The 491426-nt window shown below is 54.1% G+C and overlaps 198 protein-coding genes across 198 annotated transcripts in view; 97 read left to right on the top strand and 101 right to left on the bottom strand.

Moving 5' to 3' along the window:
• Nucleotides 1-8758: 8758 nt before the first annotated feature.
• BU26DRAFT_504725 (uncharacterized protein) lies at nt 8759-9807 on the bottom strand (the record flags this gene model as incomplete). The annotated part of the gene is made up of 4 exons (XM_033826793.1): nt 8759-8783; nt 8835-9539; nt 9600-9686; nt 9740-9807. The coding sequence occupies 4 exons, from the start codon at nt 9805-9807 to the stop codon at nt 8759-8761; spliced, it is 885 nt and encodes a 294-aa protein (XP_033685396.1).
• A 2155-nt stretch (nt 9808-11962) lies between these two features.
• Nucleotides 11963-13674, top strand: BU26DRAFT_550533 (uncharacterized protein; the record flags this gene model as incomplete). Its single annotated transcript, XM_033832060.1, has 2 exons — nt 11963-12668; nt 12725-13674. The coding sequence occupies exons 1-2, from the start codon at nt 12377-12379 to the stop codon at nt 13672-13674; spliced, it is 1242 nt and encodes a 413-aa protein (XP_033685395.1). The 5' UTR covers nt 11963-12376.
• Nucleotides 13675-18515: 4841 nt separating this feature from the next.
• BU26DRAFT_387166 (uncharacterized protein) lies at nt 18516-19382 on the bottom strand (the record flags this gene model as incomplete). Its single annotated transcript, XM_033822656.1, has 1 exon — nt 18516-19382. A coding segment is annotated over one exon (867 nt), but the record flags the coding sequence as incomplete, so codon positions are not given.
• Nucleotides 19383-20040: 658 nt separating this feature from the next.
• BU26DRAFT_604555 (uncharacterized protein) lies at nt 20041-21048 on the bottom strand (the record flags this gene model as incomplete). Its single annotated transcript, XM_033835534.1, has 1 exon — nt 20041-21048. One exon carries the CDS (start codon nt 21046-21048, stop codon nt 20041-20043), a length of 1008 nt encoding a protein of 335 aa, XP_033685393.1.
• Nucleotides 21049-21555: 507 nt separating this feature from the next.
• On the bottom strand, nt 21556-23033 carry BU26DRAFT_300824 (Clavaminate synthase-like protein). Its single transcript, XM_033821779.1, has 3 exons — nt 22799-23033; nt 22396-22753; nt 21556-22344 (listed from the first exon to the last, which is right to left on the bottom strand). The coding sequence occupies exons 1-3, from the start codon at nt 22937-22939 to the stop codon at nt 21614-21616; spliced, it is 1230 nt and encodes a 409-aa protein (XP_033685392.1). The 5' UTR covers nt 22940-23033; the 3' UTR covers nt 21556-21613.
• A 338-nt stretch (nt 23034-23371) lies between these two features.
• On the top strand, nt 23372-24923 carry BU26DRAFT_530706 (MFS general substrate transporter; the record flags this gene model as incomplete). The annotated part of the gene is made up of 3 exons (XM_033830978.1): nt 23372-23505; nt 23560-24199; nt 24249-24923. 3 exons carry the CDS (start codon nt 23372-23374, stop codon nt 24921-24923), a joined length of 1449 nt encoding a protein of 482 aa, XP_033685391.1.
• Nucleotides 24924-25359: 436 nt separating this feature from the next.
• BU26DRAFT_424670 (uncharacterized protein) lies at nt 25360-26151 on the bottom strand (the record flags this gene model as incomplete). Its single annotated transcript, XM_033823580.1, has 1 exon — nt 25360-26151. The coding sequence occupies one exon, from the start codon at nt 26149-26151 to the stop codon at nt 25360-25362; it is 792 nt and encodes a 263-aa protein (XP_033685390.1).
• Nucleotides 26152-27007: 856 nt separating this feature from the next.
• On the bottom strand, nt 27008-27683 carry BU26DRAFT_564239 (uncharacterized protein; the record flags this gene model as incomplete). The annotated part of the gene is made up of 2 exons (XM_033833268.1): nt 27008-27504; nt 27554-27683. 2 exons carry the CDS (start codon nt 27681-27683, stop codon nt 27008-27010), a joined length of 627 nt encoding a protein of 208 aa, XP_033685389.1.
• Nucleotides 27684-28371: 688 nt separating this feature from the next.
• BU26DRAFT_594219 (uncharacterized protein) lies at nt 28372-29554 on the bottom strand. Its single transcript, XM_033834898.1, has one exon. It carries the CDS (start codon nt 29520-29522, stop codon nt 28437-28439), a length of 1086 nt encoding a protein of 361 aa, XP_033685388.1. The 5' UTR covers nt 29523-29554; the 3' UTR covers nt 28372-28436.
• A 1577-nt stretch (nt 29555-31131) lies between these two features.
• On the bottom strand, nt 31132-33334 carry BU26DRAFT_300785 (peptidase S10, serine carboxypeptidase). The gene is made up of 5 exons (XM_033821778.1): nt 32771-33334; nt 32665-32722; nt 32325-32613; nt 32139-32272; nt 31132-32089 (listed from the first exon to the last, which is right to left on the bottom strand). The coding sequence occupies exons 1-5, from the start codon at nt 33050-33052 to the stop codon at nt 31242-31244; spliced, it is 1611 nt and encodes a 536-aa protein (XP_033685387.1). The 5' UTR covers nt 33053-33334; the 3' UTR covers nt 31132-31241.
• A 672-nt stretch (nt 33335-34006) lies between these two features.
• On the bottom strand, nt 34007-36322 carry BU26DRAFT_425994 (uncharacterized protein; the record flags this gene model as incomplete). The annotated part of the gene is made up of 3 exons (XM_033823649.1): nt 34007-34585; nt 34645-35299; nt 35376-36322. The coding sequence occupies 3 exons, from the start codon at nt 36320-36322 to the stop codon at nt 34007-34009; spliced, it is 2181 nt and encodes a 726-aa protein (XP_033685386.1).
• A 1092-nt stretch (nt 36323-37414) lies between these two features.
• On the bottom strand, nt 37415-40024 carry BU26DRAFT_504714 (DUF1212-domain-containing protein; the record flags this gene model as incomplete). The annotated part of the gene is made up of 1 exon (XM_033826792.1): nt 37415-40024. One exon carries the CDS (start codon nt 40022-40024, stop codon nt 37415-37417), a length of 2610 nt encoding a protein of 869 aa, XP_033685385.1.
• Nucleotides 40025-41755: 1731 nt separating this feature from the next.
• BU26DRAFT_425081 (FAD/NAD(P)-binding domain-containing protein) lies at nt 41756-43154 on the top strand (the record flags this gene model as incomplete). The annotated part of the gene is made up of 4 exons (XM_033823605.1): nt 41756-41773; nt 41821-42375; nt 42423-42742; nt 42794-43154. 4 exons carry the CDS (start codon nt 41756-41758, stop codon nt 43152-43154), a joined length of 1254 nt encoding a protein of 417 aa, XP_033685384.1.
• Nucleotides 43155-43368: 214 nt separating this feature from the next.
• Nucleotides 43369-45806, top strand: BU26DRAFT_300766 (cytochrome P450). The gene is made up of 4 exons (XM_033821777.1): nt 43369-44597; nt 44677-44859; nt 45076-45296; nt 45417-45806. The coding sequence occupies exons 1-4, from the start codon at nt 43639-43641 to the stop codon at nt 45650-45652; spliced, it is 1599 nt and encodes a 532-aa protein (XP_033685383.1). The 5' UTR covers nt 43369-43638; the 3' UTR covers nt 45653-45806.
• A 1777-nt stretch (nt 45807-47583) lies between these two features.
• Nucleotides 47584-49264, top strand: BU26DRAFT_604548 (cytochrome P450; the record flags this gene model as incomplete). The annotated part of the gene is made up of 1 exon (XM_033835533.1): nt 47584-49264. The coding sequence occupies one exon, from the start codon at nt 47584-47586 to the stop codon at nt 49105-49107; it is 1524 nt and encodes a 507-aa protein (XP_033685382.1). The 3' UTR covers nt 49108-49264.
• Nucleotides 49265-49739: 475 nt separating this feature from the next.
• BU26DRAFT_504710 (uncharacterized protein) lies at nt 49740-51260 on the bottom strand (the record flags this gene model as incomplete). Its single annotated transcript, XM_033826791.1, has 2 exons — nt 49740-50389; nt 50633-51260. The coding sequence occupies 2 exons, from the start codon at nt 51258-51260 to the stop codon at nt 49740-49742; spliced, it is 1278 nt and encodes a 425-aa protein (XP_033685381.1).
• A 140-nt stretch (nt 51261-51400) lies between these two features.
• On the bottom strand, nt 51401-52407 carry BU26DRAFT_518765 (uncharacterized protein). The gene is made up of 3 exons (XM_033828893.1): nt 51811-52407; nt 51696-51761; nt 51401-51637 (listed from the first exon to the last, which is right to left on the bottom strand). Exons 1-3 carry the CDS (start codon nt 52156-52158, stop codon nt 51476-51478), a joined length of 576 nt encoding a protein of 191 aa, XP_033685380.1. The 5' UTR covers nt 52159-52407; the 3' UTR covers nt 51401-51475.
• A 574-nt stretch (nt 52408-52981) lies between these two features.
• Nucleotides 52982-54520, top strand: BU26DRAFT_386433 (tannase and feruloyl esterase; the record flags this gene model as incomplete). Its single annotated transcript, XM_033822643.1, has 1 exon — nt 52982-54520. A coding segment is annotated over one exon (1539 nt), but the record flags the coding sequence as incomplete, so codon positions are not given.
• Nucleotides 54521-55084: 564 nt separating this feature from the next.
• Nucleotides 55085-56907, top strand: BU26DRAFT_300683 (glycoside hydrolase family 93 protein). Its single transcript, XM_033821776.1, has 4 exons — nt 55085-55874; nt 55940-56105; nt 56156-56483; nt 56536-56907. The coding sequence occupies exons 1-4, from the start codon at nt 55336-55338 to the stop codon at nt 56661-56663; spliced, it is 1161 nt and encodes a 386-aa protein (XP_033685378.1). The 5' UTR covers nt 55085-55335; the 3' UTR covers nt 56664-56907.
• Nucleotides 56908-58137: 1230 nt separating this feature from the next.
• On the top strand, nt 58138-60779 carry BU26DRAFT_300615 (uncharacterized protein). Its single transcript, XM_033821775.1, has 3 exons — nt 58138-58658; nt 58706-59032; nt 59092-60779. Exons 1-3 carry the CDS (start codon nt 58470-58472, stop codon nt 60763-60765), a joined length of 2190 nt encoding a protein of 729 aa, XP_033685377.1. The 5' UTR covers nt 58138-58469; the 3' UTR covers nt 60766-60779.
• A 997-nt stretch (nt 60780-61776) lies between these two features.
• BU26DRAFT_564228 (uncharacterized protein) lies at nt 61777-62586 on the top strand (the record flags this gene model as incomplete). The annotated part of the gene is made up of 2 exons (XM_033833267.1): nt 61777-62194; nt 62258-62586. 2 exons carry the CDS (start codon nt 61777-61779, stop codon nt 62584-62586), a joined length of 747 nt encoding a protein of 248 aa, XP_033685376.1.
• Nucleotides 62587-62633: 47 nt separating this feature from the next.
• On the bottom strand, nt 62634-63827 carry BU26DRAFT_518761 (uncharacterized protein). The gene has a single exon (XM_033828892.1). The coding sequence runs from the start codon at nt 63728-63730 to the stop codon at nt 62666-62668; it is 1065 nt and encodes a 354-aa protein (XP_033685375.1). The 5' UTR covers nt 63731-63827; the 3' UTR covers nt 62634-62665.
• Nucleotides 63828-66303: 2476 nt separating this feature from the next.
• BU26DRAFT_530696 (carbohydrate esterase family 1 protein) lies at nt 66304-67312 on the bottom strand (the record flags this gene model as incomplete). The annotated part of the gene is made up of 2 exons (XM_033830977.1): nt 66304-66948; nt 67001-67312. The coding sequence occupies 2 exons, from the start codon at nt 67310-67312 to the stop codon at nt 66304-66306; spliced, it is 957 nt and encodes a 318-aa protein (XP_033685374.1).
• A 437-nt stretch (nt 67313-67749) lies between these two features.
• Nucleotides 67750-70382, bottom strand: BU26DRAFT_425295 (glycoside hydrolase family 92 protein; the record flags this gene model as incomplete). Its single annotated transcript, XM_033823617.1, has 4 exons — nt 67750-68426; nt 68480-69896; nt 69948-70207; nt 70271-70382. The coding sequence occupies 4 exons, from the start codon at nt 70380-70382 to the stop codon at nt 67750-67752; spliced, it is 2466 nt and encodes an 821-aa protein (XP_033685373.1).
• Nucleotides 70383-70564: 182 nt separating this feature from the next.
• Nucleotides 70565-71722, bottom strand: BU26DRAFT_518758 (uncharacterized protein). The gene is made up of 2 exons (XM_033828891.1): nt 71332-71722; nt 70565-71264 (listed from the first exon to the last, which is right to left on the bottom strand). Exons 1-2 carry the CDS (start codon nt 71412-71414, stop codon nt 70817-70819), a joined length of 531 nt encoding a protein of 176 aa, XP_033685372.1. The 5' UTR covers nt 71415-71722; the 3' UTR covers nt 70565-70816.
• Nucleotides 71723-72985: 1263 nt separating this feature from the next.
• On the top strand, nt 72986-73362 carry BU26DRAFT_564222 (uncharacterized protein; the record flags this gene model as incomplete). The annotated part of the gene is made up of 2 exons (XM_033833266.1): nt 72986-73016; nt 73073-73362. The coding sequence occupies 2 exons, from the start codon at nt 72986-72988 to the stop codon at nt 73360-73362; spliced, it is 321 nt and encodes a 106-aa protein (XP_033685371.1).
• Nucleotides 73363-73620: 258 nt separating this feature from the next.
• On the bottom strand, nt 73621-74526 carry BU26DRAFT_594186 (uncharacterized protein; the record flags this gene model as incomplete). The annotated part of the gene is made up of 1 exon (XM_033834897.1): nt 73621-74526. The coding sequence occupies one exon, from the start codon at nt 74524-74526 to the stop codon at nt 73621-73623; it is 906 nt and encodes a 301-aa protein (XP_033685370.1).
• Nucleotides 74527-75030: 504 nt separating this feature from the next.
• Nucleotides 75031-76503, bottom strand: BU26DRAFT_518757 (NAD(P)-binding protein). The gene has a single exon (XM_033828890.1). It carries the CDS (start codon nt 76032-76034, stop codon nt 75123-75125), a length of 912 nt encoding a protein of 303 aa, XP_033685369.1. The 5' UTR covers nt 76035-76503; the 3' UTR covers nt 75031-75122.
• A 1727-nt stretch (nt 76504-78230) lies between these two features.
• On the top strand, nt 78231-79361 carry BU26DRAFT_425440 (uncharacterized protein; the record flags this gene model as incomplete). Its single annotated transcript, XM_033823625.1, has 2 exons — nt 78231-78529; nt 78611-79361. The coding sequence occupies 2 exons, from the start codon at nt 78231-78233 to the stop codon at nt 79359-79361; spliced, it is 1050 nt and encodes a 349-aa protein (XP_033685368.1).
• Nucleotides 79362-84034: 4673 nt separating this feature from the next.
• Nucleotides 84035-84898, top strand: BU26DRAFT_300494 (uncharacterized protein). Its single transcript, XM_033821774.1, has one exon. It carries the CDS (start codon nt 84156-84158, stop codon nt 84696-84698), a length of 543 nt encoding a protein of 180 aa, XP_033685367.1. The 5' UTR covers nt 84035-84155; the 3' UTR covers nt 84699-84898.
• Nucleotides 84899-85346: 448 nt separating this feature from the next.
• Nucleotides 85347-86553, top strand: BU26DRAFT_518753 (uncharacterized protein). The gene has a single exon (XM_033828889.1). It carries the CDS (start codon nt 85400-85402, stop codon nt 86099-86101), a length of 702 nt encoding a protein of 233 aa, XP_033685366.1. The 5' UTR covers nt 85347-85399; the 3' UTR covers nt 86102-86553.
• A 531-nt stretch (nt 86554-87084) lies between these two features.
• On the top strand, nt 87085-88569 carry BU26DRAFT_564217 (uncharacterized protein; the record flags this gene model as incomplete). The annotated part of the gene is made up of 2 exons (XM_033833265.1): nt 87085-87190; nt 87245-88569. 2 exons carry the CDS (start codon nt 87085-87087, stop codon nt 88567-88569), a joined length of 1431 nt encoding a protein of 476 aa, XP_033685365.1.
• Nucleotides 88570-88835: 266 nt separating this feature from the next.
• Nucleotides 88836-90190, top strand: BU26DRAFT_300490 (uncharacterized protein). Its single transcript, XM_033821773.1, has one exon. It carries the CDS (start codon nt 89102-89104, stop codon nt 90047-90049), a length of 948 nt encoding a protein of 315 aa, XP_033685364.1. The 5' UTR covers nt 88836-89101; the 3' UTR covers nt 90050-90190.
• A 199-nt stretch (nt 90191-90389) lies between these two features.
• Nucleotides 90390-91463, bottom strand: BU26DRAFT_564215 (uncharacterized protein; the record flags this gene model as incomplete). Its single annotated transcript, XM_033833264.1, has 3 exons — nt 90390-90473; nt 90532-91288; nt 91339-91463. 3 exons carry the CDS (start codon nt 91461-91463, stop codon nt 90390-90392), a joined length of 966 nt encoding a protein of 321 aa, XP_033685363.1.
• A 501-nt stretch (nt 91464-91964) lies between these two features.
• On the bottom strand, nt 91965-94862 carry BU26DRAFT_483315 (uncharacterized protein). Its single transcript, XM_033825802.1, has 4 exons — nt 94673-94862; nt 94460-94616; nt 94293-94404; nt 91965-94237 (listed from the first exon to the last, which is right to left on the bottom strand). The coding sequence occupies exons 1-4, from the start codon at nt 94679-94681 to the stop codon at nt 92386-92388; spliced, it is 2130 nt and encodes a 709-aa protein (XP_033685362.1). The 5' UTR covers nt 94682-94862; the 3' UTR covers nt 91965-92385.
• Nucleotides 94863-94987: 125 nt separating this feature from the next.
• On the top strand, nt 94988-99497 carry BU26DRAFT_518751 (ARM repeat-containing protein). The gene is made up of 7 exons (XM_033828888.1): nt 94988-95508; nt 95609-96237; nt 96303-96481; nt 96583-97777; nt 97887-98191; nt 98369-99111; nt 99163-99497. Exons 1-7 carry the CDS (start codon nt 95463-95465, stop codon nt 99303-99305), a joined length of 3240 nt encoding a protein of 1079 aa, XP_033685361.1. The 5' UTR covers nt 94988-95462; the 3' UTR covers nt 99306-99497.
• Nucleotides 99498-99626: 129 nt separating this feature from the next.
• BU26DRAFT_540150 (multidrug efflux transporter AcrB transmembrane domain-containing protein) lies at nt 99627-103963 on the top strand. The gene is made up of 2 exons (XM_033831535.1): nt 99627-103575; nt 103639-103963. Exons 1-2 carry the CDS (start codon nt 99964-99966, stop codon nt 103849-103851), a joined length of 3825 nt encoding a protein of 1274 aa, XP_033685360.1. The 5' UTR covers nt 99627-99963; the 3' UTR covers nt 103852-103963.
• Nucleotides 103964-104030: 67 nt separating this feature from the next.
• BU26DRAFT_455952 (uncharacterized protein) lies at nt 104031-105862 on the bottom strand. Its single transcript, XM_033824898.1, has 2 exons — nt 105706-105862; nt 104031-105598 (listed from the first exon to the last, which is right to left on the bottom strand). Exons 1-2 carry the CDS (start codon nt 105808-105810, stop codon nt 104342-104344), a joined length of 1362 nt encoding a protein of 453 aa, XP_033685359.1. The 5' UTR covers nt 105811-105862; the 3' UTR covers nt 104031-104341.
• Nucleotides 105863-106220: 358 nt separating this feature from the next.
• BU26DRAFT_300404 (threonine dehydrogenase) lies at nt 106221-107696 on the top strand. Its single transcript, XM_033821772.1, has 3 exons — nt 106221-107168; nt 107216-107321; nt 107369-107696. The coding sequence occupies exons 1-3, from the start codon at nt 106335-106337 to the stop codon at nt 107506-107508; spliced, it is 1080 nt and encodes a 359-aa protein (XP_033685358.1). The 5' UTR covers nt 106221-106334; the 3' UTR covers nt 107509-107696.
• A 187-nt stretch (nt 107697-107883) lies between these two features.
• BU26DRAFT_424602 (NAD(P)-binding protein) lies at nt 107884-108772 on the top strand (the record flags this gene model as incomplete). The annotated part of the gene is made up of 2 exons (XM_033823578.1): nt 107884-108069; nt 108122-108772. 2 exons carry the CDS (start codon nt 107884-107886, stop codon nt 108770-108772), a joined length of 837 nt encoding a protein of 278 aa, XP_033685357.1.
• Nucleotides 108773-109709: 937 nt separating this feature from the next.
• Nucleotides 109710-110917, top strand: BU26DRAFT_594169 (uncharacterized protein; the record flags this gene model as incomplete). Its single annotated transcript, XM_033834896.1, has 1 exon — nt 109710-110917. A coding segment is annotated over one exon (1131 nt), but the record flags the coding sequence as incomplete, so codon positions are not given.
• On the bottom strand, nt 110918-112203 carry BU26DRAFT_300390 (uncharacterized protein). The gene is made up of 4 exons (XM_033821771.1): nt 112052-112203; nt 111950-112003; nt 111813-111893; nt 110918-111767 (listed from the first exon to the last, which is right to left on the bottom strand). The coding sequence occupies exons 1-4, from the start codon at nt 112117-112119 to the stop codon at nt 110996-110998; spliced, it is 975 nt and encodes a 324-aa protein (XP_033685355.1). The 5' UTR covers nt 112120-112203; the 3' UTR covers nt 110918-110995.
• Nucleotides 112204-113307: 1104 nt separating this feature from the next.
• BU26DRAFT_518746 (uncharacterized protein) lies at nt 113308-113851 on the top strand. The gene has a single exon (XM_033828887.1). The coding sequence runs from the start codon at nt 113393-113395 to the stop codon at nt 113837-113839; it is 447 nt and encodes a 148-aa protein (XP_033685354.1). The 5' UTR covers nt 113308-113392; the 3' UTR covers nt 113840-113851.
• Nucleotides 113852-114093: 242 nt separating this feature from the next.
• BU26DRAFT_518745 (uncharacterized protein) lies at nt 114094-114822 on the bottom strand. The gene has a single exon (XM_033828886.1). It carries the CDS (start codon nt 114770-114772, stop codon nt 114461-114463), a length of 312 nt encoding a protein of 103 aa, XP_033685353.1. The 5' UTR covers nt 114773-114822; the 3' UTR covers nt 114094-114460.
• A 2764-nt stretch (nt 114823-117586) lies between these two features.
• Nucleotides 117587-119328, bottom strand: BU26DRAFT_455942 (glycoside hydrolase family 7 protein). Its single transcript, XM_033824897.1, has 2 exons — nt 118442-119328; nt 117587-118390 (listed from the first exon to the last, which is right to left on the bottom strand). Exons 1-2 carry the CDS (start codon nt 119048-119050, stop codon nt 117629-117631), a joined length of 1371 nt encoding a protein of 456 aa, XP_033685352.1. The 5' UTR covers nt 119051-119328; the 3' UTR covers nt 117587-117628.
• A 1451-nt stretch (nt 119329-120779) lies between these two features.
• On the top strand, nt 120780-124486 carry BU26DRAFT_518742 (uncharacterized protein). The gene has a single exon (XM_033828885.1). The coding sequence runs from the start codon at nt 121015-121017 to the stop codon at nt 124267-124269; it is 3255 nt and encodes a 1084-aa protein (XP_033685351.1). The 5' UTR covers nt 120780-121014; the 3' UTR covers nt 124270-124486.
• Nucleotides 124487-124493: 7 nt separating this feature from the next.
• On the top strand, nt 124494-125303 carry BU26DRAFT_300099 (uncharacterized protein). Its single transcript, XM_033821767.1, has one exon. It carries the CDS (start codon nt 124719-124721, stop codon nt 125136-125138), a length of 420 nt encoding a protein of 139 aa, XP_033685350.1. The 5' UTR covers nt 124494-124718; the 3' UTR covers nt 125139-125303.
• Nucleotides 125304-126287: 984 nt separating this feature from the next.
• On the bottom strand, nt 126288-127515 carry BU26DRAFT_300222 (uncharacterized protein). Its single transcript, XM_033821769.1, has 2 exons — nt 127346-127515; nt 126288-127294 (listed from the first exon to the last, which is right to left on the bottom strand). The coding sequence occupies exons 1-2, from the start codon at nt 127414-127416 to the stop codon at nt 126712-126714; spliced, it is 654 nt and encodes a 217-aa protein (XP_033685349.1). The 5' UTR covers nt 127417-127515; the 3' UTR covers nt 126288-126711.
• On the top strand, nt 127321-128482 carry BU26DRAFT_300239 (uncharacterized protein). The gene is made up of 2 exons (XM_033821770.1): nt 127321-128328; nt 128395-128482. The coding sequence occupies exon 1, from the start codon at nt 127615-127617 to the stop codon at nt 128170-128172; it is 558 nt and encodes a 185-aa protein (XP_033685348.1). The 5' UTR covers nt 127321-127614; the 3' UTR covers nt 128173-128328; nt 128395-128482.
• On the top strand, nt 128288-129397 carry BU26DRAFT_424801 (glyoxylase I; the record flags this gene model as incomplete). The annotated part of the gene is made up of 4 exons (XM_033823588.1): nt 128288-128328; nt 128381-128843; nt 128889-129282; nt 129333-129397. The coding sequence occupies 4 exons, from the start codon at nt 128288-128290 to the stop codon at nt 129395-129397; spliced, it is 963 nt and encodes a 320-aa protein (XP_033685347.1).
• A 621-nt stretch (nt 129398-130018) lies between these two features.
• On the top strand, nt 130019-131887 carry BU26DRAFT_425187 (phosphoglycerate dehydrogenase; the record flags this gene model as incomplete). Its single annotated transcript, XM_033823610.1, has 3 exons — nt 130019-130361; nt 130410-130538; nt 130593-131887. The coding sequence occupies 3 exons, from the start codon at nt 130019-130021 to the stop codon at nt 131885-131887; spliced, it is 1767 nt and encodes a 588-aa protein (XP_033685346.1).
• Nucleotides 131888-132484: 597 nt separating this feature from the next.
• Nucleotides 132485-133244, top strand: BU26DRAFT_530682 (NAD dependent epimerase/dehydratase family protein-like protein; the record flags this gene model as incomplete). The annotated part of the gene is made up of 2 exons (XM_033830976.1): nt 132485-132523; nt 132591-133244. 2 exons carry the CDS (start codon nt 132485-132487, stop codon nt 133242-133244), a joined length of 693 nt encoding a protein of 230 aa, XP_033685345.1.
• A 439-nt stretch (nt 133245-133683) lies between these two features.
• BU26DRAFT_410949 (uncharacterized protein) lies at nt 133684-134001 on the bottom strand (the record flags this gene model as incomplete). The annotated part of the gene is made up of 1 exon (XM_033822942.1): nt 133684-134001. A coding segment is annotated over one exon (318 nt), but the record flags the coding sequence as incomplete, so codon positions are not given.
• Nucleotides 134002-135191: 1190 nt separating this feature from the next.
• On the top strand, nt 135192-137346 carry BU26DRAFT_518736 (3-chlorobenzoate-3,4-dioxygenase reductase subunit). Its single transcript, XM_033828884.1, has 3 exons — nt 135192-136799; nt 136848-137241; nt 137291-137346. Exons 1-2 carry the CDS (start codon nt 135255-135257, stop codon nt 137019-137021), a joined length of 1719 nt encoding a protein of 572 aa, XP_033685343.1. The 5' UTR covers nt 135192-135254; the 3' UTR covers nt 137022-137241; nt 137291-137346.
• On the bottom strand, nt 137094-137631 carry BU26DRAFT_300109 (uncharacterized protein). Its single transcript, XM_033821768.1, has 2 exons — nt 137291-137631; nt 137094-137241 (listed from the first exon to the last, which is right to left on the bottom strand). The coding sequence occupies exons 1-2, from the start codon at nt 137440-137442 to the stop codon at nt 137166-137168; spliced, it is 228 nt and encodes a 75-aa protein (XP_033685342.1). The 5' UTR covers nt 137443-137631; the 3' UTR covers nt 137094-137165.
• Nucleotides 137632-139043: 1412 nt separating this feature from the next.
• On the top strand, nt 139044-139733 carry BU26DRAFT_504681 (uncharacterized protein; the record flags this gene model as incomplete). Its single annotated transcript, XM_033826790.1, has 1 exon — nt 139044-139733. One exon carries the CDS (start codon nt 139044-139046, stop codon nt 139731-139733), a length of 690 nt encoding a protein of 229 aa, XP_033685341.1.
• Nucleotides 139734-140156: 423 nt separating this feature from the next.
• On the bottom strand, nt 140157-142956 carry BU26DRAFT_550499 (uncharacterized protein; the record flags this gene model as incomplete). The annotated part of the gene is made up of 6 exons (XM_033832059.1): nt 140157-140801; nt 140857-141073; nt 141215-141248; nt 141309-141671; nt 141786-141874; nt 142040-142956. The coding sequence occupies 6 exons, from the start codon at nt 142954-142956 to the stop codon at nt 140157-140159; spliced, it is 2265 nt and encodes a 754-aa protein (XP_033685340.1).
• Nucleotides 142957-145808: 2852 nt separating this feature from the next.
• Nucleotides 145809-146741, top strand: BU26DRAFT_564195 (uncharacterized protein; the record flags this gene model as incomplete). Its single annotated transcript, XM_033833263.1, has 1 exon — nt 145809-146741. One exon carries the CDS (start codon nt 145809-145811, stop codon nt 146739-146741), a length of 933 nt encoding a protein of 310 aa, XP_033685339.1.
• Nucleotides 146742-146881: 140 nt separating this feature from the next.
• On the bottom strand, nt 146882-147920 carry BU26DRAFT_424643 (putative oxidoreductase CipA; the record flags this gene model as incomplete). The annotated part of the gene is made up of 2 exons (XM_033823579.1): nt 146882-147829; nt 147879-147920. 2 exons carry the CDS (start codon nt 147918-147920, stop codon nt 146882-146884), a joined length of 990 nt encoding a protein of 329 aa, XP_033685338.1.
• A 1708-nt stretch (nt 147921-149628) lies between these two features.
• Nucleotides 149629-149925, bottom strand: BU26DRAFT_564193 (uncharacterized protein; the record flags this gene model as incomplete). Its single annotated transcript, XM_033833262.1, has 3 exons — nt 149629-149701; nt 149762-149801; nt 149856-149925. The coding sequence occupies 3 exons, from the start codon at nt 149923-149925 to the stop codon at nt 149629-149631; spliced, it is 183 nt and encodes a 60-aa protein (XP_033685337.1).
• Nucleotides 149926-151027: 1102 nt separating this feature from the next.
• Nucleotides 151028-151550, top strand: BU26DRAFT_379493 (uncharacterized protein; the record flags this gene model as incomplete). Its single annotated transcript, XM_033822558.1, has 2 exons — nt 151028-151177; nt 151251-151550. Coding segments are annotated over 2 exons (450 nt in total), but the record flags the coding sequence as incomplete, so codon positions are not given.
• A 532-nt stretch (nt 151551-152082) lies between these two features.
• Nucleotides 152083-152642, bottom strand: BU26DRAFT_550497 (uncharacterized protein; the record flags this gene model as incomplete). The annotated part of the gene is made up of 2 exons (XM_033832058.1): nt 152083-152366; nt 152426-152642. 2 exons carry the CDS (start codon nt 152640-152642, stop codon nt 152083-152085), a joined length of 501 nt encoding a protein of 166 aa, XP_033685335.1.
• Nucleotides 152643-153193: 551 nt separating this feature from the next.
• On the bottom strand, nt 153194-154970 carry BU26DRAFT_504676 (amidase signature enzyme; the record flags this gene model as incomplete). The annotated part of the gene is made up of 3 exons (XM_033826789.1): nt 153194-154544; nt 154595-154716; nt 154800-154970. 3 exons carry the CDS (start codon nt 154968-154970, stop codon nt 153194-153196), a joined length of 1644 nt encoding a protein of 547 aa, XP_033685334.1.
• An 801-nt stretch (nt 154971-155771) lies between these two features.
• On the bottom strand, nt 155772-156851 carry BU26DRAFT_530676 (S-methyl-5'-thioadenosine phosphorylase; the record flags this gene model as incomplete). The annotated part of the gene is made up of 2 exons (XM_033830975.1): nt 155772-156682; nt 156731-156851. 2 exons carry the CDS (start codon nt 156849-156851, stop codon nt 155772-155774), a joined length of 1032 nt encoding a protein of 343 aa, XP_033685333.1.
• A 231-nt stretch (nt 156852-157082) lies between these two features.
• On the bottom strand, nt 157083-158300 carry BU26DRAFT_564189 (uncharacterized protein; the record flags this gene model as incomplete). The annotated part of the gene is made up of 3 exons (XM_033833261.1): nt 157083-157457; nt 157586-158201; nt 158254-158300. 3 exons carry the CDS (start codon nt 158298-158300, stop codon nt 157083-157085), a joined length of 1038 nt encoding a protein of 345 aa, XP_033685332.1.
• Nucleotides 158301-158856: 556 nt separating this feature from the next.
• BU26DRAFT_424599 (uncharacterized protein) lies at nt 158857-160719 on the bottom strand (the record flags this gene model as incomplete). Its single annotated transcript, XM_033823576.1, has 2 exons — nt 158857-160531; nt 160634-160719. 2 exons carry the CDS (start codon nt 160717-160719, stop codon nt 158857-158859), a joined length of 1761 nt encoding a protein of 586 aa, XP_033685331.1.
• A 252-nt stretch (nt 160720-160971) lies between these two features.
• Nucleotides 160972-162550, top strand: BU26DRAFT_604511 (NAD(P)-binding protein). The gene has a single exon (XM_033835532.1). The coding sequence runs from the start codon at nt 161232-161234 to the stop codon at nt 162165-162167; it is 936 nt and encodes a 311-aa protein (XP_033685330.1). The 5' UTR covers nt 160972-161231; the 3' UTR covers nt 162168-162550.
• A 926-nt stretch (nt 162551-163476) lies between these two features.
• Nucleotides 163477-166146, top strand: BU26DRAFT_300010 (uncharacterized protein). Its single transcript, XM_033821766.1, has 2 exons — nt 163477-165907; nt 165959-166146. Exon 1 carries the CDS (start codon nt 163781-163783, stop codon nt 165815-165817), a length of 2037 nt encoding a protein of 678 aa, XP_033685329.1. The 5' UTR covers nt 163477-163780; the 3' UTR covers nt 165818-165907; nt 165959-166146.
• BU26DRAFT_425876 (uncharacterized protein) lies at nt 165980-167158 on the bottom strand (the record flags this gene model as incomplete). Its single annotated transcript, XM_033823645.1, has 4 exons — nt 165980-166364; nt 166420-166798; nt 166855-167003; nt 167052-167158. The coding sequence occupies 4 exons, from the start codon at nt 167156-167158 to the stop codon at nt 165980-165982; spliced, it is 1020 nt and encodes a 339-aa protein (XP_033685328.1).
• A 1162-nt stretch (nt 167159-168320) lies between these two features.
• BU26DRAFT_564184 (uncharacterized protein) lies at nt 168321-169602 on the top strand (the record flags this gene model as incomplete). Its single annotated transcript, XM_033833260.1, has 4 exons — nt 168321-168391; nt 168445-169309; nt 169369-169394; nt 169458-169602. 4 exons carry the CDS (start codon nt 168321-168323, stop codon nt 169600-169602), a joined length of 1107 nt encoding a protein of 368 aa, XP_033685327.1.
• A 183-nt stretch (nt 169603-169785) lies between these two features.
• BU26DRAFT_594147 (glycoside hydrolase family 28 protein) lies at nt 169786-171172 on the top strand (the record flags this gene model as incomplete). Its single annotated transcript, XM_033834895.1, has 3 exons — nt 169786-170043; nt 170098-170443; nt 170499-171172. The coding sequence occupies 3 exons, from the start codon at nt 169786-169788 to the stop codon at nt 171170-171172; spliced, it is 1278 nt and encodes a 425-aa protein (XP_033685326.1).
• A 314-nt stretch (nt 171173-171486) lies between these two features.
• BU26DRAFT_564182 (uncharacterized protein) lies at nt 171487-171865 on the bottom strand (the record flags this gene model as incomplete). Its single annotated transcript, XM_033833259.1, has 3 exons — nt 171487-171519; nt 171576-171644; nt 171707-171865. The coding sequence occupies 3 exons, from the start codon at nt 171863-171865 to the stop codon at nt 171487-171489; spliced, it is 261 nt and encodes an 86-aa protein (XP_033685325.1).
• A 1264-nt stretch (nt 171866-173129) lies between these two features.
• BU26DRAFT_604509 (uncharacterized protein) lies at nt 173130-173609 on the bottom strand (the record flags this gene model as incomplete). Its single annotated transcript, XM_033835531.1, has 3 exons — nt 173130-173338; nt 173388-173453; nt 173514-173609. The coding sequence occupies 3 exons, from the start codon at nt 173607-173609 to the stop codon at nt 173303-173305; spliced, it is 198 nt and encodes a 65-aa protein (XP_033685324.1). The 3' UTR covers nt 173130-173302.
• Nucleotides 173610-175109: 1500 nt separating this feature from the next.
• On the bottom strand, nt 175110-177356 carry BU26DRAFT_483257 (glycoside hydrolase family 78 protein; the record flags this gene model as incomplete). Its single annotated transcript, XM_033825801.1, has 4 exons — nt 175110-176265; nt 176320-176377; nt 176424-177184; nt 177236-177356. The coding sequence occupies 4 exons, from the start codon at nt 177354-177356 to the stop codon at nt 175157-175159; spliced, it is 2049 nt and encodes a 682-aa protein (XP_033685323.1). The 3' UTR covers nt 175110-175156.
• A 1192-nt stretch (nt 177357-178548) lies between these two features.
• Nucleotides 178549-180223, top strand: BU26DRAFT_299843 (uncharacterized protein). Its single transcript, XM_033821761.1, has 2 exons — nt 178549-178654; nt 178751-180223. Exon 2 carries the CDS (start codon nt 179027-179029, stop codon nt 180104-180106), a length of 1080 nt encoding a protein of 359 aa, XP_033685322.1. The 5' UTR covers nt 178549-178654; nt 178751-179026; the 3' UTR covers nt 180107-180223.
• Nucleotides 180224-180339: 116 nt separating this feature from the next.
• BU26DRAFT_504669 (uncharacterized protein) lies at nt 180340-182130 on the top strand (the record flags this gene model as incomplete). The annotated part of the gene is made up of 1 exon (XM_033826788.1): nt 180340-182130. The coding sequence occupies one exon, from the start codon at nt 180340-180342 to the stop codon at nt 182128-182130; it is 1791 nt and encodes a 596-aa protein (XP_033685321.1).
• Nucleotides 182131-183334: 1204 nt separating this feature from the next.
• On the bottom strand, nt 183335-184778 carry BU26DRAFT_299835 (uncharacterized protein). The gene is made up of 2 exons (XM_033821760.1): nt 184542-184778; nt 183335-184450 (listed from the first exon to the last, which is right to left on the bottom strand). The coding sequence occupies exons 1-2, from the start codon at nt 184682-184684 to the stop codon at nt 183484-183486; spliced, it is 1110 nt and encodes a 369-aa protein (XP_033685320.1). The 5' UTR covers nt 184685-184778; the 3' UTR covers nt 183335-183483.
• On the bottom strand, nt 184670-185518 carry BU26DRAFT_299884 (uncharacterized protein). Its single transcript, XM_033821762.1, has one exon. The coding sequence runs from the start codon at nt 185292-185294 to the stop codon at nt 184776-184778; it is 519 nt and encodes a 172-aa protein (XP_033685319.1). The 5' UTR covers nt 185295-185518; the 3' UTR covers nt 184670-184775.
• Nucleotides 185519-186543, top strand: BU26DRAFT_299911 (uncharacterized protein). The gene is made up of 2 exons (XM_033821764.1): nt 185519-185856; nt 185967-186543. The coding sequence occupies exons 1-2, from the start codon at nt 185743-185745 to the stop codon at nt 186366-186368; spliced, it is 516 nt and encodes a 171-aa protein (XP_033685318.1). The 5' UTR covers nt 185519-185742; the 3' UTR covers nt 186369-186543.
• Nucleotides 186544-187069: 526 nt separating this feature from the next.
• BU26DRAFT_299888 (uncharacterized protein) lies at nt 187070-188207 on the top strand. The gene is made up of 3 exons (XM_033821763.1): nt 187070-187251; nt 187313-188142; nt 188203-188207. Exons 1-2 carry the CDS (start codon nt 187226-187228, stop codon nt 188022-188024), a joined length of 738 nt encoding a protein of 245 aa, XP_033685317.1. The 5' UTR covers nt 187070-187225; the 3' UTR covers nt 188025-188142; nt 188203-188207.
• Nucleotides 188208-190979: 2772 nt separating this feature from the next.
• BU26DRAFT_504664 (P-loop containing nucleoside triphosphate hydrolase protein) lies at nt 190980-195760 on the bottom strand (the record flags this gene model as incomplete). The annotated part of the gene is made up of 5 exons (XM_033826787.1): nt 190980-192336; nt 192390-193172; nt 193490-193654; nt 193707-195592; nt 195638-195760. The coding sequence occupies 5 exons, from the start codon at nt 195758-195760 to the stop codon at nt 190980-190982; spliced, it is 4314 nt and encodes a 1437-aa protein (XP_033685316.1).
• Nucleotides 195761-196160: 400 nt separating this feature from the next.
• On the bottom strand, nt 196161-197223 carry BU26DRAFT_550484 (uncharacterized protein; the record flags this gene model as incomplete). Its single annotated transcript, XM_033832057.1, has 2 exons — nt 196161-197079; nt 197129-197223. The coding sequence occupies 2 exons, from the start codon at nt 197221-197223 to the stop codon at nt 196365-196367; spliced, it is 810 nt and encodes a 269-aa protein (XP_033685315.1). The 3' UTR covers nt 196161-196364.
• A 489-nt stretch (nt 197224-197712) lies between these two features.
• On the top strand, nt 197713-198837 carry BU26DRAFT_530667 (uncharacterized protein; the record flags this gene model as incomplete). Its single annotated transcript, XM_033830974.1, has 1 exon — nt 197713-198837. The coding sequence occupies one exon, from the start codon at nt 197713-197715 to the stop codon at nt 198835-198837; it is 1125 nt and encodes a 374-aa protein (XP_033685314.1).
• Nucleotides 198838-199617: 780 nt separating this feature from the next.
• Nucleotides 199618-201339, top strand: BU26DRAFT_424574 (uncharacterized protein; the record flags this gene model as incomplete). Its single annotated transcript, XM_033823574.1, has 1 exon — nt 199618-201339. One exon carries the CDS (start codon nt 199618-199620, stop codon nt 201337-201339), a length of 1722 nt encoding a protein of 573 aa, XP_033685313.1.
• Nucleotides 201340-202816: 1477 nt separating this feature from the next.
• Nucleotides 202817-203541, top strand: BU26DRAFT_299302 (uncharacterized protein). The gene is made up of 2 exons (XM_033821758.1): nt 202817-203398; nt 203520-203541. Exon 1 carries the CDS (start codon nt 202836-202838, stop codon nt 203199-203201), a length of 366 nt encoding a protein of 121 aa, XP_033685312.1. The 5' UTR covers nt 202817-202835; the 3' UTR covers nt 203202-203398; nt 203520-203541.
• Nucleotides 203542-205829: 2288 nt separating this feature from the next.
• On the top strand, nt 205830-208553 carry BU26DRAFT_550481 (uncharacterized protein). The gene is made up of 3 exons (XM_033832056.1): nt 205830-206393; nt 206451-207736; nt 207794-208553. Exons 1-3 carry the CDS (start codon nt 206279-206281, stop codon nt 208157-208159), a joined length of 1767 nt encoding a protein of 588 aa, XP_033685311.1. The 5' UTR covers nt 205830-206278; the 3' UTR covers nt 208160-208553.
• On the bottom strand, nt 208394-210536 carry BU26DRAFT_518716 (amidase). Its single transcript, XM_033828883.1, has 4 exons — nt 210223-210536; nt 209755-210166; nt 208799-209692; nt 208394-208622 (listed from the first exon to the last, which is right to left on the bottom strand). The coding sequence occupies exons 1-4, from the start codon at nt 210490-210492 to the stop codon at nt 208507-208509; spliced, it is 1692 nt and encodes a 563-aa protein (XP_033685310.1). The 5' UTR covers nt 210493-210536; the 3' UTR covers nt 208394-208506.
• Nucleotides 210537-211170: 634 nt separating this feature from the next.
• Nucleotides 211171-212599, bottom strand: BU26DRAFT_425468 (DUF500-domain-containing protein; the record flags this gene model as incomplete). Its single annotated transcript, XM_033823628.1, has 4 exons — nt 211171-211195; nt 211247-212316; nt 212397-212500; nt 212557-212599. 4 exons carry the CDS (start codon nt 212597-212599, stop codon nt 211171-211173), a joined length of 1242 nt encoding a protein of 413 aa, XP_033685309.1.
• An 880-nt stretch (nt 212600-213479) lies between these two features.
• On the bottom strand, nt 213480-214244 carry BU26DRAFT_564165 (uncharacterized protein; the record flags this gene model as incomplete). Its single annotated transcript, XM_033833258.1, has 2 exons — nt 213480-214128; nt 214186-214244. The coding sequence occupies 2 exons, from the start codon at nt 214242-214244 to the stop codon at nt 213480-213482; spliced, it is 708 nt and encodes a 235-aa protein (XP_033685308.1).
• A 67-nt stretch (nt 214245-214311) lies between these two features.
• BU26DRAFT_299254 (N-terminal nucleophile aminohydrolase) lies at nt 214312-216161 on the bottom strand. The gene has a single exon (XM_033821756.1). The coding sequence runs from the start codon at nt 215809-215811 to the stop codon at nt 214459-214461; it is 1353 nt and encodes a 450-aa protein (XP_033685307.1). The 5' UTR covers nt 215812-216161; the 3' UTR covers nt 214312-214458.
• A 232-nt stretch (nt 216162-216393) lies between these two features.
• Nucleotides 216394-217958, top strand: BU26DRAFT_530663 (HET-domain-containing protein; the record flags this gene model as incomplete). The annotated part of the gene is made up of 2 exons (XM_033830973.1): nt 216394-217118; nt 217910-217958. The coding sequence occupies 2 exons, from the start codon at nt 216394-216396 to the stop codon at nt 217956-217958; spliced, it is 774 nt and encodes a 257-aa protein (XP_033685306.1).
• A 716-nt stretch (nt 217959-218674) lies between these two features.
• Nucleotides 218675-221901, top strand: BU26DRAFT_299256 (uncharacterized protein). The gene is made up of 5 exons (XM_033821757.1): nt 218675-219154; nt 219222-219249; nt 219437-220300; nt 220351-220608; nt 220657-221901. The coding sequence occupies exons 1-5, from the start codon at nt 219057-219059 to the stop codon at nt 221530-221532; spliced, it is 2124 nt and encodes a 707-aa protein (XP_033685305.1). The 5' UTR covers nt 218675-219056; the 3' UTR covers nt 221533-221901.
• A 3142-nt stretch (nt 221902-225043) lies between these two features.
• BU26DRAFT_299344 (uncharacterized protein) lies at nt 225044-226325 on the bottom strand. The gene is made up of 2 exons (XM_033821759.1): nt 225656-226325; nt 225044-225449 (listed from the first exon to the last, which is right to left on the bottom strand). The coding sequence occupies exons 1-2, from the start codon at nt 226088-226090 to the stop codon at nt 225267-225269; spliced, it is 618 nt and encodes a 205-aa protein (XP_033685304.1). The 5' UTR covers nt 226091-226325; the 3' UTR covers nt 225044-225266.
• Nucleotides 226326-230732: 4407 nt separating this feature from the next.
• On the bottom strand, nt 230733-233306 carry BU26DRAFT_518709 (DUF1752-domain-containing protein). The gene is made up of 2 exons (XM_033828882.1): nt 232948-233306; nt 230733-232798 (listed from the first exon to the last, which is right to left on the bottom strand). The coding sequence occupies exons 1-2, from the start codon at nt 233045-233047 to the stop codon at nt 231216-231218; spliced, it is 1683 nt and encodes a 560-aa protein (XP_033685303.1). The 5' UTR covers nt 233048-233306; the 3' UTR covers nt 230733-231215.
• Nucleotides 233307-233642: 336 nt separating this feature from the next.
• BU26DRAFT_518708 (uncharacterized protein) lies at nt 233643-234042 on the top strand. The gene has a single exon (XM_033828881.1). The coding sequence runs from the start codon at nt 233748-233750 to the stop codon at nt 233967-233969; it is 222 nt and encodes a 73-aa protein (XP_033685302.1). The 5' UTR covers nt 233643-233747; the 3' UTR covers nt 233970-234042.
• Nucleotides 234043-235365: 1323 nt separating this feature from the next.
• Nucleotides 235366-235942, top strand: BU26DRAFT_299197 (uncharacterized protein). The gene has a single exon (XM_033821755.1). It carries the CDS (start codon nt 235507-235509, stop codon nt 235831-235833), a length of 327 nt encoding a protein of 108 aa, XP_033685301.1. The 5' UTR covers nt 235366-235506; the 3' UTR covers nt 235834-235942.
• A 1111-nt stretch (nt 235943-237053) lies between these two features.
• Nucleotides 237054-238177, bottom strand: BU26DRAFT_299185 (uncharacterized protein). The gene has a single exon (XM_033821754.1). The coding sequence runs from the start codon at nt 237941-237943 to the stop codon at nt 237233-237235; it is 711 nt and encodes a 236-aa protein (XP_033685300.1). The 5' UTR covers nt 237944-238177; the 3' UTR covers nt 237054-237232.
• A 505-nt stretch (nt 238178-238682) lies between these two features.
• Nucleotides 238683-239407, top strand: BU26DRAFT_518706 (uncharacterized protein). Its single transcript, XM_033828880.1, has one exon. It carries the CDS (start codon nt 239036-239038, stop codon nt 239255-239257), a length of 222 nt encoding a protein of 73 aa, XP_033685299.1. The 5' UTR covers nt 238683-239035; the 3' UTR covers nt 239258-239407.
• Nucleotides 239408-242346: 2939 nt separating this feature from the next.
• BU26DRAFT_483226 (uncharacterized protein) lies at nt 242347-245254 on the bottom strand. Its single transcript, XM_033825800.1, has 4 exons — nt 244973-245254; nt 244614-244904; nt 244303-244569; nt 242347-244252 (listed from the first exon to the last, which is right to left on the bottom strand). Exons 1-4 carry the CDS (start codon nt 245119-245121, stop codon nt 242458-242460), a joined length of 2502 nt encoding a protein of 833 aa, XP_033685298.1. The 5' UTR covers nt 245122-245254; the 3' UTR covers nt 242347-242457.
• A 693-nt stretch (nt 245255-245947) lies between these two features.
• BU26DRAFT_518703 (uncharacterized protein) lies at nt 245948-247067 on the top strand. The gene has a single exon (XM_033828879.1). The coding sequence runs from the start codon at nt 246332-246334 to the stop codon at nt 246668-246670; it is 339 nt and encodes a 112-aa protein (XP_033685297.1). The 5' UTR covers nt 245948-246331; the 3' UTR covers nt 246671-247067.
• A 137-nt stretch (nt 247068-247204) lies between these two features.
• On the top strand, nt 247205-249318 carry BU26DRAFT_518702 (uncharacterized protein). Its single transcript, XM_033828878.1, has one exon. It carries the CDS (start codon nt 247579-247581, stop codon nt 249253-249255), a length of 1677 nt encoding a protein of 558 aa, XP_033685296.1. The 5' UTR covers nt 247205-247578; the 3' UTR covers nt 249256-249318.
• A 103-nt stretch (nt 249319-249421) lies between these two features.
• On the bottom strand, nt 249422-251062 carry BU26DRAFT_564158 (uncharacterized protein; the record flags this gene model as incomplete). Its single annotated transcript, XM_033833257.1, has 4 exons — nt 249422-250003; nt 250173-250311; nt 250364-250856; nt 251008-251062. The coding sequence occupies 4 exons, from the start codon at nt 251060-251062 to the stop codon at nt 249422-249424; spliced, it is 1269 nt and encodes a 422-aa protein (XP_033685295.1).
• Nucleotides 251063-252015: 953 nt separating this feature from the next.
• On the top strand, nt 252016-253326 carry BU26DRAFT_550471 (uncharacterized protein; the record flags this gene model as incomplete). Its single annotated transcript, XM_033832055.1, has 3 exons — nt 252016-252346; nt 252401-252604; nt 252662-253326. 3 exons carry the CDS (start codon nt 252016-252018, stop codon nt 253324-253326), a joined length of 1200 nt encoding a protein of 399 aa, XP_033685294.1.
• A 954-nt stretch (nt 253327-254280) lies between these two features.
• On the top strand, nt 254281-255760 carry BU26DRAFT_594125 (MFS transporter; the record flags this gene model as incomplete). The annotated part of the gene is made up of 2 exons (XM_033834894.1): nt 254281-254898; nt 254965-255760. The coding sequence occupies 2 exons, from the start codon at nt 254281-254283 to the stop codon at nt 255697-255699; spliced, it is 1353 nt and encodes a 450-aa protein (XP_033685293.1). The 3' UTR covers nt 255700-255760.
• Nucleotides 255761-255822: 62 nt separating this feature from the next.
• BU26DRAFT_540122 (uncharacterized protein) lies at nt 255823-257505 on the bottom strand (the record flags this gene model as incomplete). The annotated part of the gene is made up of 1 exon (XM_033831534.1): nt 255823-257505. Exon 1 carries the CDS (start codon nt 257479-257481, stop codon nt 255823-255825), a length of 1659 nt encoding a protein of 552 aa, XP_033685292.1. The 5' UTR covers nt 257482-257505.
• Nucleotides 257506-258148: 643 nt separating this feature from the next.
• On the top strand, nt 258149-259280 carry BU26DRAFT_455859 (putative zinc-binding alcohol dehydrogenase domain-containing protein cipB; the record flags this gene model as incomplete). The annotated part of the gene is made up of 2 exons (XM_033824895.1): nt 258149-258414; nt 258497-259280. Coding segments are annotated over 2 exons (1050 nt in total), but the record flags the coding sequence as incomplete, so codon positions are not given.
• Nucleotides 259281-259538: 258 nt separating this feature from the next.
• BU26DRAFT_518700 (uncharacterized protein) lies at nt 259539-262719 on the bottom strand. Its single transcript, XM_033828877.1, has 9 exons — nt 262598-262719; nt 262487-262504; nt 262367-262415; nt 262214-262307; nt 261140-262162; nt 260904-261041; nt 260659-260839; nt 260153-260241; nt 259539-259770 (listed from the first exon to the last, which is right to left on the bottom strand). The coding sequence occupies exons 1-9, from the start codon at nt 262605-262607 to the stop codon at nt 259726-259728; spliced, it is 1647 nt and encodes a 548-aa protein (XP_033685290.1). The 5' UTR covers nt 262608-262719; the 3' UTR covers nt 259539-259725.
• Nucleotides 262720-262979: 260 nt separating this feature from the next.
• On the top strand, nt 262980-264173 carry BU26DRAFT_518698 (uncharacterized protein; the record flags this gene model as incomplete). The annotated part of the gene is made up of 6 exons (XM_033828876.1): nt 262980-262986; nt 263040-263178; nt 263232-263271; nt 263321-263397; nt 263448-263769; nt 263820-264173. The coding sequence occupies 6 exons, from the start codon at nt 262980-262982 to the stop codon at nt 263916-263918; spliced, it is 684 nt and encodes a 227-aa protein (XP_033685289.1). The 3' UTR covers nt 263919-264173.
• Nucleotides 264174-264665: 492 nt separating this feature from the next.
• On the bottom strand, nt 264666-265132 carry BU26DRAFT_550466 (uncharacterized protein; the record flags this gene model as incomplete). Its single annotated transcript, XM_033832054.1, has 1 exon — nt 264666-265132. The coding sequence occupies exon 1, from the start codon at nt 265074-265076 to the stop codon at nt 264666-264668; it is 411 nt and encodes a 136-aa protein (XP_033685288.1). The 5' UTR covers nt 265077-265132.
• Nucleotides 265133-265702: 570 nt separating this feature from the next.
• Nucleotides 265703-266842, bottom strand: BU26DRAFT_518697 (putative oxidoreductase,short chain dehydrogenase). Its single transcript, XM_033828875.1, has one exon. It carries the CDS (start codon nt 266782-266784, stop codon nt 265807-265809), a length of 978 nt encoding a protein of 325 aa, XP_033685287.1. The 5' UTR covers nt 266785-266842; the 3' UTR covers nt 265703-265806.
• A 2948-nt stretch (nt 266843-269790) lies between these two features.
• BU26DRAFT_504640 (uncharacterized protein) lies at nt 269791-271133 on the bottom strand (the record flags this gene model as incomplete). The annotated part of the gene is made up of 4 exons (XM_033826786.1): nt 269791-269930; nt 269981-270244; nt 270294-270961; nt 271018-271133. 4 exons carry the CDS (start codon nt 271131-271133, stop codon nt 269791-269793), a joined length of 1188 nt encoding a protein of 395 aa, XP_033685286.1.
• An 891-nt stretch (nt 271134-272024) lies between these two features.
• BU26DRAFT_299002 (uncharacterized protein) lies at nt 272025-272777 on the top strand. The gene is made up of 2 exons (XM_033821753.1): nt 272025-272302; nt 272353-272777. The coding sequence occupies exons 1-2, from the start codon at nt 272264-272266 to the stop codon at nt 272764-272766; spliced, it is 453 nt and encodes a 150-aa protein (XP_033685285.1). The 5' UTR covers nt 272025-272263; the 3' UTR covers nt 272767-272777.
• A 425-nt stretch (nt 272778-273202) lies between these two features.
• Nucleotides 273203-275032, top strand: BU26DRAFT_518694 (uncharacterized protein; the record flags this gene model as incomplete). Its single annotated transcript, XM_033828874.1, has 6 exons — nt 273203-273426; nt 273479-273586; nt 273633-274242; nt 274294-274533; nt 274590-274650; nt 274696-275032. Coding segments are annotated over exons 1-6 (1382 nt in total), but the record flags the coding sequence as incomplete, so codon positions are not given.
• Nucleotides 275031-277700, bottom strand: BU26DRAFT_483203 (glycoside hydrolase family 2 protein; the record flags this gene model as incomplete). The annotated part of the gene is made up of 1 exon (XM_033825799.1): nt 275031-277700. The coding sequence occupies one exon, from the start codon at nt 277698-277700 to the stop codon at nt 275031-275033; it is 2670 nt and encodes an 889-aa protein (XP_033685283.1).
• A 489-nt stretch (nt 277701-278189) lies between these two features.
• Nucleotides 278190-280014, top strand: BU26DRAFT_425492 (sugar transporter; the record flags this gene model as incomplete). The annotated part of the gene is made up of 5 exons (XM_033823629.1): nt 278190-278352; nt 278408-278787; nt 278838-279232; nt 279286-279721; nt 279784-280014. 5 exons carry the CDS (start codon nt 278190-278192, stop codon nt 280012-280014), a joined length of 1605 nt encoding a protein of 534 aa, XP_033685282.1.
• Nucleotides 280015-280910: 896 nt separating this feature from the next.
• On the top strand, nt 280911-282688 carry BU26DRAFT_550459 (uncharacterized protein; the record flags this gene model as incomplete). The annotated part of the gene is made up of 2 exons (XM_033832053.1): nt 280911-282612; nt 282668-282688. The coding sequence occupies 2 exons, from the start codon at nt 280911-280913 to the stop codon at nt 282679-282681; spliced, it is 1716 nt and encodes a 571-aa protein (XP_033685281.1). The 3' UTR covers nt 282682-282688.
• Nucleotides 282689-282967: 279 nt separating this feature from the next.
• BU26DRAFT_550458 (MFS general substrate transporter) lies at nt 282968-285703 on the bottom strand. Its single transcript, XM_033832052.1, has 3 exons — nt 284862-285703; nt 284405-284799; nt 282968-284356 (listed from the first exon to the last, which is right to left on the bottom strand). Exons 1-3 carry the CDS (start codon nt 285275-285277, stop codon nt 283191-283193), a joined length of 1977 nt encoding a protein of 658 aa, XP_033685280.1. The 5' UTR covers nt 285278-285703; the 3' UTR covers nt 282968-283190.
• Nucleotides 285704-286723: 1020 nt separating this feature from the next.
• On the top strand, nt 286724-287770 carry BU26DRAFT_564144 (uncharacterized protein; the record flags this gene model as incomplete). The annotated part of the gene is made up of 1 exon (XM_033833256.1): nt 286724-287770. The coding sequence occupies one exon, from the start codon at nt 286724-286726 to the stop codon at nt 287768-287770; it is 1047 nt and encodes a 348-aa protein (XP_033685279.1).
• A 74-nt stretch (nt 287771-287844) lies between these two features.
• BU26DRAFT_483196 (acid protease) lies at nt 287845-289051 on the bottom strand (the record flags this gene model as incomplete). Its single annotated transcript, XM_033825798.1, has 2 exons — nt 287845-287948; nt 287995-289051. 2 exons carry the CDS (start codon nt 289049-289051, stop codon nt 287929-287931), a joined length of 1077 nt encoding a protein of 358 aa, XP_033685278.1. The 3' UTR covers nt 287845-287928.
• Nucleotides 289052-290740: 1689 nt separating this feature from the next.
• Nucleotides 290741-292015, top strand: BU26DRAFT_455835 (carbohydrate esterase family 3 protein; the record flags this gene model as incomplete). The annotated part of the gene is made up of 1 exon (XM_033824894.1): nt 290741-292015. A coding segment is annotated over one exon (1275 nt), but the record flags the coding sequence as incomplete, so codon positions are not given.
• Nucleotides 292016-293312: 1297 nt separating this feature from the next.
• On the top strand, nt 293313-294476 carry BU26DRAFT_483194 (SelR-domain-containing protein; the record flags this gene model as incomplete). Its single annotated transcript, XM_033825797.1, has 2 exons — nt 293313-293730; nt 293802-294476. 2 exons carry the CDS (start codon nt 293313-293315, stop codon nt 294164-294166), a joined length of 783 nt encoding a protein of 260 aa, XP_033685276.1. The 3' UTR covers nt 294167-294476.
• A 4352-nt stretch (nt 294477-298828) lies between these two features.
• Nucleotides 298829-300202, bottom strand: BU26DRAFT_518688 (uncharacterized protein). Its single transcript, XM_033828873.1, has one exon. It carries the CDS (start codon nt 299797-299799, stop codon nt 299122-299124), a length of 678 nt encoding a protein of 225 aa, XP_033685275.1. The 5' UTR covers nt 299800-300202; the 3' UTR covers nt 298829-299121.
• Nucleotides 300203-303265: 3063 nt separating this feature from the next.
• BU26DRAFT_298822 (uncharacterized protein) lies at nt 303266-304664 on the top strand. The gene is made up of 3 exons (XM_033821751.1): nt 303266-303628; nt 303744-303893; nt 304232-304664. The coding sequence occupies exons 1-3, from the start codon at nt 303451-303453 to the stop codon at nt 304567-304569; spliced, it is 666 nt and encodes a 221-aa protein (XP_033685274.1). The 5' UTR covers nt 303266-303450; the 3' UTR covers nt 304570-304664.
• Nucleotides 304665-305576: 912 nt separating this feature from the next.
• On the bottom strand, nt 305577-306379 carry BU26DRAFT_425764 (uncharacterized protein; the record flags this gene model as incomplete). The annotated part of the gene is made up of 3 exons (XM_033823642.1): nt 305577-305808; nt 305894-306206; nt 306304-306379. The coding sequence occupies 3 exons, from the start codon at nt 306377-306379 to the stop codon at nt 305577-305579; spliced, it is 621 nt and encodes a 206-aa protein (XP_033685273.1).
• A 923-nt stretch (nt 306380-307302) lies between these two features.
• Nucleotides 307303-309481, bottom strand: BU26DRAFT_504628 (uncharacterized protein; the record flags this gene model as incomplete). The annotated part of the gene is made up of 2 exons (XM_033826785.1): nt 307303-308693; nt 308764-309481. 2 exons carry the CDS (start codon nt 309479-309481, stop codon nt 307303-307305), a joined length of 2109 nt encoding a protein of 702 aa, XP_033685272.1.
• Nucleotides 309482-310865: 1384 nt separating this feature from the next.
• BU26DRAFT_425836 (50S ribosomal protein L33) lies at nt 310866-311185 on the top strand (the record flags this gene model as incomplete). The annotated part of the gene is made up of 2 exons (XM_033823644.1): nt 310866-310983; nt 311139-311185. Coding segments are annotated over 2 exons (165 nt in total), but the record flags the coding sequence as incomplete, so codon positions are not given.
• A 2996-nt stretch (nt 311186-314181) lies between these two features.
• BU26DRAFT_518682 (uncharacterized protein) lies at nt 314182-314661 on the bottom strand. Its single transcript, XM_033828872.1, has one exon. It carries the CDS (start codon nt 314639-314641, stop codon nt 314231-314233), a length of 411 nt encoding a protein of 136 aa, XP_033685270.1. The 5' UTR covers nt 314642-314661; the 3' UTR covers nt 314182-314230.
• Nucleotides 314662-315949: 1288 nt separating this feature from the next.
• Nucleotides 315950-316893, bottom strand: BU26DRAFT_564136 (uncharacterized protein; the record flags this gene model as incomplete). Its single annotated transcript, XM_033833255.1, has 2 exons — nt 315950-316584; nt 316659-316893. The coding sequence occupies 2 exons, from the start codon at nt 316891-316893 to the stop codon at nt 315950-315952; spliced, it is 870 nt and encodes a 289-aa protein (XP_033685269.1).
• A 345-nt stretch (nt 316894-317238) lies between these two features.
• BU26DRAFT_298621 (uncharacterized protein) lies at nt 317239-317795 on the bottom strand. Its single transcript, XM_033821749.1, has one exon. It carries the CDS (start codon nt 317660-317662, stop codon nt 317327-317329), a length of 336 nt encoding a protein of 111 aa, XP_033685268.1. The 5' UTR covers nt 317663-317795; the 3' UTR covers nt 317239-317326.
• A 4431-nt stretch (nt 317796-322226) lies between these two features.
• Nucleotides 322227-323001, bottom strand: BU26DRAFT_298580 (uncharacterized protein). The gene has a single exon (XM_033821748.1). The coding sequence runs from the start codon at nt 322914-322916 to the stop codon at nt 322458-322460; it is 459 nt and encodes a 152-aa protein (XP_033685267.1). The 5' UTR covers nt 322917-323001; the 3' UTR covers nt 322227-322457.
• A 6205-nt stretch (nt 323002-329206) lies between these two features.
• Nucleotides 329207-329702, bottom strand: BU26DRAFT_298470 (uncharacterized protein). Its single transcript, XM_033821747.1, has one exon. The coding sequence runs from the start codon at nt 329663-329665 to the stop codon at nt 329399-329401; it is 267 nt and encodes an 88-aa protein (XP_033685266.1). The 5' UTR covers nt 329666-329702; the 3' UTR covers nt 329207-329398.
• Nucleotides 329703-331697: 1995 nt separating this feature from the next.
• On the bottom strand, nt 331698-332354 carry BU26DRAFT_298425 (uncharacterized protein). Its single transcript, XM_033821745.1, has one exon. The coding sequence runs from the start codon at nt 332079-332081 to the stop codon at nt 331737-331739; it is 345 nt and encodes a 114-aa protein (XP_033685265.1). The 5' UTR covers nt 332082-332354; the 3' UTR covers nt 331698-331736.
• Nucleotides 332355-332496: 142 nt separating this feature from the next.
• BU26DRAFT_298445 (uncharacterized protein) lies at nt 332497-333412 on the bottom strand. The gene has a single exon (XM_033821746.1). The coding sequence runs from the start codon at nt 333132-333134 to the stop codon at nt 332628-332630; it is 507 nt and encodes a 168-aa protein (XP_033685264.1). The 5' UTR covers nt 333135-333412; the 3' UTR covers nt 332497-332627.
• On the bottom strand, nt 333223-333691 carry BU26DRAFT_298189 (uncharacterized protein). Its single transcript, XM_033821743.1, has one exon. The coding sequence runs from the start codon at nt 333587-333589 to the stop codon at nt 333335-333337; it is 255 nt and encodes an 84-aa protein (XP_033685263.1). The 5' UTR covers nt 333590-333691; the 3' UTR covers nt 333223-333334.
• A 1186-nt stretch (nt 333692-334877) lies between these two features.
• Nucleotides 334878-337362, bottom strand: BU26DRAFT_298116 (uncharacterized protein). The gene has a single exon (XM_033821741.1). The coding sequence runs from the start codon at nt 337259-337261 to the stop codon at nt 335117-335119; it is 2145 nt and encodes a 714-aa protein (XP_033685262.1). The 5' UTR covers nt 337262-337362; the 3' UTR covers nt 334878-335116.
• A 3004-nt stretch (nt 337363-340366) lies between these two features.
• Nucleotides 340367-341513, top strand: BU26DRAFT_298264 (uncharacterized protein). Its single transcript, XM_033821744.1, has one exon. The coding sequence runs from the start codon at nt 340552-340554 to the stop codon at nt 341314-341316; it is 765 nt and encodes a 254-aa protein (XP_033685261.1). The 5' UTR covers nt 340367-340551; the 3' UTR covers nt 341317-341513.
• BU26DRAFT_408267 (uncharacterized protein) lies at nt 341408-341969 on the top strand (the record flags this gene model as incomplete). The annotated part of the gene is made up of 2 exons (XM_033822893.1): nt 341408-341669; nt 341728-341969. Coding segments are annotated over 2 exons (504 nt in total), but the record flags the coding sequence as incomplete, so codon positions are not given.
• A 1757-nt stretch (nt 341970-343726) lies between these two features.
• BU26DRAFT_504620 (uncharacterized protein) lies at nt 343727-346131 on the top strand (the record flags this gene model as incomplete). Its single annotated transcript, XM_033826784.1, has 3 exons — nt 343727-344135; nt 344723-345792; nt 345862-346131. The coding sequence occupies 3 exons, from the start codon at nt 343727-343729 to the stop codon at nt 346129-346131; spliced, it is 1749 nt and encodes a 582-aa protein (XP_033685259.1).
• A 1672-nt stretch (nt 346132-347803) lies between these two features.
• BU26DRAFT_298128 (mitochondrial 2-oxoglutarate/malate carrier protein-like protein) lies at nt 347804-349301 on the top strand. The gene is made up of 2 exons (XM_033821742.1): nt 347804-349076; nt 349132-349301. Exons 1-2 carry the CDS (start codon nt 348091-348093, stop codon nt 349178-349180), a joined length of 1035 nt encoding a protein of 344 aa, XP_033685258.1. The 5' UTR covers nt 347804-348090; the 3' UTR covers nt 349181-349301.
• BU26DRAFT_298086 (uncharacterized protein) lies at nt 349251-349959 on the top strand. Its single transcript, XM_033821740.1, has one exon. The coding sequence runs from the start codon at nt 349422-349424 to the stop codon at nt 349908-349910; it is 489 nt and encodes a 162-aa protein (XP_033685257.1). The 5' UTR covers nt 349251-349421; the 3' UTR covers nt 349911-349959.
• A 136-nt stretch (nt 349960-350095) lies between these two features.
• On the top strand, nt 350096-351942 carry BU26DRAFT_518666 (uncharacterized protein). The gene has a single exon (XM_033828871.1). It carries the CDS (start codon nt 350347-350349, stop codon nt 351769-351771), a length of 1425 nt encoding a protein of 474 aa, XP_033685256.1. The 5' UTR covers nt 350096-350346; the 3' UTR covers nt 351772-351942.
• Nucleotides 351943-353506: 1564 nt separating this feature from the next.
• Nucleotides 353507-358122, bottom strand: BU26DRAFT_425070 (uncharacterized protein; the record flags this gene model as incomplete). Its single annotated transcript, XM_033823604.1, has 2 exons — nt 353507-354049; nt 354103-358122. 2 exons carry the CDS (start codon nt 358120-358122, stop codon nt 353507-353509), a joined length of 4563 nt encoding a protein of 1520 aa, XP_033685255.1.
• Nucleotides 358123-358258: 136 nt separating this feature from the next.
• On the top strand, nt 358259-358705 carry BU26DRAFT_298056 (uncharacterized protein). Its single transcript, XM_033821739.1, has one exon. The coding sequence runs from the start codon at nt 358395-358397 to the stop codon at nt 358665-358667; it is 273 nt and encodes a 90-aa protein (XP_033685254.1). The 5' UTR covers nt 358259-358394; the 3' UTR covers nt 358668-358705.
• A 612-nt stretch (nt 358706-359317) lies between these two features.
• BU26DRAFT_518664 (flavo protein) lies at nt 359318-361445 on the top strand. Its single transcript, XM_033828870.1, has one exon. It carries the CDS (start codon nt 359520-359522, stop codon nt 361245-361247), a length of 1728 nt encoding a protein of 575 aa, XP_033685253.1. The 5' UTR covers nt 359318-359519; the 3' UTR covers nt 361248-361445.
• A 371-nt stretch (nt 361446-361816) lies between these two features.
• On the top strand, nt 361817-366329 carry BU26DRAFT_518663 (uncharacterized protein). Its single transcript, XM_033828869.1, has 2 exons — nt 361817-362750; nt 362805-366329. Exons 1-2 carry the CDS (start codon nt 362025-362027, stop codon nt 366057-366059), a joined length of 3981 nt encoding a protein of 1326 aa, XP_033685252.1. The 5' UTR covers nt 361817-362024; the 3' UTR covers nt 366060-366329.
• Nucleotides 366330-367969: 1640 nt separating this feature from the next.
• On the top strand, nt 367970-369835 carry BU26DRAFT_297743 (S-adenosyl-L-methionine-dependent methyltransferase). The gene is made up of 8 exons (XM_033821738.1): nt 367970-368188; nt 368247-368281; nt 368347-368385; nt 368440-368515; nt 368569-368718; nt 368783-368973; nt 369055-369210; nt 369277-369835. The coding sequence occupies exons 1-8, from the start codon at nt 368093-368095 to the stop codon at nt 369584-369586; spliced, it is 1053 nt and encodes a 350-aa protein (XP_033685251.1). The 5' UTR covers nt 367970-368092; the 3' UTR covers nt 369587-369835.
• A 216-nt stretch (nt 369836-370051) lies between these two features.
• Nucleotides 370052-371826, bottom strand: BU26DRAFT_550439 (uncharacterized protein; the record flags this gene model as incomplete). The annotated part of the gene is made up of 1 exon (XM_033832051.1): nt 370052-371826. The coding sequence occupies one exon, from the start codon at nt 371824-371826 to the stop codon at nt 370057-370059; it is 1770 nt and encodes a 589-aa protein (XP_033685250.1). The 3' UTR covers nt 370052-370056.
• An 827-nt stretch (nt 371827-372653) lies between these two features.
• BU26DRAFT_518660 (uncharacterized protein) lies at nt 372654-375203 on the bottom strand. Its single transcript, XM_033828868.1, has 4 exons — nt 374367-375203; nt 374225-374313; nt 373185-374176; nt 372654-373136 (listed from the first exon to the last, which is right to left on the bottom strand). The coding sequence occupies exons 1-4, from the start codon at nt 374943-374945 to the stop codon at nt 373087-373089; spliced, it is 1710 nt and encodes a 569-aa protein (XP_033685249.1). The 5' UTR covers nt 374946-375203; the 3' UTR covers nt 372654-373086.
• Nucleotides 375204-376618: 1415 nt separating this feature from the next.
• Nucleotides 376619-377254, top strand: BU26DRAFT_424967 (uncharacterized protein; the record flags this gene model as incomplete). Its single annotated transcript, XM_033823601.1, has 1 exon — nt 376619-377254. A coding segment is annotated over one exon (636 nt), but the record flags the coding sequence as incomplete, so codon positions are not given.
• A 937-nt stretch (nt 377255-378191) lies between these two features.
• On the top strand, nt 378192-380971 carry BU26DRAFT_530636 (uncharacterized protein; the record flags this gene model as incomplete). Its single annotated transcript, XM_033830972.1, has 5 exons — nt 378192-378770; nt 378821-379640; nt 379989-380033; nt 380180-380435; nt 380485-380971. 5 exons carry the CDS (start codon nt 378192-378194, stop codon nt 380969-380971), a joined length of 2187 nt encoding a protein of 728 aa, XP_033685247.1.
• A 641-nt stretch (nt 380972-381612) lies between these two features.
• Nucleotides 381613-388166, top strand: BU26DRAFT_455788 (P-loop containing nucleoside triphosphate hydrolase protein). Its single transcript, XM_033824893.1, has 8 exons — nt 381613-383815; nt 383935-384418; nt 384581-385194; nt 385247-385542; nt 385680-386000; nt 386093-386348; nt 386405-386484; nt 386538-388166. The coding sequence occupies exons 1-8, from the start codon at nt 381753-381755 to the stop codon at nt 387914-387916; spliced, it is 5493 nt and encodes a 1830-aa protein (XP_033685246.1). The 5' UTR covers nt 381613-381752; the 3' UTR covers nt 387917-388166.
• Nucleotides 388167-389529: 1363 nt separating this feature from the next.
• BU26DRAFT_564114 (uncharacterized protein) lies at nt 389530-391226 on the bottom strand (the record flags this gene model as incomplete). The annotated part of the gene is made up of 7 exons (XM_033833254.1): nt 389530-389765; nt 389821-390141; nt 390194-390239; nt 390301-390384; nt 390526-390692; nt 390750-390869; nt 390929-391226. The coding sequence occupies 7 exons, from the start codon at nt 391224-391226 to the stop codon at nt 389530-389532; spliced, it is 1272 nt and encodes a 423-aa protein (XP_033685245.1).
• A 578-nt stretch (nt 391227-391804) lies between these two features.
• Nucleotides 391805-394496, bottom strand: BU26DRAFT_604449 (uncharacterized protein). Its single transcript, XM_033835530.1, has 3 exons — nt 393996-394496; nt 393232-393946; nt 391805-393179 (listed from the first exon to the last, which is right to left on the bottom strand). The coding sequence occupies exons 1-3, from the start codon at nt 394452-394454 to the stop codon at nt 391960-391962; spliced, it is 2394 nt and encodes a 797-aa protein (XP_033685244.1). The 5' UTR covers nt 394455-394496; the 3' UTR covers nt 391805-391959.
• A 246-nt stretch (nt 394497-394742) lies between these two features.
• Nucleotides 394743-396095, top strand: BU26DRAFT_564112 (palmitoyltransferase swf1; the record flags this gene model as incomplete). The annotated part of the gene is made up of 2 exons (XM_033833253.1): nt 394743-394831; nt 394880-396095. 2 exons carry the CDS (start codon nt 394743-394745, stop codon nt 396093-396095), a joined length of 1305 nt encoding a protein of 434 aa, XP_033685243.1.
• A 169-nt stretch (nt 396096-396264) lies between these two features.
• BU26DRAFT_297545 (uncharacterized protein) lies at nt 396265-397157 on the top strand. Its single transcript, XM_033821735.1, has 3 exons — nt 396265-396555; nt 396636-396756; nt 396852-397157. The coding sequence occupies exons 1-3, from the start codon at nt 396433-396435 to the stop codon at nt 397019-397021; spliced, it is 414 nt and encodes a 137-aa protein (XP_033685242.1). The 5' UTR covers nt 396265-396432; the 3' UTR covers nt 397022-397157.
• A 136-nt stretch (nt 397158-397293) lies between these two features.
• BU26DRAFT_564110 (uncharacterized protein) lies at nt 397294-402281 on the bottom strand (the record flags this gene model as incomplete). Its single annotated transcript, XM_033833252.1, has 3 exons — nt 397294-401891; nt 401939-402191; nt 402240-402281. The coding sequence occupies 3 exons, from the start codon at nt 402279-402281 to the stop codon at nt 397294-397296; spliced, it is 4893 nt and encodes a 1630-aa protein (XP_033685241.1).
• A 536-nt stretch (nt 402282-402817) lies between these two features.
• Nucleotides 402818-405347, top strand: BU26DRAFT_455779 (WD40 repeat-like protein). Its single transcript, XM_033824892.1, has 3 exons — nt 402818-403035; nt 403092-403260; nt 403315-405347. Exons 1-3 carry the CDS (start codon nt 403004-403006, stop codon nt 405289-405291), a joined length of 2178 nt encoding a protein of 725 aa, XP_033685240.1. The 5' UTR covers nt 402818-403003; the 3' UTR covers nt 405292-405347.
• Nucleotides 405348-406083: 736 nt separating this feature from the next.
• Nucleotides 406084-407474, top strand: BU26DRAFT_518649 (cytochrome b5). The gene is made up of 4 exons (XM_033828867.1): nt 406084-406178; nt 406247-406377; nt 406550-406676; nt 406864-407474. Exons 2-4 carry the CDS (start codon nt 406262-406264, stop codon nt 407026-407028), a joined length of 408 nt encoding a protein of 135 aa, XP_033685239.1. The 5' UTR covers nt 406084-406178; nt 406247-406261; the 3' UTR covers nt 407029-407474.
• Nucleotides 407447-409675, bottom strand: BU26DRAFT_297619 (uncharacterized protein). Its single transcript, XM_033821736.1, has 3 exons — nt 409265-409675; nt 408596-409216; nt 407447-408546 (listed from the first exon to the last, which is right to left on the bottom strand). The coding sequence occupies exons 1-3, from the start codon at nt 409536-409538 to the stop codon at nt 407705-407707; spliced, it is 1737 nt and encodes a 578-aa protein (XP_033685238.1). The 5' UTR covers nt 409539-409675; the 3' UTR covers nt 407447-407704.
• A 1103-nt stretch (nt 409676-410778) lies between these two features.
• Nucleotides 410779-413052, bottom strand: BU26DRAFT_297393 (Pkinase-domain-containing protein). Its single transcript, XM_033821732.1, has 4 exons — nt 411705-413052; nt 411555-411654; nt 411168-411502; nt 410779-411104 (listed from the first exon to the last, which is right to left on the bottom strand). The coding sequence occupies exons 1-4, from the start codon at nt 412956-412958 to the stop codon at nt 411000-411002; spliced, it is 1794 nt and encodes a 597-aa protein (XP_033685237.1). The 5' UTR covers nt 412959-413052; the 3' UTR covers nt 410779-410999.
• A 1063-nt stretch (nt 413053-414115) lies between these two features.
• Nucleotides 414116-414567, bottom strand: BU26DRAFT_297414 (uncharacterized protein). Its single transcript, XM_033821733.1, has one exon. It carries the CDS (start codon nt 414421-414423, stop codon nt 414184-414186), a length of 240 nt encoding a protein of 79 aa, XP_033685236.1. The 5' UTR covers nt 414424-414567; the 3' UTR covers nt 414116-414183.
• BU26DRAFT_297369 (uncharacterized protein) lies at nt 414537-415101 on the top strand. The gene has a single exon (XM_033821731.1). It carries the CDS (start codon nt 414712-414714, stop codon nt 415033-415035), a length of 324 nt encoding a protein of 107 aa, XP_033685235.1. The 5' UTR covers nt 414537-414711; the 3' UTR covers nt 415036-415101.
• Nucleotides 415102-416163: 1062 nt separating this feature from the next.
• Nucleotides 416164-417081, bottom strand: BU26DRAFT_564105 (uncharacterized protein; the record flags this gene model as incomplete). The annotated part of the gene is made up of 1 exon (XM_033833251.1): nt 416164-417081. The coding sequence occupies one exon, from the start codon at nt 417079-417081 to the stop codon at nt 416164-416166; it is 918 nt and encodes a 305-aa protein (XP_033685234.1).
• Nucleotides 417082-417312: 231 nt separating this feature from the next.
• Nucleotides 417313-418808, bottom strand: BU26DRAFT_297437 (FtsJ-domain-containing protein). The gene has a single exon (XM_033821734.1). It carries the CDS (start codon nt 418711-418713, stop codon nt 417544-417546), a length of 1170 nt encoding a protein of 389 aa, XP_033685233.1. The 5' UTR covers nt 418714-418808; the 3' UTR covers nt 417313-417543.
• A 199-nt stretch (nt 418809-419007) lies between these two features.
• On the top strand, nt 419008-421906 carry BU26DRAFT_518643 (ATP-dependent RNA helicase-like protein MAK5). The gene has a single exon (XM_033828866.1). The coding sequence runs from the start codon at nt 419044-419046 to the stop codon at nt 421432-421434; it is 2391 nt and encodes a 796-aa protein (XP_033685232.1). The 5' UTR covers nt 419008-419043; the 3' UTR covers nt 421435-421906.
• Nucleotides 421907-422084: 178 nt separating this feature from the next.
• BU26DRAFT_518642 (Dyp-type peroxidase) lies at nt 422085-423689 on the top strand. Its single transcript, XM_033828865.1, has one exon. It carries the CDS (start codon nt 422347-422349, stop codon nt 423295-423297), a length of 951 nt encoding a protein of 316 aa, XP_033685231.1. The 5' UTR covers nt 422085-422346; the 3' UTR covers nt 423298-423689.
• A 1232-nt stretch (nt 423690-424921) lies between these two features.
• BU26DRAFT_604437 (uncharacterized protein) lies at nt 424922-425947 on the top strand (the record flags this gene model as incomplete). The annotated part of the gene is made up of 1 exon (XM_033835529.1): nt 424922-425947. The coding sequence occupies one exon, from the start codon at nt 424922-424924 to the stop codon at nt 425945-425947; it is 1026 nt and encodes a 341-aa protein (XP_033685230.1).
• A 121-nt stretch (nt 425948-426068) lies between these two features.
• Nucleotides 426069-427559, bottom strand: BU26DRAFT_483117 (acid protease; the record flags this gene model as incomplete). Its single annotated transcript, XM_033825796.1, has 3 exons — nt 426069-426720; nt 426779-427415; nt 427469-427559. The coding sequence occupies 3 exons, from the start codon at nt 427557-427559 to the stop codon at nt 426069-426071; spliced, it is 1380 nt and encodes a 459-aa protein (XP_033685229.1).
• Nucleotides 427560-428383: 824 nt separating this feature from the next.
• On the bottom strand, nt 428384-429358 carry BU26DRAFT_425407 (LUC7-domain-containing protein; the record flags this gene model as incomplete). Its single annotated transcript, XM_033823623.1, has 3 exons — nt 428384-428881; nt 428934-429274; nt 429328-429358. The coding sequence occupies 3 exons, from the start codon at nt 429356-429358 to the stop codon at nt 428384-428386; spliced, it is 870 nt and encodes a 289-aa protein (XP_033685228.1).
• Nucleotides 429359-429523: 165 nt separating this feature from the next.
• On the top strand, nt 429524-431408 carry BU26DRAFT_483110 (GPI transamidase component GPI16 precursor). Its single transcript, XM_033825795.1, has 2 exons — nt 429524-429920; nt 429968-431408. The coding sequence occupies exons 1-2, from the start codon at nt 429568-429570 to the stop codon at nt 431370-431372; spliced, it is 1758 nt and encodes a 585-aa protein (XP_033685227.1). The 5' UTR covers nt 429524-429567; the 3' UTR covers nt 431373-431408.
• A 489-nt stretch (nt 431409-431897) lies between these two features.
• Nucleotides 431898-433427, bottom strand: BU26DRAFT_518639 (uncharacterized protein). The gene has a single exon (XM_033828864.1). The coding sequence runs from the start codon at nt 432987-432989 to the stop codon at nt 431952-431954; it is 1038 nt and encodes a 345-aa protein (XP_033685226.1). The 5' UTR covers nt 432990-433427; the 3' UTR covers nt 431898-431951.
• BU26DRAFT_425595 (uncharacterized protein) lies at nt 433408-434456 on the bottom strand (the record flags this gene model as incomplete). The annotated part of the gene is made up of 2 exons (XM_033823636.1): nt 433408-433956; nt 434004-434456. 2 exons carry the CDS (start codon nt 434454-434456, stop codon nt 433408-433410), a joined length of 1002 nt encoding a protein of 333 aa, XP_033685225.1.
• Nucleotides 434457-435238: 782 nt separating this feature from the next.
• Nucleotides 435239-436891, top strand: BU26DRAFT_518638 (Flavocytochrome c). Its single transcript, XM_033828863.1, has one exon. It carries the CDS (start codon nt 435429-435431, stop codon nt 436833-436835), a length of 1407 nt encoding a protein of 468 aa, XP_033685224.1. The 5' UTR covers nt 435239-435428; the 3' UTR covers nt 436836-436891.
• Nucleotides 436892-436931: 40 nt separating this feature from the next.
• BU26DRAFT_540083 (DUF1769-domain-containing protein) lies at nt 436932-438308 on the bottom strand (the record flags this gene model as incomplete). The annotated part of the gene is made up of 2 exons (XM_033831533.1): nt 436932-437112; nt 437167-438308. 2 exons carry the CDS (start codon nt 438306-438308, stop codon nt 437013-437015), a joined length of 1242 nt encoding a protein of 413 aa, XP_033685223.1. The 3' UTR covers nt 436932-437012.
• Nucleotides 438309-440677: 2369 nt separating this feature from the next.
• On the bottom strand, nt 440678-442967 carry BU26DRAFT_297265 (uncharacterized protein). The gene has a single exon (XM_033821730.1). The coding sequence runs from the start codon at nt 442608-442610 to the stop codon at nt 440796-440798; it is 1815 nt and encodes a 604-aa protein (XP_033685222.1). The 5' UTR covers nt 442611-442967; the 3' UTR covers nt 440678-440795.
• On the bottom strand, nt 442967-445566 carry BU26DRAFT_297237 (uncharacterized protein). Its single transcript, XM_033821729.1, has 3 exons — nt 445328-445566; nt 444849-445275; nt 442967-444801 (listed from the first exon to the last, which is right to left on the bottom strand). Exons 1-3 carry the CDS (start codon nt 445391-445393, stop codon nt 443324-443326), a joined length of 1971 nt encoding a protein of 656 aa, XP_033685221.1. The 5' UTR covers nt 445394-445566; the 3' UTR covers nt 442967-443323.
• A 1980-nt stretch (nt 445567-447546) lies between these two features.
• Nucleotides 447547-448013, bottom strand: BU26DRAFT_504586 (uncharacterized protein; the record flags this gene model as incomplete). The annotated part of the gene is made up of 2 exons (XM_033826783.1): nt 447547-447746; nt 447797-448013. 2 exons carry the CDS (start codon nt 448011-448013, stop codon nt 447547-447549), a joined length of 417 nt encoding a protein of 138 aa, XP_033685220.1.
• A 289-nt stretch (nt 448014-448302) lies between these two features.
• Nucleotides 448303-448924, top strand: BU26DRAFT_297218 (uncharacterized protein). The gene is made up of 2 exons (XM_033821728.1): nt 448303-448672; nt 448720-448924. Exons 1-2 carry the CDS (start codon nt 448518-448520, stop codon nt 448862-448864), a joined length of 300 nt encoding a protein of 99 aa, XP_033685219.1. The 5' UTR covers nt 448303-448517; the 3' UTR covers nt 448865-448924.
• Nucleotides 448925-449906: 982 nt separating this feature from the next.
• BU26DRAFT_564091 (uncharacterized protein) lies at nt 449907-450376 on the bottom strand (the record flags this gene model as incomplete). Its single annotated transcript, XM_033833250.1, has 2 exons — nt 449907-450124; nt 450178-450376. The coding sequence occupies 2 exons, from the start codon at nt 450374-450376 to the stop codon at nt 449907-449909; spliced, it is 417 nt and encodes a 138-aa protein (XP_033685218.1).
• Nucleotides 450377-451587: 1211 nt separating this feature from the next.
• BU26DRAFT_518634 (uncharacterized protein) lies at nt 451588-452430 on the bottom strand. Its single transcript, XM_033828862.1, has 2 exons — nt 452092-452430; nt 451588-452033 (listed from the first exon to the last, which is right to left on the bottom strand). Exons 1-2 carry the CDS (start codon nt 452282-452284, stop codon nt 451819-451821), a joined length of 408 nt encoding a protein of 135 aa, XP_033685217.1. The 5' UTR covers nt 452285-452430; the 3' UTR covers nt 451588-451818.
• Nucleotides 452431-454293: 1863 nt separating this feature from the next.
• BU26DRAFT_564089 (uncharacterized protein) lies at nt 454294-455547 on the bottom strand (the record flags this gene model as incomplete). Its single annotated transcript, XM_033833249.1, has 1 exon — nt 454294-455547. The coding sequence occupies one exon, from the start codon at nt 455545-455547 to the stop codon at nt 454294-454296; it is 1254 nt and encodes a 417-aa protein (XP_033685216.1).
• Nucleotides 455548-455914: 367 nt separating this feature from the next.
• On the bottom strand, nt 455915-456438 carry BU26DRAFT_297198 (uncharacterized protein). Its single transcript, XM_033821727.1, has one exon. The coding sequence runs from the start codon at nt 456363-456365 to the stop codon at nt 456048-456050; it is 318 nt and encodes a 105-aa protein (XP_033685215.1). The 5' UTR covers nt 456366-456438; the 3' UTR covers nt 455915-456047.
• An 850-nt stretch (nt 456439-457288) lies between these two features.
• On the bottom strand, nt 457289-457847 carry BU26DRAFT_594037 (uncharacterized protein; the record flags this gene model as incomplete). Its single annotated transcript, XM_033834893.1, has 1 exon — nt 457289-457847. The coding sequence occupies exon 1, from the start codon at nt 457787-457789 to the stop codon at nt 457289-457291; it is 501 nt and encodes a 166-aa protein (XP_033685214.1). The 5' UTR covers nt 457790-457847.
• Nucleotides 457848-459155: 1308 nt separating this feature from the next.
• On the top strand, nt 459156-459959 carry BU26DRAFT_564086 (uncharacterized protein; the record flags this gene model as incomplete). The annotated part of the gene is made up of 2 exons (XM_033833248.1): nt 459156-459893; nt 459945-459959. 2 exons carry the CDS (start codon nt 459156-459158, stop codon nt 459957-459959), a joined length of 753 nt encoding a protein of 250 aa, XP_033685213.1.
• Nucleotides 459960-461042: 1083 nt separating this feature from the next.
• Nucleotides 461043-462633, bottom strand: BU26DRAFT_455735 (uncharacterized protein). The gene is made up of 2 exons (XM_033824891.1): nt 462404-462633; nt 461043-462341 (listed from the first exon to the last, which is right to left on the bottom strand). Exon 2 carries the CDS (start codon nt 462139-462141, stop codon nt 461128-461130), a length of 1014 nt encoding a protein of 337 aa, XP_033685212.1. The 5' UTR covers nt 462142-462341; nt 462404-462633; the 3' UTR covers nt 461043-461127.
• A 788-nt stretch (nt 462634-463421) lies between these two features.
• BU26DRAFT_297169 (acetyltransferase) lies at nt 463422-464174 on the top strand. The gene has a single exon (XM_033821726.1). It carries the CDS (start codon nt 463466-463468, stop codon nt 463955-463957), a length of 492 nt encoding a protein of 163 aa, XP_033685211.1. The 5' UTR covers nt 463422-463465; the 3' UTR covers nt 463958-464174.
• Nucleotides 464175-464408: 234 nt separating this feature from the next.
• On the top strand, nt 464409-465302 carry BU26DRAFT_424953 (SIS domain-containing protein; the record flags this gene model as incomplete). Its single annotated transcript, XM_033823599.1, has 2 exons — nt 464409-464801; nt 464859-465302. 2 exons carry the CDS (start codon nt 464409-464411, stop codon nt 465300-465302), a joined length of 837 nt encoding a protein of 278 aa, XP_033685210.1.
• Nucleotides 465303-466394: 1092 nt separating this feature from the next.
• Nucleotides 466395-468469, top strand: BU26DRAFT_455728 (uncharacterized protein; the record flags this gene model as incomplete). The annotated part of the gene is made up of 3 exons (XM_033824890.1): nt 466395-466800; nt 466859-467013; nt 467083-468469. Coding segments are annotated over exons 1-3 (1782 nt in total), but the record flags the coding sequence as incomplete, so codon positions are not given.
• Nucleotides 468470-469136: 667 nt separating this feature from the next.
• On the bottom strand, nt 469137-471087 carry BU26DRAFT_604424 (FAD-binding domain-containing protein). The gene is made up of 3 exons (XM_033835528.1): nt 470756-471087; nt 470089-470709; nt 469137-470039 (listed from the first exon to the last, which is right to left on the bottom strand). Exons 1-3 carry the CDS (start codon nt 470990-470992, stop codon nt 469425-469427), a joined length of 1473 nt encoding a protein of 490 aa, XP_033685208.1. The 5' UTR covers nt 470993-471087; the 3' UTR covers nt 469137-469424.
• A 1103-nt stretch (nt 471088-472190) lies between these two features.
• On the top strand, nt 472191-473843 carry BU26DRAFT_297146 (uncharacterized protein). The gene is made up of 2 exons (XM_033821725.1): nt 472191-473367; nt 473424-473843. Exons 1-2 carry the CDS (start codon nt 472376-472378, stop codon nt 473683-473685), a joined length of 1254 nt encoding a protein of 417 aa, XP_033685207.1. The 5' UTR covers nt 472191-472375; the 3' UTR covers nt 473686-473843.
• A 346-nt stretch (nt 473844-474189) lies between these two features.
• On the top strand, nt 474190-476080 carry BU26DRAFT_483082 (cytochrome P450). The gene is made up of 3 exons (XM_033825794.1): nt 474190-474493; nt 474588-475064; nt 475118-476080. Exons 1-3 carry the CDS (start codon nt 474309-474311, stop codon nt 476049-476051), a joined length of 1596 nt encoding a protein of 531 aa, XP_033685206.1. The 5' UTR covers nt 474190-474308; the 3' UTR covers nt 476052-476080.
• A 130-nt stretch (nt 476081-476210) lies between these two features.
• BU26DRAFT_564078 (uncharacterized protein) lies at nt 476211-477377 on the bottom strand (the record flags this gene model as incomplete). Its single annotated transcript, XM_033833247.1, has 1 exon — nt 476211-477377. One exon carries the CDS (start codon nt 477375-477377, stop codon nt 476211-476213), a length of 1167 nt encoding a protein of 388 aa, XP_033685205.1.
• Nucleotides 477378-479781: 2404 nt separating this feature from the next.
• Nucleotides 479782-481248, top strand: BU26DRAFT_483078 (subtilisin-like protein; the record flags this gene model as incomplete). Its single annotated transcript, XM_033825793.1, has 4 exons — nt 479782-480102; nt 480156-480207; nt 480259-480469; nt 480525-481248. The coding sequence occupies 4 exons, from the start codon at nt 479782-479784 to the stop codon at nt 481165-481167; spliced, it is 1227 nt and encodes a 408-aa protein (XP_033685204.1). The 3' UTR covers nt 481168-481248.
• Nucleotides 481249-481511: 263 nt separating this feature from the next.
• Nucleotides 481512-482844, bottom strand: BU26DRAFT_564076 (uncharacterized protein; the record flags this gene model as incomplete). Its single annotated transcript, XM_033833246.1, has 2 exons — nt 481512-482637; nt 482687-482844. 2 exons carry the CDS (start codon nt 482842-482844, stop codon nt 481512-481514), a joined length of 1284 nt encoding a protein of 427 aa, XP_033685203.1.
• Nucleotides 482845-483638: 794 nt separating this feature from the next.
• BU26DRAFT_297081 (molybdopterin binding oxidoreductase) lies at nt 483639-485914 on the bottom strand. The gene is made up of 7 exons (XM_033821724.1): nt 485672-485914; nt 485565-485621; nt 485223-485417; nt 484165-485109; nt 484080-484108; nt 483996-484028; nt 483639-483933 (listed from the first exon to the last, which is right to left on the bottom strand). Exons 1-7 carry the CDS (start codon nt 485774-485776, stop codon nt 483753-483755), a joined length of 1545 nt encoding a protein of 514 aa, XP_033685202.1. The 5' UTR covers nt 485777-485914; the 3' UTR covers nt 483639-483752.
• A 1595-nt stretch (nt 485915-487509) lies between these two features.
• BU26DRAFT_297020 (uncharacterized protein) lies at nt 487510-488666 on the top strand. The gene has a single exon (XM_033821722.1). The coding sequence runs from the start codon at nt 487655-487657 to the stop codon at nt 488609-488611; it is 957 nt and encodes a 318-aa protein (XP_033685201.1). The 5' UTR covers nt 487510-487654; the 3' UTR covers nt 488612-488666.
• Nucleotides 488667-489165: 499 nt separating this feature from the next.
• On the top strand, nt 489166-491221 carry BU26DRAFT_483072 (glycosyltransferase family 31 protein; the record flags this gene model as incomplete). The annotated part of the gene is made up of 2 exons (XM_033825792.1): nt 489166-489438; nt 489496-491221. The coding sequence occupies 2 exons, from the start codon at nt 489166-489168 to the stop codon at nt 490990-490992; spliced, it is 1770 nt and encodes a 589-aa protein (XP_033685200.1). The 3' UTR covers nt 490993-491221.
• A 204-nt stretch (nt 491222-491425) lies between these two features.
• Nucleotide 491426, top strand: part of BU26DRAFT_518624 (proline-specific peptidase) — a 1562-nt gene continuing 1561 nt past the window's right edge. The window contains exon 1 of the mRNA XM_033828861.1: nt 491426. This exon is cut by the window's right edge and continues 934 nt beyond it. The gene's annotated coding sequence lies outside the window, so the exon portion shown is untranslated.

Genomic DNA, 491426 nt, shown 5'->3' with positions numbered 1-491426 from the left:
TCTGCTCCTCACCTTTGGATAGCTGAATTTGACCCAACCTACCCTGCTAGCACCCCTTATCCTTACAGCTCGTGGAGACAGTGCTGCCTGCAGCCAACTTATCTAGCTAGGTGTTCCAGGGGCGCTTACAGCAGTAGAGACTGCGGACTTAGCCCTTACAGTTAATATAGCTATGTATTAGGTTCTTAACTTAGCGCCTATAATAGTTTAGTTTAGAATTTACCTTAGGTTACATAACCTCGAGTTACGTAATTCTGTTACGTAACCTAGCCTAGCGTCTTAGCGCTTAGTACCTCTATATATAGAGCCTCTTAGAAGTAGTCTTCTACTTCTTACCTTTAAATAGCTAAATTTAACCTAACCTACTCTACTAGCACCTCTTATTCTTATAGCTTGTAGAGACAGTACTGCCTATAGCTAACTTACCTAGCTAGGTGTTCTAGAGGCGCTTATAGTAGTAGAGACTACAGATCTAGCTCTTATATTATTTAAAGGTTAATACCTTTTTAGCTAGAGATAGCGGTATAATATCTAGCTAAACTAAGTAGTCTTGTTAAGAAGCGTTTACTAACAGCTAATACTAAGAATTAGAGCTACGAGAGCCTAGTCGCTTACTCTAAGAATCTATTAACGTACTAATTAATTACTTATCTCTTAGCGCTATATAAGACTACTAGCAAATCTAGTTAGTAGTAGAAAGATACTAGTACTAAGCTAAAGAGAGCTATTAAGAGCTCTATATACAAGAGAACTTCTATAGAACTTCTACGTATAAAAACTCCCCCTCTTTTTATAAATTACGAAAAACTAATAATTCTCTACTCTGCTAGCAGAGCTAACAATCTCTCTGCCCTGCTAGCAGAGCTAATAACTCGCTGCCCTACTAGTAGCTAAATACCTCCCCTCTTTACTTCTTTCTTAATTAAAAAGCTAAATAAATCTAAACACTATAGAAGAACTCTTGTAAAGCTAATCTAGAGGTAGAACCTTAGCCTTATAATACCTCTTTACTCTAATAGTTCTTAAATCTAGAGTAGTAAACCTGCTCGTAGAATATACTAATTAATATTTCTATTACAAAAACTCTGTTTAGCAACATAACGTAATAACTAACAAGAATTAGAATAATAACTTTAACTAGAAGCTTGTAAGGCTCTGCTAGAGCTTAGTAATACTAGAGCTATTATTAGCCTTAGGTTTATTTACTCTCTCTACCTTTGCTAAAGAGCTTTAAGAGCTCTTTCTAGAAACGCTAGCTAAAATTATTAATAAAATAGTTAGCTAATTATATATATAACAGGTATATAAATAATAAATCTACATGTATTACTAGATTACCGCTAACGCGCTTACTAAGAGAGATAACGTATACACGAAAAATCTAGTATAGGCTACTATTCTAGCTAAAAAGAACGCTAAAATCTAGTAACTATAAGCGCGATTAACCTACTCTAGAGACTAGCCTACTATACTAGTTTAACGCGTAACGCGTTTTTCTACAACACTAATTATACGTAATTTAAGCGCGTTATTACTAGAGAATTTAATTCTAGGTTCTTACCTCTCTATATACTAGCTAGCTACGCCTCTAGCGTTATAAGTACGAGAGAGCTAATTAACGCGCTCTACTAAGTTTCTAGATCTACTATTATTATTAGATAGTAAGAGTATTATCTTTAAGTAGTAGAGAGATAGCTTATATAATAAACTTTAAGTAAACTAGAATTAGTATACTAGAGATACGCTAGAGAATACTAAGAAAACTATTGTTACCTATATTTATACGTAAACTAAAAGAGACACGTACTAGACTCTATTAGTAATACTACAAATAATTAAGAATAGTAGCGTAGCGGTTTTCTATAATTATATTCTTAATTAGCTAGAGTAGAGCTATAGAGACCTATATAAGAGGCTAAATACTCGCCGTAATTTCTAAAAGCTTTATTGCTAAAGCGCTACTAATTTCGCCTACTTCTAGAATAATTTCTTCTACCTTGCATAGAAGCGTTAGCTTCTAGTAGATTAATAGGTAGAGAAATTTTATAAGAAGCTACTAGAGACTATACGTACGTAGTTAGGTATCTACTAACGTTAATACGTTAATAACTATAATTACTATATAGACCTTACTTAAGATCTTACTTAAGAGCTTACTCTAGAAGAAGTACGTATTACTACTAGAAAAACTAAAAAGCGTAACATAATCGCGTTAATACTACAACGCGCGCCCCTAGCTCTTCTAGGTTTTCTAGTACCTAATAAAGCTCTAGTAATCTAGAAGCTAGTTACCTATTTTTAATACTACTAACCTAGCTATCTAAGCTATAATTACTCTAGAGCTTCTACTATCTAGAAAGCTATTAAGAACGTTAATCTAGAGAAGAAGCCTATAGAGCCTATAGAGCTATAAGCACCTAAGAATAACACGTTAGAATATAAATCTAACAATTTAGAAAAAGCCTAGCTCTAGAAGAAGTCTTCTCTCTAGAGCTATCTACTAGAGTAATTAACCTGCGTAAAAAGCTATTTAGTAGTTCTACGTTTACTCTACTCTACTAAATCTCTACAAACAGCCTTATAATTAAGCTTAGAGGCTTAATTAATATAGAAGCGAGTAGCTACGTCTTAGTATACCTAAAGTACCTTTAAACCTTTAGAAAAAACCTTTACGTTAAGTTATTGCGTATAGAACTAATCCCTCTTGCTAGGTATAATAGATAACCTAATAGCTAAGTAGATAAGTATTTTAAAGCTAATCTAGTACTAGAAAGCTACTAAATTTGTACTTACTTTGTATATTATAATACTAGCCGCTATAATATAATAATTAGTCGCAAGTTACTTAAAGAAGTTAACGTTTAGGTTAACTATAAGTAACGCGCACTAATATAGCTAGACACTAATTAATTAATTAATTATAAACGCGACGCGTTTATCTCTACACAATTCTCTTAATCTACTACTAAAGCTTAAGTAGCTTACTAAGCTAATGCTAATTGCTATAACGCCTTAATATTAGCGGTAGAAAAGCTAAGAGTAATATAACAAGAGAAGAGAGAATCGCAACGCTAGAAGCTTTAAGAAAACCTACGCAAAATAGACAGGCAGCTTAAGAATCTTAACTCGCCTGCTAGGTTGCCCTGTAAGCTAAAAAAGCTACCTATTTTAAGAGAAATATACTTAAAGGCTAGGCTTAACATTAATATAATTAGCGTAGCTACCTTTATAATTAACGCGCGTTAAAAAGATACTATAATTAGGTACCTTAGTGTCTACAAGGTTAATTAGCTTATTACTAATAGAAAGAAAACCTCTACCGCTAATCTAGAGAAGAAACTCTGCTAACTAGTTACTAAAAAGCTTCTATTCTTAGGATATACTAGCGCAACTATAGCCTATTTCTTAAAAAAGAATTCTAATACTCTACTACTCTATAGAGAAGGCGTAGATTATAATATTAAGCTTATAGTAGAAAATACTCTAATAAATAGTTCTCTTTATAGTATATTACTAGAGCACCTATAATTAGTATAGAATTACCTAGAGAACTACCTTTATTACGGCTTTATTGTCTATAGCAATACGTTATACGCGTTACTAGTTCTATTTACTAAAAAGCTAGATAAAGAATAAAGGTTCTATGTTAACTATTAAAAGCTTAACGCTATTACAAAAAAAGACGTCTATTCTATCTCTCTTATTTAGAAAACGCTTATACGCCTATCGCGCGCTAAGGTCTTTACTAAGTTAGATGTAAGGTAAGCTTTCTACTAGATCTAGCTTAATAAGTTAGTAGAGAATCTAATATCTTTTTATATATAGTATAGTAACTATAAGTATTAAGTTCTACTCTTTAGCCTCTACAATAGCTCTGCTACCTTTTAGTAATATATTAACAAAGTGTTATATAGCTTACTAGACGATTTCTATATAGTATATATTAATAATATTCTTATTTATTTAGAGAATTCGCTTAAGTATAAAGCCTATATCGTCTAGGTACTTAATTAATTATATAAAGCTAGGTTATAAGTAGATATTAAGAAATCTAAATTTACTATTAAAAGTACTAAGTTTCTAGAATTAATTATAAGTACTAATAGAATCTAGAAGAACTCTAAGAAAGTTACTACTATTTAGGATTAGCCTATACCTACAACTCTTAAGAGCCTTTAATTGTTTCTAGGTTTCTGCAATTTCTACTAAGCCTTCTTAAAGAATTACGGCTAGATTATCTGCCCCCTTACTAAGCTACTAAAATAGAGAGTATAGCATACCTTTAGAGAAATTAAGCTTGCGGTATTTTAGCAGGTTAAGAATCTTATACTATCTAATACTATACTAGCTTATTACTCTCTCTATTACTATATAAGAGTAGAAACGAACGTATTAGATAGTATAGTTACTAAAGTCCTTTTATAACTTTAAGAAGATAGTATCTAGAGACTAGTAGCTTTCTTTAGTAAGATAATAAATACTACCTAGATAAACTATAGTATTTATAATAAAGAAATACTAGCGGTTATTCTTAGTGTATAGAAGTAGAGAAGCTAGTTAATTAGCTTATAAGATTTAGAACCTTTTATAGTATTAACTAACTACTAAGCCTTAGAGTACTTTGCTACTAAGCGGAAACTTACTACTAGGTAGGTCTACTAGGCGAATAATATTACTAACTATAACCTTAAGCTTACCTATTAACTAGGTTTAGCTAATATAGCAGCGGACGCGTTATTACAAAAGTAAGAAGAGCTTAAGACCTAAAAGAAGAAGAATCGCGCTACCTATACAAGGGCTTTTCTAAGTAAGAAGTAAATTAGCCTCTTAGCTATTAAGCAATTATTAGGTAAGTTATTAGTTCTAGCTGCCTAGAAATTAGCTAGTAGTGCTGTGGAAATTGCTGCTGCTAATATATTTATAGAGGTACTTTCTACTAAGAATCTATATACTATAATTAATTAGGTTATTATAGCTAACTAATTAGATAACTCTCTATAGCTAGCTTAAGAAAAAGCTACTATATTAGGCTTTATCTAGAAAATAGAAGACGGCTTATTAACCTATTAGAATTAATTAATAGTTCCTGCTATTAACTATCTATAAACGTATTTAATACGTGCTGTATATACTACTTAGGTAACTACCTATCTAGAATAAAGAAAAACTACCTAGTTACTATAAGATTAATATTACTAGCTAGGTATATAAGAAGACGTTAATACGTACGTAGTAGTATATAAGGCTTACTACTAGAGCTATACTTTATAGAATAAGACGCTAGGTCTTCTAAAGCCTCTACTTATCTCTAAGAGAGTATAGCAGAACGTCTCTATAGATTTTAAGAGCTTTCCCTCTAATAAGAAAGGATTTAACTACGTGTACGTTGTTATAGATTAGCTAAGTAAGTAAAGCTTCTCTCTACTCTACTATAAGAAAATTATAGCTTAACGTATAGTAGAACTATATTACTAATATATCTAGCGTATATATAGTTCTTCTAGGTCTATTATATTAAATTATAGCCTATAGTTTACCTCTACCTTTATAGATAAGCTCTACTAGCTTATAGAAATTAAGTAGAAGCTCTCTACTACGTACTACTTATAAACTAATAGAAATATAGAGATTGTTAATTAATATCTTAATTAGCGTCTACGTTTATTCGTTAACTACTACTAGAATAATTAGTTAGACCTTCTACTCTGTATAGATTAGGTATAAGCTACGTTACTATATAAAACTATAGAACTAACAGCGTACAAAATTAAATTTAGATACTAGCTAATATACTACTAGAATTAGAAGAAGCGTATAATAAAAGCCTCTACTCTACGTAAGCGTCTCTTACGCTAAAAAGCTTAGAATTTTACTAAGAAGTAATATAACGCTGTAGAAAAAGCTACTAAAATTACATAAAGTAATATCGCGAAAGCGTAAGCTAGGCAGGCGCTCTAAGTAAACAAAAAGCGCTAAGAACCTAATTTTATAAAAGGCGACCTTGTCTATATTAAACCTTATAGCTTTTTAATAGATTAGCCTAGTGTAAAGCTAGATTAATAGATATATAGCCCTTACCTAATTATTACTATAAAGAGTTACTTCTTCTAGCTCTAGCTATCTACGTATATACGTATGTATAACGTCTTCTACGCTAATTAGTTAAGAAAAGTCTTAGAGCTATTACTAGAGTAGGTAGAGTCTAAGTAGCTACCTATTAAAGTAGATAGTAATCTAGAATAGCCTGTATATAAAATTCTAGATAGCTATCTTTATTAAAATCGTCTTTAATACTACGCTGTATAGGTTGCTTATAATTCTAACTCTATCTAGTATAATACTATAGGCTTTATTAACACTCTCTATAAGGTAAGAGACTTTTACGCAGTATACCTAGATAAGCTAGAGCTACTATTACAATTAGATGCTTAGATTAAGGCGTACAAAAAAGAGAAGACTCTAGAGGAGATAGTAGAGAATTTGAAACTTGCAAGAGTAGAAGATATAAGAGTAACGCAAAGGCGCTGCTAAGAAGAGAGCCTACGACAAAGCCGCCCTATAGACGCGAAAACAAGCCTTCTAGCTTAAATCTCTACAAGAATAGAGCGACTAGAAGAAAGGTAGTAGCTGTAAAAGCGCTTCTAGTTTAAAACTAACACGAATACGCTTACTATAAGCTAAAAGAGATAGTTAAAAGTATAACGCAGAAGTTTTAGAAGAAGAGGGACCTAGAAGGCGTATTTTAGAGCTTAGAGACGAGCTCTTTCTGTAAGAAGGGGTAATATAATAGTCTAGTTTAGAATTTACCTTAGGTTACATAACCTTAGGTTACGTAATTCTGTTACGTAACCTAGTCTAGCGCCTTAGCGCTTAGCACCTCTATATATAGAGTCTCTTAGAAGCAGCCTTCTACTTCTTACCTTTAAATAGCTAAATTTAACCTAACCTACTCTGCTAGCACCTTTTATTCTTATAGCTTGTAGAGATAGTACTACCTATAGCTAACTTACTTAGCTAGGTATTTTAGAGGCGCTTATAGTAGTAGAGACCGCGAATCTAGCCCTTATAGCGCCTATATACTACCTTTAATAGTAAGAAGTAGCTAACATTAAGTAGCTATAGAAGGTATAATAAATATACTAGTATATAGAGAACTATAATTTTATTCTTCTTATAGTACTACTAGAATTTAATAGAGCTATAGCTTTTATAGCTATCTAAAATTAGTAGGTAATATACGTCTATAACGCGACTCTTAGTATACGTGTTAAAGTACTTTAACTACGTAATACTAACTTTATTTATTATCTAGCTACTTTTAGAGATAGCTATAACCTAGTTACGTAGTAGCTAGCTACCTTTATACTACGCTAAGAGGTAGTTCTTACTTATAATAATAATAAGAAATAGTAGAACCTATATATTACCTACTACTCTTACTATTATAATTACTAAAATCTACTTATAATTACCTAGTTAAAGACTCTTTAGTTATAATTATCTCTTAGAGCTAGTAACTACTACCTAAGGTAATATTATTTCTATTATAAAGCTAGATTTATTAAAATTATACGTGTCTTTATTAGTAATACTATACTTCGCCTTTATATTACCTACTAGGTTAAACTATGCCTAAATAATTATAGAATCTTCTTACTTTACTCTCTAATAGTTATACTTGTAATTAAGCTACGTTTTAAGCTTAGAATAGCGCGTAACAAAGTTGTTTAGCTAGTTCTTACCTACAACCTTTCTCTCTTACTTAGTAAGTAGCTTATTAGCTATATCTTAAACGGCAGCAAGCTAGAGAGTAAATTCTTACGCGTCTAGGTTAAGTATATACTTAACTATCGCCTACTCTTTGTTTTTTATAAGCTTTGTTAAATTAGGTGTCTTTTTACGTTGTAGAGCGACTCTATAGTGTTAACAGCGAACTTTCTTCTACTCTACGTTATAGAGAGCTGTAGCGCGCCGTAAGCTTAGCTCTAGGTTCTGTTAAATAGCCTAAAGCGCAAGCTGTATTTAGAATTTGTCTAAAGTTAATTAGGCGTTTGTAGAGGACTTTATAATAGAGATAGTAGTATTTAGTAAGGGCTTAGCATTTTTAGAGCGTTTGTTTGTGTAGAGCGTTTGTTTGTAAAGTACGTTATAGTTAGAAGAGAAAACTCTAAAAAAGATATTTTTCTAACTTCTATCTCTTATTACGCTATACCTAGAAGAGCTAGCTCTATAGAAGTTTTCTAGAAACCTTTATTAGGTTATAGATACTATATACTATAAGTTTTATAGATTATTATAGAGATATAATAGTACTTACTAGAAGAAAAGTAGATTTTTTTTTAAAAGTTAGTTAAATATGTATAGCTTTTTAATTACGTAATATATCTTAGTATAACTTTAGTAGTAGGTGTAATATACTATTAAGAATATATATATAAATTTTTATAGAAAAATATTAAAGTTGCGCTTAGTTATTTAAGAAAAACGAGTTAATTTTCGTTAATTTTTCTTGCCAAGAAATCGTAGAGAGTTTGCACGTGTAAGGCTTTCGCCTATAAAGTACGTTATAGTATTTAAGAGAGAGGTTATTATATATTTTACTTAATAAGTTAGGTTAGGTTTAAGCCTAAAAAGCTTCTAGTTCTAGAGAGCTCTCTAGAGAGCTCTATTTACTCTACCTACGTCTACTCTTCTTTCTGTCTCTCTATAGCTAATTAGGAAATAGAGCTTATATCTCTAATAGGCCTAGGGGAGTTACCTAATTAGAGACACTAGCTTTCCCTCTAATATAGGGGGAAGCGTTACTATAGTATAGCTACGTATTCTGTTCTTACCTGTAAAATGCAGCCTCGAGTTTAAATTCGATGTGGTCCCGATACCAGGGGTTTCTATGTCTCGCTGAGATTTTAAACCCTGCTGCCCTCATTTGATATAATTCTGGCACAACAGCATCAAGAAGTTTCTGGGCCACGCTGCTCAAGTCACTGCAAGCAACAAGATGGATCTTCAGCCCTTTCAGATGTTTCAGCCTCCGTATTGGCTGTAGGGTGTTAGCCACCATGGGGTAGATGTCCTTGGCTGTTCTTGAAGCGTCCTCAGCCATTTTATAAACGTCGTCTGTCTCGGTGATCCAAACCTCCAGACGCCGGATGTAGTCCGAAGGAGCGCAGAGGACCGCGCTGTCAAGCGGACCTTGATGAAGAATGGGTCCTAGATCAGTCGCTCTGTGGATAGTCAATTGCACTCGCGCGTAGAATACCTCGGCGATCTCGCTGACAAACTGGATTCCCATGATGTTTACCGATAAAATAGGTAGGACATGCTGTTCCGAAATGGGAAATTGCAACGGGCCGGGCATGTCGGAAAGTGTGGGTACTTCCATCTCGTCGGGCGGAACGATATCGACAGGGGATTCTGGTTGACCGATGAGGAAGCCGTAGACAAGATCCCGCAGTTCGCGTGGTAGGGAAGCGAGGAGCAGAGGGCTGAATGCCCGGTGCCAGGAGTTGGAGTAGGTGTTGACCGCTTGGACAAATTCCCTGCTGCGGGTTAGCGCTTCCGACCGCGAGCAGCAGGAGAGAACCGTGAATATGACGTACCCGTTCAAGTCCCAGTATTGTTGGTTTATTCTTCTCTGAAGAGTTGGAAAATTCTCCGCCTTGATACGACGCATATTGCGCCATTTCCTACGGGGGATGTCAATTTGAGATCATTTTTGGTTGGAAGCGAGAGCGTTTACTCTACGACAGTCTGATACGAGGTTTGAAGCTCACTGTTAATCATTTGAGCGTCTGGTTGAGTAGACATGATGCAGAGTTGTGGGTGAATTCGTTGAGCGACGTTGGGAATGGGGTCTACTGTTGCACCCTCACGGGAATATTGTTAGGTGTGCCTCTAGGATTACACGCGAAGCGAGGATCTAGTCATGTGCTCAATAGGAAGTTAGTCTCTGGTTTCTTTGAAGGGGAGTTCCATACTCTTGGCGGGAGGGCCCCTATACCAAGCGATCCAACATCTGCCCTCGTTCTTCAACACCAGCAAAGCGCCTGGTACAATAGGTCTCATCCTTCAATCTTCATCCCTCTACATTCGGCTCTCTACCTTTAGCCCTCTGTCGCGGAGTTCGTTCACTTCTTCATTAATTATTAAATAGTAATCTCTTGAACCCTTCAGGAGGGTTTTCGTCATGGACACCAATTCTATGCTTGAGGCGTTCTGCTTTCTGTACCTGCCCGCAGGTGAGTAATGTCTTTCATAACTTGCACCCAATATCAACTGTTGCTTCCCTTGTGCTAGGCTGGTCACTCCATGACGCAGAGCTCCGGAACCAAGTGTATGACTTTTGTGTTGAAACCCGAGGCAAGGACGGACTAGTACTCGTATACCTAACCCAGAATGCCCAAGGCGTGCTCTACGGTCCATTTACTCAACCTGGCAGCATCGCTGCTACGAAGGGCTCGTGACGCGAGTTCCATACTTTTACGTAGGTATACCACCAACCCCGCGAGGAATACCAACCTGTTTACTATAGACGTAACGAAGTTTGCACCAATTCTGTAGACTACCAAGATTATTTCAACGTGGTATTCGATTTGTCGACTTTGAAATCTATTACGCTAGACGAGCAGAAGAATAAAACAGTGGCTGACGTCGCACGGGATCTGGGGCCAGGAGTAGAGGTTGGTCTGAATTAGGGGTATTTGGATGATGAGCTTCTCGACATTCGACCCATACTCCGCCTCGACTACATCGTTCCCGGCATTACTTGCAGGTATGTCTTGTACTCTAAGCGATTGAGTTGGGGAGAACGAGTGCCGCAAAGTCACCACTGAGTTGAATAACATCTTCTCAGATCATTATACGGAATGGTTGCCCTACGTTATCGAAAATTTCGAAGTTAGCGGGATCGTCGTTAGCAAAGTCTCCCAAGTCATCCAGGTTCAGTGCATTGATGGATGGCTGCAACCGCTCCCGGCAGAATACTTTGACAATTTCCCTGAGCTTTGAGGTTCCTTGGACGTCGTCGGTATTCGCATTGACGGATGTTTCGACGTTGTGAGAATGGGCCAGGCGACCTCGGGAGACCTCGTGAGGGTGGTGTGAAATAAGACGGATGGCACGATTAGACGGGTATAGGCTGAGTGGGGGACGCCCTATGCAGGTTCTGGGAGGCCACGAAGCCGGCAAGCAGACCACAACCTTCTACCTTTTGGTCGGCCAGGTTTCGGGCTCACAAGGACGCTCGTAACATTGTTAGTGCCTTCTATCTCCTCTTTAAAACAGGTCGCACTGGTCGGCACGGAGGTCCCCACATACTTAAGGGACGTATGGGTTTTGCCCTTGACGTGCGGATATCTTACTTCTGTTTCGAAATAACACATAGGGGGTGGAATTTTAAAAAACAAGCTGTTCGGACCTGGCGGGGTGACGAGAGCGATTTTAGAACTTTTAACCCCAAGGGAATAGGTAAAAGTCAAACTCTACCTAAAACCCATCAGCGGTTATGGGGAGTTGGCCCGTCGTCGGTCGTCGACTGTGAGCGCCTCGAGGTACGTACGACTCTCTTGGTGGGGCAACGGAAGCGTGCTTGCCTGTTTCCGGGCTAGGCATTCCAATGTCCGGCCTCGTACTCATGGTTGTATTACTCGATACGCTACACATATGAAAGCCGCGAAGATGAGGATGTTGGACGTGACGGCAGCCCGAACGTGGCGCGGCTTTCAGACCTAGCGCTAGTCCTAATTCGGTTAGAGCGAGACGTCTCAACTCCCCAAACCCACTTCCATCGTCACACTTCCTCGCGGCTTCTTCTTGCACATGCCAAACCTTAAGTGGTACCGTGACACAATTGTTTGCCTGCTCCTGCTCGGGAGATCACCACGCCCTTCGCCGCGGCATATTAATATTGCAGAAGGTCGCGAATTCGCTTAAACAACCACGTCGATATACCTGGTGACTATATTCTCTTCTAATTACCCTTCTGTCCTGTCCAATGTTATACTAACGAGCAATGGTAGCTTCTCTACGTTTCTGGCTTTATAGTTCGTTCACAAAAATAAGCGATGGCCGGCGGCGGACAATCTCTATCGCTCATGTGAAAACTTTGCAGCAGCTACATGATCTTAGCCGCGCGATGGAGGAATCGAGTAATCATTCTCCATGGGTGGGGTAGTAGAGAGTGAAACATGTGCGCCCAATCCACATTCACAGGCCGTTTAAGGTAGGGATAAAGCGCGATACTGCTGCGGTTTATCTTCGCCGATCCTTCCGCCACCCTAAAGTCAACTACCCACCGCCCGCTATAACAACTTCCGCTCGCCGAGGTATATCAGCACCGACATATCCCTTTTTCACCCTCGCCCATCATTCGCCCACTATGCGGCGAGGTGCACAACTGTCCGTCGGCGATATTAGCAGGCCTGAAAACCGCGTGCTGCGCGTGACCAACCTCCATTATGACGCGACAGATAATGACGTCCAAGCTCTCTTCGACGGTTATGGCCTCGTAGATTGGAAGCGAGACTACAATTCGATGAGCGGAAAGCCTTCCGTCGGTTATGTGCTCATGGCTACTTTTCAGGATGTCAACCGCGCCCAAAAAGAGCTGGACGGGAAGGAGCTCCTGGGTCGCGCTGTGCGAGTCTGGCGTGCAAAGGCGGGATTCCAGCGTAAGAAATCTGCTTAACGGGCTTATGTGAGCATTCGACTGACAACAGAGCGTTAGTGAACGAGTACGGCCTCTTGAATCACCCCCCGCCTGAGCTCTTTTCTTCAGCGCCGCTTGCCAGAACCAACTACCTCCCTCCGTATGTGGAAGACCAGGAGTCTCGCCCCATTTCACCATACACACCCCGCCGTCAGACACGTACGAGGTCGGAAGATCCCCAGAAGCGCGTTCTGCTTGTCAACAACCTGCACCCAGAAGCAAACGAAAGCGCCGTCAAGCTCTTCTTCAGCGACTACAATGTCATCGCCTTCAAGCGTAACTACAACCCCAAGACCCGCAAGCCGATGCCCCTCGGCTTTGTCCTCCTAGCCACTATCGACGAGCGAAATCGTGCAAAGAAGCAGCTGAATGGACAAAAACTTATGGGTCGGGCGGTTGAGATCGAATGGGGCAACAAGGGCATCAAGGTCAATGAGGCTGGCTTCGTACTGTATGATGCGGAGGCTACCCCCTCACCAGGTCGATCTGGCGGAGGACATGGGGATGCGGATACTGTCACTGCACCACACGTGTACGAGCCTACTTATACTGCACCCAGGCCCCAGAAGTTCCGGCACTGGACTGTGGGAGAATTGCCGGCGGCATCGTACCTTGAAGAAGTCCAGTACGCCGCCGAACCCGAACCTACCAACGACTTCCCGGAAGCGCCTCTCCTGCAGTGGGGAATAGCAGAGCCTAAAGAAACCGAAGATGGGCATGGCCGAAGTCCTTCTGTTGGCTGTCGCGATGGTGCCCAGCAGGCCCAGCATGCCTACCAGGCACAAGAGGTCTTCACGCAACCGCCTCCACGAGAGATTTTAGACCGGAGCATAGCTCAGGAGCAAGCGCAGTACATACCGAGACCCTGGAATATCGCCGGACATGACAGCATGGACAGGCGCGTCAACATAATCACGGAGCAAGACTGGTACTGGTGGTGGAAAGAGCAGGAGCAGAGGTATCGCTAGGTGCTCAATCCGGCATGCCGATCTTCTTCGTTTCTTTTACTATTTCTAGAGATGAGCTGCTTCAAACGCAATGGAACACAGCCATTGATAGACAAGGTAGGGAATGAATAATGCACTAAAGATGAAATTGAGTCTCAGCATGCTTCGTCGACGATTAAGGTGAGCATAGCTTGACGTATGCGTTTGTTGGTCGACAAATAGAGTCCTTCGTTCGAGGCAATTTCAGGGCCAGGAAACCAAGCTTTCAAGTCGGTAGGAAGCACTCACGGTTAGTGTGCGTTTGTTGTTCCCAGGTCGTAATGTTAAGCTCTTCACCATTGACCTCTGCGACCGACATCCGACGCTCACAGGAAAGAGTGGGTAGACCGCTAGTCTGCCCTAGCACTTTACTCGCCACCACAAGCGCCAGCGCCTCCGTACAGTCTCTTGAAGGCCTACGGTGTGCACAATCTCTGCTGCCCCAACCAGATGCTGTTACTATTGACGACCAGGTCTGTCAGTCGTATTCGCGGACCGCCTGTCGTATTCACGGACCGTCAGCAGCTGAGCAAGGAAGAGGATGAAGGAGACCTTGGAAATTCTACAGAAGAGACGACCGATAGGAACCTTAGAGCTGGCACGAAAAGATCTCGGGACACATGTAGCAGCATCCTAACTTGGCTTGCGTACCTCGGTGTGCAGAAGGCCCTAATCTGCTGAGACTGTCTTCGAAACTAAGCTCCTGGCAGTATGGCTGAAATATACCGGTGTTGGCGATTGCATCCCTTTTTTCTCCCCCAAGGCCTTAGGAGATAGGGTCACGTGAGTTGACATACCGAGGTCGTGAAGCGCACACGTGTGCCCGGGTAATACTAGAAAGGCGGAAAATCAACATCTAGTACTAAACCGGACATAAAAATAGGGCTACTTGCCCAACGCGCCAAGGGGTTCTACCCCTTAGCCCTGGACAGCTCAACGCCAAAGACTAGCTCAACGCTAAATTTGTATACGAGATGGTTAACAATTATAAATTAAAGCTAAACTATCTAGAGTAACGCGATTTTTACATAAAATTAGCCTGCGATTTATTTCTAAATATATTCTAAGGCGCTAACTAGCCGCCTCTAGAGCTCTAGTAGTTATTAGCAGTGCCCTAAAGGTTCTACTTGTAGCGCTTTACTACCTTTCTAGCTACCTTCTACGTATTAGCTTTAACTCTAGCGTTAACTATAGCGCGTGCTTTTACTATAGTTAGAACGCCTCTCTTCTATATATGCTACTAAGAGGTACTTTAGTACTACTTACGCGCCTATGCTACTATAGTAATTTTATAAAGCTTATTAGTATAGACTTAGTAGAGGTTAGCTATTACTAACGCGCACACTAGAAAGCGCTTAACCTAGTAGATATTAAGCTTTCTCTACCTTAACTAGTTGCGAATTATAGTAAGCTTGCGCTTATAGTAGTAATAGCTTATATAGTTACTAGATCTAGGTATAGATAGTAGTAGTAGTAGTAGTAGCGTAGAAGTACGCGGTAGCTATAGGCGTATCTTCTAAAGTATAATTTCTAGATTCTACAGCTAAATGCCTACCTTCTTCTACGCTAAGAGAATAATGCTAGGTCTAAAAGTTACCTTACGTATACTTTAGATTACGTTAAAAAACTTAAGTTTATTAAAATTAGTATAACTAGTACGCGTAGCTTACTTAACTACTACTTTATAATAGTACTTAAATAGTAAAAAGTATACTATATTAAGTAGCTAGAGATTATAAGAGATATAGAGAGATAGTATAAAGTAGATAATTTTCTTCTTATCTACGTAATTAAGAAATTTCTTAGTAGAATAGAAGCTAAATCTATTAAATATAAGTAGCCTCTAGGTACCTTTTTAACGCTTACCTAACTAGAGATTAAAGTGTTTAAGCTACTTCTATAAGAGCTTATTATTAGCGTAGCTAGAGAAGAATAATCTAACGCTATAGTTATTAGAAAGCGCGCTATAGGTATACTACTTTTTTAAGGTAAATACTATCTTAGGTAATTAAGAGAGATAGTAGAGCGACGCTGTTAGTACTAATTACTTTAATTAAGGTTATATAATTATAGTTAGTATTACTTACGCTACTTTACTACTACTTCTAGTTAAATATAATAATCTACTATAAGCCTCTATAGCTAATTTAAAAGCTAGTTTTATCTATATTATAGTAATCTAAGTTCTAAATTCTAAACTCTACTATAACCTCTTATAGCGCGCGAAAATAGGCGCTATATACTTGCTTAGAGTTCTAAGCTACTTAATTAATTTTCTAATATTTCTACTTAACGTAGTAATAATCTAGATTACGTTTAAGCTACTAGGTAATAAAGTGCGCGCTAAGTTTTAGAGCTCTACTAGATAAATTAGTAAAGTTAAGAATGCGTTAGATAGCTAATTATAGCTATAGAAATAAGATAGACATGCCTAAATTATTATAGCGCTTAATATACTATCTAAGCGCAAGCTTCTACTTAGCGTTAAGCCTTTAGTTTGTGCTAGGGCGGTCTATTTTGCTCTATTAGCCCTTAAAGCGTTGTCGAAGGCGGTTGTATAGGACAATAAAATCGCGCGCTAGCTTGCTTAAATTTGGCTTAATTTAGCCATTAGTATGCTCTAAAGCCTTCTAAATACGCTTCTCTACGTCGTCGTACGCGCTATATCTACCTGCCATCACGTTATGTGGAAAAATCGCGTGTTAAATATGATGAGGGGATGAAATTTGGCGTTAAGCTGGTCTTTGGCGTTGAGCTGTCCAGGGCCAAGGGGTGGAACCCCTTGGCGCGTTGGGCAAGTATTCGTAGGAACGCGGCTCTGTTTACATTGGGTTTCGTACTGGAAATTCGCCCCTAAAATGCTTAAACCATCAGTCCCGCCTGCATTGAAGGGGCATGGGTGCTCGCATGGCTAACCTAAAATAGTATCACAGTCTGACCAATTGTTCGGATGGGGCGCAGTCGCGCTAGCCGTGGCGTCTGAGTAATACGAGGCGTAGCTGTCAGCAAGCCGGGACATGAAAAGTACAAGTAGGTCGGCCTAGTCTCACAGCACCATGATGAGTTCTCACGATTTCCTCTCGATACCAAACCCGTCCCACGCTCACATATTCTCCAACCATAAAATGCATATGCTCGACATCTTTGGCGCGGTCTTGACTGCTACCGTAGCTCCTCTCGTCGTCACGCTTGCGATCGGCACGAAGATTGTTTATTTTGTTCCACTGCTGGTGAAATGGAAGTTTGCGCAGGAGGTCGGGCCTAAGGGTTTGGAGCTGGTGGCTAATGAGGTAGTAGAACCATTGGGTACATGATCAACCCCGACTAGGGTGCTTGCAGATGGCTGACGTGATGCCCGCAATAGAAGTCTAGGCTCGACGGTAATGCGCAAACGGAGGATTAAGTAGTTGGTGTGGGGAAGGAGGCCTTTAGCCTTCAGTGCAAGCAACAGGTCGCACTTTGAGTCGCACATGAGAACCAGGCAACCGGCGCTCTAGCTTTGAGGCCCACCTCGTCCAATCGAGAGCATTCCTTGAAACCGGTGTCAAAGCAAGGACGAGCATGGAGATCGCAAGGCCCACATGGGGAGCACAATGCACCATTGTTCAAATCTCTCTTTTTGTCGCTATGGGTGCGCGGCGCAGATACAACCAGGCGGATCTGAAGAGGCTTAGTGCATGATAGACAAAGAGTTGAAGCTTAGCACAATCAGCGCATTAGGGAACACTTTTTAAGTCCAAAATCCAGCAACAGGCTAGTCCTCGAGCCACCTGCACATCCCCCCATCACTAGCAGCACTACAAGCCATGATGTCCATATCCATTATGTGGCCCTTACATATAAATCAATGCCCAGATTATATAATGAGGAGCTATGCTCAGTTACCGCCCACGTATTTGCCAGAATACATACCAAGAAACCTTCGGGTGAGAGGCAAAGGTGGAGAGCGGCGACAAAGCCACGTGCGGAGGTCTCTATTGACTCAGAAGAAGCATGGCGGGTGGGTACAACTGGCAACATAGATTCCCTAGACATGTTGGTCCTGTCTATTGAATCAGTGTCAGCACAGGGCATCCCCGAATCGTCAACCATACGGGCGCACTATGTCTAGCGGGAAAACGGCCGCTCAAACACGACCAGTGTTATCTGAATCAGCACCAGCAGAAGAACCGTAGCAGGAACAAGGAAAGTTGCTAAACAATCGTGCAGCGAACCGGGTATTCAGTGCCGGGAAATCGGTCCTTGGCTTCGGGACTCTAGATCCTTCGAAGTCTGCGGTCGAACTATGGCTTAGGGATTTAGACGTCTTTCTTGCACCACTAATAAGCCGTCCACATGCGATTGCAAGAGGTGCTTCCTGCTTAGATGATTCTTTCGCCTGCTTCGATCTCGGCGTTGATAAGTTTACCCTGCAAGAGCGCAAGATGTACGTAATGCGTCTATACCTTCATGTTAAGTTACGGCGAGCAGGACTTGGAAAGATGGCTTGTCAGTTCTAAAACTCATTTTATAGTTGTATACTCAATGCGTTTTCCTTCTCTACCCCCCTCGCCCTAACGCTCTTTCTGTGACCGAGATGGCGTAGAGAAGTAGCAATCCCGGGTAGCATGAGTCCCAGCATTCCTCCAGCGCTGCGGATCGGGAGACATGACGCACCCTTCACAAGGCACCACTAACGAGTGAGGCGAACTCGAAAAGTAGCACTCCTCCGTAGTATGCGTATGCGCATTCTTCCACTTCTTCGGGTCGGGGGAACCAACGCAGTCCTGGCACGGCACCACAACCACCGAACTCCCCGACGGCGTCCGCTTGTGCATCGCGCCACATTTCTCTGTCTTGTGCGTGTGCGCGAAGCGACTCCGGTCTGAGTTCGCGGCGCACTCTGTGCAGGAGACAGCCGCGCTGCACTGCGCGAACATGTGCGAGGTGGAATCGCACTTGGTGCAGAAGGTGGTGATGCCTTGTGTGGGTGCGGGATGGGATTGGAGGAGGGATTTGAGGCTGGCGACTTCGGAGCGGTTGTGGGCCACCCTCCAGAAGTCGGATCCTGCGACGTGGTCGGCGGTGAGGAGGAAAGCGGCGATCGTGGTGAGGGCGATGTCGTTGCCAGCGGTATGGAGGTACTCTTCCTGGATGGCGAATTCGGCCAGGAGATCCTTCAAGCTGAGAAGACGACTTTCGGGAACGAGGCCAAGCTCGGTAGCCATAGCTTGTGTATCGAGCGCAGTCGCGATAACACCAAGCTCATTCAGATCAACACCAAGATGTTCCTTCATTGAGTCAACATCATTATCCACCGCATGTCCTATAAATATAACAGGCCTCAACGACCCATCCCCTCTCGAGTGCGAGAAGGAATCCAGCAGAAGCCGCCGCGCCTCTTCCATCGTAACAAATTTCGTAGCCCCGAATTCGAAGCGGTCGGGATGGCCCGCGCATTTCTTCCCGTTGACCATATGCGCATTCTTCATGATGCGCGCGTGATGGACTTGCATGCTTGCCAGCGCCGTCCAGGGGCTTCCGACTCGAGAAAGCGAGAGGGTGTCGATAATCGAGATACCCAGCTCGGTGACCGCCTTGCAGCCGCGCTCGAACCACTCTGTGTCAAGGCCAACGATAACGGCATCGTCAAGCGTGTGCGGGGCGTTCTCGAGTTGCGCTCCCCCGAGAAAATGAGCGAGGACATCCACCTGGCGGAATCCCTGCTCCGAAAAGCGGTATTTGAGGTAGACGGGCAGGGGAAGAAGAGACATGTTTGCTTTCCGGCGGCGAATTGTTTGCGGCGTTTGAGGGCCGGCGCAAAATTCTTTCGTGTTCAGTAGGGGGAGGGAATTCGGGCGGACCGTCTAGATGAAGTACGTTTGTAGTTTTTGGAGGTGTGCCTGCCCAGGTGCACAATAGCCATTGTGGGTACAGGCCACAAAGCAAAAGGCAGCAGTTGAGGTGGGAGAGGCCATCATTGTGAACGCCAGAATAAGATCCCATGCAGTTTCGTGGGTGTGCTTTATCTTTTGGAGCCATTTAAATTTGCGGTTCATGGAGAAAGCATGTGGAAGTGCCTTGGGGGAGGAAACACAGAGTCGAAATGGGGTCGAGTAAAGATGGATATCTAGGATGGGTTCACACAAATGTCCTCTTCTGGAAATTTGTTCGCTAAAAGCGACGCTATTACGATTGGTTGAAGCAGAGCTTCATTCCTGGTAGAGGCTGAGCCAGGACTAGGCAGCAGAGGAATGCGAACCAGCGCCGCGCAAGTGCAAACCAAATCCGTAGTTAAAGACCTCGAAATCCCGCCATCACTTCCCGTCACCAGTTACGACCACGCGCCGCGCCCCGGTTACACCCAACCTAGAAGTGGAAAATGCACAAGCCCTCCTTATGCGTCGCAGCATTCGCGCGTCGCCATGTCGAATCCGATCGCAAGCACTTGCTGCAAACGAAGTCCTTCTCCTGGCACTGCACAAAGACATGCGCCCAGTTACTGCACCGATAGCAGTACGTCGTGGTTCCGAATGGAGGTGCAGGTGTCGGACGCTGCATAAGCCAGTTGATCACGTGCTGGGCAGGTTTCGACGACGACGGCCCCGACTGGCCCGGCTTCGCCCTCGGATTTTGCAGCGACTCATAGACCTCTTTCCTCAACGCTGATAGAAAGGCGACCATGGTGATATAGGCAGCGGCGTTTCCGCTGTTGCCATGGTCGTGTGGCAATATGCGGAATTGGTGAAGAAGGTATTCGATGGACGGGTACTGAGAGGAGGTGATTCTGGCTTGCGTAGCGATGACCTGCGCATCGAGCATTGCCGCGGTGGTGCTTATGTTTGCCGGATCGAAATCAAAGTCCTTGCGGGTCTTGCTCAGGCTGTGATTGTCGCCAAACGAAAGACAGATGATCGGCCGAAAACCAAGCCCAGGGTTTTTCTCATCGATTGGCTGGTGCCAAATCTCATGGAGCATGTCAAGCGCTTCCTCATGGCTGACAAACACAGAGGTTCCGAAGTGGAACGCGTCTGGGTCACCCGGGCCGGCTGGGAGGTGAGCGCCCCGTCGCAGGCGAAGGTGCATGAACCAGACGTGCTTGAGGAGGTCTTCCGCGTGTGGCCCGGGAAAGACGGGCTGACCGTCGTTGACCTGCTTCCTGTCGAACGTGGCTATTCCAATCTCTGTCGGGGTGTGCGGCGGATGCTCCAGCCATTTTCGATGGATGGTAACGAGAACAGCGTCCCGCAGCAATGTATTGATGTCCGTCTGCACCCCGTTTGTCTGAAGGAAATGCTGTAATACGATTGTCTGCGAACGCTTGAGAAGCGTGTCGGGGAGCGCACTCCGTTTGCTAGTCGCAGGCTTGGGCAGCATTTCGTTTGATCGGCGAGCGCGGAGAGGCGTGGAGGATGGGGCAGAGGAGAGAGCGTTGTTGCCGGGAGACGCGAAGAATGGGAAAGAAAAAGATACGTATAGATTCCATGGTAGCAAAGAAAATCCTGCAGTGAAAACGCTATGACACCTTTTACTTGAATGGGCGCGAGTGACCCCCAGTGGCCAAATCTAGTGAGTGAAAGATCGGCGTTCGTTTCGCGGGGCTATCAGGGCCTTGTAAAGTTGGATGATGTGGTGGAAGTGGAAAGACCAGAATGGCGCGTCGAAACGAAACCTTGGAAGGTCATTGTGCTTGCTAATCATCGGTTACGCGGAAACACGCGAAGACATTCACGGTCAGATTCCCTAGATCCAAAGCCCCTAGGAAGATGTAACAGATACTCATTGCACGCGAGCTTATATGCGCAGGGCAAATTTCCTGGGATCTAGGGAGCCATGCTGTCAGACTTTCAGCGATTGACCCAAGCCTTATCAAGCTCAACGTGTTTCTGCATCATCGCACATCTCCACCAAACGACCGCTAAGCCAGGCTTTATTTCCCGGATCAAGCACCCACAGCGACCTCGCCCGTAGACACGTTCTGCACTTTCGGCGCCGGCTTTCCATTGTTACTCGGATGCTGCCATCTCGCGGCCCTCAACCTCTCCATAAAGTACTCACCCGCATTAACGCCCTTCTCCTCATCGCCCTCCACCCGACACGTAGGCACGATATCCAAAGTGGCCTCCCTGTTCGGGCTAAAGAAGAAGGGCATACTATAGCGTTCAGCGCCGCTTGTGTTTAGGACCCTGTGGACGGTAGACTTGAGAGCCCCGTTGGTGATGCGCGACAGGAAGTCGCCGACATTGACGACATACGTGCGCGGCTTAGGCGGTGCGTCGATCCATATCCCGTTCGCGTTCAGGACTTGCAGCGCCGCGATTTTCTCCTGCTGTACGAGTGTGAAGAACGAGTAGTCTGTGTGCGCACCGAGGCCAATATCCCGCGCGTCTTGTCGTTCCTGGGGCTGATAGTGTAGGATGCGGACTCCGACCATTGGGAAGCTTGTCGCGTCGTCAAAGTAGTGCTCGGGCAGGTCGAGGGCGAGGGCGAAAGCTTGCATGAGCTTCTGCGAGAAGGCTAGGACGCGAGTATAGTATTCGTACATCTGAGGTCGGAATTCGGGGTAGGCGGAGGGCCAGGAGTTGCGCTTCGGTGTGGATGGGTCTGGCTGGCGAGGCGCGTTTTGTTCCGGGTCGCATGGATCGTCGCCAATTGTGAAGGCCTCCTTCATATCTGCACATCTGGGTCAGTATGCCTTCCTCAAGGAGAATTGGAGATACTTGCCACCGCGTCCGGTACCCTCCATCTTCGTCTCAAAGAGCGGCTCGTAACCCCTCAGTGCGGCGCTCTTGTGCAGATGGACTTCCATCTTATCCTCAATCGGCATCGCAAAGAATTTCTTAACCGCTTGGAAGGTCTCCTCGATCACGTTGTCTGGGATGTCATGGTTCTCTGCGTAGAAGAAGCCTACGTCGCGACATGCCTTGCCAATGTCCAACGCAACCCGCTTACGATCTGCAAGCTTTGTGGAAAAGAGTCCGGATACGTCAACCACGGGAATAGATTCAAATGTTTCTTTCGCAGTGGTTCCGCGCAGGACAGGGCGCGATCCTCGTTTCCCACCTGCATGGTAGTAAACGTACTATGAGCGTTAGCGGCATCGTTTTCAGATTAGCTTCAATCGTACTTCTTGCTCCGGAACCGTCATCTCTAGCGCCTTGTTTAAAGGTATGCTGAGATAGCCTGCTGGCTTTGTCTTGTTTCGTCGCGAATTGATGTGTAGAAATTCGGAGCCGCGTATTGATATGCGTAGAGCGTTCATCTCCATGCCCCGCACGGCGATCGGCACTCTTATCAGTTTGCCGTCATGTCCACTACGGCAAACATCCGACGCCTCGAATCCCAGCCCGCGGGCTGTATGTATCCGTAGGTGTTGATGCCTGTCGATAATGGCGTTTATCAGGAACCTTGCAGCGGAGTTAGGCGAGCGCGATGAGCTTCCTGTAATGGGTCGATTATGGAAGCGCTGATATACTGCGCTTCATGGGCAGCTTCGAGACTTCTAGCACTCCCTCGCCTTTGGTTGTTGTTTGAGCCAGACTCTAATGACATGGTGACCGACAAAGAAACAAAGGCTGCAGCCGGACCTGCTCTTGCGGCAAAGCCGAGCATCGAGAAGGAGCTCGGAGATGCGAAAGCAACGGCGCAAGAGATTGGCATAGAAGTTGGCCACGTAGCGGGGTTGAAGGGAGCAGACAAGATGTTTGCATATGCAAGCGCAAGCCCGATTTCCATCGACGAAGAGATGAACAAGAGATTGGTGCGGAAGATTGATTGGCATATCCTCCCATGGCTGTGCCTGCTGTATGTCCTGCAGTATCTGGATAAGGGCGTGTAAGTAGTTGATGCTTCTTCAGTATCGCATCAGAAAACTCACGGGCTGCGCAGGATCTCCTACGCTGGCGTCATGGGCATTCAAACCGAGACTGGCCTCAGCTCTTCCCAGTTCACTTGGCTTGGTTCAATTTACTACGCCGGATATATCGTCGCCGCCCCCGTTCATAACCGCATGTTCCAGGCATATCCACCGTCGAAATGGATCGCATGCTGCGTAGTCGCTTGGGGGATCGTGCTCTCCTGTATGGCGGCGTGCGAGAACTTCGCGGGCCTGATGGTGCAACGGACTCTGCTCGGCGCGCTCGAAGCCTCCATCAACTGCGGGTTCAGTCTCATCACTGCGGCTTGGTACCGCAAGTATGAGCACGGCACTCGGACGGGCATCTGGTCGTCGTGCACCGGTTTTGCGAACATGATCGGTGGCCTCATCGCTTTCGGTTGTGTGAGCGGCCAGGCCAAGCATCCATCTGCGCTCTCTAGCTGGAAGATTTTGTCGCTCATCACTGGTCTGGTTTCTATCATCTTCGGAACATGCATGTGGCTCTTCATGGCGGCTTCGGCGGTCGAGGCTCGCTTCTTCACCGAAGATGAGAAGACGCTGGCGGTAGAACGGTTGCGCGACAACCACCAAGGCGCTGGATCGACGCAGTACAAGCGCTACCAGGCAAAGGAGGCTCTCTTGGATTGTAGGGTAAGTCGTTTTGTTCGTAAGAGCCTGCGGCGAAATTGACGCCTCGCAGACCTGGATGTACACCGTCTTCGTGCTCTCCTCTCAGATTCCAGCGGCCGGCCTTATCCTGCTTCAGTCCATCCTGATCAAGAGCTTGGGATTCACCACCAAAGAGACGTTGCTCTTGAACATCCCTCAAGGCTTCATCACCATCCTGTGTAACCTGTCTTTCGGCTCTCTTGCAGACATCACGAAACAGCGTTCTGGCTCGGCTATTGCGGCGGGCGTATTCTCGCTGTTCTGGGCCGCGCTGTATATGGGACTGGGGAACGTCAGCCCGTTTTACAAGAAGTATGGCCAGCTAGTCGCGTACTTCTTCATGAGCGGTTCCTGCTCGACATCGTGGTTTGTCGTCATCAGCATGATGTCGAGTAATGTTCTGGGCACCACGAAGAAGACGACGGTCAACTCGGTTGTCTTTCTGATCTTGGGCGTCGCATACTTCGTGGGGCCGCAGACTTTTAGAGACGCGCCGTACTATGCGCATGCGAAGACGTCGCTCATCGTGCTTTGGACGGTGTCCATCCTGGTGCTGGCCGCGTTCTATATGCTGAACAGGAGGGAGAACGGGCAGAGAGACGAGACGCAAGGGGAGAGGCGGGACGCAGACGAGAGGGGAACTGGGAATATTGAGTTCATGGACCTAACGGACAAGGAGAATAAGCTATTTAGGTACGTGTTGTGAGCGGGTGGAAGCGGTTAGGGCACACGGCCTGCTGGGGTTCGAAGGGATGGAAGGAATGTCGAGGCCCGGACTGCAGGTGGGTGAAATGTGGTGTCGGCGCTAGGCCCAACTCATAGTAGCGCATTCATCACCGCCGCTCTCGTCCCTCTACTACTTGCATCCCGTCCCATCCCATCCCATCCCATCTCCGGTGAGTCGACTGACGTCTCGATCCATCTTCTTCACCGCGCCCGGGCCTCGCCAAGGGCATGCCATCTTCCCAGCACCTGGCCATCCTCCCGGCTCACATCGGCCGACGGGGGCAGCTCATCCCCCGGGTGACTGCATGCGGCGGCTTGAGCTTGGGCCTGGGCTTGCCACTCTAGAGGGCTGGTGCGCATGGAGCGACGGCCTCGACTGACCGTTCGCCGTGTCGGTGTCGGCTCTTGTCACGCACTCAGCCTCCGCCAGGCTTCTTAAGCAGGCCTCCCAAAACGGCCGGATCAATCAATGCGGGCGCCGGTGCATCCACTCCACAGCGCACATACATGCTCCTCCAAATTGCGCCCACCGCCCGCTCCTCCGGCATGAACACAACCGTGTTGACGTATGTCTCGGTGGTGTTGTAGCAGCCCGCCATGTTGAACAGCTGCGCCTCGCAATTATCGTCTTTCCCGGCGAAGAACACGCCGCACCGCGCGTCAGCCGGCAAATCGACGCATGTCCCGCTCTTCCAACTGCTGGCGGGAGGCGGCAACGAGAGCTTTTGCACGAGCTCGCCGCGACAGTGCTTTGGACCGCCGTCGCCGGCGTACGAGAGCGCGAGGATAGGGAACTGTGGACTAGGTGGAGGTCTAGGTGTCGGGCCTGGTGTTTGCGGCGATTCCACCGGGCCAATGTAGCCCTCATCGACGGCGCTCGGGGTCGGCTGGGGGGTTGGTGTTTGTCCGATCATGCCTTCCTCCATCATCATACTCGGCGTAGGGGGCAGATAATACGTCGCAGCCCCTCCAGCGCCAACGGTTGCCGTTCCACTCAGAATATCGACGCGATCGAAGGCCGTGCCATTGATGCTGCTCCCTGCTCGCTGTTTCTCGAATTGTCCGTCTTTCGCGGCTTGCGCTATGGAGATCTGCACCAGCTTTTTCGGAGGCGCGCGTACTTCGACCGATGCCGCAAGCGAGATGGCGACTATGAAGATGAGCAATATGGACGAAGCGACGACGGCCACTCGACGCGATATCATCATTCGACTGTCACTGGGAAAGAGAAAGATGGGGAAATGTTGAAGCTCGAAAGGTTGAGGGTTGAAGGTCAACCGTCGACGCCAAGAGAGGTAAAGCGTCTGGTGTTTCATCACCGCCAGCACCTGAAACATGACAAGAACTAACGAGAGAAGCCACCATTCCACATCGCTTTACTTCATCAGCTTTTCCAAAGTACAAGCACACGATAATGAGGAAGATGACGAGACCGATAGCACCGCCAATCAAAATTCGAGAGAGCAGGGACATGCTATAAGAGCGCCTTTGTGATCCTGCTTCCGGCAACGGGGGATACAAGATAAGTGTAGGTGTTGGACTATGGATGCGCAGTGATGGCGAAGGTCTCTCGGACTGCTCTTCCGGGCTTGGAGAAGGCGGCAGTCGTCGATGCGCTTATACCGTGGTCAGCAGATCGGCACACTCCAGCGATATGGGACGTACTTCAATAATACAACCGGAGTCCTACGAGCAAGCGTGTTGTTATGCCTATCGAATTCGGGCTCTTATGCGAGGTTGCCAGCGGCCGGATGTCGAAAAGAGTTGGTTCTCCTGTGTTGTGATTGGGGTGTTGTTGACACTGAACCCTCACACAACTATTCTTGGAGGGCTTCCATTTGAACCTACCCAAGAGGCCTTGCCCATCCGCTATGCAAGGCGAAACGCCGCTGAAGGAAGTACAGCAGTAGGCAGGTCTGTTCCTCAAGCGTTGCACACAAGAATGCGGCGCAGTCAATTTCTATTCGCTTTGCCCAACGCCCAATTCAGCGGCGGGTACCTCTCGATTCCTGAAAATTGGCCCGCTTGTACGGAAGCATTATTTCAGAGGACACCATTCAGTTATTATCGGCGGATGCCGATCCCCCTCAATTTCTGGGCCCAACCTTGCTTGCTTTTCCCCGATCCAGAAGACACAAACTCTGGTAAGGACGATTCCGGTACTGACGAATATCGGTACTCTGACGCCTGTTGAAGCTCATCGCAGTCTGGATCCTGCTGTTTTGCCTTATACATGTTCTCTTGCCTGATAAGCCATCGATGGTACAGAACCAACCCACCAACAATCCCGATGACGATAAGGATCCCTAGAAAGATGCCTGCTATCGCAACGGCGGACAAGCGACGACGACTTTTCGAGGATTGGACGGGCTCAGAGGCAGGCATGTCTGTCGACGAGAAACTGAAAGTACTTGAAGCAACTTCGAGCACTGACACTGGGGGTGTCGATTTCGCTGACTGCGTGTCAGACCCTGTGATCGTTGCTGTTTTGAACGTGCTTGAATGTCTTGTCGTGCTAGCGCGTCTAGTCGTTTTGGCAGCTGCAGTTGATTTCGTGGATGCTGAGTCTGTCAGTGATCGACGAAGCAGGCCAATGCACGATGCTGGTACCTTTCGTCGAACGAGTAAACTCAGCCGCATCCATGGACGGAAGAATAAAGCCGTCTCCACTCTGTGACGTGGACTCCTGCGCGAGACTCACCGCGGCTGCGAACAGCGAAAGATAGGTAAAGGTGAGCATTCTGGCCTTGCAAAATCTGAGGGTAGGTGGACACGCTTGCGAGGACGGAGCTGGATTGCCTGGGCGTGCCCTGGATTTGAATCTGCACCAGCCTCTTCGTATTTGTCCGCAGCCGCAGCTACTGGCCTGGGGTGTCATGGCGCAGCCATGGCTAAGTATATTACTATCCGAGCGTCTCGATGTACGTATGCGGCGTAGGCACACAACGCACAACCATTCGCTCCTCGACATTCTCCCCGGGCGCTTAGGCACAGTCTCGGCTCAATCGCGATCATCTATCTGCAATCCACAAGCATGCGGCCGGTGGTCTTCACGGCACACCCGCGCCCCCAAGCCGGTGCCTTCCTCCACTAACGGCCCATCAGACTACTCGAACCTTGCATTACACAGGCAAATATGGTGTATTGGTAAGGAAATATGTCATTGCACATTTTGAATTGGGGTCAGAAAATCTGTGAGTGGGAGGTGAGATTGGGAAGTGTCAGAGCTGTTTGCGGGACATGATTGTCGCCGCATCCCAGGCCTCCAAGTTTATTACAAATTTTTTTAGATATAACACCAATTAGCGAGTAGGCCCATTCGTTCCAAGGATCCCTTATAGCAGGCTCAGATGCACATGTGCACCAATACCATCTTGCAAATACACCACGCCACTCATATCAGGTCTCGAAAATCCGTTGAGTAGCTAGGCCCATCATCGTTGCACCTCGCTCCGATCAATAAATACCGTAGAGTTGCTTCCCGACCCTACTTTTAATCGGACTCAGGGACAGACCGCTCCACCTCGTCCCTCAGCTCTTCCTTCTTCGGCTCTGGGGAGGCGCGTGGAAGTGGCTGATAGTTGTACACACACCTCTCTGTCATATGCGTGCGGCACGCCTTCTCCAGCTTCGCGTTCCCAGAATGTGCGCAAATCTCGCACCATACTTTGGCGAAGCACTGTGAACGAACATGGTTGATGCGGTCACAGCGCGTACAGTAGAGTCGGTAACCCCACGGGGGCGGAGGAAGCGACTTGTTAGTCTTCATAAGGTCCTCGACTACACACTGAATGTTACGGCTTCCGACAACTGCTGGTGGGCGTCCGAATGCCTCAGCGAGAGGGCGATGGCCGTACAGATCATTCTTCAACGACGACAGAATCGCAGTGATCATCGTGTATCCGGCATCGTTCCCCGCGGTATGCAGATTCTGCGGCGTAATATTGAAGTGCTCCACCAGATGTGGGAGACTAATGCTCGGACCCTTCGGACCAAGGATACCCGCCTGGCGCGCCAGCGTCTGAGTATCGATGACCTTGACGATAGTCCCCAGAGCTAACAAATCTAGACCAAACTTTTCCTTGACATGCTCGAACTTCTTGTCAGCATCGTGCGCCAGGAAGATGATCGGCTGTAACATTGTGCCATCCGCACTTGGCCGAACAAAAGTATTCACTAGCACATCCCGCGCCTCTTCGATGCACACGAACTTTGTTGTTCCGAAATGAAACACATCCGGATTTCCCGAACCATGGAAGTGGTTCAGCAGGTGCGCGTTCTCCATGACTCGCGCATGGGCGACACGAATTTCTCTTAGGATATTCTCTGCATGCACGGTGGGGAAGATGCCCGTGGGGTGCAGCTCAGCGATTCCAATCTCGGTAGTCGGATGCGGCTCCTTCTGCCACCACTCCAGGTTCAAGCAGACGATGGCACAATCGTTGAGGTGTAGGGGTGCGAAGGGGAAAGATGTGCCAAGGAAGTGGCGGAGGACATTGGTGTCTGTGTGCGTCGAGAGGAAGGCGTGCAGCTCAGCTTTGAGCGGGTCGGTGCCGACGAAGGGGGCTATGGAGTCCATGGTAATGTTGCTTTTAGTGATGTCGCTTTCGGTGCTCTGAAACAAATTGTTTGGTAGCGGAGCGACGGAAAGTGCAGAGTGCTCTTCGTCGTGGTCGTGTGTGGATTTGGCTTTGCTCTAGAGTTGGTTGTGTTCTCATATGGACGGGTGGTGGCGTATAAGAATTAGTGGGCGTGTGGTGTGAGAGGCTTTATAGGGCGGTACTCGCTGTGTGGCGTCACCATTCGTTCGAGGAACAAAACCCGCGCAATTCGAAAGCTCTTTTCACTCTAGAACCCTCCGGCATGAGGGGATGTAAGGAAGAGATGTATTTTTGGATTTTCACCCAACACTAACTACTCGCTCACAGCTCCTTTCGCGACGTAAATCCCGAAGATTCGTCTTAAACGAAGCTCGGCCATTGTTCAACCCTGGCACACCTTCGGGCCTGGAGGCACATACGCACTCCAGACTATACAGTTGAGCGTAGCGCTGCGGCTCCCAGATGGATCGATTAAAGTCATCATACGCATCCGGAAATTTCACGGGGCGGGTCGGGCGTGCCTAGTGTACCCTTAGCCTCCCGAGGTCCTTCACTACGTTAGGTTTGAGAGAGGTTATGGAGAGGGCAGCCTATGCAATGACATACCGCAACCAACATCCTTGATGCCGAGGTGCGCGCAGTTAACGAATAAATCAGTCGTCCTCTTGATGGACTCGCGCAGAAAAAGGTACTCGACGCGCACCAGATACTCGCCCGGCGGTGCAGTCATCGGGAACGTGACGGCCAACTGTATACGCCGTTAGTTCTCTTAGTCCCCTTAGACTGGTGTGGCAGATGCTATCCCCCTGTTCGTCGCCTCACTAGGAACCAATCAGGTCTTCGTCGACGTATTTCGCCCATGCTCCCCAACCTTGAACCAGCCTCCATCGCCATCCTAGTTGGCCAGCTCGTTCTCGCGTCCTGCCCAAACTGATGGGTCGAAGTATTAAACATCCAGTGCAAAAGCCTCCTGAAGAAGCTGTGGAGATCAAAGTATTGGAGCTCTAGATCGGGAATTCTTGGAGCATTCTTTTTAGACTGAGGGCCCCGGTGTCAGACCACTTTCTACGGGGACTATATCACTACCTCATGTCGACGTACGGCGGGCTTGTTCAATCAGCCGATACTCTCTAAATGCACTAACCCAATGCATCCAGTATTCAACTGGTGGCGACTTCACCTAGACCTTCACCGACACGCCGCAAAACCACCAGTCCTCCTGTGCCCAGAATTACGATTCGGATACTCCTGAGCCAATGACGCTGATGGGGCTGCAGGGAGAGCGGAAGTTGGCGGGGATGGGAAGGCGATGCATGTGCTGAGGTGGAAGCTCGGGGAGCCACGTGGGTCGTATCGGGGAAAAGGAGGGATAGCAGAGGTGTAGTGTTAATTGCAATAGAGTGTATTTGTGTGATCATGGACTGAATGAGCAGAGGGAGGTGCCGCAGGACTCGATGGGTTCGTTTGGGCCGAGTCATACGTGTGTGAAATTTCCGCCGGATTATGTGTGACTGTTGAGGAACGTGGGGTAAGTATGGACGAGGAAGCTAAGCATTCTGATAAAAGCGTTAGTCCCGATGACTGCCTTCGCGGTCTCATGCCAGTATAGCTTTTATTAGTGTTTGAAAGGAACCATGAAGTCATTGCACTTTACCATTTCCGTACATCATCCAAGAACACCAAATACTCCTCACTCATCAGCCCGACGTAACACTCGGTGTACTTGTCGGCGGCAGCGGCACAAAAGGCTCTGTATGCGTCGCCTCCGCCGTCCCATTCGTCCCATAATCATCCGTCACCACCATACTCCCGTCACTCAAGATAACATGATCCAGGGTTCTCCTGAAAATCTCCAGACTGGCCTCTGGCTGATAGTACGGGATCTCATGCCCAGCCTCATAGATCCTCGTGAATGAAAAGTTTCCATACTCACGGACCTCGCCGTACTCAACGCCGTCCACGACGAAGGGTACGTAGCCCGCGGCGCGGAAGCTCTCAGCGTTGGTGTAATTGACGGCGAGTGAGACGGCTTCGCCGCCAAACCAGTTGCAGATGTAGTCCGCATCACCGTAGATGAGCGAGACGCGGACACCATAGCCAAGGATCTCTTCAAGATCCTCGATAAAGTTTGGCCACACGAAGTCACCCGTGCTCGCGAACCCAGCAGAAACATTCCGTGCGTTCGTAGTCGTATAGTTGATATTCACGCCGAGAGCCTCCTGCGTGCTAGCCAGATTCAAAAAATACTCGAAGTAGTCCGGCGGTGTGGGATCGTCATACGGATGGCGGATATCGTAAACACCACGGCCGCCGTAGGCATAGTACGGCTCTTCGACCATGGAGCGGCAAAGGTTGGTGGCTTGTGAACAGGTGAGCTGGCCTTCCGGCGTTGAGCGATCGGATTGCTTGCAGTACTGGATTTGGTCGTAGCAGCCGTCAGGGACGTAGTAGGCCATCTTCATGAACGTATAGACGGTGTCGTTGATGGATTTGATACCGTAAGTGTTGTTTACGGCAAACTCGGGGTAGTACGGTGCTTGTATTTCTAGAGCGGGTTAGTGGGTGTAAGGGGAAAGGGGGAATGTGGGACTAACCCTCGTCAATGATGCCGTTAATTATACCGAGCGTGTCCATTTGGAGCTCAACACCGGGAACGGAGCCGTTGCGGATCGCCTCGTTTTGCTGGTAGAAGTAGTTGTAGAATCCTGGACCGTAATGACCTCCATAACTGCACATACAGTCAGCTCGGGTTCAAAGCCTAGTACAGTATCACCTCTTACCTCTCCGTCCAGAGATTGAAGGTAAAATTCGTGATGTCTGGATCTAACTGCGGCGATAGATCTAAGAACGCCTGGAGGATATGCCACGCACCAACAGCTGCAGCATCGGTCGTGTTTGCGCGATCAGGATCAACAAGTGAGTAGCGACCCTCCGCATCGGTTTCCGTGGTTTCGTAGGAGAAGCCTACGCCGACCGGTTGTGAGAGGTAGAGCATGTTGGAGGCTTCGTTCCACGAGTACGGGTTCCACTGCGTCGTGAGGTTCTCGGTGACATTGCAAGGTCCATGTTCTAAGTATTGTTAGTATGCATCGTGTGACGTTCGAAAGCCAATGGGAGCACCTTGAAAAAGGCCGATCAAAGAGTCAGAGCCCGGACCGCCATTCAACCAAAGGGTCAACTGCATGCCCATTAGAAAACACTTGAACTCAAGACCGAGACCGCTTACAGGCTTGTCGCTGGGGTTCTCCCGCGCCTCAAAGAACCAGAAGAACATATTCGTTGTCTCGTCCAAGCTGATATACCCCGCATAATCATCCACGCCCTCTTTCGTCTCGCAGATGCCTACTTTCCCAGGCTGCTTGAACCGAATGCTCGCGCCCTGCGGTGATGTAATCGTCATGACGCCCGTGGGATCCTTCGGAATGCCTCTCTCCTCAAGCGTCAGCTTTCGCGCCACCGCTGTCGCAACCGCACCTAAAGCCGCCAAAAGCCTCGTAATTGGCGCCATGATGAAAGCTTAATCGTAGAACAAGCAGCGACAAGCGACAGCTACCTCTGGGCAGCAGTAGCAGCAGCAGAACCGGCAGGCTTTTATACCTGTTCTTCCCGCGGCACAGCCGCGCACAGCATTTCTCATAGCTCACCCATGTTCCCCGCTCGAGAGAAAACATGCCGTCAACAGGCAGTTACTCTGCGCTGTTTACCGGGCTGTGGGATGCTCGTTAAGCCTCGAATAGGCAACTGCCTGGTGTTCCTGAGCCAGGGCCGGCGGCCGCTATTGGAGGAGGACGGTTATCAGTAGATCCATGGGGTTGGGTGATCGCATGGCGGTGCATGAGATGTGATATTGGGCCGCTTAGCTGCTAAGCCGGGAGAGGTGCCGGGAGAGGTGCCGGGTGCGAGGTTGTGAAACGGCGCCGTTTTCGTGGCGGCGTTTCGCGCAGATGGTGTGCTTTGGTTTGAGCGACGTGCAATTCCTTCAAAACATGCCAATGTTGCGGCTTCGGGCTGGGGGGTAGCGGCCGCAAAGGGCGTAAGAGATGTTCGAGGGATTCTCTTGGTTGCTGATGGCCCTAAGGCGCTGTGGCAGGGATGACGACAAGCTTGAGCTCGATGCCGGAAGAGGCAGGTGATGCGGGTCGGTGCGATAAAAGCCGGCTTGCCAAGAGGGTGCCGCTTATTGGCATGCTTACTTCCCTACGTTGGGAAGCTTGACGGACGTCATGGACTTGCGGATACGAGAAGGTAGACATGATGGCGGACGGAGATGTGATGAGGAAGTGCCGTGGGGGAAGAGGAGCGCGGTTACATGAGAAGTGCGAACCGCGCTAGCTGATTCGGTTTAGCGCATCCTCCATCGGGCACGCATCAACACCAATCTTGAGCTTGATGATGATGGACAGGAGGAGGGAAGAGGTGATTCAGCCTGGCGAGTGCATTCATCACGAGCTAGGTACTGTACCTAGGTACACCCCGCTGGCGCAGCCAGGAACTGCCCGTCTCTCTGCTGAGCCTCTGCGGCAGGATCCCGACCATCTGTCGACCTCGCAGCCGACGAGCCATGTCTAACAGGTGTCATCCCTTGCTGGCCCTGCAACGTCGAAATTTCAGAAATGGCTGACACCCCCGATATCGGTCTGGATCCCGAATTCCTCGCCTGTCGGATCGAGACTCCACTCGCTGCCGAATTCCTATTGCGCGCAAACCACGGGCTCACCCCGACCTTATTATCCAGCACCGGATGGCTGCGGTCCCTGATATCCAAGGACGCGAGGCTCCCGCCATCCGCCAATGGCGTCCCGTCATCGCAGCATTTCCACACTCCTGAACCGGCGCCTTCGTGCGCGAGGCGTTGCAGCTGGAGAATGCCGTTCGTGTTCCACTCGATGGTGGCGTAGGACCTGGAGTGACAGAAGCGCCAGAGCCATTTCTTGTAGAGGGATTCGAGGGACCAGTGGATGAGCACGATGACGCCCCCCAAAGAGAAAGTCAGGGCGATCCCAAAAACAGAAAAGTTGGAGTGTGCGGTGGAGCGGATTTTCTGTTCATGAGAGTTAGCTAGTTTGCTATCTGTGAAAGAGGCAGAAGGCATTTACGAACTTGGTTCTTGCAGAAGTAGTCTTCGGCAGTCGTGCTAGGCGGATTCAGAAATTTACCAAGGGCCGGGTCGCTCGGTCCAGTTGCGGTATCCACGGCGGTCATTTGAATGGCTGCGAGCGACATATCGAACCAGCGTTGCATGTCCAATTGCCACTGTGTGTCGTTGATTGGGCCCTGAATGCCTCTCCCGAGGGTGTATCGAGACGTGAGACTCTCCTGGCCCAGGTTGATCATGAACTCCGACAGAGGGTACTTCTGCAGGAATCCAGTGACAGCATCTAGCAACTCGGACTCATCTTCACTCATGCCGGGAATCTCAGCCTTGGGACTGTAGAGGCTGTCGAGCTTCGAGCAGCGATTCTCTCCGTTTACGCTCGGCAAGCATGTTTGGTACTTCATAGTGCAGCCAAGAGCAGAAACCGGATCATCCGGGCCGTAATACTTCATGGTGCTGTTCAGCGTGGTGTCCCACATGTTTCCGATCAAATTATGGGCCGAATACCAAGGGTCATTGACCTCGTTCACATAGACAATGGTGTTCGGCGAGAGGAAGGCTACCATGACATCGGAGTCGTTACGCCGAAGCTCTTGAATCGGTTCAAAATCTTTGTTGTTGCCCGTTTGGTTCCCCTTGGAAGGACTCCACAGCTTGGTCCTATTGTGGTTCAGCGCAAGCTTTCAGCTTCAGTGGTAGCACCTACACAAGCGTATATACCGCTTCATTAGCCAACCCTTCGGCGTACATACGCGGTAAGGCGTTGTTCGGGAATAGATAGGTCCAATTCTTGTTGTCCGAAGGCCCATAGAAATGCCGCACATAAGGCATAGATGAATTGTTCGGCGTCGGAAATTGGAATCTCTCCGAATATCCCGTATTGTTCAGCGGAGCGCAATGCATGACATGCCGAAACTGGATGCGCTTGTTGCCGGGAGCGTTGATACCGAGATCAGTATGAGTGTCAAGTAAGCCGGAATCGATGCGGATGTTCTTCTCGGTTCTGCAGATCTTCGCGTCAAAGGGACATGGCGCGTCTGTGTCGACTGTCCGCGATAACCGGGTACGCACCAGCCTGTTGCAATTGCGGGTATCGGAGCCAGAGTAGCAGTCCTGAGCGTAGCTGCGGAATGCTTGCGCTCTCAGCTTATCGTACGACGCATAAGTTCCCAGTAGCTCCTGAATCGTCGTGCCTTCTTTGACCGACAAGGTACCGCAATTCGGACTGGAGATTAAGACTTCATCTCCAGCAAAGGCGCTGATTTCTGAGGAAGATACGCCGGCTGCCATGAGGGCCAATGTGATAGCCGTAATCACAATCACCAACGGAAGCACCCTCCTCAACGGCCTGTCACCCTTCCCTTTCCGTTTCCATGACCAGAGCATCTTCGTGAAGGCCCATAGCGCGGTCAACCCACTCTCGGAATTACGTAGAACAGCCTGGCGCTGGTGGTGTATAGCATCGCGTTGTGCTTCTGACGATAAACGTAGGTGTGCAAAGAAACAGAGGATCCGAAAGAGACTGGTGCCAGCGAACGCTACGAAGAGAGCGATGAAGGCGATGAGAAAGTTGCCATCGCGTTCGCCGAGTGTAATTGTTGCGCCAAATACTCGTCCTCGCGACCAGTTGACCCAGGGCCCGGTGTAGACGTTGTCCGCTGCTGGGACGCCCACGTTATTCATTGTCGCAGTTGTGGGTCGGTGAGACTGCACAGGTGGTTAGGGTAATTTAATTCCATGATGCTACTCCAGCTCACCAATCGACCAGCCCGCCAAAAGGGTCTCCCTAACAGCCGTTAAAAGCTAAACGTAGCAAATCCAAGATCCTTTGCGAAGGATGGCAACGCTTTAAACCCCTCCTCAAACCTAGCAACCGGACAATTTCGAGTGCGGCACAGCCTCGCCATCCCCATTCTGAAACAGCCCCCAAGGCATTCCCCGCATCCTCCAATCACATCCTTCTGGCCGGGGTAACTAAGCATCAAAGATTCAGTTTAAGCGCCCAATTGGGGCTTATTTCGTTCGCCCTAACTCGTTCTCGTGCGAGAAAATGGTTGCGCTTGGGGCTGAACTCGTGTAAGAAAACGCCCTGCCAAGGCTGGCCGACCTCGCTGGAATGGGGCGAGCGGCGTTGGCATTTTGGTGCGCTTGGTATACGAAGTAGCTCAGAGTCCGTAAATGGGATGGGATAGCGGTTCAGTGAGGAGGGGAGCAAAAATCGACGTAGGAACTTCCAAAATTTGAGAAAGACGCTAGCCGTATTGGTATTAGCGGTATTTCGACCTTTCTTTCATCCCGAAGTCGTTAGCGCTGTGGACATATCAACTAACAATGCAGAAGGCGGTGTGGAAGAGCGTAAAGAGCATCCTCCTACCAACAGATTGCAACAATGCCGGAAGGGAGGGCAGGAGCGTCTAGGAAATGTGATTTGTGCTTTGTATAGTCCACCGCACATCGAGAGCGGAAGGAAAGAAGGGTAGTTGATGGAGGAGCCTCAGGGCCTTCGGGCCTTGCTGAGAAACGCGGATTAGGATTATCTAACTCGAAATGCTACGACTACGCTATGCACAAGATGCGATAAAATGAACCCAAGAACTCCTGCAAATGCGCCAATCCGAACGCCCGTGACATGCATACTTTTCGTGGATAGGGCGGCCCGAAGGCCTTCAGGCTACTGTGCGACCCTTCTGCTGGCACCCCCGTTTCTTCCTCCACCCTGGGAGACTGATAGGCCGCTTCCCCCCTTCTCGAGCTCCGACCGTGGATGGTATATGCTTAAAAGCTGAACAGCCCACTTCTCCTCTTTCCCAGAGGATATACTAACAGAGCCGCCAGAAAGAGCCCCACGGTGATGCCAATAGCGATCTGAATCACCGAGAAACCCACGTTGAGAGCAACGCTATTGATGCTAGAGGCGCTAGTAGCAGTGACTGTGGTAGCCCCACCGGTGGTGGTGTTGTGGACGATTTGATCCGCCGATGTAATTCCAGAAACTAACGAGCCTTGTACTGACAGGCCAGAAGGGACCTGTACGAAAATTGCCGGGAGCATGGCCGCCGCTGCGAGCCCGTAGCCGATTTTCCGGGTATAGGGGATATATGGATCGCTGGCCACAGAGCTGGCGCAGGAGTGAGAATACTCTTCCGCCTGGTAGAGTGCCTTCTTGCGAGGGCCATGGCGGCGACGAAGCCACTGTTTTCTGAGCCGTACATATCGAGGACGTAGATGTGTCTCCCAGGTGTCAAGACTCCAATTTTCGACGTGGCGGCCGAACCGGGCATGTAAGTTGGCTGCGATACCAATTGCTAGCGCGCCAAGCGTGTTGCTGACTTGTGCATTGCCGGTGAAGAACTGCGATGAGTGATAGTTGACAACGTAACCTATCAACGCGATCACTAGCATCGCCGGCATCTGCTTCCACTTGGCTTGGTTGATGACCATGAGGCAGAGCGAGAAGCCCAAGACGAAGAGATAGTACCAGTGGCTCGACATGGGCTCCTTGCACTGCGTCTGCGAAGTCGCGTCCTTGTACATCATGCCAAATAGTACAGTTCCAATCGTAATCCCGAAGCCCAGGAACAACGAGTAGATAATAGCGTAGACCATGCGGACCGAACCAGCGACGATATGTTTGCTCTGGAGCTCCAGCGACGCCGAAAGCACTGTAAACCCCGGCAGGATCAAGGCGATCGAAGACTGCGCCATCGCGCTAAAGCAGAAAAGCGGCTCTCCGTCGCTACCGGGTATCGACCCAAGGCCCCGTGCGATGAAACTGGTAATTACTGCCGCTCCGATTTCGAACACATTGCTGATCATTTCGTTTCCCGGAGCAACGATAAGTTGGAGCCAGCCGAGGAAGCAACCTAAGACGAAGCAGAAAGGTAGATCGATTGGCCTAGCTTGGAACGCAAACGGGCCTACGGTAGCTGAGGCGAGTCCGTACATTGGCACCCTAAGCCAGGCGCCGAACTTTGGTTTCCTCGATAGGATAGCCTCAAGGCGTGTTGTGGCTTCTTCTACTCCGATTCGATCGTGCACTACATCTTTGTAGATCTCGTGAACGTCGCGTAGCCTACCTAGGTCGACGCCTTGAGCAGTTCGAACTAGCTTCACCTCGCTCGTGTGCACCGAAGAGTCGTCGAAGGCAATTATCATGCAGCCAGGCATGTACAAGAACTGGGCCTCGATCTCCAAGACACGTGCGGACATGTTCATGTACTCTTCCAGTCGATGCGTGGGCGCTCCGTACATCATGAGCGCTTTGCACAATTTTCGAAGATAGTTTTGTCGGGCCAGTGTCCCGGCAAGGTGTATCTTGATTTTGAGCTCGTCATCTCGGCGAGACTTGGTAAGCTTGCTGAAAGCGGATCCAATCGAAGTGTCGGATTTTGTTCGCTTTCCCATGCCAGGGCGGACTTTCTTATATTGCTCTTCCATCTCGTGGCTCACATCCTTCTGTGCTGGAGTGGCGAGCATGGAGGAGGTTTCTATTAGGCGGGAGATTGATGACACGGAGTTTCGGTCCTCACTTCTGCCGAACCAGGGTCTTCCATGGCGAGGTGTTGAGGTCCCTGATGTGGGCGGCGACGATCTTGGGGAGTTGGCGGCTGTGGAAGCGTCGCTGAAGGTATTCAGAGTACCGTGAGAGGGGTTGCGGCCGTGGCCAGTCACCTTGGTGTTCCTGGCAGAAGGCGCAGGCACTGGGGCTGAAGCCTTGAGCAGTGTACCAAGCACGCCTGTACGGAACTTGGCGGGGCGAGGAACGTGCTCCTCTTCGACTTCCACGTCGCCTCGCATAGGTGTTACCTGCCCGGAAGCCAGGATATCAGAGTGGTACAGGTCCTCCGGCCGGATGGCGGGCGCGGCTCGCATCGTATGGTGGCGGTAGAGCTGCCTCGCTTGCCTCATGTGCTCGGGCTCGTCGTCGTCGTCAGTCGTCTCACCACCGGAGGAGTCATATTGATGGCGGAGATCTCTCTCAATCTGCGGAGAAATCAAGCGCTCTTGGGAGTTGCGTCGTGAACCGGGTGCTGAGTAAGTCCCGACGCTTTTCGACAGCTTGGCAGCTCGTTTTTGCGCCTCGAGCCCTGACCTCTTCTTCTCGTCGTCGAACTCTTCGAGCTCTTCTTCCACGAGGATTTGGGGTGGCGTCCGGGACGGTTTCCGAATCGCCGGCCGTGGCTTCTGGACGTTGTATGCGGGCTCCGGAAGGTCTCCAGCGGGGTATAACGAACCGAGAGCCTTATGAACCGACTTTGCCAGCTCCTCATGCGACACATCTGATCGCTGTAGGGGAGTATTGTGGCCTCCAGAGGAGGTTTCGCCTTCAGGAGACTGGGTGACTGCTTCAGGCGTGAATCCGACGCGCTTTCGTCCTGAGGCCATCGAGTCCTCGGGTTGGCGTGAGGACGAAGATTCGTCTGGCGGGCTGTGGTCGTGGGGATCCATATTGTTATAGCTAAGCAGGCGGGCTTAACAGAGCCAGGCCAAAGCTCTCGGCGCCTAGCCGGAAATTCGTGGGGCACGAAGTATGCCCGCGGACACAGAATCTAGGTGCCGGATCTAGAGGGGCCCCGCTTGGAATAGTGACCTTGGAAGTGGTAGTCCCGTCTGATAAGGGCTCGGAGGTGTCCCGGAAGTCCAATTGCTGTAACAGGAGCCGGAAGCGTTGAGTGGCAGAGAGGGAGTTTGGGAATGGGTCCCAAACAATTGCAGGCCGCGAATCTGGGAGTGTGGAAATATGGGGCAGATGTTGCGCGAGTGCCGTGGGAGTGTGGGCGACGTTCGCAGACGCTGGTGACGATAGCTAGCGGTGATAGGAGAAAAGCTGAGGCGCGCAAGGCCGCTGCGGAAATGACGATCAAAACACGCCTCTAACGGCGAGTAATGCTTTGTGGCGCCAAGGGCCCACTTTACTGTCTTGCAGGAAAAATACACAAAGCTGGCCAGAAGGTTCGATGCTGGTGTTCGTCCGCTTAACAAAGGGCGCGGGTGGAGACCAGGAACAAGAGCGCCGACGTGGAAAAGTCGAAACAATGGCAGGCGAGCGCCAACAAATGAAGCACGCTCCCTTGGTTCTGGGAAGCACAGTAGTGGGTTGCAGTAGTCGTTGGCGTCGGCGGATTATCTTTAGAAAGCCACGAGGAAGCGTGGTTGTGCATGCTGCTGGAGATATGCGGAACCGCTGAGATAGCGGGACGGCCTTCTTTCGCCGAGTTCAGGCCCTCTTCGCACGCAGCATCGAATGAAAGACATGATGCTGCTTGTGGACGGAAGACTCGGAACGACATCAGGGCTAGGAGGATTTGCGTGCTTGGCCTGCAACCGGTACGACGGTTGCATGAGAAAAGTGGACATGTTTCTACTCGCAGCAGTTTGGCGAGCTATGGATCGGGCAATCCGAGATAACGAGCAGTGGGTATATATGGGCCTCCAAGCGGCAATGTGCGCGGCCACCCAGGCTGGGCTGTCCGGGCTCGTTGCGGCGCTGTCAGGTACGCCAATTGATGCGAAGACGGTCCTGGCTGCCTGGGAACTGCAGTGACCGCCGGCCGGAGGATGGCGCAGATTATTTGCATATGAAATGCAGGCAGAGGAGTGGCAGAGGAGTGGCAGTGGCAGTGGCATGTGGTGGAGGCGAGAGGCTGGAAAGGCTGCAAAGCTTGCTCTGCGCTAGTCCGCTTTGGGCCGCGCTCAGCATCGGCTTGACCTCAACAGTTACTGTAGTACAACACCCGCCAGGCCCTTCTGGCGCATGTTTGGGACGCGACCTCGGGATGCGGGCGACTAAACCAGGTGACTGTTCTTCCCCAACCCCCCTGTTCCCCCAAAAGGTTCCAAGGTTGGGGCACGCCGCTGACTAAGGCAGTCACGTGCTCTTCCTTGGCGGCATCGTATGACGGCTGACATGGATGTGGGGCCAGCAGAGCCCGTCCCCCATCCCTTCGCCGTCGTCTCCCCGCACTCTGGAGCGGAACTCGTCTGCAGCATGGAGACGGCCGAATCCTGCCCCACCTCGTCGTGGACGCGCTCCCGTCTTAAAGGATGGGTGAATTGATCGATTGACTGCAGCGCTCACCCAGCAACCCAGCACAGTCTCCCCTCGTCGCCTCAGCCATGCCCAAGATCAACCACGTACGCGCTCCACAGCCTCGGCACGAGTCTGCCACTGATATGAGCAGGTCGTCATTGCCGGCGCTGGCCCGTCCGGCCTCCTCCTCGGAGTGATGCTCGCGCGCAACCTGGCCATCAAAGTCACCATCCTCGACGCCGACACCAAGATCAACGACAACCCGCGCGCCGCCCACTACGCGCCCTCGGCCTGCTACGACTTCAAGCGCGCCGGCATATTGGACGATGTGCGCAAGCACGGCTTCTCGCCCAAGGGCGTGTGCTGGCGCTTGCAGGACACCACCTTCCTGGCCGGCATGGGCCGCGAGCCCGAGCAGTCCGAGTACGCCATGGCCGTGCTGCCGCTTGACCGCCTGGGCCCCCTCATCCTCCGCCACTTCAACAGCCTGCCGAACACCGAGGTGCACTGGGGCCACAAGTTGGTCGACCTGAAGCAGGACGAGAAGGGCGCCACGGCCATTGTGGAGACGCAGGATGGGCAAAAGAAGGAATTCACTGCAGACTACATTGTCGGCGCGGACGGCGCGTCAAGCGGAGTGCGGACCGCGCTCTTCGGCAAGGAATACCCGGGGGAGACGCTGAAGCAGCAGATTGTTGCCACCAATGTATGTCGACGACCTGCCCCCTCCGCCCGCCGGTGCTGATAATCTAGGTCTACCTTCCCTTCGACGAGCGCTTCGGCTACTGGGACTCCAACTTCATCTGCCACCCCACCGACTGGTACATGGCCGCTAAAATTACCACCGATGGCTTGTGGCGGGTCACATATGGCGACGATGCGGAGCTGGGGCGAGAGGAAATCGTGAAGCGCCAACCCATGCGCTATGAGAAGATTCTTCCCGGCAATCCCAAGCCTGGCGATTACAAGCTCGTCAGTATGAGCCCGTACAAACTGCAGCAAAGATGTGCGCCCAGCTTCCGCGTAGGCAAGGTATTGCTGGTAGCAGATGCCGCACATCTATGCAATCCATTGTAGGCCTCTCCTAAACACCCATCATCATCATACATACTAAGCAATAGCAGTGGTGGTCTTGGTCTTACTGGTGGCTTCGCCGATGTCGGCTCCCTCTACGACTGCTTCATGGGCATCCACCAAGACGAGCTCGACGAAGACATCCTCGACAAGTACAGCGAGATCCGCATCAAGGTGTGGCAGGAGATGATCGACCCCATGTCGCGCGCCAACTTCCACCGCCTTTGGGATCCCAACTGCCTAAAGGAGCGAGACGAGTTCTTCAAGATGTGCGAGCAGGCAACGAATGATCCTGTTTTTGGCAAGTCTCTCGCCGAGGCCGTTCATGCTGTGAGGCACGACTTTACGCAGTACTTCAAGAGTAAGCAGGGCGCTACGAACGGGGCGATTGGTGTGAACGGCCACTCGTAGTTTATGGTTCCCTCTTTCCTTGATGCCGTAGTCGATACCAATTGTACATTGTGGACGTGGAAAGTTCTCCTGCCCCACCGTGGCGTTTACGCCCTGCCATCATCTGGTTTCTTTGACAAGTCTAATCTTCGCTCGACCGGTCGCATCAAACGCATTCCAAATCGTCAGGTTTGCTCAATGTGAACACTCATCTTGTTGCGAACGAGGGCAATGCGTGTACCCACGAAATTCATGCCCCAAGCTCGCTCGTGCCCCACCTATTGTTTCACGCGTGGCGCCTTACCCCACTTGGAGTAACTTCCAACACCAACCGCAAGAGTGCGCCAGCCTTACCATCGGTTTCTCTAACTACTCCACGCGCGACACGAGCTTGTTTTGGTACATGATACTGCTCCAGCGTCTCGATAAATACTCCTCCATTCCTTCACCTGGTACTCAGCATGACCTTTCCCTCTAGAACGCTCATGTAGATGCGCCCAACAACATGGCGTCGTCTACCGTCCCCTTCCTGCCAACGATCCTCCTCGCGGTTGCTATTCTTGTTGTAACTAAGCTATGGAGCAACTACCAATGGCACCGCAAATACAAGTTCCCTCCCGGACCAAAGGGCGTGCCTTTCTTCGGCAACATGTTCCAGATGCCACCGTACCATCAGGGACCTTGGGCGAAAAAGATGGCGGAGAAGTATGGCGAAATGTTCACCATCAAGGTCGCCGACAACAACTGGGTCTTCCTCAACAGCTCCCGCGTCGTCAACGACCTGCTCGAAAAGCGGTCCGCTATCTACTCCTCCCGACCGCCTATGCCATACGCGAGCTCTCTGATGAGCGGGAATTGTCGTGTCGTGGTTCAACCGTATGGCCCACAGTGGCGCGCGCTGAGGAAGATCATGCACTCAATACTCAACATCAAGAACGCGCCTACCTTCGCTCCCTTTCAAGATCTGGAGAGCAAGCAGTTAGTATACGAGGTGCTTCAGAAGCCGGACATGTGGTGGAAAGCGAACCAGCGGTTTGCGAACAGCGTGATTATGAGTGTTGTGTTTGGAAAGAGGATTCCAGATAAAGAGGAGGGGAACATCAGGGAGCTGTTCAACACGTCCCAGGAATTCATCATGGCGCTGCAGCCGGGGGCGAATCTGGTGGATACGTTTTATGTGCTGGATAAGATCCCCAAGCCGCTGAAATGGTGGCGGGGAAGAGGCGAGAGGGCGTTTAAGAGGTTGTTGAAGGTGTATAGTACAGAGGTTGAAGATTTGAAGAGGAGGATGAGCGAGGGGAAGTGTCCGCCGTGTTTTGCGACCAAATTCCTTGACAATCCCGAGACAGAGAAGTTGGGGCATGCGCAGATGCTGTTCGCGCTCGGGTCGCTCATGGAGGCGGGGAGTGATACGAGTCGTATGACCCTATCTCAAATCATCGCAGCTGCTGCGACGGATAGTAGGTACGTAAATGCAGCTCCTCCGTGCATCATAATCCCTGCCGCTTAGAGCTTATACTGACGCGGGCCGCTCACCTCGCAGATGGGTCAAGAACGCGCAGGAGGAGCTGGATCGCGTATGCGGGTATGCCGCGCGGCTACCCGAATTCACTGATCGGCCGAAGCTCCCGTATCTTAGTGCAGTAGCGAAGGAAGGTTTTCGGTGGCGTCCGTTCGCTGAGATTGGTATGCCGCATATGTTGATCAAGGATGATGTGTATGAAGGGTGAGTACTAGTTGCAGGAGTCGGCTATCTGCATCTCCCGCTCCAGCGATGTAAAGGCAGGGTCTAAGCACTCCATCTCCTTGGACATGCAATCGAACAGAGTTCCTCAGCCGCTCAGTTCAGAACGTTCGGTACCTTATGGGTTGTTGAGCCGGCAAGAACATCGACAGGCGTCGAATGACTCTATAGGGAATGATAGGACGCTGACGTGTAAAGTAGATATCGCTTCCCCGTCGGCACGATAGTTACGTGGAATAGCTGGAGCATCGCGCTTAGCGAGGATGAACATCAAGATCCGCTGCGGTTCTGGCCAGAACGGTGGCTTGATCCGTTCATCGAGGGCTTTGGAACTAAGGAGAGGAAAGAAATCGGTGAGGACGAGGGAGCGCGAAAGGCGCTTGAGGATCCGTTGAATGGGCACTGGTCATTCGGCGCGGGTAAGTCTGTTTCGATTCGTCGATGTTCAAGATCTCGTCACGGGCCGCCACGGGGCGGCAAAGGATCCTAGTAACCCAATCTCTTTCGTGAGCTCAGCTAACCAGATCTTCCAATGATAGGTCGTCGCGTATGCACCGGCTACCATGTCGGCGATACGAATGTGTGGATCGCTGCGGCGCGGTTGCTGTACTGCTTCGATTTCCAAGAGGTTAAGGGCAAGCCAATCGATACGATGAATATGAATGTGGCCGAGCATCGGGCGGCGCCATTCGAGGTGCGAATCAAGGTCAGGAGCAAGCAGCATAGAGCACTAGTAGAGAGGGTGGGTGGGGAGGTGATTGGTGTGAGGTATTAGCGCAAGGACGGGGAACGAGGTAGGGTGCTTTTGAGATGCAGCGAACTGAGGGACGTTTTGGTTCTGCTGTGCCGCAAGGCTGCAGCGTCTGAGTCAAATCTGACGTATCGTGGCCGAGTATGAGCGAGGGCGATGGAGGGCGATGGAGGACTTGTGAAGTACTGAATCTTGGCCCCAGTCAATTGATGCTTGAAAAGAAGCCACCATCTGCCGCTCGAAACAGTTCCGGCGTTTTCAGGGTGGCACGAGAGATACCTTCCCTTCTCTTGCAGCAACTAGAACAAGTGTTACCCCTGAGCGCGGGAACATGTTTGTGCAACATTCCTCATACGTCCTTGATCTCAGCTCTAAGTCCAGGGAAACGAGACGCCGCCCTGCGGCACGGCGTGTGCTCAGCACTCACACACATCATCCGAGACGTTGTCCGGCGGATGCGCAGTCTCCTGGGGGGCACTTGGGTCCGCCTCTGGTGGCTTCTGACAAACCTGTGGTCAATGCGGGAAACGACGCAAAAGCTGAAAAGGAAACAAAGAGTTTCTCGTACAGCTTCTCGGTAGCTAACGCGCCACGATGCTGCAAGTGGCGGGTAAACGGGTGGTGTGCCGACGGGTTCGGTGTTCCGCAAAGCCGCTAGTCCGTACATGGTTTAGACTAGATAACCATTGAATCTTCCGGGCCATCCACTCGACCCCTTCCATCACTCCCCATGTACGCCCCCAAAAATGATGTTATCAAACATGTCTTTCGGCTCCTGTTCCACGGCGCTCCCGTCCGTCTGTGCGTCATTCCAATTCGTCGGTAACCCCGGGTAGGACTCGCGACATGCCGCATACTTAGCGCACGCGGAGGCCGGAGTTGGTTCTCCATGAGCTTCATATCCACGCTTGCGGGCTTTTCTATTTGTTGATATTTCCCGTTTGAGTATACGAAAGTGTCTTCGCGAGTTGCTTCTCTTTGTTACCTCGCTTCCGTTGCTTCTCGGCCTGTCAACTTTCCGTGCATCCACGATGGCCTAAGTGACTTCACATGCCAATAGTCTTTGGAGAACCCTGAACGTCAACGAATCAGTAGATTGCCATACGGAGAGAGCTGGTATTCCGACCTAGCCTGCAGTTGTGTTCTGTTAAGCGCAAATGGTCCCTCGCTTGGCATGCTTTCTACGCCAAGCGATGCCCTTTCAGCCCTTTCCTTTCAGTTCTCGAGGTGTCCAATCCGGTTTTGTCAGAAAATGGGACACATACACATGACTTGCTAGCATAGTCGCAGGCGGGATATCAACACTACACGGAGCTTGGCGTCTGGTGTGGAGACGGCTTATGAAGCCACGATGCACTACTGCTCACGGCGCAACTGGCGTATGCCCACACGAGACATGCATCATCTCCCGGGCATGGGTTATCTGCACACTTGGAGGAGCTGCAAGAGCAGGGAGCTGCAGGCGACGTGACCGTCGCATTGGTATACGGGCCCCTCAAGTGGCATCAATTCTGCTAATCACAAACAAGGGGCCTGATCGGCGACTAACATTCGAACAATTGTGGCTTCTGAGATGCTGTCTAGAACGGATTCTCTCTATCTTGCTCTTATGGCAGATATAAATTTGACGCCTTTCACCCTCCTAGGTTTTCCCCAGCAGTGGTCTCAGGAGCAGTCTTCTTGCCACCGAACGGTATACTACCGCCGCATACTGTCGGCACGTAATCGAATCGTTTCGCAAAACAGCCTCCCTATTCTTCTCTCCAAGGTTCTAATCACTCCTACCAGTATTCACCCCCAACTCAGCCGCACCTGCGTCAGTTCATCACTCGTTTCTCGGCATATTGTTTCTCGGCACAGAAGGCCAAGTCGAGTGGGAGGGACGTAAGTGCACTCCAATATTCTTTTCCTAACTCTTTACGATACTTCTGTGCTCTCGGTCTCGACATTTCACAATGCCTACGGTCTTGACCCTTGGATGTGTTGCCCTTGTGGTCTTGTATGGGACCTTCTATGCCTTACTACACGCTACCCAGAACAAGCGTGAACCTCGCCTCCTGCCGGGTACAATCCCTTTCCTGGATCCTGGAATCGGAATAGCCAGGAATAAAGTCGACTACCTCGTCAATCTTCGGAAGCGATATCGCCTGCCCATCCATACCATGCGTATGCCGTTCCAACGATTCTACATCGTCCAATCGCCGCAATTGATTCAGACTGTGCAGAACAAGACCAATATCTCAACCTTCGTACCGACACTGCTAGACTTTGGGATGCTCTTCAGCGGGCTGAATAAGGAATCCCAGAAGGTGCTCCGCGGGGCATTCGATATCAACGGCAATGGCTTCACAATCAGCGTACACAAGTACCTCACGGCTGGTCCAACGCTACAAGTGGCGACCCGGACCGCCATCGATAACCTTTCGGCAAGTGTTCCGAGCGGCTTCGCCACCTCGGGTGAAATTGGACTGTTGGAAAACATTCGACATCACCTGACGCTCGCGCTTACTGGCGCAGTGTATGGACCGGAGAACCCATACGACGACCCTGACATCGAGGCTAGCTGGCAGGAGTTCGTCCCGGGTATCAGTCACCTCCTCTACAGCCCGCTCCCGTCGCTCACCGCCCGCAAATGCCTCCGTGCCCGCGGCCGGGTTATTGATGCTTTCAAAAAGTATTTTGAGACCGATGGCCACCTCCAAGCATTTCCAATGATTGCCGAAATGTTCGAGGCAAACAAGGGGCACGGTCTTTCAGCGAGTGAAGCCGCCAAGATGGAAATGGCGACATCGCTCGCAATGCTCAGCAGCAGCGCCATCACGACATTCTGGCTAATGTTTCACGTTCTCTCCAATCCCTCGGCCCTCAGCGATTGCCGCCAAGAACTCCTCGGCCTTGTTGTCAACGAAGCCGAGACCAACACAGGCCATGTTAAGGTCGTCGACTTGGCCACGATTAAGGCCAAATGCCCAACCCTAGCAGCTATGCTGCACGAGACTCTTCGCTATCACAGCACAGTGATCAACGTCAAGAAGGTACATCATGACACCACCCTTGCCTCTCAATACTATCTCAAGAAGGGTGGCATCTTGATGATCCCGGGAACTGCTGTGCACCACGACCCTGAGGTATGGGGCCATGGCGCAGAAACCTTCGACCACCGGCGCTTTCTTAATCCTGAAGGACACAAGAAGCTCTCAAGCACTTCGGCTTTCCGTCCTTTCGGCGCTGGCGCCACGATGTGCCCAGGTCGGCACTTTTCCACGAACACTATCCTCTCGCTCGTTGCTATGGTCCTTCTGCAGTTCGAAATACGTCCTGTCGAGGGGCGGTGGAGTATGCCTACGAAGCGTAACGCAGACCTTTGGAACGCGATGCCCAAGCCAGACAACGACGTACGAGTTCGCATTGCCCGGAGGAAAGACCCTGGAACCGCGCAGTGGAAGTTTGTATGGGGCAGCACGGTGCAGGGTATGTGAGCATATATAGAGGTCACACCCTGTTGAACTCGCCTGTTCCATTAAAACGCACGCGTCTCCGCAATCCCTTATTATGGGAGGTCCGAGCCAGGCTTGGGGACGACTATAGCAGACTCATTGTCAACAACTACATCGGCGAATGTAGACAACATGACGGCCTTGTTTCTACGATTTTTTGCTTATAGTAGGTCGGATCCACGCTCGGACATGACTACGGCGGAATTATTCAACGTTTAACTACACCGGCGAACTTGTATCTTATTTACAGTAGGTCGGATCCTAGGCTTAGGAACGGCGACGACAGACTATTCTCAACACTTTTCTACACCGGCGAGTGTGAACACGCTGTTGAATATGATGTCCTTGATGATAGTCAATTATCATCATAGATATGTGGGGTTTCCGCGCTTTCTTTCTTTTAGCAATCAGTTAGTTCTACCTAGCAGGTGCATCGCTCCCATTTCGTTACGGCATCTTTTGAACTTAAGCCCATACATATGCTAAAAACATCCATACCATTTTCACATTTACACTCTCTTCAGCGCTCACCAGTACAGTCCTAACTCGTAATTTCTATTGCCTATGTCCATCGCTTTTTCCCTCTATTCGGTCCCCATCCCTCTATCGCTCCATCATTTTCCTTTCTGACACTCCGGATGCGAAAACGCGCCTCCTGCGCACCGTACTGTAGGCGTCGGAACAATCTTCGTCACCCACGCCGTGCTCTGGAGACTGCTCAGTTCTACGGTGATATGCTGGGTTACTACACTATCCATCGTTACACACACCGTTTGTGTTGACCTGAGAGGCGTCGTTGGTATCTGCGTGGCGATGGCTTCCGTGGAGGAATAACGTCGGTGCTGGTTTTGCGTACTTCCCAGCCTGATGCCTATGTAGACCGCGAGCGTGATGAGCAGGAGGACAGCAATGAATCCGACCACAGCTTGCAGGTACGGATTCCGTATAAGGGTTGCGAAGCGCGACGGTTCGCGGGGGCGATCCGGCAGGTGCTCGGGGAAGAGCTCCGGAGACGTGAACTGGGGAAGGGATGTTTGGGCCACGATGAGTTGTTCTGATGGACGGGTGTGTTTCGCAATACAGGGAGAAGCGGTATTGGCGTTGGCGGCGGTAGTTATACGTGGCTGGGAGAAGGTGGATGAAGTGGAGGTATAATGAAGGGGGAATGTGTAGTCACAATGCGGCGAACTTTGACAGTTGGATCGAAGGACTTGCGCATTCAAGGGAAGTAAGGGTGTTAAGATAAACAGAGAAATGGTATCCCCTTAGTGCGCATATGCATGTACTCATAGGAGCATACTTGGTCACATCTCCCAGTCTCCCAGTCGATCCGTCAATGTGGCGCGAATCGGAAGTTTCATGAGTCCTATTCTTGGCTCTGGATCCCACTGGAATATTCGCTTCTACTACATGTCCTTGAGGCCTAGAACCTGAGGCCCCTTCCCCTATGCGGCATTACACGAAATACACGAAAAATACCTCCTCCACTCGCATGTATTTACTTTACCCTCCCGGGGCAGTGCGTCGCAATGATCTTGGCATATATGCTTCGAGGAATACGTTCCGATCTCAGTGCAATCATTCCCGGCCTTTGGATTTGAAGGAGTCGCGGGCGGAGGAGCGTTGGATGAGGGGGTTGCGCTCGAAGAGGGCACGTTCGATGATGCTGCGGATTCTGGAATCGGGGGAAGCGGCGCTGAGAACGGCACTGTTGTTGTGGTGTCCCAGATTGTTGTCGCGCCGATGGGAGTCAGCCTGAGAGTGCGGGTCGTTGGGGGTGGAATAGTGGTGGTGTTGAGTTGCGTGGTAGTGAGATGAGTTACTGTGACTTCTGTAGTATGCCACTCGACTGCCTGGCTCGCCGTCATACTTGCATTCGCAGGAGCTTGCGCGGCCACAGCCCTGCGTTGCGCATATTTCCAACCTCCAAGAGCTGCCGCCGCCAGCGTTGTGAGAAGAAGTCCAACACAGACAAGAGCCCAGAGAGATTTCTTCTTCGTGTACCAAGGCAGCTTCACCTGGCCGGTTTGGGCTTCCAAATTCTGCGGGAAGTGTGGGTGGTTTGGGTCTTCGTAGTCTGCGGGGAGCGGTGAAGCAGCAACTTTGGCGAGTTCGATGCTGTCGACAGAGGCCATGGTGCCGAAGCTGGCGCGGTTACTAGGGGTGTGTGAGTTCATCCTGAAGGAGCGATTCGGTAAAGGAGAGAACGTTGAAGATCAAGAGTTATGGTTATGAATTGGTGGTGGGATGTTTATGTAGGCGCGCGGGTTGGAGTGCGCGTGCTTTTGAGAGTGGGTGCATTGTGTAGCGACATTCAATTCCTTGCCTTAAGCCAAACGATGTGAAGGTCCTATACTGTACTTGATACTTCCCTCCACACCCTCGGCAGCGGACCTTCTGCGCCATACACAGGGTCGGTTTCGGGGATCGGGACGCTCCAGCTCCTTTCCTTCTTCTGCTCTGTAACTTCGGCATCGTCTTTGCAGTAGTTCATGTCCCACTTGGGTGCATCCTGTCACGTTTTAATATAGCGGCATCCCATCGCCTAGGGGAGTCGCGAAAGAATTTACCTTCACATAGAAGCCGATATACTCGAAGTCGCCCTCCGATTCGATTGAGTTGTGACTGACACCAGCCTTCCCTTCCATTAGCAATGCATGCCGTACTAATCAAGTGGACATCTACCGGCAATATGAACACATCATCCTTCTCAAAGCTGACCTCAACGCCATAATTCTTCCCTCCCTCGTTCGAATCCTCATCGGTCGGTCCCTTCCCTAGTAAATACCTAACTGAGCCGCTGATCACTGCATACCCCTCATGCACGTTAGTGTGATAATGTGCCGTTTTGTAAGTTTTCCACTGCCCGCCTTTCTTCCAACCGTTGCGTTGCATGAGCTCTATGATGTCGTCGTATTCGAAGCCTTTTAGCACGCCACGGTAGATAATGATTGGGAGCCTCGAGTTGGGGACGTGCGGTGTGGGGATGACGTAGTGGAGTTCGGGCTCTAGGGTTGGGGGTGCCGGCGCCATTGTGCAGTTGGTCTTCCAAGAGGTACGAGGGGGGTGAGTTTCTGGAGGAAGAGATGGAGGTGTTGTGGGAAGTTTGGGGTCGCGGTTTACCTCGGCATGGCGTGAATGCAATGACGGCGTTTGAAATCCGACATCAGGTCGTAAGGCGGGGTTGCCGAACGGTTAGTCTAACCCCAAGAGGTAATCAGATACGCGGAAACCTCTACGGTAGGGCTCCGTAGGTTAGCCCATCCCGTGCTGGCAAGCTTCTTTAATCGTTTGGAGGGAGCTTCTCTTGGCAGCGTAGGTATGCCGCGTTTCCTAGGGTTGTCTGATGCGCTCATGAAAAAGCCTCCAACAGTTTTACAAAAGATGGCCAAGACAGAATTTGAAGGAGATGACTACTCCTCCGCTCTTGGCTCTTCGAGCGCCCCTCGTCGTGCCCAGGTGAGAATACTTACGAGTTCGAGCTAGTGCCGATTGGGCTAGGGGCTAAGCCCCACGTTTCGCATCACTCGAAACTTCTCGCACGATTCTCTTGCACGCTTCACCAACCACCAGCTTACTCGTATTTCCCGCGCGCATGAAGTATGGTATGATGGTGTAATCCGGCAGGCGCCAAGAATGTAGCGCTTATCCCACGTTGCCGACTTCACCGCTGCTGTCTCCCTTCACATCTCACACGAATCACACGAATCGACCGTTCATTTCCGAACACTCCAAGCCTCTCTGCGAAGCTCTCTCTTTTCAACCAAAAATGCTTTGGATTGCATTTCTCCTGTTCCTTCTTAACGTCCAAAGAGCATTCGCTAGGGACGAGCCAGACCCCGATCCTTCACCTCCACCAAGTCCTGTCTGCGACGCGTCCACGTTCAGCCATCCAAAGCTCGGCTCAGGTGTGGAAGTATTATCAATAGCTGCTACACCCCAAGTCAACTACAGTACCCCTAAAGGACATCATGGGCTTCCCTCAATCAGCGACCTCAGCTTCTGTCGAGTCAAAGTCCATCTCGCACACGCCGGAAGCAATGACAAGACCCTCGTTGAAATATGGCTTCCGTTGACTCATAACGACTGGAACGGCCGTTTCCAAGCCACGGGCGGTGGCGGTTTTGCTACGGGCATGTTTGACAGCATGCTCGGCCCTGCGTTGAAGCATGGCTACGCTGCTTCGTCGACGGATGGTGGGCACGATGCTGGAAAATATTACGACGATCTTTCCTGGGCGTTGAATCCAGATCGCACCGTTAACTGGGGTCTGTTACACATCTTTGCCACGCGCAGCTTGGCCGAAATGGTCATTGTTGGCAAGAGCATTACCGAGCAGTTCTATGGCGAGAAACCGCGATATTCGTACTGGAATGGGTGCTCGCAGGGTGGACGCCAGGGCTATGCCATGGCGCAAAAGTATCCTCACCTCCTGGACGGGATTCTGGCGAATGCGCCTGCCATCAACTTGGTCCATGTCGCCATGGGCGACTACTGGCCTCAGATTGCGATGAAAGAGGCCAATACCTTGATGTCGACGTGCGAGCTTGACTTGTTCAGACAGAAAGCCATGGAAGAGTGTGACATGCTAGATGGCGTCAGTGATGGCATCATCTCTGATCCAGACGTCTGCGACTTCGACCCTCTGCATGTCATTGGGAAGAGCTTCTATTGCGACGGAAAGGAGGCTGAGGTAACGGCGGAAATGGCTGACATTGTCCGCAAGATTGAGAGTGGTCCTCGCACACCGTTCAAAGCACCAATCTGGCACGGTCTAGCCCCCGGCACACGTACCCATTACCTCGCGAGTATCACGATTAGCCCTGACGGAATACGATCCCCCTTACCTTTTCCGATATCTTCGAACTTCATGAAGACACTGCTCCTCAAAGATCCGTCCTTCAACGTATCCGAGCTTACGTACCCGAGCTATATGGCGCTTTGGGCTCAAGCAAGTTATGAATATGGTCGGCTTCTTGACGCCGATGATACAGATCTCTCCGCTCTGCGCACATCGGGTACGAAACTCCTTACCTGGCATGGGATCAACGACCCAGTGATCCCATACCAAAACACTGTCCGATACCGGGAGCGGGTCGAAAGGGAAATGGGTGGAGCACGGGGAGTCGACAAATTCTACCGTCTCTTTCTGGCACCCGGGGTCGAGCACTGTGCAGGAGGCGCTGGACCGGTTCCAGAAGATGCGCTTGCGGCGTTAGTCGACTGGGTCGAAAAGGACGAACCGCCAGAGACGCTGTCTGCGACCAGCACGAACTCGGACGGAGATTTGGTGACGCGAGAGCTATGTGCTTGGCCCGGTAAGCTTAGGTACATGGGCATTGGAGATCCGAAGCGGTGGTCTAGCTGGACTTGCGAAGGCGGCACTGAACGGCCAGAAGCGGGGTATGTGATGGAGGCGGATGAGGATATCTTGTCCCTAGGCATTTCCGGGCGTGGCTCTCAGCACCGGTTCATCGAAAACCGTCAGGAAGAGAAGGAAAAGGAGAAGACGACAGGCCGGGTCGGGCAGATTCTGGGCGGTCTGAAGGATAGACTCGCAGGCCTGGACATGGGGTTCAGAATTGGCTGATGTCGTCCATGTCCATCAATCATAGGTGGAATATTCGGTGCGTGATCTCTCGAGGTTGCCCCAAATTATGGAAGAAGGGCCAATTCTTGGCTTCCAGATGAAGAGGTGGAGAAGGGGAGATCAGCCGTCAGATGGAGACTTTATGGGCTAAGATGTCGAAGCTTCGGGAGTTTGATGCTACGGGGGCGTAGGCAGGGCTCGTATTAGCCACAGACCAATGGGAGCAGTCGGACAGAAACGTTCGCGTCGTCAATATGAAGCATGCCGCCGGATGGGCTACTCAACCGGGCATGCTTGGCGCACGTGCGGCGGCGTTCCAAAGTGGCTTTGCGGGGAAGCTCGCAGGGGCGCCAGGGGAAGCATTTGTTGTTCGTCGCACGCACGAATTCCATCACCAATTACCCATCAACCCTCGGTCAATCACGCCGTGGGCTTCGTTATTGCCCTGATTGAACGGCCACGAGTCCCAATATGCAGCCCGGTCTGCGGCAATTGCGCCCTCGACAGCCGCCCCTGGTGCATTGCGCCCGCCCGTTTGCCCAGCCCTTCAAATAGCAGCCGTCACGCGCATATCACGATGCAATCCAGGACGATTGACGGGCGGATTGCACATCTCAGCCATGCGACTGCACGCGCTGCTTGCCTCCTGGTGCGTCCTGCGCGCAGCCATCGCCCAGACCACCACAGACGACACCGATCCCCCAGCGCCCACCCCGACGGGCGTCGACTCCTTCGCAAACGTAACCGTCTACCAGCCCGACGATTCTGCCACGCAACTGACGTATGCGCGCACCGAAAACCTGCCCAACAACACCGTCCTCGCAGCCTGGAACGACCCCTCGCAAGCCGCAGACTCCATCGCCGTGTTCCGCTCCACGAACAGCGGCTTCTCGTGGTATTCCTTCGGCAATGCGACGTCGTCCGAGCCTGGCCGCAAGCTGCTGCAGCCGAGCCTGCTGTACGTAAACCAGTCGTTTGGAGGGGACTCGGGCGTGGTCCTGCTGGCGGTAAATGCGGTGGACGACAAGAGCACGAATATCGAGGTGTATGCGTCGTATGACCAGGGAGAGAGCTTTGAACTCGCCAGCGAGGTCGTGAGTGCGGGCCCCGTCGGCGCGAATTCGTCTACGGCGGTGTCGAACCCGTTCTTGCTGCTGCAGTAAGTCGATTCGCCCTCTACCAGGAGTCCGACGTGGAGCGCTTGCGCTGACTATGCAACTACAGGAACAATGCCGTCACAATGTACTACTCGACCCAGCAGGACCCGCAGCACTCGCAGAAGATCGTCCAGCAAACGACAGCCGACGATTTCGATAGCTGGGACACCGCCATCGATGTGGTGGCTTCGCAGTTCCACGACGATAGACCGGGCATGTCGACGGTCGCGAAGGTACTATATGGTCTCCGTGCTTATTTGAACGCTCGTGCTAACCCAACCAGCTTCCAAACGGCCAATACGTCATCGCCTTCGAATACGGGCTGCTCAACTCCACCACGAAGGCCTACTCCTACCCCGTATATTACAAGATATCTCCAAGTGCCGAAAACGCCGGGACTGAACGCACGCGCCAACTCGTCGTTGACACCGGCGCACAGCCGTATGGAGCTCCGTTCGTGACGTGGACTCCGCTCGGCGGAGTAAACGGGACCATCGTGCTCTCCGATTCTCGTTCGAATTCCGTCTTCATAAATCAAGCACTTGGCGAGGGGACATGGAGAGAAGTAAAGACGACAGCGGGTAGAGCGTCCGCGAGGGAGGTCCGCGTCCGTAAGCATTGTGCTCTGGTGAAAGGTTGATTGCCTTGACTGATGTTTCTCAGCAAACAACGACGATACAAAGCTTCGGTTCGCAGGGGGTGCAGAGTATGGACAGCAGTCGCCTAGTCAGATCCTGGTTACGATGATGGATTTCCAAAAGGCGCTCGCAGCACTTGAGCCGAGAGAATAAAGGTATAGGTACATGACCGGGAGTCGGCAATACCTGAAGACAGTGAGCACCAAAAGAATGGCCGATTAGCATTGTCTGCCCATCCATACAGTATTACTATCCTGCCCCCTTCGCCACTCATTCCTTCCCCTGTATTCCACTGCCGCATTCCGATGAGACGCCGATTGTGCGTCATAGACTTGAAAGATGATACCGAATAACTGATCGGGCAAGGTAAACGCTGACGGTATATATCAGCATATTGGTGGTGGAGCTGCGCATGCAGCCAACATCTGCGAAGCTTCTGGGGTAGCCCAGGGAGACTATCGGGATCCGAAGGAGCGGCCAGAATCCACATTGTTACGATAAGCATTGGAAGGACCTAGTGTGATGTCGAACCTCACCGGATCTCTCCACCTGTATGCCGTGGCGCGAGAGCTGCCGTACTGCTACCTGCGCACGGAAGCCACAATGTGTCCTGAGCGAGCTTCTCTACGGCAATGGTTTGAGACGGTGGAAGGATGAGAGCATATCGCGATCAAGCTTGGGCGAAGGAGGAAGTAGCTGTGGGCCGCATCGCCGTAGGATGGACGTGGGGAACACACAATCCTTCCACTCGCTGTTCCCAGACGCTCACCTTACATTAGGTACACAGCTGGCAATGGATCGTGGGAGTCCCCCTTGCCGGGACTTTTATTCGGGGATCTCATTAACCAGGTCCCTGAGTGAGGTAAGCGGGGCTCGTTGGGATGACGGGGGTTCTCTCGGCCATCTCAAGGGTGCAGCGGCTAGAGAAATACAGCCACAAAAATATCAAGCGAAACATGCACCGAACACAGCTATCGAAGAGAGATACCCAAACAACATCCGGAGGGTGAGGCGTAGCGCGTGACGTCCTCCTCACGGCGAGCGTCTGACTCCAACCTGGAGCGACACGACGAGGGCGACAGCAGGCAGTATGGTAGTATGGGGAATCACTGCTCGATTCCTTCGATTCCTGCCAGGGCCTCAAATACGCCTTCCGCACTCTAAGCCATCCGCCCATGCGCTCTCTGTATGACGGCGCTCGAGCTCCCCTCTGCGCCCCTCTCGCCAAACTCCCCACCCCTGTCCCCTTCGCGCATGTCAGCGGCGCCTCCCTCAGCCCTATATTTGACGCCGGCGCTTAGCTGGTCCAAGAGTAGCTGCAGCGCTCAAAAATCGATCCATTGGCTGCGCGGATACCGTTGCACGACAGATCGAAGAGGGCGCAGTGTCTAGGCTTGCTGCGGGTAGATACCCGTAGCGGCACGCCGCTGCGCCGTGATCGCGCGCCCAGCTGGTTTGCTTTGCCGAAGTGGTGTGCTGCTGGGTCAGCCTCGACGAGAATACGGCACTGCGGGCGGTAGGGCCAGCCCGAAAATGGGCTGCGGCATAGCAACGGTCTGGCTTTGTCACGCTGTTCGATGGAGCGGGTGCGTGTGATATGACGACTGTTGCGGCAGGGTTTCCGACGTTGCAGGTTCGACCTCCCCCTTCTCTTACTCTCCTACTCCGGTTTTCCCCTTCGCACGGTCACTCCACCTCAGCCCAACCTTTCCGTCTTGCCGTTTACACACCACCCTCGTTTCCGTCTTCAACACCCGGCTTTAACTGGAATTTCTTCTTGCATTGCATTTCTGTTCTTCCACAGTCATGACGACGCCTGATTTACACACGATAAGCTGAAACCTGCGTGGCCTTTCCTTTCCTTTCTGTTTTCTCTTTTTGTTTCCTTGGTTTCCTTGGGTTGGGAGGGTCTGGTGGGTGGGCGTTCAGCTTGCTTTCGCTCTGCTTCTCTTGAGCATCATGAAGATACCTTCAGCATCTCTTGCTCCACGAACGTCCATTACGCCGGATAACAAAGCGGACGCAATTACGATTACAGCATGGGCGACATTGGTTACTCTGGTTCTCATGTTCCTTGCGAGGGAGGCCATCAAGTTCCGCGTACTGCGGAAGTTTGCTATCGACGACCTTCTCATACTGTTCGCGACAGTGGGCAGCGCCTCCATTTCATAATTGAACAATACTGACTGGTTTAGGTATTCGCTATCGGTCTCTCTATAACAGCTCTCATCCTGGCCTCCGACGGACTCGGCGTGTTCGGAACACTAACGCTACGACGCGCCAATACCCTCATGAAAGGAATCTACGCCTCCGAATTTCTCTACGTCTCAGCGCTCGGTCTTGCAAAGCTATCTCTCGTCACCTTCTTCTATGGCATCCATATCCAGCGAGCGCAGCGTCGATTCGTCCTCTGGTTCGGTTTCTTCATCCTTGCGTGGACACTGGCATCACTCGTGGCAGTCGCATTCCAATGCCGACTGCCGAAGCCGTGGGAATCCTTCACACTCCGTTGCTACAATGGCGTGAGTAGAAAAACATTTTCCCTGTTGTGGGTAAAGCATGAAGGCTAATGTTTGCTTAGGGGGCCTTCTGGATTGTGTACTGCATAATAGACATGACGACAGATGTTTCAATCATCATGCTTTCCGTCAACCTCGTCGCATACCTCAAGGTCAGGCTTTCGCGGAAGATTGCCGTTATCGCTTGCTTTGCGCCGCGGGTGCTGGTCATCGGGGCTTCGCTGGCGCGCCTGATTTATCTCTACCCTATCACTCCACACGACAACCCGGCATTCAATCTTTGGATCCCGGTTATTTGCGCGCAGGTACAGGCCTGCCTTAGTATCAGCACGGCGTGCATCCCATACATGAAGCCGTTTTTTGAGAATTCTGAAACGGGCGTTTGGAGGGCAGAGAGTGTGAGGAAGAGGGCGACTATGGATGACTCGTATGGATGCAGCTCGCTGACTGGCTGCCTCAAAGGGAATAAGAGAAAGGCGCTGGGCAATTCGATGGATTCCACTGCTGCAACGAGCCTGAAGCACACAAGGACGTCCGATGTCTCACCCCGGATTCCGAGTCCTCCACCGCTAAGCCCACTGACGACTCCACGATTCATTACCCCACCGAACTCATCTGCAAGCAGTTCGCGAAGCCCTAGCGAGCGGGGCCTGAGGCTCCATATACCTGCCGCGCCAGAAATACACGTTCGGAGACCTAGCGCCGTGATGACGCCGCAAACCGCGAGTTCGCACGCACTGTCTCCGGAGTGTCTGTCCCCACAACCACTCCTTTCTCCTCCATCCCACAACGTATCTCCAAAACACCGACGGAGAGAACCATCGCCGCCTCCAGCGTCCCGCAGTCCCCGAGGACAAGTCTCTTCGTCGCATTACGGCAGTCCCGAGCCCAGTATCCCTAGTCCATCGCGCTTCTCCCTCTTCCCGCAGCAACACACACCTCGCTACTCTCTCATCCCACAACAATACGCGCACGCAAATGCACATCCGCAGCCGTCAATACCGCCCACATTATCGGAACACTGGCGCTCAGGCAACAGAACACCAGCGGCAAACGTGTCCATGCGCCGCACCACGACCTACGTCACACCTGAAACGCGCACGCCGTCATCTGGCCGAGACTTCCGGGGCCCCCACCACCACCATCTACCTCCTCGGACATCGAGTCTTGCCACGGGGCCATATGGTCTGACGACAACGCCGTATGAAGATCCGATGCGAACTAGAGAACCCGCTGTTGCAATAACGACAACAGTGCCCGTTCCAGCGCCAGTAGATGCGCATACGAGTATACCGAGTTACTATGTCAAAACGCCGCCAACAGCGCATGGTTCTTCCTTCTCACCACCACAGCCCCTCCCTTCGTACTATATAGCCACGCCCCCGAGTGCACACCCACCGACGTTTCCGCTTCCCGCGCGGCCGAGTTCGCAGCCTTACCAGGCATACTCGCAGCCTTACGAAGCAGTCCCCATCCCCGCTGTCCCTACGAGTCCGCAGCGGCAACGCAACCAGCGCATCTTGACGCCTCGGAACTCCTCGCGAAGAGATCAGATGTCGCCCGTCAGCCCCGTCAGTCCGCCCACGCCACTGACGTTCTGGCGGGATGAGAGTTCGAGCGAGAGTGCAGGGACACAGAGAGGAAGAGTGCAGCATCCCTGGGCAGAAGATGAAAGGATGCCCGTGCTGAGGGATGTAAGGAGCAGTCCGCGAATTGTGGCGCAGAGGCTTTCTTAAGTTTTGCTGTCATGAAGTGGCTTCGGCCTCATTTTTCGTCTATTGTATTATTACTTCTTACAATTTGTATTGGCCTAATCTCTTTTAAGTAGTCGACTATGCGGTCTGCATGGTAACGTATGATATGTATTATGGAGGGATGGACGGATATTGCATTGGGCGGAGTTCTTTGCCATTCCTTCGAGATTTTTACTTCACGCACGAGTTTATCTTCGTCTATGGGCGGAATAGTGTGTATTTTTTGGTACTGTATTGCTGTCTCTCCTTTTCGTTCACAGCGGATACCCATTCCTTTCATTTATTTCGCAGTTCGCTGATCAGATCGACATGTCTCTCATTTTGCGGAGAGGGTACCCACTCCTTATTCTTGATTTCTACAGAATTACATACACGAGGTGGTTATGCGCTATGATAACACAAACGGTCATGCTTTCCTTGGTCCACGTTTTATGCTGCTATTGTAATTTTGTAGTGCTATATCGGTAGCTGCGCCTCATTCCCTCGCGTGAGAGATCGTATTGAGTTGCGAGACAAATGAGGCTCGTGTGTGAGGGAGGGTTTAGTAGCGGAGATGTATACGGAGATGAGGTGAGATGCGTGGTTACACAGCGTTGAGATCGAGCCTCAAGGGTTGGCGCTTAAGAAACGGGAGGGGTGGACCCTGTTTGGGGAACTGCAAGAGCGCATTGATAATCTCAGTGGAGAAGTCTCTACCTTGCGGTAATTACGGCTCATCCTACTAGAACAATCATGATGCGCATAGTGTATAGCTCGACTACATTCTTAATCCGCGTCTTGTCTTTGGGCATATCTCCCGCAACCACTCGTACGTTTATCGAACCTCTAGTGCTAGTAGTTACCATGGCCTGACGCTGGGGTTGCCACAAAGGCATTGCTCCAGCCGTTATTTAGCATGGCCACATGTTTGACGCACCGCAATCCCATCTTCGCGCATATATCGCAGCACTCCATCCCTTCCTACACGCTTTGCTTACGCCCAAATCCTCCCCCATGCCCCTAGCTGTTGCAGACGTCACTTCTGTCTCCGACTTCGACGCCATAATCCCCCTCCTGTACTCCGCATACCAAACCCCCTACAACCCACTCTTCAAGCACTGCTTCCCTCCACTCCCCACTTCCGAAGCCGCCCAGCAATACTGGAAAGATTACCTTGCGCGGCAGTGGAGAGACAACAAGTCTACGCGTCATTGGGGGAAAGTGACGGATGAGGAGAGGGGGATGATTATAGGGGCTGCGGGTTATAGTATTGAGAGGGGTGGGCAGGAAGAGAGGAGTGATAGGGGAGAGGAGGATGATGAAAAACACTTGCCAGAGAAGGGAAGCGTGGAGAGGGTATTTATGGAGAGGTTGGTTGATGAGCTTGCGGTGGGACCACTGAGGAAGTGTGTCGGGGAGCGTGCGCATGTTGGTGAGCGTCCTATTCCATCTGATTTCTGGTCTGGTATGCACTGAGAGCTAACATGCACCATAGAGCTTCACTTCCTCGTCGTCCACCCCGACCATCGTCGCCGAGGTGCAGCGGGCATGCTCCTCAATTGGGGCAGAAAGCTCTCTGATGAGGCGGGATTAGAGACAGTCGTCATATCCACGCCTGCTGGGCGACTCGTGTACGAGAACTGCGGATTCACGCTACTAGAGATTATGCCGCAGATGGAGATCAACAGTGTCGGAGAGACGAAGTGGACGGACGCGGAAAGAGAGCAGTGGAGGGAATATGCGAGCGAGGACTTGGGAGCCTATTTACTATGGAGGCCTGCTGGACACGACTTTGTAGAGGGAGTAGATGCGCAGCCTTGCTAGAATGAATGTGGATGTGAGAGCTAGCAGATGTAGACATGGAACGAGCGCTTCAAGTCAGATAGCAAACCGCCGAGTACGTTTAGTACAACTCCATTACCCCATACCACCTTATTATACTACCCACCAAAAAAGCCCAGCTCCCAACCATAGCGGCCCTAGCAGCTACAACTTCTTCCTCCTGAAAAAGAAAGAACCCTGCCAACATGAACCAGAACCCACCCACAGCGTTCAAAAAAGCACCCTGCCAATCCGCATCCCGAACCTTCGGAATCCACCATTTTTCTTGCTCCGAGATCACTAGCATGCTATTCGCAATGAAGAACAGAAACCCATGGATGACTTGTGGGCCGAAAACGATGGCGTCAAAGAAAGGCGATTCTTCGGAGACGATGCCAGGGAAGTCCACGATGCCAGCGAACATGAAAATGATACCACCGAAGAGTACGATGAGCCCCGCTTGGAAGGCGAGATTTGTCATGGTGAGATCAAGGAACACCTTGCGGCTAGGGAACCATGCGAACTCGGGCGAGCCGAGCAGCGCCGGCTTGTATTTGACGCTTCCCAGATCCTCCTTTGACGTCTCGAGTGTACCACGGTCAGCATTGAGCGCACCAAATGTATCGAAGATGCCAGCACCGAAGAAGAAGATCGAGCCAATGAGAACAGTGGCGGGGACGGCAACGGTCTCTTCGGTCTCGAATTCAGTCTCTGGGACGGTACGAGGGAGAAGGTCGAAGAAGGCGTTGATGACGAGATCAAGGCTGCCCATTGCGAAGACGACAGCTACAAGCCAGATAGGATCGCGGTAGGGGAAGACGGTGAACATTTTCTTGAACCGGGAGGAGAACGATTCGTCTTCGTCAAAGTCCATGAACGAGCCACTCTTGAGGTAGCTGTTGTCGATGTAGGCGCGGTCCAAGTCGCGATCGGTAGTCACATCGTAGTGTGTTGCTGAAGCTACGCGTTCTCGGTGGCAATTCTCCCGATGCTGGAGATGATTCACTGGCTTGAACTGCTTGAGCTTGTCTTCGTTGGCTGGTCGAGACGCAAGAGGAGGTATCGGTGGCATTGCTTCGACGGGAGGTTGCATGTGCATTACTGAAGCCCGAACGTAGGCTCTCCGGATTGATGCTGAGGCGTTCATGTTGGCTGGATTAGAAATTACAGTTGGAGACCAAAATTACAAAAAAGAAAGGAAAAATTATTAAAAGACTGGCAATCAAAGCGATCGTGCCTGCACAGAAAGACTTGAGAGAAGAGAGGTAGGAAGAGGTGCTGCAAACCTTATAATTGATATAGCTGGCCTGTTGGGTGTTAAGGCTGTGGTACCTCTGGAGGTACAACGGTACATTGGTACCTCCGGTGTCGATTTGGAAGACTTTGGAAGACCCGTGACTTCTGTTGTCAGACCCACGCCCAACCCACGCCCGACCCACGCTCTGCATCCAATGACCGTTGCTCTTTCGTGATAAGCTCACTCCCGAGGTCTCAAGCCTTCTCGACCGCAGCTTATCTTCTCCGAGCTTCGTCGGGAGCGCGCCAAGCCGATGTTTCTGTTTCATCCTGGGGAGGATCTCCCGAGACCGGGTGGCGCTGGGTATGCGCCCCGGCGGGGCGCATTGTTCTTGCCTGAGAATGTCGACATGTGATGTTTGAATGATCCTTTTAGGGAGGCATGCTTGGGGTTGGTTGCCCTTATATGGCAGCTACGGCGATCGCTCGCCTGAAATAAGCGACGGCATGCTCCGGTTTGGCGTCGTCGGTCGCAGCTTAAAGATCCAAAGTAACATGGCGGCCAGTTTCGATCAAATTCCGTACGGGTCCTGCAGTCCTATGTATCAGAAGCCACCAACTTGTTTGAAAGCACTCGTATTCGGAGCCATGAGGAATTTCAGAATTTCTATGCATGCGGACTGGAAGGCAACGGCTCAAAGCAACATACTTTCACCGCAATGTGTACCATATGCGTTCGTGGTGGGCGACGTGAAGTGTTGTCACATCGCAACACCATGCCAAGGATCCTGACGTCGGAAATAAAAGCATCTTTCAACATGGCCAGCGCAGAGGTGCGTCTGAATCAAGATAACTGGCGCCAATAATGGATTATCCATCTTCTCGGATCATTGCGGTTCGATGTCCCTAGCTCGAAGATCGTCATGGACAGTCTCGGGCCGAAAGATGTGAAACCGCTATCGTCCATAGTGCAGCTGCATTAAGCCTTCTACTTAAGCTTCGAAACCGTGAGTCGAAAAGCGCGGATCTCGGCCATCGCGTTCCATTTCGCAGAAGCTCTACTTGTAATCCTATAAGACGATATCGACCCTTCATCCAGATCTAGAAAGATCCCGGAGAGAGTCCTCGGTCGACTGACCGTGCTCCAGCGATCCCAAAAGGGGTGATAACGCTTTTGTTCTCTGCCTTGGTGCTACCTTTGGCATCGATGTGCGCAGGGTAGATCTTGCTTCTTTGTTTGAGGAGGCGGCTCTATGTAGTGAGAATGGGCTAAAGAAATTTCTCTCGCCGGGGTTTTCTTCGATGGTGGATAAGATATCCAGCGGATCCGAAACTGTGGGTTTCCGGAATTCAAGATAAATGCTTTTCGGGGCGGCTCTGCCTTGTAGCCGTTTGAAAATGTTTGATCTGTGCACCATTCGAATTCAAGCATGACGCTTGCGGGGTGTGCGGAATGGCAACGGAGGCTTCACAAAGGAAGGCAACGGGAGACGATGAAGACGTAGCACAGGCGTATCCTGAACTCTCTGAAAATGGTAGGTGAGAAGAGATGATGAGGAGTACGAGAGCGTACTTATTCGTGAAGTTGAAACCGCGGATATCGTGGCCAAAACTTTCGAGTTTGTGCTTTGCTTCGTCCACGATACTGGAAGTCGACTTCTTCAGCTAGCCGCCATAAAAGTTGCTGCGAGGTCTCCTGCTTCCCTCTACGTAGCTGTCTAACTGCGGAAGCCCATGATATCAATCGTCGAAGACAGCACTGATGGCGCCGCCCCTGAAACGAGCCTGTCATAGCAGGCTGCGCGTGGCCAGTGGACAAATGTGAGCTTGAGGAACGAAGAATAGGGAGAAAGCTGGGCGATGCGATTAAGGATTTCCGTTGGCGGAGAGGTGGGGGAGTGATGCTTCTGAGCGCATCGCGCGAAAAGGCGTTGAGAGAAGTTCGGCGAGATGAGAGGAGGAAGCGGGAAACCCGACTACTGCACCGGCAAAGATCTCGGGAGTTAGCGCGGCGCTAAACCGTGTTTAGATGGCCCCTCCCCTCTAACCCCGCTCTCGTTTCAGCTTCGCGACAAAACGACTACTAGCCAGTGTGTACTAGCAGAAGGGGCTTGCCTATGAAAACTTAAGGACTGATCCCTTGCTGTTTTGGGTTTATCCTACTAGGCTTGCTGAATAGGTTCTTGTCCTCATGACCTCCTTGATCTCCGCCACCTCGCTCAGCTTGTGCTCTCCTGGCGCCATTTCCATCACATGGTAGCGTATATATACAAGAACTCCAATTAGATCGGGCGTAGCCGCAGTCTTATAGCCCTTACCAATTGACAAGCTAGCCCATCGCTATCTCGGTTCCCTTTTTTTTAGCCCTTTGGGGAATAGTAAGTTAATTCGGGACCCTCGGTGAGAAATCCAGATCGCGAACGCAAAGCGGCCCAAAGGTGTTAGATTCCTTCTTGCCACTGTTCCGTGGGACCTTACTCCGCGTTAAAACGTATCGAAAAAGCCCATAATAATCTCGCTTGCTCGGATAGGGGCAGGTCCTTGGGGGACGGAGATCTGCGAGAGATTCGGCTCCGTATCTGCCCAACAATGCCCCATCCCACCCACCCTATAGTGCTGCACCAGCCCCCCCTTCCCGCCACACATCCAACTAAAATGATGCACATCACCCTCCGCAAGACCCTCCTCTTTCTTCCCCTCACATCCGTTCCTCTGCGCCCACCACTCCAGCCACTCCGGAATCGGTGGTTCGGGCCCGCCATCCCCCTGCCCGCCTTCATAATGCACCGTCTTGTCGACGTCGCCGTGGATTTCGAGCATGGCGATTGGAGGGTTGGTAGGATTGCAGCCGTTGTTGGGGCCGTCGGTGTCGGTGTAGAAGGCGCCGGAGTGGGAGGCGAAGGCTGCGAAAAGGGTGCTGCCGAGGGGGTCGCAGGCTAGGGTGCCGATGAAGCCTCCGCCGTTGGACATGCCGGTTGCGAAGATTTTGGTGTCATCCACGCAAACGCTCGACTTTAGATCCGCTACTAAGTCGGCTACGAATTGGATGTCTTCTTGCACAGTGGAGCCGTTGTGGTACGTTGGCCCCGCCCAACTGCCGTCGATGCCGTTCGGGTACACCATAACTTTCTGTCAAGGATTAGCATGGAGCGTCCTCAAACGGGTTGACGATCTCATTTACATTACCGCTATACCGCGACTCGCTCATCTTAGTATCCAGCTCGAAGAATAGCCCAATGCTACTCGATCCATGAAACCCCACAACAACCGGATACTTCATATTCTTGTCATAATCGGACGGGAGGTGGTACGAGTAGCTGCGATCCTTGCCGCTGCTCTTGAGCCCAAATCGGTACTGCGTGACGCCTGGAAGCAGCTGTGTTTTGCCGCATCCCGTCGCCGCACGTGAATTTGGCGTTACATGCACTTGCGGTAGACCGGCGACAAGCTGCTGGATGCTCGCGACGAGCACGAAGACCTTCAAGAGTACCATCGAGAGTGCGAACGTAAAGAAGACATGAATATGTCCGCGCGGAAGTTGAAGGTCAAGTCGTCGTTTGCCACTTCAGGAGTTGGCAGCATCCTGGAGGGTGTGGTTCAGGAAGGTAGCATCGCGCGCTCGCGATTGGTCGCGGCGCGTTCAGCCTAGCCCTTCCAAATTTCCCGGTGACCGTACATATGAGCAGCTGATCCCAAGGCGGTGTCACGTCTCTGCAAAGGCAGCAAAGGCAAGTGGTTGATGGAGACGTGTTCGAGCGCTGATGACGGCAGTGCATGTGGTGTCGCGAAGAAGCAGTGGATCCTTCAGCGTGCGTGAGGCTCTGCTGACTCAGCAGCCACTCGGCGAGGGCTGTTTCCGCTGCCACACAAGTGCTCCCTCGTCTCATCCAGCAACCGCCAGAGTATGGAAATTCCACCACGACTTCTTGTTCATTCATCTAAATGTCGCCTTTGACCCACGTCAAGAACCATATGGGCCGGCGAAGGCGGCACCTCTCCTGTCTCCCAAATCACCTGCTCGGTGCCCAGCTGGAAGAGCATCTCCCCACCGTTTGTCATGATCCCGCCGACATCCTCATGCTCAAACCAATTCTTGCTCCAGGGCTGGCCGTTGATGCTCACACCTTGGACGTAGTACCCCTGCCGACCCTCCCCATCGTCCAAACCCTCGGCTCGGATCCTGAGCGTATGGTTGTGGTTCACCGTAATGTTGATGTCATCGAACCATGGACTCTCCAATAAATATACTGGCGTCGTCACGATAGGATACATTCCAATCATCTGCCATACCAACCACCCGTTCAACGCTCCAGCATCTGAATTACCGGGGATGCCGTTCGACGTGTTGAAATAGAAATCGTTGGCAAGCTGCCGCGATCTCTGGACCGATTTCCACTGCTTGTTGAGATAATTGTATAGGTAAGGTGTTTGGAAGTCCGGCTCGTTGGCGACATTGTTGATTGTCGTTATCCCGAGACCGTTCACGCCGAGATCTACGCCTGAAGTATTGGGCTGGAAGACGTAGTCTAGGCGCTCTTCGAAATGTTGTGGACCACCCATTAGCTCGATCACTCGGCCGACATCATGCGGGATTACGAAAGAATATTCTGAGCATCCGTCAGTACGCCTTCACCAGACGCAGCTAAAGGGAGCAACCTACCGAAAGCTGTACCCTCATAGCTCTCATCTCCCCAGTTACAGTCACCGCAATTGGTGATATTGTACGTTTTGTGGAAGGTACCATTCGCATACCGCGGCATCACGAAGCCCATGAAACCCCGACTAGTAGCTTCCGGGTCCCAGCTCAGCTGCCACCCAGCCGATCGCCGAAGATACAGATCACGGTCACCAGGCTCTTCTCCCGCAGCAATTTGACTCACAGCGAAGTCGTTCAGTGAATACTCGACAGTCTTCGACACCGCGCGCGTGCTCCGATCTGCGGATACATAGCCAAGCGGGATCCAATCGTTCAGCGCTGAACGGCCTTCCTTCAATGACCCTTGCGGGTCGACGGGATTCTGGTCGAAGAATGGAAGCACTTCGGCATTCTTCTTTACTGCGGCGTAACCTTCGGTCCAGTTGATGTTCCCCCGGAGTCCCTTTACGTACGCGTCAGCCAGGACGTTATCAGCATTCGAGCCTCCCTGCACGAGACCATTGTAGTTTCCCGATCTTCCGTCCGGCATGTAGCCCTCATGCTTGAACATATCGATGAGAGACCGAATCATCGACTCGTAGTACGACGGCTGTATGAGATGCCACAAGGAAACCTGGTTCCTGAAGAGATCCCACATGGTATAGAAGTCGTCCCAATATGGCTCGTCGGATTCCCAGAGAGGATTCTCGCCTACGCGCTCGCTGGGAATGAGGTGCATGAAATACAAACTAGAATAGAGGAGTGCCAATCTCGTCTTATTTGCTGCATCGGAGGTGTCGACGCGAATTTTCGAAAACACATCTCGGTTCCACTCGTCGCGCGCAGCCTGTGCAGTTTCCTCGATCGACCAGGAAGAAAGTTCGGTGTTTTTATACGCACATGCCTTTTCCACCGACATGAACGAAATGCCGACCCGGGACTTCACCTCGTCAGACCCATCAGTGCTGTTCCAGGAGAAGATGGCGCCAACACGATCGCTTAGCGGCCCTGCGCGCGCGCTCGAGCCGGTAAAGGTAGGCTGCGGAGTCGTCCCATTGTCGAAGGTCCGGAAATGTCGTCCTACCGGGAATGTGTTCTTCCCGCTGAATGCTCTCGCCTCATCAGGGGGGTTATCAAACTCGCCGCATACGTATACAGTGACCGGAGCGCCCAAGCACCAGCCGTTTGCAATGGAGGTGTAACCGGTGTATTCCGTGGAGTTCGGCTGCATCTCGATCTCAGCGCCGGTGTAAAATTGCGAGTCCCAGGAGCGGGTCGGGTACGGAAGGTAATGGGAGAAGTCTACCAAAACGTGCTTTTCGGACGGTGAAGGGAATGTATAGTGGTATAAGCCTGCGTGCCGTGATGCGGAGAGTTCGACCGCGACGCCCGATTCGAACTGCGTGCGAAAGTAACCGACGCTTGCGACATCGTCACCCACCTATCGAACCATCAGTAACTGGACTTTGAATTGGAGTCGAGGGTCACCTACCCTTTTCTGCCAGTATGTCAAATTGTCTAGCAGGTTCACGGGCGCTTCGATCATCGTCAATGGCATCTGCGCCGGAAAGCCGTACTTTGGCCCTCCCCCCGTGCCCGACTCATGCATCAGACTGATTCCCGTCACTTTTCCATGCGGGGTGTATCCACCGTTGAGTGCGCTTTGGTTGATGGGCTCCTCGTATGTATCGAGCCCGAGCTTAACCATCCCGAATGGTACGGCGCCGCCAACGAAGACATCGCCCCCGCCGTCTGCGCATGATTAGTCGTGGAGCTCCTCGCGGGGAGATGTCGGAGAGAAGCGAAGGAACTTACATGCGTATCCGGGAATAGCACCCTCGGTCCCAATGAATGGATTCACAAACTGCGCATAGTCCACGTCCTGTGCCGTCGCTCGCAGCGCCAACCCCAAAAAAAACACGAACATGGCGGAGGCGGAACAGCAATTTCAATCATCCTCGTTCGTGGAGAGGGCCCTTCCATCTTTTAAGGCGCCCGTTTCTAGGATTTCGGAAAACTTGACCCCGCATCTTGCCCCTCTTTTACGCAATGTAGCTTCGTCTTCAGGTTGTAAGGTTACATCGATTCGAAATTTTGCTCGGCGCGTCAGCAAAGCGTGGTTGGCGATGACGTTGCGGGAACCCCGCCGTGCCCGCCTTCTTGATCCGTACCTGCCAAGCCGGCCCGAAGCGGCGGAGGAATGGTTTAGCGTCTTCGTGGAGGTGGTGAGTGCCTCATTGCTGCTCCATGGGCTTTCTCTAGGATTCGGATGATCTTTCGTACTGTCTTTCGGAGCTGCTTTTGCGCGTCTGTAGCGGCGTTTTCTTCGAGGAATTCGTCGCACTCCTTGAAGTACCATGTTTACCAGCAATCGGCGAGCCTGACCTCTCGCGGATTGTTCAGGTCGTGGAGCTCCATGTCGTCTAAAATCTCCTTGAGCTTCTTGTGTTCCTTGGCGATTGCTTCCGGGTCGCAAAAGGACCTCAGTTCGGGGTCGCTGCGCCATTCCTCGAAGATGGCGTAATGCTGGCGATACTGCTCTTTCATGTCGTCCGCTTCGGCGTCTTTTTTAGTGACCAGGCTCATGGGCTCCCAGATCGCCCGGCGGGCGTCCTCGTCCATAAGTTCTGGGAGAACTTCACGTTCGATTCTTGGTGAGACGGCTTTTTTCTTCTGGGCCTTGGTCTTCCTGATGCCGTTTCGGCGAGGGGGCTTCGAGTTCGGGTTGGTAACGGAGCGGAACGAGTTTCGATTGGTGCGGGCAGGGTGGTCTGGTGCAGCAACATGACCTGGCTTCACCACCGGAGGGAAGTTACCTCTGTCATCAGCTATTCACGGTCAGAGCGCAAGTCTTGCTAACTATGCGGGAACCAGGGTCACCCACGGTGTCTCCATCCTGCATCCTGCTCAGGCACGACGCGACAGCGACGAAAGCAGCTCGAAAGAGTGGGTATGCCATTGCTGAACCGGGGGCGGCGGTTGTGAATGGGATGATTGAGTGCTCTGCGGGCAGGAATGACTATGGAAGAGTCACAGACGGTATGTAGTCGAGATTGCAAGAGGTCGCAGTCTGGATGTGGAAGAGATTCGAGGCCAAAGGGTACGAACTGATGGTGACTCTGCGTTTGCATCGGAGAAATCCGGCCCGTTAGGCTTGGCTCCATTTCGCAAGGAAGGCGCGCGACTTGGGTGGTGAAGATGAAAGTGAACAATAACACATTCGACTGTAATCAAGAAAAACGAGCAAGTACAATACAGAGACAATGGAGGCTGCACAAAATCTGCGCAGATATCTATAGAAGCACCTCAGTCGTGCTCCCGACGAATCAAGCCAAAATCCACGATGCTTGGCATGGTGTTGTCAGGGATGACCGGCTACAACATATAGCTAGTTCCGGTGGCGAGCCCCTGTTAGCAGAAGGACAGGAAAACACCTAATCGTCGTCGCAAGAGATGCGCACTGGTGCTAGCGGAGCGTCACTCATCGAGTGAAAGCTGTTTGCGGACCCTTCTTCGTCCTCGGTAAGAGCCACAGCACCGTCGACAGGCTCCGATGTTGAGCACGCTAATTTTCTCACCTACATAATTGCCGACGCATTTGAGGAGAAGGACAAGACCAAGACCCGCTTCATGATTGCGAAGCCAGAAGACATGGTGTGGAGGGAGGCTCCGTGATGGATCAGGGTGAGGCATAAGGATACAATGAAGCCTTTCTGGAAACTGACATACTGGCAATTGGCGAATGGGCCCAAACCGGACGCTAGGTAGGACAATGGGTATGGCGTAGGAAGATGGAGTGCTATTTCCCTGATGGCTTCAAGTCTGCGCTGGAGAATTGGTCTAACCTACCCAGGGGATTCAATGGAAATACAGCCCTACCCGATTGGAGCGGTTGTGTGTGGAACCCCAGCATGTAGCTTCATCCATAGTTCCAAAGCCGTCGTTCGTCTTCTCACCTACTTTCCAGTAGGGCCGGGTGAAGTGCATGACGTCACGTGTGCGCACCCGGAACCGAAGCTGTTCGAAGAATCCGAAACCGTCTCCGCAACATCCGCGAATGGATCATGCTCGTCACACATCGCGCTCCATGATTGGCTCCCGCGTCCCGCGCATTGCATCAGGCAATTGTGCCTGAATATCAGGCACATTATTGAAACCTAGGATTACCACATGTCAACATGCCCGCAACGGCTTCTGCTAGAAGCGCCGCCTTGGTGGGGATGATCGCACTCTCTTCCGCGACTGGGGAAAGGCGATCACGCAGCCGTGGTGGCATAGGAAGATGCAGGAATGGGGCTCCATGTGGATGACCAAGTGCTTGGCCTGGGGACCTCAGGCATAAAAGACATTCGTATCCGCTTGGAAAGACCTCACCATCAGCTCCTCCAAAGCATTACTTCCAATCCAACGTTCACTTCTTGCGTCTGCGACCGCAAACCGACCCGGCGTCGTTCATTGCCCTACGTTCTTTAATCTGCGATCCAACAGTTCTATACCCAAATTTCATCTTACACTACACAATCGCTCAACATGCGTTTCACCATCGCCGCTTTCTTTGCTCGTACCGTCTTCCCTCATCCCAGCTCTTTTCTCTCAAAACGCTAACTTCCACCGCAGTCGCCTCCATGGCAGTGGCCCAAATCACGCCCAACAACGCCGGCGCTAAGAGCGTCGGTGCGGGCGACGGCTCGCAGTTCATTACCGGCGGCTGCGTTGCCGACGCTGACTGCAGCTCGGGCTGCTGCGCGGATGCTTCGGGCGTTGGCGTCTGCTCTGCAGAGGCAGCGCAGTTCCAGAACGGGAAGAATGGATGTGGATTTGTGGACCCGAATGCGGATGCGACGATTGCGGCGGCGCAGCAGCAGGTTGAGGAGCAGGGTTTCAGGAGGGTCGTCAGGAAGGAATAGGGGAATGACTCACGTATGAAGGGTAGTTAAAGCCGTCCGGCGCTGAACATGCGTGAAATAGGAATCAAAATTGGAAAATCGTCACCTAGTCCTGTCGCCTACTTCGCAATATCTCGTTTCTCTAATGGCCTTGTCTATCTGAGCTTGTATGCGAGTCATTCCGATCCGGATGCCATATTTGATGGCTACTAACATATGTAGCACTCCGTGAGCAAGCGTTTCTCTGACCCCTGACGGTGATCGGTTTACCCAGCCTGATCAAGCCCCACCCCACCCCTTCAGCACACCCTTTGCAGCCTTAAGCATACTATCTTCCATCGTCTTCAGCCTCGCCTCAAGGTCATCCTTATCCCTATCAAGCACCTCAAAATCCTCCTTATCCACTCCGCCTCTATGCCTTGAAAACACTTGCACCGCACGCCAGTAAAGTACCACCCCTTTCCGACACTCCTGCGCCTGCTCCAGCGCCTCCCACATGCTTTCCAGCATACGGAGTTGCTGCATTCGAATACTCATATTGGAGGCTTCCTTTTGAGAGTCGCCCTCGTTCAGGCGGCCTTTGTAGACGAGCGCCGAATCCTCGAGTATGGTGTCGAGGATAGAGTCTAGCGGTTTCATGGCGTCCGTGAGCTCCTCGCAGGCTACCATGGCGTCTGTGAGCGGGCTTTGCGAGGGTACTCTAAGGTTTGTCTTCTTCTTGCTATCCAATGCGACAAGTGCAAGGTTCAAAATCGTTTGCCCAGCCAACATGACGTTATAGCCGGCTTCTAGAAGCGCCTCGATTTTTTCGATCATGCTGATTTGTGCCTTGCGCTCCTCGAAATCTGCCTTCAAGCCCCACCCTAGCTCAGCGCATTGCGCTCGAAGATCCTCAAAGCAATTCCGCGCATGTTGCAAAAGGCCGGGGAGGTACTTCGCCCAGTGGCGTTGCTCATCGTCATCGCAGCGAGATTGGGCGTCATGAGTGCCATAGCCTTGCTCAAGGCCTCGGTCAAGTATTCTAAGTATGCGTTGGCTTCGTCCCGCTTCTTTCTCTAAGGCGGACTTTTGGAGGACCTGGAGGGACAGGGCGAACTTTTCGTAGGAGCGGACGGCGTCGGGGAAGAGCGGTGGGGCTTCGGACGGGGAAGATGCCACATTCAGCTCTTCGAGTGATGGCTCCATCTCTCGTGCGTTGATTGTTAGGGTTGTGCTTTGTGCGAGAAGGGTCTTGAGATCCTGTTTTCGTGGAGGTAGAGAGAACGTGCGAGCGCAATAAGTAATGACGCAACGCTAACTCGCGCATTTTATTCACCTGAGTAGCTAGCGCAAGAAGATTAGTGGTAATATCCATCCCATGCAAAGCATTTCACCTAGTCCACTGCGGAAAACCCGTAGGAAAAGCTGAACGTCTTGCGTGGCTCGTTTTCGCGATCTGCTTTTCCACGTTTGGATGTTGCAACCTGTACCGGTTTTGACAGCGCTAGTCTTTCCCCAGCACTTTGAGTGCCTCCACTTGACACTCTGTGGTCCCTGCCAACAAGAAACTAAGGTACTTTGGCCGTACAGACGATCTGTATACAATTTTCGCGGCTCAATGGTGTTGGTATCCTTGAAAGACGAGCTTGTATGTAAACACAGCACGGGGAGGTGCCAGTCATGCATGGGCAACTTTCAGGGTGCAGTTGGGCTTGCTATCTGCTGCTGAACTACCTTTCTGTGGCGCTCACCAAGCAGGCTCTGAGCGCAAGCGGGACGCTCAAAACCGAAGAATCCGCCACTTAGACAAACGGCCACCCCATCAGCCCCATTGTAAGCAACCCCGAATCCTTTTCCATCTCCTCCTTCTTTGCCTCGAGCTCGTCCACATCCCAATTAATCCACAGAAATCTTCCACTCGGCACGCACTCCCCCCTCTTGCTACACAACCACAGCATAAACCTCGCGGGTAGCTCCGGCTCATCCCACGGATACGCTGCCCTCGTAGCCTCCGGGTCTGGTGCCATCGACACGCTCTTCTCGCTCATAGCGCTCTCCACGATGCCCGGTTGCAGCGCATAAGCTCGGAAGTGCGATGTGTTTTCCGCAGCTAGGGCCTCCGCGAGTTTTGCTTCCGCGATTTTGGAGATTGGGTAGCTTTGTGGGCCTGCAATGAATTGGGGGGATGGAAGACCGCCGACTATTGAGCTTAGCAGGATCAGCGTTTTGGGAGCTGTGGCTGTGGGGATGGTGCTACGCAGGAAGGCGCGGGATACAAGGAAGGGGCCTTTAAGGTTGATTTCGACACTTGTCCAGAAGTTGGAGAGGGACATGTCTTTTAGGAAGGACATGTCGCCAAGGTGGCCTGCGGCGTTGATGAGGATGTCGATTTTGCCCACTTCTTCCTTCACCCGTGCGAAGGCTTCATCGACCGAATCTTCGTCGCTGACGTCGAGCTGGATGGCGAGGACATGGGTCGTCTTTTGCAGGGCTTCGATCTTGGCCTTGGTGTCTTGGAGAGCTCCAGTTCGACGTCCGCAAAGGATGAGAGCTTTGGCATCGGCTTGGGCGAACGCGATCGCCGTTGCTTGTCCGATTCCAGAACCTGCTCCGGTAACAAGAATGACTTTGTCTTTGGCTGACAGGTCGGGACGGCTGGGCGAGATGGAAGGATATGGCGTGCTGTGATAGGTTTTTGTGTATGAAGGAAGCATGATTGAAGTGGCCCGCTAGGAGAGCTAGCAATGGATTGATAGAATCCGATGGGGGAGTCTTACTGTGTAGCGATGCGGGAATGTTCGGTGAGATGCAGTCTAGTTGGGAGAAGCAACGAGCTTGTAATGATGTTAGGTCACCGGAACTTCGCGTTGTTTAAATGGAAATCATGATAAAGACTATCCGCACCACGTAACAGACCGAACCTCCGATGCTGCGGAAGCGGAGTGTGGATGTTACAGAATCCGCGATCTGAGGCGACATACTGGTAGAGATAATTGTTGCATCCGGGAAGGAGAGCATGAGTAAGCTCTTTTGACCATTCGGAGCCTTTCTAACTCCGCGCAGTATTTCTCCGAATACAAGCTCAGTATATCAGGGTGTTTCGAAATCAGATGATGGGTGATATGATCATTCTTCGGCAGACGTTTCTGGTCACTCCAATAGCCGAGGGGACCGAAAGAAAATGCTAGGCTTTGAAATCAGATTCGTGCCGGTGGATTTTCCAGAGACGCAGTCTTGGAGCGGCAGTTCGGCAGTTCGGCCTCGGTAACTCGGTGTCTTTGGGAATGGTTTCCTGCGTGCCGGAGGCCCTTGAAGAGCATCGCCGTTGCAGACCCTGCGAGTAACCGAGTCTAGCCATGAGAAGGCACCAAATACCTAGGTACCCTGAACGCGACCCACGCGCCAAGGTCCAATCCGCGCTCTCACGTGATGGCGCCTGCCCAGAGCCGCACACGGCGGGGTCTGCTGCGGGAATAACAGGCAACGCGCTGTTTGACGATTAGGGCCTCGTGATGGCGACGGCAGTGGTGGGGACGAGCATCTTCAATCGCGATGGTGTTGAGACGAGCGATAAGCCCGTCACATTGCGTCTAGCCGCTTCCGGACTAGCCCGCACTATGTGGATAAACACGCCACACCACGTGAAACGGGCCACGCACGCTAGAACAACGGCAGAAGCTTCGATTCGTCTTCGATGGAGCCGCCGCCCAATGGCTTCGCGGCTCAGGCCCCCCGGTCGCCGGCTGCCAGGTAGTGCAACCGAACCCGATATTAACAGTAATCCTGCGGTGCTTATTGACGCGGCCCGTGCACCGGCGACTATCATCACTCTCAAAGTCCGACGCCATCCTCCCCTTCTCCTCCATTCTCAGTCTCGTTCGTCTGCCTGGATGCATGCACCACAAGCGCTTCCGTCTGCCGTCTCCAGTTTTCGCCTTGCGTTTCGCCCGTAGCTCGACGCTCCGCATTCCTGGTGGCTCCGTGCGCTGCCTGCTGTGGGACCGCGTGGACCGCTGGACCATGGTGAGATGATATGCACGCACCCATCATCAATCCTCGCTCGTTTTCCACCAAGCACGGCTCCTTAGTAATTTCATCGTACCACGCGCCACAAACTCCGCCGCCGGGCTTGCACGGCTTCGACCTGCTCTTCGGGCTCAGTCTGACTCCAAAATCAGTTGCAACATCCTTATATCCTGGGGTACCGTAAGCACAATTAAGCTCTCACTTTCGGATCCACCAAATCCTCAGCCTACCGCCCCACAGCAGGCCTTGTCTCTTATCGATCCGAGCGCCCTACAGCCTTTGCAGCTATAAGCCCCATTGCCCCAGATCTATTCGCGCTACTTCTTGGAGCATCTCACGTTCGACAACGCTGGCCTCCCGGCCGGTGCCGCATCATCACATGACTTTGGACAGCCGACCTATATCTGAGTCGAGGACTTTTTGAATTTCACTGGGACGGCTATCAACATGCCCCATGGCGCCGTGGCAGTCCTCGAGAGGAGGCGCACTGCCCCTATGGGCGACCACGGCACCGTCATCAATGTTGTGTCTTGGATACTCCTCGTCACAGCCCTCGGCACCCTCATCGCTCGCTTCGCCATGAAACTCTCGATAAAGAACAAGGCCAATCGCTTTGGGCTGGATGATATCTTTATTCTTCTTGCTGCTGTAAGCTCTCAGTCAGAACGCGTGCCTAGCGTATGCTAATGAGCGCAGACGTTTAGCGCCGGACAGACGATAACGGTCTCCATTGAGTCGATGCAAGCTTTGGGCCAGCATACTAGCGAGCTCAAAGAGAATCAACTCAGAATCTTCATGAAGGTACGTACTGCTTTCGACATGGCCTGGATCTTCATTAATAGGCTCAGGCCGAGTATGCCGCGTGCATTCTATACATCGCCAACATGGGATGCGCTAGGATATCGCTTTGTCTCTTGATCAAGAAGCTCCTTCCTGGTTATACTGCGAGCTGCACAGCTCTGGTATTTGTCGGATTCACCGCTCTCTGGACCATCTCCGGAGTCCTCGTCACCGCTTTTCCGTGCAGTCTGCCCAATCCGTGGGAGATTGTTGTCGGGAAGAAATGCATTGATCTCATCAAGTGGGTGAACTATGTTGGGGTCACGAATATTGTTGTCGAAGTGCTTCTCGTTATGATACCCCTTTTTGTTTGGAATATTCGCCTTTCCGCTGGGAGGAGGGTGTCTGTTTCTTGCGTTTTCCTTGCGCGACTCTGGTTTGTATTCCTCCTTAGATTGTGATGTTCTAGCTGACCCATGAGCAGCATCGTTGCCGCCGTTGGCGCGCAATTGGCTTTCTTCAATCACGGTGCCCTAACCTACGACTACACATACGACTACTGGAAAACAGTCTTGTGCGTCCAGATAGCACAGAATCTCTCCATCATCACCGCCTGCCTCCCGTGTCTGCACCCTTTTATCATCAGCGTTCTTGCTGGCCGAACTAAAACGGATTGTCTTATCTTCGAGTGCAATGGGAAACGGAAACTCAAGCAATACCTCTACAAGAAGACCGGCCGATTCAGCTTCGACCCAATGTCTTCGCAATCATCCGGCATACCGATCAAAGAAGCCATGACGACGGACTACTGCAGACCTCTCGCAACCTACGGCCTCGACCGCTCCTCCGCCCACCTCAACTCCCAGCACTTCAACCACTTCCCGTCCAACATTGCGACCCCCATCTTCGACCCCAAACCACCCGAAAACGTCTTCATGCGACACGTCGAGATCCCCAAGTCACGGCCCACTACCTCCGCATCGAAAGATCTCCCATCCATCCCCAAGACGCTCAGCGAGGTCGGCGTCCTGCCCATAATAGACTGGGACACGGACAGCAGCGAGTCGGGGCGTGATAGTCCGTCGAGACGCCCAAATTCGGAGTATGTGTTTAATCGATCGAAAGTGATAAGTGTGCCGGAGGAGGATCAACTGTACGATAATGGGCAATACTGGAAGAAGTATTATCCGCCGTTACCGAGCCCGAAGATGCCGAAGAGGCCGCCGGGGATGTAATTCGAAATGTGTTTTTTAGATGGGATATATAGACGTATTCATGCTTCTCACGAGGAAAGTTCGAATTTATTGCAAAGGATGCGCACCTGTGAAGCTGCAAGCTCATATTTCTCGAACGCACTCTGCCGTTGCGATGCCAAAGCCTCGCTATACTCTGTCCCTCTAGATCTTACATCATACCTGTGCATCCCCAGACGGGAGCCTCGCCGTACTCTGCTCTCCTCTTTCGCGTTCTCGTGTCTAGGTACCACGTCGCTCGCGTATCTCGACCAGAACAATATCTACAAGCGGAAAGTGGCATGCGGATCGCTCATCTTTTCTCCTTTGGTCTGCATGCGACTTGCACAGACGTTAGGTTGCTTTTCCTGTGCACCACACCTGCGCGGTTCCTCCCCAATCACATCATGACGCATTACACCGCGTGAATTCCCGCATGCCTCATCCATAGCCGCAAGCGCCGTTGGCGAGTTTCTCGAACATCACAGTACTCAGTCCAACCCTGTCCAGCATACCTCACCATCCAGCCTTGCCCTGCCACGTCCTCTCTTCCCCTGTCTTCCATCCACTCCCACCCAACCAACTCCACACGCCCCCAAATCAAACCATGCACATCCCTGCTCTATCCCATGCATACTCCGCCCCATCTGCGACCATCGCCCCCCTTTTCGCTCACCGAGCCGGGATTCTAAACACCACATGCTCGATACTGATTCGCTTCGGTGTCCGACTCACGCACGGACCTCCCCGCTTACTGGCTTACGGATTACACAGCCTACTGCTGGGAGTGGTTGCTGTCAGCTAGGACGGATGTGGTATTGGATAAGTTACAGATGAGCGTTGGGCTAGGGGGTGTGTTGGTGAAGGATAGTGTGGTTGGTGAACGGTGTTAATCCGGTGAAGGACTTGTCACATGACTATAAGAATGTTATGAAGTTTATGAAGGGAAATCGGGCTAAGCGACGACGATCCGCTTGCAAAAGGCTTTTCGAAGGGATTTCGTAGTGCGGAGATAAGCTCATCGAGCTTTAACAGCGCGAAATTATGTGTACCGCCCCCATCTTTGCAACGATACTAGGGAAGATACTTCTATGCATGGAAGGGCAATCTAACATGGCTGCAGCTGCCTGAGTGATGGTATAGGATGGGCCACTTTTCCCATATAAAGATATGTTGTCCTGCCTTTTGTGGCTGTCCGATCCCGAAGTTTGGTTCGATTAAGGTGGATTTCCGTGCTTGGAATCTCACAGCCTCATCCCAAAAGTTCAGACCACGGAAGACAGTGTTTGAAGTCGCTTGGTACTGGTGTGCAAGCCAAAATAGGTAACGCGTCCCGCTGACTTAGTGATGCTCCAGGGCTTTGCACTAGTTCTCCATGGTGCTATACCACGAGCGGCGATAAGCACGTTAGTCTCGGCAAATGACTAGGAATTTACTTTGTCAAGAGGTGGGGAAATAAGGCAACCCTTTCAGCACTCATCGATGTAGGCTAACGAGTCATGAAACACGTCGACTGCATCCAGGCTGCATCCAACGACCGGTCTGGGGACCTATATTGCGAGCGCAGCTAACGCAACGAACGAAGTGGGGCATGCTATAGTAACCCAAGCGCACGCACGAGGCTTAGCCGGCTGCCATGTACACTGGCAAGACACTGCCATGATTCTAGACTAGAATCGCTGACCGAACGGGTCTGATACTTTGCACAAGGTTGCGGTCTTTTGCCATCGGAATGCGAGGAGCCTAGCAAGGTTGCTACATCGCCTCGACCAGCTTTGAGAGTGGACCTTGGAAACAGGGGCCAAGTACTTTCCTTGAGAGCAGTTGAAGTGATCCTTCGAGGCGCGAACTGGAGAAGCCACACGAAAATGTTTCGATCTTGAGAGTTTGGGTGCGATACTGCATTGATATTGCAAAAACGCCTATAGATTTTGTATGATAAGCGCATAGACGCTTACCAGAGCCGTATACGTTTAGTCCACTACGGCGCCAAATAGTAGCTCCAAGGGGGCCGCGCGATGGCCGTTAAAGCGTGAAAATATTGCGGCACAAGCTCAAATAGACGCCGCCAATTAATCTACAACGAAGTAAGGCTGCACTGGTTGGCTGTTTCGGTGCCCTACCTGCCGTGTTCATCGTCAAGAAAGGTGACATCTACTATTACCTACTGGCTGAGCTCACCCGACGCATCCTCCACTGTGCATAAGGTAGCCGTTGAGGCTGCAAGCGAATAGTTTCGTGGCTTATTCCGACACGTGCGGTCTCCGCTCCGGCTACGCCAAGTCTCCATTTAGGTATGTCATCACTAATATACAAATCCGAGCTACACTTTAAAGACCTCAGCAATCCCAATACCATCCCCTGTTCTCGGAGCTCGCAGAAATATACGTAGTCCAAATCGAAGACTAGTCTCGTTAAAACATTTTTGCGGAAATCTATCGCCTTTCGACAGAACCGGACCGTACACACCAAGGACTGGCCTAGTCCATATCGGCTACAAGATGAGAAACAGTCCAGATCATGATCTGATGGCATGGGTGGAGGCACAAGATCTTTCCGATGGATGGGAAGAAACTGAGACTCAAATGCGACGCCTCGAACTCTGGCCAGAGCTATCAGATAGAGTCAAAGACTTTGGTATCATTTCCTGCTCCTCACTGGACTATCACTCGGTTAACCCTCCATAGTGCTGATTACGTTGATGGGCGATCCGGGCCGGAAGGCTGGCTTGGCTCTCTCTCTATTGCGCCATTACCTTGGTATCCGAACATGACTATGTGATTCTCAAGGATACTGCGAAGAGTTATCAATGCTGAGGCTGTGGGAGTCTTAGCTTCCAAACGAAAGAGCAAACGAGACAAACCCCAAACGACAGCACGTATCTGTCTCAGACAGGACCATCTCGCCTACAATCACTTTAAGAGGCGCATATTAAGTTCTTACCTGCGAGAAAACCACTATTGCATCTCCAACATCCACTTCCAAACGAACAGAGCGAGATATCACTCGTCCTCTCAGAGCACGATGGTTAGCCTTCCTAGCTGTACGGTACCCGCCCTGAACACAAGCGTTACCACCCCTATCGCTCACATCCTGGCCGCAACACATCTTTTCAGCCTCCCACCAATAAGCATCAACCTAAGAGCTGGCCCCATCTCTGTTCTCCTACTGAACATCTGTGGCGAACGGGCCGGAAAAGAACGCGCAGTCGCGACGAAAGCAACACAGCAAATCAAGGGCAACGCATTGGAAAAGGAAAAATTGGACCTACCCACGAGCTTCCGATCGAAGCCCACTCAGTGGTATCGATAAGAGCCGACGTGTGCAACAGAAAGCCAAAACGAGGAAGAATACATGGAAAAGGAATTCTCCGGGTAGGATGGTAAGGAAATAGGATGAAAGACAAGATTCTCACCTAGCAGTGCATGAATACCCGCTCAAAGCCGCAACTGTAATAGCTAGAACCCACTTTTGTGTCATGAATCTTCAGTTTAGCCGATCCTTTGATCGACTTCTTCATCGTGTCCCTAATCCTCCTTAACTGCTACACGCTTAAGCCTACCCCACACCTCTCGAAGAGGAGAGGAACAAAGTTACATAAGTTACCTTCACTGTAAGGTTTCAACTGCTCAGGGTAGAATTTGAAGAAGATCTCCACGGAGCGTTGACCACCACGTACAGGCGTCTAACCGGAAACCGGAGTAGTCAAACAATAAGCTGCCCTGTTCATTCTCCGGTGCTTATTTCAAGTATTGGCTTTAAGTTCTTGCAGGATCTTGACTGTCGACACGACAAATATTCTCTCCGCCTAAAGGCCCGGGTGCCGGTGGAACTGTACTGCGAGTATTATTTCCTTGTCAATGCACACTGCGTCTTGATGGCCGCTGTTCTGTTTTGATTTTGACCTGTTTTCATTCTACAAGGGCTTTGCGTAATGCTTCCAGGTATCTAGCACTGCTGACTTCAACTCGCTTAAACTCGCAGCCTGGCCGGGCACCCTGGGGTGTCCATAATTGATAGACGCCTAAGAGATATTATTAACCCTATAGGTGGCGCCTATCTATGAATCTATGCGCTGTGTTGTCGCCAGTGATTTAGGAGTTGTAGTCGACTCTCCTTTCAGTACGACCCCGCAGATATTCGTCTTCAATCGCCGATTTTTGATGTTAGTGGTTGCCATGGATCTCAAGCTTTCTGAACGCCTAAACGAGACCTAAGTAGCTACTTTGCCTGGTCTAAGTAACCTTTGATGGATACTGCGCTCCAGGCCCGATGGCTATTGTCTGTTCTCAGTAGTGTGCTAGCCATGTGGCGGATATCCGTGTCAAATTATAGAACCGTCAACGCTGGAGATAATGTTAATGCTTCTCTGAGCGCTGGGAAGCCCGTAGTGCGGTTGCGGTACGTTGGGATCGCCCGAATTCATCTCAGGGGTCACTCGCCCTCCTCACAACTCAACCATACCCCACCATCCCGCAACACGGCCAACTCTTTCACATCAAACCAAAATTTCACGTCTCTCCAGCGACCAGCATACTGTTTCTTGCCGCGGTAGATGAGTCAGCTCTTGCCGCGCCCCGCGCAGGTTCCTTTTTGAGGAAGTTCGCAGACGCAACTCCTTCTCTCCCTCACTGCACTGCCGAAAATCAGAACGTCAGTTTGGACCTCAACCCAGTGCTCCAGTCTAATTCTCCCTATCGGCGACCTCCAGATCTTCTCTTTCTTCCTCACAATCCAATTCGATACGTAGAAGTCTTTCTACGCCTAGCTTTCCCCCTTTCGTGAAGCAACTACAAGATGGGTAACACTAAGAACACCCGCGCCTCCGTCAAGGCCGCTCAAGGTACGCAATCACCTTTTCATCTGCCTCTAATGTCTGTCGCTGATATAGGAATCGCAGGTTCGGCCCCGCTCACTGCCAACGTGGACGTAATGTCGAACACAGTCGCCAAGAAGACGCTGTCTCTCAAGGACCGCAAGGCCGCCGAGAAGGCGAAGAAGAAAGAGAAGCAGGAGGCGGCGGCTCGCAAGAACAAGGAATCGAAGAAATTGGTAAAGGCCGTCGCCGCCAATATGGTGCCCGTCGAGGTTCCTCAGAACAAACTTGCCGCTCCGGCGGAAGTCGATACCCCAGCCATCGGGACGGTGCAAAAGACCGTCTTGGGTGCGGTCCTCAAAGTTATTGGTGTAGAAGATGCCGCTCCCAATCAGGAACCCACTCTTCCCACTAATGTCGGTACGTTCTCCCCGGATCCTTCCATATTACCCAGAGTTGCTCACAGTCACCAGTATGCACCCCTCCTACCACCGCAATGTCCGGAGAGACTACCCCTCATTTGAAGCCATTGATAAAGGCAGCCAAATGGGGAAATCTTGATCTCACCCTATATCCTGGCGCTGCAACACCGGATAACATGCACTGCAAGGAGCTCCGCGAATCTCTCGAGGCGGAACTGTACGCCAACATGGATGGTCCTCGGGAATCGCTCGCGCGCCGCAACCGCAAGTCTGCGGGTATCACGATAATGACCGTGGAGGACATCAACACGGAGCTTGACACCTGCGTCGGCATGAAAATCTCTATCGATGACATCGACCTGGAAGCTCGCACTTGCAAACATCAGAACGACCTCGACCCTGATACAGAACTTACAGAAGAAGCATATAACGAGTTCTTCTCCAATACGTTTAGCGGCTGGGTTTGCATCTCCGAGAAACTGGCCGCCTTCGCTCGCAAGCACGGAGTGCCAGCCGACAAGCTGCACCTTCCAGACCTGCTCGACATGACTTTTAACCAAGCCATGTCCTACCCGGCTGGGGCTTTCGGCTTTTTAGAGTTGACCTCTGGCCCCCGTGCGTCGCCCAACCCTCTGGAAGGCGACAATCAGGAACAGCCTGTTGAAGTCGAGCCGCAGGTTATCACCACCACTAAGTCCATCAGCATCGACCAGCTCTTCGCGGCGTCAGACAAGCCTGTGGTAACTACTTCGGGTCGCAGTTCGCCGCGTACTTCACATACGCTGGAGGATATCGAGATCCAGATGAGGGCAAATACCACTACCGTCCTCGAGCCAAACGAGACTGGAGCTTTTGACATCGAATTGTTCGTCAAGAGCAAGCTCACGGCCTCTAAGTCGACCAAGGACTCCGTCCAGCCGATGTCGCCGCCAGTCACTATCGGGACCAAGCAGGTCACTCTTTCCCAGGATCCAGCATCTCAGACCGTCGATAAGGTCGTCTTGAAGGAGAACGAGGAGAAGTTGAAGGCCTTCCTCTGTATCCCATTCTCATCCGGTCCTTCACAGCAGGCAGCTACCGATGAGCGCCGGAGCAGTCCGTCATCGGCGGAGTCGCGTCGTACCGTTGATGATAGCCCCCAGTCCCGCCCTCTGAGCGCCACTACTCCGCCTACCCAGCACTCGACGTCGCCGCCGTCGCCGATGAAGGGCGAATACCTCAAATACTTCCATACCTGGGCGCCACAGATTCCGAACCAGCGCTTCGACCCTCTAGCGTCTGGCTTCTTCCCCGGTTTCTACGAGCCGATTCTGCAGCACGCGCCGCAGTATGCTGGCTATGGTCCTCAGTTTCTCGGCACAGTTGGCCAGTGCTTCTATAATGGTCTGTACTACAACGGTGCCAATCCCCAGTTCTGTGGTCCGCTAGATCAAGGCTTTGCTCCCCAATTCAACTACATCCCGTCCCATGGCGGCTACACCTGGGCATCTCCGACCGGGGGCTGAAACGCCTGGGGTTATGGCGCCTATTGAGTGAGCCACGTAGCCAGGAGCAAATCTGGCAGGTAGCAAGAAAGTAAGAGCGAAAGAGAGAGGGCTGCTTTAGTATCACTGCCTACCCAACAGTGTGCCTAGTCTTCTGTAAAGGACATGCCTGGAGCAGTCCTGTGTTTTTGGCCAAATGGCGTGTAATGGCGGGGGACCGAAGCTTGCGTCGCGACTGACAGCGGGCTACCTGGTAATAGGGTGCCTTCGCGGGAGTCGATCTCTTTTTTGTCGCGGACTGGGTTCAAGATGTATATGGCAATCGGCGGTCTTTTGTTTCGGGCACGCGCAGTTTCCTAGGCGCTTTGATCGCTCTCATGGCTGTTATCAATACGGGGTATGGGCGCAAATTCATTATCGGGGAAGAAATACGCGAGTCTGTTTGACTGTTCGGGTGTGGCGATGAAATCCTAAGATGATGTGAGTGTTGAAGTCGTGACTGGGCATGGGACTGAAGATAATTGAGGCGGATTGATGACGTCATTTTCCACGAGCGATTCGAAGCAGCAGTTGCACGGTCCGGCTGGTGTCTTCCAATCTTTTACGCCTGATGCTCTCTCTCTTTCCCTCTCTAAGGCAATTGAAATCTCACGCATGTTTTCAGAACAACCTCAAAAGCAGCCGTCCATTGTCACGTGATGGCACAATTCACTAGAGGAACCGAAGCTACGCAGTCGGAGGGGTCTTTGGAATTGGCGAGTCTCGATACCGTAAAGACGGTCAAGGCATTCCGCGTACTTGGTGCTTCTTCGAAAGATTGAAATATACACTACTGTTCCCGCTTTGGGAATCGGAGGCTTGGCGTTTCAGCCAGCAGCGGTGTCCGCCTGGACTCCAAATCCTTCGCCGCACGAACAATCACGTTATAAATAAGTCCCCAGGTTGCTTCTCACACTCTCGATGTACCGTCATGAGCCCTTAATAGAACGAACAACTTCATCACAATGCGAATACCGCTCGAAATTCTTCGAATTATTCTCACCTATGCCGCGAGACAGGACAGATCCCGTGCTGCGCGGACCACGATATTCAAACTGCGGCTGGTCAGCCGTACGTTTTCCATTGCCCCCATCCATGCACATCCATCTAACCTATCACACGCAGGAACGTTTGACGAAGAAATTCTCTCCCTCTACTTCTCCAACAAGCGCCTCAAAGACGCGCCGCGCCTTGTCACTACCAACACCTGGTCCAGCTTACCCTGGGAAATAAGCCGCAAGTTCCTCTATTTCCGTATACGATGGTCTCACTTGGAGCCAAGTCTATTCGCGTACCTGTTCCTGCCCGTGCTAGAGCGGCAAGAGAAAGGGCTGGGCATTGCTGAAGACGACAGTATTAGGAGGAATTTATTGCTCAGAGAATGGCTGGAGCTGCCGTTGCATGATAAGAAGATGGCATATGTTGTTGCGCACAAGGATGCTAGGTTTGAGTGCCTGGTGGATGGGTTTTATGCGGAGCGGGAGAATGCGAGGGAGGATGGGACGTCGTATGCGAGAGAGGAATGGCGCGAGATGCAAATTGAAGAGGATCAGAAGTTTGGTCTCATGTGCCTTGCAATTATCAAGACCAACGAGCAGGACCTAATACGCATACTTCAATCTCCACGCGTCGTCATCGATCGTCTAAGCCTATGCTTCGGCTCCACGCTCCTCACATACGCCATCAAGCGCGGCTCCATCCCCATCCTCAAGCTCATACTTCGCCACGGCCATCTATCCTCACGACCCGACCTCGACGACCTCTTCCGGGCGGCGTTATCACGCGACGACGCCACAGAAAGGATCGACCTCTTAGTCGAGCATTTCATGACAGTCATAGCACCTATGACCCAGCAAGAATGCGGGAATATCATCGATACCTTCTTCACAAAACGGAGAAACGCAGAGTACGATATCATCGTCGATCGGCTCGTCCACTGGCTCGGCGACCTCCCCTCATCACCTAGCAAACCGCGGCTCCTCCATCGCGCCTTCAACAGCGGCATTCGGAGCGGCCGCATTCCCGTGGTCACCCGCCTGGTCCCTTTCATTAACGTCAATGCGCGCTACGGCTCTGGCTCCTTGCTCCCCATCCAAACCGCTCTCCTCGCCGACAAAGAGTATCCAGATCTCCTCCGCCTTCTAATCACTCTTGGAGCGGACGTGAACCCGGAGCCGGAAGAGAGAGGGACGTGGCCGGAGCCGCCTATCTTCATCGCCGCGCTGAGGGGATATGTAAAGAGTGTGGAGATTTTGCTAGAGGCCGGGGCGGATCCGAGGAGCAAATTTGGGCAGCTGCCACTTCTGCATTTGGCGGAGAGTGGCGGGACTTTTAGGGAGATAGAGGAGCTGTTGGAGAGGTTTGGGTGGGATAGGGAGGATCTGGAGGATAAGGATGGGAAGGAGATTGACTATGCAAAGGGCAGCACTGAACTTCGCCGACAAGCATGACGAGAGCTTTGAGGAGCATGAGAAGTTGAAGGCAATGTGAAAGCGTTAGAGAGCCTACGGACGTCCCGTGCTCTGGATTTGTGGACGAGGTTGAAGTTACGACATACCGCTCTTGCTTCGCTAGGGTCACTTACGGTGAAGGACTTTAGCGCCGCACAAGGAGACAGGGTGCTCTTCTGCCCGTGGAGTGAAGGCCTGTCGGAGTCATTCATGCGAGATCTGCTAGTCACATGGGAATGTAGGAGGACATGTGAATATTAGCACGACGGCTTTCCACCATTCGCAACTATGTACCTCACACCCGGAAACGAGAACGTTAGTGAATCTGACCATCTCCGCCACCGTAGCTTCTTCCGCGAACCTATCGGTAACAAGGTCCGCACGTAACCGCTTCGACGTCACCACAGCCCAACTACACTGCCTCAACGACGCAACTCCCTTCCGAAACGTACAACACACATACAGCCACGTCGTAGGCTCATTCTACGTCTACACCCCAACTATCCCTTTTTCCGGTTTGCACTCGCCCGCAATGCGCTACGACAAGATCTTCCTCAAAAACATACCACCCGGCACCACCAAAGAATATATCCACGCCCTCTATGCCGCCCAAGGCGCCCGCAAGGCAGGTATCCCCTCCACAATGCGCGGGTGCGCCATCGTCACCTTCGACACGGAAGAGCAGGCCCGCCGTGCAGTTCGGGAGTCAGCCCTGCTGCGAATCCAAGGGCGACAGGTCCATGTGAGCATGTACGTCAAGACCCCGACCTATCGGCACAACGCGAAGCGCGCTCCCGCGGGAAAGCGACCAGAGACAGAGGGGCATTGGGACGGGTCGGATGCGGATGACGAGACGGTGACGGAGGAGGGAGAGGCGCCGCCGTCTGGGGAGGCATATCCGCAGGTGCAGAAAGAAGCGCAGAGCCAGGCCAGCATCCCCGATATCGACCGGAGAACAGAATTCTGGCATGGATATATGACGATCCGACCCGGTGACGCTAGGACCCGCTTCCCGACTCCTCCCATACTCAAAGCTGCAGGACAATACCGCGAAGAGCTTGAGTACTTTTGGCCCAAGCTTGGCACCGGAGGCGCTCCTCGGGTTCCTGAATCGTCTGCGGAGGCGAGTGAAGGACGTACACCTGTGCCTCGTTTCCCACCCGGCCTCGAGCCGCACCCTCGCTATCCGCCGGGCCTTGAACCACGCCTAGAGACGCCGGATGCAACGCATGGGAAGACGATTTTCGAAGTACTCGAGGAACGTGCCGCAAAGGCGGACCTTGACTCCAGGAGTGTGCACTCCGATATCGACCAGGTCACTCCAGACACAATCCCACGCCAACCAGCGCAGATAGTCATCAGCACCCCACCTTATCCGTCGACCACAGATATCATTCGCCAGCGGCATCTGAGCTCGTGTCACCTCTGCAAGCGGATGGCGCAGGGGCCGCCTGCTAAGGTAGAAAATTGGCATCAGTGATGCTTGGGAGGATGGACGTGCTCCGTTCGTGAGCGATCGATGCTCTCGGATTCATATATATACTAGATAGATTCGTTTTAGATGGCGATGGGTATCTTTGGTTGCTTGGTATGCGCTGAGATCTGTCACGTGTATATGTGGAGTATATAATTCCGCGTGTATTCATAGCTGCAAGGATGCAGAGCTAGATTGCCATTCTGCGATCAAACACCAACTCTTCAAATACATTCTGCAGAAAATTTCCAACCATGAGCAATATTCCTATTTCCCAGTAACTGCAACAAGCATATGCGTAGCCGGTGGAAATGTGCGTAGCGCCTCAGTGTAGACGTGGCTACTGTTAATGGGGCACCACTGCGCCGGCGAGTCGTCGAACAAAACCATCTTGCGGTGCCTCGCGGTGCATTCTCTTTCCGAGATGCGCCTACAATGTGATCAGCTCTGTGTCCCGCATGACCATTCTGTGAATCATGGTCACTCACGTGAACCCTCGCTTCATTGATGGTCGTCAGGCAGCCCTGCATTGTCTGGTTGAAAAGCCAGGTCATATCATATTCGGGGCTCCCGTATGCTGCAGTGCGAAGATTGTGCCCAAGAAATACTCGACGTACTACGCTCACGCATGTACCCTCCGCCCGCAGCCCATACACAAGAGGTGCGATATTCTTGAGGAGACTTTTACACATCTGAACGTCGCAGAAGTGAAGCACGAGTTCGATTACCTGCGCAGTCTTGAGTCCCTTGTCCAGAACACGCCAGACGAGAGCCTCTTGTAGCGTCTCTTGCTCGTTCCGCATATTTTTGAGCCATACACCGCCCTGAAGGTTCTCCCACATGTGAATTCGGAGGCCGCGAGGATAACCACAGGGCTTCTTGTGAACGCTAAAGAGGTCATTATCGAACACCATGTCCAGGCCCCGGGGATCGAGCACGTCGAATGAGCCGCGCTGATATAATTGCTGGGCCATCTCGAAGGCAAACTCCTGACCAACATTCTCTGGCAGAAAGAGCGATTCGGTAACGGGATCGATAGCTGGGATGATCTTGGAGGCGCACTGGAGGTCGGGCAAACACCACCTAAGTGACTCTCCGGGGTCGACTCGGACGATGTACTCTGGCTCAAGAAGGTGGTCGTATGTCATGTCCCGAAGTTCACGCGGCATACGAGCGGTGAACGCCTCGCAGAATGCAAGCCTCCAGGCTTCGAAACTTCGGTCGGTCCCGTGGGTGGAATCGTGTCTGACTTCGTTAGCACGTATCGGCTATACAGTCGTTGAGGTGGAGAGTACTCTGCAGCGCCTGTGACTCGGATATAGGCGAGCTCTTCCACTCGTCCCATTTCCGTATCTGGGCTGTCGCTCGCAGGCCCAGCTTCCGAGATGAGGCGTTCGGCAGAGTTGTACAGCCTTGACATGGTGCCGGTTTGTGGACGGCCCAGCGCAGTGCGGTGTTATTGAAAGGGTGCTAGTGGGAGTGGCGAGACAGCGGAGGAGGTCCAACCCAGGAATTAGGGGGTTTCCCCAAAGCAGTGAAAAGCGCAGGAGCGACGGTGAACCCTCATCTTCACTCCATACGTTGGCTCGTTGAACGGAGATGCCGGCCCCATGATGGCATATCTCTCTCTCGGGCTCTCGAGTCATTTCGGTCACACCATGCTATGTTGCGCTATACTGGCGTTTCTGGGATTTCTTAATTAATGGAAGGGGTAGTCACGCAAAGTGGCCCCGGGGAGCAGGAACGGGCGTGTCTCGCTCGACACGTTGACGTCGATGCAGCCATGATAAAGACACAGCATCGAGAGACATGTTATCTAACTTTTGTGTATTACAATACATACTCTAACAATCACTGCTCCCGTCATTATCTCCAAGAAGAAAAGCCCCACCGTATCCTGGCCGCCTCCTCACGCTCACCACCCATCCCCAGCCTATATACGCTGTGTACATCTAGACGGGAGGCCCGCCCTAGTCGAGAGGGAGGAAACTGAGAAAAGAAGATCGTTAGAGTGAGCCTCGGTGACGACCATTAGAGCATCAAAAGCCGAATCGATCAGCCCGCCGTTTCGCCAACCGTCACCCGCGCACTTGTTGAGATTAACGAACCGAGAGAGAAAAGGAAACACGACCGGCGCCTGCTATGACAAGGGACAATCGCCCGTTGAAGCGAAAAGTAGAAGGAATCAGTCGGAACGGGGGAGCTTGAGCCGCGGAGAAAGCCGCGACATGCGTCGTGGAGAACTTCGCCGCCAACTCGTCCGAGGCCGCGCTGTTCCTCGGGTCAGCTGCAACAAAGAAAGGGTATCAGAGAGGACAAGGGCATAGGAATAAGTCATGGGTTTATGACTCGCCTCCCGTAGGTGCTGCCGCAGCACCTTCGCCCTGTCCTCCTCGATTGAAACCCCTTCCGCGCCCGCCTCGTCCACGCTGACCTCCGCGATCGCCTCGGTCGCCCCGGTAGGATCCGCCTCGCCCACCACGGCCTCCACGACCACCTTCGCTGTCCGAGGCACCTCCGCTACGGTATCCGCCTTGAACGCCACCTCGACTGCTGGCCTGCCAGTTGCCAGCGCCGTACCTAGGACCACTCGAAGGCTCACGGTAGACCTTGACACTTGGCTTGTCTGGGCCCTTGGAGTTCCTATATTCCGAGGATACGCGGTTAAGAGCGGCACTCATATCGGCGGGCGTGGCGAAGTGGGCGACGAAGAAATGCTTAATTTTCTCGACCTTCTCGCACTTTGGCTTGTCCTCATCGGCAAGCAGGTTCTTGGCCTCCTCTTCATCCTTGACGTTGATGATGAAGAGGGCCTTGCTCTCCTTGCGCTCTTGGGGCTCCTTGGGTGCTGGCGATGCTGGGGTCTTCTCGGGTGCAGCCGTGCCATTCGGTTTCACCTCGCTGGGGATGGCCTTCTCCGCGGCAGCATTTACAGGTCCACCCGAAGCGCTAGGCTGTGGGGTGGCCGGTTTGATGGGGTCCTTTGGCGTTACCGGGACCGGAGATGGGCCAGTCCGCGCCGGCTGGGCAGGCTTCATCTGCTGTTGCTGTTGCGGGACGGGCGGAGTGGCAGTGGCTTGGCGGGCTTGCTGCGGAGTACCTGAAGGCGGAGCAGCTGGGCGAGCCTGAGCCGGAGAGGGCTGCGCTGCTGGGCTAGGAGCAGTTGCTGGAGGAGCTGCGATTGGGCCGCCAGCTAGTGGTTGTGCGGCTTGGGCTGGCGGGGCAACTTTACCTCCCCTATGGGCAAAGTTAAAGCCTTGGGCTCTCATCTCAGTACCAATCCTGCCATTGTCAATGTCCAAGACCAGCCATCCGTAGGCTGCATCAGCCAGATTGAAGTTCCACATGTTCTTGAAGGCACTCTCATCGATGACGCCGCTTTGGGGACCAGGAGCTGGACCGCCGAAAGGATTGCCGCCGTTAGCGACAGTGGGCATCTTGTTGACGATCTCCAGAGCCAGGTTCAACAGGCGTTGCTGCGAGTCGCTGTCTGCGACTGCAGGTTCGACCTCGGTCTTGACGGTGTCCCACACATCGTTGAATGATGCCTTAGACGCAGCGAGCTTGCCTCGATAGTGGTCCAGCGTCGGATTGACGCTGAACTCGTTATAGGAGCTACCGTATCGGAAGTGTAGGCCGGCCGAGATGGAGAAATCCGCTTTCAGTGTGACGGACAGCTGGTTCAGCAGGCCTTCGCGCGCTGGCGAAGCGTGTGTGACGAATATGCGGGTCTCAGTCGGGTCGTATACGCGGTTTGCTGTATCCACAAGCTCGCCCATCTGTAGCAGGGTGGTCCACATGGTCCCCTGTCCACCCGCAATCGTCGTTCTGCCTTCACCATTGTCGAACAGCTTGTGCATGACCACGGCGCCGCCGAGACCCAGGAGACGGAGCTTCACGCCGCCAACTTCGAGCAACCGCGAGTGCGCCTCGTCTATGATGTGGAGGTTATCGATCTTGTACTCGCCGGAGCGCAGCTTCTCCAGGACCTGAACATCCTCGCAGGCTCCCCACACTGTGTACACGGGGATGTTCAGAGTGTATGTCTTGTTGAGGAAGAGGGGTAGTTCGGAGAGGGGCAGGCTCTCGCGGTGGAAGCGTTCCTTGATTGGGGGCTGCGGCGGCGCGGAGGCGATGGAGCGCTTGACGGCGTCGGACAGCAGCGGCGAATATTGGGCGACGTGTTTCAGGGTCCTGCGCTGCTTAGCACCTTTTACGTGTAATGTGGATAGTGTGGGGGTGGGCATACTTCTCCGCAATGCGGTCGAGAGAGCGGTCATCGTAGAAGCCGAAATCGCCGGTGTGGATGATGTAGTTTGCTCGTGCATCGGCGGCGAGCTGGTTGAGCGACTGAAGGTTGCCTAAACGCCGTCAGTGTGCGGCTCAACAAAGCCGCGAGGGGCTCCGCCTGCGTACCTCGCACGTCCGCAATGCATAGCACTCGGACGCTGCCTTGTTGTATCACGCGGCCCTGGTTGGGGAGCAGCGGGACAGCTCCGGGCACGGGGCCAGAGGGAGCGCCGCCGTTGGGGAGGTAGCTGCCGGGGTACGGGCGCGGCTGGTTGGGAGCTTGCTGGAGGGAGTCAGTAGGCGCGTCGTGGGTGCGAAGTCGACTGGATGTGGACGTACAGAAGCCATAGAGACGGAGACGAGGGCGATATCAGTCCCAGTGCCAAACGGAGGGGATGCAGCGTGGGCGTGCAGGTGGGCGGAGGTGGATGGAGGGGGTATCGTAGGCGGGGCGGATGGAGAAGGAGATGGGGGCCTCCTGGAGTCAAGGTCTGCGGTGATGGCGGATGGCGGAGGGCAGGACTGCAGCTCACAGTCGTCGTTTCTGTTTTTGCAAAACTGCAGCTCCAACGCACCTGCCACCGGGAGCCCTTAGCGCGCCGCCCTGGCCTATCACACGGCGCGTCCGCCTTCACCTCACTGTCTCGTCCACCACGCCGATTCATCACGGATACGCGCGAGGCACATTGCTGCTGCTGGCCGTCCGAAAGCCCCTGTGCCCGGCGACATCGGATTGCGCTCTGCCGCCCGCGATGGCGCGCTCCTCACCGCAGATGCGCCTCGTCGCTCGTACTGTGTGTACATGCATGTGCCGCGCCCTCCCCAATGCCTCCTTCCACACCCACAATCGAGCGATGCCCCGGTGCGCCCCTTGGACGAGCGGCCATCGTTCCCCAGCCGGCCATATAGCATTCACCCTGTGGTGTACGGGCATCCAGTGAGCCGATGCCGCACGACAGTCGCCACGGCTCGTTGGCAGAGGTCGGGCCCGCGGTTTTGCCGGAGACCCTTGCGGCAACTATTTTTTCGAGGGCGAAAACCCCACTTGCGGCCAAAACACGACCCTCCCGCCACAAAACCACAAAATTTCCTCAACTCCGCGCTCCGGCGATTGAAGTCTGCTGTCGCCATGGACGAGCAGCAATTCGTTCAGCTCCTGGAGAGCTTGCTGCAGCGTAAGTCACGCCTCTGGCGCGCCTGCCAACCCTCTGTGTCCTTCCTGCCTCGAAGACCTCCCCGAATTCTTCAGAATAATGAGGCGCTAACCCCTCCCAGCCGACACTGAGCGAGTCAAGTCTGCGACTGCAACGCTGAACAAGACGTACTATACCTCCCCAGCATCGCTCAATGCGCTCCTGCAGATCGTCTGCAACCATCCCCGGCCGGAACTCCGCCAGCTGGCGGCAGTCGAGGCTAGGAAGCTGGTTGCAAAACACTGGACCAGCCTGCCCGCCGACCAGAAGACGTCTCTCAGAAACCAGCTCTTCCAGTTTACCCTCAACGAGGACGTCACGCTCACACGGCATTCGGCTGCCCGCGTCATCTCAGCCATTGCCGCGAAAGACTTCGAGGATGGAGAGTGGGCTGACCTGCCTGGCTACCTTCACCAGGCTGCCACCGGCTCCAATGTGCGGCATAGGGAAGTGGGCACCTATATCATCTGGACCACACTCGAGTCGGTCGGCGACGCGTTCCCGGGCAACAAGTCGGATCTCTACAAGCTGTTCGCTTCAACAATTAAAGACCCCGAGAGCGCCGAGGTACGAGTCAACACCATGCTTGCCCTCAGCCGTCTCGCCATGCTGCTGGAACCAGAGGAGGATCCCAAGGAGCTGGTCTTGTTCCAGGACGCCATTCCCGGCATGGTCACCGTCCTGAAGTCCACCGTTGAGGAGGGAGACGAGGTACATAAAACCACTCCCGGAGCCCCTCAGCGACATTTGCTAATGTGTTCCGCCACGTTTCACAGGACCATGCCCTACAGGCCTTCGAAGTCTTCCAGACCCTCCTGGGTTGTGAATCCGCACTCCTGCAGAAGCACTTTGGCGACCTCGTCAAGTTTATGATCGAGCTCGCCGCGACCACTACTGTTGATGATGACTACCGATCGCAGGCTCTCGCATTCCTGATGCAGTGCGTCCGTTACAGGTACGTACAGTACATATATGAGCATGTTTCATTACCGGCTTTACGGGTTAACCGCACTTAACTGCGTCTTTTGTGCCAGATCAATCACTAACACGTTGCAGGAAGCTCAAGATTCAAGGTCTGAGAATCGGCGAAGAGCTTACTCTGAAGGCACTGCAGATCGTAACCGAGCTGGGTGACCTAGCCAGTGAGGACGAAGACGTCACGCCTGCCCGCTCGGCCCTCGGATTGCTTGACATTCTTGCCTCGAGTCTGCCTCCCAGCCAGGTGGTCATACCGCTTCTAAAAGCTCTTGGCGGTTACTTCTCCTCGCAGAATCCTGACTACCGCCAAGCTGGTATCTTGGCCCTTGGTATGTGTGTCGAAGGTGCGCCGGATTTTATTGCGACTCAATTGCATGAGATTCTACCCATGGTTTTGCACCTCCTTGAGGACCCAGACCTCAAAGTTCGCGGAGCGGCGTTGAACGGTGTGGCGCGCCTGGCGGATGACCTGGCGGAAGACGTTGGCAAAGAGCATGCCCGCCTTATCCCTGCTATGGTGAAGAACTTCGACTTGGCCGTGGACAGCTTGAAGAACGGAAGCAATGATGAGCGCAGTCTGCAGATTGTCCGCGGAACCTGCCATGCTATCGACTCTCTTATTGAAGGCCTTGATCCCGAAGAGGCTGCTAAATACGTCCCGGAGTTGGTTCCTCGATTTAGCCAGCTCTTCCCACATGACGACCTGAAATGCAAGACTGCAGCCATTGGCGCTGTAGGGTCTATTGCGTCGGCTGCCGAGAAAGCATTCCTTCCCTATTTCGAGCAGACCATGAACGCACTCTCCCCTTATGTCCGAATAAAGGACAGTCAGGATGATTTGGACCTCCGAGGTGTTGTTTGCGATTCCATGGGCAAGATCGCATCTGCTGTCGGCGCTCAGCCCTTTGAGCCCTATGTGCTCCCTCTTATGGAAGCTTCTGAAGAAGCCCTGCACTTGGATCACCCGCGGCTGCGCGAGACAAGCTACATCCTCTGGAGCACTATGGCGAAGGTATACGAAGAGCAATTTGCCAAATATCTTCCGGGCGCAGTGAAGGGTCTGCAAGAATGTCTTGACCAAGAAGAGACGGACCTGGAGGTCGAACTAGGAGAGGAGGCCACGGATCTAGTTGGCGCCGAAGTTGTCGTCCAGGGTCGCAAGATCAAGGTGGCTGCAGCCACCGACGACGATGCGAGTGACCTCAACGAGGCTGCCTTGGATGAGGACGATTGGGATGACATCGGCGGTGTTACTGCTGTCGCCATGGAGAAGGTACGTCCACACCCACATGTACTGATGTGCTCTTGGTTCGTCGAAGGACTGTAGGGGTAGCTTTCCTGATCACAGCTCTTTTTCACCATGCTAATTTATCTAATTACAGGAGATCGCCGCCGAGGTGTATGGCGATATCATCACCCACACGCGTCGGGAATACATTCCATATCTCGAGAATACCGTCACAAAACTCCTCGAGCTCGTTGATCATTCATACGAGGGTATTCGGAAGGCCGCCATTGGCACACTTTGGCGCACGTACGCCTGCCTCTGGGGCATGGCAGAGGGCGACGGCATGACCAAGTGGAAGCCAGGGCTTCCTCTGCAGACTGAGTCCCCGGCAGATCTGAAGAAGCTAGGGAACGTGGTCATGACCGCAACCATGACTGTCTGGCAAGACGAGATGGATCGGTAAGCTTCCATTTCTGTTCCCTCGGTTACGCAAAGATGATCCAATTTCGTTAATCCCAGCTCACTCTGACGCACAAACATGCGGTTGAGGCGAACGCGATTCTGTTTCTGAGCCTTTCTTGTACCCATTATCTAGTGTCAACGGCGGTCTTTGCAACAGCAGCTGACTTCCTCTAGGGGTACGGTTACCGATATTAATCGCGACATTGCGGCTACACTCAAGCTCTGTGGACCCGCGATTCTCATGACGGAGAAGGGCACTGTGGTCGAAGAGATGGCGCAGCAACTGCTGTCGATAATCACCAAGCGACATCCTTGCCAGCAAGACCTCGGCGACGACGCTGAAGAGGAAATACTCGATGAATCATCGGAGTACGACTGGCTGGTTATTGAGACGGCCATGGAAGTCATCACTTGCTTGTCGGTTGCCCTAGGATCCAGCTTTGCCGCGCTTTGGAAGGTCTTCGAGAAGCCCATTATGAAGTACGCGAGCAGCAACGAGTCGGTAGAGCGAAGCGCAGCCGTGGGTACGATTGCCGAATGCATTGGCAACATGGCTGAGGGATGCACACCCTACACTAGCACAATCCTCAAGCTTCTCATGCACCGCCTGTCAGACGAGGACCCAGAGACGAAGTCTAACGCTGTCTATGGCATGGGGCTGCTTTGCGAGAAGACCACGAACGACACAGAAATCCTGAAGTCGTTGCCGACAATCTTTAGCAAACTGGAGCCTCTTCTCGATGCTCAGGATCAGGCGCGCTTGCTCGACAACACGGCAGGGTGTGTAAGCAGGTTCATCTCGAAGCACCCCGACAAGATCCCGATTCCAGAGGTTCTTCCTCGCCTAGTCGAGCTCCTGCCGCTCAGGGAGGACTATGAGGAGAACAAGCCCATCTTTGGCATGGTGGTCAAGCTTTGTAAGTTTGCCTCTTCCAAGGAACTATAACGGAATGCTAATATGGCCATAGACCAAGCCAATGAGCCTACAATTCAGCAGCTCACGCCTAGTCTCATGCCCGTCTTCGAGAAGGTGCTTGGTCCACCTGAAGAGCAGCTGGAGGAGGAGACACGGTCGCAGCTTGTTGAACTGGTCAAGTATCTGCAAAAGTAGATGAAGTGTAATGGAGGCGGTGCAGGGCAGCGTTGATACCCAGCGGGAACGCTATCACGAGGGCTGGAAATGGGTTGGGCGGGACCAAAATGGCACACTGATACCACGGACTGACATTATGAGGAGGGCGCTTTCAGGGGAGTCGTGTCGATAGATTTTCCTTCGGGGACGCAATACCCAGTTCGTTTCTCGACGGTCAGGGTGTTTCTGGCGCAGAAGGGGTGCTGCGTGTGTAAGGCTGAATCGCCAAGTCTTTGCCGCGCGTGACGTCGATCGGTTGGTCCGTTCCTGGCTGCGGCGGCAGCAGTCGCCGAGGCTCACGGTGACGACACCAACAAACATCGACGTAGACTACCGCCGGAGCCCACGACGTTTGCTGCAGCTATCCGCACCGCCACCTGTCGCTTTTATTGCTACTCTTGCAGTCCGCCTTCTCCACAGTCCCTCCCTACCGCGCAGCTCTCATCCCAGCCACTCCGCACACGGCGCGCCAGCTCCGCCACACCTCACCCGTTAGCCCTCAGTACCCACCGCATTTCCCTCATCATCTCCCGTAGTACCGCGGTTGCATATCCGGAGCTTTATCTCGACGTAAGCATCCCCTCTACCTGCTATAGTCGACCGGACGTCGGAGCGCCCCGGTGGCGTGGCGAGCGACATGGTGAAGCGGTGCTCGAGGGGAGGATGGGGAGCCATAACGACGGGACTGCTGTCCATCCTCGTCGGCTCTGTCCTGGCCGGGCCCGAGCTCACAACAAAACACGAGAAGGGCCGATGCGCTATAAGAGGACACTGCGGAAAGCAGGGCTTCTTCGGGTCGGACCTGCCCTGTCCGGACAACGGCCTGGCCACGAAGCCGGATGAGGAGGTCAAGCAGAAGCTCGTAGACATATGCGGCGATGCATGGTCAGACACCGATGTGTGCTGCAAAGAAGAGCAGCTCGACGCGCTCAAGTCGAACCTCAACAAAGCCACGCCCATCATCAACGCCTGCCCGGCCTGCAAGGAGAACTTCTACAACCTATTCTGCACCTTTACCTGCTCACCAGACCAGTCGCTCTTTATAAACGTTACCCAGACCGCGCCGAAAGCGGACAAGTACCTCGTCACCGAGCTAGACCACCTCGTATCGAACGAGTACGGCTCCGAGTTCTACGATAGCTGCAAGGATGTCAAGTTCGGAGCTACAAATGGCAAGGCAATGGACTTCATCGGCGGTGGCGCGAAGAACTACACTCAGTTTCTGAAGTTCTTAGGGGACAAGAAGCTACTAGGCAGCCCATTCCAGATGGACTTTCCACGACCGAGCGAGGATGATTTCCCTGGCATGGACGCGATGAACAAGACGGCGCATCCTTGCAATTCGACCGACGAGAAGTACCGATGCGCATGCTTAGACTGCGGAGGCTCCTGTGCCGAACTGCCTGAAGTGTCCGAGGCGAAGCAGTGCTCCGTCGGCCTGCTACCTTGCCTTTCATTTGCCGTCATTGTCATCTATTCCGTCTTCCTCGGCCTGCTGTGCATGGCCGTCGCCGGCCACATTGCATACCAGAAACACTCCAAGCATAAGAACGAGCGGTTGCGCCTCCTGCAGGACTTAGAGCCTAGCGATGATGAAGACGAGGGAGATATCGTACACAACGTGTCAATGCTAGATCGGCCGACGAAGCACTACTTCGTCAATACGTGGTGCGATCGCATGTTCAGTCGGCTTGGCTATGTTTGCGCGAGGTTCCCCGATATCACCATCTTCACCAGCGTTCTGGTCGTTGTGCTGATGAGCCTGGGTTGGCTGAGGTTCGAGGTCGAGACTGATCCCGTCCGACTATGGGTCGCCCCAGACTCGACCGCTGCACGAGAGAAGGCCTTCTTCGACGACAATTTCGGTCCATTTTATCGCGCCGAGCAAGCATTCTTAGTGAATGACAATGGTGGGCCTGTGCTGAGCTACGATATACTTCGCTGGTGGTTTGACGTGGAAGGCCGGGTTCGCCGCGCCAAGTCTTATGAGGGTGGAGTGACTCTGGATGAGGTCTGCTTCAAGCCCGTCGGAGATGCCTGTGTTGTCCAGTCGGTATCTGGCTACTTCCAAGGGGATATCAACAATGTTTCCCCCCACAGCTGGCAGGGGGATCTCAAAGAGTGTGTGGACAATCCTTCTCAATGCTTGCCGGCCTTCCAGCAACCCCTCGACCCCCATCTGCTGTTCGGCGGCGTCAACGAAAGTGTTCTGGACGCGCAAGCAATAGTCGTTACCTGGGTGGTCAACAACTATGAAGAAGGCACCGCGGAGCTCGAGCGCGCTATGAATTGGGAGTACAGCATGCGTGACCTAATGCTAGCCGTTCAGGGCGAAGCCAGGGATCGAGGCCTAAGGCTGAGCTTCAACACTGAAGCCAGTCTCGAGCAGGAGCTAAACAAGAGTACAAATACCGATGCTAAGATCGTGGTGGTGAGCTACATCATCATGTTCTTGTATGCTTCGCTAGCACTTGGGTCCACTACGCTCACTGTGCGATCATTCCTCCGCAACCCCGCAAACGCGCTTGTCCAGTCCAAGTTCATGCTGGGCATTGTCGGCATTGTCATCGTCCTTATGTCCGTTTCCGCCTCTGTTGGCCTGTTCTCCGCCGCTGGCATCAAGGTCACGCTTATCATCGCCGAAGTCATTCCTTTCTTGGTACTGGCTGTCGGTGTCGACAACATATTCCTCATCGTTCACGAGTTTGAGCGCGTGAACATCAGTCATCCAGAGGGCACCATCCCAGAGCGCGTCGCACGAGCGCTAGGTCGCATGGGCCCATCAATTCTGCTTTCCGCCACTACCGAGACCACTGCATTCGCTTTGGGATGTGCCGTAGGTATGCCAGCGGTGCGTAACTTTGCCGCCTATGCTGCTGGCGCGGTGCTCATCAACGCGATCCTGCAAGTCACAATGTTCGTTGCCGTCCTGGCGCTCAACCAACGACGGGTGGAATCGAATCGGGCTGACTGCTTCCCCTTCGTGCGTGTGCGACGGGCCGATTCAAGCTATCTAAATGGCGGAATGGGCCACGGCGCTGGCGAAGAGGGCGGCTTGCAGCGCTTCATCCGCAAGACATACACGCCAGCACTGCTAGGGAAGAAGGCCAAGGTCGTGATTCTCGCCATCTTCTTCGGCATCTTCACTGCTAGCCTCGCGCTGTTCCCAAAGGTACAGCTGGGGCTTGATCAGCGCATTGCTATTCCAAGCGATTCGTATCTCATTCCTTACTTCAACGATCTTTACGACTATTTCAATGCAGGCCCGCCGGTCTACTTCGTCACGAAGGAACTTAACGTCACGCAGCGGGCACCGCAGAAGGAGCTTTGTGGACGGTTCCCTACTTGCGACCGAGAAAGCCTTGCCAACGTAATCGAAGCCGAGCGAAAGCGACCGGAAGTGTCCTACCTTTCTGCCTCCGCCGCCAACTGGCTCGACGACTTCTTCCTCTGGCTCAACCCCGAAAACGAAAAATGCTGCGTCGACAACGGCAAACCCTGCTTCAAGGACCGTCGGCCACCATGGAACATCACGCTCAGCGGCATGCCCGAAGGTCAGGAGTTCATCCACTATCTGGACCGCTGGATCGAGGCTCCGACAAACGAAGACTGCCCTCTCGGTGGTGCCGCCGCGTATTCCAACGCCCTCGTTATCGACGACAAACATCTGACTATCCCGACCTCCCACTTCCGCACCTCGCACACTCCGCTTCATTCCCAGGAGGACTTCATCAATTCTTACGCCGCCGCCCGCAGGATAGCCCGCGAGATATCCAACGACGTTGATACCGAAGTCTTCCCATACTCCAAGCACTACATCTTCTTCGACCAGTACACTACCATCGTCCGCCTCGCCGGCGCTCTCATCGGCTCCGCGCTCGCTGCCACCCTTCTCGTGACCACCGTCCTACTCGGCTCCCTGCAGACCGCGCTCGTCGTCACCCTTGTAGTCGCCATGACGGTCTCTGCGATCATCGGATCCATGGCCGTCTTGGGCGTGTCGCTCAACGCCGTCTCGCTCGTAAACTTGATTATCTGCGTGGGTATTAGCGTAGAGTTCACAGCACACATCGCCCGCGCTTTTACCTTCCCCAGCCGCGCGACTATGGAACGCGCTCCGAGACATAGGTTCAGGGGATTGGATGCGAGGGCGTGGACAAGCATGGTTAATGTGGCGAGCTCAGTCATCAGTGGGATTACGATTACGAAGATTCTCGGCGTGGGCGTGCTGGCTTGGACGAGGTCTAAGGTATGTCTCTCTTTCTGCCCATGCACCATCTCTCGGTAGGATATACTAACGGTTCCGCCTTAGATCTTCGATATTTACTACTTCCGCGTCTGGGTCGCGCTCGTGATATGGGCCGCCACGCACTCGCTTGTCCTGCTCCCTGTACTCCTTAGTTTGCTCGGCGGCAAGGGATATGTAGACCCGGAGAGCGAGGGCGGGCTGGAGCAGGATCTGAGGAGTCGACAGTATCCTGCGCTGCTGGGCGATGATGAGGAGGAGTATGATAGTGATGATTAGTCGTCTACGGATAGCGAGGAGGAGGAGGGCAGGTTGCACTGGATGGATTCTTGGATGGGTGTATGAGTAGCAATAGTCCTTTGGTATAGAATGTAATCGTTATCGAGACAAGCCAAAACGGGACCTGTACAGAAGTCACGACGATTGCTTCGCTGTGCGGAATGCCTCTTATTGATGTGGTGGTGTATTAGTATCTACACCTATCTGATATGGCCGTGTTCAGCACACGCTCGTGCTGCTCGTGCTGCTCGTGCTGCTCGTGCTGCTCTTTCCATCTTACCGGTATACCAATTGGGTTTACCGCAGCATACCCTTTTCTTCCCAAGCAGTTTATGAAGATACAAATTTAGCTATCCAACAACCGCCCTCCGTCTTCTCTCCCGTCCCATTTTAACCAAACCACGAACGGATATTACAAAGAAACAGTAATGTCCCGCACAAAGCATGTACCTCAATTGCAACACCAACATCTATCTGGACAGCGCTCGTTCTACGAGTTCTCCACTTGATCGGCCCAGCTCTTGCCCGCGCCGGCAGGTGAGGGGAGGCCGAATGATTCTTGCTTTTTGACGCCGGGGCGGTCGGGCTCGGTGGGGGATTTGAGTTCGCTGGTCTTGGTTCGCAGCGGGAAGTCGAGTTTCTTGGGGGTTGAGGGGGAGGCTTCGGCGTCTTTGGGGGCGGCGTGTGGCGCGGAGGGCAGCTCGGGGAAATCAGACGCTCTGGGTGGGTGTTGGACTTCGGGTTCCTTTTTCGGAGGAGCGTGGGTGTTGGAGTGATCTCCTCGGCCACCTCTTCCACCCCTGCCACCGCGTCCTCGTCCTCGTCCCCGGCCGAGATGTGTAGGTATACTAGCCTCCTCCTGCGTTGGATCTGAGCTCCCCCACTCATCTCCAGCTGGTCTTGGGCTTGGCGCAACACCGCCGTATGCTCCCCGCGCCGCGCCTCTCCTCCTCTCCTCGCCCGTCCCCGTAAACCCCTCCTCCTTCTGGAAATCCCACTCCCGGCCTTTAACCGCGTCTAACTTGCGCTGCCTATTCTTTTCCCGCTCCCCCATCATCTGCTGTCTGTTCTGCCGCTCTTCCTTCTGTCGCGCGGCTTGGTGTTTGCGCCGCTCCGCGTCCTGCTTTGCCAGGGCTGCTTCGCGCGCTTCGAAGTTAGCGAGGTCAGCTTCGGCACGGGCGTGTGCGGCGGCTAGAGTCTCGTTCTTGGAGCGCATGCTGGCAAGCTTGGCATTAAGCTGTTCTTCGGTGAGGCGCGTGCGTGGAGTGCCGCCTGTGAGGGTGCGGTCGCCGCGGACGGAATGTGTGGCTTTGGGGTCTTTCGGGGCGGTCGGCGTCGAGGGAGTTTCGGTGGCTTCTGCCGGCGCTGTGGTTTCTGAGGCTGTTTCTCCATCCTTGACTTCCTTGTCCTGCGGCTTCTCTTTGATTTCCCGTGGTTCGACGTTTTGGATGCCCCCACGTCCTCTTCCGCGCACTCTGCCTCGCCCACGGCCGCGGCCTCCCCTTTCTCCGTTTGCGGGACCCCGTGGTGTGTGGCCAGAGTACTGCGACTGCCCCAGTCCGCTCGGCGGTGCAGCTTCGTCGGGTATAGGCTCTTGGTGCCGTACGTCGACTGGGTTCTGCTCGACGACTGGCTCGGCTATGGGTGTGAAATCGTCGTCGAAGAAGAGGTCGTCGGTACTCGCAGTCTGCGCGAAAGGGTCTATTGAGGGGTCGGCGTAGTTGTAGTCGTACGGCGTGTCGGAAGTCTGAGCGGAAGTGTAAGTAGATATTGGAGAACAGAGGCTCTCCCCGGCAGGGACAAAGGAGCTATGGAAGGAAGGAAAGGTTACACTCTTGAAAGGTAAAAACATACAGGAGGGGCATGCGACGCCTCAACAGGCGGTGGTTCCTGCGCTGGCGAGGCAGGGTTTGGCGGCTCCGACTCGTCGGCTTTGGGCGCCCATCTTGACGCAAGCATGCTGTAAGACTGGGGTAAGACTATGGGAAAACGTGGTGTGCGGTGGTGAATGCGAACCGTCAGATTGTGCTGCGCGATGAATTGCTCCAGATTTACTGCCGAAACGCTAGTCTATAAGGGGAAAGGCGCCGACCCGCTCCCCGCAATGCCCAGCTGCCAGCCAAGCACTCTCCGGACCACGTTCACCCCACGCTTTCCAGCCTCGCACGAATGCGTCACGAGGCAGTGATGGCTCGCTCGATGTGCCGTGTCTAACTGCAGTTTGATGCCAACCTCTACTCGAGCGTTCGGCCATAGCGTGCCGGCTTATCCTACGAAGATGCAGAGATCTGGATCCAGAGGGCCCTCAGCATCACCACCGGTATTGCTTTACCGAGCTAGCTTGCAGCATGCCGTAAATCGTCCGCCTTATGACTGGCGTTCGGCGTCGATTCGATCCAACATTTCGGCTTATACCCCTCTGCTCCATCCTCTGCCTCCGAATACCTAGGTAGCCTTCGACACGCCCGAGCGCAGACGCCAGGATGAAAGCTGCTCAATTCTTCGGCCAACGAGACATCAGAGTTGTCGACGTACCAAAGCCGGAGCCTAAGGATCATGAAGCCCTGGTTGCCATCGAGTGGTGCGGTATTTGCGGATCGGACCTTCACGAATACCTCATAGGACCTGCCGTTATCCCGCGAAAGGAACGCCCACATCCGCTCACCGGCGAGTACCTCCCGGTCACCTTGGGCCATGAGTTCTGCGGCCGGATCGTGAGCGCACCGGAAGGCTCGGCCCTTGCCCCTGGTCAAGCGGTCATGATCGATCCTCGTATCTACTGCAGCAAGTGCTCGCGCTGTACTGCTTCGTCTACGAATGCGTGCCGTTCCTGGGGCTTCAAAGGATATTCTGGTTCAGGTGGTGGTTTTTCCGAAGCAGTCGCCATCGACGCCAATCTCTGCTACGCGCTCCCCGATTCCGTGGACCTGAAGCTCGCAGTGTTAATTGAGCCGCTTGCAGTAGCATGGCACGCTATCGCGATATCAGAGGTCTCCGATTGGACTTCCAAATCCGTTCTGATCCTGGGTGGTGGGCCTGTTGGCATTGCGCACATCTATGTCCTCCAAGCGAAAAGATGCAAGAAGATTCTCGTTTCGGAGCCTACATCAATGAGAGCGGCTCAAAACAAGGAGATAGCTGATAGAGTGTTCAACCCGATCGGAGAGAACGTTGGCAATCGATGTCGAGAGCTTACTGCGGGAGAGGGCGTAGATGTTGTTTTTGATTGCGCTGGTATTCAGAAGGGCATGGATGCGGGTATGGATGCGCTAAGCTATAGAGGCGTGTACATGAATGTCGCCGGGTGGGAGACACAGGTGAGTAAGATAAATGGTCTGCGGCTGTGTTTGCTGACCTTCTCCAGATGGTTGTCCCTTCGAGTCAGATGCTGCTGAAGGAGCTCACGCTCAAGGCGAGCATGGCGTACGATGACAAGGACTTCAAAGAGACAGTGGACGCTTTTGTAGCCGGTAAGTTGTGCGCAAAGAATGAAACCGCGTCTCTGATCATTCTCCAGGCAAGTTCAACGGCGTAGAAAGGATGGTCACAAGTCGCATTCACATCGATGACATCACGTCCAAAGGATTCGAAGAGCTGGTAACGAATAAGGACAAGCACATCAAAATTATGGTCACAACCCACAAAGACAAGGTGTAGAGGGTATACCAGCTGTTAGGCCGCGCGTGTGCGATTGTTCGGTCGCTTCAGCGTACAGCAGCAAATGCGTCGTCTAGGATGACAAATGCCCGCAAAGAGTCGTTCTTCCCGAATCATCCCATCACACTAACTCTGGATGAGGGGATCATGTGCGGGGAAAGCGTTACACTGTCGATAACCCAATCACAAGCTCGCGTCGTTCAGACTAAGTTAGTCCTAGTAAGCCGATTTAGTGTGTACCATGCCGAACAGGTCCGCGGAATATCTTAACGTCGGTCTCGCCTCTTTATTATCTCGATCAGGCAAGCCAAAGGAACTCGAAGGATATTGACACATATATTGGTGCTCAGCTGTGATTTACCATACGAGGCCGTAATGTCACGACGCTCGGGTCCTCTCGCACCAGGTGTGGCTCTCATCACAGGCGGCGCCCGCGGTTTGGGTAACGCCATCGCCGTCTCGTTTGCTAAAGAAGGTGCTCGGGGCGTTGCCATTGTCGACATCCAAGATGATGCCACATTCGCAGAAGGCAAGAAGACCGTGGAAGACATTGGCTGCGAGGTACGCACTGCTCACTACGTTCCTTCTTGCCCCCGACCTAATCCAACCCCAGTGCCTCACCATACGCGCCGACGTCACCAAAGAAGCCGACATGGAGCGCGCCGTCGCCGAAGCAGTCGCTAAATTCGGCCGCATCGACTACGCCGCCAACTTCGCCGGCGTCATCGGCCCCGTCAAGCCCTTATCCGAGACCAAACTCACCGACTGGCAGAAGACGCAAGACGTAAACAGCACGGGCATCTTTCTCGCCACCAAATACGAACTGCGCCAAATGATGCAGCAGTCCAGTATCGAGGGCATTGAGGAAGGCCGCGTCCCGCAACGCGGCAGCATCATAAACTGCGCTTCCGTCAACAGCCTTCTCGCCTATCCCGGCACCACTGCCTACACGGCATCGAAGCACGCCTGCTCCGGCATCACAAAGGCAGCGGCGCTGGAAGGGAGAAAGCAGAGGGTTAGGGTGAATGCTGTCAGTCCAGGGTTCTTGCTTACGAAGATGTTGGAGCCGCTTGTGAAGGACGAGGCGCACTTGGAGGCTGGGGAGGCGATGTGGAGAAGTTTTGTGGAGAGGCAGGGACGGGAGGCAAGGTTTGAGGAGGTGGGCGATGTGGTTGTGTTGATGAGTTTGCCGAGGATGAGTTTGGTGGTGGGGCAGAATTTATTTGTGGATGGGGGTTTTACTATTAATGAGGGGAATGACTAGGGGTGGACTGCCTGATATATGACCGTCAGCGGATCAGTCATACGAAGGTTCCGGTCGCGTGTAAGCATTGTCTCTGGGGCTCAAGGGCCAGGCTCCATTGGTACTGACGTAGGTATCCCGCTGAAGTCTGTATCTTCGAAACTTCAAACACGAGGTTACTAGAGACTCCACGTGGTCAACGCAATCGGAACTTTCATCAACCGCTGTCCATGCCTTAATACCTTCAATTACACCTCATCGAAACGCAAATGACCAAGAAGATGGATAAGCTTTTTTTTAACCGAATACCGTCTAGTATTACGTCCAATATATGTGGCTTAGGCCGCCTGAGAGATGTTCCTCACAGCGGATACCCTTCAGCTAGCTGGCTACCGTACGAGCACATTCGAAGTCTTCGCATCACTTTCTTTGGTCTCACTGCTGGGACTTTAAGTATTTTCCACCAGGCATATCCGCTGCTTACGATACATCTCTGCTATACTCGGTCACGAACCCGGAGGCAATCTTGACTATCTGGCACTGGCGCAGTTTTGAGCTATGCCTTACTGCCGTAGTCAAGCAGTAGTGTGGCTGGCCAGCACGACCACGAAATTCGAAGATCGAGCATTGTATGGAAGCTATACTGCCTCTACTATTCTGCCTGGAGACGAATAATCTACTCAGATAGCAGAGACCGGACGAGAAATCTCGCCGTGACCAGAACGGATGACAGAGTACCTGCTTGATGATCTTTCGAGACGGTCTCGTGAGGTTATTACGGTTATTCCGCACATGGACGCAGCACGTTTGCCGAATTATGGCTCATTCCGCATGACTCTTGTGCAGTCATGCATTGAGTCCGCTGGTCATTGAGTCCATTGTGTATGAATAACAGTAGAATATAAATTTGGGAATTAGGACCTAATATTCCACTCTCCCTTCTTCCACAGTACATTGTAAAGATAGGCACAACTTGGCTCTTTCAAATACCCCTTTTTTCCCTGGGTTCTGGCCTGTTACGCTTTCCCAAAATCGCCCACAGACCTCTTTGCCTAGCCACATCATGGGCGAAGACATTCCAACCAACTTACATCCATTCCTCGCCGAGTTCTTCAAGAACTATATCACCGTGGGCATGATAAATGACCGTGGCCTCACCGGGCTGACGTGTTATTGCCTTCGACAAAAAGACGCCGCATCAGTATCAGCTGACGAGATCCACAAATTACGTCAAAAGCTGCTCGCTGTCAAGATACCGAAAGTAGCGAGCGATGGCAACCGCAAAATGATCGCGAACGAAGTACGAAGTCTCGAAGCCGTCCGCGCAAGCTTCGAAAGTTTGCCGGGTGATGCGAGTGCACGGAGGAACTTTCTCCCCACTGTGGATTTCGAGAAGAGCTCATCGAAGGAGGACGACGCCAATTCCAAAGTATCGTGGTTCGTCATGGGGACCGTCGAGCCGAGTATTACGTTGACGAACTTCTTCACCGAGCTCAAGAAGGTTGCGGACGATGCGATGCTTGAATATTTCCGGGCCCACGTCTTCCTCGAAAGCCTCCACATGCTGGAGCACCTCCACAACACTTGTGGCGTAGCCCATGGCGACTTTTACCAGAATAATCTCCTCGTGGAAATCCCCCCGAAGGAGGCATCAGACCGACGGCATTCCTTTCCGCCTATTCGCGTAATCGATTTTGATAGAGCTGTATACGGGAACGGGAATGAAGAGGCCAAAGCGAGCGCCCTTCGTCGTGATTTGACGGGAATGTTCAAGGCGGTGAACGACCTATTGCCGCCGAAAGAGGAGCTTGCCTATGCAAGGGCTCAAGACGGGCGGAGCGAACGACTCAGACGCTGGGACAACGAGCTTCAGGTTTATAATTCCATAGTAGCTGAGGTCCCCAGTGTAGTCAAGACTGGCATAGCGGAAGTGCGGGACGCGCTCGAAGCGATCGCGATAGGAGTAAGGGAGGAAGCCGGCGCCGATTGCGTGAGGAAATTCTACGATGCCGCTGATAGGATAGCTGAAATGGGCGTCACGGTCGCGAATAAGCGTCTGAGGCATGCGGTGGAGGAATGTCAGTCTTGATGAGACGTGCATAGATTTGGAAGGGCATCGACTGGTTTTGAACGGAAATTTCAATCATTGCTCCGTAGATAATCAGTTGTAATAGAAAAGTCACAGTCAAAAGGAGACCATCTCCACCGCCCCCTGTTGACCGGTCAATTTTCTAAGCAGGGGTCTTAGCTCTCGGTACTCTTCTTCTTCTTCCTGTTCTTCTTCTGCCTGACACGTGCAGCCTCTCTCTTGACCCAAGTCTCTTCCGAACACTTGAATCGGTACGTCCAATCTGTAGTCAGAGGCTTCGAACCCGCCATTGTTCTAACCTCCCGGACATCCACCAACATCCCTGCCCGTTTGAACTCATATATCAACGGGAACATATTTCTCAGATAGTGCTTAATAGAGCGACGATGCGTCGTGTGCATGACGAGAGTGAGCTGAAAGTTGGGTTTTCGTTCGATGCTTAGGACATGTCGGAGCGCCTCTCTGGAGCCTTGTAGACGTTCTCGGTTGTCCTTAGTGATTTTGTGACTCTCGACGTCAAAGAAAAGGTGTAAGTCTAAGCGGCGAATATGTACTGCGGGCGGAAAAGCCAGTCGGGGGTCAAGATGGTGGAGCAGTCCGACATCATGCTTGATGAACAACTCGAGAAGGCGATAGTCGTAGATCGTGAAGCTGGTCTTTTCGTGCCAGAATGCCGCCATCTCCCGAGAAAACTGGACACCCATGTAGTTGGGATCCATATAGTGAGGTAAACACAAGTTCTGGATCATGGGATGTGCGGTCCCTGTCGTGCATGCGCTATTCTGTACCAGCGGTAGCGGTTTAACAGCCTCGTATAGGTAGCCGTAAACCACGTCTCTAATTTCTCGCGGGCATTTCGCCAGAATCATGTTGCCGAATCGCAAGTTCCAGGCTTGGGAGAACCCTTGTATTTCTTTGTCCAGCATGCTTGGAACGTTAGCATAAGAACAAATATAAAGCTGACAGCCCTACCGGTATAACTTCCTTATTTCCCTCCGTATTGATTTCAAGATGCGGCCTCGAGATCCAGCAACGGCTATACTCCATCTGGGACTACAGGTTGTTAGACGTTGAAATCGTGAGGACTGAAGCTGCAAGACACGGCTTACTCCTGGCGCGTCAATTTGTATCGTATCTTGCGGGCGGACAGCTCGGTAATCAGACTGCAAGAACGTCAGCGGCAAGAAATTGAAGAGACTGCCCTCACTCACTCTGCGATGCGCTCCGCGCGTTCTCCATCTTGTGGTGCACCTATCCCTTGGCTTGGCAAGCGATCCATTTTGTTGCAGTGTAGAGAGAAAACAAGAAAGGTCCAGTGGTACTCTAGACTCTGGATTTGCTAGCCGTGACGCGTTGACGAAGTCGTAGCAAACGGTCGACCCTAGAAGAGGCATAGCGTATCTTGGCGTGAGCCGATTACGCCTGTCACTGAACTGTCTTGCTCCCTTCTAGAGATCATCCAATATGCCAAGGAGTCCGAATACCAAAAACGCTACATATACATCTGGTGCACCTATGCGAAGCTTTTGAAAAGCTGGTATTGTTATGATGTGACGTTTGTGGTGGCGGAGTACGTTTCGGGAAGACTGTAATATATATCGAGAATCCTGAGGCCAAATGATGCTCCCGTAGTATTTCATGCACCGGAGAAACTCTTGAAAACTCAGATAGCTTGCCGGTTTGTAATGTGAAAGATCCTCGAAAGGCCTCCTGGATAAAGCTTCCCTAGCGTGACACTCGTGTCCTCCCCAAACAGTGGTCGTTCCCTCTCCAGTCATGTCAACTGGCGCCGACAGCGGTGAGGGGAAAGCGGCAAATCCGTGGCCGTCTAGGAGTAACTGGAAGAGAAAACGGACTATGTTCGAAATAGGTAGATTCTTTCAGTGCGGACAATTTCCAGAAGGAACGATATCTTCCTCCTCATGCTTTCGATTGTCACCACGTCTGGATCACCCGAAGGAGCTCGGTAAGAACGTTACAAACACGTTATATGCTCCTGAAAGTGTTGCAGCCATTTCTCTAACGGACGACTCGAGCCGGTTTCAGTGAGCGGATGATGGAAAGTGAAGAAGTGGAGGAAGGGCGAGTTTGCGATGGGATGAGACGGTGTCAAGGTTGCCAAGAGACGGCCGTGCGTTCACAAGCGATACTGCATGCAGGTTAGCCCCGCGGTAAGTGCTTAGGTAACAACGCCAACCTTTTGTTCAACAACCTCATCCACACGCTCACATCTTGTGTCTACCAGCATCACTCTTTTTCTAATCAGACGACTGTGGTTTCCGCCAGTCACAAACCTTCTACTCGGCCGCTTGCCGTCGTTAAAGCTGTGGGGTTCTGGGGACAATGGCAGCCCCAGGCAAAGTCTTGGGGCCCCTGAGGAGCTTCGAAACATGCCCTTGCCGTCAGTCATGAGAAGCAAAGCACACCGTCTACGAATGTACCTTACCGTCGGGTGCAGCCATAACTTGTGGGGATCTCGGGGGCTGAGAAACACATCCTATTGAGAGGGGCTTCAATTGTGGCCCTACCGCCAGCCATGAAAGCCCACCGAGATGTGCAATTGGATATTGTGTGCACAAGCCGTTCTGCCGTCGGTCGCAGTGCACGCAAAGCCCAGAGGAGATATCGGATGCCAGCAATACTGTTCAAAAGATGTGAAAGAGCCTGGGAGGTCCCGTATGAGAGCTCTGCTCATGAGTTTGCCATTTGCTATGGGAGAAAGAATAACCGCCGTCACACATGCCTTGCCATCGAGGCGCAGTTACCAGCCGAAAAAGACAGAATTGCATGAGCCGCAAGAACAATCGTCGGCTGGCGATCCCTGGGTGAACCAAAAGATTCGACAGGCTTCATCGTCAGTCGCACCGAGAAGCCATGTCTACGAAGGAGCCGTGCCTAGCCGCTGCGCCCTACCGTCTGACGAGGCTAATATTGAGGGGATCCCAGCAGTCTATAACGTTGAACCAAGACCAGGTGGATATGGTGGCAGCGAAGAATAGCCTGCTAGAGAGCTTCAGATATAGGATTACCGTGAACCAAGCGAAGCAACTGGGGACCACAACACCTGCTGTCCCACACGCCGTGCCTTCCCGCCGGTTCGCAATCCGTATTTAGTATTCTTCAAGAAGCGGTTCGCGTTAGTGGGAGGCGCACGGCACATGGAGCCAGTTTCTGTCATTCAACATTCAACGACACTATTTCCTCCAGAGCTTCTGGGCCTCAGTACGTGGTCATTCTCCAGTCGGAAGGCTGTCAAAGGTGTTCTACCATCCATTGGGTCAAGGGTTCCGGAATTGCCTCAATATTTACATCACTTTCAATCAGGGATAGAGCAGCCTGTATCAAGACATCCATTACGGGCATGCTACCTTCCAAGGCTGATGCCAAACCAATGAGGCGAAATCTATCCAGCTCCCGCTCCCTGAACCAACGCCAAGCCACCTCTCACGAAACTTTTGCAATGTTCTGGAACTAGTGGAGGATCGCGAAACATCAAGTGCGGCTATACACCGCGAATCATATGGATCAAAGAACCGTCACCCTCCAATTGCCGACCCAGATGTCCTGCACCATCGAGAGAGCAAGGAGTCAAGGCGCCTGAGTCGTCGAGCCCAAGCCGATTACATGGACTGGCGAGGCGCGCCCTTTCCCTTGTTCTTCTTGCGCTGAGCGAGCTGGAGCTGCAGCATCGCACGCTTGTGCTCCACCTCAACCACGGCCGCCTGAGCCATAAGCTCGTCCTCATCCATCTCCTCATACTGCGCTCCACTCAAGTCGTTGGTAGGGCCATCATCGTCGTCGATCATGATAGCGCGGCTCTCGGAGTTCGGCTCGCGCTTAACCCTAGGCTTAACATCCTCGAGTGGGCTCGAAGGTGGCGGCGACTCCATGTCGAGACGGGAGAGGGCACTAGCCGGGGTCTGATCTTGCATGCTGCCGCGCCCACGCTTGCCCTGACCAAACGGGGAGAAGCGGCCGCGATGGGTTTGGTTGTGGCTCGGGGCATGAACGTTGTCATAACCCCCGCGACCGTTGGACTCTGCGAAGCTCGAGGGTGGGGTGATGGGATGGTGCGGGTTGAACGGAGGCATGCCTTGGTGACCTGGAGCACCCGGATGCTTGCCGGGATACTGGGGACCATAGCCGCCGTACGGCCCATAGCCATACATCCCCAGAGGCCAACCGTTCATCGGTGGACCATATGGGTTCATCGTAGGGCCATAGCCGTTCACCTGACCACCGCGTCCGTTCATGCCGGGAGGACCATAACCCATTCCATAGGGGTTCCACTGCTGCTGCTCTGGCTGTTTAGGCTGCTTCGCCGGCTTTGGTTGTTTGGCCTGCGTTGGCTGCTGGATCTTGGGAGGATAGTGCGGAGCAGCTTGGGTGTAGCCGCTCTTGTGGAGGTATGAGCCCGAGAGATCCTGATCCATGTCATCGTCGACTTCATCGCCATCTTCATCCATGCCGTCCATGTCCTCATCATCGTAGACGCCCCCATTGTCTTCCTCCTCACTACCGTCCTCATGTCCGGAGCCAGCATGCAGAATGTGCTCAATGTCCGAGTCGGTCTCTTCCTGGCCCTTCGGCTGGTTCATGAGGAGGTGCTTGTATCGAATCTGGAAGCTCACATCAACGGTCCAGCCCTTAACGCACATATCCTCGATGACGTCGAAGTCGGTGGTGACGAGCTGTGGCTTGCGGTTGCCGGTGTGCTTGATGCGGTAGCGAACGACCTCACCCATCGCCTTCTTGAGCCACGCCTTGTCGTTGGTCAACTTAGCGATCATGAGAACAGCCTTGAGCACAGACGGAAGCCATTTCTTGGGATCGGTCTCGTGATTGCGGAACATGGAGCGCTTGCCGCCCTTGCGACGCTTGACGAGGGGGCGATGGCACTTGGGGATGTATGCCTTGATGAAGTTCTTGCCCCAGAGCTTCTCGATCTCGCGGATAACCTCCATCTTAGCAGCCATGTCATTCTTCGCAATAGGCTTGGCAGCCCACGCCTTCGGACCCGGTTTCTTGCGGTACTTCTCAGGCTCCTTGGGAGACTCCTTGGCAGGCACACGAGCCGGGAGGCGGTCACGAGTGGTGGTCATGGTGTTCGAAGTCGAGTGACGAAGAGAGCGGGTATTGATGAGGGGAACATCGTCGTCACTAGACTCACGGCGAGTGAGATTGTTGTTGGGTGGGGACGTGGTGTCGACGCCCTCGGCCTCCCCCTGGTACTCTTGCTTCGGTGTGGCAGAGTCATAATTCATGTTGACCTATATGAAGCCGTTAGTCAATTCACTTGCGACAGAGCGGAGCGGAGTACATACCTCTTGTTGCGGTTCGGCGTCGAAGTACGTGCGAATGTTGGAGTGGTTGCGCGGAGATGCTTGCTGAGACTCTGCTGGCGGCGCGGCGCTGTCCGACATGCGGGGATTGATGTGAGAGGGAGGAGAAGCTGGGGGCAGGTCGTCGTCAGAGTCGAGAAACCTGGGGGTGCTGAGGCGATCGAAGCGCTCTGGAGAGTACCAGAGTTCCTGGTTGTTGGCCAGCGCCACGGAGAGTTCGACTGTCGGAAGCGAGTCAAGCCCTGCCAGGTTCGGAGGGCCTGGCGCTTCCTGAGATTGTGTGGGAGAGAAAGAAGAGAGCTGCTGTCGGGGCAAGCAAGAAAATTGTTGTCGGGGTGAGGAGAAAGAGAAGAGAGCGGAGCGGCGGACGTGCTTATATAGAGGCTGCTGCGAAAGGCAACGGGCTAGCGGCTGGCAGCGGGGCAGGGGAGGTGAAGGAGAAAGACTACAGAGAAACTCTGGGAAACACTGAGATCTACGGCTTAGCGGCGGCCTGTGGCAAGAACTGGGAGGATTGTAAAGGCAGACTATTCACCGGCGACGGCGGATGGCAGCGGGCGGGCTACGATGGCATGTCTCCCTGCAATGGTGGCAAGGGGCAATGGACTGGATCTACAAACAGCGGAGCGGTCAATGCTATGCAGTGGCCACGGTTCTCCCAAGGTTTGCTATGCCACTCGCCGGATGCACGCTCCGGATCAAAGACCTTGGCTACATGCTACATTCAAGACGGGGGATGCCAATGTTCAGCAAGGGTGTGAACCATTCATATCTTCCTGGAGTCGCCAAGGTGCCATAAACGGTTGAGGCTGCGCTGAGGACATCACACAGGTCCTTTCTCCCCCTGGAAACTCTATCCTTGCCAACGCCCCGAGGCCGATCGAAGCTATCGAATATTTCAGGACCACTCGTGGCATGCATTTATGAACGCATTCCTCGTAGGAGCCGGTACCGATTCCCCCCTCCCGTATTTCAATGCTCTCCCGCGTGTATACTCCCACCGCATCAGCCGCTCCATGCTGTCTAGCTCCGCCTCCGTGACGTCCGATGTTGTGCGCGCACAGACCTCGAGAGGGTCTGGTCCTGCATTTTGGCGGCGAAATATGTCTAGAGAGGATTGCGATATCGATTGGGCTTCAGCTTATGAGGGCATCAGCATTCATGGCTTGGTCGATGCGTCTATGTTCACAGTCAGCAGTTGGTGCAGATGTTAGTCGGCGTTGGCGACTAAGTGACGCAGGTCAACATTTGGTAGCTGTAGCGACCAGACACAAGTAGCACTCCGAACAGATGCACACACTTTCAGCAAGCATTCATTAGACACAGCACGAAATTTCTCTTCCGAGCCATTTTTACACAATCTCATAAATATATACAGGTCGACAACACCTAGCAACAGATCCTATGTACATGCCTCCGTCATCCTCGTCTCTATACCCCCGCTCCCTAGTACCGCCTCACAGACCTCCGCACCATCGTGCTATTCGAATACGTCGACCCAATATCTCCGCTCCTGATATTCGAGAAGACGACCGCCGCATCAGGATACTGCTTAATCAGGTCGGCTGGCCTCCCACCCGTCGTCGGACACGGTCCCCGCCCAACACCAGGCTGGCTCGAATCCGCATCAGCGGGGAATGGGTCTTGATCAAGCCATCCCATATAGCTACCCGCATCGTCCCAGATAGCGAACGCCAGAACCATACCGCGACCAATCGCCTCGCCCATAGTCTTCAGGCCGCCCTGGCACGCGGTGTCGTCCGTACCGCCGAACACTTTCTTCTGCGCGACGCAGTACGCATCCGTCATAGAATCGACAGGATCAAGACCGGGAACATTGACCTTTGCGTTCTGGATAACCTTTCCGTTTTGGACATAGAGGCGGCGGATCTCTTTCAGCGTGCCGTTGCCGGTCCCATCCGTGGTCAGAAACTGCGTGACGACGGTGAACGGCTTGGTCGTGTCGACAGTGTAGTTGGCGCCGTAGCCGTAGTAGGCTTTGTTGCCGTTGCGGTACGGATTAATGTCGCAGCCGTCTTTGTCACATACGCCGCTGTAGCGGTTGTCGCCGTTGCCGCATTCAGCGCCACTGCAGGCGCGGACTTCGATGGCGTCGCAGGGATGCGGTGTGTAGGCGGTGGCGGCGCGGTTGGCTTCCCAGATGTCCATTTCGTTGCAGCAGGCTCCGTATGTGCCGTTGAGGTTGGCCTGCTAGTGCGTTAGCGGAGTACAGGTCTGCTTAGCTCGGTGGATACGTACGACTCCCTTGATGAAGTTCTGCGATGGGCACTGGGCATCGCAGTAACCCGTTCCGTATTTCGCACCAGCCTTGTTCAACTCATTCCGATCGCCCTTCTCGTTCATCTCACTGAAGTACAGGGCGCCATTAATCCCACAGGGTACCTTGCTCACATCGACATCAAACGAGAACTCCTTATTCAGCAGCTTAAAAGCCTCATAGGTCTCATCGTCCTCCAGCAAATACACGCGCGGGCTACTCAACGTCGTAACATTCGTCGCCGGATCCGTCTTGTAGATACTTAGCGTGAGCGCGTCGCCACTCGTGCGAATACCATAGCTCGGATAATCGACGCCCTCGAGCGAGCACGTCTTCGCGCACGTCTCGACGTCCGGGCAGAACTCCGAGTTGAAGCCGTTAGTCACGCAGTTGGTGTAGCCGTCGACGTTGTGCAGCCAGCGGTAGGCGGAGTCCAGGACAATGGAGCTGTTGGCGGGTTTGCAGCCTCCGGATGTGGTGCATTTGTAGGATGTGAGGGCTGGGTGGACTTCGGGGGTATATGGGCCGGGGACTTGGGCGAGGGTTGTGGCCGCGAAGAGGGCCGAGGAGAGGAAGGCGGTGCGAGCCATGGATGCACTGTTGGCTCAATGGAGCTCTGCAAGGGATTAAGAGAGAGTGAATATCGCAGTGGGGATGGTCCTGGTGATCTTAACAACCTTATATGCTCCCCGGCGGAAGCATACCTAGACTTCACCTCCAGCACGAGTCTTCCGTTTCCTTATCGCCCAATCTCGATGCAAATAACGGCCGAGCGTTAAGAGATCTTAGTATCAAAATTGGCCTCAAAGTCCAGGGAGAACGATATTAAACATGGGATTTCCCCTGAGGCTAGGTAGGAGACTATCGGAGGCGGAGAGTGGACGTACCCGTCCCGTCCCCAGCGCAAGTGCCATTTGCTTTGTGCGAAAATACCCAGAGAGTGCTGGAACCTTTCCCCTAATATTCCAGGATATCGTGTAAGGTGGAAGTTCCCTGTCCGTGGGGTTTGGCGAGGGGGCGGGCCGGCGGTCCTTTAGCCGCAAGCGTTAAATGGCCAATATCGCTGGCTTCTGCGCGTCTTCTAGAAGATTATCGTGCAATATATGCCGTGGAAAAGGGTTGCATATAATTTAGCTGTGTTGACTTGGCGCAGGGGCGTCCTGGGTTTGGAGTATATTGAACGGTACGGAAATTCGCGAATTGCTACTGGCTTTTGCGGGTTACGAGTAACAATTGCCCACCTCATTTGCGAGAGCCGCGAGAGAAAAGTGTCACCCCTTGGGCACGATATCGAAGTATTAAAGCCGCCTAATGGCCCGGTGATCAGTAAATCAAAAGGTGAGGACGAAAAAGATGAGGAGCTAGAAGGAAAACGCCACTACGTTGCAAGTTGGCCATTTTTCTGCAGCGAAATCGGTCCTCTTGTGTGAGCGACAGGAATCCATCCAGGTTCTCACGGGTTCCCAAATAAATCGATACTATGAAAAATTCGCGGTGTCTGCTTGTTCGAAGGTGGATGGCGACAAAGTTCACTGCCACCCCCAAGCGCCGTCCTGCGGAAGTTTTGCAAGAGCGAGATCACTACCGTCCCGAGCCCTGGGACCAAAGGCTTTCCTGGAAGCGAATGCTACCGACCAGAAGCCCTGACGCCGGACGATGCACTGGCAACGCGCTGGCTGATGATGGTGGCGTATGGGTGGCGATGGGAAGACGCCGAAACGTATTTGTCCTTCGCTGAAAGACTGCTTTGGATGAGGCGACTACTAGCTGCTATTGATTGCTACCTGCTCTAGATTATTAGCGGCGCGAAGAGCCTCCACGTTCGCAGATGGGTGACTTGCACGAGGTCAGCATATTCCGAAAGCCTGATGGCATGAACTCGGCTAACCTCAGAGCCGAAGAGCCTCCAAAGCAACAAGAATCATGGCGCATTTCCTGCGAAGGCTCTAGATATCGGATCTTCAAGCCGGGGAAGTTGACATAGACAGAGGAGGAGGAGCGACAGCTCGACGAAGCGGCGTCGAAAAAAAAGTCCGTACAGTCTAAGAGCACTTGTGCCATGGTGTGCTCTATTCTGCAAAAGACGAGCCGGATCCGGGGATAACCTGCGACCGAAGCGATGCTAAGGCCTGGGGCGGAGAAGGGGGGACAGCTTGAGATGGGAAAGGAGAAAGGACGGCGCACGGACCACTGGTTCCTTGTTATCAGATCTCCGAGCGCCGTGCTATCTCCGCGATAAGAGGCAAGGCGCAACTCGACGCGAGGATTGCGTGCTTCACGCTAGAGACATTTTTTGTTCAACGCAGACGCGCACCCCATCTTATGCCCGTTCACCCGCCAATCATGGCCTCTGGAGGCAATTGTGCATTTCAAATTGGCCTCGGCCCTCTTTGTGCCGATGTCGCTCTGTCCAGACACTTTTCCTTCGATTGAGCCGCCACGCGGAACCGCATAGGAAGCCCACTCCAGGCCTCACTTCCTCTCACGCCTCGTGGGCAGCACAAAGAGTAGTTTTCTCGAGAGCTCGATAGGCGTGAACGCATTTCCCCCCAAAATGCGTTTCCAGCAGACAGAATCGGCAGGCCAAGGCGCCGAACAGCAACGAAAGCAGCCGAAGAGCTTCACGCAAAAGTCCTCGAGCCTACCGTTCGGCCAAGACATCTCCCTAGAGTCAATCAACGGCCCGACGTATCTCACCGCGCAGACGCTCGTCCAACAAGTCGCCTATACGCTCTCCGATAAAATCTTCGCCTACTCCGCCGAGTCCTTCGATCTAGATGTGGCAGTCAAGGACTGGCGAGAGAAGGGAGAGAAGAATGCATTCGGATACCAGACTGGCGTTACTCCTTTAGAGACAAGGAATGGTGCAGGGTCAATTGCGCTGGGGTACATGTTCTCCAAAGATTTCGACCTGAAGAAGCGCCATATCCCGCAGTCAATTGTCGCGTCTTCTGCGACTCTGCACTTCTTGCGCCCGGCGCTGGACCAGCTCTCACTCCTCTACTCGGTCGCGAACCCGCTCACGGCGCACATTGCCGCTGTCGATTACACTGCCAACTCTGAGGCTGGCCTGGTGACGGACTATGTTTCCTCGCTGGCCCTTGCCGAGGATCTGGGGCTCGGTCTCGTTTGCAGCCCGTCTGTATTTGAGACGCAGCACATGTCGCTCTTCGCGACCTTGCTCTCGAGCGTACTGCCCACCCTCCACACCTACGACGGTATCAGCGTTGGGCGCGAGACGGCGAGATTAGTGGATACCCTGGACCAGGCGAGACTTTATAGCAGCTATCAGGCGGTATTGAAGGCCGTTTCTGAGGTGGACAAGAAGCATTCGGACAATGCGGGACGTGTCGTACGTCTTCTGCAGGCTTTCAACGATGAGTTTGGCGAGGATTATAGGCTCTTCGATTACTATGGCCACGAGGAACCTGAGACCGTCCTGGTCGTCTTTGGTACCGTGGAGGCATCCTTGACAGCCCAGGTCGCCAACGCGCTTGCGAAGGACGGCGACAATCTCGGCGTCATCAATGTCCGCGTGTATCGCCCATTCGTGGAGGAAGCCTTCCTTGAAACCCTGCCTAAGAGTACTAAGAACGTCGCAGTCCTTGGACAGGTCAAGGACGAGGCTGCCGTGTTCGACCCTGCTGAGTACTCGAGGCTGTACTCTGATGTCCTGGCCGCCATCCAGTTCGCTTTCGACAGGAACATCGCGGTCACAGACATCAAATACTCGCGCGAACAAGTCTGGACCCCGAGCAACATCCTAGATGTCTTCCAGCAGATCTACGGCGAGAAGACACAGTCCGAAGAGGTCCGCTCCTATGTCAATATTCTGAACACGGCCGATGTCCGTCAATATACGTTCTGGGATCTGGACGAATCGCCAGCTGTCAATGCTCCCGTTGTGCTTGGAAAGCTCTTCTCGAGCGATGCTTCGAAGAACGTCTTCGTGCGTACCGGACACGACAACCTTGTGCGCGGAGGCGCTGTTCGCACTGACATCCGCAACGCCACCTACACCATAGAGGCGCCGTACTCCGTTGAGCAAGCTGATGTCACCTTTATCGGTGACGAGACGCTTCTGAAGGAGTTCGACATTCTGAACAGCGTCAAGTGCGACAGCTCGATCATCGTTAAGTTACCTGGCGTAAAGGACGAAGACATCGAGAAGAAGCTTTCCCCTGCTTTACGCAAGGCCATCGTGAGCAAGGACGTCGAACTTTTCTTGCTCGACCCAACTCTGTCGGAAACAGTTGCCGAAGACTCGACCCTGGAGACGTACCTCACCCAGATAGCCTTCTTGAAGATTGCGCGTGAGGACCTGCTCACGTCTGGCCTGTCCAAGCTGGCTGCCATCAACGGCAACCCAGAGATTTTCGAGAAGCTGTCCAGGGAACTAGAAACGGCCCTTCGTGAGATTGAAGTGCCGGTCGCTTGGGCAACGGTTGAGGAGGACGTAGAGCCCATCCAGCTTCCCTCCGACGTCAACGTGAACAGCTTCGCCGGCTATGATCGCACCGAGACCGAGCCTCCATCTCTGCTCAAGACCTGGGCTATTGCCGCCAAGGGTCTCGCCTTCAAGGAGGCTTACGGCACCGCGAATGCGATTCGCCCAGATCTGGGAATTAAGACCTCCATTGTCCATGTCAAGGAGCATCGCCGTCTCACGCCACTCACCTACGACCGAAACATCTTCCACATCGAGTTCGATCTAGGTAACTCTGGTCTTACGTACGCTATTGGCGAGGCTCTCGGTATCCACGCGGAAAACGACAAGGCTGAGGTTGAGGAGTTCATCAAGTGGTACGGCCTCAACCCTGAAGAGGTCGTTGAGGTGCCTTCTCGCGAGGATCCCAGCGTCCTGGTCAATCGTACCGTGTACCAGTCTCTGCTGCAGAACGTAGATATATTTGGCCGACCGCCCAAGCGCTTCTACGAGGCGCTTGCAGAGTTCGCCGATGACGAGAATGAAAAGAAGGAGCTGCTTACGCTCGGTAGCCCTGAAGGCGCTACAGAGTTCAAGCGCCGTGCTGAGGTCGACACCGTTACCTATGCAGACATCCTGCTCGACTTCCCCTCCGCTCACCCCTCCTTCCACGACATCGTCCGCATTGTCAGCCCCATGAAGCGCCGCGAGTACTCCATCGCCTCCTCGCAACACGTCACTCCCAACTCCGTCTCCCTCCTCATCGTCACCGTCAACTGGGTGGACCCGCGCGGCCGCGACCGCTTTGGTCAAGCAACGCGCTACCTCAACGGCCTCAAGGTAGGCGCACCCGTCACGGTTTCCGTCAAACCCTCTGTCATGAAACTTCCGCCGAAGACCACCGCGCCCATTATTATGGCCGGTCTCGGCACGGGTCTCGCACCTTTCCGCGCCTTCGTCCAAGAGCGCGCCTACCAAAAGCAACACGGCCACGAAATCGGGGAGGTCCTGCTGTACATGGGCTCTCGCCACCAGCGCGAAGAGTACCTCTACGGCGAGGAGTGGGAAGCGTACCAAGACGCTGGCATCATCACGCTGCTCGGCCGGGCCTTCTCTCGCGACCAGCCGCAGAAGATTTACATCCAGGACCGCATGCGGCAGACGCTGGCGGATGTCCGGCGCGCATATCTGCAGAAGGAGGGTAGCTTCTATCTTTGTGGGCCGACGTGGCCTGTCCCGGATGTGACGGAGGTGCTGCAGGAGGCGGTTGAGGTTGAGCACAAGGCGAAGCATTGGGGTGAGGAGAAGCCCAAGAAAGTGGATAGTAGGAGGGAGATCGAGACCTTGAAGGAAGACGGGAGGTATGTGCTTGAGGTTTATTAGATGGGTGATGAAGGCGAGATGGGTGGGGATTAGAGATGGATGATCAGCGTGGTTTCTTATAGATCAAATGCGTGTTTGCCCTTCTCGGTCTGTTATCTTCCTGGCCGACTTCGCTTTCCTCTGCAGTAGAGAGAAAGATGCTCTTAAACAAGTTGACGTCATAGCCACCAGCGGATTTAGATCTGAACCTCTTCCGCAATAAATGTTATCCAGGAAATGTGCAAAGAAGTAGATGTTCAAACGTAAAAAACCACCGTGCTAGCGTAACAACACCTCTACAAGACCTAGCTGGCGTTCATGCCTGTCAGGGCAGTAGTGGCAAGTGAATGCCCCCAGCGACTTCCCCCCCACAAACAGTCACTGTCACCTCGCAGCCGGTATGACCTCGATGTCCGCCGACGCACTATGAGCTCTCAGCAGCGAATGGCGCCATTGCTGCATGAGTATAAATGTCAAACCCTGTCATCAAGTCCTGGATGCCAGCCTGCATCGGTCTTGCACTGTCCCTTCTGCAATCTCGTTCTCCTCACCATAGTGCTGCAAACCAGAGGCACAACGCACGCATGTGCACATCCTTGTCGCGGTGGCGTTGTTCATGCTGTAGGTGCAGAAGGCAGCAGCCCACGGTATCGTGCCGTTCTCCGCCATGGGACTCGCATACTCGTCGGGATAGCTCTTGTACGCTAGCATCCTCTCTGCCCTTCCCGCTCCTTCCTTCTGGGGCGTCGGCGCGCGCTCGTGGCCGATCTCCTGACCCCCACAGCGCGTTAAGGAAGGAAGGAACGCGATCGCAGAACGGCGTTTCCCTTCGCCGCATGACCCACACACGATACCTCATCTCCCCCAGGCTCAACGCAATCTCCCTGTGACGTCTAACTCAGCAGCTCCCTTATCGCCGGCCTGTGCTCCTGAGTGCGTCAGAGCTGGCAAGCGTGCCCACTATCGTATGGTTCTTCTGACGTGTGACTCCAGACCTCGCTACCCCGGGCCCACTTTTCCGACGATAGCAGTGAGGGCACGGTCCTGACGGGGCTCGCAGTCGCCGCACTAGCCCTTTGAGGTCGCTGACGACCAGAGAACTGTGGTACGGGAGATGAATGAGTCCTCTAGCGCGCCTTGCAGCCTTGCGGGCGTGACCTGCATAGCGGCATCGCGGACCCACTCGTACCTGCGTCCGTGCCGTGCCCTCCTCGGGCCCCATGGGGTATATATACTCCCTCTGCCTGCTGGGTTCCACACCTCTTGTTCCTTTCTATACATCACAGCACCGACTCGGCTCCTTAGTTTGTAGCCAGCCGGCCACCCATCTCTTGTCTCCTTCGACGGACCTTCAACAAGGCCGTCACCCTTCTCTTGTCCCACTTCCTCCCTTTTCGCCTCGTCTCTCGCGTTACATCTCTGCACCACCTCTTGTATGCCCAGTTCCTACGCGCAGCGCCTTCCCCCGACCCCCGACCCCCGACCCACCGACCTCCGGCGGCGACGGCGCCCGGCTCGAGGGCTACGGGGCCCGTCCACACATTCCAGCCCTCGACGGCAGGAGGTTCACTCCCCGACCCCCGACCCCGCGGTGGTTGATAGCCCGGTTGACCTAGACGGAGCCAATCGCTAAGAGTAGGGAGCCTCTATCCAACGGGTCCAGGGCGGAAGAAGCCTACAGATATTGAGTCCCTCGCCTGACATACCGGCTGCCAGGCACTGACTGTTGTGTCTGGAGTCTTGGGTGACGGCTGCATACTCTGACAGCCCGCAAGGGCCGAGGCCGGCGGTGTCGCGAGGTACCTGGGTGTGTGGACATGTAGAGTATATAGGTGTGCCCCCTTTATACCGACCCGACCGTCTCTGAGGGTAAAATGAGGAGATGCAGTGAGTGCCCCACTCGGCGAGTGGATCCTGCCCGGCGCGTATCGGAACCTGTCAGATCCTTCGGGACGTCTGTTTTTTCGTTGAGGTTCCTGGCGCTGCTGGGGCCTTGAGGAAGGATGACGTGTTCACATGTTGTTTGGGGTTGTTGGCTGTCTTTCCCTGACTCTTGCTGAGCGACGAAGCTCTTGTTCCGCTTTCATAGATTTCCGTGGCGCAAATGGGCTTCCATGCATCTTGCCTTGACTGTTGTTGGATCGTTGAAAGTTGAACTTAGATGAAAGGTGAAGCCATTATGGCGTGGGGCACAAATGGGGTTGATGGATGACATGAATCAAGTAGAAAATCCTCCTCCCAGTACGTACCTGAATTAAAACGGAAAAGATCCAATCGCACGATAAAATCTATTATGCATACATACGCTCATGCAGGTATACAGAAGAAGAATGAGACGTTGGGAATCTTGCAGCGAGGAAACTAGAACATTGACGAAAAGCTACATGTATCGCTTGGCGGCGAAAAGCAAACGGAAACAAACGACTAACGAGATGCGGTACCGGAGTGGTCCTACCCTACTCGCTAAGGAAAGCTAGAATCGTCCGGCATTACAAAGCCCTTCGCATCGAAATCTGCCCGGATGAAGTCCGTTAAAGCGTCAATCTTCTTCCGCTGGATGTGGAGCGCGCCAACTTTGATGTCTCTCTCCCGCTGGCTCATAGTGCTCAGAATGGACGCGGCCTTTTGTTTCACGGGTGCGCCGTCCTCTCCCGAAGGCAACGAACTCTCCGCCGACGAGTCGCCGGGTTGTGGCTGGCTGGCGGGCGGTTGCTCGGGTACATCGGACGCCGGATACCTCTGGTCACCATGTGCTTCGGCGGTGATTTTGAATGATGCTTTTCGGGAAGGCGGAACACCGCCTACCAGTACCAGTAGCAGCTTCGGTTGGAGCGCCCGGACGATGATATTGTTGTGCTGCGTCTCGATAGTGAGCGTTTCGAGAGGTGCTGTAGAGTCTTCAGCTCCGTCGTGGGCTGAGCTTTGTAGTTTCCGGCTGGCTTCATGCTCCTTCCACGCCATGGATATGAGAGCGGCTTGGTCCCGTAGCTCCTTGATGTCGACGGGCGTGGAATACGCCATTAACGTGCCGTTGGGCGACATAACGCTGAGCACGTGAGCAGCTGGAAATAATGAATAGAAGAAAGTATTGGCTTACAACATGCGTGGATAGAGCTGGGGATCGACATTTTTGGCGAGCAGCTCGCTGAGCTTGATTGCGTTCAGCATGCTTGGAGCAAGACTTTAGATTCGTCAGGACAGTCCAGATATCGTATGCGCCCATAAAAGGCGAGAGGAGGTTTGTGCGACAGCAAATTTGTACAATAGCCAGGAAAGCGAGTAGACGAAAAGGAATATGCGAAACGATATCAATGAGCCCTGGTGGAGAGATGCCTACCTCTACTTGGTATAGGAATTTCCCCTTTGATGTTGAAGTCTGTGCGCAGGCTTCGGTCCCCGCCACGTTGGCAAGCTCGAGGGTGGCGGGTACCTGCCGTAGTGAGAGAAGAGAGTCAAGAGGAGTGCAGCATAGCAGGAGCAAGAGCGAGTGCTGGACAGCAGAAAAGAGCGTGTATTGAGACGTGCGGCATGATGTTGCGTTTTGGGGCGAAGAGGGCTAGCCGTCAGCTACGGAGCCAAAGCCGATGCTTATCGGAGCAGGGATTGTTGCAAGCTCGGGCCGCGTCACGTGAACCGGCGTTTCGCCGGCGTTTGGCACCTTGCTGGCGGCCTCGCCCTGAGGTTTCTTCGCTGCCTCACAGAAATGAATTTCGTAGCCGTTCCATTCCGACTCCTTTGAGATGGCGCATTCATGTGGGGAACACGCTATGGTACAACCCAATGCTAGGGCCGGTGCAGCTGTCTGCCGGCAGGCTCGTTATCCGACGAACGAGGGGCAGCGGCGGTAACGTCATCTATCTCGAATCCCAACGTGATATCTCTCCCCTCTCTCTTCGCCAATTGCTTCACAGCATCCCCCCCTAAGTCCATGATCCTTTTGCGGCCAGCCCTACTTAGCACAACAAGGTTTTCAGTCCCAGTCGCAGCTCGTGCAACCACATACAATAGGCCTCGGACTCTTTCGAGAACATTCGCAAGCATGACAACCGACCCAACCAAGTACAAGCTCAACCACTCAATGTACGCAGTTCTCGAGACTCTATAAAGTGTACTGGCAATTGACGTCTCACAGGATCCGGGTCAAAGACCCCAAGCGATCGGTCGAGTTCTACGAATTCATAGGCCTGAGGCTTATCAACAAGCTTGAGAACCCCGATGCTAAGTTCGACCTCTACTTCCTCGCATACGATAGCCCGAAGGCTGTTTCGCACGGCAACCATTGGACGGACCGAGAGGGAATCGTCGAGCTTACGCACAACTACGGCACCGAGAGCAACCCGGAGTACAAGATTCACAACGGCAATTCGGAGCCAAAGGGGTTCGGCCACCTTGCGATATCGGTAGACAATATTCAGGCTGCGTGCCAGCGGATAGAGGATGCGGGATACAAGTTTCAAAAGAAGTTAACGGATGGCAAGATGCGGCACATTGCCTTTGCGCTCGATCCGGACGGCTACTGGGTCGAGATCATTGGCCAGAAGCCACTGGAGGAGACTGAGAATGTAAAGGAGTCGGACACCGCGACGTATCGTTTGGTAAGTGCGCAAGGCTACAGATAGAGGGTTGCGCTGATAAAGCAGAACCACACGATGCTTCGAGTCAAGGATCCCGAGGTGTCCCTCAACTTCTACAAGGATGTCATGGGCATGCAGCTTAAGCGCACGCACGAGAGCAAGAACGGCGGCTTTAACCTCTACTTTCTGGGGTACGGCGCACCGGCCCCCGAAACGAGCCCGAACGGCGTCAACCCCGTGGCGGATCGCGAAGGCTTGCTTGAGCTGACGTGGAATTATGGAACGGAGAAAGAGGCCGACTTCAAGTATCACGACGGCAATGCTGAGCCACAGGGTTTCGGCCACATTTGCATCTCTGTCGATGATCTAGATGTGGCATGCGCTCGGTTTGAGGAGAAGCAGGTCAACTGGAAGAAGAGGCTCACCGACGGCAGGATGAAGAACATTGCATTCGTTCTTGGTATGCATTCCATAATCTGACATTGTTGTAACGTCACTGACAACCGGTAGATCCCGACGGCTACTGGATTGAAGTTGTCCAGAACGAGAAACTAAAGACACGATCCAACTGGTAAACCCCGAACACACCGACGGGCTGGTAACGCAGGTCCATGTGTAACATGCCAGCCACCGATTTGGCCCAATCGACGCGGCAAAACTCTCCTGCAAACACCCATGCCGGGGGTATCACATCATACGCTTGAAAGATATTGCTTTTGAGTGGCAATTCCGTGGGTAAAAATATACGATCAGATCATTAAAATTTATCGGCCATTTCCTGCTCCGTCATCGAGTCTCCAGCTCACCGCTCCAGTTCATACCCGTCTGTCAATGTGTAACCTCTCTGACAACGCACTGTTCGTTCACTCGCAAGCCCACAAGGATTTTTGTTTCCAGAGGTTACACGTCCATGGCGGCGTTCGCGTTAGGGAACCAGTCAGTGTGACAGACAGCAGTGGCGTAATCCGTGGGACGCGGGGGCGGGGTAGTCCCCTAAGCCGGAACAGGTAAGGCGTGCCATACAAAGGACGCAGCTGATGCATGAATTTGCAGGAAGCCACGCCCGATAGCGGACCGTCTAATTGTCCGTTCAGTAGTAGAAAAACGGGCTCACTCCCTCTTTCTTCAACCTCAGTTGACTTTTACGCTACTTATTACCCTTTCTTAACCTCCAAACGTCGCTTCTAACAGCCAACATGGGCGTCCCGACCAATGGTGCGAAGTCAAGGATCCTCATTCCTGAAAAGGTGTCTCCGGATGGGCTGGCATTGCTGAAGGATAGCTTCGAGGTCGATGAGAAGAAGGGCCTGAGCCCTGATGAGCTCAAGAGCATCATTGGCGACTATGAGGCGCTTATTGTACGGTCAGAGACCAAAGTGACCGCGGAGCTCCTCGACGCCGCCAAGAAGCTCAAGGTAGTCGCAAGAGCTGGCGTCGGCGTTGACAATGTGGATGTGCAGAAAGCCACTTCCCTGGGCATCATTGTTGTGAATTCGCCTTCTGGAAACATCAACGCTGCTGCGGAACACACCATTGCACGTAAGCGGACGAAGATCTCTCAGTCAACGACGTGCTGACTTGCGGCAGTGATGATGGCTGTTGCTCGAAACATTGGAGATGGATGCTCGAGCATCAAGGCCGGGAAATGGGAACGAAGTCGTCTGGTTGGTGTAGAGGCGAAGGGCAAGACGCTCGCCATTGTGGGATTGGGAAAAGGTATGTAATGGCCGAAATTGATGCACACCAAATCCTCCTGCTAAGCATACCTAGTCGGGCTCACTGTCGCGCGGATTGCAAATGGCCTCAGCATGCGTCTAATCGGCTATGATCCATACGCAAATCCGAATCTGGCTGCAGCTGCATCTGTCACCCTGAAGCCCAGCCTCGCAGACCTCCTCAAGGAAGCAGACTTCTTGACATTACACACACCTCTAATTGCGTCTACTAAAGGCATGATAGGCAAGGCGGAACTAGCGACGATGAAGCCCACGGCCAGGATTTTGAATGTTGCAAGAGGTGGTATGATCGACGAGGATGCTCTCGTAGAAGCATTAGACGCCGGAACGATTGCGGGAGCTGGTATCGATGTCTTCACCTCGGAACCACCACAGCCCGACTCGTCAGCAAGCCGTCTAATTGCTCATCCTAAATGTGTTGCTACACCGCATCTCGGTGCGTCCACCAAGGAAGCTCAGGAGAATGTATCGATCGACGTCTGCGAGCAAGTTGTATCCATCCTTTCTGGAGAGCTTCCGCGCTCCGCCGTCAATGCGCCCATCATCCTTCCGGAGGAGTTCCGAACATTGCAGCCATTTGTCACACTGGTCGAGAAGATGGGCTCTCTCTACACGCAACACTACTCCTCGCGCGTAAACGCAACGCACTTCCGCACAACCTTCGACATCACCTACGAAGGTGCGCTCGCCAACTGCAACACCACAAAGCCTCTCTTCGCTGCCCTCGTCAAGGGCCTCCTCACTCCAATCACCTCTAGTGACGGCCTGAATATCAACATCGTTAATGCGGAACAGCTGGCCAAAGAACGCGGTATCCTGGTTAACGAGCAGCGGAGTCGCGAGAACGTAGAAGACAAAGCCTATTCATCCTTCATCACCCTCCGTGCCCGCGCATCCCGCTCAACCTCACAGGCCCGTCCCGGCGTCTCACGCTCCAACTCGGAAGCAGCGGCCCGCTCGCTCAAGCCGCAGGAGACCGAGGAAGATCAAATCATTCAAGGTTTCGTATCTGGCAACAAGCCCTTCATCTCACGGCTCGACCGCTTCAAGGGCGAATTCGTCCCGCGAGGCACGCTCCTCATCTGCCGCAATTTCGACTCTTGCGGCAAGATCGGGTATGTTGGAAACCAGCTAGGCAAGGCAGGCGTCAATATCAAATTCATGAATGTTGCGCCGCTGCACGACGATGTGGAGGAGGGACAGAACGGTGATGTGGAAGGTTCGGAGGCGCTGATGATTCTGGGGGTCGATAAGCCGGTCGAGGAGGATGTTGTTAAAGGGTTGATTGGGCCTGAGGGTGTCTTGGAGGCGAGTGTTGTTACTCTGTGATTCTCCACATTGCAGAGGGTTAGGGAGTGCTGGGACTGGAAGGCGTTTCGGAAAAGCATCAAGGGCAATTCAACGTGGCATTGCATCAGAGAGATGCTGGAGGGCATAGCATAAGGCTTCAACGCCGAGAAGGAAAATCAAGACGTGTCTACCATCTGCATTCGAATCTTGGAAAAGGTCTTGGGAGATGGCTGCTTGATCGGTGATTGGCTCAATTTGACTGACAGCTCCGTCTCAGCATGCTGACGGACATCGCAAAACTCAACTCTTAGATTACTCACCCCGCGGCTGCCTTCGTATACGCCCGCAACGCATCAACCTGCTTTGCACGGCGCCCTTGTCGTTCGTCCTTTGTGACCCCGCTTTGTCGGCGTTCGCGACGTGTCTCGGCAAGCCATGGATGCATGCAATCTGATGACGTGACGGCAACGGACGAATTCATGGACCCTTCAAACATCTGTCGGCCGACAGCTGGCCTCGCATCCGACCTTGACTTGATCGCCTTTTCTTTATAACACGCACTTACCTTCGCTCTCGAACTCATCATCGCAGGCATCTAGCATCCCTCGACGTCAGAACAGTACAGCACCAGCAACAATGACGACCGCAACCCTCGCCGGAAGCACCGGCTTCGTCGTACGTCCTCCCACGGCCCCAAAGCCCCAATAACCCACCAAGGAAGCATACTGACCTCCCCATCCAGGGCTCACACATCCTCTCCACCCTCCTGACGCACCCCTCCATCTCCGCCGTCTACGCCTACGCCCGCCGCGACGTCCCCAACCCCACCGCCTCCCCGAAGCTCTTCCCCCTCACGTCCACGGACACCTCCACCTGGGCCTCCCAATTCCCACGCGAACTGCACCCGCGCGTCTTCTTCTCCGCGCTCGGCACCACGCGCAGCGCCGCCGGCAGCGTCGAAGCGCAGCGCAAGATCGACGTCGATCTGAACCTAGAGCTCGCCAAGGCGGCCAAAGACGCAGGCGTGGAGACATACGTGCTGATATCTTCGGGCGGGGCGAACGCGAGCGGCAGCTTTCCGTACTTGAAGATGAAGGGCGAGCTAGAGGAACGGGTCAAGGAGCTAGGATTCAAGCATACGGTTATCTTGCGGCCGGGCATGATTTTGGGGTCGCGGCCGGAGAGCCGGCCGGTGGAGGCGGTCGTGCGCGGCTTTGCGGGCGCACTGCGCAAGATTAGTCCGGCGCTGACGAACTTCTGGGGCCAGGAGGCGAGTACGATTGCGAGGGCGGCGGTGCAGGCGGGCGTTATGTGTTTGGAGGGGAAGAGGGAGGACGGGGTGTGGATGGTGACGCAGGCGGAGATTGTGAAGCTGGGCACTGAGGAGAAGAAGTAGTGTTTCATGTGCGCACAGAGCTGGAGCTGACTGTGGCATTGAGGGTCAAAGTGGTTTTGCTTGCGATCCAGGTTTCTTCTTGGAGGGATATGGTCAGACGACGAGGGTGTTCAGCCTTTTTCTGTTTGATATGATCTTGTAATCCGGTAGTATACCCTCTCTTTGGACTTTTGCTTAGAGAATGATTCTTACCTCCCCTTCACGAGCGGGGTGGAGCTTTTGGTATACATGCCGCACATTCGCACACGTGAGGGTCCCAGGAGATGTCCTTAAATACGAACCTTGATGAGCCTTATCATGCTACGTATACATGCTGGAATATAATCATGTCCTTTACGACTCCTGCTCGACCCAGCCTCTTATATCCACCCTGTACCTCCACATTCCTACCGTTCCGCCGCCTAGTCGTGCCACACCCTCAACCACTCTTCTCGCCTCCCGACTTTGGTGCACTCCCCTTACTGCTACTCGATGTCCTGGGACTTCCTTGCGCACCACCTTCCTCGTCCCCTCGCGGCTTGCTAACCTCCTGATTCCCCGGGCTAACATTCAAAGAGTTGCCACCGCTCTCCTTCTCGGCCGTCTTCTCTGCCTCCTCGGGGCTCGTCTTGTCAGGGTTGAATGCTGCGTCTGAACCTGCCGCCGCGTCGTCGGTACCGGACTTGGCGTACTCGGAGGAGCTGGGATTGAGCGAGTCCTTGTCCATGGTGTCTTTGCGCGGGTAGCGCGTCGCTGGCGTGGTGGAGAGGAAGCGTGGGAGCGGCAGCGAGGAGGGGTGGTAGGAGTACGTGCGGTAGACGGTTGCGCGCCGGAGGAAGAAGCGCGAGGGTTGGCAGCGGAACATGGTTGCGGTCGTGGGAGGTGGTGGTTGCTGAGCGAGAGGTGGATTTTGCGGGTGGCCTGCGTATTGTTCAAGGCCTTTGGTAGAGGGGTCGGACTCAATTGGTCACAGTATTGAAGGTTACTTGAAAGAGCGAAAGGGGGTATTTCCAAGTGGGATGAAGAGTGAGGGATGTAGAGGTGGAAGTTATGTTTCGAGCTCTGGCCATTGTGAGTGTCGAAGTGACGTCAGAGTATTAACCCCAGAATCTTTAGCCGAGCCCGGGGCATTCTGTCACGTGATCCGGTCGAACCTGCCAGGAACCTCAGGCTTTAAGACTCTTGGAATACATTCATTTATATGATCATGTGGGAACGGAGCTTCGGTGTCTCTTGTAGAGAGAATATACTAGAGTTGTCGTCGGGGGTTCCGTCGCCTTTCCTTACCCCACTCTTCGCAGGCCGAAGCCCCATCCTTCAACTATACCAGGAAAGAGACCAGGCGGATCCCACGGCGCTTTATCTACGGGTATTCCAGCCGTCTGAAGTCATATCCGGGACATCTCCAGGCATACTCTAGTATAAAGGCTCGGTAGGAGAATCGGCAGTCTAGATCCCGAGCCGGCGTCGAATTGAGCTACAGCTATAAGTAGCTAATCCTCCTCAATATCTTCTACTCCTCTTCTTTTCTTCCATCCTTTGTCTACACTTCCTTGCTTCACATCTCCTGCCACATTCGGTGAAGCGTCAAGGCCTGGGTCGTGAAGATCCTCACCGGTCGCTTTTCGGATCTATCCTCGTTCTGCTCGCTTTACGCGGTATTCGGCGTCTTCCACCTCTTCAAAAGTATGTTTCTCTGACCTACGGCCATGGTAAGCAGCATTTAGCCCGTTAGTCCTAAACCACTCCCCTCGGATGTGCTCACGCCGTACTCCGCTCAGGCTTCGGAGTACACCTTCCCGAACGCGCCGCTGGCGGTCATCGACCCTCGCCCACCTTAAACACCATATCAAACGTCTCCAATCACTGAGTCTGGAGTAAAAAAAAATCTCTTCAACCATGGCCATCCCATCTTGGATCCCACCACCGCCCCCGGACCCCTCCACCCTCCGCAACCCCCCTCTCTTCCCGCCACACCCAGTCCCGCACTTCCGCGCCGGAAAAGTCAAACCCGTCTTCTCCAAGCCTGGGATGACCTCTGCAATCTACAAAACGCCTCTTTCAGGCCCGGTCGAAATCACGAAAGCAGGTATCTCAACAGATGAGCACGCCTACGAACCCCATCGTTCCCCGGACAAAGCGATCCACCAATATAGCTCTGCGCACTACCCTGTCTGGGCCGCTGAGATCCCCGAATCTGCTCACTTGTTCAGGCCAGGCGCTTTTGGAGAGAATTTGTTTACCGATGAGCTGGATGAAAGGAAGTTGTGTATCGGGGATAAGGTTGCGATTGGGGAGGTGGTGCTGGAGGTTTCGGAGCCAAGGAGTCCGTGTTATAAGCTGAATCACCGTTTCCAAGTCAAGAATATGGCGAATCGGACGCAGACGCTGCTGAGGTGTGGGTGGCTGTATCGCGTTCTCGAGCCAGGGCACGTGAATGCCGGGGACATGATCCGCTTGCTGGAACGCCCGAGCCCGGAGTGGACTGTCGCGAGGATTATGTACTATATGTTCCTCGAGAAGGGCAATATTGATATGATGAAGGAGATCGTCGCCTTGCCGGCGCTGGGTGAAGAGATCAGGCGGACGTTTCGGAAGAGACTGGACAAGGGGATGGCTGAGGATTCAAATGGAAGGATGTATGGGGACGAGACGGTGAACTTCGACACCTGGAAGGAGTACTGTATTGCTGAGAAGAGGAGGGAAACAGGCAAGATCACTACTTTCGTCTTGGAGGCGGTGGAGGAGATGAAAGAAGACGACGTCGTACCTGTGGAACCGGGGAGTCATGTACGCGTGAAGTTGGGCGGAAAGTTGGTCAGGGCGTACTCCGTGGTTGGAGGAACATCGAAGCGCTTCGAGCTTGGTATCGCGCTTGAACCCGAAAGCCGCGGCGGCTCCAAATACATGCACGAGCAGACGCAGCCCGGGGATGTCTTGACCTTTGGACGCATCACCGCCAGCTTCCCTCTCGCTAAGGACGCCGACAAACATATCATCATCGCCGGTGGCATCGGTATTACGGCCTTTCTTGCTGCGCTCAAGCACCTGCGGACCACCCAGCAGATCTATGAGCTCCACTTCGCGGTTGCAGACGAGGTCCCATTCAAGCAGCATATCGCCGTGCTCGGCGCTAACGCAAAGATATACAAGAAGTCTCAAGGTCAGCGACTCAACTTGACGGATGTCTTTGCCCGCGCTGATACCAACACTCACATCTACTGCTGCGGGCCCCAGCGCCTCCAAGACGCTGTAGCTTCCACCGCCAAGGAATACGGGGTCCCGGACTCTTCGGTGCGCTTCGAGCAGTTCACCGTGACCACCTCCGGCGATCCATTCACAGCTGAGCTGAAGCGGAGCGGTAAGACGGTAGAAGTCGGACCAACGCAGACACTGCTAGATGCGCTGAGAGAGGTCGGGATGGACATTGATAGTTCGTGCGAGGTGGGTAATTGCGGGACTTGTAGGGTTGAAGTTTGTGGGGGCAGAGTGGAGCATAAAGGCACCGGTTTGTTAGAGGAGGAGAAGGCCGAGGCGATGCTGAGCTGTGTCTCGAGGGGTATCGGCAGGATCATTCTGGAACTATAAGCTTCGTCAGAAAGGATTGTACTGGGGCACACGTGCAATGAGGAAACTGGTTCTTGCAGTCGATTCAATGAAATTGATTTTCGGGTGTCTACCCAGCCGTCGATGTACTCGTACATCCAGACGCTATTATGCAGTCGCAAATCAGGCCCAACCACCCAAACGCCATGCCAATGCATCCTCAAACTTGCTCCCCGAAGACATATACAGTGAAGCGAACAAGAGCCGCAGCAACCCCCACTATGCTGTTGCTCAATCATCCCACCGCATATTCAATATCAGGTCCTCCACCTCCTTTGCTTCGACCTCGTTCTCCTTATTCCTTGGTACAGCTCGTACGCGCTCGGCTTCAAATAGTCATACGCCAACTTTGTTGAAGAAGGCACCGGCGGCGAGCGGCCAGCCGAGGATGATGAGTCCGGTGGGGACGACACTGGGCGGCGTTAGTTATTTATCGATGGGTAGAGGAGGATTGGACGTACAAAGTAGCGGTGCGACCGAGCTTCCGACCATAGACGCCCCAGGGCACTGCGTGCGGTGCCTGCATAACCGGGTTGCGTGCGAATGGGTGCGGTTCCGTGAGGTAGCGGGCCGCGGTGCGGAACATAGTGCGCACTTGGGTTGCTTGAGGCATTTCGATTGAATTGGGATGTTTCGTGGACTCGTTACTGAGTTGAGACTTTGGTTCGTTCGATGGTCGTTAAGAGTCGAGAACCGTTAACGCCGAAGAGAGTCGAGATATGATATGTAACCCGTTGACTGATTGGAGAGTGGAATACCCCGTAGACCGTAGGACAATTTGCCCTTTTGGATTATATATCGTATGTATGAGATGAGATGCTGGAACTTGAGTGGAGAATGGAGAATCCCACTGTGACGGAGTGCAAGCTCTATATACGCGGCAGTCCTCAAAAGGGACGTGTGCGGAATCTCACGCACAAAACATATCGTACCATCTGAGTATCACCTGAGAAGTTGCGAGCGCTGCCTCCTCACCGAATGATTACCGTCCCTCATGGAACTCCTACTGGCGACCAGCCGGGCGATCTGGCCTGACCTGCGGAACGCCTAGCGCGGGCCTGACCAAGCGTCCAGAATGGCGCGGCTGCAAAATTGCCAGATGCGGTAGCATGATCGAGCGTTTTGCGCTTCTGGACCAGTCGTCGTGCGCGCGGGGTTTGTGTTGTGGTGAGGCGAGGGAAACGCTCTCGCGAGAGTGGTGTGATGTCCTCGAAAATCCTTCGGTTGGGTGGCAGCGTGGGCGGCAGCCGCCGACGGCATGAATAAGCGGGCTGCACCCAATGCTGCGTGAGCTGAGTATCGTGTGATGCGTTGAGGGTAGTTTCGGAAGATTGTGGAAGCATGTTTGGTGGGTGAGGCTTTTGGAGGCGGGAGCGGGGAGAATAGGTGGAACTCTGCTTGTTGATTGGACGGATTTTCAGGAATTCTGGAAATCTCTCGCGCGTGATTGGTCAGGCGACTTGGAATGCTCTGTGTTTCGAAAAGTTGCCTGGGGATATTCGGAGCTCCTTTCCCGCAGCCATCCGCCTAAGATAGCTATAGGTAGCTTCAAGCAGCCGCAAATAGGAAAGATCCGGATTGACGAACCATGAAATGAGTAGCATGCCAGGCTAGGACCCTGATGTTGGATCTCGAGACCTCTCCTCTCCAACATGTACTTTCCTACGCCTCACAACCGTCCGTAGGAGGTGCTAGCATATATATAACGCAGTCTAAGCGTTTCACCTCTTACAGGTTCCCGCAATACGAAGTACTGTCCACGATTCTCGCAGAGATCATTGTCTTTCCGAAATACCATCAACCTCGACGATGGCCAGCCCTTCGAAGCATACCAGCAAACAAGGGTCTTCATTCTACATCATGATACACTTGAATATCCCTCGAGTTCAGAGATAACGATGGAAACGAAGCAGAGTGCGGTACGGAGTCGGACCCGGAGAAGCCACAGGCACCGCCATCCCAAGCCTCAGGCCTCCCGTTCTGATCTCCATGCTTCCGCCCTTCAACGTTCGCCCTTCTCTGCTCCGCCTTCAGCCCTCGTCCTCCGCCCATGTCATGGAGTCATACTCGTGGTCGACGCTGCCAAAGCAGTGCCTACAAATAAACTCTTGATCTCTGCTAACCGTCTAGACTTACAACAGCTCAAGCCTCCGTTCCATCTTCTCCGCGCAGTCCTCTTCATTACGCGCACTACCGCCCTTTCCGACCCTCACAATGCCGTCCGAGACCTTCTTCAGCACTCTAGATGCCCGTGGCAACCCAGCCGCCGATTTCCGATCCACAGCGCTCCCCAAACATTACCACCGCTCTCGAACGAACAAGAGTCGTGCCCATCACAAGCAACCTCCCGGAAAATACCACCGCCAGCAGACCACCAAACGCACAATTCGCTCCGACCTCTTCCGCGAAGAATGGATCAGCGACTTGGACTGGTTCCGATACGAGGACTGGTGCTTTGACCATAATTTGCATCTTGACTGGGATGATATGCACTGGCATCCGGATGAGTCGGAGGCCGAAGACGAAGGACATGCTAGTGAGGGAGAAGAGAGGAGAATAGTGGTGGCAGGTAGAACCGGAGCGAGCCGGGCGGGAGAAGAAAGAGAGGTCCAATGGAACTGGCATCGCCTTCTTGAAGGTGGACCCTGGTATGCGACGGCGTGGGGATGTAAGAGCGGATGGTGCTCATGTGCGAAGTTTCGGGGTGAGGACGTTGAAGAGAGGCGGGAGTGGTGGGATGGAGGGTGGGAGGGGTGCGGCGATGAGGTGGTAGAGTCGGAAGAGGAAGATGATACGAACAGTGAAAGATTAGTGGAGGACTGGGATGTGGTGTCCCTCGCGTCGTCTGCATGGACTGAGTCGGAGAGCGTTGAGCCTGAGCTCGATGTTAGCTTAGCCGGATAGGAAATGTAGGCATCCAGTCCCGGACAAGTACTCAAATCGGATTCCGTCAGGGATGCTTCGGGTAGTGCTACCATCAATCACCTTTGATTGACCGGCCCCCTTTCTGCATGGCGCAGGGATAAAGACAAATCATGTGGGGTTTCTGTTCAGTCACGTATCGTGTGCATGAGATGGCCAAGAGAGATTGGAAAGCCGTCTTGAATTGAATGAGAGACTGGACTTGTGTGTAGCTACGAAAAGGTGAACGAGTGACACGAACGCGGGAATAGAATACGGGGGACACGACGTGAACCTGCCGGTATCACCAACCCAAAACATATACGTATTACCAAGCAATAGCATCCATTCTCAACTCACGATCAGCGCCCTGGAGCCCTCATCATTCCATCCACCCCAGTGCTCAGTAGTCTTACCACCGAACGGTCAGAGAGAAGCAGGGACAGGGGGAGCTGGAGGTGGCGGTGGAGGTGGTGGAGGTGGTGGAGGCGGTCCAGGTGGCGGAGGCGGCGGAGGCGGCGGGGGAGGGGGAGGTGCTGAATGCGAAGGTGGAGGCGGAATTGGAGGACCGGGCACAAACAAAGGCAAAGGATAAGGCGGCATTGGAATGTTGTAGATGAATCGCCCATGTTCGTCGAATCTAAAGTTCGTGTGCCAGGGCGCAACCATCATGTTATTCGTCAGGACGGTAGGAGTGGATAAGGACTTATAAGCGGGTGCCGCTGGACTGGGCAAGATTTCTCCGTGGTCATTGTAATGTGGTGAAGCTAGGATCGCCCGAAAGCCACGTTGCGACAGATAACCCATGTTGTAGAGGCCGGTCATAACTGTCAGGAAATCACCCCAGTATGGAACGTCAGCGTATGGGGCGTCCACCGCATGTCCAATGGGGATGATGCCTGGCCTTCGGCCGGCGGGCACTGATTGGGCGTCAAAGTACCACGGGCAATTAACGACCAGACGAGCGTTGTAATCGAAGTTGCTTTCTCGTCCATTCTCCCGGTTGTAGACTTGCCAGTACGCCCCCTCTTGGTTTGTCGCGTATTGGCCATGGTACATCGTGATACCTGACTGTACATACAGCTTGTCAGTGCAAGGTCATGCCAATGTGAAGGCCCGGACGTACCACACTGACATAAGTGTGACCACCGATGTCTCGGAAGATGTGCGGGGAGTTTCCGGGGAAGTGAATGTGGAGGACGACCCATCGGTCGCGTACACCCAGGGGTAAATGATATGGACGCTGGTCTCGGTAAATGTCAAGACGCATATTCCGGTCTGATATCGGGTCTTCCGTATAGCCAGGACGCGGTCCGATCCAGTACGCGACTTCGAGCATGGGCCTTCACATGGGTTAGCCCAAGAGTTGCATGCAGAAAGGCCAGTTGCAGAATTATAGGAGCCTAGCGACCATATTCCAAAAGGGGCCCGCCATAATGAAATCCGCTCACCCTTCTGGCCAGCGAGAACGCCGGCCGGCGTACCACATCCATCTCGCATAATGGAGACTAAGGTATCCTAAAAATATTGATTAGCGGCGAAGAACTGGTGACAGATGGTGGCGTATGGAGATCTCACCATTGATGATGCCACGAAAAATAGTGCCAAAAGTTGGAACTCCGTCATTGGGAGCTGGCGGAATGTCTGGCGCCTTAGGATCAGAGAAAAAGTGCCTCGGGAAGATTGCAGAGGAGCGATTAGACGCCGTCGTAGTATTCGTCCAACTTATGCCATCGGATCCCGCTCCAAATGTGTCTCCTGTCGATACTAATTGACCAGGATATTGACAGATCCGTGTTTTTAAGACGTCCATAGCACGCATCCTTTGGCTCCATGCTGGAATGTCGTACAGTAGTTCATCCACAACGGCGCGGGGGTTTTGCAGAGGGTGGTCGTCGAGATATTGGCCCAGATCAGCGTACGAGGAGCCTTGGAATCTCCCTAGCACCCTGTCATAGATATCGATCTCTTGCATAGTTTCCTCGCTCTTCTTTTTCCTGCGCATGCCGAGAGCGCGGATAAGGAATGCTCTGATGTCGATGTGGGCATACTTACATTGTGTGTCGAAGTCGGTCGCGCCAGCAGATATCCCCTCACTCTCCACTGCGCTTGCAGATTCGGCAATCAGATCCGGCACAGTCCAACTATGCCGCAGCTGTCAGTAACAGCTTCAATGTCAATGGAGAGGGATACCTTACTCTTCGAGGTTGAGTCCAAGACCCACCGGGCACCTGTCGGTTCCATGATTCTGCACGTAGCTTACCCTCATCAGCTAGGACAATAGATGAAGGGAGTGCTCGGATACTTACAATTGTGCTGCACGCTCAAAATCGCTCACGTGTTTGACCCAACCCGGGGTAGATGGGGGTTGAGGCTGAGGCGAGGGAGAAGGAGGCGGCGGCGGCGGTGGCGGAGGAGGAGGTGGTGGCGCCCCCCCAGCGCAGCAAAATGCTTCATGGCCTTGGGTACAGTCACCGCGCTGAACGGAAAGTCTGACGTGATTAGGTGGGCAAGAGGGCTCGCAGACGTTGTCGGGTTGCGAATGTGTCTCCTTTTTGAACCAGTTACACATGGTGAATTCGTTCGGTGTCTGTTTGCAGCAATAGCTTTTGGCGCCTGCACTGATATCAGCCGTGCAATAATTAGAGTGGGCGTAAACCGTTACCAGAGTCGCAGATCTGTTCGCCCCCAAACCCAGCACTCGCGGCGAGGACAAATTCGGGGTATTCATCGCTGCATGGAGCATGAGTGGGGGTTTTCGACTTTTCTGACTTTGAACAGATCGGAGCTTCGCCGTGCCACTTGCATTGACCGTATGCCTCCAATGCGGGACTTGCTGTGCAGCAGGCGCTCTGGTGCTTCGAGGAGCATCCCCTGCGGAGAGTGCCAACTTCCACTTCGCCTTGGCCGCACCCGGGTCGGCATGCACCGGAGCCTCTGTGTCCTCTCCACGTACACGTAGGTAGCGGGAGGCGCTCGGACAGCAGAACACCGAGAGACCAGGGCCGTTGCAAATAGTGCTATCGAGCATGACTTCGCCTTGGCCGCCGGTGGCACGTGGGACCGGACTGAATCCTACTGGGCACTTCCCATTGCAGTTGGTCCAAAGACACAACTTGGTGATATCCCGAGTGTGGACGTCGCCGCTTTCGAGGGAGGCATTTGATATCGTACTGGGGAGAGCATTTACGATGGGTAAAGCAAGGAGAAGAGACAAGAGCGCCATAGCAGCGGCAGATCCGAAGGGAGTGGAAAAAGCAACACAATAGCTTGGAAACGAATTGAGAACTCAGCAAGCAGAATATGAAATTTTGAGGAAAATGGGAGCGGGATATGTAAAGCCGGGTATGTTGAGGGAGTTTTCGATGTCCTACGCAGCTTCATTGTCGATGGATATCGTTGTGTGCAATGTGCTCCGGCTCAGACGATCACGCGCTCGAGCTTCCATTCTACAAGTTAGGAAAGATAATGGACCCGACGTAGTAGCCGCTATGCTCTGGGGCTTGGTGCCGTTCATCAATCCTTTGGCGTGCGTGACTAAGGGAGGACTTTCCGTTTGGGTCCATTTGTGTGACTGTCGCTGTGAAGAACGGACCTTAGATGACTACAGCTGCCTACCCAACGGTTCCATTTCGGATCGTGATTGCGGCTGGTTCGCTTGAGCCAGGCCATTCGGTTGTCCAGGGATGGAGTTGTAAGTCGGCATATAAAAGCACAAGAGGTGCCACGCGAAGGGTGTAACTACCGAGGTGGTGGTGGTAGCAGACGCGTCGGGAACTTGGCAATGACTTCTTCCAAGGGCAATGAGCCTATTGGGTTTAATGGAAGGTCGAAGGACAAGATGGCGATGAGCCGGAATCGCATTCCGGTAATAGAGCATGACAGGCCAATTCGGGGATTAAGGTACCTGTTGTGGAGGTGTATGTCAACCTTACTGCGGTATCGTCGTAGCCGCTCAATTCCCGGCTTGTGAGGATATACCTGTAGAACATTGAAGCGGAAAGGTCTTCTTAAAGCGTATCAGTATCCGCATAGCCCGCGCATCAAGGCTGAACGCGTAAGCGCGGCGGCCGGCCCGAGAGTGTCTCCATGCCGGTGTCATATCCGGATGAGTGATGAAGAATTGTCGAGGGATTCTGATGAGCCAGCGTCTCGTGCTTTGAAAAGTGGGCGGTTGAATGCAGAGGTGAAACATGAGGTTCAACGTCCCCAAGGCGACGCCTTCCTCGTCTTGACCTAGGTGGCTTTTTGGCGCGCATTTAGCGCCTTGGCAATGCCTCACACTTTTCATCCGACTACCACACAAGACCCTTCCCCGTTATCTTGGGGGTCATCAATTGCAATGCTTTTGGTCGCTCTGGCACCGAAATTTAGGGTCTTCCGATTCACGAATCATATTCCGGGAGCTGTTCGATCTGGTGAAGCGCGTCCCGATCGCGTATACAGTCCCGGTCCAAGCGACCACCCTACCCTTCAAGAGTCTCACTCATGTTGCTGTCGCATTCTTTTCAAGCATTTCTTTTTTTGCCCCAGAGGCGCTGGAGGATATACTCATCGGGATAAAGGCCCTGGAGAGGTATACATACGAAAACGGAGAGGCGCATGTGGTTCCCCCACCCCCTACCCTCCGCGGATTACAGAAGCTGAAGGCTTCACGGTGTACCTGAACGACGCTCGCTAGCGAAGATAAGGACGGTGAAGCACTGCCAGAGGGACAATTCTATTATGAGTACTCCTACGAGCAGGAGAGGCCTCTAGATTTCGCCAGCCGTTTACCGCCATCTTTAGAAATGTTGCACTTTCAATGGGCGCTCCGTGATGATGGGATATGGCAAGCTCTATCAATATGGTGGAGGAAAGAGATACCAAACTGCCTAGTTTCAGACATCTTTCTGCTCACAGAGGCACAGCGGCGCCGACTCAGGATCTCTATCATGGATTTAGTGGATCAGAGGGACTGAGTACGTGGAGCTGCCCAGTTACACAACCGCAGGTCATAATCCACTGGCTGCAGGTTTAGACGGCCAAGGTGGTTATTAAAGTCATCCTGCAACAGCAGACGGCGATCGAAAGGCTGTCTCCTGCACGAAGGCATGTGACGGGCCGAGGCTTGCCTGGAGGTGTGGCTGCCGCTTGTCTCAAACCCTGGCACACGCATTGGGGTACGAGGCCGCAATCAATTCTACGCCAGCCTCTCTAGTACGTCTATTTTCATGGCTAGCTATTCAACAGCCCTTTAAAAGTCAGTCTGTATCATTACTTGGCAGCCGAAGGCCTTAACAACCAGGTCACCGATCTGGCCCTAATCACACTACCTCGTCTTATGCGCGGTGCGAATACGTTGCCGACAAAGGAAGGGCTGCTCAAGCGAAGGCGTGCTGATATCTTCAGCCGATTTCGACACCGCCCCGCCCGCGAACCCTGCTTTTTGCTCCCTCTAGGATTGCGGACTCTTGGCTGCGCCTGTCTGCTGCACGGGTGACATTGGTGTTCGCGGGATCTTGAAATCATGGTATGGGAAGCGAATATTCGTCGACCTTCCAAGCTTGGTATCGATGACCGCCAAAGATGCGGACCCCCTTTCCAGGGTAGAGATTCCAAGAGATTATATCCTTACCTTCTCGGGGGCTAGATATTTATTATTGTCAGCTTTCTGACGTTTGGGGCTGTCTTCGAACCTATAAGAAGGAAGGGATATACCGTGCAGTCTACCCCACCCTCTCAAGTCCTTACCGCGGAAAGGGCACCCGCAAGTTTCGCCAGTCATAGTACTCAGATGAGAATCGCTATTTTGCCCTGAGTTGGCCTAAGACTTCCATCACTGTACGCCAAAGTGTCGACTCTGGTTGTCCTAGCTATACCGCTTCAAGCACGACGGCATAGGTGTAGTGATGATACCTTTATTTAACATGGAAGTCACTGGCCCAATCGTCCATCCTCGCACCACTAACATCAACCAGGAAAACTTCTCATCTCATCTGCAGGACGGTTATCGTTACCTTGGGATGTTTGCTATGTCTCGTAGCATGCAAACCGTTCGGCACGATAAATGGCTTGGGGCAGCACAATGAACATGAGATGATAACCCGCCTAGCGTTCCAATGCCCCGCTGATACGGTGTCCGCGCCACCATACGATTGCTTTGAGCCCATTTCCCTCTCCAATCTGGCTGGCACCCATGTGGGCAGCATCCCCTTCTTGGGCGACAACGGGATGGTGGGTTCGCCGGACGATCTGCAACCCGAAGGGCCCGAGGCACACTGCGACGATGCGGACTTCTTGGATGTGGAAGGGTATCCTCGGACAAGACAGCAAGCGACAGAGCAGCTGCAGGCCTGTGTAGACCATTTGCGCATGCGGTTCGGCCAGGCTATTCGAGGCGCAGTGAGGATGCTAGATGCGAGTAATAGCATCAAACAAGACATGACGGAACTAGGCGACGAGGACGAGTGCGACCATGATCATCGAGAGACGACGGATAACACAAGCGATAATGCCAAGTGCGTCGTCTTGGAGGGCTTTGGTCACGCACTCCATGGCGTCCAGGATTTCTACGCGCATAGCAACTGGGCTGATCTGCCCAATTCTGCTCATTCCATCTCGGTCACGAATCCTCCTGGTTTGAATCGCACGGATGCGGCGCCGTTCCTGGATCTTCGGCTTACGACTGCTATTGCTGGGCAGGTTCCACGGGGCTTGTCGACGGGTTGTTATGTCCTGATAGATCGTGCGGAAGGATTTGGCGACTGCGAGGATCGTGTGACGCACCATACTATGAATAAAGATCATGGCATCATAGAGCTGAATGGAAACATCGAAGGGGATTCAGACGGTGTGCCGAGGAACGAGGTGGCTGGGAACATTGACAAGGCTGTTTTGGCTGCGATACAGGGTTCTAGAAACCAGTGGGGGAACGTAAGGAGTGAGATCAAACGGGTGTATGGAGACGAGAAAGGCGATCGCATGATCTGCGGACTTGCTCGTGATAACCCAGTCGCGAACTGTGTCTAGAGGCGATGCACGGTCATAATGCGTTCAGCAAGGAACATATATCTAAAGAGCAAGACTGCTTGTATAGACTAAAATACAAGGGATAGTTGTCCGTCATTCCTCTGACGACGCCGATATGTCTACGATGTCTTCAGAAGCCTCTAGAGCATATTGACGGAGAACGGACTGCCACCGTGCTCTTCGATCTTATCAACCACCCACTTGGTCACCTTGTCAAGGTCCTCCTTCTCCAGCCCCAGCACCTCATTCGCTAAACCTCTGTTGGCTTCAAAGTTGCCGTCTCCGGTCGGATAGAACACTCTTGAGTACAGGGAGCGTACATACCCCAGCATGTTCCCCTTCTGCATATCCTCAACGGCAGTCTTGTAGCGTTGCTCACTTGGCTGATACTCAATGGACCACTCCTCGTCCTTGGTACCCATTACGCGATGAAGGCTATCCAACATGTCGCGCTGATTGATCAAGAAACTGGAGATGTAGAGAGGCTTGTTCTTCCAATCCTCCAGCGCGGGCTTACCAGAGCCTTCGCTCGTGATGGGAAAACTGAGAAGCGCCGCTACAGCTTTGCCGCACTGCTCCAAAGTACTGGTGTTGATCTTGGTCGTGCCGTCATCGAAGAAGACGACTTTCTTGTCCTTGATGTTGAAGCCGTACCATGGCTCCCCAAGCGCAAGGCTCCATTCGTACCAGAAGCCGCAGCACATGACCATATAGTTCAGCCCAGCGTTCTTGACGTCGTTGATGCTGCGGAAGGACGCTGCGCCATAGACAGACTCGCCGTACAGTTTCTCGTTCAGGATGTCGTAGCCATATACGTTTGGCATGACATAAGGGATACCAGCCGTTGCAGCGGCCTTGACGATGTTGCTGTGCGTTTCTTCAGGCACGCGTACGCCGAGAGTGATGATCAGGAAGTCATGGCTTTTGAGAGCGGAAACCAGCGAGTCCTGAGAGGAGTAGTCCACGCGGGCAACGTTGACACCAGAAGGGAAGTTTGCGGTGCTGTCTTTGCGAGTGATGGCCGTGACGGAGTGTTTGCCTGTCTTCAGCAGCTCGGCGACCATGGGAGCCCCCACGTGACCGGTGGCCTGTTATGGGTTAGCGCTTGCATAAGTGGATGTAGGCAGCATGACTTACCCCGACAACAGCGACCTTCTTAATGGAATTGCTCCCAGACATAATGTAGTAAGTCGATTGTAGTTCCTCAAAAGACGAATGTGATGGCTGCTGGCGGTGCTCCACTCTCATGCGGAAGCTCTTTTATACGTGCGTGCCATCGTCCGTCCGAAGGATCCCGTGGAATGTGCGAGTTCAACCCTACGACGCTAACTCTAATTCGTATTTCAAGTGTGCAAGCAGAAGGCGTTTCGGGCGATTGATTTCTCCGAACGTTTCACAAGTGTGAGTTAACTGCGCATTGGCGCGTAAGTCCGCTTGTCCCCGGCGTTTAGGCTGTCGTCTTAGTTCCGGACCATGCATTGCTCTCTGATCCTGCCATCCACCTAACAACTTTCCATATTGCTGACTCGCAATCCCGAAGATGCGATGTACGATTTACAAACCACGCACTCGTTTGAGTGGAACGAGAGCCGAAGCTCCACTGGTCCTCTACACAACCCGAGTACGTCGGAAACAAACCCAATGATACTTCAAGAGTTCTTTCCAGTAGACTATTGCTTGGAAGAGTGAGCATAATTCACGTATACAGCATTCCCGGCTAGATAATTAATATCGCGTTGAAAGGGGCGGTTGCTTTCCATCCATTTTGGCGGTTCGATTGTGCCGCTAATCGTCTGGTGTTAACATCGCTCCTCCAACTATCCGTCGCCGTCCTTGGATCGCTAAACTCGATTTCGGGCCCGAAGCCCAGTGCACGAGTGACGCGAGTTGTTCGCGGACTGGTGACTTGGATTTCCCTTGCTCTTTTGACATTGCCGGGACACTCTCTGTGACGATAACGGACTTTGCGATCAGAAACCAAAAGATGCCCGTTGGTGTGCGGCATTGAGTTAGTTATTTTCTGCGAGGTACTCAGTCGCACTCCCCGCAAGATGAAGTGGACTATTACTGTTATAGCTCCGCCGCCCCTTGCTTCCTTATGGATTCCAATGTAAACGGTTTATTTATTTAGCTGGGGATCTTAACCATTAGGAGGTTGATATGAAGGTATGCGGGCGATGGTTGTAATGGTTTGTTGAGGTGGTGCGATACCGAATTCAAAAGCCTGCCCGATGACGTCAACGTCACATCTCCGCAGGTCCACAGCCCATCAATTCCTCGAGAAATATATGCAAAACATTTCTTCAAACATCCTATAAATCATTTAGCTGAAACAGCACTCCTGAATGAAAATCTCACACTATAAGATGACCTCGGGAGTTGTCTGCAGTCCGCCTCGGCCCGCAATTCAGCATCGCATGCTTCTACGAAAGTCAAGGAGCGATTTCGGCCACAAGCTTCTAGTGGATCCTGACTTCTAGTGCCTCTTTCTTGCTAGGCCTAGTTAGCGAACGAGCTTGAGGCTCGCAGGTGTCACCGCCATGGCAAGATACGCTGAGCACAAGATAGCGAGACGTCTATTAATCCATAGCGGGACATGGACTGCCGACGGAACTGGGAGACGATACTATGGAACACATCCCAAAAAAAAATTTATAAAATTTTTATCGTAGAAGCTGATTAGAAGAGCACGGAAGACAGCGCCATCAACTATAGTACCCATTCATTGCATGAGCGATGCCGGATGTGCGAATTGAAAGACTTCCGGACGTAATATGGTCAATATGAGAACAAAAACAAGCGACTGTAATATAGGAGCTACATCTTGGTCTATTTCACAGACTCTATGGATAGCGACATACGAGTCCCGCCCTCCTCTTATCGCGTCTCAATATCTCTCCTTGTAAGCCTCCGGATACGCAACCTCAGCTTCGGCATCGGCGTCAGGCAATCGCTTGTAGCTTTCGGGATAGGTGATATCAGCGTCTCCTCTCTTGTAGCTCTCTGGATATGTGACCTACCGTTCCTTGTAGGATTCGGCGTAGGCGATAGCATCTTCCACTGCGCAATGTTATCCCGGACCTTTGACGCAATGAATCAATAGCAGGTACGTACCTTTAGGCTTGCTGGCCGGGGCGGCAGAAGTAGCGGCAATGAAGACCGCAATGGCGAGAGCGAAACGCATGTTGACAAGTTGGAGTTGCGTTCTTAGATGGGTTGATGGTAATGTAGGGAGGAAAACAGAGAGCTTGGAAAGATTAGGTGACGACGGATGAGTGGAGAGAAAGTCGTTGGCTAACATAGAGGCGCTGTGTCTACTTTATGGCATCCTACCTTTCGACTTGATCAACCCGGCAAAGATACGCTGTGGAGAACACCCTATACAGGGATCGGGTATGCAGACAGTACCACGTTGCGCATTTTCAGTAGCCCTGAACCGGGACAGCTCCTTGGTCAAGCATGCGCGCCTGTACCAACCACCAGCCGGAGCGCCGCATGTAACCCCATTGAGTCGCTAGGTCCCAGGTACCTTACCTTAGGTAGGTAGTACAAATCAGCCTAGGACAACGATGCCGTCATATAGGCAACGATGGATTTCTGAAATAGGCAACCTATTGGAGTTTATATGATCTACATCATCCGGCATTGTTCGTCGATGATTTTGCTTGGTCTACATGCTGGGAGGCGTGCTGGGAACTACAATGTGAGTACTACCCCGAATGCATATACGCTAATGCATGTTAATTCGTTGTAGCATGGCGCTGGTATCGCGATCAACGTATTTTCCGCTTTCGGGTGGATCAGAATTGGGGCCGCCCACGTTGCGTCAGTCAGTACTTGTACAGCGTGGACTAGACGATCGAAACCCAGCTCCCTAACTTGTAAATTCAGTCCAGGAATTCGATCCAGGAAACTCCACATTGCACCTCGTTCTTCTTCGTTCGTTTCTGAGATACAATATTTTCCTAACCATCATACTACTTCTTAAAATTTCTTAAATCACAGCAGTCTACTACCTCCCGCCCACCTCCCCAAACATGTTCCCCTCCTTCTCAAAACCCCGCACATACTCCTACACCAGACTACCCCCGATAACCGAAGAACCTCCACCGGCAGAACCTCACGCAAGAACCCCATCTCACCACCAAAGCCGGCATCAAAACAGCACCCGCTTCTCCCAAAATATCTACCTAGCAGTGTGTTCCCTCGTCTTCCTACTCATCGGCATCTTCATTGGCAAAAGCAGGCTCAGACAGCATGCGTCTACTCCCACAGCCCCTTTCGCCCTAGCCACAGAGGAGAAAATGTTCCGACAAGAGCAGTTATTCGGCGAGCCTTCCAATGCGAGCAATGCAGCTTGGGGCGCGCTCTTCCCAAAGCGCGGGGGATTCTTTAATCATCCGGACATCGCGCCTGAGCGGAGCGCATATGCAGTGGTAAGTGAGCAATCCAATCCATCGCTTCCTTCCTACCGATGGCGTCCTATGTTAATACCCAGCGCTCTCTTAGTTCCACCAGCTGCACTGCCTGAACGCGCTGCGCGCCTCCTACTGGACCGCGTTCGACGCAGCCATGTCATCTTCCTCCGAGCCTTTGAAGCCCGAAGCCATCCCGCCCGAGATTTCGCCAAAGCATATGCGGCATTGTATCGATCTGCTGCGGCAGGCGCTCATGTGCACGCCGGATCTTACGGGAGAGGTCAAGAATGAGACGCTGGGCGGTGTTACGGGGTTTGGGACTGTGCATGAGTGTCGGAGTTGGGGTGGGTTGATGGAGTGGATGGGGGAGTGGGAGGATGTTGGGGCGCCGAGGAGGGGGAATGAGGATGGTGGTGGGCATGTGCATCATCATGGTGAGCGCGGTGCATGAGATGGGTTGAAGTGAGGCGAGAAGGCCCGACCGACCGGAATAATTCAGTGTCATATCACTGGGAAAGGCGTAAGTAGTTGTTAAACATTGCCCAACAGTGGATTGCTCAGCTGCCACATCTACTCCTCTCCAACCACCCTATCCTTCGTCGTCTCTAGAAATGCATCCCAATCCACGCATGTATGCACCGACTCGCTCACATTGAACATGGGCAGATTCCTCGAAGGATGTCATATAAATGTAGTGAGCGAAGTATCCGGCCTACAAACCGCCATCTGCCTTAGCAGCTCGATACAATGCTCTGCATCTAGTCAGTGATACTTCTCGTCTCGTCTCGATGTGAGGTGAATGTTGCGAGCTCGACGTACCAACATGTTGCACCTCCTTTCTTGACTCGTCTTCCGAATCGTTGCACTTCCGCGCTCGCTCGAAAGACTGTCGAAGCATCTTCTGTAATAGTAACATGAACATCTCACTCTACTGGTGTAACTTGAGCGGACGGACGTACAGTGCAATGAAGCACGTGGAAGACGCCGAACCAGCGAAGATAGCCACCTCCTTCCGGTAAAGCCACGGAGTGCTGATTCGCGCTCTCCAGCTCCTCTTTCGTAAATCGCATGTTCATGGGCCGAAGGAGGTCTTCCCACGCGGCGTCCAAGTCCTGCTTCGGCTTATCCCCCGCGTAGCGTGTTTGAGACAAGTTGTGGAAGGTGACGGGATGTGTTGTGAAGGGTATCGGTATGGTGTTGGAACGTACTGCCGTCGGTGAGTTAGTCTGGGTATTTTGAATCTTTTTTAATGAGTAGCAGACTTACTGCAAGATGAAGAAGCATCCGGTAGCGAAGTATAGCGGTAGACAACCATAGCCGATATGACTGTGTACAACAGTATCAGCGTGCCATGAACAGCAATATTCTGTCTCCAACGAGATTCAAGCAACGAAGGTTCCCATGCGCGCGGGAATTTATGCTCCAGGCCCTCGTCGTCGCTGCCATATTGTGCGAGAAGAGGCTCATTTTGATCCGAAGTCATGACGGCGCATCGCCATATACTCGCTTCAACAATTGTAAACGACTAGGAAGGTATGTCGAACGGTTCGCAGACTTGGTTGGACACCGTGAAATCACGCTCTTCTCATCCTTCATCGAAAGAGCCTTGAGCGTGGTTTTACCACCCACGTCAATGCAGCCCACGGATCATCATGCAAGGCCCACCGTCGAAATTAGGCCACCAAACCAGGCTGCGTAGCTTATTGCCGCTCGGTACCTGTAGATGTTTTAGCCACGCTTGCAGTAGTGCGGAATAATGGGTTCATTTTCCGGACACTGTCATAAAGGGCTCCATAGGTGCCTTAGTTGTGGGCGCTAACTTCCTAAGCCACACCCAGCGCGATGCGCCGAGATTATTGGCACGCACGGCCATTATTGGACTCTGTGGAGTAGTAATGCTGAGACTGCTGCGTAACACGAGCAGGACATTATTAAAATGTCAGAGAGGAGAGGTGGCGGTGCAAACTAGCGAGGAGCTGACAAAGGTTTAAGGTAGTCGAATCGTCCTATTACTATCGTGGCTCAAATCCTTTATCAGCCCATTACAGTTGCCAATTCCGTACCCGGCAAGATATATGGCAAACTCTTCCGTCTCGTCATAGTTCTCTGCTCATACGCATACGCAAATCCAATCAGACTTTCCTCACTCCAATGCTTCCCCGCAAAGCTGATTCCGAACGGGATATTCGGGGCCGTAGCATTCAAATTGCCCCTCCTGTTCGTTTGCACAGTTGTATTAGGGGGATAGAAACCGAGTGGCACCGTCACGAGAGGTGCGCCAATGATGGCCGAGATCCCCGAGGCAACGGCGGTAGGGACGACGACCGCATCTAGCGAGTAGTTCGCGAGTGCTCCTAGAAGACCGCCTGCGCCGCCTAGGTAGAGGTCCTCTTGGTAGGCGGCCCAGAATTCAGGGGATGTGTTGGTGAAGTTGAGAGCAAGGGATTCGTCCCAAGTTGCGGTGTCCCTGCTGGGATACTCCTCGGGCGGGAACGTCTGGGTGAAGTTGCGTACGTCCGCAAGCGAGCCAACGCCCGTCGGATTGTACGTCAGTTGGTCCAGATAGGATTTGAGATTCGCGACGAAATCAGCATCGAGCACGATGCCCTCGGCGCTGCTGTTCAGGTATTGCTCGTATGCAGTGTAGTTGGTGTTGTCTACAATGGTGGCGCCTGCTTCTGCGATAATCTTGAGCGCGTCCTCGAAGGCGTCCAAGATAGGCGCGGTCGCCTCGTCGCGGGGGCCGAGGAGGCCAATGTAGTTACGCGGGACGCCGATTCTTTTGCCTTTTAGCGCGTCGAGGTTGCATGCTTTAGCGTAGTCTGGAAGCGTGCCGTTGAACGGATTGGCCTGAGTGTAGTTGTCATACGCATCAGGTCCAGCAATCACTTGAAGGACATGCGCAGCATCCTTGACGGTACGTGCCATGGGGCCTACAGTATCTTGGTGTTCGGAAATGGGAATTACGAGGGCACGGGAAGTGAGACCGACCGTGGGTTTGATACCAACGATATTGTTGTTCTCGCTGGGACTGACAATACTCCCATCCGTCTCCGTTCCCAAACTTGCAACCGCAAGACCCAGGCTGCTCGCCACGCCAGAGCCGGATGAAGAACCGGAGGGATCCTGGCCCGGGTAGTAGGCGCCATAAGTCTGACCCCCATAGGCTGACCATCCGTTCGATGAGTTTGACGACCGGAAATTGGCCCATTGGGAGAGATTGGTCTTCCCCAGGATGATGGCGCCCGCTTTGCGAAGCTTCGTAGCTACAGTCGCATCACGGGGCGCTTTTGCGCCTAGAAGAGCATAGGAGCCTGCAGTGTTGTTCATGAGGTCGGCCGTTGCGATGTTGTTCTTGATGAGGATTGGGAGGCCATGTAGGGGCCTGATACTTGGTCAGTTCCACGATAGTTGTGCTAGATAAAGGTGCAATACCCTCGACACTTTCCGGCAGCCCTCTCATCATCAAGTTGCTTCGCAATTGTCCAGGCATCGGGATTGATTTCCGTGACCATATGCAGTGTAGAATTGACTTCTAGAATACGTCCAACGTATGCCTATTTTCCGGTTAGTGGATCCATCGAGCAGGGAGGTAGTATAGCTGGACAAAAAGTGTAATTCTTGTCAGGGGAGCCCTTACGTCGACAAGGTCCACACTGGAAAAGGTGCCTTTCTCAAGACCGGCACTCAATTCGCTGATAGTGGCATCCAGCAAGAAAGGTAGCGTCGAAGGATTGGGATGCCCAGCCACCAACGTCGCGACGGCCGTCGAAGCCACGAAAGCCTTCCAGAAGCAAGCAAGCAGCACCATCGCGAAGGTCACCACAACGAGCAGGGAGTCGAAGACAATGTGACGCGTCCGGCCGGGAGCTGGAGAACGCGGTCGCGCTTTATATTTCATATGTGCCTGAATCCAATTCCTGCGGCATGGCTGTCGACCGGGATGCCCATACAGGGATTCGTACAGAAACCCCTCCCACGGAAACGAATATGCCGATCAAGCCCCGGGGCATGCGATAAGAGCCAGGTCTGTGGTTCGATGCTTGACAGTTAACGTGAGGACGCAGCGGGTTGCTCCACCCACAGAGAAGTATCACACAGACCGGCCATGCGTCGTACCTGCCAAGCCGCCCAACATACCCTGAAACGTTTGTGCCACATCGTGGTCGCGTTGTCAGTTGTACTGCGATCTCCGTGCTCTCAAACTGAATAGAGTGGCTTATGTGATGAGCTGGATGTGAACAAACCGAGACGGGCCTGCATGCGGAGCCCTGGAGGCGACGATTGGCGAAAATCGAGCTAACGCGATTAGGCAGGTGCACAAGGAGTAAGGAAAATGGCGGAGCTTGACATTTTCTCCGCGGCGGGGCGACGATACGTGCCGTCGACTTCTGCTGGGAATCGAGTTTCCGTAGCTGTCTGATGGCTTTTTAATGTGCACAATGTTATCGACCTTCCGCGTTGGGGGAAGCATTACCTAAGGCAAGGACGCGATAAATGACAACAGCTCGCAGCAACGGCCGAATGCTGGTTGGAAGGACAGTGCACACCCTTGGGCGTTGAGGCCCATTCTACATCTATTTCCACGACTACATTGTCGTCCAGTCTGCGCCTAGTCAAAGTAGCCCGGGAACAGCCACTGCAGCTTTTGCTCAGCCTCGCCTCGCGCGTGCTTGTGGGTGATGGCGCCTGCAAACTTCATCTGTCCTTCCAGATGCTTTGCCAGCACTTGCTCGCCATGTTCCTCTTTGCTGAGTTCATCCAGGACTGCGCCCACAAATCGCCGGGCATTCTCGGAATTGGCTTTCATGTGGCCCATGACCATCTCCACGTTGACATCCTCGTCCGGTCCACCGCGCCAGCAGTCGTAGTCGGTGGCCATGCAAATCATCTGGTATCCTATCTCTGCTTCACGGGCGAGCTTGGCCTCGGGCAGTGCAGACATGTTGATGACTGATCCGCCCCACGAGCGGTAGAGGTTTGACTCTGCGCGCGTTGAGAACTGCGGCCCTTCCATGCAGACCAGCAGGCCCGTGTCATGGAGCCGCACACCCTCGCCCTCAAGCGCGTGCCCGCAGCGGCGCACAATCTTGGCCAAGCTGTTATCGAACGGATCGCCGAAACCAACGTGCCCCACCATGCCACCCTCGAAGAAGGTAAAGGGCCGGATGCCCTTCGTGCGGTCGATAATCTGGTCCGGCACCACGAAGTCGCGCGGCCGTATTTCCTCCTGCAGCGAGCCCACGGCCGAGAAGGCGATGATGGTCCGCACGCCAATGTGTCTTAATGCCGCAATGTTGGCCTGGTTCTTGACTTCATGTGGTGCCAGCTCGTGGTGCAGGCCGTGGCGCGCGAGGAAGGCGATGGGGATAGGCTTGCCGGTGGTGGGCGAGGGGTGGTGGAGGATGGAAATGGGCGACGAGGGCTCGCCCCATGGCGTGTCAATTTGCAGCGTTGCAGCGAGGGTGAAGCCGGGGAGGGACTGGATGCCCGTGCCGCCTATCACGGCGATGTGTACGGGCGCTGTGGGCGGTCAGGACGGAGCTTCTTGCGGGAGAGAGGACAGCGAACCGTCGTATGTCGAGGGTCCGCCTGTCATCTTGCGGCACGGGAGCGTGATGGAGCGCGAAAAGACGAGTGAGGCAGCGCGCAATGAGAGGGATGGCTGAGTGAATTTTGAGCAAGGAGGCATGCAATATCAATGGGTGAGAAGTTGCGCGGAGCGATTTTCGTTCGGAAGCGGGGCATCAAATTCCGAGAGTTCAGGCCCCTGGTGATGGCATTGCGGCTAGCCAATCACACGGCGGGATATCTCCACACCTCGACCGGCCTTCTACAATATCATCTCGACAGAAGCGTCCTAATACTACCTCGAGATGGCTAGCAAGTGAAGACCCAAGATGGATCAGAAGTTGTCCGGCCCCTAAGAGTCCTCCTCTTCACCTACTGCTAGATGCTGCCGACGCTGCTTGCACCACCTCTCCACCGAAAATTCTCCCTTGTCCGAAGACAACCCCAACCGCAATGCGCTGTCCGTTTCGACCAGCGTCAGCCTGCTTCCTCTGCCATTGAGAGCATGCAACACTGGAAAAATTAGCCCGAGAATATCTCGGAAGGCCGTCGCGGCTCGCTCGGCCCTAGGACCACGCGGAAAGCGCTGGTTCAGGCGAATTGTCACGGAAACCCCTGGCTTCTTCATGCCGAGCAAGCTCCTCAGGTTCTCGAGTAGTTCATCGTGTCTGGCTGGATTCGCGTAACTCTCCTCGGGAATGGAAACGGTGATATTAGTTAGGATGTCCTGTGAACGTGGCGTTATAGATTAGCAAGCGTCTAGGATCGAGGGGATTTTGTCCGTTAAAGGCCTTCGTGGCTTTCCGGAGTCAGATGTAAGGGGTGCCGCGGAAGGCAGCTCAAGTGGGTACATACCTTTGGAACGACACCCATCTCCCACCGATCTCCGTTCAAGAACCGCTCCAGGAGCCTATCATGCGTAACCAGGAACGACGACGTCCGATACCAGTTGCCGATGAGCTCGCGCGCTACGACATCCCCCACGAAGCGAGGATCCCAATAGAAAGCGCCGAAGAGTCCTTGCTGGGACTGCCACTTCTTCTGGGCCATGAAGAAGAAGGATTTTATTTGTCCAGTTGCGTGGGAGAAGTAGTGGTCGACATCAACAGGATCGCGCCAGGTGCTGATTTGCTCGTACACGGCATCGCGTAGCTCGGGAGGTAGTTCCCGGTGCATGCTCTCGCAGAGCGGTTTGCATGTCAGCTCGGCATATCGCATGATCATCCGGGTGGCTTCGTTCTCGACGCGGCGGGCCTTTTGAGTTAGGTTTACGCGTTCATTGTCCATCAGGCTACGCTGTTCACGAAGTTTGACGACTTTCAACGAGGGTTTGGTGCGTGGTGTGACGGGTTCGCATGGCACCCATCCATGCTGTGGCGACTCCGCCCACTTTATCTCATCATAGAGACGGTTTAGTTCACGGACAAGGAGATGAACCCGATGTTCAAGCTCTTTGCTGACTTGCGAGAGGCTGTGCGCTCTTCGTTAGTATCTCGGATACGATATGAACCTCGAGAACTTACCCCAGAGCACGTAGCCGATACTGCTCGACGTTTTCGGTTGTCGGCATTGATTGATCCATGTGTTTGGGTTGTGTATAGCAACTGTATACGAGGCGAGTATAAGGTAGTGCTAAAGAGGTAGCGAGAGTCCATGTTTATATAAAAGAGGTGTGTGGAGACGGCCCGTGACGATATGGGGGAACCCCATCGAGTCTGCAGCTTTCACCGCTTGCTGTTGCATTCAACGCTCCCATGGGGACAGGGGTTGTGCTCAGATGGTCTTCCTTCACTTCACACGCGAACTGTGACCACGTGTTCGTGAAGAGCGAACGTCGTGACATCAGCCTCGATTGTAGCTGTGCAAAGCTAGTCCTGAAGGCCTTCAATACTTGAAGGCCTTTACATCTTGTGGTCTCCTTTTTCAGAAGATATGCTAATACGTGCCGCGATGTTTGCTGAGGCGTCGATGAGAGGTTTCGACGAGAGGCTGAAGAGAGGTCTCCTGAGTCAGCCACCTGCCTCGAGGATCCTACAGGGTCGAATGATGCAAGCCATAGCGTGGATAGCTACTAGTTTTGGGTTCGAAACTCGAAGGCATTGTGGAGCCTGGTGGCCTTCAGCCTGCTATCCTTTCTTCTTCAGCGGCACATGGACCCAACACCCCGTCGAGTCGTCATACGCCTTGTGGATAACTTTCCATTCGCCGTCATTCCTTCTCTTACATACCAATTCAATCCTGTCCGTGTCGTTCTTTGGGAGTACGACGTCTACTTTCTGCATCCGTCTAGTTTCGGGTAACATGGGCGTCTTCAAGTGATCATCTCCAGGTAGCTCGTCCAGCGGAAAAGTATCTCTCGCTTCTCCGTACACATCTCCTTCTTCGATACGGATCACTTCGTTGGCAACACTCGAGGCTAGCTTCGAGTCCCATATGCCCTCCTTGTGTGAACGCGATTGAAGCATCTGCACGGCCTGGACCCGGATGCAGTGGTTACGGCACTTGAGCGCCGTATAGTATAGTGGAGGGATCCAGCCTATATCAGACGTCGATGCCGACATTTCGGGATGCGAGCCCCAGCTGGCTTGTATCTCGGGGCTTGAGACCGCCTTGGATATCTGAATCGAGTGGTCAATAATGGAGAGGAACTTCGGCGTGTGGAGATCGAAGACGACTTGGCATTGCAGCGATCGGCAGGTCGCTGTCATTATAGAGGCCATGGTGTAGTAAACGCGAAGAAGTTGGTAGGCAAAACCTTCAAGAGAACATTTTCTGAAGTTTGCGTCTGGTACAGTGGCCTCATAGGTCCGCAGCCACGCGTTAAGGCTCGCGTGGATAAACGCTTGGTCATTGCATAACAGAGCCTGGAGGCCTTCAGCGTAGGATCCCGACTCCGATATCCGGTCGTATTCCTCTGTGATATGACTGATACCGTTGAATATCATGTCAAGATGATTGCGCGCCTCGTTCGCTGATCCGAACTTTAGGGTTGGAAGCGCAGTTTCCAAGAGTGTCGGAGTAGGGTCGTATTGCCGAACATGCTGGCCGAACATGGCCGCCTGGACTTGCAGCCTTGTGAAGAGCTCAGTAAGCGAGGTATCGAGAGAGTCGATCCCGGCGCTCCGCGTTGTCCCTTTGGCAAGCAAGCTCCCGTTTGACCGCGACGCCGGCTCAAGGTCCTTGATAAGTCGCAGTCCATTCTCCAGATGGACGCAGCCAGCCTGATAGCGCCCTCGAACGAACTCCAAGAAAATGAAGACCAAGCACGTAATCAAAGCGACTCGTACTGAACCCTTTCCACTGGGCAAGAGGTTCGGCTGGAGATAACCGATCGCTGTACTGTACTGCCGCAGCATAAACGCCTCTTGCTTATCTGGCGGCACACGCGACCTGTCGCGGCCGATACTATCGAGCTCCTTGCGTTTATGCGCCGAGCTCAGCGCCAGAACCGCGTGCAGTACTGCAGGCTCGCTTGAGCTAGCCTGGAATACCACAGAGCTCCAGAACGATGTGCCAAATGCGCCTGGAAGCTTGGTGGATGTGCGACATTTGAACCATTCGAAGAATTCTCGCTCCTCTGCGCTTGCTGCTTTTACTGGACCGAAAGCTGGGACTTTCTTGATGAGGAGCTTAATCGAATTGACGTTGCTGATAGGCTTCCGAGTACAAACAGGAGCACCTATGCGTTGCTCGTACCGATTTCCGCCTCCGCCCCAGATCCCGTAGCCGTCGCAGACTCTTCCTGTAGAGACGCAGCGGTGGCAAGCTGGGCGGCCCTCATCACACTTTACCCTTCGGATTCTGCGAGAAAGCTAGTTAGAATTCGTTATGAGCATTAGGTGGCCTGGGGGCCTTTAGGTACCAATACACATCCAGCGATATGATGACAACCCGTTCACTTACTTGCAGGTGCGGCAGCCAGTCTTGACCTTCCGTCTGCGCTTCGTCGGCTCCTGGCAAGGTGATTCGGATGGCAAACTGCTACTCATTGCTGAAGTGGAAGCGAGATGGTCCACCGCCATTGTTGCGGTTTCGTTTCGTCAGTTCGGATGGGCCTGCGTATTAATGGGTCGATGCAGCGCCAGGATGAGGCGCAGGGCGTGGATTGGACTGGTCGCTTTGTAAGATCCCCCATTTGCTATTTGCTCCCGATGTGGGGCGGCGGCGGCTTGGTGCCGTCAGGGGTTCGGCTAGCACGGACGAATCCGCAGACAAAGCTTGGCTTCATACCTCTTTTCCATGCTTTGGTTAACTCCATTAAAATAAGAACAACAACTCATTCTGGTTCCGTTCGGATCTTGTGCAATCTGACTGGTTCACCAAACATACGAAAGGAGCAGCTTGAACAAGTCCGTCGAAGCCGGCTATCCCACCACGATGGGTGCCATTATCTCTCAAAGCATGACATATAAGGAGTTCAACATACCTTTCCGGCGGTCTATCTCACTTGTAGCCATTCTATTCTCGAGAGCAACCGTCTCTCTTGACTTATTGATCAGCCATGCGCAGCCACGCCTTCAATCCCATCAAAGACATTCCATCCTTGGCTGGTAAGGTCATCCTCATCACAGGCGGGAACGCCGGCCTTGGAAAGCAGAACGCCCTCGACCTCTCTAAGCACAGTCCCGCGCAACTGTGGATTGCTGCGCGAAATATCCAGTCAGGAAACGATGCCGTAGCCGAGATCAAAACCGTTGCTTCGCCACAGACCGCCGTTAAGCTCCTCGAAATGGATCTTACCTCCTTCGCTTCGATCAAGAACGCTGCGAGAAAGTTCAGTGCGGAGGTGGGGAGGCTAGATATCTTGCTGCTGAACGCAGGGATAATGGGAGGGGTGGCCAGAGTGACGAAGGAGGGTTACGAAAATGTGTTCGGCACCAACCACATGGGCCACGCCCTGCTGTTGAAGTTGCTTACACCCCTCCTACTCAAAGCTGCCGAGCAGCCCATCGGAATCGAACCTCGCGTCGTCATACTCTCCTCTAGAGGCCACAAATCCTATCCACTCCCACCCAGCGGCATCGAGCTAGCGACGATCAAATCCCCGCAAAGCAATCTCTCCGGTGTCTCCAAGTACTGCCAATCCAAGCTTGCGAACGCCGTGTATGCTGCGCCCGTCGCAAAACGTTACCCACAGTTTACAACCGTGGCGATCTATCCCGGTGATGCCAATACGGGTTTGTTTTCCAAGGGCTCACATGGAGGTGGTTGGATGATTACACTATTGGCATGGGTCGTTGCACCTCTTGTAGCCATGCCCGTTAAGGAGGTCGCGAAGAACAGCGAATGGGCTGCGACAGCCGAGGGAGTGGAGAGTGGGGCGTATTATGATCCCGTTGGAAAGAAGGAGGGCGAGAGTCAGCTGGTCAGAGATGGGAAGCTCGGCGAGCAGCTGTGGGAATGGACCCAGAAGGAGTTGAAAGGACATGAAATCTAAGTATTAGCTTGATCCGCGTTGAAGGGTCGTGGGAGAATGTTTGGTGTATTGTCCTTCGGGGTTGATTGAAGTAGTCTCTTAAAGCGTCTGTTCGCGTACTGTGTAACGTCCTGATGGGTTGCTTCGGATAATGGAACTGAAGCAGGCAGAGGCCTAACCGTTGTGTGGGTATTGGGTAGTTTCTCAGGGCGTGTAATGAAAAGGATGTCCTCTTTGTCAGTACCCATATACTTCAGGTTCTTTTCCTGAGGCTCTCGCGAGAGTTCATGTTGGTTCTGGTGACGATCGGTCCAGGGTTTCTGTGAACACGCCTGGGCGAAGTCATCAAAGGTAGGTTTAATACCTCGGTGAGAGATAACCTTCTCGAAACTCCATCATTCCACTCGATTTACTGCCCGTAACCATGCTTCCTAATGGACCGCTAGCGTCTCCAGCTTTTGCATACCCGAATCGAAATCTGTCTAAGGCGGTGAAGAATGTGTATTTGTAATCAGTCGGAGTTCGAAGCAGAGATAGGAAATAAGGCTTAGCCGAGCTTGAACTGGTGCTCGGATAGGGCTATGGATAACAAAACACAAACGACGTGAGGCGTGGATTGAAGGTGGTGATGACGTACCACGTGGAATGGAGATAAGGCATGCATGAAGTTTGGGACCTTCCCAAAACGGCGCCTTGGCGTCGCGGGTGGCTCTCGCTTCGCGGTCGAGACACGCCAACCACCAGACATCCACCACAGCGCATCCTCGTCTTCGCGCGTCAGCTATCGGCTTGCTCGGACTCGCTCGGAATCGCTGCGAAAAGGCCTCACATCTACCGGTACCCAAATTACAGCCTGTGATCTGAAATGCTCCCTGTCGTCCGACCAGCCGGTTTCGTTCGGATATGACCGCGTCACCCGCTCATGCCCACGACCCGAGGTCGGTATAGCTGATGTGGCCCACGGCAACGGCTCAACATACATCGAAGAGACCTGGCGTGATTTCAGATCCCCGCTGTTCCCCTAGGCAGCATGACGCCCACAAGATCACCCAGGAGCGAGAAACCGCTCATGCCCCGCCATCTCCATTCATCCCGAGACATTTCTGTATCGATAAGGCGTTGATCCTCCTTCCTCTTCACCTCCACACTACTTCCCGCAGTGGCTCGCCGCTACTGCAAGCCAGCTCCAATGAAGCCAATGGTGGCTTGACACCAGAGCGTGATACGGGTGGGAACCCCATCTTTGAAGTAGTTCGCTCGAGAAATTTCTCATACGCATAACGAAATACTGTCTTATCGCCTCACATCCGCCTCCCTATACGGCCTCATCGCACGCCTATTGCTGTCTTCGGAGTATGGTCGGTGAAGATGCGCCGCCCTGCGATGTACATGTCGGTACGGATGATATAGGGAGCCGAAGATAAGAGATTCCTGGCCTGACGGAGTTATGGTGTGGGAAACATGCCAGATCTTTTTCCCGTTCGAAGACAACAAGCCTCCCCATACTTAAGGAGAGAATTCTGCACCCAATGTGAAGACGACGCGGATTTCTGGCCTTGCACGGAAGAACAACTGATCTAAGGAACCCCCTCTCCCCTAGTCCTGTCACTCACTCCTCTCGATCTACTGTTGTAATGAAAGGATTCGCTGCCGCTCTAGCGCTGCTTTCATTCGCCAACGGAGCCGTCGCCAATGCAGAGCTTCATTGCTCGGATTGTATCTTCTTTACGCCTTTGACGGTCACCACTGATTCCGTGCATAATGTTCACGTCAGTTACGGCGATGATTCTTTCGAGGGCGAGGTCCGCCTTGTTTATGGCTCTTGCGAGATGGGATCAATAAACGAGATGCAACACGAAGTTGGAACGACTTTCTTACACCGTTCGATACGCCCCGAGCGCTTCGTCTGGGTCGTCCCCGAGGATGCGGTGCATGGATGCTGTCTGCATGCCTTTTCCGGATCTTCCCTCATTGGGCGATCAGCACCTGTTACCGTCAAGCAAAATCTCAGGAAAAGGGAGGATATCTCGGCGGTGGCGGATGTGACTGGTCCTTGGTTCGATGGGGTTGCTTATATGCGAGCTAAGCAAAACAACGCTTCATTTGTGGCCGCCTCCAAAACCAAGAAGATTGCCATTGTCGGTGGAGGGCCTTCAGGCTTGATGACGAGCTTGCTCCTTGACTCGGTGGGCATTCACGACTGGCATATCACGGAGTCTTCACAGCGAATCGGTGGCCGTATTCGAACCAAGTACCTCGCTGGGACCACACCAGACGAATACCAGTACCAGGAGATGGGACCAATGAGGTTTCCAGTTTCGGTGAAATATGCAGATACGAACGAAACTTTGGACATCCAGGACCACAAGATGGTATTCCAGCTGGGAGCCACCCTCAATGAGATGAATGGGAATGACAGCGAGCTCGCAGTCAACTTCATTCCATGGATACAAAGCAGCCCGAATGTACCAGCAAACTCCAACGGATACCGTCTACCGAATGGGCGCATCCCGAGCGCTTCTCAGATCAAAGCCAACTCGTCACTGAGACTGCCCGCAGCGGCACCGTCTGATCCAGACGCGGCAGAGCAAGCGGAAGAGGCATCAAATGCATTCTTGGGCGATACGCCGGAGGAGATGCGCAACATATCAATCAACATATACAAGGCCCACAAAGAAGCCATCGAGAAAGGGCTCTTCCAATGGTCTGAAACTGCCTACCTTAAGTACCACCTCAACATGAGCGCGGACACAGTCGACTACGTTGCCGGTTCAGGCAACAACGGTGAGTACTGGGGCGATTTGTACGAAGATGTCTACTTTGCAGCCACCACTTGGCGCACCATCGACAAGGGTCTGGAATCCATCCCTAGGGCCTTTCTACCACATGTCAAGGACCGCCTGACGCTCGGCCGAAAGGTCGACGGTTTGAAGTACGATAATATCACCGGTAAAATTTCGCTCACGTGGCGGTCGGATGCCCTCGCCATGGAGCCGGAGAGCGAGGAATATGACTACGCGGTTGTCGCAGTACCCTTCTCCAAAGTCAGGCTTTGGGAGCTGCCAGCGTTCTCATCTCTTCTTACGCGCGCTATCAGCTCTATGAACTACCAGCAGTCCTGCAAGGTCGCGCTGCACTACAAGACGCGCTTCTGGGAGCACCTTGATCCTCCTATCATTGGTGGCTGTGGATCTACGGATATTGCCGGTATTGGTTCTGTCTGCTATCCTTCGTATAAGATCAACTCGTCGCTCCCAGGGGTAATACTGGCATCCTACTCGTCGGGCACTCCTGCACGTTCACTCGCAGCACTGAGCACAGCGGACCACATTGGCCTTGTGCAGCGCGCAATGATCGAGGTTCACGGCGAGATTGCGGCCGAGCATTTTACCGGGGCATTTGAACGCCAGTGCTGGGAGGTGGATGAGCATCAGGCGGGGGCCTGGGCTGCTCCTTTTGTGGGGCAGCAGGAACTCTACCTCCCGGCTTACTACAAGACGGAGTTCAACACCATTTTCGTGGGTGAACACACTTCATACACGCATGCTTGGATTTTCTCGGCGCTGGATTCAGCTGTGCGTGGTACGACGCAATTGCTGCTTGACTTAGGGCTTGTTGATGAAGCCAAACAGATTGTGAACACGTGGATGGGAAGATGGATACACCTTTAGTCTCTGGGGAGTTGGGCGCACGACCCAACTCTGAATCGAGCGAGGTCATTGTCACAATCGCCTTTCTGTTGTGGGCTACAGTCCAAGTGGGTAAGTTCGAGCCGTCCTCAGCAAGCTACATTACTATTAAGACTCTAAAAGGAGTATCCAAATCACATCTCACTAGTTCACCATCATTCCACCCGGGAGCTCCGCCAGCCAGCCCTCCAGATTCTCTTTCACACTCACCTTCTTCGTGCACTTATTGGCTTGCTCGATCGACTGGGCCTTCAAAGCCGGGCACCTCAGATTGTTGCCGAACAGGTCGCTGTTGCACTGACTGTTTGAATCCAAAGCTCTCTGCAGCGAATCGCCCTTCCAACCGAACACGTAGTCGCCGTGGATACCGTATCCGGTCTTGTCGCCGAAGGACCAGACGAAGGGCTGTGAGCCATCGGCCGGCCACTGCGACTTGTCGTTGAAGGGAGCGGTGTCCCAGACGGTTTCGTAGAAGACTTGTGGGACTGTGACGGGGTGCGTAGATGGGCATTTTCCGCTGACAGGGTAGCTGTTCTCGGATTAGTGTGAAGAAGGCTAACCAGGTGAGCTGGGAAGACGCCTACGCCGTATGAGATTGATGGTCTGGGGAGTCAAGGTTCACACCATCCCAGCAAGTCGGGAACCGAATGTTCACCATGATGCCCTCCTTGCAGGTGTCCTTCGGGAAATTTGTCGTCTCTCCACCCCGTGTCGTCGCCGTTTGCAAACAAGTGTATGTCAGCATCGGGTACTTTTTCAGCTGCGCCGCCGTCCTAAAGTTCGGATCGCCGACAGTCATTCTGAAACCGGGCTTGAATGCAGTGACCTTGGCGTTACCTTGCGGACCAAGGTAATACACTGTCTGGCCACCGCTCGCAACGCCGTAGCCAAGCGGATTACCTTTGGTCTTGACGGCTTTGAAGGTCCCGTTTCGGGCGCGGAAGAAGAGCGTTGCGGTCCAGTCTTAAAAGAGACGAGGTCAGTAAGGCGTTCAATATCTATATCCGGAGTACACGTACAGTTGGAGAAGTCCTCCGTGGGTGTACAGCTGGTGCACGTCGCCGTGGAGGGAATGTCCAAACTTGTTCGATCCATGGTCACGTTGAAGGCGTTGCCACCAACCACTTGGTGGAGGTGAGGAGATGGCATTATTCCTGGGTTAACGAGACTGTCCAAGTGAGCTACTCATCAGTAACACTTCTAGAGCTGGCCTTACGGATCAAGCCTCTCAACGACGAGCTGCGAACACGAAAAGCGCAGCATAGCCCCGGCATCCACGCCTGCCGCAATGGCCGCGACGGCTGCTACTAATTTCCAGAGCATGCTTAGAGGCGATGTTCGACCGATACAAGATTGTGATAGCGGTGACGAGGACTGGAAAGTCGCTGCGAAAGAGGGCAGGTCGCGGCAATGAAGGCGAAATATATCCTGCAATTCCCTCCGAGAGACGAACATGCAACTTGCGCTCTTCGATTGCCGGCATCTCGGCACTTTCCCATGCTCCCGCAGTAGAGCCCAGAAATGTTGAAATTAGCACTTTCTACAAAAGCTGGGGAAACGAAAACTCGCAATTCTGACCAATCGCAGGACTTTACGGAAGAGTTGGCTGTTTCCCGCTTCAAATGCATATTTCATATACAGCGAGGAGACTCAAGACACGATCCCAGTCTCTTCATTACTATAATTGTAAGGGATCGTATATTGAATGTTACCAAGGGTGCGCTCCGATTTGAGGAGTGCATTATTCGTGCCACGACGGGATGATACTAGAACAGCTCCTGGACATACTATCCGTTCCAGAAGAATAGCTGGACTTCTTGGTATGTCGATCGCCTTCGAGTGGTTTCGGTGGCTTCTCGGGTGCAAGGAGATCGGATATGTTGCTTCGATCTTGTTGTCTGATGCTGCCCGCTGACAATCGATAGTCAAGCCAGACTGTCCTCTTACGTCTTAAGGATGACAGCGATGAGTTAGTGCATGCATTCAGTCTTCATAATCTGAGCAAGTTTCGTACACCTTACTTCATAATCGGAACTCGTTTCATCGAAAGGGGAGGGTGTCGCATTTTGGATTCAAGTGAGAATATCGAGGTTAATCACAACTCTAAGGTGACTTATAAAACTTTTCTCTCTCCAGGGCTGTTTAAGGTTTTTAAGAGCAACTTTTCAATGCAAAGAATCGATAATAAGTATAAATGTACCTGAAAAGTACAGAGGTATAGTCAGGTGAACACGCGCTGTATTCGCACGGACCGCGCACCAGGCCCACATTCACCTCGACTTGATTGATTGATTGATTTCTCACCTCGACTTACCTAGCCTCACCGTCTTTCCAACCTCAAATGCTATCCATCCTAACACCGACTCATGGGTCACTAGACACTGCCATTGAGCCCCAAGAGGACTTAAAACCCCGTCGACACTCCCACGTACCTCACTTTCGCTAAAACCTTCCCCACGAATTGCGCTTAGCCCAGCAACGAGTGATGGGGCCGCCAGGTGAAACCTTCAAGAGGCCCACCAACGGCTTCAACAGCTGGCACTCCCTTGCGTCGGTGTAAGTACTACTCGATCCGTATGTAATCGTTGGGCTGACTTGGTTTTCTGCAGTGCCGTCATGAGAAGCGAGGTAGTGACAGCCCAACTACGTAAGAATAGGAATCGACGACAAGAGCTTCAGTACGACCCATATGCAGTAGCGATAAAGGAAGGCCAGGCGTTAGAAGAGCTAAAGGCCACGCTCGAGACCCAGGTCCAACAACGTCTCAAGCGATATGCCACCCTGTCCTGCCGCAATCTCTGCTCCAGAATGACATTTCGACTTCCACGAGAGCTGCGAGATGCTGTATATCAAATCATCCTCGATCCACCGACCGTACATATCCATCAACGAGACTACATCATAATCCGCGGACAATACTTTTCGACGCGATATTTCCCGAATTCAGGTAGTCCGGTATCCGATTACCTAGGCCGTCAATACTATTGGAACGTCGAATATGTGGGACCACGCATGCAAAAAGAGCTCGCTGAGACTTGGTATCGCACCGCGACATTCGGGCTTGGCTTCGATCGGTACCTCCTCGAGGAATTCCTCACCAAGGACCGATGGGGATTAGGTATAGTTCCAAAGCAGCTGATTACTTCCCTGGTCGCAGACGTCGACATGATAGAGTCGCATGCACGGGGCTATACCGTCGATAGCATGATCAAGCGCCTGCGGCTCTTACTGGGATGCGAGAGAGGAGTCAAGCTCTCCGTTACCATTCACAACGCGCACTCGAGCCAGAACCGGCAGGCAGCGCTTCACGAGGTACATTCGGCTTTGCGGACAGTGTATGCGACTTTGGAGCCTTTCGCCGCTTCCGGATCCCGCGTGAAGGTGATCCCGATCGGTTGGAGGGAGCTCAGCTTGGAAGACGCAGGAGTACCCAACCAGGACTTTGTCATGAAATATGCGGAGGATTTCTCCAAGGTGAGTCTTCCCGTGCTCTGTTCAGATGCCTTACAGTGATATGGAACTGACCTCTGCAGTATTGGAGCAGGGTACACGGCGTCTAGTATTCCTAGACCGGTGAAGGGTGGCCTGCGGGCGGGATACTGAAAACTAAGTCTACTGCCAGCTTTTGGAACCGGGAGTCAGGAAGCGAGGACAGCTGGAACAACACTTCCGAAATGGCCACCTGGAGCACCGACTCCTCTGGAAAAGTATGCCCCGGTGCGATGTTCTACCGAACGCCTGAGGTGATCGACAGGGCCACCTACTAGCGTCACTTTTCGTGAGCTTTCCGATTCGCGCGATATTTCGCGAAACCCTGCAACACTCTCCGCATCCTTGCCCCGCATTATAGTATTTACTACTTTGTTCAGGTCGTGGATGCAATCTATCAGTGAAAGAGCCAGAAACTGGATCGCTCGGTCTCCTCATAACCAATGCAATCGTGGTCCACCATGTGTCTTTTGGGAATCATTTCATTAACACTTCTTTCATCTTTGTGTCATGCCAAACCCGGCAATAGGCAAAAGATATGCGCGGTCAAAGCAAGCGGCAGCAACGCAACAGACGATACCCCTGCCATTCGGTCTGCTTTCACAGAATGTGGTCGTGGAGGCAGAGTCGTCTTTACGCCCACAACATACTACGTCAACTCCATCTTGAACATCTCGAGTCTCGAGGACGTCGATATTGATATACAAGGAAAACTACTCGTAAGGCGTCTGGGGAAGTAAACGCAGTTATAAAGGCTGAATTGAATGCTATAGTGGAGTACAGATATCAATTACTGGCTCAATCATTCCGTTGCAGTCGGCTACCAAAACCAATCCACTGCGTTCATACTCGGCGGAAACAACGTCCGTATCAATGGACATGGTACAGGAACCCTCGATGGCAATGGCGACTACTGGTATGAGTGGATCAAAAAGCAGACCAACACGTCCAACTACCCCGGTCGGCCCCACCAGATTACCTTTAACGGCCTCACCAACTCTGTAGTCAAAGGCTTGAATTTCATTAGGAGCCAGATGTGGACTATGAGTATCATTCACTGCGGCAATAGCGTTTTTGAGGATATTCTTGTCAATAATACGGGGAACAGAGTGTCAAGCTGTAAGTGGCCCCAGCTGCGGTATTATACATAGACAGCTCTGACGTCAAAGGAAAGCAAACACCGACGGCGCCGACACCATCTACTCCACAAACCTAACCTTCAAAAACTGGACCGTCTATAATGGCGACGACAGCATCTCCTTCAAGGCCAACAGCACCAACATCCGCGTTCTCAACTCGCACTTCTACAACGGCCTCGGCATCGCCATCGGCTCCATCGGGCAATACAAAGGCCGCTTCGAAACAATCGAAAATATTCGCGCAGAGAACATCTACTTCTCCAATACCCTCCACACGTTCTACGTCAAGACCTGGACCGACGATCAGAACGGATACCCGCCGAACGGCGGTGGCGGCGGCCTGGGATACGCGCAGAACATGCACTTGAAGAACCTCACTGTTGAGGGACTGAGGGGCGCTGCCTTTTCGATTAGTCAGTGCACGAGGTTTAGTGGCGCGCCGGGCGTGGGGAATTGCACGAATTCGCAGTTTCAGATCAGGGATGTGGATATTGATGGGCTGAAGGGGACGACGAAGAGTAGCAGAGTCGCGAGTCTGCAGTGTAGTGCTGTGAAGCCTTGCACGGATATCGAGCTGTATGACGTTGATCTGGAGTTTGCGAATGGGACGAGCGCGGCGAGTTATTTGTGTGGGAATGTGAAGGAGAATAAGGGATGGGAGTGTACGGGTCCCGTGTGTGAGGGTGGAAGCGCGACTGGAGAATGCTGAAGAGGAAATGCGTCGACAGGAAATTCGCTGGATAGGTGAAGGAATAGTATGGGGAAGTTCCTTCCGTTGATTGGGTGGGTATCTACCTCGATCCCCCATACCACTTCAGCAACCATGTAGCAATCCCATGCCCACAAAGGTCTCTCAAAGATGAGTTGACACAAGCGGTATCATACCCGTAAAGGTAAGTGCATGTTCCCCTCAGGAGGCGCTCTGAGCTTGGCCACTATTCCTTGTATCCAAAATGCCCAATCTGGAGTCGAGAACAGTCGAGAGATTGTTGCCACAGCAATGCGAGAGGACGCTAATTGCATCTAGCACTTGTAACCGCAGTCGTTCTTGCAGTGCTGTTTCGTGCCGTTAGCTCCCGGACCCCACCAACATATCCGGATGTAGCACGTACCGGTTCCCTATATTGAGAAGTCGAGCAATAGCATGCCTTGATGCAAGCAGGCGTGACCCACCAGCATTTCTTAACATTTGTCAGCTCCAGCCGAGCAGCTGTCTATCTGTGCACGATTACAAGCGACATACCTTGAGGCAGTCGTCCTTGAAATCGTCGCAGTCATCGCAATCGCCTTGCCGCATCGGCGGAGGGCCCTCGACCGGGGCATCCTCGTTGGTGAGGTCTTGCGGGGCGGCGGTAGCCACCACAGCGAAGAGGGTGAGAAGAAGGACGAGGAGGAGCTTCATGTTGTGGTTTGGTATTGGTGTGCTGGGATGGCTTCACGTGTGTTTGTGCTTGGTGCTTGTCTGTAGAGGTATTGAAGCTGCTTGGAGTCGCGGTTAATGGTGGGAGCGTTGAAGAGTGAGGTACACACACTATGTGGGTGAAGTTAGGGTGACGTGCAGAATGCTGAGCTGAACGCGGAGCGGAACAGAAGCGAAGGAGACGGGAGCGGTGTCCCCAGCGGGCCTGGGTGAGAGGAGCGTGCGTCAGTCTTCAACTGTGGAAAGCTACACCTGAAGGCTTTCAGCAGGCAAAGACCTAAAATCTACTAGAGTGAAACAGCAGAAGCCTCGTGCAAGTAGAGTTTATCGGATGAAATTGTTTTAGCAGGTCGTCACCCAGAGTCCACCGTCATCACACCCGTTGAAGTTGAGCCTGACCACAACACATCCTTGATCGCGTTCCTATCCATCGCGATTATCACGAAGTCTGAGCCTGCGGAAGGTGAAGTATTGCGGCAAATGAACTAATACCTAGTTACAGATGCTACTCAGTACCGGAAGTATCCACACTGGCAGACACCGCAGTTCTGTGACATGCGGTTGTTTCCATGTAATACTATACATGGAAAGAACGTACCTCATACTTAGCAGTCTCGCCCGTAAACTGTTTGATGCATAGCACCATTCACTAATAGTATAGTTTCTGTCTACTGCTTAGTTGGTGAGCGCGCCAGTATCGAGACTGGAGAGCTATACCACGTGATCGTCGTAGAAGGATTTCCCGTAGACTAATCAACAGCCCTTAGACTTAATGCATTGTTTGGCAGGTAGATAAAGAGGCGTCAAATAGCTTGGGAACCCGTCTACTTCGTCAAGTTTGACCCCACCATCGAAGGTGGGCTGAGCGGGGACCGTGGGAATGAAGATGTATGCGAGGAGAAACGGGAGCTTCTTAGTGGAGGATTGATTGAGAGGGGACATTGTTTTTAAGATCAGAGGAGTCGAAGTTGAGGGTGAGGAGACTGAGTATGGGACAGACAAGAAAGAGGCAGCTTTGTATTGCGCATGAAGGCACACGGGCGCATGGGCCGTTGAATAGGTGACGAGCGAGATGCGCAATAGCAGGAGCGAGACTTACGAACTTGAAATTCAGCATCAGCAGTGCAGGTAGAATCATAAAGCAAGCAAAATTCATCAAGTCATGCCAATTGATTGTCTGATGGCCTGCCTGCAGCCCTTCAGATCCGGAGTTCACCACCGAAAAAGTAGTGAGATATGCCCATATGTATAAAAGTCACAAACCGGTGACACCATTGCTGTCATGTATGGTCCGCTAGATGCAGAACGCAAATAAGACCCATGCCTGATCCCGAGCCTCCTTTCCATCCGCCAACGATCGTCGCGAGGCCCAGGTCCGAGAGGAAGACTGCCGCAGGAGGGTCGGGGACCAGACGCTATCTAGCATTTGTTCCAGCCGCAAGCGCTCTTGCAGAACTACAGCACCTCGTTAGCTTGCTTTACGTCTTGCGAAAGGTCAACATACGTCATTTTGGGACACTTTGCAGTTGCAAGAGTCGGTGCATTGCCACGACAAGGGATCGCCGCATTGCTGGAAAGAATTAGCTCAGATTATTACGAGAGGCATCGCGGAGAGGGCGTGAATATTTACCTTGCGGCAGTCGTTGAACATCTGCACGCAACCCATGCAGTCCAGGGCGGCGGCGTACGTGATGAGAGTGGAGATGAAGATGATCGTGAGCTTCATGATGTTGATAGTTTGTTGTTGAAACCTGGTCGATGAAGTTTCAAGTACCGTAGCTGAAATATTACGTTAAGTTGTTTGAGTTGAAGAAGAGGTTGGTGTGGTGGGAAGACTGTCGTTGTTTTGAGTCACCGATGTTGGTGCACCGACCAACCCAGTTGGTGACACAAACAAGAGAGCTGGAGACTCAGTAGAGAGTTGAGAGAGGGAAGAAGCAGAGCGTTTACCGCCCAGACGACCAATCGTATGGAAAGCCCTGGATGTACAGGAAATAAGGGTACGAGAAGTCATTCCGAGTATAAGGAAGCGGTGGCGCCTAGGTCAAACAGATGGCAGGTGCGGAGACAACATATTGTCAAAGAAACCGTTAATGTCCGATAATTCCAGAAAGTAATTGGTTCGGATCAGCTTCCTCAGTCGCACGAAGAGCGTCGGCTACGCACCGCAGTCGAGCGCATCATGGGATTGTCGTGACAAACAAGCGAATACTGGAAATAGTACTCCAAAGCAGCTACACGTTCGGCGTCAAACGCAAGCTTGATATAAAGATCCATATGTGTACCTAGGTAACCCTGCCGTCATGTGAACGGATTTGGCCACAGCGCCCGCGTCGAGCCGTAGTGCGCTTGGTGTCACGAGTTGTAGCCGAGCCTAGCCAAAACTCTCAGTCATAGTTCAGGAGCCCAGAAACAAGCTTTTGCTAGCCGAGCGTTATAGATTCAAGACAGCAGGTTGCTCCTGTAGAACATTTTACTACTCGATTTAGCCGAAGGCCCAAGAACCCGGAAGTTCGCAACCGCCAATGGAGTGGTGCGAATAGAGCGAATACACGGTAGAGTATCGTACTTGGCACCCTATAAATGCAATATGGTACGAATTGTGCTTTGCAGTGCACATGTCTCAGTATTTCGGCGCGACTTCGAAGAGAAGAGCTGTACATACCTCGTCGTGCGCAAACTCTTCAAGCCGAGCTCTATCAGCATGGCTTCAACGGCGTTAGTCCCAACGGCGCTTTCCTCTACGACTCTTTCCATGATTCCCTCTCTTGTCCCGAGCCTCACTAGCGCTACGGACCTCCTCTCCACCGAGACTCCCATGCCGACATGTTTAATTCGTTGTTTCTGCCCAACGTGCGCATCTGAGGGCCCCGCAGTCACCGCAACCGCAACTACCATCACCACCGTGCGGCGGACGGAAGCGGAGCCCGCTGTGGCTGACCGAGGACTGGAGGAGCGGTGAGCTCGTCGGTATATGATTCGCGAAAGTAGGCTCACATGCGGATAGACAAACGGCGACGGAAACGTTGGGATCGAGCTGCCAATGCGAAACGCGCGGTGTGGGAGATGGGTTGTCGTCTACGCTAGGATCGAAGCCCACGGGGTGCGCGGAGATTACCATTTCGTATGAGTGGTGTCTGGCGGGAGCGACCGCCGCGGTGTAAATCATTCCTCTCTTGGGACGGAGGGAGTGAGAATCTAAAACTTGCAGAGCTAGAACCGGACGGGGGAAGAGAACGGGATGCGGTACAGCATAGCACAGGCCAAATATATTTACTTACTGACCTCGATCTGGTACTTACCTCCATCCATGCTCATAGCCATACGACCTTCCTCTAAGCGGACATCCTCCGTTTTCAATTTCTCGCCGTTAATCTTCAGCATCGGCTTCTTTCCCTTCTCCAGTACTGGCAGACTGGCGTTTCCCTTCGTACCATTCGGCGTCTCTAATGTCACCGTGTAGCCAGTGCTGCTCTTCTCCCACTTGGCCGCGAACTTCCCAATCTCCGTCATAAACCCAGCTTCAGCAAACTTTAAGTCTCCGAACTGAGGCATCAGGCTCCAAGTACGACCCCCAGGACCAGTGACCGAAAGACCGACGATATATTCAGTGAGGGCGCTTGTTGGCCCAGAGCTCCATCCATGAGCGTGGGAGACGTAGGATGGATCGTATCCGTATCCGCGGCTTGAGCGGTAGCCGAACGTACCGTTTACAAGGTATCCTTCAATGACCGTGGACCCCGTGCCATTAGGGTGGTTCGCATACCATCCCCAACTTCTGCGAATGAGGTCGAGAGCGCGTTCGGTCTCCCCTATCGTCAGGTGCGCTTGTATCTCGAAGCTTGAGATAAATGGTGAAATGTTTTCCGGCAGCTCCGGTGATACAGCTCCAATGGGCGACCAATTATCTGTCAAGCGGGAGGAGATGGATGAAGCGACAGCTGATGTAGCATTAACGACACCAAAGAGGATCGCCATGCTGTTCGCGTCTTGTGGATGCAGAGCAGTAGCCGTGGCATTGTCTTTGAAAGCGCCGTAACCCTCGTCAAAGCAGTAAGTGTTGATAGCCTTCTGGAGTGCCTCAGCGCGTTGCATCCACTTCCCACTCAGACCGGTCGTATCACTGAGCCAAGTAGCCAGTGAAGCACCAGTTACAAGGGCGCGGTAGAGGATGATGTTGGCTTCCGTGTTGTTGTAGCCCGTCTGCCATCGCGCCCAGTCGCGAGTGCCAGTTTGGTTAAGCAGGCCACTCGAATATTTGACTTTGCCGTAAATGTACTCCATTGCTTTCTGGTATTTAGCCCAATTTTGCTGTACAAATGACGCGTCGTTGGTATAGAGCATGTAGTTGTATGTTCCGATCATCGTCCATAAATGATATGCTTGAGCGCTGTTAGCTCATGTGACGACTACCGTTCTTGGTTTGCATAGCTTACTGTCGCTGTTTTGTTGGAGGAGCGGAGGCCCGGCCTCGGGAAAGCTTCCGTCGCTGTTCTGCAGGGTGTTAGAGCTGTAGTAAGCTATACGCAGGGAACCTGACCTGGTAATTATACATCACTTGCAGCGCGTTTTTAACGCTATCCAAATCTCCAATACTGACAAAGGCGGACGGGACGGCAACGCCCATATCGCCAGGCCACACTGCGCGATCCCTCTTTGCGCCATCGACAATAATCGTATCTCCCGGCCCAAAGGTGCCGTTGTTCGCCCAGCCATTCGTGAGCATGGGCACCCAACGTCCAGTATTTACTGGTACTGCATTAGTTTGAAGGGTATAGGCGCCCTGGTACCAGATTCGATTGAGGAGTTCGTCGTTGCAGTGAAAATATCCTTGATAGGCCTGCAGGTTAGACCACGTGGGCTGGAAGCCAATCTCGAGCCCGATTTCCGTGATCTCTATGCTGCTATTGGCACCGGTAACGAGGAAAAGGGTCATGTATCGAAAGCCTCCTCGCAAGGATTTGTCAGGCATGGTGTATGTCCCCTTGCCTGCTGCGGAGATGTTCGCATACAACGCTCCATCGATTCCGGGAAATTTTCCGTTGGAGTGATCGGACCACTCTCCTATCCATGTGCTAGCCTCCGTGAAAGCGAGACCAAGACTACCAGATCCGGATGCGGTATAGGATAAGGAAACAATGCCACCGACTTCGATTCCAAAGTCGAGGACTGCATTTGAACCATTTCCTAGAAGAGTTACAGGAGTGGTATAAGTCGTGGCAGTCCTGTTTTGAGTGGTGAAGACTGACTTTGGACGCAAGGTCCGGGAAGCCGGCGCGTAAATATTGGACTCCCATGGCCCTGTGTACAATGAGCGGAGATGATCGAAGCCACGGCCTACTTGAATCAAACCTGGAAAAGCAGCCGTATCAGGCCCACTGCATGCCGTGCTACGCCAGCACGATGCGGCAGACGCTTGAACCGTGAAGACAGCGGCTGATAGGAGGCCGACATCGATCCCCGAGAGCTTCATCCTTGACGTTTGACGCGCCTAGAAGAGAGCCAAGAGTGAGAGGTAAGATAGCGACATGAACGGCGCCGCGACAAATGTACTGAATGTTGAGGGATCCGGCTCGGTGGTGAATTGAGCCGAGTGACAATTTCTCCGGGATGGAGAATGAAGGCTAGAGTTAGTACCATAGAGATCAACCAAAGTGCGGGGAAGACTGCGGCTGCAGCAGGTTAACACTATCGGATACCTGGTATACGGCGCCTTGATGCACATTTCTTTGGAGGCTGCAGAGGTGAGCAACCGAAGGCCAGGGATTCGAGTGACTCCTGCAGGGAACCATCAGTTGACGTCACCCCAAGGGTAAGGTCACTGAACTTCCATACTCGTATTATCTAAATCCTTCAAGAAAATTAAAATGCCTAAGCTAATGGCAATGAGAGAATTGACGGCATTGGCAGGAGGGAAGCAGAGAACTTCGCAAACGAGGTTCCTTATCGATAGTGCAGATTGCCAAGAGCGGAGCGGAGAAACCTAGCCGCCGCCAGACGTCTTGCAACAGCACGTTCCGCAGCTCGCCAGGCTCCAACCTTTCAACGCCGCCATCTGAATAGACCATTGCTTGGAACTGCAAAGAAGATTACGTGTCGCGGAATTGCCACGAAGCAAGCAAGGTGCTCGAATAGCCGTCCCAGGAGATCCTCGCCTACGACACATCGAAGCCTCCGGCTCCAATCCTCTCTGCGAAGCGGATATCTGCGATGAGTCACGCAATCTCTTTCTAAGCAAGCCTGTATAACAGTACTCAAGCGGCTTGTCCATCCTGTCTCGCATCCTTCTTTAAGCCCAGGTGTTTGGCATGAATGACGCCTTCGCTGGCGTCGGCCTCTCCAAGCTTATTGCGATTGTGGAACAGATGGGATCTGCAGTCAAAGGCCATACTTACCTATCGGGGATCTTCCTGATCTCGTGACTGGAACAGGAGGCCGCCGCTTCGGAGCGCCCCCATCATGGTCCTCATGGGACATTGAAGGCATCCGGTTCTCCCCTTGGACGGTCCAATAGTCATCTGTTTGGGTCTGCTACACACGGGTCACGAAGTCACAAATGAGATGTCCTTGCCCACGAGATTGGTCAAATCTGCCGCGTCGTGTGTTAATGCCTGAGAGCCTGAGGTCTGTGCGCGACTTGATATATATCATGAACGGAACAGCGTGGCACGCGTCGGTCTATACGCACTGTTTATTCGCGGAGGAGTCCAGCTAAATTACGTGTGCGTGCCTGCTGTCAGTTGAGAGTCGGACGTTGAATCGCCCGATACGGTAAGTTTTACCTCCCTTTCGCGCTCTCGTTGTACGTTTTCGCCAAGACACTCTCAATAATTCAATTCGACAGACGGTAAGAGTTCACGTGCACAGTCTAAGCCGCCCTCGGGACCGAAGACGCGCATCCACCTTAAAAAGCTCACACTCCCTCGAAAAGACAAATCCACTTCCTTTCCACCTGCACCGCACCACACCACAGCCGACCGCAGCCAACTCGCGAGAACACAACCACCCACGCAGAACTCAGCGCGATATACGACGCGACCTGCTTTCTACAGCTGATCAACAGTAAAATTCGATAGGCGTACCACAACCCCAATTATCACGCCTTCCGATCCGGGAATTCACGCGCACGGACCTCCCATAACAATGGCTACTTCCCAGGATCTTCTATCGCGTCTTTGCCCTGAGCTCCGAAATCTGGTATACGATGAAGTTCTCTTCTATGAAACCAATTCCTCTACTATCAACAGCAAGTTGGCTAGCAACCGGTTGGCCCTCTTCAGCACATCCCGTTCTCTACACCTCGAGACGGCATCATACTTCTTCGCCAACGGAAACTTCAACGTCGATATTCCCTCCCCGGCAACACCCGGCGCAACAATACTCTCCCCGATTGCCGATAGCTATCTTCGCTTCCTTAAGCACCTCACTATCAATATCAGAGTGGGTGATGCGTCACGTCCAGAAGTTCAAAAGACGGCAGAAGCAATCACTGCTCTAGCCGATATTGGCGCCGACTTCGAAGAAATTAACCTCAATATTGAGGCAGCATCATACCTCTCCCCGTTGTTGAATGCCAGATTCGATGACTCGATCTTGGATATGAGTCATCCTGTCACAGCCTCGCTTCGCCGCATTCTCGAATTTGGCGCCTGTAAGATTATCCGGGTGCGCTTGGATGGCGCTTGGTTCGCTGCTGGAGTAGCCACTAAACTTCAAGCGACATTCGGCCCGTGCATCCAGTTTGTCTCCCCGGACACAGGTAGTCCGAGAGATGTATCACATTTCGAAAGAGAACTGCGAGGCCGCCGATCAACAACCCCTCTTCGAATGTTCACCCACGAAGACCAATTCCCGAACGTAGATGACTTGGCAAGCCCGATTTACTCCGGCGCTTCGTTCAACTCCTTCATCGGTATCGAAGAAGGTCTTTCCGCACCTTTCACTGCGGACGCCGAGATAGAAAGCGATGACTCGCTATTTGATTACGAATTCGACACCGCAGGCACCAACGAGGAAGAGCTTACATCGGATGATGACGACGTGGACATCGACGACGATTTGCTGCCGATAGACGAGAAAGAAGTCGAAGCGACAGCAGCAGCATGGGGGGATTCCGTGAAGGTTCTTGCCGACGACATTGCGAGCACCGCTGATATCGAATTCATGATGCACATGGCGCCGGAGGTCCTTTGGGAGCCGGAACGAATCAGCTATAAATCCTGAAGAAGCCCAGACGGCACATCGAATCCGATCAAACTCAAGATGCGGTACGATCTCATCCATCAGGAGTACTGTACATGCATGACTCCTTCGAGAGTAGTCACAACCGCGCCCATATCACACCCATCGCGGCGTAAGCTTCGGCACATCCGCTCCCCCACTCTCGAAGACAGCTGTAGGAGGCCCCAGCGTTCACCACAAGGCTATCTTCATACCCCCACCCCTTTCGGTCCCCTATGCAAGAATCTCGGAACCCTTACTTTAGCGCACCCCAGCCGAACCAGTTACCTCAGCGAGGCGGCTCACTCCTAAGAAAGCATCGAAAGCGAGAGCTAGCACATTCACCAACACATCACACAGCTGTCCCTCGTGATACACAGCACACCGGCCGCTCACCCCAAATCAGCCGACAGGGCGACGATGAAGGAATGTACCCTGAACCACTCAACGTAAAATGCAAGGGAAGCCCCGCTGCGGAGAATACAGAGAGGAGATCAGATCCTGTTCCTGTAGCAGCACGCCCAGGGTTATTGCAACGCGCCGCCACAGGGCCGTATCAGCAGCGTCAAGACCCTGGAGTCCGCGACGCAAACCATCTGCATGCGCCTACCCTCGATTTCATACACCCCGTTCTCCGTGCTGCTCGTTCACGTCCTCCAGCGCGTCCAAAATCTACTCCTCGGCCGTTATTCGAGGCCGTCCTTCAGTGGGCGCATCTTGAACCCTTCTATGACAAGTTCGTAGGCGACCTAACCGTGTCACAAGCAAAGGACCACTCGGAAATAAGTTGCGCAATAGACAGGGTCGAAATGCAAGGGTCGATACACGGAAACAAGAAATGGACAGTAGAGAGCCTGAAGGTCGTCGAGTTGCTTGGCGTGGCGGAGATTCTGCAGGGCAGGAGTTGGCGATGGGTGGTTGAGGAGATGGTCAAGCCACCTGAAGATGTGAAATGGGGGGCGCAGACGATAGGGGACAATGGAAGGCAGAGGGCTAGTATACAGGAGAAGGTTCGAAGAGCACAGGTTCCTCTCTCAGCGGCTGCCCTCCTTGCAGCACGTTCCCAGCCAGCGCTACCCCCTCTACCCCCTCTACCCAATTCAGCAGCTTTCAAGCTCCCAGGCTCCCCATTGGCGAAGACCTTCATCAGAAATGAGGACGACGATGACGACGATTCACCACCACCAGAAGGAATAGAATGGGATTCTGCTTCCGCAGTCAGTGCGGATTCTTCCCCAGGTCCAGCAACACCCACGGACAACCCAGTCAACACGTATCGCTTACCCGACACGTCTACGAATCCGAATCACAAATACGTCACCGACCTCCACCCCAACCCTACCCATCCACCAGACGAAGACCTGCCCCCGCCGCCAAAACTCCCTCCTCCACCCGCTCTCCCACCTCTATCGCCTACACTTCCATCTCCGCCGCCGCCGCCGCCGCCGCCTGCCCTCCGCGAAAAACCCCACGCCCTAGACCGCGACGCCATCACCTCCCTCGACCTAGAGTCCAAGCGCGACGACATCCACGCCACGCTCGCGTGGATGAAGGGTCAAATAGACAGCCTGCCCCACCAGCACCCGCCCTTCGTCCACCGCTCCGACCGGTACAGCGGCGAGAGCGCGCGCACAGCCTCCAGCAGCAAAGGCAGCCCCCTCTTTCCTCCCGCATCGCCGTCCAGAAGAGGGAGCCCCGTCGTAGCCCCGCTAAAACCCAAGCCCTCGAAGCGCGGCCTCTCGCTGCGCGGGCGCAAGGACAAAGATAAGAATAAAGAGGGGGGAGGTTCAGCGCGCAGCTCGCGGGAGGAGAAACCCGGGGCGAGCTCTTCGGCGCGGTCCTCACGTGAGGGAAAGCAGCGAGCGGAGGAGCGCGGCGCGTTGGAGCGAGTGGTGCACGAAGCGCATGATAGCTTGCTAGAGCGGCAGGAGGTGGAGGAGGGGAGGAAGAGGCAGGAGGAGCGGAAGGGGCCGGGTGTCAAGTCGATAATGCTGGGGTTTCATAGGCGGAATAGCGAGGAGAGTTGAGTTGAGGAAATGAATGCACGGATTGGGGAAATAATGGACGGATGGGTACGAGTGAGATGGTGGTGGGATGTTGTTGGGTGTGTCTGCTATTGACTGTTCTTGATATTACCTCTATGTAACTTTGTTGATGAGTCCGCGGTTGTGGCTGTGACTCTTCTCTAATATGACTGTCCGCAACTCAAGCCCCCTGCAGCCCATTATACAGCTCGGTCTGTCCTATCGTAGTATTCAGATTTCCAATCGCCATGCACAGACTTCCGGGCGCGTTCACCCCCGAACTGGCAATTCGATAGAGTCACAGGCAGGCGGGAAAAGGCTACGAGATATCCTCTAGCGATCGCGACGCGCCCATCCCAACACCCCACAGCTCAGCCCTTTTTGCTTTTCTCGTCTCTGAAGCCACACCTCGCGCTGGTACTGGACCCTTCAAAAGATGCACAGCGCCCCACATCGCTCAGACCCTGATCGACACAGCGACCCTCCAAAATAGCAATCCGCTAGAATCTTTCCACGCTCGGAACCCGGCCTCCGACCGACCGCAGCCGCTTCCGAGCTAGCCGGCTTGGACCGCGGCCCAGCATCTTCCAGCGCAGCCAAAATCCGGGACCGCGCTCTGGACCGCACCAGCGCTGTAGCAACGTTGGTTTGGCCTCCGCGACGAGTCCGAGCCGGTGCATGTTGGGCTTTTGCGCGATCGTGGAGATGGTCGCAGCGCTGATGTCAAGTGCTGCTGAGGGATGCGGGGCTTGGCAGGCGGGCAGCGGATCGATTGGCGCGGATGGTGGGCCTGAGAAATTCCGCAGCGCGTGCCATTTCTGAGGTGAGGTTGCATCGGGGTGCAAAGCCGCGCGAAAGAGGATGCGATGACGGAATACTGCGGCCTGACTCTGGCGACGGTCGCAGCCGAGTCCGTAGGATGCGGTGGTATGTCGAAAACGGTGCTGCGAAAACGATGTCTGCCTCAGGTGTTGGCATCCAAGACAAGCCGCGCGTAGCCAAGCGCTTCGCCGTCTGAAGCTGAAGACGAAAGTCCGACAACAAAGTTGCGAAACGCATCGAGGACGAAGATGAAGACGAAACGATGAATTGTTGAGTTTTTTGTTAAGTCGTCAAACGAAGACTCGTATTGGGGTATCATCTCGCTCGCTCTCAAAGGCAAGAGTATCCAATCGACCCAAATAGCTCCAGATGCAATGACCATAGCCCGTAAACCCCGCGTGAACGCCGTACGATGCATCGCTATGCCGTGAAATATGTTTCTTTCTCCCTGTCCCCCTCTTCTCTATTAAATAGCGTCAAATACCAAATATACAACACTGCCTCCTCTTTTGGAAAGGAACCAACATGGCGTCTCTAGTAAATCACATTCTCTGGCTGCTCAACAATGACGCCTCCGGCGTTCTCGGCGAAGATTCGTTGTATGGGAAGCGTAATGGCGTTCATCATGTTCTCGCGGAAGTCCTTCTTGATCAAGTGCTTCTCGAACCAGTAATGCCGGATGAATTTGCCCTGGCAGTTGGAGATTTGGACGCCCGGGTATCCGTTTGCCTCTGCGCAAGGGAGCTCCTTGATATAATCCTCATAATCGTAGCGAACGTATTCGCCGAAGGCAGATTGTTCGTGGAACTTGGGCTGCTTCCACTCGGAGCAGCCCTTGTAGCGTGTGTCGTCGGGGCATTCGTGCCAGTCTCTCAGCAATTCCATGGTATTTGGGTTGTTCTGAACCACCATGAAGCCAGTGTTGGTGTATGTGCGGTTGAAGCGGTCGGAATTGTACTGGGGCTCGTTGGGATCCCAGGGGTCGAGCGCCATGGTGATGCTGTGCTTGGGCTCAATCTTCCAGTAGTTTAGCATCCACTCGATGGGAAGGTGCATGAAACGGAAAGTCGCGTCTGCGTCGAGGAAAACGATGAACTTGTAGTCTTTGATGTGGTTGGCAAGCGCCGAGGGCTTGATCCAGGTTGCGTGCCGGTCCTTAAACTCGTGTGCGTGGATGAACTTGTAGTCGTAGCCGTGAATGAGGGCATACGTGTAGTGGTTGAAGACGCCGCCGGAAACGTGATTCAGCTTGCGCCAGTCGTACACGCCCTGTTCGAAGTCCTCGGTGGACTTCAAGGGACGTGTCTCCAGATCCAAGATGAGCACATCCCGCCCCAGCTTCTTGGTATACCGCGGATTCTCCGGTAGTGAGAGCGAGGACAGGTTGGTCCCGTCGTCTAGGAAAGAGAACTGAGGCTCGTTGGGCGCGATCCTGAGCGGCGAATAGAGGAGTCGAACGATCTCGGCGATGGAGATGGGCGCCTTGTTGTCGGTGATGGACCTACACACCTCGCTGGTTAGCCACCATGTTTCGTCTCGCGCGTCCAAGGCAATTGTGACGGAGCAGAGGACCCTGCAGGAGCGCAACGTACATCTCGACATGGGTGGAGCCATGGGGGAAGGGAATCCGCGGCGGACTCTGCCAAGCGAGGAATCCGAAAATAAAGATCAGGACGAAACCGGCAGAAACAGCCAGGGCGAAGAGCGGGCTGCGCGCGCCGGTCGTGGGCAGCATCGTGGTCGGCCAGCACTCGAGAAAAAAGTCACAAAGAACGACGGGAGGCGGCAGACAGCGCAGGTGAGCGGCTAGGGGGGCTCAGCGACCTTTAAGCAGCCAGCCAAGCGCAATCTCGCCCGCAGGAGCTGCTTGGCATCAGCATTCGGGGCCAGCGCTCAGCCCTTGGAGCCCCTGCAAAGCCGTTGCTTATCCTCGAGGCTTGTCGGTCTTGGGCGTCCCATGGCGGATGGGATTGGCGGCCAAGCCGAGCACCGCGCGAGTCCGTCGACGTTGCGGCGCGCCACTGCTTGTCGAGGCGCATCGTGGAGGCGCGGCGGCATGGCGCGCCCAAGCGAAACGCGCCCTCCTCGACGACGCTGCCGGCATCCGCGACTGGCTGTTTCGCCCGAAGAGCGACGAGACGGAATCGCTGTCGCGGTCCCAGGGGCGTGCTCTGGACGATGAACGGGCGGGTCGAGCAATCAAAATGGAGATGAGTGCATGGCGGGACAATCTCAGCCCACTGCAAAATCGCCCGGAGCACTGCGGCCTTGGCGCCTCCTGAATAGCCCTCGCCAACGCCTCCCTGTTCCACTGCAGCATACCACAGCCTCCTATGCCTCGCCATAGTCTAACATATCGCAACCGACCGACAGCTCTCTCCGCCGGCATTGATCATCCACAGAAAGCTTCGCCGTTGAGCAACACTCAACCCCATGCGCCTCCAGCGGTGCCTAAATACGAATACGGATCCTGCAAAGTCAAGTCTCCTTCCCGTCTCAACAACGATCAGCAGCCGACGACGACATCGAAGAGGCGCGGTACAATTTCGTGGAACGTCCCACCTTCGTGAAACGAATCCCGAATCCCTCGCGAGGACGTGCCGTCGTACCCGCAACCTCCTACCCGATGTCAGTACGACGGTCCTCCAAGCCTTAATGCGACCTCGCCAGCGCCAAAACAGCACTCAGCATATTCTAGAGCATTGCGCACTCCGCCGTGGCGTCGACGTGACCAAGTGCAGGCGGTGACGGTTCTACGCCAGCGTTGCGAAAATCCTTTACGGCGTTTGCGACATGGCGGCTTTGTCCATGTGCCTCAAGTGTGCAGGCAAAACTGCGTCCCGTGTGCGATCGAACAGCAAGGTATTCTCTAGCCAGAACCAGCATCCTCCCCCCAATTTGAACTTGGTAAGAGTTTATCACGCATACCTCAAATCACGTGTCCGTTTCGTTCATCGCACTTCGTCCTTCCTTCGCTACAGCGCTAAAAGAATCTACCTGTATTCACGCATTTCCAGCGCCTGCGTGAAGACACAGCAGTGAAAGAGGTAGAAAAGCTTCAACAAACCACAACCAAGACATCTCATACACAAACAACCGTGCCTCCCCACTCACATAACCTCATCCCTGCAACCCCTCCCCTCAGGTCCTCTGACACCCACAACTCGCATTCCGATCTCCCCTCACAGGACAACAAAACTCAGATCCGCGGCACAGCCCCCAACGACGCCATGCAGGTCACCGACCTCATCACCTCCAAAGTCTTCACAGCATGCATTGCCTCAGTCTTCTTCACCGTGTGCATCCACCTTCTCTGCCGGGGCCCCGACGGTGCACCCCAGAAACCCCCGTCCCTCGCTGTCGTTGCTCGTCGTTGCGGTGCTGTACGTGGCGTTCCTGAAGATGTTTCTTCTCGATGAGGTCAACACGATCTGGCGCTTGGTGTGTGTGTGTCCTCTACCGAGATTTGGCGGGGTGTTTCCGCGCTGGTAGGTACGGAGGGAGCGGGAGCTATTGGTGCCGGGGGGTAGAAGCTGCGGGTTCGGAGAGGCGCGGGAAAGCGGAGGGACGGACGTAGCATTCTTGCTCTGTGACACTACGAGTAACTCCTCTACCCTCTTGGTTGCAGTCTTGTCTTTTCATTTCGGATTTCTCATCTCGAAAGCATGCCCGCCGACCCTTTGGGTCCATGGGATGATACTACGTTGTAGCGTTTTGGCCAGGTTGTAGGCCTGTACTAGTGGTGCCTCTGGAAGGGATATTGCATAGCATGTTGCGGGTAGTTCCGCTCGGATCGCCTCTTCATTTGGGGTCTGCTTGCGGACTGCCATTTCTCTGGAGGATGAAGTCTTTATCCTCTAAGTTAAGTCTCCCGAAGAATGATGTATGGACGGGCGGACTTGCTACGGTCACATGTCCCCCCATTTTGTTTCCACACTCTCAAATGTATCTCGTTGTCGAGTAATCCACCCATTCTCGGTCCACATTGCGATTAATTCGCTCTATACACCAAGTCGTCTCTAGATCATTATCGTGTAAGCTATCTACCGGAAACACCAGAAGCTCATCGATGCGGGTAACTCGCAGTTTGCGTGTTTTCTCTCCACTCTCCACGGTTCTTTGATAGCTATTTGCTTCACTTGTTTCTCTTCTCATCCACAATTGCCAAACTATCACAAACACGTTGCGAATATGTACATAAACGCCCACTACATCGTCCACAGGCCGACCTCTAGTCACACTCCGCTCTTTCTGAATTGCAAGATCGTACCTAGTCATGTATCACGACAGCCCTGAATCCGAGTGAGTAATGCTCCCTTCCTCTCATAGAAGTCTCCCGTTCGATGACTAACTACCACACAAGCGACGGCGCCCAGCTAACCCGCGATGCCCTCCAAAGCCACACTCAGGCCCATCCTGCTCAAGCCAGTCACGCTGGAGATAGCTCCTCCCACGACTCCGAAAACACACAAAGCGGTGCCGACCCCACTCAGGCCAATCCTACTGGAGTTCCGAACGAAGATGAAGAGAGTCTCCTCTCAGTAGCAGGCTCAACCATATCCTCCCTAGGGCCTGACTCCAATGCGTCCGCGACAGTCGAAGACCTGGACCAGCTCCATGGAAGCGACCAGTTGCAAGCCCCTGACCCTCCTCATTCCGAAGTCGAGCTTCAGACTTCACGACTGCCTGCAGATCGACTTCTAGCGCTCGCCATTGCCGCAAGCTACGTATCCCGACCTTCTGGAGATGGAGATGCACGTCCGAGAGCCACTGAACCGCCGCAACACCCTCCGGCTGCTGAGAGCCACGTTCAACCGAATACAAGCACAGGAGCGGTACTACCCGCGACTACTACAGACAGCGCGGCATCATCTGCACCCCTCCGGCGCGAGCAGGACACGCTCAGACGCACGGACGATGTCGGTGCAGGAGAAACGCCAGACCAGCGCGATGCCGGCCGATACCGAGCCCGTACAAACGCCACAGCACAACTATTACCAATACTAAGTCTTAATCCCCAGGCTTTCTCTACTACACAACCCACTGCTAACCGGTTCCTTACAGCCAGACCTTAGGGCATTCGCTGCTCATTACCGTGCACGGCTAGAGGAAATACAACAAGAACGGGATCGCAGTCTCTCAAGCATTGCTCCCTCGTACGCACCTGGCGACGAACACGTCGGCCATGACTGGGTGAGCTCATCTCCCATTTAAACTCTCTAACTGCAAAACACAGCACTAATCTCCACCTAGTCTCCCTCCCAACTAGCTGCCCACGATTCCTCACCCCCACCCACCACCTTGTCCTCCCTCCTAACCACGCTCCTCGAAAACCCCACGCTGCTCCTCCTTCACGGCGCCCTCTACCTCCCCATAGCCGCCTACGCCTGGCTCGTCAACCAACTGCGCAGACTAACCGCGTTGGGGCTCGCGGCTCCGACGGAACCCTCCTTCTTGCCGTTTGCGCTGCTGCTCTTCTTCTGGCTGGTTGCGCTGGGGCTGCTGGAGGTTGTGCTGGCGATTTGTGCGGTGCTTGTTGGGAGTTTGGTGGCGTGGGCCAGGGCGGGGTACGCAGCGGGGAGAATGGGTTGACGGATGAGGCAGGGGGAGGGGAGGGGGATGGGATGGAGTGAGCTGCGGTTATGGTATGGAGACTGCGGTGGAGGGTTTGTGGGATGAGAAGCAAGGATCCCGCAGTCATGATATGATATTGAAATGCCGAAAAACACCTTTGTACGCTCTATCTAAAGCAAACGCCTCCCGTGCCTGGAACTATGCAAAAAACAAAACACTATGCAAAAAACCTCTCTCCAAACCAACTACTCCACTCTCCTCAACTAGAACGACCCGCGCTCTTCACACACAGCAAAACAACCCGCCGGCCATCCACCCCCTTCAAAGCCCCACCCAACTTCACCGCACCACGCTCAAATCGCCATCTCCCTTCCCTCTCCTTCTTTATTCCCATTCCTAGACGTCACTCATCGATAATAAGGCCTCGCCCTCTCAACCGGCAACCCCCTCCTCCGCCTCTCCATCGCCCTCGCGCCCTCCCACCCCAACACCTTCTCCCTCTGCACCTCCCTCGCTCTCCTCTCCTTCCACAGCCTCTCCACCTCCGCCTCACCCAACACTTCGACCTCCCCGTTCTCATCTAGCGTGCCCCCGCCGCTCATCCAGTAATGCGTCTGCTCATGCACGCGATACTCGCCATAGCGCGCGAAACTGCGCTCGCAGTTCGGGCACTGCTTGCGCGCCGGCTGGCCGTGGCTGTTTACGTAGATGTCGGCGTCGCCGGGCTGCCAATCCGGGTGTGTGTTGGGCGTTGCGGGGCTGACGTGGTCGGGGATTGTAAGACGCAGGCTGGGGCGCTTCGGGGGTTGGCGTGGAGGAGGATTGCTGGGAGTGTTGGTGGTAGGGGAGGCTGAGGGTGAGGTAGTGCGTGAGCTGGTGGTGCTGTGGTAGGTGAAGGAGCTGGGTACGCTGGCGTCGCTGCTGGATGGTGTGCTCGCTGTGCGTGAAGGACCGCACTCGGACGGCGAAGCCGTAGAGTCCTGCGTGGAGGTCTTCGAGGGGTGATGCGAGCTCTGATCGGTGCATGTGCTAGCACCGCTTGATGCATTCGACGCACTTTCCTCACTGTCCGTCGACGGCTCCGGCACCGAGAACCCCTTCCTGAAGGCCTCGGGGTCATAAACCGCCTTCGCTTTCGCCTTCGCCTTCAAAGCCATAACCCGCGACGGACGACTCTTAATGCAGGTAACAGGACTCTGTTCCAACTTCCCCTTCACACCACTCTTCCTCGCCTCCCTCCGTCTCCGCATCTCCCTCCGAAAAAGCTCTTCACGCTCCCTCTCATGCTCATCCACCGCGCCGACCAATCCCTCGCAGAGCCACAGCCAGCCGTCGTACATCTTTGCTCCTACACCGCTTGCCCAGCTCAATACCGTGCTCTTCACATTCCCAGCGAGTTCTTCGATCCTGTTCTGAGAATTGCTCTGCGCCTTGATTTGCGGCGTGACTTGTACTTTCTTCTCCCTCTGCTCTTCCTGCTCGTCTTCTTCTGCGCGCCGTCTCTTCTTGCTCGGAGCGGGGCCGGCGGGAGGAGCAGCAGCAGTGACTCGTCCCCTTCTTCGCGGGCGTAGGAAGTCGAAGTCTGTTTCATTTCCCGGTGCTGCATCCGCGGGCGGCGGCGGCGCGTTTCCGAGCGGCCACGGCAGGTCGTCGTAATTATCGGACATATTTTTTCACGGTTGAACGTATATGGTATGCGGAATTGATGTTGGAACTGGTGTTTGTTTCTTCGAAGACGGGAAGATTGCGGGAGAAAGTGGAATAAAAGGTCGGTGGTAGGACAATGGGAACAATAGAACAAAGGCGACAATGTAGCTTTGTTTCTGGAGAAGAAGTTGAAGTTAGGCTAATCCGAATTGGGGATAGTGAAGGGCGAAAATAGAGATTTGGCTGTGCGGTGTGAGTGAAGGGGATTTATCACATGACATCATTTCCTCTCGCTGCTCTCGTCCCACAGGTCTCCATTCTACAAACCAAGAGACGCATATTACTCATCCGCTATATTCCACCATCTCCAAAAACGGAGACATAACGCATCAATGGTATAGAACAGCCTCGCTCCCATAGAAGTAACACAATCTCTAGCACACGCTATCCAACAAAGGGAAAGCCGAAACCCAGAACTCCTCGTATAAAGAGACAAAGCAAACCAATCGGCGCAAAAGCCACCACCCATGGTATCCAACGAAGGACGAAATATCTAGAGAGCCTTAGAGGCTACTGAACGCATGTAAAAGGGGTATAACAGAAGAAAGTGGGTATAAGAGGTATGACACAGCTCCGCTCCACACGAAACTTAATAAAGAGTAAGAAGGACAAAAGCCGCCCGAAGTAAGTCGGATGGATGAAGTGGAAATGCATGATGCAATGGGGTATAAGGCAACAAAGTAAGGAAGAAGAGCAGAACAGAAGAGAAGATGCAAAGCGAACGTTAACCCCCTAGGCTGCAACGGACCTCATACTGTGTCGGCGTTGGAGCCTACGAACCCGGTCGCAAGGCCCATATCCATTCTCAGGAACTGGTCTTGATGGTTCTCGATCCCATCCATAGGCAGCATCCCGCCTGCATTCATGGCATGGGCATCCATAAGCACGGCAGAAGCTCGGCGACTGTTCGTCGCAGAGCCCATATGCGAGGGATGAGGGGATAGCTGTGGATGCGAGTGATGGTGTTGTTGTTGATGCTGCTGGTTTCGACTCCGATTCATGTGCTGTCGGGCGGCGGCCCATGCCTGAGCTTGCGCCTGAGCTTGTGCCTGTGCTTGAGCGTGGGCTTGTGCCTGTGCGTGGGCCTGTGCTTGGGCTTGAGCATGGGCCTGCGATTGAAGATGGGCGTGCATCTGTGCTGGGTGGATGGGCGTAGGTTGATGCGGAAGCCCGTGAAGAGGCGTGTTGTCCATGGAGACGTCTTGCGAAGCGGGTACAACGTCGAGGTCTACGTCTGCATCGTCATCCTCGCCTTCAGCATCGATTTGATCGCTGCCGAGCTCTGTGCCAATTGTAGTCGGCGGCGCTGAATACGGCGTCGATTCCACCTTGACGTTGGGTGCAGCAGCACTGGTATTGATGCTGGTGAAGGGCTGCGCAGGTATGCTCGCCATTGAACAACTCCTCGACGGTGCATTTGGCAGTGGTTTCTGTGCCGCCAGACCACTCGCCACATTCTTAGTTTCTCTGACGACGCTCTTCCACTTCTCGATCAAGCGGTCATAGTCCCAGTTTCGAAAGTCCATGCCATGCCTGCCCAGCTCCTTGACCGTCTCCGTGCCCAGCGTGAAGCTGATCGGGGAGAGCTCCGGCCCTCCTGATGCCCTTCGATTCGACTTTAGATATTCAATCTCTCGCCGTGCATTCTCCAGGCTAGTCTCCGCTTCCCGCCGTAGATGGTTGGCGCGCGCATATGACCGCAGGACTTCCACCTGCCAGTGTTCCTGCCGCGCCTTGTCTGGCTGGTGTATCCAATGATTGTATGCATCCGCAATATGGCAGAACAGCTTCTGCGGGTCGGGGTCGAAAAGGGGCGGCGTCGGGAGCGGAGAATTGCGGCCAGACGGGGGGTTCGAATGCGAGCAGGAGGGATAGGCGTGATTTATCTGCTTCTGCCGCTGGTGTGCAAGCAACCGCTCGCGTACCTGGCGATTGAGAGCCTCGAGCTGCTTCTGGCCAGGCGGCTGTATGGACCACGACTCGCTTGTGGGAAACGGCGTCGGGGAGAAGAGGGTCGAGGGCGGAGGGAGTATCTGCAGGCAGAGGCTGGGGAAGTTGAGAGTGTACGGGTCGAAGTCGAACAGGGTTTGGCCCGTGGCTTTCGCGCTGAGAGGGTTAGTGTGCATTCCAATGAATCCGCGGTGATAGTGCCGCCATACTTAGCTTCCCTGACGCTCCGCAGCAGCTCCCGCAAAGCTAGCTCTGTTGCCCTCGCCGTCTCCTGGTCCACCGACAGCTTGTGCCGCTGGTCCAATTCCGCCTTTTGCATCTGCCGGGACACCTCTCTCCTCACCTCTGGCGTCTTCGCGCCCAGTGCCCGCGGCGCAGCGGTGCTCGGCCCGCCCCAGCTGACGTCCTTGAACTGCTGTCTCTGCTTCGCCGGCCTCAGCTCCGGCAGCTCGTCGTCCTCGTCTGGGCTCTGCGCGATTGACGGCGAGCCATCGCCCGTCACCGAGTGCTTCTTTGCGGGCGTGCCGCTGCCCTCCCTCTTGACGGAGCCCTTCGCCTGCCTGCGTGTGATGCCGCCCCGGATCTTGCGTATCTCCTCCACGACGTGCACGCCATCGGCCGGCTTCGGGTTCTTCGCGCGAATGTAGAGGTCGAGATGGCGGCCGAGGCTGCTCGACGTGAATGCCTGGCCGCAAAACGGGCAGTGCTTGTCCTTGGGCGCTTTGAGCTGGGGCTGCGAGGGGTCGGCGGGCTCGGAGGTGTCGCGGGGCGGAGGTTGGGCTGGAGCTGGAGCTGGAGGTTGAGCTTCTGTCATGGCCAGCTCAGGAGTCCACCACAGCGTCGCGGAACGGCAGGCGGGAATCGGAATTCGGAAACGAGGGACAATCAAGCTCACGGCAGCGTTCCAAAAGGCGCGAGAGGCAGCTAAGGCATAATTATGACAACGGTCGGGTATATGCAAAGGGAGAGCATTGTCATGGAATCGAAATTGTCTGTCAAAAGGAGGACGCGCTCGTCGTCAATACCGTTGGTGCCCCTAAAGATTTGGGGTGCTCAGCTAGCCCAAGCTCCCCCTAGGATTTGCACGCTCAGGCCCGCGGCGCGCCCCTGCTCGGTACGGGGAGGCGTCCCACCCGCGAGGGCGGTTGGGCCGGGCGCCATATAAGACTTTGGGGGGAACCTTAGAACACGTCCCCCGGCCTGGACATCGCCTTTTCCCATCAACACTCGCCGCGGGTGCCGTGCTGACGCTCATTTCACCTGTCTCCTGCCCAGCCTCGCCGCAGCGCGCTCGGCAATCTCCCCGTACTGCTCCATGCCGCCCTCCAGCTTCTTCAACTGCCCCTTGACGAGCCGATAAACGGTTCCCGCAGGCGCCCCTGCTTCCTCGTCGTCGGAATCCTCCTCTTCGGGCTGCTCGTCCGTGTGCGCCCCTGGCGCTAGCTTGTACGGGCTCTCGCCCTCCACCACAGTCCTATAAACTTTGTTAATGCCCGGGTCGATCGCGCTTTTTACTGGAATCGTACCTCATGAAGTACCTGTCGTGGGTGACTACCAAGAGCGCACCGTCGTACTCCCGCAATGCGTTGACTAGGCCCAGAATCGTATCCGCATCCAAGTGCGTCGTGACCTCGTCCAGAATGAGTAACTGCGGCGGAGGCCACAGGAGCTTCGCCAATGCCAGTCTGACCTTCTGTCCTCCAGAGAGTAACGCGAGCGGAACGTCTGATGCCACCTGTCCTTGTAGTCCCAGGCTCCCCAGGATCTGCCTTGCATCCTTCTCTTCCATTTCGCTCCCACAGTATTCCATCAAGTGCGACAGCGCCGTGAGCTTCGGACTAGCCGCAGCTATTGCATTGATTTCCTCAACGCATTGCTGGGAGAAACGGCCAAACTTCGCACGAGAATGCCGAGTAATGGTGCCTGACGTGGGTGCAAGGCCTCCTGCAGCATCATCTCCACTACCCATAATGAGGGATACCAAGGTCGTCTTCCCGGATCCATTGAGTCCTGCGAGGCCCACCCTCTCTCCCGGATGGATAGTTAAGGTAATATCAGTCAAGACAGGTACCTTCCTACTCCCCGGATAGGCAAAGCACACCTTCTCGAGGCTCACCAGCGCGCCGGGGAACCGCAGATCTGGCGGCTGTCTGGGAAAGGCCATTTTGACCGATGGATCGAAGTCTGGAATCTCAATCTCCGCCCTTCTGTTGAGAAAATATCCCCCAAGATCGCGGTTGAGCTTGAATCGGCCTCCCTTCAGACCCACTTCTATACCCATTCGTTCGTCGAGCTTCTTCTTCCGGGACGCAGCTTGTTTGAGCTTCTTGTCGTCGCCTTTCTCTCGCGCTGCTTTGATATTGCTGGCCACTGTCTTCTCCATGTGTGTCTTCTGCTTGTCCTGGGCCTCCTTCATCTTGGTCAGGTAGCGCGCTTTCTTGTAGCGCTCTCGTTCATACAGGCTGAGATTGCCACGGAACGTCTCGAGGGTTTGATGTCGAAGGATGATCAATTCCTCCGCCACTGCATCACCAAAGTCTCGGTCGTGCGTGGTGATGAGCACCGTGGTTCCCGTGAGGTTGCGGATGTAATCCTGTAGCCAGATGATTGATGGAAGGTCCAAGAAATTGGTAGGTTCGTCGAGCAGCAGAACGTCGGCGTACTGGCAGAGCGCGCATGCAAGATCGCAACGCGTCCTCCATCCTCCGGATAGCTGTGAGAAGGGTTTGTCGATCCGATCCTCCTTGAACCCTAAGCCCAGAAGGACAGATCTTGCCTTGACCTCTGCCTCCGAAGCATCCATCAGCTCGAGCGCAGATTGGACGCTAGTAAGCATATCCGCAGCGGCATGCGTCTCCTCGCTCAGCTTCGTAAGACCAATCTCACTCTCATCCTGCTCCAGCATGGCCTTCGATTCCCCGAAGCGCTCTTCGGCTTTGATGAGCTCCTTCCTGGCCTGCTTCCCTCTTGCCCCGCTTCTTCTCTCGGCGATGCGATGTGCTTCTTTCAACTGCACCGCTAACCGCTCATGATAAATCTTCCTGTAGGCTCTCACCGGTGCCATCGGGTCGGTCGGGTGCTCCACGGCCTCGCTCAATATCCGCGCTTCCCGCGTGTACCGCTCCCTTACTCGATCACTCCGTACGACATGCTGCAACGCCGTCTCATCCTCCAACTTCAACCCACCAAGCTCTTCTTCAAGCTCGGCCTCTCGCGCCTGGCCCAGGAGCAAAATTCTCGTACTCCACGGGATCCCAGGGATCAGGCCGTCGGCAATCGCTTCGAGTAGAGTGGATTTCCCTGTGCCATTCCGCCCCACCAGGACATAATGCCGGGCTTCGACCAAGTGAAGATTCGCGTGGCTGAGAAGTTCCCGATTCGACACACTTATGGAGAGATCCTTCACAAGAATCTAATCGAGTTAGGGCCCAACCCAGGCACGATGATAAAGACTCACCTCTTTCGACGCCGGCGCATCAACGGCATCCAGCGCATACCGCGACTGCTGCGCCGTAACCGCAATATGTCCTCCGCCGGGATGCTCCTCGGGCACGGCTGTCTCCTTCCCTTTTCGCACCATGGGGGAAAACGTCAAATAATCTTTGCTGGGTGTTGAATCGAAAGAGACTTGAAAGGATTCGTATGTACTGCGTACGGTCTGTATGGCATTAAGATGTTTGTGAGGTGATCTTGCAACTTGATATACAAACCGTAGAAACAGGGAAGGGACTACAAAAGGCTAGCGCCACCGAAGAGTGGTGGGCTGACGAATACGGTGCGCCAAGAGCTTGCGTGGTCCTAGCTTAGGATGAGTCGAAGTGAGTCGATGCATGAGTGGCTCGGGTAGGAAGTCTTTGTGGAACCACAGACGAGGTGAAGCACCGCCACTTGCGGGGCGCGGGAGCATGACACTAGGCAGCTTCAACTGATATCCATACATCCAACAAGCGGAAGCCTTGGAGAAATTTTGGGCTGACTATAACTGCCGTGGGATACCTTCAATGGCTTTCGCTAATTCCAACTAAAAGTAGCAAAAGGAGGAGTCGGTGCCAGAATCCACAATAGTGCCACTCTGACCGTTGATTAAACATGTGTATAACTCAACAAGCGTCCCAAATGTTGCCGACTATCCAAAGTAGATGAACGCTTCGGATATCAGATGCGTGTTTGGCACCGTTAACGACCTATTCTTCCTTCTTGATCTCCGGGCCTAAATCCTCATCTACCAGATACTTTTCGAGCTTGAGCTGGTCCCTTCGACTGTTCCAGCGGTCTGCGGAAGTTTGTGCCATACTCAGGAGAACATCGTCTCTCACCTCCGGGTTCTCATTGAAGAACTTCAACCATGTCTTGTCTCCGTGGTCGAAGTTGGAGTCATCACCCCAGTTGATGAGAACCAAGTTGTGGACGAAGTCGCGAAGGGCAGACGGACGATCGCCCCATTCCTTAGAGGCGTATATCCCTGCATGAGGGTGGAAGAAGGTGTCATTGTAATGGTGGTCGTCCACTGTGGCCATCCAGATTCGAAAGATCGTCCGCATGGCATAGTTCATGAACTCCGGCGCCTCGAGTAGATATCCGACAACCCAGGCCCATATACAAGCCTTACGTTCCCATTCCACAGCGTCATCGTACGTTTCGTTAGATTCGATCGGCCGTCCGAGGTTCGCCACATCCCATCGTAGGTAGCCACTGCGTTTCCGGTAGAGTCCGCTGAGTACCCATTCGACGAAAAGCGAGAAGGATTCTGGATCCCACTCTTCAGGGAGCCTGATAAGGCTTATTTCAGACTGACATCGGAGGATATCTCTGAAATACTTCGAATAGCGGCAAAGGAGCTCCTGTGGTAACGTCCATGACGAAGATTTTGCCTGAACTGCGACAGAAGGGCCTTGAAGCCTGTATTCCTGAAATCAGCAGAGTACAAATGCCGCCAGAAGTGACCTACGCTTGCAGGACTGTATCTGATAACCCAAATTCGACGTCGGTCTCAGGGGGTGCGCGCGATGGTGTGCCGATAGATCTCTGCTTTCGGCGGGGCATGGCGCTCTAGTGCCAGAATTCGATGGTGGGGAGTAGAGAGAGGGAGGCAGCAACACTGGACTTCGACCGGAAGCTGCAGCGGTGAAGACCGATAGGTAGGTGCGGTGAAGTGAAGCCTTTACCGTCTACCGGTGCGTCAAAAAGTGCCATACGGTCTAATTAGTAGGTTCGTGTGTCGCGACTGACACCATGATGCCGCGATCGTGCTGTTGAAAGAGTCAGTTCAGGTCTCAGTAAAGACCCGGTGGACGAGATGTTAACTTGCATCCCCAAAGTGGCAGGCGCGACTGCCTTTTGCAAACTGACCAGTTGTTGGGGCCTTTCGCTGCGACTGCCCCAAAGTCACCTTTCACCTTCACCTTCCGTCACAGTGCGCTTCGACGCCCTGATTCTTCGGCCGGGCAACACTCTAACCTTCTGCAACACCTTTACCCTGGGCATCACAAGACCTTCGTTACCTCAGAAACAGCTCCTCCAACGACAGTCGTCATGACAGCAAAGACTACTAAGAAGATATCATCTGGCCTCCCGCACGCTCAAAGCGAAACGCAGGAGACGACAAAGCATTGGCTCACACGGCACATCCTGAGACCGTCGTCGCGTCAAAGGAAGGAGAGCAACGAGAAGGTCGAGATGAGCAGGCAGATGTCCCTAAAGCGACCGCAAACTGCCTCCTCAACAGACAGTGTGATACTACCGATACCACCCCCGATACCTCTCGAGCAGGCACACAGGCCTCCGCCCCGCCCGCCACGACCAGACTCTGGCGTCGTTCGAGAGGTGAATGCATGGTTGGACGCAAGCATGAACAGACCCTCACCGCCATTGATGGCGGGTCTATCTTACTGGAGGGAGGGGCCATACACCGACGCTACCGAGACCACTGGCGTCCAGTACGCCATTCCAATAGGGCACCAGGGCATAGAGAGACCGTCCACATCCCACAGTCAGCACCTCAAGTCGTTCTGCCGCCGTGCAAAGAAGATGCAGGTTCGAATGCCATCGCTCCGGCGAACATCGTCGCAGCGTGCTGCCGTTCAGAAGAAGCTGAATAGGCGGTCTATGTCGACACCACTCTTAGCTGTACCGTATGAAGAAACACGGGCGGGATCTCCACCAGCCTTCCTCACCAGAATGGGGTCTGTTTCCCGCGCCACAACACGACCTGCAACGGCAGCCGCTTCTACCCAAACTTCGCCTACCGGCGGATGGCTTGGGCTTGGCCAAGGGTCCCAGTTGAGTCTACCTCTGCGCAGAGGAAGCCCAGCAAGCGCGAGGTTCGGTGAGCCGGAATGCAACTTGGAGCGACGCATCAACGCTGTATTCGGCCAGGCCGCCAGGGCCGGCACCAATTTACGGCCAGCAACAGCAGCTGCCCACATCCCACGGGAGGACTCCATGGGTAGTCTTTCGGACGCCCCGACCTACTTCTCAGGGCCCCCTCCACCATCCTATCGGTCGCGTCCCGCCTCTATCCACTCGACATCATCTTTCGGTTGCATCGATGGTATGAATCCGGAGCAGAGACAGATTAGCCAACAAAAGGCGGCACAGCGTCGGGGCATGAAGGGAAAGCTCAGAAGATTGGCGCAGAAGGCCTATCTCGCGAAATAACGGCTATCAGGACAGCCAGAAAGACATATTCGAAGAAAAGGGGCCGAAGGGGAGCGACTGTGAACGGGTGAGAAGGAGATGGAAATGGTATCAGAAGAGAGCAAAGGAGCGCAGGATGTCCATAGGATGCACATACTTACGAGCGGCGCGATGCCACCGAGGAGCAAAAGTTGGAAACGGAAGGCTCCCTTTACATGGCATTCTATTCAGTCGATTTCCTCGTGCATAATCTATCAAGTTCCATACCCACTCCCTCCGGGCGGCCTGGATGAGGGAGACGGCTGGCGCTCTAAGAGGAGTGGCAAAAATGTTATCGACCACAAGGACTATCAAACAGTGTTGAGATCTGTAAGCAGGAATTAGACCAGCCAAATCCCCTTGATGAAGTCGTTATGCATCGAAGACGGTGATGGTGAGGTTGTGCGACGCCAAGGGTAGGAGCGGGCCGCGGTCAGCCGAATTCGTCGCTGCCGCTCGGGCGCTTTCACCGCCTGCTCTTTGTGATTTGGCAGACGCACGTCTGCCATCACCACCGACTATCATTGGGCCCAACGTGGCAGACACTGTACAACGCCCCTCCGCCGCCCACATTCGCGCAATTGAGCCCCAGGCCCGTTGACGATGCGACCGGCGACACCAGCACATCTGCGCTAGCTGCTCGATTCCCGGCGCTGACCCGCTGGCCGCCCGCTGTCCTCACGGCCGAAGACATCTACATACGCACTCTACCTGCACCGCAGCTCACCTGCCCAGGACGCAGCCACGCGGTCAAAAGTAAGCATGGCTTCTTCTTCTGCCGACGCTCATTCGCAGCCGAGACGGCCTCCCCCAATGGCGAGACAATCCTCGACGTCCTCTCAGGTGTCGCAGTCGCCGTCCGACACCCACCAGAGAGCTGCACCGAAGGTCCCGCGCCAGCACGTCGTTGGCGGCAGCCGTATGCAGAGGAACGCATCCTTTGGCAAGAATCTCAATAAGCTGAACAAACCTACCCAGGCCCATGGCGGCGATGGCAACGCGGCCAAACACCACCGGCGCTCCCATTCTGGCAACTCCACTTCCGCGCCCAGCAGCCCGCGCCCGAGCTTCAAACGCAATGCATCGTCTGGCGGCATTGTGAAGGCAGCTAACCACACACACGGCCACGCTGCGATACGCAAGAACTACTCAAGCGGGCACCTGGCGCGGCAGGGAGGGCCGAAAACTGCACTGAAATCATCAAAGAGCGAAATAGCACCGCCGAAGCGTTCGCTGGCGAATCCCGGTAAAGGCCGCCAACAGTCACCGGACGCTCACCCCACCGTCCACTTTGACGTCGGGAACGACGAGGAGGGCCCGGACGACGGCTGGACCGAAGAGAGCGCTTCACAATCACCCACCACGACGCGGTCGAACACACGCTCGAACTCGGTAATACTAGATCCACAGAAGATGACGGGAGGAGCCGAGGGCAACACGGGAGAACGTTCACGGACAGAGGCAGACAACCCCGAGATCCATCCGCTTTCAAGTGGCGCCACTCATATACTACCCGACCGCACGCGCGATCCACGCCAGACGAACGGCGGCAACTCCCACCACCATTCACGTCCGCCCGACGCCGACATGATCACATCGCGGCTGCTCCAGCGCAGCTCGCACCACAACCCTCCTCCACAGATGTCCTCAATCACGGCGGCGGTGGTATCGAACCACCAGGATGCGCGCGAGCTGAGCCAGAGCGCAGGCTCGACCTTGGTCGATACGCCTGGAAGGGACTTGGTGTCGCGGTTCATGGACGGAGACGGCTCAGCTGGGACACCGAACAACAGTAGCTTCTTGCCCTCGCGCAATTCCCCGCAGGCTGCAGGAAGCGAGCTTGACAAGACGAAGAGGAACAAATCTATGCCAAACGTCGCAGGTCAAGACACACCTACGAAAGCGCAATCTCGCCGGTCGGGGACGAGCACACCGACTGACCTGCCGCCATCGAGGACACAGCAGAAGCTACTGCTTCAGCGAGCCTCTTCAAACATTGAACCCCAGAAGCTGGTCCCCGTTATTCTCCCTCGGACCGGTGGTCCCACCTTTCTCCACTCGGGGATGACGTACACTGGAGATAATGAAGGACGCCTCGATCCTCGCCTCCAGCACCAGTTCAATCACGTTGCGGTCGAATACGACGTTGTGCGACGGTATCGCAATCCCCTCGCAGATGCAATCGTACGAATTGAGCAGATTCCTGGAACTCCCCGCAAGACTCGCGTGCCGAGGTCGGCGGGTACCAATGGCTTCGTTACCGTGCACGGCGGCAGCAGCCTGAGCACAAGTTTCAACGATGAAACGGACGGCTCAGGCACTCGGCGGTCGCGAGTCAGCTTTGAGAACGGGCGGCGCAGTCGCGACGATGGCGACCTTGAAGGCAGGCAAAGTTTCGAGAGTGACAACGGCAGAATCCGCAACGAGGCAGAAGAAATCTGTCGGCGGCTGTGGGAGAGCAGCGAGGTGGTCGAAGGCGACTGATGGACGTCTGACACGTGTCGAAGAAGCTTGACTGAACGAAGCGAGCCGTCCCAACCGATATGACGAGAGCTTGTCCTCGGTGCTCGCGATGCCTCCTATAGGCGTTGGGGTCGACGGGGTGTATTTGCGATTAAGTTGAAGAGCTAGGCGACTGGGCTGCATGCGGTTGGGGGCACTGGTTGCGACGGTATGCAGGGCCAGCTCAACGCGGCACTCGCCTTTTACACTGTACGATATTCAACGGCCACCGCATTTTCTGGGCAGAGAGGATGTTGGCAATTGGGCCAATTCCATCACGGTGCATTTACTGGACGGCGGGTTGGGGGTCGCAATAATAGGGCCAGGGGTGGGCTATAGCCAATCACCACAGCAGGCCAGGCCGGCGTAATGGTAATTTCTTCCTCTTCAAGCACCAAATTTCAAGCAATCCTCTTCCAAGTTTCCATTTGTCACGAAGAATACGTTCGCACCCTGCTGATTATTGCGGCGCAAAGGAGCTGGAAAGAATAGACGGTAGAGCACCAAGTTTAGAGGGCCGCGAGTGGCTGAGGCAGCCGTCAGACGCCAAGGTGTTGCGACAGTGCGCGCTTTCTTGCGCGAACACGTTGTCAGGGTTTTCCTCTCGCGCGGAGTCGATTGGGCAGTGTGCGCCGCTGTGCCCCGCCGCGACAGAAGAGGTTTCTGAGCCTGCCACGTCTAAAGAGGGCCTGAGGCATCTTGCCCGAGTCGCCCGTCACACTCGCCGGGCATGGGTGCTGGGCCGACGGCGCACCGCGCGAGTGATTTGCTGGCGCCGTTTCAGCGTGCCGAGCACAGTCGCGGAGCAGCGGCGAGGAAAAGTGGGATCTGGGGAACAAACAGATGGTCCCGTGCGTGTCGCGGACGGCGCAGGTCACGATAGCAACCGTTGGAGTTGATGCTGTCAGCCGGAGATTTCAGCGTCAGCGATCGACTACTGCGCGCGCGGCGGAGGCAATCTCTGCGCCCTGCCAGGTACCCGAGAGCCCGCCCAGCGCGGTGGTTAGCGCCATGCCACGACCCCAGCACCTAGCAGCGCCGGGAAATTGCGCATGGGAGATTACGCCTCATATAAGGCTCGTGTGCCCCATTGCTCCCCCAAACGCCCGTCCAGCCCCAGCCAACCCGCCGTTGTTTCCAACAAGTCCAACCCAGTCACTCCTTTACAACTACCAGCTCGCTCCCAGGCAGTGCCTCGCGCATCCGCTCATTGCACTTCCATTCACTCTCTGTCAACCCCAACAAACACTGCTGCATAGCAACATCGCGTCCCGCCCGTCGCTCGCTCAGACATCGCAACACCAACGTCACCACCGCTCCAAGACAATCGCTCGCCTGTCGCAGCCTCAGACACGTTCACTTCGATAAGCCACCCGACTTCGTCGTCGCTAGACAATTCCGCGCTTTGAGAAACAGTCGCATTCCGACCCCTCGTCAGCTCTGGGCAACCCCACCGAACTTCGCACACCTCCAGCAAGATGCGCTCCTTCCAGCAGGTCGTCGTCTTCCTCTTCGCCCTTGTGGCTTTCGCTTTCGCCCAGGACACCGTCTCATACGATGCCACTGTCTACGTCACTTCGACCATCTACAGGGTGAACACCGTCACCATGTCTGGCTATCCCACCGGCAGCGTCGCAAACTCTACGACTACCATCCACGCTTCTGTCCCGACCGCGCCAGTCTACTCCGCTGGCAATAGCACTGCTCCTTACCCGACCGGCACCATGGCGCCCTCCTCTCCCGCGCCCTCTGCCACCGAGTTCCCCGGCGCCGCATCGCAGATGAGCATCAACAGCGCGCTCGTCGCCGTGCTCGCCGCCGGCATCGGCTACTTGGCCCTCTGACCGTCCTGAGGCGGCCTTGTTCTCTCTGCGAATCCCTTCCGCTTCTAGCATCATCGACTGGTGCTTGTCTATGATTCCGCGCGCTTGTGCATACTCTAGGAAGCGCCTGGCCTAGCATTGAGCGCACCAGGACCCCAAAGTTTACGTGTCATGAGGATGCCATTCACCCACTTTTACGCCTTCATTCGGTACATTCGGTACATTCATTCCTTTCTTCTTTGCATTAGCACTTTGTCCCCTTCGACTCCGTACATTCCCACCCCTTAGTATCCGGATACTGCCTTGTAATCGTTTGCGAAGATTCTTACGATTGATGAGGTCCGAGCCCGGGGAGCTATATCCACATTCCTTTTGTTGCCGAGTCTACCCCGTTTTGTATACCTGTGTCAGGTACTCTAATTTCTAAACCACACCCCCTCAAAACATTTTTGTTGTTGGACACACGATTCGGTCGGCGCGCGACTGGGACTCGTCGCTGCTTGCTTAGCAAACACACACCTGCTACATGCGCACACATACCGAACTTGTTCGGTTGGTTTTGTTGTCTGCGTTGCTTCAATTGGCATATCCATCCCCTTCCCGATCTTCTGTTTCTACAACGTCTTCTCTGGTGGAGCTGGAGTTTGGAGATACCCCCTTTTTCTGCATTACCCCTTTGCTTTCTGTTCTATGGTTTAGGTTGGAGGGATTAAGCAGTTTGGAAGCTAAGCATGGCGAACGGAATAAGAGCGTTATAGACCAGCAAGCACTGCTATTGTTCATCATCAGGCTTGGGAGACTTTCTCGAGATGGTTCATTCTGTGGTAGCGGTGCGACAAGGACGTTTCTGGTTTATGAGGCCTGGCTCTCTCCGTATTCAGCCTGTGAGAGAGAAGATAGCAATAACTGAAGCTGTATTGCAAGCCAAAACCTGTTTTCGTGTCCTGTGCTCTGCACCGTACCATGGTTTGTGTGCGCCGCGCAAAAGGAGCGCGCACTGATGAGGTTACCGGTTACACTGCAAATGGCACACTGAGTCGTAGTCGTCTGGTTGGATTGCTCCCGTTTAATGACGATCCACAGCGGTACACCGCAATCCAATATTCCTAACCCCAAGCGCTCTACCAATTTTTCCTCCTCGCCTCATCACAGCAGACGGACCAAGCCGGGAATCGGCTTTCCCGCTCACTCAACAGCAAAATATGCTGTGCCGAATCCTGCGGCGGCGAAGTCGCCGTCGCTATTTCCCTGCCGGTCTCGGGTCGGGAACCAACAACCACTTCCCGCCGTTTGCTTCCGCCTTGATTGTTGGCAGAGGAAAGAAATTTCGTGCGACGACCTGCTCCCCGTGCCCTCGCGTACCTAACTGAGGTTGGGAGGGCAGGTCGTCGCGTGCAATGTGCAATGGAAAGGCACTTTACATAAGCGAGATTGCGCGGTGGGAGGAATCTGGTTGGTTGGTTGGCGGGGGAGGCCTGGTACAATACGCATTTCGGGGTTCTATAGCGCGGAGATTAATATCGCGAGGCTGCTATTGCTATTGCTGTTGTTGGGAGACTCCCCCGGGACTGGGCGAGAAGGGAAAAGGGGAGGGGGGGCTGGGGATGCAAGATCCCGAAGGCTGAAGGATTGCCTTGTGTGGTCACCGAGCAACAACGCCGTCGGGAGACGTTCGCGATGAATGGTTCCCCCGAGGCGATTTTTTTTGGAAACAGAGCGTGAGTTGACGTGAGATGAGATCGTGTTTCAGTTCGTCGGATTGAGCGCGGGGTGGCGCGCGGAGTTGGCCCAAAAGTTAAGCTTAACGCTTGGGATCTGGAGTTTCAGATCTGTATGCACGTGGTGCTGGCGGAACCTGGGGTGCAGGAGTTCGTCTCGTCGATGCGGTTCCTTGCGTCGGAGAGGCGTCTTATCTGGAGGTGTTAATAAGCGCGCTGGTAGTAATGGTTGTCCGTCGCTTCTTGATGTCGTGCGGTCTTCTCGTGCTTGTAAGGAGCTGAGGAGCAGCGAAGTCGGTGGTATCTTTGTTGTGCGACGGGAAAGCGAAGATGGGTTATACAAGACTATTGAGCGGATGTCGACAGCATGAGGGAAACGTGGCATGTGGAATATTGGTCATGCGACTAGTCTTGAGGTACGTTACGTTTTTGGAAGGGGTTGGATGGCTGAGACTTTCCATGCGCACGATGCACGATGTTCGAGGGAGCTTATGGAACCAGGGACAATTGTCGGAGAAGCAAGCGACTTTTCTCGTCATTAGCTGGAGCTCTGTGGTACGCTATGCTTTCGGTATTTCTTCAACGTTCTCAACTCAGTATTTGATTTCCGCATTTTCGATGTCACGAGGACGCTGCATTGTCAGAGTGGCACCCGCGACTGGTTCCGAGTCGTGCCATCGCAAGCCAGACGTATTCCCTTCTGATCTCCATTTTCCATGATCCGCCTCATTTTTCATGGATGAGGTCATTCCCAGGTCGATTTAGAGTTGCAGCGGGAGTTCGGTGACCGTTGCTCGGGCTCTCCCTTGTTGAGACCCACTCTTCCGAATTGGGCTAGCGTACTCTCCACCTTGCAGGTGTGGAGAACTGAGCAGGGCAGAAAGACAACGTCTGAACCGTCGTTAGCATCCAGCCAAGTGTCCCAAAGAACGAGAGGTTCGCAAGAGCCGGAATAGCGAGGAAGTACATTGCAGATACATCGCACTGTTCTACCGGGCAAGAGCTTCGAAGATGCAAGGACCACCAGCCCAGGAACCTTTGGGACTCAGAGACGGAGAGGATTTCACAGACCTTGCTCTTTTATGTATGATTTCGTTCAATCCACCCGGGCACTGCTGCTCTGCGATGCCTCCCTCGCGCCTTCCAAGGCTGGGTTGATGGAGTTGATGTTCTTTCCTTACATGAGGTGCGTAATCTGCCTGCATGGCAGGCGCATTGGCTGAGCTCTCAACCCCGCCATGGAGATTCAGCCTTGCAATTGTTCACCTCACCGGTCAGCCTTCTTAAGCCTGGTTACGGTCATGTTTCCTTCTGTTCTCTTCCTTCTGCTTTCCTTCTTCTCCCACAGGTCTTCTGGAGTCGGTGCAGTCGCCGTTCCCGATGGCCAACTTCGGCTTCTCCGCTGGAGATATCATCCTAGTCAGCAAATATGCATGGGACGTGTACAAGGTCAGTAAGCATGCAGGGGAGGACTTCAAGGGCATCACGATTGATGGTAAGTACACACGTAGATTCGCTACGGGCGGCGGCCGAAACTGACAAACCGTCTTAGTGAAGTTGCTGCGGTCACACCTTCGCACCCTGGACGAGGAGATAGAGAATCGGAACTCCCTCATACATCGATCGGACGCCAGACAGAGAGACGAACTGGGAAGTTTACTACGGAGCTGTCGTGCTGATCTTCGAGAGTTGGAAAAGTTGCTCGCTAAGTACAAGTCGCTGAAAAGGTCCAATCCCCGGGCTCGCGATAAGCTCGCATTTCGGGCGAGCAAACAAGCGGATATCCGAAACAAGATCGCGACCCATAATGATCGCCTCCAACGCTTCCTGAACGGACTCCATACTGTTTCATTGGGAAGGATCGAAAGCCGTGCCGAGATACAAGCACACTCGCTCGAGGAGATACTACAGAAGCTAGATTCCGTACATCAAGCTGTTCGAGCTGGCAAAAGAGATCCGTCTGTGCTTACAGATATGGACGATTGGATAAAGCAGGAGTTAGTCGACGACAACATCACAGAGACAGATGTGGAGGTCAACCGCGAGGAGATCTCAGCGTGGCTTGAGCGACTCCGCGTCAACGGCGAGTTCACCAGCGTTTTAAATGGCATAGCCGAGCAAGAAGAGAATGACGAAGATGGGGAGAGCTCAGTGGTGCCAGACCTGAGCTTCCAGCCGAGGCGCAAAACAGCTAACAAGGCCCCAAAAGCGGCAACGAATGCTTCCGACTTACGTCCTTTAGAGGCTTCAGAAGAACGCGCTTATCATGAAACCGGCTACAAGTCGAGTAGTCCTACTGATGCCGAGCAATCTGTATCCAGCCATGCGAGCGAAGCAGAAATCCCAATCACCGCTCAGAAACAGCCCAGGGAATTCAAGATTCAGAAAACCGACTCCGTGATCAGCTCGAACGAGGAATTATTAAGCGACACAGAAGAGCTGAATGCTGACTTCGAAGTGGACTTAACCCTCCACTCCCTACCCGAGCACATAATGCCTGATCCGAACTCAAATAGCAGCGCCGCAGTTCAACGGAAATCCTGGTCCATTTCTACCTTAGGCCGGCAACTGCCATATCAGTGGATCCCTAGAGAGGGGAAATCTGAATTGGAGATACCCCTTCCTGTCACACTTGAAGAGATTTTCAACGGCGCGATGAAGAGAGTTAAGATCAAAAGACTGGCGTATAATGAGTCTGACGGGACGTGCTTCGTCGAGGGGACGGTCAAAGCAGTCTGGATTGAGGCAGGACAAGGAAATAAGAGCCGAATTCACCAGAGAGGATGGGGCAACGGAAACGGATTCTGCTCGCAGGACGTAATCTTCATCGTGGAAGAGGTCAGTCCATTCATCAGGATGACGCTGACGTAGATGCTTATGACTTACCATTGTTAGAAACCTCACGCTTTGTTCGAGAGAATAGCATGGCCTGACAATAAGTTCTGTTTCAATCTTCGACACGCTCTGCAAATAACATTGTGTGAAGCGCTCTGTGGCTGGGAGCGCAATCTCGTTGGCCTTGATGGTTCGAAGTTCCGATTCTCATGTCCCGGGCCAACGCAAATTGATCGGACCGAGATCGTTTGGGGCCATGGTTTACCGCTACAGAGCCGTCCAACGTCAAGGGGAAACCTCTGGGTGTCACTGTTAATCAATTACCCCGATTCATTGAATGATGCACAGAAGTGCGGTTTGGGGGATGTCCTGAGGCAGTCAGGAATGAAGGGCAGGTTCAAGGCTGAGGTTCTGGGCAAAGACTAGATGTGGTAAAAGGCGCGCGGGTAAAAAGACGACGACCTTCCAAGAGCACTGGCACAGATAAAAGGGTATGTAATGGCGAAGGATTTGTAGAGCGGAGTGCCACAGTTTGATACGATAGAGCGATAGAAAGAGCGGCATTTCAGTCTCAATACTCATCGAATTGGATGGACCTTGAATAGAATGGCGGAGGACGATTCCCGGAGCAGCGAATTTAGGCACATTTTGGTACACATGCTGTTATTGTATGGATCATCCACGACCGCTAGGACGAGATGACCTCGCTCCTAGTAAAATGCGAGGAGGCATATATGAGTAGTAGTAGGAGGAGGAATACAACTAAGCTCCACTCACTTTCCTATAGCCTTCCCAACATATTCGGCAATGGCTAGCATCTTCTCCTCCTGCAATCTCCGCCCCACCAACTGCAAACTGACATGTGCACCGTCGTAGATTTCGGGATCATCTGTAAAGTATCATCAGCTACCACGTTGGCGACGATATAGCATCCTTAACAGCGCTGACGACTCCTCTATCAAAAACCATCCGCGCTAGCAACGTACGCGCTAGCAACGTACGCGCTAGCAACAGTACCATCACCAATACATCACGGCTCTGACATTAAGAAAATTGAACACTCACAGCTCTCATAAACCCCCTTATCCAGCCCATCAATCGGTCTATATCCCTCATCCACCCGATCCACCGCCTTCTCCACATTCGTAACCGGCACCACCACACTCGTATAATCCAGCGCATTCACAAACGTCGAGTACCCATAATACGTGTACATCTTCGGTCTCGCCGCCGGGAACGGCGCCAGCGGACAGATCACCGCATCCACCGGCCTTCCCGTACTCGTTACCTGCTCGGTGCTGTTCCAGTACTCCATGTACTCCTTCTTGAGCTGGCGCAGGCGCACGTTCGTTGCGGCGACTTCGCTCGCGGAGTATTCCTTCGCCAGCGACGCGTAGAAGGATATTTGGTCGGACATGGGCTCGCCGGAGAGCGAGAATGCGGATTTCACATCGGTCCCTGCGTCGAAAACCCAGGTTTTGAATGCTTCGTCCAGGAGGGTTTTGTGCGAGGGGGGTTTCCAGTCTATGACCTCATGGCCTAGGCCTTCGAGCGCTTGGACCACGATGTCCATGGCTCGGCGGATCGGCGGGAGAGGGTTCACGATGCCGTCTGTTCGGAGGATGCCGAAAGAGAGTTTCCCGGCTTTGCTGGCGTCGCCGCTTGCACCGAGGAGTTCCAAGATTTCTCGTTCTTTGTCAAAGCGCCAGGGGAGCTCGTGCACGAGCGGGTCGTGGAGCCAGGGCTTCTGGGCGAGCAGGGCTTTGATGACGAGGCGCAGGGAGGGGACGCTGGTGGCGAGCGGTCCGACAACAGAGAGGATGCTGTTCTGGCCGTCCATGGAGTTGGCCATGCCTTCGTAGGGCATGCGGCCCGTGGAGGGGCGGATGCCGTAGAGCCCGTTGAATGCGGCTGGGATACGGATCGAGCCGCCAATGTCTGTTCCAAAGCCCAGGGGCGCTGCTTTTCGTCAGTGTCTCGTCTCCCAAATCCAGAAACACACACGGCGAAGAAAGACATACACCCTCTAATCCCAATCAACGCGCCCTCGCCGCCACTCGACCCGCCAGCAGCCAGCCTCCTATTCTTCGGATTCAACGTATACCCAATGATATTATTCACCGTCTCCCCACTCATGAGCGTATGCGGGACACTCGTCTTACAATACAGGACCGCCCCTGAAGCCCTCAGCTCCCGCACCATCTCGCTCTCGAAGCTCTTTTCCTTCCCCGTCCCCGTCTTCCCCTCAAACGTGCCGATCCAGCCCACATAGCCCATCGTCGTCTCCGCGTCCTTGACGTGGAACTGGTCTTTGAGGCTGACGGGCAGGCCGTGCAGCGGGCCGATGGGCTTCTTGTGCGCGGCGTAGTACGCGTCGAGGGCTTGCGCGGAAGCGATGGCTGCGTCGAAGAAGATCTCGTGCAGGCAGTTGAGCTTTGTGTGTGTTAGGAACCCTTTTGCGAGCTGGGTGGATGTAGTAGAATCCTTACTAGTTGGTGAGCAATCGCAGCACGATGGCAAAAAGCCCTCGTGACCTCCTCCGCGCTCCATCGCCCTGACACAGTGCGCTTGACGATCTCATCCGCCGTCGTCTCCGTAATCTCGACCTCCCTCTCGCTCAGAAACTGCTGCACGAATTTCCCCGTGACATCGACCTGCTCTTCCACTAGCGGAGGATTCTCGATGCGCCATTCCTGCGGAATAGCTGCGAGGATCGCCTCGCGTTTCTCTTGCGCGCGTTGCTCCCACGACTTAGACATTGTTGCTTCTGTATTGGAGAGGAAGATTGGAAGGATGATGTAGGGAGCTTGACTCACTATTTATTATGCACAGACGCAATGGGGCGTGCCCAATGGTGGCGTTTGGGTAACCGGAGGCTTGATAGTAAGTGGGGGAATGCAGCTGGCCCTATCGACCTTCCCTATCAGTACCCCGGCTACCATTTCCGTGGGTTCTCGGATACTGCGAGCATCCTCCGATGTTCGGAATATAGTATATGCAAACCAGATACCCGTACTTTAACGCAATGGAATTCTGGCAGATGCGGGGTCGATGGTTCGGATATAAGATGGAGTTAAGCTGTCACGCTGTCATTGCAGCCTCAGGTTTCAATGCCGGTGGTGGATGAAGTAAATCAAAGGTATCCCATAGTTAAGCTATCTAGGTAATGCCATCCTCTTTCGTACTCCAAAGCAGACCAAGACGCGAATAAGCCAGGATATCCTAGACGCCTTGCTATGCTCTGAAAGAAGCATCCAAGCGCGATGAGACGCAGTTTGATTCGAGTCGTGGGATTGTGGAGCAAAACACGGTTGAGTCGCAGAATTTTGGCTGACAGTGTATATATGAAGGTGAGAAAAAGGTATCATCCAATAGGGTAGGCAGGGCATGTACGGAAAAGATCGTGGGCGATATGACTTGGGTTCGAAATGTCGAGTCTACTCGACTGTCTCTACGTAGTTGCTATAACTGTCAGCACGCTGCCAGGTAAATCAGCCAAAAAGGTCAACATACCTCGGGAAGATGCCCTCCCGATCTCCTATCCTCCCTGTCCACCAATCGGTCTCGTCTGTCTTCTTGATGATCGTGATAATCTCGCCCTTCTTGAAGCCTAAGTCGCCGGGCTGATCTGGATCAAAGGTGAACTTTGCAATTGCCTGACCAGGACCCATGGACTGCTTCTTGAACACCGGCTTTGGAGCGCTAGGCCTACCAGGCCTGGGTTTATCGCTATAACTGTAGTCGTCATCAAATCCGGAGCCACTCCGAGAGCGCCCATCTAGTTGGTCGAAAGTCTCGTTGGGATTGGCGCGGGTTGAGAATGAGCGGTTAATGCCGCCTGCTGACGTCGGTTGACGGTCGTAAACATCGTCCGCCCAGGTACTGGCCCGGGTTGGTCTGTCGCGGTACTCATAGGGATCATCCGCAGCGCCCATAGACCCCGTACGGTTTGTCCTCACGCCTTCTCCGTATGCCGAGCCCCTGCGTCCCTGCCAGACCACATCTTCGTGCCGGTCGTCGTACACGGGAATATCGTTGTACATCTGGTCACTGTTCACGTTTCCAGCGACGCCCGCGAATACTCTCGAGTTCAACACGCGCATCAGCGGCTCGGCGGCAGGCGGCGAGGCCACCTGTCCGCTTAGCAGTTCTCTCGCTGTCCACCTTCTGCCGTAAAGCTTCTCGTTGGCGTCTCTCCGCTCAATCATGCCACTGCCTTCCAGACTGACACCCGCAAACAGCCCCTTCGTCTTGCTGTAGCTGAATATGCCGGCCACGCTCCTCAAGCTCGCTGCTCCGGCGGCTTCCGCGTTTCGCCCGACCGGTCCCGCCGCAATCGACACATTGCCCCCGAACGTGAGAGACCCAGCCTGAGCGAACGTCTTGACCGCATTCGCGTCGTTCAGTATGAAGACGAAGTCTGTGAGCTCAAACCCGATCTGTCCGCCGAAGCCGCCGCCAAGGATGCCGATAGCTGAGGGCGCAGACCACGTACCGTCTGCGAGACGAGCAACGACGACGCCTGATCCGAAACGCGCAGTACCGAGGAATCCGGCTTTGAAAACGGTAAGAATGGCGAGGCCCTATATGTCTCAGTCCGTTAGCAATCTAACCTTGGGCATCAACAGAAACGAAACGCGGGCCAACCGGGTTTGAGACGCACCTTCGCATTGGCAAGAACCGCCGGCGGGATGATCTTATCAGGTCCGAACGCTTGTCGCGGGTCTACGAAGGATGCTAGAATCTTGCCCGCCTTCCTGCACTCGCCTGTTCAGCTGTTAGCGACGTCATGCTACGATTTTTGAGGCTCGGCTGAGACTTACTCCTCATGGAGGAGGGCAGGGGGTTGTTGATCGAGAAAGGCATTTGGAGCGCTTCGTAACCACCGGGTAGTGAAAGAGTGTCGCGAGAGATAGGTGCGGCGGCTGCAGATGATGGAGCCCTAGAGGGGTCGGCAGAAACGGAGGCAGCCTTCTAAGAAACGAAACGAGGATGACGCGGTGGGTCTGTGGCTGAGCGCTCGGCAACGGACACGAGGGCGCGTGCGCGACTTTCACGTCACCACGCTACCCTTCTCTTGGACGCCGCAGATATTCTCCATCTCGTCCCGACCATATCCATTCGCCTCCGTCTTCCCCGCAACTCATAGTGCATCACACCCTCTGAAGCCTTTCACGACCAGAGCTGCATCGCCTCATCTGCCAAGTCAGCTTTCCTTGTTGCTTAATCATTTCAGCTTGGTGCCATCGCTGCTCGGTGAAGGCTCGGGCTGCTCAGATGCGTTGGCATTTATGCAACGTGGAGCCCGGAGACCGTCCTCTTCTTGTCGACGTCCTTCAAGAAGTCTCTACTCCCTGCATTAAGCGGGGCTGGACTGCTGGTAGATGCTTAGTCAGGCCATACCAGGTAACAACAACTGGGTTGACACCTGGGCACACTCGTCGCGAAATAGGGTTCGGCTTCCTGAAGCGGGGAAGGTAAAGTCCAGACTGAAGGCCCTTAGGATGAGAAGGAGCGCCCTAACCAGAAGCCATCTAATTCTGCCTAATCTACTTATAAAAGATTGGAGCGTACCGGTAGGCAAACGCAGCAAAAGAAAAGGCCGCATTGCGACCTTCAGAGGCAGAATGGCTATCATCCAGGGACATACCCGGGCTTGATGGAAGGTGCTATGCTATGCTAACGCGAGGAGTGCAACTACCTTCGGGTCTCGGGATAGGCATCTTTGGCTTGACTCCTCCTAAGCTCAGAACTCATTCTCACCAGGCTCCCCCAGCATATACCACCTCACTCTCAGCGACCCATTCTTACTTTGGCCCATCTCCAGCATACCCTTCAGACCCTCATACTTCCCGAAGAATTCCTCCCACCCCTCATCCTCCTTATCCACGATCCCCGAATCTTTATCCCAATGCCCAACAACCAGATCAAACACAAACGACTGTAGCGGCGAGCCAGCAACGCTGCAAGCGAAGTCGGCTATGTCCGGAGGGAGCAGATTTCGGTTGCGGTAGAAGTAATTGTACACCTGCGTCATGGCGTGGTCGTGGAAGCGACGTGCTTTGAGCGCGACGGCGAGCTTGGCGGCGCAGATGGAGGCTTTGACTCTCCAGTCGCGGTCGTGCTGATCTTCGTGAAGGGTCTCGTCGAGCTCGAGAGTGGGAGACTGCCAGTTCACGGCGAGGCCGCGGTCGCGCCAGTTACCAGTGAGGACGAATTCGATGAAGAGCTCGAAAGCGTTCTCGGTGGCAATGTCAGCGCTGAAGATGTCGGAGAGGCATATGTCGTCGTGGACTTTGCTGAATGTGTCGGCGTGCTGGGCGAGAAGGGCGTGAGGAAGAATCCATTGCGCGGATGGGCATTGAATTGTGATGGTTTGAGGACTATTTGTAAGACTAGGGTGTGTCAGTCATTGTTTACTGAGGCAGGTGATGTCGACGTGCTAAACGCACTGTAGTAGGACGCTTTTGGCGAGACCGGTATACTTGGTGACCGCGGTCGGAGTGGCCATGTTGGCTTCTCGCTGGCGGACCTTGTCCGTTGGTGGATGATGTGGGGTAGCGCCGTGCCGGAAGCAAGTGGCAGACGTGAGGCAGCGCGAATTATTAGTATTAAGCTCTAATGCGTCTATCCCTTTCACTCCAGCGCTAAACGAGGGTCACCGCCCTAGCTCTATGCTTACGCCCTCGCCGTGCAGTAACGGAAAACCAGACCCCTTCACACATCTAAGCACTGAAAATATTAGACATAGCCGTCATTCCTTGGTCGCTAAACCATCCCTCCGGCCCGCTCTCATACCGGTCCTCTCTGAAGATTAGACACCGCTGCTCCCCATCCTCCTCTGTCCACGCGCGGAAGAAGCCGCCGCAATTGTAGTCGCAGATAACCGTTGCTTTGTTGCCTACGAGCTCGATTCCGATCATGCCGCCGACTCCTTCATGGAAGCGGCCCCAGCGGTCGCCAGCGGACCTTTGCAGTTCGCCGCCTGGACCCGTCATCCAAGCCACGGCATCGGTGAGCGACATGGGAGTGAAGCGTGACTTGGCGGCGGTGGTGCTGGCAGCTGCTAGGCGGATGAAGGTGTCACCATTTCCGGAACCCGACATGCCCACTGCGTGGCGGACTCGGGAAGGCTTCTCATCCATGTCCATCGAAGAGGTGCTTGAAGGTGTCGGGGTTGGTAGGCCGATGGAGCGCACGCAGTCGCCGACTAAGCTGCGAAGGTCTCCTCGAGAAAACCTGTCGAGAGGAGAAATGGGAGCTGGTTGGTACAACATTTGGTGTTTGGGCGCGGGTGGATCTTCGTACCATTCCTCGGCCCAGTAGCCAGCGCCCATGGTAGGCGTATCGCCAATCCTGCCTGGGCACTTGTTCGTTAGGCCGCCTGTTGATGTTGCTACGCAGATTGTTCCGAAGCTGTCCAGCACGACGGCTCCGCAAGTTCCACGAGGAATGTAGTTCGTCTTTTCCCAGTCACTCATCTCAGGCATCATCCTCTTCAGCTTCCTCTCCTTCTCTTTCTGCCTTTCCTCCTCTTTCAGCCCTTTCAAGTGTTCGTTCCATTTCCGCTTGGTAAAGAAGTAGCACGGGTCCACCATGTCCAGTCCCCACTTCTTCGCTAGACTTTCCACATACGCGCCAGCATACTGGCAATGATCCTTTGCTTCGCCATCTTCTGATTCACCCCTGATGAGCAGCTCTCTCGCCAGCTTGATAGGATTCTTCACATGCCGTAGCATCATGCATCCGACGCCACGTTTCCGGTATCCGTTCGATACCATGATGCTGCACTCCAGCTCGTTCTTGCCTTCTCGAGTAAACACCGCGCCTTTGCCGGAGTTGTAGAGCGGGTCGTCCTCCAGCAACGATACAGCATACGTGGCGACATCGAGCGCGGTGGCTCCGGGCCGGTTCAGAACCTCAGCGGAAGCTGCTAGAATTTGCCTCAGGGACGTCTGGTACTCATTATATCTCGCTCGCGATACGGTTTGTCTTGTTATGTTGCCGGCCCCGCCATGGATGATGATGCGCGGGGTGATCCGGGGCTGTGGAGAGGAAGGAGGTTGTGTTGAAGCCATGGGTTGTGATGGAGGAGTCAAAAAGAGTGCTGGTTCTATTATTATTATAATCCGTGGGTTACGTAAAAACACGCCATTACCTAGATCTAAGGTTGAGGCTGGAGGGTCACAATCCCGTTCGTCATGTGAGGTCTGAAGACGACGCTGTGCCTCGTGGCGGTGTCCGGGCCGGGTGTCGTGCAACCCTGCAAATAGCAACCCAGCTGGCGAGAGAGAGCGTTGTAGGTGCGAGCGGAGCTGGATGAACTATATTGTGTGATATCGTCTTGGTTGAAGAGCGCGATGGTTGTGTAAGGTCTGATAAGAGAAGCCTGCTGTCATTGGTCAAAGTAGTACGCTAGTCCTACAGAGGAATAGATCGGCTTCTCCCCCGTTCCTTCCCGATGTCTCGCGTCTTACCTTCGTTCAGCCGCATAACTCTTTCCTCCCACCTCCTTCTCTCCTCATCGGCGAAGTATCACGCTCTATTCACTTACGAGGCTCTTTCTGCATTGTTGGAGACTTTATCGACAGTCTTGCGGCTGTGCTCATTCTAACCCGCTTCGCGGTCCTGTCAGGCAACAATGATGCGCATGCCGAACGATGCGCCTTCTCAATACTTCCACTCTGCGGGTTGAGGAATTCCAAGCGCAGATTCCTGAATATGTTATTCTATCGCATACATGGGAAGAAGAGGAGGTTACCTTCCAAGACGTGGAGTCCGGCAGGGCATGGAAAAAGAAGGGCTATATGAAGCTCGTCAAGTGCTGCGAGAGAGCGGCTTCCGATGGATTCACATATTGCTGGCTTGATACCTGCTGCATCGACAAGACGAGTTCGGCAGAGCTATCGGAAGCCATCAACTCGATGTACCAATGGTATAAGCATTCGCGAATTTGCTATGCCTACCTCGCCGACTTCGAAAGCATTGCTCAGTCAGAAAAATATGGCTGCAGAACCTTTGCCCAGAGTCGATGGTGGACGCGAGGGTGGACATTACAAGAGCTCCTAGCACCTGCCGTTGTAGAGTTTTATGACGCAAATTGGATCGAGATTGGCACGAAACTCAGCCTCCATGAACAAATCACCGAGATCACAGGCATTGATGAAGGGATTCTTCGTGGCACAAGTCTTCTCCAACGCAATGCGGCCGTGAGAATGTCATGGGCTGCCGGGAGGGAGACCACGCGTGTTGAAGACCGCGCATACTCTCTAATGGGTCTGTTCGCCGTGAACATGCCCCTTCTGTATGGGGAAGGCGAACGAGCTTTCACGCGGTTGCAGGAAGAGATAATGCGAGCCCAGGAGGATTATACTCTATTCGCCTGGTCCCCACAGGTCGGCACTGGCTTTTCAGATCCACACGTATCGGGAGGGCTTCTTGCCAATTCCCCAACAGATTTTGTCGAGCCCCAAAATGGATGGTCCGCCCGCGGTCTCTCCAAATCCACTTCCATGCACTCATGGAAATATCGGGACCTAACAATGGATTGTTCTTGGTTATTACCTCCGCCTGAACACCATGAACCCCCCTCCATGACAAGCCGTGGGCTCCGAATCTGTTTGCCAATGCTCGAGCGCAGACCAGGCGAATTTTATGCGTGCTTGACCCTGGTCTCCTCAAAGGCGCAGGAAGTAGTCATGCTGTGTATCGTTCTGAATCGGCTAGGTCTGTCGTCAGAACGCTATATCCGCCGTGCAGGGAAGGCCTTGTCTTTCTTTTCTGGAAAATCGAGCCAAAGGTTCGAATACCGGTCTATATATGTTGTTCAGCCACCTGTGCACCCAGAGCCATCCAGACTTCCGGATAATCCACTTGCTACAGACACTGCCCTCTACCTCCTTATTGCAAAAAGGGGGTACTTGCGCGAATCAATACGATGCCGCTTCTCGTCCTGGATTAGCATGCAAGAGGTCGTGGAGTCCAAGTTTGGCGCCTTTGCGTCCTCATATTCTATGGCCCAGCTTGAAACGGTCCCAAATGTACGTGGAAACCTCTACAGACATAGTCTGAACAAGTTAGCCGCCGCTTTGTCTCACCACAATCCCGGAGAGCTGCCCAACATGGCAATGGGTAATAGGCCAGACCATTGTTGGTTTTCGGATGTCAATACTTCAGCCGACTATCGCACCTCTGGCGTCAGAGGGGTCCTTGGTTTCAGCCATGATCAGTATTCAAACGCTGCATTTTTGGTCCAGTTCCTTTTGTTCGATGACAAGGCATTCTGCACCGCCATACCCACCACGATGGACTTGGTGCGCCACGAGCAGAGTCAGCTGTTATGGACTGAAGAGGCTCAGAAGTCGACTCTGACTCGGGATCGCGTTAGCTTCCGGTTGCATTCACGGACGCTACATGATGATTCCTGCTTGTCGGCTGTGGAAGTAACCGTGAGCATTCGACGCGTTGCATCTACAGTGGATGGCATAAGAAGATCGGTGCTTTCGGTCACTCAGAAGAGCGTACCAAGCACGGCTGTTCCCTCCAGTCCACCAAGATAGAGCCGTCGAAGTGGGCTCAATGTCACGCGATAAGGCGGCCAAGCATCGGAACGTGGCCGAGTGCATACGCATCATTCCGAATTCAAGATTGCTGTTGAAGCATCACTCCTTGAGGGCATAGGACAGCTAACACCACCAGAAGTGGGTGCATCCGGTGACGTTAATGGACAAGGCTCCGTATCAGCAATGATGGTGCCTTCAATTGCTCTCTGTGTGGTGGAGACTACAGACGAAACCCCTGTCAGGTTTTCGTAGCGCGAACTAATTGTGGGCCACGCGACGGAAGGAGCTCGCCAGGCGTTCCTGCTCTCTGGTCCTAACCGCGAGCTGCAAAGGTATACGGCTCCTCCTGTTCTGCGCCCACACAAAGCTATCAATCAGATGCTCGATTTGATATGACATCATGGAAACGGTCACCTTCCGTGGCGTGGTCTCCCTCACGTCCCCGTCGCGGCTTGTCTTTCCGCAACACCATCGAATGATCCGCGAACCCTGCTCGGTTCCCTCGTAACCCGCGGAACATCAGACAAGAGCGCAGGCCTCCCCAGAGCCTTGCACAACACACTACACGCCCTGATTCCGTGTGGAACGGTCCGCCGCACTTGTGGCTATCGGAAACTAGCTCGCTGGAAGAAGCCAGAGTGGTGTTTCGGGCTTCGTCTGCGTCCCGACGTTCGAGGTTGTTCCGAAGCTTGGGCCCTGCAGCTTCCACCCTCACGCCGCGCATTCTTCTCTCCTCCCAACCACACCACGCCGCGACAGAGATGGACGACCAGCATTCGCCCGTCACGCGCGCCGAGGACGACACGCCGCCGTCGCCAAAGCGCAAGAAGGTGCGCGCCAAGTACGCGCCCAAGGCCTGGTGAGTCGTCCGGCGAATCTGAGCCTCGCATTCCGACCGTTCCGTGATCTAACGTCAACACAACCAGCGTGTCGTGCCGCCGCTCCAAGCTCAAGGTAGGCCGCCCTCGAGCATCTCCACCGCATGTTGCCCGTCTATGTTGCGCATCCCGCCGGCCTGGAAAATAGGATGGGATGGAGAGAGCTCTGTCTACTCTTTTTGGGCTGCCGCTGCGAGAACTGCAGCCCGTCCACCAGGCGCCCGTAGTGTGCAGTACGTGTGAAATGCTGACGAGACGCGCAGTGCTCTGGCGAGAACCCATGCCAGCGATGCATCGACAACGGAAAGCGCTGCTTCTACTCCGAAGACCAAACCGCCGCCGAAGCCCTGCAGAACCTCAGCCGGCCCAACCCCATACAACCCCCCCTCGCGACACTTAGCACAAACGGCAATAGCCTCGGCGCGCGGAGAAGTCTACTGCCGCGCCATGAAGGCACCATCGAGCGGAGGGCAAGTGATGCAAGCGTGCTGGGCGGTCTCTCCATGGAGGCACGCATGGCTAGGATCGAGGGCATGATGGAGACTCTGATACAGGAGCGAGGCATGACCATGACCCCGAGAGGAAGCATGGAGCGCGACGAAGCCGCCAGCGACAGCATCCAAGGCGACTCCATGTTGCAAGGACTTGGCGATACACTCAATCCAATCCTCGCCCAACTCAGTCAGCCCGCTTTCAGCCACGACTCTCCCGGACGAATGCGGCATTCCATCTCCGGGGTCAGTCCCTCGAGCGGTGCCGATTCTCCATTGACAATCCGCGTCGGCGCACGGAATTTCGCCTTTCCCAGTCCCGTTGACTATCAGAAGTACCTCGACTTCTTCTTCGCCGACCTCGGCCCTTTCCTCCCCTGCATCAACGAGGCCGAATTTCGCATACGGGGCGACAAGATGCTTGTCGCAAGAGTGATTCATACCAGTGACATCTGCTTCCTGGCATTGAATTACCTCATCTTCGCCTGCTCAGACATCGCGGTAGACACAACACCATCGGGCGTCGGCAGCAAGCCTCCAGGGTGGCAATGGTTCCACACAGCGGACGAGCTAGTCGGCAAGAGGAAGCTCAGTGGCCGCGGCGACTTAAGTCTGATACAATTATTGATTATGGAGGTATAAGTTCTTCTCAGACTGCCCTCAAATTTTAGCTCACAGTCTCACAGGCTTCTTATCTTGCAGCTGCGGACAGACCGAACGCAGCTTACAACGTGATTGGGATTGCTTGTAGGCTATGCTTCCAGTTCAACCTGCATCAGCAGTCATCCTGGCGCAATTATACTCCGTTCGAGATACACATGCGTCAGCGCATCTTCTGGACGGTATATTTCCTCGAACGACGGATATCACTGAGCTGCGGCCGGCCTTATAGTATCCGTGAATTGGACATCGATGTCGAACAGCCTACATACTTGCATGATAGGGTAAGACAGCCAGCCTCATACCGACCTTCGCGTCTGACATAATCCCAGGACCTGCATCCAGACCAGCCATTACCCGAGCCTGATGTCTCACGATCCTCCAACACGTTCCTGAACTGTATGGTCTGTTGGGGCCGCTTAGCAGGCGACATCTGGGATAATGTGTTGGCTGCGCCGGTCGCAAAACAAAGCGTCAATGAAGAGAATGCGGCCGTCCTCAACACCCGAATCAAACATTGGACGGAAGTCGTCTTGCCAACGATTCCCCTCCTGCCTTCCGACCAGCCACCAGACGTCAGACAGCTTCGTCAGCATGTCGTTGTGCACACTCTCCTCGACCAGCTGCGCCTTCTACTCTGGCGCCGGACCTTGCTATCACTCAAATACGACAGCGAGATCGGGCGCCTTTGTGGAGATCTAGCCATCGACGTCATCCAGCGCATTCGAGCCCACAGCCCAGAAGCGAAACACCCCAGTTCGTTCCGTTTCCACATGGCAGTCTCACTTGGCGGACCCCTGCTTACACTGTCTACCCTTCTTGTCCGGGACCTGGCTCCCCTTGGCTTGCAAGATAGACAACCGATTTACGGGGAAGGCTTCCGGGAAGCATTTTCAATATTACACGACCTCTCCACCTACCCCCACATAGCCAGGCGCATTCTGGACGACTTCAAGGATATCGCACCCGTCGTTTCGGACATCCTGAACCAACAGCAACAGGGACAGGCATTCTCGCATCATGTCGTCCCGCCGAACGTCGCTGAGCTTCTGCCATACAGGGAAATCGACTTCGCTCAACAGTCGGGTTGCGCTGTACCTGATATGATTCTAGTGAACGGTGTGGATATGATGGTTCCGCAGAATGTTGATCCGTGGGAGTACGACTTCACGAGTAGAGAAGGAGGATATGGAGTTCCTTGGATATAGGGCCCAGTTTCTGTATTACGATATGTGGACTATGGCGTTTTAGGTATTCGTAGCATGCATGCATCTGCATGGGGGGAGTTTGTACTTTGCATCGATACCCCATGCGAGAAAATCCGGGCTCGGAAAATATGGCGTCTGGGTGGGAAATGTTGCAATGCTGGAAAAAGAATACAACGGAATTTCATCCTGGTTTGTTTTGTTGGCTTCGATTCGACTCGCGCACCTCTTTCTCCCTCAGTGTGTGGAGTAGATGCACTGAAGCGGAGAGTAAGTCTATGATGGCTAATCTAATGGATTTGGAGGGCTCTGTGGAGCTGCAGTGCTAGTAGGCGTATGGCTGGATTCGACGTAGTGTCTATAGGGAGGGGTGAATAGAGCTAAAGGCTACCCTCAGCAGCTACCACATTTCTAAAGCAGCGCTGAAGGGGCGTGCGGTCAGACGGCGTTTTGTCGAATGCTGTATGTAGTGCGAGGACGGGACACTGGGCCGGGGTTTGGTACTAGAGGTGCTGAAGATAGTTAAGCACTAGTATGTCTATGGGTATGAGTTGTTCGTCTGTAGAGGTTTTCCAGTCTAGGATAGGTGGTTCCGTAGTTCCGTTTGTTCGGTCGGACATGGTAGCCACCGTGGTGGTCGTAGCAGTGGGTGGTGTAGAGTGGGATACTGTCAACCATGTGATAAAGACCGGGTTGAACTCGTTGCCTGGAAAGATCGTTTGGAAGATGTCTCCATAGCGGCTAAGTAACGTAGAGTGCAACGAAAGGAGAGACTGCATTCAAACGGCCTCGGGAGGCGGAGGAGCAATGTAGAAGACTTAGTTGGTCTGTTTTACCGACATAAAGGTTGTTGATTACACGGCAGTAGTGAGCGACATAGGGAGATCTCAGTACGAGGAGGATATATTTTATATGTACATATATAGCGCTTTCTACTCTGTTTTTGTGGCAGAGCCAGCTAGAGTCAGGAGTGGAGCGTTCTAGCTCACCTTTTCCACACTCTTTCATGCTTGACTTGCGCTTTATCTACCCATGCAAATTGCCGTTCTCACGGCTTCTCTGTTGCTGGGTTAGTGATACTTAGCTCCTTCTTGTAGCTCGAGGCCCTGAGTAGTACTTACTCTGGATGGTGCCAACACCAGCTTCATTCTTCCCGCTCGAAGAAAAAGGCGGAGATGCGGTTCAAGACCAATGCTGAGATGGTCTGCTTGCCGAAAGAAAGGTTGCCATGCAGATACAGTATTGCGAAGCAAACCGCTGGACTTGATGATCTTTTCCTTTCAGCTAATCTCAAACTCGTTTTTGTTATACGTTATATGCGTGGAACACGGACGTGTAGATCGCTTTTCATATCCCTTGCTTAAGTAGATAAAGATCTTGCCTCCCCAGCGAATTCACCTTGCGCCAAGTCCAAGTCTATGTATCTCATTCTAGTTGCCAAACAGTCTACAGGCTACCTCCCCCCCTCTCGCAAAGGAGACAGCAGGGAAGGAAGAATAGAACAGCACCGCTTCAATTTCGTCCCCATAACGTTAGAATAAAACACAGCGTAAAAAAAGGGTGGAAGCATCTCGCAAGAACCGCGTACACCCCCGGCCGCGGAACCCGCATGCCTTCACCGCGCTCGGCATACATTCCTACACCCTAGACGTCTCGATGAATCATTGTTCGCGAATGGCGTGATCTGACCGCGAAAACAAGATCCTGCGCTTGGGAAGTATACGTAGTCAACATACGACGGACTCGTCGGTCTGCTTTCCGAAAGGCTACGGGCCTACGCGGGAAGACATGGCGTCCTTACGCGGGAGTGTGGAGGTACATAGTGCGAACGTGGAATGAAAGTTGTACAGTCCGCATATGCACGGTCCTGGTCAGCGGAGCGGAGGAATGCATGTATCTCTATCAAGTCAGTGGGTTTGTTTGGTAGATCGCGTTGCGACATGTACGATCGTCACATTCCGTCCTTTGCTCTAGAAACGAGGTTTCAGGGATCTGTACTGAATACCTACAGACTATACTTCTCTCCAGCGCATGGTCGAGACTGAGCGACGAGACTGCTCCCACTATAGCGCATGCTGTACGCGATGTTACCAGCCGTAATAGCGCGCATGATAGCAGGCATTCTTGACTCGTCGCTTCTGCTTGTGGGGTGCGGAGAGAGAGCACTAGGCGTAGGTCTACGACGGTCGCTGTGCTCCAGTGAATAGAGATGTGTTGCGGTTTAACATAATCCACTAATAAAAGAAGACAAGGGATGAGCTCGGAGGTGGATATAGCTGGTAATGGGACGCTTTAAGCAAAGTTCGCATGCATGCGTATAAGAGCTCGTCTCGATGAGATGCCGCGGCATGACCGGTGAAAATGTAGCTGGCGAGGCGGGAGTACATTGAGGGCCTAATGCAGGGGTATTTAAGGTTAGAATCCGCAGTAGACAGAATGGGACTTGATAGCGAATGTGCTGCGAGACATGTCTTCCTCAACGTCGACAGAGAGCGTGTGATCGAGGGAAAGAAAAAAGATGATGAGCAGCTTGAACCTAATAAGAAATGCAAAAGGAAACAGGAATAAGGAAGCAATGAGACTTTAAGAAATTGCGCTTACCGCTGTAGCACACCCCTACACGGAGCACCACGTACCCGCTAACAAACATCAAACATATGTCCAATGCCATCCTCGCCTCAACACCACACCCGCACCAACCTCCTCCTTATTACCATTCCCCCTTCTCCTGCCAGCGTCCCTACCATAACTAAGCGCCGTAACGAAACCCGTAACATTACCCTCCCCCCAAAGCGTCCATGCTCAGCCCACCTCGACACACGACACACGACAGACCCACAATCCGGGCAGCCCCGCCGTCCCCTTTCGAGACACTCAAATCCTCAAACAAGCACACACCCTCGGAACAGCGGCTCAAGCCCAAGCCAAGCGCCCGCTCGCGCGCTAGAAAAACGCAGGGTCTAGTTTTCCGCACGCATGCATCCAACGAGAGCGGCGGCCATGCATATGCTTCTTGATCCTTCGAAACGAACTAGGCCTGGAGGCCACATTGCGAAGTTCTAGAATCTCGTCGGAAGATGTCAGGCGGTGGTGTTATTGCTGGACCCTGAAAGGGCGTTGATGGGGCGCCTGAAAGCTAGTACTGTAGGTAGTGCATAGGTAACAGGAGCACGTGGATCGGTGTTCGAGTGGCGGTGAGGCTCTGGAGCTGTGGCTGGGTAACAGTACCCACGCGCGTTTGTGGGCCCCGCTCTTTGCAGAACCGCTTTTGTCCATGCACAGAGTAAGCATTATTGCTGCGATGGCTGGGGCTCCATAAAACTCTACTTCTATCGGGGAAACACGGCTGCAAAGCAAGCTCACGAGCCGAAAAGAACACTCCGCTAGAAGCACAGAAACGGGCGTGGCTGACCAGGCCGTTCAAGTGGAGACCCTCGGTGCTTTCCGCGCCCCAGGGCCCAAGTGCGTGGTTTTTCTCTGCAGACTACGCTGGACGAGGGCTAGGCAGGTCGTAAATGCAACCTTGAACGGGGGATCGTGAGGAGCATTTTCTCGCTGCCCTTGCAGATGGCTTGGGTTGGGCTTCACCGTCGAGAGGAGGAGATGTGGAGAAGAGGGCAGTACATAGCCGAATCGCTACCTCGGAGCGCGCTCGGCGAACCGGCACGGGTCGGAATATCGCGCACGTGGAAGGCGCAGGGTTTTGATGCGAAGGTACTGCGGCGATTCACATGCCGTTACTCATTGCCTGAAGTAACGTCTTGCCAGCATCTGAAAATTCGACGTCTTTTGTTTCGAAGTGTCTCGGAGACGCCGCACATTACGCCGACACGTGCAGCAGCAGCGTTGCGGATCCGCGCGTCTGCCAAGGACCTGCCGTCTCGGGAAAAGGTTGCATTAGTCCGCGAATCACTGGCGATCTGCGAAAGCTTGGTCAGCAGATAATGTGGGGCAATCAGATCCGGCTAGCTGGTTGCCGGACGCGTGAAAGCTTCTAGAAAACTTCTCTGGGTGGAGGCGCCGAGTGGATGCATCGCGAGCAGTCTGCTTTGGTGTTGACGCCGTTGCGGGTCCGCGGCGGAGAGATGCGCCTTCAAGGACTTCGTCGTGTAGAGGGTCCACTCACCGGCCAACGAAGAGTCGAGAAAAAGGAGATGGCTGGGCGGTGTGGTGCTGCTCCACTGCGGCCGCTATGGAGACCATAAGACCATGGATCTCGCTGGAGTCTCACGCTCATAAGAATCTTGTATTTCCCTCCCAACATCTCCACTTTGAAGATGACATGCAACATTCGGCTGGAACGCGAACCCACTCCAGCATGAACATCTCCAACGGCTCGCCTAAAAATATCGATGCCCCTCAGCTGCGCAAGGGTCGAAGTGTCGTTGAGAAAACCGTTTATAGGATGCTTGCGCGTATGGTGGAGGTTGTTGGGATATAGGCGGATTTCCTTTTTGGGACATCTTCCTGGTACCTGCATAACCAGATAATTACGCCATCGATCATCGGTCATGCTGATGTCAACCAAAACGGTAATGATCTGCGGATGACGAAGAAGCATCAACGAATGTATGGATGTTGATCAACAATTTTGCCGCATCCCCGCGTTTCTAGAGATCCCTAGAATGCGCGCGTGATTCTTCAGAACATAATCGAAACAACCGGCGAAGTCGATCAGGAACCCTTCGAGTCGCGGGCAGCCCTATCGGCGATGGCAGCATCATCGTAGAAGCGGCGATCCGGGGAAATGGAAAACCCAGTGAGACACATGACGCAGGAAAGGCGACAACTTCCCTGAACCCTCGCCGCCTCGTGTCTGCTTAGACTTTCCCGGACTGTCATCGCTGTTTTAGGAGCATTGAAACGCAAAATAACGTTTGCTTCGCAGGCCAGGGAAACCCGGCGTTAATTCGCGCGGATTACTTTCTGTTTTAACGGCGGAACGGCGGATGTTGTGGTCCTGACACAGCGGCGGAGGGAAGCTTGACTCGAGTTGCTACGGCTCGGCATAAGGGCTGGGACATAACTGCCATGTGGGTTGCAGGGAAGCCGAGCTTGTTTCCGTCGCCGTCGGATGCGAACCTGGGTTTGAAAGTCGGCCCGTGGGTACAGTACGGTATCATGCGCATGACGATCAACGCGTCTCTGTTCAGGTATGCATTCGTGTTTGAGAGCGCGCCGCGCTGCCCTATCCAGTCTGCTTCCGATAGAGCGACTTTTCCCGCGAACCCTGGACCAAAGTACCTAGGTATTGCTGTGGTATGGAGGTTATCGGCGGGCTTCACATGTCAATAACATGCCCCGTGGACGCATCTCACAAGCCTCCAAACTCCTGCGTCCAGCTGACGCGTGCACAGCACGCCCAAAGACGACACCAGACAAGGCGCGGATGAGAACAGCGCTGTCAGGAGGAGTACCGAGAATTGTGCCGACGACAAAGGAGACAAAAGGGATTGTAGGGATCACAGGGATGAGCCGTTGCGCGAGGCTTTTGAGGCGCAAAATGTACAGGGATGCCAACGCGGGGGATTTACAAGCGAGCTGTTCGTGATTGTGCGGGGGTGAACCTCATCAGGTTTCTGCCTTCGGAGGGGAGCCGCTGACGTTGCAGCTTCCTCCGCCGCTCGAGGTGCCTTTGCTCTCCGCCCGCCGAGCTGCAGAGACGAGTGTATCGTAAGGAAAACTCATGTACCAAAAATTTCCGGCGCGTGGTGCTCCCAGTGATCTCGGAACCAAGGCCCCTTACGTCAAACGAGAGCGTTTGTGGTCAATCGTACCGTGGATAGACTCGCAGTGGCTACTGAGGTTATTTCGCGGACGCAGGGGTTGCGAACCTCTCATGAGAACACTTTGGTGGTGTTGTTAAGCTTCGACGGCGCGTGTGAGAACTCGTTCTGTGTGAGATGGCTGGTTAAGGGATGCCGCTCTGAAAAAAATGACGTAGAAGGCAGGTGCCTATACGAGAGGCCCACCTTGAGGGTGAACTTCCTCGAGATGAGGGTATCGTAGTCTTTCGATCGATGGTAACTATGATCCATACTACAACCCAGGGGAACGCGAGTCGCGCGAAGGGGTAGCTTGGGCCTGACCGTACATATGGCGCGAGAAGTGAGACCTAATCCCGCACACTGAACCAAACTTGCGTGCCTCATCCAGCGGTTCAGGTTCGTGTCTCACAGTCCTTGGTGTTGAAATTACATCGGAGATATGCCGTAGCTCGCCCAAGCCCACGATGGGCAGCAACTGCCCGGACTGGCATAGCGTCCAGAGATGTGAGATTATATCCTGTTCGGCACTCTAAGAACTTCAGAGGTACGCTAGCCGACTATCGCAACGTGGCACATCGGTACGAGGAAGCGGGATTCTTCCATCTGCTGGCGGGAGATGATCGAAGACACGCCAAGACGCGTCTTCGGCAGGCGTCCTTCAGTCTGGAAAAGATGAGGTTGAGCTTCTGTGGACTATGTCATGGCGTAGGAGGAGCCACTTCGAACTGTATCCGACGGGACGGAAATGGAGCGACTATAACTGTTATAAGCGTCTTGGCGGTATGTTGAGCACTGTTGGGCGTAAACATTGGCGGAGGGTTCCGCTCTCCGGCTTCAATTCGTGAAGGAGGGACTCATGTCGTACGGAAGACGAAGGGAAAATTGATATATCGAAAGCGTCTGCTTAGGGATTGTATGCACCAGTCGGCGTAATAATTTGCGAGATCTTTGGTTTTCGTAACGTCACACTACGCTGCGGGATTTAGCGTGTCTATATCATGTTAGATCAATGGAGAGGCCCCTCCCCCGGAATCGAAGGGTATTTTCGACGTCGAAGATGCCGTCATGAATGTGGAAGCTTGAGCCATGATTGCTTTCCGAGTGAACCTTCCGGTGATCCAGCTTAGCATCGTCAAACGAAACAAATTGTGACGGGATCTATCAATTGCCGTCAATTGGGAGCGCTGCATGGGAACAAAACTCAGCCTTCTTTTGGTGATGTCCACCCAAGAGAGGATAGGGGGTCTGTGGAATTGTGCGGTAGTTGGGCGTCCTTCCCAATGGCACAGATTTGATGGGACAATGGAGTTGGATTCAGGTAGTGCTGCTGTAGCCGTGTTCGACGTCGTGGTGATAAGACCCTTTCCGCATCTGGATTTGATACCCTGAACGCTTACCGCCAATTCAGTAAGCAATCGGATCCTGAGGCTGCGATAATGTCAGTATCGGACGATACCAGAGTCATGCGGAGGCGAATGGAGTCGATATCGCAGGGCTTATTCGCTGCCTTCGGAATATATCTCCGCCGACCTTGACGCTGATACGAGTGCGGAGCCGTGAGCTGAGACTACTGAAAATGGGATCTCGGGTGATGCGAGAAGTATTGACGGCAGGCATACTGGCGCCCTGCTGTGCTTCCCGGCGCACAATAGGGTCGGCTCCCGTGTTCCACGGAGGTGCTGGGGAGTGTAGAAGTGGTCTGGATGGTCAGGATCTGCGGGCAGGCTGCTGCACGGCGGCAGATGGTTGCTGAGCTGTATCTCAAACGCTCATGTATGGGCGCGATCGGCGTCGAGACAGCATTGGCGAAAAGAAACAAGTCACTGCGAGAGCGCTGGTCCCGCGACTCCTGTGTGACAGAGTCGAGGCAGGTGACGGGAACCCCCACGGGGGCGACAAATGAAAGCACGGGAGTCGGAGAATTAGGTGACGGAAAGCCCCCAAAGTCGCGATATCACAATGATCACAGGACGAGAGGGCGTCAGCACAGCAACGGACATTCGACCAGAATACCCAGCGCGATCCCGTCGGGTGGCGGAGCTCCCTGTAGATGAGGCTGAGGAGCGGGCAACTCAGAGGGCGAGAGCGCTGAGCAGATGACCCTCATGACCCCTTTGCAGGCGCTAAGCTTGCCAGCGCATCGACTCGACAGACCGACTTGTGCTCAGGAGGCACGGCGGCCGGTGCCTGATGGAGCATCATCTTGCCGCTCCCAGGATGGCGGTTGTTTTTAGAGCGCCTGATGATGGGGAGCGTCGCAAATAGCTGGAAGATAGGGTTGCGGCTGGCGCTGAGCTGAGCCGGGCAATCCGGGGTAATGCTGAGCGATGAGGCGATGAAATTCATGGGGGAGATAGGCGACAGCGGTCCCGCGGTCAGCTGGCGACTGTGCGTGGAGGTGACGAAGCTGATTCTGGGTAATGCGGAGCGTGGAGGAGGTGGAGAGGGCGAGGCTACAGCGAAACGAGGCACCAAGCCTTTCCCCACGATAAGGCGCCCTGACCTGAGGTGGTGCTCCGGCTTTCTTCAGCGCCTCGACTGGCGAGAGGCGTCGTGGAGTCGCATCGCTCGCTGAAAGGGACCAGGAGTGCGAAGCGCGAGACAGAATGAGGATGAATGGGAGTTGGGAGTTGCCTGACTCATAAGGCTGAATGCGCGCCCCGAGTCCAGACGATCCCACGATGCAGCACGGAGCATGGCGCGCTCGCCACGATGCACGCCGGCAGCTCCTGGCCGCAGCGGCACAAGGCCTGTCTCAAGCCTGACGTCTCACGAGGCAGCTCCCTCGAGCGCGCGTCCTCCTCCCTGTGATGGGAGCGGCGCCGCTCGTCACGCCCGTGAAGGCCGCCTCAGGCACGCGCATCACAGGCAGCGCGGTGGACAGGAAGCCGGCCCGAGGGAAGGCAGGCTGGGCAATAGCCGCGAATTGCTCAGAAACACTGGGCCATATTAGCGAGTCCGGGGGCATAGACACGGGCATAGACACGGGCATATTATCGCATTTGCCGGTCTGGTCAGCAATAAACACTGCAAACGTCGACTGCCATCGTGACACTGTTGCTTCGCCATCCACGCACCGCGGCCCACGCACTCGAGAATGCTAGTAGTCCCCTCGCATCGTCTGCGCCGCCCTCTATAAGCCGGCACTGCTAAGCAACATCCGCCATTGGTGCCGGCCGGCCATGCATAAAAGCCTACAGCACAGCGTGCATAAGCGCGTCTTGGACATCCAAGTTAAGCAGATGATTCAGAAGGGCGGTCAAACAAAGCATGTTCGCGTATCAATCCTGCGTCTTGTTGGGAGAGGAACCCTGAGAAGGCCTGGGTGCAGCTGATGAGAAGAGAAGGTCCATGAGGCCTCCGAGCATGCTGGCTGGCTGCATCTGCTCACCGGCACCAGTCACTCGTCACTATCAACACGAAACCAAAGCCTAGTGCTTGAACTATCCACTTTTCTTCATTAAGGTACCTAAGGTGATGACCTTTGCTATCTGATGTGAGGTAATGCTGTCGTCGCATGCCGCAGCGAGACGCCCCTCAAGGTATAATGGCTCTTCGGACAGGGGAGCCGATAAAAGTACAATGCAGGTGTAATAGTACAGACCAGTGGACGGGGTATTGCTCGACGCAGAAGCCAGACCCAGACCACCCAGGCGCGAGCCGCGACGCATCTTGTAAGCCGAATGATCCGCCCAGTGTCCGATGTGATGAAGTGGATCAAGGAAACTCGTAGCCTCATAGGCATACTCGATGCCCTATGGTATCAAAGATTTTGGGAGAAACATTACCCATGATCGGCCGTCCAGCAATTGCTCGGGAGCGGCGGTAGTAGAAAGAAGAAGAAACACAAAACGCCGATGACCAGATGCTGTTCCGTATGATGCCGCTGTAGTGCAGTTGCTGGAAGAGACGGCTCCGCTACCACCCCTTTTGGTGGTACTCCTGGAGTCCTTGGTCGAAATAATCGTTAAAAGAGTTGTTGTTCTTAGTCGGATCTTTGAAGGTGGTAGACTTGGTGAAGTTTTGTTGTGGGAAGGCGTTGAGGTCGTTAGTGGTCATGGCTCGCCGAAGGGCTGGCATCGATACAGCCGACTGCGCCCGTTTGTTCACTGCGTTGGTAGTCGCATTCTTTTGCTGCCTCTCCCAGAGGAGATTTTGGCGCAGCGACTGCGTCAGCTCCGTCTGGAGCATATTTCGGCGGGTGGTGCGGGGAGACAAGGCGGGCGGGTGCACGTTCGACGTGGTCATGATGATGGGCTTTGAGCGTGGGACCTGCGGCCGCATCATGAGAACGCTGTCCTCCTGGGGGGAGTTGCCAGTCGAGGGGCCATTGGGAGTCGACGTCCGGGACCTGCGGATGGCGGGTGAGGAGCGCGACGCTGCATTCTGCAGCGCCCGAGCGCGGTCGCCTTCGTGGATTTGAGTAGTCAGCAGAGAGCGACGGGACACCAAATTCGGCTTGGAGTCGACCCTCTGGAACATTGCGCGCTCGTCCACGCTTGGAGGGCCAGACTCCTCATTGTCGTCCTCCCATTCCTCGTCAGAGTCCTCCTCTTCAATGGCATTGTCGTCCGAATCCTCGTCGCTCTCGCTCTCAATGGCCTCTTCGCTCTCCTCGGAGGTGGCGTCCTGGATAGTGCGCGTGCTGACTTCGTTCTTGAACGACGTCGTCTTGCGGATGAGGCCCGCCTTTTTGATGTTATCGGAGAGGGAGCTCCGCTGTCTCAGTGAGTATGCCTCTAACGAGCTGCTGTTGTCCTCGTCGGACGATCCACCGAGCATGAACATAGGCGCCTTCTTCCTCACCGGTTCTGCCTTGGTTGGGGCGGGCTTGGTGGTAATGCTGGGCTTGAGAATTGGGGTAGGGTTGAGGTTTGTGCTTGAGCGCACCGAGGTGGAGATGCGGCCGGGGTCGAAGCCATGGACGATGCTGTGCGAGCTGAGATCGGTGGACGTGCTGACGTCCGATCCGATTGGGGGACTCATGCCGTCGCTGCCCAGGGCGGTCGCAACTGTGGAGGTGGAGGATTCCGGGACGAAGCGGGCGGTCGGAGGCGGCGATGAGGGGCGCGGCGTGGTGTCTTCGGCAACCTTCTTCGGCCGTACTGGGAGCCGCCGCGCGAGCTGTGGCGGTAGCGGCGAGAGCGGTACAATGGCCTTTTTTTCTTGTATCGAGTTTACGACCTTCTCCAGGTCGATCGGGGTGATGTGCTTGCGGCGGGCCTCGCTGTTGGAGGAGTCGTTTCGGCGGAGGTCGGGGCGCGAGGACGAGTTTGATCGGGTAGTCGCGGTGATGGCGCTTTCCGAAGCGGAGTCGTCTGAGGCCACGCTTGAAGAGAGCTCGGGGATCTCGTCGCAGGACGACAGCCGGCTCTCAAACGACCAGCGCGGCGGAATTATGTGGTCTGGCTGGCAGCAAAACGCCTCGCGGCCCCACAGTCTCCAGGCGAGGTTCTCGTAGCGGCGCCCGTCTTCCATTGCGGGGGAGCACTTTGAGAAGACTGGTTGCAGCAACGGGTCAGCGGCAATGATTCATAGGGGGTTGCATCTGGCGGTTTGGAGTGCTAGCGCAGCGGCAAACAGTCATATGAAAGGCGCGGCGCGCATATGAAAGGCCGCGGCGCTCAAAGAGAGAAAGGGCAGGACGTACTGCTCCACAGGCCGAAGAGGTTCTCCGGGTTCCTGGTCTCCACGGTGCGGATCGACGTGTGCTCGACGCGCACGATGGGGCGCTCTGAGCGGAGGGGCATTGTTGCGGCGGGCTGCACCGTCGTTGCGGGCGCCGGGGGAGAGGTGAGGGCGGGCGGTGGTGGTGTTCCGCTTTCGTCGCGGCAGTGATGTCAGGCACGGAGGCCGGGCGGCCGCACTCGTCTGAAGCGCCTGGTCAACAACGGACGGCGACGCACATAGGTGCAGGCTGCGGAGGGGTTTCCTGGAGAGGGTGCGGGCGAGGGGTGCAGCTGCTGGGACGCTGGGCAGGTGGGAGGGCGAGGTCCGCGGGTCGGCGTGGTAGTGACTATATGCGAGCGGCGGGCGGCAAGCCAGCGATAATAAATGCTTGGGCGCCGGACCTGGAGACGCTCCCACCCTGGCGCCCCAAGAAGAGCCGTCACAGCGGAACAGCACCCCTGTCGCAAAACGCCTCCAAGCTGGACCACCGCGCCCGGAGCAAGCCCGAGCGCACCGCCGCCCTACATGCTCGACGTGGTGCGAAATGACTACTACCGCGCCCCGACCTGGCTAGTCCAGCGGCGGCTGCTACGGTCGGTCCCTATTGCCAGTCCCCCCGCGGCTCGCCCTCAGCACTGCGATATTGCCCAAACCAAGCCGCCCATAGTAGCCGCGGCTGTCCACCACGGCTCTGCCGCTGCGCAGCATCACGCTCCATAACACTCCATCCACGGGCCCCCCGCCACCGCTCGCTGGCCTCCTCCGCGTGGCAGCGCGCCCATGCGAGCCGACCCCTGCACTGCGACCTGTTGGCCCTCAAACACGCTCGCCGTCTGGGCGTGGGGAGCGGTGCAGCACATGACGAACCCGGCCTGGACTGTGCGCGCCAAGCTGCTCTTCCAGAATCCCCGGCCACAGAGGCTGACTCGCTGCAAGTCGTCGCGCTGCTCCGGCACAGCGACCACGCTCACTGCGAATCGCCGCGCGCACACAAGGAGCTGAGTAGTCTGTCGCCGTCGCCGCCGCCGCCGCCGGCCCTGTCTTGCGTGGTTGCGCCGGCCCAGTTTTGTCTCGCGCCCCTCCCGATACTGCCATCCGCGGGTCACTTGAGCCGGTGAAAATTACGCCGCTGCCCGCTTAGTCACGGTATTGTATCGAGAGCGTTTGGTACGGCCACATGTGACCTGGCGCACGGGGAACGAGTCCAGCCAGCCGCCGTCTTCTTCCCCTTCTCGCTTCATCCGGCATCCCTGCTCGCTTCTAGCCCAAATCGTATGCGGCCTCGTCGGCAGTACTGCGCTGCACTGCCGGCTGTGATTGCTGCTCTGGACCCTGGACCTCCTTCATTGTCGCAACGTCTCCGGCCTTCAATTCGATATTGCTCCTCCAGCCTCATGACGATCCGTCAGAGGGCCTTTCCGCCCCGGACGGCCTTGGGAGCCTCACTTCCATATGAGAGGCGCCGCTCCACTCTGTGCGAAACGCTCCGCTCTGTAGCAGCCGTCACATGGTCCTCGACTTTTTCCGCCCGCGCTCAAGAACAGCCTCTGCGCGTTCTGGTGACATGCCGCTTTGGGAAGCCCGTTGCCGCCACCTACTTCAACCTCGACATACTCCCGACGGCCCACGTCGCTGCGAAGACTCGTTATCGACACTGAGCCCCCGCGATACGCCTCCAGTCAGCACACAATCGTGCCGTGCCATTGTTGGCCAGGTTCCGGACCGTGGAGGGCTACGCGTGGGCTACACGGCACGAGGGTCACGCTGGAGTCCATCTCACGCTTGCTTTGACTCTGGCCAGCATCGTTTCCCCGTCTTACCTCGGGAATCGAAATCGACTCGAGCATCCTGAGGCAACCGGGACTATCTTTACTGCCGTCGCGCTGTTACTCGCAGGTCCTCTGAATGCTACGTCAACTGTTTACAAGATAATATCTCGAGGTCATCTGGAGGCCTGCGTCGAATCACCGTGCCGCATTAGAATCATGTGCGACCGTCTCTCTTCCCTAAATGCGGCGTGATGGCCGGTTTCATGCGTTGTACAATTTGCAACATCACGCCCTGCCGGCAATACTGGGAACACAGCGTGGCATTCGACCCAGTGCACCCAGTGCCTGCCTTGAACTGGTGATCGCTACCATGCTCCGGGCTCGCGATTCTAGCACACGGCGTCGCTCACCACGCATTACCAAGATCCCCCAACTTGCCGCCTTACTCCGTACCGCTTTCGGACAAAGAGCGCGCTGCAGCTGTTGAGCCTTTCGCAGCACCTTTTCAAAGACCTTGGCTGCTCTCTAAAGGTACTCGTGACAAGGCAGGGACTTTCAGACCTCTGTTTCACGGACCGCGGCTCCGGAACAGCTGTCGTGTGCCGCCTTCCCCACAATCCCACAAATATCCGGCCAGAACAGCATCATGCAGCCCCAGATGCCGTTCGTCCAGCTACTGTGTAGAAGATCACTGAGTCTCCAGTGGATGCATCAGCGGCATGTAAGGCAGCCAAGCGCACAAGCCGAGACCCTCAGTCTCTCTTGAGCTGATGCGCTCAGGTCCAGGCAGCATACTATGGACGAGGTATCGTTACTCGCTTCCAGCATTTTACGTACACTTGAATCTGTCCCACGACCTAATCAGGAATTCTGTTAAGGGTGCAAGGACAACGATCGTACAGCGCAACCGGGCGCTACTCCAGCTTCCCCGGACGCTGTTCAACCAGCGCCTGAATTTCTATTCCAGGGCCCAATCACGCTTTCTTGCTATTGAGACCTTGCTTCGTCTCGCATTGTCTGTCGCGTCACAGATGCGAACGACAACGGCATCCGTCTACAGGATGAGGAAGCTCCAGGTGTACGTGCGACTGCTCTGAATTGCGTCTAAGGTGGAACAAGCGATCGTCCAATGCTTCGCTGGCGCTGTTACACAAAAGACGATCGGAACACGATGTGACCTCGTCGGTGGGATGCGAAAAGTACTTTCACACTGGTCGAATGTACCCTTCGGCCTTCGGTCTTTTGACTCAGTCCCCTTCAGAGGGCATCAGAACAAGCTCGTCGACTTTGGGATACGGATTTGCTATCGATACGCTATCTCACAATCGATTGTGACACACGGGGTTTGCCTCCCGCCAGCGGGTGTTTGCTTTTCCCGTCTTCTTCAGCGGCGAGGCAGCAGGTCTCGTAACGAAAGTTTCGAGCTAATAAAACAGCCTCGGAAGTCGCTTCCATCTCAGCGGAGCGAAATTGGGAAGGAGAGGAGTTGCCGTATCGCCGACGTGTGTGAGCAGCCACGCATCCCACGACCCGCAACGTTCCTTACGCCTCAGCAGCGGTGCGACCGTGGATCTATCAATGAAGGAACTCATCCAGCTCCTCCCGGATACAAGGAACTGTGTGTGGAAGCAACGCCGGCCTCGAGACGCACAGGAGTCTGGGGCGGATTGCACAAGTAACCTGTGCACCCCACAGTGGACAACGCAGCTGCTAAACATGGGGGACCACACTGCACCCACGAAGGCGGCGTGAGAGTGCCACACCACCGGGCACTTGGCTCCGCTCCAGGGACCCGGCACGGTGGTTCTGGCGTCCAGCTTAAGCCGCTTTGGAAACGGGATTTAAACGGGACACGCCGCTGCACGAATCGCGTGGCTTCGGCCCCGAAGCCCATCACCAATCGCCCGTCTGGCGTTCGGCTGCTGCGTCGGTTGGTTGCAGCGACTGGCTGCTCACATTGCCATCTCCTTTCTCCGATGAGAGGAGCACCGGTCTCCTCATCACGGCATCACCAGCTCACTCTGCATCGCTCACTCATGCGTTACGCGGCTGCGGTCACCATTCACGGTGTTGCCGACTTTGGAGTGCGCAGTGCAACAGGGACTTTCCCCTCACCGCAAATCCCACTGTCCTCATGATCCATCTCGACATGCAAGCCCCTCATCACAGCGCAGCATGGCGTTTCAGCCATGGCGCTGCCCACGGCATGAATGACCCTCGCTCCCGCATGAGGAGCCCCTCGCCGTCTTATCTACCGAAGCATCGGCCGCCGTTGCCATGCGCCCCGAAATTGGCTCCAGCCTCCCTTGTCCTTTTCGAGATGAGATCTTTCCGTTCACGTCGTCGACGCCCGCGTTCTGACTCTCTAGCGAACGGGGGGAACTTGCTGCTGGCTTCCGCCCTAGTCTATCCATGCCCCGTCAATGTGCGCGACTCAGTTTTCGGATGCTATCCCATGAACCGACAGCAAACGGAGTCAATTCCGCAGTGGTCAAGTCATTTCGGCAGGCGGGAGGGCTTCCGACGCGCTATGTGAATCGCACCAAGGTCCCCAACCCATAGCCTCGGACACCCGCCCTCGTTTTGTCGCGTGGCTTTGGAGCGCCGAGCATCGTCTATTTCCCAAGTGGGTGCTCCCACACGACTAGAAAAGCAATTCTTTCCCGTACTCTTGGGCTCGGGACAGCCCGGCGAGAAGGCTGCGTGGGTCCGCAATTTCGTTCCCTGAGGAAAGACCAACGCCAGGCAGATGATGATGTTTAGAAGGAATTTCCGGGCACCGAGGGAAAACGACTCCCGGAGTTGGGCGCAGCTCCTTAGCAGCCGATGCGACTGGCTTGGAGAATCGCACCGATGTGTGGCCGACCACGAGTACCTCCCTATCTCGAAAGATGCTGTTGTCCGAGTTGTGCCGTGTTCCTTTTTCCTGCTTGCCGCGCGAGAGACTCGAAGAGCCAACAGGATTCCTCGAAGCTCATGTCTATGCCAGGGCACCTGTTCATGTGGACAAGCCCGTGCTCTGCGGAGCGCATGTGGTGTGCTCCCCCACGTGCTTATCGCAACGACCTTTCCGCGAACCGTAGGTGGGGTTGAGCTTCTCCAACCGACACGGCAGGTCAACCGGTGTCTGGCTTGCCGAAGCAACGTGGAACACATGCTCGAGCCCATTCGCTTCGAACTCGTCTCCAGCCTCCACCAACTCCCCATTTGCTACTCAGGCCTTCTAGAAATGAGGTCTATGCCTTTTTAGGAAAGTGAAAAGGCATGTCGCGATAACCGCGCTCGAGTTTCGTCCCACGAATTCTCCTCGACTAGCCCCTAAGAGACCTTCTACATCTGGAGAAGATGGGACATGGTTGTACCGTTTCCTCGGATCAAGCGGTGTGCTGGTCCAGAAGGATGTCACTACTAGATTACAGCGCTATTTTTGTGGTCCTAGCTCTCAGAATGCGTTCTTTGCAACTCCAGCCATTTGACTTCGTCGCTCACAGGCTCTCTCCTATTCGTGTTCTGTATTTGACTCCGGTAGCACTGCGTGCTGACCTGTCAGCCGGGCAACCCGTAGTGCTACTTTGTACTCCCTTTGATCCGCCTCTTCTCGAGGGGTTTCAGAACGGCAGTTCTCTTCGATGTTCAAGGGGTGGTCAGCGTAATGCTCGCACTCGGCTCCGATATTAAATGCCACCACCTATAGTCACCGATTGTCCACGTTTATAGGTCCACGAATCTCCGAACCGGACTGTTGGAACCGTCTGACTACTCCTGGGTTCCAAATTTACCCGCAATGCAGCATCCTCGCAGATTCCCTTAAGGATTTGGATCAGCAATGGCCGTTTAGGTTGTCTACATTCCAAGGGTTGACCGCATCTTGCAGCTTGAGACTTCGCGCTGGGAAGCAACGCCTGGATCCTGAGACCAGGTTCGCGCACCACGAACATAGTGCTCTCTGCAGCAGCTGTAATTAATCAATCCATCGTACACCATACGCTATGTATCGAAAAGCTCAACAGAACGGATTCCATCTCACTCTTTGTGCCTACGCCATTGACGTGCGCAACCGCTCAGGAACTTTCCACGGCCCGAGATCATGCATTCATACGGCGTAGCAAGCCATCCGTGGAGCGCACCAGCCAAGTCCGTTCTCTAATGCCTTTGGTGATAGGATAAGTAGCCCATATTATCCTGGCAACCATCGCCGAACTCGCAACTTGTCTGCTTCAACGCGCCCAATAGACGATGATCCTTTGGCCGCCTTTCTCTTTGCTGTTCGAGCTGCATCAGTGAGGCGCAATTCTGATCATGCCGCCTGCTGACGATGCTGTAGCACCACTCGACTCCTACGATAGACGCCGCTCCTGCCCGTTGCCACCTCCGTTCTCATCCTCAGTGTCACAGGTACGTATAACACTGCCTCTTATAGACCCCTACCCGTCCCGCATCAGCAAAAATCGGTCAACGGTTTCCTGGATCGGTAATCCTCCGCCTGCTCCGTTCCCACTTACCCCAGGTTCTCCGTGCTGATCTCACCGATTTTCCAACCTCGAAACGCCTTTCGCTTTGCTCTTCCCCGTCTCACCCCTCTTGATTCACGCCTCCACGAGCCATGATTGGTGAGATGGCCAATTCGTGAGATAGGATGCTTACGGTGGACTTACGTTCACCTTATCGAGGGAGCTGAACGGTGAGGGACGGAGCGAACGCCCGTACCGTCCCGTTATACGGATCCTCTTCCACTTCCCCCTTCCCCCCGGCCCTTTGGAACCTTGCTGACAGGGTGACCGTCTGGTGACCGCTTGTGTAACTTCAACACTCGATGTGTTCTCACATTTCGTCAGCCCCCGTATCGGACCCCAATGTTTCTGGCCGCCACGAGGCGAGGCAGCAACAGTCCGGGGTTCGGAGGTCACGAGTAACCTTTCTATTTTGCCTTCCTCTCTTCCGCAATTCCGAATGTTTCATCTGCATCTGGAGCATACACGGACTGCATCTCAGTTTTACATAGCCTGACCGTACTCGAGTTCAGGGCAGGGATCTCCAGCCTGATGATCCTCGTTGCTGCGCTGCCCTGCTTTCTTCCAAACCTTCCTCGTACAGCCATAACCGTCCACCCCTAACGTCGATATACCGGGTCGAGCAAGTTATCACATGCAGCGCCCATACTTCTCCTACACGTATCCCTACCATCCATAAACCTTCTAGATCCTGCACGAGCTCGCTTCCTATTTTCACAGTCCACAGCAGTCTTATTTCGCTATGATATTTTCGCTTCCAACCCTTCTCATAGGCCGGGTAAAGCATATTAATTTCGAAACCGAGAACGCCCCAACGCCGCGCCGCGTATGCACAGAACGAAACAGCTTGCTGACCGCACACACGTGCATGCTAAAGGATTCCGGGTGATCACGCTCACCGTTTACGAAGAAGGGGCAGAGGCGAAAAGGGCTTGTGTGGTCAGATCGAATCGTACTGTAGGAGCGCGCCGTCCCTTTGCCTCGTCCCGACGGACGCCCCAACGCCACCGTGAATCCTATTCGGCGCGCGCTGCACCGAGGGCTTCGGTATCTGTGAGGGAATGGCTTTGGATGCCGATGCCGCTGCGGCGGTTGGCGCTGCTGCTGCGCAGCTCTCACCAGACACACACACCATCGGCCCTTCACATGTGCGCAACAAGACCCTGCATCCGCTACGCCCCAACACCCCTTCCTCCACGCCGCCTACCTATACTGTTACGTACCTAGAAGCTCACCGCACGCGCACGGATATACGCGCAAGCGCCAGCCAGCGCGAATCAAACCCGCCCGCGTTAATTTGGATACATTGTCTTCTGACCCGGTGCGTGTATATTGCGCTGCGCGGCCTGCAGTATCGGATTCCGAGCTGTTGGGTTTGTTCGACGCTGCGCCTAGTCGGGACTGGACCCGCTGGGCGACAACGACGCGTTGGCAGCCAGCTTCTCCTTCCAAATATAATGTGGGCGCTTATACGTGTTCGAGAAGGTTTTAGGTCCTGGTGATGGGGGCTAGCCTTATGGCAGGGCGAGGCGTAGGCGCGCTTGGATAAGTTGTTCAGGGTGGGTGGACTGCCGATGTCGTACAAAGGAATGGCCAGCTGAGCGCGGTGCGCTGGGAGGATTCTAGGTTGGTAGACTACGGTGGGGAGTTGGTGGTGCAGGAGGAAGGAAGGAGGATGAGGGAGGGGAATTAGCCAGCCGATATCGGTGCTCACTTTTTTACTAGAGGGCTGTTGTGTTGAAGGATGCGACGCGACCGACCGGTTGAAGTGGACGCCTCTTCGTACGGCTCTTATGCCGTGGTGAGCGGGAGTGTAAAGTACCTTTTACCGGGCGCGCTTTTGCGGCTGATGGCTGATGGCTTCTGTGGGTTTCGATGTGTCCTGTGTTTACTGCTGCAGGTCTGGTACGAGAATTTTATGCTGGGAGCTGGGAATGCGGTCGGCAGTTTGGAGTTTGGGATTGGAGGCTGTATTGGAGGTACGCGGGTGCTTTTGGGGCCTTTCCCTTCTTATGTCTAGGCTTTTAGCTTTTCCATGGTAGAATGCTGTTCTCTGTTCTCTTTCCTGGTGAATCCATTATTGCTAGATTCATGAGCCGGCAGGTGCGAAAAGCATGAGCGCGTCAGTATGGCACTTTCTAGGGACAAGTAGCACGCTCGGTGAGTGTCATGAAGACTCCGCTTCCTTTTACTTTTCCCTCTTCTTCTCTTTTCAAACTAAGTCCTTACCATTCATTCTTTGGTTCCTCTATTTCCCTTCAATTAGGCGCGCAGTGGGGACCCTCTCGACATCGTGGTAAAGAACGCGCAGTCATAAATTCGCTCGACCTCGTCACAAAGAAGATGCGAGCATACTACATATACAGTACCAGCAAAAAAGACGCTATATTCCAAAATCCGTAGGCAGAAGGGGTATCATCAAAAGGTTCAGCGGTCGTGGTACCGAAGGTACGAGTATTCTACACCGACATACCAACACCAGAGATGCTTCGTTCGAGTATGCTCCGGGTGTCCGCTCTTCGACCGCTGAGATTTGTTCATCAGCATGTCTCGCTGGCTGCTGTCATTTACCACGGCTGTCCGCTTCTGCCGGCTATGCGAGTGCAGCGGTGCCATACTATGCGCGTTTTATTAGGATCTGCTTGTTGACATCGACACTCGGGTAACAGTACGGAGGCCTAAGCAGTATTGGATGGGAATCTGATTGCAGCAACGAGACGGACCTTGGAGGAGCTAGACCACGAGACGCCGTGCGTCGTGTTATTGCTTCGGAAAGGATACTACCGGTGTCTTCCTTTGTCACTACGACGGCTGTAGATCGTGCGGGAAATAGAGCAGGTCGCTTGTGTTATATCAGAGGCAGTGTCGATGGACTAGGCTTACAGGAAACCACTTCACCTAGACAAGAGGCAATAGACTTTATGCTACATCCAGCGAGCGTACTACCTACGTACGCTTGACGCGTGAGCGATCTGTGATCGCATTTGACAAACTCCCCTCTCTCGTAGAGAAGAAATACGACTTCGCGATCTTCACATGCAGGCAAGATTATAGATGTATGGTAATGCAAGCGCGCGTTTGCTCCGAGGAAGGCCTGATATTATTTTGCGAGGTACGAGATGAGCTAGGAAAATACATGGTAGAATAGAAAGTGCATTGCGTGAAGAGAGTTGGAAAGAAAAGTACAGCCCAAGCGAAGAAAAACAACCATCAGTAGTCGGGTAGGTGCGAGTAAGTTGCCCTTTGCCACACATCAAGGTTCGCGATATACTGTGTGGTGGTATCAGATAACGTAGGTATTCCTCTGTAGGTGGAAAATGATCCACAGACACAGTGAGTTTGGAGCAAGCCAGCATCGGCGTACTTGACGGAAACATGTTCTCCTCGATCGAGTTGGTCCCGGAGTTGCTCCATGCTGAAGTAATCGGAGGTCCAGCCATATCTCTCATCCAGGCGCCGGTATGTTGAGAGCTCTGCTTGAACGGCAGCCCAAAGTGTTGCGAGATCTTCGCGGAGACGGAAGAGTCCCGCCTGGTTATGGAACCCGAAATGGTCCCCCCTAAAAAAATCGGCAGGTGGATCAGTGCCGATGAACTCTCTATCATCGACCTCTGAATGTTCGCTCATCTCGCCCTCAGAGTCTATTACCTCACTGTTGTTTTGATCAAGGCACAATATCCCGCAAAATACGGACCAACCCGTCTTAACTTCGGCACTCCAGGAGCTTGATGCAGGGGTTTCTGAGAGCTTTTGGGAAAGCTCGGCAGGAGAGAGTTCCTCATGATCACAAGGTGACTCCAGGCCCGCATTTTGGACGAGTGCAGTAATGGAGATACTCGCCATCTTTCGAGTATCAAAGCCATTAGCGATAAGACAAAGAAGACAAGCGACCATGCCGAACAAGTCTTCGTCTTCGCAGCCGTGGCAAGCGACATGATATGCAGTCACCACGAGGCAGTGAAGGGGCTGAAGCTGTAGCTTCATGCCGCAATCGAAACAGCGACGTACGTACAATCCGCTCGCGGCCCCTCGCATTGCTGTGGAATATTGGCTTATCTGGCAAATGCAATGACAAATCGCTTGGACGGAAGTATGACAGAATTTGTGTTTCCACGAGAAGGGGATGGAAGGGTCACCTTTGGCCAGGAGATGTCGAATGCAATCAGAATCTGCGTCCCAACGACCACAGATGTCTACTTCTTCTCCGGGGAAGCGGCACATATCTCGTAGCGCAGGGTCGGCGATAGTAGGGGTTACCGATGTGTGCGACTTTAGGATTGCTATCATCAAGTTGTCCAACACTGTGTGACCCATGTCGTTTGTGTATATGTGTCGGAGATTTGGACCTAAATGCAAGAGCGCTGAAAAGATGTTGCAGCAAGATTTTGATCCGTCCAAATAACTCGTCGCCAAGTGACATGGGTGAAGAGAGCTGATGTCGACCTTCTCACGTTGAACCTGACGCAGAATTGATTCGACTTGGTCTACGTCTCGGCTTATGATGCTGAAACCGAGGGACTCTTGGAGAAGCTCGTCGGGAGATCTTTTAGCAGCTTTGGCGATTTGCGGTACAGCGACGGGTAGAGTTTCTGTCCGGATCGTGCTAAAGTCGTTGTGCTCGAGAGCATCTCGGAGTCTAGCCTGTAGCGGTGGCTCTTGCCACTGACTCGGCCACGGCCCCCAAGTGGATTCATCGTATGGATCAGCAGTGGCTGCGAGGTCGGCTGTGATTTCTTCTTCCGGGAGCTCCTCGTAGTCCTCTTCTTCATCCTGACGTACGTGTATATGCCATCGGCAAAGGTTGCTGGGCCTTAAGACCTCCGGTGGCCGTGGGCCGTCGACATTTAGGCCACCGCTAGGGGTGCTGGGCAGGCTACGATGAGCAGGGTCGTGGAAGCGATCAAAGCCTAAGGAATCGGCTGTCCAAACCCGCGGGCCTCTGCCCCAGTTCTTGGCTGTCTTAAAGCAAAAAAACCAATACTGATACAGCCATGTAGACATTTCCCTATGTATGAATTAACTCTAGGTCTATAACCGAGACTGGTAGTGGCATACATCCTTTCCTCCTTGTCCATGGACTTCAACAGTTTGTCGTGCTGTCCCTGAACGAACAGGTGGGCGCGGTCAATCGCTACTTTTTCTTTCAGATGTAGTGCCGTCGGGGAAGGTGCGTCCCGAGGTGGATCGGCGGAAGCGGAGGGAGTGACGACTGCAATGTCGCTACCAGGTGTTGGTGCGGAGAAGCTTGAAGGTGAAGCGTGGCTGAAAGATTGCACTTGGAATCGACGCATGGCTGCATAGGGCATATTCCACTTGAGGAATCTGATCGATTAGCAAGCGTAGTAGATAAGTACTTGTACACTTACATGCTGTTCGCAAACGATAGTACAGGTCTAGAATCTACCATAAGTACGTCAGGCCCGGTAGCAAGAGGAGCCCTTTTCAGAACCATATCTCGAGACTCTTGGCGAGCTGTGGCCTTCAAATGTCTCCTTATCTTATTCTGGTCGATTGGTCTACCCTGAAAGGTTATTGCACTGCTCGGTTTTCCTGCTGCAGCTCTGCTTTGCAGCTGTGTCGCGATTTCGGTCTTCTTCCTGGCAAGCATGTTCTTCTTCCACTTCCACTTCTTGAACTGGTATTTATATTGGTTCTCACTGCATTGGGGTCATATCTTAGCATCGCCTCCAATTGAAATCAGAACACACGCAGTCCAGCCACCTACCCAGCGTCGAACCCATGATCATTCTTCATGATCGTAACTACTTCAGAAACTTTTCTCTTCTCAACCATGTACAGTCGCTCGATGACCGCCTTGAACCTCTCCCAGCGGTTGGCGGCGGCCGAGGAAGGACAGCCGGACTGACTCTCCATCTCGCGGGCGGATATTCAGCCTCGTGCGTATATCGGCGCCCAAGCGAGCCTCTCGAACCAAGTCGTGACAGAAATTGATGAAGGGCGTGATAATCACAGCAGCGGGTTCCGGGCGAGGAAAAGAGGAACGAAGGATAGTCGAGCGATTTTCTTGGATGCGGTGAGCATTTAGAAGTCTTTAGGAAGCTCCGGCGGGAGATTGGTGCCTAGCTGCGTTTCGGCTGCAGCCAAGCCGAGCAAAAGGAAAACAGCCAGTGAGCGGCCTCAAGTCCAATCCAAAGTTCCGCAAAGTAGGCTGGGCTTGCCTCGTTGCTTGCAGGACCAAACCTTGCATAAGCGAGAACGCCGCAAGCACGGTGTCCATCATGCCAAGGCGAACAAAAGTGTAATGGCCAATGAAAGTGTGTGAATCTCGATGGGTTGATATAACGAAGATGCCTTGTTGGCATGATGAAAACACCGTAAACGTCAGGTGGATGCTCGGATCTACTTTCTCTAAGGGTGAGACGCCCACGCCTGGGCTCCCGTTGAAACGACCTATGATGCATGGAGAAGTGTCTCGATCCATGAGCGGGGTACCGAGAAGGTGCGGACAGCAACATACAAGCTGTGTTTCCCTGCCGCTGATGGAGTACTGACTCGTCATCCGCCCAGCTCTACAAAGGAGCACTCGCCAATCGTCGGGCCACCTTGTTCCGCAAGATGTGAAGCCACTTATGCGCATCCCGCAGCCAAGCCGCGCAAAAGGAGACAGCCCAATCTGAGGAGGAGATTTTGTAGCGTCCGACTACCTTTTTCTTTCTGCCCCAACTCTGCATCCTTGATCTCCCTTCCTGTCAATGCGAGCATGCATGAAGGCATAACCGGAGCAAACGTTCAACATCAAGCCCAATCATGGTCGCGCATCGAGAACTGATCATGGAGACTTTGCCCTACTCGCGAACCTTGAGCCAGTCCTCCCACTCATGTACTTCTGTGGGCCGCCTTTCAGTCAGCCAACATCTCCACCGACTCGAGACGTGTATATAACTGCGTCTCCCTCACTTTGAACCTCCCTTCGCACTGTTCCAACACGCAACACCCACCCGATCGGTCGCTAGACGTAGGCGTTCCTCGTTCTCCAGGTCCTATCACAGTTCATATCATCGTTGCCACAACCACTCTTTCGTATTGCTGCACCACCCATACATCCTTCCTTCATTTGATCTCCATGGCTTCATCAAACTCCGGGAACCACGGCTTGCAGTATGTTCAAATGCTGACTCTTCTTCAGATTTTGGTGCCATTTACTCATCTGTTTAGACGTAGCTCAGCCAAGGCTGCCGCCCAAAGCACTCCGAATGGAACCGCCGGCCCCCACTCCTGCCCTTACCACGCCAACGTCCTCGCCATGAATTCGAACACTACTTCAAAGGGGTTGACTCCTATGCAGCGCTTCCTGAGCGAGGGCGCTACGGAGCAAAGCGCCCTGTTTGTTCGTCCTGATACGGGAGAGCTCTCAATTAGCAAAGGCTGCACCTGCGGTGGTAAAACCGAGGCGAACCCATGAGACGCGAAGAGAACTGGTGTTGAACAGAACGACACGGAGTACGACAAGAGGAAAATCGGGAGCTATCAATGAGCCATCTCTCACAGGTCCTTAAAAGGGATTAGCTCTGCCGTTTCCATTCTAGTAGACCTCGGGAGACACTCGTCCACCCCGGGCTTGAATCGATTAATTTTCTCTTCGTTTGTGCCCAGCCGCATCCGCGGAGAGGATGTCGCTCATACTTGAACGATTTCAACGTCGCCTGGACGTGTGATGTGGTGCAATGAAAATTCGCGGGGTCGGACGACGCGGGGCGGCGGCCTCCATTATCGCTTGCATTGTTTCCACCGGCAACTGTGGGCTTAGAGTTTTGCAGCATCGTATTAACGAAATGATGTTGACCTGAAGTGCAGAAGTGCCTAGGTTTGAATTGAAGCGATGAGGGACGAGGGACGGGTGACAGGTCGGAGAAAGATCGTGCCGGGGCTTGGCTTAATAATAGAGCTAGCTAGGCATTCGGCCTCCCACAGATTCCCCGTGTCTCTAACACCAACACCTCCTTCTGTTTCATTCGCCTCAGCGTCCGGAAACCACGCATACATTCCAAAGTTTATTCCTTCCAGGCATTATTACATACGACTGTCACGTGACCGCAGGCCAGGCTGAAAGCAAATCGTTCCGTCGGACTCCTGCCTACCATCGGACTGTCTTCGGTGATTTTATTCCTAGAAGGCACCTCGGGTTATACTAGTGCCAGATGCCGGACTCTGGCGCATGGTGTTATCCTGTAGGAAAGGATTTGTGGCGTTGCGGCACAGTCGCTGTGCCTAGATCCTCTTCTGCACCACGCCGACCGGAACTATATTTGAAGCTCTAAGCGCCGACTCAGGCTTCTTCTCCTGTCTTTCTTGCCACGTCTTCCATTAACCATGGCGTCCTTCGCGACTCTTCCGACAGAACTCCAAGAGCAAATTATCGCCGAATTAGATATCAGCGACCTTTCCTCCTTCTCGCGCACTTGTGTATGCGTTCATAATGCTATTCTGCCTTTCCTATACCGCAATGTTTCTATTACTTGGAGCCGTTGCAAAACAGTGTCTCCTACCGCAGGTCTGCTCCTCCGCAGTCTCCTCGAAAACAACTCCCTAGGACCGTTGATCCATCAACTTCATTTACTGGCCGAGAAAGTAGCTGCATCGCCCCCTGTCACAGATCCTTACCCGGATGCCGTCTTGGACATTCGATCAAATAACGACCACCCGATTCCTCAAGCGTTGCTTGAATGCAACCTCCAGAAAGCCGGGATACGCGAGGACGAACATACAGAGCAGCTATCTCTTCGCAAACACGATGCGATCATTGCCCTCCTCATTCTGAACTGCAACAATCTCGAGTGGCTTGACGTGGACACTGGCTTGTTGGTCGACAACACCGCTTTGCCGAGGGCGATTGAGCACACTTTCAGAGAGATGGGTGCGAGCGACTATAGAGCCTATGAAATAGAACCTAGTAAACCCGACGTCGCAGCAACAGCCACAACCAGCTGTCCTCCTCCTCGCTCTATATTACGGCGCGTTTTCGAATGTCTGCGTCGTAACGGCGAGACATCTGAACCGAACACGGTCAGAGGTCGACCCGAACCACGCATCGAGCAACATCAAACTAAGCCTTACGTTGATTACACTCTCAACAAAACGCGGTTGAACGGATACCCCAGTCTCAGACGTGTGGATATGACGACGACTATAGAAGACTGGCGGCTTCCCTATTACTGGCGCCTGCCCCCAAGAGTACTCGTCGCATGTCTACATTTTCCAGCCCTGGAGGAGCTTCATGCGCAATATCTAGCTCCAAATTTTACTCATGATTCCGCTGGATCGCCTACTGTGGACGAAGGATGGGACGAAGCGTCGAAGTCAGACCCAGAACTTCCACAGGCAGAGCGCTTGTTGACAATACGACTCCTTGCAACCTCAATCAATGCGAAAGGGTTAACGAGGATCCTTTCTCTTACGCCCAGTCTCACGCGTCTGGTGTACGACTATTATGCTCAAGGCCACGAGCGTTGCCCTGGTCGGGTGGAATGGTTCCGCTACGGCACTCTACGTGGCTCGGACTTGCGCCACGCTTTAGAAAGCGTGCGTGGCACGTTGCAATATTTGACAGTCTCCCTCACCCCCGTCAAGAATGGCAAAGATCCACTCGATTTATTTCCCTACACTTGGTTAGGTGATGGAGTAGGTTCACTGAAGGATTTCCATTCCTTGCGAGGGCTGGGTATTGCGCTTCCTGTCCTATGTGGTGACGCGCAGCGCGGATTGCCACCGCCGCCGCTTGCGTCGATGCTGCCGGCGAGGTTGGAGGAATTCCATTTGACAGGCGACGTGCAAGTATGGGGTCTCTTCTACCAATATGGTGGCGGTGAAATTTTGGAACTCATCGAGCAGTTTGTCGCAGTTTCTCAAGAGGTAACCCCACACATGAAGCGACTGAAACTGGATGTGCACGCTATGGACTATCCAGAGTACATATGGGAAAAGGGCTATAGTGAGAGAGCGAAAAAACTGTGCACGGAAACGGGACTGGTATGCGAGATAACAGAGTAGCAAAGCCGATGGTTCAAGGGCCACTCTCGAATAAATTTGGAAGGAAATGCTATGAACTTTAAGGAGAGAAAATGCTGTTAAACTTAGAAAGCATGGAAGACCTTCAACATCGTGAAGCCCTAACCTATCCGACCAGAGCTCTCTTTGCCAAGGATGGGATCAGTCCTCAATTGCAAATGCATCCAGAGCAGCAACCAGGCTCCTCTTCATTGGCTGGCGTCGAACTCGCTGGAGCAGGATTTGCCACTGGAGTATTTGCAGGAGGCGTATTTGGCGGAGGTGTGTTCGCAGGAGGCGTGTTACCTGGCGTCGGCAGCGGGGTCGGGGGAACTACTCTCAGATCTCCGACATCGAGCGGGATATGCTTTTTCTCAAAGAATCTTGGAGACCGTTTGTAATCGACATCTGGTTCTTTTTCCTCCCTTTCCTGTCCGTTAACCTGGACCTTTCTCTTCCACGGACCGATGTAGTAATCTGAAAATCGACGCGAATTCGTGCCTTCTGAGATGAACCTCGAGCCTTTGCACATGGACGTCAGCAGCTTACAACCCCATTGCTTCCTTTCGTCGCCTGAGTCATCTCCAGTGCAAGGGTCCACAACTCGCAGCCTATCTGTAAGAGGCCAATTCTTTGAATCGACCGGGTCTTGTTTGGCCGGGTCTGCGGTTATCGTAATAAAGAGGGCATTATCGCAATTCTTCCTAGTAGGGTTGTCCTGGAAGAACTGGTACAGCGCACCACACTCACCCTAAACATATCCCGTTAGCTGGACATCCCATGGAATTCTGGCTCAATGCCAACCTTAAGGAGTCATTGAGCGTATTCTAAAGAATAAACATGCCTAGTAGGCTGGGAGTCCCCAACCACAGTTCTTCCAAGATTCTGGAGAACCAACAGGAGTACAAATTGTAACTTACACAACTAGCCCCTGTTCGATGAATGTCTTCCGGGGTCCAATACGCGTCGCCTGGATTTTCTGGATTGAAGGGACTTGGCTGGCCGTCGGGGTTCTCCCATTCCCACCAATACTGACATCTTTCTAGACAATCTCTAAGACTTCGGAGTGAAAATCAGTAACAACATTTGAAGGATGATCTGAGAAACTTACCCATCTGGAATATTTTCTCTCCACTTCCATGTGTTCGTATCCACTATCAGGTTACCAACCTTCTTGCCGACAATGCTTGATGAGAGGTAGATACGTTCTTCAATCGCTAATGCGGTCATGACTTTTGGACGCCTTCCTGATGTAAATAATCTGTCCATCTCCATGTACGCATTCTTCGTCAACAGATTCAACTGAGAATCTTGCCTGTCCAAAACTTCTGTGAACGCATCTTTTGTGTTTGGGAAGACGAGTCTGCTAGAGTAGAGCACCATCACGGCGCCAACGTCCTTCGGATTCCTTCCTGGAGTCCCCCTTTTCCAATACAGTTGCTTTTCGTCTCTTTTTATATCCAGAGTGTTCTGGCAATATCCTCCTTCCGGCAGAGTGTCCCGAACGGCCCGGGCGAGGATGTAAAGGAATTCACTATGAGCTGCGGGCGAGGAGATCGGGGGATCCCATGGTCCAGGTTCGAGAACATTGGGAGGTTGGTTGGCTAATAAGCGTCAGCTACTAAGGTCTCAAAGCGCTGGGGCAGTGAGGTCCGGAACTGGCGTCTGCCGTTGAGGACGCGTGGAGTTGTGCTTGGTCTGAGAAGCAATACAAGCAAGATACCACAAATCATGGGAGTGGAAAGGCCTACTTACCTCCAGCTAGCAGGGGAATGATTGCCAACAGGACAAGGAATGGAAGTGTGTACATGCTGTAATGATTCTTTAGAAGGCTTGCGATCTGAATTCAAGTCACTCTTTATCTGCCGGGGCTACTTATATTGAGCATACGCGGTGCCCAGAGAATATTCTAAGGGTTGGACACATAGCTCCCGCTACGGTACAAGAATTAGATGTTGACAAGTAGATAAAACCCCATCTTTAGATACTTATGGAAGGAAGCATCCTTCAATCCCCCTCGGGGCACAGTAGCGGTCTCCAATCTAGCCAGCACAGCGCCGTTTTACGAGGCACTACAGCTTGTAGTGAAGGTCCATCCGCATGCCCAACATTCCAAAATCTTAGAGTGAGCGGCAACACGACTATCCGCGAGGACTGTCTCCTATTCCGGTTGGAAATGTTCCACGCTCTGACGCTTAGCGCTATCGTGCAGATCGATTCTAATTCTGGTGCTTGCGGCACAGTACCGACTCGAGATACACACCCCCATATGCCCCATGCGCCATGCCCTTGGCGATACATCCAAGCGGCAAACCGAACGCCAACGTGGCATCGCAGACATCAGAAAGTTTCGGATACTGTTGCGGCTCTTCGACTGTCGTCCGCTTTTCATTGCCTAGGCTGAGCTGTATCACACTCTTGGTAGTCCTATCGCTTACAGGCGTATATCGCCACGTCTCTCCTTTCAAGCGCCCGAAGTGTCTCGATAGTTTCACGCCACCCCCTTGGATCGATGCCAGCTGTTCATTCAGGCCGCATGGATGCGAAGGGTCACCGAAACACATCGTCTCAAACTTCATAATCGAGCACGATTCCATCGGGATGCGGCGCCAGGAGAATGATCAATGTGGCCACTGTAGCCTTAGGAACTTTGCAGTAAGACCACAATGGCACATAAAACAACATTCGCCATCGTGCTTCGGGGTCATAGGCATCTGACTTTACGAAAAGTTCTCAGAAGTTTAGCTTTGCGAAATCTTCGTTATGAAGCCCCTCTTGCTCTCAACTTTTCTGACACTTGCGTCCATTTGCACCGGCCAAGGGGAACAATCCAACCCATTCGATGAGCCGCTCACTGAGGACAATGCCAACCTTAATGCTCTCCAAGCCTACCAGCAAACATTCGTATGCACGGAGTTCTCCGACCAATACTGGCGCGACGTAGTGGAGCAATGCAAGTCTGTGTGCGTAATGGGTCGAGCCGATGGTGAAACGGCAAATTCGGAGGAAGACCGATGGGTGGAGGGCTCGTACAGTTGTCTCGGCGAGTCAGAGTGGCTGTCCTTCCGCACAGGGGAGCCTTCCGATGATCCCAGTGAGTCTGAAGACGTCAGCTAAAGAGACATCGATGAATACTGATCCATGATAGACATCAAGAGAGTCAGAGGCGGCCACTGTCAATGCAATCTTGCCATTATTGAAGAGCTTGGAGATTTCTTTGTTGAATCCGTCCAGGTAATTGGAGAGATGTTGGACCAATACGTGTGTCCATTCATAAAGGCCCTGGACATTGTCGTCCAGGTTGCTGAGGTGGCTATACCTGGGGTCGGAAAAGCAATCACTACTGGGATGCGTGAGTGTTTTCTTATCGATGGCAAATATGTCCTAAAACTCTTTCTAACGATGTCAGGTACCGCTATTGCATCCGCCAAAGCGTTCAAATATGCCTACGAGGGCCAAGACGCTGCAAGAGAATGGGCGAATTATCTCTTGGGCAGCCTGGGCATATCTGAGAGTATGGGATGCGGAAAGGTTCCAAGTCTCGGGGAGCTCATGACAGCCTTCGTCCCGTTCGCCGATGCAAGACCGGACATATATGCTGATTTCAGTACCATACCCGGCGGCCCTGGGTGTAGGGGAAAGGGTAGAAGAGGTAATAGAGATAGTTGCAATAACGACGAGAGCAATAGCAGGTCTCCGGATCAGAACACGGACAGCCCCGGACCTACCAAATCCGAAAAACCGAAGAAGTCTGCTCAAGCTACTTCCCCGCCAAGCGACTCTAAGACCTCCTCTACCCCGTCCATCTCCTCGTCCTCCTCCTTGTCCTCCTCCACGGCTCCTTCTTCCCCGCTGGGCGAGACCACGATCTCATCACTTACGTCTTCAACAGCTTCTGCTTCGACGATTGAAGACAAAAAGTGCACTTACTATAAACCTAGGCAGGGAAATCAGAGGGTGATGATGAGGGAATACTCAGATTTTCTTAGGACAGTTGGGGACCAAAGTCAATCGGCCTCGAAGGTAGTTGTCCAAGTTCGAGAAACAGGAATGCATACAGAATTGGCAAGTTAAAAGCTAAGGGATGGAAATACAATTTTTGTCGCCCAATTCTGAATGTAACCATTAGTAACTCAGATTGTGCGTGGGCGGGGCATACTGACCGTATTGGTCAAAAGTCGGCCTGCCAAACCTTCCGGACTGTAAACCAACTGCCTAGGAAGTCAAGCGCTGGAAGTACTTACTAGATACTACGCAGAGGTAGCAACTTGGTAAAAAGGATCTCTCCGGCTCAATGCCCTAGCGCTCTTTCGCCTTACCAATCAGTCCAGAAGAGAACCCACCTCCCCGCATTCGCGTCGACTCGGAGCATGAAGAACCGAACTAACCTTGAAGCATCCGATGAATATCGCGCTAGACCGCACTCGATCCCATCAGGACGCCCTGCTTGACAACGCAGAATGGTACGACATAGAAGGCACACCACCTTTCTACAGCCCGTGGCCCAGGACGCATATCCCATGAGCCAACAGTTCGACATGGGAGAGCGCGGTGGCGTTAATACCGACCTGGGCGGTAAAGACTGCCGCTGTAAAGCTGATTTTCCCGAGTTTGAGCATTTAGATTGAGCATTTCGAGATTTGGGGATCGAGGCTTGTGATACACCGCCTACGGCCGTGGATCTGGAGGTGCTGGTGCGAGATTTGATCCGAAGCCGACTAGGGGGGTTCTCCAGTAAGCGAACGAGTTTTGTAAGGAACAAACGGAAGAAATAGTTACAGTACAATATTCTGATGGTATTGAGAATGATTCAACGGAGCTTTAAAGAGGGGGATGCTTGCGGGCGGCTTCTTGATTGGCTGGAAGTCGGCCCGTCTCCAACCTTGCGACCATGACGTTTCATCCCGGCCCGACTCTGATGTACCTCTCGCACGCACACTTTCCACGCGCAAAGACCATGTCCATGTACATGCACTCACTCGACATTTCTCCACTGGGCTACTCGCGCGTAGCCTCACGGACCGCCAAATGGCATCTCCAACCACACCTAATGAGACCTCGCCACTCCTCCAACATCACCCCCCGCACTCCATCCCCAGCAGTCACGATGCCTCGCAAGACCCAAACGCTTCCAAGCCCGATGCAGACCGGACAAGTCTCACTCTCAGAATCGCCGCCGCCATGTTCTCCTTCGTAGTCCTGGGCCTTTTCACATCCACCATCGGCGTCATGCTGCCTCCCATCTCTAAGCAATATCACCTCAGCGACCTATTCGCCTCTTTCATCTTCCTCGTCGGCCCTGTCGGCTATGTCAGTGGCGCTTACTTCAACTCGGCCATTCATTCCACTTTTGGCCAGCGAGGCATCGCGTTCCTTGGCCCTGTCTTGCATCTCTTAGCCTCCGTGGCTATCGGTGCGCATCCGCCGTCCTTTCCGCTGGTGCTGGTGGGATTTGCGCTCGTAGGTACGGGGAATGGACTCGTAGATGGATCGTGGTGCGCGTGGGCGGGGAGCATGGAGCGAGCGAATCTGGCGTCCGGGCTGTTGCACGGCGCGTTTTCGGTGGGTGCGGCGACGGGCCCGTTTGTGGCGGGGAGTATGATGGCGAAGGAGAACGGGGAGTGGTGTGAGTGGTATTATGTGCTGGTAAGTTATTCAGGGATGATCCTCCGGCCCACAAGGTAGTTGCTAATGACAGTGTTTATCAAATAGGCCACAGCATCTGTCCTGGAGCTCGCCGTCCTCCTCTTCGCTTTCAGGCATGAGAATGCGTTGAGGTACAGACAGGAGAAGCATGCCGAAGTGACCCACAGCAAAGGTTGTACATCAGCTATCGTTAAGCTCCCCGCTACCTGGATGTCCGCAGCGTACTTTCTCGCCTACGTGGGTACAGAGACCGCAATCTCAGGCTGGCTCGTAACATTCATGATGCGCTCTCGCCACACATCCGCATACCTAGCTAGCCTCTCATCATCAGGCTTATGGGCCGGCATGGCCGTCGGTCGGCTCACACTAGGCTACATCACGGACCGAATAGGTGTACGACGTGGCACAGTGATATACTTCCTGTGCGCTCTCCTCCTCCAAGTCTTATTCGCCACCGTGCGAACCCCAGTTGTGTCTATCGTATTGATGACTCTGCTTGGGTTCTTCATGGGCCCTTTGTTCCCATCCGGTATTGTCGTCCTGACAGGACTGCTACCGGGGGAGCTGCACGTCGCAGCCGTATCGTTTGTGGCATCGCTTGGTCAAGTTGGAGGCGCGTTGCTGCCATTTGCTGTTGGAGCCGTTATTCAGGGATTGGGGATAGGCGTTTTTCAGTACGCTGTTATTGTGCTGGCGGCGGTTGCACTGATACTGTGGATCGCTTTCGCGAGGCTACGGCCGATAGCGATTACTGATACTCCTAGAGGGGATGATGGGGAAGCGGCCGACACCGAAGGGTGATAGAAGCCCTTAGGTGAAAGACTCCGTTGGCGATCGGGAAGCGGAACCGTAGACTCTCCATAGTCGGTGAAGTCACAAGAATCGTAGGCGGTGCGAGTAGGTATTGTCATCTCACTATAGAATTCACGGCTCATGCTCACAGACCTCCAAAAATAGACGGTGCACCGCTCGGTCTTCCGCAGGAAGTTGTTCCGCAATTTGCGCCAGAGTCGTCTTCGCAGCGCCCTTCAAGAACCAGAATCCGCAGTGCTCAGCTCGCCTGACCAATGATGCCGCCCAATGGGCCACTACGACGAGTGCAGCTGGGTTGTGGCATGAAACCATGTTGTTAAAATGCTCCGAGACCTTTGTTAACCACGTCGCCATACCGCGCCACGCCACTTCCACCTCACTGGACGCAAAGCTAATGGCACAGCATTTCACCAGAGCGGCGATGGCCGCCAGCGCGGCCAGGACATCTCGGGTACTCTCTGGTCTTCCAAATGCCTCTGCCATGCGATAAGGGAGCGCGCTCAGGCGGCTGAAAACAGCGGAGGAGGTGCCGTCGTGTGGAGTAAATGTGTCGAAGCTTCTAGCGTTTGAAAACGAGGTCCTCAACCTGAGAATTTCCTTTGCCTGGGCGAATGCTTCTCCTTGGCCATGGTCATCGTCAGTCTGGACGCGGTCGCCAGGATGAAGGGTAATATCGGGCACGACAAAACCCCGGATGGTCGTCAGAAAGGACTGCAGTCGAAAAGGCATAGTCTCAGGCTCCGAGACGATGCCTTGATCAAGCAGTGGAGATTCAGCGAACGCCCAATGCGCACAACACAGCAAACACCTTATTTGCCCAGCTACGATGTTGGCATCGTCCTCTATCCCAGCGGCCACCGCACACTTCCCTGACTCTTCCCATCCGATAGAGAATTCCGAAGAGAATTGCTCCAATCGCTCGCGATGAACCCGCGCGGTCGTTGCATCATTCGCAAGCGCGACCAAATGGCACGCCGAGATGGCCAACAGACCGCACATCAGCCATCGCCGCCGCAGGGCTTGGAGAACAACGTCCGCCTGCCAGTAGTGCGTTGCGGGCCATGCGTGTTCGGCAACGGGAAGCGTGAGGCTCGTGGTGGTGGTGAAATGGTGGAAATACGTTAGCGTTTCTAGGTCGATATCGGGTGGTGAGGACTTCGGAGGTGCCTGAGAACACTTTCCCACACGCCGTGGTGGTCGTGGCGTCACTGAGTCCGCATCAGGCACTTGCTCAAGATGCCCTTCCTCATCATCTCTTTGGTCACTATCCTCTCTGTCCAGAGTGGTGACCGCCAGCGGCGCCGTTCCAACCGGACCTGCGTCTGGAGAAGGAGGAACAGTGACCTCGAAATACCTCAGTTTCGTGCCGCGGAAGAAAGTCTGAAGTTTCACCGGGCGGGCAAACGAAGCAAGAGAACTAGGAAGCTCGCTGAGCCCATGGACCTCGCTCTGGTGGCGTCTCATGCGCTTAGCACTAGCACATAGATTCCCACACCCAACCGCGGTACATCGATAGCCGGAGATGACGGGTAGCGCGTCGATAGGCGGGGAAGACGAGGCGGGCAAGGGAACTTGATGTGGCTCGAAAAGATCGAGTTGAGCAATAGAAGACAGTAGACGTTGTCTTTCGGAGCGGTAGATCTTGTGCCGGAGCAAGTGGCTCTGCAGCGCGCTTTTCTGGATGGCGTACTGGCATTCTCGACAGATGAGCACGCCGAACCGAGGGTCATACTCGAGCAGATCATGCAAGCCCAGTCTTATGGGCGACATGATCTCGAATAGTGAAATGATTGTGTGCGGTATGTTTTTGGTGTTGAAGAAGGCTGAGTGGACGTTCTTGAGGGCAGAGGTGACGCTAAACTACTTGCATGCGCTACAGCGGACCTAAGCGGATTTAAAGCGAAACAGCATATGCGGTTCTGCCCGCGAACGACATATGAGGTCCCATTTGCTCACGGCGGGAACAGTATATTTTGTTTCGCTCTGCATTCACCTTATGGGTGCCAGCGTTCTAATAGCGGAAATGTCCCGAACCAATCTAGATGTGGCTTCGCTATACTCACGCCCGCAAGAACCTCAGTTTCGATTCGAGAATTCCTCGTGGGAACGCTATATGGCGCTCCCGTTGCTTACACTCAAGCTCCAATCTACCGGCTCCAAACTTCTCCTCTCGTCGGCTCCGACTCGTACTCCGTGTAAGCCCGGCACTCGTCCATCTCTGCCCTCATCTCCAATCCTGCTTAAAAATGCCCTCGGAAACTATGCCGTTGGTTTGCAATCACATTGACAGTTCCTTAACTGACAACCTTACTTAAAATGCTCTCTTCTCTCTTCTTTGCATCACTCGGTCTCGTCAATCCATTCCGGACCACTACTCCACCCGCCCTCCCACATCTGCCCACAAAGCAATTCCCCAGAACGCAGGGAAGAAGGAATAATGAACGCCCCCAAGAATCAAGCCGCATGGCTCGTCAAAGCCGGCGAGCCCCTACAGGTCGGCGACGCCCCCATGCCCATCCCCGGCCGTAATGAACTCGTCGTCAGAAATGCCGCCATCGCCATCAACCCGCTCGACACGCACATGCAAGATGCGGGTGTCTTCGTCCAGCAATGGCCCGCTATCTTTGGCTGCGACGTCGCCGGGGAAGTATATGAAGTAGGCTCTGAGGTGCAGCGTTTCATGAAAGGGGACCGCGTCATTGGGTGAGTTAGAGTTACCTTAATTAATATATTCTGTTCTAGTTTGCAAAGAAAGAACCCCCCAGGACTAACACCAGCATTGCAGACATACCATCAACCTCGTCAGTGGCCGCCCCCAAGACGGCGCCTTCGCCTTGTACACATGCATCCCCGCCGACAAAGCAGCCATCCTGCCCGACGGCATCTCCTTCATCGACGGCGTCGTGGTGCCCTTCGCGCTGGAAGCAGCCGTATGCGTGCTTTCCGTCAAAGAGCCCGGCGAGGCACTACCCGGCGTGCCTATCCCGGCCCTCAGCCTGCCGTACCCGTCGCTGCAGGACACTGCCCCGTCCTCTAGCAAGACTCTCGTTGTATACGGCGGCTCATCCTCCGTCGGCTCCATGGCGACGCAGCTAGCCACCGCCGCGGGGATCACTGTGCTCTCCATCGCTGGGAAGCAGAACTTCTCCTTAGCCAAGCGCTGCGGCGCGGCCGAAGTCTTCGACCACGCGGACCCTTCAGTCGTCGACAAGGTCATAGAATCCCTCACCAAATCCCGCCACTCCTTCATCGGCATCTTCGACGCCATCAGCACACCCTCAACCTACGCTCACGACTTAGCCATCCTCGCCGCCTTGGGCGGCGGCCACCTCGCCTGCACGCATCCCCCGCCCGCCTCTGTGCCCGCCAACGTAAAGGCAGGCATGATCTTCGCCGTCAACGACGTCGCGACGCCGGTCTGGAGGGACTACGTCGCGCCCGCGTTGCAGGCGGGGAAGCTGCAGTGCCTTCCGCTGGCTACCGTTGTTGGCAAGGGATTGGAGCACGTCCAAGAGGCGCTGACTAAGTGTAAGGCGGGTGTGAGTGCGACGAAGCTGGTGGTGGAGTTGGAATCGTGAAAGGGTTTGAGGCCGTGGCGAGAGTATAGTTCAGACGGTCGACTGTACCGGCACTGATCGCGCGAGGGATACTGTTTCTCCTATCCGCAGTAGATTTCTGCACATTTTAGTCCTAGTCACAGTAGCATACCTTAGAAAGCATTCCATGATGAGTGTCCTGACATATCATCGTGGGCTACCACCTTTCCGATTCTATGTAGTGTCGCATCCGAACCAACCACAGATCTACAAGCGCGCCAATGATCATTCATGCGATATTTTCATTGGGAGCTAATCGCTATGGTATGATGCACATAATACAAGGCATGCGTCCGTCAAGCCACTCCGCCTAAGACGTGACGTAGCTATGGACCGCCTCCTCCCAATCAGAGGGCACCCGGCATCGGAAGTTTTCGTACGACGTCCTCTCGTGGAGTGCAACGCCATTCGGACGCGCTTAGAATTCGTTCTCGTCGCTACCCGCGATAATCACATTGTTGACCTACATGACACGCATTAGCATCGGAGATCAACGCAAAGGGAGGAAATGGGGGGAAAAGCAAGGGAGTACGCGAAGGACAGGAATTGGTTGGAATGCGATCTCTACCCCGTCTCGTTCCACGAAGACAAGTCGTGTGTGTTCCGTGTAACGCTTGACTGAACATGCTGCGAGCCGATTTGTGCGGGTGCTTGCCTGCTTCCCCGCTTCCCGTGCCGGGCGGCCTTGGTATGTGGCCAGCGGCAAGGAGGAGTGGCGCAAGGCAAGGCATTGGGATTGCAAGGTGGGACGACAGGGTGAAGCGGTGACGGAAAGGGAAGTGCGAAAAGAAACAGGGGTCGGTATGAAATGAAATGAAATGAAACCAAAAGGATGAGTAACGTACCTTGAGCACCATCCTGCACAGCTGCGTCGCGAGCAGTAGCTGCTGCCTCTTGGAGATCAACGGATCAATCACAAAGTGTTCCTTCATATCTGCAGCGCCAAAGTTAGCACAGATCTAGCCATGTCTCAGTCCCAACAATCTAAGAAGCGGCAGCAAGGATGCGATCAATCTCCCAACTATTCCTGAGCTGCTGCCTTGCTGTGATTGTGTAATTTGCGCGGGACTAAGAGGTTGACAAACGTGAGGCGGAGATAATGCGTGGGGTGTTTCCGAAGGCATCCCACAGAGGCGTCCAATCCGGAAAGTTAAGACTAACGACCATGCACCACGGGACCATGCGTTGCAGGGGCGTTTCCGCGGTGCAGGCAGACTTAACGGCGGTGTAGACGAAAAAACAAATGGAGGCGTAAATGCCGATGTCGTGCTGACACTAAGATGTCGCGAGGCGTACACACGTGCGCAGGATACGAAGATCTACAAAAGAAGAAAGCATATGCCGGACTCACCATTGCTTCCAGTCTGCATGCAATCAACGCCTAACCTAGAGTTCTTCTCCTTGGCTTGGCGGGACTTGATGTTGGCAAGAGTTTCGATGGGACTCAAGCCGGAGTTTTCGGCGAGTGCCATGGGTATAGAGTCGAGTGCGTCAGCAAATGCGCGCATTGCGTACTGTTCGAGACCGGGACTCTACAGAATGGTCAGACACATGTGATATAGGCTAGAGTTTCGGGTGGAGGGCAAGAATGCCTACCTTGACCGCGGCGTCCTCAACTGCTAAGGAGCATGCAATCTCCGCAGCACCACCCCCGTAGACGATGCGGTTATCCTTGACTAGATTTCGGACAACGCAGAGGGCGTCATGCAACGACCGTTTCGCTTCATCAATGATCTGTGTGCTATTAGCTTCTTGGACATGCATGTAATCTGCAAACAGGGATCATCTCGTCGATCAACACTCCAATGGAAAGGAGAAACACAACCACGCACCATCTTGTTGCTGCCCCGTACAAACACAGTGACCGCCCGGGTGTTTGCGCAGTCCTCGATGACCAACATCTTATCTCGCGTGGTTCCGAAGGTCAATTCCCGGACGATGCCTGCTCTTCCCAACTTTTCTGCGCTTAAATCCTCGAACCGGGGTACGATGCGGCCGTTGGTGGCGATGGCGATGAGCTCAATCTCGGGGCCTCCGACCCACCGAACGGCCGGGAGCTTGTTGGTGAGAAGGAGATGGTTTGCCTCGTCGTCGAAACCCCACTGACATATCACCACGTTGGCGCCGGTATCCTTGATCTGCTGAATCATCTCGGTGAACTTGTTCTGCTCGTAGTTCTGCAGCCGCTTGTACTCCTCGACGGTGGTGATATCTAGCTTGTGCTTCGTCTTCGGCTTGGGCGGCTCAAATGCGCATGTTAGGATGGCGAGCTTCGCGTCGATGACCTCGGACGGCATCTGGGGGTGGGAGAAGTCCTTGTCTACGATCACTCCCTTCACTAACAGTGCGTCCTCCAGCGAACCACCGACCTTGCCGTCCACCTTGATAAGCTCAAAGTCGACATCTTTTCGTTCCAGGTCTGCCACGGAGAGTACGGCGTCCACGGCGATTTTGGCGAAGTGATCGTGTGCCTTGGAGACAATCTTGCTGCCCAAACTCGTCTTTGCGACTCTGAAGAGCTCCTCTGTGTTATCCCGCGAGAACTTGATCTCGTCGCTGATCTCGTCCAGCTTCGCTACAGCTACCTCGCAGGCCTCGTCGTATCCGTCTGCTATCCGAATGGGGTGGATGCCCTTGTCGATAAGATCCGCAGCTTGCTCGAGGAGCGCGCCTGCAAGCACTACGACGCCCGTCGTCCCGTCACCGATCTCGTCGTCTTGCGATTTGGAGAGTTCGACGAGAAGTTTCGCGACGTGATTCGAGATTTCCATCTGCGATAGGATAGTAGCGCCGTCGTTTGTCACTGTGATGTCGCCGTCCGGGGATATGAGGATCTTGTCTAGCCCTCGCGGTCCCTGCAGATATGAATAAGTCCATGTCAACATGCTCATGCTCTGCATTCATACCAGCGATGTCTTGACGATGTTCGCGACGGTCCTCGCGGCCAGAATGTGCGACTTGACGGCCTCGTTGCCATGCTGCCTCTTCTTCTTGCCCTGACTGTAGCTGTGTCAGCCCGCATGTCCTTCCAACAATCGGCTTCTCTATTTTCCACGTACTCTCTCACTATGATAAACGGCCTCCCGGACTCATCTTTCATCACCTGCGCTGAATCCCATCATGTCAGCCGTTCGTCTGCGGAAATGCGGGGAGCCTCGAAACGCGGAGGATGGACATACCGTTCGACAGGTCAACTTCTACAAGTAGAGACAGTTAGCTGAAGAGGTTCAAGAAGCATAGTACGTGGGAAAAGTGGGATGTGAAGCTATGCTGCAGCCTGTGGCACTTACGCATCGTCATATTGGCCGAGGGTCTTGCGCTGAGACTACTTCAGACGCAGACAGCTATCCAGAGCTCAAAAGAAGTAAGAGAGAACGGCGTAGTAGGTATTGAGTGTGTGACGGTGGGGTTGATGTGTGTTTACAGAGCTCTCGAAACTTTCGAAATTCTACCCCAGTCTTAGCGGCGACGCGCACAGGCCAATCGGCGGGAGCTCAGCGCGTCGACTCCAACCACCGCAACCACCAGCCACCGCGCTGCTCTCCCACCGTCCATCCGCCGCTGCTCACATTGCGCCGCCCTTCAATTGAGCTGTGGCCGCCTTCACTGAGCTCGTAGAAGCTATCATTACCCCATGCACGCATCCCGCGCTGCTTGCGACAGCCCCCAACTATGCCGCGTGAGTGCGCTTCTCTCATTGCGCGCAAAGGATGCCTACTGACCTGCGCGCAGCTGCCCTGAGCGACGAAGAGGCGAGCGCCTCCTCCGGCGACGAGCGGATTCCCGCAAAGAAGGAGAAGAAGCCCGCGAAGAAGCGGGTCGAGCCTGAGGACGAAGAGGACGACGAAGAGGATGAAGAGGCCGAGGACGAGTATGCGCATGCTTTCTCCTCATCCCGGTCGCATCGCGCTGACAACGCGACAGGTACGTCGTCGAGAAGATCGTGGGCCACCGCATCCAGAAGGTGAGTTAACCCTCCCGTAACATGCCACGTTTGGAACTGACATGAACAGGGCGAGATCCTATACGACGTGAAGTGGCAGGGGTATGAGGACCCTACAGAGCGGACATGGGAGCCAGAAAGTAATCTGTAAGGCAATGTGCGCAAAGGACGGAGAACCGGGACTGACGACAGTCTAGCGGGGGCGCGCTCGACGTGCTTAACGAATACCTCGAAGAAATTGGCGGCCGCCCTGAAGTCAAGGACAAGAAGCGCAAGGGAAGGAAGTCGGTCGCAGCATCCGAATCCGCGGCCCCTTCGTCGGCGAAACGCATGAAGAAGGAGAAGGAATGGAGCCCGCCGCCAGGCTCCTGGGAGCACGATGTGGACCACGTGGATACAGTCGAGGAGCAGAGAGATCCGACAACGGGCAAGCTGGTGCGGTATGCTTACCTGGTCTGGAAAAACCATAAGAAGACACAACATCCGCTGCCTCATGTCAACCAAAAGTGCCCACAGAAGGTAGGTTGGCGCTCACATGTAGACGCATGGCGGTGGCTGACGTTGCGCAGATGCTGGGGTACTACGAGACCCATTTGGTGTTCTCGCACAATGAGGACGCGATGAACGGCGAGAACATCACCATGGGGGAAGCCAATGATGACTTTTAATTTGACAAAAGCGAACGTCGCGCTACCTTCTGCATTCCCCTTTTGTCCCTGTTCTGGTTTCCTCTTCGTTCGGTTCGGTACGTACTCCTCAGCATGGCGTACGTGGCAGCTTTTCTGTGATTGCCTGGAAAAGCGTCGAGCACTTAGGGTAGTTGGCATGCAAATCCTACAGGCATGGAGTTTGCGTGGTGCATCCTTGGAAATACTCGTGTATTCTATTATTTCGCTGCATTCCACCCTTGACTTGAATTCGTGAAGTACCGTTTGCTGGCTCCATGTGATGCTTGGGATATATATTCATGGCTTCGGAGCCGGGGTTTCAAAATCCGGTCGCAAAAAAAGCGTAGGAAATATAAGCGGCACGGCAGTCATTCTCGATTTTGAAGCATGCAGTGTCATCCATTGATATACGATGCGCTAATCTATCTACAAGAACAAGAACAAGAACCAGACGGACCGTAACAATAACGTCTCAGGGGGTATCCAAAGACAACAGAACCAAAATAATCCGCTCATCGCATTAATCCATACAGCGCGTACGTAACTCATAAACAAAATTCCCAAGCAACAATGCCAAAGAGTATGCCTAACCAAAACGCCGTCAGTATGCCATCCATGTATTTCTTTCCCAGCCCGTTTTGTATATGCAAAGTCATTCCTGCGTGAGCGTCCCTCCTCTTCATACAACATGGCACGCGGGTGGTGTGGTGCCGCGCAGAGGAAGGGGAAAAGAGCGGAGCGGCGTGTCTACGCTTCCGACATCGTTGTTTCGGACTCGGTGCCCGCGCCGACGGCCATCCGCGTTTGTAGGTAGTAGATTACGTATGCGATGAGGGCGATGAGGATGAAGAGGACGAGGACGATTAGGAAGATGACGATGTTGCGCTTCATTTTGGCGGCGTGGGAGGGTGGGGTGTGGTGGGAGTGGCTGGTGGTCGTCGAAGGGTTGGGATGTGCAGCGGGTGTACGCTTGTGTGGAGTGCTGGTGCGGGTTGTAGGAGCGAGGCAACGGAGCGTGGGAAGTAGTGCAGTTGTGAAGTGTGGTGCGCTTCGAGGAATATGCGATGCGGTGGAGTTACGTGTACGCGGGTCTGAGAGCTCTGTGTTCTGCGAAATGATCAACCAGATACTCAATTGATGCTTCCAGAAGCTGCACATACCTTTACTCTCTCCTTTCTTTCTGCGAAATGCGTATCTTCAACGCCGGCTTCGTGGTACTCTTCCAAACGTCGCGAGTCGTGCCAGCTCAGTGCGGTCAAAGCTCAAGCTATCGTCGACCAAGCAACCCTTAGGCTGGAGAACTTCAAAGTGCGAAACTGGGGGTGGGGGGCGTGCTTGATATGGTGGAATCTGCAGGCGGTGGTATAATTGGGAATTCATGTGGAATGCGGCTGCTGGAGCAACTTTTGTAGAGATGTGGTGGGGTGCGTGCGCGGGGTGGTTGGTGGGACGTTGGTGGTTGGGATTGGTTGGCGAGGCTGGCCAATGTGGCTGGCAAGGGGGAAGAACGGCGGGAATACTAAAAAGCTGGAAGATGCGAAACACCCGTGGATGACGATGACGTCTAACATAAAATGTACTTGTTAATAGTCTACCTTCCGACGGAGAATTGTTGCGGGGAGGTTGAGTCACGTGATTGTCTTGGCATGCCATCCCGCCCGTGCTCTCAGCCTATTGCCATCACATCCCAGCTTCCTAAGGTTTCCTCCACCAATCCCCTCTTCTTTGATTACGGCGGAAACTTTGCCGACCTCTCTGAAGGGGTACCTTTGCAATGACACTGGGACTTCGCGTGCGTCTAGGTGAGCTTTAGGTGTGCTCTCATCCACGGTTATCTCTTCATTCGTGCTCAACTCTCGAAACACTTGCTTCGGTCAATTTCCGTCACTCAGGCATACGGCCTTGCCTTCTCTTCACACCACTTCCAAAACCTCTGCGCTGCCCCCTTCTCAATCGCCTCATGGATATCTGCCCTCACGCTCCTCGCCCGTCTGCCCCACGGCCAGACAAAACCCCCATTCTCCACCTCCCCACTCAGCCCTGAATACAGCATCGTATACGCCCCATACCTCGGCTCATACAGAGCCAGCGGCCTCAGCACCCTCATCAACGCCGCCGGCTGATACCGATATGCGTGCGTGTTCAGATTCCCCGGGTTCTGCACCACCGAGGCAATATTGTCGGACGCCCATTCTTGAGCGGCACAGTGCGACAGGAACCAGTTTCCGACTTTGCTGACCGCGTAGTCAGTCATGGGGTCCGTCGTCTTCCCGGCTTCGATAGCTTGGAAATCCACGCCACCGGTTACGGAATGCGTATCCGCCGCCGCGGAACTGGTCCACACAACCCGCACACTACCCTCCGACGCGCCCTCCGCCGCCTTCCGCAATTGCGGTAGCAGAAGCTGCGTAAGAAGAAGCGGCGCCACACAATTCGTCCCAACATTGACCTCAATCCCCTGCGCCGTCGTCGAACCAACATACCCACCACCAATCCCAGCGTTGTTCCATAGGACATGCAATTTCTCTTCCTTTCTGCCAAAATCCTCCGCGGCACGCTTCACGCTGGGAAGATCTGCCAGATCCACATACAGGAACTTGAGCGCTGACGGTGTCGATGGCGCTGGTTGAAAGCTTTGCTGGATGGATGAGATCGCTTCAAGCATCAGCTCTTCGGAGCGTCCGGCCATGTAGATCGTGGCGCCGCTGGGGTAGAGCATCTTTGCGAGCTCGTAGCCGATGCCTGAGTTTGCCCCGGTAATGAGAAAGATGCGGCCGCGTTGGTCTCCTACGTCTTTCTCGGTGAAGGTTGGTGCGGGCGGGTACCATTGCGTCCATGCGCTTTTGAGCAGGGCTAGAGATGGCATGGTGGAGGAGAGTGTAAGTTAGATCAGATTGGACTTTAGGATGTTTTTCGATGATGAGGGGCGTGCTGTTGGATATGTACGGCTGTTCTTAGGCGGCGTGGTGTTTCCTGTCGCTCAGTCGAAACAGGTTTAGGGCGTAAGCGCTAAACTCGGATCGTAATGTTTTTAACAGGCCTTGTCAAGGGCCCTTGTCTCGTGCGAGACGGTATCTATGTCATATGGCTCTCGATGATTCCTGCTTCGGGGCGTCCTCGCCCGGTGAGAACGAAAGCACGGATGGGCGACAATTTGCTAGATTGGGTGATGCGCTGGACGTCTGACACATGAATCCAGGTTTGAGGCCAGCTGAGAGAGGGAGGGCAATGAAGGCTTGAGGGAATGAGAAAGTGGCCAGGTGCGGTACAAGGGTAGTATCGAATGGAATGCCTTGGTGGCGCGTCTTCTTGGAGACGTGGCAATGTAGATGAGGGATGAGATGATGAGATGAGTGTGCAAGTGGCGACAGGGTCCAATCACAGGAGTAGCAAAAGATTTCGGGCTTTTACTTTTGAATATGAGGGAAGACGGAAAGTCAGATATATACCGTAGATTCATCGTTTTGAAAATAGACGCTACCTCCACCTTGAAGCTATAGGATATGTGAAAAGAAGATATTTGGTGTGCCCGAATGGTTGACATGTGTAATCAGCTTTTGGGGGATTGTGTGCTTGCGAGGGTTTTTCCAAATGATGAGGGGCCCATTGCCTTCCGAGTAGGATAGGGCACCTGTGCATGTTAGTAAAGCCGCCTAGAGTTTCCGCATAACCACTATACCTTGAATGCCGTGTGCCTAGCAGACTTATGCTCATAGTGTTCGTACGTCCTCAATCTTCCTTCACGTGATAGTCGCTGAGTTTCAGAGGCTGCTCGCGTCGCTTTTCAAGCGATAGCATAGAGGCCTTGAGAAACTTCCTCCGGGATCGCTCATGTTTGAAAAGCAGGGTGGCCCACATTGCCTCATCTCCATGGTCGATGATCGTACTGTCTCCCCAGTTCCGAACGATGAGGTCCTCAATAAACAAAGGCATCGTCCATCGATTTGTGCCATTCCACTCAAGAACGAATTTGTAGACGTCAGCTCCAATCCTAGTAGCAGCAGGAGTGGTCCTTGAGAAGGCATCGAATTGGCGGCTCATGGCGTAATTCTGAAACCGAGGCGCGGACAGAGAAAGCGCAAGCTTGCCAGATAGAATGGCGCCCTTGACACACCAGCTCATAGACCTCTCTGGCACGTCTGTTGCAGCATTCAAGCTCCTTTCGGTGGGAAGCCCTGTCTTCATCAATCACACGTCGCATCTTCTTGAAGCGACATTTGCGAACGCCTCGTCGCTCGTCTCGTATTCGTTCGGTAGCTTCTTTCACGCAGTGTACGGCATCGCCAGTTGAAGCTCCATCCCAAACTTGGCGTCTTCTGAGTCCTTTTGTGCGTAGGCAGAAGCTCTGCTTTGCTGTTAGTCAGCATAACCTCTATAGGTTGGTGACTTAAAACGAGAAAAAATCAATCAATCAAAAGGGGTCCGTCGCTAATGACAAGGCAAAAGTCGCGTCTAACATGCGGCCCGGCCGCATCAGTAAAGCGTCTTTTCGCTGAGGTCTCCGATTCGGCTCACTTCAGCAGGACGTCGAACGCGCTCGTTCCGCAGCTGAACGACCCCCGACCATCACGATGCCTGACGCTTCTACGCGAAAGTCAGGAACCTGGTCCTGGAGAGCCTGGCGTCAATTGGCCCGACGACTGCAGCTTCACCACCTACGACCCCGCGGCTGGGCTTCAAGCATACTTTGGAGAGATCATATGCGCTCAACACTCCCCTCGTCAAGCGTCGAGCGTCGAGCGGCAACCGGTAAACGGCAACTGCACGCTGAGATGAAGTACACTGTCACATATACCTCGCAGATTTCCATCGAGCTGAGCCCGTACACGACCCCTCGCTACGACTGGCATTGCTTGCTCAATCAAACACGCAAAACCTCAGATGAGCCTAGTGGAACTATTATTCGCTGATTCACAGTCTGCCCGCTCCTTATGATGTTTAAGAGTCTACGATAACTGATCTAGCGGCATTAACGACGCCAGCATCAAGGTCCGCGGGGACGCTTTTGCATACTAAATCCTATAGTTCATCAACGCACGAGCCAGAACCTCGACGGTTCAATGTCGAGCTATAAATTTAACGATACCTTATCCATTATCGTCCACGGGGAGCGATTCGGTTGCTCGACCTCGCAGCCCTGCTGATTGTAACGTTCATTTTAGAGCTGCCATTCCTGCAAAGAGTAGTTATGTTTGAAAAGGAGACAATAGGTACTTGGGGAGGCGGGGGGAGGGGCGTTCCAAGTGGTTGACGGTGGACATGACGAAGCCGCAGTATCTTGACCTCGAGCGCAAGCTATTTCGGAAACATGTGCTTGGGTGGCACTAGGTGCACGTGCGAGGTTTAGCCAATCCCACGTCACCGGGACATTCACTTATGCCGGCCCCATCCCGATACTCAGAGGCCGACTCCACTGCGATGTGGAATTTTCCGGGTAGAACGACGTGCGCAACAGCTACCCTGGAGGCCTTCGCGGGTGCGTACAATGGACAGCCAATCTTACTTACTTGTACAGCGAGCCTTAGATCCGGAGAATTCCCTACTGCAAGAGGGGATGAAAGTACAGTGAAGAGAGGCAGGGATGACGTTGAAAGAAGCCGCTAGCGTCGCGCTAAGGCAACCATGGAACAGCGGTCACGACCACTCGTGGACGGCGCGAAAGCACGTGAAGAGAATATATGATAGATCAATAGCTCATTGATAAAGCTCTTAAAAATACAGAGGGGAGAAGATCTAAATGCAAAGCGCCCATCCAATGCAATCAAACCAAAAATAGAATCGCCCACCGCCAAATGCCCTTCAAAGATGCAAATGCAAAGTGCCCGTCTAATGCGATGCCATCCCGCGAAGAATCAATCAACAACGCAGGTCTTTAGAGGCTAGTCGCGCACTCAAACTCGCCATCGCCATCGGGATCATCTACGGACGCGCCATCTCGATTCACGCACGCGTCTCTATAACTCGTCGGCTGCTGCTCCATGGGCAGCGGATTGCCGGAAGAATCGACAAACTCTGCATCAATATTAGCCCCCATTCACCTTACCATCACCAGGAGTACTTACGCTGGGCCAAAAATAGAATCGGCTTCCCATCGCTCCCGATTTGTGGGCTCATGGTGCAAAAGTTGTGTGTGGTCTTAAGATCACCGACGCATTCCTTAACAGGCGGCGAAAACGGGTCTCCGAGTGAATACTCGGAGTACTCTTTCTCGGATAGATCGCCACAGGTCTCGATGAAGCGCGCGAAGTAGACCCAGCGGGCGCGTTCGGGTGGGTCTTCGACGCCGGTGTGGACGATGGTTGTGGATGTTGATTCGGTGATGGAGACTAGGAACCTCATCAGTACCCAACGAACGGGGAAACGCGGTTGCCTTACACTCATAGCTCACACCCAGGCTCACGACCTGCCGGATCTCTGCGCTAAGCCCCACGGAGAAGCCGTGCGTGATGGAGATCTCTTTTCCCTTCTCAACGTTGACTTGCTTCCCCTTTGCTGCAATCTCGCCGGCCTCTCCAGGCACAATCTCCTCGGGGCCAAGGAAACCCGTCCGTCGAATCTCGCAGTACGATTTACACTTATTATCCGTGTCATCGAAACCAGGACAGTTTCCATCGGCATCAGAAACATGGCCCTCTGGCTTCGGGCAATCGAAGTGCGAGATGCCCGTCGTGCCCACATCGTTGCAATCTGCTCTGCTACTCAGACGCCAGCGGCGATTCGGACTCATAGTGTCATTTCGATTCGGATGCGGCCTGATGTTCACTCCAGCTTTGGTGCCGTAAGCGGCATACTTGATGCCGTTCGCGCGATGCTCGCCCGCGAAGGACCCGCCTCCAGCGCAGGTATCGACGAGCGCGGTCCAGCCGGTCTGCGCTTCCTGAAGAGTAATGTTTCGGTCGTAGGTTTGCTGGTTGCACATCCACAGGATGGTTGATTCGACTTTCTTATAGAGGCAGCCCTTGCCATCAAGCTGGACGGCACGGTGTTGCTCAAGATAGTCGAGCAGCTGAGCTTTTGCGGTATATCCGTCCGCTTCGACTAGTCTGTGAAGGAGAGTGTTAGCCTAGATGTATCGAAGACGGTGGGTCGGGCTACTGACCCTCTGTCTGGAAAACATCTCGTAGATGTTTGGTTAGCGTTTGTCGTGCCGTTCCCATAATAGGGCCCAGCAAAAGCACCAGTGAGGAGCAAAGCGAAAGGAAGAAACTTCGACATGCTGCAGACGTCTTGAATCGAGAAATGAACGTGTGTTCTCCCGGAACAGAATGAATGGAAAGTCGTGAGTGCTTAAGGAAATGAAGGAAAGGAAAGAATGGCTGGTGGGCTTGGTATCGAAAGGAAGACTGTGAGTTTGATGATGGGTTGGAAAGGCACTTGTCGGTGAAGTCTTTATAGACTTTTCCATCACCAACTTGAGATACGTTGGGGGACATAATTAGAGGTGAAGGATTCCATCGAGGCTGAGTTCTTCATCATCTCTCCTCAAATCTCGCTCTTGCTCGAAATTCACAGGCTGCATTGAGCTTACTGCAGGGTGCCAGTGTAGACCTGGCCAGACGAGGGGCCAAATCTGGAGAGGCTGACATGAGAGCCGTCGGTCAGATGTCACTTCTGTACCCATCTACTGAAGGGTGCTGACCAGATGGTCTCGCCAAGTAAGACTAGGTCTGGCGTCGTAGTTCAAGCGATAGTATACGGCCCGGAAAGAAAGATCATGCCGGTTGAACTTCTTCTTGCGTCTCTTTCTCTCACGAAGGTCGCGGGATCGGTGCGCGAGAATAGAACGACAGCGCGGGGATTTCGCCTTCCATGCAGTACGTAAACTGCGGAATCCTAAAGCAATTTTAGCATGAGCCGTTGGATCCATGGTTGGCCGATCAAGATTGGGATTCAAGGCTCCCACGGTCAAGATTGCAATCCTCCGTGGGATTCAAGCGCTTAACGCATCTTAGTTCGATGGCTCGCTACCTGGGCGATTGTTTCGTCAGATCGTACACTTCCCCAGAAACAGTACTGATCTTGGCAGGAGGATGAAATCGGATCATATACGAGCTTGGCCTACAGTTGTCCGGTCCGGATCCGGCTATGGACGAGGCTGTGCCGCTAAATTCAGCCCCAAAATAAAGTATAATGCATCCCTGAGAGGATCAAACATAAAATACTTCCTTGGCTGCGTTTGAGATTTGTCGTTCATGCGCGTGGTTCTTGACGCTGATGCCCAGCGTCTTGGCGGCGCTTCAGAGATATGAATATCATTGACGTGTTTTCGATCGCATCCTTCTCTTTCAACACGACAAACCCTTCGAAGTTGCACGCCTGCTCGACTCGATACTCGCGTTCAGAAAATGGATAGCCACGGTATCGCGCCTGCTCGGAACAGCGGCGTAAGCTCCTCGTCTCCTTCTCTTCCCAGCTCAGCTAACGGGAACCACAGTCGCAACAACAATGGATTGCGAATGTTACATCCTGCGATCGTCCCGCACCCGACCTTGCCATCCCCGTCCACTGCTCGCTCGTCTACAACGATGACCAAGAACGAAACCCCTCTGAGGATTTCGACCTTTTCGGCAGCTGCTGTCCACCGGTTGAAAACAGCACAAACATCTGGTCGATACGGCGGGGCTGCGACGCGGATTGCTGGACGTATAACGTAGACCTGGGCTTTGCGGACTGCGTAAATAGGACAGCCGAGGAAGCAAACCACACAAGGGTGGGGGCGATATGCGAGTATGTGGATTATGGAAAGTTGGCGCAAGCTGTACAGAGCGGCGCAAGCCCGAGGAAGGGGTCTTTGAAGGTTACATTGGGCATCGTGTGTGTGGTTGTGGCTTTCATCGCGGCCGGCTGATACCCGACTTTCATGCTCTCGTCAATGGGATAGCGTCAACGCCCCGGGCTTGCGAAGAACCTCTTGGTACAAACTGCTGAGAGATCGTGATGCGCTACATGTTGAGGCTTCGAAAGTGATGACTGGCGACCAGTGGTGGATGGGATAAAGGACGAGGGAGCGAGGTTCGCGCCGGATTGTAATTGACATGGGCATGGTCCGTGCGATAGAAAAGCACGTGAACACGAACGCAAGGAAAAGAGCGGGGAATCTCATGTAGGAGGATAAATGTAGCTTGCCCGAAAACACGCGATGTAGAGACCAGAGTTCATCAATATCCCAATGATTAAGGTGGGCAACATCTTGGAGTGTAAGCCATATCCGGCAAGCGTCTCAGCCCTACCGGTGTTGGTCCCTTATCTCCGACGCCTCGGGAACCCCACATCCATCACGACATCGAAGTCTGAACATCCACCTCCAGGCAGTCTGCTCACGAACACCTACCGATATATTTGCACAGCCATGACGGAGCTTCTTGATCTGTGCTACGATGTCCTAATCCGCATACTAGAAGAGATAGAGCCGGAGGATTTGGCGGCATGTGCGCGGACGTCGTTAGCATTCAACAACTTCGTCAAGGAGAACACGCGCTTGTACAAAGCTCAGTATCTCAAGAACTTTGTGAGCATTATGAAACAGACTCATTCGGCGGATTGTGCTCATGAATACCAAGGACGACCCACGAAAACGGCCTACAGACCCAGAGCCGCAATGGGTACCGGAGCTGCAGAAGCTTGTCAAATGTCAGAAGATCCTCCGGTCAAGTGATATAACTGTCAAGGTAAGGTACCACCGTTAAAACAAATATCTATCTAAACAAAGTCCAGCATGAGAACTTCAAATTCGTGGCCTCAACAGTCGAGAGCCTCGTCCTCAGCGCCTCGGAACATCTCGGCGAATCCCTAAACAAGGCCGAACTTAGCTCCATCCTCGACGCACCCCAGAACCTAGACGCCTTCATGTATAGATCCTCCCTATATGCTCGTGCAGGCACCGATTCGCAGAAACAAGCCGACGACGAAGAAGACCGCCAACTCAGCGCAAAGATCCACTGCCTATACGGAATCCCTTCGAACACCGCTGGCCGGCGCGCCCTCTCAACCCATCCGTACGCCCGGTCCCGCGTCTACGATCTGCGCAACTACACCGACAATACGCGCTGGGGCCCATTCCGCGACGACGGAAGTATGAGAGTGGATTGGGAGACGCTGGAGAGTATCATGGTTGTTCTGGGATACAACTCGAACACGTGCTGTCGAAGGTTCCTGGCGAGATTCAGGCCGCCGTGGTCCGAGCCGTTTGAAGGCGTAATCAAGGAACGTAGTCGCGTGCTACCGGACTACCCGTCGTCTCTGCCAAACGAACCTGAGATCCCACTTGCACTCAAAGACCCATATAATGTCTCGGGAATCTGGTCGAGAATTGTGTGTTTCTTAGGTACTCTTTTGCTTCCTCATCGCGGTACAATTCTTGCTAATGCGGAAGTAGATTACAACGCCCTCTACCAGTTCAACTTCAGCACCCCCGCCCAGCGTATCCCGCCCGACCAGCCCCGCGAGCCCATCACCACCGAAGAAGCCATCCGCCACATCATGATGCATCTCAAGGTCACTAAAGTAGAAACTCCGGGTAAATTCGACAACCCTGCTCTTCCTGTCGTACACTTCAGCGGGTCTTCCCGCTCCGTCGACGCATCCTGGGATCCGAATGCGAATTCCCGGATCCGAGGTTAGCAAAGCCCGCTTCTCTCCGTTCTTAGGACAACGCTAAGGAATGCACTGCAGGTACGGTGCGATTGACGCCGGAAGGTGAAGTCCGCTGGACTACTGTATCGATATTCTATGGGTAAGCACTGCTCCCCATCAGATGGGAGACTTGCTAACAGACTAGCGGTGAGGAACGCTGGCGCAGCGAAGGCATCCAAGTTGGAGGGGTCGACTCAAAGCGCGGCGTCGTGGGGACGTGGTTCGACAAGGACTACGACGTGCATGGACCCGCGGGGCCGACGGCATTCTGGAAAGTGTGCGATAGTCGTTGTTTGGATGAGTCGGAGAGTGATGATAGTGAGCCGACAGAGGAAGGATGGTTGCATGAGTGAGTTGTTGGGTAGGTGCTAGGTATGTCGTATCTCTGCTTATGCATGTATGTCTTTCGTGGGGTAGGTAGGCCTCGGAGTCTGGATATGCATTTTGGTTTTGTCTAGTAATGTACTGGAAATTTTCTGTTCAATCCATCTCCACATACTTCCATCCTAGCTCATCAGCACCACAGCCCTTCACAGAAACCTTCTTCGTCTCGCCTGGTACGAGATCGAATCCATTATCACTCAACGTGATGCCCTCTCTCTCGTCGAACACGAACCCTTTAACTGGCTTTCCAGCTGAGACGAACGCCTGTGTTTTGTCATTCGCGTACAACACTTCCACCTCTCTGTCTGGGAATCGTAGATACTTGATTGGCTCTGGCCATGAGACATCCCAAGCTATCTGATTGTCTGAGATGAGGAGGGTGGCGTAGATGACGAACGGGTCCGCAGCTAAGGTAGAAAAGGGGTTGTTGGGATCTTGCGGGCTCGGAAGTTGAACCTTATGCGCCTTGATAACATCAGTCGTCCCGTTCGGCTCGATCTCCACCTTTTCCCTCAAAGCCGGCAAAACCTCGTTCCCGCTCTTAATCGAGATGAACTTAACCACCAGCTCTCCCGTCAATCTCTCCGTTCTACTACTCGCAGCCCAAACATCAAACTCTACATCTTCCCATATCTTCCGCATATCAATATGTCCAGTATCTCGCTGCCACAGCTCATCAGCCGGCCGCATCGTCCACTCGTTCACCTTCCGCCGCACGCCCACAACGGTCGGCTCCAGGGCACGCTTGATCGCGTAGTACGCCGGTTTTGGGACGCCGTAGTAATCCACGACCGCCCAGCTCATGGTCGGCCAGCAGTCGTTGAACTGCCAGACCAGGACGCCTCCACATTTCCTGTTTCCGCGGGAGCCCCAGTCTCGGCGCCAGGATTTGTACGCCCAGGATAGTGCATCTGCTTGCATGACCTGCGTGAGGTGCGTGAAGGATGGGAGATCGTATCGTATGCGAAAGTTCTCCGCGACGTAGGAAATCAAGCGACGTTCGTGCCCGACGGCTTTGTTGCGGAAGTCCATTGCCATGCTGCCGGGGTACCGATCTTCTTCCCTGGTGATGCATTTTTCGAGTGTGGAGAGATGCGGATAAGCTTCCATGCCAAACTCGGAGACGAAGCGGCCGCCCATGCTGGGCAGATGTTGGTATGGCTGCATAGTCCCGTGCCAGACATTCCACTGATGGATGTCGCCGACCGTAGGATCAACTTTCAGCACTGTGGACGTCCCGTTGCCAAAGGGTGAGGAGGGGTGATACGGAACGCCTTTCGTTTCTTCTGAAATGATGTTGGGGAGGAGGTGCTCGTAGATGTAGCGAGCGGGGAAGTTTGTCTTGAGCCACGACTGCGGGTCTTTATCCTTTTCGTAGCAATACTCAAGCCCGTATCTCTCCACAATCTGGTAGTCTTCGTTATTGCCCGCCCAGATGACCAGACTAGGGTGGTTTCGCAAGCGCCGCACGTTTTGCCGCGCTTCGGTCTCTACGCTCTTCAAGTACGAAGGGTAAGCGGGATAGTTGGCGCATGCGAAGGCAAAGTCTTGCCATATGAGAATGCCGAGCTCGTCAGCGGCGGCGTAGAAAGAAGAGTCTTCGTAGATACCGCCGCCCCAGACGCGCACCATGGTTTGGTTTCCTTCTGCTGCACGGTCAAGCCAGGAGCGATAGTCGGAAGGTGTGAGGCGCGAGAGGAAGGAGTCGGCAGGGATCCAGCACGAGCCTCCGCAGAAGATGTCGACGTTATTGATGCGAAAGTAGAAGGATGTGCCGTGAGCATCGGGTTCTTGGATGAGCTCCACTTTGCGGAAGCCGAATGTTTTGGACGTTTGGTCAAGAGCGATTGGTTGAGCACTCTCGTATTTCTCTTTCTCTTCCTTCTCTGCAGCGCGAAGAGTCACGGTGACCGTGTACAGGGACTGCCTGCCATAGCCGCGCGGCCACCAGAGCGCGATACTGGAGAGTTCGAACTCGAAGCTGGACACTTTATCTCCCTCAGAGGTAGTAGTTGCACTACTCAGGGTCAGCCTCTTGACAGTTTCGTTTTCCCTGCTGATCTCGAGGTCCACAGCGCCTGCTCCTCCTTGCACGTTCACGTAAACCGTCCCTTTCGCCCCTTGAAGATCGTCGCTAAGCTCATATTCCACCCATACATGGTCGATGCAAGCGGCGTACGTCTCGATGGAGATGGGTTTCCACGGTCCGCAAGTGAGCAGAAGCGGACCCCAGTCCCAGCCCCAGTGATACTGCGCCTTTCGCACCGGACCTCTTGAGATTTCCGTCTGGTGCACGATGAACCTATGCTCTTTGTGCTTTTTCACGAGCTCGAGGCCCCTCTGTCTCGCGGACTCAAACACGATTTCCAGCACATTATCCTCCCCTTGATTGAGGCTCTCGCTAACATCAGCACGGTGCTCGATAAACATGTTGTCAGACTCCAAAACCAGCTTCCCGTTTAGGTATGCCGAAGCAAAAGTGTCTAATCCTTCGAACTTCAAGACTGTCTTCGTACCAGCCTTGCCATGATCTGGCGGAGCGAGAAACGTCGCGCGATACGTCCACGGTACATCGGCAACCCAGCGCACGGACAGCTCGTTGAGGTCATTGAAGGGGTCTTCGATCTTCCCATTTTTGATGAGATCTCGGTGGATTTCAGTAGGAACATCGTTGGCTGAAAGGTATTCAGAGGTTGAAGAGCGGTCGCCTTGCTTGAAGGTCCAGTTCGAGTTGAGGGATTGCGAGCTGTATGGTATGGCCGCCATCTTGCGTGTAGCCTGTCGAGCTCCCAGCTCCGAATTCACGACGTTGAAGTAGCCTCAAGCGGGGATTGCAAAAGAGGTAACCCGCGCTGAATCATCGCCACGCTTCACGCTTCGGCACTTCTCCGAAATTCGTGGAGGAAGCATGCAACCTAAATTGAAAGCGGGATGCGGGGAACCCAACCTGGCCTGCGTGGGGCAACGATCACCGTTTTTCAGGCCACCTCTCTTCCAACCGGTACCTTGTCTTCGGGCAAGACCCTACCGATAGCCTTGCTCACTGGATAAGCGGCTCGTTTGCAACGATAAAATGCGACATTGTGTTGGTATAAAGAGTGGGGGACCGAATTCCTGGGTCGCACCAGGTGGGGAAGCATCTCTATTTCGACCTCTTCTCTTCGCCCCGCATCGCGTTTGTGCCGCATAATCCGAAGAAAGAGCAGCATGGCTGAGAAAGAGACGAAGAACGCGGAGTACGTGGGCGAGAAGACCATGACGGAGGATGGCAGGAAGATCGTCGAGGAAAGCGAGGTGGAGGGCGTGAACGCGTCGCTCGCAGCTATCATGGCGAAACATAAGCCCAATCCTTGGGGAAAGGGCCACCTTCAGCTGTACGCTCTGGCTACCATTTGTTTCCTGAATTCAACAATGAGTGGTAAGTAGTCCATTCCCCTCTGTCTCCCGGATCGCAGAGACTGACGTACGGCCAGGCTTCGACAGCTCCCTCATGGGCAGCATCAACGTGCTCCCGAACTACACGCGCTATTACGGACTCCCTAGCACTGGCACTGCATCCACTGGCATTGTCTTCGCGATCTTTTCGATAGGGCAGATGTGCGCGGCACTTTTCGTGTGGGTCGCAGATTGGCTGGGTCGTAGATACCTAATCTTCATCGGAGCGGCCGGGGTTTCAATCGGAACTATCGTCACTGCGACGGCGAAGACGCTGCCAACGTTTATCGGGGGCAGATTTCTGCTGAGTTTCTTTGCGCAGTTGGCGTGCTCGGCGAGCCCGTTGTATCTTGTGGAGGTTGCGCCGCCGCAGTATCGGGGTACATTGGCCGGCTTGTATAACACGTTCTACTACTTCGTGAGTATACGACACGTGTGCATATGGTTGATGCGCTGAACCAACCTCAGGGCTCTATCCTCGCCACCTCATCCGTCTACGGCGCTCACAAACACCTCTCCGACACTAACCTCGACTGGCGACTGCCGCTCTGGCTGCAGATGGTCTGTCCAAGCCTCGTAGCCTGTGTGATTCTATTCTTCCCAGAGTCACCTAGATGGCTCATTGGGAAGGACCGGCATGAAGAAGCTCGCGAGTTTCTCGTGAAGCATCACGCGAACGGCGACCCGGACCATCCACTCGTAGCGCTTGAGATGGCGGAGATGATCGACTCGTTGAGACGTGAGCCAGTGACCAACTGGCGGAACTTCTTTGACTTAACCGTTCTATTCAAGACGAGGGCAAGGCGGTATAGGACGATGCTAAATATGACCTTCGCGTGGTTCGGCCAATTTTCCGGCAACAAGTGAGTTCTTCAACAGCAGGTCATCTTCTTGATACAGTCCTAACACAACCCAGCGTCATCTCATACTACCTTCCCTACCTACTAGCCAATGTCGGTATCACATCCGCGGATACCAAGCTCCTCCTCAACATCATGTACGCCCTCGAAGGCTACATCTTTGCCACAGCCGGCGCCCGCTTGCACGATGTCTTCGGAAGGCGCAAAATGCTTCTCGGTGCCACGGCAGGCTTGATCATCGCTCTGGCCCTCACTGCTGGAACTGCAGCGGGGTACGTGCACACGGGGAGTCACGCTGCCTCGTCTGCTTCCATCGCATTCATCTTCGTGTTCGGCGCCATCTTTGCTTTCGCGTATACGTCAATGCAGCCGATCTATCCAGCGGAGGTCATGTCCAATGATATGCGCGCGAAGGGCATGGGGACGTACAAGATAACCGGTGGATGTGCTGGATTTGTTAACACCTTCGCTGCACCCATCGCACTCACTAACGTACGTACCTTTCTAATCCGCCATCTTTCCTTCCGTATATGACTAATGCTGATGTATGTCAGATTGGCTACTGGTTCTACGTCTTCTTCGTCTTCTGGGACTGCTTCGAGTTTACCTTCATGTATTTCTTCTTCGTGGAGACAAAGGGTCTCACTCTCGAAGAGATGGATGAGATCTTTGAGTCAAAGAACCCAAGGAAGGCGAGTATCCAGAAGAAGAAAGTTAAGGTGAGGACGGTGTTGGGCCAGGATGGGAAGGTTGAAGATCAGATTGTGGGAAGGGTGGACGTTTAAGCGGTCGCTGAGAAGTGATGTCGATGCATTTCAGGCAGCATTGGGACAGAACCGCAGAGAGGCCACGAGAAAGTGAGTTGATACAGCTTCCCGCTTGATTCCTTTGAAAATACGCACTTCTCTCACCTTTACTTGCGCAGCCATGATAAAATGTGTGTCGCCGTACTTTTACCTTGGACTGCAGGGCAGGCCGCCTCCTGCAAGCTTCTATAAAGTCTCTCTCCCCAATGCTCTCCTACTACTCTTATCCACCAACTTCGTCCAACCGTATCCGAGGACCGCGACTCAACTTGCACATGCCGAAGAAGAGAAACTGGACGAGGTGGTGGCCACCGGCCAAGAGGGAACCTCCCTCGAGGGATGCGCGAATTCCGAAGCTCTGCTCAAAAGTTAACTGCGAAGTTCGGTATTGCGGAACACCCTGCTTGTGATTGCTCTACTTACAGTATTCAACAGAATGACATGGTCCCTCTCACCAGCGCCGGAGGCGGAAAGTGGACAGTACCCTAGACTCTTCTGACCCATGAGACGGGAGACCTGCCCGCTCCCATTCCTGGGACGGTGGTCACCCTCTCAGCGGGCCGCGCAGCCAGCGAGCTTTTCATAGAATGGCTTTTCACTGGACGGTATCAGGAACATGACTGTCCCGATACCGCCTTCACCTTCCCTGATCCCCGCCTTCACCGCAGATTTCTCGAAAGCTCGAAAGCTCGGACCCCTCACTTCCACCGCCCGTTTCTCCCAATTTAAAGCCCCGGTAGTGCGCTTCCAAGCCTCTTCCACTCTCGCTCTCCATTCTGCGCACGCTACAGAAATTCAACCGCCCTGCACTTGCGCCATCCCCTATTACACTCCACTCTCCCCTTCGCCCAAGGCATCCCAGAAACGAGATAAAGATGCCCCGCTACACCGACCTGACCGGGCCGTTGCCCTCATTCCGCAACCTACCTCATACCGTCAAGATCTCGTCGACGATGACGACGCGTGAATTCGCAATCAAGAACCCGACATTCCCTATGGAGGTCCTCACCGGCAGGAGCCGCTTTGGCCTCGTCTCGCCCCGCTTGCGACATCACCTCCATCATTTGGTCAAGCGACGTGTCGAGGGCCGTGAAGCAGGCAAGGCCGTACGTCGTGGCCTGTCCGTCAGTGTAGTCGATCTTCCAACGCACGAATTCATTCCCTGTCGCTACGAGCCTCCCGCCCGCTTTTCTAGTCAGTCGCGATCTACATGGCGCAAGGATACGCACCTTGCGTGGAAAGCCCGCCGCGAGCGGGAGATACGTGAGAAGCAGAACGAAGAGCGGCACAATCAATATTGTGCTGAGAAGGCACGAAAGGACGCCGTCGAGGCCGCCGAGGGTTGGGCCAAATTCGTCGATACCATCAACCGCAACCCCTCCGGCATATTCTACAACGGTCCGCTGTCCAAGGTCATCCGCTTTCCTTACTACATGCCCGGTCTGACCGAAGAGATGGTGTGGGAGGCTCTCGCTGCCCAGACTGCCCCTACTGTCACCCAAGATTTCCGCACCTTATACGACGACCTCTTCGCCTACAAGTCCAGCATCAATGCTGCTCTCGCCGCCCTCAAGGAAGCTAGGAACAACCGAGATGATTTCGAAGCTGCCGCTATCGTTCTGGTCGAGCGATTCCGAAGTACGGCGGACGCCCTGAAGACGCTGTCCAACTGCGGGATCGACAAAGCCGCTCTGTGCGGTAACATGGGCCTAGGATGGGACTGGGGCACAATGCAATGGGCATATATCTTCCTGCGGAACCAGCCTTCTCAGTTGCCGGTGAATGTGGTTACTCTGCTTAACTGCATCGCAGAAGTATCTGAGCTGGTCGGGGTGTCGAAGGGAGACCTCGATGCTGAAGCAGCTCGTCAGATGCAATCAGATGAGCAGCCCATTCAGGTTGCCCCCCACGACTCAGTAGTGTCAGACTCGGTATCACAGGGCCAGAAGCCCTTCGACGTACTTTCGGACATCCGAGGCGATTCACCCTCCCTCGGAGCTTCCAACACTGCACCATCTGTCTCTGCTTTCGTTCCAGGCATAACGGCTTCCGCCTTTCACGGATTACCTAACCCAAAGCCCTTCGACCAGTCTTCGAGCGTCCAGAGTGATACATCTTTAGGATCCAGCAATGCCCCCAGTCAGACGTCCACCAGTCAGACGTCCACCAGCCAGACGCCCACCACAAGCAGCCCTATCTCTACAGTCTCCTCGCCACCCCTCGTCCAAGCTACCCAACTCACGTCGAACAAAATGACTTGCGACACACTGAATCATCCCTCCTTCACGGGCTCCATCAAGAAGGACAAAGCAACCTTATTGAGCAAACTCAACAGCAGACAGCTTCCGACAGCGGGTGAAATTAAGTGGTTGGATGAGAGCTGCCGCTGTATCACCGAAAATGAGTTTCAGGATTGGTTCAAGCCAGAAATCGTTCGCCAAGGAGCTGCAGCCTGGTTTGCGTCGATGATGGCTCTGAGGAAGGACCTCGAGCAGAATCACGGCTGGGCGATAAAGCAGCCAGGAACTGTCCGAGACCTGTTGGAACGCCTTGGTAGTGTCCAGGGCGCACTGAATCGTAAGTTGAGGACGCTCTAAGCTTTACTCAGTCTGGTTTAGCTAATCCTTGACAGCATCCAATGACTAGCTGATCTCCATCGCGAATGATCTAGAGGGAAGCGAACAAAAGGGTACTCCGGAGGATACCGATTATGCCAACGACGAAGAAGCGGATCAGCCATCACACGCTGACTCCAATCTGGGCCCCGAATGCACCGCCGGCGCTTCCCTCGCGGACGCGATGAGTGCCCTAGGCATTCCACCCGGCCTTACCTCGAAAAATGTTTTTGAGTCCGATACTGCGTCCAATGGCGGAGGATGCGGACGATGAGGACGATGACTTGTAGGGGGTCACTGCATCTTTTCTTTTGATTCCAGTCAGGTGTTTGGTTTAAGCACCGCGGTACGTTATATCTATGGGCGACGGGTAACAGCGGCGATTTACGTGCTGGACTCCCCGTTGATGGACCGGTTGGTCTTCATTGTCGGCTCGACTGAGCGGCAACATATTTGCGTTTAGCGTTGCGTCAGTAGCGCTTGTTTCCAGTCGTTTTAGAGATAAATATCACTGTCTTCCAAACAAACCCAGTCTCATCTTCACTTCAGCCTCCGGACGACCCCATCCTCCCCTTTAACCTCCCCCTCAAGCAAGACCTCATGCCCATCTCCCTCCCTCACAAACTGCGCCACCGCGCTCCCCACGATCGCAACACAAGCCAGAATCCACCACGCCAATCCCACGACACCCATATCCAGACCTCTCCCAAAGATCCAGCCGAACATAATCGGGCCAAAGGTCCTCGTAAGGCTCGATACCGACTGACCGAGCCCGTGAACGGTACCGAGCACGGACGGATGCGGACAGCAGTTGTTGATAAGGATAGTGGTACATGGAAGAGCGAACGTTCGTGCTAGGACTTGAATGAAGAGCACAATCGTTATAGCGGCCCATATGAAGGGCCCCGAAACACCGGCAGGAGGTTTCGCCCAGCTGGGCACAACGCTGAGGAAGGGCACGATCATGTACGTGATCGGGAATAGCGCGAGAAAGATCCTATAGCTTAGAGCTGTGCCAAGGCGATGCGACAGGCGCGGGTAGAGGAAGAGCTGCAGCGTAATACCGATGAGGCCGAGGATGGCGAGCGCAAGACCGATGCGGGGTGGCGGAAGAGCGAGGCCGCCTGTGAAGTGAATCAGGCCATGTGGCTGGAGCCCCGATGGGTGCGGGTGAGCGGGATCGTAGCGTGGTGCGGAGAGGTAGATGAACCAGAGGGAGTTGAAGGTTCCGATGTGCATTGCTAGAAGGCCGTGTGAAAAGAGCGTGGTGATCACATTACGCGTCCATATCCTTCTGAAGGGGAGCTTTCTTGTAAACGATTTGCTCGGTTTGTCACGCGCTGCAGGCGTGTCCGGATGAGCAGAAGTGGGCGTTGGCTGGAGCTCGAGAGCCGCTGCAGCCGCAAACTCGTCCCCGGGAATTGCCGCGTATTGATGATCGATGGATATGTTCTGCCGGAGAACATGGCGACGTATCCAACGTCCGATGCGCAGCCCAGGGTCGGGCTTGTGTTTGCATAGCTCGCTGGTTTCTTCGAGAAAGAGGATGATGCTTAGAGTGGCGATGAACAGGAAGACTGCACTAAGCAAGTTCGGTAGGGCGTATGGCCACTTGATCATCCACTGAACGCCGTCTTTGCCGCCCAGGAAAGAATCCGGTCCGAAGATAGAAGGATAGCTTGTGACAGGGTCTGCTAGGAGACCGCCTACCTCACGTCAGCTGGTGCATATGGTTGTCTCGGAAGGGAGAATACCGAGTATCGGGCCTATTATAACTCCGATATTGAACGTCATCGGGAGGATGATAAAGGCTCTGCTTTGGTACTTCTTCTCTTTTATGATCTCCGAAATCATTGTGCGCATCACTCCGATATTCCCATTTAGAACGCCGCCCACACATCTGAAGAACACCGCGGCCGGAAAACTATGCGAAAATCCGAATCCAATCATGGATATCATCGTACCTAGCAGCCCTATCCAGATGACTCTCTTCCGGCCGCCAAGCTCGGAATCCGCGAAGCGTCCCCATAGAATAGCGGTTAAGAACTGTGCCGCCGGGAACGAAGCATGAATCATACCGGCCTGGAAGGAGATGGTGGAGTCCGGCAAGCTTCGATCAAAAGATTGAAGCTGGTAGAAGATATAAGACCTGTATGAATAGAGAGGTAAGAATATTGATCAGAGCTATCTTGTGGGCGGACGAGATCTTACCCGAGCGATGTCTGCGTCAGAGGCTCTGACAGTCTTGCCAGCGTCAAGACGAGCAGCTGGTCTTTCCGAGGCAAGGAACGCCATGATACTGGCTTCTCCTTTGCAGCTTCTGTCTGCTCCGTCTCATCGACGTGAGGTAGTGCTGTGCCAGCGCGCACGTTGGTCTCGATCAGAAGGTTCCGTTGACGCCGATCTCGGGCCGAGACGGCGCCCTCGGCTACCTCGCCATGGTCGCTGAAGAGGCTTGTGCTCGACGATTGTTTCGTCTGTCTCAGAAATTGGGCATGCTCTGGTACTTCGACGCTCTTGTCTGAGAAGGCGTCTGACTTAGACCCTACCGAGGAAATACCGTCCGAATCCTCGGATGGCGTGGGCGAGTTCGGAGAAATATCCGAGGCATGATAGTTCGCGCTCATAAGCCAACAATATGGGCCGAATTTCCAAGCAGACTACACAGGGTCTACTTGGCAATGACGCGGAATGAGAGAAAAAGTCTTGGAGGAAGAAAGAAAGAGACTGGAAGGCACACGACTTATCTCCGGCGCGACCAGCGCCCATAGGCCGGAAGCTAGAGCGCTGTGCCGATGATGCGCCAGATGCATAGTGGACGCTTTCATTGGCGCGAAGGATCTGTTGACACTTGACTGGGCTATTAGTGTAGTCACCTGCAGCTTTGGTGTCGATGATGCTGGAAGCCGATGGTGGGGTGAACGCCACCGAAGCGAAGAGGGGCAATACGTGCTAAGATCGAGGGCGAGATGGACTCGTCCGTACTTTTCTACTACTCAAACAAACCGAGCTGAAGCGCGTAGAGAGTAGGTCCAAGTGCTCCAACGTTCGAGGTGCTGAAGTTTGGTTGACGGCTCCGGTTCCACCTGGGCGGCTTTTCCACGCTACCCGAGATAGGTAAAGCCGAAACTCGCTTAGTAATGGGATCCCAACTTGGTCTTTCCACTGCACACCAACACTTCCACATCTCTATATCCCATCTTCCGACTATATTAGGTCTACCTTCTGCACTCTTCTTACTCCGGATATCTGTAGTTCGCCATAGTGCAATCCTTGATGGCTGCGCTCTGGGGATTCCAAGCTCTGATAATTCGGTGAACATCGATGGTTGCCGGCGGCACCGACCGAAGGATAGGTCTCACACTAAAGAAGAGCCAGAAATTGGCGTGAAATTCTGTGTATGGAGCCCGTGTGGAGATATATGGCGTCTTTGAAGTTGTCTTTGCAAGTCCGAAAAGCGAGAAGAGCCCACTAGTTCTCTCGCCTAGTCACCACTTCAAAACTGCTGAATGGACCGGAGCATAACCCCGATGTCCCTTTAACGGAAGGGTATGTACAGGCGACCAGCGAGTACGCTTGACAGAGCTGACCAGGCGTCGGAGGATTGCCGCTTCCCCGCCTTCCGAAGCATCTTATCTCACGCCGAGAGAACATCACCGCCTTTTTCAGGCTTATATACGCGACTTGGTACCCTTACCACCACGAGCGAGGCCGCCCATTACGCCTATTGGCAACATCAAATGGAGGCAGTCTTTCCTCCAAGATGGTGCTAACTAACTCCGGCCTCGCACAATATTTCCGGATCTGTCTCATGTTTCAATCCAGAGGACTATCCGGCCACCGCCATGGGAACACCTATTTATATACTCGCAGGCTTAATTTGATCTTACACTGTTACAGTCTACATAACTCCGTCGCTGCTCCTTCCCAAGCTTTGCTTTCTGATTGTCGTCGAGCGCTGCAGTATCCGTCTTAGAGTACGCACCATTTTCCATCCGTTTGTACAAGACCTCATTTGTACCAATCATTATAATCTATCCCCTTTTTCGCGAGCTGATTCCGCTGCCACGACCATGATATCCGATATCCGCGTGTCTCGTCCGCCGAAGTGCTCCACCACCTCCTGCCAACGTCTCATCTACGAAGACATCGACCAAGCCCGCGGCACCGGCACTCTAATCTTCCAAACCGACATCTCCCACCCTAAGCTCCTCCCCGCCATCAGCGGCCACGTCTGCAATCATGTCCCGCTCGTATCCTCAGCTCTCTATGCCGACATGGCGATGACAGCCTCCGACTACCTCTACAAAACCCTCTGCCCCTCCGCCCCCGAAGTTGGACTCAACGTCTGCGCCATGGAAGTCCACAAGCCCGTGATCGCGCAAATCCCGCCACCCGAAGATGGCCAGCACATTCAAATGGAGGCGCACGCCGACGTACAAAAGGGCGAAGTCACAGTTAGCTTCCGCAGCGTGACGTGGGAAGGCAAACTCATCGAGAACCACGGCCACGGACTCGTCAAGTACGAAGACCCGGCCGAGTGGATATCCGAGTGGCAGCGCAAGCAATACCTCGTCGAGACGCAGATTGCGCTGCTGGAATCCCGGGTTGAGACTGGACGCGCGCATAAGTTCCTCCAAGGGCTGGCATACAAGCTGTTCCAGGCATTTGTTCACTACTCGCCCAAGTACCAGGGGATGCAAGAAGTCATTCTGGACAGCGAGGATACAGCTGCTACGGCGAAGGTCCGATTCCAGACCACGGGGGCCGATGGCGACTTCCTCTGCTCGCCGTACTTCATCGACAATCTGTGCCATTTGTCCGGCTTTATCGCGAATGCGTCGGATCTGTATAACTCAGATATGACGTATATCTCGCATGGGTGGCAGTCGTTCAAGGTCCCAAATCCTAGAGCAATATCTCCGGATAAGGAATACACGTGCTATGTCAAGATGATGACGCAGCCGGGAAATATAACCGCCGGGGATGTGTATGTGTTTGAGGGTGGTGAGATTATTGCTGTCTTTTATGGGTGCAAGTTTCAGGGGATTCCAAAGAGGGCGATGAACGTGTTGCTTGCTCCGAAGTCGACGAACAAGAGAACGGTGAGGATAAAGTAGGAAGGCGTGATATTCGGATAAGTAGTATGAGCCGTTAGGTCTCGTCTCATAGTGGTATTGTGCTCTTCGCAGTCGACGTTCCGAAGTGTGAATGTAGTTCCGCATTCCATCTCACTCTTTTACATATCAACTCGTTACCCGAAATGACACCAATATTCCTAGTCATCTCGCGCGGAAACTGCTCATAATTAGCATCTTCCAAACGCGAAGCACTTCGAACCTACACGAAATCGTCTCCTTATCCAGATCAAACTCCGTGATCAGATTTTGCAGCACAGCAGTCCCAAGCACCACGAACTTCTCCCCTTCCTCACGGAGACCATCGTGCGCCCAGTCCGTAAACGGGATAACACACCGGTCCTCATCATCTCTGTACACGCTCTTGACTCTCACGGTATACTGCGACGGCGTCAGGGTAATCTTTCCAACATCTCCGAAGCCGAGAGTAAGGTTGGGTAGATCGGATATCTGGGAGCAAGGCGGATCGGGGTAAAGATCCGAGAGATGGAGGTATGTGAGAATGCGCTCCGCCATAGGAGGAGAGACGGAGATGAAGTCGTGCCAATTGGAGAAGATTGCGGTGCCGCCCTTAAGGTCGATATCGAGAGGAGCTTGGTTGTTGATGCTGGAGTGTAGACTCATGGAGGAGATGTTTGCTTGCCATCCCGAGCTCACGAGGAAGGAGAGCCTAGGTCCTGAGCTCACGGATTTGTTCGTTAGTGGTAGTGTTAGAATGCGGCTCTGCCGGCCCCGCTGAAGATCACTCCCTCCGAGCACCAAATTTCCTAGCTCTTCATCTGCCCGCGGAAGTTGGAGCGAGAAGATGTTCTCTTGTAGAGCTCCTTGTTCTTTGAGATTTTGGAGTATAGAACTACCCCACTCAGCCGTGTTGTCTCGATCACGCGACTCTCTCGGCCTTGAGCGCGCAAGGCCGAGGCCTGTGTCGATTGGCGCCCAGCCGCTGCGATACTGGGAGCGCCAGAACGCAGCATCTTCAAAGGTCTGATTCGAAATCTGGAGTTGAGCAATGTGAACTGTATCATGCGCGAGGTAGCCACGTGCCCACAGAAATTCGTACTGCGTGTCTTCAAAGGCCGATGCAGGGACGTGGGTTGAAGATTGCGTCGAGTTGAACTTTCGGAACGGGGAGCAATATCGCTGCATGTCGGGATCGAGCATGCAGGATGAGGAGGGTACGAATAGATCTGACCAGTTGATGTCGACACATGCGATAAACGGTTGGGGTGGTGTGCCGATGGAGATATTGGTAGTGAAGAGCATATGATATGCAATTCATTGTTGTTGCGGTCTCGGTATTGCTGTTAATACTGGGTGCTCGACACGAAGGGGTGCTTGGACAGATTTGTCCGAGCCCCATTTGCGTGGATCCAATTCCTATCAAGGTGATCAGATGCGCTTTGGTAGACTCCACGTCAAAGCCGTATCGGTTTCTCACCTCAGAAGGCTCAACTTTAAATCTTTCTTTGTGACTTGAGAAGCAGACCAAAGGCAATATCGCTGTTTTCCGCTGGATCGGGACTCGTACGACAGCAGCAGTGATCGGCAATATGAGCCATGAGATGCACGAGGCGTAAAACGCCAGCGTCACAAAACGTAACATCGCGGAATAGAAATTTGCGAAAACAATGCGACAAGCGAGAGGGCGGTCAGAAGATGCCAGATTACGTCGTTGAGGTTGTGGAAAAAGGATCGCGGCACAGGAAGGCGCGAAGGAAATCTGTTTCATCCTGATTCGCGGACTCACGTGTACGAATATGTTACGCCATACGCCACACTCAACACTCACATACGATTCCTCCTGTGCTTGCCTGAAACTTGTGGATTTGAATCAGGGACTATTGCACTTCAATATTTGCTCGGCCATGAAGGAATCAGTTCGCGGCGCACACAGCCAGCAGTTCCAATGGAATATTCCTTCGTTTCAAGACTGAACAGATCTGATTAGGATTTCATGGCCACTGTATCTATGTGTCCTTCTAGTGCCCTATGCATTATGTCTGTATTCATAGAAGATGTGGCTTTATAAGGAAATGCGAGCGTACCTAGATCGAGGACAACATGTTACAGACCAAGTTCGTATTTTGTACGACATAGCACTTCAGCACTCGTCCATGAGGATATGCTCGTCCGACTTTATTTTGGTATGTGACTCGACATCTCAGGATCATACTCGAGTTTGCAACGGAGCTGACGAAGGGTAATGAGAATTAGCCTTTTAGGTTGTCCAAAGCTTTAGTTTGGCTGTGACGGAATCCACCAGTTTTCGTCCCACCCCTGGAGTATTGCCCCGAGATGACGGACCCATTGTGTCCCCGTCCTCACCAGTGAACATTGGTGTAGCATTCGGGCCGTTTGTTTCCTCCGGGAGGAATTGGACGAAGAACGAAGACGAAGCGCCTCAAGATAACCTCACGATACTATCAAACAGTCCACCCTTGACTCCTAGGGAATGGGTGGCCCTGGGGGACTCGTTCGCGGCAGGCCCTGGAACAGGTGCGTGATCTTGACACTGCGTTGCTATAAAGCTAATATTCAAACGAAGGCACTATCGAGAACGACCCACAGCCGGAGTGCATTCGCGGAGCACAGGCGTATCCATTTCAACTTCAAGACGATCCGGACATGCCCGGACCACCTGGCACCGATGATCCGCCGGCTTTCACTTTCAAAGCCTGTACTGGAGATGTCACCACTAATTTGACGGACTCCCACAATCCGAACTATCAGTTGGGCGACGTCCGGGACACCACGGACTTCGTAACTCTATCCATTGGCGGCAACGACATCACCTTGGTTGGTATTTTGATGAAATGCGTTTACAATTGGCCCCCGATTGAGCCTCCGCTTGGAAAGGCATGTGAAGACATCATGGATGAGTCCTGGGCGGCATTGTTCAGCCGTGAGTTCCACACGAACTATATTCGTGTCCTTCGGGAGATCCTAGATCGCATGGTTTGGCCGCGTCGAGACCGGGACAAAACAGCAATATATCAAATTGGATACTCGCAGTTCTTCAATGCATATACCATTCAATGCGATAAGGCTGGATTCATTTGGGGAAGCCGTGGGCCGCCGATGACGCGAGCGCGTCGGAAAGACCTCAACAGGCTTACGCATGCAGTTAACTATGTCCTACAATACAAAATTGCCGTGCAGAATGTTCAGTATACCACTGGATCTGATCGACCTCAATTTGGCGGCCTGGGAATGATAACAGCAATCGAATATGTGGACGTGGACGTCGGATACAACAGGCATAGGTTTTGTCGTGAAGGAGTGAGGGAGCTGGATTTCAGGAACCCCAATACCTGGTTCTTCCATCTCAATATTGGTAAAAGACAAGATCCCGAGGTTTTGGAAGGAAAGAACGATGAAGAAATCGCCAATATGGCCATTGAGGAACTCAACAAATATGGCGATGATGTAGACGCGCAGCGTCCATTATGGATGACAAAAGCATTTCATCCCACGCCTGCAGGAATGCTGAGAACGAAAGAAGTCATCTTATATCCAAAGTTGCACGCCCGTGCGGCGCACAGAGGTCTGCCGGCGTCACCTATTAAAATAATGGTTGTCGGGGATTACGTGCCGTTCGGATCCCAGGACCCGAACTCGGACGTCTATCAGGGGTTCATGCGACATCTTTCGGCCCTGTTGAGCGACCGCGGCCTTTATGGCGTTCCTTGGGGTGCACCTGTACCCAGAGCCGACTTCATCGGCTCTCAACGACCGAACCACAACGGCGCCTATGCGCACGAATGCTACCAGCAAGTCACTGTCAACGGACTTCATAGGAGACTGCGCGAGTCTCAGGCCCTGGGTGTGCGAGATAAAGTCGTCTTGATTATGGCCGGTACGACAGACTTGTTTTACGGTCGCGATTTGGTTGACGTCGTCCGTCGTTTGACCGTCATCATAATCGATATCCTGGATCGGGATCCAACCGCATGCGTGTTGCTTGGCCATATTCCTATGATGAGGCGACTGAGAGATGATGGTTCGATATGGCGGCCTTTGAATCAAAGAATCGTTGAGTACAACGCAATGTTGTCTGCTCTTGCAGACCAACTGTTCACTCAAGGTTGGAAAGTCTTGAAAGTCCACGCCTCGGCTACAACTCTCGAGCATCTAGATGGAGATTTCATACGGCCAAATACTCGCGCATATATTCGCCTTGCCTACGATTTCCTCCAAGCGATCGAATTCGCTAACCTCTTAGAGTGGGTGATTCCACAGGTTCCACAGAACGGAGCAGAGACAGGCCCCGATATCGACCCAAGTGAACAGGTCGTAGAAGATGTCGCTTGCCAAGAAGACGGGGAAGGGGAAAATATCCCGGCAAAAGAAGATATTGTTAAATCTATCACTCGAGGGATGGCGGTGGACGACTTTGTTGAAAAAGTAGCCTGCAACGTTAGTGAGATATGCAAGTGGAGTGAAGAAGGAACCGTATGTGCCCTCCGCTGCATTACATCTGCGAGTTCTGTCACTAAAACCCTCCAGTATGGCGATACCGCACGACCTGATATGTTAGCGTTGAACGGAACGACATGCGTTTGGGTCGGCGGAGAAGACAATAAGCCCAATTACGCACAACTGAAGGTCAAACGATCCGAGATTTATGATCTAGCGAATTCAGAAGGTTGCAAAACTGCGGTAAAGGTTAGTTATACAAGCCATCCAAGCAAAAGCGCAAAATAACTCACCATATCCATAGGGCCTCCTCGACAGATGTCCCACAGTGCGCGGCGGATACCGGAAAGGTGAAGACGGTCTCTATGTGCAGCTGATGAACCTCGTAAGTAGAACAACATGTACTTACTACGGACGCGTTTATCTAACTTTATCCAGAATTGGCCAAAGAGTCCCCTTGCGGCTTTGAATTTGAGCTCCTCCGACATCTCCGCAGAGGACCAACAAAGGGTAATCGTCGATGAGCAGGATCCGCCTCAGTACGAAGATGAGCCGCCACCTTTCGTTCTGGACTATCCGGTATGGGTGTAGGCTATCCGATGGCACGTAGGCATCTTCTCCGAGAAGACGGAGTAGCAACAGTCGTCGATTCCGTCAGATACCTCGTTGGTACAGGTTCGACGAGTGCGAAGGATCCCTTTTTCAACGCCCCGATTCGCCAACTTATGTAATTGCACGATTTTCGGACACGCCGTAAGTTTCGTTTTAGTATCGAATGACACGAACGTCGGATGTTTAGAACCACCCCAGGGCGTAGGTGGACTCAGGGTCACGTGATTTCTCCGCTGAGGACCTTCGAGACAGCCGGTTAGAGTAATGAGTTAGAGGAGCTATGCCATATGCACACGTCTAATTGATAGGAACGACAGGTTCTTATTCCGAAGTGGATCTGGCACTGTATCTCCTTGTTAGCCTGTTTCGCTGGGCTCTAGCCGTTCATCTCCTTTGGGCTATATCCCACGGATATTCTTGAATGTAGAGTCGTCAAATACAACCTTGGAAGGGACATGGGTGAGATGAACATGACGGAAGCTGAGATGGAATAGTGATGCTCCTTGAGAATCATGACGCAATTCCAAATCGCGAAACGCACAGACAGCTCCAAGTGGCGCAAGCTCCCGGCGTCAAAGATTCCTCATCAAAACGTTTCCAAATCCACAGCAATCACCCACCACAGCTTGCATTCCTCAATTCTCGCGCGAAGCATATAAACCCCCTCTTCATGCGCTTTCCATCCATCCCAACCATCGTCCGCGCATTCCACACCTTCGCAAACACCACAGTCCGAGCAACGAACCCCGCGCTCCGCATCCACAGCATACCCCAACGCGCAACCACCCTCCGTTCTATGCCTAATATTCCCTTCCTCGGCGCGCTCTTTGGCTCAAGCTCAAGCAATATGGCGGATAAAACGAGTTACCCAGTGCAGAAGACCGAGGGCGAGTGGCAGGCCCAATTGAGTCCAGGTACGTTCGCACGGATGTGCCGTCTTCCCTCCCCCATTGAGGACAATGCTAACATACCTGGCTTCCAACAGAGCAATTCCGCATACTCCGCAAAAAAGGCACTGAAATGGCCGGCTCGGGCAAATACGACAAACACTACCCCTCCGCGGGAGTCTACACCTGCACCGCCTGCGACGCGCCTCTCTACAAAGCGAATCACAAATTCGACTCAGGCTGTGGGTGGCCCGCATTCTGGGACGCTGTGCCTGGTGCCGTGGGCCAGCGGGATGATTCCAGCTTCGGCATGACGCGGACGGAGATAGTGTGTAACAACTGCGGCGGGCATTTGGGACATATCTTCAAGGGGGAGAGATTTGGCAATCCGAAGGATGAGCGGCATTGTGTCAACAGTGTGAGCATCAACTTTAGTCCGGAGGATAAGAAAGAGGGGGAGTGACTGGATGGTGGTTGCCAGGAGGGGGAGGGGAAGAGTAGGGAGAGCAAAGGCAGGTTGTAGTATTACGTGTATATGTGACGACGCGATGATTGAACGAAAGATGTAGAAGTTAAGATTGTGAGGACGAATGAATTGGCACTCGTGGCTATATGGTCATTCTGGGAGAGATGGTATCCCGGATGTCCATGATGACATGGTTGAAAAGAGCACTCAATCGCTTGGCCGTTCGAATGAACATTCTTTCCACATTCCTACTCTCTATTATTTCCTCTAATTTCTCACCTCCCAACATAGAAATCCTTTGACGTTGTCCCCACACTACTACCGCAAGTTCTCTACACTGTGCCGCATCCGAAGCGCCCAAGGAACGAAGCGCCCTCTACTACAACAGCCCTTAAGATCCCTTCAGGTCCAAACAATTCATAACCGCTCACTGCGATAGATTCCTCCCTAGGTTTTCTAGAAGCTCGCTCCAGACCAATCAATCTCTGGCGTACCCCTTCCGCACAGGAACAAACGACTATTTCTCATTTCCGCGTGCCGGCGGCTGCGGTTTCGCTCGCGGCCCGTTCCTTAGACAGGACTGGATAACTGTCTCTCATGATAGACGCGCTGGGTCGTCGGGGGTAGAATTTTGCCTATCCGGGCTACCGGTATCCCAGGGGTATGCTCAGTGGGACGCTATTGTGGAGGCATAGTACATGTCTCGATTCAACGAAATCTCCGGAACCTCGTACTCTCTAACGATAGTAGAAATACCCAGGAACGAGCTGGCTCTAAAGTCTACGCGAACTCCGCCTCTTCGGAGTGTTAAGCTTGGCTTGGGGGCTGGAAAAGCCAGAGACTCTCAGCTTCACGGAATGAATACGGTGACAGTGTCTAAGTCGAGACACGAATAGGCATATCCACCTATCTATTGCTAACTCTGACCCGTCGTATGTTTCCCACCGTTCATGCATCTACACCTCCTCGATGCCCACGCGCCCGATGCACGTCACATCAAGCGCGCTCTCCCAGATCCTGCAGCCCTACGCCTACAAGAACTCTATTGCCTATGCATAAGAATCCACCACTCGATCCTCCAGCCTCCATCCACACTGACGCGTACCTGAGGCTGTACGCATCTGCGCATTGACTGGCAGAAAAACCCACGATCATTGGGTCTGACTTTAAAAATCCATCGGAATCTAATCGGTAGACCTTGAAACGGGAACGAGGGAGGCGCAGTTGCTCTCGCATTGACATCGCAGCGTCTGGGGGCTAAATCTGGGCCGACTAGTTAAGGCTGAGAAACTCCGACCATGCGAACGGCCCCCAAACTGTTCGTCTACTCTTTCCCTTCGGCATGCCCGAAGTATTTGGCGCAGCCGCAGCAAAACTACTGAGCAGCTGGCAGTGGCATGACGTCTTTCAATAAATCCTCCATGGTAGTCAAATCAACCTGTTCTCCTCGATTTCCAATCCTCAGCCGCAGTCGTATCGCTCCCTGCATGTCCCCATCACGTGAAGTTCTTGTGGCTTAAGCGTTCACCTTGGCGGCGCGGAGGCTGTGCAAGCGCAAACACCCTGCAACCCGCCCTCCACCCAATGGCGCGAGGTTTTTCTGCCGCTTTTCGAGACGGCACAGCCCTGTGGCATGCCTCCCAATACTGCTGCTCCCGTGTCAGAAAAGCGCGCTCTAGCGTCTGGCAGAGAGATCATCGGCTCCACAGTGCGCTGCTAAGCTCCTGGGGTCTTGGTCGGATCGGACACGTTGGCGTGGGCTATTCGGAGAACGCAGCACGCAGGAAGCAAGGAACAATTGCACGAGCTGAAACGGAGGGCAGCGGGAGAAAGATCGTCGCCCGCCCTGGTCGACTATGCAGCTGTGCTGATTAAAAAGAATCGGGGCCTGACCGGTGAGGCTGCGACGCAGGTTTGGTGCGCCGGCGCCGCGCTATGCAATGCAGCATGCAGGCGACCGGTGATGAAAGTCGGTCAAGATATTCATCGCGAAAGAATTACCAATATGCAGTGGTCGATTACCTGCAACGGGCTTCCCTGCGCGCAATTGTTCCAATGCGGTCTTCGACCGGAGCTCTACTGCTGGAAGCGGGGTTTTAATTGCGGCTTTTCAGGGATTTCGAGGCTGGATGGAGATAGTGGCGCCAGGAACGCCCTTGGAATGAGGTATATGGAGATGTTCTAAGGCGGTTGGCGCGATTGACAGCTGGCAGTTGAAGATGCATGCGCCAAGGGATGACTTCGCGTGGTTGGAGTGCGAATGCCGCGCGTGGTGGCGACTTTTTTGTGCCGCGTTTCAGGTTCGCGATGCGGGTTTGGTGGTTGAGGACGGCAGCAAGGCGAAGGTGCCCAACGTTCAATCCATACAGCACTTGCCTTTAGACCGCGTTGCTTGATTTCTAAACTGCGCTATTTCGGCAGGTGCAAGCAACCTGTTCCTGAGCTAGCTCGCTTTCAAGATTCGCCATGTGGAATTGGTGTAGAATTCCAAGGTTGCGACCCAACGGTCCAACCGCAGAAGCGCGACGACGTGTCAAGGCACAGGCACGCAACCACGCGCTCACGTCCTTCACGTGCGCAAACTGCCCTGCATCACAACGTCCCGCGAAACCTGCTTCTCTTCTCTTCCGCGCGGCACACTCCCTCCGGCCGAAGCCGAGCAACGCAGCCGCGAAGATGGGAACTGCCAGCACACGACTCTCGCCACCGATCCGCACCGAACCTTCCCCATATTATCCCCACCTTCTCGCGCCTCACTCCCAAAACACCGTCCCTCCTCCACCATCCTGTAAGCGCGGTGTTCTGCTCCGGCGAACCCACAGTGACACGTAACGGCGGCGAAATCACCTGCTCATGGACCCTGGAGGTGCCGTGGTGGCCGAGGAACCTGATCAACACTCGGTACTGCAGAGGGGGACGAATTGGGCATCGTGAGGCTCCAACGCGGATCTTGAACAAGAGGGGAGTGGGACAAGGGGACGAGAAGAAGGATATCCCAGACTGTCAGTGAGACGTGTTGGCTTGGGGCTGACCGCTACTGTTGATGGTCTTGTTCAAATGCCGAACCGTGTCTTCGTCTAGTCTAATGGATGCCGTGTCTATCATTTCGAGACGAGATGAGAGCTTGGAGGCGGCGATACCCCGGGCTGTCGTGGAGACGTGGCGACTTGGGCTTTCCTACTTAGGACGGAGATGAGAGATTTCCGTGGCCATTATACCGAACCGTGTCTTCTTCCAGCGGGATCCATGGCGTGTATCATCCAAGGACGTCTTAGTAGCGCCGAGATCCTACGTAGCGGCGAAGACGCCGCGGCGCCGTTGATGATCTCGGTGTCCGTTTTAGGAAATCCATTCCAAAGGAAGTAGTAGTGTGTACGTGGAACAAGAAATAGCGGATTACGAATCAATAGGAGAACAACATGGCATCCAAGACAAGAGCTGAGAAACGATAAGGAAGTGGCGTTGCGAAATCCTACCATCCTGACTTCTGAGGCCACATTATTCTTGCCAGGTTGCCTGCTTTCTTCGACAACGTCCGCCTTTTTCTCACTGTAACATTGCAACAAGCCGCGCGCGCCACATATCCGTCCGGACCAGATCGTGTGCTTCTTCCGTGCTCGAAAGAGTCACCGTGTCGTGTACCCCACCATCCCGCCAACTATCGCATCCTCTCTTCCCAGGCAGGCTTGCGACTCTCACGCCATATCCACAGCACCTGCACCAAGCTGTAACACGAACCGTGATGACTCCTCTCCGACCGCACACTTGGCGAAGTATCACTGACTCCCAGGCCGCTCCTGCACTATCGATAGGAAAAATCCCACTCCGTCGGGAGCGACTGTCGCCTAGCGCTAAGCCACAACAGGCAATGACGTCTGCCCCGCACCTCAGTCCAGTCCAGTCACCAACCTCCCAACCCTATCCATCACCGCGGCCTTCTTTGCTCTTCGCTTCGCTTCGCTTCGGCATTTACTTCGCGCAAGCCACCAATCTGACTGCATTTCCCAACCGCTATTTTCCTTCTTCCGCGCATGCAATCAATCAGGCGCGTCCGAGTGCTGCGCGATGATGCCGCTGCGTTGCGATAGAGGGGTCGGGCAGGTCAGGTCGCACTGCCGCTGTGCACGTAGGCAGGCAGCGGGCGAGTGTGCAATTACATTGCTCTGCCGCGGCGAAGGATGCAAAGGCGTGGTAGGAAACTCGTATTCGGAACCCGTCGATCAATTTATCGGAGAGGGCATGTGAGCGGTCGCCCTGGGTTGCGTGGACGAGGGTCCGGCTCGCTTGTGGCCGATTGGTGGTGTGCGGCGTGCATGTCGTAGGATTTCTTGCGGGCCGGGCGTAGTTAGGTGGGTGGATGGTTGGGAGAGTCATAGGTACATACATTCTGTGTTACCCCAAGATCTTCCGAGCATCAGTGCCAGGCCTGGAAATTGAGCGTCTTTGCAATCGTGAGGCTTGCTTGCTTGCATGTAAAATCACAGATTCGCGGACACTTCGGCAATGATGGATAGGAAAAGTAATTGATAGACTTTTTAGGAATTCTTTTGCATTTCAGCTATAGTATCCTTGCAGTCACAGATCCGCCAGCTTCCTAGCTTCTGGGCCCAACGTCATCGTCGCGGCCCCCAAGAATAGCTCATCATCACATCTCCACCCCCCCCCCTCAACACCCTTCTCAGGTGGAGGTCCCGGCATTTGCTATGGAATGCCCAAAAATCCATCCCATTCCCCGTGTTCTAAACAGCAAAACGCAATGCTTGTTCCTGGAAGCAAGCGCAAAACAAGGACCAGAGAAGATCAGACTTGTTTGTGCTGAGTCGATTTCGAGCAGCGGTAGATAGATGCGGAGAGGCTTGTTCAGCGTCCGCGTAGCGTGGGTGGTGGCTCGTCGTATTGGCGTAGAGAGTTCGTGGATAATCGCAGAGAAACGTAGAAGATTCGAATGTGCTTCACCTGTAGTAGCCGGAGCGTCGGCCGGACGGCTCTCGGACTTCTACGGTGTACTGCTTGGCGTTGCGTCGTTGGATGGCCAGGTCTTGCTCGTAGAGCGAGCCGCGCTTGGAGTGCCGCGAGTTGTTGACTTCGGTGGTGACTGTGGGCTTGGAAGACGGCCAGTCGACGATTTCGGCCTTCGGCCGCGACTTGGTCTTGGTCTTGGGCCCCTGCTCGATCTTGACTGAGTGGGTTCGGGCGGGGACGCGAGCAGCAACGTAGTAGGTGCGGTCCATGGAGACGAATGGGGTCCGCGATCGGTGTCGGAGACTGCGCTCGATGGCTCTCAGCAGATCGCGGACCTGGGTGAAGCCGGCAGGGATCTCGACATGGACGAGCTTGTTGTTTTCCTCGACGGTGCTGTAGGTCTCGCCGTCGCGGTTGTAGAGGAAGACGGCGACCTCCTGGGCAAGACGATGGCCAATCTCGCAGAGCTGGTCGTGGTTGCGGTGGACCTCGTACGGGTCGTGGCAGTAGGTGCAGCGCTGGGCGTGCATCTCGAAGTCAGAGAGTGCCCAGTTTTCGTTGTCGCTCATGGGACGCGAGACAGCGCTCACGGGATCCTTGAGGAAGCCCACCACTCGCTCCTTCTTGGAGGAGGAGGATGAGGACTTGGAGTGGATGACGGTCGGCATGGGGTGCTGACGGGATATGGACGGCATTCTGGTGGTAGTCGGTGAATTCTTGAGGATGGACCGGGGCTTGGACGCCAACGTGATGGTGGTGCCAAGGATTCGTATGGTGAAGTGGGTGTCCCTAGAAGAGGGACTGGTGTGCAGTGGTGTTTGGGTACTCTGGTTGTGGTGGTCAGAGTCCAGCAGCTGGGGATCCGGGAGTCTTTAAACCTTTTGGTGGTATAGTGTCCTGGGGGAGGAGAGGCCATGGTGGCAGCGGACGGGGAGGATTATATGTCTCTGGCGTTGTAGGAGCAGGGTTGGCGATGGATGCCTTGGGCGATGCGGGCGGGCAGGGGTCACCCATGCCGGGGGCGCCATCAGCAGGGCTCAGGGCACTAGCGAGGGCGGTGACCAGAGCCCGCCCACCCTCATATGACGATTGCACGCAAAAAGGGCCGGCGCCGCTAGAAACATGTCTGGGCGTGTCTGGCATGCCGGGACGTCAGAAGACAACTGACGCCGGCCGCAGAAGGGCGCGAGGGCTGGCCTGCGACTGGCCGTCGGCACGCGGCAGCAGTCGAGGAGTCGCGCCAGCAGCCGCGACGCTCCCTCCTGGGGCGCACACGGTACTCGAGAGCAAACATGTTCGTCCCGCACGACGGCGCCAGACAGACCACATCTCGACGGGCCGCCGATTTGCACTCTGCGCGTGATTCGACGGCTTCGCCTCAGGATGGCGTCTGATAGCGCGGTCGCAGCCTGGAGCGCAAGGCACCAGCCACGGGCCAGTAGGGCATAGCGCCGCTGCTCCCCACCTTGCTCTCAATTGCGCAGCACCCTCCGCGACGCTCACCGCACCACGACTTTGCGCATAGCCACAGCCCCCGGCACTTCTTGCACTTCGCAATTGCACCTGCGCACAAGTCGAGCACGCTCGCGCGACGCCTGTGTCCAGTGCAATTTCCTCAACACGATCCATTCGACCTGCGCTGAGGCCTGCGCGGCGGTCGGCGGTTGCACGCTCATGAGTCTGGCCACGCTTCCGCAACAAGCACCCATGGAGCGCTGCGCCCTTCTCTACAGACACGGTTGCGCGAAACGTGGGAGCGGCAAAGCGTCGAGGAAGCTTGGGACACTGTTGCGCGCGGGTCGATCGGCTCATTCCTGCTGATTGATGAGCCGGCCGTGCCCTGCAGTGACTTGCATGCTATCGTTGGTAGACCCATTGTGGCCATCCTCTTCAGTCTGACCGGTTTCCCACCTAACCCCTCATTCGCCAATTATCTGCAGGTAGCCTGCGCCCTATAGGACCCGCGGTCGCCACACCCTCCACTGCAGGAGCTCAGCTCGGCAGGGTGCGCGAACTGCTGCACTCTGCCTACTTGCCATGGCCGCGGGCGTAAGGGGCATACGTACGCTGATACACTGAAAAATCAATCCACCCCGTTCTAGCTGCCCTCAATCTCAAGGAATGCCTTCTTCTGAATCCGCATCCCCCTCCTCAATCCGTCGACTGACTTGGGGCACCGGTGAGTCAACGCGTCTCGTATGGAGCCTCGACGTGGAATGACTCCCAACTTTCCACAACTCGGCCCGTCCCCGCATAATACCACTTGTAGCCGGGAGCTGGTCCAGGCCTGGACGTCCAGATACAGCTGATTGTGAAGTCATGAGTCTTGGCGCCAGACTTCTGCCTCGCTCACTACTGAGGCTCTGCGCACGTCACAGTTGCTTGGACCTCTACCAACGCGGGGCTCGCGGATGGTTCGCGCAAGGCACTTGCGTCACACGGAAAGCCTAGGGGTCTCCCCACCGTCTTCTTAGGGTTGAGTTTGCTCCGGCCAACCTTCTAGACCCATGCCAAGGGTTGCCTTATCCGGAATCCGCTGTTGAACCCAACGGCGGCACCGCAGGCGACGAAAGCCAAGGTGTCCTGATAAGATTGGGATGCAAGGCCAAGAGGATTCCCATTACGACACTCTGGAGTACATAACCTTATCCCCGGCGTTGTTTCAGTTGCCTGATTCCATGTCCTCGGCGAACGATCCTGCAACGTCTTCAAGTATATGGCAAGCGTGGCCAAAACTCCGGGATACTACCTGGCCGCATGGCCCGCTGACGCCGTGGATCTCCCGCTATCCGTGCTACCACATTGTCCTACCAGAGTAGGGCAGTTCGAAGGCAAAAAGGGCGACGTGGAGTCAGCTGCTCGCCGATTACGAAAGGAAGAGCCTCAATTCCGGTAACCAAGCGAGTCTTCTCCGCATCAGACGCTCAAGTTAGTATGCTCTTAGGAATTGCGATCGCTGCTGATTCAGCATTCGTCGTCGGTGATATTCATCATTATAGGCACCCGATGACTAAGCCGCAGCGAACGACTAGGCTGCACTCTCCTGACCACCCACAATATCAGCCCTTTCTCAGCATACCCTCTATTCCCCGTGACACATCTCTGGATTACCCAGTTCTCATCTACACAGTCGTCAACCTCTTAGCCATGGATGCCTCGTCTTCCCGTCGGACATACTGAGCTCTTCTCCGAATTCTGAACGAGGCACCCGAGGCACTTCCAAGGCATACCCACACGAGGTCATGAGACGGTCGGTTTTCGTCGGCGCCGATTCCGGTGAATCCAAGCCAGCCGGCCATTTCGCGGGTTGCTCTCCGTGGACTGATTCCGATATATATTCACACCTAGAGTGAGGCCATGCAGCGCTCTACTGTGGTCACGCTTCTACGCACCCGTACTACTAGCGGTGTAGTCTCCCAGCGTTCGTATAACTTCAAGAGAGCATCCCGCGTGCCACGGACATGTCGACGGGAATAAGTGAGGAGCAGTGCTAGGCTACGCAGGCTTCTTGGCGTTCCTCTTTTAGCTTCGATCGCATTCTCAATGCGGTCAGTCGACTTGAAACACCTCTTGACTACTAAGCAGTATCACGATGATGCTTAGAAATGCCTCGGAGAGGTGCTCAAGCATCTTGGTTGAGTCTAGCATTCACGCAGGGCCGTCTATAGCGGTGGCCGCACCAACTTTCCCGAATTCGACATCTAACCCTCAGTTATTATACACCGACATAAGCTACCTTCGTCACCGAAGTTGCTTATAGATGCAACCCCGCGTTGCGGCTAGAGCAGATCATTGGTGCTGCTTACTCCCCTCCACCGCACGTGTTCCGGTAAAGGGTAAGACTGCAGCTGCAACTTGCCTCTCACTCTCAGCTCTCACCTTATTCACCCAGCTCGTACTACCACCCTGCCAATTGCTTTTTTCTCTGACCGCACCATTAAACACCATTCTACATGCTCGAGAGCTTGCGCGCGGCTGCAACCGTTGCAGCAAGCTTCACTTCTCCACTGCCGGGTTCTTCTGGTCTGCTCACCACGGAATATCGATCAGGAAAACCGATCTCGATGCAAATTGCCCGCACGTGAGGGCTGAGACACCTGACAGCGCGTCGGCGCGGAGTGCCTCAGCCCTAGCCTGCATCGCGTTAGCGGCTGCTCCGTGCGCGCTCAAGCTGTCAAACTTCACACCGCTTTTCACGCTGCACCCGTCGAGCCGCAAACTATTTCTGCGAACCGTTCCCTCGCTTTTTTCTTTCTTCCAACTCACTCGTTCCTGCAGATTCCCACCAAGGCAACCCTGGGTGGTAATTTTTGAGGGACATGCCCCCGCGAAGCGTCTGCTTGAATGTGTTTACGACTAGCCTTGGCAATGGGAAAGAGGCAGGTGTGTCGGTGAGGGAAGTCGACGGGGAGAGAATGGAGGGTGTTGTTGAGCAAAAGAAGGAAGAGAGAGTGGAAGACAGAGGAAGGCATGACAGTGCGCAATGGAGTCCAAATGGTGAGTTCCTTCCCGCTTTTCGGATTGTTTGTTGTCGCCGGCCTGGGTGGTTAAAAATCTCGCCTGCCTACTCTAAACCCTTTGCACTCTGGAACCCTTTGCTGAACAGCACCAGATTCCATCGCTGCGCATCCGGAATCCCCTATCGCTACCACAAATCCTGCTTCAACTTTCGCTACTGCGCCCAATATTTCTCTCCCTGACGATATGGATTACCTCGGGGCTCCGCTTGGGCGTGAAGGACGTCGGGCTCAGGAAACGCAAGGTAAGTCTCTGCATTCCCTATTCTCTCTACCCTTCGAAAATTGCATCGCTTGCTCTCGGGTTCCCTCTCCTGAAGGTCTTCGACGCGCAACCAGCTCCTCGACTTTCTTTCGACTCTCTCACGTACGAACCGTACCAACAACCCAACAGTCTGCGGCAGCTGCGCTCAGCCACCCCGGGAAGGCGCCTCTCTCCAGCGCTGCTCTCGCTGCAAACGAAAATACTACTGCTCAAAAGCCTGCCAGAGGCACGACTGGAAACAGCACAGGCATGACTGCGAGCCGCCTGCAGGCTACAGTCCGCTCTCTGCTCTAGCCACTCCTGACATTTCTGCTCCAGGATCTCCTACAGCCTCGGGCCCTACACAGCCGGCCGCCAATGCATCAGCTCCAGCGCAACAGTACGGCACTCCATCGCCGCTCCACCAGCAGGCTCAACAGCGGGCTCAAAGTATCGCGGGTCCCAATGTCTCGTATCCCGCTGGTTCTGTGCCAGCTCTAGCGCAACAGTACGGCGATCCATATGTGTTCCGGCCGCAAGGTCAAAGTAATCCGGCTCCTACCGCCTCATATCCCGCCGGTTCTACACCAGCTCTAGCGCAACAGTATGGCGATCCCTACGTGTTTCGGCAGCAAGGTCAAAGTAATCGGGCCCCTGCCACCTCGTACCCGCAGTAGAATTGCGACGACCCCTTGGCCCCCAATCGACACTACATACACTTCTACGCAAAGACACCCAACGATTTCTATGGCGCTCTCATCGACTGCTTCAATTATATCGTCACGACCAGAGCTCGCCCGCAGGAATTCGTCAAACCCAGCCCTGCCGACAAATTCAAGAGTTTTCTTTCAGCTTTCTACCGCCAGATGATTCTGCCGGCCATGTGTAATCAGGACCCGTCGCAGTTCCGGTTTGACGTTAGCCAGATCACGCGGAAGATGGATGTGGACAAGGTGAGGGAGAAGTATGGGGTTGGGGTGCTGGAGCAGTTCAGGAATGTTGCGCGGACGCTCTATGGGCTTGAGAAAGTGGCCGATCCGGCGAGCGATTGGGTCATGGTGGATAGGGAGGATTAGGTATTAGGCGGACCCCCAGCATAGGATGGCGTTTTGAGGCGTTCTTGTGCGGTATTTAGACATTGTTAGACTGGCTAGCATTCACCTTGCCAAAATAGGACGGGCATCCATATTCAATAGCGTTTCCTCTGAGCTTATCACCGTCTCTATCTACTCGCTCGAGGCCCTTCAGTAGGTACCGAGAGCTCGACCGGAATTCCTATCTTTCTTTGGTCGGCTTGATTAGAGCGGATGAGAGGAGCGACTGCCTGCGCGAGACGCGACGCACTTACGTTCTCATCAAGACTTCGTTATCATGAGCGCGAGGTCGCATGCTGCGTCGTAGAACTGCGTCCGGGCTTGTAGAGAGAAAGGAAATGCGCGGGCGTAGACATGTCGTGCATGGTATCCTTCAAGTCACCAATGAGAAGATTGAGATATGCAACGAGTCGAAGCGTCCCCATTAACGAGGCGAACTGCGCATGTTCATTCCGCATCTAGATACTCCTCAACGCCGCAAGCAAACCTAGGACTTGCCCTTCCTCAACCAGCAATCCCTCCTCCTCTTGACCCCTGAAACTCTAAAACCACCATCTAGCCCACCCGTCTTATCACCCGCTACTATTCCCTCACACAACTTCATCCCCCACATCCCTCCTCTCCTGCTCCACACTCCCCTTCCTACCATCCAACAACGGCGCATACCCGCCCTCCGCCACCACCGGACTCCTCGTCTCAATCCGTATCCGCAGCGGGAATGGCCCATACCGGCACTGCGCACACGCACTCGGATACTGCGCTCCAGCCCCAGGCGCAAGCGCCTCGTAAACCTGGCCAGCGACGAAATATAAATGCACCGCACTACGCACTTGTCAGCTCCCCATCCCATCAAACCCCCATCCCCCCATCCCCCTCCCCCAAACCGCAAAAAAAAAACTCCACTCACAAATTCCACATAACAAACACCGTCCCATACGACCCCAGCATAACCAGCCCGACATAGTCATGCCACCAGCGCTGCGGGAAAACCACCCACGTGACGATCAAGCACACCAGCAGCCAGATGCCGAGCGCCAGGTCGACCAGCAGGTGCATCGGCGTCCCCGTCAGCCCGCTGGCCGCGCAGCCGCAGGTGCGCTCGTTGGCGAGCAGGAAGAGCGACCAGAGCGACGAGAAGAAGAGCGGCAGGATGCAGATGGCGGGGTTTACGCGCGAGGAGGCGATGCCGGTTATTAGGAGGAAGAGGAAGGCGGGGGGGACTGCGGTGCGGGGCGTTAGTAGGGGAGTAAGGGGAGTAAGGGGGGCGAGGAGGGGTGAGGGGTAGGGGGAAGGGAAGGAAGGGGAGCAGGGACATACAGGTTATGACTGATAATGCGCGGAGGGAGTGCGGGACGGATTTCGAGATGATTTTGAAGGAGAGGATGGGCGGCATTTTGGGTGGTGGGGTTGTTGTTGATGCGGCGCTGTATCTATGTTTGTGTCTGGGAGGCGGATGGCGGTCATGAAACAAACCCACCCCGTCGTGCGTGGGACGAATACCGCAGTAACAGAAAGAGAAATAGCGGGGTTCGAATACGTTAAAGACGAAAGAAGTCTAGACACTATAGAACGAACTCGAAAATCATGCAAGCTCGCGAGCGACAAGAACACGTATGTATGTACTCTTGTGTCTCGCCGGCGTGCAACCTTCCAGGCAGCCGCCGCAGGCCGCAGCCCCGGCCCCGCAATCCTTCCAGGCGCAGGTGTGGCATAGCTTCAGAGGAGGCTTGAAAAGCTTATCGCTCCGAAACATGCTATAGCGGAGCGAGCGGAGCTAGTCGCTCGGAAAGTTTCTGCTTACGGATTGGGGAGCGGCTGCGGTCCGAAGGATGCGTTGAGGCGGTGCAGAGGCGGGCGAGGCGGATTTTAGGTGGGTCGAGGGCGTGTGGAGCCACAACGGTTGAGATGTGATCAGGGGATTAGTGAGAAGACTTTTAGGGTTGGTTTAGGGGATTGGAAATGGCAGATGACGGAGATGGTGGGTGAGGTGGTGTGAAGAAGAGGTTTGATGGATGCGGTTATGCGCTAGCTGTGTTGAGGTTAGCGCATATTTGGGCAGCCTTCTTTCCATACCCCATGGCAGACCATCTCAGGAACCCATTCAATTGTTTCTTGTTCAGTAGGTGCATTATATCTTCATCTTAGCACGGCAGGTGAATGTTTCAACCATTTGACTCATCGCGTCTAAGACCCCATGGATAGTGTGCTAAAAGCTTGCGAATGGTTGCAAAGAAAGGCGTTGGGGCATTTATGGTATATTACCAATACACTAATGGTAGCGGACGATCGAACCGACCTTATATCTCCTGCGATCCGTTACTCCCTCTTCAGCTTGAAATTTTGCTTGTCATCTCTCTCGAACCTCACACCAATTCCTCCGGCGACTTTCATCATGTCCTCATATGTCACCCTCTCTTTAGCATGCAACTTGTTTTTCTCCTCCACGGCTACAGGACCTTCGACCCCGTAGAACAGCATTGGGAGAAGCGAGGTTTTGAAGAGATAGGACCGGCATCTACTCTGTAGGATGGTCGCGACTAGGAATGAGATCGACGCGAAGACTAGGGCTAGTGGCATCACGAACCACGCCCATCGAACTTGCACGAATACTTCTGGGCCGTATGCAACGGCGGTGATGTTCGTGACGTTCGGATTGTGGGGGCTTTGGATGACTGTCGAGATGGCGTCTGCGATGCCGTGGAAGAGCTGAGTGAAGTTGCCGTTCGTGTTTTGGAGAAAACCCAGGCTGTATAGGAGCCAGCTGTACGAATTCGAGGTTGTCTCTGTAAGCGAGTACTGCAACGTTGAACGATCCAAATCGCCAATGTAGAAGCGATCTGCGAATTCGGGGTCTTGGTCTCGGTCAACCAAAGTAATGATCTTGTCGGAAGACGAAGGATCCCATTTGGACAGAGACTTTAGTTGCACGTCATCGCCCCACTGAGTCTCCATGGCGCCGTTGCGGAGAAGGCTTTTTTTGCTACTTCGAGCGCAGAGGTCAATGCTGCATCGTGATATCGTGCCGTTTATCTGGCCTATATGGTCCAGATTGTTGTACAACATCAGGTCCGTCGTCGAATTAAAGCAGGTGAATGATGCGATTCTGGCCGGATCAGGGTACGGATCGGTTTCATCGTACTGATCAGCATAGTAATCTATAGAGAATTCGTCGCCAGGATTCGCGCAAGCCCTCAGATAACTCCCCGCATATCCCCCGTCTTGGTTTGATGTCGCATTTCGTTCCTGGCCTATGTCTGAGCTAGAAATTCGGTGGAGCAATGATGCCTCTTCTAGTCCGTTTCTGATAGTAATGTGTCCGGATATTTCTTCTAGGATGACATCTCTAAATTCTAAAGATATGTTTATTGGGAACGGAGGGAAACCTTCGGTTTGTTTGATACATTGCATCTTGACTTCGACCAGTGCTTTATCCAGATAATCCCGAATGGTGCTCCTGAAGTCGCTATAAGTACTGAAAGGATGCGAATCCTGGTAATTGGATGTGCCGTTCCTGGTTATGTACTCTCCACTGCAATTAAAACTCGTTGCTTGGACAGGCTCACTTTCGCACTTCGCGCAGGCTGCCAAAGAAGTGATTTCCGGGAAGCGACACTCTGTAGTCGGGCAGTATGCGTTCGCCGATGGTGTCAATAACTGATCAGCTTGGGCGACGACACCCAGAATACCCATTGTTAACGGATAATCAGCTGCATTTCCCGTTAGTCACCATAAATTTTGTAGTTAGCATACCTTATTCCCCGTAGAAACTTGACTTACTGTACGTCATATAGGCCTTATCTGCGGTGGAATTGTCCAGTAGTGCCGTATTGACAAACGAATCAGTCCTGGTCGTCGAACCAGTGATATTAGATAGGGGACCGAAGCGTGTTGAAAAGCCGAGAATTTGCTGTGTAAAAGGTTCCAGTCCGAGCATGAGGATTATGATCGCGGCACCAAAAGAAGCCAGCAGAGCGGTACCCCTACTCTTGAACAAGAACTGAGTAGCTCCCCAAGGTCCTCTGCTTGCCCTATCAAACTCTTCCATGCGAGTCAACGCTTGTCGTTGCTCGAACTGGTGCCATTTGAGCTGACCAAGACACTCAGCCAGGGGATAGACCAGCGCCGCCTTCGCGATAGTGGAGAAGATAGCGACCAAGGAGTTCGGCTGGATGGGGAGCCCCCATCGCGTTAAGGGCTTCCCATCCAAGAAAAAGAGAATCGCGGCGATCAACGTTGTGCAGCAGACGCCAAGTATCATTGAGCTGATCTCCCACCACCAACCCAAATGGCAAAATTCTCTCGTAATTGTTCCCCTAGAGCTCCCATCGATGCGATCGGTTGGGTGTTTTGATAAAGCGAAGGATCCCTTGGCTTCGGTGGCACAACCGGGTGCCGAAGCGGTTGCAGGATGTGGAAACGAGGAACAGTCCCGAATAATTTCGTCTTCCTCCGGGACCTGACGGTACATGTGCGCAAATGTCGTGTTTGTAGCCATTGCCAGTTGAGAGGAGCGATCGAACGATGCTCTGGGGCGGATATGCTATAGAAGACGATGGCGGAAAGTACATGGATTCAGATCCTACACCTTGAAGATCGTCACCAGGATCTCTGTAGGCTCACCCGGACGACTTGGCTTGAGCACGATAGGCAGCGAGAGGCTGTATGGCAAGAGGAAACTAAAGATCATTCGGCACAACTCCGCCATTTGAGACATTGAGGCAGGCGTCCCAGGTGTAATTCACGCTGGCGCTACTGCCGTTCGTTTTACTGGTCGAAGCCGGTGTTGTTCGCAGCAAGGGTGCGGCACAGCACAGTGGCGTGACAGTTATGTCTCAAAGTAAGCTGAGCGTCCCCAGAAGCGATCGATCCGAGGAGAACATGAAATCCTTCGGAGGGGTCACACACAGGTGACTTGCGCTCGAGCTCGAGGATACAAATGTAGACATGGTGGTGGTACTCCTTGGGCAATGGTTGAATTCCTACTCTTTTGGTTGAGTTTATATAGCTACACAATGTTAGAGTAAGTCAGCAGTATGGCTATAGGGGGCTCATGCTTCGATCGGCCATCGCCGCGACTTTAATACTTCGAGTCCTCGTCCCTGGCCTGATGGGAGTAGTTGATCACGTGATTTTTGAATGCCTTCCATAGCTACTAGAAAGGCATCGGCCGGGAAGCGTATCCGTAGTGCGAGCAGTGTCTGCAAGGTTGAGATGAGAAATTCAATGTTGATCCGCCGTCACTAATGTTTTGCTTCGTGGATCTCCGCCTGAGCTTCGGCCTGCTCTTCCTCCAACTCTGCGAGCCGCTCATTCTTGACGGTTGCTCATCGAGTCCTTGCTCGATTGTGCATGAGGCTTGCTCGGTTGTTCATCGAGTCTTGCTTTCGCAGCTTTAAGAACTCTAATCTTTGCTGCTTCATGGTTGCTAAGATGATCCAGCAAATCGACGGGCGATCGTGCATTGAGCCCGGGGTGACTTCCTTATGATGTCAATGGAGCGTACGGAATGCTGCAGAGACCGGACATCAATATGACCATCCGGACCAATCGAACTGTGGGTATGTGAGGTGTTGGAGGAAGAGTGCTCGGCTCCAGCCATTGGTGTTGAAATGGAGCGATTTCGCCCAGAGCGTTGATTGGCTAGCCTCTCCCCACCCGAAGAAATCCCGCCGCTCGTCGAAAACCTCACGATTCAACATCTGGGACATCAACCCCAGCACAACGCCGACCAGCTGTCGCAATGGCGAAGAAAGGTATGGCAATCTCCAGCATCTCCATTCAGTCCAATTAGTCTCCAAACAGATCCCCTAGCCTCTCCACGGTGCTTCAATCGCGCTTTGAGAACCTCCCAGAGCTGCGCTGACCACGCCTCGTGAACAGCAAAGTCCCGCACCATAATGGTGCGCCTCATATCGATGGCCATGACCGGCTACTACCGAACCCTGATGCGACCGCGCGCACACCGTCCGCTGAGCATGCTGAAATACGATCCGATCGGTGCGCAACCCCTCTCCTTCCGTCCACGCCCTCCGGGATCATTGGACTTGCGAACATTTCCTATCTATAATGGACAAGCTTTGAGGAGTCATGTAATACATTGAGATGACGAAGGAGCGAGGATATAGCGAGGTTGGATGCTGACGGCTGGGTAGTGAGGAAGCAAGTCCTTTTCCTCGAACAGAAGCGTGGCAAGAAATAGCGCCTTCGCGCCGACCGAACGCATACGAAATGAATTGTGTACATATACTCACATTCGCGGCGGCTACCCGGACTTTACGGCTGCAGAAGTTTTGGAAGGGGCTTTCGAGGCGGCAGCATAAGAGGGACATCAGATCGACGCATGTGCACCATACTTCCATCCGAAACGACATGCGCCGATGCCTGTAGTCATACTGTACCATACTGATGTGCATGATCTGGCGTTATAAATGGTTTGCTCCGGGATGCCCAGAATGCCTGGGCGCTTCCGTACTTCCGTACTTCGAAATGCCACGTCAACCCTATTCTCCTTGATGTCTATTATAAATTATAGATTTCCTATAGTGCTCGTTCTTAGTCCTCTAGTTTCGTCTATTTTCCCACTATTCTTTGAAATAGACATGTCTGTCCTCTATTAGTCTCCTTTAGTCGATTGCACTCATGTCTCCTATCTCTCTCTTCGTGAAGTATCTTGAGGTGAACCGTAAGAGCAGCGAAGCCTTCGAGGGTAAATCACGCCTGTGATGCCTCAAAGAAGGGTAGTGGCGCCTTCAGGTCCTCTAAAATGCTCCCCCTTGACCCTATGGTGCCAGACTAAACGACGCTGTCTGCACCATCCAGAAGACTAGCGTGCTGGGACATGGTCCGTTTCCGTCTAGTCCCTAATTTCACCCGTTCCATGTTATATAGAGACCAATGCGATTTTCTCCAACTCCATAGTTCTGTAGAAATACATATCGGATATTAGGACGGACGCAGAGGCGGAGTTAGGAGGATCTCGTAGAATGTACGTATACTCGTAGAGCTGTAATGCTGCTGACCAGCCTAAGGTCCCACATGTCGACGAAGAGGATTGTTGTAGCCCTAATGTCCGACGATGGCACCTACTCGCAGAGCCTGCTCGTGGTCTTTGACATTCCGCGTACGCACCCTGTGGCACCTCCCTATCTCCTGATGCCCTACTGGCGTCCTTTCCACCTGCTCATGTACATGGAAGACCGGGAGTGAGAGGCCTCATTTCCTGGTGTCAAAGGTGCGCCCTAGCGATGGCGTGTCACGGCTCCAATCATGCGAGTGGAGTAACGAAGGGAACCGAGCGTCGTCTATGTCGGAATGCTGAAAGATAGGAGAGCGTAGCAAAGGGAGGAGCTTTGGAGGGGGGAAAATGGAAGCCAAACACTTCGATGATGGCCACAACATCGAGCTTCGACTCTCGGGTCCAACGAATAGCTTCCTTGCAAGGTGCTCTCAAGGCCTTCAGCTACCTGGCTATCCGTGTTGCCATATATCCGGAAGGACGCCGTTATGCGCCGTCACCCGTCCTCCGGGGCGCCGAAGCTCCGTTGACGAAGGAGGAGCCGAGAGCCTGCCGCTGTGATGGGGGAGGCACGTGCCGCTCGCCAAAAGACGCAAAAAGAAGACGCAAAAGGAACTCCGCCCTATCCAGGAGTCGAACTCACGAAGATAGCAACAACGGCCAAATCATAGCCAAAAAGAATGCAAAAAAGAAGAAGTGCTCCGGAGGCGGATCGTAACTCAGTTACGGGAGCTATTGCCTAAGGGGGCAAGTTTGGGAAAGAGGGGAAGAAAGGAAAGAGGAATACTTACCTTGAGAGTGCCCGAAGGCGAAGGAGAGCTTAATTATTTTTATTATATACAGGAAATAAATCAGGGTGGTGGCGGCTGGGGGCGTTGAGCTCGTAAAGCGCAGGCAGAGTGCGCACGTGAGAATGGCTGCAGACTCATCTTAGAGTTGCTGGGTTAGCTGGAGCACCGATTGTCTGCGACAAGGTTAGTCCTCTGTTCTCTCAGTCAACTTGCACTTACGCCTTTACTAGGAACGCCCACCGCCAATGACCTCCCCCGCCAAGGTCAACACCGCTTCCTTCGAGACCGAGTATCAACCACGACACACTCTGTCTCCCACCTCTCTTCGACAACACCCCTTACCTACCCCATCCACTCGAGTCTAGGCATACTCGCCGAAGCGTCGTCTCGTCGCCCTCTTCTCCTCGACACCTCTACCCCTCGAGCGCCGGCTGCATCGTGACGGCCGAGCTGATCCCCCCTTACTTCTCCGTCTCTTACACACGCATGCCTCGACCTCCTAGACTCTCGTTTCGAGCCTTTACAAGCCGTCTCTTTACGCTACACCACTTCGTTGGACATCACGCGGTGACACCGCGCCTCCGAGCGCCGCATCTCGGGCGCTCCTGCACCGCGTCTCAGCTCGCTCCTGCGTCTAGCAAAACAACACGAGGAGCTCGAGCTTGCGAGCTGGATATGCTCGACATGCTTGATGCGCCGGCTGATAACACCTCTACAGAAGCACAAAGGTTGAAGCCTTGCTGCGCGCGCTGTCCGCTCAGCGATCGCTGCGCGTCAAGACAGCTACTACATCCTCGGACGACACAGCGTCAATCGCCAACATCGGCAGCCTATCCTGCGCGAGCCCTACCTTCGAGTCAATAGAATAAACCTCGGACAGCAGAGGGACTTACCTGTACCTCTAGTACCACCCCACTCGCCCTCGAGACATCCACGAGCAGCACTACCATCTTCGGCCCGTCAAAGACCCCCTAACATCACATCGACCCCTGATACCTAGCCGACGACGAACATATCATACAAAGGCCATAACGTGCTTGGATGTCGCGTATCAATTTTGGAGGCGTAGAATGGCCTATCAGGCCTCCATCTTCGTGATACGCTTTCAGTCTCCGGCATCCTCTACATCAAGAAATGGTATGGACAGACCAGGTTTCAATCAACAAAGAGATATGCCGGGAGTCAGGGACGCTACTGAATCAGTTCTCATGAATGCAGGGACGAAAAAGCCGGCAAAGAGCGATGTCACATCGCAACTCAGACGCGTATCTTCGAAGCCACACAAGGGGCATCAGCGTCATCAGAGGATATTATGTACGAGCGACACCAACCACCCGCTTCATGTCCGTGACAGTCCGCGGAGGAATGCGATGCACGTCTTGCACCCCACAAAGGAGACGCCTCTAGCCAGTCCCTTCACCAACTGTTGTCCGTACTGTTATTTGGTGTCGGTGCGAGCATAGGCCACGGCCGCTCGAAGGCACGCAGTTCGCCCGAAGGCTCCCCACTGCCCGGAACTCAGGCTGTCCCTTCCCCCAGATCCCCATGAAGTGGTCCACATACCCGAAGGTAGTGGTGTGGGCGACCCTCCGAAGAGAGAAGTGAACTTCCTTGGTGACGGTGACGGTACAAGGACATCAGTGCAGTTTTCTCTTTGTTGGCAGGGCTCCGAGGAGGGCCGGAGAGCGCTGGTGTGGAGGGCACCTGAGCGCTCTGACGGGCACTGCCGGGGGGAATAATAGAAGAAGGAGAAAAGATGCGTAATGAAGAGGAGGGAATGCAAGGCTAGGACGCATAGGAGCAGGAAATACAAGAACCCACTGAACGGATACAAAGGATGAGGAAGCATCAGAACTGGAAATTGCAAAACGCAGAACGACCAAAACGCATATAAAACAACAAAGAAAGAAAGAAAGAAAGAAAGATAGAACGGAGAAGCGTCACTGGGTTCGTCTTCATGACCACCATACTCCTGGTTGTGCTCGAGCATGCGAGCTGGTTAGTATGTGGACCCGAATCGGATCTTGCGTACCCTGTGTAAAGAAGCTGGATCCTGGCCGGTCGGCCATACGAAGACCCTCCTGAGGGTCGGAAAGAGATACGGTTCTAGTCAGCGTCTGTCGCATGAAGGATACCGACACGTACCGTGTCGAGAATCGCTGCGCTGGCTACAATCACCCCCGGAAGAGTGTTATCGACATGGATCTATCGCTGGTCAGCCCCTGTTCCTGGAGTCGGAGCTTACGTACCTTGGGGGAAGCCACTTATCCTCAACGTCTACATCACCGGCAAACATCACGACACAAAGCAACATCATGGATCCACAAACCCACGACTGAAAATAATGCTTAAAGCGTTTCTGTCGAAAGTTAGCACTCGTCAAAGCGTTCGGGAAGCTCGCTTACTTAACATTTTACTATCCACTTCAAGAAGCCGTCGGAACTCTCTATCTGTCCAGAGACAATGCCGTCCGTAAGGGAGTCACGATCGATTGCGGCGCGAACGGCATCGGAAAGACCGCCGTTGGCTTATTTTGTTGGACGACCAAGTACTCGGCTGTCCACGCAGGGACTCCGTTGCCCGGTTTGCTCTTGTACATGGACTTTTTCCCTCTCGGTTGAGCTCTCGCCGAGCTTGCGACGCTCGTGAGTCTTAATGTACTCGGGTGTTGTGTCTAGAGCTGGTGCCCGTGTCAGTCGAGACGGACGTGGTCGAGAGACCCGAGTGCTGGTGCTACATTGGCGGCGGGTTCAGTCCCCCATGCTGCTGGCTGCCGATAGAATGGCCCCGCTGGTGACCGGGGAAGTTCGACCCGGTTGAATACGGCGTCTGCGGAGTGGAACGACTGGGCGGCTGCCACTCCTTCTAGGCATGTAGATTTTGCCTGCCATGATGTCTGCATGCATAAGGTTGAGCGTCTTCAGAGCCTCCAACCTCCACGGTTCTCATATAAAATCTCCGCGTTCGGCCCACGCTGGCTGGTTATTGGCCGGGCGGGACATGTCCGTCCTGTATGGGAACAGTGGGCTGTCATCGAGCTCACTGCGGTTCAACCCACTCTCATGGGAGAGGAGGGGGCCATGGCTTAACTCGGCCACGTCGTCCATTGGCCCGAAGAAGCCAGTTTCTGTGGAGAACACAGATGCATTATTGGCCCTTAGTCCGCCGGCATCTCGTCCAAAGAGTCAGACTTGAGCATGAAGTGGGAATGATGGGAGCGCAGTTGACGTTGACCCTGCCGATAAGTCGATTCGCTCGATATTGACGCCGCAGCCCGGCGTGGCTTCGCTCCCATTTCCTTGATCGCAGCAACCGACTTCTTGTTTTCGAGGCATTTGCCCCTGCCGCAGCATGCAAGACGAACCACGGTATATATATTTTCCGCCTCATCCTCGGTGCCGGCGAGAAGCGAAACGCCCGTAAGAATCTGGTAGAGCGTATCGACAACGCCGTCCATCTCGAACAACTCGGCGGAAAGGCGGGACTTGGCCTTTGTTGTGGGCAGAAAGCACCCACAGGAACATGGTGTGGATACTCGCGCCAATGCACTTTTTCCCTTCGTGCACAGCTTGATCAACCGCTGTGAGATCTGGGGTACTGGCACTCCTTGATGCTGAAACCTCAGCAGCACTCGTCTCGAAGAGCCACTCTCTTGATGACCGTCTTCTTGATGGTGGTCTAGACCTTCTTGCCATCTTCGCGGATCGAGTACGTGATTATGGTTTCGGTTCCGTCTTTGTTCTTGATGATCTGCTGCTGTGCTGAAGCTGAATGCAGTCTTCGGCCGCGCTGCTGTGCAGAATCAGCCTCCTCTCCTCAGACTTGCCCCTGGGCTTATTCTTCTTTGGCTGGCTTGCGGCCTTCACGATTGGCGCGTATCTCCTGTTTGCAAAGCCTCTCAATGTGGCTGCCCCAGACGACATTGTAGTCGCTGAACAGCTTGACGAGCAATAGCTCGAACCTATTTTCGCCTTCGAGATCAGCCGGTCGGCCGACATGGAAGAAGCGCGTTTGGAATGCCCCTGGCGGTTTGGGCCAGATTATTTGGCATGTTGAAGGGTTGTTGTTACTGTGGCCATTCTCGGCATCGTGGATCAGCATGTCAACCGACAAAACAATGTCCCTTGTTCACGTCGCGCTGGATCGCGTTCGGGTTGTCCCTGTCTGCTTGCCGCTATTGTTAGCAGAGTGTTGAAACGCAGCAAGAGACGAACCTACCCATTTAAACTTCTTCGGCCGGCTTGCGGCCCTCACGAATGGCGCGTATCTTCTAATTTTTAGGGCATCGAAGCTGAGCCAAGTGCGCTGACCAACATCAAAATGCGGACTTACCCCAGTCACCATCGTCCACGAAGTCATCTAGACAGTCTTCATGGATTTGCTCTAGCAATTGTGCGGGGTCGAGCACGAAGCCCAGAGCACCTGGGGGAAGATTCGGATCTTTTCTGCACCGCTTCTATGAGGAGTAGGGCACCGACCTCGCCCTACTCAGTCGTCACCATCCTCGCGTATATGTACGCAGCTGTGACGTCCTTTAACGAGGCGCCGTTGCCATCCGGGAGCAGCGGCCAGAGATGAAACGCGTGACGACGGCAGCAACATCCTTAGTGTCGACGCCAAAGGCGATTTTGCGCGAAAGGGTGTTCAGTCGCTGTTCCTCAAGATGTCGAATTGGCAGAGTATGTGCTAGAACTTTTGCAGTGTTGTCGGTGAGGAGCAGGGGAGGTCGCTCAGTCTTGTTAACGACAATCTTGTTGCCGAGAAGCTGCATATAAGCTGGCTGCTCAGGTGGAGCTTCAGTGGTCTTTGCTCCGTTTGCTGTCGTCGCAGCCTCCATGGTCTTGGGAAGTGGCACCTCACTGGTCGTCATCGCTCACGTCTTCTCCTTCGATCTCATGCGCACGCTTCTCACGCCTCTTTTCCTCCGTTGGGGTCGATGTTTCCGTCACAGACCGCCTCCATCATGTCCTGAGGTGCTCCAGGTGTCGCTCCAGAGGCATCTTATAGACCTGCTTGATTATGTCGCGGTCAATCTTTCCGCCACAGACCGCCTCCATCATAGTCCCGAGGTGGTCGAGTGCTCCCTGTTCGACCGATGCTCCTTGATGGCCTCATGGAGCTCGGCGCTGCTCTTGCCTCAGAATTGCTGGCAGCCACAGTATACGCCAATGGCTGGGTCGCGATAATTGCCAGGCCCGGTAGGGAGGCGAGCCCCTGCAGCGCAGCCTCCCAAGGCCCAAGAACCATACTGGCAGAAGTCAGCAAGAGTCTTGATACAGGTCTGTATCAGCTCGTACCTTCATGGGGGCAAAGCTGCCGCAAGCCCTGTAAGGGTGTTGCGGCCATACCCGGCATCTATAACCACCACGAGCCCGCCTAAAAGCTAGCGGTCAGCCATAGCCTTCAACTAAGTCAAGAGCAGTACATACCTTCATTGGGGCAAAGTTGCCGTGAGGGTGCCGGGGGCATCTCACCCACCGGTCGATTATTCTCCGTTGGCTTGAAGAAATACTGCCCGGAGGCCCCATTTTGCCGGCGGGGACTCCGGGGGCAAACTGTAGAGGGCAAAGGGGTCCCGGACATCGAGCTCCCTTCCTCTTCGCCTCTTTAGCCTCGTCCTGCGCGGGTGCGTTTCCGCTTCTGCCGGCCATCACTTGCCGGCAGAGCCAGAGGTATTTTGGCTCCGGCCCCATTCGTCCTGGGTGCGTTTCCGCTTCTGCCGGCCATCACTTGCCGGCAGAGCCAGAGTTATTCTGGCTCCGGCCCCATTCGTCCTGGGTGCGTTTCCGCTTCTGCCGGCCATCACTTGCCGGCAGAGCCAGAGTTATTCTGGCTGCGGTCCCATTCGTCCTGGGTGCGTTTCCGCTTCTGCCGGCCATCACTTGCCGGCAGAGCCAGAGTTGTTCTGGCTGCGGTCCCATGTGCCCAAGGGGCCGAGAGCGGGACCGCTAACTAGGTGAGTAGGGCACCGACCTCGCCCTACTCAGTCGTCACCATCCCGCGTATACAGCACGCAGTTGTGACGTCCTTTATCGATGTGTTACTGGCCCTCGCTCAACAGGAAGAGCAGGGCGGGACCGCATGGCATGGGGCTGCCGGCAGGGTCCAGACATGTTTTGGCTGCGGCCCCGCCCTATTCACGCTTTACGCCGAAGCCCTCTCCAGTGATTGTTGGAGTTGTTCGGCATGGCTTCATCGCTCAGCGTCGCATTCGGGGTGCGCTGGCGAATCGCGTTCGGCAGCTGACTGCCTGTGAAGTGTACAAGCGCGCGGGAATGATGGGCGATGTAATGATGGAGCGAGCGCCATGTCGCTTCGGCCAAACGGCGAGACTGAAATCATAACATGTGTTTGTTTGTGTCCTCGGTATACCAGAGGCTCTTCCCATTATTTGTCCCAGGATTGGTCATCCGCTCGAAATCGGTGTCTTGATGGGTATAGACACCCAGTCCATCGTGAGGTCGATCGTCGGCGACGAGGCTGCACTTCTTTTCGGCCCACTGGTCCTCAAAGTGGTTGATGTTGCTAATATAGAATATTCCACTACATGGTTCAAGTCAGTACAGTCAAGCTTCTATACTAAAACAGACAGCTTACCGGTATGCGGCCTGGGAACGGACCACCATCAGAACGCGGCAGGAGAGCGAGCCCTCTAAACCACGACTCCTACCTACTCCAGTCAGCGTTGGATACCAAGACAGAAATCACGGAAGTCACTTACTATCAACGTACAGCGCCGACACTCCCTTCCTAGAAACCCAAAACTGGCGGCACGGTAGGCGATCCTGTGGCGGGCGTCACGGCCGGTGGGGATTTGACGAGACCGGCGACGGCGGCAAGGCCAGACTGCTGGTGAGGGCAGCCACTGCTCTACTTAGCCATCTCCGCAGAGATGTTACCGGGAGCACGAGACGAGGACGTGTAGAGTCAGATTTTGCATCCCATGTATCTGAAGAGGTAAGCAGTTCTGCCCTGAAAGGGAAGAAGACTTACTATTCGGTAGGATGATCGCGACTATGAAGCGCCTTCGGCCATAAAGGCGGCTTCGATGAGCGAAGATATGTATGAGCAGGACACCATGTCGTTAGCACTGACCGATCGATACCGTGAAGGGCGACTTACCATTTAAGACCCTGCTTTCCACTGCGCTCAGCAACGTCTTGTTCAAAGCCCTCAGCCCCCAAAGCATATGTATGAGGCACGGACGACCACCAGCGTTTATTGCGGTGCTGCTGCGCGCAACGCCGCGGTTGTGTCCTGCGTCATTCCGAATACGAAATGCGTTGTGCGGCGGAGTTCTCTGTATCCTTGCCGCTGAGTACTGAAAAGAAAAGTACTAGACGGCCCCCAGGTCCCACAAGTATTCGGGTTTGCGTCAATCTTGGCAGACTTGAGTTTGGGAAGCGATATGGACAGATCGGCCGCCCAGTGACTCCGGCCGTATGAAAAGTCGCGACTTGGAGGAAAAGGAGGGAAAAGATGGAGGACGGCGGCGGTGGATGTAATTGTCGATCTGCTAGCACACTAGCACACAGTAACTGTCAAGGGATGGAGAGACTTACCTGACGCTATTCATGGACGCGGTCTGGCTACCTAAGATCTCTGCAGCCACTGTCAGCAAACACGGCATGGAGTTTGATGAAGACTTGCAGAGATTCAAATACTAACATCGATTGGAGCCTCCTCGATTGCTTCTCGGCAATGGATTTCAACCAACCGCTGCGAGAGTTCCTGTGGGCGGATGCGCAGGGTGCGCGAAATCAGTAACAACCGCAAAACCGAGGACGACTTACCATTGAATAATTCGCCCGCCATCGCTCACAGCGACGACGAGCTCGAAGCCCCCGAGGCCCACAAAGGGTACGACACCCTAAAAGAATGTATGATGCAGGACAACCTGCCATGTCATTGCGGAGCATCGCGTATTTCTACAGCGGAGCTCATCCTGCGTCAACCCAACCACTCCCGCTCCTTGAATTTAGCGACAGAATGCTCCCTGAGGCTGTAATGAAGACGGAAAAGGAGCGAGCACAAAAAGGGAGTGATCGGGGATTGGGAGTTACTCTTGGCCTGGCTGTCCGAAGACAGGGGACGTGAGCAAAGATATGGGTCATCCGAACTCAGTCACCACGGCCGTGTATGTATATGAGGTGTAAAGAGGGGGATGATGTGTCACGGTACGAGGAGGAAGGGGATGAGAGGTTGAACTGCGAAAAGGTCAGTGGCTGTTTGTCTTTGTGATGAAGGGAAGTACTAACCTGTCTGAGTTCTTGACTGATCTATCTACCTAAGCATCGCCAAGTCAATAGTCAGTAAGCTGAAGCAAAGGCTGGCGGGTAAGGTACTCACATTGGTCTTGTCGCGCGTTTAACTAGATCCTGGTCGCTGTTGACAGAGTGTAGGCATTGCTAGGGAGTGGCATACTAGACCATGCCTTCGACAAGACCAGGACTCTGTGTGCCATACTGAGGCGCAGACGTGTTGCCAGAGAGATACTAACGGTGGGGGCGAAGGTGCCTGAGTCTGCTGTCGTGTCTTCTCCTGTGGAGCTGAGCCAGACCGGCCTGGGATGGCATTACAGGGCTTGCTCAACACGCGAGACCGTATCTTTGCGACGTCAGTGATGGGAGAGGTAAAAGAGGAGGATTCCATACCGAGCCAAGGATTGCGGCATTCGGCGAAGACAAACTACGGAAGCGCATTACGGCTGCTTCATCGCGGACGACTTTGTCTGTTCACTCTGGATGCTTCGTGTGAAATACCTCCAGCGAGTGGATTTATCCTAGCAGACTGGCAGTTGTAGAGTCGCTGCATACTGCGTGGATTCTGTCACAACGTCAGCGATGAAGGTGTTGGATAAGGAAGAGGATGCATACCCGCGGCGCGTATTGGTGGGTTAAGCAGAATGCTCGGCATCTCGACCGACTTGAAGATCCTGCCGAAGCGCTTATCCCCATCATTGGCACCATCCTGTTGCTCAAGAGGAGGGGTAAGAGAGTGTGTGAGCAGTGAGGCCCAACTCGTTGCTCGTTGGAAACGGTGGTATCTACGGATGGTTAGCTGGCTGTGGGTGAGGTGAGGTGTTGGTAGAGCGAGACGAGTGTGACTTACCGGTTCGCACACAATGGTCGATAACCCAACGACTCTCGCCGATCCTGACCTTGTATTGGCCTCGGGGACGTTCTCGAAGTGACCCGTGAACATAAGGTCACCTGACGTGGTCCTGTAGGGTTGGCGTCCATCTCAAGGGCGGCCCACGGGGGGTACGTTCAATGAGGATACTACGTATACCGGAGGCTTCACCAGAGCCACCATCTAAGGAGGTGGAATGTCAGCTAAGGGTGCTTCTACTGCCTTGGTCGTCATGGCCGCGGCCAAGGCGAGGCTCGGAAAGTTGCGGAGGTCGCGACAAAGTGCAAGAGGCGGAGGGGATGCTTACCGCGCTTCTCTTCGGTGGTGGCGTCTTGTGGAGCCCTCACCCAAGTCGGGCTGAGGGTCGCCCGTAGGCGCTGGAGGAGCCTGATGCAGCTCTAAAAGGGTGAGGAGGTCAGTAAAATGTGTCGCTGTTGCCTTCGCTGCTGCGGAGAGCGGGGTGAGGCTTTTGGAGTCGCTCCGGCGACGCCGCCAATCTTGCCAGGGGTGGAGGGAGAGGCAGAGGGAGATACTTACGGGCTGCTTGAAGAGGCCGAGGAGGATGGCAAGGCCATGAAGAAGGAAGGGGTAGAAAAATTTTGTTGTTGGTGGTGGGGTGGAGGAGGAGGAGAGAAGTGAGTCGAGCGTGAGGCGCGAAAATTTAATCTCACCAGCCGGGTGGAGACAGGGGAGGCGCGCCCGGTAACGCCGACCCCCGCCACAACAGGCAGTTGCAGTGAGTGAGGCTGGGCTCGGGGGGCTGGAAAACACCAAGAGGGGCCTAAGGAAGGAGCTCGCAGCGTCAGGAGGGGGTGCAGGGGGTGGATGAGGACATAGACGGGCTGCAACACCAAGGCAAGAAGTTTTTGGACCTGCTCTGGCGAGCTGCAAGTAGCAGCGGCTTGCAACAGCATGCTTAGTTCTCTGTTTGACTGCGATGCCATACAGGAAAACTCTGCGCCGGAGCCCAGACGGCGCCGGCAGCCCACCATCACCGGTGCAACACCAAGGGTGAAAGAGCACGTACGTCGACGGCGTGCATACGCGCAGTATCCTGAGAACCGTCGGCGGCAGCTCCTCAAGCCCGTAGAGTTATTAATCCAATGTAGGACGCGTTCATGAGGCAGGGCGGAGCGCCAGAGGAAGATACAGGGGCGCAAAAGTCAAACACAGCAGAGGAACGGACATGTCCAATTGTTTGGATACCTTCTATAGCTACTGCAACACCATGGAGAGCGCGAGAATACGCAGATCGCCGCAGTAGCATCGCCGTGGAGCGAGCAGAGCGCGGGAGTACCACCTCCGCAGTGACCGAACCAAGGGCGGCGAGCAGCTTGCCTAGCAGATAGACAACACCATGAAGCTATCCCGATTATACAGATACACGTCACCTTATTTAAGCTGGTAGATGGCGGGCGTGAAGCGGTTTGTGACTTGCAACACCAGCGGCAAAACATCACCACCAAGCCCCGCATGGCGGCAGCACAAAACATTCTCACCACCAGGATCAGCTTCTCATGAACCCTCTTGAGAGACCAAGGGCTCTGCCCTTGTGCACACTCTGCGGTGAGCCACAGGGCAACGTGAAGCTGGACGTAAACAACGCCGATGGCGATAGCGGGGGCGTTACGGAATCACCAAGCGGATGCGGGCAACAGCGAGAGAAGCAAGAATCGCAGTATCACAGAGGCAACATCACGACAAGAACAACATATGCGTAGTAGGATAGAGTAGCTGTATTGACATAATAGCTACATGAAAAAAAAAATATGTAAACCGTGTCCCTCCACCCAGAAAGTTGATGCTTCTCTGTGTGGTATTGAAGACGCGCCCTTGGTCGAGACGCGCCCTCAGGACTGGTGTGTTATTCTAGTATGCGAGAAGATCTCTTCCTCTATTGGAGCCGCCGAGGTCGAAGCATTCCGCATAGCATGGACCGCGAATCGCGGAGAAGCGGAGGAGAGGAAAAGGTCATGGAAGGGAGGGGATTAAATGGGCACAGCGGCGCTCGCTTGCGGAAAGGGGCCCAAGCGTTGTTACGTGATGCAGCGGCTTGGAGTGAAGAGTGTTGAAGGGAGACGGCTTAGATTTGCCTTGGTGTCGAAGCCGCTTTCCCCTTCTCTACAACACCATACACGCCCTCCACCACCATCAAGATCTTCGCCATACGGCATCTGAATACCACCACCATCAAACCCCCACAATCACCTACGGCAACGACATCATGCTGGCCGCCAGCATTCAGTACGCCACCACCGCCCTCCGGGGCCTCATCAACAAAGGGCGCCAATTCGGCCGCCAGATGGCCGAGGAGAGGAAGGCGAAGAAGGAGCAGAAGGAGCGCGAGCACGCTCGCCGGGTTCTTGCTGCCGGGCAGGGCGGCACGAAGAGTAAGTACTTACTACAGCGCCACAGAGCATCCAGGGAGCTGACAGAAATCTCAAAGCGGTGACGGTCGACGTGAGAGAAGAGAAGGTGACGGAGGAGGAGTGGGAGAAGGCGAAGGGCCGCCGAATGAAGACCTTCGTCAACGGCAAGGAGGTGTGAAGCAGAGGCGGGCGGGGTGAGGTGGAAAGCTCTGGTTTGCATCTAGCAGCGGGGAGAATGAAATGAGTTCTTGACAGTAACGGTGACCGAGCTACGTACCTGCGCCGACGACGACGTGAACATCTCTGCGGGGGCAACTACCCCCTTCCTCCGACATCCCACTACCTCCGCACGGTGATATGCCTCGCCCTTCGAAACTTCGCGCCGACCGCGAAAGCCCCGCCGTGACTCGTCGACCGACCCACCTCACCAACAGCGACAACAAAGGGGTGTAGGCAGACCATCTGCAGAAGCCCAGAAAGGCATGAAAGAGCCAGTCTGTGCAAAACTCTGCGGTCCGTCTCCTCCCCAGCGACCCACAGCGGCGCAGCTATCCGGGAAGGTGCAGGGGAAGCGCGCCAGCTGACACAGGTGCCGGTTTGGTTAATGTAGGGCGGGTAGTATCCGCTGACATGTAAGGGTTTGAACAGGCAGCTTTCTTAATAATCGCCCGAAAGAAACGGATAGAAGACGTGTAAACGCAAAGGGGAGCAGGTGGGCGACGCTGACGGGTTTGCAGGACCTCCGCAGACGCTGCACACAAGAACCGCGACCGCAGTCGAGACACGGCAAGTGGCATCAGACGACTCAGCAACCTCCGCAATACTTACGATCGCTGTCGCGCTTCTCTTTCTGCTCTTTCGACCGCCTCTGACAAGCTCCGCAAGAACCGCGCATCGCCCGACCTCGATCGGCGATAACGGCGGACGGAGAGCTGGAAGAACAAGCGGCAATAACACACACAAGGACGCAAGGGACAATAAGAGACAACGGTATAGGGGAGAGGAATCCTACCTGGTCTTACTCTGTCAATCTGGCGACGGTGTGGCCTTCCGACCTTCAATCGCGCACGGCGGCGGTGGCATGGGCCAAGCCTCAGAGATCACCAGGAGCAAACGCTACGATCGTCTCTGACACTATACAAGAGCGACAACGCTTTCTGGATACCAGAGAGCCGCAGCGGACGCTGAAAACGCAGGTAAGCGATGTCGTCCGTGGTGGTGGCGGAAGCTGGCGAGTTCATGCCGTCTTTTTCGCGACGTCTGTTTCGGCGGGCGACTAACCTTTCGCAGCATGGCTCCTGCCCGACCCATGTAATCCGCAGCCGAATACGAGCTGTATTTCAACAGCACGCGTCGCACGAAACCGATACCATCATCAGCGGAGGTACAGATACAGCGGCTCTGAAATGGAGAGAACGGGAAGGCGATACATACCTGATAGCTGGCGGTAACCGGCAGCTGGCAAGCCGCAAGCGCATACCTATCGACAAGAAGTGGAATCACGTGCGGAATACGAGGCGCGTATATCCCGCTCTACTGGAGGGTGATACTGACCTTTACAGATGATCTCTCCTCATGCTCTTTGGAATCCCTGCTCCTCGTTTCTCGACCGCGACACGTCCTTACGACGCGCCCCGAACACCGACCGACCTGCACGTGAATTAGCCTCGGCTACAATTCCATACGAGAACGCATATCGCAGAATAGAGAGATGGCTCAGGATGAAAGAATATCGTCAGTCCGTTTCGAAAAACGGTACGACGTGAGCAACGTGGGGGCCGTGTAGTATTCTTCTTTTGAGGATATTTGAGCGTTGCTCAAGGCCCGCTCAATCCCTTTTTTTTTTTGTTTTTGAAGGGTTTCATCATTGCCATGAGATCGGGGAGTGGGGATATTAACTAACCTTGATGTAGGTGGGCTATACCATGCGGACCGGCATCGAGAGCAAATTCGGAATCGAGAGTCGCTCGGAGGCGACAAGATAAGCTGCAGAGGGAAGTTGACAGCGTACGTATAACCCATCTGGCAGCTACGGCGTCCTTACTGACTCTGCTATACTTGCGCTTTGAGTGCGGCGAGACCCCGAACCCTCAGATTGGCTGGCGTCTTTCGCGGAAGCGTGCAGTCCTAGTCAAAGGAAGATCGATGCGACAACCGGAAAAGCGGTTATCTACACGAAATGTCGGTAGAGAGAGAGAGAGCGGGTACTGACCTTGCAAATAGGAACCTTGACGAGCGCGAGCGAACCGGTCTTATCCTGCGAGTCCCCATCCGCTAGCCGCCCGGGCACGATACGCGAAAGAATCTGTACACAGATTGAGGTATCAGTCCGTCAGATCGATATCCTTATTGGGGAATAAGAGGGGGAAGGATACTCTAACGGCCTTTATGGCGGCGGTATCTCGTGAAGCTGATGTTCGCCTTCAGGCGAGCGACGGATCGAGCACCTAGAAGAGCGCCTGTCCCTCAAAGGTTAGCGAAGACCTCTGAAGCCATCGACGTGGACGTTGGAGACGGTGAGAGCTCAGACCTGTATAGGCCGTCATCTCCAGCAGGAACTACTAGGAACTCGCCCTGCGGCCAGGATAAGCCCAACCGCAAGGGAGCAGGTTGACCGCTAGCCGATCGAGTGGGTATCATCATTGCAGGGTATGGCGGTGGAAATTGCACTAACCTTTTCGTAGAAGCCGATGAGATTCGCGCGATCACACCTATGTTGGATGTCAGCCAAGCTCTTGCATGCAGCGGCGACGGAAAGTTGGGGGAAGCGTGAGCGCTCAGACCTGTGGAGGCTACCGTTCCAGCATTAACTACTAGGAACTCGCCCTACGCGCCAAGGCACGTAGGGGAGCAGGTTGATGGGCGAACCGATCATGTGGGTATCATCATTGCGGGGCGTGAATGCTGGGGAAGAATGAGCTTACCTTGATATAGAAGCCGACCGGATGCGATCGATGATCTGTACTCTCAATGTCAGCTGACTTCTCGACTGTGGAATGCAAGGGCCGTGGGAAGCTTTCAGGGCTCAGAATCCGTCTCATGTCCGGCACCTAGCTCCTTAGGAAAGATATATGCTTCATCATCGCCAGGGGAGGGAAGAGGGAATGATGTCTTACACCTGGCAAGGCGTATATATTTCCGAAAGGCGGGCCGGTCCTCGTTCGCTCGTCAAGGGAAGTCCTGTGTTCAAATGAGGTCAGCGAGATGCTAACAAGCGCAGATGTCAAAGAGACAAAAGACGAAGGAGCTCAGGTACCGCCGGATTGTCACGCAACGACTAATTGGTGAGTTGACCCAAAGGGTCTGGGTTGCTTCATCATTGCAGATGGGAAGAGAAAGGGGAGAGGGAAGCTTACCTTGCGCCACAGAACATCCAGGCTCCGAAGCCGCGCGTATCGAGGTTGCACGCTGATGACCGAACGCGTTCAAAGACGATCGCCTGTAAATCGAAGAAACTCTGGCTCGAAGCTCGACTCCAGAAAGCCCTATAGATGCACGATGTCAGCTATAGTCGCAAGTCTCGCTGAGGGAAAATCGCAAAGATGAGTGCTCAGTGCCGCCTTTTTTCCGGCAACTAACTACTTAGGATAAGAACCGTTCGGTTCGTGGTTGTTTCATCATCGCAAGGATAGGACGAGGGAGGAGTGACTTACGTGTGAGCAGGCAAGCGCGACGCGTGCACAGCATGTGCTCTATCGGATGAGCGATAGCGAGGCTTCAGAGCTGAAAAGGATGCTAATGACCTTCAAAGGCTGATAGGTCGGTGTGGGATACCGTCGTAGAGGTAAGTGGACCCGAGAACAAGGATGGTGCAATACTGACGTGGGCACACATGATCTCATAGGCGAGCCGTACGATGATCCCCATCCTTTATATCGGACCTCTTTGTAGTCAGCCTTGCTCAGCAGGAGAACGGCAGCTGCGAAGGGGAACAACTGGCAATCAGGCATGAAGGTTATCCTCACGCGTGAAGTTGATCGCCATGGACGGCCGGGGATACAGAGGTCTCATCATAGAGGTGTGTAAGAGCCGGAAGACGAAGATGCTGGACTTACTTCTTGCGATCAGGATGGGGCGGGAAACCACCAGCGAGTAGCAGAGGCCTGTGTGCTCGTCAGCCTTACTCCGAATAGAGGACGGATGTCGAAGCCGGAGCGGAACGCTGCGTGGTCAGGCGAAGTTTCCCGTGTCGACTTCAGTGAAGTTCAGATCGACGTTTTAGGTATCATCAGGTGAGTAAGGAGCTGGAGACTGATAGGGCTGTACTGACCTTTGAACATGATCCCGAACGTAAGCAACAAAACTCGTAAGGACGATGGGGGACCAGTCTGTGCACTAGCAGCAACGATTCCAGAGAGTCAGTCATACTCTTATCGTCATATGAGTCGGAAGTAGTATACCTCTTTGAGATGTGTCATCCTTGGATGAAGAGGGCTAGAACGTGATAGAGACTGCACTGACCTTTGATACGCCGGACGGCGGCACAGGAAGCGAGCGTCGTCGAAAATGGAGCGCGCCGAAACTCCCTGCGAAGTCAAGTCGAACCTGTTGGACGAGTCAGCGAAGGCCCACCCAGCACCCTTGCAGGCACCGATAACAAGCAAAGCCGCGAAAAGAAATGTACAAGCACAGACTACCACAAGCCGTATCAAGCGGGGCGAGCGCTACCGGCCTCGGAAGTGTCTGGCATTGACGCCGGGCTGGGGAGCCTTTACTGTTGATATCCCTAGCCGGGACTAGCTTCTTCTTGATTGACGGAAAGTTGCCTATTTCAGGCAGAATACTTCTTTAATAAGTTTCAGACTCCCCAGCCTGCGTATGTCTTTCATATAGGCCTTTGTCATCTTGAGGGAGACGAGGCTCGCGAACACGATATGAAGGATCGTGCTCGTTTACCAGGGCCGAAGGAGGTTGGGGATTGTGAGGAGACGTACTGTGGTCGTCGAACGACCGAGATGAACGCGAAGAAGCTGGTTCTCGATATGTCAGCGAAGCTTTTCGAAGAAGCGAAAGGCGAAAGTGGACGATGAAAGAGGTGGCTTAGAGCTGTTCATGCTCGCACATCGAAACCGCAGACCGAAGCCCAGGCTTTCTCGTACGATTGGTCAATTTTGTTCATCATCGCCAACAAGATCGGGAAAGAGAAGGGATGCTGACCTACTGAATCTGGTGTCGACCTGAAGGAATCCAGGAAAGTGCGGCGATCTTTTCTGCCTAGAGCCTGTCAGCAATGTTCGAGCCGAAAGCGGACTATCGAGGCGCCTCCACTCATCACCGCCAAAACAGTGTAGAAGAGAAGGAAGAGGATTCGACTTACCAGGTTGGAGTCCTGATACTGCTATCGAAAGCAGCGGAAGCGTGATCGCTTTCATGTGAGCCGAGTGCCACTTCTAGAGAAGCTACAGCTTAGTAAGTCGCTCGATTTGCGCTCTGTTTTCCTTGATGGCGATGATGACTACGGCGAACACGGTTCGTCGTGAACAGATCCTGCGTACAGAAAGCCTGGGGGACACCCTGTGGTTTCGGTGTACGACAATAACACGCATGTCTGAGCCACACATGCCCCCTCCTTCCATAAACCGCTTTCGCATCGAGCACAGCTGACTACAGACAGGAACTGCACTGGATGCGAATAGGATGTCGTGTCCAGTCCGTCGGGCAGGCCGATTGGGAAGAAAGAACGAGCGAACCCGGGGAGAACACTTGGCTGAGTCAATCTGAGTCGTGATCCTATGGGACTAAAGACCTGGTAAATCGTCAGCGCTGTTCTGATAAGGACGACGCTCAAAGCAACGTCAAACGAAGAAACGAAGAAATGTACGAGCACGGATGACCACCAACGACACAGCAGACGGCTGCCAACGTCGCTAGGGGGTGTATCCTGCATCGGCCGCGGTACATACGCCCCAGCTCCCTAACCGTCAGGAGCACTTTTCCACCTGAAACGACTTTTTGTACGGACCGACCGCCCAGCATAGGCGCTCACCTTGGGGCTCCGAGTAAGCTTGGAGAGCCTAAAGGCTGCTCCCCCAGGATTCCCCACTAGTACCGCGGTGTGACGTTGTTTTTGGCCGAAGGCACAGCTGAGCAGCGATATGTGGGATCAAGGCTCAGGTGCCGTGGCCGAAGGAGAGTGCGACAAGAAGATAGAGGAAGGAAAGGAAGACGAGCTTACCTCCACGGGCACCAGCTTCGACGTCAGCCGCGATGCGATCGGAAGAAGGACCTGGAGCTCTAGTCAGTAGTGCTCTCAGTAACGAAGAAGCCAACAAAGCAACGAAGAGATGTACGAGCAACGGACAACCACCAGCAACACAGCGGACGGCCGCCAACGTCACCGCGGAAACTTCCTGCATCGATCGCGGTATCGCCCCGGCTCTCGAATCCGTCCGAGAGCTGTTACTCGTTCGCTATTTTGCCTCTTAGGCACACCGTTTCTTTAGCACGTCGACTGACGACTGACCTGCCTTGGGGCCCCAAGCAGGCCTTTTCTCCCAACAACCCACAGTACCGCGCTTTTGACGTTCATCTTGGCTCTATGCTGCATGGAAACGACATGGAAAAGTCGTAGCCATAACACCAGAGCCGTGGAGGACAGAAGACGAAAGAAGAAGGAGAGGAAGGGAGAGGATGACTCACCTACAGGATGAAGACCAGCGAAGCTGGTGTCGGGAAGAGTCTGTATCAAGATCAGCAGTTGCTCTGAAGACATGCCAACATACGACGAAGGGAATAGATGTACGAGCATCGGTCCACCACCAGCAACACGACGGAGCGGCCGTCAACGTCACCGCGGATACAACCTGCATCGACGCGATCTTACGCCCCAAGCCCTTCGACCGTCCGAAAGGATAATTGTTTCCCCGTGAAACTTACGCCCCCGGGCCAGAGACGGCGCTCTCGCTACTCATCAGAGAGGCGAAGAGCGTCTTTTCCTTGTCCGGACTGATCGCGGTGTGATATTCATCTGGGCGCTCTTCGATATGCGTCCGACATGGGATGGTCGGAGCCATGGCTGAGAAGGCCGTTTGTGAGGAGAGAGAAGAGGGTGTGTGTGTGTGTGTGTGACGTACGGTGCAGAAGAGGTAGGGGATCAAAAGAGCCTGGATGAGCTGGTCAGTGATGGTCCCTGGAAGTGCAGGGAGGACCTACCTTTCAGATTCTCGGCAGTTGAGAAGAAGTAACACTGTGACAGTCAGCAAAATCCATCAATCACCGACAAAGCCAGCAGCAGCTTCAAACATGATAAGCGAGTATGTGCGGCCCCCGACAACCAGCCGCCGTATGATCAGGAATGCGGTCCCTGCCCACCGGCTACGGTTGTGTCGAGTTCCGCTCATCTATCCAACCAGACATGTGTCTAAGCCATGTCTAGGGCCGCACCCAAGAAAGACCAGATACTACTTGCGGCCCGGACACCGTCGGATCTTGGATGATGATCTATTATTGTGGGCCCTTGCTCCGCTTAGGAGCTAGCTGGGTAGCGCTATAGGGAAGCGGACCTGAGCTGTTTGAGGCCGAAATGTGTATAAAGGCCAGGGTAGGGAGAGAAGGGGATAGTGTGACGTACCGAAGAGCGAGGGAAGACAGTGTGGTCGAAGAAGAGGCGTGGAGGAGGAGGACGACGACCCGAGAACCTGTGAAGCCATCAATGTCAGCAATGCTCAGCGACAACTGCCAAAGCGAAACCACAACGGAAGAAGGTATGTACGAGCTCGACAATACCACGGACATGTACAATAAGGCAGGCAATACCATCGGCCAGTCCCGGTAGAAACACGTCGGCATCGCTCATCTCGAGGCAAAGAAGCTGGCGAGGGCACACAAAAGGTGGTCTACCTCACCACCCCCACATGACATACCCGGGTCACGCCGGACCCTCCAATGGGCCCTCCTCTTGGGTCCGTGTCCCTGAACTCGGATTGCCAGCCGAGTGCCTGCTTCTGCCTGTCGACGAATGGGTTGGTTCATCTGGGCTGGTACGTCCTGATACGGCAATGAGGATGCCGCACCGACGGACCGTCAGCCGGATGGGAGAAGAGGGGAGTATGTGGATGAGGCTCACCTTGTGATGGTAGGCTAGAGGGCGATGAAGAAGGGCGGCTCGGTGATGCGATGATATTCTGCGATCAAGAGTCAGCGACGTTCAAAAGCCCAAAGACGACGCGCAGCATGAAGCAGGAAGAAGAGAAGAATGTGCGACCTCGACGCAACCACAGACACGTCCAATAACACCAGGCAAGGCCCATACCAGGCGGTGCTCAGCCAGTCCCGGAAGCAAAACATCGGCATCGCCCGCCGTATCGAGGCAAAGAGCTAGCACGGGCGGACATCCTACCCAGCCGAAGCCAGGTGCCGTCCCTTGCCCGAGACAGGACTTGCGGAATAAAACTGACACGAACTAGCCGCCCTGCCGCCCCGAAGGATGGCGCTTGCTCTCTCTCGAGTACGACGACTCCACTGGGGAGATGTTGTTCTGGGCCAGTGGTCTGAGATGAGACCAGCGTGGGTAGCGCTATGGGGAAGCGGACCTGACGCTCTATGGCCGTCGAAGGGAGAAGAGATGGAAGAACAAAGAGGGGGAAGAGTATGACGATGACGACGAAGAAGACGTAGAGACGATGGTGAGGAAGGAGACGAAGAAGAAGGCGATGATGACAAGAATAGAGAAGAGCAAGAAGGCGACCGTACCTTTTGTAAGTCTGACTGGGACGTCCGGCAGGTCGGGACTGAAGGCGGCAGCGACATCTTGAGTGCGACGAAGACTTCGACTATCGAGTAAGCCGCCAGGGACTCGATGATACGAGGTACTTGCTCCATGAGAGTACAGACACCAAACATGTCTGAGTATGTGCATGGTTGACGGTGCCGCGCAGGAAGGAGACCGCGCAGGACGCTAGACCGGGGTGTGGTGCCGACGCCCCAAAGAGAAGTATCCTGTCTAAGTCCAAGTCAGCCAAGTTACTGATCTCATGCTAGGACGAAGAAGAATAGAGGGGTTGAGTACAAGGGTTAATACTTGTCTGGACTCGGTTGCTTCCCTAGAGATCGCCACTTTCACGGCCGGGCACGGACCAGCTCCCGTGATGTCGTTGTCGAAGGTCGAGGGTCGCAGACTGAGAGTCGAAGTCGAGCAGCCGCAGCCAACGAGCTGAGTCGATTCGCTGATATGTGTATGTCTCCTGCCGACCAGCGTGAAGCTGGCCATGACGCTGCTGGAGTGGCGATGCGGGCTTCTGATCGCCTGAGCTGGAATCGCGCAAGACAGACAAGAGACACCCGAAGACGAATCCCATAGCGACCAGGAGCAGCTGTAAGCCCAATTAGCAGGAGTCTCATTGCGAGATGTGTTGGCTGCTGAATGAGGGAGGAGTTGGCGTGGTGTTGTGGTGTTGAGTCGGCACAATGCGAGCTCGCGCCCGCTCGCCGGCGCCCTCGCGACGAAGACACCCAGCAAGCCGACGCCAACGTTCTCGCCGAAGCAAAGTAGGTGAGGAGGATGAATAGGGTGAGGACTTACTCAGGGAGCTGCTGGCATGTACCAGGTCGCGTTGTCATTGCCGGTGAGCTGCCTGCGGTCGAGTCGCCGAAGCCGCCTGCCGCACACATGTCTGGCTGTCAACAAAACTCGTCTTTTCGCCGCAGACAGTTGGGTGAGGAGAATGAATATGTCGGTGACTTACTCAGAAAGCGGCTGCTGTATACCTGCTGGTGTTGGAGTTATTGTTGTGGGCGCCCGACGACGCGAGCAGGCGAAGCGCCGCCGAAGCGTCGACGCCAATATCTCGACGAGGAGGGGAGTCAACAACAAGCAACAAGCTGGAGCTCATTGCTGCTGTCGTTATTAGTGAGGGAGATGAGACACTATACCCAAGGAGGTCGCGCGAAGGTGTGTTGTCGCCGCCCCCGATCCCGGACGGCGCTCCCAAAAGAAGCCACCGCCGAGGATCCAGCGCGCGCCGCAGGACGAAGCAGGAAAGAAAAGAAGGATCGGAGCTTCATCTCTTTGCTCATAATAGTGGCAGCAGCGAAGTACAATGTCGTGATGGAATGTGGTGGTGGCTGGTGTTGAGAGGGAGGAGGGAGAGATGGGGGTGAAGAGTCGAGCGAAAAGTTTGCGAAGGGGAGACCTCACACCAGACAACGGCAAAGTCCCTGCCAAGGCTAGCCGCAGCCCCCAGCATAGCAACCACACCGGCCACAGCCGGTTGCTCGTAGTGTGGCGAGGGAGTACTCCGGTGCATAGTGCCCACACCACTCGGACTCGGAGAAAGGTAACTGATACAGTCTTTGGATACTATCTAACCAGCTGCAATCATATTCATACCACACATAGCATCGCTTTGATTCCATTGCCCCTGCGTAACGAACGGCGCTTCCCCTGCTTTCCTCGAGGCGAAGGCGAAGCCAATTACTCCCACCTACACCAGTCTCGAGTACCGTATACGTGATGAAGATAATGAACAGATAACCGCCGCCCACTACCTACAAACCACCGCCGACCGTTACAATAACATTGTGCTCCCGAATCGAATATCATATCAGACCCTCGCGCGAATCATCTAGGAACCGTTAGCACGTGTGGCAGCCGCTCCTGCATTCAGGACTTACCCGAACATAACGCTGCTTGCAACCCTAGCGAGCATTGGCTTCCATCTCAGCAAGTCGCTTACTCGAAGGATGCGGTAGGACACACCCTCCAGCATCGACTATCGCCTTTCGAGACCTCCGTCCTCAGCGCCCGCCCCGCGCGCGACCGTTCTCTAGCTCCTGCGCGAAGCGGTCCTCATAGTTCCCAGAGCCTTTACCGCGCCTGCTACGACCTAATACGCCTCAGTCAGCACGATGGATCCACATCCAAGAACAAGGGAAAGCTGACCTCGAGCACCCTGGGAAGAACGCGCGGGGGATTTACGAGCCGGACCACCCACACTAGACCTTCTTGGGTAAGACATTGGACCTTGGGATCCCTCTGCAGGGTCAGGAGTGCGACGATGGCCCCGAAGACGTGACGGAGCATCGGATACTCCGGCCGCTTGTGCTTGGTATACTTTCGGGACCGAGGGTAGAAGTGACTGGGAGGAGCTGCGGTAACGTTTCGAAGACGGACTCTCATTGTCATAATTTGCGGAGCTCTTCCGCTTATAACTGGACGGCTGTTCAGGAATCTTTGGGGTACCATCGCGCTGGAGAACTGCTGGCATCGCATTCCTCCCGCTACGAAGACTGTAGGTCATCGACCCCAAGGCTGGTTGATGGACATAGTCTGGAGAGCTTGTGGCATTGGCGCTCGTCCTGCCGCTTCGCTGAGAGAGTCGCGGCCGAGACTCGGTAGAGTTTGTCACCCGGCCGGATGTACCATGTCCGGGTGATGGGAATTGCTGTGGAGGAGGCATGATCCGAGAGGCTGTATTAGCTTGGGACTTTGGCCGATCCTGTGAGCCAGAATACTGAGAGTCAGGGTATAGCACATTCGAGGCCCGAATTGGAGTCTCCATGTTTCTTCCGTGAACAGGAAGCTCTTCGCGCAAAGGGCGTTCGCGACGCACCGCCCCAACCGGTGCCGGGATCGGCCAATGCTCCGTCTCGAACGTGTCGAGCTCTTCCGAGGGAATATCAGAGAGAATGCTGTTAGAACTCTTATCCTTACCCGACGCTTGATTCGTGTCCAAGTTGAACAGGTCGAAACTGTGGGTCAGTGATTCCTGTGTCTCAGGAACCACTGCAGGGGCAGGACCTACGACCGAGACGCCGTGTTCGTCAAGTGATCCCCTTGCTCCCAGGTCATCTCTCAGAGCTGGATCAATAAGGTCGAGGCTGAGAGGACCTTCTTCACGATGGTTTGACCAAGCATTGAGCGCCGTCGCTGAGTCAGGAACCGGGCCTTGCAACGTGTGGGATGCACTTGAGCTGCCCAGCACCGAATTATTCTGTCGGCTGACCTTCTTCCTCGGATTATCCTCTTGGACATTGTGTAACGTGTCCACGGAAGTGCTAGAGACCGTCGGAAAAGGTTGGGGGTTTCGGGGTTTGCCAGGTAAGATGCTTTGACCGCTCTGCTCCTGAGACCTCGTCACCTTGGCTTGGACAAGCTGATCGAATTTCTTTCGGAAGCCCTTCTTGACCTCCTCGACTTGTCGGTTGTGTTCGATCTCGGAGCGGCGAAGATTGGTTTCAGTCTCCTTTAAGGCATTCTCAGACTCGCGCAAACGGTGTCTCAACTCGCGAACCTCCAGGCGATGACTCTCCGCGGCTCTCTCCAACTTCTCCGCTGCCTCGGCCTGCACTCGACCCATTTCCCGCTCCTTTGCTTCAATGGCTGCTTGCAGTTCAGCGATCTCGGTCTGGTAACCCTCTCGCTCAACCAAAAACTTTGCCTGAGCATCGTTCATCTTAGACTCACTGAGGCGAGATCGTTCCAGGCTCGACTCCAAGCCTCGCTTCTCCTTCTGCAAGGACTCTACGTGATTGCGCGCTTCCAGCAAGGCCGCTGTATCCTTCTGGTGCTTCTCGACACGAGCATCAGATTCCTTCCGCAACCTCTCGATGGCAGAATGACTCTCGGTCAACTGCATCTGTAATTGGCTTTTCTCGTCTTCGCGATGAGCAACCTTGCTCTTCAGTCCGGAATAGTCTTTTCGCAAGGTAGTGAGATCGCGTTCCTTGCAGTGGAGAGCGTCAGTGTTCTGTGCCAGTTGCTCCTTCAGGTCTGCGAGCTCAGAGGAGAAACTGGATTCCTCGTCGACCACTTGCTGCGCCTTCTTCAACTTCTTCTCAGCATCAACATTTTCTCTCTCGAGCCGCTTCGTCTCCTCGCGGTAGCTCTGGACATCGAAATCTGCGGCTTGCAGCTTTTCTCGGGTCTCTTCGAGATCCTTCTGCAACGCAACGAGAGCTGCATCCTTGCCGTCTCGCTCACGTCTCAGGCGATGGATTTCGTCGTTCAAGGATACTTCCTTCTCTTTCATAGCCTTCTGATACTTCTCCTCGATCTTCGCCTGTGTCTCGACGGCAGTCTCGTTAGCCTACAGACAGATTAGCGAAATTATCACTCCAAAGAGCAACCAACATGCCTTCCTGCTCTTCTTGACGTCGCGAGCGAACTGTATGAGCTTCTTCTTGTGCTCCTCCGCCGTTTGCTACATACGTTTAGACTCTATCGCTGATGGTGCAACGATCACTCACCTTCGATTTCGCGACCTCACTTGCCTGGCCCTGAAGATGCTGATTGGCCTGGTCGAGCTCTGTGATCTTCGTCTGCAAGTCATCTTCAGCCTTCCTCACCCGGTGACGCAGGCTGGTCATCTCTTGTTCGAGATCCGGGTTAGAGTCTCGATCGCGTGCTAATTGTCTGAGATCGCTCAGCTCATTCTCCAGTTGCGAGTAGCGCGATCTGAGGTCGGCCTCATCTTGGCGACAGCTCCCGATCTGCTCCTCCAGTTTACCGCACTGCTCTTTCTGGGTCTCGAGCCGCTGGTTCAAAATCTCGTTTGACCGCTGTGCCTTGTGGTACTCAGCGGCGACTTCATCGTATTTGAGGACCTCGGCGCTGAGATTTTGTAACTGGTTGTGGATGTAGGTCTGAACGCCCTCTACCGGGAAACGACTGGCCTCAACGGAGTCCATCAGTCCAACGAGTTTTGTGTCAATGCTGCGAGGTGATTAGTAGACTATATAATAACAATGTCTTCAAACTCACCTCTCATGCACAAAGCGAAGCATACTCTCCGCTTTCTGGAAATCCTTGGCTGTGAGAAGCGGAGTCGCTTGCAGACTGCGCAAGGAATCTATGCACTCCTTCAGGCAAGCGTCCCGTTCCTTGTCAGCGGCTGTATCGCCCTCCGAAGTCTGTATGCTGCCAAGCTTCTCGGAGAGCGCGGCATGACTGTCTTCGAGATGACGCTGAAAGTTTTGTAAAGAGGGCAGAATTTGCTGCTCTAGATTGGTGCGCCTCTTCTTCTCTTCCTCGAGTAGTGCATTCTGCTTGCTGAGCTGTTCGGCCAGATTTTTCTTCTTAAAGTCGGAGAGCTGCAAGCGGATGAAGCATTCATCCAAAGTTGCCTTCATGCTCTTTTGTCCTTTGTCAAACGAGCCAATCATTGTTGAGAACTCTTGAAGTAAGGTTGTCTTCTCGCTTTCGATCTCCTTGATCTTCTTCTCTAGCTCCTGTTTGCAGTTCTTATGGTGAGTCTCGGTGTCCTTCTTCAATCTCCTGTAATCGTTATCCATGCCGTTCATGAATTTCTGCATAGTCATTCCCTGCTCCTTGAGGCGCTCACGATCGTTGTTGAGCCCACCATTACTCGTTCTCAGATCCTCGATCACATTGTTCTGGTGGGTAACGGTTTCCTGGAGTGCCGCTATTGCGGTCTCGTACGCCTGGGCTTTGGAGTCGACGATATCCCGAGCTTTCAGTTCTGAAGCACGCAAAGCCATTCCCATTAAGCCGAGAAAAGCATCATTCTCGGGGGCAAGATTCATAACATTTGCGCCGATACCAGGCCTGGGTAAAAGGGGATAAGCAGGACCATTAGGCCGCGGCTTCCTCCGTGGCTTGTCAACACGGTTTGAGCCGCCACGCGATGAGGTCCCGTGAAGCGCTTCCTCGAAGTCCGGGTGTCGCTGGACGGCCTTTGGCGCTTCATTCACAGTTGGTGGATAAGCGATCTGACGATCAGGATGAGGAGCTGGGGGTGAGGCGTATTGTCTGCCTCGATAGCCACCCGCGTTATCCTCCTGGATGTTGAACGCATCATTGGACGCTTCTACGTGCTCGCTCTGGGAAGTCGCTGGGGAAGCAGCGGGCCCTACTGGAAGATCCTCATCGCCGTCATTGTGCTGACCCTCTTGTGGAGTGACAGGAAGAGCCGAATCGTCAGGCGTATTTGGCGAGACGTCCAGGATGGGCTGTTCATAGTTCAACACTTCTGCACTCGCTCCCTCACGGCCGGCGTGCATGGGTCCTGCCGGTGATATTCCACTATGCCTCGGACCCTTCATCCTTCGAGGCCTCTTGCCTTTCTTGCTGGGTGGCCGCCACGGGCCGAATGGACCGTTCGGGCGGGGGAAGGGCCGGGGCGATGGCGCAGCACTTGCCTCTGGTAATTCACTATGTTGCTGATCAGCAAGTGCCATGATCCAGAAGGGTTCCATAACAGATGTCTTACTGGTCACCAAAAGCAGCCGAGTCTGTGGCGAGGGTGTGCGAGGCTTCACTCGGGAGCTGGTTCTCCGGTTCTGGAAGAGGCAAGGACTCCTCTCTGTCTCGAGCAGAATCCTCGTCACGTTGGCCAACAGGAGAGCCGAGCTTAGGTCCGTCCAAGGCGCCATCTAGGGAGGAAGGTGGGCCAGCTGTTCGACCTGCAGGTGGGCCGGGGTTCAGACACTTACCGTTGGCGGCTTCTTCCATCGGGGGATCAGAAGCAGGCGCGGCTTCGGCAGAGGCAGGAAAAGCCTCAGCGCGTCCTGCATCCTCCTTGGGCGAAGTCTTCGTCGGTGCCTTTCTAGCCTGGCTGAACATGAAGGGTGGTGGCGATGGTCGGTCTCCACCTAGGGCTGGCTTCGAAAGGAACTTGATAGGGGAAAAGGAGGCCGATGCACTATGCGCCTTCGAGACCTGGGTACGTTCAAGGAGGGCACGACTCTTAGGACTCATTTGATCTGGATGGTTGGGTACTCCGTCATCGGGCCCGAAGTTACCACTCATGCTATGCCCCAAGACCTCAAGCTGCGTCTCCGGGATCACAATATCGCTATTTGGCACCTCGACTCTGCTCTTGTCGGTATTTCGCTCGTCATCAGTCGACTCGAGGCGGATTTCCTGCCTGAGGCGAGAGGGAGGGTGAGGCCTGGCCGGCTGCTTCCCTTTCGGGCCTGCCCACTCAGACATGGCGCCCGGAAGGCTGGCACGGATACGTGAAGAACGAGCGAGGGAGGAAATGGATTGAAGTCAGAAAGGTGCAGATGGAAGGAGGCGAGATGGGAGAAAGAGGGATGGTGGTGAGTGATGCTTGAGCGGTCGAGGCAAACTCTGCACCTTCCGCCATCTTAGAGGGAAGCCGCGAGGGGCATCTCGACCGGGCATCGACACGCTCTACAACCTCACTACTCCGGCACCTACAACTCGTATCACGAAAGCGAACACTCCGCCGTCGCAGCCTAGCATTGATAGAAATCCGCGGGATACGAAGCCGACCGCGTAAGCCGTGAAGGACCTACAGAGACCAAGGGCGTAGAGAAGCACTCATTGTTCCGAGGAATGATGAGCCTCTCTTACCCTGTCTTACTTGACTTCATGCCGGATGTCGCTGTATGGCTGATTGCTGTAGTTTCGAGCCACCACAATACCCAGCAAAAGGCGCAAGGCAGAACTCACCAGCGCCCGCTCCGTCTTCAACGCGCGCTCATGCCAAGCGGCGTGTTCGAGACCGCGATGCTCTCTCAGCGTCGCTGTCTTTCCAAGGCTCCCTCGGCCCACAGCTTCCGGCTCGTCGTCGCGGCTGCATCGTACAAATCCATGAAACGATATTCTTTCCGGCCGTCTGCACCTATCACTCGAAACAAGCTTTCCGCGCCGCCATGTGTTGAGGCACGGAGCGACAAGATGTTGGAGACGAAGAGGATGTACCCGCTCTCGGCTCTGCCCCTGGCTCCAAAAATATGCAGGCACTTGGCGCCCCGGCGCTTGCTCGCCCGCCGCCCAATCGGAGCCGCCTCAGGGCTCGTCCCGCTGCACTGTGATCGCTGCTCCACCACTCCCCTCAACACCATACGCGCCCACATCTCATCCTTCTCACCAATAGCGACGCCACATGCCACCAAGCCCTCTGCTTTCAAGCCCATTGCCAAAATTAAGCATGTAGAGTGCCGGCAGCCAACCTGGTCCATCACACGCCGTACGATGGCTAACCGCCCAGGATCCCATCCGCCGCGGGGTCTGGATAAACATGGCGCAAATATAGAGGTGAGCCAGCGCTCCGCTGATTGCAGTCTGACCTACCTGTCTCTGTACGATACGAGTTGATCTCTGCGCACACATAACACGCGATTGTGGTGCGCCGTCGTACCACCCCAAACTCCATCTGAATCCCTTCGCTGCATTTCAGGCCGCCATCATGGGAAGGAACATCTTACTGCATTGCCTTCTGTCACTCCTTGTCCTCGCACACGACGTTCTTGCTCAGAGTGCGACGACTACTACCGCGTCATCGGACACGGCAGCGCAGACGCCCAACACGGGATACAATGGCGGCGTGGACAACCCTCAGGACCCAAGCGACGCCGGAGCAGCAGGTGCTTCCAAAGGTGCCTTCAGTCTTTCACGAGGAGGGCTGATAGCCATCATTGTCGTAGCCGTTCTCGTTGCTGTCGGAGGAGGTAAGCATCAATATTCCTCCCACTTCCAGATGACAGTTGTACTAACATCGTGTCACAGTTGGCTCCGCTGTACTCTTCTGGCTTGCAAAGAAGCGACAATGGGACGTCCGGCAGTCGATCCGTCGTGCCTCCCGCCGCCTTACCGGTCGCTCAGACGTCTCCAAGCGCCAGAACCGACGAACTGGCGTGCGACTTAACTCGCCTCCTCCGGCCAGGAACGCAAAGGTACCAGAGCGAGACGTCGAGAAGGGCTTGGGATCCAATGCACAGAAGGCGAAGACGACGACGACCATCACAAGCACGTTTGACGTGGATACGCCTACGCCCAAGGGTTGGAAATCGTCGGTGCTTGGAGGCAAGAAATAAGGGCAAGGTGCGATCATCGATCGATTCCCATGCGCAGGAGCTTCGCCTTCCGCTCCCTGTGCATACGCCTCCATCGTCGATTCCGAGAATCGATTGACCGGGCGGCTTCCGGCTCTCTTCGATTAGGGATGCAAAAAAACCCGCCAGTCCTTCCCGCCATCACGAGGCTTTCATATTAGAAGCCAACGAACCTCGAGCCTTCGCAGGCGGGCATTCGCATCACGAAGTAGGTCGATGAACGCTTGGTGACGCTCCGTGGTATATTTTTGGGTCTCAATTTCCCTTCTCCTTCTAGTCATTTTTTTTCTGGATCTTACGATATCCTGCTGCTGCTCGGGCGTGTTGGGTGTAGCGGCATTATACAGAATGGGTCATTGGGCACTCTAGTCATATCAGCTAGTGGGTGGGCGCTCTGAGAATACTACTAGACAGCATGAGCTTGCTCACGCCATCCATCATCTGAGTCCTCGTCTTCAGAGCATCGTCTTTTTCACTGATCCCCCACCACTGTTCCAAGCATAACAACCTCTTTTCCTTGGTCGTCTAATCACTCCACCAAGCCTTCCAAAGCAAGAGCTCGGAAACCGTTTAGGCATCGCAGGTCCTGCCCAGCAGCCAAGCCCCCATTGTTTCCATTCGCGCTCTCCTAATTCGGGACATACGCGCTGCGTAGGCTCGCTACCAATCAGCCACCAACCAGCCTTGCATCCGAAGACCAGCACGCATTATCGGATCGACAATGGCACTCGCACGAGACCACTCCTTTCCCTCTATTTTTTGCTCCGTATACGACAGGCGTCCACGTGTACCGGGCTTTTATGCGGCTCCACCACTCCACCAACAAATCCGAGTCTGAGCCGAGTTTAGCATGATTTAAGCCACGGCGCCAAAACTTCCGAAACATTGATTGCCGCCAAGGCATTCATCATGGATCTGCGCTGTAGCCGCCTTCTGTGTTTGGTTTCAGGAGTATTGAGTGTGGAGGCTTGATAGCTGGGGCCTTGCCGAAGCTATGCTCGGGCGAAGGGGAGGCACGTGAAAGGAGCAGCGATTGCCTGTCTACCTAGTGTCAGGATGCGCTTGGTATTTGATCCTTATACCGTAGAGTGAGGCAAGGCTCACTACCCAACGGCGATCTACCTTAGGTATGAAGTGTCCATCTCGATAGCGTTGAACTGAACCTTTCTAGACACTCATGGCAAACACAATGATTTGCCTGTCACGAGAGTGCCAGCTTCTATGTTTCCCTCATCTCAACAATGTAGCAGCCGACAAACGACTTGTACCTCACTGAAGAACCATGATAGACGCCATCTAACACACATATCCATTGCTGGAATTCCGACAGGACTTCTTCCGCAGCCGGCACGCCTTTTTCGAGCCCTAGCTAGGAACATGTCGTGGTTCACTAGCCACCTGTAGGCGAACCTACAAGACACACATCCCCTTTCACTCCCCCATCGTGCGCCCCCATTATCCGTGCACCACCCACCATGAAATCAGCGACGAAAAAGCTCTCCCTCTCATGCCGCACTGCGCGAAACGAAACCCATCCATCTACAACCCCCAGCGCCTTACCACACAGTCGCTAACGCCATACTCACAAACCTACCAACCCGCCAACTCACCAAACCAAACCAAAACAAACACCGCCACCACCATTACCTTACGCCCACAACACACAACACGCAATGCCACCCACCACCACCACCACCAGCGCCACAGCCCCCAACCTCGCAACCCTCACCCCCTCCCAACTCGCTCTGATCGAAGCCGCCGCAAACGCCCGCTGGAACCCGCCGTGGTCCATCGCCCTCGCCGCCATCCTGCTACTCCTGCTCGTCCTCAACGTCGTCGCGCGGCTGCTTGAGGCGCGCTTCGCCCTGCGCCTCCGCATCCCCAACCGCTTCTTCACGTGGACGCCGGGCCGCGCGGCGTTCGAAGCTAAGCTGGAGGAGCTGGAGCGCGCGAGGAGAGAGGGGAGGGGTGAGGGGCTGGATTTGCGTAGCCCGAGAACGCCGAGGGTGTTTGGGGAGCAGCGGGGTGGAGGAGAGAGGGATGGGGATGGGAGGATGTTGGGTCCGAGGGAGAGAGGAGAAGGTGGGATAAGGATGTTAAGTCCTGGGGAGAGGCAGAGAGTTTGGAGGCTGGATCGTTGAGTGGGGAGACTGAGGCTTTGTGCAGGTGTAGCTGGGACATGACATGAGCGTACTGGGACGTAATACTTGGAGTGGCTGTTTGGCGCCTTGGACAGCTACAAAAAGAGGCGTTAAGGAAATGGAATGAATAGATTGAGATTTGTAACCCTTCAGAGCAGCCCCTTACACGGAAAGATGTGAATACTGGTATAGATTGCTAACATGAGCTGAAGAGACTGAGAGAAATGTCGTGATAAATCCCGTTCGTGGGAGGGGAATAGGGTAAGAATGAAGCAATGGTTGTTGATACAGGATAAGAAGATGTAACTATCCTGTGAGTGATATCGAATAATCCATGTTCTCATCGATCAATGCCCAAAGGTGAGCGAGTATAGGAATTGCAGGTGAGGTGAAAGACGCGGTCACATGCGGGACGCGTTGGCGCACGGGCCACTTTGACGCGTGAACGCCAAACCTCCAGCGATTTTACTTCGAACACCACCAATCGATAGCCACATAACCTCTCATCTCAAAGCTACCGATATATAGCCAGTATTATGGCGTCTCAAAATCGGCATTCCACAGCCCAACCGACCCCATCCGCCGCGCTCGAACTCCCGCCGTACAAGAAACCGTCCCACCCGCTCAATGACCTGGCTCAACAGCGGCTTCGCACGTTGAACAACCGCGACATCACCCATTTGAAAGAGCATAATCAGAAAGCCGCAAAGCTGATCACTGACGCGGCGGGTCTTATCAACGATAAGTTGCGAGAGCGCGACGAGGACACGGCGAAGCGGCGCAAGAGGTGGGAAAAGGGCATCGATAATGAAGACCAAGATGCGGAGGAAGAGAAGCTGACAAAGCTACAAAAGAAGGTTGACGAAGCGACTAAGCAGCTTGAGAAGAGCATGAGGGCCGTCATTGACGGAGGCATAGCTGCGCAGCGCATTCAAGAGTCGCTGGAGTGGTTGAGGCAGAATGCTCCGCGCCAACTGGCAGAGGAGTACCAGACGCAGATGAGCCAGCAGCAGACAGAGCGGCAGTCGCAATCCCAGCGTCGCCGACGTACACAAGACGAGGACGGAGACGAGGACATGGACAACGACGAGGACGACGAAGAACCAGAAGGCCCAACCCCAGGCCCAACGCCCCTCGACGGCTCCCGCCCCGTCCTCACATCTCCCACCGACCTCTTCACCGACCGCATGACGCGCAAAAAGAACGAATACACTTCCCTCGCTCTCGGCACGCGCTACTCCAGCAACAACGACTACATCGGCTTCCGCAAAATGGTGCACGACGCGAAGTACCAAGATGATCGGCCGCTTCCGCACCCCGATACATGGTTTACGGAAACCGGCTCGCCAGCACCGGGCATTACCAATGCGAGGGACGCAGACGATGACGATATCGTGATGGACAGGGCGACGATCAGTACGAGATGCCCGCTCACCTTCCAGCAGTTCAAGGAGCCGTATAGCAGCGGCAAGTGTCCGCACACGTTCGAGAAGAATGCGATACTAGAGATGATTAGGAGGAGTAACACAAGGTTGGGCGGTGGGGCAGGGAGGGGTGGAGAGAGGGCAGTCGAGTGTCCGGTTACAGGATGCAGTCAGGTAGGACCTCTCTTTGCGATGCTACTAGAGTTGGCTTTTCGGAGAGTATAGAGGCTAACGGATGCATAGATGCTAACTGCCGGCGACCTACGCCACGATCCCATCGTCGTCCGAAAGATCAAGCGCATGCAGCAAGCCGAAGCTCAGCGAGCAGAAGAGAGTGAGGACGAAGAGGAGGACGTCGTTGTTAAGCGTGGCGGCCAGCAGCAAGGGGGTTGTAATGTGAAGGCGGAACCTACCTCATCACGCCTTCAAGTTCCGGCTACGCAGCAGCCACCGCGGAGTTCTATAGTCGAGGATCTAGGTTCGCCGAGTGAGGACGATGACGATGATGAGTAAGGGGTCGATGCTATGGCATGGCACAATATCTAGAGGAGCGTAGCGGTCCTGAACCCATACAGCCGTGCCCCAAGCAAAACGACTTTGGCAGGATCGCTACACAGATGGAAGTAAACCCATCAAAATTCGAAAATAACGCAGAGATACCCCCGACGCTCGCTCGACATCCCTTCTTCCACCACGAACCCTAATATACGTCTAGCCCAATCCAACTTGTACCCAACCCAATCCAAACCCTTTTCCGGTACTCCACGGATTTCTCGCGGCTACTCCTGCTACCCAAGGCTACCTGCGGCCCGCGCCCATCTCAATTCCACCAACACTTTGTCCGTCTCGGCCGCGGATATCTAGCCGGAGCCTCTTCTATGCCCCGATGTACGCACGCATCCCACGCTTCATTTTGTACACTGGACCGGACCCTGCAGTAGGTAGGCGTGGAACAAATGTGGAACGGGGAAATTTTGTTGGGTGGTCAACAAATCAGAAGCTAGCGTTGATATCATGGCAGCGGGATGCACGTCACTCGCTCAGGCACAAGCGCATCCGGACGGGAACGTGTGGCTTCGGAGAAACTTCAGGTTAGGAGGTAGTTATAGTTATGTGAATTGAGGTCATTGCAGCTGCTGAGGCTGAGGCTGTGATGAGAGCGAGGCGCGGGTGTTGAGATGCGTTCATCCGTCCGAGGTTGGTTGTTCAGTTGGGGGATTTATTCCCGCAAAGTCACGAGGTTCACAGGAACGCTGAAGCGCCAAGGAGAATGGCGGGTCATGGCATTAGTATCGGGAGTTATAGGATCGGTGCTTAGGCGCCTGTGATGTATATCAACGTTGAGGCTGGTGTTGTGGTGTTGAGTCCTGAGCTGTTCCAGCGGCAGCTACGTCATTGTTTCGGTGGAACGCTAGCTCGCACCATCAGTGTAGCACGCGGATCCGCAGGCGAGCGCAATGAACGGGAATACCGCGTCGACGGCTACTTTTCCGTGCCTGAAGATCCCCTCAAAGCCTCCAATTCTCAGTTGACAGATGTCTCGAGAGGGTCTGGTGATACCTCGGGGCGCGATTATTGCACGACACGCGACAGCACCCGCAAGATCCCCATCTTCAGCAAAAGGAACAACGGCCCGTCCTAACACGCCGGGACGACACGGAAATAATGCGCCCGTGATTGGCCGCTCGGCACCTCGCTCAATGCTGCCCAGCATCTGTTCACGTCACCTGTGGGAGCTTCCGCAGCAGGCTTCTTTGAGGTGCGGGGTGCGTCCAACCAGAATGAGGGGAAGCACGGCGGGCGAGGGGACCTTCGATCTCCGAGCTTCTTCGTCCCATCTCTCAAACACTCTTCTCTCGTGCCTCTGTATTCTGCCCGTCCTCGCTCTTAGTCTTTGACGAGTCGTCGCGATTAGGGTTCCGCCTGTTGCGGACAGGCGTGCTCCACTCCCCCAATCCGGCGAACCTGCTCCATAGTAGGCGGCTGCTAACCTAACCGATATCGGTTGCGTCGATTGCGACCCACAGGCTCCGCGACTTGGCGCGCCCATAACGCTGCGCGCGCGAGGTGCGTACCGTCTCTCTCAATCTCTGGTCGAACTCCAATTTCAACATGCGGGATATTTCGGAGGCGGAGGGGCGCGCCGCACGGGAGCACTGTGGCTGGGCCGCGTTGAGACGTGCCTCAGATGTGCCCGCTGCGTCTCCCGAACGGTGTACCGATGCGATGCCATTACGGCCGCGGGCGTGATGGCTGATGGGAGGAAGCTGGATACCTTCGGGCCCAGCAACGTAGGCTTTTTGTGCGAAAGCTACGGGAGGGCTGCGGATACTTGATCGGCCTTTTCTTGCCTATCCTTTCTCGTGTCTTTCTTTCATTCACGTCGGTCTGTCTGTTTGCTGGCATTGTACACCACATACTCCCCGAACTCCGCTCCTCCATCCTCACCCTTCACATACGTTTCTAATTGCCATGTCAACAACAGTACCCTATAAAATGGGAGTCTCCCGCGCCCTGGACAATGCAAAGCAGACCACCGAGACCGTCCTCACCGAGGCCTCAACAACAATGAAGTCCGCCGCCGAAAACCCGAAGCAAGCCACCACCAACTTCCTCCACACCCCGTTCATGCGCGCCGCCCTGCCCTTCATCAATGGCGGCCTCGCCGGCATGACTGCTACCACCGTCATCCAGCCCGTCGATATGATCAAGGTGCGCCTGCAGCTCGCGGGCGAGGGCGTCAAGACGGGCCCGAAGCCCACGCCCATCTCGGTGTTCCGCGAAATCGTGGCTGCGGGCAAGGTGCGGGATCTGTATACCGGGTTGAGTGCGGGTTTGCTGAGGCAGGCGGTATATACCACAGCGCGGTTGGGCTTCTTCGACACATTTATGAAGTCGTTAACTGCGAGCGCGGAAAAGAAGGGCTCGAAGATCGGATTCAAAGAGAGAGCGGGCGCTGGTTTGGCTGCGGGCGGCCTCGCTGCTATGGTGGGCAATCCGGCAGATCTGGCGCTCATCCGCATGCAATCCGATGGCCTGAAGCCTGTCGCTCAACGCGCAAACTACTCCTCCGTCATCGACGCGCTGGCCCGCATTGCGAAGAACGAAGGCATAACAAGACTCTGGGCCGGCTGCTACCCAACAGTAGTCCGCGCCATGGCGCTCAACTTCGGGCAACTAGCTTTCTTCTCCGAGGCCAAGAACCAGCTCAAGACCACCTCACTATCATCCCGAACGCAAACGCTCACCGCATCGGCCGTTGCAGGCTTCTTCGCTTCTTTCTTCTCCCTGCCGTTCGACTTCGTAAAGACGAGACTGCAGAAGCAGACAAGGGCACCCGATGGCACGCTGCCGTACAAGGGCATGTTTGACTGCTTCAAGAAGGTCGCCAAGGACGAGGGGCTGCTGAGGTTCTACAGAGGGTTTGGAACGTACTATGTACGAATCGCGCCGCATGCGTAAGTACCCTCTCTATAAAAATTCGAAAGTGGGAGAAACTAACAATGGCAATAGCATGGTGACACTCATCGTGGCGGATTACCTCGGCTTTATCACGAAGTAGAGAAAAGCAGACGGAACAAGCTAGATATGGATGGAGAATTTTTTGTTGATACTTTTCTACGTCTCGAAATACCTTGCCATGGCATCTTGGGCAGAGCTTCCTTCTCCTTTGGGCGTTCGGCGTGTGTCCATGGCAGATGTGCTTATTTTCTTGAGATGGGATGGGATAGGATGAAAACGCCACCCGCGCTCTCCATGAAGGATGAGCGCCTGTACGTAGGCATGAGGAATGGAAGTATTGAATGTTCAAGGTGTTGATAATGCCAACAAAGTGTGAGGATTTGAGCGTGACCGGATCCGCGGCACATCCGAAGTTCGGCTATGGTAGTTTCCGACGTCGGGAAGAGTGGCATGAGCATCGCGGCCACACGCCGACCGAGTGGGATGAAGAGGCACCGTGTACACAATACAGGGCGAGGGACTATTTTCTGGATGTCCCTCTGTACTGGCCTTTGGCGGAAAGGCTGAGAAGGTTTCCCGAAAACAGAGCGGCGGCCCGGAATACTGAATCATGGATGCTTTCTTCTCTGCCTCGTTGTGTGCGTCTTATGATGCTGCTGTTCGAGAGATCTCAGGAACTTGTCAACTTCGCATCCGTGGTTGCCACAGTGTCGGATTGCATGGCAGACGGGACGGTAGGACGATATTATATCCAAGGTGGGGTCGTTGTGAAGGACCTCGACCTCAACATCCGCTCGGTCGATGCGCTGGAGCATACTGCGATGGGATGAATCGTGCGACGATGCCTCAGATACAGCATAGACAATAGAAATATATGAGTTCGTACAAGTTGACCGGCAGAGTCGTGAACGAAATGTGACCAAAGCCAGCTGTCGGACTAGGCCGAAAAGGGCTAGACCGTGACACGCCTGGACGTTCGTCAGCTCGTTTTAGCACTTCAATGCTCGATTCCTCCCTCGCTATCATCCACCACAACGCACCTTTCCTTGTTTCTTCTGTCTCTGGCCTTTCTTTTATACGTCCAGTCGGCGTTACTAGCTCTTCCAGGCGAAACCCTGCCTCAATTGCTTTCTCAGCCTTTCTATGCTTCATCACACGGTTGGGTGGAACCACGCCCGTTCTACCCCGCGAGAGCAAGCAGGCTTCGCTCTCCCGGTCCATCTTGCTCTTCGAAAGCGCTCAAGCGGTCTGCAGACTCGAGCCAGCATGGAGACGGTGGAACAGGTCCAACCCTTCCGGCTCATGGACCTCCCCGCGGAGATCAGGGACCTCATCTATCAGGAAATGCTCTGCTGCTTCGACCCCGTGGAGCCGCCATGCACGCCGGGAAACTGCAATGCGAAAAACCACCTCTATTGCAATAGCATTACCCCCGCTACGCACGCTATCGAAACAACTATCCTGCGCACGTGCAAGCAGGTCCACCGCGAGGCGTACGATATCATGGTCAAAACAAACCAGTTCGTCAACATCCAAACACAGGACATCCCGCTGTCTCAGCTGCTCATCTCGTCGAATCTGCCCGTTGTGACTATGGATCGTGCACATACAGCGCAGTTCCAGGGCTACGTTATGAGCGTGAATATGTCTGCTATTCCGGGCGGCTGGGTCGGCGACCCGCTTGATTCGGACGATGATATGGATGCTGATGATTGGGATCCGCATGCGCGCGCGCCGCCGGCGGGTACGGGACCGCGGTTCAACTTCATGATTCTAGGAAGGGACTGGGACGCATTCTGTCGGATGCTGACGCACGTCGACGCGGAGATGGAAGGCTTCAGCACGAGTGTCAAAGTCGTTCTCACGCTCAACGGATACCCAGCTCAACTCCCAGACTTCAAGGACCCTATTGAAGAATTCTTCACCACGAAGACCCAGGAAGCGCTCCTCAGGCCCCTCCGCAAACACATCCACGGCTTCCAGCACGTCGAAGTCACCGGCGCCGTCGACCCCGCCGTAGCAGAGCGCGCGGTCAACGAAGTCAAAACACCCCCCTGGACCAACCCCCGCGACATCCTCAACGAGTTCTCCGCCATGAAGTCCCTCGGCAACCAGCTCTACACCGAGGGCAACCTAGACGCGGCCAGCAAGTGCTGGATGAGCGCCATCACGCGCATGCGCTGCATGCGGTGCTCGGCGACGTGGGCCTCGCTCGCCAAAGCGGGCGGCGCGGCCTTCGCCTCCAAGCTATCCGAGCTCTACTTCACCATCATGCTCAACCACGCGCAATGCCTGCTCGAAGTGATGCGCTCGCCGCGCACGCCCAAGCCCGCCATCGTCGAGGAAGGCACGCTCGTCATGCGCGACCTGCGCGAGGCCATGGACGGCAAGCACTTCTTCGAGCACTTCGGCAGCACCTGGGTGCCGTCCAGCGCGCTCACCGCGAAGCTGGCATACCGCCAGGCCCTGTGCTTCCGCATGATGGGCCAGGCTACCGACGACAAGGAGGCGCGCGAGGCCGCGCTGGATGGCGCGCTTGAGTGGATTATGGAGGCGGTGGCTATGGCGCCTGGGGATGGCGCGATCGAGCGCGAGAAGAGGGAGATTCTGGACTGGGAGAGGGATATGGAGAGGGAGTGGGAGGGGGACGAGCTGTATCAGGAGTTTTTGGCGGATGTTATGGGGTATTGAGTAAGTTTGGGAGAGGGGGAAGGTGGGCTGGGACATAGCTGGCTCGCTAGCTGGTTTGTGGAGGGATTTAAGGGGGATATGTCGATAAGAGGAGGCTAATATGAACGGATTCCGCTGTCTGGAGGACGGGAATTGATCAGATATAGTTCAGTTCAGTTAGGTTTTTTTTTTCACGCTGGAAACAGAGTGCCAGACTCCTTCCTACTAGAATGGTCAGATACCCAGGCTTAGCTAGACGTATTCCGCATTGCAGACCGCACCTAATGTATCGGGATGTATTTTCTTTGAGCCCAACCATCTACAACCCCTTCAGTCTCCATCTCTGCCATTCCATCTCATCCTACCCCACCCAGCATCTCCTCCCCTGCCACTCCAACATTCCGCCGCGCGAGTTAGCCCACGACATGTCAAACTGCTTTGACAACCAACAGGTCCAAGCACAAATAAAGCATCGAGAGCAAAAGCAGACAGTGCCAGCTCGGATACCAGATTTTCCCGAGCCCATATGTATCTACCGTAGGGAGGTAGGGTAGGACACAATTTAATTTGCGCTAATCCGACACGACTGACAGAGATATACTGACCAGAACACGAAATGTTATACACAAGCGGGAAAGGAGGGAGCAAGCACATAGATCACATGATGCGCGCACACCGCAAAGGCGGCCTATCTGTATGTATACTCTCCCACGAATAGAAAGAAAGCACACAGTAACGCGAGACTATCCAGACGCTTGCAAGCACTTCGTCGTCCTGGCGTCTCTCTCCCCTATGCCAAGAAACCTCGCAGCATAACCCTCACACACATACGCAAGAAATGCATCAGCGTATACCGACAGATCCATCTTATTCTCTTTCTCATCATGCTCTACTCTACTATCGCGCTTCTTACTTTCACGCTCAAAAAGCAGGTAGACACGCCCCTTCTCTCCCACCCATGCATACATGCAGATGCACGACCCGCTTGCGCACTTATCTCATCACACACACGCACGCAAAAAAACTAAATACGCGGGTATCCCAACATGCAAGCAAGCAAGCAAGTGTACAGCACCGCCAGATGAATACCGTTGCCGAACCATTGATGCGTATCGGAGAAAGCTCATGGGCAAAGTTTCGTCCCGGCCCATCAAGAGCGCGACGTTAGAAGAGAAGGAGAAGAAGCATCGAACCCTGTAAGGCCAAGGACCCATGATGACTCCCAAAGTACTGCAAATGACCACCGGCCCCATCCCCCGCCACTCGGAAAACATGACGCATCATGGCTCTAAGAAGTATTGCAATGCCCAACCGCCATCCCCGCACTAGAAGAAGCATGATAAAGCCAGAGCCGTGTGTGTATGATATGCATATATGCGCCGTTTCGCTCTCTAAACACGTTGCTGTCGTGTCGTTACTGTAAAGCAGCCCACCGAAAGGAAAATCATTATCGAACCGTAGAGATCATATGCACGTGTATGTAAGGAGAAGCAAGAAAATCATTTGGAACGGTGAAGGCGTCCAAATGGACTGACTGGAGTTGAAGTGAAAACGTAGGCGGAATTCTATAGCGAGCGATGCATGTTTCAACATCGAAAGCGAATTGGAAATGTTTCGTGCATTAGGGGCTGGACGAGGACAGCCTTAATGGCAAGGAGGGTGAGCCCCGATGAGAGGTGACGTGAGTCCCTTGTGGGATGCGCATAGGAGCTATGGGCCAGATTGGAATGCGTAAACCGGCCAGTTGTAGGCGCTATCATGATTCGCCGGTAGGTGATTCGGGAGACTTTTCGGGACCCATTTCGTAGTGCACATGCGTTCCCTCGCCTTTGTCCTGCGCATGCAGCAGCCGGGCTTGTTCCTCTGGTATCTGCCCTGGCTCGTCGCCGGCTATTGGGTCATCCGAGTAACGAGCAGCCTCTTCTGTGGCCTCTTCAAGATTCGATTGTGGAGCTTTTCCGGATGGCGCGGTAGAAGTCTCATTGGGGCTCTTCTGCCCCATATGGAACCAGCCTCCCTTCTCCCATTCACCTGGTTGATACAGACAGGCCTCCCGCAGATTAGGGTCGACGATCGCAGTCATCAAGTCGTTCAATCGAGCGAACGAGATGGGCTTAAGGATCCAGGCATCGAAACCTGCATCGATGTATTCCTGCCGCAACTTCTCGACTAGGGATGCGGATACAGCGATGATCGGCACCCGGCCGTTCAGCGCGGCACGGGAAGACCATGAGTTCGAATGAGTCTTCTCGAAAGACCGGATCATCTTTGTCGAGGTGAGGCCGTCGACAATGGGCATCTGCGCAGAGCCGTGAGAAAATGTCCAGACACGTGCTTTGGTTCTCAACTTACTTGCATATCCATCAAGACGACATCAAAGTCTCGAGGTTTGTCGCCAAATGCCCCCGCGCACTCCTCTCCATTAATTGTCAGGTACACTTCGTGGCCCAGCTTCTCGAGCCTCTTCTTCACAATTCTACTGTTGACAGGATCATCTTCCGCGACAAGGACACGCATGTGTTCTGGCGACAGAGACTCTGATCTGGTAGTAATCTCTTTGGGTTCGTCATGTATCTCTCCTAGAATCGAACCAGTCTTCGGCTGTGGATCGATAGGTGAGCCAGTCTCGTCTGGAACTTTTAGCGCTTTGAGCGGTGTTCCAGAAAAGCTTATATTCTCCTCGCCAGGCGCGTGGACTTCCATGGATCGTTGGTGGGGTGGGATAATTGCCTGCGTATCTGTCGGCTCTAGGCTCTTGGACCGCACTCGTTGCGGCGAGGACGGTATGCTCTCTGCCGCGCTATTGCGTTTCGTGAGAGCAGGCCGAACGGATCGCGGGCTGCCTCTCCGCTCCATTGGCGGTCTCTTCTCCACCATATGCGGTTCTTGGATTGCCTCGATGAGCCTGTCAACGTCGCTCCGGTTACTCCTTTGGCTTGAACCACTCTTGAAGCTCCGAAGGCTTGCTTTACTGTTCAAACTTTCTGCGCTCTGTTTCCTCTCCACCTCATTACTACCACTCGAGGCGTTGCGTGATAGGCTCGGTGCGACCAATGTGCGCTCGCCAACTTCTGGTGTGGGCATAGGACTCTCAGGCTGAGGAGTGATGCTTCCTTCTGGTGAAACTTTGGGAAGGGGCCCGAGGCTTTCAGCGTCTGGTAGCTCAAATGGAAATTGTATGACGAAGCGTGAGCCTTTCCCCTCTTCGGACTTGAGCCGTAGCTGGCCATTCATGTTCTTGATGATGCGAGCAACGACGGCAAGACCCAGACCTAAAGTTGTCTTCTCGCCTTGCTCCGTCAATTGGGCGCTTGGCACGATGGCATCGTCCAGCATAGCAGCGGGCTCCGAGTGAACCTGTTCAAGGTCATTGAACAGCTGATCGAGTTTCTTCGAATTCATGCCGAACCCGGAGTCTGAGACCGCAACTTCAACGTCTACATGATCTGCTGCTGGTCTTGCCGCGACGTACATCTCGACCCTGACGCCCCCATGGGTTGTGTTTTGAATGGCATTAGCTGTGATGTTCGATATTGCCTGGCGTATCCTTCTCTGGTCACCAATGCAGTGCTGAGGCAAGCCTGGGTGCTCGATGACATCGTAAGAGATGTTTTTCCGCTTTGCATCTCCTTTGAACATATCCGTAGCCTCTTTCAAAGTAGCCTTCAGGTCAAAAGACTCTCCTTTTATCAACGGGCCACCCTCTTCCGTTTTTGTTAGATCAAGGAGATCATTGATGACATAGATCAGGGACTTTGATGCAGAGTGTGAACGGGCCAGATTCTCGCGCGTTTCGTTATCCAACGTGCCTTCCAAGGCTATCTCAAGGTAGTTTATGATGGCGTTCAAGGGGGTACGGACTTCGTGCGCCGAGTTGGCAAGCAACAACCGGGTCAACTGGCTGCTCTGTAGTGCCGCCTCCTTCTGTCTCCAGACCTCAATGAACTTTCCGTAGACAAGGCAAAGGACTGCAGCAGTCTCAATCTCTTCTTCTGTCCATTCCCGACACTTGCCGACAACCGTTTCGCTCCATGTCTTGAAGCTCTTCCGCGGTTCTAGGTAGCCTTCGGTGCCTTCTTTCACAAACTTTTCATACGGATTTCCCGCCCACTTCACCTCTTTGAGCTGCCCTTTCCTGAAGAACACAATGAAATCGCTGCCGCCAACGGACAAAGGCACGATGAGCATTCCGGCTATGATCTGAAAACCAGGAGCGTATCGGAGATCGGGAAAATCCTGCGTGATGTCTTGAGAGGTCATAACCGAGGTTATTTTTCTCATCCGGAGATATTCTAACAACGCTAAGGCCTCTTGCGAGTTATCAAGATGACCGAGTATTTTCGTCTCGTCGCGAATCGACAGGAGTCCAAAATCTGCATCGAAAAGCTTCAGCAGATCGTCAGAGGAGGCAATGATGTAGCCAGACGGATTATGCTCCGTGGGAATAGTGTTTATGAGCTTTCTGGCTTGCAACCGTGACGCGTAGGAGAGTCTCTCGATGTTTCTTGATGCTGAATCGCCCACCAGGCGGCACATTTTTCGTATCGGAAAGGACACGCGCATTCCGCGAGGTCCGTAGGAGTGACAGGCGATGAGGCCCCAGAGCTCGTTGAAAGCATTGATGGATATCGACATGGAGGACCGCACTGCCATGTTGGCAAGGTATTTGAGGTGGATGGGTGACATGGCGCGGAGGTAAGAGTGGGTAAGGTCAAGTGGATTTTCCAGATCTTCGGGGCTTTGGCAGACGAGCCGGGCTGTCTCCAGATCGCGATCGTAGAGCATGCGTACCTTGTTGATCTTATATAATTCCCTAGCCTGTTTTGGAATATCAGATGCCGGGAAGTTGAGGCCTTTGTAGAGATCTTTTGTCGCTCTAGGGTCCACGAGCTCCGTTACCACCCGGCCATTGAAAGACTGATCGAACTGATATATCATCACGCGGTGGAAGCCCGTCAACTCTTTGACCACGCCTACCAACACCTTCAGAAATTTGTCTAGATTCGGAGCCGCCGCGAGCTGTTCCTGGACTTGGGACATGATGTTGAATACTTCCATAGCCGCGGCTTCGCCCTTCCTTTTCCTTGCCCTCCTCAAAACCCTCAAAGGTCGGCTCCCGGTCTCTGTGCTCTCCAGGAACTCTTCTGCAGTCGGATTGCTCTGCATAGTATCTTCCGGAAGCTCGGGAGTGAGGTCAGCCGCTGGAACTAGCGGGTACAGCTGGTCGTCTTCGAGTTCGAACTCGCAAATGACGAATCCGGGGTTGGCATCATTTATATGCACCGCACACCAAAGCTTGCGCGACCGTGCGTTGGGAATCTTAATGGACATGGTGAAGACTTCTGGGCCGTTTGTAGTGACATCAGCATCTTCGTCCTTGATGAAGTCGATATGATCAAGCAGGTTGTCCGCCTGCTCTTCTGAAAGGATATCCGTGAAGCTCTCTAGAGCAAAGAGCTCCCTTGGCGACCGGCCAATAATTCTTTTTGAATTTTCGCTGACGATACGGACGGGCAGATTTCCGATCCCTGCAGGATCGTCCGCCAGCGCTATCAGCAGGCCGAAGCCCTGCACGGCACCGGGAATATGTATAGGTTCGTCCTCGCATCGCTGCAGTGTGTCTCCGTCCCGACCAGTTATGACGGCATGCCCACCCTCGGTCACCACATGCTTGAAACGATGCGTGACCAGGCCCGTCATGTCCCCTAGGCTGCTCCCGGCGCTCATTGTAGAAATTCCGCCGGCTGACGGGGGCCGCTGCACCTTCTCGGAAGGTGGGCGACTGACGTTTCCCTCGACACTTGCGCTCTCGCCCGACCTGCTGGACACCATGTCGCTGAACAGCTGCGAGGGGAGCTGCAGCGGCCCCATCCTAGAGCCCTCACTCCTCTGTGGCCCTCTTATGGAGTCTCTGCGCGACGCAGAAGCTGGTTCCGCCTTCGGAGTGGCAGCCACGCTATGTCGATGGGTGACGCCGCGTTGAGATGTCTGCGACGACTGAGAGGTGGTCGAGCCTTGGGACTGGCGACGGGCTTCGGTCGGCAAGCGCGCATCGTTGGCGCGGGAGTATGGGTGGAAGTAGTCGCCCTGTCCGCGCTGCGTGGGCGTCGGCGTAGGGTCTACGGAGATAGCGCTGCGAATGGGAAAGACGCGATCGGTGGTAGAGGGACTGAGCGAGCCCATACCCTCGGAAGGGGACATGACGGCGGAAATAAGGGGGGAGGAGGGGTGGCCTGCTGCCCTGGAGGCAGCCTCAGGCAGAGATGCCCATTGCTGCTCGCTCTGGTCTGGCGGGGCGGGAGAATTTTCTACTGTGGCGTCAACAGCAGCCGAAGGGTCGATGTCGACGGATTGCTTCGGTGATTGAGACATGGGCCGCGATTGCCGCCTCTTGAGCCTCGGTCGGGCCCGTAGAAAATCGAAGGGTTGCGATTGCCCGTGGCGGCGTGGAGGTGGAAGGTAATGAGGGTCTGAGAAGAAGTGAGGCCGTGGACGTGATGTCTCGAACGCACAAAGGAATCCAATCCCTCAGACATCCATCGAAAAGAGAGAGTTCCGATGGCAGCGTGCGTAGAGTTAGGGGCCAGATTCGCATGCAATTTACTAATATGAACGCGCTCGCGGAAACGGGCGATCTATAGAGAATGTCGCCAGGGAAGGAGGGCGAGAGAGGGCGAGCCAAAATTCTCCTCTCAGTTGTTCTCGGCTGCGTGTCGACCGCTTGGGCAAAAGGGCGACATTCAAAGGACAGGCGTGCGCGCGGGAGTGCGTGGTGGTGGAGAGGTTGCGGGCAGGTACAGCATATTCCGGCCAGAGGTAGGCGCGGAGACAGCACCAGCAATCGGCCCGCTAGACGAAGGCTAAGGCGTGCTTGGGCCGGGTGCCAAACGGGGCAGAATCATGGAGGGTTGTGGTAGAGCAGAGGAGGGAGGAGGGATGGAGACGAATATCCGCCACAACGAGGAGCGGGTCGTGCAGATGTCCCGCTCAGATCTATGCTGGCTGTGGCTGTGGCTTGTTTGAAGTCGACAGCGCCGATCTCTGTGCGAACCACTCAGGCTGTGAGGGTGTATCTGCTAAAACCCGATCGGCGCTGTCTAGGATGCGAAAAGCATAGCGGCTGAGCCAGCGGTGGCCGACCCGTGGCCGGCGAAGTCCACAGGACACGCTGGGGCAGATGAAGGATGAGGCTGGCACATGCGGAACTTGAGGAATTGGATGGGGAATTGTGATCTCGGTGGCTACGTCATTTGCCCAGACGGGGCGAAAAGTCCCCCAACCCCCTGCGCCGTCAGATGCACGCGTCTGCAGCATGAACGCAGAGGCGTCGCGACGACGGATTCGTCTGCAACGCTGGAGCAGGGGCGACAGTGCCGGTTCCGGATGGGCACGGGGTTATTGGGCAGCTCTGGGTCCCTTGAACCAATGCGAGTCCAGTACGTCGTTCGGGCATCGTCGGCTTCGGAACAGATCCGAGGAAGGAGGCAAACGTCTTTGAAAGCGAAATGCCTAACGGGTCGAACCCTGGAAGAGGGGTGCGCTACGGCCCTTCTTACCTAATTTCCACCCTTCTTTCTGCTTGCTCCGTTGACGTGAACACCTGCATGTCGCTGTCGGGGCGTCGGTGAACACGATAAGATAATGCGAATACGGGGAAGGAGCGGGAAGGGGCGGGCCAATCGCAACTGCCCAGATCGCAAAAAGCGCCACAGAAATCATGTCCATGTCCCATCGAGCGCACCACATCTTCTCCGCCATCTCCACCCCTCATGAAGCGCTCCCTCAACGTCCTCGTCGCCATCACTGACCCCTCGTCGTTCAGATTCGGCTGCTCCGTCGTCGCCCGCCTGCACCGCGCTGGCAATGTCTCGCTTAAGGTGATCGCTTGCCACGAGTTTCCCAAGTTCTCTGGCACAACGGTGCCCCCCGCCCTGGAGCCTGTCTGGCACCGCTATGATGCCGAAAGCAATGCCAAGCCCGCATGGCAGCATGAGGACTATACCGACACCAAGGTCGCTGAGTACTGCTCGTGGGCTGACCTGCTCGTCCTCGCGCCCCTCGATGCCGAGAACATCGCTCGAATGCTGCATGGCTTCACAAGCAATCTGCATCTGAAAATACTACGGAGCTGGGATGTGTCCAAGAAGATCCTCCTCATACCGGCCATGTCGACACTGGTGTGGGAGAACCCAATGTCCAAGAAGCAGATCAGCAAGATCCGGCGGAAGTGGAACTGGATCCGGGTTCTGCCGCCATATCTGTGGACGTTCGATCATATGGGCAGGAAATACCAGCCGTGGGAGGGACATAAGGCCTTCAACGAGTCTATTCAGACGCAGGTTGATCTCATGGCCGTGGGCGACCGCACAATTGCTCTGCCCGTTGCCCACATGCCGACGCTCACGCCTACCAAGAGCAAAGGCCCTCGCCTTCCGCCAGAGCTGTGGTCCATCATTCTCGAGTTCACTGAAGACTGGGAACTGGCCACCATTCTGAATGTCCATACGAACCTGCCTGTCCCGCCCGAGTGGCGACAGTCGGCTAGCGAAGAGGGTCCCAAGACCCAGATGCAGAAGCTTGAGTGGATATTGCTGACAGGCTCCTATGGCGAGATCAAGGCGCTCCTGGATACTGACAAGCCGACTCGCATATCGCGCCTCTGTATCGAAATCATTATGCGCTTCGCAATGGTGCCCGTGCTCACCCACCTCGAGAGCGCGCATAAGGATCTCTTCTGGGGCACCTTCGGCCATGCCTTCCTCCCGCACAAAGCCTCGATGTTTGGCCGAACAGAGATTTTGGAGTACTGGCGGACCTCTCCTACGTTCCTCACTAAAGAATACTCGGCAGAGGCGATGGACAACGCCAGTCGGTCTGGTTCAGTGCAGGCTTTGGAGTGGTGGTACGAGTCCGGCCTTCCGCTCAAATATACGGAGGCCGCGCTTGAAGCAGCAAGCTCTCAGGGTCACATCCAGGTTTTGAACTGGTGGAAGGAGCATAGCAGATATCGGAAAGAGCCAACGACCCCACCTTCCCCGGGAGAACAGCAGGACGACACTAGGACCCAGCGTGACCTTCTCAATCTCAAAGTCGGAAAGTCCATCACGTATGCGACGCAATCTGGATGTCTCCCAGCGATCCACTTCTGGGTCGAGTCTGGCATCCCGTTCTCTCACGAGGATACAATCGCTAAACTTGCATCCGCCCATGGACACACCCATATTCTCGACTATTGGCGCAAATTGCGGGGCGAGAAGATGCTGTTCGACAACCAGGTCCTCGTCGGGCCTACCAAAATGGGCCATGCGGATGTCCTGGAGTGGTGGAAACGCAGTGGCCTGCCAGTTGAATATAAGACCTGCGATATTGAAGAAGCTCTGGAGGATGGTGTTGAAGGGGAAGCAGGGGAAAGCGTGCGAAGGTGGTGGGCCCTGAACGGCCTGAATCTGGGCGTTGGCACGAGCGAGTGGATGAGGGTCAAAGTCCTAGGTTCGTAGTGTATTGGCGCACAACGTTTCGATGGTTCAAAGCTGCATTGCTAGGAAGGCATTCGGCGTCACGGATAAAAAATTGGCCAGCATCCGCATCGGTAGGGAGTTTGGGACGACAGACTGCGAGCTACGGATGGCCGAATACGCATAGCGTCAAATATAAATATCCGGCAACATCACTTGGATTGTTCACGGAAGACCCGTCACAGATAAGTCTTTGCATTTTCGATGAAACTATATGATCCTGGTGATATGCCAATTAGCAAGTTGGTGGTTGTGGTTGAGGTTGTGTGGCCGAACCCTGTGCTTGGCGGGGACAGGCATCCGCTGTTAGCGTGCGGAATCTTGGCATCTGAGACTCGACTTCGAACCGTGTGGAACCGTCTACGCCTGGGCAGTTATCGCCGAAACGCCGCCAGCATCATCACCACCTTTCGGGGACTTCTGTGTCTGTCGAAAGCCTTCTCTGCATACAATTGTACCCGCATCTCCCTACTCTGCATCGTTATGGCCTGCTGAGGTTGCCCCTAAGCTTTCCGACTTTTGCCTTTCTTTTCCTGGCTCCTTCCGAGTGACAGTGGTAAGTAGAGGCGCTCGAGACCCTTTTTCACCCATCAGATTTCGCCTTTCGGTTCCTCACACGCTCACCTTACAGACTATATAGCTACATCGACCGCATCCAAAACACGCTCGCCCCCATCCTGGCGCCCCAACTCTAACCCCTCCCACCCACCGTCTAAGCGATACAACTCGAACGGTTAACTCGAACGGTTACTTCTGAAAATGTCATCGGAGGCTGTTAATAGCAGTTCTGCTGCTGAGGGCTTGACCCCGGCGCAGAAGCTGATGGAGCGGCACGAACACCATCCCACGGTCGAGGATGTTGTGGACGAGGAGGACGTTGCTCATCCTCCTCCTCCTCCATCGGCCCCTCTCAAAACTGACGCATCCGACGCCCCGGCTACGACCTTGAGCGAAAAGGCTGCCGGAAAGCAAAAGGTCGAGGATGCGCCTGCTCCGTCAAAGAAATCGCCGGCGAACGTCTCTTTGAACACTGCGTCTGAGGAAGCCTTCCCGGCTCTAGGTCCTGTCAAGCCGCGTGCGCCTGCGTCTGTTCCGCCTGCCTGGGGCAAGAAGCCAGCTTCGGTCAGCACCAATGGAGTCAACGGCAGCGGGCTCACGCCCAGCACCACGACCTCTCGCGCTTCGACTCCGGCTTCGGGTATGGGTACTCCTGTATCTATGCCTGTTGGCCGTGGTCCTGCTCTGCCAACGATGGCTCTTCCCGGGAAACATATGGAGCAGATCTCGTTCCACCCATCGCAGCTTATCCCGCGCCAGCAGCTCAAGAAGCCCTTGAACGACATCATCCGGGACATCAACAAGCGCTCCAAGGCCAAGCTTGAGCATAAGTCTGGACCCGGCGGGTTGGTTCTTTTCCAGGCCACCGGTCCCGTCGACGCTGTTCGCCAGTCTCTCAAGGATATCGCCAATGAGATTGGTTCTAAGGTGCGTTTCCCATTTTCCCCCTGTTACTGCTGCCGTATAACTGACCAAAAGTAGCAATCGGTCACTGTCCCCGTCCCCTCATCCGTCCGCGCCTACATCATCGGCCGTCAAGGTTCCAAGATCCAGGAAATCAGCAAACGCTCCGGGGCGCGCATCCAGGTTCCGAAACAAGAGATCGGGGAGGACGAGGACTCCATGATCGATGTGACGATCGAGGGCAATGCGCTGACCGCCGAGATGGCCCGCCGCGAGATCGAGGCCATTGTAAACGAGCGAACATCTACCGTGAACCTACGCGTCAAGGATATCCCCGCCGAATACTATCCCTTCCTTGCCGGGCCTCACAACTCGCTCATCGGTGGTCTTGAAAAGGATCGCGAAGTCCGCGTCAACATCCCCACTTACCACACCTGGGATACTCAAGCTCCTCCGCAAGTTTCGCGCAACCAGCCGGTTCCTTTTGTTCCACAAGCGAAGTACCCTATTCAGATCTCAGGAGAGCGAAATGCTGCGCAGGAGATTCAAGCTCAGCTAGAGCGCCGCGTCCAGCAGCTACGCCAGCAGTTAGCAATGGAACAGCGATCTATCGAGCGGGGACGCCACCAGTTTATCGTCGGCGATCGGGGCGGATCGTTGTCTGACTTCCTCGAAGAGACCGGCTGCAGCCTCATCATGCCTCCTGGCACACATGACAGCGAGACTATCTATATTGTTGGACCTCCGGATAAGATCGAGGCCGGTGTTAACAAGCTCGAGGATTTGGCTGCAAGCATGACCATGGCGACTGCGGACTGTGCCCGAGAGCATCGGGGCGCCAACGCCCAGGCGCACGCTCACAATTTGACGCGCTATCTGCGACAGCGCTCTGCTTTGGCCGAGCTCGAGCGTCTGCATGAGGCGAGCATTGTCACCCCTACCGACCGTGATGGCCCAACTGCTTGGGAAATCTACGCTCGAAACGGCAAGAACAGCATGAAGGCGCGCGGCGACATCATGAGCGTCTTCGCCGGTCACCCACCTAGCAGGTTCTCCACCATGTCCGTGGACCCGTTCTACCACCAGTTCATTCAGCAGCGGAATGCCCAGCAGATTCGTGATGACATGGGCGTGCACGTTGTTTTCCCGGAGGAAGTAGAGGAATCACCGGAGCTGATTCTCGTTTATGAAGGCAATACCCCATATAGCGAATATACCGTCCCACGTGGTGCTCCCCCAGCCGCCGAAGTCAAGGCCTACCAGCAAGCCCTGCAGCAGGCTCAGCAGTTCATCCAGGGCATCACCAACAGCCAGCAGGATATCGTCTCTCGCGACGTTGAGGCTAAGCCTCAGTTCCACCTGAAAATCCAGCGTTTCGTTGAGAAGGAGCAACAGGCTCTGCCGCGCGATCAGATCCCCGTCCAAATGCTCTTCGGTGAGCGGCTACCGCAGGCTCGTAGGTCCTCCGGTAACAACTTCGCCATGCGGGGACCTTCCAACGCTGTGGACGATCTCTACGCCAAGATCCTCGCCTTCATTGAGCAAGAGGAAAAAGATGAGCTTGAGCGGGGTTACACTACGACCTTCGACTTCCCGCAGAAGTTTGCCAACTATCTGATTGGCAAGCGCGGCGAGAACATCCGGAAGCTCCGCGAAGAGTTCGATGTTGATATTCAGGTCAATGACGGCAAGGTTGAGCTCAAGGGTCCCCAGGCTAAGGCCAACGCTTGCAAAGCTCACATCCTCGCATTGGCCAAGCGACTTGAGGACGAGGCCACTCACACTTTGAAGATCAAGCCTCAGTATCACCGTGACCTCATTGGTGCCAAGGGCAGCCAGGTCAACCGCCTGCAGGACCGCTACAATGTCCGGATTAACTTCCCTCGGTCAGCGCACAACGACGATGATGCAGCTACAGAAGGAGGAGCATCGCAGCGCAACTTCCGCGCGCAGGCTCCTGATGAAGTCACTATCCGCGGTCCTCGAAAAGGCGCTGATGAAGCGCGTGAGGAGCTGCTGAACCTGCTCCAATGGACAATCGATAATTCCTACACCGACAGCGTCTCCGTCGCCCAGAGCCAGGTTCCTCAGCTTATTGGATCCGGCGGACGCGAGATGGAGAACCTCCGGCTGGGCACCGGCTGTCAAATCGACGTCCCAGGTGCCCGTGAAGGTGCCGATCCTTCCGGCCGTGCCGAGATCAAGCTGAGAGGTACCAAGAAGCAGGTCGAAGAGGCGAAGAGGATTCTGCAGGAGCGCGCAAAAGTGTTTGACGACACGGTTGTCAGGACGATTGATGTTGACCGCAAACACCATAGGACCCTGATCGGTGGAAGTGGTGGCAACATTCGCCAGATCGTCACCGCCGCAGGAGGGCCGGACAATGCGCGAGAACTGGCTCGCATGGTGCGCTTCCCCCGTGCAGACTCCGACGAATCGACGATCCGCGTTGAAGGTCCGAAGAACATAGTTGACAAGATCGTTGCCTCGCTCCAAGCCCAAGCGGCCTCGCTGGGGAACCAGATTACCGAGACTATCGACGTGTCCCCTGATAAGCATAGGATGCTCATCGGCCGGGGAGGTGAGACTCGACGGTCACTAGAGTCTCGGTTGAACATCCAGCTAGATATCCCCAAGCAGGGCGTGACAGGGGCTGCTCGCAACCAGGTCAAGATTACCGGTGAGCCGGGTGCAGTGGAGAAAGCCAAGGAGCACATTCTCGATCTCGTCAAGGGCCAGGAAGGCGAGACTGTCCATGTGCCTCGTCATCTCCATCACCTCATCTCGGACAATGGCCAGTTCTTCCGCCGTCTCCGCAATGAGCATAAGGTTACCGTCGACCACGGTGGGCAGCAGTTGCCTCCTAAGCCTACTGCTCATGAAGGTGGCAAGTCTCGCAAGGGCACTAACGGTGCTCTTCCTCTGATCACGGACGACACCACCTCAGGTGCCGACGAGCACTCTTGGGAGCTCGTCGATAATAACACGGTTGACGAAGGTGCGGATACCTCTGCTACGATTCCTTGGATCCTCCGCGGTCCCACCGACAACCTGCCGAAGGCCCGCCAGACGCTTCAAGCTGCGATTGAGGCTGCTTCGAAGCCTACTTCGACAGGTTACCTGATCCTCCCTGACCCGCGGGGTTACAGGCTGGTCGTCGGCCCCGGAGGAAGCACTATCAACAACATCCGCCGCAAGACGGGCACCAAGGTACAAGTCCCGCGCGATCAGGCCAAGGACGAAGCAATTGAAATTGTGGGCACCAAGGAGGGATGCGAGCAGGCGCGACAGATGATTCTAGACATCGTGGCCAAAGGCGGAAGCCGCAAGTAGGTAGGCGGGACATTTACGTATCCAGGCATCTCTGGGCATGGGATATGGGCATGACATGATTTGCATGGCAGACCTGCATAATATAGCGCGAGGGGTAGATTGATATTTGATGATTGAGCTAAAAGGGGAAGCTACTCTTTTTTCTTTTGGGTGACCGCGTCTAGCCATGGTGCAGGGCGGAGTCAATCTTTTCTTTGCTTTGCTTTGTTCTTCCTGTATGTGTATCTATGGGAGATATAAAAGTTCAATGTATGCTCTTTGGAAGTAGAAGTGTCCTCGAGCGTTTTGCTGTGCTCTTATGTGTGATTGTTATGAGGTCGGAGAGGCCGGCTTTCTTCTGTCCTTCTAGTCCCCGACCTGAGTTCGACACATTCGGGAGCTGGTGCTGGATTGGGAATGTGACGCCAGGACGGAGCCGGAGTCGGAGTCGGAGTTGGACACGGGTCTAGATGTGAGTGAGATTCGAGGGCGGGTTGTTACACGAAGCCCAAGCTTATCTGTGATGTGAATCCACATTTGTTTCCTGCTTTTTGAGCTTGCTGTTAGTTTAGATAAACGACTAATATTGGCAACGGTTTCTTGGGAATTTGGACGTTGGGCGCATGACCAGGAGCTTTAGGTATTGACTAGTCGCGTTGCTGTGTTGTGTTGGAAGTGGGTGTGCGAGTATGTAATGTAGAGTAAAAGGCTCCCTGCGGCGATGCGGCGATGCGGCACAACTGGATCAGAGCGGTATTCAAGTCCCGAGTTTTCTCGGTTTCGGCAGAACACTGGCAGCACACGCTCACGTACGCTGTCGTGTAACGCTCGCTCGCTCGCTCGCTCTGCATACAGTACGAAGGTACACCGCATATATACGCGAACCGGACAAGGCGAATGAGCTGGTGAGAATGAGTCGTGTCGAGGGAGCGTTGTACAAGCGAAAACGGAGGGTGTGGATTGCGTGCGCAGTTTTCCTTGGATACCGAGGCGTTGTTCTGTTCGGCGAATGTGCCGTTCTGACGGTACATGTCCGGTGTGTTTTGCGGTATATGTGTGAGTTGGCTATGGGACGAGGTGGGGTGCCAGTGGATACGTACAAGTAGTGTGGTGTCGTATTGTATGTGGGAGAGAGGCACAGCACGGGTCTACGGACGGTCGACCCTGATCGATTGATTATCGATCGCCAGCGTTGCATTCGTAGTACGTACACGCTGGTTTAATCCATCCTCCTGACTCTCTGCATCTCCGCCTACACTGCACTGTCTATATCCACAAGGCGTAAGGATAAATACGACGGACGCCCGCCCACAACGTGGAAAAACGAGGAGGGGAAAGCCCCCGCAGGCCAAACATAGAACTAGCGGGTCCAACCGCGCCTAGAAGAGAAAAAGGCGTCGGCCGGAGCTGTCGTGCGCTGACGCGTTATTGGTTGGAATAGAGAGGGTGCTGACTCACATGCAGGGATCGCGATGAGACGGCCCGTCCGCAGTCCATCCCTTCAGCGATCCACCGATCTCTAACGCTCTGCGCCCCGTCGACAAACTCGCGTGGTGCTGGCGCAAAGTCAGCGACGAGTGCGCTTAGCACGCGTGGTAGGTAGAGTAGAACCTGTGTGTGCCAGGCGGAGAAATCGGCAGATGCCGCGAAGCGAGTGGCTCTCCCTTCTTTGTCCTTGAGTGCGCGATGTGAGCTGATCTGACGACGGGGCTGGGAAGCCCATGGGCTGCAACGCACACGCCCCGGCGCGCATGCAACACCCGGATTCGCTTCCGCGCCCTGTTCTCCAGTCGCATGGCATGTGCATGTGTATGTGCGCACGCACGGCAATTTCAAAGAACCCTGGGCCTTTACTTAAATGGAGCGGAGCCCCCCCCCTTGTTCACCCCGCCCTTTCGCGCGTTCGCCGCTGTCAAGTACTGCGTTGCTCCTGCGTGTGAGCGTTGGGGAAGGTTTTTGGCCTAAGTTACACCGACGGGACTGTACGAACGTTTACTTCTTTTTGGACGCTGCGGGAAGATTTTGAAAAGTGGAGGTTGCATTAGGGAGCGAGCATGGCGTCAAGCGGTGCAGCGCAGCCGAGCCAGCAGGCGCCTGCTAGTCCGGAATTCGACGTTCCTGAAGTCGGGATCGAGGCGGAGTCGACCGAGGTAGGTAGGAAGGGCCGAAGAATGAATGGTGGGGAAAAAGCGGCTAACAGTGTTGTAGCCTTCGGACGGCGACTCTGCGTACGGGGATGACTTGTGAGTTCGAACCAACATCGCGTTGCACAGTAAGATAGTTGGTCTAATATATGTTCGGGCAATAGGGAGAGCTACACTACATCGCTCAAATCTACGGTGCTAAAGTAAGCCCTCCTTCCCTACTTCGAAAGCATCCAAGCTCATAAGTTGCGCTATAGCTACCGGTACGAGAATGGGCGACGATACCATGGCTTCAAAGACGAGGGCGCGAAGTACTACTTCCCGAACGACGACGTGCGCAAAACCTACCCTACATTTTCCAGGCAGCGATTGACCGAGAGGCACAGTTGGAAAGCGACCGGCTCGACCTGTACCACCATATCCAGACACTTCGACTAGGAGGCGAGCTACATCTCGCGCCGATTGGAGACAATCCGCAGCGGGTATTGGATCTGGGGACTGGCACTGGCATTTGGGCCATCGACATGGGCGACAAGGTAAATTACACCCTCCCACAATTCCGACCATACTGTATGCGGTAGCTAATAAGTGTTTATATAGTACCCGTCCGCAGAAATCCTCGGGAACGACATCTCGCCCATCCAGCCCTCGCTCGTACCGCCGAACGTCAAATTCGAAGTCGACGACCTAGAGGATGAGTGGGTCTACTCGACCAAGTTTGACTATATCCACAGCCGGTACCTAGCGTGTTCGATAAGAGACTGGTCGAAATTGATGCGGCAGTGTTTCAAGTCAGTCCCTCCCGTTCTTATTCCGTATATCGCGCGCGCACTTTTGGGTGGTGAATGAGGACTTATGCATGGCGTATATAGGTATGTGAAACCCGGCGGCTGGGTCGAGTTCCAAGACTTCGACACACGCTTTTACACGACGAGCGGCGGCGAGTACAACAAAGACACTACAATAGGCCAGTGGGCGGACAGGATCGCAGACGGGCTGCGGAAGTTCGGCGTAGAGCCTGATCCTGGGTACGTTTCCCATCCTACTTACATTCCCATTCCCTCTTCCCCATCCTCTCACTAACTCCCTTCTAGCCCACAAATCGAAACCTGGGTCAAAGACGCCGGCTTCACCAACGTGCACTCGCGCACGCTCCCCTTCCCCGTCGGCACGTGGCCCAAGGACAAAACGCTCAAGGAAGTCGGCGCCTTCAATCTGCTGCAGTTCCTCGATAACCTGGAGGGCATGACGCTGCGCATCTATACGAGTGCGTGGGGCTGGAAGCCTGAGGAGGTCAAGGTGCTCTGTGCGCAGTTGCGGAAAGAGTTTAAGAATCCGAAGATGCGGTTCCAGCACAATTTTTACGTGGTGTATGCACAGAAGCCCGTGGATGCGGTTGATTAGAGGGGGTATTCCGTTGGCGTGAAAAGGGGGAGTTGTTGCATTGGGGACGGCTGCTTGGATAATGGGAATGAGGGAGGTCTTTGGAGTGTGGTTTGATGCATAGCGTGCGTTGGGATGGGCATACCTTTCTGGAACATTTGGGCGGGCTTGACGGGCTCGCTGGGACTTAAAAATGGAGCTTCTTCTGCATCGTAGCGATGTACCTCATTGCGTTTGGTGAAAGCAACAACAGTCGTCTCAAGCGTCAACAGACGCTGCTTCCCGTGCGTCTGCCCCTTCCGCTTTCAGAATCACAGCACGTGGCGACAAACCTTATTTGAACATCACCACCACGGATCCATCTGAATGTTCCGAGCATGCGAAGCCACTGAGTGGAGCCCCTTGGAGAGGATGAGATGGTCCAGACCGGAAAAGATGGCGGAGAGAAATCACGTTAAAGTAATGCATGCTTTCGTTGCTCGTAGAATCATTCAAACCTCGCCGCAGCCCCTTCTCTTCAGTCCAGTCTCATAAGTCTCCTTCCACCTCGCATAACCCTCTCTAACCTCCTTTTCAATCCCAAGGACCGCCCCCTCTCTCTCCTCGTCACCTACTCCTTCCTTTCCCACTAACCCCTTACCGCTCTCTCTCCTCTTCCTCTTTTCCCACCACCTAGCTATCCACCTTCCCCCAACCAAACATAGCCCACCAACTCCAATGATAAAAGGAATCAACTGGCCCACACTCGTCCATAGCCCCATCAGCCCATTCACCCTATTCCAAACCAGCGTGAGTTCCAGCTGCAAGATAACCAGGATATGCACACACAGATCGACGAGCGCGTAGTACCATGCTAGCCGGACTTTCTTTGGAGTCGAGGGTGCCGTGAGGAGGAGTGTCGAGGCAAGGGATATGCAGGGCCAGGGAGGGAGTGAGGAGGCGTAGGTTAGTGAGGCGTACATTTGGAAAGGTCCATTGAGTGGGTCGAGGAGTCGCGACTGTCGAAGATCCGAGTAGATGACGAAGGATTGCGGCGGGAAGCGGAAGGTGAGGAAGGTTTTCCAGATGTGCAGGTGGCATTTCAGCCATGATGGAGGTGGCCTTGGGTTGTCTTTCTCGTCGGCGGATTGATGTTTCCTGGGCGAAAGAATTGATCGGATGATTGTGAGTGGGGTAAGGGGTTTTCCGGCTCCGGCATTGTTGAAAGGAGTCGCGGAAACGCAGTGTTGGATATAGCATTCGCCCTCGTAGACTTGGCGGAGGATAGCGAAGTCCGGATGAGAGAGCTGGTCGGCAGGGTTGCTGAATGATAGAGGCCGAGGTGACTTCCATGCCAATCCCGGGGTTGAGTGCGGCGTCGCGCGTTCAGATATCCGAGGAGAAGGTCGAAGATCTCCGCACGGCGCTGTCGCTGCTCTCTTTGGTAGATTAACGAGCGTAGCCTCTCGATCCAATCTGAACTCGGACTGCACAGGCGAGCATCGAGAGCAAGAATACTGAGAGCAGCATTCGTGACTCTCTCGAACAGCATCCGCGTCGGCATCCACATTCCCATCTGTATCCACCACCGCAATCCCCAATGGATCAGCTCCTTCCCTTCCCTGCACCTCCTCCCACTCCCTAACAGCCCTCACAAACTTCCCCCTAACCCCCCTCATCCTGACAAATGCCCAAGGTCTTAACGCCTCCACCCCAACCCAATACACCGTAGCCGTCAACACAAAAACACTCAACCCCATCATAACCTTCCTCGCCCACCCAAACATATCCGTCTTAACCACATACATCAAAAAGGTCCCGCACGGCGTTTTCACCATCCGATCCAACCCCTCCCACCAAAACCAGACATGCAGACACAAACTCGCGAGATTAATCGCCTCATTAATCACCTTCCGCACCACCGTGCTCTTGAAATTCACACTCGTATACGAAGACTTCGCCCGTACGCCCATTATGCACGACCACGCGAGGATCTGCAGCAGGATGAAGGCTTCGACGGCGTGTACGGAGGATGGGTTCGAGGCGTAGATCAGGGAGACGATCAACACCGCGACGCTGAAGATGCTGACCGTGTCGCGCAGGACCTGGACTTCGGAGAGTAGGAAGTAGTTTGCGAACCAGACGGCGATTATTTGGGCGTAGATGCCGATTCGGATGCCGATGCCGTATATGTCGTTGTTTGCTGGGAAGCCGCATGTTGAGAGTTGGGACGAGGATGGGATGGAAGGGGGTGCGTCGCGATGGATGAGTGGTAAAATCATGGAAACGATGAAAAACGAAACGAACGCGATACAAAAGCACGAAAGGAGGAACGTCTAAGAAATGAGTAGATGGGATGAGTGGCTTGTTTGCGATGATATTTGGGGAGGCTTCGGCTTTTGACACTCCAGGCATCGCTGATAGGGTGCTGTGCCGCCTTCATCTTCAGTGTTTCCCTAAGCGCCCAGGAAGCCCGCACCTGAGTCCTGAGGCGACATAAACCAACCCAACACACAGGGGCAAATAGGCAAATTAGAGACGTGGCGGAAAGACAATTCGAATTGCTGGTTTCATGCTGTTGTGGCGGTGCTCGTGTAGGGACGTGGCGAAGCAATAGGTACCTAACAAGTTCGCAAATCAAACCCCTTTTCCGCATGCACATATCTCCGTAGCAACATTCTCCTTCCTCATCCAACAGAACTCCGTGCAGGCTTCAGGACCTTCCTGTAATGTAGAGCATGTCCGTGTTCTGCTAAACCGTGTCCAAAAGAACGACAGTATCCAACCAATTGCGCCGTCGTGATATCATCTCGCCCAAAAAGGTCGGCGTTACATGACCGTGCAAGGAATGCAGCAGAAACTGCAGTCATCGCCGCAGTAGCAGGGCATCTTGACGGGGCCCGGCTTCGCGACAGAGGAGGCGGCGGAGGAAACGGAGCCCTTGGTCGAGGCAGGCATTTCGGTTTATTGAAGCGGTCGGGTGAGGAGGTGTAGCGAAGTATAGGAATGGAAGCGGACTACGTAAGGGGTGGCGTCTGAAATGCGATGCGCTAGACTCTAGATCTATTAGATTCGAGACTCATTAAGCACGAGTACCATCTATACTCACAATATGCGAACGTGATGTCGAAAGATACAAGCGGTAGTACGGATGGAGGAGAATTGAGGGCAGCACAAGCAAGAAATAGGAATATGGGAAGACAGCTGAGGCGCTTCCGTCCTGATTGCCGCCGACCGAACTAACGTGAGACGGCTTGGCGGCGGGAAAGATGACGTCGCCATTCGTGGATTTCGTGGCAGTGCCGCGTGGCGCGGGTTGAGCGCGACATGCTGGCGTCTCCCGAAACGCAATGAAAAGTTGAATATATCAATTTGCACAAGTTGATCGTGAATGATCACACAGAGTCCAGTTCTAACCACGACATTGTCGAGCCTTTATCCAAAAACCCGACTACCCAAGCATCAAAGGGTATACCCAACATTCAACATCATTAAAGCTGTCAATAATGCAAGAAAATCATAAATATCACCTCGATCGTTCCTTAGACGTCTCTCCAAGTCGGCTCGCCGCGCTCATATGGTGTCTTAACGGCTATGATGGGGTCAGCAACGTCCTTAGAACAGTACAACATGTGCTCACCATTGGTATCGCTGAAGGGATTGTCTTCATCATCCTCCTCTTCGGGTTCGCTCTCAGATTCCGCCTTTTGTTTTCCAGCAGCGGCAAGTGGGGGCACTGGAATGCTCGTGGGCCTCGGCGGCTTCGCTGGCGGTGCGTTATCGAGTTTCAATCCAGCCATGGCTGTGGTAGGGGATCTTAGTCCCTCAGCCTCGCTATCGCTATCGTCATCAATACTCTTGTCCATAATCTCGAAAGCCATCAGAGCCTTGACGAGTTCATCATTCGCACTCAAGAGACTCCCGATATACTGATCGGACTCCACCAGCTGGATATACCGGAGGACCTGGCGCCGAAGGAGTTTGCATGTCTCGAATCGCTGCATGACTTCCGGGTTCTCGCTGACGCGCTGCACTTCACGGTTGATCAACTGCAGTGCGTTCATTAGGTTGGTGCTGGCCACTGAAGCTGAAGCAATCGTCTCCAGAAGTTGATGCTTCTCCTTCTCGAGATTGAAAGCCTTGCCCCTATTCTTCTTGTCTTTTTTGTCCTTCCTGAACAGGGATGAGCTTGGGGTGGGTGCGGACCCAAGAGCGACTGTCCTTCCCGTAGACGAGGAAGGTTGTGGAAACTGTGTTGGCGGCGGGCTTCGCCTGGTCGTAGTCGGAGAGGCCGGGGGCGAAGCTGCATTTTCGCGCTCCGCTTCAGCCTCATTCTCCCGGACGATGCGTGATTGATGCGGCTGTGGACGTCTCGTGCGAGGCAGCTCCTTGTAGAGAGTTGCGATGCGCTCAAGACCTGGTGTGCCCTTGTATGCTACGGCCCACTGTCGGAAGAGGACGTTGACCTTCTGTCGCACCTCGGCGTCTACCATATCATCCTTGGCCAATAGCCTCAAACGCTCAAGGAGAGGTTCGTCGGCGAAGTTCTTCTGGAAGCGTGTTCCAGCATTCTGTATCAGACCGTCCAGAATGATGAGAGCACGCAACTGCCGATGCACATTTCCGTACTTGCTGACCTCATGTTAGAAGGGCCAGAACCGTCGAACATGTGTAGCATACAGCTTCTTGCGGATAGCCCGAGCCGCTTCAGTCGGGCCCGAATCCTGGATCCGGATCACCTCAATGAGGTCGACGAGGCCACCGAGGTCCTGCACAGCTAGTTATTACTAGTATTATGGAGACAATGGCAAAGAGAACTTACATTTTCCTCGTATTGCTCGCTGGTCAGGCGATCGATTTGGACCGTAACAGCCGAGAACGGCTTCCTCTGTGTGCGAACCCATTTGTTCAGTATAGTTCGACATTGGTCCACGAAACAAAGCGGGCAAGGGTTTTCAGAAAGAGGCAAGTCTTCGTATGCTTCCGAGCTTTTGTGTCGATGTAACTTTTTAGGAGATGATGTAGACTTGAGGGTTGATGTGCTGAGGGATGAGGTTGTGGTCATGCGAGACGACTTAGATCTGACAGACCAAGTCCTACGAGACGATATTGATCTGAGAGACAAGGTTCGGAGAGACGAGGTTGCGCGAGACGACTTGGAGCGGACAGATGATTTGCGAGACGATTTAGATCGAACAGATGATTTGCGGGAGTACTTGGATCTGAGGGATGACATGCGGGAGAACTTGGATCTGAGAGACAAGGAATGGGTGATTGGCGTTTTGTTGTCCGATGGGCGTGTTCGGGGGGTGTAGTTGACGCATGTGGAGTACGACGGAGGGGCTGCATGCATTCCACCATACAGCAGCGGCTCCTGGGCTAGGGAAAGGAGTAAAGCCATGACGAGCTACGAAAGTTTGAAGAAATGAAGATGGAAAACGAGGAACAAGGACTGTCGCAAGGGCGAATGCAAGAACGGGTCACAAGAGAAGATATGCGTATATGGTATAGAGAACTGAGCAGGCTTACCGGCATGTCTGAGATGGATCGAAAGATAGAAAGTAGCTGTCAGCTGGTTGCTATTAATGACTGTTGTTCGAAGTAGTATGGTCCTGGCGAGAAGATCTGAGCTTTTCGATTGGATCGACTGCGGAGCAGCCAAAGGCGTGGGAGGAGCGGGGGCTTAGACCGCCTTCGTGATGAGGTCAGAGTAGGAGGAAGGTGGAGAGCCGGTGGTGCAGGACCGTGAGCGGGACCCCGCTAGTGAGGCGTCAAGGACGAGAGAAAGGGCGAGCAGAAGCGTGCGAAGTGCGAAGAATATTCCGCTTGGGAGAAGCAGCACAGTTGCAGTAACGGCTACGTGTGTTGTGGCGATCGCAGCGAACGCGGCATGTGAAGTGTTGCCTTCATAGCGTCAATGTTCCGAAGAGCCGCGTCCCGCACTTAGCGGGGAGTGCTTCTGACTAAGCGCAGCACATGCCACTTCTCAACCTTTGTCCACTGCACTGCTCCTGCACCTCAGGCTTCACGTTTCACCTTCTGCGAAGAGCTGCCCTCACTTCCAAGGTTCGGCCTATCGCCGAGCAATGGCCCTCTATCGCGGCTGGGCTCTGGAGGCTATGCAGACTGCTGGTGACAACGCGTGAGCAGCCCAACTGCGCACGCCTCCCGCTGCCGGCCGTCATCTTTCAGGCGTCCGCAACCACTGACACGGCATATAGGGCGTTGCAGAGCGATGCGACCGTGCCCCCGTCAAGCTTCACAGCCATCAACAGGCCGGCTCCAAACCAGCTCCTTACTCCCCAGCCTTCGGCATCTTCACCGCCCACCGGCCCAACACAGGCAAACCGTGGAAAGCCGCGCAACCCTGCCGTTGCCCACTACCTAGGCTTAGGCACTGAAGCCGAGCCACCACATGTTGAGAATTGCACACCAGCTCTGCTACCTACCCCGCCTCCTCCTGCCCGAGGGCGCAAGCGCAACCGGAAGAAGCAGGATGAGGACAACCCGGTGAAGGGCGAGACTGGCAAAACGAAAGCTCCACAGCAGAGACGCGTGTCTGATGGGCTTCGCGTCACAAAACCAGTTTCGAGGAAATCTGCCCGGAAAAATAATGCCGCCAACTCTTCTCGCCCAAGCAATCCGCAGGATGTTCTGTACTCACCGTATATACTTTCTAATGTCGCCCTAGACCAGCTCGCGTCGGCTCGACCTAACCTGTCAGCAGGCGGCGGGGCGCAGGCTCCCCCGAAACAGGTAACTGTAGCAACGAACCAAAACGTCCCGACTCCGTCTGCAAACCGGTTCTCTGTCTCCAATTCGAGTGTTGTTTCGGATACCAGCACCGTCCATCCGGCTGTGGGACACAGCAGTCAAGAGACCATCGCTGATGATGAATTCGATGATATTTTCAATTCCATCGATTTTGATCACTTCACTAACTCCCCTTCGACTGACATCCAGCCTGAAGACCATCCGGAAGTCCCTCATCAACGGGACCCTGAGGCGGGGGGTGTTCGCCATTCATTCCGCGGGCGTCCCGAGGACAAAGGGTTGTTACACAATTCACCGGTTCGATCAGCTGCACCCAAACAAGGAAATGCCGCTGCACATCCGCCAGCCTCAACAGACACTGCATGTTCGCCTGATTCTCTCCAAACCAGCAAGCCGCGGGGTCCTACCAGGCAGTTCATCTCCCCACTCACACCAAAGACTCACCAGCTCATCGAAAAGGTCAAGGCAGGCTATAGCCGCGATCGGAAACCCATCGTTAGGTCACCATTTCCCGCCCCAGCTCGTGATCGCTCACCTATTGTCGGTCTCTCGTCGGACCTGCTCTTGAGGACCTGTTTCCGTGTCGGAGAGGTCATCAACCAGGCCAGTCATGCAACTAAACACGGGCAGAATGTTATCTTCGAGTTATACGCTAGAGTCCTACGCTCGTCACGGAATGAAGCTAGACAGCATTTCGTCTTCTGCGACCTATTCCACAAGAACCCTCCATATATCAAGGCTACGTACGATGCGGCGATCTGGAAGCAAGTCCGTCTTTACGAAGTCGATAGCGGTCGGCTTTTGATAGAGGGCAGGAAGTGTCGATGCATTGGGAAGATGAAGCGTGACGGAACGGAATGGGTCATGGTTGTGCTCAATATCTGGGAGGCAACCTGGGAGGACATAGCCTGGGTCGAAGGGATTGTCAATTCGTGACTAGGAGTGATATCAGACATACGAAGCGGAGCTGGGGATGACATATCTGAGAATGATCCGTGGGAGATGCGCTGATCATGTACCAGTATTCAGGGGGAATAAGGTATGAATTCTAGGCTTTGAATCTACTGGGCCGCGGACGCAATAATAACGGTGTCTCTCTTTGTATGGGTTAAAAGGCTGGATCGTCCGAAATTTCTTCATCCATTTGTTAAATTTCTCCGAGATGTCCGTTTTCTTTGTGGGTTTACACGTGATTGTGATTGGATAGGTTTAAGCGCTCCCCCGCTATTCACCTCACCGTCCAACATGAAACCCCAAGCACCGCGACAACGACAGATCAGCTTCGAATGTCTGATTTGTTCAATTAGCAACATCTTTACTGATGTAGGCTAAATCCGCCACGAAAATGTTGACTCCGATCATGACGCCTGAGGTGGTGCGGAGTCGAACTGAACCGACCGAAGACGAAGACGAAGCAGCATCCGGCTCACAACTTGTACGCACACCGCAGAAGTCGAAGTCGCCCAAAGCCCGATCTCTTTCGGATAGCACGCCCCATCTCGAGCCATCGCCCAAGTTCCGTGAGCCCCTGCGCGCCTCCAAAGATGATCACACCATCATTGCCAGTCCGCGAACGCCCAGGCGCCCTGAGTTCCTCTCAAGAGGACTGTCTCTGCAGATGCCATCGCGAGAGACGCCCATGCCCAGTCCAGCTCACTTCGCAGCTCGCGTCCCTCTCTCCCCGCAACTAGATGCGCGCAACACCTACGCATCCCCGGCGTCTCTCCTGCCTCGTCGATCGCGCGGTGCCGAATTCTCGAGAGCGTGCACCAACCTCCACCACTCGACCCTCGCCGACCAGTCCTCGCCCGATTCTTCGCCGACAATCACACAAAAGGGCATGATGATCCCCAGGAAACCGAGGGGGAACTCCATGGTATTCGATTCGCCAAATGTGAACATGCATGCTGCGTGGGGTGCTGGTGATAGGACTGCGGCTTCTAGTTCTGTGGGCAGCATCAATATGCTCGGATCTGAGGACTCTAGTAGCACTTCCGACGAAGGCGACCCAATGGATCCAGACGACAACGATGACCCGATGCTGATGACTCCGCAAGCAATGAAGAATAACACGCCATTTGGGGGAGCGCCCACGGGAAGCAATCCTGGCGCCTGGCCACCCACCATATTCTCGCCTGGAGGGATGCCTACGTTTATGAGCATACAACGAGCACGGTTGCGCAAAGGTCGGAGTCGGAAGAGTTCAAGCTCGGCAAGCGGACATAGCTCCATGGCGAGCCCGGGGCCAGCTTCTCCGCCGAATGGGAGGGGCGAGGGCTATTTCGCAAGGGAAGCGGTGATACGGAAGGCGGGATCGAGGCGTGAGAGCCTCTCGCTCTTTACCAACGACCTTCACATCTCCTCGGGAAACGACAGCGGCGACGAGGCTGCAGCAATGCCACAGACGCCCGGGGTCGTTCGCAGGCCTGTCACACGAAGAGGCAACTTACTAGTGAGTGGCAACCGCACGCGTTCACAAAATTAGAATGCTAACCTTCCTAGCCAAAATCGAGACAATTTGGACGGATCAAGGCTGAACTCCTCGAAGAAGCGGCACCCATCGACAGCGAGGTCCGGCGCGAGGCCGAAATCATACGCCAGGTACGAGAGAGCGATGACTTCGAGCGACCTTCAGTTACGGCGCAATCGTCACCGACATTGTTACCAGCTGTGCCTGGGTTGGAGGGGCCGCTGGAGGGCGTTCCGGAAGAAGAAAGTGAGAGCGGCATGAGCATGGACAGTTCAACGACGAGGGGTTTATTCGGAGCATTCAACATTGGCGCTTCTAGAAACACTAATGGAAGAGACTTTTGGCAACGCGATGCTCCAGCGCAGACGCCACCACCACCTTCGTTCCCGCGCGCCGGGTCGTCTGCAATTAGCGAAGACGTCAACATGGATTCTCCAACAGTGTCCTCGACCTCAGCTAACAATATAACTGCATCCGAAAATAACAATCACTCTGGGTACATATCTCGGTCCTCCACACCACAGCCGCTCGCCCCGCCGACTGCAGCCGATGCGCTGAAGAAATCGAGCAAGCGCAGGCGGGATGACGACCTTGACGGGCATTCCATCAAACGACGGGCTGTCTCTCCAGGTGTGAGCGTCCAGAACAGCCCGGTACTATCACAATCCCCGGCACAGCGTGACGGCAGCCTATGGGGTACGGCCACGAAAGCGAACGGGCAGGGCTCTGGGGGCCATGCTGCCGGTGAAAGATCAAATAGCGGAGGCAGTGTGAGTATGACTCCTTCATTGGGTCCTAAGAGGATCGGTCTACAGGGCATGACCGATACCAGCGACGGCTTCATGAAGATGAGTATCGAATGAGGATGTCCCTTATTCCTTGTATTATAATTTTGATTCAGTAAGGATTTAGCGTGGCGCATGGGAAGGCATTCGGACGGACGCTTGAATAGCAGTGACGGCCATAGTAATTTAATGAGCTGTACGGATCCGTATACGGCAATGCTCGTGAATGACTGTGGTGACCAATCAGATGGCATAGCAAGCTAATCCCTGCACTTCGCCAAGACCATCCCACGTCTCAGCCTCAGCTCCGACCTCATCGCCAAACGGCGCAGGAATTCAAGTTACGAACCGCTACTCAAACACAAAGTTCCTCTGTTCCTTCGAGTCTGTCCATAACCCAGAATGTCAAAAACAGCAGCACTCTCCTCCTTCGTGGAGAGCGCTCCTCCAGGCGAGGTACGTACCATTTCACGCCCCGCTTGAGCAACGTTAACGCCTCCCAGCTTACCGACGTCACAAAAGGTACGCCTTCCGCAACCGTGCTCCTATGTCCATAAATTCGGGGCCTCTTTCGCGCCTATTTCGACATCGATTGACCCTCTACAGCTATTAGATCTATCCTCGGCGATGACTCTGTTCAGAGCGAGCTTGCGCCGGCCTTCGAGAAATACAACGAGGAGCAATTCTCAACGACGAAGCTCCCCGGCGGCAGCGAAGAGGTTCTGGTCAGCTCGTACAACTCATTAGGGGATGGAAGATATTATGATGTGGAGAGTCAGAGCTCGTTCGCGTTCGACCATGCAACACAGAAAGCGAGCGGCGTGCAGTCCTACGTGTTGGAGTCGAATCACTCAGACCTTGTGTATGCGGTGCCCAATTCCTCAAAGAGGAGGATACTGATCAACGTGTAGGAAGAGCCTCGTCAAGAGCCTAAGCACACACGCAACCGAACACTACCCCAAATCCAGCCTCGGCGTCTACCCAACCGCCGACGACAGTCAACTCGCTATCCTAACCGTCGCCTCCAAATACTCGCCGTCCAACTTCTGGAACGGACGCTGGCGCTCCCACTACATCTACACGCCTTCGTCAGGCACGCTAACCGGCGCCATCAAGGTTGACGTGCATTACTATGAGGACGGTAACGTGCGGCTGCTCACAAACAAGGATGTGAGCCTCAAGGTGGGAAGCAATGCAGGTGCGGGCGAGATTGTGAGGGCTATCGCGACAGCGGAGAAGAAATATCAGGAGGATTTGAATAAGGCGTTCGGCAGCATGAGTGAGGGAGCGTTCAAGGCGCTGAGGAGGCAACTGCCGATTACGAGGCAGAAGCTTGAGTGGGAGAAGATTAGTGGGTATAGGTTGGGGCAGGATATTGGGGGTGGAAGGTCGAGATGAGGGAAACCCGTGGGTGGCTGGATAGAGCGGTATACGGGGCGGAAAAACATATGATGACCATACGATAGACATTGGGATGAAGTCGCCCTCGGATTTCTTAGCCATCCGTCTTACATGATGTAAACTTTCTCTTTTCCCTCACCCCTCCGTTTCTCATACGCCCTTTTCCAGACCTTATCCCTTCCATTACTATTCCTATTTTTACGTTCGCAGCCACATGGCATTGTTCGCTGGCGGTCTTCGGGACCTACTCTGGCCTATCCCCATCTTCCGACTTTCACTTAAGAGGTTGGCCGCTAGACAGGGCAGCACGTCGCTCCTTCCTTCACCTGACCCTATCCACCGGAGGAACTCTAACCCGCCGTCGCCTTCACCACCGTCGCGCTTCTGCGACCAGCTCGAGTATTGTCGATTACTGCTCCTTCCCATCGACGTCTCGTATATCCGTCGCAACGACGATCGCTTTCGGAGTGTTTCGGCCGAACCGCATCACCGAAGCCGACAACAGCTAGGTAACTTCCCGACTTAGCATTGCGCACTCTGAAGAGGGTCGCGGGCTAATGAACCAACCCCTAGGTACGACGTCATGGCTCCTCCTCGTAGCGGTCGCGACCGTGATCGAGGGAAGAAAAACAAGAACAGCAATCCCCAGGATTCGAAACTTCGCCATTGGCGTTTCTCTACCACTGAAGACTCAGTGCCCGAGAGACCGCTCACGAAGCACGCTCGCAGTACCTTCTTTCAAGAAGCCTTCGAACTCCTAGCCGGTGATGTTGGAAGCATGCATGAGGTAATTCAGGCTCTGGCTTCCGATGGTGGCTTGAAGAGGGTCCTTCAACTGGTTAAAGACGATATCCCGAGCCCGATCAATAACCAGAAGGAAGTCTTCCAATCGACCGTATTACCGTTCCTGAAGGTACTCAGCTATCCCAAGGTTATAAGCTCCGGCCTCCTAGAATCGTCAGTTGCCACGATATACAACACGATCTTCGGTCCGGGCGGTCAGCACACATTAAAGCTGTTTAAGCTCATCGCCGCATTCGCCCACGAACTTTCTTTGGACGAACTCGCGCCGACCATTGCCACGTTCTCTAAGATTCTTGACTTGAATGAAACGGTCAAGCTCATCGACGAGTTCAAATCCATTCTCGCTAGCCTTGAATCCGCCCTTGGGGGTGCTACAGACGACCGGAGCGATCTCACGGCCGTGAATGCACGGAAATGGATCGAACGCTCTCAGATCCGCTTGGGAATAGGAGGACCGGCTATTGGGATCGCACATCCGGGATATAAGTCCAGCGGACCTAGAGCTCAGTTCTGCCTGTTATATGATGCTCCAGGCCATCTCTCCAAAGCGGGTCCCAGACATGACAATGATTCGGAAGACGTTCGACAAATCCAGATTCTCCCAACATTTCAGGAAATTATAAGCGAGAGGAACCCCTATCTCCCCGTTCTCGATCCTTCCCAGCTCCATCTGCCTGGCATTGACGGCCTCATCGACCGACACTTCCGCCTTTACAGGGAAGAAGCCATTGGCGAGATTAGGGACGCGGTAAAATTTGAGTTGGATCGACAGAAAGGCTCAGGCAAGAAGCTGGCAAGATCCGATCAGGGAATACGCATGAACATCTATACCCACGTCTCTCTCCAGGCCCTGCACTGCGACCGCTGGGAAGGGCTCGGTGTGACTGTCTCGATCGACCAACCTAAGGGTCTACAAGTCATGACCGCAAAGCAGCGGCAGGAATGGTGGGAGTCGAACGCCCGTTTGCAAGCGGGATCTCTCGTCTGTCTTCTGGATCCCGCTGGACACGTCTTATTCTGCACCGTCGCTGATATAGACAAACGGAAGAAGCGTGAAGACGACGAGGACGCTGTCAGATCAGGTCGAAACGAGGACAATCCCTGGCTTGATCTAAGCTCGAATCCTAGGCGAGCACTCGTAACGGTCGCTGTGGCGGATGAGAGGGATCTCCCCACGATGGCGGATTATTTCTCGGGTCGCAAGTCCTCCTTGAGGATGACTCTGCTGGAGTTCCCTAAGACCCTTCTGCAGGCATTTTACCCAACTCTGGCTGCACTGCAGTCGATGCTTGGCAAAGAGAACCTACCATTCGCGGACTTCCTCGTACCTTCGGAAGAAGTATCCGGCGAGGTAGAGGTGGGACCTCCAACGTATTCTCAACAGCGAAGTTTCCAGTTTGATCTGAGCTGCCTCATGACCAATCAGAAGCCCTTAGCTCTTTCTCCCAATGTTCCCTTCGACATAGATACGCTCACGAAAGGTTCAACCCTAGATGTCAAGCAAGCAGAAGCGCTTGTTCATGCGCTCACACGTCGATTGGCCCTCTGTCAAGGCCCGCCTGGAACGGGAAAGAGCTATACCAGCGTGGCACTGACCCGAGTTCTTCTTTCGAACAAGAAGAAAGCGGACCTGGGTCCGATGTTAGTCGTAACGTACACAAATCATGCACTCGATCAGACCTTGGAGCATCTTCTGGACAACGGTATCGCGCGCGCCATTCGGATTGGCAGTCGCTCCAAGAGCGAACAACTCGAAGACTTGAATCTACGAATCGTCAGCAAAAGAATGGAGCGCACGCGAACGGAGAAGCACGAAGGATATCTATTATCTCTAGCATTACGAGATGATGCAGCGTATGTGAACAGAGCCATTGGCGACCTCATCACGTCAGGGGCACTCGACAGCCTAAACCCGTATCTGAAGGATAACTACCCTAAGTTTCACCGTCAGTTCTGGGGCAAGGATAAGGATGGCTTTAAGAGAGTCGCCCGCTCAAAGCATGCTATCCACGTTTGGCTTCGAGGAAATGCCTCTAGGTACGTCTAAATTCATACCAGCTTGCGCCGTTGTGGAGGCCTTCAGCAGGGCATAGCCAGCACTTATCTAGGCGTTGAGCCCTCTTTCGATACAAGACATTCGCTAACGTATAGCGCAGCGGTGGCCGTACCAATCGTCCAGTCGCCGAGCTGCTCGACACTGAGGCTGATGTCTGGGGCATGACCTCCGCTGAGCGACAGGCACTGAACGCCTTTTGGATGAACGATTGCCAGACCCTGAGGAAGCGGAGGTTTCTAGCGGCCATGAAGGCGTATCGGAAGAGTAAAGTCCGTGATGAAGCCGCGAGACAGGATGTCGATCTGCGTTGCCTAGAGCAGGCTGACATTATTGGCATCACCACTTCTGGCCTCGCTCGGAATCTGGACTTGTTGAGGCGGCTGCCAGTCAAAGCCCTCTTAGTCGAGGAAGCCGGCGAAGTCTTGGAAGCCCATACTTTGACTGCTCTTCTGCCATCGGTTGAACACGCCATCCTAATCGGTGACCATTTTCAACTTAAGCCTTCCGTCAGCAATTTCGATCTGACCTCCGAGAGCTATCGAGGGAAGCGGTACTCCCTTGACATGTCGCTTTTCGAACGTCTGGTACGTATGACCTGCCCCCATGTGCTGGTGTACCTGAGTTTTGGATCCGGAAAGCCATTCTCCGAGGCCTTCAACGAAGCGAGACTAGACAGTCATCTTGCTTGTCAATTCCTTCTCCCTCTAGTTTAAGCCATCTACTAATATGTACCACCGCGTCTGTAGGTCAATCCTCCCAAGGGTATTCCCGGCGTCAAACTACCATTCAGCACGTTAGAGACGCAACGTCGCATGCATCCTTCAATTTCCGCCCTGATTCGCCACACATTGTATCCCGCGCTTGAGGATGCGCCGAACGTGTCACTCTACCCTGAAGTCGTTGGGATGAAGAAACGCCTCTTTTGGCTCGATCATTCTTCACCGGAAGCAGGCGTTGAAGAAGATGAGCAGGTGGCGACATCGAAATCTAATGATTTCGAAGTCCTGCTTGTGGTCTGCCTAGTTGCGCATCTATTATCGCAAGGTGTCTACGAACCGAAAGACGTTGCTGTCATTACGCCTTACCTGGGCCAGCTTTTCAAACTTCGAAAGGCACTTTCTCAGATCTTTGAGATTGCTCTTGATGATCGAGATGAGGAGGCGCTTCAAAAAGCGGGTATTGTCGACGACGGGCGGTCGATAAATGGCCAAGGGAGCATGATCAAGAAGACAACCCTGCTTCAAGCCCTGAAAGTTGCCAGTGTGGACAATTTCCAAGGAGAGGAAGCAAAAGTCGTGGTCGTTTCGCTCGTGCGGTCGAACAAAGAGAATAAGTGCGGTTTTCTGAAGACCTCAAACCGGTAAGTCTACCTCTTCATCTTTTTTCGAAGAGAACTCGCTGAGTTATTGCAGGATCAATGTCCTCCTGAGTCGTGCAAAACACGGGATGTACATTATCGGCAATAGTACAACCAGCGCCGGCGTCCCAATGTGGTCAAAGGTGTTGGAAGTGCTCCAAGAGCAAGGGAACGTTGGAATGAGCCTTGCACTTTGTTGCCCAAGACATCCTGATACACCAATTGAAGTCTCGCAGCCTGATGACTTCAAGCGATACGCTCCTGAAGGAGGATGCGCTTTACGGTGCGATCGCCGGTTGAAATGCGGACATCCTTGCGAGCAGAGGTGCCATTCTGACTTGCGACACGATAGTAAGTCGTCTCCCCTTCCCTCTAGGAAGCCCTCGGACACAGGCCAAACTACTCGAATGGCCGTGGCAGACGATCGATTGGATCTGAAGCCCGTCAGGATGGAATCTTCCAAGTTACTTGACTAATCATGCTTCTAGACGTCAAGTGTCTCGAGCCGTGTCCCCGGACAAAAGCTGGCTGCGAGCACATCTGCAAGAAGGTGTGCGGGGAGCAGTGCGATCCGATGTGCCAGGAACTACTTAGGGATATCAACGTCGTCTTGCCTTGCGGCCATATCGTCAAGGATTTACTCTGCTGGCAATTTCAGTCCCAAGACACTATCAAATGCACAGTCCAGGTAGAGCGAAAAGTCGTGGATTGCCAGCACACCGTCAAGGTGAAATGCCATGTGGACGTCAATGCGGAGGGCTACACGTGTAGAGTTCCATGTGGTGGCGCTCTGAAGTGTGGGCATTCCTGTAAGTTTGACAATACCCTGAACGCCTTCAGGTGCCCCGATACATTGGCGGAATGTGGTTCGAAGTTTTTGGCTCATGCTAACGCTGTAAAGGCAAGACTCCTTGTTATCTGTGTCCAAATTGGAGCGGGGAGCGAGCCCACACGCAGTGCACGGCGAAGTGCGATAAGCCTTTCTCGAATTGCAGCCATCAGTGCACGGCAACCTGCCACAATGGGAAACCCTGCGGGACATGCCAGAAGCCATGTGAAGTGGCCTGCAGCCACTCTCGATGTGACAAGCGATGCGGAGAGCCATGCAATCCATGTGCTCGGGAAGACTGCGCATCGGCTTGCCCTCACACTAAATGGTATGTGTCTGCTTTGAGATAAGTAGCCTAAGCTAGGAGTACTAAACATTCCCCAGCTCCATGCCTTGCGCCGCACCGTGCGATTGGATTCCATGTTCCAAGCGTTGTTCCAAGATCCTGCGCTGTGGGCATCAATGTAGGTGTCGTACTGAATGTAGGTAGAACAGGACGTCACTAATTCAGAGCTAGGCCCCTCCCTCTGTGGCGAGATCTGTCCAGGTACTAAATATTGCCAAGAGTGCGCGCCGGAGTCGACAAAAGCCAAAATTGTGGACTATGTCGGGATGGCCCAGTACAAGGACGTTAATCTTGACGAAGATCCAATCATTGTCCCACTCTGTGGTCATGCAATGACTATGAGTAGCATGGACGGCAACCTGAACATGTCCTCAGTCTACGACATGAACACCGACGGTACGGTGAAAGCGATCAAAGCGTCGGCACCCTTCTCCTCTGACGAGCTGAAGAATCTCCCGGGATGTGCCCTCTGTCGTGGTCCATTGCGTAGCATAAACCGCTACGGCCGAATCATCCGTCGTGTTCTTCTTGACGAGAGCACCAAGCGCTTCGTGAGCTCCGCTGGAATGGTATTCGGACCGCTCACCGAGCGACTATTTGCGGCGCAGAAGAAACTAGTTGAGGCACCATCCAAACCTAACAAGATCACTGCGCCGTCTGCTCTAAATTTCACAGGAGATCGAGACGCCCAGTTGAAGGTCATCGCTCGTGTTACAGCAGGGTCAGTTCGCTATTCTGAGATCATCAATACTCGCCAAGCTATCGCGAAGTATTTCCAGAAAGTTCATCGGGATGCGACACCCTTCGCTCAGCTCTGGAGCCTTGCCGAAGTTGCTCGTCGTCGCGGCGGACAGGCGAGCATGATTAGAGGCTTCCAGAACCCAGTATCGAATGTCACGTTCCATATCATGGCCATAGCGTTGCTCATTCGATGCGACATCGCTATACTCGCAGACGTGCTCCACGAGTTCGGCAAGCTTCGAAAAGGCCCGTTGCCCAGGAAGATTCACATGGATCTCTCAAAAAACCGAAACGAATGTGTGCTTTTCATCAACGACTCGAAAGCTACTAAAGACTACGAGCGCGAGGTGGAAGGTCACATATTCTACGCCCAGTACTGCGGTATCGAGGCTCAGCACACAGGCGGCGTACATGTAGCAAAAGCCCTCCAAGAGGACGGTAAGGCTCACACCCAAGAAGCCCGCGCTATCTGCAAGCAGTTCGGCGGCAAGCTGGACTCCCTTATCTTGGAAGTGGATGCAGCTGAACGAGACTTGGATTCAGGCTTCGTACAAGTCACGATTACTTCAGAGGAGCGTCGCTCGGTGCTAGCAGCTATGGCGAAGGGCATGCGTGGCAGGGGCCGTTGGTATGTATGTGCCAACGGACATCCTTTCTGCGTCGATCGATGTGGGCGACCCATGGAGGAGGCGGAATGCCCTCAATGCGGCGAGACTATTGGAGGACGGCATCATCGGCCTGCTGCTGGTGTTGCGCCCGCCGAAGCACTAGAGGAGGAGCTCAGGACGATGAATTTGGGTGACCGATGAGAATGAGGGCATATGGAATCGCGATCATGGTGAGGCTTTCTAGTGCTTCATTATGGCATGCAGCATAATTTAATACCGGTATGGAGCTCTAGAGAATATGGCTGCTCCTTCTGAAGCGGCGGCGTAGATAATTCCGCCTCGGGATGTCAAAAAAGGTGCCGCCGGTTGCAGTCACTCCTTCTCAACGAGACTCTGCTCATCCTCCGTCTTGAATCAATCAACCACCATAATAGGGAATGACCTACCGTAGAAGCCTCAACCAGAATTGAGGCAGCTCGGTTGACGAGTTCCTCGCATCTCCACGCAAAACTCTAATCTCATTCAGATCACTTCACACCGCCTCATCATGTCATTCAAAACATGACAGGCTAGCCCATTGTCGGCCGGCATTAGTATCTCGATCTCGTTATGCCGATGCGCATCTTGCGCTATGTCTACTAGCATGTCTTTCGCTCTGGCGTTTGAAAAATCTCCTCCTGAAGGCCCCTCGACGAATAATAGATTTGAACTCGCTCACTGTTCCTCTGTCTGCCTCCAGGGTTCAGACCGGATATTTCTAGAACGGTTATTGACGCGAGGAATATGCATCGCACGAGCGGGACTGCGGGAACCTGAAGTACATACGGCGAGGTAACTGCGTCAGCCCTGTCTCACTCTCTCCGGCGGTGACGACTCCCTCCATAGGCGGCCTCCTCGCTTGGAAAACCTCATGGAATCTATACAGAGCTTTACTCTAGAGGCAACTTGGCGTCTTCAGTTATCCTCTGCTTCTGGCTCTGATGCTAGCGCTTCTGCTCCCTACCAATTTTAGGGGCGATACCGAAGCTTCTACTTTCGGCTCCCCTGCTCCTAGCTTCTCTCATCATAAGTCTAGCTCTACATCTAACACTCCTATTTCTTACCAATTTCAAGGTAATATTCAGGCACTGCTGGGTCCAGATCTCTCCCGCTGCTGCGTTTCGCTGTTAGATATCTAGATAGCTGGTCGAGAGGGCGGGAATTACGGTCTTATTCATTCTATTGCCCTTTTTATTCTAGATTTGCTCTTATGTTCTTTCGGCATTGTCGAGTTGCTCTTCACTAACCTTAATCTTCGCGCAGTTACGGTTTTGACACAGACCAAGATATCTTCGAATGGTTCGATGCTTCCCATTTGAGCGGCGCGATGCGTCCCCGGAGCTGAGCGCAATAAAATTTCTCTTTATAACGAGTACATGCTGGAGGATTAGGAAGCGCCGGAGTAGGGGCGTATCAGGAAAGGATTCTGGAGGAAGGTTAAAAGATCGGCGATCAAGTTCATCGTCGACGAGTTGACGAGGTTCCGGCTGACCTTTTCCTGGCAAAAGCTAGGCGGTCAATGGGGATACGGGTTTACAATGTATAAGGCACTGTTGGACGCGGTACCCGGAATAGTTGACAACATCCGGTTCGAGCGTGGTGCTAGTCTAATGGTCGAGTGGTCTCAAACGCGGTGCGAGCATAGGATAGTTAAGAGGACAAATGAATATCTTTGAACACGAAAAGGTTGAGAAGACCTTGAAGAAAGAGATTTTCTTACGGATAGTCTAACGTAACCAGCATCTCTTCTACCCCGCTTCCGCTTCTGTTGTAGACTAATTTCGCCTAACTCTACGGAGGGAACCACTGGCGCTTGGTGCTGAAGAGGTAGTCGAGGTATTCGGGGGCGGAGGGGGCGCGTCTTTAAGATACCAAAGCAGGCAAACCTTCCTAGTGCTGCCCACAGCCTCACTATTACACATGAAGACCCGAACGCCAACAGGACGGAGATCCCCGAAGTCTGCCTTGTGCTGTATGAGCAGATATCCCAGACTCCAGGAAGATGGTGCACCTGAGCATGGTAATTCTTGTTAGCGCTTGCTTACTGGTGGAGGCCAAGTACGTACCCAAAAGTGCCACCCCGGGCTCATTCAGCTGGTCGTACGTGCCTATGCCGACCCATATACTTTCTTTCCATTCCGGAATGTCATCGGTTCCCACGGCGCGGACGATGATCTCCTTTGAATCCTGGTTGGTGATCGCCGCGACCGCGTAGTAGCGGAGACGTTTGAAAGAATCCTTTTGCCCTATCATGTTCTTCCAAAACTTCCATAGGCCATACATGACATCCGAGCACCGACGGAGCTCAGGAAGCTGATCTTTTGGCCAAACCTGGTCATTGAGATCCTTCGTAAATTCCGGAGCTTTTAGGTTCAAAGCTATGATAACTTGCTTCCATTAGATACGACGAGCGCGATGAGAAGGCTGGGGGATACTAACCGCCTTCTTCAGGATTGATTCCATATTGGAAGTGGGCATCGGTGAACTGAGAGAATGTTAGTATCGTTAAGACCTGAGGCCACTGGTTGTTAAGTGCTTCACCGTACCGGATACTGCCTACCATTGTGTGCGTAGGTCTGACCTCTGACTTCGTTATGATCGCCGTTGTCATCCCAAGCCGGCCCATGGTGCTACAAGAGTGGAAGCGAGTCAGCACAAACTTTAAGTAGGAATGGGTACCAATTGTCTTATCCAAAGCTCGCACTTGAGATACGTGGTGTCTTAGTCCATCGAGCCTGACATAAGACATGGCTGTCGTAGGGCCTTCATACCACCCAAGAGACCCGGATCTTTCCATCAGGATGATTGTAGGGCTTGTCTGAAACCCCTATGCCCCTTAGCGCATCAGCGATGCCCCAGCCACTCCACTCGAAATCTCCGTTCCTTGGGTTAAGCTCGTCGCCGTCGTAAAGTTTCCAGCCCCAATCCTCGAACGATTCTGCAACAGCATGGCAGTTAGCGTGTAGGCCTGCGCTCTGTTGATCGAACGACGTACGCGGAAATTCCACAAACGGACTTTGAACGGCTACAGGTGGAGAGGCATGATTAGCGAAAGTCCAGCTGAGGAGAGAATGGAAACCGGCAATGCCTTCTAGCAGCGAAGGTCCTTGAATTGCTACAACAGTGACCTCTCAGAGTGACTGGGCCAGACAGATCGCTTTTCCACGTACTTACTCTTAGGTTGATTGTCGAAGAAATGAGAAGCCGCACCCTCCGGCACCCTTATGGCCTCGATCAGAGCTGCACCTTTGCAGACAGACTTGTCCCAGAGCTTATCATCAGCTGGATGTGGAACATCCCACTGACTGGCTCGACGGTGAAGGCTTCCGGCTCCGGTTGAGGTCGTCGTCGAAGATCCTCCTGCGGAAGAGTTTTTCGAAGCGGCGGATAGGTCGGCGATGAAGGTGCTCGCTCCAGCAAGAAGGCATAACACCAGGACCACTGCGAGGCTGGAGGAACCGGTGAGATTCATAGGGATTGGCGGGACAATGGTGGATGGCGGATGCAGATTAAGAAGAAAGAAGGGATAGATCAAGTAGACCTCGGGATGAAGGGCCAAGAAAGTTCCACTAAGCAAGTTAGGAAAGAGCAAGACAGGGTGAAGGTGAGCGGGGCCGCGGGATTAGCGAGAGTGAAGAGCACGAAGAGGCATCTCTCCGAGGTGGGTGCAGAAGGCTTAGCGTGAGCGCGGAGTCGGTTAGAGTGAAAGGGTCTAGCACGTCTTTTCTCCCCGACTGCGCGGAACCAAAACATGGAGACGCTTTTACGATTACACACCCGTATGTATCGTTCACTCCATCTCTTCTCCGTGCCGCTCCATCCGCATGTCGTCCGTCGTCCTTCCCTTATTCGCCCTATTTCGCTTTCGGGGTCTTACACCTACAAGTGACCCTCGTAGCGTCGAAATGAGGGACTGCGGCAGATGGATCAATCAAGGGCAAGGCGTGGTGAATTTATAGATGCAGAGTATGAGAAAAGCCAGTATTTTGAGGCATTATGTGAGGGCTTGAAACATCAATGGCGGGTTGAACGGCTTTCAAACAAGCGCGACTTGGTTCAGACAGACTATAGACGGGGTGGCACTCACTATTGGGAGAATCCGTATCTCAACCCTCGGTACAAATTCTTCATTAGATCCTTAAATCTTCGATATGTCATAGTTCGTGCTAACACGCCATCTCTTGTCCAAGATACGTAACATCTGCTCATGATCCTTGACCCCGACTCCGATACTGCTCCAAAAACCTCAGCCTCTCCGTAATCCCACCCCAACCATCACACGTATGCTTTCTCTCCAGCCTCGCCAGCGCCCTTCCATCCCCACTCTCCACGTCCTCATCATCACTTTTACTCCACACGCCACGCTGGTTAGGCAGTGGCTTGTCCTTTTTCCACGCAACCAGGATATTCATAGCGAGCTCAGGTCGACACCGCGTGTGCTTGAGAGCCTCGGTAATGAGCTCATCCGCGAAACCTTCGTCGTGCTGTTCTTCGAAAAAGACGTCAAATTCGGAGGGCGTAAGAGGTGGGTCGGGGTCACCGGAGGATGTGGATGAGGGAGAGGAGGGAGCGGGGGACGAGCGCTCTGGAGGCGGGAGGGGTTCATCGAGGGAGCGCCGAAATTCTTGAAGGGAGTGGGTTGTGGAAGCTTCTGATTCAGATTTGTGGGCTGGAGAGGAGGGTTCTAACAGAGGGGTTTGATTGCATGCCTCGTCTTCTGCTTCAGCATACTGGGTGAAGCCTTCGGGCCGCGGGAGTGCAGTAAGAGAGAAGCCTTGTGATGGAGAAGACAAGATAGCCTGCGTATCGAATGCTGGCGCTTTGTGACGAGGCGCACGTGGGGTAGGCGTGTTGGATGGGTAGTCGCTCGAAGCTAGAGGCTCGATATCTCCATTTGGCGGAGGTATAGGCGCAAGGTCGTCCGTTCCGAGGTCCACCGAATCTAGGGACTCAGCATCCTTGTCGGCCTCTGCGCTCTCTTGAGGATGGGATTGCGGCTGAATAGCGTCCTCCATATCCTCGTCTTGGGGAAGCTGTGATTCTGACGATGAGCTTTCTGTTGAAGATATCTCAACCGGCTGCTGTTGGGTACCAGGAATAGGTGCCTGCTCAAGTCCATCTTCCGGCGCAGGTGATAGGTTTTCACTCTTTCGCCGCTTTGAGGGTCGAGGTGTTTCAACCTGCTCCTCTTCCTGCTCCTCTATCTCCTTGTCACCCTCATGTATTCGCTTCAACGCCTTTTCGTATGCTTTAGTAATGTAATGCGGGGTCTCGTGGACAGCGGTCGAAGATGATGGGCATACCTGCGGCGACTTCCGAGCCGTCTCAGTGCGGCCTTTTTCGGCAGCTTCTAAGGCGAAGTAGGGCGCTCTGTCTTCGGCTGACAGTGAGTCCCACTGGGACATAAGGAGTGCATGGAGTTCAGCTGCCATACAGTGTTAGCGACTCCAAATGAAAGTCATGCAACGTAAACGTACTATAGTCCAAACCTGGCTGTTCGTTCCAGACTGACCACTTCTTCTCCCGGGCATAGAACACGTAGGCTGTGGGAGCTTTCCCCTTTTGCCGTTCTGTAAGATACTTCTCAAAGCATGCATCTTCGGGATCATCCCGCTTTCTCTGCACTTTTGGACTGAAGATCCGCGGGGTCGCCGGGCCTGGTGCTTCCTCCCCTTCTACAGATATCTGGCTGGCTTTCTGGATCGCTTCTTCCTCCTGTCTTTTCTCCACCATCTTTCTTATCTTCTCGCGCTTTGAAACTGGGTCCTGCTCCCACTGCGGTCGTATCACCTTCTCAAAGTATTGCTTCCACTGCTCGGCGGTTTGCGTTTTGCCTTCTGCCCAACTTTTCCACGCGTTCAGATACCTTTCGCCAGTGCAGCTATTAATCTCCTCCACAAAGGCATATAGTTCTTCCCAGTTTTCCTTGTCAAACATTGTATTAAAATCGTGCACGGTGTAGTCTTCTTTGGCCCTTGCTTTGCTTAGTCCGCCAACTTTTCTCGATGTTGAAGGTTCTGCAGTCTTCGCTGCGGGCTGCTTTGCTTTCGTTGGCGCAGCCGCTGGCTCGGTGGGTTCGTCGGTGGGGGGAGACGGAGGAGCATTATCTGGAATGTTGAAGGCGGATGGAGGTCGGTCGCGCAGCTGTTTTAGATAGCGATCGCGCCACGACTGCCATGTATGTCGTGGATGCTGAATCTTCTTAGCTCAAGTCCTCGTTGCCTCAAAGACTAGTACGTACCTTCTCCTGCAGCTGCTTGTATATCTCGTTCCCGGCCACCAGTCCACCCTGCGCCTCAGCGTCGCGCACCCATTTGTACAGTATCCGATCCTCTTCGGCGGTATATGCCGCTCTTCCGCCCTTCGTAGGTCTGGATGCTGACCCAGCTTCGCGCACCACCCCCACCGGCGGTCCGGCTCGATGTTGATCGGGATCTTGGATCTCTCCGTGCTCAATCGACTTCTCGATGAACGTATAGCTTATGCTTCCGGGTGGGCAATCGCGTCGAAAATGGTCCGCGATCAGATAGTCGGCTTTCTTCTCCAGCATAACCACTTCTCCGCCATTGCTTCGGATGAGATCCAGATATCGGTTCCGAGACGGAACGCGCTGCGCGACCCAGAATTTCTTGCCGCTGAATAATTGGCCAGCGAGGTTTGCGCCTTCTGCGACGTCATCGTAGACTACCGGCGCGGCCATGGTGGTCGGTGTGTTGTAGTTGGGTGTGGAGAGATGTTTTGGAGGGGAGTCCACGGGGACTCGAGACGCGCCGACCGCGCGCGCTCATGAGGCGTGGGGAAGGCTTGGCAACGGCCTTCACCAGCGCCTGTCGTTCACACTCCGGAACGACAACAGTAGACAGAGCACGAGTATCGTGGAGCCTTGAGTGTCACTGGGATTACACATTCTGTCACAGTGACGGCGTAAATTGGGCCCAGGGCCTCCCTTCGTCTCCCGCCATGCCCCCGCGCTGAACCACGATCCACCATGGCCTTCGCACAGGCTATCGCGATATTCACCATTACAGTCTCGGTGGTTACTTTCATCGCCTTCTTTGGACGTCTCCCGGCCTTCAGGTAGTGCAAGCCGCCCCAATCTTTCTGTTTCGTCGCTGACCTCGACAGAAACACGCCCATAGGCTTCTGCCACCGCCTCCTCGTCCTCCATATTCCCTCCTTCCTCCGGAACCTCGACCTCAAGCTCAGCAATGGCCGCGTCACAAATGGAAGTGCCCGTCTGGGTCATTATCTCATGTACGAGAAGCATCCTGTCGTCCTTGTCTTCTTCCTCGGCCTGGTAACAGCATCCGCCGGCTTGTTCCTGCCTGCGATATGGCACCTCCTCCCGCTCCACCACAAGCTCCTCGTAATGGCTATACTACCGCAGCCGTACTACTTCACGTATCTGAGCGCGAAGAGAAACCCGGAGACCTTCATATCGGGGCTCAACCATGCGGCCCAAATGCGGCACTACCCGTACGATAGGATTCTATACTACCCCGGCACGTACTGCAAGACGTGCAGGTTCCTCAAGCCGCCACGGAGCAAGCACTGCAGCATATGCAAAAGCTGCGTATCGCGAATGGACCACCACTGCGTATGGGTGAACAACTGCCTCGGTCGCGGGAACTACAAATACTTCCTCGCGCTCCTGCTCTCCACAAGCATAATGCTCGCATATGGCGCCTACCTCGCATACATGACACTCTCACCCTTAGTCCACGAGCACTACGCCAAGTATGAGCGCTGGTACAAATACAAGCCAGAGCCAGGAGCAGACATGACGAGCTGGGGAACATACTTAGATATGAAACTGCACTACTTTCTCATGTACACCAGCATATACATCGACGCAGGCGGAGTCAGTGCTTCCGGAGTCGGTCTACTAGCCCTCCTTACCTGGCCGCTTCCACTCGGTCTTCTGGGCTACCAGCTCTACCTCGTCTACGCTGGCATGACCACCAACGAATCCTCCAAATGGGCAGATTGGCGCGACGACATGGCAGACGGTGTGGTCTTCCTCGCCCAACGGAAACTAGAGACAATGCAAGACTATCGTCCCAAAGTAACCGCACCCGATGACTCTTCATCCTCCCCATCGCCCATCCCCACACCTCCCCCAACCCCACCCGACGACGAAGAACCACGCACCACCTGGCCGCTGGAAAGCAGACACGTACTCGTCCGCACCACGAACGGGCAGCCACCGACACGCCTGCCGAGTCGGATAGCTTCCGTTGCGGACAAGGACAGCTTCGAGCGCGTCTGGGATCTTGGCGCCGTCGAAAACGTGTATGATCTGGGTTTCTTCGATAACCTCCTCGACATATTGAGGCATTAGATTTCTCGAATACACATTTTCCAGTCTTTGCACGATACATATTTCACTAATTCTCTTGTCCGATTGACGCTCGTGAGACACCGAACCCACAAAGGGTCCTAGATCGACGCCAGGTTGTGCTCGCAAAACCGGTTCGCTTGCCCACGCCCTGAAAGCCGCCCTGCATATGACATCATACCCGAACCTCAACACCACAAGTATATACGAAGGGCGCAGGTACCTCACCAAGCTCACAAGAACCCTTTGCGCCATTTAAGAAAAAAGCTATTCCTCGTTCCAAAAGCCATCTATCCCACACCCAAGACAAACCAATTCAATAAATCCCCACCCAACCACAATGTCCCGCGCCCTCTCCAAGAAAGAAACCCAGCAACAAGCCCTCCAGCAACAGCAACAACAGCAGCAGCAATACGCCCGCGATGTAGAAACGCAAGAACACCATGCCTCAGCCAACGCTTCCGTACGCGCCCCCTCCCCACAATCCACTCACTGCACTCACCCTCTCCCTTTCAACTCTCCCGCTAACCAATCCCACCCCAGGCCGGTCTAAACCTCAACCTCTTCGGCGCCCTCTCAGGCGCCTTCTCCTCCAAAAGCAAGAAAACGACGCACCGCAACGCGGACGGCTCGTCCCACAGCGTAGAAGACCGGCACGAGCAAGGTAGGTCCGCGCCAAGTCCCCTCTACCATCCCTTCCCTCTTTCCACCTCGCTGCGCTACGTTCACGTTCCAACGAATTTCTAACGCATAGCGCAGGCGTAGCGAACGGCTACGCGCAAGGCCAGGGCACGGCGTACGCGCAGGGCAACGCGGTCGAGGGCAGCAAGAAGCAGAAGGCGCGCGAGATCGGGGCGGGCGCGCAGCAGGGGCAGAGTCGGCGGGTGGAGGGGAAGAAGACGGTTGATCATTTGGGGATTGAGGGGTAGATTTTCCTTTGAGAGATGTTCTGGGGTGAGAGTACGGCGTTAAAGGAGGGCTTGTACGATTATGCAATCTGTGATTGAAATGACTGAATGTTCTGAAATTGTGGGGATATGTAATGCTGCTATGCTAATGATGGGTCGTATCGCTATGCCGGAGTATAATCATAGATCCTTTCTCTTCGTCTGTCTTTATACAGCCTTTCCCCTGAACGCCGGTTTGAACACCAAAATACTCCAAAACAACTATGTACAAAATAGCAAAGAAGGGGCAATCGCTACGAGGGAACACATTTCCCCAAGCCCTTAACTCCTCTCGTGGCAGCCGCGACGTGCCACGGCACCGTCCCATGCCTCGTCCCTCGCATCCCCTTCAACCGCGCAAGCAACCCCAACCCCCTGAATTGCCCCAGCACCTCCTTCATAAGATTCTCCGCCGCAGCCCTTGTCTGCACGGTCGGCGTCCACGTCAAACTACTATAGCTCCGTTCCTGCGGTCCCGGTCCAGCGCCACCTGGGCTAATGCCATCCCCTGCGCTGGCGGTTGGTGGGAATGGGGAAGTGGCGGCGCGAGTTGGGTTTATGGCGCCCATCCAGAGCATGTTGACGGTGACGATGATAGGGCCGCGCTCGGGGTCGGGAGTGAATGGTATACCAGAAGGCGTTGTGATCGGTATACAGGTGAGGCCGCGTTTAACAAGGAGCCCACTTATTAGGGCGGGGCGGAATTCGTTGGTTGAGTTAGAGTTGTGAAGGCGGTGGGCGAGAATGATGCCCCATGTTTCGTCAGTGCTGTCGACTAGTCTAGCTTCGGGATCGGTGGTGGGGTCGACAGCGTTGTCTGCGGAGGGCGTTGCTGCGGGAGTGAGGCCGTGCTCGGGTGAGACGCCAGCTTGTGGAGTGGAGACGGGCGTGGTTGATGATGGATTTGCTGTCGATGCGTTGGCGGCATTCGTGGGAGGCATCGGAGGTGTAAACTTCAAGGGCGGCTCAGTGTCCACCGCAAGCAATGTCACAAACAGGTTGAGCTGGGTCGGGCAAGAGACGAGGAAGACCCATGCCTCCATCTCCTCTCTATCCATGACTCCGGCTTTGGTAATGCAGACGCGCCAGGTCACCCTTCGCGACTGCAGAATCTCGATTGTGGTGTGCCATATCTCTTTCGCCACCTCTCCAAACATGCGCGTACCGAGATTGTATGAGACAACGGCTTGAGACTTCCCGCAGATGTCGGTCCACGCTGCAGTGATCCACGTACCATCAAGACTCATGGCGTAGCCGAGATGGATGTATGAATTCTCATGGAGTAGATCCTGTGGAGGCTCTGCATTCAGCTTAAACGGGATGCTACGAGGTATGGGCTCCTCGAGTTGGAAAGCTGGCGCAGTATAGATGCTAAGAGGGGTCTTGTCTTCGCTGGGAGCGCTCGGTGGGCAGCGGTCGTACACCTCCCGAGCGAGTGTAGCATAAGTGCTCGAGTCTAAGATGACTGGAGCCTCGAACGAAGCGACATACTTTATGGGCACGAGCTGAAGCACGAGATCTGGCTTCTGGATCTGATCGGGGCGGCCCGGTGGCCCTTGACCGTATGCTTGGAAAAGTGTCCAGAAAGCTGAACACAGTTCCCAGATAGAAGATGGCTTCTCAAATGGATCTACCATGTAGATCACAAACGCATCAATCTTGGAGTCCTTGTCCCGCATTTGAGCATGCTTCGCCGCGAGGAGGTTGCCAAGCTGAATGCAAGTGTCACGCAGCGCCTTGAACGCAGCACGTGGAGAGTCCAACGTGCTTAGCTGACACGGAACGAGACCTCCTTCGTATTCGGGGACAGTCTCGACCCGTGTGTGATTGCCAAGTCTGCAGTTGTCATATGCCAGTTGAACATTGAGCAAGAAATTCTCCACACAAGGCCTCAAGGAACCGCTGTGGGGATAGACGCAGAAACCCACCACATTCTTGCCCGAACTACAGGGCGAAAGCCCGAGGGGCTCCCAGAAAGGTACAGCAGGCGGCAGCAAGTCCCACAGAATGTCCGCTCGCCGGACTCTGATGAACGGCGGATTGATCTGATGCAAATGCTGTCCTAACGTGGCAGGCCCTTCATTTGGCATACGCGGCGGAGGCCTCTGTTGCCCTTTTGCCTGCGGTGGTAGGTCCGGGAATACGTCAGAGACTGAAGCAAGCGCCGTCACATTGCACTCGGTCGCTTTGGAGAAAATGTGTTTTATGGCAGCCTGCCACTTGCTTTCGGAAGGTGACGGCGTCGATTCCATCTCAACTCCATGACGTGGGCACTCTTGGAGTATATCCAATGTCGCCGGAACGATTTGATCGGTGACTATCTGAGCCACCGCGATACTGTCCTTTCCGCTTAGGGGTCTCTCGTCTAGTGGCTCTAAGGAAAGGTCTGGTTGTGAGGTTGGCGTGTTCGGCATTGACGGAAGTATTGGAGAGAACGAAGGAATGCTGTAGCGTGAGCCGCTTGCTGATACCTCTGTCGGAGGTGGTACGTTCACTAATGACCAATCCCAAGAAGTAGGCTCCAAGGCGGTTAAGGCGACTTCATCGACCTGAAGAGCAGCACTGTCTTGAGATTCTCCGCCAAAGGAGCCGAACGACGTCGCCGACAATGGCGTGGCATTGCCTTCAGTCGGTAGCTTCCGTTTTGCTGGTATAATCATTCCTCCCGGGAGTGATATAGGTCCTATGGAGATGTCTTCATCCATGTCCTCATCAGCCAACGAAGAAGTCTCGCTTGACGTGTCAGACAAATCACTGTCTTCGCGGGCTAGCGAAGATACTTCAGGAATGCCTTTAGTGGAAGCCACCCCGATAGCGTATCGAAGCTTCGTGAGTAGTGGAAGATCGCGAAGGCTCTTTGGGCGGCGAGGGGCTTGTTGATCTTTGTCGTCGTCCATTTTGACCTTTTCGGAAGGAAAACTGAAACGACCGCCTTGATACTTCGAATCCGAGAGGCTCATCTTCCGATTGAAGCTGAGTGGGTTGAAGATGCTGTCCCGATGGTGAACAGGCACTTGCTTATGCGGAGTTTGTGGAGCAAGTTTGTTCTTTGGAGAGGGTAGGAGAGCTTTCTCGATGAAACGCGGACTCAGAGGTGGTGTAGGCTCCTTTGATACCGGATTGATGGCTTGACTCAGGGAGACTGTGGGCTGCATCAAGACCGGCGCTGCTTGCTTAGCGTCTGCAGCTGGTTTTTTTTTTATGTGCTGCTCCGTCTTCATGTCTCGATCCCCTGTCTCTGTCTGACCGGATGCTGTGGCGAGAGCGTTATCCAAGGCATCCATTAGATCTGACGATTCTTCCTTGATCTCCGGCTCTGGAATAAGTGGTACAGAGTTCTCGTTTGCTGGCTGCTTTCCGGGCGTCGGCTTGCTATCGCCGCCATTTGGAGCATCCAGCATATCCACATCTTCACCGTCAGGCTCGTCGAAGAAGTTGAAGTCAGCATCTGTTACGTCATTGCCATCGAAACCATCTTCGTCCATGTCTTCGAAAAGATCATCGTTCCCGCCACCCGAGTGGTAATGATCGAAAGGCGCCGCAAACCCCGGGGATGTAAGAGGTTGTTGATGCCCTTCGGCATGAGTAGGCTCTTGTGGCGCGGAAAGATTGATTGCAGGATTGCTACCACCGGGCGCAAGAATGATGTTCGTCGCAGCGCCAGACACGGTCGGAGTGTCGCCGCTGGAAACTGCGGTCCCTGGAAGAATCCCATCAGGAGGCGTCGGGTAGACCCCGCTGACTGCTTGGAGATCACCGTAGGTTCCGGTGCGAGCATTCAGCGGGGATGACGGAAATAGTCCGTGATTCTCCTCTTTGATTCGCGTAGCATCTTCTTCCGCCTTTTTTGCTCGTCGACGGGCTTCTGTGACCCTGTCCCGCTCGGGCTTCCCTAGGAACCATTGCTGGGCCAAGTCAATAGGATCTCTGAATCCAGACGAGTCAGACGTCTCGAACCATTCCAGGGCTCTATCTGCCTGGCTTGACGTGTTCCCTTGACTTGTCTCTATATGGCTTTCTGTAGTTAGATCGCTGTAGTAGAAACATAATGCGCGAGGCCACAATATGTCTCGGGCTTGATTGGGGACCGGGCTGGGGGTAGCAATATGACCCCATTGCGAGATCCGGATCTTGACCCAAGAGTTCCAATCAGCAAGGTTGGGTAGTGAGTAGCCTTTCCAGCCCAACCAGCGTTTGACGGTAGCTTTCCACCTCTCTATGCCCTGCTCTGCTTGAGCGATTCTGGCTCTCTTCCGTTGGAACCTTTGGTTGATGTCGTCCGTGGTGGCATCGAGGGGATCGTCGAAGCTTGCAACTTTGGCTAGTATACCGTTTGGGGCAATACGGACGCATTTACCAAGCAAATGATTTTGCTCGTCCTCTGTCGCAACCTCGTCCAAACAGTGAATTTCAGGCTTACTCAGGGAGAATGTTGATACAACAAGCGTACCTGAGCTAGCCCAATAAACATTTACATTAGTCAACCAATGAGGGACCGCTGAGGTCTTGGAGTCGCCGTCTTCGGAGTCTTGCTCAGCTGTAGGCTTCGATATGAAGGTTCTGTAGTTCAGCGCAACCGCCTTGTAGTCCTTCACCAGATGGAAAGATATCAAAGCAACGACTGAAGACGTGAATAGGTCATAGATGGCGAAACTATCGTACTGCTGCTGGTCCGCAGTATTATTAGCTTGAGCGGTGCCCTGCGCGAGGCGTCCACCTCCAGGCTGAAGACCTTTCGCGGGCCCAGGCGTCAACGGGGAGTTTGTAGAGCCGGATGAATTCGAGTTCAAATTCGCGTTTCTCATCGGCGGTCGAGCTAGATCCGAAGCCTTCATGATGCCATATTGTTCACCTTTGGAAAGTCAGTACGCTCATGAGAGAAAGAAGGGCTGTACTGACGCTGGAAGAGGTATCCCTCAAGTACCGGCAGGTCTGGCGGCTTTTGGCCCGCCTGGTCGGCGGTTGTCGGCCGGAAAAGCCAAAGCCAGGAGGGCTTCGACACATCCTGCACGACCAGATGCTCCTCGTTCCGTAGTTCAGCTTCCGCCTCGCGTATATCGTCCGTTGGGCTCCAGTCATAGATTCTCGAGGAGGTGCGAGGGGGATTGCGGGTGGCAGAGAAGGCTTGAAAGATGATGGCTTCAAAGTCGCCCTGCGCTGTGTCAGCTCGAACAGGCGCCGCTCGGATGTGAATACGTACGATAGCTTGCGCATTGGTATTGCAGGTCTTGAGAAATTCCATTAGAGAGACGGGTCCCTCTATGGAACGCTCAAGTGATATTGTTGCGTTAGGTGCACTCCCAAAACCGCGCTGTGCAGCTTCATCAACTCCGCTCTTTCTGAGTTAACGCGGCGAGCGAGGCTATTGGAGCGAGGAAGGCTGGGGAGACACGGCCGGCGAGAGGACGGTTATGCGGACTGCATGGCACGTTCGAGAGGCGCGTGTTCGGACCATTATGGCCCAACGAAGCCGGCGGATGGCGCGAGAGATGCTTCCGGGGGCTAACGCAGGACAAGGCTTCCGGCTGGAAGGTGTAGGCGGCGCCGACCAGCCAAGATAGGTTCCCGTTGGAAGGACTGAAGGCGACAGAATGAAGGAATGTGGTCCGGACAAGGGTAGTGCGCTCCCCACATGCGAAGAAGCCTGAGGGTGATGGCTGGCGCGGAAGTGGAAGGGACGAGATGATCTCGTTCTGCGGGCCGGCGGTCCGTGCAACCCCTGCAATATTTCTCGACGCCAAAAGTTCTGCGATGAGGGCCTCGCCGCAACATTCTGGACACCGCCGTCCACATCTTCCTTAGCTGCCAGCGCCGGGGGCCAAGGAGACTACGTTTGTCCACGGCTCTCTCTTCCCTAAACACAGAACGCACCTCGGCCACCCACCGAAGCTCCTGCCCCTTCGAAGCGACCGCAAACCCCACCTCGTCCTTCCCCTCACGAAACTACCGCCTGCCGCAGCCACGATGAAGGTTTCCAACCACTCGACCGTGCCCGTGTAAGTCGATATTCGCGGTGCGAATCTTGCGCCGCTGCTAACGCTAACGCCGCCAGATACACAATCTCCGGGGCGGAGGCGCGACCGCTGCCAGACTGGCTTGTCAGGAGACGCAAGCGGAGCTTGAAAAATGACCCCGAATTTGCAAGCAGAGTGGAATTGCTCCAGGACTTTGAGTTCGAGGAGGCCAGCCAGTGTGTCCGCGTCTCTCCCGACGGCGACTGGGTAAGACTTGCTCAATGCGCCGCATTCTCTAGGAACTTGCTAATGGGCCCCCAGCTCCTGTCAACGGGCACTTATAAACCCCAGATCCATGTTCACTCTCTATCACAGCTCTCTTTGGCCTTTGCCCGCCATACCAACACCCTGAACCAGACCTTCCTCCTCTTAGAATCCGATTGGAGGAAATCGATCCATCTACAGGTGGACAGGGTTGTCGAATTTCATACAGCTGGCGGTTTGCACTACTCCGCACGAATACCACGATTTGGACGAGATCTCTTGTACGACAGGCATTCGGCAGAGGCGCTCATACCGTCCGTGGGTGTAAACGCCGAAGGACTAGGAGAGGTCTACAGATTGAACCTCGAGGTTGGGAGGTTCATGAAATCCTACCAAGTGGATGTAGGCGGCGACGACCTTACGACAGCTGGCGCAGGTTCGCTGCAGGGCGGAATAAACGCAGGTAGCATTAACACAGGATCTATAGCGGAGGACAGCCACAACCTCCTGGCATTCGGTACCTCATTAGGGACGGTGGAGTTCTGGGATTCACGATCAAGGAATCGAGTTGGCATCCTATCTCCGTCACAAGACGCTTTCGAGGGGCGCTCAGAGATTACGGCCCTCCAGTTCCACCGGTCTGGCTTAGAGCTTGCCACAGGCAGTTCGACTGGACTAATACATCTCTATGATCTCCGATCTCCAGTTCCCCTGCTGAAAAAGGACCAAGGTTACGGATTCCCAATCAAAAACTTAATCTACCTAAACTCATCCACCTCCACCCGTGCACAAACATCGGAACCCAAGATTCTCTCCATGGATAAGCGCATCATCAAGATCTGGGATGCACGAGACGGCAGCCATTGGACCTCAGTCGAACCTGCCGTGGACCTAAATCATGTGGAATGGTGTAAAGACAGCGGAATGCTGCTTACGGCCAACGAGGGCAAGCAGCAACATTCATTCTTCATCCCTCAACTTGGTCCCGCGCCACGGTGGTGTTCCTTCCTCGACAATATCGTCGAGGAAATGGCCGAGAGGCCTGAAGACCCGAATGCGTATGGGAACGGTTCCACTGGTGAAGTCTACGATAACTTCAAGTTCCTCACATTGCCTCAACTACGGCAGCTGAATCTCGACCACCTCGTGGGGACCACAGGCCTACTGAGGCCATACATGCACGGTTACTTTGTTGCACAGAAACTATACGAAGAAGCGCGACTAATATCCAATCCTGACCTGTGGCAAGAACAACGACAGAAGAGCATCCAAGAGAGAATTGCTAAGGAGCGTGAATCTCGCATCCGCGGTAATAAGAAGGTCTCCGTCAAGGTGAATCGTAAACTCGCTGAGAAGATCCTTGAGCGCGAAGAAAAGGCAGAGCGGAGACGCGCCAGACGCGTGCTGGAGAAGGGCGGCGACGACGACATGCTTGAGAGCGAGAAGGCTCCCGCCGTACAAGAGGCCGAAGAGGGTTCTAGGCCAGCAAGCGGTGTGCTTAACGATCCTCGTTTCGCGCGCTTGTTCCAGGATGAAGATTTCGAAGTCGACGAGGAAAGCCATGAATTCGGGGCTATCAATCCAGGTACCAAATTACCTAAAGGCCTCACAGCCGTTGAACAGGAAGAGCTCGAGTCCCGGAAAGGCTCCTCAGACGAATCATCGTCCGAATCGGAGACGGAACAAGCTCGCCCTATCCGCAAAGGACCTACGGGTGACAAGAATCGCATATCTACGTCCTCCTATACAAGAGCTGGAAAGAAGTCACAGCGGGGTCCGCAGATGGTTGTTTCGTCTTCCAACAGGAGGGTGGATGCTGGGCGGAATAGAACATTTGGGGCTAGGGTGTCAAAGCTGAAGGACAGCAAGATGGCACCGAGCGGGGGGACGACAACCGTGGTGGGCGAGAGGGAGATCACGTTCGTGCCAGAGAAGAAGCAGAAGAAGAAGGCTAGCGAGGAGATGCATGGGCAGAGGCATGATCGGAAGAAGGATAGGCGGAGTGCGAGCGGGAACGTGATGAGGACTCTATAGCATACTCCATAGGCTATGATTGGCTGCTTAGACCGAAGAAAGAAGTGATACCCTCCAAGTCGTAGATGTCTTTTCCCTTGGCGAGGTTCGGTCCTAGAAGTCGGCACGTTGTTGAAGGCATCGTCGGACATCGCTCGGGACTCTAGTTGCCGACTCTAGGTCCCACATGAGGGGTACTATTCTTCGCTCACGAAAGCAGCTAGGAATACCTTCGAGCAGTCTGTACCCCAATATCCGAGAGGGAATCTTCAAGAGGGCTTCGACTGTAGCGTAGGTAGGTCTGGCCTGCTAAGTGGATGATGATACCCGGCACAATGGTAGCCCGCACCTTCCGCACGCTGGCGGAATCTCAGGCGGATATCACGAGAGATGCATGGATCGTAAACCCCACGTTGCTCGCTCACGTATGATACCTACGCGTTCCGCATCGCGGAATACCAGCAGCCTGTGTGCAGGTGTGTATCACAAAAGTAACGAAATTTTTTTTCTCAGTAGATAGACGGTAGGTATACCAAGTACACTAGACGAGGTCCAAACAAGCGCAAGAGCGGAATTCACTGCTCCAAACTTCTCAACAGCCCCGCCATGCCACCCATTCCCCACAGCCGCGCTGCCTCTCCGTCAGGGTCCTGTTGCCTGTTCGGGGCGCCGACTCGGGTGCGGTGAGCGCTTGCCAAGCGTGAAATGCACACGCACCCAATCGGCGCCGGGGGATTAGAACAGGGACGCTTCGGCACCACCATCTGTCTGCTCTTATCCTTCGTCTCGGCTGCGGTTCTCAACTCTGTTGCTTGCTTGCTCTCCTTCACCTCGCCTACCTACGTACACCTCCGACTACCCACCCTCCTTCCCGCGTGCGTGCGATCGGCGTTGCGGTGCTACTGTTTACCTACACAACTTTGTTGAGCGAGACGACCCGGCCCATCCCTCGAATTAGCGCAGAGCGAGACAAGACAGCAAAAGACACACAATGGCCGACAAGGACTTCACGTACTCGGACGTGTCGGAGCACGCGACGAAGAAGGATCTGTTCGTCGTCATCCACGATAAGGTGTACAATGCGTCGAGTTTTATCGACGAGCATCCGTACGTGTTCCCTCCTGCTGCACTACGTCCCACACGGCAGAAAACTTGATGCGATGTTGCGCCGCCCGCGAAATCTCCAGACCCTTGCCTCGCTGCACCACTTCCAATGCTTTAGCTTGCTACTGGGTTATTTGGGGAAGAGATTGATTGCTAATGCTGATTGTGTGTGTAGGGGAGGCGAGGAAGTGCTCCTCGACGTAGGCGGGCAGGACGCAACGGAAGCCTTCGAGGACGTCGGCCACAGCGACGAGGCGCGCGAGATCCTCGAGGGTCTGCTTGTGGGCAAGCTGAAGCGAAAGGTATATCCATCCACCCCTTCTTCCTCTCCTCTCCCAATTCCCATCCCCACCCTCCGACTTTCCCCCGTGTCAGCGCAGCGCAGCCTCGGCTCGGAACCCATTCCGCGCTCCCATCACAAATCACGCATGTGCACACGACGTCCTCAGGAGAGAAAAACGTGCTGATGTGAGATCTCGCTATCCACAGGAAGGCGACCCCCAGCCCAAGACATACTCGGCGGCGGGCTCCTCGACCGCGACTACCGACGGCGCGTCCGCTGGCGTCGGCCTCTACGCCATCATCCTCATCGGCGGCATCCTCGCCTTCGGCGCCTACAAGTACCTGCAGAGCCAGCAGGAGGGGGGCCAGTGAGATGGGATGTCGTGAGAGGGTGGATCGTCAGGTCAGGTTAGGATGGGTTGGCATACACAGTATAATGGTACGGTGGAGGGAGAACCACATTCCAGCAGCCTTGCAAGCCAATATCGAAAGGCGAGCGGAGGTGGAGAGCATAGGGAAATGACAAGGCATCATGTGGACGATGATGGATCATTGCAGCCGATGTCCTCTTTTCTTCCTCTTCTTCTTCGAGGACATTGGCTAGAGATTTGGAGTTTCATCTAGTACATGGCCATACTTGCGCCCCGGCATCTTTGCTGCGGTCATTTGCCCTTATTTACTACCTTGCAATAGACCGACGACCCACCATTTGCACAGTATTTTCCCTGCACTCGAGGGTACCTCGGCCGAGCTCCTTCGCACGAACACAGCCACGCCAAGACTCATACCGACCGGCACAAACATGTCCCACCTACAAATTTAGCCGTGGAACTGAAGTTCAATTATATGTTGCTTCACTGTAGCGCTCCCTAGAAGCTACGGAACACCATGTTGTCAAACGATCAATCTTGCCGGAACCCTCCCGTACTAGAAATGCCATGGTATCTCGCTCAACCTAGCTGTTCCTGTACCAATCTCTGCCCGTAACGTTGTACTAGTACATAGACATGCCCTCCAAATGCGAAATGCCAGCCCATACGCTATCGCACTACCGATAATAGCCTTCGTCGCCGCCACCCACAGGTGCACTCGGTGCTTGTCCACCCGGCCTATATGCAAGATATGGCTGGCCCCCCTGCGGCGGAGGACTGGCTGACGCTCCTGGAGGCGCGGGCGGAGCGTGGTTCGGCTGCTGTGGTGGGTATCCATATCCTGCTTGCGGCGGCGGCGGCTGCTGTGAGTATGGGTCCGAGGGGGATTGCTGTTGTTGATAAGGCGAGGAAACCTGTTCATACGGATTCTGCGGGCCCGGCGGTGGTGCTTGCGGAGGCGCGCTAGTCTGCTGGGGATACCCGCTTGCCGGTTGCTGTGATTGAGGAGGATAAGCATCGTAACCCTGTGGCGCGGAGGGAGCGCCTTGGGGTTGGGTTTGGGGAGCGAAGGATTGACGCTTGTCGACAGGGGAATCGTAATGACCGGTTGCTAGCTCTTGCGGTGCGAAGCTTTGCGGCCGCCCGGTTGCCAGTCTACCTTGAGGAGGTGCATAGGGGTCTACGGGCGGGGCGGGTTTTGGTGTCTGCTGCTGGGGTCGCTGTTGATCAGGAGGCACCATGAAGAATGCTGGGTTTGCGCCTGCGGGCGGGTACTGGGAGGGAGGAGCTTGCGATTGTGCTGGAGGGGGGCCAGCATAGGTATAGCGGTTCGGCTCCTGCTGGGGTGGTGGTGATGTTGGCGGGTAGCCTCCGTATGCGCCCGGAGGCGGCGCATTATATGCTCCATAGGGACGGCCGCCGTAAGCGGGCTGCTGGGGCTGAGACATTGAAGCTTCGAGCAATGATTCATAGTCTCGTCGAGCCTTGATGAACTTCTCGTTCAATTGTGTGAAATCATCTATTGGCGGTAAGCCTCGAAATCGTAAAACGCCCGTTAGCATACTTACCCTTCTTCTGCGAGTACTTCCCGATGAGCTCGATCAGCTTCGGGCGGATTGCCAATGTCGAATGGTAAAGCTCGGTAATCTCCTCGTTGTCCCGGACATCGCCGCCACCGCTCTGTGAGGTCGTGCTCAGTAGCGCGAGCAACTTCTCCACATTTCTAATCTGCGCGAACACCTCCGCCTCCATCTGAGCCTCCCTCTCTAGCTCTTCCGGCGTCGGATCCTGCAACTTCTCCACGTAGTTCAACGGGAAAATGCCAGTCTGCCCGCGAAGCGAACCCTTCCACCAATCCTTGTATACCGACTCCAACACAGCAATGATATCGCCTTTCCGGAACTGCAATTCTCCCGGCTCGGAAGGCTGGAAATCGAATAGAGCTCGTACTCGTGAGACGGTAGCCGCGGTGGTACCTGAGGAAACGGGTTGCGATGTCTGGGTGGGTTGCGAGCTCGAGCCAACACCGGCGCCTTGGGAAGTATTCGATTTGCCAGCCGCCGGCACTGAGCCTTTTGACTCACGTATCGACATGGCAAGCGCAATTTGAAGCTCTTCTTCCTCCTTTTGGCGGTCGAGCTCGGTGATCTGCGTCTTCTGCGGTTTCGAGGGAGGGCGTAGGTTCGGGTCTATCATGGTTTAGCACGCGATCCTCGAAGCAGCCAGAGCGCACCTACTCTGCGTCTTCAGTCTCTCATAAGCTCCCTGCATGATCCCAAGATCCGGGTCATTCGAGAACATCTCGGTCCACTCGGCCATGCGCTCGAGTATCTTCGCCTTCACCTGCTGATGTGTGTTTCTATCCGCTGCAAGCCTTAGAAGGGCATCCGTGAAGCTCCGTGAGGCCAACTCCTTATGCATCTGGATCCCGCAGTTCTGGCTGAGGGCATTCGCGAGCTCGAGCGTGTATAGCTGGACGTTCGCGTTGCGGTGGGCGAGCCGCTTGATCATCGCGGCGACGGCATCTTTGGCACCTGTGTCGGAAGCGCCGACTTTGTCGCATACATCCTACGGCAGCTGGTTAGCCTTGCTCGAGCATGACAGCTTCAGGCTGAGGGGGGCAAGAAAGGCCTAGAAGGGCTCGAGAGCTTTGGGAAGCCTCCTAGCGAGCTGGATTAGGTGGGTAAATTAGAACAGTAGGCTTACGAGAATGTACTCCCAGTTTTCGCTCGTCAAATTCTCGTCCGTCGCCTTTACCACCACGTCGTCGAAGGCGTTCGACTGGGCCCGGAACATCTTGCCTGCTTGCTCCGCTGTCCAAGATCCAGAAAGACGTGCAGTCAGCGGCGCAAATATATATCGTGGGGGGAGGGAGCAGAGGGAGAGAGGTCAGGGAGTGGTGGCCTGCTGAGGTGAGTTGTGAGGTTGACGCAACCTAATGTCGTGGGTCGAGCTGCCCAGGTGCCTGCGCCCGCTCCCCCACTAGCGTGGTTGGATGACGAAGCTCCTGTGGCGCCGCCCAACGCCACAGCTGGTGAATCGCGTGCGCAGCCTCGTGAAAGCCCTACGTGGTGAATAAGCCCGAAAAACTCCATGGTAGAGTTGAAGCCGGCGTATCCAATTGTGAAAGGAACTGAGGGTATTCACAAGACTGGAAAGAGTGCGGCTCAAGTTCTCAGTGACATGCAAAAGAGGCAGGAAATGCCTCTCTCGACGAAGTTGTATTTCTCCGGACTCGACTTTTCTGTATCCCAGTAATGCCGCCGAATGAGAACCATCCCATATCGTAGTCCTGCCCTGCCCTGTGTTGATACCGAGTATAGACACTAATGTAAAAGGTGTAGAGTGTAGAAAGCACCAACATCTCTTTAACCGTCCCAAATGAGAACTGAAGTTAAGGAAAAGATCCCGGAGGTGAAGAAACCTGGGTCGCACGAGCTTCCATATCGCATGCCTGCCTGCCACGACTGAACGCCCGAAATGACCAATCGCCGAGCAGTCGGGGGTGAATTGAAGAAATTGAGTGATCATCGAGATATGATTCGCTGGTTAATGCGACCCGGCCCGGAAACCGTATATGAAAATGCCACTGCACACATTTGCCGGTGTTGCAATGTACTCGACCAAACAAATGTCAGATCGCCCAACCGTCGTCGAAAAAACTCCGTGCCCGACGGTCGGAATAGAGAAACTTGATGCGGTGTTCGGAGGCTGCAGCTCAGAGGAATCCCCTTGAATGCATCGAGGCTCGAGTGCGTTGTACTTCTATTTTTCTGGTCGAACGGAGTCGGCGAGATCACTGCCATGGCCCTCTTGCATCCATGACGTCCTACAGCTCCGTGACGTTGCGGTACCATTCGGCGTACGAGTTGGCTACACTCGAGGTCGAGGAATCGTTGCCGCTGGCTTGCGTCGCCTCCGAACCTGTAGCCCCTCGGATGAGATGCGTTCTGAAATACTTTCAGAAGCAATCTACATACCGCCCTTCTTCCGCCTCTCTTCAGCTCTTGCTTTCCTCGCTGCTAGAACTAGTGGGGCGAGTGTGTTCAGTGGTTCTGCCGTCTGGATGAACGGGTGCTGCGACACTGTCAGCCCTCCTGATCCGGATAACCGAAGCAAATATAGGGAGCGCAAACTCACCACAAGAAGATCATGAGCACTAGCCCGTTTGTCCGGGTCGACCTTGAGGGAAAAGTTCAAGAAGTCACGGAATACTGGTGTCAGCGCGTGCTCTTCTTTAATCGTTGGGGTCCCGTTGGTTGCAATAAGCCAGAGCGCGCGGAGCGGGCTCTCGTTCAAGTATGGCGGCTCTCCCTCAATCATTTCGATTGCCATGATGCCCAACGACCAGATGTCGACTTTGCGGCCGTATTCCTTGCGTGTGACGACTTCAGGGGCCATCCAGTATGGAGTGCCAACCATGGTTGTCCGCTTATTATGGTTCTCGTTGATCTGTGCGCAGAACCCGAAATCGGCTGTCCAGGCTATTAGTGACGGAAGATAACGCTGCATTGCTGCTCGACATACTCAGCTTGATGTTGCCTTCGAGTGAAAGAAGGATGTTATCAGATTTGATGTCTCGATGGATAACGCCTTTCGAATGAAGGTGTTGTAACCCATTTAGGGTCTGCGGGCTGTTAGCATAGAGAGCTTCAAGGAGTATTATCAGGTACCTACTTCACGACAAACTGCTGCAATCTGGCCCTCTGACATGATGTTGAAAGTAACCACGTCCGTGAGGCTACCGCCTTCCATGTACTCCATGACTACCCACAAATCTCCTCTTACAAGGAAACTGTCCATGAAGTTGACAATGTTTTTATGCTTGCTATCCTTCATGACCAAGATTTCATTGATGATTAAGTCTTTCTTGGGCTGCTGCTCTAGATTCATCTGCTTGATCGCCACGCATTTGTTCGTTCCGACCTCGTATGCGGTGAAAACTCCGCCGGAAGCGCCTTGGCCGATCTTGTTCAAGTTCCGATATCTGAGGGTGGGATCTGCGTTTGTGCAAATAGCATTGAGTTTGGCGACAATATCCGGGCCTTGGCTCTGTCGCGGTCTCTGCCGTGGTCGAGGGGCAGGGCCAACGCGAGCTTGCTGTGACGGGAGAGGAATGTTCTGCGGGTCGGATTGCTGGGCAAATTGCTGCTGTGGTGATGGTTGTGACGGCGCGGGAGCGACAGGGGCAAGATGTGGAGGTTGGGGCTGCGGTGTTCGTTGGCTCACGCTTCTCGCGAGCTGGGGCTGCTTCACAGACATCGACTGCTGGGCAGCGGCCATGGCTTGGGCTTGCTGCTGCTGATACTGCTGGGCGGGCGAGATAGCTGTGGCGCTCGATGGAGAGTCGAAGCGGGGCGGCGTGCCGCCGGTGGTGTTGGCACGGCTACGCGGCGCTGAGGGAGGCCCATGAGCGCTATCTGTAACCGTTGGGGGAGCGTATGCAACCTGCGGGAAGTCGTTCTCCTGCCGTGGGCTCTGGACTGGCTGCTGTGTGATTATCGGACTGGGAGCTGGAGGAGCGGGCCGAGTTGGAACGAGATTAGCAGAGCCTGCAGTACCTGGCGGTCTTGGAGCTGGCCGGTTCGGAATGAGCGCGCCATTGATCTGAGGCGAGTTCGGAGCCGCGACACCCGGCGAAGTATGGCTACGAGGGATCGGAGGAGGAGCACGCGGGTTCTCAAAGCTGTCCTGGTCGTTCCGCGGGAAGCGAGGACTCTGGGGAGGGCTGAGGAGCGGCTGAAGCGTGCCGTAGCCTGGCGTGAGGTTCGCCTGGTAGGCGTATGCCTGGGGATGAGCGGGTCCCATCTTGTCCCATATCGCGTCGTCGCCATTCTTCTCCGCACTGTCCTTGTAGAAGGTGACGACGTCCATGACAGCCTGCGGGTGCTGCTTCTGCTCCTGCTCTGTGATACCATTTTGCTGCAACATGCGTTGCCATTCCTTGGGCAGGCCCTAGACACGGTCAGCGAAAGAAGCACAATGGCAAGCAGCGAAGAGGGGACACGAAAAGGGCAGCGATAACGGACGGCACACGTCCGAATCGCGGCGTGGGTGGCAGGGGAGGTGCATGGGGGGGCCGACGTGTCACGCACCGTGAACTCGCCTGTCTCGTTGTCGATGCTGACGTGGGTGACGTGCATGGGGTTCGTGGGCGTCGAGATGGTCGGGCGGCGCGGCGAGCCCAGCATGCTGTTCATGAAGCTCGAGAAGGCGCCCTTCTTCTTGCCGCCGTCCGACTTGCGCTTCTTGGAGTTGTCGGCCTCGTCTGAGTACCGCTGGCGCGGCGACTTGGTGCCGCCGTCAGAGCGGGGCGGGGTAATGGTGTCCATCTTGCGGGCGAGGGCCGTGAAGCTCGCGCTCTGGCGCAGCTTGGGCGACTTGTACTTGGGCGGGTCGGCCGTGTGGGAGTGCTGCGGGGCCGGACGCGGTGGGATGTGAGCGGTGCTGGCGTTGGCGTCCGAGGCCGCGTTGAGGATGGCGGCGGCGTCGAAGGGCGAGCCCACGCGCAGCGATAGCGAGGCCTGCGAGCTGGCGGCGGAGGCAGCGACGACGGCTTCAGCGTCGAGCGGGAGGATGGGCGAGTGCGAGTCGGACTGACGTCGCGCTGGGGGGGCGGAAGGAGTAGAGGCCGCCAAGCCTCCTTCCACGCTGGGGTTGCTCGACGGGGCCCGGTGGACGCTCGCGGTCGACGAGAAGGACGGGTACGTGGGCGCGGACGGCGTGCGGCTCAGCTTTGCGCGGTTGTTAAAGGACACGGGCGGCGGCTGCTTCGCCTTCTTGAGCAACCGTCGAGGTGCGTGTGCGGTGACAGGCTGCGAGGGCTCCATGGGCGGGTATGGCGCTATTCGTCTCGCGACCGCGACGGGCCAGCAGTGAAAGCGCAATAACAGGGGCTGCTATGAATGCCGGGGCGGGTGCGCAGCGGATGGACGGCAGAGGATGAATTGTTTGGAGCACGGCAGCTTCGACATGCATGAAAAGTCCTGGAGGGCTGGCGACGACGCTGCCTCTGCAATGATGCACGGGACAACGCGAACGAACCCTGCCCTGCCCGCTATCTTTACCCAGCGACGAGCCCTCCGCGCCCTCCCCGACGCCGTCCTGGCTGAGGCCTGCCGCGCTGTCTTCCCTGCCGCCCGCACGCCCACCGTCGTCATCCCCGCCGTGCAAAATTTCGCGGCGCTCTGCCCGTCGCCCTCAATCCGTCCCGTCTTGCATTCCGCCGTCTGGCCCAGCGCCCGGGATTCAGGATGCCTGTTTCAAGCCGGGCTCCTCTCATCTGCACCGCTCCTCGTGCAACCGCGGCCGTTGCGTACGGCAGCGCCCGCGTAAGGCGAGCCAATTTGGCCATTCTGTGGCGGGCGGCTATGCAGCTGGCCCGCGTCCTCACCATCGCGTCGCTGCTACACCTTCCGATGGAGAAGTCCTATTTCATTCCCCATCCGGCGCCTTTGGTCACCCCCGGCGGCCACTCGAAGGCCATGCTCCTTTCTCTGGAAACCTTGGAACAGTTTGGCGTTTGACCAGCGGTTTCTTCTTTCCTGTTAGCTCTCGCTGGCCATGGATGCTCGCAACAGCCCCCGTGAACGACCGCCCTTGACCCCACACAGCGCTACCATCTCATCCACATGCCCCCTTCTCAAGGCGCCGTGCTACAGTCACTGCAGTACACAAACGGCCAATGTATCCCTCCAGCCCTGCCTCGTCGTGGAGATGCCAGCTTCGGGAAAGAGCGACCTCGAGTTCCTCCCTCTTCGAGCACTGTAGTCTATTTACATCGCCGCTTCCACCCGCGCCAGTACTGCGTAAAGCATCACGCCAAGCCTACCTACCTAGGTTGGTATTCTCGAAAGGAACAACCTTGGAACCTTGGAAGGTCTGTTATTTCCGTCTAGCCGCTTGGCTCGGTCGTTACAGCAGCCTCCGCCCACGACTGCAGGCACAACAGCAGCAAAAGCAACCAGACGCTCAACACTTTCGTCCTCACATGAAACGCGCCATCTAAATCTCCACGGCCAGCGGCAAGCTCACTGTTGCACACGCTCCCGGCATGAGGCCTGTCACGGTAGCCAATGCCGAAGCGAGCGATAGATCTAGTCATCGGGGCACTGGTTTGGAGACGTTCAGCACGTCAACCTTACCTGGCAGCTCCGATGGCAGAACAAGGCTGAACACTTGCTACCACGTGAGGTGTTGCTCGAGTGTTGCCATCCGGGATTCTCTCGCCACAGACAGGAGACACTCGTACAAGTTGAACGGCAATCCTGCTGGACCTCCGGCCCGACCCCTCGAGTTGCCCTTTCAACGAGCTCTCTGTTGGAGTAGATCCGAATTGGGCACAGGGCCAATCTCTTTTCGCAGCCCCCAGTACCCGTGATTTTGCGCTTTCCTTGCCCAGATGGTGTCTCAGTAGCACCACCAAACAAGCATCATCCCTCCCCCATCGCGGCTGCGGCACATCCGTCCGTGCTGCCATGCACTGCGCTACCGCTGCACGAAAAGAGACCGTGACAGACAATCAGATGCGCCCGAGGGCCGCGCCTGTTTTCTCAATCAGAGAGAAGACGAGAGCCCAAGGATCGTTGAAGAAACAACTCCCTCAACAAGTAACGAATATTCAGGTGCTATAGAGCTACAGGGACCTTCTCGAAGGAAGTCACGATATTGCTATGCTTCTTGAACCATCCTTCCTTTCTCTGCCAACTCGCTCATCCTTGTCTAGATATCGTCGGCCAAGTTACGCACCCTCATCTTCAGCTCACACTCACCATTCGAATAACTCGCTCTGCCATATCATTAGGCGCTCTTCAGGTAAAAGCAACAGGTGACACTGCGGCCACTCTCATCCAAGTACTCTGCGCAATGTGGTAGCTGCTTCTAATTCTCACGCTCTTCCAACCCCTCGACGAGTTCTCGATTCTCAATCCGCCAAGTGCATGCTCGCCACTCCACCTCGTTCGCACATTGTACCGCACCGCAAATTCGTGTCCACCTTCAAGAAGGGCATTTGAAGATCGAACCTTTAGATCAACGACATTCTCAGAGTCGTTGTTCGCAGCTCTGTGTAAGCTCTCTCCACCTATTCCGCATTCCCTTCCAAGTCCCCGTTTACGTCTCCGCGTCATCTTAAACCCTACTCTAGCACAGAAGCGCTCACGCGCGAAACCACGCTCTCCATTCGTGCCGCCTTTCTCATGGAGCCCGCAGCCGTCTTCTTGGAATACGCATCCAGCTTTGCCAAATGGCTTTCTAGACTTCCGCGAAGCGCATCAATATCCGCCACACTCACCCCCTCATACTCATCCTTCCCCTCTTCACTGACCCCTCCACCAGTGCCAAGAATTATGTCCATGAAATCCCCCATACTCTCCCTCATCTTCTCCAGCTCCTCGTCTGCTGTTCCCGCCTCCAACAACCCAGCGTACCCCTCCATATCCTCGATATGCTTCTCTGCCCTAGCTTGCCGCGCTTTGATCATGCTGATGTACTCATCGAGAGGATGCATGTTCGTATTCGTCTTCTTTCTCGCCTTGCTCTTCGCGTTCGTGCCCTTTGGCACTACGCGCGGAAGAATCTTCCCAGCATCCTTTCCACGCGTGCGCTCGAGCGCCTTGGCAAACATCCCATGCACCTGCGCGATAGTCTTGTAGTACGCGAGTGTAGTCTCGACCTCGTCCTTGCGGCGTTCATTCACCAAGCCTTTATACCCGTCGGTCATTTCGCTCCATCCTTTCTGCGCGGCCCGAGTCGTCTCATCGAAGACTCGTAGGTCGGAATTGTGCTTGTCGATGGAGGCAGTGTGCGCGCGCATTTCGTCTGCATAAAGGTCGAGGGCGGCGATGTAGTAGTGCCGATAGTAGAGGATGGCTGTGAACTGGAGGGTGATGGTGAGGGCGCAGAATTTGGTGCGCGTGCTTAGGACCCAGAGAGGGAGGTTGTAGATGGCGAGGAGAATGCTGGCGGTGATGACGGCGAGCCAGATGATTGCCTTTGGTGATAGCGGGGATGCTATGGTCGCGGCGGTGTGTTGAGAGGGTTTTTGGGATGCCATGGTGTGGTGGGTGGTTGCGGTGAGATGGTGAGGAGACTTTAGCTAACTAAGAGAGGGACCGGTAGTAGTATGTTTTCGAGGTAGTGCGTAAATGAGGTAGGATTTCTCTGCAGCTCTTGCGTTTTCACTTGTACTCCAGTGGTGCCTGGTGAATGGAGGCGCGTGCGTCATTGACGAACCAACATACTTGGGGATTCTTGTAATAAACATCCGTCCGCGAGCCCCCGCCTTTACTCCAGCAGCGTTTGGGGCCGTCGTTGAGTTATTCTAGAGGCGGCTGAAGTCGTCGCACCTGCGGTATGCGAAATATCGCCGGTAGACTGGTTGGTTGGGGGAGGCAAGAGAATAATTACAGAGGGACTCGTATGATGGTGTGGGAACAATTCAAGCTACCACAAGTTTCGAACGCCTCAATCGCTCGCTCTTCACGGTGGTATGTGTAGTCATAGTCTTTTGGCATTTTCAAGTGATGTCTTTACGTTCCTGGCCCTTGGTCTTCCCGTACGCGCCTCCAGCCAACTTCCTCATTTCCAGAGCTCGCTTGTAGGGCGGTGCAGTTGGCGGCTGCACGGGATCCAAGCTGACTCTATCCTTAGGCAGGTGATAAGTAGCATCCGAATCATACGCAGAGAGATCGCCGCACGCCAAAAAAGGAGCTATCCATCTTGAGCCACCTTCCTCTCCGTCGTCTTCGACCTCCTCTTCGGGCCCAAGATCCAGCTCGATCGCACCGTCCTCCCGCACTCTGCGTGTTGCCGCAGTCTCTTTCTTTAATCGAGGCTTCTGAGCGGTGGAGAGTTGTGTCTCCGTGCCAAGCGGCGTGTCCAGGCTCGCTCTGAATCCCTTCGGCGGACAGAAACCCTCGCACACCACGAACGCTTCGATGCTGCTCGCGCGACTACTCCGCGGCTTGGCGACTCTCACACGTTCAAACACGATCTTCAGCTGCGCGAACAGGAGGTCCACGTCCTTGCCTCTGAAGATCTTGGCTACAAACTTCCCGCCGGGCTTCAGAACACACAGGGCCAGATTCAGCGCCGCCCAGAGAAGCTGACTCTGCACATAGATATCGAGATCGTGGAGGCCAGTGACATCAGGAGCTCCGTCGGAGATGACGAGGTCGACGGGATGGGACGCAGACGTAGCTTTCGGATCGAAGGAGTCTGGGTCCAGTGCCTTCAACAGTATCGGAATGGTCGAGGGATGTGTGATATCCGCCCGCAGCGTCGTGACCCCCTCCAGCGGACTCATGGGCTGCAAATCGATCGCAACGATCCTCACGCCCTCTCGCGGCTTCAGGTGCTTGTCCTGCTCTTCTTCTTCTGTAGCCTTCGCCTCTTCTCCGGCAACCTCCTTTTCTTCCTTATCTAGGCCTAGCACATATCTCCTCGCCTCCTTCTGCTTCTCTTCCCAGCCGGCGCGGCCGAACTTCTCGCCTTTAATCAGCACGCGAGACAGGACCTGGCTCCAGCTGCCAGGCGCCGCGCACAGATCCACTACGCGGGTGACGCCGTCGAAGAGGTTGAATTCTTCGTCGAGCTGGAGAAGCTTGTATGCTGACCGCGCCCGCCAGCCTTCTTCTTTGGCGAGCCTGTAGTATGCATCGCGCTTGTCTTTTGAGGACTTGCCCATTTTGATGTGGATGGGACTGTTGTGCCCTAAGTGAGTCTAATGTTGATTTTGGCGGTTTACTTCTCAACTCATCTGGATGATCGACTGCCAAGAATTCGAAGCCCGAGTCCTCTAGCCGGTTTCCCCTATGCAGCTTTCAAACGGTTTGTGAGCAGTGCTCGGAGCAATCCATAGATATGATGCAGTCGAATGGGCGTGAAGTGTGCGCGCTTAACCCATAGGGCAACTTTACCCGAGCGCGGGGCTTGCGACCCCCGAACACCGACATCTCGAAAATTTCCATCGCAAGCAGAAATCAATCACAAAGCGCCAAATCGCGCGTACTATACGATGAAGAGACCGCGTTCCGACCGAAAAGCGGCGCACAAAGTCCAAAAGCGCCAAAAGCTCGATCCAGCTTCGCCAGCGCCTCCCTCCAACGCGAAACGGCGAAAAGTACGAATCGGCGATCTACCATGGAAAGGAGTGCCAATGCCAGATCGGCTGGAGGATTTCGAGGGCTTCTATGGCCTGGAGGAGATTGAAGATGTTGAAGTCGTGAGGGATTCGGCTACTGGGCAGATATCGTTCGAGACTACGAAATCAGAGGCAGAGGTCGCGCGGGAGAAGGAGGAGGCTAAGGGCGCAGAGGCGGAGGCGTTGCGTGAACTAGAAGAGGCATTGCGCGAGGATCAAGATGCAGAGGACGGCGAGGGGTCTTGGGAAGGCTTCAGCGAGGAAGAAGAAGCGCAGGATGGAAAGACGCAAGGGAAGGGAGCACAACCGCGTTCAGACGGACGTCTAGTTTCGAATGGCGACGTCGAAGACCTAGAACACGCCCAGGAACGGGAAGCTGTGGAAGCAGTGAGCAATAAGAAAGGCAAAGCGGATAAGGCAAAGCCTGAGGTTGCTCCGACATCAAAGCAATCCAAGAACACGAAGGAGAAACCCCAGGAGAAGTCGAGCAATGCGGATATATCCGAAAATAATGCCTTCGACATACTGGCGGATCTCCCGTCCGACGATGATGAGGCAGATGTGTCAGCTTGGAACGAGCTAGGTCTTTCCACTGAAACTCTGGACTCGCTATCGAAGCTGAAGTTCGCGCGGCCGACGCCCATTCAGTCTTCGGCAATACCCGAAATCATGGCCGGGCGAGATGTGATTGGGAAAGCCTCCACAGGCTCCGGGAAGACACTCGCTTTTGGCATACCGATCCTGGAGTCGTACCTCGCCTCGCGAAGGAACACGGAAGACAGATCACCCCTTGCTCTAATCATATCACCGACCCGAGAACTTGCCCATCAGCTGTTGGCGCATCTGAATGCTCTATGCTCGGGCTGTGACGTCGATACGCCGTTCATTGCGACAATCACCGGCGGGCTTTCCGTGCAAAAGCAGCGTCGACTGTTGGAGAAAGCGGACATCGTTGTTGGCACCCCGGGAAGACTATGGGAGGTCATCAGCAGCGGTCAGGGTCTGGTGGTCTCCTTCAAGAAGATTCGGTTTCTGGTTGTCGATGAGGCTGATCGACTTCTGAGCCAGGGCCACTACAAGGAGTTAGGGGAAATTCTCAACGTTCTGGATCGCGATGATCAGGTTGAAGAGGGCGCCGAACCTACTCCCGCACCCGAAACGCAACGGCAGACCCTGGTATTCTCCGCAACATTCCACAAGGGCTTACAACAGAAGCTTGCAGGGAAAGGACCCAAGGGCGGCGATCTCATGAACAAACAAGAATCGATGGAGTATCTTCTGAAGAAGCTGCGGTTCAAGGACGAAAAGCCAAAGTTCATTGACGCGAACCCTACTTCGCAGATGGCAACAGGGCTTAGGGAAGGGTTGATCGAGTGCGCCGGCACGGAGAAGGACCTCTATCTTTATGCGCTGCTCCTGTTCCACCCCAAGAAGCGTTCGCTCATCTTCACAAATTCCGTCGCCGCAGTTCGCCGCTTGACTCCATTTCTCCAGAATCTGGACCTCCCAGCTCTGTCACTACATTCCGGAATGCCGCAGAAGGCGCGCCTCAGGTCCGTCGAGCGCTTCACGGAACGGCCTGGCTCTATACTCGTCGCCACCGACGTCGCTGCCCGAGGCTTGGACATTCCGGGGGTGGAGCTAATTATTCACTATCATCTTCCCCGCGCGGCAGATACTTACGTGCATCGGTCCGGCCGTACTGCGCGTGCTGAATCTTCTGGTTCCAGCATCCTCATCTGTGCTCCCGAGGAAGTGGCCGGTGTAAGGAGATTGGTAGCGAAAGTGCATGCAAGAGCGGAGCAAGCTACGAAGTCAAAGAAAACCGCTTACTTTATCCGGACACTGGATATTGATAGGCGTATTGTGTCTCGCCTGAAGCCGAGAGCGACGCTGTCGAAAAAGCTTGCAGATGCGGTAAGTGCCAAGGAGAAGAATCACAGCGAGAACGACTGGATGCGTGCTGCTGCCGAGGAACTGGGTGTCGACTACGATAGCGAGACTTTTGAGAACGAGGCCAAGGGACGCAGGGGCCGCGGGAGCGGGAGAAAGAAGAAGGAGAAGGAGGCAAGAGAAATGACTAAGGGGGAGATGCAGGCTTTAAGAGCGGAGCTGAAGGGTCTCCTGGCCCAGAGGGTGAATGTTGGAGTCAGCGAGCGGTATCTAACGAGCGGCGGGATCGATGTCGATGCTCTCATGAACGGTGAGGGGAATGTCGAGTTCTTGGGGAATATGGGCGCGCTTGGTTTCGATGAAGATGCTTAACTGTTTGAAAGCAGCCCAAAAATTTGAATAAATCCACGTCAACCATACATAAGATCGGTCTTGTATTTGTCTCCACGATTCGGAACGAGCGCTTCGCAACTCCTGCACCGTCACAGTCGGAACCGCTCCTCGCAACAAAGCGTTCTATCTGCCTTCCGCAGCAATTTGACAATCCCCAGAGGCAATGAGCTATCACCTACTTGTAAAGCGCGGACTTCGTGTGCTGGTTCTCGCATCTCGAGAGATGACGAAGCAATTGTCAAGTTTCGCCAACCATGTCTCAACGTCAAGCCTGACTTCGTAACCTCTACCAACCTGAACAAGATCAGACGACTCGAAACGACACACCCGTTCAAGGAAGAGCGGCTTGGGATCTGGCTTCCCGAAGGCCTTCATAGCATATCGGATTTTCGGACAGTATGGAGCCAATTCGGCTTGTTTAACCCTCTACGCGCATATTCCTTTGCTCTCTGCTTCCTTCCCGGGAGAAAAGCGCTCCCCAACTTTAGACCGAACCCCGGCCGAAGATCAACGAAGGTCGTCGAGGCACGTCTGAGAAGGGAGCGTTCGGCCAATCGGAGACATAGGGATATGGCTTACACATCATACTGCATGAGAACACCAGAGGCGTGCTCCTCATCACCTCACCTTATCCGTGCTACATATAAATTCCCAGGACATTGGGCATTGTTTATCATGAATGTGAAACCCATCGGCAGGAGTTTCTACGGTTGTTGCAATCCAGCGAGACAGGCATTTCCTAGAGTTTCGCTCATCTCACAGCCTTCAGCACGAATAGCATTTTCGAAAGTACAACGGCGACCCTTTTCAATAGTAGAACAGTCAGGCAGCCCAGCTATCCGGAGTAGACGCTTACCTCCACCACAACTTTCGAGCGAGAGAAGGGCCAGCATGAGCCGTCGCGTCCCAATCGAGTCCCAAAGTGTGGACGCCCCTCTTACATCCTCCGCAACATTCCTCGTCCTCACCATCAACGACCAACCAAACTCCGTCTCCACAGTCCGCTCAACCCTCGCCAGCGTCGCAGATCTAACTAAAAACGTGGCTATCCGTGACCTAAACGCCTCTTTCGCCTGCACAGCCGGCATCGGCAGCAACGTCTGGGACCGTGTGACCGGCCTCCCGCGACCCGCAGAACTCCACCCTTTCAAGGAGATCAAAGGCAGCAAGCACACGGCCGTGTCAACCCCCGGAGATCTCTTTTTCCACATCCGCTCGGAACGGCGAGATCTGAACTTCGAGTTTGAGCGGCAGTTGCTGGATATGCTAGGGACCAGCGTCAGCGTCGCTGACGAAACTGTTGGATTCCGCTATTTCGATGTGCGCGACTTGCTTGGCTTTGTAGATGGGACCGCGAATCCCGTGGGCCCGGCCGTCGATAACGCGGTTCTGATCGCGGAAGAAGACGCAGGCGCGACGGGCGGCAGCTACGTCGTCGTGCAAAAGTACGTCCACGATCTGCAAGCCTGGCGGACGCTCTCAACCGAGCAACAAGAAGCAGTCATCGGGCGCACAAAGCTAGACAATGTGGAACTAGACGATGCGCCAGACGGCCAGCAGCAGAGCCACAAGAGCCTCGCGACGATCGAAGACGCGGATGGGAATGAGCTGGAGATCCTGCGCGATAACATGCCGTTTGGATCGCCTGGGGAGGGCGTGTTCGGCACGTATTTTATTGGGTATTCGAGGCGGCTGTGGGTCGTCGAGAAGATGATGGAGAGGATGTTTGTCGGGGAGCCCGAGGGGATGCATGATAGGATATTGGATTTTTCGATGGCGACGACGGGATCGGTATTTTTTGTGCCGTCGGCGACGACGCTGGCGGGGCTGGAGGAGGGTTGAATGGAGGAGCTGTTTTGTGTGTGGGCTGGCTACTTTTGCGACACGTCGTACAGGTTACTCGATCGCTGGAAAAGCGTCTGAAGGGCTCCAGGCTCCCGGACCCGTAGCTCAATTGGCCACTGGGGTTTGTTACTACGGAGATTTTGGGCCACAGGCTGGGACTTCCACAGACGATATTGGATCGAGGTTTGTGAGTAAGAACGCGTTCGCGTTGGCGTGTTGAGCTCTCCTTGTGAAGACCTAGCTCGATATTGTATCTCTCCGCTTATGATACTTCTCGTCACTCGTTTGTCTGCTTCCAGCTTCCGTCAGCCGTACATAGCTGTGGTGGAACTCGAAACCATTTGACCGGCTTCATTGACTTCTAACACAAAGCTCATGAAATCCAATGCTACTCATTCCAGAAGTATGTCCTATTCCACCCCTCTCCTCCATCACCATTGCACGTACTCTCTTACTCGACTATGAGCGATCTATCGCAGCTCCGATCAACTGGGTTGCATGGGATTTCGCGAATTGTTTCGCGCTCATATTGACCTTGGTCTCACTCGGCATACACATCACCAGCAACATCAGCAAGCTCGACCAGGAGCGCCACCCGCACAATGCCGTCTCAGCGAAGGACATGAAGAGAATCAAATAGCCTATAAGCCAGTCCAATGTAGCTCTTACCGAGCAGGTGAAAGTCCACAAAAAGAATGTCGTCCAACGGGAAACTGGAGGCGTACAGAAAATGTAGACTGGGCAGGACTGGAGCATCGGTATACTAGCGGATCTGGAGAAGGACCTTAAGCCATAAACTAGAGTAAGGTCCTGAGCGCGAACGAGGAGATCACGGCTTTGACGCAATGCAGCAGGCTACGTGAAGTTGGTCGCTGTGGATCGCCAATTGCGCCACAACGTGGAATAAGCGCAGAATGAGGAAAGGCTTGAAAGGTTCTCAAGGAGGCTAGGAAGGAAATAGGCCGTATTGACATCGATGCTGCTGCTGCTGTGGGGCCGCGGTCGGCCGCGCTGCTGGAGATGCTTGCGAAGGCTAAGGCTGACTTGGAGAGATCTGAGGCGAATCTAGACGCTTACGGTGAGGATACGGAGGATGTGTCTGATGGAGTGCAAAGGCAGGCCGAGACGGTTGATGGAAGTGTGCTTCCCTGGGAGCGGAGCATCAGAGCCTGAAGATATCATTCTTTCAGTTTTATTTATACGCCATGACTTCACACCTCGTGATAGAGACACATGTATCTGGTCTATATTCTGGAGTTTGATCTTAGGTAACAACACGTGTATTGGGATGCCATATCTTGAGCAAGGGAAAGCCTATCCTAGAGGCCTTCGATAAACAGAACAGATCTAGATATACCTACAAGTTGGGCTCTGTCTTCTTCTCAGCTTGTGGTTCTCCCAAAAGCTCACGAGAAATTTCCCAAAACATGGATAACTGATATTTCACTACTTGCCCAGGTGAGTGAAAGAAGGCGAAAACAGCATTGTATGACGCGTTCAGTGAAAAGAGTAGAAATTTCTGCCCGCTGCCATCCTTTTCCCCACACAGTAATCGCGTATCTCTTCTTACTCTACACACCATCCCACAACCTAACCGCGACCTCAATTAGCATCGCAGACTATGGCGTCTCGGACTCCGCAATGCAACGCCGAAACCCAACCGCCCCCTCCACCATCCCCACAAACTATGGTCTCGCAAGCCGCTACCAAAGACATAGTAATCAACAAGCCCTGGCCGCCCTTCACCATCCACTTCTCCGGAGGCTGGACCCTGCGCGATACGCTCCCCACGCTCCTCCTCGTCCTAATCGGACACCTCCTCTGGCCGTACATCCGCGCTCTAACTCTAGATCTCGGCATTCGCAACATACTCCTCGTATTGTTTGCCGTCCAAATCGCCCTCCTAATCTACTCTATCCGCCACTACCAACAGCGCTCCGAGGCCGCCGAGCGCCGCTTCCAAGAACTCTCCAACACCCACAAGGCCGCGCTGCAGGAGGTCACGATCCACAAGAACGGGTTCGAGAAGCTGAAGAGGGTGTGCGAGGACTGCGAGGAGGCCATCGCGGCGCTGAAGGGCCAAAACGAAGAGGAAGACCGCCAGTGGCTGCTAGACGATATGATTAACTCGTGTGAGAGCAGGATCGAGGACTTGGACTTCTGCATCGCGGCGCTGGAGCAGCACAGGACTGCGGCTGCTGGGAGTGTGGGATTGGTATCGCCAGCGCGCAGCACGCCCAAGGGAACGCGGCGCCCGGTGAGGAGGACGACTAACCAGACCCCGACCTTGGCTGACACCATCAGCACGCTCAAGGCGCGGAAGAAGCGGACGGAGCGGATGCGCACATTGATGGAGAATATTGCGGCGCAGACTGCGGAGGGCGGCAGCTCGGATGAAGAGTTCAGCAAGATGATCAAGGTTGGGATGCGGGAAATCGATGACGATGAGGAAGAGGGGAACGGAGTCGGGGAGGGCGGTGCTGGGGTGTTCGCGGACGTCGATGGGTTGGCGGTGGATTTGAAGCGGCAGTTTGCGAGTCTGGATCGGTACTTTAAGGGGAGGAGGGAGAAGCTTCGCAAATTCGAGGAAAGGGGGGATGAACCAGCTGGCGAAGGGCCTGGTTCCGCTTCTGAGCGGAATGCATAATCGTCTTGCTGAGATAGCCGTATCACTCTCCAGAAGAGCTGGGGAGAGACCCACCACGGCACTTGACAGGCTAGAACGTAATGCTTCTCGACTCAAAGCCCAAAAGGCTCTCCCACATCCCCTACCCCTCCCTCCCCGAAAACCTCATCTCATTCGCCCCGACATCAAAAACCGCCAACACCCCCTTCAACCAACTATCCCCCAACACCGCATCGCCTGCGCCCTGCCTCTGCACCGCCAGCGTGCAAATCCCAATCCCACCCGTCCCCACCGCGCCCGGTCCCCTATTCATCAAATCATCCTCATGCATCCAAAAGCTCTTCCCGCCGATAATAACGCCCACGCGCGGCGCGCTGGCCGAGCACGGGACGAGATACGTGTTACTGCTGGGCGCGAAGACGGCGCGCGGCGAGAAGAGCGAGGCGATGTAGTCTGCGGTGGAGTCCGGGATGTAGAGCAGGCTGCTGCCGGAGTCGATGATCATGTTTAGGCCGGCGTTGGACGCATTTGTGAGGCCGGTTTGGGGCTGTTGGCGGGCGGCGCGGTGGCGGGGGGTTGGGGTAGGGGGCGTGATGTCGAAGCCGTCTACGGGGACGGAGTAGAAGGCGTATGTGTTTGAGATTATGGGGCGGATGGGCACGCTGACGAAGTCGCCGTCGTGCGGGATATCCGGGATGCCGCCTATGGCAAGGAGACCTCCAGCAACTGGGTTCTCTTTCGTAGGACGGCTGAGGGCGAGACTGAAGACTGGGGGCACGGTGCCGCCTTCGAACCTATACCTCGCATTAGCACATGGACAACTGGATTCAGGAAAGGAGACTGCGGGCTTACAAACTAAACACCACACTCGTATAATTCAGATCCCTCACGTTGCTCGCCAGCGTCGGATACGCCAATCCCATCAACCCACTACTAATCCGGTCTCCCATCCACCACCCCTGCTCTACAACGCCAATCGTCTGTCGGACTTCCAACCCCTCTCCCTGCCCGCCATCCTCAGCCCCACCAATACCCAGCACCTCCGTCCCCATCTCACCCGTCAAGAACTCGCCATCCGTATAACTAACGCCAAAAGTATGCGTCGGGATCTTGACGTACGTTTTACTCTCATCCTTATCGAACAAGGCACCAAAGCCGCAGGCGGGCTGGGAGAGTACGGCAGAGGAGAAGCGGGATACGCACTGGAAAGTCGAAGACGCAATCCAGGTATCTGAGGAACCGGTGTCGATGACCACGGTGTAGGGCTGCGAGGCGAGCGTTATGTTCGTCATGTAGACACGGCCGCCGAGGGTGAGGACGTCTTGCTGGATGTCTGCGAGCTCATCCTCCCGGACAGTTTCGTCGTCATCTAGATTCGAGACGTTGAGGATGGAGATGATGCCGTTGCGACGTTTGTGCAGGTGCTGTGATGATGGGAGTATGGGATGGGGATGCGGCGCTGCGACGAGCGGAAGAACGTGAGAAGTGACTGCGAAGGGTCAGACGCTGCAAGTATGATTGAGACAGTGTCGGACCACGTACTTGCAATGCGAGACGGTGCTCTGCCTTCTAAAGAGTGGACATGGCGTATGCTATGTATAAAAAGAAATGCGGCGGATATTGGAAAACGCATATTGAACGACAGGAATGGAGGAAACTGGATGAATGGCGCATGGAGTTACGATGAAGCAATAGCATTCTAGTTATGTATAAATGGTACATTTAGCCCTTGCTTGGAGCTACCGAAGTCATGACGGCAGGTTTGCTCTGGGACGGGAATGCCGTACGTGTGGTCTCGGCAATCAAGGCAGATCCCACAGTCAATGCCGCAATGCATTCCTGAGATGACATGCGTCTTCTACGCTCAGATGTCACGGTAGCTTCCGAGGCTCCCTGCTAGGGTCGGAGCGAGAAAGCTGACTTACGCTTCACAATACCGCAAAAATACGCCGTCGACGCTCGTAGATGCCGGATTCTCCACCTCTAACGAGAGCTAGACGGCCCATCGTGCTGACACTTGAGAAGGGAAAGGATGCACTTACCTCATTGCAAGGACTATATGGGCACATGGACCTCGAAACTACCGCAGTGAGACGCACAAAGTTGCGCATCAAGTTCAGTAATGCAATGGACGAATACACGACTCACCTCCATGGCCGAAAGGAGCGTCAATTGCACGAAGCCAAGCAGTCAAGACAAGTGAGGTAGAATCGGCCTTCACATCCCTTGAACAACGTTAGAGAGCATCAACCGCGTCATGGTGTGGGCGTACATGGTCTGATTGGACTAGAGAGCAAGAAGTGCCTCGAAAAACTTCCACCGCTGTCGCCCTTTTGTTGTACATGGTCATGACTACCGAGAAATTCGGCCCTAGAATCGCTATCGAAGATGCTGCAGTAAGTCGAGCTTTTGGGAATCTCATCGTTAACACACCTTGAACGCCGGATCCAGAATGCCTTACCAACCGCCCCTCCTTCCGCGACCACGTCGTCCGCCCCGGCCACCGAAGCCACCGCCGCCGTAACCTCCTCCACCCCATCCTCCTGGGCCGCCTCGGTGTCCGTTCATGTCGTGATCGCCCGATGGCGGGTAGTGGTCGCGCGGTGGCGGAGCACGGCCCTTGAGCTCTTTCTGGAGAGTCTCGTAAGACTTCCGCATCTGAGCGTATCCAAGATGCATCTTGCCGTAGAAGTGATCTGCCAAGCGTCGATCATTGTCAAGACGACTGAGATAAGCACCGCAAACGTCACAGACCTGGAGCTTCTGATGGCCAGATGGCCCCCCTGTGTCGGACAAGTTTCTCAGCTGCTTCTCAGCATCCTCCTTCTCCTGCTTCTTGATGCGAACCTTGTAGAATTCTTGGACGGCCATGTTGACCATGCCCTCCTCGCCCATGATCTGGACTTCGAGCATGCCGGCTTCGATGGACTTGGTTAGCTCGTTGATGGTTTTGAGCTGGCGATGGTTAGCAAGCGCAAGGGACTGGAGGGGCCACCAAAACACTCACATAGGCGTTAGTCTGGCGAATCTCGTCAGGGGTCTTCTCCAATCTCCGCTGCGCTTGGTCAATGCGGCGATTGCACTCCTCAACGTGCTTCTGCATGTCTCGCAAGTAGTCGAACTCAAAGCCCCACTTGCGCTTCTGCTCGGGTGCGGCATCCTGATACTCGACCTTGAGCGCCTCGTTGTGCACCTTGGGACACGGGCCAAAGTCTTGCTTTGTGTTGGTGAAGAGATCGTGCGGGCAGTTGCCGACGAGGTACGAGCGACAGACTTTCGGGTCGGTGATGCTAAGCTGGGGCGCGCGCTGGTCGGTGCCAGTCATGAGCTGCTCGCCCATGAGCTGCTCTGGGGGGTGTTAGCACTCATGCTGGGGTGAGGAGATGTATACCAGGACGTACCAAGCAGCCTGCGCGTCTCTGCGGCGGCCATGCTGACTGCGCGCTGTGCTGGTGCGGGTTGTTGTTGATGTTGTAGGCTGAGAGCTCGACCTCGCCCGCAGAAATCCACGGCGGCTACGATGCAGGAGTGCCAAGCCCTTAGTCAGCGAGCCAATCACACGCACGCCGTCCTCCGCTGCAGCCTCACTACCAAACGGCCATCACAGCTCCCGGCGCGCATTCGGCTGCTGCAATGTTGCAATGCTTTCTTTCCTTCACTTCTTGCTTCTCATTGCCCTCGTAGCATGCGCCTCCGCGAGCTCTGACTACCACGAGCGGCTCCTTCTTCGGCCCCTTCCCCAGTCGACCCTCCTCGCCTCGTTCAATTTCCGGAGCATGGAGTCTTCGGTAGCATTCGCGCAGCAGAACTTCCGCTACTTCCCCCGATCGTTCGGCCAGATACTGCAACATGCGCACACCAAGGAGCTACATGTACGCTTCAGCGTAGGAAGGTGGGATGCGGACAACTGGGGACAGCGACCGTGGCATGGCGCGAGAGAAGGAGGCACTGGTGTCGAACTCTGGGCATGGATAGAAGCGCAGAGTGAGGAAGAGTACGCCAAGTGCTGTGCTTCTAAGACTTTTGGCTAACTTGCGGCAGAGCCTTCTCACGATGGCTGACTCTGGTCAACTCGCTTTCCGGCCTATTCTGCGCCTCTCTAAACTTCATCGATGCCACGAAGACGATACGACCCGTCATGTCATTTGTCCCGGAGGGTGACCACGCCAACTCAACCAGCCTTCACCTTCTACACGGCACGCTGCCCCACGAAGTCGTCTGCACGGAAAACTTGACACCTTTCTTGAAGCTGCTGCCGTGTAAGGGCAAGGCAGGCATATCCAGTTTGCTAGATGGACACAAGCTGTTCGATGCATCTTTCCAGACCATGGCGATTGATGTGCGGCCTGTCTGTGAAGGCGCCGGCGGGAGCTGTGTCCTGGAGATGGAGCAGACAGTGGACATGGTTCTAGACATCGCTCGGTCAAAGCGGCCTCGGGACGACCCCATTCCACGAGCTCGTCCCATCGAGGAGATTGAGTGCGACACCGGCAAAGGGTACAACTCGGGCGACACCTGCTATCCTTTGGACAAACACGCGGAGCCGGCTTGGAACCTGACTGAGCTCTTCGGGCGGCCTTTGAAGGGCGCGTGTCCTTTGACCGAGGAGACTGGGGACGATGCGAACACCCTTTGCATCAACACTCCTCCCGAGCGTACCATACAGGTCAACACAACCGGGAAGTATGCGGAAACGAGATCAGCGTCAGACACCCTCCGATGCTACAAGCTTCCAATCGGTGCCGAATTCGACCTCGTTCTTCCGGAGCAGCAGATGACGACTGGACTTGTCCGCGCTGAGCCTCAACTTTACGCCGCTCGCTCCATCAACGGCCACGGGCAGGAGCGTGGAAGCGTGCAGGCAGTTATTAAGAACCCTTCTGAGACTGATGCCGTCGAGTTCGTATACCTGGAGTCGCTTCCCTGGTTCATGAAGCCCTACCTGCACACTCTACGCGCCCGTGTCGACACTTCATCCGAAAACCCCGTAAGGGAGACATACTACCGCCCGGCCGTTGATCGGCGCCGAGGCACTCATCTCGAGCTGCGCATGGTCATCCCCGCTGGCTCGACCCTCACGCTCACCTACGACTTCGAAAAAGCCATCCTCCGCTATACCGAATACCCTCCTGATGCAAATCGTGGCTTCGACGTCGCGCCCGCTGTCATCCGTCTCCTGGCTCCGTACCAATCCGTCGATAAGAAGGGCATCTACCTACGCACCACTTCTCTCCTCCTTCCTCTCCCAACGCCCGACTTCAGCATGCCGTATAACGTCATCATCCTGACCAGCACCGTCATGGCGCTTGGCTTTGGTAATATATTTAACTTATTGGTAAGGCGCTTCGTCGGCGTAGACGAGGTTCCTGCGCTCGGCGCCGGGGGGCTGAAAGGCGTCATAATGGGGAAGATAGAGAGACTAAAGGCAAAGCTTGGAAGAGCGTAGAATCTCCTTGTTGAAGTAATGAAACATGTCTTGTTCAAACTCCCTGTGCGCAAAGGACGCGTGCCGATGACACATTTCGAAGCTTGAGTGAATACGACGGAACCACAGGAACTAGCCATAAACTCTCCACAACATCAACACACTGACTCTAGCCTCTACCTTGCTTCCTCACAGCTCTTCGGGCTCGTAAAAGTCGCTCGACCTTGTTCTCGCTCTCTCTACCTACGCGCCGAGAGACATAGGCATTCTAGACACTACGCGTGGCTTCATCCTCTGGTGCATATCATTGCTCGAGATCCCAAGATGGGGCCGATACATCTTTCTGGGATTGATATTACTACTTTGCTAAATTCCTAAGACGTGGTTCTGCCCAGTGTAGTAAGCGGGCGGGAACAAGGACACTGCACGGGGTGCAGGATTGCATGCGTGTATGTTAGCCAAAAGTCTGATAAGGTTGGTGGCGAGGTTCGCCAAGTTAGAGGGTGCAGTGAATGTGTATTAGAACATTAAATAATTTGTATTCACTGTCCGCACTTGGGACAAACAAAGCCGCTCAAGGCTGGCAGCTATCCTTCCTACTCATGCGACAGGCGCACTCACACTCCTCAGCGTCTCCATGATATTACCAAAGTGTTCGACCGGCGTCCTGCCCATGCCGCACTCCGTCGCAACGCCGAAGCCCCTCTCCCCCAACACGCTCCTCGCCATCTCAATGCGCTCCCGCGTCCCCTCCTCGTCGCCCTCGTGCACCAGGCCCAGATGCAATTCCTCCCCTTCCCACTCCAAACCCTGCAGCGGCGCATAATACTCTCTATCCGTCCTTCCCTTTGGCACGGGCATGTGGAGCCATGTTATACTTCTCCCAACCTCCTTGTGCAGCGCATTCGCGACCTTGACCAGCAGCCCCATATCCTTAGGCTCGATGAAGTGCCTGTGATTGAGATCGCCATAGCAGAGATGGAACCCGAGCTCCACGTCTGGCGCCACACGGTTCGCGAAGCGTGAAAGGCGGTCAACTACTCCAGGGAATACGGGATCGAAGTAAGGGACCAAGGGTTCGACGCCCTCGAGGTACGCGAATTCGATCGCGGCGTCTATCTGGATGGCCAGGTCTGAGTGCGGGATGGAGTCTTGGATGCGGTTGAGAGAGCGCGTGAGCGCGTCTTCGTAGCGCGGTTCGAGGGCTTGTTGAAAGTCGGTTGCGAAAATCGTCATTACGTTGACGAGGCCTGGGAGGCAGACTTGGAAACAGATATGGGGTGGGATGATTCCCTCGTCCTTCCTCTGCTTGAACAGTGCGTAGGATTCCAGCGCGTAGTCATCGTACCCGGTATGTAGTGTTTGCAGCTTCTCGAGCGCAGATGAGACTTGAGAAGGATTGAGGCCGGAGGGTCCTGGGATAAAGTATCCTCTCTCGTCCCGCTTGAGTAGGACTTCAGGCGCCGACGCAGCGACTTCCTTCTGCCAGCGAGTGAAGATGTTCCGGGGCGCTGGCTCTCCATCGGGCAGGCGGCGCAGATGGCCGGCGAGAAGAGGAGGGATTTGGGTGAAGACGTCAGATGTTGTCCCGAGGTTGATGCTACCTACGAGATGCACACCGCGGGGTTGGGTGGACATGTTGACGTGGGCGAGGTAGGCTGACGAGCAGTGATGCGAGGAGGGAAGTCGAGCTATTTAAGTCTCCATTGGCGGCATGGTAGCACAACATACGGATCCCTGTGAGCTCAATACTGTTTGCGGACAGACACAGCTACGCATCGATCTGCCGCTTGTATAGGCTGGTTCATGCTTGGCTTGCAGGATGCGCGCTGCTTTTGACATGATGTGTCCAACCTGGTACATGAGCCGAGAGAGATACCAACTCGACTCCACGACTACCCGTGCGAGTGAATGGAACCTTTACTAAGCGCTAAAGCTTTCGGCGCCCAACTAGAGCGTCACCAGGAAGTCCGTAAAACAGAGGTCGGCGCGGGGCGAGTTGCTGAGTGAGACAGATGTCTATCAGAGGCCGTGATTTGGAACGACTCTCAAGCGCTCAAGGGTCGCCGTATCCGCGGAAGCTCTCGCAGCTCAGGTAATTGTTCTCGATAAATGAGGTGTCCAATCGCAGGCCGTACACATTTCTCCACTCCTGTTCGCCAGAAAAGGGATAAATGTGCGCTCGCACGGTGCCCTTGACGCGTTCAATGCGATTGGGCGCCGTCGAGACCGAGGTGTTGAAAAGGCGGATCATATTGTCGCACGTCTTGCCGTCAGCAAACGTAGGCTGATTAGTGAAGTTCTTGAAGAACTCCAATGGGAACATTTCTTCCTCAGTCGAAGAGAATAGCGTGCTAAGGGATGCGGCGCCCGCCTCCAGACTCCGTGCGCCGAAGTACGTCGTGCCTGCTCTCTTGGAATTGGGGACGGATCGATAGGCGTCGCAGCCTGGTTCAAATGTGGCGGGCAAGGTGTTAGTGCCATAGTCCTCGGCTCCTTTCAGTGCGATCTCGTGACCGGCGGTCATGAGCAGTGTGGGCGCCCACTTGAAGGATGTGTGGTTGTCGTTTAGCATATCGACGAAGGGAAACTCGATCCCAGTGCGCTATGGATGTTAGTGATGCAAATAAGCTTCGTGAAGAGAGTGCATACGGTGAAGTCCTCGATCTTATACCCGAACGCTTGCACTTCGTGGTCATGCAGCGCTTGCACGATTGCCGGATACATGCCTTTGGGGAAGGACGGTAGCAGAGCTCGGTACGCATGCTCGAGAATTCCGTATTGCGGAGGAATGAGCTGTCGCGCTAGTTTCAAAGAGATGGGCAGGACCGCTATGGTTCCATTGAGGGTGCCAGTAGCGTTGTTGGGATATATCGATGCGATTGGATTTGGCTGGTCCACTGTATTGCATACTGGCAACAGAAGCTCGCTCGGAAGGGCGAAATAGTTCGAAAATGCATATCGCAGGACAAACAGTACGAGGAACGAGAACGCGAAGTACTGCAGATTAGACTGCTTATTACGCATTTTGGTCTGTCGAACGGTAACGAAAGCGAAAAGAGGATGGCAGAGCAGCGCAACGTCGAGATACGTCCAACTGAACATCATGATTGATTAAGTCTGCCAAAAGATAAGGATGGAAAGGGCGGAAAAGGCGAAAAAGGTGCGAGTACATGGGCAATTGAGCGGTCAGGTGGAGTATTTGAGAGTACCACCTAGCTTCGGAAACACAGGTTGCCGCGCACGGCTTTCCCCCTCCAGCGAATCCCCCTCCGACTAGGAACCTATCCAACCCGTCTCCTCAATCCGGATGTCAATAGCCCGATAGACGAGCGCTGGCTTTAGCGAGCGAAAAGAGCGCATTCTGACGTCTTTACTGGATATGTGCGTGGCCATGGAAGCTGCTGTTCCGAGAGCGATCTGTCATCGGAAGCGCACTGCTTGACGGGTAAGTGCTGGCACCTGTACGACGCCGCGAGACGTGCAGAGCGCCAGAGATCGGACAAGTCGACTGGAACTGCTGTTCTCAGAGGCCGAGCGAGTATTCTTGCCGCCGGAATCTGTGTGGAGAATCTGTGGAAGCAGAGCGCGTGTCAGGATGGACGACGTGGGTTTCAGCAGCCTCGCGGTCGCTCTGGCGGCACGTGCTCGCGCTAGCAATATGCGCTAGCCCTTATGGGACAAGCGCACACACGTGCCTTCGCGGACGAGACGTGCGGGGCAACCCAAGACTACACGTTCATGATGAGTGAACCAGCGCGTGCAGATACGATGATAAACTCACAGAAACATTCGTGTCCCTCTTGGCGACCCCTATCATGGAAGACGTACTCCGCACGCTGAGCCTTCGCTGCCTGAGCTTCATCTGATCAGCGGCGTGACCGTGGCCTGACTTTGGCTTGACGACCTCGGAATGCTTACATCTCCAACACCGACTAACACGACTTCAGGATACATATTCCATCGATTCTTCTGCCCCTGATGAGAATGAGCCGGACGCGGATACTAACGCTTTTCTCGCTTGGCTGCTTTGGACTCTTGACAGCTTACCTTTACGCTCGTCTTCCGTCTACCGAGATGCCGCCCTCGACGCCACCACAGACCACCGCCATAATCGTAGGCTCAGGCCTCGCAGGGCTCTCCGCAGCCAGCCAGCTGGTAGCCCACAATGTGCCTGTTCGGCTTCTCGAACGCGCAGCAAAACCCGGTGGGAACTCCATCAAGGCCTCCTCCGGCATCAACGGTGCACCAACAAAGTACCAACCTCCTTCCCTACACGACGATGCCTTCTACTCCGATACCGTTCATTCTGCGGGTAAAGCTATGCTCTCTTCCACCACCCACCGGGAAAAGCTCATCAGCACCTTGACAAATTCCTCCAAGGACGCCGTCGAATGGCTCGTCGAAAAGAAAGGCATCGATCTCAGCGTCGTCGCCATTTTGGGCGGCCACACCTACCCGCGCACCCACCGCGGCGCCGGGCAAACACCCCCCGGTTTCGCCATCGTAAACACGCTCCTTACCTCGCTCAAGCAATCCTCCATCTTCCACCTCCAGACTTCCTGCACCGTTACCAAAGTGCTCCAGTCCGAGCACCGCGTCACGGGCGTCGAGTATGCGTGCGAAGACGGCAAGAAGGAAGAGGTCCACGGTCCAGTTATCTTTGCAGCCGGTGGCTTCGGCGGCGATGCTGAAGGGCTACTAGCAAAATACCGCCCCGATCTCAAAGGGTATCCTTCCACGAACGACCCCCGGCCTGGCACTCAGCCCCTTCTCACAGCCGTCGGCGCGCAGCTCATCGACATGGAACTCGTCCAAGTCCACCCAACAGGCTTCGTGGACCCGGCCAATCCCTCTTCACCCCTGAAATTCCTCGCCGCCGAAGTGCTGCGAGGTGAAGGCGGTCTTCTCCTCCTAAACGGGAAGCGTTTCTTCGATGAACTAGAGACGCGGGAAAATGTGACCAAAGTCATCACAGCTACACCGCCTACTTCGACATCGCCGAAGCAGTGGACAGTTCAGCTCGTGCTGGACGAGGGTGTGTACAAGGCCGCGAAATCCCACATCGACTTCTACATCTTCAAGGGCTTGATGAAGAAAACCACCATCTCGGAGCTGGGAACCGAAGCGCTAGCATCCATTCAACAGTACGCGGATGCCGCCGCAGGGAAGGAGAAAGATCCATTCGGACGGTCGTCCTTCGCGAACTGGACGCTCACCTCACCTACCCCAGACTCCACCGTCTACGTGGGCACGGTAACCCCCGTGGTCCACTTCACCATGGGCGGCGTGCTCATAAACGAGAAAGCGGAAGTTATCCGCCAAGATGATGGCCCGATCGAGGGGCTGTGGGGCGCGGGGGAGGTCACGGGCGGTGTGCATGGTGGGAACCGGTTGGGTGGGAGTTCGCTGTTGGAATGCGTGGTGTATGGAAGGATTGCGGGCGATCAGGTTGCGCAGTATGTTGATAGCCACAAGAAGTGAGATAGTTGTAGACGATTGGATAATTAAAATTGCTTCTTGGGTATATCAGGACGGATGCCAGCCGCGTCTACTGTTCTAACAACGGTACACCGTATTATGCAACTGCTCATGCCCACTTTACTCTCATGCCTCTTAGCCTAGTCTATCCAAAACCCAGTGAGAACGATCGGCCCCTTATTACGCATGAGCCGACTTCGCCTTCAAATACTCCCCCATTTTCACCTCGTCCAGTTCATCCACCTTATCATCTAACGTCTTCCTTGGCTCCTTCCTCTTCCTTTCCGGACTCGTACTCTTGCTACTCGGCTCCGAGCTCGACATGCTCGCTGACCTGCCAAAGCCCAGTGCCGCAAATCCTGAGTAGATCGAATTCGCCAGCATCGATGCGGTTGTAGCTCTCTCTGCCCTCGTCTCGCGGTCCGCATCCTCAACATCCGATTCAGGAGCTGAAGACGACGGAGTCGACCGAGAAGAAGCCGCAGGTGTCTCGTTGGAAGAGGACGTTTGCGGCCGTGAGAGCGATTCAGGCGTTTCTGACCCGCTAGGCGTAGACTGTGCCTCCCTCTCATCCATCCGGTCCCGCTTTTCCAATACATCCTCGAGCTTCTGTCCGTACAGCAACGTGAAGATAACAACGAACAGCACCTCCTCCGTGCTTCTATTCTTAAGCACAAACCGCAGCTGGTGCGTCTTATCGTCGATATAGCGCACCACCGAAATCGAGAACCCGGGTATCCTGAGCGCGAAGTTCGCGAAGTCCAGATACGGGTTGAAGAAATCTGCCTGGTACATTCTCCCAGCTTCAAAAGTGAAGTTCTCCAGCTTGTTGGGGCTGAGGAAGTTTTTCCGCCGCTTGGACGTCTTGGCGGGGATTTGCTGGTCCGCGCGGATGCGCTGCCCGCTGCCGTCGGCGCCTTCCTCGATCACGCCGCGGAAGTCGGAGTCGTGGACTGCGAGCTGCTCGTCTGGGGACGCCTCGGAGGTGTGCTCGCCGATCCGGAAGGAGAAGAACGAGGAGAGGCCTGGGCCGTAGAGATACGGCTTGTCTGAGTACGGGTCCGAGTAGATGCCTGGGTCTAGGATGGTGGTGACGATCTTCATCGCGTAGCGAAACCCGGGCGGTAATCTATCTTTTATCGAGTGGTCGAAGTCGAATCCCGTGACGAGGTCGTTGCCCTTGATATCCTTCTTTGGGATGAAGGAGAAGCCTATGGAATAGCGATCCGACGTGTGCAGGGGGTGTTCGAAGTAATTGGAGGTGGAGGGTGATCCGCGGGGTAGACCGTGGTAGTCGCGTATCCGGACTTTGAGCCAGCATGTCATGACATCGTTTTCGATCATGTGGGCATCTGTGCCGTTGACTGTGACTTCCCGGTGTGTCGATGTGTCGTAGGAGGGTCCGGCGGTTACTTGGAGGAGATATTTGTCGCGGGCGGCTGGGTCAACGACGCCGCCGGATTCTGGACGCGCCATTGCGAGGTATTGGAGGGTTGTGTGAGGGAGACAGATTACAGCGCAACGAGGAGAGACAAAGAAAGAGCAGAAGACTGGAGCGGGCAGGAATTGGTGTGGATAATGCAGGAACGCACGCAGATCACGATTCGCATGTGAAGACGGAATGCATGTGCCCCGGTGACAGGAATGTTCGTGGCGGAATGCCCAGAGTTCAAAAGTGTTGGCAGTAAATACACAAACTACCAAAAGCTGTCGACCGCCCAAGGTATATCAGGGGCGGCCGTCCTGGTTCGCGGTAAGCGCCGCATGTCTGCAGTCGGAAACAAGCTCTGTCTTGGGTGGGTTTCGGAATCAGTGATGATGGATGACGACAAGGATTGTGGCGCCGGCCAATAGGAAGAGGGTGCTGTACGACCGGCGAGGACAGCATTGGATAGACGATTTTATTTTTCTAGGCTTTTGGGGCGGTGGCTGTGTCTAGCGCAGGCATGTCTTAGATAGAGAACGGTCGTTCTTTCAATGGGTTATACGAGGGGCTAATGGGTGGCGTAAGCGTGGCTGGGTAGATCTTCGACGGGAACAAAGGTTTTTCCGTCCTACTGTACGGCGCAATTTTGTCACTTGCGGCCGCAAGACGTTGCGCGTAACGACGACGGGTATGTGGCGTCGGGCAGAATGCATCAACTCAGCCCCCAGCAGACGCGTCGTCCAGGTAAGCATTCTAACCCGCCACCGCCTCACAAGTCAACTTCAGCCCAGCCAAAAAGGAGTGGCATTGCTATACCACCTTCTGTACTCCGGAACAATGGCCTCTTCAATCCGCCCTTCCTTTAGTGGCACAACTTACGCTTCTCGACAGGTAGCTCCACCATCATCGCTCTCTGGCATTTCATCCTCAAAAGCCCGCCCTGAATACTCCGGGAACCAATCTAGTGGGCTACTCTCACCACAGTTCAAGCCCGGTGGATTGCATACGCCATGCACAACGCATTGGCACGGTGGCCTCCCGTTCGGAAATCTTACCCTACTTTTCAACCTGGGGAACAGGCCATTTGCGTAGTACCTATTCCACAACTTTCTCCGTAAATCCGGATATATCGTTTCAAGGTACTTTTCCAGCGCATCTGGATCGGGATCCCGCTTTGCTAACTGCATGCTTCGGGCGTCGAAGCCCCGGTGACAGAATACATATGAGTAGAAGTTGAACAGCTGCCACCGCTCCCAGGGAGTCGATGCGTGAAATCCGTAGTCACCATCCGACTCTAGGCTGAGGTGTGGTTCATACTTTGGGTGGCAATAGCCTGGAGTTTGGACCTTGAAACAGGGACAGAATCGTCCGGATAACGTATGGCTAACCTCAGCCATGAGCCGATATATTCCTAGGTCCTCGATCTCGGGCCCGTGAGGGTCGATGCCGTCGGATACTAATTGAGCGATACCGATTCCCTGGCGCTTCATCAGACTCAATAGGGTTCGGCTCTCCCAAGCTTGAGCAATGTCCTTGAGAGAAGCACCTCTTTCGGCGACGGCGAGGAATGCTCTGCGCAAGCTGTCCCGCTGGGCAACACTCCTGCAGAAACAGAAGCCGAAACCGATCCATTGGGCACTGTAGACATCTGGGTGGTTGTTAAAATCCCGGCAAAGGATCGTATACAAGCGAAAGACTCTCCTCTCCGCATTAGAAAGAGGTTTCCGTTCACTAGCCTCAGCGTCTATGTGGAGGACATCATACGCGGCACACATGGCCGTGAGTTGTGTCTGGTACTCCTCGTTCTGACTAGGAATGGGAAACCGGGTTGGCATCTGCCGCATGGACAGGAACCACTTCATGCAGCCAGCATCGACGTCCAGACCAAGGCCTTGACGAATCCGGACCCACCACTCCATGAAAGAGCCGAGATCACCGCTGGCCAGCTCCTTCTGGAGAGTAACGGGGCCGCATCTCTCTATGAGATGTCGATAGAGACACAAGAGACCGCCGGCTTCGTCTTGCGTCTCGCAAGCATTGAATCCAAAGGTCTTGCAGATATGGTCGTCGGCAAGCAGTGCCTTGAGTACACGCTCAGAGTACTCATTCGAAGGTGCTGCTTCAACCTTAGTGCGCGCACGGAACCAATGTCGCACGTAAATTCTGAGGGTGTCTATGTCGTTCGGTCGACCGGGCACACGACACACGAACAGGTGATCCTTCCACGCTCTTTTTTGGCAGAGCTTGGAGCAATACGGCGTCTTGCAGGCAGCGCAACGTCTCAAGGCGCGCTGCTTGCATCTCCTGCACGTGACGGCGGATCCGAGAGGCTTGCTGGGCGGCATCTGGTCGAGGGCTTCGAGTCCAGCCTTTTCTCGCAAATGCTCCAGATGTATTCTCTCGGCTTTTTCCTTTCGCATGGCTTTGCCCCCTCCTTCTCCCATTATCATGGCGAATTCGGGCTTGCCTGGGACGGGCATAACGCAGATCGCGTCGTCGAATACCGTATGCATCATCATGGTCTGGCTTTACTCTTGTTAGTGGAAGTCATTTAGAAAAGAGCAGGACAGTACAACACCGTACCGTAAAGGAAGCATCGACTCCTCCAGCTTCGCAACTTCTTCCTCAAGCATCTCCTTTGCCGTGGACAAGTCCGCTGTTGACTGTGCCCGCTGTGGGCTCGACGTCGCGGTTTTATTTCCGGAAAACGATTCTCGAAGCGCTAACTTCAAGCACATGAAGAGCCTTTCCGTGGCCAGGTGAAGCGGCGAATTCTCAGTGTTCGTCGGCGGGACAGCCCATCGATTCATAAACGCCCCATGCGTCCCCCGGAATCGAAAGCGTCGACAAGCCAGGAGGAAACAGCAGCAAAGATAACAGCACAGCTTACTGCATCCGATATACAGGTGCTCCGTCCAACCATCTGACGCGAATCCAAGGACTGTCTCCCGGAAGAAAAGCACTTGGATTTCGGCATGCACGTGGCGCTGTTCCCTTCGTAGCACGTCGTACCGTGCACTCTTTTCAGGCGTGTCCAGCTCCAATCTTAGGTCATGACTTGAGATCGGAACTTGTAATCGCGCCGCCGCCTCCAACGGGCTCATCTGCTCCACCACCTGTCCGGGTGCGCGAATCGATATTCTGTTCCAGGGTACGGGAATACAAGTGATAGACTTCAGCGCGGGAATCCGTTCAGCAGCTTCCACGAAAACAGCAACACTGTAATGGATCCGACACAGGAACAGCAGCGCCCTCTCTGCCATACCGCGCGCTTTCGGCATCGGGAACATGCCGCTCAGGGAGGTCCGGAAAGCGGATCTCGTCCTCACCCCTCTCCAGAGGCGATACGTGCTCGACATCAGCCTTGCCAAAGCCGCAGACGACGCCAGCTCTTCTGCGACCGGATCCGCACACAGCGCTCGGAGGTCAGTCTCGAGAGCGGCGATGTCGGCACTGATGCCCTGGAGTGTCTCTCCGCTATGAGCAGCGTTAGAAAATTGCTCCATGTTCTCGACTGGGCCCCGGACAATCGTGTACCGCAGCCCATGGTCGTCTTCCCACTCGAGGGTCCCAGATACTGGCACCCTATCCAGCTCGACCTTGCACAGCGATGCCGCTCTTGGAGGACGTCGTTCAGCCCTCTCCACACCCTGCATCCGAAACGCCTCCCTCAGCCTCCCCACATACGCCTCAATCCTCGGCCTCTGATGCTCCCTCACCAATCTCTCCATCCCCTCCCTCTGCCCCCCGTCCGTCCCGCCACTCCGCGCAATCCCCTCCACCGCTCTCTTCCAACCCTCCAAAAACACCCGATCCACCGCATCAAGCCCCTCGTTCTTCGCGCACACAATCTCAGCCCTTTCCTCCGCCGCATGCACGCGCATCATCGCAGCGCACACGTGCTTCGCGTCCAGCCCGCGGGTCCTGGGATCGGCTTTCTTAGGATCAGATTTATAGCGCGCGAGAGTCTCGGCGAGGCGGTCGAGCAGTTTGTCTTGGAGCAGGGAAAGAGCTTCTTTTTCTGCGGATTCTGGGGGGAGGTCGTAGGTGTTTAGATCTTCTAGATCGACTTCTTCGTCATCTTCGTTTTCGGGCTCTTCGGAAGCAGGCGGACTGCTGCCGTCCTCCTCCGTTGGGATATTGAAGTTACCCGCTGCGCAGTCTGCATCTGGGCGGTTGTCGCTATTGGGGTTTTCTTCGGCCGGGTGCGCGTGCGGGAGAGGTGGATTGAGCAAGGCTAGCAGGCTGATTGCATCGGCGAGATGTGTATGGAGAGAATCCTGGTCGTTTTCCTTTGGCGGCTCGTGGGATTGCTCTCTGGCTTTACGCCTTCGGTTTCTTCGCTTCCCCATGTCGAACTATCATAGCGGCAGATGAAGCGGCGAGAATACGGACTGAGTTGCGATGCGATGGTTCCTCTTGCATAAGGCTGGACACACGTACACGTACGATAGGCGCTCTTGGCATGCATATCCCCCTCCTTTGTGTCACCATCTCGAAGTCGTCAACCCTGCTCTTGGATGGGGCTCTCATAGCCCATGAACCGCACACGTACGCGTTATTGAGATATAATCGTCAAGAATCACCGAGGCTTAGGCCGCAAATGTTGAAGCTTCCATACTACTCGATTCAATGTAGACATCCGTAGTATATCGTACACAAATCCCTCCCAGGGGCAGTGCTCCCTTCCACTGCTCCTCGCGAGCTAGATCACCAATCTTCTAAAATACTTTCATTCCCAAACCATCCAGAAATAGGCCCCCCAAGCAGCAGCGGTAGCGAATGGACGTCCGAGACCAGCGGCGTGGGTATCTCGAACAAATAGTAAAATCATCATCAAACCCTCCCAGAGCAACTTCATGAGAGCCTCGTGCAGTAGATAAAATGTTAGGTAAAAAGGGTGGGTCCTCTGTATCCAACAAAGAGAGAAGCGAACGCCGTTGAATGCATAATGCAAGGAAATAATCGAAAAATTGCAGTCGTGGTATTGATCATGATGAGGAAAAAGTGGTCTGCCAGCTATACCTTCTGCTCGGTATGTGGAGTCGAAATCGCCAATAAAGGCTTAATAACCGTCGTACCTTGGAGGCGACGTGGTGTTACTCCTGAACGAAGGTTCAGGTCCCCATCCGGGCTGCCTAAGGGGGGCGGTAGCGCTACGTTGTTGAGGCATAGGGCCATTCATGCCTCGGTTGGGAAGAGGTTGTGAAGCCTCACGCCGCTGAATGGCTGACTGCAATGTTGCAGGTAGCCCGGCGCGAGGGTTCGATGGAGGTGCAGTCCCGGCTCGCGAAGGCGGCCCCGAGCTCTGCGAAAAGGCGGGAGATCCGGGTCGGAGAGTATTGGGTAGCTGGGGCTGACGGTAACCGTTCGGGCCGTTGGAGGTAGGGTAGTACTGTTGCGAACCGTTGTCGGAAGGTGTAATGTCAACGGGAGACATTTCGTAGGATGGCCCCCTTGCCGGCACACGATTATCAAAAGGTGAGAATGTGGGCCCAAGAGGTGACGCGCCAGGGCGGCGGTTTGGATAGGGTGCTATGCCTTGCGCAGGCGATGGGCCGCGGACATCGTTGGGCAAGGGCGAGATCAACTGCGGCGCTGGGGAGGCTCTGCCGTTATAGGTGGTGTCGACCGGAGGCAGCACGCTCCGGGAAGGTCGGGGAGATGTAGGCATTCCCTGTGTCATTGGCGAGTATGGTCGTCCAGACAGCCCATTTGCTTGTGGCCGAGAGCCGGATGGTCCGTTGAAGTAGTCGGTGTTGCGATCTAAGGGCGGCATTGGAGGAGCGGGAGAGGACATGCCCATATCACCTGCCTGGCTTAGAAGTGGTGCGTTCGAGCCAAAACTCGCAGTGGAGTAGTTGGTTCCCTGGGTGTCTGATCGGCTCGGGATTGGCCTCTCGCTCAACGACGGTAGAGATGGCTTCATTCCCAACGTTCTTGTTGTGTTCATAGTGTTGGTCCGGGAGGGTGCATTGGCGGAGTATGGAGGTAGCGTGGTCGTGGTACTCAATGTGTCGGATCGAGCTATAGAGAAGACAGAGGAGGCATCATCGTCTTTTCCGCCGAGCTTGGGCAGCGTAGGCATTCGGTGGGTGCCCTCGCTGTCACCCTTCTTCATTCCCATGCGCTCTTCTTTCCGGCGCTTCATGTCCTGCTTCTCCAGAGCCTTCTTGATCTTCTTGCCCACAATGCGCTCAAGACGAGTCTCAATCTTTCGGCGGCAGTATTGGGTGAGGCTGCCGTCCGACTTGGAGACACCGTGCCATAGAAAAAGGTAGAAAATGACCGAGAGGAGGAGCGAGAGAGCGGCAATAACCCAGATGACCAGGGAAAACAACATAGTGAAGTAAATGACGGTTTCCTGTTTGTTGCCGGTTTTGGCCATGGTCTCGATGTTCATGAAAAATTGCGCAGCGGGCGAGACATCTTTTGGGGCTGCATGCTCTCCGACGGGGATGATCTGGGCTTCGACGACGGCCCAGAGCGTCAATGCATTGATGACGATTCTGGGACCTTGGGCAAGGACGATGATCAGAGCACCTGCGAAGCTTAGAAAACGTTATTGCAGCAGCGTTGACGGGCGGTACCTTTGAACTGGAAGTAGACAAAGAGCGCGATGTAATCCTTGCCCTTCTTACTTTTGGTCAGTTCGGCGAAGACCAAGAATCGCCGCCATCCTTGACCCTCCTTCGTCAACCGCATACTCTGCCAAATGGCCGCAAGGGGTTCGAGGTAGCACTCAGCTACACCGCCTGACTTTATGACGCGGACCGCTCTAATCCATCGGTAGATCAGGAAAAGGTAGGAAATGATGATGCAGACGGCGAAGATCCACTTGGCGACATCGAAGCTGACCTTGGGACGCACTTGGCTCGACCATTTGTTGAAGGCGAGCAGATTGACGGCGGTGAAGGCATCGGCAGCGTAGACGGCGCCGGAGATGAGGACGAGCATCCACAACCAAACGTACGAGAAGGGCGTCAGGCACGACGTCGCCTTGAAGTCAGAGAGTGTCTATCAAAGTCAGCATCCGATCCTGCTCCTGCGATTGTGACGTTCTACGTACGATGTAGTCCCACTTCTGCTGCTCGGTGACGGTGAGCCCCTTCTCGCGGTCGCCGCAGCACCCCATTGCTGCAGGCCGGTATTACTATGTACAAATCCGCTCAACGGTATCGTGGATTCCAGCCCAGCTGTGGTGTAACGAGTGACTGGAGCTATTGTGCTGACATCGAGTCGCGCTCAGGAAACGGCAATGGGGCGAGGAAGGAGCGTGGTGGTGGTGGTGGTGGTGACAGGCCCGCTGCACACCACTGGCAAGCGGATCAAAAGAGCGACAGGGAAGGCGCTTTAGACGGAGAATGCGGGTGGAGACAGGAGGCTGAAAGCTGGGGCAGGTCGTCCGACGGGTCCGGTATGCTAGCAGGAGACTCTGCGCATGACGCGGGAGACGGATGGGGCACGTCGTGTTTGAGGCGCTCAATGCCGGAAATGTTTCGACAGCGGATGGACGGCACCCGGGTGCGTCGGGCGATATATGTATACGAACAATTGACGCTGCTGGCGTGGTGTTGTCCCTATTGTGGTCGCTGCGGTGAATGCGACTACCGCTGGAGGACAATTGGACTGCGGCGGAGGTGTAAGGAGAGGCAGGCGCGACGGTGCGGCCCGAGGACGGCGCAAGACGTACGGTGTGCGAATGGCGCAAAGGAGAGACTGGAAGTGAATGCAGGGCTGGCGTCTACGTGTTCGACGAGGTCGCAAAGGCGGACACGAGTGGTGAGAGGGAGCGGATGGAGAACGACAACGACGACGACTCCCTTTGCGGTTCGGTGGTGGCTGTCGCTCCTGCCCGTTGTGCTCAGCGGCTGCCCGAATTTCCGTGCTCCGCGTTTGAGACGGCCCCGCCGGCCAATGGCGCGCCGCAGAGTGGTCCTCGCTTGCTTCAGCGTTCCCAAAAGGGAAGCTGGCTAACCTGTTCCTTCCGCAGCCTCGCTCCATATCCCTGAGATAGATTGCTGGAATTATTCTACAGACGGGCCTATCAAGGGCTTGACAGCCTCGCTGTCGCCGCACTCCAGCAGCAACCATCTCCCTCTTTTGGCACCAACACCATCATCCTCGAGGCTCAGCGATGACAGCCCTATTCTTGTGACGGTCTGCAGGTGTTCCGTAGCACGAGCGCCTCCTGCATAGCTGTGCTACCCAGAACGGTTGTGCCACGTTCCATGTCTGAGGCATGAAGATCTCACCTCGAACGACAACACCACACATCTCCTGAGTGCGCGGCTCCCTTCCAGAAGCATAATCGTCCTATTCCACTATGGGATCATGCCGTCATCATGGATTCGCACGCTCTTCATGCCTCGAGGGCCGTCTTCCTACGAATAGGTCCCAGGCGTCACCCATAGCTCCGAAGGAAGCGCGAGAATTTAATATGTTCTTGCTGTGTTGGCATACAAAAGCTCGCAGTAAGCGGGCTCCTGTAGGAATGTGTCAATACTCTTCTGCCATCTAGAGCCTTTCATTATCACTAACATCTATCACAAGAAACGACTATAGGAACGCTTAAATAGCCTCGTCAGCTGGGTGAAACGCCAATCTGCCCTGTTCTGCGCAATAGTCCGAGAGAGCGCCGGAGTATTTCAACGGTTGCTTGGACTATTCTCGGATATCGGCAGCGTGATGCATAACCATGGGTCATCATATTGAAAGCGACCGTCTGCGGAATGATGGACACCAAGCTGCAAGCAGGCCGAGGCTTGTTTCTAATCAATCATTTGCTGCAGGGCGAAGAGGAGATCATGAAGCTGCAGAAGCTTTTTACGGAGATTTTCACGATCGGTAGGAACAGGCAGGCCCTCACTGCTCTCTCCATCATGATATTCCTTCAACAGTTCTGCGGTAAGTACGCTGCAGATGTCTCCTCAGTATTGCGCTCTAGAGTTTAGCGGCATATCTCACTCAATGCTGCTCTTCGTGTGCTACATATATTCGAAGGCCTATTCTATCCCTCCTCGCTTACGCCAAGCAGACGTGTGTCCATGTCTTCTCTCAATTGTCTCTGAGCGGCGACCTGCTTCAGCGATTAGACGGTATATGGGGCAGAGCATGTTCAAGCTCACGTCTTTTTGAATTATTCGTTTTAACTACGATTTCCGCTACGGGCAGTGGCTAACATCCACTAGAGCGTCCGAATGAATCGCACGCGAGCTTCCGCCATCAGACATTACCATACACCACGCTGAGTCTGCCTTCAGTACCTTGCGTCTATGCTCACTTTCCTTATACCGATGCTGTGCCGGCACTTGGTGCGACGCAAGCATGGAGCGCGCTTTGATCCTGCTGAGGCTCATTCTCGATTTCGACCAGCTCAACCCCGTCTCTCGTTCTCTCCATCGGGGTCAGAGTATCCCCACTCATCCCGGAGTCGACTCTCTCGTTAATGTTGCTTTCCGTCTGTGCGTCTAAGCCGCCATCTTCTCCTGCACAAGTCGTCAGGATCTTCATTTTCACGGGAACTGGTGACACGTACCGCGCCTCTGTTCATTTCTCTTGTTCTTCATTCTTTGGTGCAGGAAGTGGAGGCATGCCACAACCAAGGATGCGGCAGCTAGAAAGATAGTAACCGTGTTGAAGAGGAGGGATTGCAGTCTTGGCTCTTCAGCTTGAGGCATGGCATTGGCTGGCCATTGTGCAGCATGGCTGACATTGGTCTCCTGAAGGACATTGGTCTCCTGAAGGACAGGCATGGCTGAACACCGCTATAGAAAGCTTTAGAGGGAGATGGACGACGCAAGGTTGGGAACGTTCGGATGCGGGAGCTATAGGATCTTATACGCGCGTTTTGCAAGCCAGAACAAGCACTGTCAACCGTTGCACCAACGCAAGAGTCGCATGCGAGCTGCACATTCTGGACCTGCACGTCCTGGAGCTGCACGTCCTGGAGCTACACTCAGGCCTCACAAGACCCTCAGACGAATCGGATGCTGATCTTGGAGGGGAAGAGTACCAGACAAATCGGACGTGCAGATGCTTAATGAACAACGTCAAGGAACGTGGTGCTCAAGGAACGTGGCGCTGTACCTCGTTGCCTTCTTTGCGCCCAACAGACCAGATTCCGGTAAGGAAAATTCCGCGCAATGAATCATTCGCATGCAGGTCGACGAACAGCGACTCATTTCTAGATCAAGCCCCGCCGCAACATCTCACCTCGCAATCAGGCTCTTTGTCCGACGACCACTACTTGTTCGCTTATGAGGTCACGCTCGCGAGGTACTTGTGACTTGTGGTCAAAAGCGGTCCAGTCGTGGTGGAGCCGTTGCCTTCTCGCTCCCATCCTGGTGTTCCAAGCCATTTTTTGTCTCAGCCTTGTGCAATCGGCGTTCATGATTCTTGGCCAGATGGCTCTGTAAGTACTGCACCTAATCGAATACATTTGCTAACATTGTCAACAAGGTGGTGTAGCTGCAACAAACCCTATCAACTGGTCCTCTCTTCTGCTGCGGAGGTGCGGCTTACGGGCTTTCCAGCAATGTCGGGCCTTCGTGGTGTAGCAACTTTAGGGCGGATACGGCCTTGGCGACCTCGGGATTACCACTAGCAAGTATTATGGCGATCATAACCCTTCAAGAACACAAAACACGTCTTCACGTCTGCTAACACGACCTTGTCGGCGCTGGGCCGGGTTTGACAGCAAGTCGGTTTCCCATTTTGTTCTGGGTCACCGCCCCTCGAACGCCATCAGCTGCTGGAGGCCCAAACCACTAGGAACGCACAGGGAACGTCCTCCTTTCCGTATGCTGATGTATTGGATGAATTGCAGAGTATTGAGACATGAGTTGATTGATTGAGAATACGAGAAATATGGTTATATATATACATGACCAGGTCACGTGAAGTAGTAACCATATACGGCAACATGATGTTACCTCGCCGATGCACGCCGGACGGGTTAGACCGTCCCCCTGGAGGTGCAATCGCTTGCGTCAGGCAGCTTTTCTTTGTCCTTGCTGGGATGTTGTGCCTAGATATCTCTGCTGCCGCACTGTGAGGGAGACTTTCCTTAGCCGGTGAATCAGAGATCGCTCACAACATCAAAACATCACAGAAGATCGCATTGTAAGGTCTCTATCTCTCACTGATTGCGTTTGGCATCGAGCGGTCTGTCTACTTGACGTCCGCTTGACGGCCGTCGCTGACCCGATCGATAAGATTTACAAGGCTGAAAAGCCGATTCTCGCTAGGGGAAGATCACGTGGATTTGAACCCGAAATGTCTTTGCTCTACCATGACTGCTCGAAGACATCGAGCTGGGATCCACACCCAGTCGATTAACAATACAATGGACGCCCCGAGAAACCTCGATAAGACTGTCTGTGGTCATGTAGACTGCGCATATAGGCTACGGGAGGTCTTGCACATGGGTGGTAATTTTGTGTGGCAGTGAACGCTGACTCATCTAAGGATACTCTCGAGGCATGCTTCATTCACAGTTAGACAATATGTCCCAGTGCTCTCGAACATCCATCTCACACATTCCAAATTCGCCCTACCACGCCCTCGCAACCCGGAGACACGGATGCCGCCGGCACCGTCCTCTCCTGTTGGTTGCAGTATCCCACCAGTTACTCTACCAACGTTCTTCAAGTCTGCCTCCCGCCCTGCGACTCTTTCTCATGGTCAATGCCACCGCCCTCTTTACCGAACGCATCGCGGCGACCCGTCCTGACATCTTCCAGCTCGACTTCCTCCGCCTCTTCCTCCCTGAGCACCAGGGTATCGGTATCGTTTGAGGATACAGTCTCGACGCGAGTCCTCTCCTGGCAGTTGTCTGTCTGCAACTCCGAAGCACGGTGCATAGCTGTATACATGATCAGACTCATTACACCCAATATGACTTCCTGTTACACATACCACGCTCGAGTTCCTTTCGTCGACTACCTTTCCTCTGATGCATATAATGACAACATGCTACAACTAACGATGCGGCAGCAAGCACGACAGTAAGAATATTGAAGAGCACAGCTTGAAGTCTTGGCTCGTCTGCCTCAGGCATGGGATTGGTTTGCCGTGAGGCGGTGTAAGTCGTATTTGTTTTTGGGAGGACAGGCATCGCTAGCAAGGCTATGGCTGGAGAATATTGTTGTGAAGAGGGAGAGATGCAAAGAAGATTGAACTGGTGCCGATGCAGAAGGCAGAGCACTTTATATTCAGACGGCCATTGTCGTCAAGGGTGTGATTGGGGGAGAGTTTGTGTATCAGAGTGTGGAGAAGCGATATGCAGGCGACAGATGGGATGAGGGTGGGAGGTATGTGGTCATAGGCAGGAGACGTGCAGATGGCGTAGTCGGGATCTATTGTCCGCCCACAAACGTAAGGGCGACGAGGCGACGGGCCACTCGGGGCGGAAGGCGTGGCCTGGATGGCACACCCAAACCCGGGACTGCCGTTCGACGACAAATTAGATGGCGACCTCGGCCGCGTTAGTTTTTTCGGTGTACCGTGGACTAAACTGATTGGGAGAGTTCACGCCCAAATTCCACACCCAAATTTCACACCCAAATGGCCTGGTAAGTGTGTGGCTTGCATGTACCTATGTGCCCCAATCTTGCGGAAGATCCGGAGAATGGGCGCCTGGACAACGTTCCCACAGCTCGATGGTTGTAGGCAAATTTGCCAGTCCACTGATTCGAAAACCTAGGAAGGACTAAGCAGCGGATGCACGCACGTCACGGAATAGCATTTTTTGATGCGATCGAGCTCATATCCTTCCAACAAGGCTGACTCCGAGTGACGCCACTTACCCCGCCGTTGGGGCGCCCGTCGGGCTTTCTCTATCCGAAAAGTCACGTGCACCTTTCAGCCTTGTCTACTGTGCCCTTGGACATCGCGAAGAGTGAACGCTTGTTCATAACGCAGCCGGTACACGTATCACTCGGACCATCCTCAATGTTACATACTGCTCTGAGCCCTATTTTGGCCGGCACAAGAGAAAACGCAATCGGTCTGCTGCCCTCCTCGAAGTCTATCAGAAGTGTCACTAAGCTCGGCTGGGATCGCTGCGAGCCCGCTCTAGACGGCCTTCTCGACAAGGAGATGCAAGATAAAGACCCATGGCTTGACGTTTGAGAGCAATATCGAACACTGGAGTTCACATTACGAGGTTCAAGCTCTGCTCCTCCCACTGGATCTCTTTTGCCGCAGGCAGAGGATCTGGAGGCTTATGGGTACGGGTTACACTCTTGGGCCGTACGTGGAAAAGGCTGTTATCAGCCTGTGCGGCCACGGAGGCAAAATAAAAGAGCTCGAAACCTTCGCAACTGTCTCGCTTATGTCGCCCTCTCAACGACAAGGCTCTCTACACGTACACCAACAAAGAGCATCAAAGATGGCTAACATACATGATGCTCGCCATTGCGTTGTCTGCAAGGTGCCACCCAGAAGCGTTCAAAGGAGACCGAAGGCAAAGACGTAATCCTCTATCTTCGCTTCACCGCCGCTGATTGGTATACCGGTCCAGTTCACGTCTGCGGTTCTCATAGCTTCCCTTTCAGCCTAAGAATCTTCAGGATCGACGAGAGTATCCATGGTGCTGTCCGAGTTGCTGAAGCCGGTCCTGATTTCTCCCAGCTCAAACCCTCCACTCAAATCCCCCGGCTGCATGGAAGCAGTTCTCGCCGATTCCGTCCCCACACTGTGCAGAACACCTGCTTCGAGCCCTTCGTCGACACCTTCCGCGGCAGCGCTGGGATTGCGTGGGTGCCCTTCATCTACGGAACTATTAGGCCTACTCTTATTGCGTAAAGTACAACATGGACCAACACTCACCCCGTTGACGTTCTACTTCTCCCTTTGCTCCCTTTCTCTGATATGCGAGGTGGAAGCATGCTACAACCAAGGAAGCAGCAGCAAGACAGACGGTGATAATGTTGAAAAGTTGGAGCTGTGGCTCCTCCTCTTCAGCAGCCGCGGCAGGCCATTGAAGGGCTAGGCTACCGTTGGTTGGAGGCAGGACAGGCATGGTACCGTACTAGTCAGAATTGGTCTTGAGAGTGTGAGAGATAATATGATGCAGGATCTGAGATCGAATGGAGGTAAATGAGAGAGACATTTTATATCAAGCAATTGCGAGGACGCCTGCTGCTCACAGACGTTCAGCCGATGGACTCGACGGTGGGTGCGCAGACGGAAGGCTGTGTCGTTCGGCGCGCGCAACCAATCAGCTACGCGTTCGACGGACGCAACCAATCAGCTACGCGTTCGGCACGCAACCAATCAGCTACGCGTTTGACGGACGCAACCAATCAGCTACGCGTTCGGCACGCAACCAATCAGCTACGCGTTCGACGGACGCAACCAATCAGCTACGCGTTCGACACACGCAACCAATCAGCTACGTGTTCACGCAACCAATCAGCTACGCGTTCGTGTCCCATCACTATCGTCCCACCGGGTTCGATACTATATGAAATTCCCTTGGCCAGCGGTCATGCAGAGTCTTCATGCAGTCATCCTCCGTCGCCCTGGATAGAGCTTGATCTCCACGGGAGTTACACCAGGGCTATGTCATACGAGCATGAGTCAGCAGTCACGACGGTAAACTATATCGCCGTGCTATAGCTCCCGCTACATATTCTCTACTAACCCTGCTAGCTGCTCCCCTCTCGTGGCTACGCTGCTATTTGTAGGTTGCTTCTCTCCCGCATTATTGACAGGGCTCATGCCCGAAATCCCAGATTAGGTTTTGTTTGAATCCCACTTCGTCTTCCGCCATTGCTTTTAATTTTCCCAAACCGCCCCGCAACAGACCGGTAATGTATCGTTCTGGCCAATAAATGCGCGGAGGAAAAAAGAAATTCGCGCGTCACCGACGTCAGCTCGGATGATGGTATCGCGAGGATTCGAAGCGAGTACCGGAAAGGTAGCCACACCTCCAGAAGGCTTCAACCCATCACCATACGAGCCCCCTGCTACCTTCATGTAACCTTCCCGACGCTTGGCGCCCGGTTAACCGGTCAAAAACCCGAATTCACTGCGGTCACGCCGCATTTGCTCATTACGCTATCCGTTGGAATTCAGCCTTGCCTCTTGTCTCTCTTTCCAAGCCCTTACTCATCTTTCTCACCACTCGGTCAAGGCACGTGGCGTCTTACTGCACAGAAGGACGGCGACTTGCAGGATCTGATAGAGCAGTCTCTTCGCTGAGTCACAATTGGCACAGGAACGCTAGGAGAGAGACGTGCGTGTGCTGGCCGAATGGCTACAACCAGGTAGCTTTTACGAACGTGTGCGAAACTGAGAAAATGACAGCAAATACGACAGAACGAAACGTCGATAACTGTCTTGTATGTTCTGCAACACCCTTTCAAAGTACGTCAGCTATATGGAGCGAAGAGTAAGAAAAAGTAGGGGTTGTGAAGCTGTGCTCTAAGCATAAGAGGGATGTCGCAACAGTGCATCGTTACGCACAACATCGTAGAACTTTCCTTGGGAACTTGTTTGATTGCACTAATTTCTTTTCTCGCACTCTTGAAAAGAATTTTAAAGGCTCTCTTGGAACTGAGTAGAACCTCTGCGGATGGGTAGTTGTCAACTGGAAATTGGGATCTTATATTGAGCGCAGGAAAAGAAACTCTCCTAGTAGAGGATGGTAAGGAGTGGATGGATAATGAATATGTTAACCCTAGGTCTGTTGAAATGGGTACAGGACTTAGCTGACACCTAGAATCTAGCTGAACAGGCCTTCGACGGCGGCACATATCTTTCTTTGCCGAAGCTCGACTGACCGCCTACCCCGAGAGATAGAGATGAGATATACGTGCAGAAGCAAGCTGAGTGGAATGTGCACGGCAACCATGCGGGATGGCGAGAAATCGGATAATCGCAATGACGAGGGTGATAATCGGCTCGCACGGACGGTGAACTTTGCGTATGGCAAACAGTGCCCTCTTCACCCCACGAACCCAGCAGCCTTATATTCTCGACATCCCGTATCTAGGCACCTCACCATCGCCCTCCCTTCTAGCCGACTCAGCGTAGGGTTTTCATCCCACGAGCAGCATCCTTCATCTTAATAGTGGCCCCGTTGTTCCCGCTGCCGTTGACCTGTATATCAAAAGACCCACAACCGCCATTGAAGAAGTTCTTCGTCGTGAAGTTGAATGTCTGTTCCCGCGATACACTCTCTCTGTAATCATAGTAGTAGTTCTGGCAGTTACCGATGACTCGTTGAGTAGGGAAGTTGGTCCACCGGTCGCGAGAGTCCAAGGCCTCTGAGGCGGTTTGTGCATTTCCGGTGATCTGTTGGTGCGGAAGAGGCGCGCCATCGCCGCTGAGGCTGTGCATGCCTGTGGCCGTTTTCCGGGATAGGGCGTTGCTGGGTTGGGGTGTGGTGTTGGAGGTAGGATTAGCGGGTGGTGGGCGGTTGGGAGCGGCGCTGGTGCATCCGACACAATTGCACCGGGAGTGCGACGCGGACGTGGTATGGGAAGAGAGATTCTCTTCTGGGAAGTAGTCGAGAGAGTCTCTGGAATAATTGGCCCTTCGGTCTTCGGATGAGTGTTCATCATCGAGGCCTAGTTGAGACTGACTTTCTAAAGGATTGTCGTAGCCTGGGCGATTGCCATGGCGGGGACCTGGCTGGGAGTTCTGCTCCTGACCGTATTCTGAACGCTCACGGTTTTGTCCAGGAGGCGATGGCTGGTCTTTGTACTGCAGAGCTAAATGCTTATGACCGTCATGACCCTCATTCATGAGCATTTCATATCCTGGATCGCATCGGCGAGGTGCTTGATCCATTCCATACTCCACATCTAGCCGTCTCATTGCTTCAGCCTGCTCCTCCCCAACCCGCTCCATCATCTGCTGCACCATGGCCCTCAACTCCTCATCCTCCTTCATTCGCTCGTACTCTTCCTCCCAAAGTTCTTGGATGTTCCATTTCACCACTTCCACGGGTAGGCATCGACGCTCTATTCTGGTCCAAAAATTCTGCTCGCGGCGGCGGAAATAATCGCGGGTCAAACCTTGCTGGATGGCGACTTGCTTGCGGATGTCATCTCGCTTGCGACTATAAGTGGAGAGGATATGCCCGCGATCTTCCGTGTACGATGACGACGACTTTGGTCGTTTGAATGGCCGGTCAGAACCGAGCGTGTCTTCGTCTCGGGCACGTTTGCTGGGTAGGGATTCGGCTGGATCTCGTACAAGGCCACGTCTTGCAAGAGCAGGGACATCGACCTGGCGTATGGGCACCGGCTTCGCGCTAGAGAATGTACGAGACATATCTAGCTGTGTGTTGTCCGGGGCTGGTCGTCTCTTGTTGGGTTCTGTTTGAGGGTGTGGTTGGGGCGATGGCTGCGACAGCTGTAGAGGAAGCCCAGAGAAAGTTTAACATAAAATTATTGGTGCTGAGCGTGACCAGTGAATTTCAGGCCAGAATGCCTTACGTATCACGGGTGAATGCTTTCTTCCTAAGCTTTCATCATACGAATAGTCACCCGCATAGGTGCAAACCAAGGCAGGAGAGACAAGAGACGAACCGTTATATCCCCTCAATTTGACGAAGCGTGAACGGTAAATACAAGTGACAGTCTTGTTGGAGGGACTGGTGTGTTTGATTCCAGAAGAATCAGTAGTATGAAGCCGGGGATCACGAAAGACTTCAGGGCCTAAATCAGCAGGCCAATGGTACCACTTCCATCATTACTAGTCGTCGAAAGAGAAAGCCGGACCGGGGGCGCACGCGTGACAAGGGCAACAGTCCATCGCCGATATCGATCTTTTCATTGATTCCTTGGAGCGTTTTGGCCCTTTCGGTTAATGATAACTGAGGAAACACAGACGGGATCCATGATCTTGTCGGAGCGAAAAGAAGTTGAGATGGCAGGGAGGTAACGCGTTTGAGACGGTTCTGGGGTCGTCCTTTGACTAGCTGCATCTGCATCTGAGACTTGATGTTGCGTCCATCGAGCAGATAGGACTGCAAGCCATGCCTTCCCTTCTCTTTCTCGTGCCGCAGTGGAATCCCTCAAGTTATCCCAAGGTTGTTTCCATCGCGCTAGAGAGGCTGGCACAGGAAGCACACGCGGGATCATCGGCATCGCGCTGGGGTACTTCACGTAGGAAAGCAGTGGTGGGGTTGTGATGTGATGTTCGGAGTGATCACTATATTCGTCTGATCCATGTTGTGGCTGAGTGGTTCATTCACCGCTGGAGGAGCCGTTGATCGAGATCAGGAGCCTATACTCTTTAGGAAAGTTAAGCGAGGCGCTAGTGCCGAAACTCTAACGACGAAGATGACGTCGCATCACCCACCCGGAGCTCCGTGTTCGCTTGCTTCGGTTACGATTCGTGATTGCGAGCGGTGAGTTCGCGGATTGGAGAGAGAACACTTAAAGCAGGGGATGCCGTTGTTGGGACACACCTTTCACCCTTACAATTCGCCTTTCTTGATAAACAGCATCAGGGCCGCCAACGACTCCTAACAGGCTATCTAAGACTTTTGAGAGATGTAAACTTCTTTTAGAAACCATTACCGCTGTCGAATGCACCTGACGTCGCCCTTTTCTACGCCATATGGCTAGCAGGTCCACCCTGGTAAGTTGATGTGGCGAAGGTAAACACTGGACGGAATCGCTCAGTATAAAACCTTATTGTTTAGATGCATCCGGTTATCTGCTATCATCCTCCTTTCGCGCATGAAATCTCACTCCATGCAAGCCATGTCCCAGCAGCATTGGTTCGATATGCAGCACCAATCGCATCAAAACTTCACCCGCAGTCATCTCCGTTGACCGTTGCGCATAGCACCATATGGTTACTTAGAATGAACCAGCTGCATTAGCTAACCTGATGGTAGCTGACTAGCTGACTCCAGATGCTAGGAGACCCGAGTCGAAAAGATGTCCCCTGCCCTCGCGAGGAAAACCGAAGCCTTCCAACCCCACACTTGAAATGGCGGAGTCAGCCGCAGGCCCAGTTACCTCCACGGTCCCAGAATCCTCTCCATGGGTGCAGTTATGTCCTACCCTCGGCGACGCCTTCTGTTCCTCTTCTTATCCTCTCGCGGCCGATAGGAACTCGCCAACTGCTTCCTGCTAGACTCCTCAATCGCCCACTCCACATCCTCGACCCTAATGACGTAATCGCCCTCCATGAAACCCTCTGGCCCGCCCTTCTCCTCGTCCCAGTTCCTCCACTTGATGCTCTTGATGACGTTGCCTACGGCGACGCTCCGGTCAGCTTCGGTGATGGCGAGATTAGCGATTGCATCGAGCAGCTCGAGGCCCCATTCGCAGGTGTCCGGGTCCGGGTGGTACTCTATCGGGAAGGGTGATGAAGGCGAGAGGATGCCCCAGGTCGCGGCGATTTGGGCGCACGTGCGGAGGACGCGGGCTTGCGAGCGCGGGTCGAGGTCGGCGAAGTGCGTCATGGTGTTGGTTGGAAGTGGGGCGAGGCAGGCCGACGGGCGAGGAGGCAAGTCGTGTGTGAGGAGGGCTGGAGCGTTTCCTTCTTGGTATTGCATCTCTCAGCAGGAGGGTATTGTTGAAGGGCTGAGTTCGCTGGCCGCTCGTCGAACCAGGTTGCGGATTAGGTTCGTGAGGAGACGCGAATTGACTGTGGAGTGCAGGGGACGAAACTTTTTATACTGGTGCCGGCGCTGCTGCTTTCACTTCGGAAGCCCACGCGTTCTTCAGCCGCCTTCACTGTGAAAGTTGCACCCGCGATCCTCACTCTAACAGCAAGAGACTAGCTACACCATATCTTGACTAAAAGTCATTTAGAGCGAACTCGCGCTAGCCCTCACGAGGTCCTAACGCTCATTTCGTTATGGAATAATTCTCGCGGCATTACTAACGTATCTCGCCACGCAATAGAAATCTGGCACTGCTCTCTCTCGCACTCACATGGGTGCCCGACCATGCAATTCCCCAGTTCGAATACGGAAATGCAACGTTCAACAGTTGCACCGTCGGAGATCGAGTCGGGGCGTGGGGGACGGAAAATGCATGTCTCTGGATGAATAACGATCTCTTACTTTCAGTAGTACAGCCTATCAGAGCATCTTCAGGAAATATCTACTCGCAGCTTTGCACAATGCTGACTGAAGACTTTTGTTGCGTGCTCCGGGCCATCTAGTTTGCAGCCTCTGTATTTACCCCTTGCCAAGAGTGAATGAGACGCCACGTGATGGTGCATCCACCCTCTGTATGAAAGAGCTTTTTTTAGACATCCATTCCCCTAGAAAATCCACTAGAGGCCTTGCGCTCTAGCTTTCGGATCCCTCATAATATGTAAGATGTTCCCAGCTCTGAAAGAGGGGTAAGCTTTGGGATCCCGCCAAGACGCTACGTCCACCCTGTGTGGGACAGCAAACATCACCCTTCCGACCCTCGGCGACGATCGAAAGCACCCTCCTCTGCTCCTCTGGCAACGGCACTATCTGGCTTGTAGACCATACGTGCGGGTCGGTTTCTCCTGAAGCAGCACCTCACAGAACGACTTCTTGACTTGTGGCAAACAGTCCCTTCCACGCATTCCTCGAAGTCCGTCGGCGAGGTAGAGTGCGGTGTAGCTAAAGCTATTGCCCGACTGTTGTCGCTATGAATGAGCCTTCTGCAGCAGACATAGAGATCTGGCGCTTCCGGGCCATTGCGTAAGTCACTTCGGCCTACTTCGAATTGATACCGCGGCAACTCACGTCTACTTCCAGCATGCTAAGGGCCGAGAAGAAGTTCGATGAAGAGTACCGCCAACATGAACATGAGCAAGAGAAAACAGAGGACTCACTCCGGTCGTTGGAAAAGGAAATCGGCGATCTCCACAACCCCGCCTCGCCTTACCAGCTGTAGCAGCTTTCCGCTCTCAAGAACCAGGTGTATGAGTGCAGGATGGTCCTATGGAATCTAGACGACCCGGGTACTGCTCTCAAAGCCAAAGTCGAACAGGCTGTAGAGACTTACGGCAAGCTGTCGTGCCGCGCGATTTGTGAGCCGTTTCCCACGAAGCTTCCTCGTGAGCTGAGAGACGAAGTCTACGACCTACTCGTGGGCGAAGCCGGTCCCGCCCTTATGAAATCGCTTATGTGGACTCTGAACTACAACGCAAAGGATATCCCGTTCCGGTCAGAGACGGTGCAACTCCGCTTCATTGCGAATCCGGACTTCGTTTCTCAACCCGTGGCTAAAGAGATCGCTGAGCAATGGTATCGGAAAATGAGGTTCGGGATTCGCCATCACGAATTCGAACAGTTCACTCGCTATGACGCTTGGGGTCAGGGTCTGAAACCTGCGGAATTGGTCAACCATGTGCAGATCGCAGTAGACGAGAGGGATTGCGAACTGCTGCGAGGCAGACTAGTGCTTCTGCGCCGGTTCAAACCGAGTTGCCGGGTCATCATCTGGATACGGTCGAACAGTTTGTACTGGGATAGGGACTATGCGTGGAGTGACCAGAAAAGCGAAAGGCTCATCGAAGGATTGGAGCCACTCATTCGCGGGTTGCGAGAGTGTAACGACGCGGGGCGGAACCTCGAGGTCTGGTGGGGCTACAATGATCAGCGCCGCGTTGATCTTACGATCGTGGAGTGCTCAAAAGATGGGTGGCTGAAGAAGATCCGTGAAGTCCGGGTAAGCGGAGAGAGACCTTTGATGATTTTCCTTGTCTGACCGTATCCATAGGCAAAAAGGCCATGAGCAGTCTTGTCCTGGGGACTAGGAGCGAGCGTTAAGATAGTGAACTGGCAACGGACAGGAAAAGTTAGGATGGGTAAAACCACGTCGGGAGTGGAAAGAACTGCCGTTACTGGAAGACAGAGCTGAGGCAATGCACAGTGTCGCCCATTCCAAGGGATAATCTCCGTAGAGAGTGCCGGCTGTACAATATTTTAGTCGACATATGCATGAGGTCCGCTTCTTCATATGCTTTCACCGAAACACTATTTATCTATCTACAGAAACAAGGCTAGCTTGTTATTTACTATCGTTGATAAGCTGGAGAGCAAGTGGTTGTTAATTGAGTAACGCAGCACGCCGAGCAGGGCTTCGTATATGAGAGTCCCTAGTTCTTAGGGGAGACGCGGTTAGCATCAGCTGCAGAGTTCAGGGCATCTTGGTGTAGCTTACGCGTCGAAATGCTTAAGCACTGTCTCAGTAAGCCATTCTGTCTTCGTCTGTTGGCTGCCTGCTCTAACCCAAGCTGAAAACACCGCTTGGGGGCAGCCTTTGCTTCTATTTATTCACGTGCTAAGCAGTAGGATCAAAGGTGGCGGGTTGGCAAAGAGAGCGATGGTGGTTTCCATCTCTGTCTTAATCTAAGACACCAGAGAAGGAAACTCAGCGTCCAGCTGCTCGATTTGTTTCTCGGTGCTTACGAGCTTCAGCAAATGACAGAAATTGAGGTCCTCAGGCCTACTCGTGGATGAACTGCCAGTGCAACACCGGAAAGTTAGGGCTTTACGGCTGTGGAACTGTTATCGGCGAAGGCGAAGGGAGTATGAGGAGCGGACAATCATGGTCAACTTCTCCGAAAATTATCGTGCTGTCAAGGTCCATCGTTATTGGAAGCATGCAAATGCAAACGACTCAGAGTGAGTATGGCCTGGATAGCCGGGCACAGCTTTGGATCTAAGGCCGAAAGTCGTGAACGAGTTAGAAAGAGAACGGTGCGGTTCGGATTTCGGGGTTCTTATCTCCGTGCTACCAACGAACTAACCCTGCTTCTTCAATATCAAAGCCACAACCCAATGCAGACAATATCTATTATGTCTATACTGAAGAGGAAAAACAAAGAGAAAATACGATATAATTCTAGAACACCATATAAAATGCATACAAAACAAGCCGCTAACCAACCGCGATGCAACTACAACGACAGCAAAGTGAACCGCTTCGCAATGAACCACGCCCAATAGAGCACCGCAAAGTCTCCACTGGGCAACCCAAGCATATTACCTGCAATAGCTCCTAACACCAAGTCGCTATAGAGCGCGGAGAAGAACCCAAACACGGCCGTGAAGGCAATTGCCGCACCTCCAATCACATGCGTATTCGCGGACATCCACACGTCGAACCCGCCGCCGGGCAGCTGCAAATGCTTCACATACCAGTATATGGCAACAAGGATGGGGATGATGATCATCGGGGCCGCGAAGGCGTACGTGAGGTTCCGCACGGCAGTGTCGTGCCGGAACGAGATGTAGATTAGCGAGCAGAGGCCGACCATGCCGGTTATGGTCCCTGCGAGGTAGAGGAGAAGCCACCAGAGCGGACCGAGGTCCTTTGAAGTGGTCGCGGGCCGGTGGCTGGGCATGGAAGGGTCGTGAGCGGCTTCACCAGAATCTTGCATCGGGATAGGGGTGTGAGCTTTGCCAGCCTTCTTCCTCTTGATTTCTTGACGGGTGATGATGCATCGGTGTATTGTGAGGCAAGCCAGCGATACAGATGTAACGAGCTTCCACACGGCGATAAGGACGAAGTGCCAACTGAGGCGGCATCGATGGATTGTCAGAGAGGCAATCGGAATGCATGTGCACAAGGTAATGGCCGCAAGGAACATGTCGATCCCGTACGACTCGATTCGGTGGACGGGCCAAAGCGGGCTCCTTCCTACAGCGACCCAGGCAATCGTCCAGTATGTTAGGAGATGGGAGATGATGCCGATGGCACCGTACGGAAGGGCGTAACATTGTATCTCGCCTAATGGCCCCTCGGTTGTATTAGGCGTCGGGAGGATCGCGTCGTGGATATTTTCAAGGACGTTTGCGTTCGGGAGTGCTCTAGCGGAAGCAATGTTTGCATTCGACGCGACAACCGAAAGCACCACGCCCAGCCATGGTACGAGTGCCAGGCTTGATGGTGTTAGACCCAAGAAAACCATGCCACGTGGTCAGCGCAGCTTGGGGATATTGGCTTTTGTGCTGGTGGCGGATATCGGCGATCGTTATAGTTGCGCGTAAAGAAGATTCGGCAGCTGTGAAGAAAATGACACCGATATGTAGGTTGGTGAGGCCACAAACTTGGAACGGAGAGGAGACTGTGATAACGTTCGTAGGAGATGCCGGAGAGGGAGCAGGTGGACTAATAAACGTCAGAATGTCTGTGGAAAGAATATGGGTAACCAAACCGGAGAGGCTGCTTACCCTTGGAAGAAAACACCGAGAAGAACAGGCGGGTTTCTAGATGAAGAATAGGTACGGCAGAGTACTTGAAAAGGCTCAGCTGTCTTGTAAGGGACGTGAAGAAAGCCGAAAGGGTAGGGATTGTCGCATTTGAAGCACACTGGGAAGGCTTCATCTCCCATATATAGCCTTCTCGACAACATTCAGAAAAGGCTGAGAAGCTGACATGCCTCTTCAAAAGTGACATGCAGCCACACATCAAAGTTGCTCTGTAGGGAATGTGGCTTGTAGCTCGTATATCTTTAGACAGCCCACTAAGCTCGATCCGGCCTTTGGTGGAGAGTGCCCGATACTCTGCCTTGCGGCCTGCGATGCTTCGTCATCGATCCCAGCCAATGGTAATTCGCTACTACGAGGATAACAGATGTAGTGCTCGAGATATGGCAACCACTGAAAACCGTCCTATCCACGGGAGATTAGTGGCCTTCAGCCTGGCGCCGGAAGACAGGTTTCTCGGACTCACTTTGACCGGATTGGATCTAGGAGAGGCTAAGGCCACAGTCTACGAGATAGTAGAATCTCCCTTAGAGAAGACCAGCGACCATCGCGGGGTAAACATCCTCGCTTGGTCTTGTGGCTGTGGATACATCGTGCGCGAGAGGATGAATGGGGGCGTGGAGGCGGAGCGTCTCAGCCGTGCGCCATCATCCGGCGGAGCGAGATGGATGTCAGAAGAGCCGTCAAAAAGCATTACCGAAGAACGGATCCAGGACACTTACAGCCCAAGGCCTTGGGCCGGGCCGAGCTGATGTTGGATCGGACCGGCAGATCGGCATTGCCTTCCTTAGCCTCGGGAAGTGGTCCGTGCTGGACCCTTCCGATCGTCGGAACCAAGACGGAATGAGAGTGGGCGAGTACTGCGTCAAGGGTCTATTAGCGTTCGCAGCCAATCTATGGGTAGGGTTTGTAATCATCGCGCCCTTCATGTTGACTACGATCCCCTTATGACTCACCTCCGCCCCGGAGGAAGTATATGTGGACCACTTTCGCGTTCAACAACACCGTTCCTCAGATTCCTTCAGTATGGCCACGAAAGAGTGGAAACAGTCCATTAATGGGCAAACCTTTCTCATATCGACAGCGCGCGATCTCCCTCATGAGTTTGTTCAGCAAGCCTTCGACAATCCAGCCATGTACTGGGCCAAGCCCATCTCGGCCGCCAACATGAAGACGCTCCTCGACAACTCATGCACTCTGGGCTTGTACAAACTAATAAACGGCGATGAACGAACTCCCGTCGGCATGGCGCGCATGATAACCGACTACGTAACCCTCGCCTACCTTACGGACGTCTATCTGGCGGACGAGTACCGGAGTCTCGGATTGGGACGGTGGATGATCCACTGCTGCAGGGAAATCGTCCAGGAAATACCGGAGCTGCGGTTCATGATTCTCCTAACAGGCTCTGAGCAGGCGCAGCAGCTGTACAGACGCGAGCTCGGCATGAAGGTGATGGGGACGGAGGAAACACTGGCCGCTATGGGCGCGCGGAAAGCATGGATTCCCGGGTCATAGACACGGCGGTCAGATCGCAGGCGCCGCGCTGTCTCGGCGAAGGGTGGTGCCTAGGAGGAAAACGTGGGCGGAATGGTAGATGCATGATGGCACTGGCGGCCCATTCGGGCTAGTGCGGGGCTCTTGGCGTGAATTCGCCATTCTTTATCTCAAGGGATCATTTCGCCGACGGGTCCTATCCGGCCGTCACCGCAGACTAGAAGCCTACATTACCTACATTAACCACCACCATGAAGTCAGCCGCATTGTTAATACGCTCCCCTATCCGCCCTCGTTCGTCCTGTCACTGCTGTCATCTCAAATTTCGCCCTGCTGCACCGCGGTGACGCGCCGACACTTTCCGACCGCAAACACCCTACCCCGGCATCGCAGCGCCTCGTATTCCGGGCACTCTTATTAAATTGCTTTTCTGTAGTCCTCCGCCGGCCTCAAGATGCTACAATCCCTGGAGATGGAAGCCGCTATCAATCCCGGGCGAGCGTCGCCCGCAATGAAGAGAAAACGCGTCGGATCCGAGGCACTCACACCGCCCTTGTCCGTCGACGACCCTGAGGGCTCATGCCTCCATTCACGCGCTGTACACGTCCTCTCCACCGCCGCAACCGCGCTTTCACAAGTCACCATTCTATACCAGTCAGACCCGATTGCGCGGGATGGACTGCTTCGGGCAGTGGAGTGTATGACAAGGGTCAATGAAGCGGGTGGCAAGCTCCTCATCTGCGGCGTGGGCAAGAGCGGACTGGTAGGGAAGAAGACGGTGGCCACCATGAAGAGTCTAGGCATAGCGTCTTCGTTTCTGCATGCATCAGAGGCGCTACATGGCGATTTGGGTGATATAAGGCCTGTACGTACATTCTTGCCCCTTCGACTGCCCCACATTCACTGACACACGGCTGCCCAGAATGACGCAGTCATGTTCATATCCTTCTCCGGCAAGACCGCCGAGCTCATGGCCGTCCTCGAGCACATCCCATCTTCGACCTCGGTTATTGCTATCACAGCCCACAAGCACCCTTCCGGTTGCCCACTGCTGCGCGAAAGATCAGACGGCATTCTGCTACCGGCGCCTATACATGAATCGGAGGAACTGTCGTTCGGCGTGTGCGCGCCGACGACATCTACGACTGTAGCAATCGCGGTTGGCGATATGTTGGCACTCACAGCGGCGGAGGCTATACACTCTCATAACACCGGGCACATCTTCAGGAGGAATCATCCAGGAGGTGCCATTGGAGAAAATGCAAGACGGGGACCAGATGCCGACGAGAGCGCAGAAGAGGAGCGGAGTGTGAAGAGACAGAAGGTGCCTGTGTCACCTACGTTAGCTCCGGATATTGAGCTGTAAATCTGTTTTGCATAGAAGCGGTGATTCATTTCATTGCATCAATCCATTGCCTCTAATTGGCGAAGGCGCGGCCGCGCCTTCCTCCTTCGTCAATTGCATCATCCACATGACTGACCGATGGACTCTCTCTTGGCCCTCTCTCGCCTCTCTCCCTATCACACCATCGCCTACAGATCAGCCAGCAGTGCTACAGCTTTGGCGCCCACAAGTTACCCATTGTATTATGTCGACGCGTCATGCTAATATTAAAGAACCGTTCTGCGCGACTGTGGGCGCTAGCTTGAGTGGCAGCTTCTACATCAAGCGAACACAGCGGGTATAGTGATCAGGCTCAGCCAGTGAGTAGCTGCTATGGAAGGGGGGGTGGTTGTACGCTAATATACCACGGCAGCTCGTGCGCCTGAGGAAGGGTCGGACAGAGAGGGGAATTGGTCACGATGCTTCCTTCGTCACGTCCTTCGAGACATCCTCTGAATTCCTCGCTCCCGGCGCTTTCTACGTCAATTCATCTCCATGGACAAAACGATAGCAGCCTGATGCACTTCACGACACTCCCATCATGGATCCTATCACAGCGGTCGGCCTCGTTGCGAATATCGTACAGTTCGTGGAACTCGGCAGCAAAGTCCTCGGTATTGCCAAGGAAATCCACCAGTCCTCGTCTGGAGTGACGCAGGACAACAAAAGAACGGAAGATATCGTTCGCGAAATGGAAGGCCTCTCTAGCAAGCTGGCAGATCCAGCCGTACAGCCGAAGACCGAAGACGAAAGAGCCTTGCAGTTCCTTGCTTCGGAGTGCTGCAGGCTATCCGAGCAAATCACCACGTTACTCAAGAAGATTATCCCGACCGATCCCAAGTCTAAACGACAGGCGGTTTTGTCCTCAATGAAGAACGTGATGTATGAGAGAGAAAAAGCGGCACTTGAGGAAAAGCTCGCCCACTGCCGTTCTCAACTTTCACTGCAGCTCAGCTATATTTCAAGGTCGGTGATGATTTAGGACGCTTGGGAAATCTCTAATGTATGGCTAGTGAGGATCTCAAGCAACGATTGATAACAATTGCATCGGATGGCGGATCCCAACAGCGAGTCCTGGAAGCAATCCAGAGCCATGTTGACGACATACATCGAGGCATTACAGTCTCTTCTCTTAGCGCTAGGGCCCAGCAACAGCTTCAGAGCCTCCTCGAACTTCCGCAAGCAGCAAGAGAAGGAATCGCACACCGCTTCATAGTGCACGGACTTGCTTACACCAATATGCGGCAGAGGTTCCAGATGGTGGACGAGACCCACTATCAAACTTTTCGCTGGATTCTTGAAGAAGGCATGGATAACGACTCTCAACGCCTTTCAGACGCTCGCAAGTTGTTCACTGATTGGTTGGCTGACGGAGATGGTATCTTTCATATTGCCGGGAAGCTGGGTTCAGGGAAGTCGACGCTGATGAAATTTTTACGCGATCATCCGCGTACGAAAGCGGATCTGCGGAAGTGGGCTGGTACGTATCCTGTTCCGCTGCGCTGACACCCGTCTACAGTTTTACTCACTCTGCTCAGGAAATCGAAAACTGGTACTCGCGAGCTTTTTCTTCTGGAGACCTGGTTCATCTTTGCAGAAATCCCTCAAAGGATTACGGAGGTCGCTACTTCACGACCTGCTTCAGGCGATTCCTGGACTTGTCCGGGTCGTATTTCCTCGGCAATGGCAACAGGTAATATCACAGCTGACTCTGAACAATTCACTCATAACGAGTGGGGATTTTGCGGACGATGAAATCCAGGCGGCGCTTCAAACAGTGATACAATACCGAGATCTTCATAACTCGCATCGGTTCTGCTTTTTTCTTGACGCCTTGGACGAATACGAAGGACCTCCCCAGCAAGACTGCAAAGAAATGCTCGACTCCATCAAGTTTTGGATCTCGGCTTCTCGAGGTGCCGTGAAAATATGCGTCTCGAGCCGAGAAGACAACGTCTTCGAGAACTCATTCCCCCCCGAAAAGCGGCTTCGATTACAGGACCTAACTGAAAGGGACATGGCAAGATATGTACAAGACAAGCTTCAAGATGTGCAAGATTTGGAGGTCAGAGGTCGGCTAGTACACGAGATTGCTAGCCGATCTGAAGGAATCTTTCTTTGGACAGTTCTAGTTGTAAAGGCGCTCCGTGAGTGTCTCGAAGAGAGTCAAGATCTACAAGCATTTGAGAAAGAGCTTCACTCGCTTCCAAACGAGCTGGAAGCGTTATTCGAGCACTTACTTGGTTCAATCCGTCGATCAGCGAGGGAGAGAGCGTATCGCATCTTTGCTATGGTGTCCAAGTTGAACGAGCGGCAAGCACAATTGCCTCTCCTCTCCTGCATGTTCGTGGATGAGTATGCAAGGAACCCTGGTTTTGCAGTCGAAACAACAAGTCGCCATCTCGAGATAATGGGGGAAACACAGGATAAGCGCCACTATCGAGAAGTCCAGCTAGCAAGAGCCCGGAAGCTCGTGCAGGGAAGCTGCAAAGGCTTGGTGGAGATCCGAGACGCTAAGATGGATACAAGGCGGCTTGATGTCAAATGCGTCATGTTTACACATAGAACCATACCGGAATTCCTACAGCGTTCGAAGATTCAAACGGAAATGGCTCTCCACCTAGAAGGGTTCAAGCTCGAAGATGGCATCGCCCAACTTCTCCTTGCCGAGATACGGTCGACAGATTCGGTTTTTCTAAATCCAGAGTACTGGGGAAAGACCCTTTTCGCTGCCCTTGCCATCCGCTGCTATGCAGGGATGGACATGGTGCCTTATTCGTACTTAACAATCCTGGAGGAGGAGTTGAAGCGAAAGAACCTGGGACCACCTCTGGATCTCGACGCTCGATTCACTTATCAAGGCATGACTCTTGTAGAGTATGGAATAGAAGTCTTCATGACGCCGAGCGTCCGTCAACAGCGGAGACCGGGGGAAGCATATCGGTTTCGCCTCTCATTACCCTCTTACATTTACGCAAGGCTCGGCGCGGCAAACTACGTCAATTGGAAAATTCGACAAGACCCGGACTTAGTGAAGACTGAATTCAGGAAATCCCTCTTGCTGGTATGCTTAACGAAGAGCTTGTACCAGGCCTGTTTCACAGTGCAGCGGGACGCGACTATCGACTGTTTCAAGCTCCTGACAGTAGACGGCGTTCCGACATACTCGCGCCTCCTATTGCAAGAACTCATCCTAGAACGTATGCAATGGTCAGACAGCATGTCGTGTTGTTGTTCGCAGACGTTCGGGCGGGTCTTCGAGATTTTCCTGAAGAAAGCCGGCCGTGGCAAACACCTTTCTTGGGCTGTACGTTATAAGATTACCAGTGTGCTAGGAGATAGTGGGCAAGGCAAAATGAGACTTTGGATAACACAAGATGGACTGAAACTGGCCGATGTGTCCCTAAGTACCGGTGAGCAATACCCAACAACCACATCGCTGTTAGGCCTTGGACGTCAGCCCATTGGGCTGCGTGACTTGATTGGTTTGTGGGCTCTCGACAACAAAGAAGACCTCCTGCTCCTCATCGATGAGATGGAGGAAAGCGACAGTCCCGGCGAGAAAACCGAGCAACCCGATGCCAGGCAGCAGATCATCACGGACGAGCAGTCGACACCCTCGGAAAAGGCAGCATTCAAGACAGACCCAACCATCACACCAGCTTCCGCGCTCCATGACAAAACCGTTCCATCGAGAATACCAATGTCGACAGTCGCGGGAAAAGGCTATATAAGGCCGCACGGCTTTGGGCGACGGTGTGTGCTGTTGGCCATTGTCGGTCAGTATATCAGTTTAGAAACATTGACTTTGGGACACTCGCGCTAACATTAGTTCTAGTTGCTTTGGCCGCTTTCGTCTTTTCTCGACGTTTTGATAGGGCTTCGTGACGCCGCTACGTCGAATTGCTCCTGCTCCCCTCACACAGCATTCATCTTTACGTCGTCTTGGGAAATTTGAACGAGAAGAGGATAGCCGGAAAGACATGGAAACAGGCTGAGGAAGAAACGGGGAAAGTATGCTCTACGTAATCCCAGGAGGCACTCTTGGATCGATGTTGGTTTCGCTTCCTGTGGATTCCGGAGCAGGCGCGGGCGCGGGATGCGTTATGAGATAGGCTCAAAGAAATTGAACTTCCCCTCTGGATCGTACGCCTTCTTTAGCTTCCCCAACCTCTCCAATCGCCACTCCTCATACCCATACACCGCCTCCAAACTCTCATCCCCCCTCGCATAATTCACATACGCATTCAGTTTCAAGCCCGTCCCCTCCAATAACGCATCCCTCATCTTCTCTCCAATCTCGAAAGCCTCCGCATCCAACGTCGCATTCGCAGCATACGTCAGCAGCGGCGAAACTAGCAGCCGCCCTTCTCGATCAGGGTACGCGGTGCTATCGCTCGGGATCTCGACCACGCGATTCACAGGGTACCCTTCAAGCATAACGACCGAGTTGCGGTAGGCGGAGGGCATGGCGGCGAAGATGTCGAGCACAGTGCGCAGGTTGGTGAGCGACCACGTTATGAGGTTCACGGGGTAGAAGACGCGCGAGAAGCCTTTGGCGCAGGAGGCCCCGTCCACGGTGGCCATGAGGTGCGTGTTCACGCCCGCGAGGTCGGTCACGCTGCTGTCGACGGCGATGGGATCGAGTGCGTAGAGCGGGTCGGTGAAAGCTGAGGGGATGGAGGCGCCGTTGTAGTATACCCAGAACATGACGATGGGCTGTTTGTTTTAGCGATGCGGAGGACATTTGAGTGGTAGAGTTGCTTACTTTGTCTGGATCGACGTCGGGATTGAATGCGAAGACGCCGTAGTGTTCGAGCTCCATAGGTTGGTTGGGCCTTTGTAGCCATTCGTTTGCGATCTCGAAGACTGCTTCTAGTTTGTCTTCGGGGTAGACGAAGCCGCTGGCTGCCCATTGGTCCAGCTCCGGCTCTCGATCGTAGACTTTCACTTTGATTTCTGTGACTACGCCGAAATTGTGGCCCGCGCCTCGGATCGCCCAGAAGAGATCAGGATGCTCGGTATCAGACACGGTAATCGCAGTCCCGTTCGCAAGCACCATCCGCGCAGAAAGAAGCTGATCGGCTGGCAATCCATACCGGCCCTGGTTCCAGCCATGTCCGCCTCCAAGGATGGGCGCGATGAAACCGACGCAGTCGCAGCCGGTGGTTACTGTTTGCTTTCCGTGGGACCAAAGTGTTGAAATGAGCTCGCCGTTCTGCACGCCGCCTCCGAGCAGCGCGGCTGTTCCGTTGTCGACGATTTCGATCTTGCCCATGCCGCGCATCCAGATGCCGATGCCGTTTTGCAAGTTCTTCAATGCTGAGGATTGGCCGTGCCCGCCTGAGATGGCGAGGAAGGGGTAGTCGTGTTTATTTGCGTACTTGATCTAACTATGATCAGTCGTGGGCTGTTATACCGCGAAGGCGGAATACCGTCTGCTGCACGTCTTCTTCCGAATGCACCTTCACAATCGCCTCAAAGTCCGGCATAGCAGCCGCGCTCCATCTCGCGCTCGCATTCGTGAACCCTGCACTACCTGGCAGATACACTTCTGCGGCCGCCGATAACGATGGGCCTAGGACTGACTGGATCGAGCCTTCGCCGAACGAGAAGGCGTTGAAGAAGCCCGCTGTTATAGCGCCCATTCCCCAGAGGAAAGAAGACGACATGTTGACGTTGGTGAATGATAGAAGATTGCGCTCGCTGTCTGGTGGTTCTACCAAACATATGTATGCCCGGCTTACGTACTGCTTAGGTACACCGCATATTGATGAGGCGCTAAGGCTTATTGGGGATCCGATGCTGCTGGACGATGCATGCTAAACGAGGATGGTAAGACGGGAATGCTGATCCTGCTTGCTTATACTGGGTAGGTGCCTGAGGATCACGGAAAGATCGTGACTAGCTAGGTGCCTTTGCAGCCTCAAAATGACGCCGTTTCCCCTTTCTCGACTAGAAACTATCCGGGGAATTTGTTAGGGGGGCGCCAGTGGGCTTTGGAGGGGCAATTGCATCTTAGCCTGGTCATAGGAGGGGCTGGAAGGCGCCAAGAACAGGGCGAGAAGAAGCGGGCAGCGTGCATGCAGTGAGATGGGCTGATAGGCGGTTGGCTATAGGGCCGCCTGCCGGCTGCGGGAAGGAGGCGGGGATGCAAGCGATCAAGGACTTGCTGTTGATGCGGACGTGTGTACGAACAGAGCAACCTACTGTGCTCAGCATGGAGTTGAGGCTCGTCAAGACCTGGAGAAACGGGACTTTGAAAGGGCGAGAAGCATGTGTTGGGCTATACCGCATTCGGGCTAGCGCCAAAAGCTTGGGTGCACGTCTGAACACACTTCAGCTGACCAAACACCAATTGTGTAACCACCACACACGCCCCTTTCGCTGGGTCACGAGAGGAGTCGGCTGTTTGAGGGAGGGCGCCGATACTCATCATAGCTTGTGGCTGAACGCCTGAAGGGCGCTGCCCACATGTGGCGCACGTCGCTGCCTGGAGTCATTCCTCTCAGCCGACCAAGGTTGAAAGATAAAAGGAAGGACAGGTCCCTGTCTCCTCTGCTTCGACTTATCCCAATGCGAAAGGTTGTCTTTGAGCCCCGTCCCCGCAGCGCTCCTGACTGCCCGTCAAATTTGAGTCCATCGTACACGTCGAGAGAGCGATCTCCCCCAACAGCCAGGTAGGCGCAGGCCGAAGTTTGCCTCACCAGGTCCCCGGAGCCAGGCCTACTTCCCATTCCAATCTCCTCTACCGATATTACCCAGCGAAATGGACGGAGTCGTGGGAGCATTCGAAGATCCCGTGTTTATCGACCACCTGGAGAGCTTTGCCGATTTCAATGTCATTGGACCTTCCATGACGTTCGATTCCGTCATGCCGGAAACTTACAATGATGGGATGTCCACATACCCTAGCGAATTTGGTCCATCCGACCAAGGCCCAAGGACTGCTGAAGAGATGGCGACATTTGGACAGCGGTAAGTCCAAATCCAAGGTTAGCTAATTACAAAACGCAGGCTAATTACTCTGGATGGGGGCACGACTACAATGACTTATGCGGCTCAACCGTTCGACTGCTCTCCCTGGAATTTCCCTTTCTTCAGATTGCCCCTTCATTCTATTGTTTGTCAGTCCGATGGATTATATCTACCTTGAATCAGATCTTTGGATCGGACATCTCATACATTTGTTCATATTCTTTGAAGCAGTTATACTAACGATTCCTTCACCGATGTCTCTCTGCTTCCTCTCTGAAGCCACCGTTGAGACATCTGCGCGTAAGTGCTTCTCGAAAATAGTTTCATTATTTTGTTCCCTATTGCTTTCCCCGAGGCTAGCACCATACCCACCTGATAGCACACCAATTGGTACACTTTTTGATCCATTTTGGCTTCCTCTTCGTTGCCAATGTTCTATTTTTGGTACACAATTCTTCGACCCCGTGACTGGGTGTGCACTCCTTCTACGCACTGATTTGGTCCAACCCCTGCTAAGCAGGCACCACGTAACGGTACCGTCAACGTCTATGTCAGTCTCATGCCCCCATCCAGCTTTTTACAGGCATCCGCCATTAATAGGAATTGGAGCCATACCACTCGGAAGTTGGACATTTGGAGCCATGCCAGTTGCACAATTACACATGCCAACCGGACCGGAATATTTGCCCACTTTCCCGGACCAAGATGCACTCCTAACTCAGAACACGCAGGACCTTTACCCCTCCGATCGCCAGTATCGCTTCGAGACCCCGATCAACCCGCCAGGTCCGTTTCCGCATGCAAGTTCAGGAGCCGGAACGCACCAAGGATGCCCTATTCTCCCAAGTGGGGAACCAGTCGACTGGGGAAGTTCCCAGAACTGGCTACTCATGGAACAACCGCCGTTGCCAAGAGCAAAATCCAATCCTCGCTCCGGAACGGAGTCTCCACCGAGCCACGCGCTCAACAAGCACACTGAGCCAAATACAACAGGAGAAGCATCTAGGTCCGATGCAACGTCCTTTTCTCCTGTGGAGCCAAGCACGATCGCGCGGAGTCGACGCAGAAAGTAAGCCAACGCCGTTACTGATCGAGGACTACATAGCTGACTAGTACCCGCACAAGGCGCTCCAGCATCTGCTTCCGAACCGAAACCAAGACGCACTACAGATGCACCTATGGCAACTGCAACAAACTGTTTTCGCGGATCCCTGATCTTGATCGCCACCATCGAGGCAGCCATGAGGGTATGAGAGACTTCACGTGTCGCGTCGCTGGGTGTCAGAGAGCGGTGCGAGGTTTCTCACGGAAGGACAAGAGAAACGACCATGAACGCAAGATGCACAAGGATTTGGACGGTGTCTTTACCGGAGCTCCGTTCATATGAACGGTGTGGCGTCAAGGTCTATTGTTCGGGCGGTTTGGCGGTTTGGCGGTTTGGCGGATACGGCTTGGATTGGAGTTTGACGTCTTGGTTCACGTCTACTGTTTGGATCAATGTACACGATACCTATCCGTTGGTTCCGAGCCTGTGTAATCTCTAAGGTCATCAGCATCTGCGTGTTTGCCTCCGTTGACAGCGCTTACACGCCCTCCAAAAATGTGATTGGCCATACTGGTAACTCAAGTATGCAGGTGCAACCTCTGACAGCTCGCCGTCCACTGCGTACAACGCCAAAAACTCTACAAATCTGCAGCAGCACCTCCAAAACCCGCGACAATCGCTCTCGCTTCGAGCCTCTACCAGCTTCCCGAATAGGAAGTGCATCCTCTCGGCAAAAGTCAGCATTCGTCGGTACGTACCTAATCTATATTGCCGCGCGGCACAGCATGCATGCAGCAGCAGCACAGACGAGCTTCTTCTGCAGGGCGAAGGGGGGCGCGTGCGATCCTTCACTTGTAAAAAGGCACAAATTTACCCCACGACGGACTTCTGGGATCTATCTAACATCCACACTGATCTTTTCCCCACACCAGAGCCAGTATAAAGAATTCATATATTGGACTGCCATGGCTGGCCTGAACTCTACCCTTGTCGCACTCGTCGGCGGGCTGGCGGCTGTCTACATCGCGCTGCGTGTCTTGTTGTACGTGACACACGATCCGCGGGAGCCGCCGATGATTGAGACAACGATCCCGTACATCACGCCCGCGGTGGGAATGAAGCGGAATAATCGGTATTTTACTACGCTCCGGTAAGTAAGCACCATTTACGAAAAGCGCACGGTTCGAGACTACGTTCGCATCGGGCCCATTTATACGCCCACGTGTAGCTGAATAATGTGGCAGGGAGCGCTATGGAAAGCTGCCAATTTATACTCTGCGCCTACCGGGAAGTCGCCTGGGCCGCCGTCTCTACGTCATCAACGACCCGAAGCTCATCGCGGCCGTCCAGCGCGAGCACAAGATCTGCACCTTCCAGGCCATCGAGGATAAGTTCTCGCAGCTGATATGCGATCTCAGTCCAACGGCGGTCGCTGTCCAGAAGGAGGAGTCTGATAAGTGGCTCGCTGGGCCTGCAAATGCGTCTAGTCCGGCGGGTACGACGTTCAAGGCGCTTGCTCCCGGGAAGTTCCTGGATGAGATGAACAGGACTATGATGAACGTGCTTCAAGAGAGCGTGGAAAATTGGATTCCGGAGGGCGCGAACGAGATCAATATTAAGTTGTTTGAGTGGATCAAGGAGATAATTACCGTTCCGACGACTGAGGGTGTATATGGCCCTAAGAATCCATATCGCGATGCAGCAGTGCGCAAGAGTTATTGGTAAGCATATTCTCATCCTATCCATCGTAGATGATCTGTCTGACTGTGGGCAGGACATACAGCGCCGGCGTCGGCACGCTCACGATGGGTCGTCTCGGGCAATGGCTTGCCCCGGACTGCGTCAAGTCACGCGACTTCCTCGCCTCCGTCTTCGAAGACTTCTTCAAGAAAGGCGGCCACGTCACGGCATCGGGTCTTACCCGCCAGCGCTACGACTGGTACATCAGCCGCGGCTTCCCCGTGCGAGACTACGCCCAACTCGAAGCCGGGCACGGCGTTGCGATTCTCGGGAACACGGTACCCACGACCTTCTGGTTTGTCCTGCATATTTTCTCCGACCCCGAGATCCTCAAAGCGTGCCGCGAGGAGGTCCTTGCGTACGTCGTGGATTCGAAGGATGCTGACGGGACGCCGATCCGGACTCTCGACGTGATGGCGCTGAAGGCGTCCTGCCCACTCTTGCTGTCGGTCTTCAAGGAAGCAATGCGCGTTCACGGCAAAGGCGTCGGGATTCGAGGCGTCATGCAAGACCATCTCCTCGATGGGAAATGGCTGGTCAAGAAGGACACGACTATCTTCATGCCTTCGACTGTCCAGCACTTCGACCGCGAACGCTGGGGCGCCGATGCCACGGAATACCACCATGACCGCTTCACCGATAAGGCACGCCCGCGCGTGAACAACATCTCGTACCGCGCTTTCGGCGGCGGCACCACTCTTTGTCCAGGGCGCCATTTCGCGACCACGGAAATCATGACTTTCGCTGCAATGCTCATGCTGCGGTTCGAGATGGTACCCAAGGGCGGGGAGTGGGAGATGCCCACAACAGATAAGGCGCGTTTGACCAGCGTGATGCCGGCTCCAGATTACGATATCGATGTCCAGGTCAAAAGGCGAAAGGGTGACGAGGGCGTGAAGTGGGTGTGGAAGCTGACCGAGAGCGAAAAGGGGATTATCTTGGGGAGTGAGGACACGGATAGACATTAGGAGATAAATGAAAGCGGAGGCATCAGTGGGCGCATGACGCGGGTCTCCGACACCTGATGGAATACTTCATTCTCGTACCAAGCTCTCACGAGCGACCGCACGATCGAGCTGTTTGTGAAATTCTACTCCTAGCCAATACTGTCTTGGATCCAAGGCAAATTAACCGCCCCAACCAGATGCCTCATCTTCCTCATCATGCTGCAGCTGCGCAAGATAGCACCTCATATCTTGGAACTGCTTCGAACCTCTCCCTATAGTCATCGGAATGGCGGCGTAATTGCGCCTCTCACTCTGACCTTGCATCGCGGTGCTATTTCCAATGACTTGTTCCTGCCGGGCGGACCACTGCACGCTTCTTCCTGAATGCGAGGTATGGGACTGCGCGCGACATTGTCCGAGGTTTCCGCCAGGAGTGGATGCCTGCTGTCCAAATACCTGCCCATGTTGCATGGGTACTTGGAATTCAGAATGATGAGAAGAGTGTTGAGACGATCCTGCCTGTGAAGGAACATGTCTGGCGGTTCCGCCGGGTGGCTGCATCAACGCCGGATTCGGAGAACCCTGGAAGGGGCTTCCAGCAGCGGGTTGTGGCTGCCGAAATATGGCACTAAATGCATTCTCATGAACGCGTCCGGGTCCGAGGCCTTGGGCCGGGGTGTTTAATGGATTCTCATGAATAGATTCGGGTAGTGGAACTACGCCGCCAAAAGTCTCCGGAGGTACTTCCGTTGTCTGAGGAAGAGCGGCACGCATATTTCCAAATACAAAGCGGCGAGATTCGCAAGGATCCAATGCGGGCTGATTAAATACTGGACTCCCCTGTCCTCCGGCCGATACAACACTCTCCGCGTGGGATGATGCTTCCTCTTCGGCGAATGCTTGACGCGGTACTTGCCTTATCGTGGGCACGCTCGGCCCCGCACGTGCATCGTATTCGGGTGCGTGGATAGGGTGTTTAGTGGCAGCTTTAGGTGTCTGTAGAGTGTGGGTCTTGTGCTCTTGTGCTGCAACGTAGGCGGGATGATCGATCACGGCGTTGGTGTCCATTCCATGACGTTGGGAGGAGTCGTGCTGTGGACTTTTTGAAGCGCCGGTTGGTGCCGTAAGAGGACTTATATGGGGCTCCCCGCGAGCACGTTTCTGTTGAATAGCATGGGCAGTCTCTTGAGAATCCGGACTGGGGCGCTGACCAGGCGATCGTGATGGGACGGATCCTTTAGGGGCGGCTCCAGCTGTTTTTGAAGAGAATGCTTTCCTGGAGCGCAGGTTGATAGTGTGCTGCGGAGACTGTATCGGAGCATTTCGTACTTGCGCTGCCTTAGCCATCCTTGCTCTCCTATTCTCTCTACTTGACGGATTGTCTTGAGTATGAAAGTGGCCTCTTCGTTGCGCCGAACTGCGCTTATGCCCAGCTTCTACACGCGCTCCTGACCGTGCGAATTCCTTAGAATGTGCATTAGTATAAGTTCAACAATATTACACGGAATCTCCAGCGAAGTGCGTGGGAGGTTGAGTCCTACTACGCCTCGTAATCTAGACTCCCTGGTTTCCCGCCTCTTCTCATTCTTCTTGCGCGCCAGTCGCACCGTTCGCCCTGTCCCTTTGAGCACTGATTTCTTTACTGTAACATATTCTTGCACTTCGTCTTCAGCGAGCGGGCCTCCATCGTTGATGCGCTGGTAATGTTTCACTTTCTTTCCGCCCTCGTCAACCTCAGTGGTTTGCCGATACGCGGATCCTCGCGTCTTTCGTCCCGCTATAGTCCGTCGGCGGACGTGCACATATTTGGGTCGTTGGCTGGATGGGCGTTCGATGACTTGGCTGTCAGGGTCTAAGAGTCTGCGCAAGGTTGCTCTCCAGCCGAGATTAGCGACAGAGGATAGGATGCCGGGCATGATCGGTGAGCGAGCGACGAGGACGATGGCTAGATGCGATCGCGGGAATAATGCGGAGCGAGTGGTGTTTAGAGGGGGTCGCTAGGATGAGGTACAAAGGTGCCCCTCCCATGTTATACAAAGAAGGAGTACTGGGCTATAGGCATTCCTTCCTCCCATAGGCAAACCCTTACGCCCATTTGAGGAAATGGCGGGCTTGACCTTGAAATCTCCCTGGGCGTACTTTTTCATCCGAAGGGCTCCTGTCTCCTCTGGCTCCGGGATGCGGCGAGGCCGAAGCACGTAATAATTGAGCGCCGCGCTTCAATCCATAGCGTACGAGTTTGGCGCGCCTTGAAAGAGGAGCCTGGCGCAAAATCAGGGAGGAAGGTCCGTCTCCATCCGAATTTCCTCTGTCCCAGCGGCATGAAATGCAGCAAAAAGAGGAGGGTGTTCTAGTCTGCCGGCGCCCATTCCCGCGCGTTACACAGAAGCGGCGAGCAATTGGTAGTTTGTCGAAATTCGAAGGGTAAAGCGGTGAGATGGGTTAAATAGATAGGAGGAAGCTTTGAAGCTTGACGGAACAGAAGGGGCGAGGTGAGGCGTGCTGACGTAATACGCCGCTAGTTTAGGGTCCTGAAGCTTTTGGTCTGATCGAAGCATTGACGCGTCGTTCAACCTCTCCCAGACACACAACATTCGCAAAGCGCTCTCCGGATTCTTCGAGAACGTACCCACGATCTATCATCTCCGATTGGAAACACTCCATGTATATCTGCTCTCCCAAAACACTGACTATGCGCTTCCGAAGCCGCGCCTCAAAGAGATGCCTCAACCAACACCTGTCCTTTGCTGTCCAGGGAGGTCCGAACGCGCTTAGTCGACCTTGACGCTCCATTCAATGAGTGAAATCTCCGCCAGTCATGGCCTCCTGGAAGCGACGCTCCTACGCGATCGCATTCGGCTTCTACCCCGTATTGTACTCTCGAGTGCCGAGTGCATACTAATACGAGTTGGCCTGTTCTACATTCATCTCTTGGCTGCTGCCCGTATTCGGGTACCCCCTTCATATTCGTTCCGTCCTCGATACAGTTCGGTAAACTCCGCGCCGCGTGCTCTTTGCGGGGATGGATGATCCTCGCATTTTGCCTTGCTGCGGAGCGCGCAATTTCCTACATTCTTCAGGGAGAAGATCGCGTTTCAAGTCTATGGCCACACCGTTTGATCTTATAGCAGGCCTCGAACCGCGCGGGGTACTAGTCAACTCCACCGATCATTCACATGCCTGGCATCCTAAGCCCCGCGCGAGCACTTATCGTGTGAGGGGCTCATTAAAGCCCGAGCAGAAGGATTTAAGAAATGACCAAGAACGACAAGACACGCAGACTTCCACGGTTCCATTCGGCACATTTCAAGCGAGCGCTTGGAGTGCCAAAGCGGGAAGGAGCGACGCCAGGATAAAATGCACTCATCCGGCCTTTCAGCCCCAAGACACGCACCCATCCCAAGCTCATCTCCATTTCCCTCTCTATTTGGCTCATCAATAATCTAATTGTCATGGCTCGTTGCCGCAGCATTAATTGATCACTCCCGGTAGTGCTATCGGGCGCCTTGGCCTCATATGTGCAGTTCGAATCGGAACGAATCCCCAAGGTCGCACAGCACAAGAAAGGGCAAGAGATGCTTATTGCTATTGCGGAGGATGGGGCGCTCAGAAGTGACTCCACCATGTTGACAGGCCCAAGGATCATGGGTGCTTATCGAGAGCTGAGGAGGTATAAGTACGGTGGGCTATCGCATCTCTGGTATTCGCCCGAGCCAGTCGATCCCGCTCGCGCTTCGTCTCCTCCGCCATCATGCAGTTCCTCACTCGATTCCTCGCTCTCGCAGCGGCCGCGGTGCCGTTCCTGGCTCAGGCTGCTCCGGTGTCCACCGCCGTGGCTGGCCAAGTGATTCCTGGAAAATGGATCATTCAACTGACACCGGAAGCTGATATTGCGACTATCGCGGCCCACAAGGTCAAGGTCCGCGAGATTCACGCCCGCAATATTGCACGACGTGATATTGCGGACGAAGAGACTGGGGGAATCGAGCGCGAGTTTGGATTCGGTGATTTCAAAGCCTATTCCGGCTCTTTCGATGCGGCTACCATCGAAGAACTGAAGGCCATGCCTGAGGTATGCAAACACGCGAAAGATGTGGGGAGAAAAGATACTAACATGGTCACCAGGTTCTTAATGTTGAGATGGACACTATCATGACGACTCTCGGGCTTGTGACGGGTGAGAATCCGCAAATTGCAGCAAAATCGATTGCGCTAATATTTGCAACAGAAAGCGCTGCTCCATGGGGTCTCGCAAGTATTTCCTCCCGCCAGAAGGGCGCAGTCGACTACGTCTACGACGAGAGCGGCGGACAGGGCATGTTCAACTATCTCGTGGATACCGGTGTCCGCATCACCCACAAAGAATTCAGTGGTGGCCGTGCGGTCTGGGGCTACAATGCGGTGAATAACCAGAACACGGACAACGCAGGTCACGGCACGTGAGTACCCTTCTGCCGCCCTTCTCAAAGATATAGATTCTGACGCATGTCCAAGTCACGTCGCTGGAACAATGGTCGGTTCCACGTACGGCGTGGCCAAGAAGGCCACTGTCGTCGCCGTCAAGATCTTCGAGGGCAGCTCGGGCTCCAGCTCTACCGTGATTAGTGGCTTCAACTGGGCCGTCAACGACATTGTCGCTAAGAACCGTACGAACAACGCAGTGATCAACATGTCTCTCGGAGGCGCAGCTTCAGCAACCTGGGACGCCGCCGTCACTGCCGCATGGAACCAGGGCGTCCTCGCTGTTGTCGCTGCCGGCAACGAGAATCGGGACGCTTCCTTGGTGTCTCCTGCTCGCTCGCCCGAAACCATCTGCGTGGGCAACATTCAGTCGGATGACGTGAGACGTCAGGGCTCCACGGGCTCTAACTACGGCTCCGCTGTCGATATTTTCGCCCCCGGAACAAGCATCCTCTCCTCGTACTACACTTCAGACAGTGCGACCACGAGCATGACCGGAACATCAATGGCCTCCCCGCACGTCGCAGGCCTCGTTTCATACATTCGCGGCCTCGAAGGCCCCATGAGTGCTGCGGACGTGAAGAAGCGCGTCTATGAGTTGGCTACTCCTGGACGTGTTCAGGATCCGAAGGGATCGGCGAACCTGTTGGCGTACAATGGTAATGCCAAACAGTGAGTGCGCCGAAGAGTAATGAAGGCTACATGAGAGTTGTTATGAATTTGTACACGGCCTCTTAGATGCTTAATCTCACGCAACACCTTGCACTTTTGCCTCCCCAGCTTGAGAAACCGTGTCTTAGTCAGAGCATAAGGCATATTGTTGCTTGCGGATCCCAACAGCGTCATGATGACATACTCTTCAGCTTCAATTGAACGAGAGTAAGAAGAAACTATGTACATATTATCCCAGCCGCGTACCCCGACGCGACAAGGTCCGATTACATACAGTACAACATCACAAACGAAAACAGGGTATCGAGCCAAAGGAAAACAAAAACCCACAAACAACACACCACAACCTCACTTCAAATACCCCATCCCCAACCCCATCCCACTCAACCTCCCCAACGGCTCCGCACTCGCCGGCCTCCCGGGCCTCGGCGCACTAATCGTCCCCTTATCGACCTGCACCCACGGCGCGCCCTCATCCACACCGCTGGCCCGCTCCCTCTCCTCCCGCACAAACGCCGGCCGCGGCACACTCAACAGCCCATTCTCCAGCCACGCAGCCTTGGGCTTACTAATCGTCCCCTTGTCCACCGCCCCCGCCTCAATCTGCTTCTCTCTCTTCTCGCTCCGCGCCGACGACGCGCTCGTCCGCCGCGACGACGACCGCGAACCCGAGCGCGACGGCAACGGCGATCCGAAGATGCGCCGCCCCAGCCGGCTGCCCAGCTTCGAGCGCCGGATCGGGATCTCTGCGATGTCTGGCCGGCGCGCGCGCCGGTAGAAGTAGACGATTAGGCCGATGACGATGGATAGCACGGCGACGCCGCCGCCGATTATGCCCGCCAGCGCGCCGGGGGACATGCTGAGCTGCGGCGCGATGCGCGTGAGTTCTTCGGCGGGCGGGTTGTTGCCGTTTTCGCCCGGGTTCAGGCCGAGCCCGTCGCCGTTGTTGTTGGGGTTTGAGTTGCCGTTGCCGTTGGAGCCGGTGGTTACGGTTGTGGTGGGCTGCGGGGTGGTGGAGGGCATTAGGGTAGTAGAGGAAGGGGTGGAGGTGGAGCTTGCGAAGGCGGTGGCGGAAAGGCTGGAGGTAGGGGATGGTGTGAGGGTTTGTGGGGGTGGGAGTGAGGCTACTGGGGCGGGTTCGTTGCCTGTGTTGCCGAACCTATCGGGGACGGCTTGTCGCTTGTGGAGGTGGGCGTGGGAGTTTGAGAGTGGTGCTGCTGCGGTTCGTGAGATGAAGAGGAGGGCGAGTGTGATGTAGAGGAGGAGGGTGGTAAATCGCATCGATGTTGGTAGTCGACATTGCGGAGGGGCTCTGAGGAGTTGGAGGTGCGTTGATGCTGGTGATTGCTGGGGTTTTCTTGAGGGCTCTTTCGCATCATCGTGATGTGTATATCGGAGCTCTGGCTGTGGTGTGAAGACGTTCGAATACGAGTCGTCCTCTTCCTCTTGAGGTGGTGTAGTGCCGGGCCATGATCTGGGACGCGTGAGTAACTGTATCCGAGTTTTTAAGAGGATGATCGTACTTCGATGATGCCAGCTCTGATGGTCCCTGCCGTAACCTTCGAGAAGCCGTCGAATCGATCCTCTCACACCGGAGGTGATGAGATGTGTAATTCACGCCCTTCTCCGAGCCACTCACGCAAGAGGCGTGTGCCGATCTGAAACGGCGCCAAGGGTACATTGCGATAGAGTTCAGGAACTGAACTGCTCTAGCCGTTTTCGGGAGAAGCGTTCAAAGTGCGGAAAAGAATCACAAAACTATGGCCGCGACCATTCAATATGAATGAAATGAAGGAGAGCAAAGGGGTCATGAGAGCATCACCCTCTCTAAGTCTCGAGGCATACTGGCAAAATAACAGTAGCCGCTATCCGCCATCCACGGCTCCGAGCCCATCTGAACCACAGCCGCATATCGTCTGCAAAAGAGCCGCACCCTGAATCATGATCAGCCAGGAGCCTGCACCCCAGTTCAGTTAAGGCCGCTCGGTCCATTTCCTGGCTGGGGAAGATTCTTCCACAGTCGGAAGAATGTTCTCGGCTCCTGCCGGAAAAAGCGCAAATCTGGGGTAAAGTGGATGCATGAACACGGGTTTGCGCCATCGAGAACATCCGATGTCGCAGGTTCAACATTAGCCGCGACCACGTGCTGGGGTAATCGTGGGGTACCGAGAGCTACTTCGTTCTAGAAGCGGTTTCGTACGATTTTCGGTGGCTTATGGTTGGGCAGTCAGGTAGCTGCTGGTAGCTCTGGACGCTGCTTCGGGTAAAGTGTCTCGGACTCACCAAAGCCCATAGGTCAAGTCGGGCCGACCAGACCTGGCAATGCGGAGCAAAGAATATTCTGGAGCTGTGGGAATGCATTCTGTGCAAAGGAAAGTGGAACCCTGCGGGCGCTCATTTCGAAACTGCGCGCTCACGGTGGAGATTGCTCCGGATATAACGTAACAGCCACCCTGGAGGCCTTCGCGGGTGCGTACAATGGCACATAGTTAGCTGTAGGAGTAATCCTATTATAAGTGCGGGGAGCCCTTAGATCCAGAGAATTCTCTGCCGCAAGAGTTGCGTACCTCAATAGCAATCGTACTGACTTTACTCCTCCGGATCGCGGCCTTCCCTCAGCTTCATCGCGCGCATATACTCTTCCTCAGTCTCAAGATCGAATTCGATCGGATGCGTGATCGGGATCATCGGTAGCCCATGCTCCTCCAGTTGCTTGAGCCGTCGCGCGGTCATGGGTTTGCTCTTGTTTATGCTATAGACCTTGATGCGACTAGAAGAAGTTAGCGCCACTCGCTATAATATTACGCCAACTGTTGCGCAGGGCCTACATACTGGCATGACGACGTAACATGGAGGTCCCAGTTCCTGCGTTCGGTTAGCGCATCTATTGCCCGGCCAGCTTAGGACACCGCATACCATGCACTCCGCACGAACGTAGGTTGCGTCTATGAGCAAGGTCAGCACATAGCATCGGCAACGGGAATTGCTCCAGGGCACTTGCATTCAGAGCTTCGTCCCAAGTCCTGACGCAGAATTCTATCCAACCCTCTGCATCAACCGGCATCTCCATCTCCCAAACCCTCCACGCATGGAAATACTTCTTGCTCATCTTATCGTACGGAACCTCATACCAGACGCTTCCGCCATCCGCGCTGACCTCAACTCGTTCGGGCCAACTGCTGCCGCTGTAGGCCCAGCCAGTCAGCTTGATCGTGCCATCATGGATGATCTGATCATGGTTGAGTGGCGTCATGATGGCACTCGAAACGGGCATGGTCTGAATGCTAAAGCCGTTGCTGTAGGTGGCGTTATGCTTCCCAATCTGGGGTGAGTAGTAGAGGTATTCCTTCATCTGCACGGGCGCCAGACTGGGCTCCCCAATGACATTGATCCTGTACAGCCATTTGCAGCTGCGTGCACCAATATATCCGAAGACGACGACGCGGAGTGGATAGCCATGGATCTTTGGAAGCGGCTCGCCATTCATCTCCCAGGCCAGCATCACTTCGTGGACCTTTACCTTCCTCAGAGGGACAGAGACGGCGTAGTTGTAGACGGCGCCCTTCTTGAAGTATGTGTCGGCGCCGAAGAATTCAACGTGCTTTCCGCCGTCCTTAAGACCACCGCAGTACTTGATGACTTTCTTGAGGCTAACTCCAGTCCAGACCGAGGTACCAATAGCGCCCTCAGCCCATGGGGCGTTGATCAGCTCATCGCCATCGCCGGGGTACTCATGGATCTGCTCAATGCGACGGGTGCCAGAGCACTGCAGCGTGACCGTTTTCGTCATGCGAGGAAAGATTGATTCATCCTGGAGCTCCTTGAGCGTGATCTTCTTGGGATTATTGACGAGCCCCTCGACTTCGAGGAAGAACTGCTCAGCGTCGATCTCAGGGATTCCGCCATGGTTCCGGACGAAGTGGTCTGCGTTGGGCGTGATCTCGGTCTGAAAGGGTTAGTTTGACATCATCCAGGTGTGGCAAGAGAAACACGCGCCTTGACCAGTCTATCCTAAACACCGATTAGCCTCCTGCTAAGCAACAGGAGATGCTTACTCACTCTGGGTGGTTCACCATTGTATGGGAACTGTAGGACATGAATCATATCCGAACTCTTCTCCTTCTTTACGTACTCCCACGAAATATCGGGCACATCTTTCAGTGTGGGTCCCATCGCATAGTGATAGTACTTCCAGCGGACACCCTCAAGGATCGGATTCGTTTTGGGCAGTGGCGCCAATTGGAATTCCGGTGGCTGTCAATGTCAGCCAAGTGCGACAAAATCCGCCCTGGTGTCTCTTTCCCATCCAAGGATCGACAGAAGAAAGAGGGAAACGCGATGAGTGGGGTGTTGAGAGTGACACCATATGGCGAGGACATGGGAACGCGGGATGCCACTTACAACGGGGAAGTCATACTTCGCAAGGACCTCGGCGGCCTGCTTCTTCTTCTCGGGGTACTCGGAGGTAGTTAGTCGAGTCGATGGAGGTTATTCAGTAAGAATCAGACCTTTTCCCACTCAATATAGCCCTTCCATCCAGGCAGCTCTTCCGGGAAGTTCGGTTCTTCGCCTTGTTGCTGGAAGACTTTTGCGTTTGGTTCCGCGGGCGCCATGATAGCTGTGCGAGTATGCTCAACGATTATCGCGAGTTGATGCGGGGCTGCCTTCTATTTCAGAGCTTAAAGTCCGCAACCGTATGTGCCGTGCTATCAAGACCTTGCTGGGCTAATCATTCGTCATGTTTCCGCGGGAGGGGCTGTAGGGATTGGGGAACGGGGTGATGCATGTCATCAACATTGCTCCACTACAGCGTATCAATTGGTGCGATGGCTGCGAAAAACAAGGAGCAAACCGGAGCCGCGGGTCGTGCAAAAGTCAGGACGAGTGCGTCACCATGATGGTTTAGGTGAAGGTCGAAAAGCGGCACTGCATACCGCCCAATGACAACGGCTCCTAGCGTCGAAAGCGGGCAAAAGCCGGAGAGATTTCGTGGGAGACGTGTGAGGGTGGTCTAGGTCAGGAAATGCGTGGTGATTAATTCTGCGGGAGTCTTTATAATGGCAGTGAGTATTCACAACGCTCGAATCAGTGTGCTTTCGATCGCGGCGTGGGGCCGCCGGACCTTCCGGTGGGACTGCTGCGGGCAGCGACGTCATCGAAGGGAAACGCCGCGGGCTTCGCATACGAATATACTGTTACAACGACACTGACGAGAAGAGGAAGGTCGATGAGCGTTGAGATAAATCCCTGGAGTTTGATCGGTACTAAGGCGATTCACAGCCACCTAGCTAGAAAAGGACTAGACCGGCTTCTCAATATCTGGCTTCCAAGGTTCCAATTCGTCGGTCCATTCATAGTTCACTAGCTCCCGTTATCATTACCTTCGCCCCTCGCGATGACGATCGGCTCACTTTCGGAGTTTTGAGGTATCAGATCAATGGCGACCGGCGGAGCCGACTCCACGCAACGAGAAAACGCCGTATCTTCTGCCCACTCCTGCTTCATCGCTCGCTCGCTAAGCACCTCGTCTTCTACATAGACCCGATTCTCTAGTTTCGGAGTGCGGATCCGCTGGCCTCTTGCTCAGGGTTTTGATGTCTTGGAGCATGAAAAGCGCACCCTGAAGGCCGTTAAGATAAGGCAAGGAGTATAGATTAGTAGGCATGTGCAGAGGGTAGCCCAGGGTGCTTCAAGGGGCAATCCAGAACACTTTGGCTAATACAAACGGCCTTGAAGAACTCTAGGATAGGCGATGCACCGGGTCCTGATTCACGCATGTGCGAAATCGCTACCAGGGACACAAATACAGAGCACGTACGCAGGAGCCCCTAAGGGACCTCAATCTTGCACAGGTCATATTATATGAAGCTTTAAGAGGACAGCACGCGGATACAATAATGCTACAAAAGAGCTTGTCCTCCTATCAACTCTCTCACCAGGCCAGAGGAAGTACAGATCCAGTTTACAAGACGAGGCCATCAACAAGGCACAGATCACCTAGTACGATTATTTATACATGACTTCGCTAGGCAATACAAGCTCGGGATGCCTGCTGTAACAATCGTCATGGTGTTGATACGGTGTGCTTGCAAACAACCTTGGAAGCATATCCGAAGCTTTACCCCACCTCGTGCCGATATCCGCACGCTCGCAAATCGCCATTCAGCTGAGCGACTTCATGTATCGCACCATATCATCTGACCTACTCCGCCTCCGACGAGAGTCCCACTCAGCGAGTACATATTGGCGCACCACCGAAAGTAGGATGATGCATTCGCACATCGCTCGCAGCTCAGCCACTCGAAAACCGCGCGGATGACGAGAACTATTCTATAGGAATCGAGCACTAAATTCACTACCCTAACGAAGTCCTCGAGGAGGATGGCTTCACCTTTCTCGCTGTCCTCTTGAACACATCCGGTACATCTATACATCTACCCACCCGGTGCTCAGGCTCTAGACCAAGCTTTACGACAAGCTTCGACGACGTAATGGATGCACCCCCATACTCTCCAACCGCTACTTCGAGCGAGCGACGGCTACCCGATAGCTATCGGGTTGCGCAAAGAAGAGACGACGAGGAAGACCCACTAGAAAGTCTTTTGAGAAGGGCGAGGAAGAGCGAAGCGAAAACACCCACGAGTCCTCGATCACCACATCATAGACACTCATCGCAGGCCTCCACATCCTCGGGCGCTAACGCGCTCCAACCTATATCTACCGCCCCCGCTACGACCGGCGTCCCTCCTTTCCACGACCCGTTCGCGTCCCCCTTCGAACTCCCTCCCGAATATGCGCCCGTCGACGAGCTGGCGCGAAGCTTCCGGCTCGAGGCGCCCTTTGTATACACAACCAAGACAAGCACTCTGCCACGATACCAACTGCAGCAGGAGTTTTCGCGGAGCGGCCGGCCGCGGAAACTCAGCATCAGGCGCTTGATGCCGAACGAATCGCGTGCGCATTCATTGCCCTCCTCGAACCTCGCACCCTTCTTCGGGCCGCAAATCCGATACGACGAAGACGCGACGATGTACTCGATGACCAGCTACGTTTTCGAAATGCGGGGTCACCGCTCCAGCACCCTCGGCGGACGCATAAAGATAGAATCGGGGATAGGCCTGTTGGGCGGGAAATGGACGAAGGTATGGCATGTTACGAAGAACGCGCAGAAGGATAGCCTGAACCCGGAGAACGAGGCGCGCATGCAGAAGTATGGATACCACGCCAACGAAGAGTGGGATAGGCGGTTGCTGTTCTGCGTGAGGAAGGGGATTTGGGAGGACGGCGAGGGCAGGGAGGTCGCGAGAGAGGCGCGGCCCGGAGAGTTTGAGGTTTGTGAGGCGGTAGGGCGAGAGGGGTGGAGGAGGGATCTAGCGGTAAGCTGTTGGGTCATGAAGGTTTGGATGGGGGAGGGGTTGAGGTGGGAGAACGACGTGAAGGGCTGGTGACAGCGGAGCGCATGCCATGATCGAGCGCCCTCTTGTCATAAGAGGCCAATAATGGCGCCCATGCGAATATTGAATTGCGATATGGCATTGTCGATATGCGACCGGCCGGCTATGGCAAACCAAGGTCCGTTTCATCTGGTCGATATTGGTGTCGCGTGCCGAATGGCGGCGCCAAGTGGCTGGTTACAGTCCACGTTAAGACAGTACTTAACCGTACCACTCCACGTCTGCTCGCTTGATAATTCGTGCTCTCCTCCTCTTTCTCTAGGCCAGAATGCTGCATCTGCCAACACGTCGTTCAAAGGCCGGAGGCCTGCCTGGGCCAGCAGACGGCACCAGGCTACGCAAGCGCCACACGCACCAGCCCCGGCCAAGACGGAAAGCGGAAGCGGGCAGATGCCATGGCCCACGTCTCCTGCACTCGCAACACACCCAAGCTGCAATTGCCCAGCGCTCGTCAGTCCCGCCATGAGAAGCTAGCACTCGGCGTCCGATGTAGCCCTCTGGCCCTTCTCTCTCCTCTTCGACCGCCACGCGACGAGTAGCCCGCCACAATGCCGCCCATTACGCCCTCGCGCGTCGCCGTCTTGGTGCTCTCCCTATCGCTCATGAGCTTCCTCTGGACCTTTGGCCTCCCGCACCAGCTCGCGTCGCCCTCGCTGCCCATCATCAGTCACGACCCTCCAAAGGGCAAACCGCTCACAGAGCCGCTGATCCCGCAGCCCCTCATTGAAAGCACCACGCAGAGCACACAAGAGACTATACCCACCCCGAGGCCTGCGCTTTCATCGCATGCGGAGCAGCCCGCCAGAGTCGATTCCACAACGGTACAAGGGGCCGATGGGGTTGAGGAGACGGCTGCACCCGCTCCTGTGGAAAGCAAGCCGCCTGTGAGCGGAGAGGGTGGCAAAGGCAGACCAGGAGATGGCCAGGGGCAGCAAGAGGGCAGTGTGCTGCCCAAAGAGACCGCAGCGCCCGTCCCATCCGGAAGCAACGGAACCGCTGCGAGCGCCTCGCCTTCGCCCACGCCCGTTGGCTCGACCAAGTTTTGCAAGGACGTTCATGGCGCGCCGAACGTCATGGTTATTGTAAAGACCAGCAAGGCAGAAATCTCCGAGAAGATCCCCAACCAACTCCTCACACTGCTCTCATGCGTCCCCAACTTCGCCATCTTCAGCGACCACGCAGGCACAATCGACGGCTTCACGGTGCACGACGCGCTCGACTCCGTCTCGAATACTAGCAGAACGCTGAACGACGAGTTCCGCGAGTATGACAAGATACAAGCGGACCCAGAGTACAAACCGGATGCCGGCAAGACCAAGGCGCTAGACAAGTGGAAGTTCTTGCCCATGGTATACAAGGCGTACAAGATGCGGCCCCACCAGAAGTTTTACATCTTCATCGAGGCAGATACCAGCTTGAGCTGGACCAATCTGCTGCAGTGGATGGATAGACTGGACTACCGCATCCCGTATTACAGCGGCGCGCCCATGTTCCAGGGCTCTACGAAATACGCGCAGCGAGGTCCGGGCATCCTGCTCTCCAATGGCGCTCTCCGGCAGTATGCGAAATCGTACAACGAGCGCTATGTCTCAGAGTGGGAGTCGCAAGTAGGAAAGGAATGTTGTGGCGATATGGTTCTAGCGAATGCGATGACCGAGTCGCACGTCGAGTTCTACTCCGCCTTTCCCCTCCTACAGGGCGAGACACCGAGCACACTTGACTGGACGAAGCGACATTGGTGCGCGCCCATTGTCTCGTGGCACCACATGACGGCCGACGAGATCGATCTGCTGTGGGGCTTCCAGCGGAACTGGACCCACAAGTATGGCTGGGAAGTGCCGTACCTTATCCGGAACGCTTTCGAGGAGTTTATATCGCCGCATTTGGAAGAGAAGAAAGAGGATTGGGATAATATATCATCGGACACCAAAATCGTGGCAGAACAGGGTAGAAGAGAGCGTCTGGCCAAGGAAAAGGCGGAGCAAGAGGCCAAGACAAAAGATGCGCCAGCGCCCACTTCGAAGCCTGAGCCACCAAGCTCCCGACTACGAAGACGTGCAAAAGCCCAAGGCGACAAGTACCTGAGGAGAGACACCATCGACTGGGACAAGATTGGCGAAACGATCAAGGACGCCGCCGACAGTGCCGAGCACTGCCAATCGGTCTGCAAGAGAACAGAAGACTGTGTGCAATGGAAGTACACGCCCAAGGGCGATGGCGAGTGTCATCTTGGCAAGACGATGCGCCTGGGCAGGAAGTTTGAAAAGAGAGAGGGACGAGACAGCTGGACAAGCGGATGGATGGTTGATCGCATCAAGAAGGTGACGGAGGAATGGGGCCAATGCGAGAAGCCAAGTTGGCGGTTTAACCAGTGAATGGACATGGAGTAAAGGCGACGGGCTCGAGTTTTCCAGCATTGTGGGGTCTTTTTGCAGGGAGTTCTGGAGTTAGGGGCTCGTACATGGGCTTTAGACTTTTTCCTGTGAACATTTTTGGGCTGGATGCGAAGAGTACAGCGAGGCAGGGGGGAGTTGGCTTGTATGTATACCCCTGTTGTATGTAGCATATGATGAATGCATGGGAATGGATATTTTTACAGTTTACAGGTATACCAGCCCGTGTCGTGATGGCATACTTGATCAGTGGAGAAGAAGCTAGGGAAAAATCGTCGCGTCTCATGACTAGATTTGGGAGGTGCACTACGTACGTATGAGAGCATGTTCTCGTGGTCCAGCCAGTTATCACTATCCTGTGTGGGAATGCCCTGGCTGACTGTTCTTCGCAGAACTTCCTAGCTTGTCGAGTCTCC

Source organism: Trematosphaeria pertusa (assembly GCF_010094035.1).
Source record: "Trematosphaeria pertusa strain CBS 122368 unplaced genomic scaffold BU26scaffold_6, whole genome shotgun sequence".
Classification (NCBI taxonomy): Eukaryota; Fungi; Ascomycota; class Dothideomycetes; order Pleosporales; family Trematosphaeriaceae; genus Trematosphaeria; species Trematosphaeria pertusa.
Note: the sequence above shows the minus strand (reverse complement) of the source record. Positions and strands in the feature narration are given on the sequence as shown.

What these genes read in the sequence shown, in the direction of transcription:
- BU26DRAFT_300824 (XM_033821779.1), bottom strand. Translation starts at nt 22,939, where the DNA reads ATGGAGATGAACGCTCTACGCATATCAATACGCGGCTCCGAATTTCTA. An exon ending in TGACGGTTCCGGAGCAAGAA is followed by an intron (nt 22,754 to 22,798) that starts GTACGATTGAAG and finishes TAACGCTCATAG; the next exon opens with TACGTTTACTACCATGCAGG. An exon ending in GGAGGGTACCGGACGCGGTG is followed by an intron (nt 22,345 to 22,395) that starts GCAAGTATCTCC and finishes CCAGATGTGCAG; the next exon opens with ATATGAAGGAGGCCTTCACA.
- BU26DRAFT_594219 (XM_033834898.1), bottom strand. Translation starts at nt 29,522, where the DNA reads ATGGACTCCATAGCCCCCTTCGTCGGCACCGACCCGCTCAAAGCTGAG.
- BU26DRAFT_300785 (XM_033821778.1), bottom strand. Translation starts at nt 33,052, where the DNA reads ATGGCGCCAATTACGAGGCTTTTGGCGGCTTTAGGTGCGGTTGCGACA. An exon ending in TTTGATCGGCCTTTTTCAAG is followed by an intron (nt 32,614 to 32,664) that starts GTGCTCCCATTG and finishes AACAATACTTAG; the next exon opens with AACATGGACCTTGCAATGTC. An exon ending in TAACGGCATCATTGACGAGG is followed by an intron (nt 32,090 to 32,138) that starts GTTAGTCCCACA and finishes AACCCGCTCTAG; the next exon opens with AAATACAAGCACCGTACTAC.
- BU26DRAFT_300766 (XM_033821777.1), top strand. Translation starts at nt 43,639, where the DNA reads ATGGCGTCGTCTACCGTCCCCTTCCTGCCAACGATCCTCCTCGCGGTT. An exon ending in GCTGCTGCGACGGATAGTAG is followed by an intron (nt 44,598 to 44,676) that starts GTACGTAAATGC and finishes CTCACCTCGCAG; the next exon opens with ATGGGTCAAGAACGCGCAGG. An exon ending in GCACTGGTCATTCGGCGCGG is followed by an intron (nt 45,297 to 45,416) that starts GTAAGTCTGTTT and finishes TTCCAATGATAG; the next exon opens with GTCGTCGCGTATGCACCGGC.
- BU26DRAFT_518765 (XM_033828893.1), bottom strand. Translation starts at nt 52,158, where the DNA reads ATGGCGCCGGCACCCCCAACCCTAGAGCCCGAACTCCACTACGTCATC. An exon ending in ATGATGTGTTCATATTGCCG is followed by an intron (nt 51,762 to 51,810) that starts GTAGATGTCCAC and finishes ATGGAAGGGAAG; the next exon opens with GCTGGTGTCAGTCACAACTC. An exon ending in ATATCGGCTTCTATGTGAAG is followed by an intron (nt 51,638 to 51,695) that starts GTAAATTCTTTC and finishes AAAACGTGACAG; the next exon opens with GATGCACCCAAGTGGGACAT.
- BU26DRAFT_300683 (XM_033821776.1), top strand. Translation starts at nt 55,336, where the DNA reads ATGCGACTGCACGCGCTGCTTGCCTCCTGGTGCGTCCTGCGCGCAGCC. An exon ending in GCATGTCGACGGTCGCGAAG is followed by an intron (nt 56,106 to 56,155) that starts GTACTATATGGT and finishes TAACCCAACCAG; the next exon opens with CTTCCAAACGGCCAATACGT. An exon ending in CGCGAGGGAGGTCCGCGTCC is followed by an intron (nt 56,484 to 56,535) that starts GTAAGCATTGTG and finishes GATGTTTCTCAG; the next exon opens with CAAACAACGACGATACAAAG.
- BU26DRAFT_300615 (XM_033821775.1), top strand. Translation starts at nt 58,470, where the DNA reads ATGAAGATACCTTCAGCATCTCTTGCTCCACGAACGTCCATTACGCCG. An exon ending in TTCTCATACTGTTCGCGACA is followed by an intron (nt 58,659 to 58,705) that starts GTGGGCAGCGCC and finishes TGACTGGTTTAG; the next exon opens with GTATTCGCTATCGGTCTCTC. An exon ending in CACTCCGTTGCTACAATGGC is followed by an intron (nt 59,033 to 59,091) that starts GTGAGTAGAAAA and finishes ATGTTTGCTTAG; the next exon opens with GGGGCCTTCTGGATTGTGTA.
- BU26DRAFT_518761 (XM_033828892.1), bottom strand. Translation starts at nt 63,730, where the DNA reads ATGAACGCCTCAGCATCAATCCGGAGAGCCTACGTTCGGGCTTCAGTA.
- BU26DRAFT_518758 (XM_033828891.1), bottom strand. Translation starts at nt 71,414, where the DNA reads ATGGCATACCCACTCTTTCGAGCTGCTTTCGTCGCTGTCGCGTCGTGC. An exon ending in GATGGAGACACCGTGGGTGA is followed by an intron (nt 71,265 to 71,331) that starts CCCTGGTTCCCG and finishes CAGAGGTAACTT; the next exon opens with CCCTCCGGTGGTGAAGCCAG.
- BU26DRAFT_518757 (XM_033828890.1), bottom strand. Translation starts at nt 76,034, where the DNA reads ATGCTTCCTTCATACACAAAAACCTATCACAGCACGCCATATCCTTCC.
- BU26DRAFT_300494 (XM_033821774.1), top strand. Translation starts at nt 84,156, where the DNA reads ATGGGTAACACTAAGAACACCCGCGCCTCCGTCAAGGCCGCTCAAGGT.
- BU26DRAFT_518753 (XM_033828889.1), top strand. Translation starts at nt 85,400, where the DNA reads ATGAGGGCAAATACCACTACCGTCCTCGAGCCAAACGAGACTGGAGCT.
- BU26DRAFT_300490 (XM_033821773.1), top strand. Translation starts at nt 89,102, where the DNA reads ATGCGCTACGACAAGATCTTCCTCAAAAACATACCACCCGGCACCACC.
- BU26DRAFT_483315 (XM_033825802.1), bottom strand. An exon ending in ATGCATTGCGGACGTGCGAG is followed by an intron (nt 94,405 to 94,459) that starts GTACGCAGGCGG and finishes GACGGCGTTTAG; the next exon opens with GCAACCTTCAGTCGCTCAAC. An exon ending in CTCGACCGCATTGCGGAGAA is followed by an intron (nt 94,238 to 94,292) that starts GTATGCCCACCC and finishes TAAGCAGCGCAG; the next exon opens with GACCCTGAAACACGTCGCCC.
- BU26DRAFT_518751 (XM_033828888.1), top strand. Translation starts at nt 95,463, where the DNA reads ATGGACGAGCAGCAATTCGTTCAGCTCCTGGAGAGCTTGCTGCAGC. An exon ending in CCTGGAGAGCTTGCTGCAGC is followed by an intron (nt 95,509 to 95,608) that starts GTAAGTCACGCC and finishes AACCCCTCCCAG; the next exon opens with CCGACACTGAGCGAGTCAAG. An exon ending in TGGCAAGACGAGATGGATCG is followed by an intron (nt 98,192 to 98,368) that starts GTAAGCTTCCAT and finishes GACTTCCTCTAG; the next exon opens with GGGTACGGTTACCGATATTA.
- BU26DRAFT_540150 (XM_033831535.1), top strand. Translation starts at nt 99,964, where the DNA reads ATGGTGAAGCGGTGCTCGAGGGGAGGATGGGGAGCCATAACGACGGGA. An exon ending in TGGCTTGGACGAGGTCTAAG is followed by an intron (nt 103,576 to 103,638) that starts GTATGTCTCTCT and finishes GTTCCGCCTTAG; the next exon opens with ATCTTCGATATTTACTACTT.
- BU26DRAFT_455952 (XM_033824898.1), bottom strand. Translation starts at nt 105,810, where the DNA reads ATGCTTGCGTCAAGATGGGCGCCCAAAGCCGACGAGTCGGAGCCGCCA. An exon ending in AGGCGTCGCATGCCCCTCCT is followed by an intron (nt 105,599 to 105,705) that starts GTATGTTTTTAC and finishes ACTTCCGCTCAG; the next exon opens with ACTTCCGACACGCCGTACGA.
- BU26DRAFT_300404 (XM_033821772.1), top strand. Translation starts at nt 106,335, where the DNA reads ATGAAAGCTGCTCAATTCTTCGGCCAACGAGACATCAGAGTTGTCGAC. An exon ending in TCGCCGGGTGGGAGACACAG is followed by an intron (nt 107,169 to 107,215) that starts GTGAGTAAGATA and finishes GACCTTCTCCAG; the next exon opens with ATGGTTGTCCCTTCGAGTCA. An exon ending in AGTGGACGCTTTTGTAGCCG is followed by an intron (nt 107,322 to 107,368) that starts GTAAGTTGTGCG and finishes ATCATTCTCCAG; the next exon opens with GCAAGTTCAACGGCGTAGAA.
- BU26DRAFT_300390 (XM_033821771.1), bottom strand. Translation starts at nt 112,119, where the DNA reads ATGGATCGCTTGCCAAGCCAAGGGATAGGTGCACCACAAGATGGAGAA. An exon ending in TACAAATTGACGCGCCAGGA is followed by an intron (nt 111,894 to 111,949) that starts GTAAGCCGTGTC and finishes AACAACCTGTAG; the next exon opens with TCCCAGATGGAGTATAGCCG. An exon ending in GAAATAAGGAAGTTATACCG is followed by an intron (nt 111,768 to 111,812) that starts GTAGGGCTGTCA and finishes TAACGTTCCAAG; the next exon opens with CATGCTGGACAAAGAAATAC.
- BU26DRAFT_518746 (XM_033828887.1), top strand. Translation starts at nt 113,393, where the DNA reads ATGTGCAATTGGATATTGTGTGCACAAGCCGTTCTGCCGTCGGTCGCA.
- BU26DRAFT_518745 (XM_033828886.1), bottom strand. Translation starts at nt 114,772, where the DNA reads ATGCAAGATCAGACCCCGGCTAGTGCCCTCTCCCGTCTCGACATGGAG.
- BU26DRAFT_455942 (XM_033824897.1), bottom strand. Translation starts at nt 119,050, where the DNA reads ATGGCTCGCACCGCCTTCCTCTCCTCGGCCCTCTTCGCGGCCACAACC. An exon ending in AGAACTTCATCAAGGGAGTC is followed by an intron (nt 118,391 to 118,441) that starts GTACGTATCCAC and finishes ACGCACTAGCAG; the next exon opens with GCCAACCTCAACGGCACATA.
- BU26DRAFT_518742 (XM_033828885.1), top strand. Translation starts at nt 121,015, where the DNA reads ATGCGTTTCCAGCAGACAGAATCGGCAGGCCAAGGCGCCGAACAGCAA.
- BU26DRAFT_300099 (XM_033821767.1), top strand. Translation starts at nt 124,719, where the DNA reads ATGTCAAACCCTGTCATCAAGTCCTGGATGCCAGCCTGCATCGGTCTT.
- BU26DRAFT_300222 (XM_033821769.1), bottom strand. Translation starts at nt 127,416, where the DNA reads ATGCTGAACGCAATCAAGCTCAGCGAGCTGCTCGCCAAAAATGTCGAT. An exon ending in CAGCTCTATCCACGCATGTT is followed by an intron (nt 127,295 to 127,345) that starts GTAAGCCAATAC and finishes TCACGTGCTCAG; the next exon opens with CGTTATGTCGCCCAACGGCA.
- BU26DRAFT_300239 (XM_033821770.1), top strand. Translation starts at nt 127,615, where the DNA reads ATGTTGAAGTCTGTGCGCAGGCTTCGGTCCCCGCCACGTTGGCAAGCT.
- BU26DRAFT_518736 (XM_033828884.1), top strand. Translation starts at nt 135,255, where the DNA reads ATGACCTCTGCAATCTACAAAACGCCTCTTTCAGGCCCGGTCGAAATC. An exon ending in GGGGTATCGGCAGGATCATT is followed by an intron (nt 136,800 to 136,847) that starts CTGGAACTATAA and finishes GGGCACACGTGC; the next exon opens with AATGAGGAAACTGGTTCTTG.
- BU26DRAFT_300109 (XM_033821768.1), bottom strand. Translation starts at nt 137,442, where the DNA reads ATGCCTCAAGCAACCCAAGTGCGCACTATGTTCCGCACCGCGGCCCGC. An exon ending in CTCGGTCGCACCGCTACTTT is followed by an intron (nt 137,242 to 137,290) that starts GTACGTCCAATC and finishes AACGCCGCCCAG; the next exon opens with TGTCGTCCCCACCGGACTCA.
- BU26DRAFT_604511 (XM_033835532.1), top strand. Translation starts at nt 161,232, where the DNA reads ATGCGCAGCCACGCCTTCAATCCCATCAAAGACATTCCATCCTTGGCT.
- BU26DRAFT_300010 (XM_033821766.1), top strand. Translation starts at nt 163,781, where the DNA reads ATGAAAGGATTCGCTGCCGCTCTAGCGCTGCTTTCATTCGCCAACGGA.
- BU26DRAFT_299843 (XM_033821761.1), top strand. Translation starts at nt 179,027, where the DNA reads ATGGCTACTTCCCAGGATCTTCTATCGCGTCTTTGCCCTGAGCTCCGA.
- BU26DRAFT_299835 (XM_033821760.1), bottom strand. Translation starts at nt 184,684, where the DNA reads ATGCTGCCCACGACCGGCGCGCGCAGCCCGCTCTTCGCCCTGGCTGTT. An exon ending in GGCTCCACCCATGTCGAGAT is followed by an intron (nt 184,451 to 184,541) that starts GTACGTTGCGCT and finishes CGAGGTGTGTAG; the next exon opens with GTCCATCACCGACAACAAGG.
- BU26DRAFT_299884 (XM_033821762.1), bottom strand. Translation starts at nt 185,294, where the DNA reads ATGGCGAGGCATAGGAGGCTGTGGTATGCTGCAGTGGAACAGGGAGGC.
- BU26DRAFT_299911 (XM_033821764.1), top strand. Translation starts at nt 185,743, where the DNA reads ATGGCGGCTTTGTCCATGTGCCTCAAGTGTGCAGGCAAAACTGCGTCC. An exon ending in CTCCCCCCAATTTGAACTTG is followed by an intron (nt 185,857 to 185,966) that starts GTAAGAGTTTAT and finishes ACGCATTTCCAG; the next exon opens with CGCCTGCGTGAAGACACAGC.
- BU26DRAFT_299888 (XM_033821763.1), top strand. Translation starts at nt 187,226, where the DNA reads ATGTATCACGACAGCCCTGAATCCGA. An exon ending in CACGACAGCCCTGAATCCGA is followed by an intron (nt 187,252 to 187,312) that starts GTGAGTAATGCT and finishes CTACCACACAAG; the next exon opens with CGACGGCGCCCAGCTAACCC.
- BU26DRAFT_299302 (XM_033821758.1), top strand. Translation starts at nt 202,836, where the DNA reads ATGCGCTCCTTCCAGCAGGTCGTCGTCTTCCTCTTCGCCCTTGTGGCT.
- BU26DRAFT_550481 (XM_033832056.1), top strand. Translation starts at nt 206,279, where the DNA reads ATGGCCAACTTCGGCTTCTCCGCTGGAGATATCATCCTAGTCAGCAAA. An exon ending in CAAGGGCATCACGATTGATG is followed by an intron (nt 206,394 to 206,450) that starts GTAAGTACACAC and finishes AAACCGTCTTAG; the next exon opens with TGAAGTTGCTGCGGTCACAC. An exon ending in TAATCTTCATCGTGGAAGAG is followed by an intron (nt 207,737 to 207,793) that starts GTCAGTCCATTC and finishes TACCATTGTTAG; the next exon opens with AAACCTCACGCTTTGTTCGA.
- BU26DRAFT_518716 (XM_033828883.1), bottom strand. Translation starts at nt 210,492, where the DNA reads ATGTCTAAGTCGTGGGAGCAACGCGCGCAAGAGAAACGCGAGGCGATC. An exon ending in CTGCGATTGCTCACCAACTA is followed by an intron (nt 210,167 to 210,222) that starts GTAAGGATTCTA and finishes ACACACACAAAG; the next exon opens with CTCAACTGCCTGCACGAGAT. An exon ending in TAAGGGGGTTTATGAGAGCT is followed by an intron (nt 208,623 to 208,798) that starts GTGAGTGTTCAA and finishes GATACTTTACAG; the next exon opens with ATGATCCCGAAATCTACGAC.
- BU26DRAFT_299254 (XM_033821756.1), bottom strand. Translation starts at nt 215,811, where the DNA reads ATGGCTTCAACACAACCTCCTTCCTCTCCACAGCCCCGGATCACCCCG.
- BU26DRAFT_299256 (XM_033821757.1), top strand. Translation starts at nt 219,057, where the DNA reads ATGGACGACCAGCATTCGCCCGTCACGCGCGCCGAGGACGACACGCCG. An exon ending in AAGTACGCGCCCAAGGCCTG is followed by an intron (nt 219,155 to 219,221) that starts GTGAGTCGTCCG and finishes CAACACAACCAG; the next exon opens with CGTGTCGTGCCGCCGCTCCA. An exon ending in CTACATACTTGCATGATAGG is followed by an intron (nt 220,609 to 220,656) that starts GTAAGACAGCCA and finishes ACATAATCCCAG; the next exon opens with GACCTGCATCCAGACCAGCC.
- BU26DRAFT_299344 (XM_033821759.1), bottom strand. Translation starts at nt 226,090, where the DNA reads ATGCTTCTTCGTCATCCGCAGATCATTACCGTTTTGGTTGACATCAGC. An exon ending in TCTCGACTCTTCGTTGGCCG is followed by an intron (nt 225,450 to 225,655) that starts GTGAGTGGACCC and finishes AAGCTTTCGCAG; the next exon opens with ATCGCCAGTGATTCGCGGAC.
- BU26DRAFT_518709 (XM_033828882.1), bottom strand. Translation starts at nt 233,047, where the DNA reads ATGCCCCTCCGCTCAGAGCGCCCCATCGTGCGCGTCGAGCACACGTCG. An exon ending in CCTCTTCGGCCTGTGGAGCA is followed by an intron (nt 232,799 to 232,947) that starts GTACGTCCTGCC and finishes TGCTGCAACCAG; the next exon opens with TCTTCTCAAAGTGCTCCCCC.
- BU26DRAFT_518708 (XM_033828881.1), top strand. Translation starts at nt 233,748, where the DNA reads ATGCGAGCCGACCCCTGCACTGCGACCTGTTGGCCCTCAAACACGCTC.
- BU26DRAFT_299197 (XM_033821755.1), top strand. Translation starts at nt 235,507, where the DNA reads ATGCGCTCAGGTCCAGGCAGCATACTATGGACGAGGTATCGTTACTCG.
- BU26DRAFT_299185 (XM_033821754.1), bottom strand. Translation starts at nt 237,943, where the DNA reads ATGGGGAGTTGGTGGAGGCTGGAGACGAGTTCGAAGCGAATGGGCTCG.
- BU26DRAFT_518706 (XM_033828880.1), top strand. Translation starts at nt 239,036, where the DNA reads ATGCCGCCTGCTGACGATGCTGTAGCACCACTCGACTCCTACGATAGA.
- BU26DRAFT_483226 (XM_033825800.1), bottom strand. Translation starts at nt 245,121, where the DNA reads ATGGAGAGTCAGTCCGGCTGTCCTTCCTCGGCCGCCGCCAACCGCTGG. An exon ending in GATCATGGGTTCGACGCTGG is followed by an intron (nt 244,905 to 244,972) that starts GTAGGTGGCTGG and finishes ACCCCAATGCAG; the next exon opens with TGAGAACCAATATAAATACC. An exon ending in CTATCGTTTGCGAACAGCAT is followed by an intron (nt 244,570 to 244,613) that starts GTAAGTGTACAA and finishes CTAATCGATCAG; the next exon opens with ATTCCTCAAGTGGAATATGC.
- BU26DRAFT_518703 (XM_033828879.1), top strand. Translation starts at nt 246,332, where the DNA reads ATGGCTTCATCAAACTCCGGGAACCACGGCTTGCAGTATGTTCAAATG.
- BU26DRAFT_518702 (XM_033828878.1), top strand. Translation starts at nt 247,579, where the DNA reads ATGGCGTCCTTCGCGACTCTTCCGACAGAACTCCAAGAGCAAATTATC.
- BU26DRAFT_518700 (XM_033828877.1), bottom strand. An exon ending in ACATCGTCAAGACATCGCTG is followed by an intron (nt 262,163 to 262,213) that starts GTATGAATGCAG and finishes TCATATCTGCAG; the next exon opens with GGACCGCGAGGGCTAGACAA. An exon ending in TTGAGGACGCCGCGGTCAAG is followed by an intron (nt 260,840 to 260,903) that starts GTAGGCATTCTT and finishes ACCATTCTGTAG; the next exon opens with AGTCCCGGTCTCGAACAGTA.
- BU26DRAFT_518697 (XM_033828875.1), bottom strand. Translation starts at nt 266,784, where the DNA reads ATGCCATCTCTAGCCCTGCTCAAAAGCGCATGGACGCAATGGTACCCG.
- BU26DRAFT_299002 (XM_033821753.1), top strand. Translation starts at nt 272,264, where the DNA reads ATGGATAGCCACGGTATCGCGCCTGCTCGGAACAGCGGC. An exon ending in CGCCTGCTCGGAACAGCGGC is followed by an intron (nt 272,303 to 272,352) that starts GTAAGCTCCTCG and finishes CGGGAACCACAG; the next exon opens with TCGCAACAACAATGGATTGC.
- BU26DRAFT_550458 (XM_033832052.1), bottom strand. Translation starts at nt 285,277, where the DNA reads ATGAGCGCGAACTATCATGCCTCGGATATTTCTCCGAACTCGCCCACG. An exon ending in CTGACGCAGACATCGCTCGG is followed by an intron (nt 284,800 to 284,861) that starts GTAAGATCTCGT and finishes CTATTCATACAG; the next exon opens with GTCTTATATCTTCTACCAGC. An exon ending in TATAATAGGCCCGATACTCG is followed by an intron (nt 284,357 to 284,404) that starts GTATTCTCCCTT and finishes GACGTGAGGTAG; the next exon opens with GCGGTCTCCTAGCAGACCCT.
- BU26DRAFT_518688 (XM_033828873.1), bottom strand. Translation starts at nt 299,799, where the DNA reads ATGCCGACCGTCATCCACTCCAAGTCCTCATCCTCCTCCTCCAAGAAG.
- BU26DRAFT_298822 (XM_033821751.1), top strand. Translation starts at nt 303,451, where the DNA reads ATGCCCCCGCGAAGCGTCTGCTTGAATGTGTTTACGACTAGCCTTGGC. An exon ending in TGCGCAATGGAGTCCAAATG is followed by an intron (nt 303,629 to 303,743) that starts GTGAGTTCCTTC and finishes GAACAGCACCAG; the next exon opens with ATTCCATCGCTGCGCATCCG. An exon ending in TCGGGCTCAGGAAACGCAAG is followed by an intron (nt 303,894 to 304,231) that starts GTAAGTCTCTGC and finishes TTTCTGCTCCAG; the next exon opens with GATCTCCTACAGCCTCGGGC.
- BU26DRAFT_518682 (XM_033828872.1), bottom strand. Translation starts at nt 314,641, where the DNA reads ATGCTTCCTCATCCTTTGTATCCGTTCAGTGGGTTCTTGTATTTCCTG.
- BU26DRAFT_298621 (XM_033821749.1), bottom strand. Translation starts at nt 317,662, where the DNA reads ATGACGACCAGTGAGGTGCCACTTCCCAAGACCATGGAGGCTGCGACG.
- BU26DRAFT_298580 (XM_033821748.1), bottom strand. Translation starts at nt 322,916, where the DNA reads ATGGTGGGCTGCCGGCGCCGTCTGGGCTCCGGCGCAGAGTTTTCCTGT.
- BU26DRAFT_298470 (XM_033821747.1), bottom strand. Translation starts at nt 329,665, where the DNA reads ATGAAAGCGATCACGCTTCCGCTGCTTTCGATAGCAGTATCAGGACTC.
- BU26DRAFT_298425 (XM_033821745.1), bottom strand. Translation starts at nt 332,081, where the DNA reads ATGCCGACGTGTTTCTACCGGGACTGGCCGATGGTATTGCCTGCCTTA.
- BU26DRAFT_298445 (XM_033821746.1), bottom strand. Translation starts at nt 333,134, where the DNA reads ATGTTTGGTGTCTGTACTCTCATGGAGCAAGTACCTCGTATCATCGAG.
- BU26DRAFT_298189 (XM_033821743.1), bottom strand. Translation starts at nt 333,589, where the DNA reads ATGGGATTCGTCTTCGGGTGTCTCTTGTCTGTCTTGCGCGATTCCAGC.
- BU26DRAFT_298116 (XM_033821741.1), bottom strand. Translation starts at nt 337,261, where the DNA reads ATGAAAGAGAAGGAAGTATCCTTGAACGACGAAATCCATCGCCTGAGA.
- BU26DRAFT_298264 (XM_033821744.1), top strand. Translation starts at nt 340,552, where the DNA reads ATGATGAGCCTCTCTTACCCTGTCTTACTTGACTTCATGCCGGATGTC.
- BU26DRAFT_298128 (XM_033821742.1), top strand. Translation starts at nt 348,091, where the DNA reads ATGTCAACAACAGTACCCTATAAAATGGGAGTCTCCCGCGCCCTGGAC. An exon ending in GTACGAATCGCGCCGCATGC is followed by an intron (nt 349,077 to 349,131) that starts GTAAGTACCCTC and finishes CAATGGCAATAG; the next exon opens with CATGGTGACACTCATCGTGG.
- BU26DRAFT_298086 (XM_033821740.1), top strand. Translation starts at nt 349,422, where the DNA reads ATGTTCAAGGTGTTGATAATGCCAACAAAGTGTGAGGATTTGAGCGTG.
- BU26DRAFT_518666 (XM_033828871.1), top strand. Translation starts at nt 350,347, where the DNA reads ATGGAGACGGTGGAACAGGTCCAACCCTTCCGGCTCATGGACCTCCCC.
- BU26DRAFT_298056 (XM_033821739.1), top strand. Translation starts at nt 358,395, where the DNA reads ATGTCGCCAGGGAAGGAGGGCGAGAGAGGGCGAGCCAAAATTCTCCTC.
- BU26DRAFT_518664 (XM_033828870.1), top strand. Translation starts at nt 359,520, where the DNA reads ATGAAGCGCTCCCTCAACGTCCTCGTCGCCATCACTGACCCCTCGTCG.
- BU26DRAFT_518663 (XM_033828869.1), top strand. Translation starts at nt 362,025, where the DNA reads ATGTCATCGGAGGCTGTTAATAGCAGTTCTGCTGCTGAGGGCTTGACC. An exon ending in CCAATGAGATTGGTTCTAAG is followed by an intron (nt 362,751 to 362,804) that starts GTGCGTTTCCCA and finishes GACCAAAAGTAG; the next exon opens with CAATCGGTCACTGTCCCCGT.
- BU26DRAFT_297743 (XM_033821738.1), top strand. Translation starts at nt 368,093, where the DNA reads ATGGCGTCAAGCGGTGCAGCGCAGCCGAGCCAGCAGGCGCCTGCTAGT. An exon ending in TCTGCGTACGGGGATGACTT is followed by an intron (nt 368,282 to 368,346) that starts GTGAGTTCGAAC and finishes TTCGGGCAATAG; the next exon opens with GGAGAGCTACACTACATCGC. An exon ending in ACTACTTCCCGAACGACGAC is followed by an intron (nt 368,516 to 368,568) that starts GTGCGCAAAACC and finishes CGAGAGGCACAG; the next exon opens with TTGGAAAGCGACCGGCTCGA.
- BU26DRAFT_518660 (XM_033828868.1), bottom strand. Translation starts at nt 374,945, where the DNA reads ATGGCTTTACTCCTTTCCCTAGCCCAGGAGCCGCTGCTGTATGGTGGA. An exon ending in GCGAGCAATACGAGGAAAAT is followed by an intron (nt 374,314 to 374,366) that starts GTAAGTTCTCTT and finishes CTAGCTGTGCAG; the next exon opens with GACCTCGGTGGCCTCGTCGA. An exon ending in CGGGCTATCCGCAAGAAGCT is followed by an intron (nt 374,177 to 374,224) that starts GTATGCTACACA and finishes ACATGAGGTCAG; the next exon opens with CAAGTACGGAAATGTGCATC.
- BU26DRAFT_455788 (XM_033824893.1), top strand. Translation starts at nt 381,753, where the DNA reads ATGCATGAGGTAATTCAGGCTCTGGCTTCCGATGGTGGCTTGAAGAGG. An exon ending in TCTGAAGTGTGGGCATTCCT is followed by an intron (nt 386,001 to 386,092) that starts GTAAGTTTGACA and finishes AACGCTGTAAAG; the next exon opens with GCAAGACTCCTTGTTATCTG. An exon ending in CCTGCGCTGTGGGCATCAAT is followed by an intron (nt 386,485 to 386,537) that starts GTAGGTGTCGTA and finishes ATTCAGAGCTAG; the next exon opens with GCCCCTCCCTCTGTGGCGAG.
- BU26DRAFT_604449 (XM_033835530.1), bottom strand. Translation starts at nt 394,454, where the DNA reads ATGGCCGCGCCGGTAGTCTACGATGACGTCGCAGAAGGCGCAAACCTC. An exon ending in ACAAGCAGCTGCAGGAGAAG is followed by an intron (nt 393,947 to 393,995) that starts GTACGTACTAGT and finishes AAGAAGATTCAG; the next exon opens with CATCCACGACATACATGGCA. An exon ending in ACAGCCAGGTTTGGACTATA is followed by an intron (nt 393,180 to 393,231) that starts GTACGTTTACGT and finishes ACTGTATGGCAG; the next exon opens with CTGAACTCCATGCACTCCTT.
- BU26DRAFT_297545 (XM_033821735.1), top strand. Translation starts at nt 396,433, where the DNA reads ATGTCCCGCGCCCTCTCCAAGAAAGAAACCCAGCAACAAGCCCTCCAG. An exon ending in ATGCCTCAGCCAACGCTTCC is followed by an intron (nt 396,556 to 396,635) that starts GTACGCGCCCCC and finishes ATCCCACCCCAG; the next exon opens with GCCGGTCTAAACCTCAACCT. An exon ending in AGAAGACCGGCACGAGCAAG is followed by an intron (nt 396,757 to 396,851) that starts GTAGGTCCGCGC and finishes CGCATAGCGCAG; the next exon opens with GCGTAGCGAACGGCTACGCG.
- BU26DRAFT_455779 (XM_033824892.1), top strand. Translation starts at nt 403,004, where the DNA reads ATGAAGGTTTCCAACCACTCGACCGTGCCCGT. An exon ending in AACCACTCGACCGTGCCCGT is followed by an intron (nt 403,036 to 403,091) that starts GTAAGTCGATAT and finishes TAACGCCGCCAG; the next exon opens with ATACACAATCTCCGGGGCGG. An exon ending in TCTCTCCCGACGGCGACTGG is followed by an intron (nt 403,261 to 403,314) that starts GTAAGACTTGCT and finishes ATGGGCCCCCAG; the next exon opens with CTCCTGTCAACGGGCACTTA.
- BU26DRAFT_518649 (XM_033828867.1), top strand. Translation starts at nt 406,262, where the DNA reads ATGGCCGACAAGGACTTCACGTACTCGGACGTGTCGGAGCACGCGACG. An exon ending in AGTTTTATCGACGAGCATCC is followed by an intron (nt 406,378 to 406,549) that starts GTACGTGTTCCC and finishes TTGTGTGTGTAG; the next exon opens with GGGAGGCGAGGAAGTGCTCC. An exon ending in TGGGCAAGCTGAAGCGAAAG is followed by an intron (nt 406,677 to 406,863) that starts GTATATCCATCC and finishes CGCTATCCACAG; the next exon opens with GAAGGCGACCCCCAGCCCAA.
- BU26DRAFT_297619 (XM_033821736.1), bottom strand. Translation starts at nt 409,538, where the DNA reads ATGATCAAGCGGCTCGCCCACCGCAACGCGAACGTCCAGCTATACACG. An exon ending in TGAGAGACTGAAGACGCAGA is followed by an intron (nt 409,217 to 409,264) that starts GTAGGTGCGCTC and finishes AAACCATGATAG; the next exon opens with ACCCGAACCTACGCCCTCCC. An exon ending in GAAGTACTCGCAGAAGAAGG is followed by an intron (nt 408,547 to 408,595) that starts GTAAGTATGCTA and finishes TACCGCCAATAG; the next exon opens with ATGATTTCACACAATTGAAC.
- BU26DRAFT_297393 (XM_033821732.1), bottom strand. Translation starts at nt 412,958, where the DNA reads ATGTTGCAGCAAAATGGTATCACAGAGCAGGAGCAGAAGCAGCACCCG. An exon ending in TTGCAGCAGTTTGTCGTGAA is followed by an intron (nt 411,655 to 411,704) that starts GTAGGTACCTGA and finishes AACAGCCCGCAG; the next exon opens with ACCCTAAATGGGTTACAACA. An exon ending in CGAAGGCAACATCAAGCTGA is followed by an intron (nt 411,503 to 411,554) that starts GTATGTCGAGCA and finishes TAGCCTGGACAG; the next exon opens with CCGATTTCGGGTTCTGCGCA.
- BU26DRAFT_297414 (XM_033821733.1), bottom strand. Translation starts at nt 414,423, where the DNA reads ATGGTGAGGACGCGGGCCAGCTGCATAGCCGCCCGCCACAGAATGGCC.
- BU26DRAFT_297369 (XM_033821731.1), top strand. Translation starts at nt 414,712, where the DNA reads ATGTATCCCTCCAGCCCTGCCTCGTCGTGGAGATGCCAGCTTCGGGAA.
- BU26DRAFT_297437 (XM_033821734.1), bottom strand. Translation starts at nt 418,713, where the DNA reads ATGGGCAAGTCCTCAAAAGACAAGCGCGATGCATACTACAGGCTCGCC.
- BU26DRAFT_518643 (XM_033828866.1), top strand. Translation starts at nt 419,044, where the DNA reads ATGAAGAGACCGCGTTCCGACCGAAAAGCGGCGCACAAAGTCCAAAAG.
- BU26DRAFT_518642 (XM_033828865.1), top strand. Translation starts at nt 422,347, where the DNA reads ATGAGCCGTCGCGTCCCAATCGAGTCCCAAAGTGTGGACGCCCCTCTT.
- BU26DRAFT_483110 (XM_033825795.1), top strand. Translation starts at nt 429,568, where the DNA reads ATGCTTTCTTTCCTTCACTTCTTGCTTCTCATTGCCCTCGTAGCATGC. An exon ending in GAAGCGCAGAGTGAGGAAGA is followed by an intron (nt 429,921 to 429,967) that starts GTACGCCAAGTG and finishes AACTTGCGGCAG; the next exon opens with AGCCTTCTCACGATGGCTGA.
- BU26DRAFT_518639 (XM_033828864.1), bottom strand. Translation starts at nt 432,989, where the DNA reads ATGTCCACCCAACCCCGCGGTGTGCATCTCGTAGGTAGCATCAACCTC.
- BU26DRAFT_518638 (XM_033828863.1), top strand. Translation starts at nt 435,429, where the DNA reads ATGCCGCCCTCGACGCCACCACAGACCACCGCCATAATCGTAGGCTCA.
- BU26DRAFT_297265 (XM_033821730.1), bottom strand. Translation starts at nt 442,610, where the DNA reads ATGGGGAAGCGAAGAAACCGAAGGCGTAAAGCCAGAGAGCAATCCCAC.
- BU26DRAFT_297237 (XM_033821729.1), bottom strand. Translation starts at nt 445,393, where the DNA reads ATGGGGTGCTGCGGCGACCGCGAGAAGGGGCTCACCGTCACCGAGCAG. An exon ending in AGCAGAAGTGGGACTACATC is followed by an intron (nt 445,276 to 445,327) that starts GTACGTAGAACG and finishes TGACTTTGATAG; the next exon opens with ACACTCTCTGACTTCAAGGC. An exon ending in TGTCTACTTCCAGTTCAAAG is followed by an intron (nt 444,802 to 444,848) that starts GTACCGCCCGTC and finishes TAAGCTTCGCAG; the next exon opens with GTGCTCTGATCATCGTCCTT.
- BU26DRAFT_297218 (XM_033821728.1), top strand. Translation starts at nt 448,518, where the DNA reads ATGAGGTCACGCTCGCGAGGTACTTGTGACTTGTGGTCAAAAGCGGTC. An exon ending in ATTCTTGGCCAGATGGCTCT is followed by an intron (nt 448,673 to 448,719) that starts GTAAGTACTGCA and finishes ATTGTCAACAAG; the next exon opens with GTGGTGTAGCTGCAACAAAC.
- BU26DRAFT_518634 (XM_033828862.1), bottom strand. Translation starts at nt 452,284, where the DNA reads ATGCCTGTCCTGCCTCCAACCAACGGTAGCCTAGCCCTTCAATGGCCT. An exon ending in AGAAGTAGAACGTCAACGGG is followed by an intron (nt 452,034 to 452,091) that starts GTGAGTGTTGGT and finishes ATAGTTCCGTAG; the next exon opens with ATGAAGGGCACCCACGCAAT.
- BU26DRAFT_297198 (XM_033821727.1), bottom strand. Translation starts at nt 456,365, where the DNA reads ATGCCGATGATCCCGCGTGTGCTTCCTGTGCCAGCCTCTCTAGCGCGA.
- BU26DRAFT_455735 (XM_033824891.1), bottom strand. Translation starts at nt 462,141, where the DNA reads ATGGTTTTCTTGGGTCTAACACCATCAAGCCTGGCACTCGTACCATGG.
- BU26DRAFT_297169 (XM_033821726.1), top strand. Translation starts at nt 463,466, where the DNA reads ATGGCCACGAAAGAGTGGAAACAGTCCATTAATGGGCAAACCTTTCTC.
- BU26DRAFT_604424 (XM_033835528.1), bottom strand. Translation starts at nt 470,992, where the DNA reads ATGTCGTCTTCTTTCCTCTGGGGAATGGGCGCTATAACAGCGGGCTTC. An exon ending in AAGAAGACGTGCAGCAGACG is followed by an intron (nt 470,710 to 470,755) that starts GTATTCCGCCTT and finishes GATCATAGTTAG; the next exon opens with ATCAAGTACGCAAATAAACA. An exon ending in CCGACGTCGATCCAGACAAA is followed by an intron (nt 470,040 to 470,088) that starts GTAAGCAACTCT and finishes TAAAACAAACAG; the next exon opens with CCCATCGTCATGTTCTGGGT.
- BU26DRAFT_297146 (XM_033821725.1), top strand. Translation starts at nt 472,376, where the DNA reads ATGCGGCTCAACCGTTCGACTGCTCTCCCTGGAATTTCCCTTTCTTCA. An exon ending in GCGCGGAGTCGACGCAGAAA is followed by an intron (nt 473,368 to 473,423) that starts GTAAGCCAACGC and finishes TACCCGCACAAG; the next exon opens with GCGCTCCAGCATCTGCTTCC.
- BU26DRAFT_483082 (XM_033825794.1), top strand. Translation starts at nt 474,309, where the DNA reads ATGGCTGGCCTGAACTCTACCCTTGTCGCACTCGTCGGCGGGCTGGCG. An exon ending in CGGTATTTTACTACGCTCCG is followed by an intron (nt 474,494 to 474,587) that starts GTAAGTAAGCAC and finishes ATAATGTGGCAG; the next exon opens with GGAGCGCTATGGAAAGCTGC. An exon ending in GCAGTGCGCAAGAGTTATTG is followed by an intron (nt 475,065 to 475,117) that starts GTAAGCATATTC and finishes GACTGTGGGCAG; the next exon opens with GACATACAGCGCCGGCGTCG.
- BU26DRAFT_297081 (XM_033821724.1), bottom strand. Translation starts at nt 485,776, where the DNA reads ATGGCGCCCGCGGAACCAAACGCAAAAGTCTTCCAGCAACAAGGCGAA. An exon ending in GCTATATTGAGTGGGAAAAG is followed by an intron (nt 485,622 to 485,671) that starts GTCTGATTCTTA and finishes ACTACCTCCGAG; the next exon opens with TACCCCGAGAAGAAGAAGCA. An exon ending in CGAAGTATGACTTCCCCGTT is followed by an intron (nt 485,418 to 485,564) that starts GTAAGTGGCATC and finishes TGACATTGACAG; the next exon opens with CCACCGGAATTCCAATTGGC.
- BU26DRAFT_297020 (XM_033821722.1), top strand. Translation starts at nt 487,655, where the DNA reads ATGGATGCACCCCCATACTCTCCAACCGCTACTTCGAGCGAGCGACGG.